This window comes from Zootoca vivipara, chromosome Z2, assembly GCF_965207765.1.
Source record: "Zootoca vivipara chromosome Z2, rZooViv2.hap1.1, whole genome shotgun sequence".
NCBI lineage: Eukaryota > Metazoa > Chordata > Lepidosauria > Squamata > Lacertidae > Zootoca > Zootoca vivipara.
The window spans coordinates 27,093,909-27,633,331 of NC_142585.1; the positions used below are offsets into that span (position 1 = coordinate 27,093,909).

The 539,423-nt window shown below is 43.8% G+C and overlaps 6 protein-coding genes, 2 long non-coding RNA genes, 1 other non-coding gene and 1 pseudogene across 16 annotated transcripts; 5 read left to right on the plus strand and 5 right to left on the minus strand.

The window, feature by feature from the left end:
• Positions 1–20,118: 20,118 nt before the first annotated feature.
• On the minus strand, positions 20,119–21,668 carry LOC148686596 (uncharacterized). Its single transcript, XM_088665419.1, has 2 exons — positions 21,425–21,668; positions 20,119–20,666 (listed from the first exon to the last, which is right to left on the minus strand). Exons 1-2 carry the CDS (start codon positions 21,666–21,668, stop codon positions 20,119–20,121), a joined length of 792 nt encoding a protein of 263 aa, XP_088521545.1.
• A 17,816-nt stretch (positions 21,669–39,484) lies between these two features.
• MTMR8 (myotubularin related protein 8) lies at positions 39,485–75,497 on the plus strand. The gene is made up of 14 exons (XM_035101239.3): positions 39,485–39,664; positions 46,549–46,671; positions 47,771–47,933; positions 54,571–54,728; positions 56,211–56,339; positions 58,115–58,249; positions 59,111–59,243; positions 60,560–60,669; positions 61,392–61,517; positions 66,790–66,839; positions 68,376–68,576; positions 69,578–69,706; positions 70,619–70,745; positions 71,227–75,497. The coding sequence occupies exons 1-14, from the start codon at positions 39,641–39,643 to the stop codon at positions 71,575–71,577; spliced, it is 1,959 nt and encodes a 652-aa protein (XP_034957130.3). The 5' UTR covers positions 39,485–39,640; the 3' UTR covers positions 71,578–75,497.
• Positions 50,746–51,625, minus strand: LOC148686597 (uncharacterized; annotated as a pseudogene).
• A 19,711-nt stretch (positions 75,498–95,208) lies between the features above and the next one.
• ASB12 (ankyrin repeat and SOCS box containing 12) lies at positions 95,209–103,717 on the plus strand. The gene is made up of 3 exons (XM_035101240.3): positions 95,209–95,430; positions 101,697–102,540; positions 103,448–103,717. The coding sequence occupies exons 2-3, from the start codon at positions 101,718–101,720 to the stop codon at positions 103,579–103,581; spliced, it is 957 nt and encodes a 318-aa protein (XP_034957131.1). The 5' UTR covers positions 95,209–95,430; positions 101,697–101,717; the 3' UTR covers positions 103,582–103,717.
• A 15,568-nt stretch (positions 103,718–119,285) lies between these two features.
• AMER1 (APC membrane recruitment protein 1) lies at positions 119,286–140,884 on the plus strand. The gene is made up of 2 exons (XM_035101241.3): positions 119,286–119,446; positions 125,420–140,884. The coding sequence occupies exon 2, from the start codon at positions 125,504–125,506 to the stop codon at positions 128,816–128,818; it is 3,315 nt and encodes a 1,104-aa protein (XP_034957132.3). The 5' UTR covers positions 119,286–119,446; positions 125,420–125,503; the 3' UTR covers positions 128,819–140,884.
• On the plus strand, positions 133,586–472,103 carry ARHGEF9 (Cdc42 guanine nucleotide exchange factor 9). 8 transcript variants are annotated; one of them, XM_035113485.3, is made up of 14 exons: positions 195,381–196,015; positions 226,213–228,488; positions 239,727–239,874; positions 246,167–246,276; positions 394,844–395,023; positions 410,040–410,234; positions 415,627–415,806; positions 426,199–426,431; positions 431,513–431,642; positions 447,716–447,847; positions 456,533–456,776; positions 457,934–458,002; positions 467,187–467,346; positions 471,989–472,103. In XM_035113485.3, the coding sequence occupies exons 2-14, from the start codon at positions 226,284–226,286 to the stop codon at positions 471,999–472,001; spliced, it is 3,999 nt and encodes a 1,332-aa protein (XP_034969376.3). In that variant the 5' UTR covers positions 195,381–196,015; positions 226,213–226,283; the 3' UTR covers positions 472,002–472,103. The 8 variants fall into 8 exon arrangements, with proteins under 8 accessions (XP_088520782.1, XP_088520780.1, XP_088520781.1 ...); XM_088664654.1 differs by lacking the exon at positions 195,381–196,015 and adding an exon at positions 133,603–133,722 and having other exon boundaries at positions 467,187–472,103; XM_088664655.1 differs by lacking the exon at positions 195,381–196,015 and adding an exon at positions 171,458–171,593 and having other exon boundaries at positions 467,187–472,103.
• Positions 175,534–176,820, minus strand: LOC148686598 (uncharacterized). Its single transcript, XR_015948674.1, has 2 exons — positions 176,691–176,820; positions 175,534–176,003 (listed from the first exon to the last, which is right to left on the minus strand). It is a non-coding gene; the product is annotated as an uncharacterized LOC148686598 (long non-coding RNA).
• On the minus strand, positions 183,375–195,416 carry LOC148686599 (uncharacterized). The gene is made up of 3 exons (XR_015948673.1): positions 195,279–195,416; positions 193,116–193,222; positions 183,375–188,285 (listed from the first exon to the last, which is right to left on the minus strand). It is a non-coding gene; the product is annotated as an uncharacterized LOC148686599 (long non-coding RNA).
• Positions 335,334–335,513, plus strand: LOC132591493 (uncharacterized). The gene has a single exon (XM_060270162.2). It carries the CDS (start codon positions 335,334–335,336, stop codon positions 335,511–335,513), a length of 180 nt encoding a protein of 59 aa, XP_060126145.1.
• A 41,243-nt stretch (positions 472,104–513,346) lies between the features above and the next one.
• Positions 513,347–513,419, minus strand: TRNAN-AUU (transfer RNA asparagine (anticodon AUU)). The gene has a single exon. It is a non-coding gene; the product is annotated as a tRNA-Asn (tRNA).
• Between the last annotated feature and the right edge of the window lie 26,004 nt (positions 513,420–539,423).

Consider the following 539,423-nt stretch of genomic DNA (forward strand, 5'->3'; position numbering starts at 1 on the left):
AAGCATTTTATTTTCTTGTACCTGCTGTTGCACCTTCAGATGCTAATCAAGACAATGAGAGCTGTGGAAGGCAGATAAAGCTTTGGGTCAGAGGATGTCCAATTACCAGCTAAGGCTAAGTTAGACCAGAGATTGCAAACTTTCTTTGGCCCTTTTGCAAACTGTTGACACCATGTACACACTGCAAACACACAAACTCAAATTCCCTTCAAGTCAATTACGGTAGTATTTTAGAAGTTTGCTTTCCACTCTGCAGGTGTGACACACACCATATCAAAGCTAGGCTCTAAAGAATTTTTTTTCTATTGGCAAACATAGATAGCTTCTTTAAAGCCTAGTTTTGTGAGGGTTAGGCAGGGAAAGCAGGGAACCCTGAGGACACAAGGAAGGGCCTCTGTAGGTACATGTGGGCACCACATTGATGACCCAAGAATGAGACCAACCAATTTAAGACAGAGACCAATATCAAATCACATGTTTTTATTGAATTGGTACATGTGGTTTGTAAACATAAACTTGGACAAGTGTTTGGGCTATAAAAACAGCTCATTGCAGGAGCAATAGATTAATGAGGCACCCATCAGGGTTTGCCTGCTTTGCTTCTTGAGGGGTCATATATAGAAGTAGTCATACAAATCTCAAGATCAAACAAAAATGCTATATTGTTTTGATATTCTCCCTCCTCACCCAAACTAGTGAGTAAACAACAGAACACATTCCCTTTGCAACTTATCGGAAGAAAGTTGATGATTCATTAGAATCCTTTAGTTAAGCAATCCAGTCTGGCTTGTCCAGTCTGTACTGTTCCTGGTAAGTTTCCCCTTTATTTCCCTCTTAAAATAATAATAACACAACACAGTCTTCTTTAAAAGTCAGAATAAAGTTTTACTCACATTCAGCTCACAGCAGTCATCTGAAGGCAGGCTTTATATTGTGGTTACAGTGAAAAGAAGGCTGAGCTACATCTCAGACTTTCTGCTTGTGAAGGTTGAGCCATGCGCTGACTAAGAGTCAGGAGAGCAAGAGTAAGAGTAAGAAAGTAAGGGAATAAGAGTCCAAGAGAGAGATGGTTGCATATCCAGCCCTTTTATCTGGTCAGCTAGGGCCATGCCCATCTACCTGGTCACACACAGGGGAGAAGGCTCCACAGCAGGTATGACAAAGTCCTCCCTGTCTGGAGCCACATCCCCCTGTGTGTCCAATTTAGGCAACAGATGGCAAATTAACTCCCATGGTAACTGCCCAAATATGCCCCCCGCTTGTCTCTATGTAGGCAACAAATGTGAAAAGTAGGAACAGACATGCAAACAAAATCATTTGTGGAAAAGATCAAGCTGACCCAAAATACATCTCTCCCACCCCTGTCCCAAAGTAAAGGTAACAAGCTGTTGTCTAGCAGTTCAGCAATGATACATCATGTCTTCACTGGTACCATTTGCAGATATTGTTTTAGGGGCATCATCTATGCTTTGAGTGCAACACAGCCATCATTAGCAGGGATGAATAATAGACTCACAGAACTGCAGAGCTGGTAGGGAGCATGAGGGTTTTCTAGTCTACCCCCTTTGTCCAACATGGGGCTTGAACCCATGACCCTAAGATTAAGTGTTTCATGTTCTACCAATTGAGCTATCCAGCTATGAGATGGTGTCTTCCCTGCTACTGGCAGCTGGGGTAGTTCAGCCAAACCAACAAATTTCTGGGTTCTACGTACACCCTGTCATAGCTGCCAAGTTTTCCCTTTTCTCACGAGGAAGCCTATTCAGCATAAGGGAATTTCCCTTAAAAAAAGGGATAACTTGGCAGCTATGCACCCTGTCTTGTACTTACCAGTTTAGTAATCTCTGCTACAGCAGCACAGAACTAACTCTGCCCTGTAGGAAAAGAATAAACAATGCCATCTCATTCAGTCCATTACTGACGCCAGACACTGGTCCAGCACATGCACCTGTAGATGTAAAGGAGAAATTGTGCCAGGAACAAACACTCTAGATCCCCACTCAGCTGGACAGAAAGCTTGGAGAGAGAGAATTTCTATACACCACAACACCCCCTACTCCTCGGACCTCAAATCTGCCCTGATGTTGGGCCTTAAAAGTATGTTCAATACTACCGTGTTTTCCTTGAAGGCTCAAATATTTACATCAAAAACCATTTCCTAACCAGGGGTGTAGGAAGGGGGAGCAGTGGGGGCAGTCCGCCCCGGGTGTCATCTCTGAGGAGGGTGACAAAATCCCCCCATGGCAGATTGCTGCTCTGCTCCCCTGGGCACCCATCACCACACCCTTCGCCCCCCCTGGACGCCCATTGCTCTGCCCATCACCCCCATTGGGCACCCATCGCTACGCCAATCACCCCCTGGGCACGGATCACTGCAATGATTGCCCCCAATGGGCACCAATCACTGCACTGATCACCTCCCTGGGCAGCTTGCCCCGCCCCCCCCCCCGGGTGCACAGCATGTGTGCTGCTCTGGGTGCCCAAGTGGCATGGGCGCCGTTCCTACCATCAGGGACAACCCTAAATGGCTTTTTTTCTGCCTGGAGTTCAACCTCAGTTAGCAATGAGATGAATTCTGGTTTTTGATCTACAGTACTTGTCTGCCAACAGAGAATTGTTATTTGAACTAAAAGAATGTAAAAATTGCAGGACATCAGATCAGAAGTACTTCACCTATATATATTGGAGGAAGGGATGGGTAGAGTAAAAATAATTCTTGGAGTGGAAGTACATAAGAGATTCCATGGGGCAGAGTCCTGTCCCCCCCCCCTTATACCCCAACAATATCCAGATCTGTTCCCCTAGAAGGAATATGTTCAGGACAATGGATCAGGACCCTTGTTTTCCCAACAACATATCCTCCAGTCAGGGCAGGGGTTTTTACTAGGTCAAACTATCTATCTAAGTCTGAGGTTGGTTGTAATTTAATTTTTCACAAGTCTCCATCTTGGCAGCTCTCTAGGGAGGTGGGAAAATGTGCCTGGGGGGGGAGAACTGGGGAGAGCTGTGGGGCCCAATCACATTGGTTCTGGGCAAGGTGAGGTATGGTGTGGGATGTAGGGCAAAAAGGATAAAGGGCAGACATGAGAGACAATTGGCGATTGTGTGCCAACCCTCTTTCCAACCTGAAGAATTGTGTTTGTCCTATCAGCCAGCCCTCTGGTCTATGGCTGCTGCAGTTGAGTACCAGATCAGCCATTAATAAAGTCCCTCGTCCAAGACTTGACTGTGGATGAGAAGGCTGACCTGGTCTGCATTACTGAGACCTGGGTGGATGAACAGGATGGAGTTAGTCTTCCCCAGCTTTGCCCACCTGGATACTTCACACAGCATCAGGGCAGACTTCAGGGTCAGGGATCAGGGAGTGCTGTGGTCTATAGAAATCCTCTTTCTCTCTTCAGGCTTTCTGTCCAGCTGAATGGGGATCTAGAGTGTTTGTTCCTGGCACAATTTCTCCTTTACATCTACAGGTGTGGCCATCTTGTCTCAGTAATGGACTGGATGAGAGACAATAGATTGAAGATCAATCCAGATAAGACAGAGGCACTGTTAGTGGGTGGTTCCCTAGACTGGTTCGATGGGAGACTGCCTGGTCTTGAGGTGGTTACATTCCCTCTTAAGGAGCAGGTATGTAGCTTTGGGGTGCTCCTGGATCCATTGCTGTCGCTTGAGCCCCAGGTGGCACAGAGTGTCTTCTGTCAGCTTCAGCTGATGGCTTGGCTATGGCCCTATCTGGACAGGGATAGCATAACTTCTGTGGCCTCCTCCCTGGTAACCTCTATGTTAGATTACTCTGATATGTTATACATGGGGCTGCCTCTGAATATGGTTTAGAAACTTCAGCTGGTACAAAATTTGACAACCAGGTTGCTCACTGGGGCAAGACAAGTCAAGCATATAATTCTGCTTTTGGGCCCCATTCAAAGTGCTGGTGCTAACCTACAAAGCATTATATGTTTCAGGACCTCAATACGTTAAGGACCACCTTTCCTCATACCAACCTGGACCCAGTGCTTGTCACCTGAGGCCCTTCTCAGTGTCCACTCTCCTTAAGAGGTTTGTAGGCTGACATATTGCAAACATGCCTTTCTGTGGTGGCTCCCAGAGAGGCTAGTTTGGAAACATCATTACATGTCTTTAGACACCAGGCAAAAACATTCCTCTCTATCCAGGCCATTCAGCTAGTAAAAAATATATAGCCTTTTTAATATATATATATATATATATATATATATATATATATATATAATTTTTATTGATGCTACAACAACAAAGAAAAACCACATATACACAATTATACACATAAAAACATAAATTCACAATTACATGCAAAAATAACAACAAACATAAAATTTTCTTACCAAACAATACAGCATAAATTGGTCTTAGCACTCTAGACCCGATCTCCCTTCTATTCCATAATTCAGTTTCCTGTTACTTATTGCCAATATACAGTGATACCTCGACTTACGAAGGTGATCCATTCCGCGGCGCTCTTCGGAAGTCAAAAATTTTGTAAGTCGAAGCATCTATTTTGTGCATGCGCAAAGCGCGATTTTGCGCTTTGCGCATGCGCAGGTCACACACACCACTTCTGTGCATGTGCAGAACATACGCATGGCGAAAATACTTCCGGGTTAGTGGACTTTGGAAGTCAAAACCTTTAGAAGTCAAGGCATTTGTAAGTCGAGGTACCACTGTATAGCCTTTTAAATGTGGAGGGACTGTTGTTTTTATATTTTCTGTGGTTGTTTTATTGTTATGCTATGTAAATTATATTTTTAAAGTTGTACACTGCCCTGGGATCTTCAGATAGTAATAAAAGCAAGTTATGGTTGTGCAGTATGGAGTTTTGCTTTGGTGGGTGCACCAATCTCTTTCATTATGTAGAAGTGCACTTCCAGTTATGATGCTGGTTGACTGTGGGGTCCATGGGATGCACTGATGTCCATGAACAACTCTAAGTAGTAAAAACTGAGTTGTAGCTTCATCCTCTGTGTTTCTAGTATTTCCATGATTAAACTGCACTGTTGCCTCATCCTGTGGATCTCCATAATTTGCACGATTAAACTACTCAGTAGTGGAATTGGGCTATGGAGATGCCATGATGCCATGAGGAACCTCAACATTATATGGCAGTCGCAGCTCATTGTTAGGATATGGTGGTTGAGAATCAGTAGGATGTGGGGCTGGGTTTTGGAGAAGGAAGGGAAGCGCAGTGGAAGAGGGCCAAGATTTTCCAGGTGGTTATGTTCTTAGTTCTCACTGTGGATTGTGTCCTGGTCCACACTGTAGGGGTGAGTGTCAATGCTGGAGGTCCTTAAACAGACTTATTAGGAAAAACTAACCAATAAAAAGAAACTGACATGGGGACAAATAGAAGAAGACACCTTCACCCTGGCTTAGTTCCACTTTATCACCACAGCCCAACAAGACAACAACAAGAATCAACCAACAACATACATATCAATCTAGCTAACTGATTCAAAAATATACACTTACACCCCACTCCCACACAAAAACAATTCTCACTACAGCCAACCAAAGACAACCAACCACACCTTAAGCCACACCCAACCTCTCTCACCACCAAGGAAATACAACAAGCGAATAGTAAGAGAACCCATACAAGTAACACTGACACAAACCCTACCCCCACTAAGTAGAATAATAGAAGCATAACTACCCCACCCCACTCACCATTTCCACCTCTCTTCCTTTTCTTCTTCTTCTTCCTAATTGTTTAAATCAATTCATGAACACTTATACATTGACCACTAATAATGAAACATATGTTGTAGATATTTCCCCAAATTTATTAAGCTATTTTTGTGATTATACAAATGACATGAGAAATTTTGGTATGTATACTTATTTGTATAACATTATTCATTATAGAGCAGGGGTCCTCAAATTAAGGCCCGGGGGCCAGATGCAGCCCAATCGCCTTCTATATCCGTCCTGCGGACGGTCCGGGAATCAGCATGTTTTTACATGAGTAGAATGTGTCCTTTTATTTAAAATGCATCTCTGGGTTATTTGTGAGGCCTGCCTGGTGTTTTTACATGAGTAGAATGTGTCCTTTTATTTAAAATGCATCTCTGGGTTATTTGTGGCGCATAGGAATTCGTTCGTATTTTTTTCCAAAATATAGTCCGGCCCCCCACAAGGTCTGAGGGACAGTGGACCGGCCCCCTGCTGAAAAAGTTTGCTGGCCCCTATTATAGAGTATGTGGATTTTTGCTTGTGGAAACAAGCAGCATCTCAGCTTGTAGAAAAAAAACCCCAGAGACTGTGAAAATCACTAACATGTAAATGTACCTAAGCAAACTCCAGGCTGGAAACAGAAATAGGCTGGTCACTTATTACCTCAAGGCCTTCCCACATTTTTTCTGCCCCTGCAACTGTGGAAGATTTTGCAGACAAAACAACTAGTAAACACAATGTGTTTCTCAAAACACTGTACAGTATCTAACAGGCCTCAGAAGCAGCAGGCATAGCCGCATAGCAGTGGTATCTGCCACTCCTGGATCCTGCAAGGATTCCTCGGCTTGAGGCAACCGCCTCAGACTGCAGAATGGTAATACCAGTGCTGCTGGGCCTGATAGGAATTGAAGTCCAACAATGTCTGGCATACACTAGGCTAGGGGAGGAGACTGGAATAGACATTATAGTCATACCTTGGTTTAAGTACGCTTCGGTTTGAGTACTTTCAGTTTAAGCACTCAGTGGACCTGTCTGGAACGGATGAATCCACTTTCCATTACTTTCAGTGGGAAAGTTCGCTTCAGGTTAAGTACACTTCAGGTTAAGTACAGACTTCCAGAACCAATTACACTCATACTTTGGGTTAAGTACGCTTCAGGTTGAGTACTCCGCAGACCCGTCTGGAACAGATAAATCCACTTTCAATTACTTTCAATGGGAAAGTTCACTTCAGGTTAAGTACGCTTCCGTTTAAGTACTCCACGGACCGTCTGGAACGGATGAATCCACTTTCCATTACTTTCAATGGGAAATTTCGCTTCAGGTTAAGTACACTTCAGGTTAAGTACAGACATCTGGAACCAACTGTGTACTTAAACCGAGGTACTACTGTACTGGGATAGACTGGGTGGGCATTAATAAACTTTTTAGGGCCAAGGACTACATTGAACTACCATCCAACCTACAGCGGAGAGGTCAGCTGCACATCAGAATGGGTGTGGCCACAGTGCAAAAGAGTGCAGGGCAAGAAGTGCAGTCCTTAAGACTGCCTTGCTAAAGACTTGCCAGCTAACTATTCAATAATGTGTTTTCTTTATGTTTGTCATTGTAATGGGGGGCGGGGTTCAAAAGGGAGGCAATTTCGAGCCCACCACACAACCATTGTGCTTATTTGTTCACTTTTTTTATTAGATTTGTATACTGCCCTTCATCTGTAGATCTCAGGGTCACATATAACATAAAATTACAATATAGAAAACACAGAATACATAATAAAAATAAGAACAAAAGCAAACCAATAACACCCCCCCACAACACATTTAAAAGGGCATTAGATGTCAATCAGCCAAAGGCCTGGTTGAAGAGGACTGTTTTCACTTGGCACGTAAAACTGCATAATGAAGGCACCAGCTGAACCTTCCAGGGGAGAACATTCCATGAACGGGGAGCCACTGCTGAAAACGTCCATTCTCCTGTTGCCACCCTCTGGACTTCTCATGGAGGAGGCACAGGAAGAAGGACCTCAGATGATGATTGCAGAGTCTGGGTCGGGTATATGGGGAGAGGCAGTCCTTGAGGTATTGCGGTCCTGAGCCGTTTAAGGCTTTATAGGTCAAAACCAGCTCTTTGAATTGGGCCCAGAAACTAATTGGCAGCCAGTGCAGTTGGGCCAGCATTGGTGCATGCACTGCCCAACAATTAGCAACCAGCAGAAATTTCACCCCAAATTATTTAAGCAGCAATTTGTCCCTAATGGTTTTGTTGAAACTTGTATTGTACAAAAACTGTTCCTTTAAATTTGACTTTTAGTGGATTTTATCCATTTGTATTTTATTTTGTTAAGTTGCTTTGACCCCTGACAGTTAAGTCCAGTCACAGACAACTCTGGGGCTGTGGCTCATCTCGCTTTACTGGCCAAGGGAGCTGACGTTTGTCTGCAGACAGTTTTTCCAGGTCATGTGGCCAGCATGACTAAGCCGCTTCTGGCAAAACCAGAACAGTGCACGGAAACGCTTCCAGCCAGAGCGGTACCTATTTATCTACTTGCACTTTGACATGCTTTCAAACTGCTAGGTTGGCAGGAGCTGGGACCGAGCAACGGGAGCTCACCCCGTCGCAGGGATTCGAACCGCCGACCTTCCGATTGGCAAGCCCTAGGCTCTGTGGTTTAGACCACAGTGCCACCCTTTACATTATATATATATATATATATAATATATATATATATATATAATGTAAACTGGCCATGTCCGTTAGTATCCACATTCACCAAAACCGCTTGACCAATTGCGTTCAAATTTTGACACAATGCCGCATGTGAATATGAGAGCAAGCCCATACCGTTTTCAAAGACAAATGTCACACCTGTGCCTGGTAAAACACAAAGAAAACCCATGTTTCAAAACACACTACTCAGATGAAAATGCATTCTGGGAAAGGAACCAGGTTGCAAACCAGCATCCTCTAGTGGCGGCTACACTGGTACAACTCCTATAGAACCTTCCCCCTCAACAGCACCTCAGCTTCAGTTTACATACTAGGCCAAAGCCTTTACAGACTAGGCCGAATGGAGGTACTGAATCACCTGGGGGGGGCGGTTGGGGGAGGAGGGGACAGGATAGATCAGGACATGCTGGAACCAGTCACAGGGATGAGCCCAGGGGGTGGGAAGAACAGGGAGCGTGATATGTCATGGGTCGGGGCAGGATGGGGAGAATCACCGGGATAAGGCGGGTGGGGGGGGGAGAGGGGGCGGGATATGTCATGGATCAGCACAGGGTGAGGGCAGTCACAGGAATTAGCCACAGCAACGCGTGGCAGGGCCTGCTAGCTTTCTATAAAGCAGGTATGTGAAACTTTGGACCTTTGGTTGCTGCTGAACTACAACTCTCATCAGCCCCAGCAAGCATACATTTGCATCTTGCCTATTCTGCCCCTTTTGGATTGGTACGTATATAGAAGCAATCAGTACAGTTCCAAAGTTTTAAAAGGCCTTGAGGGTATCATGTGGTAAACACCTCCTATAGTAATGTTGCAAACATGTCCCTGGCTTGTCCAATAAAGATTGCACCGCAAAAAGGAGCTGCTACTTAGAATTAAGGTGGCCCAGAGTACCTTCCCAAAGGATTAAAGGTGCCTTTGCACCCAAGAGTTTCATAGGGCACCTCAACAAAAACTCACTACTGTATTGTATTCCCCAGCAGCATCTAAGGAGTTTGCTTGGAGGGCAACCTCTATGGCTCTTGTTTTCTGGTCTCTTTATAGACGGCTCTTGACATGAAGGGATCATGCAAGGCCTTTGGCAACAACTTGACAGCTATTCCTTTGCCTCCTCACCTCAGGGTTGGGCAAAATCATCCCATGCATGCTACCTCCATTTAGACATTGGGCCTTCTAGAGTTGGAGAAGTCCTTTCAAGTGTCATTTTGAAGGAGAGGGTTTCATTTTCAGGACAAAATACCAGACACACATCTTTTATGCATGAATTTATAGGAGTGATTTATTTCATATAGCCCGATAGCAATTCATAATGATCCAGCATGACATGCAAAAATATACTCTTAAAGGCTGGTCTGTTTTCCCCACCCTCCATACATCATTCTGTTAGTAATGACTCCAGTTCCAGGTTGGCCGCAGAAGCATCTTCAGGAACTTTTCTGTATCCCAAAAAGCAGGTCTCAGCCTCGGCATCTGCAGTATTATGGACCTGAGCAACCGAGATGGGTGGGGGGAAACCCACATCTTCTCGAGGGCGCCAATCACTATTGTCGGACAGCTGATCATCATCATATGGTGGCATAACCGTAAAGAAAGATGGAGGGACATCAATCATATTGAGTGGTTCACTACTATGATTTTCCTCCTCGACCTGATCATAGTAGTCACTGATAGCTCTTGCAAGCCTGCAATTTCTCCTTCGACGCCAAACCTCTTTGTAACCCCTGGTACAACAGCGGTAGAGGCCAAATAATAATGCAGCACCACATATCAGTACGAAAAGGAAAACCATGATCCGACCTGAAAACAGAAGAAGGCTCCAGTCATCAGTTGTTAAAGGCAACCCATCTCCCTCTCTTCTTTTAAGCAATTACATAAGCAAAAGAGCAGCCCGGCCAGATCAGACTAAAGGGCTGTCAAGCCCAGGTTCCTATTCTCACATTGGCCAGCCAGATGCCCATGGGAAGACCCAAGTACAACAGCACTCTGCCCTTTGTGATTCCCAGTAGTGGGCATTCAGAGGCATTCTAGCTCCAACAGTAGAGGGGGGAAATAGCCATTATGACTGTTAGCAATGGATGGCCTTGCCCCCATGAATTTGTCTAATCCTCTTTCAAACCACCCAAGCTGATGGTCATCACTTCTTGCTGGCATAAATGCCATAGTTTAAGTATGCAATGTGCAAAGTTGCAAAGTACTTCCTTTAATTAGCCCTGGATTTTCTAGCATTCTAGGATGGACTCAGGTTGTAGCATCATGAGGGATAAAAACCTTACTGCTATCTGCTTTCTCTACACCAGGCATGGCCAACAGGTACATCGTGATCCACTGGGACATCTGCGGTAGATCACAGTACAGTGGTACCTCGGTTTATGAACACAATTGGTTCCGGAAGTCTGTTCATAAACTGAAGCGTTCATAAACTGAAGCGAACTGTCCCATTGAAAGTAATGGAAAGTGGATTAATCCGTTCCAGACGGTCCGTGGAGTAACCGTTCATAAACTGAAGCGAACTTTTCCATTGAAAGTAATGGAAAGTGGATTAATCCGTTCCAGATGGGTCCGCGAAGTACTTAAACTGAAGCGTTCATAAACTGAAACATGGGTGTAATTGGTTCCGGAAGTCTGTTCATAAACTGAAGCATTCATAAACTGAAGGGAACATTCCCATTAAAAGTAATGGAAAGTGAATTAATCCGTTCCAGATGGGTCCGCGGCGTTCATAAACCGAAAATTCATAAACCGAGGTGTTCATAAACCGAGGTTGCACTGTAGATCACTATGGGTTCCCTAAAAAAAGCTCAACAACTTTGCCCTGCACCCCTAAAAAGTGTGGCCTTCCTCCTCCCTAAAACACCTGAACCCCCCAAAAGGGGGTAGATCACTGCCAGTTTTTAACTCTGAGCAGATCGCAGTCTCTTGGGAGTTGGTCACCCCTGCTCTACACCATTCACAATTTTATACATGGAATCATAGAACTGTAAGTTGGAAGGGAGGAGATTCCACCACCTTCCAAGGTACTCCATTAGTTGTTTGTTTCTTTTCTAAACTGAAAAGCCTCAAATAAAGTATTATAACATTTCCTAAAAGGGAGATGTTCTTATCCCTTAACCACAGCCATTGCCTCTTTCTAGCACTACAACACTTAAGAGGTGAGGTGGCCAAAACTGTACATGACATTCCAAGTATAGTCTGACCATCATGGGCACCATCGGGGGGGCAGGGGACCCCCAAATTATAAAGGAGGGAGCTGGGCCCCCTCAAAATTCCATGGTGATGTACGCACACAGTACCATCTGGGGGTGCCAAGGGACCCCCAAATTATAAAGGAGGGAGCTGGGCCCCCTCAAAATTCCATGGTGCCATCTGGGGGTATCAAGGGACCCCCAAATTACAAAGGAGGGAGCTGGGCCCCCTCAAAATTCCATGGTGATGTACGCACACAGTGCCATCTGGGGGTGCCAAGGGACCCCCAAATTACTAAGGAGGGGGCTGGGCCCCTTCAAAATTCTATGGTGACGTACGCACACAGTGCCATCTGGGGGTGCCAAGGGACCCCCAAATTACCAAGGAGGGGGCTGGGCCCCCTCAAAATTCCATGGTGATGTACGCACACAGTGCCATCTGGGGGTGCCAAGGGACCCCCAAATTACCAAGGAGGGTATTTTGATGGGGCCACGGAACTTTGATGAGGTGCAGCCCCCTCGATAATTTGGGGGGTCCCTTGCCCCCCCATGGTGCCTGTGATAGTCAGGGTAGACTTGGCCACCTTACCTCCTAAATGTTATTGTATGAGTGCAGCACATCAGCATGTCACATGGTGTTTGTCCATGACATGAGCATGCCATGTGGCATGTGTGCAGAGCTTGCACATGTCACATGGCATGCACACATGAATTGAGCATGTGGCATGGCATGTGCACATGTTGTCTGCATGTTGTGATGTGTGCACGCGCAACATGTACACATCACATGGCATGTGCACAACGCAAGCATGTTGTGAGGCATGTGTCATGTTGTGAGAAATATGCGACTTGGCATGCCTGCAGAGCATGCGTAAAGTACCCAGCATGTGTATATGACGTGATTGGCTTGAGTGTGCTGTGCCCCCCCCCCAAAAAAATGGCAGGCATGTTTTCAATTCCCTTCCTAGTGATTCCCAACATAGTATTCACCTTTTTCCATGAATGCATTCCACAAGGTCAAAATCTAGCATGTATCATTTTACACTTGCTTACATTAAATCACATTTTATTACCCATTTACCCTGTTTGGAGACATTGTCTCTTAACCAGTTACAGATCCATAGCACAAAGAAAGCTGCCTCATAGTCAGACCATTGGATCCATCTAACTCAGCAGTCACTACACTGACTGGCAGCAGCTCTCCAGGGCTTTAAGCAGTGTTCTCTCCAAGACTTTTCTGGAGATGAGAGGGTTTGAATATGGGACCTTCTGTCTGCAAAGCAGGTGCTCTACTCCTTTACTCAGTGGTCTCCTTTCCCATTGAGCTAGGGCCTATGGGCATGGGCAGGGGGGCAGCTTCCACCCCAAATCAATAAAAACCTGAGGTCCTGCCCCCCCCTAACCAAAGCCTGCTCCCCCCCCACAAAAATTCAGGCTACACCCATGCTAGGGCCTCTTCTCTTTTCACAGCAAGCTTATCCCAAATACAGGTATGCTAGAATCTGCTTATTTGGTCAAGGTACTCTCAAAACCATCATTGAAGTGGTGTTACTTACCCACAGTAGCTTCTTCATTAATGGGCCGGATGGTGTGTGAAACAATGGTAATCACTTCAAAAGGAGCAGCTTGGCGGCACTGCTGCTGGTCTAGATGGGCTTTTGCAGAGGAGCAACAGTAGGGTGTGGCGCAAGTCCCACAGCAGAACTTCATATCCTCAGGACAGTGGAAAGATTTAACTGGCGAAGCTATCCCTTGTGTCCAGACATGGCACATTTCATCACTGATCTTCATAGACTCACCCCCTACAACCAAGAGCAAAAGCAGGAGGTGTAACACAGCCATGGTCATAGCCTACTCTTCTCCAGGCAAGAGAGCCCACTGCAGCAACGCCTCTTTTTCAAATGTGTCCCTGCTGTTCTTTTGCAGCCAAGGTTGCCCCAGAGGCAGACCCAACCAAGCAGCCTTTATTTCTCTAGAGCACTTCCCTTGATGAGGCACAACTCACTGCAGCTGGCCTTGTTCTGATCCCAGTCCTTGACCACACCTCCTTCCTCTACTGGGAAGGAACCAAAATAGTTCTGCCTGTGAATAGTGTATCATCACATATTCCTCTATGGTGTTGGTGAATATTCTAGAATAAACATTTACTTGGAATGAAGTCTCTCTAGATTTTAAGTGGGGCTTGCCCCTTAATAATCACTCCATCTACTTTCTTTGGAAGAAAGGTCCTGAGTTCTCAAAGACTTACACCTTTGCAGTACATCCTGTAATGTCTATCCAAGAGTAAGTCTATGAGTTCCATGGGGCTTACTCTCATGTAATCACCTATAGGATTGCAGCTTTAGTAGTGAGTCTGCATGTGATAAGTCCTTTGTGCAATGGAGATTTCACCTAAGGAAGTGTGCACAGGTATGAATGAAGTGAGAATGAACTTACAATTTTAGGGGGGGATTTATGTCATAGAACAGGGGTCAGCAACCTTTTTCAGCCATGGGCCGGTCCACCGTCTCTCAGACCATGTGGTGGGCCATACTTTTTTTTGGGGGGGATGAACAAATTCCTATGCCCCACAAATAACCCAGAGATGCATTTTAAATAAAAAGCACACATTCTACTCAGCTGATTCCCAGACCGTCCGCAGGCCGGTTTGAGAAGGTGATTGGGCCGGATCCGGCCCCAGGCCTTAGGTTACCTACCCCTGTCATAGAGTGAAGGGCCCTAGCTTAGTGGTAGAACACCTGCATTGCATGAAGAAAGTATCATGCTCAGTCCCTGGCATCTCCAGGTAGGGAAACACTCCTGTCTAAAACCCTGGAGAGCCATTGCCAGTAAGTGTAGACATTACAAAATAAATTAGTTCACAGTTGTTGGTGATGGTTCTAGGTGAAACTCGGAAAATTAGAATATTGGCGAAAAGTGCATTGATTTCAGTAATGCAACTTCTTATTTTTCATTTTTCTTTTCATTTTGACAAATGCTTTCTTTTGGAAATTCCACCGGAATAAAACAAACAGTTACAATCATACAAAAATAAACATTGCTATGACATTTCATTAATGACATTCCATTTATAATTGACCCGCCTAACGACAAATAATGACAATGACAACAAATCAAGGCTGGACATATCTTGCTTTGCATGTCATGCATCTATCTCATAGATTGGTTTCACCTTTTAAGTTGCATTACTGAAATAAATGCACTTTTCGCCAATATTCTAATTTTCCGAGTTTCACCTTCTTGCTAGCCACAGATTCAGCTTATTCCAGGCTGGATGACCTCTGAACCTGGATGTTCCACTAGCAATCAAGAGACCAACTAAGTTTGTCATAGGTATAAGCTTTCGTGTGCATGCACACTTCTTCAGATAACTTCTCCTAAGTATGTTACTTGAATTCAGTTCATTTTTATTTTAAACTTTTGCTAACCTGTAAGCACAGCACAACTCTGTGATTCAAGACCCTTAGCAAACCTCCCTTTTCCAAAATAAAAAAAAATCCTTCAGTAGCACCTTAAAGACCAACTAAGTTTATATTTTGGTATGAGCTTTCGTGTGCATGCACACTTCTTCAGATACACTAGAAACAGAAGTGTCAGACCCTATATATATACAGAGGGTGGTGGGGGTGGGTGGGAATGGGAGATGGGCTGATGGGAGTGGTGAACCTGTAGATGGGTGTTAATGGCTGCTGATGGCTGCAATTAGTCCTGGGCTGAGGTGCTAAAGAAAGCTTGATCATGCATAATGAGATAAGAATCCGATATCTCTATTCATCCCAGGTGCTTCCATGGTTTTAAGCTTGGTAATGATTTCCAATTCAGCAACTTCCCTTTCCAGTCTGTTCCTGAAATTTCTCTGTAATAAAACAGCTGCTTTGAGATCTTGTATAGAATGTCCTGGGAGATTGAAGTGTTCTCCTACTGGTTTCTTTAGCACCTCAGCTTTCTTTAGCACCTCAGCCCAGGACTAATTGCAGCCATCAGCAGCCATTAACACCCATCTACAGGTTCACCACTCCCATCAGCCCATCTCCCATTCCCACCCACCCCCACCACCCTCTGTATATATATATAGGGTCTGACACTTCTGTTTCTAGTGTATCTGAAGAAGTGTGCATGCACACAAAAGCTCATACCAAAATATAAACTTAGTTGGTCTTTAAGGTGCTACTGAAGGATTTTTTTTTATTTTGCTTCGACTCAGACCAACACGGCTACCTACCTGTAACTCCCTTTTCCAGAGCATGAAGAATCTCATCCTGCATACTATACAACACAGAGAGAAATGAAACAGTTTACCCCTCTGTAGCAAGCAGGAAAAGGTTTCCAGATTTGATCACAAGGATCAATAATGAGATGAGACAGTTATAATATGAGTCTCTCTTGGAGGGAGAATTTCAAAATAAGTTATCAGGGAGGTGGGAGAGAAGAGTAATCACTGTTATAATTTTGTTGGTTGAAGGAGGTGAGAAAGTGTGGACACTGAGGAGAAGGATCTTCCTCTATGGGGAGCTGACTTCAGTCACCAGGCCCATTAGCAGGCCAACTCTGCATTACAGAGATGTCTGCAAATGTGACCTGAAGGCTAGCAGCATTAACCCACCATATGGGAATCTCTTGAAGATGATCAAAGTGCCTGGACAGGCAAGTCAGTTCCTGTATCCACGGCAGTGACCATAGGAGGAATGATCACTGGGAAGAGCACAGAGGGAATAAATGCTCTGGGAAATACACAGAGAGAGTACCTGTAGCAGCAAAACCGGATGCCTTCATCTACCCCAGCTGCAATAACACATGTCTCTCCTATATTGGTCTCTACAGCCACAGAAGGCACTGTAAGTCTCCAATAGTTTGACTTTACCTCCAAAGGTGCACTCTTCTATTGCCTCCCAAGACACAGCTGAGTTTCATTAACTATATGTGAAATTTGAGGTCCCCTCCAGACAGTGCCAAAGTTTTGCAATCATTTTGCAGCCTTTGGCAGTGTAGCCACACATTTTGCAGCACCCCACAAATTGGATAAGTGATACTCAGTGAACTGGGGTTCATAGGTATCACCCCCAAAACCCAACATTGTGCAATTCATTCCAAACTGGTACCAAAGTTTTGCAATAATTTTGCAACAATTTGCAGCATGAATCCTGCATTTTGCAACGCCCCTAAAACTGAGAAATAGATATATCAAGCCAGGGGTTCATGCTGCAAAACATTTGCAAAACCTTACCACTGGTTTGGAGTATCATTTGGCATTGGTTTGGAATCAGACGATGTTGGTATTTTAGGTGATACCCCTGACTTGAGTATCAATTACTTAGTTTGAGGAGGGCACTGTATACTACAGGCTTTGTGTTGCAAAACAATTGCAAAACTTTGGCACTGGTTTGGAGAGGATCCTAAATTTTGGGCTCCCCTGTGTTTCCGTTCTCCCTTCCACTTCATCTGCTCTCATCATCATCATCATCATCATCATCTCTCTCTCTCTCTCTCTCACACACACACACACACATTTGTCATCCCTACAACTGTCAGCCTCACTAAACACCCTCCATCTACTCTGGCTCCAACATTCTTCTGCTCACTTTTCTCTTCCACCCTGATGCTCAGGATACCCCTAGATGCATCTTCATCTTGATGTATCAAAGATTGCTGCCTCCATTGTTTGCAGTGTGGGAATAGTAATTGGGGCTTTACTGGAGACTTTTGCAGTCCCCCCTCCTCCATTCCAGCGATCCTGATGCACCTAAAATGATAGAGGCAATGTCTGCAAACTGCAATTCAAGAGCTTGGAACACAAAGACTACACCATGGGCATAGCTGGGAGGGGGTGCAGGGGGGCATCTGACCCCCCCATCAAGTAAATAAATAAAATTACTTAACTGACTGACAAACTGTATCACAGATAACTCAGTTCTGCCTGTGCATTATAATGCCTTCCCCCATGCCACGCCCTTGAAATAGATCCTGGCTCAGCCCCTGGGCTACATTTCCGATTTGGCTAGTGTGCAATGGTTCCTTGCAATGGTCTCAGCAGGACTGCAAATGCAACCCCTTTAGGGGCCACTTCCAAAAGAATGTGGAAGCTCCCCTGCTTCAGGTGGTGAAAGAACAAAGTCATCCCTGCCAGTGAAACCAAGCCAGGTGAGGCTGCTGATGAGGAGGTTAAGGGGTGGTGGTGCCTGGAATCTGGGATGATGGCAGCTGGTGCTCAGGCTTCCCGCATAAGAAGAGTCCTGCTAGATCAGGCTAAAGGCTTGTCTAGTCCATCCGTCTGTTCCCATGGCAGCCACAACAAGATATATGATCCCCAACAGCTGGTACTATTGAGAGGCATACTGCCTCTTCTCCTAAGGGTAAGACTGAGCCATTGATGGCCTTATCTTGCATGAATTTCTCCAATCCTCTTATACAGCTGTCCAATATGGCAGCCATCCCCTTAGCTAGTGGCAGGGAGTTCCATCCTTGGGTGATGCAACAGTGTGTGCAGAAGTCCTTCTTCTTGTCAAGGGCATTGAAGGTGAAAATCTTGGTGAAAACTGGAGATGCCCATGGTTCTAAGCAGAATAGATCCACTGAAGTTAATGTACAGGACTAACTTGTTTCAGTGAATCTACTCTGGATAGGGCTAGGTTTGATGCAACCTCTGGTGTTTGAGAGGTGCCACTTTGGCAGCACAAGTTAGATGAGGCGGCAGGAATAGATTGATAACATTCAGAATGATCCCATGGCCTTTGCAAGGGTGTATGTTGGGTGTAAGTTACTGGTGTGAGTTGGGATTTGCATTGGCACAAGGGCCATTGGATTGTCCTACTAGTTACTGTATAGTAGATAACTACTAACTGCTATGGAAAGATCACCACTAATACAAGGATGAAAGCAAGGACCAAAGCACGCTTTGTGTACAGTTGGGAGTTGTTGGCTTTTTCGGTGTGGAGTATCTGACAGGGAACTTGTGCAGTAGGAAATTTGCTTTAAAAACAAGAACTGTACATTGAAGTTACATTGTGGACATGAGCTTGGTTTTGATTAACTTATGTTTTGTCCATTTTTGCTTTTAGGGGAAAAAGTGGTTATATTCTTTTCCCCAAACAAAAGCTAGTGTGAGTTTCTAGTGTAGGTTTCTTTTTTTTTAACCTTTCAGTGTCCCGTTCCCCCCCCCCCCCGGCCCGGCACCAGTCTCTCAACATTAAACTTCACAGTGGTGGTTACAAGCATCTTGGTGTACACTTAAATGTATGTGCACCAGCATGATGTAGCTTGCATATTTGCTCAAAGTGCCATAGAACGCAATCCTATTCAAAAGCAAGACCTATTTAACACAATGGGTCTTACTCTCAGGTAGGTGGAGATAGGAGTGCAGCCATAGTGTTTTAACCCTTCAAGCCACTCCATGAATCATTGGGGATAGAAATCACAGAGAAGCAAGTTTAGGAGAAACGCCCTAACAATAAGAGCAGTTTGTCAGTGGCACAGACTACACGCACACTCACACACACACACCTTATTGCAGGTACAGGATTTAAGAAGAGTCCACACCATCAGGGATGTCGTAGAACCTGCAAACCTGCATTGTAGAACCTTAATTCAATAATGGGTGCAACTAGATGGCCACAAGCCACTAAGGCCCTTTTCAAATAATGATGCCAAATATTGTCAGATTAGGCTCCTTCACAGAGAATATGCAAGTGGAGCAGCCACTTGCTACTTTACCTTTTCTCAGACCATTCCCATCTCCTCTTCCAGGGCTAAGCTTCCATTGCACACAATAGATATTGAATCCTGGTAGGGGAGGCAAGGGGCCAGCAGTAATCAAGCACACACACTTATCCTGTCCTGTACTTCACAGCACACCAGCCTGCAGTCTTTGCCTTGGAAGCTTTGGCAAATCTCCCAGATATAAGGATGGTTTAGCCTACTCCATGAATTTCCAGCCCACATGCAATTGAGGAATAGCATCACCAAATGGTCATCAAAGTAGGAGAGATACAGGAGACAGCTACAACCTTAGGCTTGTAAACATACCACCTGCAGTAAAATCTCAACCATAAACCATTCCATAGAAGCCATTATACACATTTTTATTTATGAGCCTGTTACAAAACAGAAGCATCCGATACAAATATACTGTATTTGATACAAGAAACAAGTGCTGTTTATACAATCAAACACGGAAGTGATAGTGGTCATTACAGTTCAAAAGTTTAATATTGTAATACACACCTCCCATAGTAACTATGCAGATTTCCATATCTAGACTGGCATTTGCCCACCCTGACCTCTGAATGCCGCATTGACTTGTATGAGACAGTGAGGTTGTGAACATCTCCACACTGTTCCTAATCACAACAAACCTAAATACTATTTGAGAGAACTAACATGGTTGGTGAAGAACACACTCTTAAAGATCATTTTGGGGGTTTATCGATTTTCTGCATCACAAAAGCAACTTGAAGGTGACCTGTCACTGTACCCAGAAAACCATGTTGGAAACGGAGTTGTCCCTCTCCATACATCAATGGTCTTCATCAGAATCAGAATCAGAATCAGAATCAGAATCAGAATCAGAATCAGAATCAGGATAAGGATCTGACTCGGATTCGGAGTTGGATTCAGATTCAGATTCGGATTCCAGGTGTGATGCTGAAACATTCACAAGCACTTGTCTTTGCGAGATAAGCCAGCCGACAGGCCCATTCTCTCCATTTCCAGGACGTTGCAAAAAATAATGTATATAATATAGACGGGGGTTTTGTGAGGATGGATTCCCATTAAACACAGAGGCTCCAACATTAGATGGTGATTGACTTTCTTCATAAGAGGGAGGGGGACCTTCGATATAGGGGGGAGGAGGGCCTTCAATATAGGGGGGAGGAATGTCAATGAGATGGTGTGGTGGTGGAGAGTCCCGCTGAATCTGCTCCAGGGGTTCATCAAATGTGTCCTCATCCCAGAGGTCTCTTCTGCGAAGGTAGTATTTCATCCTGAAATAGCAGAAGGAGTTCCAAGCAAATGTGACAACAGCCAGCAGAGAGAAAAACTGGAGCGTCTCCGGGAAGCAATCTGGAAAACAGAAAATTCATAGAATCATAGAGTTGGAAGGTACCCAAGGGTCATCTAGTCCAACCCCTCCAATGCAGAAACCTCAGCTAAAGCATCCATGACAAATGACCATGACAGAATAAAAGGCTAGTCAACCTTTGTTGCAGAAATCCCATTTACCCCAGCTAGTCATTTTAGCTTATTGTGGATCTTAATTATTTTTGGATTATTTTAAATAGCTGGTTTTACTGATGATTTTATTGTTTTACTTGTTTATGTAAGATGCGTTGACTTTTTTTTTAATAGAAAAACAACAACCAAGCTCTCCTAAGTTTGCAAAGCGCAGGGAATCTCCAGTCAGGCAGGACGAAATATGGGGCAGCAGGGGCTCCGAGTGTATAAGACCGAATTAAAGAAGGTGAGAGGGAGGGGTTCACAATCCACATTAAGACGAGGTATAGACGGGCCCTTGGTGGATTATCTTTAGGAAAAAAGCTAATTTGTTCGACGTGCAGAGATTTACCAAAGAGCAGACCGGGAGGGAAGAGCATTGTCCCAGCGCCACGTGCTCCCCATTCCCTATTCTACTACACCACTAAACCAAGGGGAAGGAGAGCGAGAGAAGAGCAGGATAGAACCTTGATCTGAAGGGAAAATCCAGGAGACTGCAGAGAGTGGGGAATATAGCTATTCAATAGGAAAGAGGACAGACTGATTTCCTACCTCCCACCCACCCCCCAAAAAAGTCGCCCTCAAGTTGGTGGGCGAAGTAGGCTTACCCCGCTGTGCGGGACCATCAATCGGAGTCTTTGTGATCCGTAGACCTGTGGCAGGCTTCTGTTGCTGTTTCTTTAGGCTGGTCTTTTCCAATTCGTAACAGCGAGGCGAGATGTCATTCCCGCCGCGCTCCTTGGAGTCAAAGGCTCCGAACCCGTATCTCCAGGCAGGGCACAATTCGACTTCGGGGCACAATTGGACTTCTATGGCCAAAAAAAGTAGGATCCAAGACACGACCTTCGCCATGGTGCACACGGACTCGAGGGATCCCTTCGGTGCGCGACACCACCTTTCCAAAGTCGCTGCTCCTCTCCAGGAACAAATTGCTTCCACCCTCTCCTTCCAACAGCCTCTTCCGACCAGCTTTACTATCCCTACATCAAACTGTCCTTGACAAGGCCTTAGTTGCTCTGCGTTTTAAAGGCACATGCACGAGCATCCCAGGGTCACATGAAAACCAAAGGAAACAAGGCAAAGATCCCTGGAAACTGTCTGTGAGAATTCCTCCAACTTATTGTGCTCTCATGAGAATGCATTTTGTTTTCTCATTGTGGGGGCAGGGAACGGCGTGGAAGAACTGCTGGGCATAGAGAGCACAAGTTATAGTCTTCTCGCTTTGTTTTATAATGACAGTACTTCTAAAAAGAAATCCTGGGTAGGTGAGAAGTATATGTGTTTCAAGCACAGACACAAATTTAAGTAGGTATAGACGTGTTTTCACCCTTAACATCGTTGTTTACAGACTCCTCCGCTAAGAAAGCTAGGAGCTCCTTGAGCCCAGGGCTTGCTCACCCCTCGCCCACTTGATGGCTCTGGGCCAGACGGGGTGGGATGGGGGGGGGGGCTGCAGGTGCAATTCATATCACTGACATGATAACAGTGCGTTAATTATTCTGTGATGCTATCCCAGCGTTGCTACATTGTTACTATCTGCAGGAGTTCTTGTACCGTAGCGCAATGAAAGTGGGTGAAAATAAAAGACCCAGAACAAAAACAAATAAAAAAGGTAACAGGATTTCAGCAATAATTTTCTGGACATGCGTCGATTGAAAATGAGGCAGGATGTCCACCCCAAAACTTTTGCAGGCGTAAACATTACTGAAAGAGGGGCTGCGCCTACCTGCCCCCCACACTATCGTGAATGCAGAATAAAAATGATGTCTAGAGCGGTCCTCCATATAAGCAAGCAAGCAAGCAAATAACGCTGTATCCGGTTCTCATATTTCACAGCTAAGACAAGGAATAAAGATAAATGTGCGGGGGGGATTAACCCTCTTTTCTTACCGTACCTAGACTCCAAACACTTCCCAGTAATGAATGTGTGCAGCATTTTCTTCTTCTTCATAGAATTGTAAAGTTGGAGTTGGAAGGGACCATAAGGGTTATCTAGTTCAACCCCCTGCAGTGTAGCAATCTTTTGCCCAATGTGGGGCTCGAACCCACGACTCTGAGGTAAAGCATCTCATGGTCTCTGTTTAACTATAACAAGGATAAGATAAAACCAAAACAAAGAAAAAGTGGCACTGAGCACTGAAGCACAAATTTGGCTCTCAATTTCCCGGCTGCCAATGCAAATGGAGAAATACGTGATGTGGCATGATTTTCCATATCGAACAGCAAAAAGCACACGATTTCACTTGATATAACAAAATTCTTTCCTAAGTTACATTCAAACGGACGTTTTGCATGAGGATCTGGATGCAGGAGGCACTGGGTAATACAGTGAACAACGTCCTCCACATAGCCATTTTACAAACGCACAAAAAGGCTGTTCCAAGGTTAATATCAGATAGTGGCTATCCAGAAAGGCAAAGTAACGAAAGTGCAGTAATGTAAACCAAAGGTTTCTGCTGAAAAAGTGCAGAAACTCTTTCCTTTCACTCTGCAGAGCCCAAAGAAGATCTGGGCCATTCCGATAAGAATTTTGAGTGAATTTTGGGTGCTTAAGTTGAAAGTGTTCCCAGTTTCAGACCCCTTTTTTCAATTTAGCTTCTGCTACTTCTTAGAAGTGTTCTGATTTTTTTACTTTTTTACTTTTAGTGCTAAGAAAAACCTCTTTGCTGCAGCACACACGGTAAAACAGGGTTTCCTAAACTTGGGGCTTCAGCTGTTGGTTTTTTTTTTACTACAACTCCCATCATCCCTAGCTAGCAGGACCAGTGGTCAGGGATGATGAGAGTTGTAGTCCAAAAACAGCTGGCAACCCAAGTTTGGAAAACTCTACCTTAAAAGTTGGCATCAAAAATAGTAGGTTGATTTCTGTATTTCTGTTTTTAATATGTGGGTTTTAATGCATTGAGAAAACTCTGTGAAGGATTACTTTGGTCTGAGATTAACTAATCTAAATTATTCTCTAATTCTCCTTAACACATCTCAATCTGACGCAAACTAACCTGTGAATCCAAGAAAGGAAATTGTACAAAATCTTACTTCTAATATGGCTTTTCTTTTTTACTCAGCATCTGGTATTCTGAGCATTTTGAACATGAATAAAACAGGGCAGCATTGAAAAAAAAAACTTTGATTAAATTTCGGCTAGATCCTGATTTTGAAATGTGGCATTAAAATGTTTTAAATCACAGACATTGAAAGTGTATTCCTGCATATGTCAACTCAGAAGTAAATCTCATTAAATAATCTCATTAGTTACATTGAGCATGGTTTTTTGTTTGTGGAAAACTGACATACAAATAAAATGAATGAAGTATGATGGGGCTTACTCCCAGGTAAATGTCTAAAGGACAGAAATCCATGCCATTTATGCTGTGCCTAGGAGAATCACTCTTCTTGTGAGAATCACATCACAATGGATGTGATTCCCTTGGTTTTATATGAGTTAAAACTAGGATACTGTGAGTCCATAAACAATAATAAAATTAGAATCTATTTTAGCAACCAACTGGCCAACCCAACCTTGTACAGTGAGGATCTGCAAATGCATGTGGAGGTCTTGGCATTAACAATTGGTAGTTTGATGTTTTGTTCTGGACTTCAACAACAACAATACAAGACCCTATGTTTGTTTGTGTTGGTGCAAGGAAAAAATAGGTATATAAAGGAGAATTCCCTGGATGCCAAGATCCAATTGTGGGGCAAATACTCCTTCGTGAAAGAACCAAAGCAGTGATTTCAAGTCAACAAAGATTTAAATAAGCAGCAAAGTAAAGCATGGAATTTTAGGCTGTTAGATCTTTAAAATATATCCTTGTGAGTTCCAAAACTTCCCTCTTCCCATAGCAAAAAATAAGGCCACACATTTGGTAAGTTAAAATTGATTTACTTACAAACTCTCCAATATCAGATTCATCTGCTTTTCCATACAGCATTCATGGTGAACAGCCATGAATAAAGCAACAATAGTCATAGAAAGGCTAAAGAGTGGCAGCAATGTTAACAAGCAGGTTGTAAATTTGAAGTAGCCTACAGGGACACATCAAGCTGTTAAGTCCCTTCTATCTGCAATTTTCCTTCCCTTCTGGTATCCCAACAGAAGAAGAAGATCTCTCAGCATGCGTTGGAATGAAGAAGCACAGAGTGTATAGGTATGACCTACATAGGGTTACATCCAAATAAGTTTTACTCAGAGTAGAACCACTGAATTTAATGGACCTAAGTTAGTCATATCTATTAACTTCAATGGCTTTGCTCTGAGTAGGACTAACACTGAAGCCCCCCCCCCATATGTAGAAAGCTGCTTCTGGCATGTTTCTCGAGATCACTGAGATCGGGTAGAATGAGTTTGGAGGGGGAGGGGGACTTCCACAGTATGACCGTACATTATGGATGGGAAACTACTCTATGCCATGTCTGTGTGGAGGAGACTTATAGCTTGTTGATTACCCATTCTATATCCATTTCAATCAGGGTTTAGGTTGGGTTTTGGCACAGAAACCACTTTGATCACCATAAATTATGGCCTCTGTTGGGAGAGAGACAGAGATGTGCCCCTGTTTATTCTCCTTGAACTCTCTGTAGCTTCTGATACTATCAATCATGGTATCCTTCTGGTGTGGCTGTCCGCTTTGCAGTAGTCCAGTCCCACTTGGATTTCAGAAGGTGGTGCTTGGGGAGTGTCATTTGACTCTGTGAAGCCTTCAGTGTGGGGTTTCACAAGGTTTGATTTTATCTTCCATGTTGGTAAACATCCACATGAAACTAATAAGAGGGGTCACCCAGAGTTTGGGAGCACATATGTCTACAGCATGGCAATGGATGTGTTGGACCGCTGTCTTGTCTCGGTAATAGACTGAATGACAGCTAATAAATTGAAGCTCAGTCCAGATAAGACTGAGCCACTGTCAGTGGGTGGTTCCTTAGACCAGATGGATGGGAGGTGGCCTTTTCTTGATGGGGTTACACTCCCTCTGAATGAGCAGGTTCATAGCTTGGGGTACTTCTGCCTCCATTGCTGTCACTTGAGGTTCATGTAGTGGTGGTGCCGAGTGTCTTCCATCAGCTTTGGCTGGTGGCCAAGCTATACCTCCATCTGGACAGGGATAGCTTAATTTCTGTTGTCTATACTCTGGTAACCTCTAGGTTTAGTTACTGCAATGTATTATATGTGGGGCTGCCTTTCAACACGCTTTGGCCGACCACACTGGCTACCAATTAGCAACCCAGGCCCAATTAAAAAATGCTGGTTTTGACCTATAAAGTCTTCTGCAGCTCAGGACCAAATTCCTCAAGGACTGCTTCAACCCATATGAACCCAGACTCTGTGATTGTCATCTAAGGCCCTTCTTCATGTGTTCCCTCCATGAAAGATCTGGAGGGTGGCATCATGAGAACAGACTTTTTAGTGGTGGCTCCCCATTAGTGAAATACTGCCTCCAGGGAGGCTAGCTTGCTGCCATCTCTATGTAACTTTACATTCCTTTTCAACTGAGCCTATGGCCTTTCTGTGTGTGGGTGATATGCTTTAATATATGGTTTTATGCTGATTTTAATATATGTATTTGTTTTTTACTTAAAGTATTGTTGCCATGGGGAAAGTGACTAATAAATTTAATTATTTATTAAATCAACAAGAAAATACTATCTTTGAAGCAATGGGAGAGAAGGACAGGTTCTCACTGCCTAATGCAGGTTTCCTCAACCTAAGCCAGGCATCCCCAAACTGCGGCCCTCCAGATGTTTTGGCCTACAAATCCCATAATCCCTAGCTAACAGGACCAGCGGTTGGGGAAGATGGGAATTGTAGTCCAAAACATCTGGAGGGCCGAAGTTTGGGGATGCCTGACCTAAGCCCTCCAGGTGTTTTTGGCTTACAACTCCCATGATCCCTAGCTAGCAGGACCAGTGCTCAGGGATGATGGGAACTATAGTCTCAAAACATCTGGAGGGCCAAGGTTGAGGAAGCCTGGCCTAATGTAATCAGAGAGACTGGTTTCCTACTTCACACTTATGCAATGTGATGCACATGTGCAAGATAATGTGATCTGATCAGCTCCAAAGACCCCATCCTATGAAGAGCACTTTGTGCTACATGAGCCTGCATAAATATTATGGTAAGGATGTCATACGTCCAGGTAAAAATCGCTGGAATGTCCGGGAAAATCTGGACATGGCAGCCCATGTTGGTAGTGCAGATTTTGGGCTCAACAACTTGAAGGAGAAGGAGCTCAACAACTTTTGGGGGGGGAGGGGGAGTGAAAGCTCAACAACCTTTGTGTCCAGATTTTCAGTTTTTGAAATATGGCAACCCTACATTATTATGCCCATTGATGAAGGCTTCTCTTCACATCCAGGGGCCAGTCCCACCATGCCAGCGGATTGAAGCAACCAGATTGTTACTACTGTCCGGCTTCCCTTGAAATGCGAAATCACATTCCCATGTTGGGTAGCTCAGTTGTTTAGAGCATGATGCTGATAATGCAAAGGTTGCATGTTCAATCCCTGTATGGGACAGCTGCATACTCCTGCACTACAGGAGGTTGGACTAGATTATTCTCAGGGTCCCTTCTAACTCTACAAGTCTATGCGTCTATGATTCTATGTGTTCTAGAACAACCTCCCACAACTTGGGAGGCCTCCAGATGTTTTGAGCAACTGGGAATCTGCTGTATCAGTGATTCCCCATGCAGGGTACTCTGACACATTCCCAGTTTGCCAAAACAATTTATGCTCTCCCTTTTGCTTTGGCTGTGTTTGGGCTCAGTGGTAGAGCATCTGCCTTGAATGCAGAAGGTCCCTGGTTCAGTCCCCAGCATCTCCAGATAGGGCAACGAGAGACCCCCTGTCTGAAACCCAAGACAGACTCTGCCAGTCAGCATAGACAACACTGATCTAGATGACTCAGTAGTTGGACTGGGTATAAGGCAGCTACCCATGCTCTTATAATGGCTGCTGCTTTTCTGTTACTCTAATCATGTCAAGGTTTTCATGACCCTTATCAAAAACAGCAAATATGTGCACAATCAAGTCCAGCTGGGCACCTGGGAAGAGAGAACAGGAGTTCAGAGGGGGGAGTAAGTTGTGTGACCTTGCTGCTCAATTCAATCTTTTTACATGGTTTGTGGTATTTTGAGTATTGTAATTCTGCTGTTACTTTTATTGATAATAAGTTAGTAATGATTTATTGCAATTGTTTAGAGTGAATTTCTGCACAATTACGGTACTATTTGCTGATATTCTGAGAGTTAATTTTATTGTGTACTTTTATAGTCTAATGAATTATTTAATATGGCTTTAAGTTGTTTAAACCATTTTTTTGGACTTATTTGCATTGGATCACATTGTTTTAAAAGTGTATTTGTTTTATATGTTGTTTCTTCAGCTTGTAAAGCACCTTCTGTATAGGAATATAAAAAGGCAATACATAAATCAAAAGTGATGATGATGATCTAGCTGTGAAGAGGGTCGGTCCTCTTGTGGATGAGTAATGATAAAGAAATAGGAAGCTGAAAGGAGGAGGAAGTGTAGGGATGTGGAAAGCTATCAATGACTAGTAGCCCTCATGGCTGTGTTTGACTTTAGGTCTGAGGCACTGTGCCTCTGAATTCCAGTGGTGAGAATGCTGTTGTGCTTGGGGCATGCTTGTGGGGTTTCCATGGCAACCAATTGACCACTGTGAGGACAATATGCTGGCCTAGGTGGGCCTTTGGCCTGGTCCAGCAGAACAAGGGTATATTTGTTGGTCAATAGTGCAGTTGCTCAAAATTTTTATGAGGATAAAAAAGATGCTGCAAAATCATGACTCTTCTATATTGGCCTGCTGAACCCCTGGCTCTCTTGAGGTTGTCTGGATTTTCCTTCCAATCAATCTCTCTTCCCTTTCCCACAAATCTTTTTGTTGTATAGTTCAGTCCGTATTCCTTTCCCCCAAGTTGCTTGAATTGATGTTGGCTTCACTGCACAATCTTCTTGGGTACCCAGGACCTGCTTGTTTTCTAAGTGTGCCAGGAGGGTAATTGCAGTTTCTCATCACTGATCCAAACACTGTAGTTACAATGACAGTGCCAGCCCTACTATTAGGCAAAATGAGGTGACTCTTTGACCGTGGCTGTTGAGGGAAGGTGGGATTGTGGCTGCCCAATCACGCCATTCCCCCATCCTCTTGAGCTGGCAGAGTACAGACTGCAGTGCTGCTGGGTTGAGCTGGCTGGACCTCTCACCTAGTGGCTTTCTTCTAGTATTCCCTAGATAGTATTCCATTGGGAAAGGACCCTGACTGAGCCATCAGGTAGAAAAACAGCTGATCCCAACCACACATTCCAGCAGGCATGATGACAAGCCCGTGTGCCACACAAGTTTGTGCCACTTTCAGGGCTTGAGTCAGGTGCAGGTCAGCAAGGAAAACAAAAACAACAAATCACCTGAGGCCAGTGAAGTTAAATCTTTATTCAAGGAAACCAACCACAGAGCTCAGGCCTAGTGGTCTCAACAACTCTTCCTAGAAGGACCTGCCTCAATGAAGCAGTTGTGAGGACTGAAGGTCCCCACCTTCCCGCCCCTCTCTAGCTCTTCCTCGCCAGGGTTTTCCCCACACAGTCCCAATATGTGACTGCACACAACTAATCTCTGTTCTGCTCTTTTCATTTCTCTGTGCATTCTCAGAGACCAGCGGGGAGAGGGGCTGGTTGCAACAGGAGGGGGTGATTCCTGAACTGCACTCTGCTCAGGCCTCCTCCTGCTTACCAGACCTTGTTACCTCTTCAGCTTCTGACATCTCCTCCTCCCAGTCTGCTCCCTCTCTCCCTCTGACCACATAATCGATCACAAGACGTGTCACAGTCACACCATTTGAAAGACAATGCCAATTCATGGAGAATATGAATATCTATGAATGTCTATTAGCCATGATGGTCTCTGAATACCTAGCACAATACTTTGCTGATAACATATTCCTTATGACATCCTATAAGGCAGTGGCATAGGCCAATGCATCTGTGATGCCAGTTTGTTGTCAGCTTCTCTAGCTCTACCATCAAACTGGCAGTAAGAGATATATCAATGAGTTGAGAGGGTTTTCATTTCTGACTCTAGCAGATTAAGGGCTGTGGCCCAGCTGGAATTTTTTCAATGTGTTCATTTGAACCTCAGTCCCTGCTTTTGCTAGCTCTAAGGCCTCCCTGTGCCTTGTTGTTGTCAACTAGCCTGCTGGTAGAGGGTGAAGCATAGGAAGCTGCCTTATACTGAATCCATCTAGCTGGCAGCAGTTTTCCAGGATTTCAGACCAGGGAGCCCAACCTGGAGATTCTAGGGATTGAACTTGGGACCTTTGTATTCAGAAGTGGATGCATTCCCATTAAGATATGTGTCTTTTCTAAATTAGTAGAAAATTTGCCCATAATTTGCTCTTAGGTGATGGAGCTTCTGCGACCTCCAGTCAGGAGAATAAGGAGACATTACCTGCATGCAGATTGAAAGGTGAGTGGTCTCAACAGGATTTAAGGATTTCCAAGCAAGAAAAAACTCCTGTTGATCAGGAAGACTTGGAACTAAGCCGTCATTTTGCCAAAGGAACAAGCCATGTCCACACTATTCCTGTTTTAGGAAAACTCCTAGACTCAGTCCCCATGAGAGGTGATATAGGGGTGTACCAAAAAGGGCCTCCTCCTGGGTGGCACCACAAATGTGGAATAGCTTCCCCAGGAAAGCCAGCTTGAGAATCTACCTTGGTCACTTTCAGCACTGCATTTGAATTATAATGATGATTAGAATTATAAATGATGATTATAATTCTTCTGCAAACACCTTACTTTTTAGTGTTCTTATTAGCTGTTTTCTCCAGCTTTAGATTTCAGCACATTGTTTACAGTATTGAGCTTTGTGCCTGTGACCTGTGGCTAGGATTTCTTCTTCTGTAGTTCTTCTTCAGATCAAAAGATGGAAAATACAGTGGAATAAATTACCCATTACTGATTATTCACTTTGCTCTAATTGCAAACAAACTAAAGAAAACTGCATGGGATAGGCAGCTCAAGATTCATCTATCAGCTTTCTTAGCTCTGCTGGAAGCAGATTGAGCACCAGGGGATTTTTGTTGCTCATTTCTTTCCATTCACAATATCCAGCTACAGCAAGAACAACACTTGTTTAAGCATTGCCTTACACGATATCTCCTTTGTGGCTTTCAGGCTCTGCTAGCAAGGCCTTAATTAAAGGGAAAAGTTCTAAATTTGTGCAGCTTGGGTCTCAGCAACCTAGGAGGCTAAACGTAATGGCAAAAAATAAATATTTTGCTTTAACTGACTTAAAGCATCATCATTTCAGATTTCAGGGAGTTGGGAAGAGCCCTGCTTCTCACTTTAAATGTCTAGTCTTAGTCTCATTTTAAATGTCTACTCTTAGATACAGTATGTTTAAGATGAAGTTATAAATGAAACATACTTTTACTGTGTTTATTGCAGCAGAGCTTTGTTCTTCAGAATAACCAAAGGAATGTTGTCAGAAAAGGTAACCCCACCTTTGTGGGTGTAAAGGAGATTTGCTTTTTTTTGGCAAATATGCAGATAAATTATGGTTTAAAGCTGCTTGTCTGCTTCACTCTTCCACCTATTTTGCGTTGTAGTTTCTTTAGTTCAAGGTCCTCTAGAAATGGAACAAACACTGTAACTATGGTTTACCAGTTCAGGCATGGCTCTAAATCACAGGGGTATGCATACCCCTAAACATTTTGTGAATCTAAGTTTTATGGGAATGTTAGGGATGTGGATTAGGATATATTATTAGATAGATCCTATCCAAGCTTGTGTTAGCAAGCTTCCAATATTAGCAGAGTGACATTCCCCTTTTGTGCGCAGCAAAGCATGTGCGTTAGATTCGCTAGAATCTCTATAACAATATTACACTTTATAGTTCAATATTACACTTCCTGGCAAAGGTCCCCTTTGTCCCTCTTAAAAGAAATACACAACACAGTGTTTATAAAATAAGATAGAGTTTACTTACAGTTTCATCCTGAGTTACAGCATAATCTCAGAAAGGCAGGCTTGCTTAGAAAAGTTACAAGTATATATACATCTAGAGACTACTTAGTAAAGTAAGACTCCATTTGGTCTCACTCTTGGCTGCAGGCCTAGAGTGAGAACCATGCTAACTGGAGATTCTCTGGAGATGTGTTCCCATCGAAGGAGGAAGTAGCTAAGAGAGAGAGTGATTGCAGGCTAGGGCTTTTGTCTAATCCAACTCATTTGCATGTCTGAGGGAACAGGAACTGACCTGTAGTCAGGTGTCCCTCCAGGTGAGTTCCTGTTAGTGGACACTCTAGGAACTGTTGTGACTTGTCTGCCCCAGTGTTCCATCCCACAAACCCCTTCTCAGGCAATTCACAACATTCATTACATACAAAACAAAACATAAGCAACTTTATTCAACCACCCAAGAGTCCCAGCTTGACACGCAGGTTCTGGAAACTCTGTCTTGGCAGGGGTTTTGTTAGGATGTCTGCTGTCGTCTCCGATGTGCAGCAGTACGACAGTTCGACAAGTCCATCTTGTATCATCTGGCGAACGTAGTGGTACCTGACCCCAATGTGTTTTGAGCGTGCTAGGAACTTCTCATTCTGCGCCAGCTTTAGACAGCTTTGGTTGTCCTCCAGCAGGCTTATAGGTTCCTTTCTCTCCACGCCAAAGTCTGTTAGGAGTTGGTCCAGCCAGGAAATCTCTCTGCACGCTTCTGTAGCCGCAACATATTCCGATTCTGTAGACGATAAAGCTATACATTTCTGTTTATAACTGCCCCATGTGATAGCTCCGCCCCCATACATAAAGACATGCCCGCTTGTGGATTTATAATCAGAATTATCACCCGCCCAGTCAGCATCAGTGTACCCAATGAGCTTAGGGTCACTGACAGCTGGTAACTTTAATTTACAATCCATTGTACCCTTAAGATATCGAACCACCCTCTTCACACCAACCCAATCATGCTCAGTGGGACTACTCACTTTCCTGCTGAGAATCCCTACTGCATTGGCTAAATCAGGTCTGCATGTGGTAACTAAATACAAAAGTTTACCAATTGCTGAACGATACTCTGTGTTGTTTGGCAGCAGCTTCGAATCCTCTTGGTTCTTTAAGAAGTCTGTAGCCATCGGGGTGTCGACGGGTTTTGCATCCTGCAATTGCATACTCTCCAACAGTTCAATTATCTTTTGCTTCTGATTAAGTAGAAATGAACCATCCTGTTCTCTTTCAACTTGAATCCCGAGGTAATACTGAACTGGTCCTAATTCCTTCACTTGCACTTCCTTGTTGAGGTGCTGGACTACATTTTTATAATCCCTGTCATTTGACGTTGCGATTAAAAGGTCGTCAACGAAGGCAAGAATATAAGAAAATTGTCCATTACTCTGCTTAGTGTACAAACACTTGTCAGCTTCACCTTGCTTGTACCCAAGTTTCACCAGCATTCCATGCAATTTCAAGTTCCAGGCTCTGGCTGCTTGTTTTAAACCATACAGTCCCTTTTGAAGCTTGCAAACCAAATGTGCCTCATTTGGCTTTATAAAACCTTTAGGCTGCTTCATGTAAATTTCTTCAGAAATTTCCCCATGCAAAAACGCAGTAGCTATATCGATGTGTTTCACCTCCATCCCTTTAGATGCTGCGATGCTTAAAAGTAATCTTACGCTACTGTATCTCACTGTCGGTGCAAAGACTTGGTCATAGTCGTGGCCATATTGCTGTGAAAAACCTTGTGCCACTAGTCTTGCTTTGTAACGTTGCACCTCCCCTTCTGAACCCCTTTTAACCTTGAACACCCATTTGCTCCCAATTGCTTTCTTACCAGCAGGTAATTCTGTGAGTGTCCAGGTCTTGTTCTTGTGCAGTGCGTCAATCTCCTCCTGCGCGGCTTTCCTCCAGAGACTGGCTTCGGTGGCTGGCATCTGCTCTACCTCTTCCCAAGTGGAAGGTTCTGGTGGAGACGCCGACCCTGCAAAGTAGGACAGTCGTAGTGGCGGAACGCCCTTGTTGGTTCTGGATGAGCATCTGACCTCTGGTTGTGCAACCGCATCAGCATCCTCATCCTCCTCCAACGCTGGCATGTCCACGTACAGCTCCTCCTCTTTGTCTCTGGTGCCGCCAGGGGTCTGGACCTCTGCGTCTTCTGGGGTGTCGCCTGTAGGGGGTGTTGTGACACTAGAAGGTATATTAGTTCCTTGTGCTAAAGGAAAACTTATAAACTCTTCATCTGGTGACTCTCTAGAACAGTCAATAACAGTGTTCTTTGTATCAAACTTTCCTAGTTCATCAAAATGAACCACATGGTATGGGTCTACTCTGCCACTCTTTGGATCTAGAACTCTATATCCCTTTCCTCCAGGAGCATATCCAACCAGGATACCTGCTTTTGCTCTGGAGTCAAGCTTGTGTCTGCGCTCTTTGGGCACGTGGTAATAACAGACACTTCCAAACACACGTATGTGCTGCAGACTTGGGACTCTCCCGTGCCAAAGTTCAAATGGTGTGCGTTCTGCACCCTTTGTAGGCAATCTGTTTTGCAAATAAATCGCCGTATTCGCCGCTTCACCCCATAGCTTCTGTGACAAGTTGGCCTCTTTTAACATGCACCTTGTCATCTCCATAATAGACCTAAACTTTCTCTCAGCAATGGAGTTCTGTTGAGGCGTGTAAGCAACTGTAGTTACATGTGCTATGCCTTCTTGTGCCATGATGGCCTTCATCTGCCGTGAGCAAAACTCTCCACCATTATCCGAAATTAAGGTGGAAGGAGCTCTCTGGAATTTGTTCTTCACCATGTTTAAGTACAGTTTGAACAATTCCGGTGTCTGACTCTTTTCTTCTAGAAAATATCCAACACAATATCTTGAGAAGTCATCTATAAATATCAGAATGTACTTATTGTTTCCTAGGGAAGGTATATTCAGCGGACCACATAGGTCAGTATGAACAGTGTCCATGACTTTTGTGCTTCTCTTCTCTGTACAACGTGGGAAGGAAGGCTTGACTGCCTTTTCAGTTATGCAAGTTGTACAGTTTGGCATTGGTGTACTGCAATTCTTTACCTGTAGACCTTTTACCAGATTTTCCTTCTGCATTTTCAGGATAAGGTTGGTATCCCTGTGTCCAAGCCTTTTGTGCCAGAGTTCCAGATCTGGTTGATCCTTTCTGCTGGGTTGTGCAACCCTTGCAGACTCATTCTCTGAAATATCAATCTCATACACATCATTGATTAGTTTGGCTTGAATAAACACTTCACCATCTTTTATCACATTGCATTGTCCATTTTTAAATATAATTTCAAAACCTTTCTTGTCCAAGCTAGACACACTTATTAGATTACAGTTCAGCTTTGGTGCATACTTAACATTACTCACTGTAGTATCAAAAGACTCATTGTTCACTTTGAAATTCAAGTTTAAAGATCCTGCACCTATTGACTTTATAACATTTCCATCAGCAATTTCAATCTCAGACTGTTTATTATTGTCTATTTCATTGAAATATTCCCTTTTATAGCAGAAATGGCTGCTTGCTGCACTGTCCAGAAGCCACTTATTGCGCTTTCCTTCACAGCTCTGGAAAGCTACATTTCTTTCTTGCAATATCATGGCACGCCCACGCCCCCCCTTCTTTTCGCCTTTTGGTGGAAAGGGGCGGGATTCATTCTTTGTAGATGCTCCATACTTGCGCTCAATATCCTTTAAGATTTGCGCTGCATCATCTCTGCTATTAATTGACGTTAGATGCTTATTGCGAAGTCCACTCAAAATTATGTGTCTGGCCTCGCTGTTCATGCGTTTCCAAGTTGCTATCTTTGCTAAATCCTCTTCTGTTTTGCCAGTAGGCATAGGATTTTCAATGGCATCCAAAACATTCCTTGCATCTAAAAATGCTATCAGGCGTTGTTTCCAAAATACGTAATTGTGGTCATCTAAAGCCATTAATCCTAGGTTAACTCCACTATCAAAATCTGCAAAAGCCATCTTGGAATCTCAAACTTCTAAAAATTTCTCAAAATTCAAAAATTTGCCAAAAATTCCAAAATCAAAATCTCTAAAAATATCTCAAAATGCAAAATAATCTTCACTGCCTCTGAGTTCTCAGTGCTGTAAACTCTGAGGGAGGGGAGGGGTAGCTAATCCCCTAGGCACACTGGAGAACAATAGACCATGTGCTCACCAGGAAGTTCTAACTGAAAAAAATCCTACTCAGTTCAAAATCACAATCCAAAGCAATCCTTCAAAAATACACAAAAATACGCAGTCCTGGGCCGTAATAACCCTTTATGGGAATGTTAGGGATGTGGATTAGGATATATTATTAGATAGATCCTATCCAAGCTTGTGTTAGCAAGCTTCCAATATTAGCAGAGTGACATTCCCCTTTTGTGCGCAGCAAAGCATGTGCGTTAGATTCGCTAGAATCTCTATAACAATATTACACTTTATAGTTCAATATTACACTTCCTGGCAAAGGTCCCCTTTGTCCCTCTTAAAAGAAATACACAACACAGTGTTTATAAAATAAGATAGAGTTTACTTACAGTTTCATCCTGAGTTACAGCATAATCTCAGAAAGGCAGGCTTGCTTAGAAAAGTTACAAGTATATATACATCTAGAGACTACTTAGTAAAGTAAGACTCCATTTGGTCTCACTCTTGGCTGCAGGCCTAGAGTGAGAACCATGCTAACTGGAGATTCTCTGGAGATGTGTTCCCATCGAAGGAGGAAGTAGCTAAGAGAGAGAGTGATTGCAGGCTAGGGCTTTTGTCTAATCCAACTCATTTGCATGTCTGAGGGAACAGGAACTGACCTGTAGTCAGGTGTCCCTCCAGGTGAGTTCCTGTTAGTGGACACTCTAGGAACTGTTGTGACTTGTCTGCCCCAGTGTTCCATCCCACAAGTTTGGCCTCATTGAGGGGCAGTATTTCAATATGAGTAGGAAAATGAGAATACCCCTAAACATTTTTTAAGAAAAAAGCACTGTATATAGGTATGTGCCATATGCATAGAATTAGGGCCCACTGCAGCTGACAGCCCCCAAAGTTATTAGCATACATTGCTAACTAAGAGGATATTACTGAAATGTGACTACAAACAATGAATTGTCAAGGCTGAATTCCAGTTTGTAAGTTGGTTGCATCGTTTCCACTCTTCGTTTCTCACTCTGCCCAATTATAGTCAGCAGAGGCTAGTCCATTAGGGCAGGGGCCACCAACCTGCCGCCATGCCTTATTTGGCACCCCTGAACTTTTATTTTTTTTAAAAAAGTAAGTTCCCAGCCTTTCAAGAAAGTTATGAAACATAATCAAAGGAGAACTAGCTCCCATGTGTCAATGCTTTTAACCAAGGGGTGAAGGCCAAGCTGTGGTTGATAAGTGAGTTGATTGGACAGTAGATAATAGGAATCCCTAGGATTTTAAGAGGACTGGATTTAAAATGTTGGAATCGGAGAAATTGCATCAGGCCCCCATGATAACATGAGTTTGCCTCATGCATGGAACAACATAGAGCAGCCTTGAGTCTCATGAGGAAAATAAATACTGTAACTAAATAATAATAACAATCACACCAAAGGTACCTAGGGGTGGAGAGAGGAAGGCTATCCTTGATATGACAAAAATGTTTATGTTTACACCCTTCTGTTATATCAGCTCCCAAAGCTATTCTTTTAATAGAAAACAAACCTTGGTGCACACATTTAAGAACAGAAAAAACCCTGCTGGATCAGGCCAATGATCTGTCTAGTCCAGGCATCCCCAATCTGCGGCCCTCCAGATGTTTTGGCCTACAACTCCCATGATCCCTAGCTAACAGGACCCAGTGGTCAGGGAAGATGGGAATTGTAGTCCAAAACATCTGGAGGGCTGAAGTTTGGGGATGCCTGGTCTAGTCCAACATCCTGTTCCAAATGGGTTTTATTAGGTAAGTGTGGGAATATGAGCAATTATATTTTATCCCTCTACAGACCTACATGTGTGGGTTAATAGACAAAAGTACTGACTTACTGCTTGTGTTTAAAGCAGGGCTGAGCAGAGTTTAAATACCATCTTAAGCAGTTTAACTGAAAGCATAGGAATTAGTTGTTAGGCTGATCTCCCCCTTTGTTACCTCTTTGCTCATTTATCAAAGAAACAGGCTACAGACTGAAAAGTAAATTTAAATATATATATTTTACTTACAGTCAAGCATTTGAGCTTAGCAAAAAACCAGCATTATAAGTAAATGCAAGTGGAATACTTGTGTTTACATAGGATTGCCATGGGAAAACTGCAGCTGCAAGCAGTGTCCAGGCAGAAATCGGTGAAATGTGCAGGAAAATCCGGATATATGGCAGCCCATGTTGCCAGTGCCATTGAGGCATGTTTCTGATGTTGGAGCGTTTGGAGGCACCTCCTTTATGGCTAGAGAGAGAGAGAGAAAGAACAAACAAACACACAGGAAATACATACATATTTGCTTCTTATCTCCCAGGAGAGGAGGGGACATGACATCACACAGAGCCTTCTCTAACAATCCTGTTTCTATGGTCTGCTTATCAGCAATGCAGCTCTATGGTCTTAACCACATGTTAACTAGCAAGAATACGCATAGTTAGCTTTGACTGCATGTCTTCCACAGTTCTCACAGTGGCCAACCAGATGCCTTTATGGGAAACCTGCAAGCAGAACCCAAGCACAAAGCAGAACTCTCCCTCCCTGCGGCTTCCCACTACTGGTATTCAAAAGGATTGCTGCTGGCAACTGCGGTAATAGAGCACAGGCATCGCTGCTAGCAGCCATGGATAGCCCTCTCATCCATGAATTTGTCCAATCCTCTTTAAAACAATCTAGGTTGAGGGCTGTCTCTGTTCCTGTGGCAGCGAGTTCCGTAGCTTAACCATGCACTGCATGAAGAAGTACTATATTGTCTTCTATCCATCCTGAATCCTCCAACCTTATCCAATGCAGGCACATATGCATATACGGTCATACCTCGGGTTAAGTATGCTTCAGGTTGAGTACTTTCAAGTTAAGTACTCCACAGATCCGTCTGGAATGGATTAATCCACTTTCCATTACTTTCAATGGGAAAGTTCACTTCAGGCGAAGTATGCTTCAGGTTAAGTACGGACTTCCAGAACCAATTAAGTACTTAACCTGAGGTACCACTGTACAGTTTTTGAATTTGAACTCAGTGCAGTCTGTATCTGTGTAAATATACTTAGGCTTGTACCATCATCTGCAATCCTGTGCAATGTGACTTGCTTGCTCCATGCAAACATGTATAGGGCCAGGGCGCTCTGATTGACGGATACCTGTTTACACTTATTTTCAAGGCTGCTCCGCATTTTAGGAAAATTTGGGAATATAAATAGGCAACGGAGTAATGCAGCAAAGGCCACAATTTTCCCCACAGCCAGTTGTGTACTATTATCATTTGTTGTTGAAGATGATGATGATGATTATCATCATAGCACTAACGTGTTTCTCTCCCTGGGTCTCTTTCCCTTTCCCTCTTTCTCTTTCTCCATCCCAAGCGGTGTGTCTCGAACTCAAGCCTCGGCGGAGGTCCTCTCCTCCTCCTGTTGCCTGGGGAACGGCGCCCTCACCCAAGATGGCGCTTGCGGCTTCAGGCCACGGGAGCAGGCCTCCGTCGGGCTCGGAATCTCGCGAGGTTCGGTGAAGAGACGGGGCTGAGGTTCTGAGGAAGAGGCCGGGGTTTTTTGTTTTCCTTTTTTGCGGCGCGGGCGGGGTACGTTCGGTCGAGGGCTCCGCCGCGAGGTAACCGGGGAGAGGTGCCCAGCTTTGGGGTGGGCCTCCCTCAGCCATGGAGCACATCACGACGCCCAAGGTAAGGGGTGCTGTGTGTGTGATAGAGAAATGTGGCAGGTGCTGGCCATTCCTCCCTCCTCATGAGGCTTCTTCAGCCACCACCCCCAATCCCCCCAATTTTCAGCTAGTCCTTCCCTCCCCACACAACGGAGGAAGAGATGGTGAGGAAGGTCTGTTGTGGATATTTCCTTTTTCTCCCTCCAACCCTTTTTTGGTAAACCATATGCAGTGTAAAGTAAGGGGTCCCTGAGCACGTGCAGAGTGCATTTCATGTATGTATGTTCGCCTTCCTAGTGTCTTGTGCCTCATTCTTCTATTTGCTTGGGCAGGGCCGGAGGGTGCGTGCTACAACCATTTAAAAAAATCTCACTATAGGAAAAATAAACATAGATACCAATGAGTAGACAAAATGGAACATTATTAAAATACATAACTTTAAAATATAAATCATTCCATAATGATAATATCCTGTGCTGATGTAGTGGGGTTATTTTATTGTGCATCTTAATTACAGATGCTTACATTAAATGTTCGTGTGACTGGTTTTTGTGCTTTTTAAATCGTTTAGAAGCCTGTTTCAGCATTAAGTGATATAGTAGTACAGTAGTAGTAATAGTAATGATGATGATACCCATTTAAAGCCTGCCAGGAATTCTTGTTTTCCTTTTTTATCCAGCCAGCCCTAGTATTACTGTATGTTAGGCTTGATGCTGCTGCTGAATTGCTAAACTGTGGAGTTAGTCTTGATAACACCACCTGGTCTTCCTGTACACAGGAATTGTTGATCTTAACTTAAGGATGTTTTCCTCCTCCCACAACAAACCTAATCAGACCCTCATTCTCATCCAGCCTTGCTCCAGATTTTCAGAAAACCCCATTACTGCCATGCAGACTCACATTAGTTGGTGAATCCTAGGTCTTAGTCTCAGCAGCTGGTTGGGTTATTGAAGGGGAGCGGTGGTTAAAGCATAGTAATATGCAGTGTAATGTAATCTCAGAGTTTTTGAACATGTATAGAGTGCATTTCCATAATCTTGCAAATGTTACATTATTGCTGGTGAACTGGAATTGACTAGCACATTTGACATCGTGAAATATGTTTTCAACAAGTCTTGGAAGTGGTTCAGCTCATCACATTCTATAAACGTTTGTGTACTTGTTGTTCTCCCTTAAGCCATACTGAAACCCTAAGCATGCTTCTCAAGGTGCTTCTCAACCTTTGCCACTTATCCACATAAGGTGGGCTTCTTGAGATCTTGGCCCTAGAATCTGGTATTGAAAGCAGGGATGATTGGTGCCAGACTGTGCAGGCATCTCACAGGGATTCTGAGCATGTGCAGACTATGTTTCCCACTTTTTGCACTTTAAATGGTAGATTGAAATTCATTAGCAAAATTCAGATTGGTAAAATGTACTAATCTATTCATTTAGCTTGTTTACATGATACTCTGCAAACATTTGAGCTTGTGTAAAAATGTCATAGTCTTGCATATCATAACCTTTTGGACTCACTACACATTTTTTCCTGTAGTTTTTCTATATTAAAATCAGTCATGTAAATAAGCCTATGTAAATATATAAGCATGCTAAGTGGCCAGTAACTTCTGTTTCCATGCTTTCTGTAGAGAATGGCTTCACTGTGGAATAGTGAGTCTTGTGGGTCTATTGACAAATTCACTCCTGAGTACCCCCTCCAGTGCTATGGAGTCTGTTTTACTCCTTAGTATACTGCAGAACTGTGGTTGATAAAATGGAATGGTCAAGGGCTGGAGGACAAGTGGTGTAAATCTTGATTGGGAGTTGACTGAGCTGACTCATAATTTGGCCTTCCACATAGTGGTGAGGGCCGTGAAGAGATCCTACTCCGTTGCCTCCATTGCATCCTCAGGGAGCCATCCAGCAACCCTTTTCCATGTCCAGAGATTGGTTATTCTTGATGAAGCGAGAGTTTGATCTCTGGAGTACACAGTCGCCTGCTGTAACCAGATGGCTAAACAAATTGAGGATAAAGTTGCTTTACTCCACAGCAATTTAAATGCTACTATACTATATTGAGAACTATAATACAGTGGAACCTCGGTTTATGAACACCTCGGTTTATGAATTTTCGGTTTACGAACGCCGCAGACCCATCTGGAACGGATTAATTCATTTTCCATTACTTTCAATGGGAAAGTTCGCTTCAGTTTATGAACGCTTCAGTTTATGAACAGACTTCCGGAACCAATTACACCCATGCTTCAGTTTATGAACGCTTCAGTTTAAGTACTCTGCGGACCCGTCTGGAACGGATTAATCCACTTTCCATTACTTTCAATGGGAAAGTTTGCTTCAGTTTATGAACGCTTCAGTTTAAGTACTCCGTGGACTGTCTGGAACAGATTAATCCACTTTCCATTACTTTCAATGGGAAAGTTCGCTTCAGTTTATGAACGCTTCAGTTTATGAACAGACTTCCAGAACCAATTGTGTTCATAAACCGAGGTACCACTGTATATTAAAAGCAACATCCATAATTGTACTTACTGCTCCAAAACTTTTTCTTTTGAAGTCTTTGGTTGAATATTAATGTGAAGAAAATATTTTGTCTAGTGGGTTTTGCACTTGCTGGAACATTCTATGAATTCAGGAATGAACATTATCTAGCAAGTGCATGAAATCATTTATAGTTTACACATTCTTCACTGAGAAATGATAAGCAAACACCAGCTCCAACTAGCATGGACAATAAGAGATTATGGGAATTGTAGTCTAGAAGCATCTGGATGGCCACAGGTTGGCCACTCCCATTTTAAAATATTTATGACTTTTGAAAGTTGGTGTCTCTTTAACCAAAGCATCATACTCTTACCTAAGATGAAGAAATCTGTGTGCAATATTTTTCTTTAACCTAATAGTGGTTTATCTGAATGGAATAGATAAGAAAACCAAACACCGCATGAAAGGGTTCCAATCAGTCATTCATATATCAGGATCAGAAAATTATTGGCTTAGCCATCTTGCTGCTGCTGCGTCCTTTTAACTTGTAACATCCACACTCCAGCTTCCTGTTTTGCTGGCTGTTGTCTTTCAGAAGGCATTGGGGACATGACAAGCTCTTTCCTTAGCCTGCACCATGCTAACATGGCAGAGAAAAAGCTATAGATTTAGTTCTCCATAGCATTTTTTATTCAACAGTTTCTATCCTGACTTTCTATCCTAACAATAAGCTGTGCAAATGCATATTAAAATAGGAAGCATGCAAGTTCTAATGTTTTTGGCAACGCTAACATTGTTGGAACATTCTGAAGTGTACTTGTTTAATTCGTTTACGTAGATTTATAACCTGACCCATCTCAAAAATGTGAGGCAAGTAACAAAAGCAGGCTTCCAGCCGTTATTTGCTTAACCTTGAGCCCCAAAACAATTTATTAAAAAAACAAAAACCTTGAGCCCCAAAAGCTCAACAGGTAGGCACTTCTCTCTTTAGGCTAGGTTCACTACTTAAGAAATATTCACTTTGCATATGAGAAGACAGGAGGGATTGCTGGTTCTGTTGCTATCACTACTGTGGCATCTCCTTAAAAATATTATATATGCCACAAGTTGGTTGTTTTGAGTATGAATTCAGAGTCAGCTCTGCTGCAGTCCTCTCCATTTCCTCTTTGATTGTTTTCGTATTATCTGTACACCAAGGAGCCCTCTAGCAGCAGGAACTTGTGCTTGGAAGCTATTTTGCCAGTGACCCTTATCCATTCTTTGTTGCACAGGCTAGCAAGGCCATTGGTGGAAGAGCTATCAAAGCTAGTAGGAGTGTTTCCTACAGAACTCTGGCAAAACTGCTGGCTCATGATTCTTTTGGATAGAGTCCTTACAAATACATGGAGGTGCTGAAAAGGAGTTTGGAGCTAACACTATTTGCACTTAGAAAAGCTTCCTTTCTTTTTTGCCTAAAAGTCATTATTTTCCTCATCACGTGTGATCAGGTGAATGGTTGTTGCAAGTCTGACTTAACTGGTTCCCCACCTCTGTAGGGGAATATTGGAATATGAGTATCTATGCTGAATGATAATAATAATGCTGTTTCCATATGCTCTATAATTAAAAACCTGGTGTTCAAACCAAAGCATTAAATCTCATTTAATGTTGAATGCTTGACAGTAAATAAGCTTGGTGATATAGCTCCACATTCGGAATACTGAATCCTCCCCCCTTAATTCGCATTTTCTATAAAGATATTATTGGAATTGAATAGCTCCATAGAAATTTTCTAAGCAAAGAATTTATTTTCTGAACATATTCTCCAGGTAATGTATATGAACTAGGATCCTGTCAGAATATAAATTAATCTGGGAATAATGTTCATTTTGAGAGCATTCACTTTTCCCCAAATTGTGAGGTTTAATGACTCATCTATCAATATCTGAATAAACCTCTCCCTATATTTTATTTATATTGCATGTTGCTAATTGAGTTATATCTTTTGATATAGATATACATAAAGATTTGATAAGATTTGGTACAAATACAAAATTGATACTCCTTAAATGGATGGGCAAGCAAATTTTCACCTATAGGCATCAATTCCAATTTGGACCAGTTAATAGAGTATCCTGATATTTTTGCATCAACACAGGAATAGTAGTATGAGGTTTAGAAATAAACAAAAGAATGAAATACTGGATGCCAACCATTGGTGTTATTTTTCTGAAGTGGGCAACTTTGGAACATACATACATAGTATCTTTGGTTGGGTGGATAGTATTACTATCAAAACACATCAGAACTGGTATCTCTTGAAACAATGACCATATGTCTGAGAGCTGTGGAATGCAATCTCTTAAAAATGGGATTTGACCCCTTTTCCCATGCTAAATTGACTATTGGGAATCCCAGGTTGGAAAATTGGAGAAAAGTTGGTGATGTGGAAAAAATGGATGGAAGTGGGCATGAACTATGTTACTAGATATAGATATAGATATAGGGACCCAGGTGGCGCTGTGGTTAAACCACTGAGCCTAGGGCTTGCAGATCAGAAGGTCGGCGGTTCGAATCCCTGTGACGGGGTGAGCTCCCATTGCTTGGTCCCAGCTCCTGCCAACCTAGCAGTTCAAAAGCACGTCAAAATGCAAGTAGATAAATAGGAACCGCTACAGCGGGAAGGTAAACGGCGTTTCCATGTGCTGCTCTGGTTTGCCAGAAACGGCTTTGTCATGCTGGCCACATGACCTGGAAGCTATACGCCGGCTCCCTCGGCCAATAATGCGAGATGAGCGCGCAACCCCAGAGTCGGTCACGACTGGACCTAATGGTCAGGGGTCCCTTTACCCTTTACCTTTTTTATGTTACTAGATAAACAGCAGCTATTGGGTGCAACCCAATGGCAGTATTTACAGCTACATCATTTGGTTAACTACTTTGTTTGGATCAGCAGCTTTTTCAGTTTCTGGGACACCTGAGATACTAGAAGAACGGGTTAAATCTTTTAAAACTAAAAAACCCACAATTACTTTTTATAGTTATTTGTTATCAATAAATCAATTTAATATGCAGATATTAAGAAATGAATGGAATAAAGAACTGGAGGTACTTACAGGTGAAGCACAGAAAATTAGAATATCATCGAAAAGTGCATTTATTTCAGTAATGCAACTTAAAAGGTGAAACCAATATATGAGATAAATGCATGACATGCAAAGCAAGATATGTCAAGCCTTTATTTGTTGTAATTTTAATTATTTGTCATTAGGTGGGTCAATTATAAATGGAATGTAATTATGGAAATGTAATAGCGATGTTTATTTTTGTATTTTTGTAACTATTTCTTTTATTACTGTGGAATTTCCAAAAGAAAGCATTTGTAAAAATTAAAAGAAAGAAAAAGTTGCATTACTGAAATAAATGCACATTTCGACAATATTCTAATTTTCCAAGTTTCACCTATATGGCCTAGAGTCTAGACAATGGGAGAGCTTTTTAACTTCTATAGCAAGGGTGTTAGTGGACCTTAAATTATGGCTTATAAAACAAAAATAATATTTAGAATTTGTTGGATTCCACTATGTTTGTATAGAAAAGGATTTTGTTGGATATTTAATAAGGATAATGCTTCCTTAAAATGTGTTTTTACAATGTCCAGTGCTTATTAAGTTTTGGGAGAAGTAGTGGATTATATAACAATGACTGTGTGAAAAAGGCTAAAATTTTCAGAGGATAAAATTATTTTGAACTACATACCTACTATTTGTAATTTGACAGCTGGACAACATAAATGGATTCTCCATGCCCTTACTATGGCCAAAAGTCTGATATTGCTGCTCTGGAAAGAGAATTGTATTGGTCCAAGGGTGCCAGCTTGAATAAAATATTGTTGGGTGGGGGAAGGTTTTGCATAATTGATCACAAGATGCTGCTCACAGACAATTTGAATGGCAATGCCTATCAACTTTGGGGGGGGTGACCCCCTCAAATATTTTTTGAGTGGGGCAAAAGGGACCTCGGCCCCTAGGAGTTGGCTCCTATGTACATTTATTAAATGGATTGAAGACCTGACTACACCTGCCACCTATGAGAAGATTACTTATAGACATAGACTTTGCATGAACAAGTATAATGAAATTTGGAACTCCATTATACAAAATACAGTAGGTTAAAAATTGTAACTGTTAACTGTTAACAGTTGTAGTGATATACTGTACATCTTTTCTCTCTCTTTTCCTCCACTTTTCTTTAAAACCACTTTTTATATGTTGTATTTAATTTAAAAATGAAATAAAACATTAAATCTCACGAGTGTGCACCCTATCTGGGCAGCACAGATGACTTTTATGTTCTGCAACTTATCTGGTGTACTGCAGATATTATAGAAACGTTCTAAACTAATGTCCACCCCCTGGCACTCTTCCTTTTATTTTTACCCTACAGGTAGAAAATGTCAAGTTACTAGATCGTTACACCAACAGAAAGCCAGCAAATGGAACATTGTACTTGACGGCAACCCATTTAATCTACGTAGATGCTTCGGCTGAAGTTCGAAAGGAAACATGGGTATGTAATGTCAGAGTGCAGTGTAACTCTCGCTGAGCAGTGGGAGACAGGTTGGGGTGTCTCGTGACCTAATGTCCTAAAGGGCTGTATTGATGTCCATGTGTCTATTTAACAAGCCTACCGTAATTTGTTCAGAGCTTTTAATGCACTATGATGTGTTCAGGATTTGGCTGGTGATCATTTCATGAGCATATGGATAAAAGCAGCCCTAGTGGTCCACCATCATCAGCAGTCTCTTCAATGTGTTTTGGAAGCCAGAGGCAATCTGTGAAGGCAATAGCACTGCTTGTTCAGCAACTGGTATTCAGGAGCATGCTTCCTCTGATACTGTTTCTAATGTGTTGTTGGTGATGTTTTCAACATGATATTAAGCCCATAGCAATTGTTAGAGATCAACATCAATTGACTGAGAACTACTGTAAGTTTGCATCTATAAAATTTAAGCAACATTTGCTCAACTTCACATTACTCAAATGGTATCTCCATACTGCAACAAATACACACACACACACACACACACACACACACACACACACACACACACACACACCTCCTCCAATTAATAGTTTACTTTTCATATTTTTTCTCACACTATGTAAATCTTATTTCATGAAAAGGAAACTCTTAAAGCAGCCTAGCAAATAACTCCTGCAACATTTTTAGTCTGCAATTCCCCCATCTGGCCCACAGTTTTCCTGCCCACACATCCCTATCTTAGTCATTTGTGCCTTCAAAGTAAAAGAGAACCTACTCCTATAAAGCACCCCTGCCTAGAGACACTTGCCCTAGGAAAGTAGCTGTTTATGAGCCTGATTCAAAGTATCTGTACCAGCTCAGATTTAATTCATGCTTATGAAATTAATCATCTTAGTAAACAATAGTGTTCCTGTGGTGTATGATGGCCTAACTGAGAGATTTAACTTTCTAGAAGTCAAATTACATCTTTCATGACAAGCTGTAGTTCTCAGTCATAAATACTGACTATTTGGTTTTTCTAAAATGTAAATAGTCCCCAGCTTCAGTTAGAATTCAGTCAGAATGGCTTTTTAAGCTGCAGTCAGTATTGCCCCTGTAAGCTTTCTTCCTTTCTTTTTTACAGATTCTCCACCACCATATTGCTAGTGTGGAGAAACTGCCTCTGACCGCATCTGGCTGTCCACTGCTTATTCACTGCAAGAATTTCCGTGTTGCTCACTTTATTATTGGTCATGAGCGGGACTGTCATGAAGTCTACACTTCCCTGCTGAAACTTTCTCAACCAGGTACTTGGAAAGTGCAGTTTGCTTCCATATGGAGGAAGGAACTTAGCTTAGTGATACAATACTTGCATTGCATGACAGAGATTCCAGGTTCAATCTCTGGCATCTCCAGGTATGCAAAAAATGACACCTATCTATCTGGATTTCCACTGCCAGCCAAGGCAGACAGTACTGAGTGGATACACCAATGGTCTGACTGCAAGTGCATGTTGATGATGAGCTCTGGTTATTGAACTTTGAGCTCTTGTTAAACCAGACAGAAAGGAAGGAAAGCATCAATAGCTCAAGCTCTTTCTATCTCTGTTAAAAGAGTGGAAATACTTTGCATTTCTCCTCTCAGGTTGTTGGTAATAATTAAAACATTAATTTTGTTTTGGTGCTTGTATAAATTAAAATATTATTTAAAGTTAAAAAAAATCTTTTGGCCCTCTAAAGTAGGAATGTAGAACCTGAGGCCCCCCAGAAGTTTTTGGACTTTAATTCCCATCAGTCCCTGCCGGTCAAGAATGATGGGAATTGTAGCCACGCAACATCTGGAGGGCTGCAGGTTCCTGATTGTATTCTCCTTAAAAGATTTCTGCAGTGATTTGATGTTGGTGGCTGGTAATTAAATTTGTTAGTTGCTTGTCGCACAAAGAAGCATTCCAAGTGACTTACAATGTATTTGAGAGCATAAGCACACATGAAAATAAAACACATGAAATCCATAAGAAACCACAAAGCAACCCTCAAAAGTAGTTATTGTTGAGGGAGTAAAATGCCTGGATTGTGTGGTGATCAGTTCATTTTGATCAGTTACATTTTAGAATCATATTTTGAAGAACAAAACAGAGAACACATTTGCTGACTATGGATTGCTATAACTCTCATTTTACATACCCATGGAAAAGAGGGTGTGTCCTGGAAAAAGAGGACATATGGCAACCTTACTCTAGACACTGAAACTCTGAAAAAATAGAAATTGTTTCAGCGTTTATAGGACCTACCTATATGATAACAAAAAATTATCTGCACTTAATACCTTATTGCATGTAATAATGGGCCATGGATGAGCTGACTTTCTTACCTTCGAAGACAGAGCAATTTGTGTGGGATCTGGAAGAAATCCTACAGACTGTATTGGGGACCCTTCATAGGCCTGGTGAAGCTCCTTGGGTCAGTATTTGACACTGTTGAGATTGGAATACCTTTCACGTGCAGCATTCCTCAACCTAGTGCCCTCCAGGTGACTTAGACTACATTTCCCATCAGTTCCATCTAGAACAGGGCTGATGGGAATTGAAATCATGTGGAGAGTTCCAGATTGGTGTGGGTGGGCTACACTAGAGAGTCCTGCCAGCAGCTTCCATTTTCTCGCTAATTTAAGGCATTGTGGTCTTTATTTCTTTTGTGCTTGAATACCCATAGTTTTGTTGTATTTCAGTACCTCCACAGAATCCCACACTATCTTTCCTCAGCAGAGCACAAATAATTACTCATTATTCGCTAGTGGATGACTGATGGTTGAAGATTACCTGTTTGGCAAACTGGCTATTTTATCAGATGCTGGCAGAGACCAATCTGTATCTGGAGAACCTGCTTCCTTGAGAGTCAACAGGATAAGTTACAATGGGAAGGAAGGAGGCCTGGAAAGGCAGGGAGTGAAAAGGCAGGGAGTGAGTTACTGTTGATCTGTTTGAATTTCAAAGCTGTCACTGAGTTTGACAATAATGCTTCAGAGAGCCACCATATTTTCCCAACAAACCCGAGAGCATCATTTTGCTGTAACAGTTCTAGGCAGATGAGGTTATCAAGTTCAGATGATAAGCAAACATATTTATTTATTTCAGTTTCTTTATGAATTGCTTCCTGTGAAGCATCTCATTGTAATTTAACAGTAATAACGTCTACAGCACAATTTCATATATGAAAACACTTTCAAGTTTAAATCTCCACAAACCTCCACATAAAAGACTCGCTGAAAAAGGAAGGTCTTCAGTAGGGACCAATGGAGACGGCATCTGTCTGATAAATAATGGGAGGGAGTTCCAAAGAGTAGATGCTACCACATTAAAGTCCCACTTCCTACATTGGACCTGTAAACTAATTGGTAGCCAGTGCAGTTGGACAAGGATCGGTGTAATATGCTCAAACTGTCTTGCTCCAGTGAGCAACCTGGACATTGAATTCTACACTAGCTGAAGTTTCCAAACTTGTCTTTAGAGGCAGCCCTACATATAATGCATTGCAGTGATCTAACCTTGAGGTTACCAGAGCATAGACAACAGTAGTTTGGCTATCCCTTCCAGATAGGGGCATAGCTGGGCCACTGATGGGACTCCGGGCCATTGAAGCCACCTGAGCCTCAAGCAACAACAAAGGAGTACCCCCAAGTAACCCCATCAAGAGCAGGTGACCTCCCACCCATCTGGTCTAGGGAACCACCCACTAACAGTGCCTCAGTCTTCTCTGGATTGAGTTTCAATTTGTTGGATCTCATCCAGTCCATTACCGAGGCAAGACACTAGTCTAGCACTTCCACTGCCTCACCTGCAGTTATAAAGGAGAAATAGAGCTGAGTGTCATCAGCATACTGCTGACAGCGTACTCCAAACCTCCAGATAACCCCACCCAGCGGTTTCATGTAGAAGTTTAATAATGTGGGGGATATTATTGAGCCCTGTGGAAACCCACATTGAAGATTCCACGAGGCTGAAAAGCATTCCCCAAGCAACACCCTCTGGGAACGACTATCCAAGTAGGACTGGAACTACCACAAAGCAGTGCCACCCACTCCTAGTTCGGACAGTCACTCCAGAAGGATACCATGGTTGATGGTATTGAGAGGTCGAGAAGAATTAACAGGGACATGTTTCCCTTGTCTCGCTCTCAACAGAGGTCATCATACAGGGCGACCAAAGCAGTTTCTGTGCCAAAACTGGGCCTAAACCCCGATTGAAACGGATTCAGAAAATCAGTTTCTTCCAAAAGTGCTTGGATCTGGTCTGCGACCACTTACTCCAGAACCTTGTGCAGAAAAGGGAAATTAGCAACTGGCCGGTAGTTAGGTTTTCTGAATCCAGGAAAGGTTTCTTAAGGAGTGGTTTTACCACTTCCTTCTTCAAACAGGCAGGGACCACCCCCTCTTGTATAGAGGCATTCATTACCTCTCTGGTCCAGCCAGCTGTTCCCTCCCTGCTGGTTTTTATCAGCCAAGAGGGGCAAGGGTCTAGAGCGCAAGTGGTCATCCTGACTGATCCTAGCAACTTGTCCACATCTTCGAGCCTTACTAACTGAAACTCATCCAACACAACAGGACTAGACTGTGCTCTAGACACCCCATGAGAGTCATCTGCTATAACATCAGAGTCAAGTTCTTGGTGGATGCAAGCAATTTTATCCTCAAAATGCTTTGCAAACAAGTCACAGTGAGCTTCTGTTGGTTCTATCACCTCCTTTGGACCAGACTGTAAAAGGCCCCATACAACTCAGAAAAGCTCTGCCGGATGACATAATGAGGATGCAATGGAGTCAACAAAGTATGCCGCCTTTTCTGCCTTCACTGCCACTAGGTAGGCTCAATAATGAGCCCTTACCAGAGTTTGGTTGCATTTATTTGGATCTTTCCTCCATTTGCATTCAATTTTGTTAAGCAGTGGTGCAGTAAGATGGTGATATGTTTGCACAGTGAACAGCCAAGCTGTTGCATTTTGCATTAACTAGATAGTTTCAGGCACCCACATGAGCAACTTTGCTCCTACACACAAGCAGCAAAACCCAGGTGTTCCAATTAGTGCTAGAAACACCGCAGAAGGACAGCTTGTTTTTTTGATTTCCAAGGGAGAGCAGCCATTGCTGCCTGTTCCATTAGTCTTTGGTGCAACATGAGCATAATCTCTAATTAATTCTGCATATTGCTTCCCAAAAACATAAGAATAACATGTTGGATCAAGCCAATGGTTTTCTAGTCCAGCATTCTGTGTCATAGTGGCCAACCAGATGCCTTTGGGAAGCCCACAAGCTGGGTGTGTTCTCCCTGGTTCCTTTTTTCCTCTTTAACATCCAGCAAAAGTTTGCTTATTCCCTTTTTCCTTATTTTCTTTTTTGGAGACTTGTTTAGTTGGTCCTAATCAGCAAGGTTACATGATTTCACATTCTACACTGAGATTGGAGTTAGGCTGAGAATATGATCCCTGTGGGCTGAAACCTTGGATTTGTTTTGGCTCTTCACTTCTTGAATGCAAGTACAGAACCAAAACAAGCCTCTTCCCAGAGAAAAGAGCAAGGTATCCCCCCTCCCTGACCTTGTACTGTGTAAGAGAGAGCAGAAATACTGATAATGTCAAATGTTTGCCTCACCAGAAGGGTCTGCAAAGCTTTCTTAACCTCTGATGGTTAAAGTACTATAAATGTTTGACTTCATCTCCAAAGAACCAATGTGGCTACCTACAGGTTTTGGTCCTATATGTACAAAGGCATCTTTTGGGGTTATTGCACCTCCATAGAATCATAGAATTGTAGATTTGGAAGGGAACCTGAGCGTCATCTAGTGCAACCCCCTGCAATGCAGGAATCTCAGCTAAAGCATGCATGACAGATGTCCATCCAACCTCTGCTTAAAAACCTTCTATGAAGGAGAGTGCACAGCCTTCAGGGAGTCCATTCCACTGTTGAATAGCTGTTACCATCAGAAAATTATTCCTGTTGTTTAGCTAAAATATATTTCTTATAACTTGAGTCCAGTATTCACATCCTAGCCTCTGGAGCAGGATAAAAGAAGCTTGCTTCATTTTCCATGTGACAGCCCTTTAGACAGTTGACAGTGACTATCATATCTCCTCTCCATCACTACTTCTACGTGCTAAACATACCCAGCTTCCTCAACCGTTCCTTATAAGGTTTGGTTTCCAGGCCCTTGATCATCTTGGTTGCCCTCCTCTGCTCACATTCAGCTTGTCATCCTTCTTAAATAGTGGCACCCTGAACTGGTCACAGTATTTCAGATGTGGTCTGACCAAGGCAGAATAGAGTGGTACTATTTTTTGATACCTTATTACGGCCATTCACCGTAAAAAAACGACTTGACTTGATGACTTGAGTGGTACAGTTACGTCTCTTGATCTGAACAAGAGACTTCTGTTGATGCAGCGTAGAATAGTTAGGTTTTTTTTGCTGTAGTATCACACTGTTGTATCATTTTCAATTTGTAGTCTACTAAGATCCCTAGATTCTGTGTACAATCCAGATGTCCCCCATCTTCTTTTTGTGCAGCTGGTTATTCCTGCTTAAGTGTAGAATTTGGGATTTAGCTTTTTCTATGTTGTCTGTGTTTTTGTATTTTCATCTGTAAGCCACCTCAATTCCCAGACGGGGGGGAAATTGGATGATGATGATGATGATGATGATAATTAATAATAATAATGGTATTCTAAAATATATACTTTAAAATACAATGAAATATCACAATAACTTCACAGAGCACCGAAATTTTTTTTACCAACAATAATCAATAAAAGTATCAGTGGGTTTTGTTTTGTTTTGAGAAGGAGCCTAAAGGCCTGGGTGAATAGAAATACTCTTTCTTGGCACCTAAAATCCATGTACCTCCCATTCGAACTGTCACAGAAGCTTTATGAAAGTTTGTTCTTTCTTTTAACAGTGGAATGGGCAATCATATGTATATGTAGATGAATAGGAGGGAACATTGGTAAATGTCATGTGAATTAGTAATTTAAGGGCTTTTTTCCCCCAAGGCTGAGGGAGGCTGTTAAAACAAAATCTGAAATTGGAACAAAACTGAACACAAAGGAAACCTCTCAATGGGGATAGAGGAGAAATTTGTTCTGTTTTACTGCTATAGCTCAAACATCAGCTGGATAGCTCAGTTGGTTAGAGTGTGGTGCTGATAATACCAAGGTTGCAGGTTTGATCCCCATATGGGACAGCTGCATATTCCTGCATTGCAGGGGATTAGACTAGATGATCCTCAGTATCCCTTCCAACCCAACAGTTCTATGATTCTATTTTTCCTAATTCATACCTTCTAAACCAGGCATCCCCAAACTTCGGCCCTCCAGATGTTTTAGACTACAATTCCCATCATCCCTGACCACTGGTCCTGTTAGCTAGGGATCATGGGAGTTGTAGGCCAAAACATCTGAAGGGCCGCAGTTTGGGGATGCCTGTTCTAAACCAAAACAGAGTTATCCTTTTAAATTCACACTTCTCAGAATTGTGATGCAGTTTTTTGTGATGCAGTTTTCCTACCAAAAATGTGTATATAAAAAAGCATATGTTAGAGGATAGTGTGTGCAAAAATATGTATAATAGTGAATGCACTATCCCCGTCCCCCCCATAAAAAAGCAATATATGAGGGGAATTGCCAAAAAAATGAGTACAGATTTTCTGCTGACTTGAAAAGAAAAGCATATGCCGTTTTAAAATGGCACATTTATTTATCTATTTTTAAAAAGCAGAAATAAAGCATGCTGAGCTTAAAACTGGAAAAACAAGTAATCAAGCAGAGCACATTTGCAGAGTAATTCATCCCTACTCCTGATTCCACTTTTGTGTGTGCATGTGTACCTGTGATTTATGAAGGATTCTGGCTTGCACAATCACTTAACTTTTTCCTCTTTCAAAATTGTTTTTGTGCTCTAGTGAAACCGGAAGAGCTTTATGCATTCTCTTACAATCCCAAAATGCCCAAAGAGAACCGGGAGATGGGCTGGAAGCTGATAGATGTCAAAATAGACTACCAGCGCATGGGGATTCCAAATGACTATTGGGAAATAACTGATTTTAACAAAGACTATGAGGTAATTCTTGTTCAGACGGCAGCTTAATGCAGTGTTTCATTCCAATGGGTGGTTATATTTTTCATTCTAACTTTGTTCATGTATTTTTTATTTTACTTGTGAGTTGCTTCAAAAGATGAATATCATTAAAGGCAGGATATAAATAAGCCGAAGAATACCAACTATCGTCCAGTGGCAAATATGCCTTTTTCTGGGCAAAGTGCTTGAGAAGGTGTTGGCAGTCCAGCTTCAGGCATGCTCAAAGGAAGCCGATTGCTTGGATCCAATCTCTTCCGGTTTCAGACCTGGTCATGGCACTGAAACTGCTTTTGCCATCCTAGTTGATGACATTTATCATGAGAGAGATGTAGAGACTGTGCCCCTGCTTGTACTCCTTGATCTTTCTGCAGTTTTTGATACTGTTGACCATAGTATCCTTTTGAGGCAGCTCAGGGAGGTAAGGGTTGGGGGCACTGTATTTCAGTAGCTCTGCTCCTACCTCCAGGTCCATTTCCAGAAAGTAGGCACCATGGCAGTTGTCCTCTGGTATCCTGCAGGGTTCCATCTTATCCCCCATGCTCTGGTGGCTGCCAAGACCATACAATACCGGTCCTGAAAGATCTACATTGGCTCCCAGTATGTTTCTGAACACAATTCAAAGTGTTGGTGCTGACCTTTAAAGCCCTAAATGGCCTTGGTCCAGTATACATGAAGGAGCATCTCCACCCCCATTGTTCATCTCAGATACTTCTATCCTTTATTTTCCCTTTACTCTTAACTTGGTTAAGTATGTCTTAAGTGATTTGGACATCCCATGGAAAAGGCCCATAATTTTATAAGATAAGGTTGGATATGTTAAGGAAGGATAAAACTGAACTAATTATGCACCATTTGTTTTGGGATATAAGCTTTTGTATTGCTATGTTGCAAATTTTTAAGTGCAGACAATAAGGTGTAATGAGATAGTAATCTATGAGAAACAATACAAGGTCAGGGAGAAAATCTGCTCTTCTCTCTAGCCTTGCATTCTATAAAAGACTGTTGAAACAAACCACACATAACAGGGTCCTGTAACACATCTCCTGAAAACAGTTACTGTTGGGCTTTGGTGAGCTTTCCCTGGGGAATTGTACAACAGTGAAACCACAACTGAAAAGGTCTGACTCATTAATCAAACTGACCTTACATGTCCAGGGAACTTGCAGAAAGGTCCCTCTCTTCTAAATTATAATGAACCATAATGCTGTGCATTCTGTCAGTCAGAGCAATTTAGAATGTGTGTTTGGTGCTTGCTTACTTGTAGCAATAGTATATCTTACTCCTGCTGATTCTGAACAAAAAGTGCTAACCACCTTAACACATTTGCAGCTGACTTAGCTTTAATATCAATGTTGAGTTGTTATAGCCAGCAGCTGCTAATTGCAAACCTGTAATAAATGCCTCAACGAGTTAATAATTTAAGATTCCAGTCCTCTCTCCATTTCATTTCTTTTTGTATCTTAGGTTTGCAGCACATACTCTCCAGATCTAGTGGTGCCTAAAGCAGCTACTAGGGCAATGGTGCTGGGGAGCTCAAAGTTTCGAAGCCGAGGTCGGATACCAGCACTTTCCTACTTCTACAAAGAGAATAATGTTAGTAACACATGTTCTGCTTTTCATGGGGTTTTGGTCTTCCTCCATAGGCAGTCCCGTCATCTTCCTCGGGACTCCACCTGATTGTGCTGTATGTGTCGACTAGGGGTGGGGAACCAATGACTCTCCAGACATTACTGGACAACAGGTTCCATCTTCCTTGATCAGTATCAATAGTTGGAGCTGAAATCCAACAACATGCACAGGGCCACAGGTTCTCCACCGCTAGGATAGATCAAGCCTTAGACAATGCTTATTTGATGCAGAGGGCAATCTTGTCTTCTTGTACTGAAATTGCTACCTTGAACACTATTTTAGCTTTACATTTTAAACACATGTAAATATTGCTCATGTCTTCTCTCTTCCCCCACCATACCATATGACTTCTTGCAACATTTTACAGAAGTGGCTGGGCAAAATAATTTTGGCCATGATTTGTTGCTTTACGACAAAGCATGGCCAAAATTATTTTGCCCAGTTTTGGGGGGCCCATCCTGAATTGACTAGATGTCCCTTTTCAGAATTTCATTTAGAGAAGAGCTGAGGAAAAACAGCTACTTAAAATTATATATTATTACAGTTTTAAACTGGACTCCTAAAATCAGGAGCCTGGAATTCTGATTTTCCAGTTGGGTTTCATCCACAATTTGTGGAGGGGATGTGGAGATGAAATGAGTAAAGTTAGATGGTTCAGCAGCAACTACTGGCTACTGATGACTATTAGCTCTTGGTTGGCTGAGGCATGTGCAGCAGTTTTTTGGTGTCTCTTTTTCCGCACCGCCCCCCCACATTGTCCTAGGGAGACAATGCAGGAATGATGGGGAGAGCCAGCTCCTGGCTATACACACCTCAGCCTGCAAGTGTTGGTGAAGTCTTCAGTGCACACAGATGCCTTGGCTCTGGCCTTGTGGTGACTCAGTGGGGGGGCCTTGCCAAAATCTCTTTATGGGGAACCCCATGGACAACAGTAAGTTTCTCCTCTTGGTCTCACCTGAAACTCTCTCACGCAGTTCCATTTTGCACAGAACTTGGTGGCAACACTTCATTCAGATCAATTCAGAAGAGCTTTTTTCTTCTTGAAAACTACAGATCTGGTTATGTTGGGCAATGTTCAGCTAATTATATTTCAACTCTGCTAATCTCAGCTTTTTGAAACAGGAAATAGCTTGCAACAGAGAACCCTCTTTTATTCATTGTTGGCCTGATTTAAGTGGCATTGGTTCTCACTGTGGAATAAAACATATTTAGCTTTTAACTTTGCTGTCCTTGCAGTGCCCTAGGTTCAAGTATGGACAGAATTATTTTGTTACCGCATTTGGGGGAAACTTCCCTTGGTTGGTGTTGTATGCGTTTTCATGCTAGTATTCTGGTTACTCAGCATTGTCACCAGTTTGGGATAAGAATGATGATCAAAATTAAATGGATAGGAGGGTGATGATCTCATTTCACAAAAGGCACTGTTTCATCCAAAAGGAGGTATTCTCTGAATAAAAGCTGTTTCTCCTAACCCCCCTAAGCATTGGCAGCCCAGATAAACTCCAGACAGCTGTTAAAGGATAAGTCGGTTTCCCTCCCCACAATTGTGTCACTTCTGTGTGCTCTCATAAAAGCTTTTCTCATAATATATATGCATGTTGGTAGACCAAGGCAATTGCTTAATACACTGATGTTGCTATCTGCAAGTGGTGGGTGGAGAAAATGAGGTGCCTTACTGAACAATTATGTGCTGGAGAACTTCTTACCTGCTACACGTGACATACTCTTGTGTCTTTCAGGCTGCAATATGTCGTTGTAGTCAGCCCTTGTCTGGGTTTAGTGCTCGTTGCCTAGAGGATGAACAGCTGCTGCAAGCACTTAGGGAAGCCAACCCAGGAAGTCCGTTCATGTATGTTGTAGACACAAGGCCAAAGGTATCACTTCATGGGATCTGTGGGCACTCGTGTGGTCAACAAACTCTGACTTTGACATTGCCTAAACACAGTGTGGCCATAAAGGGATGCTGCTAGGGAGGAAAATTATGACATTCTTTTCCTAGTCTCATAGCTGGGCCTTACATAGCCCTTGGACTGCTTCATGTGGACCTTGGGCTAACTTCTTGCAGGTGGTAAGAAGGAGGGAAAGGGAAGGGAAGAGGTTGGCAAAGAGAGAGAGAAGAGTGTGACCTGCTCACATTTTGTTCTTCCCAGCCCACCACTGCATGTGCCCCCCACAACAGATTATCTACAAGGGAATGTGGCCTTCAGCAGAAAAAGTGTTGCCAGCTCTTGACACTACTGATGCTTCTTACACATGCACAACAGGATCTTCCAGTCACTTCATATTTGCTACTCAGTTAGTATGCTTTTTAAATCAGCCTTCTGCAACCTGATGCTCTCCAGATGTTTTGGGCAGAAACTCCCATTAACAATGGCCTGCACAATGGGAGTTATGGTCCAAAGCATATGGAAAGCACCAGGTCAGGGATGGCAGATTTATCTTCTCTTAATTGGTTGCTACTTGCAGCAGGTTACAAAAAATACTGCACAATGATGCATCATTTAATACTTAGCATCCCTAGGGGAAAGAGGAGAACGTTATTGTAGGATTGTAGCCTTGCAGTTCTGATAATGTTCTAGTTTCTGTCCTAGAAATTTTTGTGAGACACCACACTGTATATAGGATGAATCCCACTTTTTAAGTTACTTTTTCAAATAATGCTAAAGAGGGCCAGTGGGTGTGTATATATCAGAAAGGGCTGTACATAATCATTTTTTGCTACGTAATTTTTCCAGTTGAATGCCATGGCCAACCGAGCTGCTGGAAAGGGTTATGAGAATGTTGATAACTACGACAACATTCGTTTTAAATTCATTGGTATCGAAAACATCCATGTAATGAGGAGCAGCCTGCAGAAGCTACTGGAAGGTGTGTTTGGGTTTTTTTTTATTTTGGCTGGCCACTTGCGATGACCACCTGTTGAGCTACCTTGCTGTAAGATAGGCAGTTATTGTAGACACAGGAGCTTGTGTACTCTGCAGGTGTGGGACAGGCAAGAGATTAGGAGAGTAAATACAGCTCTCCTGTCTTGCTGAAGTGCCTTGAATTGTTAGCTGATGTTACAGCTTGCTCTAAGAAGTTACCTGAGAGAGATATTACATGGTTGCAATACTTAGAGAGATGAAAGCTGATGGGGGATAAACACCTGCATTTTAATTTTAAAATTAAAATTAAAACATTGAGAAAGGAGGGTTTGAACTATTTGAGCAGCAGAGTTCAGAGTCGTCCTACTGAAATCAGAAGTGACCAACTTCTTTATATGGAGGAGGAGGGTTGAATCATTCCTGGCCAAGCTGTTTGGAGGCAGGATTCTCCCCAGTCATGATATCACCAAGGGAAATCTGATCCTGCAGGGTGAATAAGCTGGCTTTCTGTCACTTCTCACAAGCTGCCAGCTGAATCGGAATTGTACCTGATGGCACTTTGTTGCACACAAGTTTGTGTTTCTACTTTGGAGGGTACCTTGTGAGGTGACTGGATGCCCCAAAGGCTTTTCACCTTTGGTGAAAAGCAAAGCAGTGATGGAGTGCCTTTTTCCATTCCAGCCTGCCCAAGCATTAAGGTTTTCATATCCGTGAGTTCCATCTCTGGAGAGATGCATTATGCATCTGCAAAGGATAGGGCCTTCTTGGTGGTTTTGTCCTGGATTTGGCATACCCTCCCACAGAAGGGAAGAATGGTGTGTGCTCCTTTTGCCACTTTGTTTTGGATTAATATTCCTCAGATTTTATTCCCATCTCATTTTTATTGTTTTAATATTGTATTGATATTTAGAATTTTTATGCACACTGCTCTGGAATCCATGCTTGAATGAAGTTTAGGAATCTGCAAAATAAAAATGTTTTTTAGCGAAGCACATAACCTGATAATACTAATAATAGTAATTATTATTTTATTTATATACCACCCATCTGACTGGGTTGCCCCAGCCACTCGTGAGTGGCTCCCAAGAGAATATTAAAAACACAATTTTTGCTGTTCAGTTAACATGCATTTTAAATCAGCCTTCGCAAGGTGCATGGCTGAAAGACTCCCTAGTTTCTGACTACATGAAGGAGGAATTTATATTGGGTAGCAATTTCTGAGTGGCCTTCACACAAACAGTTTCTCAATGTTTGGAAGAAACCTCCATAACGATAGAGACAGTTGTATGTTTATCATACCTTCCACTTTTGTTCCTTTAGTGTGTGAAACGAAATCTCCTTCAATGAGTGATTTCCTTACTGGCTTAGAGAACTCTGGCTGGTTACGGCACATTAAAGCTGTAATGGATGCTGGTGTCTTTCTTGCTAAGGTAAGGCCTACCTCTGAATTTCCAAAGATATACGTCATCAGAGAAATGGGAGAGCAGGAGTGAAAGCTTTATTGCTTGGGCTGTGCTTGGGCAAGGCAGATCTTGAATGAACACTAGGAAAAGAAGGTCTTCCACGTTAAACCTTTCATGGTTCCATGACTTCTACATGGAATTGACACTTTGATGTGCTCAAGAGGAGGCAGCTCCACTATTCAGCTTGGTTAGGAAGTTGTTCAGTGTTGGGGCACTCTTAAGGGCAGCAGAAAAAAACTAACAGATTGTTAAAGTCCATGATGGCAAGACCCATAGAGGGGAAATCACAGCTCTTGTTTTTTCATATCCAGGCTATTAAAAACAAATGGAGGGCCACCTACTTAAATGGGGGGTGTTGGAGAGGGTCATGTGTTCTGTAGGCCAGGAATGGGAAACGTGGTTCCCTCCAGATGTTGCTGAACTCCCAACTCACATCAGCACCAGCCACCATGGCCCACAGTCAGGGATGATGGCAGTTGTAGTCCAGTAACACCTGAAGGATCACAGATTCCCCATCTGTCCTCTAGGCTCCCACCTGCTTCATAGTTCATTGTTTGGCCTTCTCTCCATATTGGTATTCTGTAATCCAGCATTTTATTTAAAGCAGCAGTCAAAATGTTTTGCTGTGAAATGTTCAGGAGGTTTATATGGTACGTTTTTATTTGTGTGTGCCATCTCACCTGTCATAGGCAGTGAAAGATGAAGGTACCACCGTCCTAGTGCACTGCTCTGATGGCTGGGATCGCACTGCCCAGGTCTGCTCAGTGGCCAGCCTCCTCTTGGACCCCTTTTATCGGACCTTTAAGGGATTTATGGTAAGAGCAGGAGAAGATCTGTCTGCGCTTTTTTGTTTTTAAACCATATGGTCAATTCATGCAAATGGTTAGAATTGGTCTATGTGTAAACAAACCCCAATTAAAGCATCTGAATGCTTCTTTTGAATGCTTGTGATTTGGAGAAGTCATGGTGCAGTTGCACATGACAAATCTAATTAATTTGAACAGTGGTGGGACTGGGGGACTCTGATATATCGTATATGACTTGCCCCTTGACTTCTTTATATATTTTCAAGCAGTGATGTGGGATGGATTTTTTTTCCGGTGCTTTATGTCTCTACAGAATTTTTTCTGTTTCATAAGTTAATTAAGTACAATGAATGAATACTGATTGCAAATACAGTATTAGTCAAGCTTGACAACTTCAAAGGTTTTAGCTTTGTTTACTGAAAGCATATAAAATAAACATGCTAAATTAGAACACTCTCTAGGGCATCAGAAAATGTTCTGATCCAAACTGAAAGTGTTCCAGTGCAAATAATATTTTGCAAATTTACCCTAATTTGCATAAGACATTTTTGCACTGTCATCAGGAACACTGAGTGAAGGTGGGCAGGCAAGTTATGGCATGGGCAGCTGGAGTTCCTGGTACCAGCTAACAGAATGCTTATGGGCCAGGCAGTGATGTGTAGTTGTGCCTACTCCACTTCTTCCACAGCTAAGCAAATGGCAGGCAAAGCCATTCCACTGGGCAGGGCTGCACTTTTACTGTAGTAGTGTGCATCAATGTCACTATTTCATACCGTACTTTGAACTTGCAGGGCATTTTTCTCTGCGCACATATGAACATATCATCAGTCTAATAAGACTTGAAGTAAAGACTAATGTGAGTTGTGGGGGAGGCTCTCCCTTATTTCAGATAGCTCATGCATATTTTTTAAATTAAAGCCATCTATTCTTGCATTAAATTAAGCCTCTAAGTATAGTGAGTTAAACTTCTGCATAAATGTTTGTCTTTATTCAGTCTGAGGGTATGTGTGATAGACCACCATAATGAATTGTTTCTCTCCCTTTCAGTTTTAACCAAGAATGCTAGCTGATACAGAAATTATTTATTACCATTCTTTGAGAACTGAAGTGAAGGGTTGTACTAGGTTGCTTATTAGCACTCTTTGGGTTTACTCCCCAGTTTTTCCAACAAGAGACTTTTTGAATGCTACAGCTTTATAATCCACTGAGGAAAAAGGCTTAAACCCTTCTAGGGGAACTGTGGTGGGGGACTTGTGATTTCAAATTCCTGTAATGTAAACTGCCTTTTAGGATTATAGAGTAAACAAAGTTAGCAACTATGTGCATCAATTTACATCTGCATAATATCTGCTACTGCTACTAGACATAGTAAGGAAAGAATTACTGTGCAAAATGCTGAAGAATTACTGTGCAAAATGCCCTGTATGTTAAATCACAGCCAGCATTATTTTTAAAGCTTCCTGACACTTATTAGGCAGTTAAAGTGCTAATTTTGAAACACACACACACACACACACACTCACACCACAGTGCATGCAGGTTTGCAGTCTAAAAATAAACAGCATAATGGATGACAGAAATGTGACTCGTTCTGGCTTCAGATCTTTCATTACATATTGGCTATCAGTTTCAAATTCATATTTGTGTGGCTTTATTAGAGGCTGGATTTATTTTGAATGAAAAGAATAATATTAAATATTGGAATGTGCTGAATTTCCATATCATGGGCTACACACAGTCAGGATTCTAAGATAACGTGGTCTGTCCTACATTAGAGGTGCATATGCTCATTGTATAAGCACAGCGTTGCCTACAAGCATTTCATATAATTAAAGATACAAGCGTATGTGCGGCACTACCTAATCTGATCCCAAGGTGTACCTCAGAATGCTTCCAGGCACTTAAAAAATACTCACTGGAGGAATTTCATGATTCTAATTCCCCCCCCGGTTTTTATGTCACTCTGAGGTTGACATAAATTGGTATTTGAGGATATGAGTCATGCATCTTTGTGTGTTGTCTGTTTTCTTCCACGGGAGGGCTGCTGGAGCAATTCCATATCATGTAGAAATGCTTACCTTAGAATTGGAAATCTAAATGTGTGGTAGTGTTGCTTTTGAAAGCAAAAAATATTTGTGGGAAGGGAAATGAGGATTTTTCGGTTCTATTGTGTCTCCTCGTGCATTTCTTCCCTGGGCATCTTCCTAGAAGCCCTCCTGCAGAGGAAAATATTGTAAGAGATGTGCTAAATGTTGCTTGACTGTATTAACAGTCCTTTAATAGGCTGCTCCTTCCCTTGTGCAGAATGAGGTAGTAGAATTCCAGGCTGTACCACATCAATCTGAAGGTGGAGAGGTGGAGTTATTCCTTCTCCCCCCTTCCCTATATAAAAAAAAATCCTATAGCACACTAGTACATTAGGAAAAGGGCTGTGTTTAAATCTTTCATGCTGAAGTACTGGTTTATTACATGCTAGAAGCTTTCTGTGGAGTGGGAGTGCATTCAATAATATGACACATACATGATGTGGTGTAGTTCAGAATTCTACTGTCTCATTCCTCATGTATAGCCAGGCACTTAGAGCTATTTTGCATACAATGCTCACCCTATGAAAGCATCTCCATGTTCAGAATTCTTGATGTTCTGATCTTGCCCTGAAACGACCTGCATTTGGCAAGAACTTCATGATTTAATAAAGAACAGAAATAGCTATGATATTCCAAAGATTATCAGGCAGCTACTTTTTGGGTGGTAGAGAGATAAAATTAACGATTAAAGATCTTTGAATTGACCACATCTTTATTGATTGATGCTAGGCTTCTTATTGCTGCTGTTTGCTGCCATTGGTGCACTGGACCCTTTTCCATGTTAATTAACATAGATACACCAATGGTATAAAATCAGTTCAGTTATGCACATTGCAAGAGGAACAACTGGCTACCTTTTTGCCTTCTGTTGCTTTCGTAGTACAGGTAGCTACCATTTCCTGCTTCTCCCCATCCCAACTCCTATGGAAAATTAGCTACCAAGGATGGAGAAGAGGGTCCCAGTGCTAACAATGAGGCCCTCTTCTTCATTCTTCGTAGCTAGTTTTCATTGCAATACCTCCACCAGTGGGTATGATTTCTATCCCACCCACCCCAACCTCAAGCTTTCTCTGTATTTAGGAGGGAGGAGAACCTACAGAAATCTTGAGTGAAAGAACTTCAGATTGATTTGTGTTACTGTAATTTGTTTAAATGGTATTTGAGCAATATTGGGGAGAGCATTGAGGCAGCTTCTGCACTGAGGCTTGAGCTTATTGCTGCTGCTGTTCACTATCTTAATTGTAGGATTTATGTCCCACTGTTCCTTCCAAAGGAGCTCAGGGGTGACAAACATATCCACAATATAAAAGCAACAGCTTTTGTGCCCCCAAAATGCTCAACTGCAGGCTCAGTGACCATTGCACTCTGCCCTAGAAGCCCCACTCCCTTGTCCTCTGTCTAAAGAATAGAATAGAATAGATCTTTATTATCATTGTCTCCTTGCGGGAACAATGAAATTTCTCAATTGCTGTATCAACTCAAATTAAAACACTCCACATAAATTAAAATACTAATAAGCACAATACAATACAGAACAGTAAACAAATGAAAATAAAATGACTTCAAAGTTCAGAATTTGCATTTAAGGTCAAAATTGCTGTAGGAAAGAAACTGTTCTTGAGACGGCTCGTTCTCGTCTTCATTGTTCTATATCTCGGTCCCGATGGCAGGAGCTCAAAGAAACAATGACCAGGATGCGACGAGTCTCTTGATTTGTCTAGTGCCTTTCTATGCCACCTGATGGTATAAATATGTTCTAAGGTAGAGAGAGAACAACCAATGATACTCTCTGCTCAACACTGTCCTATCCCGACAAGTGCAGCTTCTGTACCACACACATAAGCCATACGTGAGCACACTCTCAATGGCACAGTGATAGAAAGCAAGCAGCAACCTTTGGGGAAGGTGATTTTCCTTAAAATTCTCAAAAAAATACAGTCTGTGCTGCGCCTTCTTCGCAATCCCCCTTATATTGACACTCCAGGACAAATCCTCCTGTAACTCAGTGCCCAGGAATCTGAACGTTGTCACCCTCTCCACACAGGTTCCATCAATCAAAAGCGGCTGGACATCGATTTTCTGCTTCCTGAAGTCACCACAAGCTCCTTTGTTTTCTTTGTGTTTATAAGCAAATTATTGGTTATAAACCAGTGTTTCCCAAACGTGTGTCTCTAGCTGTTTTTGGACTACAGTTCCCATCATCCCTGATCATTGGTCCTGCTAACTAGGGATGATGGGAGTTGTAGCCCAAAAACAGCTGGACTCCCAAGCTTGGGAAAGACAGGTCTGGATAATTTGCATCCAGGAGGGTACCCTTGCCTTATTAAGAATGACTTGCAGCATTTGAAATGGACTGCAGAGCACAGTGAGAGCACACTTAAGCCCTGTCCCAGTACTCTCAGGAAAAGGGAGCAGGGTCTTCAGTTACTGAAAAATGTGGACCGAGGATGTCTTTTCCCTCTTCCTGCTTCAGAGTCTCGGGTTAAAATTTGCCCAATTCCTGCTCCAGATAGATCAATCATTGCTTGCGATTTTTTAAAAAAATTATCTGTATAGTGCTAAATTTTATTTTATTTTTTTTAAAAACACCTCTAAGCAGTTTACATAAAATATACAATAATATGATTTACATCTTATGCCCTTTTAAAAATGTGGTTTTTTTGGGGGGGGGATTGGGTTGTTATTTTTATTATGTATTTTGTAGTTTTATATCTTGATTTTATTCTGTGAACTACCCTGAGAGCCCAGGGTATAGGGTGGTATATAAATTCAAATAAATAAAAAAATAAAAATGCAAGCCAGAGTTACTGTAAAACAGAAGCCCAAAATATAAATAAAACCAGCAGTTAAATATACATTATAAAATAAGGTTACATGTTCAAATGCATGTCAGCTTTACATTCTGTAGTAGGCTTGTCTAAACAGAAAAGGTTTTAGCAGGTGCTGTAAGCAGTACAGCAAGGACACCTGCCTAATGTTAATGGGCAGAGAGTTCCAGAGTGTAGGGGTTGCCACACTGAAAGATTAAATGGACGGTGTCTAGGCACAGTTGGTTTTTCTGATGGACCTGACAGCCTGGTCTTACACCTGTTTAGCCTGAAGTAAGTCCTGATGTCCTGCTCTGAATGGTGCCACTTATTTTTCTTTATAAGCCACTTCACTATTTAATTTCTGTCTCTAATTTATCACTAAAGGTCCTGATAGAAAAGGAATGGATTGCAATGGGCCACAAGTTCTCACACAGGTAAAATCCAAATTGTGTGCTAAGATTAGAATGTCTTGTATATGCTCTTCTTGGCCAAGTGCTTTCCACTGATGTTACGATGTGGTCAAGGGGTTGAAGTATGACTAGGCACATCAAAATTTACATCCCTACTCAGCACTGAAGCTCATTGGGTGACTTTGAACCACTAGCTTTCAGCCTAACCTAACTCACAGGATTGTTGTGAGGATACAATGCAGAGAGAGAAACTGTGCATAGCACCTGATGAACTCATTAGAGTGGAACTGGTACAAAGAAAGATAAGGACTTGTGCTAAGAAATTCCACAGATAATACAAACTTCTCTAAGCACTCTCCCATCCAGTTTAGCAACCGGAGTTGCTTGGCTGCTAAGGACCATGGGTTTTTACACTCAGTCCTGCCCTTGAGGTTGTGCAGCTTCTCTAAACCCCCACTAGTTAGGGATTTAGGAGGCTGCTTTTTTCTAAGTCAGATGGTTGGTTCATCTAGCTCAGTATTATCTACATAGGACAGCAAATGGGGGCTTTTTAAAGCTTACCTTGAGACAGCAGAGATTGAAAATGAGACCTTTTGCATGCAAGGTAGATACTCTAAAATTGGGTTGTGGCCCATCCCCAAGCATAACCTTCTCAAGCAGGGGTAGTGTGTACACACACACACACACACACACACACACACGGGAGTCCCCGCTTATGCAAGGGTTTTGTTCCTGGTCATTGCACACATCATCAGAACGTGCACAAGTAAGTTCCAGCCTGTTCTGTCCCTTCCTTGCCCCCTTTTGGTACCAGAAACAGTGTGCAAGTCAGTTGTCACACACATGCTGATCGTGTGCAAGTGGGGAGTTGCCTGTATGCATGTGCATACACACACCACCACATCATAAAATATCATGGTAGTGTACAACAATAAAGATGAGATAAAAAATATAAGAACCTATAAAATGCTTTAAAAATGTTTCTATCCACAAAGTTTTCTCACACAATTTAGAACCCTGGAAGATCATTCTCTTCTTACCCAGTTCCTCCCTGCCAGCTCTGTGCTAAGCCAAAACTTGTTGCATGAACGTCTCCATAGAAAATCCTACTAACATCTTAGTTGTTACAGAATACTCAGTGATATTGCTATAATCATTCAACACACCATAGCAGTACTTTGATATTGTGCCTTTCCTTCAGGGAGCTCAAACTGGCACAGGTTGAACTTCTGTCTAGTCATCAGATAAGCCCAGACCTCCTTACCAATAATCATAAGGTCAGCTGATCTATCAGAATAATCTCTCCAGAGTGTTTATTCCTGCTACTTCCCCACCAGATCATCCCCTTTCTAGATTCTCTCCTTGAGGTCCTAGAAATGTGTTTTTCCCCTACCCCCAGCCAAAATTACAGTAGAAGAGGTTTTGTGAAGGATATCTGAATTCTCCACACCTCTGACCAGATTCTTTGGGGACGGATGAGGATTCACTGAAGGTTAAACAACTATTGTCTTCCTTCAACAATGCTTTTGATGATACCCTCAAACTTTTCTGTCTCTCCAGGTGTGGCCATCTAGAAGGGGACCCCAAGGAAGTGTCTCCTGTCTTCACCCAGTTCATTGAATGTACCTGGCAGCTCATGCAACAGTTTCCTTGTGCGTTCGATTTTAATGAGAGGTGTCTTCTTGAAATTCACGATCACGTCTATTCCTGCCAGTTCGGCAATTTCCTGGGGACCTGTCACAAGGACCGGGAAGATATGAAGTGAGTTGGCATTTCAAGCCAGCAAAATTCTGTATTTTCTCCTTTGTTCCCTGAAGATTAAGATGAAGGAATAATTTCCCTAAACCCACCTGAACTCTGGAGAGTAATACTCTAAAAACATTAGTTCAGCCTCCCGCAAATGTGTATGTGTTTCTTAAATGCATTGCCCTGTTGAGTCAGAAAATATTTTAGAGATGGCATTAAAGGGGGTTAGACAAATCTATAGGAGAGAAGTTGATGGCTATATGGAACCTCGCATGTTCGGAGGCAGTTGCTGGGCAATTGGTAATAGCAGGAAAAGTGCTATTGCCTTTATGTCCTGCTTGTGAGCTTCACTGAGGAATCTGTTTGGCCACTGTGGCAAGCAAGATGCTGGACTAGATGGACCTTTGGTTTGATCCAGCAGGGCATTTGCATCATGTTCTCCCACATAGAAGCAGCCTGAGGTGTATTCTTGGAACTCCATGTGAACCTTCAGGATTTGCAGGAAGCTCGAGTAATAAGAGGACAGCTGACACTACACTCCCATGGTTTGTCTTGCCTCCTATGAACTGCTATTCCAGACCTGTAAAGGGGGACTGTATATGGATGGAGTTACAGATGACAAAGAATTTGGGCCTGCCATTGAATGTGGTACCCCGTAATATCTCTCTGTAATATGCAAAGAAACTAACCTGTGTCCCATTCTTACCACACCACTCATTTTACCTACCTCATTCTACATTATTGACTGCTGTAGATGGGAAAGTGTACAGTGTAATGGTGACATAGTCAGGAAGATTCAAAGGGATGCTTCACGGTAGGGACACAGGAACTTGACACAGGGCTGCCATTTTCAGTGGAAGCAGCATGTTTTATGTCAGTTTTAGTTCTTCCCTATGATTGGTGAATTGCAGCCGTTCTCTCCCTCTATAGCACTCTTCTGCTTCCGTAGATCCTTTTGTTTATATCTCCTATCCTCAAAAACTGGCTGCTGTAATCACTCACTTTTTATTTCCTAGAATCCTTGAGAAGACTCATTCCCTGTGGCCTTTCCTTCTCCAGAAGAAGCAGGAGTTCAGAAACCCACTCTATAAGGGATTTGCAGCTTACAAGGAACTCCGGCCGAACACACTGCCATTTAGTTTTCAGTAAGTTGCTTATTAGCTACTAACCTGAGTTTGACCAAACTGCAGGAAGTAGTGGAAGACAGGAGTGCCTGGTGTGCTCTGGTCCATGGAGTCACGAAGAGTCGGACATGACTAAATGACTAAACAACAAAAGTTGCTTATTGGCAGAAAGTAGTTAGGGAAATACGGAACCTTACTGCTGCCTTGACTCTTGAGTTGTCCCATTGCTGATTCTGCTTTAATTTTGTAACTGCATAATGAAAATGAAGAGACTAAGGCAGCCTCCCCCAGTCCTGGTGCTCTTCAGAGGTTTTGGGCTACAACTCCTATCAATCCCAGGCATCACAGCCAATAGTCAGGAATGATGAGAGTTATAGTCCAACAACATCTGGAAGGACCATGATGGGGAAGGCTGCTGTAAGGAAAAATTAAAATTTTATTGCTTTGCTTGACCTCAAAACAAGGAAAACGCATGTTTGAAATCCTTCACCAGAAGCAATTCCAATAGAAATAACTGATTGTGTTTACTGTTGTACACAGTGTTGTCTATCAAAAGGCATGGACACAATTTCCTTGTGGCCAGAATTGTGGGAAAAGTTGTTGCCTGGGATTGTGCTGCTTCACTGGGTGAAGAAGCCCCTTCCTGGAGAGAAATGTTTGCTAATGTGTAATGCTTTGTTATTGTGAGTTGCTTTGAGTTCAGTGTTATTGGAAGAGCTGCATACAAATATTAAATCAAATGTTGAAAATTCTTTTGAATTCTGAAGTGTACCTCTTCCTATCAGGTTTATTTAACATGAGGAGGATGGGGGTTATTATACCTTATAAAATCTTAAGATTGCTTTCTGTAATAAGGAAACACACTTCTATTGTCGTTGTCATCATCCCCTTTGCAGATCTTAGTTTCTATTTTTCTCTCTCCCTTTCCTTGAGGTTCTGGTGTGGCATGTATAACCGCTTTGACAAAGGAATGCACCCAAAACAGTGTGTATTGGATCATCTTCTTGGCTGCAACAGCCAGAAAGTGGAGCTGGAGGGTGTTGCTACTGACTTGGAAAATGTAAGTAATGCACAGCAATGATATAGCTGTTCAGAAAAAGAAAGTGTAATCTTGCAATGCAGGCCTTCACAATACAACTGAGATTGGGAAAAAGGAGGCACTTTTCACTGGAAGGTAGGCGTGGAATTATCCCAAACTGTGGCTTAGTATATCCATGCCTTTGCAGTCCTAGGCAGCCAGCAAAGTCAAAGTACTTGTGAAGCTTCCTGTGGGCTGTGTTTTGGTTTGGTGGTTTACCAGTTGTGTGAGAGTCTTCCAAGTGCTTTGTAATTCTATCCTTAATAATTCTATCTGCCTATTTTACTGTGACCCAAGATGTTTCCCAATAGGTACATAATATCAGCTAGGCGTTGAAGTGCTTTCCTTCCTCCATTCTGACCTGCTTCACCAGAAGATCTGACATTTGTAAAGCCAATGATGCTCCATATGCTGGTCTCAAAAATGCTTTTATTCTCATAGTTCATTCTTTCTTCTGATATAGAAATTGCCTCTCTTAGAGGGACCGCTGCCAGATGAGGTTTCCATCTTATCCAAAATGGTTACTGCATCAACTGTCTGTTCCAAGTCCCCAATGCTCAACACACCTCAGGACTATGAGGACGAGCCTCCTGCCCTGTTGGCTAATGGCATCCTGGCAAGGGAGGAGGGAGATGAACCGGATCAGCAGCTGAAGAGCCAAGAGGTTCGTGTTAATACCCATGACATTCCAGGTGGTGACAGCAGCAGCAGCAGCAGCAGCAGCAGCAGCACCAGCAGCAGCAGCACCAGCAGCAGCAGCACCAGCACCCATGGGACCATCCCACCTGAGGCTCGAGCAAGAAATCTCCATTGAACTGATCTTTGCATCTGCCCTGAACCATAGAAAATTGGCAATAAAGCATGCAAGACCTGTGACCCGGTGCTGGGAGAGCCACCTCACTCACGTATGGCTAAGTGTTGTGTTATGTATTTTGGAAGCAAGGGAGGAGGCTGCTGTTCAAAGGCTTTCAAGAGCAACCCATGGGGTTGCATGGGGCTGGCTTTTGGGCTGCCACAAATAGTTTCTGGGCATATCTTCCAGAACAGCCACACATATTCCTTTTTTCTGGTGCAAGTTCAAATGGCTTCTGAGGCAGGTCGCCCTTTCCAAGATGAGGAAGTTTTTTAAAGCCACAAGGTTTCAGATACATGGATTTAAAAGCATTGTGAGCTACTAGTGAATGGTAGAAAATGCCAGTCCATGTTAGAGAGGCTTTCCTTGGCTGGCTTCTGACACCTTGCATGGGAATTCTATTCAGTGGCAACATTGGGTTAATATTTGCTAGCCCCTGCACATATTTTTGTAAGCAGTTGTGCCTTTTTTGTTCTTTTTCTTTTTCTAACTAGAGATTACTGTCATGTCCAACCATTAGCAATGTGGTGTTTTATTACTGTGATATGTGGCTGTAATGTGCAAGTATGCGACCTTTTTTATTGATACCTTTTTTAAAACGCAAAACAACATGTTTTGAACCAGTCTTGCTGATAGTTTATATCTTTATCAATGTTAATGAGCTTGAATAATATTGTGGCATTTAGATGAAGTGGCGATAGACTATGGTCAAAGGTCTTAAAGCATCTACAGAAGTCTTGGCTGCTCAGTAACATGCCATTTAGCTTCCACTGATTCCTGGAGGTCTAGTCCAAGCATTGTCTGGGTTACTGTGCATCTTTGCTGGTATAAGAGTGGGTGCACAGACTCTCCACTCCACCCCACATACAGTATTACATGTGCACAGAAACCCAGTTAGATAAGACAACAACATTCTCAATCTTCCTGGTTTTCAGGATAATGAATCACATGAATTCATTAACCTTGTGGAACACCTGGTTCATGCATGTAGGAAGGAGGGCAGCACACCTATTATTCTACCATGGGAAGCCTCTTGTCAGCTTCCTAAATATCTGAGCTGGGCCAAAGTGTGATTACTGTGACATATTTGAGACAAAATAGGACCAAGTTTCCCCATTTCACATCTCCGAATTGCCTTGTGTGATTTGTTATTGATCTCCCAGAGTGAAGGATTTGGAAATCCTTCCAATTCCACCATATATAGCGCTTCCAATTCCACCATTATTGAAATAGACGCACAAGATTTGTGCTGTTTTATGCTTGTTAGTGGCACACTCCTTGTTTGAGTAAGTGAACTGCCACCATGCTATAGATCAGGGCTGGGATACCTTGGCCTTCCAGATGTTTCATCCCAATGCCCATCATCTCTGGCCATTCTATGTGTTTGTTGGAACAGATGAGAGGCAGTTGTATTCTAGCAACAATTGGAGTGTCACGGATTCCCTATCTTTCTTTTAATACATTCCTTATTGGGTAAAATAGTGGTACTTAGGCTTGGAGATTCCTGCTGACTTAACGAGAGGAAGAACAGTTTGCACTTGCAAAATACAAATTTTTCCACAAAGCACTAACATACAGTGTAGCATCCTACATTTGTTTTTTACTCCCCACCCCACTGTTGTGTATTTGCAGGCTTGGCAACAGGAGTAGATCAAAGTGAAGCACTGCTCTTTGGAATCTTCTGCACTTATCCAGGGAAATGGGATTCCAGGCACTAAAACACGGTATCCTATTATGATAGGGGGGGGGGAGTCTCTTCATAGGTTAGTCACAGTTCCTGACTTGCCATTAGCAGTTGATTTCAGGACTGTGTTTTATAGAATACATTTTGAAATATTGTATAGTTATCCAGTCTTTATGACCAGCCTGGCATTTTCTCAGCATGTAATATTGCCAGAATGGCATATGCTTTGCCAGGACACTCAGCTCTGGTATTCTAATAAAGGTGCTTCTTAAGAATCTCTGTCTGGTTAGACAAGAACATTTCGCCTCACTTCCTCTTAGCCTTGCTGATCAGAAATCCATTAACAATATGCTGCTCGAGAAGATGCAAGCCTATGCTATGCATATTTATTTATCTTGCTTGTTTGCTTTTTGGCCTGCTGGTCTTTTTTTAAAACACACACACATACACACACACACACACACACACAAAACCTTCATTTTCAGAATATAGAAAAGGGAAGAAAAGTCAGGACTTGAAACCCTAATTAAGCACCAGGTCCTGATGAAGAGAGCAGAAACAGTATACATACATAACAATAAGCAAGCAAATGTGTGACCAGATATATTGATGCTAATCCATAGGCACTAAAAGTCACACAGGTTGTAGTTTCTTTCCTGTAAAGCAGGTGTGCCAAAACATTCTCAGCCCACAGGCAACATTCCTTCCTGGAGAACCTTCCAAGAGCCACATATTGGTGGTAAATGAAGCCAGAGCCTAAAGTGGGCAGATGTAAGGATGTGGCTCTCAGTAGGCCACATTCCAGGAGCACAAAAGTTGGATGTTACTACAGCTACCCATCCAGGCAAGCAAGAGTCATAATTATCATTCAAGCACAGATTCCAGCTACGCAAAGACACTCAAGCGTGTTAGTGAGTAGCATGGCTTGAAGAGTGGGGGGTGGCCTCATGTTGTGGGGCAGCATAGTGAGAGTCCCAAGCAGAGGGAAAGACCTGGAGGGCCACATCTGGCCTCTTGGGCCTGAGGTTCCCCACCCCTGCTGTATAGATAAATTAAGTCCTTTGTTACACTGTTTTTAAAAGGAAGGCAACTTTTTAAAATATGGATTATGTAGGAGTAAGACATTCCAGTCAAAGGTGAGAAAATGTTAAACTATGCATTCAAATGTACCTCTGTAATAAACACCTATCTTCTAATACTAGTACAGTGGAACCTCGGTTTATGAACACCTCGGTTTATGAATTTTCGGTTTATGAACGCCACGGACCCATCTGGAACGGATTAATTCACTTTCCATTACTTTTAATGGGAAAGTTCGCTTCAGTTTATGAACGCTTCAGTTTATGAACACACTTCCGGAACCAATTACACCCATGTTTCAGTTTATGAACGCTTCAGTTTAAGTACTTCGCGGACCCGTCTGGAACGGATTAATCCACTTTCCATTACTTTCAATGGAAAAGTTCGCTTCAGTTTATGAACGGTTACTCCGCGGACCGTCTGGAACGGATTAATCCACTTTCCATTACTTTCAATGGGAAAGTTCGCTTCAGTTTATGAACGCTTCAGTTTATGAACAGACTTCCGGAACCAATTGTGTTCATAAACCGAGGTACCACTGTATATAGCATTTGCTAAGTGATTCCGTCTAAATTTCAGTATTAACATTGTTCATTGTATTCCAAAATGAGATTGCCTTTTCCTGGGGTAAAAGCACCTGTTATCTGACCAGTGTGATTTGAATGGAAAACAGCATTAGAATCATAGAATTGTAGAGGTGGAAGGGACCATGGGGGTCATCTAGTCCAACCTCCTGCAATGCAGGAATCTTTTGCCCAACGTGGGGCTCGAACACACAACTCTGAGATCTCATGCTCTACCGTCTGAGCTATCTCCTAGTAACTAAATTCAGTCTTCTGCAAGCTTTGAAGCTCTGTTTTATGTCTCTGGAGAAAGTTCTGAAAGCACCTGAATCTTTGCCTGGTTGCCGAGATTTTGGATTCTTGCCATTAAGACTCAGTCATAAATTTCATTGTCTCAGTCTTTTATCACTATTGACGCATCTTCATTCTGTGCTAGCCTGAAGTGATCACATTTTCTTCCGTATCTAGAATCCATTTATTCAAGAAGATCACCTGTTGCTGTCTTTTTCCTTGGGGGACACCTCTTAAAATATATTTTTCCTTCCTTGAATATCTAGTTCCTTCATTTTGTTAAACACAATCCCATCCAATCTAATAAACTTTACCAGCCTTGTAGTTTTGATCTCTAAACCTTTCTAGCCTTTCATCTAGTATTAAAGTTCCTTTCCTCATGTAGATTGATAGAAAACTCTAATTTTAGTTCTTGGTAAAGAAGAGGGTAATCTTTCAAATAGGGATGCTTACAAAATTCTCCCCATCTGAATTTCTTATAAATCAACGTGGAGGGGATCCGCATTACTTCATATTACCTTAAACTTGCTGAAGTGGCTCTAATGTAACATTAGTCCAAAAAAATTCAGTTCCTAGGTGTTTTGTTTAGTATCTTATGAAACTCATCAGTTTTCAGTTTGCTTCCATCCTCCCCATTACAGATACATTCACCAGAGCCTAGTACATAAATTGATTAAGCTGTGGGGATCCTGATATGTAGATCAGGGACGATCAATCTGTGGCTCTTGGACTAATTTCTTGCATGTGTTGAGGAGAGGTAAACAGAGGAAGCTGCCTTATACCAAGTCAGACCCTTGACCCATCTAGCTCAGCATTGCCCACACTGACTGGCAGCAGCTGTCCAGGATTTTAGACAGTCTCTTTTCAGCCCTTCTTGGAGATGCTACTGGAGATTGAACTTGAGACCTTATGCATGCAAAGCATATGCTCTACCACTGAGCTGCAGCCTCTTCTGGAGTGGGATGGAATGACAGGGGGGACCTGTTCACTTTGAGTTCTGGCCCCACTCACCACCATCTGGAAGCAAATACAGTCCTTAAAAGAAAAGGCTTTCCCCATCACTATGGTAGGTTTAGATCCTTTTTTCTGACTGTGATTTAATAAATCTGGTGTGTGCACTAGTCACATGGAAGTAGGAGAAATATGTGAATTAAGAACTGCAGTGCCTGCTATATGTTTTACAGTCCTTGCCCAATCTAGAAAGTCATGCATGACCCAGTAAATCCATGGAATAAAATTGGGGTGTGGGGAGGGAACTAGCCATCCCTAACTTTTAAGATGTTTAAGTTGTGCCATGAAATGTACCATTTGGGGTGGAGGAAGGCAGGGAAGGATAATCCATAACAAACTAGAATGGAAATAATAAGAGTTATTTCATGTTTGTACGCAAGTAAGCTTATATTTTGTCAGACTCAGTTATAGAGTGTTTTGTAAGAACTGAAATGTTCCCTTTATGTTGGAAACAGATTCTGGTAGCATTTACCTCTCATTATATTCAAAGATCAATTCGCTCTCTCCCTTTTCCTTCAGACTTCGTCAGAGGAGATAGCCAAGCATTCCTTGCTGATGTGAAGTAGTTTGTTAATAAACTGATCTTATTGCATATGTTTTCTCTCTATAGATAGATATAATTAAAACAAAATATGATACCTAATTGTTCAAAGTGGTTTAAGCAAAAAGGGGTTGTGGTAAAATGGCAAATGCAGTTCCGTGTAAGCAAGGGTCAGGTTATGTCAGGGGTCTCCAAACTTACTGGGCTTCGGGCCGGTGCCTGCAGTGTCGATCGCATGGCGGGCTGGAGGGCGCGGGAGCGCATGCCCATAAGCGTGTGCCCATGCTATTTCCGGTGCACTTCCAGGTTGCAGGAGCACTGGAAATAGCTTGTGTGCATGCGCACGGGCATCCTCCATCCCAGAAGTGTGCCGGAAATGACACTTGTGCATGTGCACAAGCTATTTCCAGTGCTCTTGCGACCCGGAAGTGGGCAGCCATGCCACGCCGCTAAGAGCAGGCAGAGGGGGTCGCCGTGGGCCAGATAAACAAGCCCTTTGGGCCGGAGTCTGGGGATCCCTGGGTTATGTACACTGGGGCAAAAATTAATTAATTAATTTCACATATATATGCTCATGGGGGATGAACTAGTGGTGAGTGACCAGGAATAAGACCTTGGGGTTATAGTGGATATTTTAATGAAAATGTTACCCAGTGTGTGCCAGCTGTGAAAAAAGTGAATCCCATGGTAAAATAAAACTGCCAATATCATAATGTAAACAATGCAAATCTATGATGCAGCCACCCTTGGAATACTTTCTTCAAAAAAGATTTTTCGTGGAAGAGGTTCAGAAAGGAGCATCTAAAATTATCGAGGGGGTTGAGCAGCTCCCCTATGAGGATAAGTTACAACATTTAGTTTGGAGAAAAAGCAAGTAAGATTTTGTGGCATGGAGAAAGTAGAGAAAAGTTTTTTGTCCCTCAATACTAGAACTCAGGGACATCCAATGCTGTAAGAATCAGGACAGATGAAAGAACGTATTTCTCCACCCAGCAAATAGTTAAAATGTGGAAATTATTCCCACAAGAAGTAGTGATGAACAGTAACTTGGATGGCTTTAAAAAAGGATTAGACAAATTAAGGAGGATAAAGTTATCGCTATCTGTTAGCCAATATGGTTATGTTCTATCTCCACTAGATGCTGGGAAGCTTCTCTTGTGCTTGGATCCTGCTTGTGGGTTTTCCTTAGGCATTGTTGGCACTTGAAAAACAGAATGCTGAACTAGATGTGCTTTGGGGTGATCCAGCAAGCTCTTCTTATATTGAACTTGTCGTGCAGCGAAGTCAAAATGCAGAGTCAAAATTCACAGTAAAAAAGAAAAAACGTTTACTGAGGTAAACAGACTTCTTTACAAACACTGTACAAACAATAATGGAAGAGAACAAAGTAAAAAGAAGTAAAGCGCACACTGAACCCATGTATTTATCCTTCCTGGCTCCTTGTGACTTCCTGTAATTGAAACTATAAGGAAATGGGTCAGTGAGAGTCAGCTAGAAGAATGAATCTGCACTTTTCAGCCTTTTCCAACACTTTACTGCTTCTGCTCTCAAAGACCTTTGTCACATGACAGAACTTTCCATCTCATGCCTTGCTCATGTTGTTGTCCAAGAGATGTGCATATCTGAAAGACTATCTTTTCATGTGGACAGATGTACATATTCTGGAAGTAAGCTATATCTCTTCACATATATGTCTGTACCATCTGTGGACTGGTTCAGTTAAGAGATGCAAGTAATTCTTATGCAGGCAAGCTCTGAGATGAGGCTTCTTTTATTATGAGCAGTACACTTTCTACTTAAAGTTTGTGTGTAAGATCTGTATGCTAAAGCTCTACACACACCTGAATGTACCAGGTCACATGCACTGACGTGTAGTGCATTGCTGGCAAAGGGAGATTATTTCACCAGACTGCATCATGTAGCTCTTCTCTCCAGCATTTGGGTCTTTTTTGACTTATGAACAACATTTTCCATGTCAAGAACAGAAATACTGTTGAAAATGCTGTAGCACATCTTGGACCTCCTATATCAGATATAATTGGCTTCCCACTGTGGCACCAACCAGAGTCTAGTTCTCTTAAAGCTCTTACCTGCTGCTAAAAATAGTGGTTAGGGATGAATGGGAAGTGGGACGTCTGAAAATGTCTGCCTAAGTCTATCCATGAATAGGTTTAATGAGACTCCTTTTCTCAATGGATGTGGAGCGATTTACCTGATCACACCCACTGGTCTTCTCTAAGGGTCTGTCTTTTCTGATCCCCCTTGCATCAATGTTGCCTCTGGTCTTTATTTGACTCCCTTGTGTTTCCTTCTGCTCGGTATGCCACCACAATTAGGAAACAATGCCAAAGGGGGGGACCAGTCCCAGGTGTTTCCATTACACCTGTCATGGACATTATAAGGAAAAGGCACGGCCTCTCCTCGTTCCCGCTCAAAACACAATAGCAGATGCTCTTCCTTGAAAGGGTGGAATAGTTCTTTAGAGAGGCAGAATTAACAGTACAGACCCAGGGACCAGCATAGAATTATAGTAGGATCAGAGCTCTGAGAAAGTGACAGTAATTGGCAGGACTCATTGGGCTAGAAGCAGGCAGTCTGAGTTCAAAGAGTCCAAGATCAGGGCAAGAGGTTCAGAAATGCACAGAAGCCAAAGAGTTCTCATAACCAACTGCCAAGCTTTTAAAGGCGGGGTTTGCTTATTCATGAGATTCCTGTGCCTTGTGTGAATGTTGAACTTGCAGACATGCACTGCATCGGTGAAGGTAGGGTGTCTTCCCACCTGCAGAGCTGCCATGAGGTCCTGAATGACAAGGCTGCACCCTTCATTTCTGGATCCTTCACCACCACCACCCCAAGTAGTTGGCTGATGCCCTCCCCAGACTACACTGATACTGACTCCTCTATGGAAGGGATGGGGCAAGCCAGGATCCCCACCAGGGTTGCCGGATTCTGGGAACCTGCCTCCTCCAGTCTCTGTTCCATCGACACAGCTCCCACTATCCCTTTCTCATCACCTTCCTTGTTCTCCACAACTTTCCAACCCTAAGTCTGACAGAGTCTCAGGACTCACAATATAGCTACTGCTGCCCCAGTCTTTTATGAAAACACAAGATGGGCACTGGTTAATACTGTCGAAGCAAAGTGAGTGCCTGTTGGCTGCTTGCTTGCTTCCTTGCTTATGATCAGTATGTGGAGTTGGGCAACATGATGCCGCATAGACAACTACTGTATAACCTTGTAGAGTGCTACCAGCATCTGGGTGGGGAGCCGTTACTTGTAATGGTGAGTGATTATGCCATGAATAGGTGAAGATAAGGAGATCCTGGTAGAGCAGGCCAGTGACCCACCAAGCCCAGCATCTTCTCACAGTGGTCAGCCAGATGCTTATGGGAATCCCCAAAGCAGCAACCAAATGCAATAGCACCCTACCCACTTGTGATTCCCAGCAGCTGGCATTCAGAGACATACTTCCTCCCAACAAAGGAGGTAAACGTGATCCTCCACATGTTTGTTTTTAGACTCCCAACTCCCATCAGTTCCAGCCAGCATAGCTAGTGGCCAGGCATGATGGGAGGTGGTAGACCAGCAACACCTGGAGGCTCACAAGTCCCCTATCCCTCAGTTCAGCCAAGCTTACCATGCCTTCACTACCACATGGAAGAAAGGGTAGCATGGACAGAGTAAGTCTGGGTTCGTCACTGTCAAACACTGCCGCCCTACACACCTGCAGGTAGTTGTGTGTAAAATAGCTGTGTGATGTGATGACTTCCAGTCCATACAGTGTTACCAGGTTAAAACATAAACTACGACTATGGAAGGGAAAGTAGAATTTGCACAGTTCTTGCTAAGCATTTGCATTAGTGATGCAATGAGACACAGCACACATTGTTTGGGCTCTTGTCTAGTTGTCATTGCATGTTGTATAATTTGATTTGAACATAGCTGTTGGACACGAACAATTGTGGAACAGACTTCTGATTTTACATCCCTCCTGCTTTATTCAGCCTTCATGGTTTCATGGCAAAAGTCATCCCTCTTGCACAATCCCACTTCTCTCTTTTCCTTCCAATAACACCTTGTACCTTGAATACTTCAAGAGCACATTTTACCTGCATAGAGCCTTCAACTCCCACAGAACCCCAGTGCATTGCAGGGGATAATGGGACATATTCTGCATTGGCCTTCCCCAACCTGGTGTTCTCCAGATGTTTTAGACCAGGGGTAGTCAACCTTTTTATACCTACTGCCCACTAATGCATCTTTCTTGATGGTAAAATTTCCTTACTGCCCACCAGTGCCCGATGGAAGGATTCAGCTTGTGCCACAGAACCCCCTACCACCCACCTAGAATCCTGAAACGCCCAGTAGTGGGCAGTAGGGACCAGGTTGGCAACCCCGGTTTTAGACTGTAATTCTCACCAGCACCCCCACCCCACCCCCTATCTTGGCTTGAGCTGATGGGAGTAGAAGTTCAAAGCATTTAGAAGGCAAATGTTTTGGGAAGGCTGTTCTACCATCAAGTAGAGCTCTTGATCAAGCTTATTGATGACCCTTGTGACCCTAGAGCAGGCACCCCCAAACTTCGACCCTCCAGATGTTTTGGACTACAATTCCCATCATCCCTGACCACTGGTCCTGTTAGCTAGGGATCATGGAAGTTGTAGGCAAACACATCTGGAGGGCGCTAGTTTGGGGGTGACTGCCCTAGAACGTGACATAGAACACACCTGCTTCTTCTCTGTGGATCAGCAGGAGGCTGAAATGCTTCTGAATGATCCACAGGACTCCATGTCATCCAACATTTCTCTAATGAAAATAAGGACATCCTAAGGAAAAGTACTTTCCTGGAAAATAGGGACACTTGGAAGGTCTGCAATCATGGGAGTTGTAGTCCAGCAACACCTGCAGGCAATACATGTTCTCACCCTGTTCTAGCTGAGGAACACCCCCCCCCCCAAAAAAATGTATTAGGCCCATTAAGGAATGCCAGAATAGGGTAGGAACATCTGTACTACTGACCACAAACATTAATCTGACTGTGTATGCATATTTGTATGTACATATGTGTGTTTGTGGAGCAATGTAATTATTGGGTTGTGCAGTGTGTCTGTTTTTGTTTTTTTAAGTGAGCATACAGAGATTGCTTCCTAAACTGCCGAAGAGTTTTCTTTTGCAGTAAGTTTAAATTACATCCAATTTTCAAGCTAAAATGTTTTTTCCAGTTTCTGTAAGCGTACTAGTCATATTTTGTCTTAAAATATTGCTGTCTTGAACTATGTGATAAATGCCTCACTGTATGTCAGTTTGAATACATTTCCTTAGTCCAGTTTCACTTGATATACTGCTTAAAAAACAAACAAAATGTTACTGCCCCTTAGAGTGGTGCATTGCATTATTTAAAATGTGGTTACAAGTCTCATGGAGGGTTTAATTTGTACGTATTGCTTTTTTTTATTTCGTATGAAAATGAATAAATTCCTTGAATTTTTTTAAAGATACAGCTTTTGTATATTTTTTGAATATTGGTCAAGAGAGCTATGGAATCACAAAATACCACTTCTTTCTGCCCAGAGAAGTTTCTGTTGAATCAAAGAATCGTGTTCCCAGGAAAACACCTTTGGATCCAACCCTGGGTTTGAAGGGCTGGTGCCATCTCAGAACCATTCCTGGAATTAAAACAAGGCAGCCCATCCCCTGCAGGCTTACAATCCAACACACACACACACCCCACAGCAGGGAATAGGGGTACAAAGGAAAGTGGGGAGATCAAAATCAGACACAATTTTTTAAAAAAAATAAAAAAAATTAATGACCAGCTTGCATAGTTCAGGGGCAGGAGGTGTCTGGTGGGGCTTGACTTTTGGCAAAGCTAATACAATGAGCTCTGCTTTCCAGCTCTCCCACCAAGGGAATCCAACGGAATTGCTGTTCCCATGGGACAACTGAGGGGGAGGAGGTATCTAATGCAGCTGCCTTTCAAGTTATTCAAAATCTTATCACATGGATGGTATTTGTTGCTAGCTGAGTACTTATAACATGGGAAGGCAGTTTCAGCTGCACAATAGCATCTGTTGCTTAGACTCTGCGTGTCCTTTCCAGTAAACAACAAATCCGGTGCATAATTAAAAATTGAAGCCTAGTGGGAAAGGGACAGTACCATGCTAAGATTGCGGTTCCTGTTTCAAGGTCAGCCTTCCTGATGAAGGGCAGCATCCTTTCCTCCCCCCCCCCCCTCTCTCTCTCACACACACACTGCTGAAACCTCACCAGTCCCTGCCTTCCTTCACAGACTGCTTTGGTGGAGCATATTGCTGTTCCCTTCCATCATTTCAACCCAAAATTTGGTGCACAAAAGCACCATCTGTGCCTTTCCCACATTTTAGAAAAGGTATAAAGCTAGGGGAGCTTGGGACCCTTCAGAAGCTCTTGGACTCCAGCTCACATCAGTACATGGCTAATAGTCACGGGTGTTGGAAGATGCAGAAAGCACCTAAGGGGAACTCAAATCTTCAGTCTGCTTTTTTTTGTAGGCTTTATACTATATTGCTTATAGTATATTGCTTTATACTAAAAGTCTCATTGTGATTTGCAATATATACAGGTGAAATTAGAATATCATCAAAAAGTGCATTTATTTCTGTAACGCAACTTAAAAGGTGAAACCAATATATGAGATAGATGCATGCCATGCAAAGCAAGATATGTCAAGCCTTTATTTGTTGTCATTGTAATTATTGGTCGTTAGGTGGGTCAATTATAAATGGAATGTAATTAATGAAATGTAATAGCGATGTTTATTTTTGTAGCTATTTGTTTTATTACTGTGGAATTTCCAAAAGAAAGCATTTGTAAAAATTAAAAGAAAATAAAAAATAATAAGTTGCATTACTTAAATAAATGCACTTTTCAACGATATTCTAATTTTCCGAGTTTCACCTGTACAATGTAATAATGTACATTGTACAATGTAATGAAACATGATGAAAACATGCACAATAGCATTGTGGTAACAATTGTTAAAACATACACACTAAAAGACTGGATTGAGTAACTAACAGCAATGTCATTAAACCTGCCCATGTAAATGGTTTTAACTGGCACCAGAATGATAGTAAATTTGGTGCCAGGTGAACTGCCCTGGGGAAAGCATTCCAAAAACTGGCGGCAAGGTGGGCGGGAGGTGCTGTTATTTCTGAATCTGGAGTTTGCATTGCACTAGGAAACTGGGTATATTTAGAACATAGAATCCCCGCGACGGGGTGAGCTCCCATTGTTCAGTCCCAGCTCTTGCCAACCTAGCAGTTCGAAAGCACATTCAAGTGCAAGTAGATAAATAGGTACTGCTCCAGCGGGAAGGTAAACGGCGTTTCCGTACACTGCCCTGGTTCGCCAGAAGTGGCTCAGTCATGCTGGCCACATGACCTGGAAGCTGTACGCTGGCTCCTTCGGCCAGTAAAGCGAGATGAGTGCCGCAACCCCAGTCGTCCGCAACTGGACCTAATGGTCAGGGGTCCCTTTACCTTTACCTTTTTATGTGCAATGTACCACTTGATATTTTGCTGGTTTTATTAAGACAACTAGATGGGGTAGTGCAAACATGTGGCCACAAAAATGTAGGTAGCATGATACAATATTCAGAACTTAATGGCAAGATGTGGAGATAGAAGACAAGATGTGCCTTCTGTTTACTGCCTTCTGCCAGTCTGCAGCAAGGATATTTAGGTACAGTACTTAAAATACTTCTGTCACTTTTCCTTCTGCAATTCAATGCAGGTAACAGACATTGTAAAATACAATAAAAATGCATGTTCGCCCTAGACAGACCTGCACATCATGCTTATTTCTCTTAGAAATCAAAAAGAGAGAAATAATGCTGGATTTATGAGAATGGGTTTTGTTTTTTGGTAACATTTTGGAACAACCAATCCCAAGATGCCGTACAACCTTGTAGTATTCTTTTCATTACTGTGAGTTGTAAGTTGGCAGGGGGGGTATTTGTTTGTTTGTTTGTTTGTTTGTCTTCTGCCTACTAACTGAAGTTCTTAAGGTGGCTTTTGCAATGTATTTAAAACACAATAAAAAGGCAGTTATGCACTGTCACTACAGCAAGGCAAAGCTGTATACAAATTGTATACAGTGGTACCTCTGGATGCAAACAGGATGCGTTCACAACCAGAGCAGTACGCAACCTGAAGTGCCGAATCTGTGCATGCTTGCCACGTGTGACATCATTTGGCGCATCTGCGCATCATAGCTGCCAAGTTTTCCCTTTTCTCACGAGGAAGCCTATTCAGCAGAAGGGAATTTCCCTTAAAAAAAGGGATAACTTGGCAGCTATGCTGCGCATGCGTGTATCGCCGAACCCGGAAGTAACCCATTCCGGCACTTCTGGGTTCGGCACGTTCGTAACCCGCGATGTACGCAACCCGCAGCGAATGTAACTGGAGGTATGACAGTATAGTGAATTTTGTTTGGTATTCCTATTTTGCAACAGAATTAGTTAAATAAAATGCAATATGAATGTATCCCTATCAGTGAGAGGGTTCAAATGCAACATTTCTGCTGTTCATCCGTCATTGTACTCATTTCCTTCTGAACTCTGCAGAAGTTGGGTGCTCTTTAAATATTTACGTGGGCTTAGCCTTAGACTTATTTTTTTTAAAAAAAGCTTGCCATCAATTTTTTTTGCCCTTTTACACAAATTAGTCTTTTTTTCTATTAGCATAATTAAATTGCTAACATTAATACAGAAATGAAATGCTAAGCCTTTGATTTTCATTTTGGAACTCTTTGGCAGGGTAATGGCTTCCGTTGTGGAGTCATTCTCAGCCTCTTTCTATTAATGAGCATTTATCTACAATTTAGAGATGCCAAGCACCTGTGGATGTCAGGCATAGATTATGAAATGTAGAACTATATATATATATCCTCTGCTTAAAATATACTGGAGTTTGTGTAAAGAAAAGCAGAATTTTAAAAACTTCAGTTGTAAAATTAAGGCCAGGTTTCTCCCCTATCCCCATGGTTTCAAGGAACCTTCAGAGTCATTGACTACACAATGAAATTCATTCCTAACCACCATTTATAAACACAGGAAATACGATTGTGCAAAAAGTATTGCATCCTAAGTATTGCATCCTCATCCACTTTCAGGCACCTGATAAAACATGTAGTAAAAATACTTATTAGACAGAATGATCCCAACACCCGCTGGAATATAACTGTGTTTAGCTCCTTTTCATCCTTCCCTCTTTTTAATGGGGAGTGGGTGGAATTGCACAGGTGTGATGAGCTTCTTTACTCCAGCCCTGCAAAGACCCTCATACCAGCCAATCTTGCTTCAGGCAAAGAAGGGGCTTGGTCATTAGCAAAGGATGCCTTGTATAATCTCAAGTCAAGGAGAGCAATTGCTTGAAGGATCATTTGAAATAAGCAAAAGGCAGTTCTAGAACAAACTGCCGGTAATAACAACCAGCCAGCTTGTGACTCCAACTCCTATCAAGCCCAGCCAGTATGGCCAGTAGTCAAGGGCAATGGGAGCTGTGCAGAAACAGCTGGAGGGCCATAGCTTAGCTACCCTTCAACTAAACACTCCTTAATCCTTCTCCATTATAAATCCAGCAAATTCTCCAGCAATGGATTTCCTTTAAAAATAATAAGTAATCATTGAATCCCTGGCCATCTGTTTTTGCAAGAAACTATTAACCGAGCCTCTCCCCTCTCTTTGAGACTGGTGGATGCCTATGAAAAAATAGATTCCCTGTAGCAGGGATGAGGCAGCTGTGGCCTTCATGATTAAGGAGGGAAGAATTTGATCATTTCATGTTCTAATTTTCCCAGTCCTAAATTGAACTTTCCTTGTTTCTGTATTAGGTTGTGTGCACACTATATATTGAAAGCACACGCTCCCTAAGAATCTTGGGAACTGTAGTCTGCAAAGTGTGCTGGCAATTGTGAGATAACCATGTTACCCTGACATTGACAGTAAGGGGGACATGTGAATTGACACAGATATAAATGTTGTTAGGAGGGGTAAAAAAAAGTGAAAGATCAAAAGTTTGCAAAGGGGTTTGAGTAATCTTGCAGGTGAACATGCTAGGTATTGAAGGAGCAAAGAGAGTGGATTTAATTAGAAGATCTTTCCACGTGTACTGTGACTTATTCAATGGAAATGTCATTTTATGGATTTTCAAATATTGTCAGCATGCAATAGCGTCCACACCATGAGAGCAACTTCAATTGGCTGGCTAAACCAGGTGCAGATTGCTGATGGGTCTCAAATCCTTGGTGAGTTAGGGACTTCCTTGCATGTGAAAACAATCTCCAGCAGATTGAGCAAATGAGACCAATAGTGGGTCCAATGGTTAAGAAGGTGGTTTCTGCATGTGTTGTAGAGGGAAGTGAGGGGCAGATGGCGCTCATCAACCTGGGCAGGTAGCCCATCCAGGAGAAGGAAAGCTCTGATCCTAAACCTCTATTGCTTTCTGGCCATACTCATTCATGAGAAATTATTTGGGAATAAACCCTGAGGAACAATCTGTACTATCTACCTAGTGGGACATCTTCAGGAAAAGAAAAGACAAAGGAGTAAACCCAAATCCGGAGTGGAGTCCCTAAGATGATTGGATAGCACCTTCTATGCCACCTCCTGGCAACTCCTGCAGTCATCTGGTGCCAAACATATTGCTCTGCTTTCCTTTGGACCACATCAGCAAGGCCCAAGGAGAGTTGTTGTCTGGACATCCCAGGACCACAGGTCCAAGCCTATAGGCACCTGCTTCCCTCTCTCAGGCCATGGCCCAATTTGCAGATCACAGATGTAAAATGGGGGTAACAGTCCAATGCACACCTCCAGATCACAAACACAATTGTCAAGGCTGAAGATGTGTCAGATTGCTGGGAGTGCTTACAGGGGTTCCTGACAGTTACAGATAGATACCCTTTGACTGGCATACATTCATTTTTTTCCCTGTATGGAATACCACAAGATTGTTTTCTACATCTAATCAGGTGGACACCCAAAGATAATATGAATTTTAACTGATGAGTGGCACCTGAATTCAGACAGACATTATTTGTCAGGAAAAATATGTGTATGTTGGCACAATACATCCCCGTTTCATGAAGAAACCACACAAAGGAGAAAAGAGGTGGGAAATTGTGGGAGAGCATGTGGATATCTGATTTACATAGATATTTCACACAGGGCTAATAGCAATTCAGGTAATGACACAGGTTATTCATATGCACATTTTAGTAAGTCAAATTGCATAAATGGCAGGGATCCAAAGCTCCCATGACCCTGATCAAGGCAACAGAACAATATGGTTATTTGGGCTACCCAAGAAAATATATGGGGTTTGTGGCACCTGGGTGGGCAGAGTGTTGCCACTTGCTTCAAATGCAACATGCACGTTACGGACCTTATTCCCTTCTGGATATTCATTCTATCCACACCACCCCTTTCAGACTAGACAATAAAGGGATGTGGGGAAATAGATAAAAGGAGGCATTTTTTTAAAAAAACACTGAAGGTATTCTAATACCCCGTGGTGGGGGTGGGGTATTTATGAATCAACTAAGGTTGGATAATGGAATGAATCGCAAATGCTACTCTGGAAGGATTAGCCAGTCTCCAGACAGAAGTTAATTTTCTAGTTAAAATGGTTCTCCATGTGGCTCTTGATTGAAACTAGCTAAGCAGGGGGGTTTATGTGCTTTCTTGAACAACACCTGCTGTTATTATGTTGCTAGGAGTTGTGTAATAGAAACCAGCTCCAGGTGTTGGCATAGGTCTCTCAAGAGCTATATGGTGCCAGGTGTAAGCCTGGGCTTTACCCGACGCTCCTGCTCAAACTATGGGCACAGGCCCTGCATACCCACCCTCTCATCCAGTGTGGTTGTAAGAAAATAGGAAGCACCTGCTCCCTGTTTTAAACTAGCCAAAATTTGTCATTATGTCTGAATTGTGGAGAGCTTGGTTTAGTTTCAGCTGTAGTTTCTTAATAAGTTGGGATCAACAACCATGGCTTGATTGTGACTTCTTTCAACAAACCATAGTTTAATTTAAAGTTTAAGGTAACCAAAGGTACACCCAACCACCCCAAAGTTCAGACATAAGAAGTTCAGGTTAGTTTAAAACAGGAAGTAGATGCTTCCATAAGATCATACTCAGAATTGGAAAAGGCTTAAAAGATTATCCAGCCCAACTCTGTACCCCTGGAGGAAATGCACTGCTAGGCAGCCCTCTGGAAATCTCTAATGAAGGTGAACTGACCACTTCCAAAGACTCTTTGTTCCACTATCAAGCAGCTCATGTCATCGCGAACTCTTTCCTAAATATTTTTTATCTGTGTTCCCTTCCTACTCTTATCCAGCAATTGGCAACAATTCTTTAGCTTGGTAATACAGGATGTTGGTCTTCCTTCCAGAACATCTAGTGCCATTGTGCCCTCTAGAGGCTTAGAGCAGGAAAGGCAGGGGAAACATAACCTTTTTGTTCAAATTAGGTACATTAAAGAGGGAGAGAGAGACAGAGAGAGAAGCTCTGCTGCATATATATTGTGTTGCTCATAAGAAGGGCACTATTATTTCATGCTTTACCATCCTGCTTCAGCCAGGGCTGTGTCTCTCCGAATGTTGCTGAATTAAAGCCCCCACCATCCCTGACCAGAGGCTATACTGTCTGGGGCTGATGAGAGCTGGAATTCAACTGCCCTGGAAAGCCACAGGTTCCCCAGCACTGCCTATGCAATCTAAACTACAAACAGCAGAAAGCAAGCCTCTGAGTCAGGGATGGGAGCCTGCCCTCTGAGTGTTGTTGGACTCTGTTATCCCTAGCCAACAATCAGGATGGTACGAGTTGTACTCCCAAAATATGCCAGGAACATATGTTCACCACTCCTCTGTTAAGCCCATGGTGGTCATAGAATCATAAAACTGTAGTCTGTCCCACTTCTGAATGGCTCTCGCCATCAAAAGGTTTTTCCTAATATTTAGTTTTTGGAATCTCCTGTCTTGCAAATGGACTCCATTGGTTCCGGTCCCACTCTCTGGGGAAGAAAAGAAACAAGCTTGCTATGTAATCCATGTGAGAATCCCTCAGATATTTGAATATGGCTATCGATCCCTGAGGGTCATCTAGTCCAACCCCCTCCAGAGCGGGAATCTCAACAAAAGCACAGATGGTCAGCCAACGTGTGCTTTAAAACTTCCAAGGAAGGAAACTCCACTACGTACCAAGGGAGTCCGTTCCACTGTCAAACAGCTGTTACCATCAGACAGTTCTTCCTGGCGTTTAGTTGGAATCTCTTTTCTTTTTAAGTTATCTTAAATTCATTCATTTGGGTTCTGCACTCTGGTGCAGGAGAAAACGAGCTTGCTCTGTCTTCCATGTGACCAGTCTTTAGATATTTAAAGGTGGCTATTCATATCTCCCTCTCAGTCTCCTTTTATCCAGGCTAAACAAACCCAACTTCCACTGTTCCTCATAAGGCTTGGTTTCCAGACCCTTGATCATCTTGGTTGCCCTCCTCTGCACACCTTCCGGCCTGTCAATATCCTTAAACAGTGGTGCCCAGTGAGTGGGTCATGATTCCTACTTTATTTTCCTCTATTGGAAGAAGTCCTCTGTTTCAGGACTGGGGAGCCTGTGGCCCTCTGTGTATTTTTTGACTACTGTTTGCATCATCCCTGACCATTAACCATGCTGTCTGGGACTGAAGGAAGGTTCTGTCCAACAACAACTGAAGAGCCACATGTTCCCCAGACCTGCTTTACTTTAAGGGGTGATGGATCTGGGAATCTTGGCCCTTCTGCATTCAGACCAGTAGCTCAGTTGGTACAGCATGAGAACTCTTAATCCCAGGGTCATGGGTCCCATGTTGGGCAAAAAGGCTCCTGCATTAGATGGTCCTTGTGGTCTACTCTACAATTCTAAGCTTAAGTTAAAGTGATATTTCCTCAAATGAGCATGTCTGTCCCTTCTTCCTCCCCTATTTCCCCTAGTTTTAGCTGCTTCTATTTGCGCCATTCATTTGTATGAGACAGGGAAAGTGAGTGACAATAAGGACACATTCCCAGAAGGCAACATAGTCACCATCATTCCATTATACAAAAACTAACTTTTGCATAGATCAGTGAAATAGTTAGCCCTGATAAATCTCAGCTCTTCATGCCTTCAGATCTAAAGTCCTCCTCCAGGTATGTGATCCACCCCCCAAATATTTTGTGTGAAGTGAAAACATCACATTATAATGTGATTCGCCTCTCACAGAGGAGGAGCAATAATCTACCTTATTTTTTATCCAACATATTGTGCTGAAAAATAAATAGTGCATTATATGCTTGCGAGATGACAATTGCTTTTAATTTTCAACACTTTGCATAAGTTGTTTTCTTTCCCCCCCCACACTCTTTTGCCCCCTGCCCACCCCCGCCCCAAATACCAGGCCAGGGTTGCCTCCAGAATCAAAAGCCAACCCCAAGGAACACTCTCTTCCATCCTAGGACATCTTTCTCATGTGACTAATTTAGTTTGTTTATTTACCACTTCAAAGTCCTGATAAAAACCCTTCAACCTGTCAGATAAATTCTCCTGGCAGTTTATTAAGGTTTGGAATCCCTGGGAGTGGGGGAGGAGGCTGATAAGGCTGGCTAAACTGCCGCTGCACACTCTTTAATGTGATCAACAATTTCTGCAGTCTTTTAATGTCCAAGAGGCATGCTTAGACTAAAGCCTCCTACATACTACACTCACTGAACTAGGCCCTCCAGATCTTACTGGATGGGAACTCCATCAGCCACACTGCCTGAGTCTGATGGAAGTTAATTCGACCTTTGGAGGGTTACAGGCTCCCCATCCTTGCAAAAGCCCCACCTTCTAATTTAAGGATGGGAAAACTGTAGCCCTCCAGATGCTGTTGGAGGACAACTCCCATAAACCTTGACCACTGGCTGTACTGCCTGGAGCTGATGGGAGTTGGAGTCCAATAACATCTATGGAGTGCATAGGTTCCTGCTCTAATCCTAAGAGTGTGGTGCAAACCACAGTTGTTCAGTTTTGAGAAGCAGGCGCTCCCCACATGCCCCAGGCCTCCCTTTGTATCAGTGTTCCACACATCTGGTTCTGTCACTGAACACAAGTGGAAACGTGGTGTACCTGCTGCTTTCTATCATGCCTACAGAAGGTATTTCAGGAGCAGGTCTTATGCTCCCATTCAGTGCATTGGTGCCTTCAAGCACTGGTGCATGGCTGGCACTGAAATACTAATATTCTACATGGTAAACTGGTGAAAACTGAGGGAAGAGAACTTGATCAAGAGAGGAGCCACTGAGCACAGGGAAGGGAAGGGATGAAAAGGTGAAATCCTTTTGCAGCCCACACCTTGCCACAGGACAGCTTCCAGGATGTCTGTGTGTGGTGATAGTTCATTGACTGGCCCATTGAGCACTCAAGTGCTACGGTAGGCCAGAAACCTCTGTCACCTTTGAGTCTGCACTGTTTCCAGCTATGTGCTTAAAACATTTAAAAAATTGTGTTGGAAGGGATCTTGAAGGTCCTCCAGTCCAACCTCCTAAACAGTTTGGTATCTGCAATGCAAGATGCAACTTACAGCAAGGGTCACAGTAGTAGCACATAGCTGTTGTTTTCTACACCTTGGGGGGGGGGCAACTTTGGCCGTGTGCACATAATACATTTAAAGCACATTATTACTTGCACAGCTACAATTCCCAGCACTCTTAACTAGTTCCTATGAATCTATGTGGAAAGCCTTCTGGAACATCTCCACATAGCCAAGGAGGGAGGGGGCACGAGCGCCCCCTAAATCAATACAAATCAATATAAATCTGAGGTTCTGCCCCCCCTAACAAAAGCCTGCCCCCTAACAAAAATCCTGGCTATGCCCATGCCCCCAGCCCTTGCCAAGTTCAGTGAAAGTGGGGCAGTCTAGCACCTTCGCATTTCCACTCATCCTTCCCACCCCTAGAGCAGAAGAGATGAGCATCTGGGCCTTGGCAGAATGTTCCCTCTCTTGCCAAGTTTTGGCAGCGGCAGAAGTGGCAGGGTGGGCAAGGGGGTGCAGCAGAAAGGCAGAGTGTGATATATTCCCACTTCACCTCAGGTGGCGAAATGGGATGGGCCACTCCAGATTGCAGCTGAAGTGATACACATTTCCTTCTACAGCAGGAAACTACAAACTTCAAGCTTGCAGGATCTAATTTGTGGTGTAAAAGTAACCCTGAGATTCAACAGCTGAAGCCTGATGCAGAAGACATATAGTTAAAATTACATAATTTTGAGCTCAGGATTTTGTTTCCAGGCCCAGACCTGAACTGAGCTCAGTCCTTGCATACAAAACCAGTGTGGCGTAGTTGTTAGGGTGATGGAGTGGACCGAGGAGACCAGGGTTCAAATTCCCACTCAGCCATGAAGCTCTCTGGGTGACCTTGGGCCTGTCACTGCCTCTCAGCCTACCTCGCAGGGTTGTTGTGAGGATAAAATGGGGAGGGGATAGAGCCATTGACCTCCTTGGAGGAAAGGTGAGATATAGAAAGCATAAACAAACAAACAAACAAACAAACAAACAAACAAATTCATTCATGGGGTTTCCCACCCACCCTGTTTCAGCACTATAATTTAGTGATTCATTTTGCTGTTGCCATCTAAACAGCTAGGAGTAAGAAATCCTTGTTGATCTAATTTGCAGTGCACACAGAGATCTACCAGTAGATCTCCACCTAACCTTTTAAGCCCAAAAAGGGCCTAAAGGGAGCCATCCAAAACGCATTAAGTCCAAGTTCTGAATTTGCCCATCTTCCCCACCGGATCCCATCCTCATGTTAATCAAGTAAGCAAACACATCTCTAAACCTGCAGGCACTTTATTGGCATTGTGAGTCTGGAGCAGATGGCTTTAGCAACACGTTCTCTCCCAAGTCTAATAATAAACCAAACACACTGGGAAGACAGATGATGATGTTGTTGTTGTCTCAGAGCCTTTGCTCCCCATCTCATTTTACTTCTGCCCCACGAAATTATTTGACCAATGATGCTCATGGGACGACTGTACAGTATATGTGACACGGGCAATGCAGAACATTCTTCTCCCTCTCCAGACCGGATGTGTAAGATTCATTAATCCTAAAGGCGTCAACCAGGGCTGAGAAAGAGTTTGGTGTAGTGATTAGAGAGTTGGACGAGGGCCTGGGTTCAAAACTCCACTTAGCCATGAAGCTCACTGGGTGGATCTGGTCTAGTCATTGCCTCGTCAGTCTAACCTACCTCATGGGGTGGTTGTGGTGATTAAATGAGTAGGGGGGAGAATCATGTATGCCACCATGAGCTCCTTGGAGAAAAAGGGTGGTGTATAACTGCAATAATTAAATAAATAATGCAAAGATATTGTTAGATTTCCCCCGGACTTGATCCCTGAACACTTGGTAAGTGGTGGCTGAATGTTTGAACCAACTCAGTTGAAAAGTATTTTTGTTGAGAAAAGGCTGAGGTGATAGGATACTTCCGTCTGTAGGTGTATTTGAGATTTGGCCTCCCCCAAAGTTGTTGGGCATTGACATTCAATTGGTGTGTGCATGTGCCACATCTTGTGATTGATTATGCGGGGTGGGGCTTACCTGGACACCCTCCCCCCCCCCCAATATTTGATTCAAGTTGACACTCCTAACTGGAGGCCACCAGGCTCCTCCTCATCCCTGAACTAGGCTGTGGGGCCACTCAGGGCCAGGAAGAGTATGCAGCCACATGTATCATTCTCCTGGGCTGAATCCTGGCACTGCAAATCTTTTCCAGGCCTGAGATCTTGTTGCCGACAGTGCCTTGTTACCACCACAAACCTACCGTACTCATCCCCTTTGCTAAATCCCCATGCAAGGGAACAGTCACCTGGGGAAGGCTTCGCCAGCCTAGTGCCCTCTAGTGGGGGAGGGTTGCAGCTCAGTGGTGGAGCACCTGCTTGGCATGCAGAAGGCCCCAGGTTCAGTCCGCGGTGGTATCTCCAGGCAGGACTGGAAGAGACCCCCGCCTGAAACGCTAGAGAGCTGCTGCCAATCAATGTAGGCAACACGGAGCTGGATGGATCAATCATCTGACTCAATATGTTCCTATGCTTTGGACGGCTGTCCCCTGGGGATGATGGGAGTTGTAGTCCAAAAGACCTGCAGGGCCCCAAAAGGCTGATCTGCGCCATGCGTCCCGTGTGCTATTGGGAGGCCCGACGTCCAGGTCCCAACCCAAGCCCTTCTAAATTGCCTCCTGCAGGCTGCACTTTCCAAGAATGGAAGTTGTCAGATAAGACGCCCAAGCAGGGGGCTATAATTAGCCAGAGAGCCCTTATTTGATCGGCGGCCGGCAGCAGTGCAGCTGTCCATTTAGCCGGCTGGCGCTAGCCTCCGCTTTCCTTCCTAGTCGGTGCCCCGACGACCATCCCCCTGGTCCCTTTCTCTTCTCTCGCTATTCCGGCCCAGGGAGAAACCCGCGATGTGGGGCAGCCCCCTGCCTTAGCTGGTCCCCAGCGACCTCACAGAGGCCCGGCGGCGACGTAGCCGGACTGGCCGGCGGCTCATCAGGCACCGCTCCGTCGAGGCAGGGCAAAGCGACTCGCAACCCGCCCGGCCAGCAACCAGCTCGTGAGTATCTTCAGCCAGGTGGCCTCCCCGTCTCTCCACCCGCCTGGCCATGACTCCGAGTCCTCCACCTGGAGAGGCAGATCGGTTTTTTCCCCGGGGCGGCTGGGAGTTGGTCCCTGTTCACATGTGCGCACCTACAAGCAACTCCCACGCTCTCTTTCTACGCGCTGGATCGCTGCCCACTTGGCCTGGCCTCCTAAGCGGAGGAGGTGGCGGGGATGGATTGCGACACTTGGGGGGCGGGGAAGGGGACAATCCTGGTACGTGGACAAAACCAGAATATTTTTCCCTGATATGAAGTGAAATTTGTTTGTTTTTAGAATGGGGTTTTGCTGTTGTTTTCGGACAGGAAGCCCTGAGAAGTGGTGGTGCAATCCTTTAAAGATTCTAATTCCGAGTTCCACTGCATGTCTCCACCGACAACAGACTTATTACATTCATGTACAGTCATTGTGCAGATTTAGAAATTTTTGCATTTTGTCCACCTTTTTCTTCCAAGGAGGCACACATGGTTCTCCTCCCTCATTTCACCCTCACAACCTCCCTGTGTGGTAGGTTAGGCTGAAAGCTAGCAACTGGTTCAATGTCACTCAGTGAACTTCAGGTCTGAGCAAGGATTTGAACCCTGGATTCCCAGGTCCCAGTCCAACCTCTATTATCATACTGCTGTAGGGATTGTGGAAGGAATAAGTGTACCTCAGGGCCATTCAGCTGATTAAAATCATTGTGGTATGTATTAACACAAATTTCAAAACTGCACATGATGATCCTTGTAGCTGTTTATAAAAATTATTTTGGCTGTTTTGAAGGATATGCCTGTAAATTACCTTGGGGCATATTATGTGGAAAGTGATTTGCAGACTAAATAATAATGGAAATAATAATATTAAGCTTGGGTACACAGGAACATAGGAATCTGCTTTATACTTAGACCTTTAATCTATCTAGCTTAGTTTTGTCTACACTGAATGGCAGCATCTCCAGAATTCCAGACTCGATACATTCCCAACCCCAATTGGAGATGCTGGGGATTAAAAATGGAACCTTCTGCATGCAAAGCAGATGCTCAATGACAGCCTTGTTTAGACCCTGGCCTTAATGCTCTCAACAGGGGCTTCCTTAGACAGACATTTATTACTTTGGTTGTGAAGCACACAATTAACATTCCCCACCCCCCATACACCACTGTTTACACCTGCCTCTTTACATTCTTTATATCAGAGCTTTCCAAACTGTGTGTTGCGACATGTTAGTGTGTAGGCTGCAGTGTGTAGGTGTGTCGTGCGACTGCTCCCTGCGTTCCTCCCAGGGCTGGAAATGAGTTACGTAGTTTGATTCCAGGTTGCTAGCAGGGCCGTCTCAAGCACGTCTGGCGCCATGGTGCGGTATTGCTCCGGAGCCCTCACCCCGTTTCTTGCCGCGACTGGTGGGCGGGCGCAGCGCACAACACAGTTTCCGTGCGGCTCTGCCGCACGGTGCTCCCCTACTGGGCTGGCGCCCCGCGCCACCCAGACTACCCCTAGAACCGGCCCTGGTTGCTAGTAAAACTGAGTTACTGTGTCACAAAATGATGCATGTCTAAAAAGTGTGTCACCAACATGTAAAGTTTAGAAAGCTCTGCCTTATATGTTAAAACTAAAAGGCATTCTGGCGAACCCGGATTATTATTATTATTATTATTATTATTATTATTATTATTATTATTTGCAGTAAGAAAATAATTTTTCTACTCACGTGCAGTTTTACTTTTAGACTCACCTATAGCATGATCATGAGATTGGCAATAAAATAGGGTTGGTGTCTGCTGCCCTGAAGCTAAATGCCTTGATTTAGGAATGAGCTCCGTTTTGTTGCAGAAAAGGATAATGTGGTTAAAGTAAATATAACAAAACAAGCATTTCTAATAATGCACTTGCCTTGCTGGCCACCCCAACTTTAGAAAGAATAATAATAATTAGAAGAAAATAAAGCATGCTGTGGCATGCTGGACCTGTTTGCTGCTGGTTCCATCATCTGCTGCTTCCTGAGTTGTCATTTAGGGTGGGGAAGATGACCTGTGAGGCTCTGGATCCCAGAGCTGAGGTCCTGCACAACTGTACAAAACACCCCTCTTGTATGTACCCCTCTTTACATTAAACTCATTATGGTAGGCCAGTTTGGTGTAGTGGTTAAGAGCGGTAGACTAGTAATCTGGGGAACCGGTGTCTCCGCTCCTCCACATGCAGCTGCTGGGTGACCTTGGGCTAGTCACACTTCTCTGAAGTCTCTCAGCCCCACTCACCTCACAGGGTGTCTGTTGTGGGGGAGGAAGGGAGAGGAGAGTGTTAGCCTCTTTGAGACTCCTTCAGGTAGTGATAAAGCAGGATATCAAATCCAAACTCCTCCTCCTCCTCCTCTCTCTATGCTGTCTCAGCCTGAAGTTTGGAGGGTAGCCATGAGGCCTCTTTGGTGGTGGTCCTCTCAGTTCTGAAATGGTTTCCCTAAAGAAGCTCGCCTGGTGCCCACATTGTTGTCCTGGAATAAAACGAGAGAGTATGAATAAATGGACAATTCTCTGAATGGAGGGGTGTAGAAAATGCAGTCCTCCAAAGATCGGTATGGGGAACAGTGTTTTTTAAGTTGTTAATAAATGATCTGGAGTCAGGGGTGAGCAGTGAAGTGGCCAAGTTAGTGAATGGTACTAAATTGTTCAGAATCCTTAATGCAAAAGGGTTGTAAAGAGCTCCAAAAGGACCTCTCCAAACCGAGTGAATGAGAAGTAGAATGGCAAGTGCAATCCAGTGTAAATAAGTAGTACAAAGTGATACATGTTGGGGCAAAAAACAAATACATCTTAATTTCACATGTACACTCATGGGGTCTGAACTGGAGATGACTGACCAGGAATGAGACCTTGGGGTCATAGTAGGTAGCTCAATGAAGATGCCAACCCAGTGTGTGGCAGCTGTAAAAAAGGCAAATTCCATGTGAGGGGTCATTAGGAAAGGAATTGGAAATAAAACATCAAAATGCCTTTCTCTATAGGCTTGCAACCTCATCATTTGGAATACAGTTCACAGTTCTGATCGCATCGCCTCAGAAAAGATATTGCAGAGCTGGAAAAGGTTCAGAAAAGGGCATCCAAAATGATCATGCAATGCCCCTATGAGGAAAGGTTGCTGGGTTTGGGACATTTTAGTTAAGAGGTGACATGATAGAATAAAATGGTACATGGCCTGGAGAAAACTCCCGTCCCTTCCCCCCGCCCTGTATCTCTAGAACTCGTGGATACTCAAGGAATCTGAATGTTGAAAGGATTGTCCTCATTAAGGACAATTAAAAAAGAAAGTGCTTCTACATGCAATTCATAGTTAAGCAATGGAATGGGCTTCCACAAGAGGTAATGATGGCTATCAACCTGCGTAGCTTAAAATTCATGGATAACAAGGCTGTCCTTGGCTACTTACTGGCCATGATGGAGGCTATGCTCTGAATACTTCCGAAAACCAGCTTCTGGTAACCCCAGGAGGGGAGAAGGCTCTTGTGCTCAGGTCTTGCTTGAGGGTTTTTCATAAGTGTTTGGTTAGCCACTGTGTGAACAGGATGCTGGACTAGATGGGCAATTGGCCTGATCTTACATTCCGATATTGCCCTTTCAACACCAGCCTAATTTCCCAATCCTTTTAAGATATACAGTTATGTAGTTCTTTTCAGTGGTATGGCTGGTGGGTGGTTTTTAGGTTCTGTATTTGGTATTTTATCTCCTGTATTCCCTGAGTTTGAGTATTAGGAGAGGGAGAGAGGAAAACTCCCATTTTCTCCAAATTACATGTTGCAACCTTTCCTCCTAGGGGACTTGCTCCAGTCCCAGGATCTTGGTACATGCCTCCCTGGATAGGCTGTAACTAAGGCTTGTGGGTGGCTGTTTCCAAAACCAGGGTGGACTTGTCCAGGCTGAGGTCGCGAGGTGAGCAGCTGGAGATGGATGCTTTGCAGGAGGCTCTGGCCTCTCATTTAGGAGCAGGAATGGAGGAGCAGGGTGGTTGACTGAGAGGATATATTTGGATGCTCTGGAGATGGAATGCATCTGAAATTCTTTTTTTACCCTTCGAGCTTAAAGCATTTTGTAGCTGGGCAGGTGGAGCTTGGCATTCCTTCAAGTGAAAAATGTTAGGAATTGGCTTCCAAAGGGCCTCCCTGGCTGTCTGGAATATATTTCTGCCCCTTTCTTTGGCTAACATCTGATGCAGCCCACACCACTATCACCCCGATCTCAGATTGCAGAAGCACTTGTGATTTTTATGGATTAAATGTTAATAGAGTCAGGATAAGAGTAAAAATTGGCCACTCACAGAAGATCCTGCTTGCAAGGGGCAGACTTTGGTAATCTTTCGTAATATTGTGCCCTGTGCAAGACCGACATTTGGCGGCCCCAAATGGAAATTCTCAGTTGTGGATCTTCTCAATTTTGCACCCCCTTCAGCTTGGCTCCCTGCCTGGGGGAAATGCACGCAATGCCCTATATCTGGTGCTGCTCCAGCTTATTCTGTTCCTTCATGAGCCATCTGACTTTTTTTTTTTTGTATGAAGTCAAATCCAAAGCAGTGACTCATGCAAAAACACATTGTTAATTAATTATTTTCAGTTAGTTAAAAAAAATTATTTCTACCCTGCATTTTTTAAAGTGGCTTACAAAAATTAAAGCAAAGCTAAAACATTGAAAGCAAAATACATATAGCGTATCATTTTAAAAGTAATTTATAATGGATTTGAAATCATGTAAAAAACAAATTTAGTAAAACACAGTAAAAACATTAAAAACAGCACAGCACTGTTTAAGGTGCTTCTGCAGTAATGTCTCTCTCTAATGCAGAGATGGGGATACTATTTCAATCTGAGGGGCATAGCCAACCTTCTGGGGTGGGGGGCAGTGTGCTAACAGTGGGTGGAGCCAGAGACAAAAGTTGGTGGAGCAAAGGGGTATGACTCTTACTTTATAGAGTAGGCTAGATTCCAACCATGCAAAAGTCAGAAGCTTCAAGTTTCTATGCATGCACACACATGCGGAGAGAGACAGACAGACAGACAGACAGACTACTCTCCATCAGACAAGCAAGAGGAAGTTCAAGCATACTTTCAAACCAGTCAAAAGCACAGGAGGAGAGTACAGACCAGGTCCAGTGAGGGGTGCAGCCTGGTAGAGAGGGGTGTTGCTTGGGAAGAATCCCAGGGACCCAATAGAAAGGCATGGAGGGTCACAATTAGCCCTGTGTTTCCCCACCTCTGCAAAACACACCTACAGTAAGGAAGGCCTTTTATCAGCTACAACTGTTCTTGGACGGGGAAAGTCTGGCCACTGATTTATGCAATGGCATCCTCAAGATTCAGTAATTGCAGTTCACTCTACATGGAGCTATCCTTGGGGCGTGGGCTGGAGGTTTCTGCTAATGCAGAATACTGCAGCTAGACGAAGGGGACAAACTATTGCCAGCACATAACTCAAAAGCTTGCACTGACTGCCTGTACACTACTGGACCAGGTTCAAAGTTCTTGCACAGTATTCATTTTCAAGGCCCTTGACATTTTGTCTCCAGGATACAGTACCTGGTACCTTATATCCCTGCTTGATCACTGAGATCACTGACCCCCATCCCTGCTTATTAGCTGATCCCCAGGACTCTATTACAACTACAACCCATATATATAGATACCTGTTGGTGCCTGGCTGGATTTGAATGAATTTTATATAGGAGATATTCTTGATGTTGTTTAAATTGTTGTTCTACCTTATATATTATTTACACATTTAGACAATTTATATAGTCCCTAAGCAGTGTGCAAAGACTACAGTACAATGTAAATAAAAATGGGTTAAACCCATAAACTTAAAATGCCTCCTGAAATAAAATTAAAAAGTCTTTAGTGAGGCCAAGGGACCTTTCTGACCTCAACAGGAGGGAGGCAGATTTCCACAAAATCGGGCTCACCATGGTGAACATACAGCTCTTGGGGGATACAAGCATGCATCCCATAATTGGTCCCCCCCAATTGTTTTAATATATAAAAAGGTGACATCTGCTTTCAAATATGCAATTGCTCTATGCGTGCTTTAATTGTAAATAGCTTCAGCATGCCTCATGGGAAGCAATTGACAAATGAAATAATAATAATGAACAATAATAACTTTTGCTCACCTCTCCCACCAGTCAGGAGCCTCTATTGCACATGCATCCCATGTATAACCAGGACATTGTGACTGTGTTTTGTTTATTTGTTTTGCCTTTTAGCTCTCTAGCATTGCACAGTTCATGATGAAAATCAACCTCAAGAGACAAGCAAAGATGAGCCTGGTGGACATAACCAAGATTTTCTCCATGCTCCAGCCCAGTGAAGATGAAGAAGGCGATGAAGAAAGACAGGAGCTGAATCTCGCCGTCTCCCAGGACAACTACAGACTTCTGGACGAACTGTTGCGCCAAGAGAGATACAGGCGGTTCATCAACAGCAGGAGCGGCTGGGGGGTGCCAGGGACCCCGCTTCGCCTGGCGGCTTCAAAGGGCCATGTGAGGTGTGTTAAGGTCCTCCTGGCCCATGGAGCCGAAGTGGACAGCCTGGACGTGAAGGCCCAGACACCACTCTTCACAGCTGTCAACAACGGCCACCTCAACTGCGTGATCGCCCTCTTGGAGGCAGGGGCCTGTCCTTCTGGCAGCATCCACAACAATTGCACCCCACTGCTCACGGCAGCAAGGGAAGGGGACATTGACATCCTTCAAGAACTTTTAGAACATGGGGCAGAGGCCAACGTCAAAGCCAGAGTCCCAGAGTGGGCGGCCAACTCTGTTGCCTGCTCGGGCCCTTTGTACCTGTCCGCTGTCTATGGGCACTTGGAGTGTTTCAAGATGCTGCTACTCCATGGTGCAGATCCCAACTATAACTGCACTGATGAGAAGATGATCACCCGCATTAAGCACCCAAAGAGTCTGCTGGAAATCTGCTTGAGGCACGGATGTGGAGCAGAATTCGTCAAACTCCTGATAGATTTTGGAGCCAATGTGTACCTACCGGGCATTATGCTCGATAAGATCTCAGTGAACTCTGAGATGCTGGATTTGTTGGCCAGAGAAAGAGGTAACTTTTTACCATTTTTTATTATTATTATTCTTTGGTAACATCCATTACTGCTTGTGTACGCACCATACATTTTAAAGCGTGCACACTGTTTTTTATTGTCACAACAATACAAACACGTAGGCTAATGATATCATTATTCTATTATATATTTTTGACGTGTTGTGTTTGTATTGTTGTGATTAGTTCTTATTGCAACACAGGTTTGTTTTTGGTTTGCTGTCTTTTATTGTGACATTCATGTCTTGTCTTTGGAAAGGACCTACTTGTTAGTGCAAACACAGCCAACTAAATTCACTAAAGTGCAATTACTTTATACATTAACAAATACTGGTTAAATTGAATAGATATGCTGGTAGTTTTACTAAAGGGTTTCTTAATATGCTCAGTTGCAAATTTAGGACCCATCCACCTGTATTGTGTAAATGCCTGGTCAGATGTGTAGCCCTGTCCACCAACAGTATTTTCCAGCCACTTTTCCTATAAGGAATGTGCATTGGCTTCACCCCTGTCACCATATATATTTTTCAGGGTAGCTCTCCAGAATTTGATCAAATACTTCAAGTACTAGGGAATAGCTCAGTGGTAGAACATCAGCCTTGCAAGCAGAAAGTCCCAGGTTCAATTCCTGGCATCTCCAGGTAGGATTAGGAGGCACTCATGTCTGACAGATCATCTCCCAGTCTGTCATGAGGAGGTGGATGTAGATTTCAGTACATGTTGGAACTGCAAAATTATGAACACCTGAGGTGTTTCTCTAACGTGCCTTCCCAGATTCCTGTTCAGCTCCCTGCTTTTGCTCTTGGCTAATGCCTCAGATATTGAGGAGCTCTGGGGGGCTTGGAAGCTCAGCGGTACGGTAATCATAGTCTCTCCATTCCCTTTTTCCTTCCCACTCCCTTTCCAGCTGTCCCCAAATCCTTGATGTCGCAATGCAGACTAGCAATCAGGAAGTTCCTAAAACTGGCCAACCGTCCCTTTGCTGTGGATCAACTGGATATCCCACTGTCGCTGCTGAACTACCTCAAACACCGGTCGTAACTGAAGATCAAAGTTGGAACTGCCCAGGGTTACCAAGTATTGTAACTGATTAAGGATAAAGCAAAAAAAGAACATTCTAAGAATAGAAAGAAGCGTGATTTGGTGGCATTGCTTAGATTTATTGTGTGTGCGTGTAAGTATTGCCTATGCTGCATTATGCAAGAACACTGTTTATTTTTCTTTAAGCAGAAGTTGATCAAGTGGAATGAAAACTGAAAACCTCACCATATTCTGTAGATATATTCTAGATTAAACAACCTATTTTGTTATTATTTTTAAAAGTACCTGGCCGAGGTGTTCTCGACCAGTCTTCCCCAATCTGGTGCCCTTCAGCAGGGCGTCTTAAGCCCATCCAGCGCCCCCCTCCAGAGCCTCTCCAAGGGCCCGGGAGTGCCAAGCGGACTGCGGCAGCAGCGGTAGGCCACCTCTGAGGACTCCGCGCTGTGCCTCCTTCTCGTTTCCCCAGCGCTCGGTTCCGCTTAGTGGAGCTTCGCCACCAGCGCATGCACCCCGGGACCAGCAAGAGCTGCTTGGGCGCTGTGCGCACGCTGGTGGCGAAGCTCCACTGAGCGGAACCCAGTGCTGAGGAAACGAGTAGGAGGCGCAGCGCGGAGTCCTTGGAGAAGGAGAGAGACGCGGCGCAACCTCTCAGCTAGTGGAGCGCAGTCCTCCTGGCCAGATCGCCGGAACCCTGCGCTCACTTGGCGCCCTCCAGCGCCCGGCGCCGTGGTTCTCTGCGCCACTAGCCTCTATGGCTAGGACGGGCCTGCCCTTCAGGCATTTTGGACTGCAACCAGGGTCTGCCCATGCAGGAGGCGAGGTGAAGCTATTTGCCTCATGCAGCAGCTCTGACCCCCTCCCCGCTTCACTATTGCCCCATTTCAAGCCCCATTCATGCTGCCAACAATGCACTCACTGCACCCTCGCCACAAAGTTGGGGCCAGCAGTGCAGTTACAGGTGAGGGTACAGGTGCAGTGATGGGACTGGCAGCAACATGGGAGCAACGGCGAGGTCAGGCAGAGGGAGGGGACCCAGATCTGTGGGGCGGGGGCAGGGAGATTAGGTGTTTTGTCTGCAGCAGCAAAATGTCTCTGACAGCAATCAGCCCCAGCCAGACCAGCTGTTTGAGATCTTGGTCCCCCTTACAGTGTAGGACAGGCACCCCCAAACTTCGGCCCTCCAGATGTTTTGGACTACAATTCCCATCTTCCCCGGCCACTGGTCCTGTTAGGGATCATGGGAGTTGTAGGCCAAAACATCTGGAGGGCCACAGTTTGGGGATGCCTGGTGTAGGGCATTTCTACCAAGGCTGCTAACAGCTTGATTTTATGCATGCCTGCTCAGAAGTACCTATTGAGTCTAATGAGGCTTACCTTCCCATCCACTACTCACCCCAGATAACTATGTGTAGGATGGGAGCAGGCTAAAACTGCATTTTGTAGATCAGTCCCCACTGGGGAGAAGGTGAGACCGTGAGATCCTCAGCAGAGCTACCACCATTTCTTAAATGCAGCCAGCTCAGGTGGAGGCAGAAAAGTGAAACAATTGTTTTTCTTTCTTTGGTTTGTTCCTGTTACTTCCAGTGGGGCAGCCATGGATTGTGGATATTTTGTGGCATCTCCCAAAGATGAGAGATGGCACATTCGGTATTCATATTGATGTTTTAATTATCTTTCATTCTATGAATTCAATTTGTCATAATATAAAATATGATATATTACAAAATAATAGGAAGGAATAAAAATTTAAAATCATACAGCGTCTAGCACACCACATTATGATTTCTACAATGAGAAGAAAAATCATTAGGTGGTCTGTCAATACTGACAGCAATTTTCAAGTGGTCCGTGGGGGAAATGGTTGGGAACCACTACTCTAATGAATGCTACCTTTTTCTTGATTGGCGGGAATAAGAAATGCAATAATAGGTTTCTAGTGTTACTTGTAAAAAACATTATTAATTCTATTGGGGGGGCAGAGAGAATATTGTTTACATTTTTAAGCACACACACCTCAAATTGCAAACTACAGAAAAAGGGCAAACAGGTTGAAATAATATAATCATTACAAAATACAGAGGATATTTAAGAACTATTAATTAAAAATGCAAAGGACACAACATTTATAGAGCAATTTTGAAAGCAACCTCAGAACATTCAGTACAATGTACCTTTCTTGTTTTGAATTTATTTAATTCATCTACTTTAGCCTTTTATACTCCCACTCTTCAGGATACAAATCCTAAGTTAGCTCACAACAAAATAATATTGGTTTAAAAAACTAGTTCTGCATGTTAACGGCATGGTTTGAATTGTGGAAAAGCAGGCTGTGGGAGGCGCTGATTGGCTAGTACCCTTGTCATCACCAACACACCTCACAAACCCCCAGAACAACTTTGCAACCAGTATTAAAATGCTTGCACATCTTGTTGTTTTTTAAGGTGATGAATTGATGAACAAAGAGGCAAACTCAAAGATGGACCAGTATATAACTAGCTGACTTGTTTGTATGCTCTGTCTTAACGCTAAGCAGTACTGCCCAGTTCACATGATATTGAGATGAATGGTGATGAGATATGTAGTTTTTTTAGTTTTAGAAAACAATAGCATATAAAATCACTACCACTAGATGCCACTATTGATCCAAATGCAAGGCCAAAATGCATAATGCATGATTGGAACTCCTGGTGTTTTTATTTTTTATTTTTAACAGCAGCTCTGCCAGGCTCCAAATGTAGATGGAGTAACTGCAGGGAGAAGGGATGCTCAGGCTTTTACCCTGGACCATTTTCCTGATCTATATTGCCCTAACTTTTTTTTTAAGCGTTTAGCCCTGCAGCAGAGGTGGTTGGGGAAACAGGTACCTGTGTTTCCTCCGTGTCCCCAGGGCTGACAGCAGCTTTGCTGGATGAGGAAGTGACTGGCCCAAGGTCACCCAGTGAACTTCATGTTCAAATTCAAGATTCTAACTACTATACGACACTGACTCCTATCTCTTGGAACCTTTTAATGCCAGGAACTGCAAAATTGGTTTCATATTTGTTGCTGTATTCTGATTGTGTATTGTATTACAGTGGTACCTCTAGTTATGAACTTAATTCGTTCCGGAGGTCCGTTCTATTAGAGGCATGCTTTCACTGATGGGGCCTCTTGCTGTCGCTGCACTGCCGGCACACGATTTCCATTCTCATCCTGAGGCAAAGTTCTCAACTCGAGGTACCGTAACTCTTCCAGGTTAGCGGAGTTTGTAACCTGAAGTGTTTGTAACCTGAGGCGTTTGTAACTCGAGGTACCACTGTATTGGGTTTTAATGTATGTTGTTATTTTAATATTGTATTTATATCATTGTATTTTATGGTTTTTATCTGCACTGTATAAACTGTTTTGTGTGTTTTTTTAAAAAATAAAATAAACAGCAGGCTTGAAATGCAATGTGATGAAATAGACAGACAGGTTCAAAAGAGAAAGAAGTCACAGCTGCTCCTTCCAAATGATGGTGTTTGCTGCCACAAGATATAATAATGGCTGCTCCCAGAACTGGCCCAATACATTTTGCCTCCTCTTCTATGTTCAAAAGGTAATTGGACTAAGAGCTGACTCAAACTTCAATGCTGGCAATAGGACAGCAGCATTCCTGAAGCACACCTGCGGGGGCCACCCTGCACATCCACTTCTGGCAGCTGTGCAAGGGCCATCAACACCTCCCTGATGTTCCCTCTAACCTGGTGGAAGTGAAACCAGGATGTGCAAGGCAGAGAGAGCATCCAGCTCACCAGCTCCTCACCAGAGTTCCAGGGAGCTTGTTGCTTTTCCCTGTCAACTCCACTTACAAATACATGCTGTTTGGGACATAAGGGCTCATCATGTGAGGGGTAAGTAGCCCTTTAAGTATGGCACAAATGCATGTGCACGCCCCGGCAGCCAGTTTTCAGAAATATAAGAAAAGGCAATAGGATGAAAAGGAAGGGGGAGTATGGGCCTCTAAGAAAATAAAGAGAACATTTTTTGTTCAAGTCTCCCTACTCTGTTGTAGCTGTTTACAAGTAGACTTCCAGACTCCTCACATATAAGCTGGCAACATGAACAGCCAGGTGGCAGTTTAGGGGCAAGGGCCTGTTTGTTACAGTCATCTTTTAATCACTTCGGACCAAGGTGGGTTTTGTTTGGAAGACGCATTTTAGGCCACATTTGCACCATGTTGTTAAAACAGTAACAGCTTCCTCCAAAGAATTCTGGGGGTTGTAGTGTGTCAAAGGTGCTGAGCATTGTTAGGTAAAGGGACCCCTGACCATTAGGTCCAACTGCGGATGATTCTGGGGTTGCGGTGCTCATCTCGCTTTACTGGCTGATGGAACTGGCGTACAGCTTCCAGTTCATGTGGCCAGCATGATTAAGCCGCTTCTGGCGAACCAGAGCAGTGCACTGAAACGCCGTTTACCTTCCCGCCAGAGAGAAGCACTTTGACGTGCTTTCGAACTGCTAGGTTGGCAGGAGCAGGGACTGAGCAACAGGAGCTCACCCTGTCACAGGGATTCGAACCACCAACCTTCTGATCGGCAAGCCCTAGGCTCTGTGGTTTAGACCAGTGGTCCTCAACCCCCGGGCCACGGACCGGTCCCGGTCCGTGGATCAATTGGTACCTGGCCGCCCAAGGAACATTTAAATACAATTAAATTAAAATTATTAAATCAAAACAATCTAAATAAAATATAAACAATCAACGTCCCCCCCCCCTCTGTGGGCCGCGGTAAAATTATCAAACGTCGACTGGTCTGCGGCGATAAAAAGGTTGGGGAGCACTGGTTTAGACCATAGCGCCACCCTCGTCCCTTTTGCTGCGCATTGTTAGGGGGCCTCTTTCACCCTCAGAGAACTACAATTCCCAGAATTCCCTGTGAAGAGGAATTGATTGTTAAACCTCTCTGGGAACTGTAGCTCTGGGAAGGGAATAGGGATCTCCTAATATCTCTCACCGCTCTTCACAAACAATACTTCTCAGGTTCTTTTGAGAGAAAACTGTGAATGTTTAAAATGGTATCATAGTGCTTTAATTGCACAGCCTTATTTAGCCATTCACAAGGCACCCACATCTCTCAGTGAGAGGGGATTGACACCTTCTTGAAGCTGGGAGATAAGCTATTGCCCAGAATACTTTGCTCCTCCTTCCTCTCTAGATGGGTTCTGAGAAGGTGATGTGAATCTATTGATGACAGAGGCCTAGCTTAACTGGGCAATCTTGAATTTACAGGCTGTCATAAGGTAACCTTGTGAGGCAGTAGATATGAGTCAAGATGACTCTATGAAGCTTCTATGTTCAGAGGCATTGTACCACAATATTGACTGCAGGGGAGTAGCGTTAGGAGTGGGATGTTGCCTTCAGACTCCTGCTTGTGGGCTCTTTGAATTGCATCTCTCCTTTCACCATGTGAAGCACGATAGCCTGTTTTGGGAAGTTTTGGGAAGTTTTTTATGTTTGATCTTTTATTGTATTTTTAATATCCTGTTGAAAGCTGCCCAGAGTTGCTGGGGAGGCCTGGCCAGATGGGTGGGGTATAAGTAATAAATTGTTTTTGTTATTTTTATTATTACTGTTGTTATTATTAGGCCTGACCCAGAAGGGCTCTTATTTGATTCTGACTAGGATTCAAAACTAGACACTTTCCCAACATGCTAGTTTTGTGGGTACAGGGGGATTAAAATAAAATAGTGGTATTATCTAAAAACAGGCTTACAGACTGATCTGTTGTGTTTGATAATTGGGCCTCAGACTATGTTCAGTTTGGGCACCAAATGCCCCTTTGAGAGCATTCTGGATATTTGGGAACACAGAAGTCTGAAATAGGTCTGCATTATTTATAAATCCAAAATCAAATTACCGGTATACAGTAATGTCAAGGGCTGTGAACTCTATTAACCAGCCATCTCTTAAGCAGTGTGCAGGTCTCTTAAGGGAGATGCTGGAAAGCTCTGTGGCCCTGTGTTAAAATTAAGCTGGGAGAAACAATTAGAAAGGATATTGTGGAGAGCAAGAGTTGGTTGCCTCAGTAATAGAGTGGATGCTAAATTAGCTGGTGGTTGGTTGTGCTGCCTCTCCTCTCTGTGTGTGTGTGTGTGTGTGTGTGCGCGCGCGCGTGCGCGCGCATGCGTACGTGCGTACACACACACACACATTTTATCTCCCATTTTTTCCTCCAAGGAGCTTGTGGTACAGTACAGGGTTCTCCCCCTCCTCTATAAATCTGCTCAACAACCCTGTGAGGTTGTTTAGGCTGAGAGGCAGTGACTGACCCAGGGTCATTCAGTGAGCTTCATGGCCGAGGGGGTTTGAACCTTGGTCTCCCAGGTCCTAGTCCAAAACTTTAACCACTATGCAACACTGTCCCTCTCCGAGGTGGTCTGCAATCAGCCTGCTTCACAAAGGCAATGGAGACAAGCAGCACATGGGAGAAGGTGATAAAGGACCAAATGAATATATTAACTGTGCATCAGAAGGGGAGATGGTTGTATTGAATCCTCCAAATTTATGTGGATATGAGATGGTGGAGATGTCTTCTGGCCCATAAGCATCTGCTTCGCACTTCACAGAGGTTGCCTTAAACCAGGAGTGGGGAACTCTTCAACACAAGATCCACATTTCCTCCTGGCCAGGTTTCCAGGGGTCACATGCCAGTGTGCCACAGGCAAAAGTGAGGAGAGCCACAAATGCGAGCATTTTCCTGTGTACAGTAGTATGCAAGTTTCTTCACACAATTGCATACCCACCCCATCCTACACGCAGGAAGCAAGAAGCAGTATCAGAATTGAAGGATTTATTCCAACCAAGCAACAACATTGGTAAATCAATAAGAAGTGTTGCCTGGGGAGAAGGGGTGTGGCTGTGGGGTGATATCTGGGGAGGGTCTCAAGGGCAAGATAAAGAGGTCTGAGGTGCCACATTTGGCCCCTGAGCCTGAGGTTCCACACACACCCCATCTTAAGAAAAGTCAAATAAGTATAGTGTTACACTCACAAATGTTTCTATCTGTAACTGACTGAAAAACAGGAGGATGTTCTGATCTATGTGGATGTTTCACTCAACATAAACTCTGACTCTTGCTTCGCTTGGAAAAATGACTTTTGCTTCTGTCTTGACTTGTGGGGGAAATTCTATGATTAGGCTCAAGAGACTCTAGCAAAAAACAAACAAACCCTGAAATGCTACAATATTTAACAAGAGTGTCTGTGTGTGTGTGTGTGTGTGTGTGTGTGTGTGTGTGTGTGTGTGTGTAAGGGAGTTTACAACTCAGCTTGCTATGGAAAATTAGAAACAAACACTTATTTTTGAGCTGCAAAGAAACTTCAGCTGCAACCCTAAATGCTCTAACAATGAAATAAACCCCATTGAGCACAGTAGGGCTTACTTCTAAGAAAACATGTTTGGCCTATGCTATGACAATATTTGCTGACCTTTGTGCATTTGAAGGAAAAGTGTGTCCTCCACCTTCCTCAGCCTATGGACTCTTGAGTATTATCATCATCATTATAATTACTATCATTATTATTAAAATGTATATCCTACCCTTCCTCCAAAAGGAGCCCAGAGCAGCAAACACACGACTGATAAAACAATTGCCAATTCTATTGTAAAGTAAGGGGCTCTGAGGGAGCCTTCCCCAACTTAGTGTCCTTCAAAGGTTCTGGGTCCCATCAGCCCCAGCCAACCAGGCCAGAGGCCAGGAATTGTGGGAATTTAACTCCTGACTAAGGGCTCCTCCAGACTAGGGTGTGTGTGTTTTTCTGCCAGTGTATTCTGCAACATGTGACTGATTCAATAGTGTATTTGTGGTGGATTCAAACTGCGCTGTTCACAAATCATTCTGCTTTACTAGTTGTTCTGCAAAGTTTCTACAATGTTACTGCATTATTGCCATTGAGAGAGGCAGTCTTGGTACTGTACAAAAGCAAGAGTTCAAACAAACAAACAAGACAGAACACTGGTGAAATAAATTACAAGATTTCAGCAGGAAGCTTTATGACAGCGTTTCTCAACCGCTGTTCCGCGGCACACTAGAGACGCTGGCTGGTGTGCCGCGATGTGCGGCGACGAGAAGGGCGATTTTGCAGCTGCAAACTCCACCTCCCTGGGCGTCCTATTTCTTTATTTCCATTTTCCCCATGCCTCACGTGACAGGATCATCCCAGAATCCTTTAGCCAAGATGGCAGCCCCCAGCAGCTAATAGTGCCGCATGTGTGTCTCTTTTTTGGAAAATCGAGCGGACTTCAAGTAGCTACTTTTAAAATATTCAATCTCCATCATTCAAAAGGTAGTTTGTTGCTAATTCACGGAGGCATGAAAACCAAATCGTCCTCTCACAAGTCCAAGAACACGCACAGGGTAAGATACGGGACGGCGGGGTCGGGTGGGGTGCATCAGAAACCCGGATCTTTTAAGAACTCGGCAGTGCTGACCCGCCGGAAAGCAATATTTGGCAAATGTTTCTTACAGTCAAAATTATAATATAGGGCGGCACAGAGTTAATTTTTTAAACTTTTTTAATGGTGGTGTGCCTCGTGATTTTTTTCACGGAACAAGTGTGCCGTGGCCCAAAAAAGGTTGAGAAACACTGCTTTATGTCATGCACAGATTAGAAATGAAGCAGCATGCCTATCCCAGAACATTTGCAGGCACAAGCAGTATTGAAAGCAGGGTTGCATACTACACCCTGAGAGCATCATAAGCACAAATCATCATGAATATAGGATGAAAAGGGTGTCTGGAGGGGATGAACATCTGGAGGGCACCAAGCTGTGGAAAGCCGGTGCGACCATTGTTTACCAAAGTGTACCATGAGATTAAAGGAGGTAGTCATTGGCTCCTAGTCATCTTGCCCGAGAATACTGACTGAGACCCCAAAAGCTGTGTCTGCCATTATGCTTTTGACACCACCACCAACTAATCCCACCCTTTCACTGCATTGAGCTAAGCAACCATCCAGAATGTAATGCCTTTTGGGTACCGCTTGACCTGGGATGGATTTGAACTGACAACCCAAGGGGAATGTAATTTGTTAATACTTGAATGGGCACCAAAAAGATAACCATTTTTAAAGCAATCAGAAAGCACCAGCTGGATGCAGTGCTAACAGCTGCCTGTGCTTATTCGTTCCTGTAAGTTTCATGATCAGGGGCTTTTTCTCTTGATCACTTAACTATTCTCCCTCTTGGGTCTGAAAAAGTCATATCTCTAGCAAAGGGTTAAAAAATGAAAGATGGTTTGCATGGAAAACAAGCATGAACAATTTTCCATGGATTTTCAGCTGATGAATAATTGGCTTTGATTTGGGAAGTTTAATAAGCCACCTAGAGGCTGAAGCCATACCAGGCTCAATGAAAACTAGCTAGGAACAAAATAAAAAAAAATCTCTCCAGTAGCACCTTAGAGACCAACTAAGTTTGTCATTGCATGCACACGAAAGCTCATACCAATGACAAACTTAGCTGGTCTCTAAGGTGCTACTGGAAAGATGTTTTTTTTATTTTGTTTCGACTACAGCAGACCAACATGGCTACCTACCTGTAACTAGAACTAGCTATGAATGTATTGCAAAAAGCGGCAATAAAACCAGAATTTGCCCCCTCTCCTACCTCTAGAACCAGCCTTGATAATTTTCTACACCCTGATCTGTTTCTTAGAACTCTAGCTGGCAACTAAGAATGGATGAATCTATCCATTGCGGTTCTCTAAGTTTCTCATTCTTCCAGTCTTAAATTCAGTTCTCCACATTTCTACAGCAATTGACAATTATTCTAAACAAGAATCCTCATGAAAATTCATTAGTGTTTTAGTGCCATTTTCTCCCAGTAAATACATTTTTGTACGTAGTTTTCATTAATTACGCATTTTGCAAGTCATTACGCTAACAATGGTGGTTTTGTTGTTGTTGTTTTTTGGTAGTTTCACTAACGTGCATTTTCCTGTACCCTTTCCCCTAGTACAGTATATGGAATTTTTGTACGGATTGTTTGTGTGGGGAGCTCCATTGCAGAATGCAGAGAAGCACACATTTCAAAGGATCATTGTGCTTTGGAATAGTAAGAGCCTGCTAGATCAGGCCAATGGCCCATCTGCTCTTACAGTGGCTGACCGAATGCCGTGGGAACCCTGGAAGCAGGGCCTGAGCACAAGAGCACTCATCTTGCTTTTGGTTTCCAGCTATTGGTATTCAGAAGCATTATTGTTTCCAACTCAGGAGACAGAGCACAGCCATCGTGGCTAGTACCCATTGAGAGCCTCCTCCTCCATGAAGTTACCCAGTCCTCTTTTAAAGCTATCCAAGTTGTTGGCCATCTCTGCCATCACTGGGAGTGGGTTCCATAATTTAACTCTGTGCTGCCTTGTGAAGAACTTTCTTTCATGCAACATTCAACTTCATTGGATGTCCATGAGTTCTAGTGTTATAAAGGAAGGAGAAAAACCTTTGTCCACTTTTTCCATGTCATGTCTAGTTTTTGTAAACTAGCATGTCACCTGTTACTCACCTTTTTAGTTTAGAGAAAAGTCCCAAATGCTGCAACCTTTCCTCATATGAGAGTTCATATGCCCTTGATCATTTTGTTTCTGAAAGTGCAGATCAGGCCATTTCCCATTAAATACAAGCAGAATCAAATTCCTCCTCCATACTTAACTGGCAACAGAGGAAAGGGTTGGGCTCTCTTTTTCACCTTGTCTTTTCAGATTCAAAAATCTCAGCCTTATAGAAGATCCTGTAATTTGACTGCATTTTGGTTCCAAGAGACTCAAAAAACCTTTGGGAGAACTTTTTGCTTAAATGAATTCTGAGGTTCAGCCATCCCTTGTGATCACTGCATTGAGTTTGATAGTATGACAAGCCTAGAGCCTCAGTAAGGATCTGTGCTGTGTTATAGCAGGCAGGAGAAAGGATGAAGCGCTTTCCCCTTACTTCACCGCAGGGATGCTGAGATCATTTTGGGTGCCATTTGCCAATCCTCTGCACATCAAATTTAAAAAATAATATTTTACCCCCTAAGGAGGAAACTACTAAAGAAGCTAAGCAGAGGAAGAGGTAGGTTACATGAGTGTGCATGGCGAAAGCTTAAAACTGTTGACCAACCAAAATGTGACAGAATAGTGAGACTGGATGGAAAACAAAGTGGGAGAGATTGTGTGAAAGAAAGATACTCGCTTTCATTGAAGCCTGCCACAGCACTCCAGTTTTCTTGGGTCCTGTGCTGTGATGAGGGGAGGGAGATGCAGCCTGGTTGGAGTAGATCCCTTTCTTTTACACCTTTTCTGCCACCAAGTGAAATAGTGATTTACTCCTCATTGCCTTTCACCAATCAGCCTAAAATTCCCTGTGTCTTCCCAAAGAACGCTTCCAGGTATCTTAGTATGTGGCACTAGACATGGGGCAGCATATTAAAGGAGACCATGCAAGTTATATGAAAACAAGAACAAAAGTTTAGTAAAAGATAATGGTGGTTTTAAGGTCATTGTTGGGGAATAGGTTTAACATTGGAATACTGTAGCTGTAAATATGCATAGCTTTCCTTCCATTTGGAGCAAAAGAGCATATAAACAAAGAGTTAAAAGCAAATCTACTTTCCCTCCAGCTAAAACATTCCCTATCAACATATGACAGCCAGGCAGTTCTTAAGATGTTAGAAGGGTACCCTTTAGCATGGGCTTCTTCCTTTGTCTCTTGAGATCACGCCTTGATCTCTTCATCCTTTGTTCTGGTTCTCCAATATACCTTCTGGCTACAAGCCTTCCAGTCCACCAGTTCAAGTACTAAAGTATTTTGCCAACTACGGTATATACAGCCTACGTGCTATTTTTCAATGAATCTACCATCTTCCAATTTGATACCAGGATGGGTCAGGTTTAACAAGTTCATGCCATAATCCCCAAACAAATTTACATGCAAAATTTGCATGTTTATATAACAGCGGAATCTATAACAGTATCATCTATTTCCCAAAGCCGAAATGCCTGTACTCATATATATGCCTGTACTCATATATATAAATGCCTCTGTGTGTGTGTGTGTGTGTGTAGCCTTAGAAGGGGTGTGGTGGTGGTTATGGTGGGTTTTCTAGGTGCAGTCTCGGTGGCGCGGGGCACCAGGGCGCCGGGCCGGCAGGGGGGCGCTGCACCGCAAAGCCGCACAAAAGCCGTGCTTCGCTCTGCAAGGGCAGGGGCGCCGGCGCGATCTCCGGGCCTCAGCGCCAGGGCGCCCAACCTGCTTGAGACGACCCTGACAAGGATTTCCCCCTCTTCTCTTGTTTCCTCAAATCCAAGATCCTGACTTAACTGGGTTCTGGTCAAGCTGCTTGATTATCCCATTCTGCAACCCATTTTGCAGAGTTCTAACCAAAAAATTGTGTATCTTAGTAGTACAGTGAAGCACATTCCTTACATTTGCATGGTATAGAGACAGTGGGTAAGAGAAGTTTTTCTTCCACTCATTATACCGTATTAGAGGCCAGAGTAATCCACTGAAGCTGCAAATGTTCCAAGATTCAGGACAAACAAGAGAAAGTACTTATTCATACAACACAAAATAAAAATAAAATAGAAAAATTTCTTCTAGTAGCACCTTAAAGGTAAAGGTAATGGTCCCTCTGACCATTAGGTCCAGTCACGGATGACTCTGGGGTTGTGGCGCTCATATCGCTCTATAGGCTGAGGGAGCCGGCGTTTGTCTGCAGACAGGTTCCGGGTCATGTGGCCAGCATGACTAAGCCGCTTCTGGCGAACCAGAGCAGCGCACGGAAGCACCGTTTACCTTCCCACCAGAGCAGTACCTATTTATCTACTTGCAACTGACGTGCTTTCAAACTGCTAGGTGGGCAGGAGCTGGGACCTAACAACAGGAGCTCACCCCGTCGTGGGGATTCGAACCGCTGACCTTCTGATTGGCAAGCCCTAGGCGCAGTGGTTTAGACCACAGCGCCACCTACGTCATGGACCTAATGGTCAGGCGCCCCTTTACCTTTACCTTTAAGGTGCTACTGGAAGGATTTTTTCTATTTTATTTTATTTTGTTTCGACGGCAGACCAACATGGCTACCTACCTGTAAATACAACACAAGGTTTCAGGTTTGAACTTTATACCACAATATGAAATGGAAATTGCTATTAATGTCTAGGGCCGGCTATTGCCTGCAATATTGGCAGTATTATGCTTCTCTGTGTTTTGGTGTGTGCCTCCTCCTTAGAATCCAGCAAGAAACTCTGCGTGGGGGGGGGGGGAATGCCACTCCTCTGAGCCTAGTACCGTAGGTAATTGATTCATGCTGCTTCTTTTCATTGGTAGTGATTGAATGATCCACTCAAATGTTATATGGAGATGCTGCAGGATTGCTTGTCCTCAGCAGATGTTGATTGGAAGGAGATAAGACCAGAGCAATGACTCATAAGAAGGAAACATGTAACCCCCTCTGAGGACAGGTCATTAGGCTTCATCCCTACAGCAAAAGCAATTGAATGGCCCTGGTGCATCACAGGCCAAGGCAAGGACAGAGTAATGAACCAGGCAGAGAGGCAGCAAACAAGCTCCTTTGTTGTTGTATGTTTGGGCTCAGATAAGCCTTTCTTAAATGTTCTTTTATACAGTACACTACACATGCTCCCAAACTGCGGGAGGCAGTGGAAGACAGGAGTGCCTGGCGTGCTCTGGTCCATGGGGTCACGAAGAGTCGGAAACGACTAAACAACAACAACAACACATGCTCAGCTACCATCTTTCCTAGTTAGAGGAGGTGGTCCAGAAAACAACCCATGAAACTGTCCTGCTTTTGGCTTAGGCTGAACGGTTTCAGTGCTTTCCAAAGGTCTGTCATGCACAGGTCGTTGGCTTGTGCTATTACTTTTGATTCTCCGCCTGGTTTATAAGCTGCAGCAACAGCCCACAGGCACCATCTGTCCACTCAGCAAGTCATCTGTCTACTCAAAGCCTGTAAAGATCTTTCCCACACTCCTCTTCTCCCACTCTGCACTTTTGATTACTCCAGTGGAAATTGGATGGGCTTTACGAGGGATGAGAGTTGATGCAAATGAAAGCCGACTTGAGGCTGGTTGCCATGGCAAGCCTAAAGATTTACTATCTGGAGGGGGAACTCCTGCTCAAAGAGCCTGTGGCAACTGACCTTTTCCTATGGAATCCTCCAGCTGCAGTTTGCCTGTGAGTTTGCAACAGAAAGCAAGCGGCAGCAAAGTGCCCACAGCAGACCTGTGTTTGGCTAAGAGGGCCAGACCAAACAGAAGGGTGTTTCCTTTACAGTATGACAGCAAAGAAGCCTTTGGCTGGTGAAGACTGCAATAGTCATTTTATGCTGAGTTTATTGCACCATGAACCCAGCTTTGCAACTAGTCAAACCAGCAAGCTGGATGTTCGGCTGGTGCATGGCTTAGTCCAGAGATGGGGAACCTTTTATGGCTAACCAAGCCAGGTCCTTACTTGTCCCCACCTTCCATGGGCCAACTTTGACAGGTGGGTGGGACACCCTCTGTCATTTACTTCATGTCATGATTATGTCAGGTGGTTGACTGATGTTTGTCCCACTGTCCTGACAGCCATCGGATTTATTTATTTATTTTTATTTCATAAGGTTTATACACCACTTGATTGTAAACAACAACCCACCCTCAAAAAAGTTGCCTCAAAGAAGTTTACAAAGCGGATAGAACAATAAAATTATCAGTATAAACAGTGGAAGCAACTCTTTAAAACTTCAAAAGATAAAATCAACAATAAATTACAAAAGCAGATAAAACGTATATCAACATTCCACGTGCCTGGACAGATTCACCTTTAAAAAAATGTTTTCAGCAGGTGCCAAAAACAGTACAGTGAATGTGCCTGCTTGGTGTCCATTGGCAGGGAGTTTGAGAGCATAGGTGCTGCCATGCTAAAATATTGATTTCTTACAAATGTGGAACGCACACTGGGTAACTGTAGCAAAAGGGGCTTTGCCAGCCCTTTGCTTGGCTCTTGAATTAGCCCCAAACTTTGTCCCACAAGCAGGGTAAAATCTGTCTTTTGAGATATTTATTAAAAAAATAAGTGCATTTACAGATATGTGCACCCTTCATTTTACAAATACAGTACTTAGGCTTGGAAGATCAGGGTTCAAATCCCCACTCAGACGGTCACTGGTTGACCTTGGGCTGGTCACTTTTCTCAGCCTAACCTGAGGATGAAAAGTGTGGAGAACCATGTGTGCAACTTTGAGCACACATAAATACATGAATGCTGCCCGCCCCCGGCGCGCATTGCGCTTCTTCAAAATCAAGTCCCACTCTGCTGAACGTCACATGCTTCCAGAGAGGTATAGGATCGCAGTGCAATCTATGCCCCCCCCCGAGTTCGATGGGATTTGCTCCCATGCAACCCAAGCGTGCATAGGACTGGAGTCTAAATGCATAGGATTGGAGCGCAGGTGGGGAGAGTGGAGTAGGAACGCCCACTGATCTCAACTGGGGGCTTGCTTCTCAGTAAAGATGCATACCCTGGCATTGCAGATGTACTCGTGATAACAACTTTTAATCTACGAACTGCAGCACTTTGTATTTCAAAGAATGTTAGAGGAGGGCTGGAAAACCACAGGAGAGAGACAGAAAACCCCGCCCGACTCCGCCCCGAACGCTCCTCATTGGTTCTGGGTGGCCGTCTATCATCTCTCCAGCCGGCCCTGCCTCTCGGTAGTAGTAGCAGCCGGGAGCCTCCGGCCCCCACCTCCCCGTCTCTCCCCCTGCTCCGTGCTGGGGTTGGCGAGGCGAGAGCCATGAATGTATTGCCAACTTTCCTCCAGACGCGCGCTGTACGGCGGGTCCTTGCGCTCCGGGAGCGCACGCAGAGGCGGGTGAGTGGGGACTGCAAGGCGAGCGAGAAGGGAGGGTGCCTGCCTGCCTGGGCTTTCCTCCCTTTTCCTGCAAGCTATACTGGCCTGCTTGGAAGTGCCAGGAGGAGAGGCGCCCGGCCGGCCGCAGCACAATCGCCCGGGGCTTGCCCGCGCAAACGGCCTGCGATATTGGCGCGTTTGCAGTTTACCGACACATTCTCTCCCGTCTGTCTTTCGCGCGCCTGTACGTGTCTGTGTGTTGGGACGGGTTGTGTGCACGCGTCTTTTTCTTTTGTGTCGACTCCTGCAGGAAGTCGGGAGGCCTTTTCTTCTCCCCCCACCCCGCCCTCTCTTTCTGCTGTTGCCATCCCTTTTGAAGGAGAAAGAAAGAAAGGACAGGCGCGGGTGGGATTTGTGGAGCGGAGCGGATCACCTATCACCCCATCGCAGAATGTATGTGAGGCTTCCTCCGGTTCTCTAGCCTCTTCCTTTACCTCCGCCGGCAGTCTCCCTCCCTTTCCCCCCACCCTTGGGTAGGCCGGGCGCTGGGTAGCTTTTGTTGCTGAGTTGCCGGAGCTTGCGGTGGCTGGTGGTGGCTGGCCTCCCCTTCTGAGATCACCCCTTCCCCACCGCAGACGCGCCGCGCTCCTTAAGCATCCTATTATTTTTGAGAGGCCAGGATAGCTTAGAGGCAAAGCTGGTGATAGTTTGCCTGCAGGAAGCCCTAGGATTATTAGACCCTGGTACCTCCCTCTTCTATTTTATTTTTAAAGGGCCAGGTAGCAGTGCTAAGAAGCACACTTCTGCAGCTTTTCAGAACCAGAAAGCATTTCGAGTTGGAAAGCATCAGGATCGGTGAAATCAGAATCTATCAGCTTCCTGTGCTCTTTTTCAGAAAGTAGGGTGGTAGCTTTGTGGGCTTTAAGTGCACAGGCTTTAAGTGCAGAAGAACCAGGGTTGGAGCCTTAGAAAATAAGGGTGATGGGAAACTCTTCTGCTAGAGAGCTGTTGCCCATCAGAGCAGACTATATTGGGCTAGATCAGAGAGTCCCTGTACCATCATCTTCCTTTGGCCCTCCAGATGTTTTTGAAGTACAACTCCCATCAGCACCAGCAAACATGGGGAGTGACAGGGGAAGATGGGAGGTGTAGTTCAGCCACACCTGGAGGGCCAAAGGTTTTGGCGAACCTTTAGCTGGGTGTATGACACTTTCCTATGTGATTATGCTCCATCCACTTTTCAATCTTATTGCCCTCTCTGTGTGGGGGAAAAAGGCATATGAATAGTGTGGCCTCTCCACCATGAAACACTCTGGCTGGGTGGACTCTTGCCTTTAATACCTTAATCCTCAAGAGGTGTTAGGCTGGTGGGTAATAGGGACATGACTTTCTCAGTGGTGGCCCCACAACTTCGGGACTCCCTTCCTCGCAGAGATACACATGACCTCACCACTGCTGGTGTTTAAAAATTCCAAACTCTGAAAGCAGTTGTCTGTGTTTCACTGAATTGTGTTGTGCATGAAAAAATTTTTTAGCTGCTACTATCCTTGGGTGTATATTTTATTTTCATGTGTTTTAAAGTCTTGTAAACAGCCTTGTGAAAGTGGTGTGCCTGGAAAGGTGGGCTTTTAAAAAATAGTAAATAAAGAGACTTTCTTCCCCCCAACACACTTCCCTGATTGTACACTTAAAATGCTATGTGTGGATGTGTCGAACTTCACTTTGGAAATGCACAATTGTTGAAAAACTGCACGTCTTAACATTGGATGCAGCTTCTTACTGAATGTAAATTCCATCACTCAGTCACAAATATATGAAATTTCTGGGGGAAACATTTTTCTCTCTCTAGGCCTACACAAATCCAGGTTTGATAGGACAATGAACTCAGTGGTGGAGCATCTGTTTTGCATGCAGAAAGTCCCAGGTTCAATCCCCGGCATCTCTAGGTAGGGCAGGGAGAGAATCCAGCCTCAAACCCTGGAGAGCCACTGCCAGTCAGTGTTGACAATACTAAGATAGACAGATTGATGGTATGGCTCTATAAAGCAGGTGCCTGTGTTTCAATGGCCGGTCCTTCAAGTCCTGCCGATTTACAGCGGGACTTGGCTTTCTTGCGTTGTGTTTGTGTCGTAGAGACTGACATTATTTATTTATTGTATTTGTTTCCCACCCTTTTCTCCAAGGAGCTAATGTTGATATACGTGGTTTTGCCCCTTCCTTATTTAAACCCCACAACAACCCTGTGAGGTAGGTTAGGGTGACAGGCAGTGACTGGCCCATGCTCACCCACTGAGCTTTATAGATGAGTTAGGGTTTGAACCCTGGTCTCCTAAGTAATATTCCCACTCTCTTAACCAGTACACCACACTGGCTCTCCCCTGTTATCTGTGGCTTGTGTCCATCACAAGAGAAAAGTGACAGTCTTGTGGCACGCCTTAAAAAACCTGACAGATTTATTATTGATCAATCCAGCTTTTCCAAGATGATGTTGGACTACAACTCCCATCAGCCCCAGTCAGCATGACGGGTGGTCATGGATGACGTGAGCTGGAGTCCAGCAGCAGGGTCAGGATCGGCCCTAGGGGCATTATGAAACAATGAGAGTCAGAAAACCTAGCTGATCTTCTTCAAGGCACACAGAGATCTATCTACAGTTAGGTACAGTATATCAATAGCTAGGGTTTGTTTTTTCCTTTAAAGAAGAGGGGGGAAATGAAGCCTGGGTTTCAAGTAAAAGTCAAGAGACACTTCTTTTGAACATCTCTTGCACACATTTTTATATTTGTGCTAGGATAATTTATTTTCAGATTTTATAATTCCCAGCCAGATCCTATGCAACAGGACTGTAGGCAAGGTCAGGCAAATCTAGTGTCAAAAGGAATCATCTGGACAGTTTTGTAAAAGTAGTTAATGACATCTATGTTAATCGCTCTCAGATTTTCTTTGTGATAGTTGCATTAAATGAATACATACAGAAGAACTAATGTTGACCATCATTTGACCCCATTTTTTAAAAAATCCTAATTGGGGTTGGGGGGTTGGAGGCTTGCATCTGCTTGCCTCCCTCCTCGTTTTACAACATTGTATGTCCTGCGAATGCATGAACACAGTTTATAGCAGGACTGAGCAACCTCCAGCCCATCAGACTAATTATGCCTGCCCATTTGGCTCACCAGACTGTTTTGGCCATGCTACACTCACCTGCCAGTCACCTGATGTCTTATATGATGCCAGGGGTGGGCAGGTAAAAGTGGCTGCACTGGGCCAGAAGCACCAGCTGATAGTTGGCACTTAAGAAGAACCAAGCGTGAGTCTCCTAAAGTCCTGACCATCATCTGGGACCTCCCAAGAACTGTGTGCTGAGCTTTGAAGTTCCTAGCAACCAGATGATTTCTGGCACTTCAAAGTGCTGCACAGAGCTGTTTGCAGGAGGCTTGCAGAGAATCCTGCACAGTGCTTTTAAGGTTCTAACAATCATGCCACCTCATTTGACTTCAGGTAATTGACAGGTGCGGCAGCCTCCTACCTTTCAAATTTGGTGGTGTAGTGGGTAGGAGAAAGAAGATTCTTACAAGGTTAGAGTGTTAAAGGTACCCTGATAGACCATCAAGCATAACTCCTTGCTTGGCATAAGTGTGGGGAACCTTTGGCCCTCCAGGTGTTGCTAAACTAGAACTCCCATCAGTCCTGACAAGCACAGCTAATTACCAGGGGTGACGTGAGATGTAGGTGAGAAACATCCGAATGGCCACGGGTTCCCTACTCCTGGGGTAGAGGCTCCCCAGTAGATGGCTGTCCAGCCACTGCAGAATGCAGGAGATCCATTAAGTTCTTGTGAAATTGTTTTCCGTGATGATGAGTTGTGTAAAGCAAAGCACCAACATTTGACCAACATGAGCTCATCAATTTAGAATTTGTTTGTGTGGCTGATAGTGATTGCTGCTACAATTCAAATGAAAGGCTATTCCATTGTAGTTTGAGAGCTATGTGAGAGAGTGAAAGTGATTTGACATGATGTTAAAGGTTGGCTTGTGATGCAAAGACAAAGGTGAGATGGTGTATTGAAGTCGGGTGGCCTTTGGTGAAATAAAGCTGGTATTTTGTGGGGAGGGGTTTGCTTATGCAGCATGACTGCCTTGGCTGGGAAGTTACTGTATTTATTTACCCATATTTGTAATTTATATCCTGCCTGCCCTCCAAGGAGCTCAACACAGAATGCAGTCTGTTCTCCCTCAACTCTTCTCTATCTTCACAACAGCCCTACGGAGTAGGCCAGGCTGGGTGATAGCGACTGGTGCAAGGTCCCTGCAGCTGTAGGCCTTCAGTCTGGGTTGTGTAAACTGTCTAGCGCTGCCAGGGTGTGGGCTGAAGGCACGTGAACCCCCTTCCTGAAATGAAGCACATCTGGGTCTGGCCAGTGCCTGCATAGATGGCCACCTGTGAATCACATGAATGCTACCGTAGCACAGATATTATACCTTGAGAACAACCTTTTTTACACCCTCTTCTGAGTGCTTTAAAGTAGAGACACAGGGAAGATAGTCTGGCATCTATTGACAGATCTCTGGGTGAAAAGCTTTGGAATTTAGTCCCAGAAACTGTCTCAAGATAATCTTTAAACAGAACAGTGCTGATGTAGGAAGTTTTCAAGCCATTGGGGTTATAAATGAAAATTTTGAAGCAACTGTCTCTGATCTGATGTGACTACTATGATGGAAGTGCTGTGTTTGAGCAAAGGCATTTTCACTTGGTCAGAAGCTGTTGAAGCCAGGTGCAAATGCGCCTGATGCCTAGTTAATTTCTTAACACTGCATGAAAGTCACTGCTCAGTATCAGTCTAACTTACTTCTCAATGCTGTTGTGAGGATAAAGTTTGGAAGGGGAGAACGATGTACGTCACCTTCAGGTCTTTGGGGGTAAGGTGGGATACAAACTCAATGTAATTAATTAATTAAAAGACTAAATTGTGTGTTTCTGTGCTCAGTTCAGCTCCCCTTCCCTTTTAAGAGAGTTGGTGGGTGCTCACTATTAATGAGAGATAGAAGTCTGACATTAATAACATTGCAGAGTCCCCTGCAGTTGCTTTGGCCTGTGCTAGTCTTGGAATAAAAATTGCTAACAATGTTGACTATCCGAAAAAGAATGGGAAAAAGCTCTGACTTGATCGATGACCTGATGTTAGAGCTCTATTTCCTTCTTAAATGTGCCACCCTGAGGCCTGTAGCTCTCTCATCAATCCGTTGTGGGGACACAGCAGAGGAGAGAGAGAATATGACCAGTAAATTGGTGGAAAAACCAATTCCAGGATTTCTCAGGCCTCTTGTCTGAAAATTTATTTAATTTATTTCATACAAGTGGAAGCACCGGGAAACCTCAAAGCAGATTATAAAAAGATAAGACAATAAAATGAAGAAAAAACTACAACCCTACTTTAACACACACACAAAAAATACTACAACATATTACAATTACCTCAACTTTCTAAGCATCTGGTTAGAATGTTTTTAGCAGCTGTCAATAGGCAAGGAGTTCCAGAGAGCAGGTGCTGCCACACTAAATGTCCAAGTTCTTACAAATATAGAACAGGTATTATGTGGCACCTGTTGTAGTGCCAATTCCACCCATGGAAGTGGTTGAGTGGACACGTGCAACAAGGCTTACATTGGGTTACATTAAATTTGTATTTTGTACATTTGTACATTACATTTGTATATTTGTCAGTTTCTCCCACCTAAGGCTGCCAGCTATTTTCCTAATGTAGGCTCCTCTGCTTTTTTTTTTGAACAGCTGGGAGAAATGTACAGATGCAGTCCCCCCCCCCCATTTGTTACATCCCTCCCACATTTAGAGGTATGAGAGCCCCAGGCAGGGCAGCAGTTGTGGCCCTGGCTTTGCTTGGTTATGATGTACTTGGATGAAATAATGCTCAGCACCAGTATCCTCTCCTGATGCATTTCCTGTTGTCGCCCCCCCCTTCTTTCCTTCTTATTTCAGATCAGCCAGGATGCTTCATCCAGAGCATGTTGAGGAAGATGCGGCCGCAAGAGACTGCCCTTCCAGCTAAACCTGCATGTCAGAATGGCCGCCACAGAAGCTGCCTGCACTGGGAACAAACCTGGAGCCAAATCTCCACCAGTAGAGGAAGGCCATCACCATCAGCGGATGCAGGAAGAGAATGGGGCAGCCGACCAGCTCTCTGAGCACAGCGATGCCTCCTTTGCCACGGTGGAGCCGAGCCGCCAGCCGCCACCTGCTGGGAAGCTCAGGAAGACTGCCTTCAAGCTCTTTGGTGGGAAGCGAAGCATCTGCACCCTGCCCAGTTTCTTTGGTGGGAAAAACAAAGGTCAGGGAAAGGGAGCTGCGAAAAAGGGCCTGAGCAAGAGCAAGACACACGATGGCATCAGTGACGTGGGGTACGAAGAGGCCAACTCGGGTGGCGGAACGGACTTCCCTCCTGCACAGCTGCCGAGTTCTCAGAGCGCTCTCCTGGGAGCAGATGCCAGCCTCAGGGTTGGTTTTGTCCGACCGTCGGTATCCCTGTCCGGAAGCTCTGAAGGCTTTGAGAAGAAGCCCAGTGGGGAGAAATCCTTGTTCCTTCCACGGTCTAAGAAGGGACTCAGGGGCCTCTTCAACAGCATCCGGCGCCACAGGAAGAGCAAAAGCACTGAGCCCGAGAGGACTGAGTTGCAGGAGTGGACTTCACGGGATGCTGTGGCTGGACAGCCCAGTGCAAGTAAGCAGAAGAGGGGTGCCGAAACCCAGCAAGTCTTGAAGCAGGGAAGCCTAAAAAGCACTGCACTTCCTCCAGAACATGGGGAGCATTTTCGTGATGACGCTTCTTTTTCACCTGGAGTAGCGGCTGGTCTCAATGAGTCAAGAGAGGAGGTCCAACCGGTGGCCAATGAAAGCAGTTCTGTAGGGGATGCAGCCAGAGGAGGGATGGGCAGCGAAGGCTCTCGAGATGCAGAGCTGGATACAGATGACACCCTCTGTGCTAACTCTGTGTGCGGAGAGCTCCCTGATGCTCTCCAGTCTGAGGACCTAGACAGCAGCCCTCCCTGTGTCCCATCTGGGGACCAGCTCAGCTTGATGTTTGGAGATGTCACTTCCCTCAAAAGCTTCGACTCCCTTACCGGCTGTGGAGACATCATTGCTGAACCAGATATCGACAGCATTGCCGAGAGTGCCACCACCACAGAGCGTGGCAGGGATGTGGCCAAGAGGAGCTCCTGCCTAGTTACTTACCAGGGTGGAGGGGAGGAGATGGCCATGCCGGATGACATAGAGGAGTATCTCCAGCAGATGTGGGAAGGTGCCGCCAAAGCAGATGCTGGATACGAAACACGCCTTCCGGAACTCATGGCAAAATGTGAGCATCAGGGAGTGAATGGTGGCAAGCCAGAGGTCCTCCTCTATCCTGAAGGCACAAGGGGTGACGTGGACCTCTTAACACCACACAGTGACCAGCAAGAATCTGCTCCCAACAGCGATGAGGGGTATTATGACTCTACCACTCCAGGTCCTGATGATGAAACTGGCGATGGGCTTGAAGAAATTAAGAAGGACCGCCTCCCGAGGGACAGCTACAGTGGCGATGCGCTGTATGAGTTCTATGAAACTGATGATGCCCTCATGAGCCCCACTCATGCTGATGAATCTTGGTTTGGTAGCAAAGTGTCCCCACCAGAGATCTTTTCCATGAGCCAGTTCTTTGACTTTGCTCTCCCTGACGAGAAGGATTTGGTGCAGATAATGGGCCAGAAGAAGGAAGTGATGGAAACGGAGGAGGAGAGGCTGGCTTCCATTCAGAAGCAGCTGCTCTTTTGGGAGATGCAGAGGGAGCCAACCATGAAAGACCTGGATATCCTCAGCAAAGACCAGCACCACCCCAGAGAAAAGCTACATACGGAATGTAACACGAAAGTGACCAGCTTAACCAACAAGAGTCTGAGTGGCCTTGGCTTCGATCAAATGTCTCCCCCTGCTTTGAACAGTGGCCTGGATGCTGGAATTCTAACCGAGAAGCAAGAGTGGAAAGATTTCAAGGAGATGCTGTGCCCAGAGAAGCACTACCATGGCAGTGGGGGCCCTAAAGTGCACAGTGGGGGCCTTTTTCAGCACGTGGAAAATGGCTCAGTGTTGGATTCAGATAGAGGGCATCCAGGGCTTGAACCGGGTGCTTTAAGTGGCCTGGAGAATTCCGTGACATTCCCTTTCTTCAAAACGCACAGCTGTCCACTCAATGAGCAGCCAAGCAGAACCGAAGCTGACTTTGGGGAGCCTCCCAACATGGAAAATGAACCAGAACAGGCCGTTAACTTCTCCCAGGCATTGGTGGAGTTTACCAGCAGCGGGACTCTCTTCTCCAGCCTCTCTGAAAGCCTTGGGAGCTCTGATTCAGGCTCTGCGTTCACTCAGAATCTCCCCGCCCTCCCAACGATGGTCACGTTCGACATTGTCGACGTGGAGCAAGAGGGTGAAGGGGAGTGCGAGCAGCACCTGGGGATGAACACTGATGAGGACATCGCTGCATCCTTTGAGGCCTTTGACGATAGCTACGTTGCAAAAGAATCCTTCGCCGAATGTGACGAGAGAATGTTTCCTGTGTGCTTCCAGAGCTCTTTCCAAAGCTGCAACTGGGGTGTCACCAGCCTTCCCCGGCGCATGAGGCTTCAGGAGATGAGTCCTCCCATGCCGGAGCCTCTTTCCAGCTGCAGGAGGAGCAGGTCCCTTGACACTGAGAGCTTGGAGTTCGAGCTGGCTAGCTTGCAGCTCTCCAAGGGTGGCTTCAAGCCTTTTGACCTCTGGTCTCGATGGAGTGGCTGCAGGAAGGATCCTGTGTCTCCTGGTCTAGATGCAGACCGTGAAAATGCTCTGGGCTCTCCAGAAGGAAGGGAAGGAAGTGCTGCTGCTGTTTTTCCTTGGGCAGAGCTGCAACAGAATGTATCAGGCAGGGAGAATTTTCCCTCGCAAGGCGTGAAACCGTGGGACTGTGATCTGAGCACTTCAGCCTTCCAGAGCACGTGGGGCGCATCAGAACAGCCAGGTATGGAAGCACCTTGCATGCCCCTGGTGCAGGAATCCACCAAGGAGCCTGATGGGAAACCTCACGCAGATGGGGCCAGCCATCCAGCGCTGATGGCAACCAGACCAATGGCCAGGCCATCCAATTTGCCTCTGCAGACTCCTGCTGTGCCCCAGGAGGTGTGTGCCTCCCACAGGCCTGGTGGGGATAGCGCAGGTAAAAAACTTGCTTGGGTCCTTCCTTTGGGAGAGAAGGGGGCTGATCTGCCCCCGGACCCCAGCTTTACTCATTCCCCCGACAAGCCAGCAATGTGCAAACCTGCAGGTGTGACGCAAGGAATGTCCCAGCTTCACAGCAAGCAGTGCTGAGACCTCCTGATGGCAAGGCTGAGCATCGTGGGAGTGCCGACTCTCTGATCTGCAGAAAGGGAAAGCCCCCATGTTGGAGGTGGCTGCTTGTGCTGCCAGCTGTTGGAACACCGCGATGAATGTAACAGTAGCCAAATAGCTTGCAGGAGAGGGTTAAAGGAGGATTAGGGTGGGTTTGGTTCCCTAGGGCCTGCAGGGAGACTTGGAACGTTACAGATGGTTAACTTTGATTTGAAATTAGGTGGTGGTGGTAACAAATGCTTTCATTAGTGGTGGGTAAGGCAGAGTGTGCCTGATAGGACTTCTGTTATCACTCATCACTGCTTGATTGTGCTTCTTGTTGGGTTGATGCTGAATTGCACTTCCATAGTGTGAACCACTGTTAATCCTGAACACAATACAGGGGAGATGTGCCAACACCCTGGCTTGGAGATATTCAGATATGATGTAAGAGAGCTCTGGAATATCCAGCTTGCCCTTTAGTTAAAAGCAGAAAAAAACAGTTTCTTAAAACTGACTAACTGGGTGCTTTTTAAAACAAACAAACAAACAAACAAGTGGTTGTAACAACTTTAAGAAATGGGATGGTTTGCCGGTGGTAAAAAAAACCCCGATTTGATGAACGTTTTGTGTTTTTGACAGCACAACCCTACTGTGCATTCCTTCTCCAGAAGCACTCCTTGCTCTCAGCTAGGGGGTGCATTGGGTTGCAGCCTTGTAGTGCAGTCCTGTGCAGATCTACTCAGAAGTAAGTGCCACCCTTTTCCAAAGGGGGAGGGCTACTTACTAGTAGGCAGTTGTGTATGCAGAGCCATCTGTATCAGGTGGCATTTTGGAGATAAAATAAGACCTGCAAAGTGTGTTGCCTGCCAGGGTTGGGTGGGTAAGAGTGGCAAAGCATTGGGCATGTGGTTATAATGAGTCAAAGTTTGGCCAGGGGAGAAGAAGAACTAAGAAGACCTTTAAAAATTTGGCGTAGTTTATGGATGGTGTCAGAGTGGAGTGGCACCCGAGCGATTGCAGAACTGCAAACTTCAAGAAGATATGGTGTGTGTGCGCGCGCGTTTTAAGCTAAAAGCAGCAAACTCTGTTTCAAACTGTACCTCTTTTTAAAGATTTGAATCCCATTATTTCCTTACAACTAAATCTCACTCAGTGGGATGTCCAATGAAATGAATTCTCCTGTGTGTCCCCAGAACAGAGCCTCCCCCCCCAAAAAAATAATAATTTACTCTTGAATACTTGGGTTCTAATGCAAATCTGGGCAAGCGTATTCATCATACTGTGGTTTAACTGGTTTGTGTAATGCAAGGCTGGTGTTCTGTTGTTTGTAAATAAACTATATCAAGGATGGGGAACCTGTGGCTCCCCAGGTGTGGGTGGGCTACAGCTCCCGGCACCCCTGACCATTGGACATGCTGGCTAGGGGTAATGGGAGTTGGCTATATGATAGACTTCGGCTTGTAGATGCCATGTTGCAAGGCCAAATGTATCCTTCATTGGAAAATCTGTTTCCTCTCTTCCATGTAGGGCTGGCCCAAGAAGTTGATTGGAAAATCCAAATCTTTCCACACATGCAAACAGATGCTACTGTTTAATCAGCCAGAAAAGTCTGCATCAAGACTCCACTTGAAGGGAGCTTGTGAAAGCATGTTGGAGCTATTGGTGGGGATATACAGGAGGGCTTCTTGGTGGATTGAGCCCCAGGAATCAATTCTGTTTACCTCTTGCTCAGCTGCCCCTTATGGGACTGCAACATCTACTGCTTGAGGTGGACATAAGAGAGCCTCTGTTGGATCAGGCCTATGTAGTTCAGCTTAGTTTTTCTAACTGTGGCCCATCAAATGCTTCCAGGAAGGCGGCAAGCAGGGCTTGAAGGAAACATTCCCCCCCCTTTGATCAACTTGTCTTGTGAGAAACCTGCCATGGCCTTCCACCCAGAAGTGATCTTTCTGAAAGGTAAGGCTGGCAGTAGAGGAGGGTCCTCAGAAATGCATGAACCTAGCACTGATCTGTCTAGCCGAATCTGGTCAACTCTTGACTAGCAGAAGCTGTCCAGGGATTCAGATGTGTGTGTGGGTGGGTGTCTTCAAAGCCCACTACGCAAGGGGACTTTTTTGGTTGCAGGGGGAGGAGATGCAAGAACCAAAGACTGGGGTGTCCTACATTGGGAATGGGGAATCTGGCTCTCTGGATGGTGCTGGATTCCCATCAGCCCCAACCAGCATGGGAGCTGTGATTTGTCTTCTGGTCCAGAAACACCTGGAGAGCCACAGGTTCCCCTCCCCTGCTGCACATGCAGAGCAAATGTTCTGCTGCTAAGGTGGGCCTTGCCCTCTTGTTAATTCGCTCTGGAAGACTCATATCTGGCACGGTAGCTTTTAGGGAAAATCATTTTGAAAGAGGTGGTGCACAACTTGCTGCTTTGCTCAAGGAGTGCCCATACCTGCTAGTATTTGGTAGCTAATAAATCAGAGAAGAAGACCAGCAAGAGGAAAATCCTACATTAAAGCCAAGTCCCTTGAAGCTGCTGTCAGTACAAGGGAAACTTCAGAGGAAGGGCCCCACCTCACTGCATTCAAAAGATCCCAGGTTCATTCCTCAGTGGCACCTGCAGGTGGGGCTGGAAGGGGATCCTGCCTGAAACCTTGGAGATTTGCTGCCAGTCAGTGTAGACAGCACTGAGCTAGATTGGCAAAATGTTCTGATTTGGTATGAAGCAGTTTCTTACATTCTATCTTCCCTTCACTCTTGGTTTCTTTTTTTTAGCAGTATGTATGTAGTAAGACTATTTTTTTTTATAAACAAAAAAAAAACACCTCTGACCAGTCTCTTATGAAAGATTGATCTTATTTCCTGCTGTAGCTCAGAGCCAGCCAAAGAGGGTGAGGAACCTGAGGTGGAAAATCCAAATGGTTTATGCGTACCTGAAACTAGATAAGATAGCATCAAGAAGTTTTCTTGCACTGGGCTCTTGCTGTTCCTTTGTGGGGCACTTCCTGTTCATTCCAGCAGGGCTCAGCTGAGAGAGAGTGTTGATGTACTTAACCCAAAGGCCAGATCTATCTCTGTCTCTAGTACTTCATGGCACAACAAATCTCCTATCTGATGTGGCTGTTCATCATTTGCCCACCTCCAAAGGAGGATTAGCCATGTGAGATGGGTTGCCAGGTTTTTACCTTTCTGTTATCTCATGTGGATAAACATCCCCTGAAGTTCAGAGGGGGCTAAGCATGTGGCAAAAGGGTGTGTGTGGAGTTCTGAGCTAGCCAAGATTTCCTCCCTCAATTGAGAACTACATGCCGACCTTTTCCACATACATCACCCACTATGAAGGATGCTTCCTCACATGAGAGAACCTAGGCAACTGATAGCCCACCCTGTCCCAAATGCTAGTGCAGAGGTGCTCTGACATGGCAGAGAGTCCATGCTCTCTTGGTGGGAGTGCATGCATGCCAGCAAGTTGAGCTGCATGCTAGCAAATCAGCTCTGTCCTGCTTTCTTTGCCTGGAGTGGCACCTGGCTGAAACTTCTTGTCTTGTGATTCTATGTAATGTGTAGTCTAGCTTGCAGCCTGCTCATCACTCCTGCCTTCACTAAGCACCTGAATTAACATCAAACCCAAATTCTCCTTTGCTTTCAGTAGAAAGCGCAGTCAGCTGAATGTTCACAGAACTGGTGTCAGACCTTTGTTCTCAGTACAAATGGGGCAGATTGAGGGTGGGGCTTGCACCCACACCCCTGCTCCTCTGGAGCTTTAGCTTTCAAGTGTTCAGGGGACTTTGGAAACAAGCTGGAGGGCCGTTGTGGATGAGGTCTTTCTCCTCAAGCTCTTGATTTGACAAAGAATCCCTCCTGCGGGATGGAATGTAAACATTTGCTTAAAAGATAAGCAACTGTGCAAGATGGGGACACTGGGAACCAAATGTCCAGATTCTCAAATCCTCCCATGTTAGAATGCATAGATGCTTTAGGCTTGGTTTCTGCCTGATTAATGACCCCATTGACCCAAACACAACCAATTGGCCATGCAAGGTAACTCACCGGGGGCCTAATAAGCCTCCATGTTTTGGTATCTCTGTGGGACTTCCAGTGAAGGAGCCTCGTCAAGCAGCTGCCAAGCTGGCGGGCCTGTCTCATTTTGCCTCTGTTCTGAATTGCTACCGCTCACAAACTAGAACTATTAATGATCACACTGTATCACACACAGGTTTTCACTGTGGCCTGCCTTGGCTAAGTCTTCAACGTGTTTTGGTTTGGGTTGGTGGCATGGCAGATCCCCACGCCCCCCCATTTTCCTTTTGAACACATCACCAAAGACATCTTGTGAAGTTTGTTGTCAAATGGTGTAACTCTTGTTGATAATGTATTTGTGTAAAAAAAACAAAACACCAACAACTCTGTGCTAATAAGAATGTTCTTCTACAAATGTGTGTGTAAGCATTTTGGTTTTTACATATTTAATGGGGAAAATTTAAAAAAGAAAAGAAAATCATTTTTATACAAGTGTGTACAACAGTTTGACTCTGCCCTGGTAATTTGACCTGTTTGTAAAGGATTTTTCAATCTTCGTACTATATAACCTTTCCTCTGTCTCTCTTTAAAATTATTTCCTTATCTGATTTGGTCTGTGGCTAAAACAATGATATGGCACACAGAAATGACAGCAGGACAATGGGGTTGCAGAAGCATGAACGTCTGGCTGCTTGTTCCTCTTTCTTCCTGTGGTCCTGTTTTTTGGATTCTTGGCCAGTGGTAGAAGTACCTGCTTTGCATTCAGAAGGTCTTGGGTTCCGTTCCCATATCTTCACTTAGGGCTGGGAAAGATGCTTGCCTGAAACTGCAGAGCCAAGGCTTGTCAGTGTAGAGAATGCTAAGCTAGATGGACCATCATCTGACTCAGGGTAAGGCATCTTCTTGACTTGAAAGACATAGAACAGGATGGCAAACCTGTGGCCCTCCAGATATACAGTGATGCCACGCAAGACGAAATTAATTTGTTCCGCGAGTCGTTTTGTATTGCGAAAATTTCGTCTTGCGGTTTTCCAATTTAAACAAATCCAAGAAAGAAAGAAAGAAAAAAAGCGTCTTGCGAAGCACGGCCATAGAAAAATTCGTCTTGTGAGTCAACAAAAAGATCACAAAATGCTTTCGTCTTGCAAGTTTTTCGTTGCGCGAGGCATTCATCTTGCGTGGTACCACTGTATTGGACTACTGTCTCCATCATCCCTAACCATTCACCAAGCTGGCTGGGGCTGATAGGAGTCCACCAACATCTCTGGAGAGCCATAGGCTCCTCACCCCTGACCTAGAAGGTAAGGAAGGTTGACCAGTAGTGAAGCTAATTGTATTTTAGAACTGTTTATGCAGAATGTGGTAGGATCTTGGATATGGGTCATTTTTTGATTGTTTCCCCACACTAAATGGGGGTGGGGGGAGACCCTCACTGCACATCAAAAATTAGTACTGAGTGGAAATGTTTAGCATGGCCTTTTTTCATGGCTAGTTCACCATGAAGATAGTTTTTAAGTTGGGGAACATTCAGAAATTGGACCCCCCCCCAGACAGTCTAAAGCGATCCAACTTAGAATTATGCCAGCTCATCTTGCCCCCTTCAGTAATGTGCCAGATGGCTCTTAGGAAAAAAATTAAAGGCCATGTTGATTTGTGTCTGACTTTAACCCAGGTCATTGCCCACTGTAGCCCCTTCACTAATACTGTTGTCTTTCTAAGACTAAGAATAGCTTTGCCAATGAAGACATTCAGTAGTCCAGTGAGTAGATGAAAGTCTGTACAATCAAAGCTTGCATATTTGGCTGCAATCCAAAGAGGTGAAATGCATTCAAAAGAGAGCAATGTGTGCAAATACATAGCTTTGACTTTTAATGTGCCAGAACTGTTAATAGAACTGTTTAATAGAACTGTTTCCCCAATTGTTGAAGAGGCAAGCCACTATCCATGGTAAAAAGCTCTTTTTCTCTACAGTCATTGGAACTGTTGCTTGATGAGCAAAGACTGATTGTTTGCAGAGTTCTGCACTGTGCTTGCCTACAATATCTGATGATGCTCATTTGAGGCTGTTTCTTTTTCTCCCCATGTAGCATAATGTTTTTATAACAAGAGGTCCAGAATCTTCATGTGTGATTCTAGTAGGACTTGTTGGATGGTGTGGGACTGCTTTGGAGAGGCTTCTTTTCAGGTTTTGCAATCTTGTGCAGATCCATTGGGTTCAAGCCAAGGAATACTGGGGATTCAAGCTAGGATGCCTGTTGCAATGGAGCAACAGTTGGTTGGTTAGTGTTAAGTGGTTGGGCATGGAGATAGCATTGGTACTATTACTAGAGGAATAGGCAACATGAATTCACATGCTCTAAACCACTGATATACAACATGGTGGCCTGCTCCAAAGTGGGTTGCAACAGGCGCACTACCCAGTGGCATCGCCCTGGGTTCCACGTATGGGAGGGTGACAAGAAGGCACCCTGCAGGGTCCTCGCCCTGCCACCCCAGCCCGGGAGCGGCGGCGTGAGCAGCCATCACGCCACCACAGCCGCATGTGGAGGATCCTCCATTCGCAGCTGCAGTCGCAAGCAGAGGATCCCGCCACCATCCATATGGCATTCAAGCGGCGCTGGCGGCAAACCGCTACATACAACACATGCGTGGTATCGCACACATGCGCTGTGCATAACAATGCTGCACATGCGCTGTACATAGTGGTTTGCCACCGGTGCTGCTGGAGTGCCATACAGACGGCGGTGGGATCTCTCCCTGGTTCGCCGTAAGCAGCTCCTGCTTTGCCACTTTACAGTGAGCCAGGGAGGGGCTGACAGGAGCCATGTCTCCCCCTCCCTTCCTCCCTGGCTTGCTGTAAGTGGCTCCTGCTTTGCCGCTTTACAGCAAACCAGGGAGGGGTGGATGGGAGCTTCCACGAGGATGAGCTGTGCAGCTTTGCCAGCGCCCTGGCAAAGCCGCAGAGCTCCTCCCTCCCCTGACAGCTCAGGGTACTTGGGAGTCACAGGGGTGGGGGCGCAGAGGCATAGGAGGGGGGTGGACATTTGGCGCCCACCCGCGACTCCCAAGCCTACCCTGAGCTGTCGATTTGGGGGGGGGGGTTGACAAAAAAATTCGCACCGGGTACCACCTGGGCTTGCTACACCTCTGGCACTACCACCATGCAAACATATGGTGCAAAATTGAGAAACTGGTCCCGAAATGCATATTCAGGTTAAAAGTGGGTCTAAAAAGGTTGAAGATACCTGCTCCAACTCATGCTGACTTCTAGCCTAGTGTGATCTAGGGGTGGTTAGGGGTGGGTTTGCTTTACAGTCCATTAGCATGTGTTTAAAACTACGGGACTTCAGGATGTCTTGCCAGATAAGGCATAACTAAGCTGTGCTAAGTGATCCTGTGGATGCACTCTTGCTTAAGAATTTAAGAAGTCATTTGCTGGGATCATATTGAGCTCCAGCTAAGTCCGGCACATTTGCAAAAGTCCCAACAATCAGCAGGCGGCAGATGGTCCAGTTCTTACCTCCCTCCAGATTAAGAATAAGTGAACAGTTTTTACAGTGGAGGGAAGGAAGATGTGGAATCTCCCCACAACCTGTACCGAGACCAGTTCCTTTTTTTAACTTTGTCAGAAGCGATCTGGAGTTAGGGGTGAGCAGTGAGTTTGCAGATCATACCTTGTTATTTTAGTGTTTTGAATGTCCAGATGGGTAGGAAAGAGCCCTGAAAGGATTGCTTTGCAAATGGGGCGAAAGAGCAACAAAACAGCAAGTTAAGATTCAGTGTGGGTGTAAAGTGATGTACGGTATGCTGGAGCAAATAAATCCTAACGTTCTACACATGCTGAGGGGATTAAGAACAGGTAATCAGGAAAGATATTTAGGGTGCATGATGAATATATAGATCAATGAAAACATCAAGCCAGTATGAAGCAGGTGGAGGAAATGGCGAACTCCTTGCTAGGGATTATTAGGAAAAGGATTGAAAATTAAAAGCTACAGTAGTATAATGCCCTTATACAAATTTATGGTGTGGCCATGCACACAATGCAGTGTATGGTTCTGGTCAGTGAATCTCATAAAGAAGAAAGGGCAACCAAAAGCCTTTAGGTTATCCTTCCTTATAGGATAAAGTTTAAATGTGGCTTTTTTTAAAGGAAGAAAGAAGTGACTAAATACTATAATAATAATAATAATAATAATAATAATAATAATAATAATAATAATAATAGAAGAAGAAGAAGAAGAAGAAGAAGAAGAAGAAGAAGAAGAAGAAGAAGAAGAAGAAGAAGAAGAAGAAGAACCTGCCTGAGAGTAGTAAGCCCTACTGAATTCAATAGGGGTTACTTCTAATGGAACATGATTAGGATTGTACTTAAGGCAGAATGATGGGCTGCTTAAATTGTACAGGTGTTTCTCCCTCCTTTGTAACACCAGAAGGGATAATCAAAAAACAAAAACAAAAAAGCAACCATTGATTAGTGGTAGATTCATAAGACGAGAGTTTCTTCATTGCATGCATAATGCAACTTACTGAATTGGCTGCCTTAGGAATGGATTCATTTATTCTATGTATGTCTCTTTCCTCCATAGAGCTTACTGTGGCATACATGTTTCTCCCTCCCCCCTAATGCTACATATATAATGCAGGTCAGATTACCAGGTGCTGTGCCTATACTGCACATCCGGGATTTATCTATTTTTCTATAGGTTTCATTGTTGTTGTATACATTCATGGAAATTTTTTATGGGCTGTTCTTTTTACTGTCTATTTTTAAAGAAAGGTGCAATTTTCAGTTTTGAAGGGGGGGAAGCATTGGTTACTGCTTATACATGTGCAAAACAGTGGCGGGGGCGCAGCATGCTGTTCATTATATCAGAGGTCATTGCTGGACTATAAACTGACAGCCGTCTTGGAATATTTCAAGGCCCCCTACCCTTTTCATTCACACATACCCCTTGCTTTTCTGGGCTCCAATATGCATTTAATAACTTTCTGTAACCCTTGTCGAATACTGCTTGTGGTGTTCTCTCTCTCTCTGTGTGTCTATTTCTGCTTTTGATCTGTGAAGGGTGTCCCATTTTCTTCTTGCAGGTCATCTTGGTTGCTACTTAAAGTTAATAAACTTGCTTTTGGTGAAAACTTGATCCACAGTTAGGATGGTTCTCCCCCAGAGATTTACAGTAACAGAAGAAAGGGAAATGGTAAAAACCATGAAATGTTTTCTCTGTTGAGTAAGATTGCCAAGTTCCTTTCCCATTTTTTTCCCTGGCTGCTCCTTTTTAGTAAACTATGCCTCCTTGAGATAGCTACAGCCTTTCATTCCATGGCCTTGGCAAGAATGTGGATTGACATCATGCTTTGTTACAGGGGAAATTTGGATGAAACTTAAAACATCTGAGTCTTCTTCCCTCCTTCAAAGATAAAAGGACTGATTCTAATAAGTAAAAATCAAATGCATTCCAATAGTTCTACTTTTCTTTGGAAGGAGATAACTGCAAAGTCCTTTATCAGTTGAAGAACACTGTTCACATCTCAGTGTCACTTCCGGCCACTATCTGTCTTTATTGCACCATCTTCAGGCTTGTGGGATATACTTTTGTTTTTCACTGAGGACCACCAGCTGAAGCCAGGTGCCACTGAATCCAGGAATTTTGTTTTGAAGTGCAAAACCAAGTGGAGCTCACAGTCCTTCCACACAGGAATGCCCTCCTGGCTACCCCCAAGCTTTCTAACATTTCTGCAGTACCATGTAAGGCAGGGAGTAGAGTTGTTCTGTTGCTGCTATTCTTAACCAGTTGGGAGTCAGAAATCCTTGAGATCTCCCAGCAGATGCAGATCTACCTTCTGCCTACCCCAGCCATGAAAGTATGCAATGCAGGACAAAAAGTGATGCAGCGTTCGAAGGATGACAGTGTACTGTATTTTCTGCCAGTGGGTTTTGATAAACCTGTCCTGCAGCTTTTCAGGCATAACGGGGGGGGGGGGGGATAGACTGACACTGATTGTTTTACAGCCGAGGTGGTTTTCTCTCCAGGGCCAATATGGTTTGTGTAATGCTTCTGCAACCAGTAACGCATCTCTGCTTTTTTGAAAGTGAGGAATATAGTTCTCTATATATTCCCCCCTTAAAAAAAAGAAAAGCCCAACCCTATCTGTTGCACAAATGGAAGGAGGAGATTGAGGACTGCCAGACTTGCTGATGAAACTACCTCTAGTTGCAAAGCTGGGTTGCACAATGAAGAACCCTGCTGAAACATCAGTATTCACCTTCCACAATGCTTGGATACTCCTGCACTGACTGAAGGTGGGTGCAGTAACATGGGGTTCCCACCACTTGGCCTTGCCTGTCCCTAACCTTATGTACCTATTACATAATACTTCCAGGGTCATGCCTGGAGACTGATGCATCACTGTTTTGCAGAGCATTTGCTAAGTGTGTGTCTTGTCATTGCTTGTTTTCCTACAGCACCCTCAGTGTGGGGCGCTACTTCTCTCTCCCAGTGTTTTTGAGGTGTCAGTTTTCCTGCTTCAGGTCACCTAAAGTGAGAGAAGGCGCACTGAGAATGGCAGGAATTGAAAATAATTTCCACCCCAAAAAGGGAGTTGGTATCTGCTTTGCAAAGCCGTGAAGATAATCTCCCTATTTTGGAGGGGGAGGGAATAATTTGATAGTTCAATTGGTGCTCATCTTCCAAAATAAGTTATAAGAGCTGGTCTGCCATACTGGTTTGCTAAAAATGGCTCAAAGCTCGCCCCTGCTGCCACCTCTGTAGGTGACTACCTTCAGTTATTCACTCTTGGCTGGCTCCTAATCTGTGATGGGTGGATAAGAACACTGATCTACTTTACAGAGTTGCACACACTCATTGTGAAGAACAGAGAGTGGTTTTCATCCTTGCTGCAACACTGGGCTAGGAGGAGAAACCTCCCAGCCCTGAGCTGTCATGGGGATGAAAAACACTGACTTGACTTTGTTAGATCTGCTCTTTTCCCTGTTTCCTAAAGTGCTAAGACCTAACAATATTGCTGTGCCAGAAGAGGATGAGCCCCCTTTGCTGGGCAAATGGAGGTCTAAAGGGAGAGGCTAGGCCCCTGGTTTTTGCAAAGGGCTGGTGAGCCACTGAAAGTAGCTTCATGGGCTGGGTACAGGCCGTGTGGGCTTTGCACCCATGTTATGGGAATTACTGACATAATGTCTGTAAGATGCTTTAAATCACTGAAGCACTAGAATTGTATACTAAGTGTTCCTCCTAAGCCTTGGTAGGCTTAAACATTCCATTGTAGTACTGTATTTTGGGGGTTGGTTTTGGTAAATGGCTAATGTTTTGGTACAGGGTTTACATGTAAAGGCTTTAGAGGGAAGTGATTTTATGTACCCTAATCCAGAGAAGATGATGCACATGTGGATCTCCAAATTAGGGAATGTGGCCATAAGGCAAATCCAGATGTCCACTCTGCTGCTTTCAGTAGGATGCCCACATAGCTGGATTTGGGGGGGGGGTGGACTGCATAGAGCACTGGTAGAATCCTGTGCCCCTCCAGGTGTTGTTGGACTCCCAACCCACATCAGCCCAGCCAGTATGGCCAATGGTCAGGGATGGTGAGAACTGAAGTCTAATAATACATGGAGATTCAAGATTCCCAACCCCTCATGCAGATGTAAACCCTTTACCAGAGTCTTCCACTGTCCTGAGTTAATTGGTGACCTAGGATGCATAGGCCCAGTTTTACTTCTTGCCCTAGAACTTTGAAACCATTCCTACTGAAGGCAGTAGGATTTCTCATAAGTACCGTAAGTGGTTTCAGGTTTTCAGCCTCTCATTTAAACACTGCCAGATATTCATTTACGCGGTTTTATTTAAACAAACTCTCACTCCATCATTCTCCATTGCTGTGTCAGCTGGTTTATGTTTTTGCTGAAGTTTCATTAATATTGGTTTATTTTATTTTCATTTTATCTTCAAGTTTTTAATGTGTTTTTCTGTGTTTTGCAATGTATGCCCTCCTTGCTGAAGTCTAATAAATCTGAGGGTTTTTAAAGAGACCATCCTATTTCATTAGTGTCCTTTGGTTTATTTCTTTTGGGGGGTGCTCCTTCCTTGCTGATGCCATGGTCATAATTTTAACCAAAGAGGAAGAAATATGGGAACAAAACAGTTTGCAATACATCTTCCTATCAGCATTCACTAACCTGGTGCCCTCCAGATGTTTTGGGACTGCTCCAATAGGCAGAGTCTCAGTGCTAGTGCATGCCATGAGGCATAAAAATATTGGCAATGCAATAAAAGCATACACTGAACAATTGCACATATAAGATCAGCTCAGACATTTTTGCATATATAAAAGCAAACATATATGTAAATAACACACAATACAAATAAGATAGTACTTGGGATAAAAAAATTCACTTAGAAGAATGTCTTCAACAGATGTTGAAATGACAAGATGCCTGTCTATACATCAGACAGGCACCTTGTCGTTTCAACATCTGTTGAAGGGAGGGCGTTTCAAAGGGTAGTTGCCACCATAGAGCCTGATTCCTGTGTGGAACACTCCTCTTGAGAAGAAGGTACTCTTCCTAGAATCATAGAGTTGGAGGGGACCACAAGAGTCATCTAGTCCAACACCCTGCAGTGCTGGAATCTTTTTGCCCAATTTGGGGCTTGAACCCACGACTCTGAGATTACCAATCTCATGCTCTACTGACTGAGCTAGCCCTCTCCTGTAGAACACAGCAACCAGTTGGGTTATGTAGAGAATAGGACCACCTTTCAGATATTCTTTTCGCAAGCTGTACAAGGCTTTGCACACCTGAACTAGCACCTTGAACTTAACCCAGTAGCTGATTGTCAGCCAGTGCAGTAGTAGTGTAGGATGGTGGTTTTCCATTTTAGTGAGCAGTTGAACTGTCATATCTTACGTAGTTTCATTTTCTGACTCAGTCCCTTATAGACCACATTGTGGTTATCCCACCTGGCAGCTACCAGAGCATGGACAACAGTGGTCATCTCAGTCCAGAAATGGTTGTAGCTATTTTACTAAACAAAGCTGGTAAAAAGCACTCCTAGCCACTGAAGTCACCTGGACCTCTAGGGATGCAGACGATGAACCTTCTTGTTTAGGGGGAGTATGATCAGCACCTCTGCCTACCCAGGATTCAGTGTGTGTTCATTGGTCTTCCAGCGCTCTATAGATTTCAGACACCAGTTCAGGGCTACAATTGCAGTGCTACAGTGAAACGGTTTGGAATGCATGAAGGCAGTCACTGCCCTGGCTTATAAAATGTGTATAGGCTCTTAGTCTTGAACAAGTCACCAGGTTTTTACACTTGGACCTCACTGAACCATGGAAGGCCAGCAACAACCCTATGCATTGCTTGAGCAGTTTCCCTCCCCACTTGAAATGAATGGTGTCACTGGGATGTCACAGGTGCACACAGCAAATGTGATGCTCCCAACCAGGCCAGAAATTTCATTTCTAAAAAAAATCTGGGTATACAGTTGCACGTGTGCATGTACCTTTGTACAGTAACGTCGTGAGCAGCATTTTCCATTTGAGTAGCATCAGACCTAGAAGTGTGTGTGTGTGCTTTGCAGGAAGGGAGGAGCTGACCACTATTGATTTGAACATGAAACCTAGAACTAAGCCAAGTGTGTGTTTGGCCGTATGCAAAAAAAAAAAAAAAAAACAGACTGGAGAAGGTGGCTATGACAACCACACTAAGCTCCCATTACAACAGTATACAGAATACACTCCTGTATTATAAGAACATAAGAAGAGTCTGCAGGATAAGGCCATTGGTCCATAAAGTCCACCATGCTGTTCTTGCAGTGGCCGAACAGTCGTCTATAGAAAACTCAAGAAGGACCGAAGCACAGAAGCACTCTCCCCTCCTGTGGTTTCCCGCAACTGGTATGTGGAAGCATTGCAGGCAGAGCATAGCCATCAATAGCTCTCCATGAATTTTATCTAATTCTCTTTTAAAGCCATGTAGGTTGGTGGCCATCACTGCCTCCTGTGGGAGTGGGTGCCATAGTTTAACAGTGATGCGTAAACAGCTTCCTTCCCTCAGTGCTGAATCTTCCAATGCTCAACCTCATTGCATGCCCACAGGTTCTAATGTTGCAAGAGAGGAAGGAAAACTTTTCTCTGTCCACTTTCTCCATGCCATGCATAATTTTATAAACCTATATCATGTCACCTCTTATTGCCTAAAGTCCTGAATCTGCAGCCTTTCTTTATAGGTGAGTCACTCCACCCCCTTGATCATATTGAGTTCCCTTTTCTGAACCTTGTGATTGCACTGCTGAGTTTAAGCAACTCTCTCTATACAGGGTTTCGGATATGACCCTCTGTTTTTGGCCGCAAGTGGTTTTATTGAGACAGTTGATGCTGCCGAGAGGACACCAGATGTGGCTGGCTCCAGGTAAAAAACACAGATTAGCAGATGCTATTGGCTTCCCAGCTGTTTCGCTTTTATTCTTACTGAACATCATCTGGGAGTGGGTGTTGTAATCAACTAAAAGAAAAAAGCTTAATTCCATTCCAACCCCTAAAAAAGAAAAAGAAAAACCCCGCCTAAGCTCAGCTTGGCTATTCCTGCTATTTCTGATGTTCAGGCATGGCTGCTGGTACTTACAGAGTCAAAGCTGCATTAGCCACACACAGAATAAATACCAGGCTTGGAGGAGTTTTGCAGAAGTACAAAAAATATTGGGAGGAAAAAAACGTCTGGAGGGGGAACGCCCAAAGTAGCCCAATGAGTAGGGGAAGCTGGTCAATTAGGGCAAATGGAACATCAATTCATCCATTTCCTAACAATTATACACTGCTTGTAAAAACAAAAAAACCTGAAAGCTGTTTACAAAAAAGATAAAACAATAAAACTATCAGTAAGAATAATTAACAACAACGATTTAAGACTTTCAAAATGTTAAATAAAAACAAACAAACCCAAAAAACAGATTAAAGCTCACATCAACTTTCTAATCATCTATGTAGCCTTATCTAAACAAAAATGCTTTCATCAGGCACCAAAAGGTGTACAGTGAAGCTGCCTGCGTGATATCAATAGGCAGGGAGTTCCAAAGTGTAGATGCTGCCACATTAAAAGATCGAGTTCTTACAAATGTAGAAAGAGTATTATGTGGCAACTGTAACAGTGCCAGTTCCACCGATCAACACAGCAGAGTGGGCATATTATGAAGGTAAGGCAATCTCTTAGGTAAAATGCTCCTAGTGTAGAATGCACAAAAAATACATTTCCTAACACCTCAAATTTGGCCATGTAGCAAACTGGCAAGGAGTGCAGATCTCTGAGCACTCATATAGCATGTTGCAGTAATTCAATCTTGAAGCAACCATGTCATGAAGTTGGCATTGACCCACCAACTTTAGCTTGGCCTCAGCCGGCTCCCACCGGCCTGCCTTTTGCCTTACAACCAGTCAGGGTGGAGCTTCAGAACGGTGGGGGTGGAGACACTTCTTTGGTATACTGGGCTGAGGCCGTTTAGGGCTTTAAAGGTCAGCACAGGTGGCTCTGTGGTCTAAACCACAGAGCCTAGGGCTTGCTGATCGGAAGGTCGGCAGTTTGAATCCCTGTGATGGGGTGAGCTCCCGTTATTCGGTCCCAGCTCCTGCCAACCTAGCAGTTCGAAAGCATGTCAAAGTGCAAGTAGATAAATAGGTACTGCCCCGGTGGGAAGGTAAACAACGTTTCTGTGTGCTGCTCTGGTTTCGCCAGAAGCGGCTTAGTCATGCTGGCCACATGACCCGGAAAAACTGTCTGCAGACAAATGCCAGCTCCCTTGGCCTATAGAGCAAGATGAGTGCTGCAACCCCAGAGTCATTCGCGACTGGACTTAACAGTCAGGCGTCCTTTACCTTTTTACCAACACACTGAATTGTGCTCAGAAATGTACTGGGAGCCAATGTAGGTCTTTCAGGATCGGTGTTATATGGTCTCGGAGTAAACACATCAGTGCAGGATTATCTTTTTTTATATAACAATTCTAAAAAGCCTTGCTGTTTATGTACTTTTACAGTGATTCAGAGTCTTAATTGGGACGCAGTCTTAAACACCCAGTTATTGAAGAAAAGCAAGTCACTCTGTACTTTGGAGGAACTTATGTCTGAATAAATATGCTGAGTTTCCTTCAGAGTATGGATCTGACATTTAAGAATGTTTGCACTGCATAGTACAAAATCAACCTAATGACTGATTGTCCATCTGCAGATTTTTTTTTAATATTCTGAGCCAGTGAAGAACTACTCAGAGGAATTTGTAATACATCTGAGCATTACAAGATCAGCAAAAACATATATGGAACCAAGGTGATTCTGAACTTTAGTGGCATGGGTTACTATATACAAATAGCTGCCCAAAATGACTTTCAGCTTTATATGTTATGCAGATCTTCAAGAAACCACAGAGAAATGAGGATCAGGGTGTTTTTTCTGTCAGGTACCCAATTTTTGAGCGTAAAGAAGAAAAGTGTGATGTCAGTATGATAAACAGTCCTTAAAATCACTATGGCTAAGCAAGTGTAACCCATTTTGACCCGACATCCTCTCAATTGGATCTGTGTAAAGCTATTACAAAAGGCAGCACCTGTCACCAGGTCTTGAGGGAAAAGCTGAGATCCTCTCCTGTGGGGACCTGGGGGTGGGGTGGCAGTGGAAGAGGTTGCTTGTGTGCCTTTAGGGAGCCATGACAGTGATATGCTATCCATCTGGCTGCATGATCTAATTAGGCCTAATTCAATTTAAGGAAGTGACAGGAGGGCAGGGGCAAAACCAGGAAAAAGGCAGGAGGGAGGTATAAACAGACAACGAGTGATTGGCGGGCAATTATGGCTTGGACAGAATGAAGGCTGAGATTAGAAGGGTAAGTGGCTGTAAAAATTAAGTGCAAAATTGAATTGGGTAGAGGCCCAACAGGGACAGCTTCTCTGCCCCCCCCTTAAATTATAAGCGGGAGGTGGGATATTATAAAGTGAAATGTCTCACACATACATTAAATGGTAGAAACCATTTCTTCTCACAGGTGAAACAGAGAGCAAACTTTCTATGAGGCCTTGATTAAAAATGGTAGATAACCATGCACCACATCAATTTTCTTCAGAGCCTGGGTTTTGGTCTGCTTGGTTTCTTTGTTTATTCATGGGGAGTGTCTAGCACTTCCCAGAAATTTGTAGAACCCTAAAAATATTGTGTTTTTTAAATGGATACTGTAACTTGTAGGAGTTTGGACCTGTAACACCAAAAATCAAGTGAAGTTATGTCAAGGTCACATTTAGGTCTCCCATCTTGATTCAAAATGGCTGCTGACATCCAACCGCCACCCCCCACCTTGGGAACTACCATGCTGTGTTTGGCAATGATATGTAATAATAATAATAATAATAATAATAATAATAATAATAATAATAATAATTTATTTATACACCGCCCATCTGGCTGGGTTTCCTCAGCCACTCTGGGCGGCTTCCAACAAAATATTAAAATACAATGGTCTGTTAAACATTAAAAGCTTCCCTAAACAGGGCTGCCTTCAGATGTCTTCTAAAAGTCTGGTAGTTGTTTTTCTCTTTGACATCTGGTGGGATGGCATTCCACAGGGCGGGTGCCACTACTGAGAAGGCCCTCTGCCTAGTTCCCTGTAACTTGGCTTCTCGTAGCGAGGGAACCGCCAGAAGACCCTTGGTGCTGGACCTCAGTGTCCAGGCAAAACGATGGGGATGGAGACGTTCCTTCAGGTATACTGGACCGAGGCCATTTAGGGCTTTAAAGGTCAGCACCTTCACTTTGACTTGTGCTCGGAAACGTACTGGGTGCCGTACTGACGTATCGAGGGGTGTCTGAATCTACAGAGGACAAATGGACAAACTACCTTTGAAAATATATAGTAGATTTCCAATTCTGAATTGTTTCCCCTGCCTGTCTTTTTACATGCATCCAACACATGGGTAGGCCCTGGTTGTCTACTTGTTCATGCAGTGAATAGTTGAACTATAGATCTCACTCCCACAGGAAGCAGTGATGGCCATCATCTTGGATGGCTTTAAAAAGAGGATTAGACAAATTCACGAAGGATAAGGCTATCAATGGCTGCTAGCCATGATGGCTATGCTCTGCCTTCATTGTTAGAGGCAGTAATGCATGTGAATACCAGTTCTGTATTCGGAAGCATTCAGAACCACAGAAGAGGGGAGTAGTCTTGCACTCAGGTCCTGCTTATGAATTTCCTGTATTTGGTTGGCCACACTGAGAACAGGAAGCTGGACTAGATGGGCCATTGGCCTGAACCAGCAGGACTCTTCTTATATTAGGTTCCTCCTCCTTAGTCCCAGTGTTGCCCTTGTGGAATCCAACAGGAAGGAGGATGGGGACAAAACTAGAATTAGTTAAACATTAAAAGCAATTTTTAAAACAAGTACAGACCTGGGTACAACATTCAGGTAGGTAGCTGTGTTAGTCCGACGCAGTCAAAATAAATAAAAAAATTGTCCAGTAGCACCTTAAAGGTAAAGGGACCCCTGACCATTAGGTCCAGTCGTGACTGACTCTGGGGTTGCGCGCTCATCTCACATTATTGGCCGAGGAAACCAGCATACAGCTTCCAGGTCATGTGGCCAGCATGACAAAGCCGCTTCTGGCAAACCAGAGCAGCACATGGAAACGCCGTTTACCTTCCCGCTGTAGCGGTTCCTATTTATCTACTTGCATTTTGATGTGTTTTCGAACTGCTAGGTTGGCAGGAGCTGGGACCAAGCAACGGGAGCTCACCCCGTCATAGGGATTCGAACCGCTGACCTTCTGATCAGCAAGCCCTAGGCTCAGTGGTTTAACCACAGCACCACCTGGGTCCCTCCAGTAGCACCTTAGAGACCAACTAAGTTTGTTCTGGGTATGAGCTTTCGTGTGCATGCACACTTCAGATACACTGAAACAGAAGTCACCAGATCCTTATATATAGTGGGAAGGTGGGGTGGGGATCTCCTGCTTGCTTTCTTCTGGCACCGTTGACTCAGTCTCCTTTTCTTCTGTCCTGCCAGGCACAATAAACACCAGGCACCACCACCCTCCACACACGCCTACCTCTCTCCTCTTCCATCCAGGCAAGGAAGAGGTGTTGTTCCAAGCAGCCAAAGGACTCAAGGAGGTTGCAGAGCAAAGCTGAGGAAGGGAGTGGGCTGGGAAGAGTGGTCTGGAGGCCTGGGCAAGAGGTCCCCACAATGAAATGGTAGATATACACACATCTTTTACTATACATACATACATACATACATACATACATACATACATACATACATTGAGAGCTTTGGCTACTGACAGTGCAATCCTATGCATGTCTTCTCAGAAGTAAGTCCTATTGACTTCAGTAAGTCTTACTCCCAAGGATGCATAGGATTGCCAACTGAACTTATTATTTGGGCAGTCATTTATACCATTTATTTTGCAGTAGTATGTACGGTATTGACTTATGAGTCTGTGGCCACTGTGGTGGTACCAGCCACACTGCCCTAAATCCACCTCTGCTTGCAGCTGCCCACCTCCCCCAATAAGGGGGTATTTGTAACTAATCAATAGCCAATCCAGCGCAAGCGATCCAAGGCTGGTTTCTTTAGGAAAGGCTAACCCGCTGCATATTTCAAGGCAGTAGGCACCAGTGCCTCACACAAATCAAGCATTAACCACTCTCTGGACCCAACCAACCCCCGCACTTTACTGGACAGGTATAAGAGAGAGCAATCCAGGCTGCTTTGAGCCACCTGGTTTCATAACTTTAATATAATTGTCTGTCTCACAATGAAATTGTGATCATTGCCCAAGAGCAAATCAACTTACAAAAATAACCTTTCACTCTCTGCCAGAGATTGATGTGCTGGGAAATTATAGCAGCCACGTAGATGCTGCTGTTATCTAATTAACTTGTGATGGATGCTCATTGTGGGAGTGATTTAGACTTGCTTCATGAAGGGACAAGTTCTGAGGTTCACAGCAGATGAAAAGCAAGAATTCTGGAGGACCATTTCAGTGGTGCAGAGAAGAAAAGGGTATGGTGGCTCATTGATAACATCAGGTTGCAGTGACCCAGGCTTTAGTTCACGGGTGTCAAACACAAGGCCCGGGGGCCAAATCCGGCCCGCCAGACCTCGTCATGTGGCCCGCCAAGCGCCCCAGCCAGCGGGACCCAGCAGCGGGACCTTGCTGCTGATGCGCCGCGCCGACAAAGCGCCGACAAACAGCTGGAGCCTGGGGGGGTAGAAAGGTGGCTGGAGCAGCGCTGTGTGGAGCACCCCAAGCCACAGCAGGAGAAGGAGGAGGCAGCTTGCCAGGTCAGCGCCCAGCAGCGCCGCACGGAGAGTCCCGAGCCTCTGCGACGCAGCAGTGCTCTGTAGCACTTTGAATCCTCCTCCTCCTGCCACGGCTCGGCGGCTGGAAACGGCTGCTGCTGCTGCTGCTGAAGCACAGACAAAGCACCCAGCAGCGCCGCGTGGAGGAGGAGGACCCGGCAAGCCGCCGCCTTCTCCTCCTCTTGCCTCACCTCCTCCTCCTCCTGCCGCGGCTCAGCCTCACGAACGTGCAACTCTGAGGCTTTACACACATCTCCTAAAACGGACACCCGCTGCCTCACGCTGCACGGGAAATGCTTTTTGCCCCTGGGTCCCTTCGCACTCTTTTCTGGCGCTGAATCAAGGCGGCGACCCCCCCTTCCCTTTCTTTCTTCCTCTCTCTCGTTCTTATTTTTTCTTTCCCTCTCCTTCCTTCCTTCTTTATCTCTGTCTTCTCTCCCTCTTTCTTTTTCTTTCCTTCTTTATTCCCTTCCTTCTTTCCTACTCTTCTTTCTCTCCCCTCTTTCCTTCCTCTCTCCCTCCTGCTCCCTCTTTTCTTTCTTCCTTCCTTCCTTCCTTCCTTCCTTCCTTCCTTCCTTCCTTCCTTCCTTCCGTCCTTCCGTCCTTCCCATCTTTCTTCCTCTCCCTCATTCTTATTCTTTCTTTCCCTCTCCTTCCTTCCTTCTTTATCTCTGTCTTCTCTCCCTCTTTCTTTTTCTTTCCTTCTTTATTCCCTTCCTTATTTCCTACTCTTCTTTCTCTCCCCTCTTTCCTTCCTTCCTCTCTCCCTCCCACTCCCTCTTTTCTTCCTTCCTCCCTCCCTTCCCTCCCCTCCCTCTCCCTCTCCCTCTCCTCAGAAACATAGGATGCTGCTTTATACTTCTGGCCTTTAAACCCTGGAACCAGGAGAGCAGCTCCAGTGAGTCAACCTCAGCCAGTCCCTTTGGTGAAGGGTGGTGGCTCACTGGCAGAACATCTGTCCTGCATGCAGAAGGACCCCAGCATCTCCAGGTACCAGTAGCTCTGCAAAGCTCCTGCATGAAACCCTAGCGAGCCTCCACCACCCAGTGCAGTTACCAAAAATCATTTTTCAATAAATTGTACAATAATTGTACATTTGAATATCTACTTGCCATTATTCTGACTATGTTAGTTATTACTTACATTATTACAAAAAACAGTAATAATTGAATGCAGTGACAATAATTTATGATAATAAAGAGTGGACACATAGTCCTACAGATACAACCGGCCCTTTGAGGGTGACCAAACTGCTGATGCGGCCCCCGATGAATTTGAGTTTGACACCCCTGCTTTAGTTGTTTTCACAATACTTCTTAATTCACCAGAGCTTTAGGGTGGGGTGTGAGAGCTGAAAACTACAACAAAAGCCTTTATAAAAAAAAAGTCAGCTGATGCAGGAACCTTTTCTCCTGTTTGGGTGGCAAGTTATATTTCTTCAGAGGCAATCTGCCAGGTGTTATGAAATGTTTCACAAAGAGGTGATCAAACAAAGGATGCATAGACAAGAAAACTTTAATGCAAACTGTGCAGTGGGGAGTTTCTTGTAGCACAGAACAGAAATGAAAAGCACAATACTGGAGAGCAGACTTGGGCAGTTCCTGGTATGGCCAGGCAAGAGGGTCTACGCGTAGTGCAGGTTTCATGCAAATGATGGGCAGGGTTAAAGCCAACAATAGGCAGGAAAACTGCCCCCCCTCTCTCTGCCACCCCCTTCCTTTTCTCTTGCTCTTTCTTTTTTCATATTTATTGATCTATTAATAACAAAAAAGAAACAGAGCAAGACATAAATATTTTAATGCTGTTTTTAAATCATGTACGAGTTTGGTTTTCTGCTTTAAAATGCTGTAGGTTGCCATGGCAAAAAAAAAGTGACTAATAAATTTAATTAACAATAATTGAATTAGATAGGTAAGAAACAATTTCTACGAAAAAACAACAATATTATGACTGCTAAATTTCCTTGTATGGTATAGGTAGGGAATTTTGCACCTTTGAGTTTGAAGCATAATAAAAAAGTCCCCATGTAGAAGTGTTATGCATGTGAAACAGACTAACTAGTTAACTTTTATCAGAAAGAAGTGGACCAAAATAAACTGAGAAGAAGCAAGGCAGGTGGCAATCATAGAATCATGGAATTGTAGAGTTCGAAGGGACCCCTTTTCATGCTTTGCTAAAGACTAAACACACTGTTTTATTTTGAAAACCCCAAAGGATGCTGAAGCAAAATGTCACAGAATAGCAAGCAAACATCTGAGTCCACCAGAACATTTCATCACACTGGATGTTAAGCAAAGTGTAAGAGGAGGTGAGAGGGGGGAAAGGCTGGCATGGTGTTGTAGCCATAATTCCAAGCACTGGTGAAACATTCACTTTTGTTGCATAGTCTTTGAAGGGGAGTAGCCAGTGGTGGTTGGTGCCCATTGGGACAGGATGGGTGGAGGGCAGGGTTACCAATGGTAGGTGGAGCAACAGGCAGAGCCATCCTCCTGGATTGGCTGTAAGAAAGAAGGCAGACAGGTGGGAGCTGGCTAAGGGCCATCTGAGGTTGGTGTTCCTTGCCATTTCTCTAAGGAGCACTTTTAGTGAATTCAGTAGAATTTCTGAGTACGTAAGCATACATTTGGATTGCATTGCAAAGTAATTTGAGGAAAGTCTGCATATACGTGATGGGCATAATTAATGCACTGAAGTTTTTTAACCTGTCTGTGGTGATACCTGCAGCACTAGCCATAATGGTGATAACTCTTCCAGGAGATGCCCTTCATAAACCTTTGTATCAAACCACAGAGGTGCAAAATTGAAATTGCCATAGCAACACTATCTGCCAGCATCTGATACTCCTTTCTCTTGAAAGCTGTTTGTTCCTTGCTGCCTCTAGAGGATGACAGTAAAAAAACAACCCAAACCCCTCAATGGCTTTCATGAGGAATTAAAATGCACAGCATTCTCTGGGTTTATTTTTAATCTCTTTATTTTTAGTGCACATCTAGGGCAACAGTCTCTTTTGTGCTTCAGATTTAAATAATAATAATGGAGTCATGCACACACACACACACACACACACACACACACACACACACACATATTTGCAGGGTGGCCATAGGATGTGCAAACTATTCTGGATAATATTTTTGGTATGAGAATGGAAATGTTTGGGGGCAAGCTTAAATTCTTCGGTGGTAATGAAGATCCTATCTAGACATGGTCAGAGGCACCCCTGAGGCTATTGGAGAACATCCACCAAAGGATAAGAATGTGAATGCAAATGTGACCTAAAGTTGGGTGGGTCTTTGCACAATATGCACAATATGCATAATTCATTCATCTCCTAAACCTTGGAGAATGTATTCCCAGTTACCCAAGACTTACATTCCAACTTTGTTGACTTTTTTGACAGGGAATGTGTTGGTTATGGCTAATACCAAAATTCGGTTTTTCGCTCTCTCCCTCCCTCCCAGGCCTATTACATCTAGCAGTCAATGCCCAATGCAAGATGTGTTGGTTGCTAGGCATTCAAATAGCCCTGCAAGTGGGACAAGTAGAATGATAATTGACATCTTTAGGAGGGTAAGGGGCAATTGCTCCCCTTTCCCATAATCCACAGCTTCCCAGATGTCATTTAGAGGCTGTGGTGGGAGAAAAGGTGGCATTCAGCTGAGTTTTACTCAGAGTACCGTGTTTCTCATATTATAAGACATGTCTTATATTAATTTTTTCCTCAAAAAAACACGACATGGCTTATTTTCAAGGGATGTCTTATTTTTTAATAAAGTGCACGCGGGCGCTGTTTGCCGGGCTTGTCAAGCCCAGCAAGGAGCGCCCGCCGATCTTCGGTGACAGGCGGGGGTGGGGGGAGAGCAGAGAACGATCTCCGCTTTTCCCCCCACCCCGCCCGTCACACAGCACAGGTCCGAAGATCGGAGGGCGCTGTTTGCCAGGCTTGTCAAGCCCAGCAAGGAGCTCCCGCCGATCTTTGGTGACAGGCGGGGGTGGGGGGAGAGCGGAGAACGATCTCCGCTTTTCCCCCCACCCCGCCCGTCACACAGCACAGGTCCGAAGATCGGCGGGCGCTGTTTGCCGGGCTTGTCAAGCCCAGCAAACAGCACCCACCGATCTTCGGTGACAGGCAGGGGTGGGGGGAGAGCGGAGAACGATCTCCGCTTTCCCCCCCACCCCGCCCGTCACACAGCACAGGGCCGAAGATCGGCGGGCGCTGTTTGCCGGGCTTGTCAAGCCCAGCAAAACAGCGCCCGCCGATCTTCGGTGACAGGCAGGGGTGGGGGGAGAGCGGAGAACGATCTCCGCTTTCCCCCCCACCCCGCCCGTCACACAGCACAGGGCCGAAGATCGGCGGGCGCTGTTTGCCAGGCTTGTCAAGCCCAGCAAAACAGCGCCCGCCGATCTTCGGTGACAGGCAGGGGTGGGGGGAGAGCGGAGAACGATCTCCGCTTCCCCCCACCCCTGCCTGTCACACAGCACAGGGCCGGGCTTGTCAACGATCTCCGCTCCACAGGGCCGGGCTTGTCAACGATCTCCGCTCCCCCCCACCCCCGCCCGTCACACAGCACAGGGCCGAAGATCGGCGGGCGCTGTTTGCCGGGCTTGTCAAGCCCAGCAAGGAGCGCCCGCCGATCTTTGGTGACAGGCGGGGGTGGGGGGAGAGCAGAGAACGATCTCCGCTTCCCCCCACCCCCGCCCGTCACACAGCACAGGGCCGAAGATCGGCGGGCGCTGTTTGCCGGGCTTGTCAAGCCCAGCAAACAGCGCCCGCCGATCTTCGGTGACAGGCGGGGGTGGGGGGAGAGCGGAGAACGATCTCCGCTTCCCCCCCACCCCCGCCTGTCCCACAGCACAGGTCCGAAGATCGGCGGGCGCTGTTTGCCGGGCTTGTCAAGCCCAGCAAGGAGCGCCCGCCGATCTTCGGTGACAGGCGGGGGTGGGGGGAGAGCGGAGAACGATCTCCGCTTCCCCCCCACCCCCGCCTGTCACACAGCACAGGTCCGAAGATCGGTGGGCGCTGTTTGCCGGGCTTGTCAAGCCCAGCAAACAGCGCCCGCCGATCTTCGGTCACAGGCGGGGGTGGGGGGAGAGCGGAGAACGATCTCCGCTTCCCCCCCACCCCCGCCTGTCCCACAGCACAGGTCCGAAGATCGGCGGGCGCTGTTTGCCGGGCTTGTCAAGCCCAGCAAGGAGCGCCCGCCGATCTTCGGTGACAGGCGGGGGTGGGGGGAGAGCGGAGAACGATCTCCGCTTCCCCCCCACCCCCGCCTGTCACACAGCACAGGTCCGAAGATCGGTGGGCGCTGTTTGCCGGGCTTGTCAAGCCCAGCAAGGAGCGCCCGCCGATCTTCGGTGACAGGCGGGGGTGGGGGGAGAGCGGAGAACGATCTCCGCTTCCCCCCCGCCTGTCACACAGCACAGGTCCGAAGATCGGCGGGCGCTGTTTGCCGGGCTTGTCAAGCCCAGCAAGGAGCGCCCGCCGATCTTCGGTGACAGGCGGGGGTGGGGGGAGAGCGGAGAACGATCTCCGCTTCCCCCCCCGCCTGTCACACAGCACACGTCCGAAGATCGGCGGGCACTGTTTGCCGGGCTTGTCAAGCCCAGCAAGGAGCGCCCGCCGATCTTCGGCTCTGTCCCCCGATGCGCTACGGCTCGGGGAAGCAGGCAGGGAGCTCCTGCTGGGTCCCGTGGCTTCGCCTCTCGCTTGGTCGGGGCTTTGCGATAGTGCTTATTTTCGGGGTATGTCTTATTTTTAACCAACCCTTTGAAATCCTGTCATGGCTTATTTTTTGGGGATGCCTTAAAATATGAGAAACACGGTAGACCCATTGAAATAAATGGACATGACTAAGTTAGGTCCATTAATTTCAATAGGCATACTCTGAGTTGAATCCTACCGTGAATTTCTAGTCCTTTTAGAACCCAAGAAAAGAGGCAAAATATACATGAACTGTACTGTACTATTCTGCTCATTTTTTAAAAACATGAGAAATCTATTATTATATTGAGTGCAGCTGCGACAGGGTAGTAGTGTACCTTACTCCCCAAACTAGTTTGCAACAGAGGCAATGATGTTTCCAACTCTGATCTTATTTCATACAAGAAAGTGTAGACCTTGTAAGCATTAATAAACATTACCCTAGCAATGCCAGCACATTTATATTTTACTAATATTGTAGGGAGTGGGGTAGGGGCTGAAAGAATGGGGATTACACCAGCCCAGCAAAACAATCCAGTCTTGGTATGACCCACTTTACTGCAGACAGGGGGAAATTACAGTAGTGTATTATGACCCTGCAGCACACTCCGGTATTGTTATTCAGTCTCCTGGCATATTGTTAGGGCTTTGTTTTAGGGAAATCTGAGTGGTGACTTTAAAGTTGGTTGTAGCTGCAGAGCCAGTAATTAAGGGCTGAAAGCGGGTGAGCAAGTTGGGGAAATGCACTGAAAAATTATGGCATGAACGAGTGATTAACAGGAAGACACGCCCACACACACCTTGCAAGCAAATCAGGATGACTGCTCATTGTCGTATAACTACTCTGCAAACAATCCAAGAAAATGCTCTGGATAAAGACAGGATATGGCCTGACATTCTGTGTACGCAAATCAGGATGAATGCTTAATAAGCAGGTTGTCTGAAGGAGCCTTAAAACTCAGGAGTCATCCAATGAAGCAGAACAGTGGGAGATTCAGGATAGACAAAAGGAAGTATTCCCCCCCCCCCAACAGCACATGGTTAATTTGTGGTATCTACTGTGAAATCAGACATATGCTTTGTATTCAAAAGATCCCAAGTTAAATCTCTGACAACGCCAATACTTTATTTTTAAAAACTGAAATTAGTCCGTCTTATGAACCCCAAAAGGAAATAGGTTAAGGGGGAGCTTTCATTTCCCAAAATTGCAACTTCTGCTTGGTATTACGGCGACCTCTAGTGGCAACATTACATTCCTGTCCCTGTCTCTGCTTCTTAGCTATTGTTAAATAACGACCAAATAAAATCGAAACACAAAAACATATTGACCTATAATCGGGGAGGGGGGCGGGACACTTCAGAATAAACAATTGAACAATAAATTTATTCGGATCAACCAAAATATCACAAAAGAGTGCACAATGTTTAGTTCTCAGGTACTCTGCAACAGGCTATATGTTATACAAAACATATTTATTGATTTATTAAGGTATCTTTATACCACTCTTCACTGCAGCAGTCATAGAATCAGAGTATTGTAGATTTGTAGAGGGGACTCCAAGGGTCATCTAGTTCAACCCCCTGCAATGCAGGAGTCTCAACTGATTTGTTGATAGTGTTTTATAGACTGCAATCTGCTGTACTTGCATCTTGCGATGCTCAGGCACTGTGACAGCTTTCTCATCTATCAGTGGTATCTGGGCAGCTTGCTCCACAAGATCTCTGTCATACACATGTACGCAAACCATTGCACACAGAAGGGAGTCCCACCTCATGAACCAGCAGCAGTGCCAAGGATCATGCTCTTGGCTTTTCCATTGTGGGGTGTGAACCTCCTTGCTCTGCCAGGCTTCTGTTCTCTGGTGGTGTCTTCCGGATACTTGTTGTTGCTGTTTTTACACATATATGCAACATGAGCATAGGATGGAGGGGCTCACAGCATTAACAGTGCAAAAGTTCTTGCTTCCCCATTAAGTTTCTATGGAAGCCCCAGGGTCACTGTCTTTTGTCCAGCACAGAGCAATCATGCCTCTGTGTCTCTACCTCCCAGCGTCAGCCAAAACACTTTCCCACACACATACAGTTCTAGGCCTTTCGGTCCCCAAAAGGCATTCAGTTTGAGGCAGCAAATGCCCGCCTCCACCCTTTTGTCTCTATGGCAACAAAGCTCACTTTTAAAGATGTGGATGAAAGGTACTTAACTGAGTGGTGAAGGCACCTTGACAAAGAAACTGATCTAACAGGTTCCTGCTTATAGATTCTACAGTCACTGATACAGGATTGCACGTTTGGAAGGGACAATAGGTATCATCAAGACACATCTGCCCAGACTCACAAAAGGCAGTTAAGCCCTTAGCTTAGCTGTGCATGCTTAGGGTTGTCATACGTCCGGAATTTCCCAGACATAGCCAGAATACTGCAGTCAGATAGAGTCTCTGGGCAGAAATTGCCAAAAAATGTCCAGGAAAATCTGGACACATAGCAACCCTTGTTGGCAGTGTTGTTTTTAGCGATTTCCCTTTAAAATAGCTCAAAAACTTCATTTTTTGAGGTTTTGCCAAAAAAGTGCAACAATGGGTAGGGCTGGGCAAGCCGGAGCTGCTTGTTGCTGCTGCCAGTGCTGGGCCCAGTGGCTGCCTGGGCCTGACTCTGCAAGATGCATGGTGCAATTCACCCCAGCGCCTAGTGGATCAGGGCCTTTGGATGTTGCCAAGGGGCAGAGCCCATTAGCAGCATTGATCTGGCTCTGCAAGGCGCAGGGAGGAATCCTCTCTAGGTCTAGCCAAGCAGGGTCGTCTGGTGCTGCTGACTTGCATCTAGTAAATAACTAAGTGTCTACTCAGAAGAAAGCCACACTGAGTTGAGTGGCCCTTACTCCCAGGTAAGGGTGTGTGGGGCTATAGTGTTAGCAGCCAGGGCTCCTCAGGATGACAAAATCTTTTTGCACCTGTTACAGGTAGGTAGGCGTGTTGGTCTGAGTCGAAGCAAAATAAAAAAATTCCTACAGATACTGTATCTGAAGAAGTGTGCATGCACACGAAAGCTCATACCAAAATAAAAACTTAGTTGGTCTTTAAGGTGCTATTGAAGGGATTTTTTTTTTTTGCACCTGGTCAGTGAGGACCACTTGCTTTTTAAAATTATCCCATCTATACAAAACTCACTGTGCACCTTTTGGCATGTATCTGTAGGTTTACCCCTCTACGTCAAACAGTTGAGGTCAAATAAGTGTTTACTTTTTATAATACATGGAAGATGAATCTCCCTTGGTTGGTTCTGGACTTAGAGGTTTTTAAGCAGAGTTTGGATGGCCATCTGTCATGGATGCTGAGTTTCCTACATTGCAGGGGGTTGCATTAGAAAGATGACCCTTAGAGTCCCTTCCAGCTCTATGATTCTCTGTTTTTCTGCTTCAACAGTATTTCAACATGTTCCTATCATTTTATGTAATTGAATTTTGTATAAATTGTATAAATTATAAATGAAACATGTTCCATTTACAAACAAAACATTTAAACAGCTACCTTTCTACCAGTAGGAGGGGGGCTAGGGGTGTAGCCAAGATTTTTGTGGCGGGGCAGGCTTTTGTTGTGGGGGGGGGTCAGAACCTCAGATTTGTACTGATTTTTACTTTTTTGGAGGGCAGCTGTCCCCCTGGTTCCCCCCTTGGCTATGCCAGAGGAGGGCACAGGAAGGAAACAAAGTTGGAAAGGAGCCATGGTTGGAAGAAGGTTGGGAAACACTGGTGTATTATACCTCTTTCTCTGCAGATCATACCAGTATTTAGTGGGTTTTTCTCTAAGAAAAGCTTATTTATTTGGCACACAGAGAATTGGCAAAAAGTGCCTCAGGAGATTAGATCATTCTAACAGCACTTTGTCCCTGTTCTATGACACCTCTGAGCAGCAACACCAGCTGCTCCCTCTGGCCCCTCCTGGTACCAGAATATTTCAAACCCAGAGTTCTCATCCAGGCAATATATTGTGCCTTCATTGTGCCAGAGTTCAGCTGTGATCAAGAAAGCAGAACCCAATGACGACACTGTGAACTTTCTCCTGTCCATTGTTTGAGTGGATGAGTCAGAAATCAACGAGAGCCCACCCCCACCCCACCCCCACCCGCTAGATGAGCACACAGCCAATTAGTTTGCATCCTGTAACAGAGATATTTTTAGGGGAGGGGGAATCATAGGGAAAGGTCAACTGTTCAGCCTCTTTGTGAAATTGTTGGGACTGGTCCAAATGCCTCAGCTACATTCTTCAACTCTGTCTTCTGTTTGTGCTTTGGCACATACTGTAGGAAGTTACTGGATCAGACCATTGACCATCGAGCTCAGTATGAGCAGTGGTTCTCAGATGAAGGACATTCCCAGCCCTGCTTAGAGATGCCCTTATGGATGAAATCTGGGACCTTCTGTATGCAGAGCATATGTTTCACCGATGAGCTTCAGCTCCTCCCTGATCAAACCTCACCTTATATTTCCTGCAGTCCATTGCCAGCCTCCACCTCAGTGCTCCACTTCTCCTCTAACACTGGCACACTTGGGACCCCAGGCTTTTTAGGAGTGGATTTCAAAGCAGCATTTTCTTTGTGAAATACGACCACCAGCTGTTCTTGAGAGGAGAGCTTCCTGCTCTGAAAGAACAGCCATGTTTTGTAGAGATTCCGCCATTCTTCGCCACACCAGAGATGAAAACAGGAACTCTTGGGTGCTTGTAACAACAGACAACCTCTGCCCTTACCCCACCACTGCTTCAGTTCTACTCCCACAACAGAGTACCTGTTACCTGCATTTACCAGGGACTCTTCTAGTGTGACCACAAACACTGTATGACATGACTGTAGGGTGCAGTCAACAGGGTGCCCTGCCCTTCAGATGATGTTGGACTCCAACTCCCATCAGCCCTGGCGAGCATGGCTAGTGGTCAGGGATGTAGTCCTGCAACATGTCACATTGCACCGTAACGAGGAAGATTGCCCAGGTAACAGGTGCACCCACTCAGTCTGCCACCTGAGCACCAATGGTCAACTGGAAACTTCACAGCCTCTTTCCCCCCTTCTTTATATAAATTATATATGTGTGTGTACAAAATATGTCTCCTATGTTACTTCTGCTAGATGGCCTTGCCACTAGGGGTATAATCTAGGGGTTGGCCATGATGGCCCCCAGCCAAGGGACCAACAGGCCCAGGGGGACACAAAAAAATTGTGCCTCTCCAGTCCGGCTTGGAGTGGCTATGAGCTCCCTAGACTGCATCTCCACTGCTCTGGGCAGCTGCCAAGGCACACAGGCTCCTCTGGGTGCCTTGATGGAGAAATCTGACTGCTGGAATTGGCATTGTTAGAAGTGTGAGGAGAGCACCCAGCAGGGCTTAGAGAGAAAAGAAAGATGGGAGAGCTGGCAGTGATCAAGGGATGGGGGATGCCAATGCAGCTCTTTGCCAAGGGTGCAAGGGTGCCTAGGTATGCCTCTGCTTGCTACCGCCCTGCACTTGAGTTATCTCCTATAAAGATTACTAAAATGCCTTCTGTGTAGGATTGCCCTTGAAAATTGCCCAGAAACTGAAGTCTAGTGCAGAATGCAGCCACAATAAAACCGACTGATAATGCAATGATACTTCATTTAACAACTATCTTGTGAGATCAGCTCTGATGTCCTGTGTGTTATCAAGCCACATAAAACCCTTGCATCTTCGTAGCTAGGTATTTGACATAGTTCCTCTCCTCATGATAACCACCCCATGCTGTTAGAGGGCAGGGATCCTGCTTGCTGTCGTACTAACAAGCTTTGTTCACTGTGCAGGATGTCAGAGGGGTTGGTGGAAGTTGTCATTCAAAACATCTAGATGGCACCAGGTTAGTAGAGGTGGCTATGTGGCTGATAAACAATATAAACTAAAATTAAAAATCTAACAAATTATCTGAGTGCTGTCGAAAGTGCATTTATGCGCTCATGTAAAAATATCCCCATGGGCACTGAAACACGAAGAAGTGTCTGACCCTTGCCATTCTACCCAGGGCGCTACTTGATTAGCCTGCTTATTGAGCATTCGTTCTGGTCTGTTTGTTGGGAGATTAGAGGACACTGGATATTTAATGATGATTCATTCTGGTTTGCAGAAAGGTTAGATGATGCTGTCAAAACAAGTGTTATCCCACATTTTGCAGTGTTTCCCCATCTTTTTCCTTATCACAAAAGCCTGATCTTTTGAAGGAAGCAGGGTTATTATTCATAGCTGCCAAGTTTTCCCTTTTCTCGCGAGGAAGCCTATTCAGCATAAAGGAATATCCCTTAAAAAGGGGAGAACTTGGCAGCTATGTTATTATTGCCAAGACCACCCCATCAACTATAATTGTGCATCTTGAAGTTGTAGCTATATGACAGGATCCTACCTCAAGAGAATGACCTTCTGGAAGTGTCCATACTGCAGCTGGTGCAGTTTACTTTAAATGGTTATGTGCGATGAAGATGTTAGGTTACTAGACAATTAGGTGTTTCTATTATAATAATTGTCTCGGACTTAGTTATGCTATTTTGCATTTGTGTTTGAACAGCGAAAACTCATTGCCAACATTAGCAGGTGAGCCTAATTCTCAGGACCTTGCATCAAACTTCACCTGCTGATTCCTGCAAATGAAGCTGCTGTTAAAGGCATAGGAACAGCCCAGGGAGCATTTTCTGGTCAATTGACAACCATTACACATAACTTCTATCGTAATCTAATTTAGGTTGGAGATTAATTAGGCTGTTGCCTACACGAATTCTGCCCGCACACAAACAAGAACCAATGAACACACCTGAAATTAACCATCTTCTATACCTGACCCCCGGAGGATAGAAATAATGTAGCCACATATCTGATAAGGTGACTAACTGCTGCAAGAGGACTCTACCACCTCCAGAGGCTGGCAAAGCAAGTACGGAAACAGAAACACAGGATGCTTTTTTCTTTCTTTTACAAGAAAAACAATGTCTTGACATATGCCTCTTGCAGATGAGCACAGGTAGATGTTACAGAGTGCTGCAAAGCACCATAGTAAGTCACCACTGAATTCCGTGGGGCCACTCCAGGGAGATGGTTATTTTGTGGGTGTCTTCTGACAATAATAATGCATTAGTGGTGGATTTATACTAGGCTATCAGCACCTCATTCCGCTTTATTAATTTTTCTATGATGCTTCCCTACTGTTACCACATTAGTGCTACCTAGAGGGCACTCTTGCACTGCAGCACAACAAAAACAGGACCCCTCAACACACACACACACACACACACACACACACACACACACACACACACAACATTTGTGATATAAAAAGTTACAGGATGCCAGCGGAAAGCTACGGGATATGTCTAGCCTGAAACTTTTGCAGCTGCAAACAGTATTGAAAAGCAGAATCGTGTATAACCTCCTTGTGTCCATCATGAATGCACAATTAAAATGACATCTGCAGAGACCCTTTACTCCTTAGGAAGAATTCTATAGACTACCCTGTTAGCTTCTATGTGTAGAATTTAGACACATACAGTATACTGAGTTAGTATACTGAGGGCATGTTTGTATTAAAATGTGAACTGAACTGAAATTCTCCCCCGCCCCATCTCTATTTTTCACAGGCAATTGAGAATTTGCATCCTTCTGCAGTGGCCCCATGAAATGAAACACTGAACTTTAAAAGGTGGCTTCTCAGCGAAGGTCCTTCAGGCCCTAGACAAGAGATGGGAGGAGCCTCAGAGCTAGGGCCCAAATGCAGCCCACAATGCCTTTCTTTCTGGCCCTTGGCACTCTCCCTAGTCCACACACCCACCCCTGTTCCCTGCCTACACTGCTCACCAGCCCTGCTGCACATTACAAGTGCCCTGAATGTGTCGTTGACCTCCAATAATGCCTCTTGGTTGTGTGCATGGAGAACAAGATGGATCTGTGAATGTGTGTAGAACTTAGCCTACTGTAAAAAAAGAAAAGAAAAGAAAAAGAAAAAGTAAAAATTGCATTTGTTGTACTGCCCACTTTTATTTGTGGGTCCACCCACCACCCACCACTGGCATGCCATGGTGGGCATGGAAGGTTGCCCCAAAAGGAATGCAGTCCTTGGATTGAAAAGGGTTCCCTTCTTCTGCCCTAGACTGATTTTGCCCATCCATGCTGATTACTAAATCCTTGGCAGGAAGGAGTTTAAAGGCCCAACTGTTCTGATTAGGATTTGCTTAGAAACAAGTTTTTTTATGAGCTATGGTGCAGCCCTTTGTCCTTCATCCTTTGGTTCTTATCTTACTTCTGGCTTGCTCCTTGACATGCCACTTTGTAAACCACTTTGAGGGTGTTTTTTGTTTGTTTTTGTTTGTTTGTTTTACAATCAAGCAGTGTATAAATTTTATGAAATAAAGGAATCCTGAGCTGTCCTTTGGATTCAAGCAATAGTGATCAGATCCATGCATCAAAATGTATCATAGAATGGGGTGATTAAAGTATGCAAAAGCTGCATTTTGAATTGGGCTATAAATGCAAGGGGGTAGGAAGCATTCAAATATGGGGGGGACAGGCAGGGGAGCCTGAATATGCTTGTCTGGGGCGCCATTTAGTCTGAGGCTCGTCTTTGCCTAGTGACATCAAAGGTGACAGGCCAGCTCACTGGAAGAGAATGGAGCAAAGGGGAGCTGGGTTCTATTTATTTCTGAGAGAAATCTCACATCAAATACCAGAGAAAGTGGCTGCTGGAGGAGGCAGCCCTGTCTATTTCTCTTGACTGAAGTGCTTCCTTTGATAATACTTTAGGGAACGGGAGACGCCAAGTCCACACAGAACGGAAAGGGAACAGAGGTTGTTGTCTCCTAGGCACCAGCTTTTTATATATTTCCTCCTGCTTGGACTTATCCTTGCTCTTCTACACCTCCCACCCCATATAAAATAAATTAGAAACAGGAGATGGACCCTTCCCCCTCCAGGTCATGATTTCAAAGCCTGTCGTGTAAATCAAATCCTGATATTAAACTGCAAAGGTGAACTGGATGGACCTTGACTGTGTGCTGGGGGCATTTGTTTCTGTGTGTAGTGTCAAAATGCTCCCTGGAGGAGCAGGGTTGCTATTGAAATAACCTACCCAGTCAAAGATTAGGGATGGAGGAGAAATCCAGTTGTTTGCATTTAAAGGTGAACTTACCTTATTCACATTTTCTGAAACACAGCAAATCTACAATAATTGAACTTCTCCAACTATTGGACCCCAGCATAGCATTACTGAGGGATGCAATGCCAGGGGCTGGGCCTAGAGGTATTCTGTGGGTAACATAAAATGGCAGCTGCATTGCCTTGCACTTTTCCTCTTAAAGCCAGGCTGAGAGATACAGTTGCCAGTCTCACCACCAGTCCCCACTGTGGCTGATCTGACCACTGAAATGCCTGGCAACCCCATTGCCTCGTTTGACAGGAAAGGGATGCAAGGCTTTCCCTGGAACTTCCCGCTGGGAAAACCTTGCCTAGGACACACTCTCTTTCTGGCCTTCATGGCCATTATTTTGGGTATGTACTTACTGAAATCACTGACATAACGCTTTGCAAGTGTACCATCTCCCAAAGTGGTCACAAAGTTTTCAGACAACTCAGGATCAATAAAAATCTATGGAATATAGCAGAACGTTTCCTGCTGTGGCCTTACCCCCAATGCATCAGGTTGCCCACTATTGGAACAGACCGCTGGACTACATGTGCCTTTAGCCTGATCTAGCAAGACTTTTCTTATGGAGGAAGCCTGATCAACAGCTGCCATTATCCTAAACTCCTTGTTCTTACCCTAACCTTCTTCTAGGGCTTGCTCAAGACATTTTGGCACCTGAGGCGAACCACACAATGGCACCCCCACCCTGCTACCACCAGCACAATGTCATGGAGGTGATGGTGTGGAATAAATTTTGCTTTATCTGGATAAAGTACAAAACCAGACTTCTAAGCACAACTCCAATACATACCACTCTGTAGTCCCCACACATTGAAGCACACGAGCATCAAGTTGCAGTGTTTTGGGCCTCTGAAGCTTTCAAGGTTACATACTTTTAGCATTCCAATTTCGATACCAAGGATAATTGTGTGAGCTCTGTGTTGTTCCCACCTTGTCTGCCCAATGCACATGATAACACACTCAGATATCAGGTTCAAACCCCAGCTTCCCCATAAAGCTCAAATGGTCACCTTGAGCCAATTACATCCTCACAGCCTAACCTACCTTACAGGATTGTTGTGAGCAAAAAATGGGGGAGAGGTTATCGGTCAGCAGCATCTGCTGAGATCAACTGGTGGAAGAAGTGTGTGTGTGTGTGAAGATAATAGAATTATTATTCTATTATTATTCTATTATTGAATCCTGACAAGACAGAAATACTGTTTGTGGGGAACAGGAGGCAGGCAGGTGTGGAGGACTCCCTGGTCCTGAACGGGGTAACTGTGCCCCTGAAGGACCAGGTGCGCAGCCTGGGAGTCATTTTGGACTCACAACTGTCCATGGAGTCACAGGTCAATTCTGTGTCCAGGGCAGCTGTCTATCAGCTCCATCTGGTACGCAGGCTGAGACCCTACCTACCTGCAGACTGTCTCACCATAGTGGTACATGCTCTAGTTATCTCCCGCTTGGACTACTGCAATGCGCTCTACGTGGGGCTACCTTTGAAGGTGACCCGGAAACTACAACTAATCCAGAATGCGGCAGCTAGACTGGTGACTGGGAGCGGCCGCCGAGACCACATAACACCGGTCTTGTAAGATCTACATTGGCTCCCAGTACATTTCCGAGCACAATTCAAAGTGTTGGTGCTGACCATTAACACCCTAAATGGCCTCGGTCCAGTATACCTGAAGGAGCGTCTCCACCCCCATTGTTCTGCCCGGACACTGAGGTCCAGTGCCGAGGGCCTTCTGGGGGTTCCCTCGCTGCGAGAAGCCAAGTTGCAGGGAACCAGGCAGAGGGCCTTCTCGGTAGTGGCGCCCGCCCTGTGGAATGCCCTCCCACCAGATGTCAAAGAGAAAAACAGCTACCAGATTTTTAGAAGGCATCTGAAGGAAGCCCTGTTTAGGAGTGGCTGGGGAAACCCAGCCAGATGGGCGGGGTATAAATAATAAATTATTATTATTATTATCATTTATTATTATTATCATCAACTGTAGAGCTGGAAGGGACCTCAAGGAACCTCCAGCAGTGAGATGGTCTGGTCATTTCCTGAAGTCTTGCAGACCTCATGGGCACACTACTGAAATCCAGCCCCCATTACACATGGAGTTTGTTGTGTATTGAGTCAAAGGATTTTATATCTGTATTATTATTGTCTGTATTTGCATTAGGATAAAGTAACTGCCTTTTGGTTCCAGAGGGTACAGCTACTATTGGTTCATTTAAGCTGCTGTATTTGGATCCTCTGTCTTATTGGTTTCCTCCAAAAGGCAGCACTGTGATTGCTTGATATTGTTCCCTCCAAAATGTATCCCTTCCTAGCTAGTCCCCTGTCCCTATAAATGTAGCTTTCCTCTCCTCAGTCTTCAGTCTTGTTCACTTTAATAAAGAGCTGTTACTAGAGAACTGTCTCCAGCATGTTTTGTCAAGAGAGCTGAAATCACAAACCCCACGTCACAACAACTGGCGACGAAGGTGGGATCCGGAATGCTGAGGAGCGGTTAAACACAACCCTGCCTCAGAGTCCGGATTGCAGCTGAGAACAAGACTCACTGGCCAGCTGAGAAGACGACCCTGCCCGCTAGGACAATGGAGAGTCCAAGGGTATTGGAGCCCTTCCAGCCATCAGAGCCCCACACCTGGGAAGACTACGTCGAACGCTTCGAGTTCTTTGCAGTGGCTCAAGGGATCACCGATGCCAGCAAAAGAAGGGCCACATTCCTGAGCTACTGTGGGCCCGAGACCTTCAAGCTGGCCAAGGCATTACTTGCTCCAGCGAAGCTGAGTGAGACATCTCTCAAAGATATTCTTGCCTGCCTAACAAGCCACTTGGCGCCTACTGAGACCAAGATGGCCCGGCGGATGGAGTTCCATAAGAGGCAGCAGCATGCTGGGGAGTCTGTATCCACATTTCTGGCTGAACTCCGGAAGCTCGCTCAGCACTGCGGCTTCCAAAATCTGGAAGAGACTCTCCTGGATCGGTTTATTGGTGGTCTGAGCAGCAAGAAAGCCAGAAGACGCATCGTGGCTAAAGAAGAGGTTACCCTTGCTTCAGCCTTGAAAGAGGCCACCGCCACGGAGAATTATGAAAGAGAGGAGCTTGATGCCAGTCGCAAGGCCACTAAGCCACAGATAGAAGTTGCGCATGCCATGGACGAGCTAGAGGCTACTCCGAGCCAGAGCCCAGTCCGTGGGGTCGAGTCGGTGCGTCAGGCCTGCACAGTGCACAGAGATCGCCGAGGCAGTTGCCCAGGTTGTGGCGGAAACCATGAAAGGAAGAGTTGTCGTTTCAGGGATGCTATCTGCCGGACGTGCGGAAAGACGGGTCACATCGCCAGGGTCTGTAGATCGGCGGCGTCGGGAGCGACAGGAGCACCTAGACTGGAGCATCGCAGACCGCCCACAGCAACTCGTTTTCTAAAGGACTGCCACTACGTAACGGAGATCAACGGGAGGGCCGTGCAGTTTCCAGCGCAAGGCAAGGCACACGTCAAGGTGAAGATTGAGGGTCAGCAGTGCGACATGGAGGTGGACTCCGGATCCGCATTCACCATCGTGTCGGACCAGACCGCGAAGACATTCTTCCCCAGGGGTAAGTTGCCCCCTCTGGAGCCCTTTCCGGCAACCTTGCAGTCGTACTCAGCAGGCCGCATCCATGTTATGGGAATGTGTGCCGTGAGAGTACAGTTCCGGGACAAACAGGCTGTACTCAAACTGGTGATTGCGAAGGGCAGTCGCCCCAGTCTCCTGGGCACTGACTGGTTCCCTGCCCTGGGACTGAGTATCTCAGGGCTTAATTCAATCCAAACCTGCCCTGAGATGAGTGAGGTATTATGCAAGGAATTTGCTGGTCTCTTTAATGGAAAACTGGGTTGTTATAAAGGGCCCCCAGTTGACTTCGAGTTGGACCCCGGGGTGGCTCCAATCCGACTCAAACCAAGGCGAGTGCCATTTGCACTGCAACCCAAGATCGAGGCAGAGCTGGATAAATTGGTCAAGCAGGGAGTTCTCTCACCCGTGGACTCTGCTAAGTGGGAGACTCCAATCGTCACACCCCTTAAAGCAAATGGGGAAGTCAGGATATGTGCAGATTACAAATGTACTATCAATAAGGCACTCAGGGGAAACTCATACCCCATTCCAGTCGTATCACATCTGTTGGCTAAACTGGCTGGGGGCAAGGTGTTCGCCAAAATTGACCTGGCACAAGCTTACCAACAGCTGCCAGTAACCCCACAATCAGCGGAAGCACAGACTATTGTCACACATAAAGGGGCGTTCAGAGTTAACAGATTACAGTTCGGAGTTTGTGTGGCCCCAGGGATTTTTCAAGGGCTCATGGAACGCCTGTTAAGAGGTCTGCCGGGGGTCTTGCCATTTTTTGATGATGTTTTGATTGCTGGAAAAGACCCACGGGAACTGGTTGCGCGTGTCCGTGCAGTGTTGCTCAAGTTCAAGGAGGTGGGGTTGCAACTGAAAAAAGAAAAATGCAGTTTTGGGGTGCCAACTGTGGATTTCTTGGGGTTTAAAATTGATGCATCAGGCATCCACCCCACAGATGCTAAGATTAAGGCCATCATCGAGGCACCACGACCACAGAACAAGACGGAGTTGCAGTCATTCCTGGGACTTATTAACTTTTATCATTCGTTCTTACCCCAGAAAGCTTCGGTAGCTGAACCATTACATAGACTATTGCAGAAAAAGAATGTGTGGCGATGGGGGCGGGAGCAGCAGAAGGCTTTTGACTCCTTGCGAGGAATGCTGAGTAGCAGGAGCGTCCTTGCTCATTATGATGAGTCAAAGCCGCTGGTCCTGGCATGTGATGCCTCTCAATACGGTCTGGGGGCTGTGCTGAGTCATAGGGAACCGGATGGGTCAGAAAAGCCCATCTCTTTCTATTCCCGTACGTTGTCGCCCACAGAGCGCAACTATGCTCAAATTGATAAAGAGGCACTGGCTATTGTGTCCGGAATCAAAAGGTTCTATGATTATTTGTACGGTTGCCATTTCTCCATTGAAACGGACCACAAACCACTGTTAGGGTTGTTCAACCCAAACAAACAAACGCCACAAATTCTCTCCCCCAGAATGTTGCGTTGGTCAATATTCCTGAATGGGTTCCAGTACACCTTGACCCATGTGCCAGGGAAACAGTTGTGCCATGCTGATGCGCTGAGTCGATTGCCCCTTCCTGGCGGGAGCAATGAGGATCCTGCTCCGGCGGAGCACATTATGATGCTAGAAACACTTCCGGGGGCTCCTGTAACAGCTACGGATATAGCTGAGAAAACTAGGAAAGATGCTGTTCTCTCCCGTGTGCTCACTTGGGTGGGGAGGGGGTGGCCAGGTGGTCCGCATGAAGAAAAATTCAGGCCTTATGCGACAAGGCAGCACGAATTGTCCATGCATAAGGGTTGTCTCCTATGGGGAGATAGGGTGATAATCCCAGCACCACTGAGAAACAGGGTTCTTGAGACGCTTCACATGGGACACCCGGGAATGGTCAGGATGAAGTCGCTAGCCCGATGTTATGTGTGGTGGCCTGGAATGGACCAGAACATAGAACAATGGGTACGAACATGCAAGGCATGCCAAGAGGTGCGGCCAGAAGTGGCCAGAGCACCAGTCCACTGGTGGGAGCAGTCCAGGACTCCCTGGAGCCGGCTGCACATAGATTTTGCTGGGCCATTCCAAGGGAAGGTCTTTTTGGTTATCGTTGATGCATATTCCAAATGGTTAGAAGTGGCGATGGTCCCTAGCATGGCATCAGCTGCCGTAATCAAGGTGTTGAGGCAGCTGTTTGCTATCCACGGGTTACCTGAGACCATTGTATCAGATAATGGGGCAGCTTTTGTATCCCAAGAATTCAGGGCATTCTTGGCTGATAACTTTATAAGAGGGGTCACATCCGCGCCCTTTCACCCATCCTCCAATGGGCAGGCTGAGCGCATGGTAAGAACAGCCAAAGAATCCATTGCGCGCTTAATGGAGGGTAACTGGTCGGCTCACATTGCGCGAATGTTATTTTTGCAGCATGCGACGCCGTGTACTGCGACGGGCAAGTCGCCAGCCGAGCTGCTCTTAGGTAGAAGACTGGTAACGGTGCTGGATTATGTCCACCCAGATAAAATGCCAAACCGTAATTCAAGAGCAACCCCCCAGGCTGAGACTGACACAACAAGGTATCTCGCCCCTGAAGATCTGGTCTGGGTGAGGAACTATTCACGAGGTCCGCGGTGGGTGGCCGGTGTGATCACCCGGGCTAGTGGACCTGTGTCCTATTATGTGACCTTGGAAAATGGGCAAGTTTGGAAGAGACATATAGATCAGCTGAGGCGCCGGGCGCTCAGCAGGGAGGAGTCAGATAATTCATCCCTGGCTAATGACGCACAGCTGCAAGACCAGAGTGAAAATGGTCCAGAGGTACAGTCACCAGGGGCTTCAGCAAATGAACCAGGGTCTGCTAGTCCTCATGATGACGAGGTACAGGTCGGGGACCCTGAGATGTCTGGGACTCCATCTGTTCCTGATGAAACCCCTATAGCAGCCCCTCCACCACAGGTAACACCCAATCCAGAACCTGCAACACCTGTTGTCAGGAGATCAGGTAGAAGTAGTAGGACCCCACAGTACCTGAGGGATTACGTCTGCTGTGCTCACTAGGGGGGGAGGGGTGTTGTGTATTGAGTCAAAGGATTTTATATCTGTATTATTATTGTCTGTATTTGCATTAGGATAAAGTAACTGCCTTTTGGTTCCAGAGGGTACAGCTACTATTGGTTCATTTAAGCTGCTGTATTTGGATCCTCTGTCTTATTGGTTTCCTCCAAAAGGCAGCACTGTGATTGCTTGATATTGTTCCCTCCAAAATGTATCCCTTCCTAGCTAGTCCCCTGTCCCTATAAATGTAGCTTTCCTCTCCTCAGTCTTCAGTCTTGTTCACTTTAATAAAGAGCTGTTACTAGAGAACTGTCTCCAGCATGTTTTGTCAAGAGAGCTGAAATCACAAACCCCACGTCACAACAGAGTTCGCATGGTAGACTAAGTGTTTCCAGTTTATTTGTATAGAAACACAAAGATGGCTTGTTTAAGCCACACAACCATCTGGACTTGGAGTGATCAGCTCAGATGTCCTTCCTGGTCAGTTACACAGTGCAGAAAAGGGAGATAAACAAACAAACAAACAAACAGACTTGATTTCCTTCCTTCCAAGGTGAGGGGGCATGACTTCGTTAAGTCTGGGAAAACAGCTTACTCTATGGCCTTAACCCCTTCATGCATTTACTAGAGCTAAGCATGCTGGTTATATGTGGCTGATTTGTCCCACAGGTCTGTTGTACTTGTTGCATGCAAAGCAGATGCTCTTCCAGTCAGCTGCAACCTTTCCCACAGACGTTGGAGGTATGAGTTTTCTGCTGTACATAGAAGGAGGCTGGGATGGTTTCCCTTTAGAAATGTTGTTTAATGAAGTCAGAACAGCAAGTGCCTCAAAGTTTTGAAGAAACACCAAGACTCTGGAGGATCAGTGATAATGGTCCAGGTAGGTGAGTTGCCATAAGGAAAACCCTGGGGCCTAACTTGAGTACTGAAGAGTGTTTGGTATCTGGTGGGCGGGGCTTGTGTGTTTTGCTCCGGAATCAGCCCCTCCCTTCAGTCTGTGTTCCGTTAAGAATGTCAGTTAAGAGGGACCAACTGCCTCTTCTTGCTTCTTGCCTCAGACTTGCCTTAAGTGGTTGTATTTAGTTTCTATCATTCAGGGCTGGATTTAGGTTTGAAGAGGCCCTAAGCTACTGAAGGTAATGGGGCTCTTTATATGTCCAGCTGTTCTTTGTCGCTGTTCTTTGTGTTGAATATACTGTATGCTATATGGTAATTTATGGACCTAATAGGTATCTGAAGCCATTTGCACATAACAAATAGGAGCCTACACAAAACACTGTTGCTGTATGTAGGTTTTATTTTATTTGTTTTTTATCTTATATTTTGGAAATGTACATCCAGTTTTTTTTCCCTTTAATTTTTTTTGGGGGCCCCCAAGAGAGAGGGGCCCTAAGCTATAGCTTGTTTAGCTTATATGTAAATCTGGCACTGAGATCCTCATTATGTTATTTTGTTACAGTTTTCTTTATTATTAAAGCTTGGTTTAGATTTGCGTGAGCCACTTATTTTTCTCAAAGGAAGAGAAACTCTGCTGCTGAATGGTGGAATATCCTAAACTTGGGTGAGTGAGGGGATATTCCTGGTTTGCCAATGTTGTAAGCCAAAAATGGCTTATCTTCTGAGTTAGCCCAATAATTTTGGTAATCACCCCCACCCAGCTCCTGTTGCCAAGGTAACAGTGCCATCCTTGTGACATCTCTTGCTGCTGGCTTAAAAGTGCTGGAGGGGATGTAACACTCTAGGTACCTATGTCCACATGTCCGCATTGGGAAGGTTGTAAAAATATTTTTGGTCTGGGGGGTTAATGTAAATAATGTGTGGAATGATAATAGATATGACACCTGAACTAGCATTGTTGGGCATAAGAGCTACCCACCCTCAGGGATCACTGATTTGCTCTCCTTTGTGTTAATGGCAGCGAGCATGGAAGTTGCCAGTGGCGGAAACATAAGGAAGGTTTAAATATTGTATCCAAATAATATGGTCAGTAGCATTGGCTGAGAAACTAATAAGTAGACTCAAAGCTGCCAGAGGAAATTCTAGTCCCTTTTCATTTTATAATACTTGGCAACCATCAATGGTTTTTGTAAAGAAACCAGAACATGACAGAAATAAATCCTCCTTCAGTGCACGCAAGAATATGGCCAGACCTTTTGAAATAATTGTTGAAATGTTTATTATAAGATATTGTACACACTGAAACACTGATCAGTATGAGTGTCGCAATTTGTTGTTTTATGTATTCCATGTAATTTGCAGTTTTGTTGCATTATGATGGGCACCATCCTGAAATCCTTTCATGACTGGCAGTATAAAAAATGTTTCAAATAAATAATGCAAGACTGTTATCCTTCTGGACTTTTGGAATGTCCGTCTTTTGTTATGTCTTTGACAGATGTTCTGGTTTCTATAGGACTTGTCAATATGCTAAACCTATAGATAGTCCTTGTTCCCTGCCCTTGAATGTATGTTTTACTTACATTGTTCTCTCAGTGAATTACGCTGTACCTGATTTCTTACGGTTTGAGAGTGATAAGATGCTATTTCCTTGGTCTTCTAAGCTTGTGCTCTTTTTATGAGTGATTTGGCCAAATTGTTGGTGATGCCTGCCAATGTGAGCCAGTGTGAAAGAAGCTTTGGAATGCCCCTGAGGATTTGGCAATACAATGGTGTTATCCACCACAGCTGGGAAACCACTGCATATATTTGCCAGCCTGGTGTTGGGATCTGCTCTAGGAAGCTGTCCTCTGATGTTCTATTTTATTTTATTTTATTTTATTTTTAATGTTCTCTGTGTTGTTCAAGACTGAGAAGCTTAGGTGGTGTCTGAAGAAAATCACACCCAGGATTTGGGGTTGCTGTTTGCAAGAACACCCTCAATAGACCCCTTTCATCCAAAGAAGCCAAGAATAGTCTCATGTTTCCTCTTAGATGGGATGTTCCTGGGACTGGGGCATAGACCCATGGCTCAAACTCGCATAGGCTAATTTATATGTATTAGATGCCTTTAGCAAATTAAGATGGCAGGTGGATGGGGCCTTTGCAGTGTACCCAGCTGCCCTCATCATCATCATAAGTAATAAGGTAGTAAGTAATAATGATATTCTTGCATGCCACCCCACTCTCAGTGATGTGAGATTCCAGGGGTTTCAGGCACTTCCCCAGGGTTCATGTTTCCTTTTAGAAAGAGGCACAGCAGAGACTGTGGGACCAAATATGGTATATATTTACACATATATACAACCTGAGTCAACGATAGAGGGGTACACAGCATTAACACCCCTAAAGAGTCAATTTTCTGCATAACTGCAGCTTTGGATTCAAACAGAGATCAGACATTGATCTCAAACATTGCTCATACCCTCTCTCCAGTTTGCTGCTTTACTTCTAGGTCACATCAATGTAAAACTCCAAACTCATAACAATTTTATAATAGGACTAATACAAAATTTAAAGGGAGGGATGCTCAGTGCAAAAGACTAAGGTCATAGAACTCTGAGCCACCCCCTAATGATGTCCATGCTCTTAGATGGGGATGGGAGACCTCATACCAAGGGACCAAATGTGGCCCACCAGACCTTTCTGTCCAGCCCTTGGGACTCCCCCCAGACCACCACCCCTTCTCAGCCATACCCGCTCTCCACAGGTCATGCCCCACACCAGCCTTACTTCACATTCTCCTTGCTCAGAAGTGTCCTTGAATGCTGGTAATGCCTTTTGCTTGTGCAGTTGGAAAATAGAGAATGGTGTGTGAAGACACTGGCATACTGTGCAGAAGTAAATTTTATATTCATTGCTCTGACCACTTTCACTCCAAAGGCCACCTACCACTGGCATGCAGATTTTAGAAGCCTGTCCAGAAAGGGAATGCAACCTTTGGTTGGAAGGAAAGGTTCCCCACTTCTGTCTTGGATGCTCCATACAGAAAGAAAAAGGAAGCACTACTGGAGCAGTTATGTGTGTGGGTGCATTGGGGGTGGGTCCTTTTCAGGTCTTTGATCCTTAGGGGCAAATGCCTGACCACACCACCCTCTGAAGTGTGGTAGGACTGGTGTATGTCTCTAGCAGTCTCTCACAAGCCTTTAAGAGTGTGCATAGAGCCTTCACATCTCCAGATCTAACTCCAGCATGGCACCTTTTCTCCTGGGGCAGATGAGAGGTGAAGTATGGATGTGAGGCTGATCTGGATCAGGATCATGTTGGGGGCAAATAGTGATATTTCTTTTCTCCATGCCTTGGCCCTAGTCAGGCTCCCTCACTCTTGCTGTTAGGCAAGAAAAAACAAGTGCAGAAATGCTAATTACTGGCTTAACACAAACTGTTGTTTGGCCCAAAATCTGCATCTCTTAAACTTATGGTAATGGAGGCCCACTTTTCCCACTCTGAACTAAAACCAGGTGCATTGCTTGGGGCTATTCATGCCTGGATCTGAAAAGCAGGCCTGTAACCCAGTGTTGTTTGTTGTTGTTGTTTTAAAAAACAAAATGATAAATCTATTAGATTCATTGTGCAGTTCTATACATGCCTACTCAAAAGTTAGACTCTCTGAGTTTATTCAGGTTTATTCCCAGGTAAATGACCTGTCAGGCCAGGGGAAGGTACATAAACTGGTGGAGGAGGCACAGTCCCGTTGCAGCAACTGCTCCATATAGAGCACAGTCCTGGGAATAGCTGTCTAGAAGCTAGACTGGTGTGTGGTGTGTGTGTGGGGGGGGGGTGTATTCAGAGCTATGGGAACAACTCTAAGTGTTAGCTTTGACAATAAAGAGTTAACTATTTGCTGTGTGCATTCCTTTGGCTAGGAATGACACAACCTTGACACAACAATTGACAGAAGCTGATTGGAAGGAGGCATGGACATGACTAGCTGGATGTGCATGTGTTTTGTACACTGAAATAAATATATTTAGGATTTGGGGGTGCCCCCTAGCCCCCCTACCCCACAGACACCCATGACAAAAAAGACCTTAAAGACCCTAGAGTCACTGTAACATAGACAGCATACTACATTCAAAACATTATTTTTACAAGTCACAACTTTGAGGTGCTCTTAAATGCACTTGCATAGCCTATAGCATAGCATGCAGTTAGGCTACTCACTCATCATAGGAGCAGGTGCAGCCTTCCATATCTTGTCACATGCTTCTCAGGAAGATTTACAACTGGGGTTCATCCTAGCATCCTCCTAAAAGCTATGGGTGCTTTTATCTGTTGTTCAGGTTGATCACAGGTGCCAGGGTTAGCCAGGATCCATCCTAGAGGAACAGAGGCTGGGTGTTCCTGTGATATCCTGCAAGCAATTATGAACATCTTCCATGAACTTTTTGATTTCTTAGAGAAGACCCCTTTAATAAAAAGTGGGACAGTCATGCCCAGAAACAATATTGTGCCCCAAAAGCCACATTTCCCCTTAATCCAGAGGTGGGGAGCAGGAAAGCCTTGGAATTGAGGAAGGGAATCAATTACACAACTCTTTGCTAGTGAATCACATGCCTTTTAAGTAGCTACTTAACTCAGTAATAAAATTTAAATAAGCATGTATGTATATTGCCTCACAATAGGTGCATTATTAGAGGAAGAATAAGATAATTTGCAATTTAATGAACAAAACTTACCATTGTTGTTACAAGGCAAGGTCCTTGTTAAAGCTCTTCCCAGTTTTCCTTTAAAGAACAGATGGGAACTTGTGGCCCTCCAGATTTTATTGGACTCCAACTCCCATAATTCCCAGTCAACATGGTCAGTGGTCTAGCATCACGTGGAGGGTCACAGGTTTTCCAACCCTATTTTACATTTGTACACCAGAATCAAGTAACTTTAGATAATTAGGAATTGTTCCTTACTTGCAGTCCAACCAATTAAAATTTGGTCCTGCCGATTAAAACTACCACCACACACTAATGACTAGATTGTCATCCATTCATCTACCATTCAAAGGAATTAAAGCTCTAATTTGAACACAGCCATGCAGAATTACCATAGAAATTGTCCAGTTATGTTGTCAGAAGCTACAGAGAAGAGACTCATAGAAATGTAGAGTTGGAAGGGTCCCTGAGGGTCATCTAGTCCAATCCCTTGCAATGCAGGAATCTGTTGTTTTATTTCTGTTGCATTGCCAGATTGAGGTCCCCTCCCCTGATGTTGTCACACCCTCATTAGCTCCTGCCCAGAAGCCATTAACCTAATTTAAAGCAACTGCTTGTGCTAGTACAGACATGCTACTTGTCTTCAACTGCCTTTGCAACATCCAAGCAGATTCCTGAAAGCTGGAACAATCCCAATGCTGGAGAAGTGGCTCTCTAGAACATGAAATTGTTTCACAATGCTGAGAGTTTCTCAGTGATGAAAAGTTGCAGGAGGGGATGAAAGAAACCCATATGCTATCAAATGATACCTGTATATATTTATATATAAAAATGCCTTCCACCAGGTGCTGCTGGAAGGAATTTTTTTTATTTTGTTTCGACTACGTCAGACCAACATGGCTACCTACCTGTAACTATATATATATAGTGATAGAACTAGGGTAAACATGTGCCCTGCTTTGCACAGGAAAGAGACTCCTCCATTTGAAGGCTGAGAGTAGATTTGCATGTAAACTGTTACTTCTTTACTACACTTACCTGCTGAGGAGTAATAATACATTCTTATTACAATAGGAACCAAAGGGTCTGTTGGGGGAGGGGATTTAGTTTTGTTTCAATTAGCTTTTTATTTGTTAAATACTGTATAATTAATGCCCAAATGAGTCTCTGGAGTGGGGGGGCATTCAGACATGGGGAATATGCCATAGTCAAGAGGTGCTAGTGCTTCTTTCCCATTTCTTAGCATCCCTTTCACACTGACTGGCTGTCATCTTTTGGGGTAGTCAATGGTCAGGGATGATGGAAGTTGGTATCCAAAACTTCTTGAGGGCACCAAGTTGAGCAAGACCATGTTAATAAAGAGAGCCAGCAGGGAGAGCCAAACAAGGGTCTGCAGATTTTGGACAACAACTCTCAAAATTCCAAGCCAGCATGGCCCATGGTGAGAAATGCTGGTATGTATGTACAGTCCAACAATACCTAGAAACCCAAGGCTGGGAAGGTTGAGTTATAGTGGTTATAGTGTACACCACCCTGGTCTCTTTAGAGGAAGGACTGGATATAAATGTAATAAATAAAAAATTTTAATAGTTAATGCCACATAATACGTCCTGTCCATGCAGGTGTGGGAAGAAAATATTTAATATCTTAACATTTCAACTATACATGGGAATTTGAAGATTGATGGGTTTCCCCTTATTTGGGCGGGGATGCAATTCAGAAGTGATTATCTTGCATTGATTTCTTTCTGCACATTCAAATAAGCCCTTGATCTATCTGATGCATATCTGCATAAACATTAACGATGAGCCTGCAGTACCACTGCCCAGTTTTACTTTCATAGGAAGCTGCCTTATACTGAGTCAGTACTGTTGGCACTAGCTGGCAGTAACTCTCCAGGGTTACAGCTGGGAATCTCTCCCACCTGTACCTGGGAATACCAGGGATTGAACCTGGTGCCTTCTGCATGCAAAGAAAATGTTCTACCACCTACTACCTCCTGGGCAGCAGGAGCAGTTCAGTTTTCTTTTTTTCTTCTGTGGCTGATAAATGGAGCATATTCTTGGTTTCTAGTGTGGGATGAAGGAACTGCACACAGCAGCCTCATACGGTACTTGTTGTTGCCAAATCTCCACATTTCTCTGGTGCCACCCACTCTGCCTCCCTTGGCTCAACAAGGGTGTGGGTGTGTGTGTGTGTATTTGCATAGCACCATCCCCACAACAGCCTGCGATATTGTGCACTAGGCCTTTACTATATAGTCTATAAAATTAGTTCATGTGGTTTGTTTGTTTGTTTGTTTCTTACAGAGTTCAAGCACGTGTCCCTGACAAAAAAGATATGTACTGTAGAATTGTGGTCAGAAAATCCCAGCTTTACTAAAACAAACACATCAAGTTGCTTCTTTTTTCTCTGAATTCATTTTTTAAAAAAATGCCTAGTACTGTCCCCTCCTCTTCCACCTGCCCTTGACTGGTTAGCTGGCAGCCAGACAATATTTCCTCTTGGATTTAACTAGGAGGCAAAGTTTAAAAAAAATTAAAATGAGGGAAATAGGGTTGGAAGAACAGTCTCTGTGAGTGCATTGTGTCATGACTATTTTTATTCTGCTCCCTTATGATAACTTTTCACGGAAGGAAAGGGAACTTAAAGAGCAGAAGGGCGTGCCAGAGAGGAACTTTGCAGGAATGTGTGTGTGTGTGTGTGTGTGTGCGTGCGCACACTGCTTCTAACTCACAATTCCTTCACACTCCCTAAGGGAAGAAGGAGCCAATGTTTTCCTTGCCAGGAACAGCTCTTGCTGTGGCTTCCTGCTTGAAGGTTCAAAAACAGATGACGTCTAATCTGACAAAAGCCCAGTTCTCTCGCTGTAGTGGAAAGCCTGTGTGGAAAGCTGAACCACTTCAGACTGCGGGTGAGGGCTCATGGAGTTTAATGATGCCCCACGAAGAATACAGATATTCCCTGCATTGCACATAATGCTCTAGTTCAGCCTTCTCTCTGCCCTACCTGCACAGGTGTTTTGGGGTGGTGGTGGTATAGACAAGGATGCAGTCATGTGAGTCCTGCCCCCAACCCTGCAGTCTCAAGTGATGCAGCCCAGGACAGAGTGATGACCCCAGTGAGAACTAGATCAGAGTGACTCAATCCACTGATAACAAAGAGAGTCACTCCTGTTGTCCTGACTCATTTTGCCCACAGCTTACACCAGCCTTCCCTAGCCTTGTGTCCTCCACATGAGCAGACTACAGTTGAGTTGACTGGGGCTGATGCGGGTTGTATCCTAAATTGTTCTGGACGGCACTGGCTTGGGTTGCACCCTCAACTAATTCTATTTGCTTTGTTTAAAAAAAGAAAGAAAATAAATGCCAGAATCTTGCTTTTTAAAACTAACAGGGGCTTCAATGCCAGCTGCCCTCCTAGGACACAAACGTATAGCTAGGCACCCATAAAATAGCTAACAAAACACACAGGCTTGAGCCAATTGGAGGCAATAGGTCATGTGATACACCATTAGTTCTTCAGCAGGTTAAAAGTGTGAACAGGAAGGAGAGGTGAAGGGGCTGTCTCCTGATGGAGTGGCACTTCAGTTTCTACTTCAACCTGGCTGCTGGTTTTTCTTTCTTTCTTATAACAGATTATGGGGGCAATCCTCATCTGATGGGGTGGGGTGGGGTGTAGATTCTGCTTAACAGGCCTCTGCAGAGCTTGTCTGACCATAGCTGCCAAGTTTTCCCTTTTCAGGTGAGGAAGCCTATTCAGCATAAGGGAAAATCCCTGTAAAAAAGGGATAACTTGGCAGCTATGTGTCTGACTCCCATAGCGGGAGTCTTTTCCATGAAACGTGCCCGCCACACTGCTGCAGCTTAATCTAATCTGATGCTACATGCTAGTAAGCAGTAATGCAGTTCCAGATTCTTCTATTGAAGCCTTGCAGTGCATACAGACAGGCATGGGCATTTCACCCCTGGCCTTTTGACCCATTAAATCCCTGGTTGGCTGGGAGGCCACTTAAGTTAGGTCTAATAGACCAAAATTTTAAAGCAATGTGAACTAAAATAGCTTCTGGGAACCTTTTGGAATTAGTTTCACAGTAGATCTGACCCTGGCCTTGTGTGAAAGGATTTCCCATCACCGTGAGAGTCTTCTAACCTGGGAATGCCAGGCATTCAACCTGGAACCTTCTGTGTATAAGCTCTATCACTCTAGGTAAAGGTAAAGGTAAAGGGACCCCTGACCATTAGGTCCAGTCGTGACTCACTCTGGGGTTGCGCGCTCATCTCGCATTATTGGCCGAGGGAGCCAGCGTATAGCTTCCAGGTCATGTGGCCAGCATGACAAAGCCGCTTCTGGCAAACCAGAGCAGCACATGGAAACGCCGTTTACCTTCCCACTGTAGCGATTCCTATTTATCTACTTGCATTTTGACGTGCTTTCGAACTGCTAGGTTGGCAGGAGCTGGGACCAAGCAACGGGAGCTCACCCCGTCACAGGGATTCGAACCGCCGACCTTCTGATCAGCAAGCCCTAGGCTCAGTGGTTTAACCCACAGCGCCACTTGGGTCCCACTAGGCTATAATATGACAAACAATTTTGCTGAAGATGGGAGCAGGGCAATATGACTAGGTCTGGAGTGATTTAACCTTATTCTCTGTCTAAACAACTTAGAATTCAGGGGTTCTCAATTTGTGGCCATACATAATGTAAAACTGCAGCAAGGATTCTTGATATTGGGGTTCCCATGATACCTTATTCCCTCAACCAAATATAAATTAAAGCTGAGGCATGATGGAAACAAAGTGTATTTTTATTAAACAACAGTCCATGAGGCATAAATCTTGACAGTTTCACTATTAAAGTCACAGAACTTATCTTCTGTCAGAAATCCTGTTTCAGGTTTGAACAATAATTTTACTTCTATGAACTTTACTTGTTATTCTCCACAACAGAACTGTTTTTGTTAAAAATATGTCTTCCTAGAATGGCTGCCCATTTTAACTCTGCCTGTAAAACCCCACTAACTCATTTCCATGTCCTTTTCTGTATCCTAAGGCTGTAGGCAATTAAACAGGTTTATCCTGCTTGACAAACCTCTAAGCACACCCAGCTACTACTTCTTCTTTGTCATAGCCGAGTGAGATTGTCTTCCATGAACACGTTGGTGTTTTTTTTTTTAAGGATGGCAAACTGCCACATGCAGCACCTTACTTGGATGTGTCTGGAGTCTTGGAAGCTTGACTACCCTACGTTCTCCTACAAATGGACCTTGAGCTTGTTTGGAGGTTCTAGCAGGGGAGCGCAGCTATCGTATACCCTTGACCGAAGAACGGTACACTCCTTCTATCTGGGAAGGTCGTCCTCTTCCACCGAGCGCGCAGCTTCGGGAGGGACACACATGGAGCGGTGAGGGAGGGAGGGGACACCCGCCTAGCCAGCCAGATCAGCCAAATCAATCAGTGGGGTGACAGATGTTGCAGCCAGATCACCCTCACATCCATGAACACGGTTTTAACAGTGAGTCCGTAAGTGACTGTGGAGACCAATTCTGGATCTACATGTCCTTCCACAGTGGGGGCATAGGTTTCCGAATGGGAGTTGATCATGGTGAGGGTTTGCCAAATGTGCCTTCCTCTTAGCACATTTCTCCCTTTCATCCTGAGTTTGAGTGTCTTCAGATTCCATGACACCTTTGGTAAAGGCTGTTTTCCGATTAGAGCGCTCGCAGGCCAGTGTTTCTCAGTTGACGGTGTTTATACTACATTTTTAAAGATTTACCTTGAGAGATTGGATGAAGATATTTTAATTTTTTTAAAAGTATATTTATTGAAGATTTTCAAACACACTCACTCATACCAAAATTACAAAACAGAAAAACATACACACCAAAAAGAAACAAAACAAAAAAAATACAAAATACAAAAACAAAAATACAAAGACCAAAATACAAAAATACTAAAAACATCAATTTCTAACTTAAATCTTAGTCATCACTTTTTGGACTCCCCCGACCTCCCCCCCTTTGGGTTCCTGTTACAATATTATTTAGACAGTATTCATTGTATTTTTACTTATCTTAAACATTCTTTTCTCAATCCTTTCTTCTTATTTTCCACTCTTATTCCCAATATTAATACAATCACTTTTAATCTAATATTTCAAACCAAATAATTCTAATCCCCTTTATTCATACTCTAAAGCTTTCCCCCTCTGCCTATAATTTTTATTAACAACGAATCCTCGTTCTAACATTAATTCTTGTATCACATATTATTTTAAACCGTAATAACATAATTCCCCCCCTTCTCCCAGATCCAGATTTTCCAGAAACTTAAGCGAGATCCATATATCAAACCAGTATAGGGCCAAACCATTTCATCCATCTCATACAACATTTATAAGTTTTTACCCCACTCCCACTCTTTCCCACAGCTTCCACCAACCACTTTCCCTCCTCTTCTGCTGTCTCCCACCTATGTCTTTGCATCTAACTTCCCAGAGCATGCCCTGTCCTCCCCCTCTCACTGGGAAGACCAGAGTCCACTCTGGTTCATCTTTGAGGAGTTCTTGAATCCAGTCCTTTTTCTGTTCCACACCTCCCACTTGTGGAACATTCTGCCATCCTTCTTCTTCCTCTTCCTGTTGCGCCAGTTCTCCGTCTGTCGTAAAGATGTCCAGTATTTGTACTATCTTTTTTTCCTCCATGTCCAATTTAATAATTTCCATGTCCATACCTCTTTCTGTGCAGCTTTCTCCATTATCCTCTCTTGATTGTTTCTCCTGGTTCAGTGTCAGAGCGCATTCCCGCAGCAATGTGGTATACAAGTTCAAACCCTTTCTGATGTCATGTAGCTCTGCAAATATCTTGTGCCAAGGCTGGTCTTTTGCAGCTGCTGTGTCCGAAGCCATCTTATCTGCTCTAGTCCCGTGGGAAACCAACCAGTTGCACTACAGGAAATGGCGGAGGGTTCATTCCATAACTTTGTAATCCATTTTGTTGCCCAAACTGGTTGCTTTGTCTTTTAATTCTCTTGCGATCACCTCACTTTTTTTTTTAATTGTTCACTTTGTATCCCAGTCCAAATGTCCTTTCTTTTAATTTCTTTTTAATTACATTCCTCTTCTTCTTTTTCACACTTCCTTCACTTCCTTCACTCAGGGTTCGCTAGATCTGGTTCCCTGGGGGTACTTCTTTTAAGCAAATTGTTAATAAATTATTTAATTCGTTCCCATTCGCGGCAGGGGATCGGTTACTGTATCACAGTCTCTCAACTGGAAGAGGTCGGCTTCCTTTTTATACCTCTTCCGTGTCCAATTCCATGAATTAAAAAAAATTTTTTTGAATCCTTTACTCACGGTTCGATTTCTTTTCGTTGGAAGAATCTGCTGCTCTCCACCGCCGGCAACGAAGCTTTGCTGCCGCGAGGGTGACAGTGACGCTCAAAATGGCCCCTTCGACTACCACCCCACTCTGCCGGGACTCTTGTCGAGTTTGCCGGCCAGTAGAGGAGTCGGAATTCGGGCCCCGCTGAGCACATTCGTCCTCATAAAGCTCAATATGAGGCTCTTACGGGCAGCCGCGACGCTTTTCGCGGCTTTCCCCCCCTCGCGGCGCCGATTACCTCGGAGTTCGAGGCGAACGCAGCCAGACGGCGCTCGCAGCAAACCGGAAGCCCCTGGATGAAGATATTTTAAGGCAAAGTGTCAAAGTGGCCCGCGTAGCCGCCGCCGACATTAGCCGCTGACAGTAGTTCTGGAGCCTGCGATTGGCCGAGGGTCAAAACCGGGGGCGGGGCTGCAGGCGGAGGCCGGGGCGCTGGAGCCGCGCTGACGGCCTTGGCCAGGGAATTTCAATTTTGAATGAGGCTGAGGGAGGCGGTGGCACAGCGGCCAGACGGGGAAGTGAGATGCAGGAGGAGGAGGAGGAAGCCCGCCGAGGAGGTAGGAAAGCCGTACAAGCGCCGCCGGCAAAGTTGGTGCTGGGACGGAGCAGCGCTGGATTTTTTTTTTGGCGGGCTTTGCTGTTGTCTCTGAGAGCGAGTGAGGCGGCACTGGGGAGCCGCCGCCCGCCGCTTCCCTTCCTCTCCTCGGCTGCATCCGGGAGGTGGGCGAGCGAGCGGGCGAAAGGGACGCGGAGTGAGCCTGAGGGGGAAGTAGGCGAAGCGCAACAGCCGCTCTCTTGATGGAGCCGAGTTTCTCTTCCCTCTTCCCCCGTTTTCTCCTCATAGACACTCGGGAGGGTGCCTGGCTTTTGCTCTGCCCCCCACCCCGTGCCGCCCTTTGGCTTCTCAGTTCCGGGAGGGAGGCGGCGACGACGGCACGGGTTCCTGCTCTTCCCGCTCTGCCGCCGCCTCCTCTCAGCCCCTCGTGATGTAGGGCTCCAGATGGAGTCGCCTCGCGGTTTGAGGTGGGAGGGGAAATTTTTTTTGGGGGGGGGGAGGTTTTCAAGCCTCCTCTGCCTGCAGTCCCGGTAGGGAGAGGCTGCGGCGAAGACGACAACAGCGCGGGTGGGGGGAAGAGCAGCTCTGTGGCGAAGATGCACATCCGCTGGGGCTGACGCCGCCTTCCTCCTCGGGAAATCCGCTGCCCTCCCTCAGTGAGAGGGGAAGGGACTCTGGCGCTGAGGAGGGAGGATGCAAAAGCAAAGCAGGGAGTTGGCGCTGCACCGCATGTTCCTGCCCCTCTCCAAAGCATGGGGTGGGTTGCAGCGTGTGGCATCCTGCCTAGCGGGGTTTGGGTGTGCGCAGGGCGGGAGAGGGAAGCCCTCTTTCCATCTGCAGGTTTTTAATCCCAGCATTGGCTTTCTCCTTCCTGCCGAAGGTTTAGTTGAGCCCCTCCCCCGGAAGCCGTCGATCCCCACCTTTTGTTCAAATTTCCCTTGTTTACATCCCCTCCCACACACGCGCCACGACGCAGGAATGTGATCCACGTGGGGGCGGGAATGAGCTTACATTATTACAAAAAACAGTTATAATTGAATGCAGTGACAATAATTTATGATAATAAAGAGTGGACACATAGTCCTACAGACACAACCGGCCCTTTGAGGGTGGCCAAACTGCTGATGCGGCCCCCAATGAATTTGAGTTTGACACCCCTGTTTTAAGGGATGAGGCCTTTGTAGAAAAATTAAAATTATCATTAAAAGAATTTTTTGAAATAAATATTAGGGAAGAGACAAAATTAACAACAATCTGGGATACCAGTAAAGCATTCCTGAGAGGGCTTTATATACAACAAAAAGGAAGGAAACAAAGAGAAAGAAAAGAAAAAATAGAGGAGATTAAAAAGAAAATCAAAGAAAAAGAAAAAGAGCTAGGGAGAAATCCAAAAAAGGGAAAATTGGCAAATCAAATTAAAATATTACAAAAAGAATTGGAAAATGTTGTAGACCAGGAATTGGAGAGAAAGTTAAGATGGAATAGACAAAGATATTTTGAATTTGGAAATAAGGCCGGGAAATTCCTAGCTTGGCAATTGAGGAAAAAGCAAAATGAAAAAATCATAACAAAAGTTAGAGAGGGAGAAAAATGCTGGACAAAAATTGAGGATATACAAAGATGTTTAATGGATTTTTATAAAAATTTATATAAGGGAGAAATAGGAAAGGAAAAGAGAGAGTCTTTCTTTTATTGACCACCAGCATTACACTTTCCATTTCTAAGTTCAGAATAGAGTAGTTGCTTTGGAAGATGATAATCAGGCATCAGAACAACATGACCAGTCCAGTGAAGTTGATATTGAAGAACCATCTCTTTGACACTGGTGAACTTTGCTTCTTCCAGTACACTGGCATTAGTTTGCCTATCTTCTTAAGTGATATGTAATTTTTTTCGGAGACACCGTTGATGGAATCTTACAAGGAGTTGGAGATGGCATTTATAAGTGGTCCATGTTTCACAAGCATACAGTAAGGTTGGTAGTACAGTAGGTTTGTAAAAAAGCATTTTGGTTTCCCTGTGAATGAGCCGGTCCTCAAACACTCTGCACTTCATTTGGGAGAAAGCTGCATGCACAGACCTCAGGCGATGCTGGATTTTGGCATCAATGTCAGGCCTTGTGGAAAGATAACTGGCCGTGTCAACACTTTCCAACGTTACACAATTGAGTTGAATTTGTGGCGCTGCAGAGGGGTTGCTTTTCTGCTTGTTGGTGCATGCAGCACTTTGGTTTTTTGGATGTTGAATGATAGGCCAAGCTTTATGTAAGCTTCTGCGAAGATATTTAGGATGGTTTGGAGGTCATCTTCTGAGTGTGCACATGCTACGTTGTCATCAGCATACTGAAGCTCTATGACAGAAGTTATGGTAACCTTACTCTTTGCTTTCAGCCTACTCAGATTAAAGAGCTTTCCATCTGTTTGATATATGGTTTCTACTCCAGTGGGGAGTTTCCTTTCAACAAAGTGTAGAATCATGGCAATGAAAATAATGAACAGAGTTTGGGCGATAACACAACCCTGTTTTAACACCTGATTCCACTGTGAATGGTTCACTTTGAGAGCCAATGTTATCAGCAATTGTTGCTGTCATATTATCATGGAAGAGCCAAATGATGTTCACAAATTTAACTGGGCAGCCTTTTCAGAAGGACAGTCCATGGGGCATTATGATTTACAGTGTCAAAGGCCTTAGACAGGTCAATAAACGCCATATAAAAGGGTTGGTTTTTCTCTTTGCATTTTTCTTGAAGCTGTCGAGCTGTGAAAATCATGTCCACTGTCCCCCTAACAGGGGTGCCCAAACTTTTTTCAATGAAGGCCAGATTTGATGAAGTGAACATGCATGAGGGTCAACCAAAGTTGTTGGGCTTATTTTACAATTTTACCCCAAAGTTGTTGAGATCCCCCCCGATATATACTGCCATGGGGGCCGGATTAAATCAACTGGCAGGCCAGATTAGGCCCCCCCAAAAGACTTTGGACATGCCTGCCCTAGAAGGTCTAAGACCATTTTGGGATTCAGGAAGGGTAGCTTTGGGAATTGTTAGGAGACGGTTTGTTTGTTTATTTGCAAATATTTATTGATTTTCTAACATTCCGAATCACAAAAAATTCACAAAAACAACAAAAAATACAGTATAAAAAACAGGAATAAAAACATAAAAAAGAAAAACATATCAAATCTAACATTTTAATTAACATCGTAGACTTCCTTGATTCCCCATGCCCTGGGTCCATTTTTAACTCCAAATTAAGCAATTTTCATTTATTATCTTAAATCATTCTTAACACATTTTTTCATTATCTCACAACTATTTCTATTCTTCAATGTATTGACTATCTTTCACCCGTAATTTATCTTAATCCAAATCTAAATTTATTTCCACATCCATCTATCCTCTATTTCTCCCCTTAGCCTCAAATTTATACCCAAAATTTTCCATACATTCAAATATTATTTCTTTTATCATAATAACATTTAAACACTTAAATCTAATTCAGCCCCCCCCCTGGACTCAGGGTCCCCCAGATGAATCAGCCAGTTCCAATAGGTTGTTCCAGTTTCTGGCCATCTTGATCAGTCAGAAAATAATATCCATTATTACTCCTCACCTCACTCCTGCTCTTTCACCACCTATCCACCACTCTCCCTTCTTCTTCCCCTGCTGCCTCCCCAATTTCCTAGCTGTTGCACAATACCATCCAACTACATAGCCACTTTCCAGCCATGTCTCAATTTTGATACCACTTAAGTTCTGGCCCCAGCATGGATCCTGTCCTCCCTCTCTCACTGGGAGGGCATTGTTCCATGCTGGTTCTTCCTTGAAGGCTTTTTGAATCAAGCATGAGTCCTGTTCCCCCCCTTCTCACTGAAGGAACAATGTTCCATGCAGCTTCTTCATCATCTTTGAATTCAATTACATTGTCCATGGCTGATGATTGTTCATCTTGCTTCTCTTCATACTTTGCTGAGATTAGTCCTTTCTCACTTTCCGCACAGTTCTGTCTTATTTTTTTAATCTGTATAACATTCTGATGCAGTTCATCCCTAAAATCCAAAAGCAATTCCAAAAGTCAATAAAGTCAGATGATGTGTCTACTGACATCCTGGTCGTCTCCAATTTCAAGGGAACAGCACAGATTACAGCAGGAAATGGCGCAGTTCATATTTCCAAACTTCAGAAACAGAAATTATGCCCGATCTGGTTACAAACTCTTATTTTTAATTCTTCATATCTTAAAACTCATATATCCATTCATGAAAAGAGCAGCTGTCAAACTTCTTATTCACAACCTTGTATTTTATGCTCCTTCAATGTTGACAGCTTTCAGTCTCAAAGAGGTAAACAAATTCCATCCTATTGTGATGTCATAATGACGGTTCGCTGATCCCTCCAGGGACCCGACTCCAGCTTCCAGGGGGACTTTCCCCAGACCAAATTAAAGAACCTTTACAGGGATTTTGTGAAATTCAACCTTTCTCCCCTTTACCCTGCCTTAGGGGGAAAGTTTTAAGTCCGATTTTTGGTGATTAAAAACTTCCTGTCAGCTTCCCGGCTTCGGGCAAGTTAACTGCGTCTCAATTTGCTCAATGGGGGAGATTGACTTTTAATTTCCTCCCGTGTCCAAATCTTTTCAATTATTTTTTAAAAAATCCTTTTCCTTTACTCACAGTGTCCAATGTTTTCAAATCCTTTAAATCTGGAAAAATCCACCGCTCCACAGGCTGCCGGCTCAGAGCTTCACGTTGCGAGGGCAGCAGATTGACTCAAGGCACCACGTCTCTACTCCGCTCACTCTCAGCTCCCTTATAGTAGTGCTTACCGGGGGGCGGAGGAGACAGAGAAAGGTGCAGCTGATTCCCTACGTCTCCAGAATGCTCAATCTGGAGCTCTTTCAGGGGTCTGCAGCATTCTCACGGCTCCCCCTTCCCTCACAGCACTAGAGAATCTCAGAGCTCGAGATTCTCCCACCAGTCAGCAATGGCGGCAGACCGGAAGTCTCAGGAGACTGTTTATTAAGATACCTGTGTCAGGGACTGGGCAGAGGAGGAATAGTGGAGACCGCCTCCCCAGCCTGACCCCTCCAGGGAGGACATAGACAATATAGATTTACAACAGGGCTTTGAGGGAGGTCGCAGCTCAGAGGCAGATGAGGGGAAAAGTTGGGAAATTATGGGAAAGCCAGAGCAGCTGGCTGACACATTGTTATTAGAAAGCATTCCAGACCCTCCATCTCCCGGAACCCGGCGAGCCTCAAAAGTAGGAGAGCAAAGAGCTCAAATGACAGAGGGCACGTAGCAGCACCCGTAGAAGAGATGATGAGAATGAGGAAGTGGGAGAGACAAGGGGTGGAGGTTCACTTGGGACAGTGCCATTATCCAAGAGGCTGGATAGCCGCTATAACGAATGAAATAAAAAAAAGACTGTAAGGAACTTTCCTTTGTCTTTATACTTTCCTGGGCAACCAACCGGGAGCTGCTGACAGCATCCTGATACCTTACAAGAATTTTGCCAGCCGCAGCTAATAAAGAGATGCCTCAATAGTTTCCGCAATCCATTCTATCACCTTTTTAAAAGAGATTGATAATTTTGGCATCCTTAAAGTCTGCTGGGATCTCCTCTCTCCCCCAATTTTTTTTCTGATGAGCTTGTGAAGTTGTTGTTTGAGTTCAATTCCACCCACTTTGAAGACTTTAGCAGGTATCGCATCAGGTCAGCTGGCTTTATTATTCTTCATTTGGTTAATAGCTGTACACAACTCTCCCAGATTTGGAGATACTGCAAGGTCATCTCTAATTTGTTTATGTGGAATTTGTGAGAAGACTTCAGCAGCTACAGGGGAGTTGCCATTAAGGAGATGTTGGTAATGTTCTTTCCAGTACATTGCAATAGCTTCGTTATCTTTTAGAAGTGTGGTACCGTCTGTTGAGCGTAGGGGGCATATGCCATTATTTATTGGCCCATAGATTGCCTTTGTGGCTTTAAATAAACGCTTTGCACCATGAGTGTCCAGCTAAGTGCTGGATCTCTTGAACTTTTTTATCCACCAGGTGGTGGTGGTGGTTGTGGTGGTTGTGGTGGTTGTTTTTTAGTTCTCTGGTTCTTCTTTGAACCTTAGCCTTAGCATTGGTATAGGTTTTTTTCTTAGTAGCGCATTTTCTTTCTCTTGGCCAGATCTGAAAGGTCTTCCCTTTCCTGTCAATAATGCATTCAATCTCACTGTCATTCTCATCAAACCAGTCCTGGCGTTTCTTGGTTTGGTATCCAATAGTTTGTGCATTGTTGTTGTTGTTTAGTCATTTAGTCGTGTCCGACTCTTCGTGACCCCATGGACCATAGCACGCCAGGCACTCCTGTCTTCCACTGCCTCCCACAGTTTGGTCAAACTCATGTTCGTAGCTTCGAGAACACTGTCCAACCATCTCGTCCTCTGTCGTCCTCTTCTAGTGCCCTCCATCTTTCCCAACATCAAGGTCTTTTCCAAGGATTCTTCTCTTCTCATGAGGTGGCCAAAGTATTGGAGCCTCAGCTTCAGGATCTGTCCTTCCAGTGAGCAGTTTGTTCATAGGCTGCAATAATGGGTGCTTTTAGCTTGGTCCAGTGTTCCTTGATGTTATCAGGGAACTCTGAAAGCAGATGGTCCTTAAGCAATCCCACTTAATAGGATATTAAAGGGCTTGAGTGTTCATTTTGTGCCTTGGTTTTCTTCCTTGAAGCCAGTGTTTAGGTATAATCTTGATAGCCATTGTGAAGTGTATTAATCAGTGATCTGTCCAGTAGTTGTCAGCACTCATCATAGTTCTGGTAAGGAGCACATCATGGCAGTCTTCAGCTCGGACAATTACATAGTCTAAGAGGTGCCAGTGGTTGGACTAAGGGTGCCTCCATGATGTTTAAAATTTATTTATTTTGTTGAAAGAATGTGTTGGTAACAAAAGGTTATGCGCTGCACGTATAGTCAAAAGTAAGATTCCATTCTGGTTGCTGTTGCCAATTCCTTCTTTCCCAATAGTCCCAGGCCACAGATGGAAATCTCGCCCAACTCTTGCATTAAAATCACTCAGGAGGATAATTTTATCCTCCTTAGGCACCTCTGATAGGATGGTATCCAGCTGAGAGTAATTTTTTTTCTTTAAAGTCTTCATCAGCATCTTGTCAAAAGTCCCTACTGGCATTAATGAGCAATTTTCATTAAAAAAAATACCAGTGGGAAGTGAGCTATACAAATTCTCAGGAACCAAAGTCAGGCAGGCCCTGATAGAGGCTTTAAAAAGGATGTTTGGATTACTCTGATGCATTACCATGTTCTGCTTTTGACGAAGTGAGGAGGCAACTTGTCAAGAGGAAATGCAATGAAATCAGCAGCCTGCAGGAGCTGTGAAATGATATTCATTGATGGGTTTGAAATAGGTGTGGGGGTGAAACCAGTTTAGGGATAAATGAATCTGTCCGTTTTCGTTTGTTTGTTCCTCATTTTTTCAGTCTTAAATTCAGGTCTCTACATTCCTGCATCAGCTTATAATTTATTTATTTTGAAAGTCCTAATGAAAATTCAACAGCATTTTAGTGCACATTTATCATAATATTCACATTTTTGCATACAATTTCCCTGATACAGACATTTTTGCAAGCATTTTCCCATAATGCAATGCATTTCAATATTAGTTTACTTAATATATGAAGTAATATGCACACATTACCTTAACAGACACATTTTTGTAGACAATATTTGGGTGGAGAAGTGTGAATTTTGATTCACATTTTGTTTCAGAAAGCGCAAAATAGGTAGCTTCGTACTGATATTCTAACCAAACCTAACATCTCCCCCATCTCTAATTGAGATACAGCAAAATTCTTTGTTGTAGAATGATGAAGGCTCAAATCACACATGCTGGTGAGGGTGGCTTAAACCCAGGTTTCCTCCAATTCAGTGATTTAAATAATAATAATAATAATAATAATAATAATAATAATAATAATAATAAGAGTTGTATTAACTAATATATTCTATAAATACAAGGATTTGTGCTTGTGCAACAGAACTCCCCCCTCTCTGTGCACCCTCCCTAAATCTGCTTGGTGGGGGTAAAGAAGATGTAATGTCTCCTCACTCTCCCCTCCTTAGTTTTAAAACCCTAATTAAACATTAGCCCCACCTCCAAACTAATTGGGACTGAATCTGATGAGGAGCAGGTAGTCCTGGTGTTACCTAGGGCAGGGCAGCTGGGAGGGGAGAAGCTGTGCACAGCCATAGTAAATATATCAGGAATGAGGCAAACCTAATAACATTGTTATATATACTTGCTAAAACACAGCTAGTATCAAACTGGAAGAGAAGGCACCATTAAATCAATGGTGGTAAATCTGTAACCATTCAGTTGTTGCTGAGCTACAGTTCCCATCACCCTTACTTTCCATGCTGGCTGGGTCTGATGGGAGTTAGAATCCAATGATATCTGGAGGGCCACTGGTTCCCCACTGCTGCATCAAATAAAGATTTGACATGTCTTGGAAGTGGTACCAGTAGTTGTGGGCAAGATTTTGACTCTGATTGAAGAGACAATCAATCCCTCATATACCAATGATTTCCTTGAATGATGGTCAGCACTGTATCAACTATATAGACCCACCCAAAAATCACACAGCTCAATATTTAATTCATCATGACATGAAAATATACATTTCTTCCACATATGTATCTTCCACATATGTTGTGCTCTCCAAGGGAGTGGTGTTATGGTACAGAGAGACAGCGGATCTTGCCCAAACTTCTCCCACCCACCCACAAAATCTGGAACTGACACTAAACAATAGAAAGAGACACTCAATGATGGATGGTGTAGTTAATGTAATGTTCAGGAAACTGCCTTACTTACTTAGTCAGATCACTGGTCCATTTTGCTTGGTGTTGTCTAAGCCAGAAGTTCCCAAGCTTCTTCGGAGCATTGTGTTCTTGGTTCCATAAACTCATCTTCAGTGTCCCCTATTTGATAAATTGTTCTAAATAGCAGTTTGCACAACTCACTAAGGAAGATACTAAGACAATAACATTCAAAATAGTAACAATTAATTGCAGTTTTATTCAAAATCCAGTTAAAAATATTTAGTTTAATTCAACAAAATTGATGAACTTGATCCAGTGATACCAGCTTTTCAAAGGTAGTCATTTGCACCTTCAGTCACCCCTGCCACCCCTTGCCTCTTAGTGCCTCCTTAGGTAATCCCACTGCCCCCAGGAAGTGGTACCACCCACTTTGGGAACCCCGGGATTTCAGACAAGGAACTTTCCTCGCTCTATTTGCAGATGCTGAGGACTGAAACTGAAACTTTCTGCATGCAAAACAGGTCCTCTGCCACTGAGTCATGGCTCTTCCCCATGAGTCTTTGTACAGGTGATGCATCATATGGGAACACCCTCCTCATATCATTTTCCACAGACTGTAAAAAAAAAAAGGGAGTTGTATTTCTAACCCGTTATTAATACAGGGTTGGATCTTGGTGGAGTTAGTTGAACTTAGTTCCTGCTGAAATCAGTGGTATGTAAGTAGGTAAAGTCATGATTAACTTGTCCTCATTGATTTTGATGGGACCTTTGTTTGTCTGGATTCAACCCCCAGTATTTATGGCTAGGTGTAATATGATGTATAATAGCATAGGCAAATCTTGGGGGACCAAGTTGGCGGGTGAGCTGAGTGGATTTATGGAGAATCTGGCATGTGCTTAAACCAGCCAAATTGCAGTGCTTTTCTGTCAAAAGCTACAAAACATGCAGGCAGATGGTCCCAGGTTCATTCCCTAGCATCTCCAGGTAGGGCTGGGAATGAAACCCCTGAAGAACTGCTTTCAGTCTGTGTTGACAGTTCTGAGTCAGACAGGCCAATGCATCTGATTCAGTACAAGTCCGCCTCCTATGTTTCTATACATTAGGGGAAGATAACCTTTGGTGGTCTTTCTTTTGCTGGACTCCAACTCCCATCAGTACCCAGCCCACATGTCCAATGATCAGGGATGATGGGTGTTGTAGTGCAACAACTTTCCCCCTAACCCTTTTAAGCATTAAGAGGGGTGGAAGGAAGATAATATACCAACAATAGTAGAATGGCAATTGAAAATGGACTATGCAGAAATGGCAAAACTTACAGAAAAGCTCAGAGACAATGACATTGAGAAATTTAAAAAAGAATGCTTAGCTGCCAAGTTTTCCCTTTTCTCGTGAGGAAGCCTATTCAGCATAAGGGAAAATCCCTTAAAAAAGGGATAACTTGGCAGCTATGAAGAATGGGAGGCAGGCATTTATTGTATATGTACAAAAATAATATAAAGAAGTAGAAACATTGGCATGCTTTGACTAAACACTTGCAAGCAATTAAAATAAGATAAAGTTTATGGAAGGAAATTTGAACTGAAACAATAAAAACTAATGGTATGTAATATATTCAATGAACCAGGAAAGGAAATGGAGGGAAGTCAGGAGGTTAAAGAGAACCTTTGAAAAGATGTTTTAATTTTTTAATATTTTTTTAGTTCTTATATTCCATGTTGGATATTTTGTATTTCTCAGTCTTCTTTTTTTGATGGAAAATAATTGTTGAATTTGAAATTGTAAAACCAATAAAAATTATTTAAAAAAAGTTTCAGAGGGCTTGCTTTGAAGTTAATGCATGCCAGGGATTGGACAGGAATGGTTTCTGAGCAGACATGGTAGATGTTTATAGGATTGCCCTCAAGGTGTCTGATGCCAGAAAGCCCCCCCCCCCTGCTTACTTCACTCTACATAGAAGAGCCAGACCTCTTCCTCTCCCCCCCCCCTGCTTATTTCCAGAAAGCTGAATAAGGTGGAAGGAAATTGTGCGGACCAGGGCCTGGGAGACTGGGGTTCAAATCTCCACTCAACCATGAAGCTTATTGGGTAACACTGGGCCAGGCATTTTCCCTCAGGCAAAACAGCCTAACAGGTTATGAAGATAACATGGAGAGCAGGAGAGCTATGTGCGCCACCTTGAGCTCCTACGGTAGAAGTCATAAGTGTAGGGATATACCTTAAAAGAAGCCTGCCAAGCGATCCCAGTGGCAGGAAGAAGGGGTGGGAAGTTTCTCAACAGCCAGCGAGTAGCAGTTCTGAGGCCAGACTGCCTTGCTTTCCGACGCGAGCCCCGGGACAACCGGCTGCCTCTGAGGAACCAGCCTTACAGATTAAGGCTTCCCGCGTTCTCAAATTCACACGCATGTGCCCCCCCCCCAACTCGTGTGAATCTTTACGGATAGCGGCGGCAGCTGCAATTGCTCCACGCTTCTTGCTCGACGTGTCTCCGCAAGCCCAGAGCAGCCTCTTTCTCTCTCCGGTTTCTGATTCTCCCGCAACTTTGCGCGTCAGCTTGGCCTGGGAAAAAACGGCAAGGAAAAGGAGGCGGAGAAAAATAATAGTACTTTTTTTTTAAAAAAAGTTAAAGCACGTTTTGCAAAGCAGTGAAAAGTAGATTCAGCTAGGAGGAGGAGGAAGGGTGTACAGCTGTCTGTGTTGGTTTTCGGGTTGCGGAAACTGCCCTTGGTATTCGGATTCCTTTTTGCAGCGGCGGGGAGAGAACGGCCGCGCTTTGGGAACGGAGGAAATTCCCTCCGCTACGAGGCGGCGGCGGCGAAACCAGACGGCAGCTGCGGGGAAGCCGCTAGAGCCTGCTCCTCTGGAATGAGGAACCAGCTGGCGCCTTTCTTTGACACCAGCCTCGGCAGGCCGCGCCAGGACCGCGTGCGGAGGAGCCGCGCAAAACTTGACAAGGTAAAACCGCACGGGGAACTTCAAGTCGTTGCGAGCTCCAGACTTCGTAGACGTATGGTGCGAGGGGCAACGCGCATTGTTCCCCATCATGCGAAATGCTGCGAGGCAGACAAGCTCTTTTTGGCCTCTGCAGAGTCGGAGCCGGGGGCCGTTAACGTCTGCCCTGAAGTCCTGCCCTGGTGGCACCACTGGAGCCGTGGAGGGAGCGGGAGGGCTTCGCTTTCTCTTGGTCGTCTGAAGGGGTGGGTTGCCTGTAGACTTTGAAAAGAACAGTTAATTTTCTCTCTTTCTCTCCCCCCATCCACCGCTCCCCTAAGCTTCAATAGATCAAATGCTGTCTATATACCGGTATCTATATAACCCTACGGGCTTATTTCATAAGGGCTGGAGAAAGAGTTCTCTGGCTAAAGATCCCTGAAGTGACAGTCCCACAGAACTCAAGCAGGCTTATGCCCCGGGTCCACTGAGTGCGGTGGAACCGTCGGTGCGGTGGAACTGACTCCTGAGCATCATAGCTGCCAAGTTTTCCCTTTTCTCGCGAGGAAGCCTATTCAGCATAAGGGAAAATCCCTTAAAAAAAGGGATAACTTGGCAGCTATGCTGAGCATGTATAGGACCTGGAGGTTGTGTAGGCTGCAGAGGTCAGATCCTTTAAATTTCATTAGGCTTTCAGTAATCTCATTTTTTTCAGGCACAGCATGACCCACCTTAACAACAACAACAACAACAACAACAATAATATGCATTTAAGGACCTATTTCTTCTTTATAGTGATGGTACTGCTGTTGTTGTGACCACCTTAGATCAGGTCCTGGTAGAGAACCAATACCTCCTCCCCACCCCGGCCCACCTATCTTCTAATCTATGCTATAGCCAGCCCTATTGGATCCAAGTAAACATGTATAGGGTCAAGTTGCAAACCTGAGCTCACACATACGGTACACCCTGGGGTAGCACAAGCATTTAACTCAGTGGGATTGACTTCTGAGCCAACCTTCAAATGATTAGGAGGTAGATCTAATGAGATCAATTAATCCCTACCCTTGAGTGTATGTGTGCCATAATTTTTGAGTAAGTCCTATTGACCATAAGTGGGATGTGCTTCTGAGTAAACTTGCTATGAAGACTGAACTCCTATAAACACACTTGCTGGTGAGTCCTGTTTACTTTTTAGCAAACGTGCTTAAAGTTATGATGTTATCTAGCTGGGAAGATCTCCAACCCGCCCCCCACCCCCATTTAAGGGCAGAGGGACAGAAGGGCAGCTGCCGCAGATGGAATGTGTGTGTGCAGTTTTGGCTCTCTCTTTTTAAAAAGCACCTGGAAGCAACTTATTTGAATATCTGCTAGCTCCTCCCTCCCACCATCTGAAAACTTATCAGATGCAGACCTTAGATGGCTTGATTTAACATCAACATCCTTTTCTCTTTCTCTCACCCCATCCCAGCTTTTTAAACATCCACTCCTGATGAAGGGTTCTATGGAAGTCAAAGGTTTGGTGACATTTTTCTTGGCCTAATAAAAGTATTGACATAATAAGGGCTTGAGAATTTTTCTAACAGGCCAACACACCTAGCACTGATCTTTAAAAGAGAGTGTCTGTTTTGCAGCATAATCAATGCATTGCCTTGTGGTACATCCAAAGTGGACAAGTTCATTATGAGTTCATTTTTTCAGTTTGTGTTAAATTTTATTAATTAGCCCCCAACTTTGAGAATCAACTGACAGCTAGTACATGCACCACTACTCCCAATACTTCTTCCTGTGATGCATTATTGACTTGTGAAATTTTCTGTTGCAATTGGTGGCAATGACTACAGACTGGGGATGCCTTTCAGATGTTGTTTGGACTCCCATAATGTCTAAATGGAGCCTTTGTGTTGAGAGGCAGTCTACCTCTCAATAACAGTTGTTGCTGGGCTAATGGTAGCAGAGGACTGTCTGTTTCCTTCATGCCTTTAAGCTTGTGGGCTTCCCTGCAGCATCTGGCTTGCCACTGTGAGAAACAGAATGCAGGTCTAGGAACACAATTGGTCTGACGAAGTCAACGGGTACCGGTAGTTCATTTACTTTTCCGCCTTTTGTTTCTCCCTCACTTACATCTATGTGCACGTAAATCCCTCTACACAGGGATGCCATATGAAATGTATCCAGAAACTTTATTTTGAATAAATGTGCAATTAATTATTACCTTTTTGAATGTTATTGTGCACATCCTTAGTGGGATGTGCAAATCGCTATTATAAATAATGTTTTTTGTAGGGTGGGGTGGGGTCACTGAGGATTAATTTATGGAATCAAGGGGCAATGGTTTTGGGAACAATCCTATGCATGTTTACTCAGTACTGAGTCCCACTTTGTTCAATGGGACTTCCTCTCAGGTAAGCGTGGATAAGATTTGAGCTTAAATAATGAAGAGGCAGAAACCTGAGTCACACGCCAATGGAATGTCAGTTTTGAAAATGGCCAGACTCTTTGGGTGACTAAAAGCTATGTTTGCAATACCCATGTCAGTAATTATCAGTTAAAAACAGGCCTCTTCCTCTCTCTATGCTGCACTGATGACAATCATACATTTTCAGATTATAAGGGAGAGGCTCTACCTTTTTCATGTCAGATTTTCTGTGTGAAAATGGTCCAGATCTAAATGCTGAAGATTCTTGATCTCATTGAGTATATATTACAGTCCTACAAGTATTCTAAACCCTTATAGATCAGATGATGACACACAGAAAATATATATTTAATGTATTTTGATTTACAGGTGTGTGACTAATGGTCTTTGAGGTTTTGTGGTTACCTGACTGTACTCCAAGCATTACAAACCAGGCATTTGCACTTTTATACAGTGGGAATATGCTGCTTTGGAGCACTTTAAATATATAGAGATTTATATACATGTGGCTCAAGAAACCAACAAATGAAAGCAATCCTGCCTCTTACTTTCACCTAATAATATGGTGTACCTTTCACAGTCATGTAATAATACATCGATAAAAGGTTGTTCTGGTGAGCAAAGGCTGTAAATTAGGTTGTCTCAGTCCATCTTATAATATACCACAAGCTGGAGAATCTGCCTGTCTGCCAGGGCTGTCTTTTTTAAAAAAATATTGTTTTTTTATTCACTTTTCTTTTTCTATCATTACATACATCTCATATCAATAACATCACCTCTTCCCTTCCCTCCTGGGCTTCCCTCAGCTTCTACTTCTGGTTTGTTTCCCCCTTATTACATACTGCTGTTTCTTAAAAGTCCACTATATAGTTTCTTTTATTTTAAATGTTCTTTGTTAATAAAAATGTGAGTGTTTATTTAAATCCTGCTATCAAGTCAATAGTCTTCCTTTGTTTCTGCAAATATATTATAAATGGTTCCCACTCTTTTTTTAAAGTCACTATTGTCCTTTTCTCGAAGTCTGTCCGTCAATTTTGCCAGTTCTGCATAATTCGTCCATTTCTCTTGCCATTGTTCTTTAGTTGGAATTTCTCCAGTCTTCCATTTTTGTGCTATCAGAATTCTCACCGCCGTAGTAGCATACATAAATAATGTCCTTTTCTCTTTTGGCAGATCTTGACCTAAAATACCTAATAGTAAGGCTTCTGATTGTTTAACAAATGTTATTTTCAACATTTTATTCAACTGATTAAATATCATTTCCCAATACATTTTTACAACCCCACCACATATGATAAAAAGTACCTTCAGCCTCACACCTCCAACACTCCTTCTTTTCATTTTTATACATTTTTGCTAGTTTTACTGGTGATATATACCATCTTTACATCATCTTCATGTAATTCTCTCTCAACAATATACAATTCATAAATTTCAAATTTACTTTCCACAATTTTATCCAGTCTTCAAATTGTATATTGTGGCCTATATCTTGTGCCCATTTTATCATTACTGACTTTACTTCTTCATCTTTCGTTTCCCACTCCAAAAGGATATTGTATGCCTTTTTAAAATAATTTCGAGTTTTCTTCTATCACTTCCTTTTGGAATTTGGAAACCGAGTATGATAAACCTTTCTTATTGTCCTCTTTAAAAATATCCTTTACCTGTCTATGGTGCAACCAACTTTGAAGATGCTCTTTTATTTCTTCATATTCTTTCAGTTTTAGTTTTCCCTCATGTTCTATCAATAAATCTCTATATGTTGGCCATTCCCTCTCTTTTTCCAATGTTTTAAGTGACAATGCCTCAATAGGTGATAACCACCAAGGTGTCTTAGGTTCTAGTAGGTCTTTGTATTTTCCCCACACTTTAAACAATGATCTTATTATATGATTGTGGCCTTTCCATACCATAGATAAGCATGCCACCCAAACCTGTTGTCATGTCCTTCCAGTTCTGTTATTTCCTCTCTATCTTACTTGATCCAAACCCGGATCCATATTAGGGATACAGCTTCATAGTACAGTTTTAAATCTGGAAGTGAGAATCCGCCTCTTTCTTTCACATCTGTAAGTATCTTATTTTTTATCCTTGGCTTTTCCCCATTCCAGATAAATCTTGAGATCTCTCTTTGTCATTCTTTGAAGCATGCATCTGCTTTCTGCTGCTGAACCATGTTGCTGGTGCGCAGTTCTGTTCCAGAGCTGTGAGGGATGTGAAAGTTATATAAGTGCAGCCTTCCCCAGCCTGGTGCCTCCAGACATTTTGGACTACAGACATTTTGGACTACAACTCCCATCAGCCCCAGTGGTGCCTGGGAGGTGTCCTGGTGTCTGGAGGGCACCACGTTGGGAAAGGCTGTTGCACAGTGTGTTCCCTGATGAAGCCTTTTCCCCAAGGACTGGTGAGACGAATATGATGCTGTATTCCCCTTCTTTAGCATCTTTGGGCATCTTCTACACCATCCTGATTCTGGGGAACTGCATTTGCCTCATATTTTACATTTGCCTCTCGTTTTTCAGAGCATCTTGAAATATTACTATAGAGACATTCAGATTCCTTGAGATCCTATGTCCATTGTAATTGTCTCTGTAATTCTTTTAGACTTTCTGGGCATCTGTGCCACAGGTGGCAATGCTCCCAGTGAATGCAGCCACCAGGTTGCTTGTGTGTAGTGACACTCGGTTGTTGCTCTGCTGTGCTTAGGTGATATAGCTGCTCATTTGCAATTGCTCTGGCTTGACCCCTTCTGAATTGTGTATCTTTTGCCCTGGGTCTTGATTATGAGCCCTCTGGAAGCCAAGCGCTTAACTGACAGGAGCCCTCCTTCCAAGGTGAGAACGCATAGTATGCCCTGCACTGGTATGGTTAGCATCCCTCCATTTAGCTTATTGTAGTTCATGATCACCTTCTGCAGTGATGATGCTTCCATCTGCTAGATTGGTTTTTTTTCTTTACTGTTCAGCTCTAACTCTGTAAAGAAGCTTCTGTTAATAACCATGTGGGATAAGTTTCCTTGTGTGGCTTTGAAGCACACACTCCATTGCTGTTGTGACTTTCTCACCTTATCCCTCTGCCTTGGCTCTTGTGCAGAGTGCTAGTACTATTTTTGTTAATACTATTGTTAGCACAATTCACCCATCTCTTTTTTCTTTTTAAAGTTTAATCCATTCCCCCCTCTCTCTTTCTTTCCTCTTTCCTTGCTAGATTTACAAATGAAAAAAATAATTTAAAAAGTTAAACTGCAAACCCAAAATTGTTTTTATTTAATTATGTTCTGATAGGCACTTTGGCGGAAGACACAGTTATAACTGGCTACTAGCTGTGATAGCTATGTAATGCCTCTACTGTCAGAGGCATTGTTGAGAGTAGAGGTGGTGCTGTGGTTAAACCACTGAGCCTAGGGCTTCCTGATCAGAAGGTCGGCAGTTCGAATCCCTGTGACGGGGTGAGCTCCCGTTGCTTGGTCCCAGCTCCTGCCAACCTAGCAGTTTGAAAGCACGCCAAAATGCAAGTAGATAAATAGGAACCGCTACAGCGGGAAGGTAAACGGTGTTTCCATGTGCTGCTCTGGTTTGCCAGAAGCTGCTTTGTCATGCTGGCCACATAACCTGGAAGCTATACGCCGGCTCCCTCAGCCAATAATGCGAGATGAGCGCGCAACCCCAGAGTCGGTCACGACTGGACCTAATGGTCAGGGGTACCTTTACCTTTAGCTGTGATAGCTATGTAATGCCTCTACTGTCAGAGGCATCATGCTTCACAATACCAGTTGCTGGGAACCACAGGAGCGAAGAGTGCTCTGGTGCTCAAACAATCCTTGCAGATTTCCCACATGCATCTAGTTTGCTAATGTGCAAACAGGATTCTGGACTAGATGGACCATTGGGCTGAACCAACAGGCTCTTCTTATGTTTTCAGGCTTTTGCTGTTTTGCTTTCCATATGAAGCAGTCCCTTGTGGGTTCATCCACACTTCTGTTTGCCCTATGATTTCTAGACACTGGTCTGAGAGGCTTTTTCTTTTGTCCTGCTGCTTTTCCTGGGAAAACTGTTTACTACTGAATCGGAACAAATGTCAGTAGAGTTTTCTATAGAGTGACATGTGGTCTGATTCAGCAGTAATCAGCAGGGTTTTCCCAGGAAAAGCAGCAGGACGAAAGAAAAACCTCTCAGACCTGTGCCTAGAAATCAAGGGGCAAATGGAATAAACTAGGACAAAGGGAAGTGTGGTTGAGCCCTAAGTGTCCTTTAAGTATTCCTTAAGTGTTGTTTCCTCCTTCTGCATCTTGCGGTCAGTGCTTCTTAGCAAAGTTTCCCTATCTGATGCTGACTTCCCTGTATAATCTCCTTCATGTCCTGGAATCCATCCATTTGTTGACCCATCACAAACTCAGGGTGAGTTGCTTTTCAGGCCTTGTTTCTAAGGCATTCAAGGGGGTACCCTACACATGGTTGTCCTTTATGTTCCCCCACCCCATGCCAAATAGTTTTCCCACCGCTTCCAACTTTGTGCTTTTGTGGTCTTGCATCTCAATTCCATCCCAAGTTTTCTGCTGTATTGGAAAGACCTTTTTTAAAAAGAAGAAGAGGAAAGAAAGGTGTTTTCATGATTTATTTGCCAGCCCCCTTTTAATGCTTCTTCCTAATGGTCTTTTGATGCTGATCTACTCTGCTGTGGTTGTAATGAGAATGACGTGAGTTCTGAAGTCTGTTCTGTTTTTCGTGGTGAATGTGGTTTTATTCTGCTGTGGTTTTATTTATGACTTTTTCTCTCTGTATTTTTTATTTATTTATGTTGTTTTTTAATTGTATTTATTGAATTGCTTGCGATAAGGCAGGGTAAACACCTATTAAATAAAAGCAAGCAAGTAAGAAGTCTCTAAGGTGAAGAAACAGTAACAACAAAAACCAATTCAGCAATCCTTCATCTTTATCTCGTACCTTTTTGTCTGGCTAACAGCCAAATAATCAAAGGAAGAATTTCTCATACTGTTGCCCATGGACTGCTTGTGATTCAATTGTTACACAATTAGGAGTATCTGTTCCTGATGCCACAAATGATTGCTGAATATCAATTTCAGGTGATCAAGGCTGCTTTGACTGGTACTGGATTATTAGAAAGGCCTCTCATCTGGGGCCTGTGACTGTTGTAATATTTTAATTTTTATTCTAATATAACCCAGAAGTGCATTTATATACCTCTGAGCATCAAAAGCATCTTCAAGTGGTTTGCAACAACTACAACAAAAGTGTGTACACAAAACAAACAAACAAACAAACAAACAAAAAACCACAATACCAAATAAATCCATAAAATTTCCCAAAAGCAAGAACAGCTGCCCATTTCGAAAACATTTTGCGTCAGAGATCCTTTATCTCTTCACTCTCCCTTTGCAAAGGCAAATCCTGACTCATATTATGCATCATTCACCCCACTAACAGATACATATCACACCCAGATTCTCCCTTACATGTCCTCCCAACCACTTTCCTCACTACCTAAACAGAAATCTTGCAGAACCACTACTCATCTAGCATCACTCATTCCATTCTGCTCCCACACCTCTTGCTAACGTCCCTCCCCCATCACTCTAATATCTCCCTGTGAATCACGAAACCACTCTCACCAATGACATCCACTACATTGGAAAGGCAAGACTGAGCTAATGAAAATATCAGTTTTGCTTGCACTCTGACTGTTAGAGCACCAGCAAAGAATATATTTTTATAACAATTTATTCATTTTCCAAAAGATAACATAAAAAATAAACCTAACAACAACATATGAAGAAAAGGAAAAAAGAAAAAGATAAATGCAAAAAACAAAATAAAAAACCCTCATCATAATAAAAAAATTTAAACCATAATTTTTGCTTGACTTTCTCCCCCTTCCCCTCTTGGTTTCATTGCTTAATGCTTGTTCACGGACATCCTTATAACCTTATAATCTTAATAATCCATTTTCAGACCTTGTTCATCTTAATACAAGTCAGTTTTTAAAAGTTACACTAACGTAAAAATCTATACACAAAGCTTAAAAGATGAGCATTAAACCTTTACCCTGAACACCAGCAAAGAAAACAGTTTGATGAGACCTCCATCAATTTTCAAGTGGTCGATGGGAGGGGGAAAAAACCAATTGTACTAAACCAAGGAGGAAACTGTTTCCCCCCTTCTTTCTTTCCCTTCCTTCTTGCATTTACTAGTCATTTGTTCATGGAAAAAAATGTGATCAAAGCAACTTATAAAAATGCAATTAAAACCAAATTTAAGAAATCAAAAGAGGGGGGAAATAGAAACACATCCATGCCTTTAAAATACCAGGTGTAATATTTTTTAATTTAGTGTGCAGCAGCTTATGGCATAGTAGAACTGGGCCCTTAATCATCTGTGTAGGGATAGAATTAAGTTATGACCCTTAGTTTGAGAATAGACAGTGTTACACATGGGGAATCAAAGGCCACAGGTTCTTCATTTTAGGCTTAATAGAAGGATGAGGCATGGTGCAGGGCCAATACCAAGCATTTGTATAATAGCCCTTGCCATACATCATTGTATATGAAACAGGAAGGTGTGGATTGCACATAGGAAACCTACACACATTGCATTCAGCTGTATGCACATAGGACCTAGAATACACAGCAATTCCATCCCTCCACCTGTTCACTTTTATTCTGCAGTACCAGCAGTAGAAATACCTAGTTGAATAAGAAAGATAGGTATTTGTCATGAAAGGTGTTACCTAGCTTATCTCTGAATGGACTTAATTTGTGGGTTTTAAGGAAGTGGGGTTACAGAAGTAGCATAGCAAGATTCTCTTACAAGCTCCTTCTTAGTTTGGGGGCACATAAAAGCTAGGGACGCGGGTGGCACTGTGGTCTAAACCACTGAGCCTTGGGCTTGCCGATCAGAAGGTCAGTGGTGAGCTCCCGTTGTTCGGTCCCAGCTCCTGCCCACCTAGCAGTTTGAAAGCATGTCAAAGTGCAAGTAGATAAATAGGTACCGCTACAGCAGGAAGGTAAACAGCGTTTCTGTGTGCTGCTCTGGTTCACCAGAAGCGGCTTAGTCATGCTGGTCACATGACCCGGAAGCTGTCTGCGGACAAACGCCGGCTCCCTCGGCCTATAGAGTGAGATGAGCGCCACAACTCCAGAGTCGGTGACGACTGGACATAACGGTCAGGGGTACCTTTAGGCTTCCAGCATGAAGTAAAGTAAACTTCATTTATTTTATTGCATTTAGGTGCCTTCCTTCTCCCTCCACTGTCAGCAGAGGCAGTGTGCCTACAAATGTCAGTTGCTGAGGTTCACAGGCAGCAAGCAAGAGTGCATCTTGCCACTGTGAGAGCAGGATGCTGGACTAGAAGGGTTTCTTCTTATGCCCTAATGACACCTCTTTTTGTGTTTCACATGGTACAAATGAAATTATTTTCTGTTTAATAAGTTTTCTGTCATTTTAAACTCAAAAGGCACTGGAGGAGTAATGCTTTATAAAGAATCTAAATACCCCTCTGAGGAGAAATATATCAGCCTTTTTCCTCCCAGGGGTTTGTCTATTGCTGTTTTGAACACCGGTGCTCATTTTATTTTTAAAAGGGCTGGCTTGCAATGTAAATATTAGCACTAGACAGGGCTATGCTGATTCATGGCTGCTTAAAAAACCTGAATGCTCTGTACAGTGGATCTGAACTTGCCCAGACAGTGTGTTTTTGGAATGTTGGTTACTCCCATACCAGTACCTTGAATGACTAGCTTTGGGGGAAGGAGAGGAGGGGGGGGGGAAATCCCAGTTTATCTCAGTAAAACTCTTATAACTTTTACAGCAGAAAAAACCTGGCAGCACTTCTTGTTGGATGCAGTCAGCACAGTGGGTTTTTTTTTTTGAGTTGGTTTTACTGAAGGATGGTGATGAAAGTGGAGCCAGTCTGACCCAGTACCCAGTACAGGCAGCTCTCTAGGGTGGTGAAATTATGGTGGATAATTAGAAAAGAAAGCTTCTAGACAGGGCACAATTCCTATTCTCTGCTCAACTCCTGAGAACCTTGGGACAACATGGTCTTTTCAACCTAAGGGCCACCTTCCCTTCTGGAAGAGGGATGAGAGGGTGCAGTCTGGACAACCCTTTTCAGGGAGAAATTTAATTGCTCCTCCCAAATGCATACAGCACAATGGGATTCTCAGGACTAGGAGCTGATGGTGGCCCACTAAGCCCTTCTGCCGGGCCCTTGCCATGTTCTCTAGGCCGCAGCTCTCACCAGTACAGCTCCTTGGGTGCTTTTGCCTGGCCTTTTCCTTGAACTACAAAAATGCCTCTTGCTTACCTAGATGGACGTTGGAGAGAGGTGTGGGTGTCTTTGGATTTTGCCTGGCTGGAGTACTGCCCACAGTACAAAGATAAGAGTCACTTGTCCGTTGCGCCTCCCATTTTCACTGTGGCCCCTCCCACCACTGGCATGCAGCCACACCCCCTGAAGGTTGCCCAAGAGGGAATGCTGCCCATAGGCTGAGCAAGGTTCCTCACCTCTGGCAAAGGATAAGATTGGGCGGATATTGGCAGGGACAAAGGACCGGCGTAAAATTTAGGCTTGACTACAACTAATAGAGTATCTGCTAGGGGAAAACATTAATGGCCCTAAGTTCATGTTCATGAATTTCAGTGGGCCTTTTCTGAGTAGAACTAACATAGAGACAACCCTTAGTAGTGATACTCCTGCATTTTAACATTGTCACAGTCATTCCCTTGGTCACTTTTGCAAAAACCCTACATAGGGTGGGGGTGGTAACTATTACATATTCTCATTTCGCAGTTGCGGGAACTGAGACTGACTGACTGTGGATTGCCTGAGAGGCAGAGGCAAGTTTTGAGATGAGGGTGTCTGGTTCACAGCTCACACTCCTAGCAGCTCTGCTAGCTGTCAGTGGCACAGGTGGGCAATTTATAGGCCCCCCCACGGCTGCATGCATCCCCTGACCTTATTGCATGCAACTCCTGATACCACCTACAGTTGTCTCATTCTTCCATCCAAAAAAATAATTCCTTCATTCCTGCTCCTTATTTTTTCCTGGCTGTTAAAAAATGTAAAAGACACTTCTGGAACTATAATGGAATATAGTGCAAGCTTAGTGCTCATGTTGGTATTACAGGCCACAACCATTTTAGGCGCATCCAACATGTGCACAACCGCGCTGACAGGGCCGGCCCTAAGGCAAGGCTGGGTGGCGCAATGCGCCAGGGCGCCGGGCCGCCAAGGGCCGCCGCGCTGTGCCCACCAGACAGCTGCGCTGGGAAACCGGGGGGGGGCGGATGCCAGAGGGGGCAGAAAGGGGCAGGGGTGGAATGGGGTGTTTGCAGCTTTTATCAATGGATGTTCCTGCAGTTCCATGGAACATAACCCCCACACAAATGGATCACTGCCTTTATTTTCTTCCAGGGAAAAAAACCTGTTTACAAATAATATGGAAATACAGTATGGGCTAAACTTGCACTATATTCCACTATAGTGGCTTCTACATTGTCTGAAAGTTCAAACATAATGTGGAAATTAACAGGGAAACATGAAAACAGAATAAACTGCCTAACAGGCTCTTTAATTTCAATCAGTCTACTATTTTCAGTAAATCTGCCTTTCCACACTTTCTGGGCCAAACCAGGCAATGGTGGCACACCTGTGTTTTAGGCCCCAATCTGCCCCATTCCCACAGAAAGCAGGGAGATGCGCAGGTGCAGTTTTGTGCTAAACTCTCCCCCTGAAACATAAGAAGCTGTCATAAACAGTGTAGATAGTTGTAGATTAAATACATTAATCTGCAGAATCTACAGAAATTTAACCATTTCTGTAACAACGTTTACCTTCAAGTATGCCTCTTTGCAGAACTCAGTGGCCTGACTTCTGCGCAGACATGTGTAGGATCATGCTGTTAGTCACTTTGACACTTGGAGCGAGCCTCTGGTTTTTGTGCACAGCTTTAATACGTCAGTAAACAGGTTTTCAAAGCTGAATTGTGTAGGCTTCAGCCCCACTGCCTCTCTCTTTTCCTCTTGCACCATCCCTGCTGTGTTTTAGAAAGTCCCACTACAACAGTGCCCTTCAAAAGAAAATCCTGTTAGCTTTCGCATTCATTGTTTGTGTGAAAGCCCTGGATGGCTAAACTGTGCTCTCTCATTCAATGGGACCCTATTCTCTCCCTCAGAGCTGACAATGTGGCATACTTTGGTCCCAGCATGCAAGCACAAGGTTGAAATCGGCAGGCTGCCTATATAAGCCAGAGGGGAAGGGAATATCGCAATGGGATGGAGAGTATATGAACCTCGGGAATAAAAGCAGAAAGAAGAGGAATGTCATTGGTCAGAAATGGTTGTGAATGAAATGTTTGAATTACAGATGATGCCCAGTCAGATAGGCGGCATATAAATAAACAAGTAGTAGTAGTAGTTGTTGTTTGTTTGTTTAAATGTAGTAGGAGAAGAGGGGGGGATAATGGGCTTAAAACTGGCAGTGTGTGTGTGTGTGTGTGTGTGTGTTAGAGTATGGAAATGGGGCTTTTGGTTTAATTTGTTCCCTTTAGCAAAAGGGAAAAAAGAAAGTATTAAGAGGAGTTTGTAATCTAAAGAAAGTAAATGACACACAAAGAAAAAGGAACAGGAGGGAGGAGGGAAAAGGAAGCTTAAGCACATTTTCTCAAAGTTACAGTTCTTATAACTCAGCTAAGACCAGCAACCCCTTTCCATTGTGAGTGGTGGTTCTGGGTGTCTCACCATAATGAGTGCCTCCCCGAAACACACTTTCCTCCTAGATCAGATGCAGAACCAGCTGATCCACTGGGCAGTGATAGAAAGGCAACCTGCTCATCCCCTCCCACTCTTCCTCCTCCCTACTGATTCCTTCTCTTTTAGTAACTACTGGTTCATAAAGTACATCACATCCTTTCAGGCATTATTTTCTTCTTGCTGGGAGACAACCCTGCCTGGAGACTCGCTGTCAGGCAGTATGGACAATACTGGGCAAAATGGACAAATGGACTGACTTGGTGTAAGGCAGCTTCCTATGTTCCTTCTTACGTACACATGCAGTCGCCAAGTTGGCAAACCCTGCTGTGCGACACTGATTATTAAATCCAGATGTTCACTTTAAAAGCAGGAAGGAACGAGGTGCTGGTGGTACTTTTATCTCAGGCTTCATGATGCTTGATGCTGTTAATGGCTGGTTTGTTCTCTGCCTCCTTTGGCAAACCAATGAATGAGTCAAGAAACCCTGCTCATGGGAATGGACGGAAGAGAAGAGAAATTGTTATCTCCCTTTTTCTTAATAGGGTGTTATTGCTGTCCGCTGAAGTCACTTTTCAGTCAAAGACTTGCTTCTTTCTTTCCTATGCGTTGCCTTTCAGCTAGATCTTCTGTTTTCTGTGAATGCGGCTGGGAAAACAATTTGGAGCGCTCTAATACCTTTTTTTTTTGCGTGCCTTAAGTTGTGTTTTACTTGAAATTCCATTGTCCATATCAGAACTTGCGCAATATTATCTTGAAGCTGAAGCTTTGGAGCATACAGAACCGCTCCTTGCTGTTCTTCCCACATACCTTCCCCAGAGTGAACGTAGGAGCCAATTATCAGTGGCTGACTCACCACCTTTCACTCTGACTCCTATAAGCACAAAGGGTGAAAAGATTTCTTGGTGGCTAACTCATCTTTCATGCTGACTGGAAGGCTCTAGGATGCTGGAGACAAGCACCCCTCTGGGATCGTGCTGTGGAAGTAGTAATGGGTCCTTGATCTCCTGCAACCCAGGCCACTACAGCTTAATAGTTGTAATGGTTTACCAAATCACTTTGCTTCCCTCTCCAACACAATAACTTTCTAATGCTGTGACTCCCAAACTAACTCTTTAACTCTCCTGAAAGAAATGCTCTTAGCAAAAACCTTTGGCAAAAGGACATGTTACAATGAAGGACATGTCACTGTTTCTTAGCAACTTTGCTCAGCAATGACATTATTCCTCTTAATGTTAGTTTTTGTAGCTTTTAATAAGGTTAAGCAGTTTTATTTATATCTATTAACTTAAAAAATAATTCTAGACCATCCACCATTCACCTAGCAGCTCTCAGTGCAGTGTTCCAATCACAGAAATACAATATATGAAAAATATAATATCCTTAAAAGAGAAAAAAGATTGAAAGGCAAAAATATTACAAAATGGTTGCAGCAGAACAGAAGCTACACAAACCCAGTGCCATAAATATTACACTACATTTCTAGCCAGCAGAACTGTTGGGATTTAATATGTGTGTTACTGCATCAGAATTTTCAACTTCCAGTTCCTGAAACACTGGTACCAATGCCCGTTAGGAGGAGTGCAGAGAGAAGAAATGCCATGATTCATCTGCAGCACCATGACTGGATGTGTTCATGTGCCCCAGCTGCAACAAAAAATGTGTCTCATGTATTGATCTCTACAGCCACAACAGGCACTGTAACTCTCCATTGATTTGACATTACCCCCAAAGAGGTACTACTCCATTGTCTCCCAAGACAGACAGATGTCAACAGAGCCAAATATCTTACATTGCCCAAAGGTTGCAGAGTGGAATTGTCTGTTTTTGGCACCTGCACATATACAGCAGATTCAAAAACAATGAAAGTGTGCTTGTCATTTCAAAATTCCAGGTTGAACCCTTTGGCACTGAGACTACATATACTGGTAGATAAGTTAGGAAGGCCATTCCACGGAACATTCTTGGGGTGGTAGAATCTTGCAACAGTTTGTTAGAGACTGAAAAAGGAAATTCTTAGGCTATTTCTCAGACTATTCTGAGAAGTTTTGGCCCAGGCTCATTGACATGGACATTGTTTGATTGTATCACATAAGGGGAGCCCTGTTTATTCACGACCAACTGTTCCAAGGAATGGACAAACCAGCCTCTTTAATTATGCAGGCATTCAGTCATAAACTAATCCTGTTTTCTGCAGGCTTCCCCCACCCCCCTTTAGGTGGGGGAAGACATGAAAAATATTGGATCTAAACTGTACCCATTACAGGTACTGTTATGTACTGAGCTGAATCCTAGAACAATAGGATTCAGAATCAGCAGTCTGATTGGTCAGCAGGAGCTACCCAATCCAACTCCAGGTGGAAGTGAATCCGCAACCTGATTGGCCTGCAGGAGTAGCCAATCAGGCGGCTGGTAGAAGTGAATCTGCAACCTGATTGGCCTGTAGGAGCAGCCAATCAGGCTGCAGGCAGAAGTCAATCCACAACCTGATTGGCCCACAGTTGTAGCCCTGAAGTAGCCAATCACGCAAGGCCCATTGTGTAAATAATGTATATAAGCAGATGGTTTTGGGAAAAGAGCCATTCTTCTCTTCTTCTCCTTGATGACTATGAGCTGAATAAAGAGCATGAAATTCACTCTCGACTCCGAGTATATTTCAGGTACTTTCCCCTAAGATACTTCTCTTGCATCCAATTCTGCTCTAAAGTGTCCCCCTTGTGCACTCAGCAGCCGCTCCTGTAAAATGCAGGTGTTTGTGTTTTTTTTACAGTCTCCGAACTGTGAATTATGCGAGATTGCTTTAAAATTCAGACCAAACAAAATTCTCCTCCCTTCTTACCTGTTCCAGTGCCTAATTTCTGATGGTGACCAGCCAGATGCCCCAAGATGTCAAGAAGCAGGTCATGTAAGGCACTGAGTCAGGGGCGTAGGAAGGGAGGGGCAATGGGGGTGCTCCGCCCCGGGCAGCACGATCCCGGGGGCGCCATGGCGGCTGGCCTGCCACCCGCGCTAGGCACCCTGCCGGGCACCCCGCCTCCAGAGCATGCACCACGCCCCTACGGGGGGCGCCCCCAGAACGTGTGCCGCCCCCGCCCCAGTGCCGGAGCATGAAGCTCCACCAGTGCACTAAGTGCCCCGTTTCTCATTCCCTGTACTCAGAGGTACAGTGGTACCTCGACTTACGAATGACTCGACTTGTTTCGAGTTACGAACAGAGTTTCGTCCGCCATTTTGGATGTGGTTTAGATAGGATTTTTCCGACTTACGAATTTTTTTTATTTTTCCCGCATTGGCTTCGACTTATGATTTTTTCAACTTACGAATGTCCATTCGGAACAGATTAAATTTGTAAGTCGAGGTACCACTGTACATGGAAGAGCCATGTAGCTATCCTAGCTTGCAGCTGTTGGTAGACCTGTCCTCCTATGAATCTATGTAAGCTCCTTTTAACAAAAAATAGGTGACTGATTGCTGTTAGTCTGCCTGTCTGTGTGTGATGATGTTTCCCAAGAGATGAAAGCAGTGGTTCTGAAATGCCCTCTGGGCCTTATTAGTAAACCTTGCCCCATCCAGTAAGCAGATGCTAGAATCCCAGCTGTAACAACATGGGGAGCACCAACAGAATTTTGGTGGGTTCATACAAGAACTCTGGCTCCCAGTCTCCTTGTGTGAACAGCCTTCACCAGCAGCAAAAAGTCACTTTACTTTTGGAATTCAAAGTGGAGCTTTGGTGCCTGTTGAGATACAACTGCACTCCCTATGGGTTACTTCAGATATTCAAATTTTCTACTTGCTTTGGGGGGGCATATTTGTTGCCGAATTTAAAATATGTCCATTACGAAAAGAAGCAGCAGCTGAATGTATAAATGGATAAACACAGAGAATGCTAAAGGGCAAGCAGGCATAGACAAACTGAGCCCTCCAGATGTTTTGGGACTACAACTCCCATGATCCCTGGCCAACAAGACCAGTGGTCAGGGATGATGGGAATTGTAGTCCCAAAACATCTGGAGGGCTCAGTTTGCCTATGCCTGGCATAGAGTTTAGGGATGCGCTAATAATCTGTCAATTTTGGTTTCTCTTAGTTCCTCGCTTTCTTAGTCTTAAATTCAATTTCTCCACATCCACAGAAATGTAGATTGAAAACAAATCCATTTTAAATAGAACATCGAATTACAATTTCAGCTGAGAGAGGGTGTAATTTTGAGAACATCCATAGGAATGCAAATTCTGCTGAAGCCAATGGGGATGACTAAGTGGTGTTAAAGAGAGTTGGGGTGTTAATGTCAAATCTAAATAGGTTTGTGTTTTGGATAGGTTTTAATATTTAAGATGGAGCTTGCCACCTTCAAAATCTATCTCCCACCCTCTGTGGTCCCAGTGTGTCTGTGTGTAATAGGGTTGTATGGAATGATGTGGAATGCAAAAGAAAGGGCTGCATAAAGGATGTCCTTAGGAGGTCTATGCAAAGCTGTGGACTGTGCGTGAGAGAGAGAGAGCTGGGCCCAGATGTTCCCGAGTGCCCTGCTCAGTAATGAATTAGCCACACGTGTTTTCCCGATTGTACGGTTTTTGTCATTCTTTTCTGCCAGAGGAGCTTTACTGGCCCAGTCTTCAACCTTAAGCCTCCCCCCCCCTCAACAATCTGGCGGTAGGGAATATATGTCTGCTGTCCTTTCGGGATTCATGCCCGTCCCACCCCCGCCCCACAACCCTGCTGTCTTAATGATTTTCCATGCTGACAAGTGAGCTGAAAGAAATGCCATTCCGTACAAAACATTGGCCGTATTCTGTTGTTTGAGATCGGCGCCTGCGAAAAGAGTACAGCACCCTCCTCTTTATGTTCATATCAGAAGTGAAATGTTGTTTTCAAGGAGGTGGGAATGTCAAATAATCTTAACTACAAAATTTGGTTTGAGCGGTAAACTTTAGAGGAAGCGGTGTTGTTTCTCGTTTTCCTGAGCAGCCCTAAAAGTTCTGTGGTATTTGGCCTCTGACTTCATTTGGCAGAGATGTAAGTGGTACATGCAGAACTCCCACCAGAAGGGTGCTTTGCTGCATTTGCCGCAGATGTTTGTCATAGGGACCAAAACAAGGATGGGGAACCTCAGGTGTGGGTGGCCAAGTGTGGCTCTGCAGGTCTGGCTCATGGGACTTTTCTTCGGTCACATCCCTCAGTGGCTCATCTCTGTGCCCTCCCTCAGCACTTTTGCCTGACTGGAATGTATCCTTGAACTACCGGTATCACCATGGTCAAACAGTACATAAAAACAATATGTGAACTGAAAAGTCTCCTTCCTTCAAATGTTTAACTTCTATGGATTTTGGCATGCAGTTCTCCAGCCAAGTAATCTGTACAAAAATGCATATACTCGTGTGCTGAAAAAGGCATATGCACATAAAAATAATAATAATACACAAATGCTTAGTAATGGGGGAAATGGCTTGCAAAAATTTGTGCATTTGGCAAAATTACTTACGGTGTAAAATGTTGATTAATTTTCATAAGGCATTTTTCATCCAAAAATGAAAACTGATGTGGAAATGTGGAGAACAGAAATTAGGATTGCAAAAAAGAGAAACAGAAAATCTGAAATTGAGATACATCCATGCCTATATGTAACATGCATTTATTTACTTTTCAAAAAATATGTGGCACCCCTTCTCAAAGTGGCCATCACCTGCCACTTCTGCTGCTTTCATAGGCTTGCTTTCCCCAACCTGGTGCCCTCTACAACTCTCATCAGCATCTTTTGACTATCCTGGCTTAGGGCTGATGGAGGCTGGAGTCTAATACATCTGGAGGGTATCAAGTGGGTGAAAGCTGATCTAATCAATCTGGGGGGTCAATATATCTTGTGAATTCCTGAAAGCCCTTCCATGGTTGGGGCTGTAGGTTCTCAACTCACCCTGAATCTCATGATCCTTTTGTTAGATTTTTAAAATATGTATATTTGAAAACAATGGGTGGAAGCCACCTGGGCACAATTTAAAGTAAAGGTTTCAAAAAAGAACATTCTCTCTCTCTCTCTCTCTCTCTCTCTCTCTCTCTCTCTCTCTCTCACACACACACACACACACACACACACACACACACACACACACTGATTGGTTTGTGTAGGAACAAATTATGTACCGTATTCTAAATTAAGAAGGGGAAAATGGAGCCTTAACAGGAAAATGAGGTTGCTGTTCCTTCCCGGGAAGTTTCAAATGTAAAGGGAAAATACATCTGGAAAAAGTATACATAGTATCGAGTAACTCATCAAAACCATCACTCAGACCATCACTCAGGTGAACTGCTTATTTAGTATTCATCTTGATTTGTTTGCTAGGAGATTAGATGGGAAGGGCTATTTAGCAGGTAAGCCTTTTGATATACGTATTTGTGGGAAGGTTAGGTAGCATTGCCTCAAACCAAATGTATTGAAATTTCCAGTGCATTTTCCCCGTTACTTTCCAGATTGCAAAAAGCCTTGACATTTTGGGGAGGCAGGTTTTTTGCTCCCTATCAACTGCAGGGCCCAGCCTGAATTTGCCAGTCTGCTATATTCATCAGGGGACAGTGCATCGAGACAGGAGTTTCGCTGGTGGGGTGAAATAATGTAAGCGCTGGCTTTATTTGCATATAACTACAGTTCACAGGAGTTTGGACAAATCTCACTCTAGATATGAGGCAGGAGCCAAGAAATAGAAGGGCTATGGGCTAATGATAAGAGCATAACGTAAGATGAGCTGCTGGATCAAGCTGATGGCCCATCTAGTCTAGCATCCTTCTCACAGTGGACAATCAGATGCCTCTTTTGGGAAGCCCACAAGCAGTAGTGCAACAACATTCTCCCCACTTGCAATTTCTTTCAGCTGATGTACAAAGGCATACTGCCTCTGGCCATAGAGTGTACAGAATGTAGATAGAGCCCAGCCTTTGTGTCTAGTAGTCATTGATAGCCTTATGCTCCATGAATTTCTCAGTCTTTTTTAAAAGCCATTCAAGTTGTTGGGCCGGTGGCCATCATTGCCCTTGTGGGAACGAGTTCCATAGTTTAACTTTGTGTTGATCGGGGGACCGTATGTGGATTGGGAGCACATTATGAATTAGGTCCTTATGTTTTCTTCAGGGTATCTCCTGTTGCGTGTCGAGGTCCCCAAGCCACCCTCAAATAAAACACAATTTACACAGAACTTTTGTTTAAGGTTTTTGGCAAAAAAAATTGGTCACAACTTTATTGATTACAGAATGTGAGTGGTTGCTTAGGAGAATTGGTTCACGACTATCTGTTCGCACCTAGAGGTAGGAACAGAACTGACACCCGCAAGCCTGCGAAAGTCAATAAGGGAAAACATTTTTGGGGAGAGAATAGAGCTGGGTGCCAGGCCCTCACCTCTCCCCAAATGCTCCCCAGGGCTCTTGTGTGGCCCTAGCCGTTTGACAGGGGTTCGGACAAGAGCATGGTGAGCCCCTGGATTCCTTCAACGGAATACACTTGCAGCAGCAGCATTGTAGGGGCGGGCACAGCCAACCATACCCCCTCCACCAACCAAATTTAACCAATGCCTAACTGCAACCTTACAAATTGTGACAATTTTGCTACTCAGTAGGCAAAAAACCAAATGGTACTGGCCAATCAGCCAAATGGAAAAATTCCTACCAGGCCCCTGCCCCAAAGCAGACGACCCCATGACAGGCATAGCAAGGTCAAAGTGAACAGCCTTAAATATAGGGAAGGTGGGCGGGTGATCCGATGCATGCAACTAAAAGAGGCAGCTCAACGCTGCATGCAGGGAATAAATAGCCCCTTGGCCGTCAATCATAAATTGCAATTTCATATTCTCCCCAATGACCAAGAGGTGCCCAATAAGATTTGTGGCCATCCAAACTAACGTGCCCAGCAACAGAGGGATGTCTTGTTTGCCCCCACCGCAACACATGCTCTCCATGAAGGAGAACACGCTCTGCCAAAAAAATCCCTCCCCAAATCTCTTGCTTTTTCAACAAGCCTTTTCAGGGGAGAGTCTTACTCTAGTCTGCTATCTGTACTGGATTTGTAATTGATTTTATTGTTATAGTTTTTATTGAGGTTTTTATTGTTAATCACTTTTGGATATCTTATGGGAAGCAATTCATAAATGAATTTATTTATATAGAATAAATGTGGCAAGGTTATGTGCACTTGGGGGTTTCTTTGGGTTTATTTATTTATTTATTAAATAAGTGTCTTTCTATTAATGTGTACTTTGGCCTGAATATTTATCAGGAAAGCAGTAGCAATGTATGATAATCTGGAAGTAGAATCTTCTTGGTTTTCCAGAACAGAAAACTAGACTCTCATCTCATCCCATTGTGTTGACTGTGTCAGATGGGTCTGTGTTGAGTTGAGTCACCCTGGATTCCAGAAGCAGTCAGAAAGGCCTTTTGTCCTTCATTTCCATGTTGGGTTTGGTTTAGTGTTATTTTTTCTATTCTTTTGTGTCTTCACTTCCCCCAGTAGTAATTCCACAGCAAGGAGGAAGTACAAAGCAAATAAACTCCAAAAACACACACACAAAAGGAGTAAGGGAAAAATAACCCTTTCAAATGGCTGCACAGGAACAATGGGGTCGGATATGTGCCTTCTGGGGAAAGGTTTCGACTGAAAGAGAGGAGCACGCAATCAGCACAGTCTTGGAAATGATAGTCTGTGAGCTATTTTGCGAGTAAGGAAATGGGTGATCTCCTGGGTCACTCCCAATGAAAAAAGAGTGTTTTGTCTCATGTTTTGGTTGAGGCAGTGAGTTGGGCATCAGGGCAACACTTTGTATAAACAAAGTTTGGTTTGTCTGCATTCATTCGTAGAGTTTATTACAGTTCTGGCACAGCATGGACTGATGTCATTTTATAGGCACTTACTGGGGAGTAAATCACATCAACTTGCTTCTGAATAAATGCACATGCCCAACTGTTTTGTTCTCTAATTAGGCATAGGTGGCACAATCCATATTGTGGAAAGATGGGTCACTTCTTAGGATGGTGGAGTGGGTCCTACTGCAAGCATTAATCCTGTATAGTGTTGGGGCAAGGCTCTGGATGAATGCTACAGGAAACCAGAGCTCTGGTGTTGCTTCAGCTGTCTCTATAGGAGCACTTTTTTTGCATTTGCATTTGCAAGCTCCACTTTCACTGAAAGGTAAGGTAAAGGTAAAGGGACCCTGACAGTTAAGTCCAGTTGTGAACAACTCTGAGGTTGTGGTACTCATCTCACTTTACAGGCCGAGGGAGCCAGCGTTTGTCTGCTCTGCAGACAGTTTTTCTGGGTCATGTGGCCAGCATGACTAAGCTGCTTCTGGTGCAACAGAACACCAACACCAGAGCAGCGCACAGAAACACCATTTACCTTCCCACAGGAGCGGTACCTATTAATCTACTTGCACTTTTGGGGGGGGGCATGCTTTCGAACTGCTAGGTTGGCAGGAGCTGGGAATGAGCAACGGGAACTCACCCTGTCGTGGGTATTCAAACTGCCGGCCTTTTGATCCGCAAGCCCAAGGCTCAATAGTTTAGACCACAGTGCCACCCGCATCCCAGGAGCATCTGGTTTTTTTGCATTTGCAACCTCCACTTTCACTGAAAGGTACTCTTCTATTAAAGAGGCCCAGCCCACTCCAGCAGTCTTTTATGACTAATAGAGCAAGAGAGATTATGGCTAGATTGGGGCTTTTGTGACTGAGTCCTCTGAATCAAAGGATGGCAATGCAACTTCCTTGGGCTGGAGGGGGCATTGACACCACAGGATCTTTTTGCAGGGCTGGCCCTGCATGAATTTCTGACTGAGACCTCAGTTTCATTCCCTGAAAAAGGGGAGTCTGATCTGCAAGGCCATGCCCAGGAATGGGTAGCAGTTCTACCTTGTTCATATCTGATTTTTATAACATGAGGGAGAGGAAGTTTCCTGGTCAGACATGTCTTCAGTAAGCTGTTTGGAAACACTTCAGTGCAAAACTTCACATTGCAATAAACATTTTTTTTTAAAAAAAAATGCTTTATTTGACCATTTCTGTTTTGGAAGAAAAGCAGCCAGTGTCCAACTGTTCCAGAACATGAGGATCAGTGCCTCATGCCACTTTGCTTCCAGAACTAAATCCTGCTGCTACTTTGTTGTAAGCCAATCCCCCCCAGGATGCTTAACAGCACCCACAGCAAATAGCAATTTGAAGGGGGGGGTGATTTTCAGCAAGAAAATGTCAGGAGGATCTGATCCAAATCAGGAGTTTGTTTCAGAATGAGGCCTGGAGGCAGTTTTTCATCAAAATGCAAGTGGCTAAGTAACCCTGCAGCTTGCAGGATTGCTTTCCCCCACATTTGTCCACTTGACTGCCTTGATCTGCAGAACTGACACTGTTAGATGTGCCACATAATACTCATTCCACACTTGTAATAAATTGGTCTTTTAGTGTGAACCTGGCCAATAGGGTGGGCTGAACCTGTTGTAGAGCTGACGTTGTTTGAGGATACACACATCAGCTCTATGGTGCTTCTATAGGGATGGATGGATTTATTAGCTTTGGTTTCCAATCTTAAACTCAGTTATCCACATTTCTGCAGCTATTTGCATTTCTTTTTAAACCTCTTGAGAATAAATCCTCATTTTAGTGCCCTCCCTGATATACACATTTTGTGTGCAATTCTGTCTAACGTATACATCTTTGCAGAGCATTTTTTTCATCTACGGTGAATTTCTATATGCTATTTTCATTAATGTATGCATTTGTGTGTACATCACTTGGCTGGAGAAGTGCATTGCAAAATTTGGAAAAGTGAATTTTGAAGGATGTCTGAGGCTCAGTTTGCATAATGTTTTGAAAAGTGCAGATTAAGTAGGTTTACCCTTAAAAGTGAATTTCATCAAATTTCTGCATCGCAATGCCTGCACAAACCATTTTAGACATTTTGGATTTTTAAAAAGCACTCTAGCTTTAGCAAAGCCAAAACCAGCCACAATACGTGATAACCAACATTACTGCAATAGACAGTGTAAATTTTGTTACGATGCTGAGGGCACTTACTGAATAATGCCTGTGATGAACTGTGCACACATTCCCTCTTCCATCCCTGTGCCCAAAGCAATTTGAAACTTGAACAAATAATGGTGGTTTTTTATTTTTTAAAAAAAAGCAAGAAAGGGCAAGTGCATATTTGCATTGTTTAATCTACACTGATGCATTGTGTCTAGCTTAGCTAGATTAGTTTCAACACTTGTTTGATTTGTATTGGACAGGGTGAAGCCGCCGCATTGAGCATTAGAACAATGAAAAAATGTGCAATGCTCTCTCTCCTCCATGAAGGCTCTCTACTTGTTCTTTAACTCTGCACGTGCATGATAGCCGTAAGACATGCTGCTCTCTTTGCTTCATAAAAAAATGTATACAACTGAAGCCCAGTCGAAACATAAGATGTGTCTGTGGTTGGAAATAAACAATAGCTTTCAAGAGAATTGATGATGGTTTGACAGAGATGCGCTTTTCAATGCAGCGTCTATTTACGTATTTCTTGTCTCCCACTTCAGGCTACTCACTCCACCCACTCACCTACCCCCCAATTAAATTTAATTAGTCTTGGCTTCCCACAAAAACCTCTAAATTGTGCCTCCTAATCAGAAACTCTACATTTACTATACAAGTTGCTTTAATGCAAATTTCAATAACCCATGTAATTTCCCAGATATTTCACTTTAGGGGGAGTTTTCATCCCATTTCATCTTAAATTGTGTGCAAGCCCTAATTGCTCTATGGTGATAACCTCCAGGGGTGGGGGAGTGGTGCTAGTCTGTTGCAGGAACCCCCCCCCCCCAGTACTGTTACATCATAAAAACAAAGAGATTTATTAGCCTTTCATATATTTATCAGATGAAGTGGAGTCTAGCTAGTCCAACAAAGCTTTTGCCTTCATACTTTTTAGTCTGTAAGCTACTACAAACCCTTTGATATTCTTGCTCCTCTATTGGCTTTCGTCATAGCAGATTTTCAGGAATTTGAAACTTTTTTTCTTAGACCTGCCTCCCCTCCCCACACTCCAAATTTTGTACTCTGAGGCTGTGCACAGGGACGCAACATGGTGCTTTCCACTCCTATCAACAGCAGCCAGCATGGCGAATGACCAGGGATGAAAGGAATTGTAGTGCACAGCATCTGGAAAGTACCATATGGGTTGCCCCTGTTGGTAGTTGGTGTTTATTTAACAATTTTAAGCAGATCCAGTCCTGTTGGAATCAAGGGAATTAAGTAGGTATCCACATATCAAACTCACCACTCACCTCCTATACATAACATAGGAATAACTCTCTCATTGGCTAGAGATGTTTTAGCAAAGAATGCCATAGGTGTGTTGCTATCTTGTATGCTTTGATCATTGTCTTATTACGTGGAGCAGGGTTGGGGAACCTGGGCCCCCCCTCCAGGGGTGATAGGAAGTATAGAGTCCACACTGAGTTTCCATGACCTGGGCAATGATACTCTGTTATATCACATTGTCCAAGGCAGGCATCCCCAAACTGCGGCCCTCCAGATGTTTTGGCCTACAACTCCCATGATCCCTAGCTAAGAGGACCAGTGGTCAGGGATGATGGGAATTGTAGTCCAAAACATCTGGAGGGCCGAAGTATGGGGATGCCTGGTCCAAGGTGATCTGGTGCTTTGTTTGAATTGAAATAACTTTGATATCAAGGATCACCACCAGATGAATTTTTGCAGCCCAGGGTAGGGTTTGAACGGTTGACCTTCCTTGAGTGAAAAAGCTTTTGCATCCTGCTGTTTGATCTCCTCCTTCACTTTGTCTCCTTCTTGCTAATAAAAGAGCTTAATGCTTTGCATACAACATGTTTTTCAGCTGATGTATTAAAAAAACCCTATGGCTTTAATTCCACGACTTTTCCTGCAGCAGACCTTCATTTCCTTTAGGGACTTGGTACTGGGATATCTTTTCGTTTGGCTTTTTAGAATACTAGGGTTTTCCTCAGCAGACGTAACAATCACTGTTTGATTCCTACCCTCCCCTGCAAAGAAACCGATATAAGAGAGCTATGATGAGCCTGTTGCATGAAGAAGAATCCCATGACATTTTAAAGATTAACCAATTGTATTATGGCATCAGCTGATGTTGTGAGATCCCAAACTCTGAGTTGATCAATGACCTGAGTTGTTACATAGGCTGCTGTATCTGATGTATGCAAGGAATTGGGGAAGGGTGGGAACTTAGTAGAGCATCTGCTTTGCACACAGAAATGCCCAGGTTCAATCTCTGCAGCTCCAGGTAGAACTGGGAATGTCCCCGTCTAAAACACTGGACAACCATGGCATGAGTCAATTAAGGCTCCTTCTGGTGATCCTATGACCTCCCCAGATCCTATGATCCTATGACCTCTGGTGATCCTATGACCTCCCCATTGGCCCTAGCGTACCCCTCATGCCTGTTCTGGGTTAACCAGAAGCACAGGTGGACCAAGACAGTTTGGTGCAGCTATAAAGGTGAGGTGAGTGACTGATAGGGGTGGATGAATCTGTCCACTTTGGTTCCTCTCAAATTCTCATTTCCCCATTCCCCACATTTCTACAGCAATTTGTGATTTTTTTAAAATTTAAAAATATCATTCGCATACCACTGTGAATTTAGCCAATTATACACATTTTTGTAAGCAGTTTTATCCCATGCATGTGTTTTTGCAAGCTGCTCCCCCTAATACAATGCATTTCTTTCCTTTCTTCCTGCCTATCACCCTTGCCTTCCGCTATGCAAAGTGAGGTGATTGTCCAGGGCTTTCATAAGAGATCTATTTTGGCATTCTTCTCCCTGTGCAATCTGCACAATGGAGAGAGGACTGTGGGCTGTGTTTGCAGGTGCCTCCCCTGCCCTTCAAGCCCAGGATTCTCAGAATTTAGCCTGCCACTATCTCCACACGGCCACGCACAGAAAACACACAGCTCTCACTGGTTACTTGCCCCAGTTGCATTGAAGAAGCTGTACCATGAAAGAGATATTCCTGTCGCTATATGACAAACATCTGTTTCCTCCTATTTTTTGAATGCAGCATATACTGCCGGAAATGCTGGGGGGCTTTCTTTCCTTTTTCTGGGTAGGAGGGATGTTGTATGCCCTGGATCTAAAGAATGTTTGGAGCAGAGAGGTTTCTCTTGAGGGTTGTATGATTGTTACTCAGTTTCTCTCTCCCCCCCTTCTCTTTTTATCTTCCTGGAGAGGAACGGATATGAGTACTGTACGTTGAAGCCAGGTGGAACTTCCTTGGCTTGCTTTGGCGTCTTTGGGAAAGTGCAACTCTCTGTGCTTAATGTTATGTGCTCTCCATGTCCAAGAAAGCAATGGCCCAAATGCTCAATTCTCTTGTCTTTTTCTGTTCTGTAGCAGTATCAATGAAGGGGACCATTTGCCTCAGGATCCAATGTGGCTTATTTTATAATCTATAACTAGTTCTCAAAGACAATTGATATCAAAAAATGCTATCACTGCCCTTGTTGAGCAAACTGTACGTTTCCAAGCACAATTCAAAGTGTTGGTGCTGACCTTTAAAGCCCAAACGGCCTCGGCCCAGTATACCTGAAGGAGCGTCTCCACCCCATCATTCTGCCCAGGCATTGAGGTCCAGCGCTGAGGGCCTGCTGGCGGCTCCCTCATTGGGAGAAGTGAGGTTACAGGGACCCAGGCAGAGGGCCTTCTCAGTAGTGGCCCTTGCCCTGTGGAACACCCTCCTGTCAGAATTCAAGGAAATAAGCAACTATCCAACTTTTAGAAGACATCTGAAGGCAGCCCTGTTTAGGGACGTTTTATTCTGTTTTTAATGTTCTGTTGATAGCCACCCAGAGTGGTTGGGGGAACCCAGCCAGATGCGTGAGGTAGAAATAATAAATTATTATTATTATTATTATTATTATTATCATCATCACTAAGTTGTTGTTGGTACAAAGAGACACCTCATAGAGAGAGATGCCTGGTATTTATTTCTTATTTTTTAAAGCTCAAAGGGTCTCTCTGTTGTGTACAGTAATCTTAGGTATTGGCACAAATGTCACTGTCTATCTCTTTCTCCTCCTCCTCCTAAAAATCATTCTAAACTATTCTTACAAACTAGTGATTGGCTGGAAGTTCAGGATTCTTGTGAGTCAACTCCTGAATTGATAAGCGAAAGGGAAATCACCTAGCACTGTCCCTTTGTTTACGGAAGACTTGAGTATGCAGAGAGCCTCAAGGTGGTGGTGGGTGGAGACTTGGCACCACGAAGGCTACCGTAGCTTGCTGTTGGCTTGAAGGCACTTGGCACTCCCACACTTCTGTGGGTACCACCCAGCTAGGATCTGGCCTTGTTGCAACTTGTTCTCTTTAGATGGAAAGAACAAGCCTGATAAACTTTCTCATTGTTATGAAACATAAACATCCTGTTTGAATGGATGCTTCCTTTTCAGTTCATCCCTCCTTTTCTCTCCATTTGAGCTCTATGAAAAGCCCAGCCATTCATAAATTGGCAAGGATCAACAATGGTGGAAAATCAAAGCATTGGCCTTTTGTGCACTTTCGTCTCCCTGTAGGATATGTACACACACATACACATTGCAAGAGGCCTCAGGAGAAGGAGTGCCTAGCCATTGGCAAAGCTTTGCAAGGAGTGCATTTATCTTCATAAAGGGACCATTTTTCATGTTCATATTTTCTGTCTTCATCAAACCAAGGCATACATGGTGTACAAATTTTGTGTCTGCCTTAAAAACTACTGAGCACAATTTTAGATCTTAAGTCTGCAGGCTTAAGTCTCTTAATTTTTTGCTAAGTGATTAGATGCAGATGCTGCACATAAGATGCTGCGTAGACATGAGGTTGCGTCAAAATGGAGCTCCCAGAAATCTGGCTCTAGCACCTTTTCTTGAATCCAGCTAAGTCATATGCAGGGTGGACTCATTGAAATTAATGCACCTAAATTAGTCACATCCATTAATGTCAATGGGTCTTCTCTGAATGTGTCTAGTCAACCTCCTCTCTCCTACAATACCAGGCCTCTATCTCCAGTGCACACATGTGCTTCCAGTGCACCACCAAGACTGCACTATACATCTGTTTGAGCATTTTGTCAACTGACTGACATCTGTGGGGTGTGAACTGAACCGTGTGACCATAGGTTCTAATTTTATTTCTTTTTCTTATATATAACCTGTGGGACTAGGTTTGCTCTTGCCCCATAAATGTGCTGGTTCCTCTTTGTTCCCTGTCCCCAGTATCCTCTACCACCCACCCACCCACCCACCCCTGGTGCTGACACTGGGGGACAAACTAGATGTGACATTTGTTATGTGGCTGGCCTTGAGTGATTTATTTTTCTTTAACAAATGGCTGGAATGAGGGGGAAGCTAAAACTTATTCCCATTGTTTCTACTGCAGTCCCAATTGAAATTGCTCACCATATACCAGCTAATTGGAAGAAAGCCCCCATTGGTGCTGTTGGAAACTTTCTCCTCATTGCAAATAGGTGCCAGGCAGGGGTGGGGATAAGAGTTCATGTTCCCCTCCCCAATGTCACAGTCCTGATCCATATAGGAGGGCTTTATACCGTCTACTCATTAAAAAAACCCCAGCCATGCAAGGCCAAACCACAGGACCAAGCCACCTGGAATGCACTTCCAGTTTCACAATGGAGATAATGTGTGTTTTATAGCATAAGATGTAGCAGTTGAGGTCAATATTGTTCCTTATTCATTCCTTGAAAGCATGTATATTCAGCAGTACTGGAAACAAACAGAAATGTTTGTTTTAGATAGAATATCCCTGTGATTTATTAAGAAATGTATTCAAAGGCATTACTTACTCAGCTTATAGAAAGTGTTTACGTTTTTGTGTCTCTGTGTTTTGGGAATTTCTGTGAGTGGTCTGCAAATTAGCCCTTGTAATGATCCAGCTGTTAGATGCCATTATCAAAAATTCAACTTTCCTTTCTCTAGCTCTCTCTCTCTCTTTTTAAAAGGCACAGAAACTAATCGAATTGTTTTCTGTTTACCCCCTTAAGCTCTGCAGAACGTAAGCATCTGGTGGTGATGGAGCTGTGACATTTGGACGTTGGATTTGTTACCTGGAAGTATGGAATTCGGTGACAGCTGCCAACATGGTTGCTCTAGGCCAGTTCCAAATGGATATGGAAACAAGATTTTTCAAACTAATCAAAAGGAAAGATCCAGTGATTTTAAGCGTTCTAATTCTTGTGATTTCAATGATGATGAAAAGGAGGATGGAGCCAAGCATAAGAAGAAGACCAAGGGCAGTCGGATTTGGAATTTTGTCAACCTCAAGAAAGCATCCTCCATGAATTCCAGGAGACCCCAGTCCATGATCCTCTTTGGAGATAATACCGAGATCTTGGAGCAAAATCGTAAGATGTCCTTAATGGAAAGGGTGAGGTCTTTCAAGAAGCTAAGATCATCTGGTATGGCCAAGAGTATGTCCAAAACCAAGGCTGTTATTATCTCTGTGGAAGCTCAGGAAGATCTTGAGCAAAAAGCACTTCACCGAATTAAGAAGCTAAGTAACAATCAGCGTCCATACCGCCATTCCTATGCAGGCCATATTGAGGATTTGGATTCTTCTTTTGAAGATGTCGAGGTGAATAGTTGCGTGCTAGATATCGCTGCCAGTGAAATTAAATGGCACAAGAATTTTGGCACTGAAATAAACAGCGACAGTACTGATAATGACTGTCACAACATGCCATTGGCTCAGAGGTGCATGGCTCCAGAATGTGAGAATTCTCAGGAATCTGGTGTTGCACAAGGGGGCCCTCAAAGGAGATGTTCTGTGGCTGCTTCTGAGACTAAAAAAGGAAGAAGTTCTGGGGTCTGGAGTTACATCAAAGGGATTTCATTGACCAGCAAGGATAGTGAAAAGCTGCCCAACATAAGCAGGGAACCCAATTTTCAGGACATGGGAAATGCAACAGATGATCCCACTTCTTATTTTGACTTTGATGTGGGATGTGAGGAGAGTGTTGGCCAGTCTCAAAGGGTTAAGGGGGGCCACTTTGGTGGGGTTTTTCGATTCTTCAACAGCTTTGCTAGGAAATGGCGGGGCTCTTCGAAAGAACAAAGGCCAAACTCCAGTTCCAGACGCCGAAGGCAGGAATCAACTCCTCACCGGCAGCCTCTGGTCATCATAAATGATAAAGCCAGCAGTTTCTCTTCCCCAGGATTGTCTCTGGATTCCGGAATCTGGGATAACCGTAGTTCAAAAAGTTCCGCTGGTAAAGGGCCACCCCAGGAAAGCACAGATGCCGATAATTCCCATGAAGTCTTCAGTGAGAATAGCAGTTTCAATGAAGTTTCACCCCCTGCCATAAGTTTGACAGCTTTTTGTCAAACAGGCTTTCTCAGTGACTGTTCATTTCTTGATGTGCCCCAGGTCCAAGAGCCACTTCTTGATAAAGTAGACAACTGGGGCTTAAGTGCTGCTCCAGTAGGCACCTGGGTATTAGAGTCTTGGGTAGAAGGCAATACTGAACACTCTGCTGATACCCCAGTGGACCCCAATAGCTTCGATATTAGTGATTTAAAGACTCAGGATTTGACTAAGATGGATGTTAGGGATATCAAAAATGCTTCTCTAAATTATGAAGGGTTTTGCAACACTGAGCTGGATTTGGAGGTTTTTTGTAAAACTGATGAGGGTACACCAGGCCTAAGCATTGTATCAGAGGATGTTAATGTTGTACCATGTAGTGTTGTTGATGCTCCAGATGATGATCTGGCTTGTCCTGTAGTAGATGCTAGAGCTCTCCATAGGGCTGCAGCAGATGCAGAGCACCTGGTGAGAATTTCACGAATTAGCGCAGACCTGGAGCTGATGACACCAGCAGATATCACAGATGCTGGGACTATATTAGCACATAGCCAGATCCTGGAGAGTTTTCCAAAGGATGGACAGCCCTTGGCTACTGTACAAGCAGACAGCCAAGATTTAGCAAGGACTCGAGTAGATGCCCATAATTCAGAAATTTATCCTGTGGATACTGAGAACATTAGTACTACTCTGTCTGCTTCTCAAGGTTTGTGCAGCATCTTGGAGGATGTTCACAACCCTTGTGCATCTGCTTCTTTATGCTGCCAAAGCTACAGCCAGCAAGTGCCAGATCGGGAGAATTTTCCCATCAAAATGAACGGAGACACCTTCCAATTACATCCAGATCCGGTGTGGAAAGCTCGCAAAGCGCAACGCCCCAAATGCAGGGGAGTTCATCATCCAGTTCAGATGAGTGTGTGTACAATTGTCCCCTTCGCTGAATTCAACAGTGCAAAGGTAGTATCTTGCTCCAATTAGGCAGTATGTCAAATCTCATTTGGGTTTATTGCTTCTTCCCCTCTTCCTTCTATTCTTAAAGCAAAACTATGTGTGCACAATGTGCTAATTGCAGATCTTTTGAATTCTGTGATCAGAAAAGCTGCATTCTGCAACCCATATTTTTTTTGTACATCCTTTTTTGTTATAATATTCCTTTCCTGCTTGTCAGGAGATTTCTATGGATTGCAGACACCAACCACTTTGTCAAACTGCCCTTTTTGCATAGTGATTGATTACAAGGGACACTTGGATCCAACAATGTAATACACTAGAACAATCTTTCTCCAACCTGATACCCTCCAGATGTTTTGGACTACAACTCCCATCAGTCTAGCTAGCATGTTAGTGTTGGCTGGGACTGATTAGAGTTGTAGCCCAAGACATCTGGAGAGCGCCAGGTTGGTGAAGACAGTACTGAAAGAACTGTGACTTTTAAAAAGCAAAAAGCAAACACTAAACACAGTTGCAAATATGCTATTGGTAACCAGTGGCAAGTGTGCTCCAGGAATTTTGCATCTCAATGTATATTTGGTATTTCTTTTTACTGCATTATCTTTCTATCTATTCTCAATCTGATCTATATATCCAATCTATAATATGGTATTAGGCCTGTGACAGCAAAAAATTAAGACCTTGCCAGAGCTTATTTTTCTGTAGTTCTTTCTGTGGATTTTTTTCCTCGATAGAGGACATATCTTTTCTGCCTGTCTGTTCCTGATAATGTGCTAGGCCTCTATTCTGTGCAAACACCCTTTCGTTTGTTCAAATTGAAATGTACAGAACACTTCAAGTAGAGAGAACTGACGTTTACTTGGCAATTTGGGGTCATCTCTGGAGGATACGTGCCAGTAGGGTCTAAAGTGAGTGGGGTGCATCCCCCCTTTTAAATCCACCCCCTTTCCCTCTGCTTTCCTTGCCACCTAAATGAAATTAGACACAGTACAGGACAGATGCACAAGCATAAATGCCAGGTTGCACTGTGCTGACCTCCTTGCTACCTCACCCTTCACCCTTCTGGTAAGGAACCCACCTGCAGGGAAGCTAGCTCATTGACCTGGCTTGCCATTTTTGTCAGGGTGATGTGAAAGCACTCAAAGGTTTCCCGACCAAGTTTGTCACATGTAATTGGCAGTTACTCTCTGTTACGGGTTAATCCGTAAATTAGCCGGGAGTTGGGGTGGCTGAATCTCTGTAATCTTACCGTTGAACTCTATCACTGCATTTCCATGATTTCCACAGGGCAGGCCTGTGAATGTGAGCAAAATATGTGCATTTTCACTCTCCTGTGGTTGGCTTGCCGCAGTTTACAGGGGGAAAAGTGCTCCTAGTCCAGTGAATGCGCTGACACAATACAACAGGAACCTCCTCCCCCGAAAAAGCCCAACAAGCACAGGGATTAAGCTGATAAGAGCAACCTGTTGACTCCTGGGCCTTCCGGCCTCAAGCGTTCAGGAGCCTCTTGCTATTTTTGGCCAGAGGAACATCAAGAGCAAAAGGGATACAAAAATACCCCTCCCTGGCCTTTAACAATCCGTTTTTGGAGGCTCAAAGTGATGTCTAGAGAATTAGAAAAACGGATGTAGTTCAGTGGCGTTCTAGTTAGGGAAGAGGGCAGAATAGCTGTCAACCAGCTTCCATGTTTGGGAGAAAGGGTGGCATCAGGCACCAGTCTTAAAAATGCTGCAGAGAAAAAGCCTCTTGGAATGTTTATACTAATAGGCCTTTTGGCTGCTGTTCTTCCCACAAGGATGGCTGGGGAAACTTTTTCAGGAAACCGATTTGAAGCACAGGACAGTACATAGTGATGGGCAAACCTTGTTAATTTTTCTCTCTTTCTCAGTTGCTTGTTTATATAAAACCTTAAATTCATCCTGCTACATTTCCACATTGATTTGCAATTTAAAAAATAAAGTATTTGAGGGAATTTCTGTGTACTTTCATGTACCATTTTACCTAATATATGCATTTTTGCAAGCAATTTCCCCTAACAGAAAGCATTTTTGGAAAGCAAATTTACATAAATTTGAGCATTTTTTGTGTGTGCATTTTCCCCTAATACATTGGTGGGGGTGGGTTGTACAATATTTTTGCTTGCAATACTATATTGCAAAGTTCAAAGAAGTCTGAATTTCAAAGGATAGCTGCATTTCAGATGACACTTTGCAGAGCAGTCAACTTGGTTTCCTCCAGCTGTTGTGGATTAAAACTCCCATAATCTCTGACCAGTGGCCCTGCTAGCTGGGGCTGGTGGGAACTGGAGTCTAAAAATATTTGGATGGTTCCATGTTGGCTACCCCTGGTTTTTTTTTGTTTAGGAAGTGCAAATTAAGTAGCTTCATGTTTAAATGTCAAATGAATGGGTTTCTCACCCATTTTTACCTGTATTTACATTAGCCTGGAATTGTGACTTACTAGGTGCTCAACACTGTAGCTTATTAAAGTGGCCTTCCTTTTGTTGCTGGGTGTGGAGTAGGAAACTGCATGTTCAATGAAACTGTATGTTCAATGACTTGGATTGGAAAGGTGCAATTGTTAGTGGAAGAATGATGGAGGAGGAGAAGGGGCTACTAAATTCTTAATTTATGTGCTAATTGTTTCCTAAAAATCCACCTCTGCTGCTTTTTACCTGGTGAAAGAAAATATATATAGCTCAGGACCCCAGTATGTTAAGGACTTCATCTTCTCACATGAACTTACTTGGATCTTGCACTTGCCATCTGAGGCCCATTCTCGTGCACAGTTCCCTCGAAAGGGTTGGTGTACATTGTGGCAAAAGAAGAGTCTTTTCAGTGGTGGCTCCCCAATTGTGGAACGCTGTCCTCAGGGAGGTGAGGCTGGAACCATTATTTTCAATTTTTAGGTGCTAAGTGAGGATGTTTCACTTTACCCAGACATTTGATTTTTAATTGTAACCATATGATATAATGGTGCCTAGCTTGAAGTTGTGTTCAACTGTTTTATATGGTGAGGTAGTACTTCTCCTTTTTGTAATAATATTGCAGGATGAGCTCCTTCAGTAAATAATATTTAAGCTTTTGTATTTGCATTACTTTTTATTTTTTTATAATTGTAAGTCACTTATGTAATAGCAGAAATAATAATAATAATAATAATAATACCCCAATACCCCACCCATCTGTCTGGGTTTCCTCAGCCACTCTGGGTGGCTTACAACGCATTAAAATGGTAAAAAAATTGTAGTTAGTAACATGCTGTTAACCTTTTAAAAAGTTATATTGACGCTTCGCTTTTTCCACATTTAAATTAGGGCTTGTTACCCAATTATTGAAACCATTGGCTCTTTGTAGGCTAACTCAGTAATGAACACCCAGCTACTGCATAATGCTAGCAGAGTTTGAGAAAATCTCAACTAGTTGCTGCTTATTGGGTTTTGCTTTGCACTTTTGCTTTTGCATTTTTACTGTGTAGCCCTGTTCATGACGCTGGTGGCACTGTGGTCTAAACCACTGAGCCTTTTGGGCTTGCCGATCGAAAGGTCGGCGGTTCGAATCCCCGCGACAGGGTGAGCTCCTGTTGCTTGGTCCCAGCTCCTACCAACCTAGCAGTTTGAAAGCACGCCCTAAAGTGCAAGTAGATAAATAGCAGTGGCAGGAAGCTAAATGGCATTTCTGTGCTCTGGTATGGGTGTTCTGTTGCACCAGAAGTGGCTCAGTCATGCTGGCCACATGACCCGGAAAAACCGTTTGTGGACAAACGCTGGCTCCCTTGGCCTGTAAAGTGAGATGAGCACCGCAACCCCAGAGTCATCTGCGACTGGACTTAACTGTCAGGGGTCCTTTACCTTTTAGCCTTGTTCATATGTAGTAATCCCAGTCTGATAAACCATGGTTTATCAGATTAAAAATGAATCCTCCCTTCTTTTGTGCACATTGATGCAATATTTTTTGTGTTTGTTAAACCATAGCTTCCTATTAGTATCTGAATTAGGAAACTCTGGTTTCAGCTCTGACTACAAGTAAGGATTTCAAGTTGCTGTTTCATGATTGTAGACAGAATTTAAACCACACTTTCCCCATTTAGATATAATGGAAAACTGCTTTGACAAATTGTAGTTATGAAGACTTGCATAAAAAAGAGGAAACACACCCCCTAAAAAAGACAAGAGATGACCCAGATTTGTGTAGATTTGAGGACCCAATGTGGTGTAGTGGTTAGAGTGCTGGACTACAACCTGGGAGACAAGCATTCTAGCCCCCACTCAGCTGTGAAGCTCACTGTCTCTTAGCCTAGCCTACCTCACAGGGATGCTGTGAGGATGAAATGGGGAGAGGAAAATCTGTGTCCACCCCACTGAGCTCTGTAGAAGAAAAAAAAAGGTGGAATAGAAATGTAATAAATAAGCAAACAAACAAATAATAAAAATTGCACAGTAATTTTATAATTACTGTAGTTGCACATTTAAAAATAATTACCAATAATTACCAGCAGACAGCATGATGGGTTGCTTCCATGCACCAGACTTCTAGTTGGTCACACTTCTGTTGCTTCTAATCCAGAGGTAGATGGGGAGGGGTAAGGCAGTGAGGAGGTTGCTATGGAGCAAACACACCAGACTGGCTCTGCCGGTGCTTCTGCACTGCCTTGACTTTAGGGATGGGTGAGAAATCTGGTTCAGTTCACATTGAAAGGTAAACCTACCTAATTTGCTCTTTCTGAAAAAAATACACAAACTGAAGCATAGCTATCATTTGAAATTCACATTTTCTCCAAATCTGGCAGTTCTCCAGCCAAGTAATCAGTGCAAAAATACGCATGCTTAGGGTAAAGTGTGCTTTAAAAGGTGTACATTTAGTGGAAACAACATACCAGATGTGCATTATGTTAAGGCAAATATAAATATTAGGGGAAATATGCTTTGCAAAAATGTGTATATTAGGCAGCATTGCATACAAAAATGTGTACTTAGCAAAACAACATAAAACATTTGGTTACATAAAACATGCTCAATACCCACACGAGACGTAACCAGCTGTACTCTTGTATAAATAAAGTGTATTATTCACTGTATCATATTGTAGATTTCAACAGAAATAAATCATAAAATACAGCAGAAAAAGCAGAAGAGTCAGTGGATCTGTTCACACTCTACTCAGTTCATGGATCAGGTCCAAACATATTCTAGTGTCCATTCCACCTGCATCTGTTCATCAGGTCCACGCAATCCACAAGAAGAGTTGTTATTGTTCCACAGAATCCTTTCACAAAGTCTAAGAGAAGAATTTCTGGAATATTAACTTTGTTCCGCCGTCCTGGGCTTCATCAGTAGTACAAGTGCTGGGTAATGTAAAATCATACAATGTTGTGACCACATTTACACACAAAAAAAAATATAAATACCATAAACAACTGTCCATACCATATGTGATGTACCAAGATAGTGGATCTATGGCATAGTAGTAGCCGTGATAAACAGCAACTGTTACAATGTGGGGTTATATGAACAAGCACAATATTTATTTTAGTTACAGGTGTTGCCAATCTACAGATACAAAATTACTTTCTTAATCCATGCTCAGGTGTTATACATGTACATTAATAATAGACTTTGTGAAAGGATTCTGTGGAACAATAACAACCCTTCTTGTGGATTGCGTGGACCTGATGAACAGACGCAGGTGGAATGGACACTAGAATATGTTTGGACCTGATCCATGAACTGAATAGAGTGTGAACTGATCCACTGACTCTTCTGCTTTTTCCGTTGTATTTTATGATTTATTTCTGTTGAAATCTGTATTATGATACAGTGAATAAGAGTATAGCTGGTTATATCTTGTGTGGGTATTGCTACAAAAATGTGTGCATCATGAGAATTTCACACTAAAATGCTGCTTAAATTTCACAAGGATTTTTTTTTTTAAAAAAATTGCAAACTGATATGGCAAACTGAACTTAATATTGAAGAAAATGAGAAACCGGGAGAAAGGGAAATTGATAGATTATCCCACTCTTTCTTTTCAGTTCCCAGCAATGACCCTGGTCTAGTCTGCATTCCTACAGCTGCTCCTCTGATGTGAGAGGGAGGGTGCCAGTACAAAGAAGGAATGTGGCACAGAATGACCTGGTGCTGACTATCTCCTCCCAAACCTGTGCTCATTTGGCAAGGCAATTGCAGTGCAGTGTCACAGCTCTAAGAGCCAAATAACATCTTACTTTATTGGTGTGAGTGCAATCAATGGGCTTCACTTTGAAGTTTAATCTGCAGCTTTCAGGGAGGGGGAAACATCAGGATCAGGCTTGTGGTATGTGGGAGAGTTTTGAAAAAGACCTTGCCCTCCTCCTCCAGTCCAGATGAAAATTATCTGCCCATAAGATTCATTTTAGCCTTAAGGAGGAATCTCCCATTCATGCTTTCTGGTGTGGATGTGGGTAATACCCACTGGGTATGTCATCAAGACCACAGGCAAGTGGGGGAAAGGGTTAATCACCCATGCGGCACAGTCCTGATCTCTTCCATACATGCACAGCTGCAATTAAAACTTTAAAAATAAAGCAGGCTAATTACACACAGAAAATTAAAATGAAACCTAGTTTGGAACTAAATTGTGCAGCTTGGTGTCTTGTCCAACACATGCAGACAGACAACTTTTATTACGGGTGGTGCTGTGGGTTAAACCACTGAGCCTAGGACTTGCCAATCAGAAGTCGGCGGTTGAAACCCCGCGATGGGATGAGCTCCCATTGCTCGGTCCCTGCTCCTGCCAACCTAGCAGTTCGAAAGCACATCAAAGTGTAAGTAGATAAATAGGTACCACTACAGCGGGAAGGTAAGCGGTGTTTCCATGCGCTGCTCTGGTTTGCCAGAAGCGGCTCTGTCATGCTGACCACATGACCTGGAAGCTGTACTCTGGCTCCATCTGCCAATAATGCGAGATGAGCACTGCAACCCCAGAGTCGGTCATGACTGGACCTAATGGTCAGGGGTCCCTTTACCTTTACTTTGAGGAAGATATACTTATTCAGGCAAGGAGTTGAAGAGGTTCAGCAGCAGATGCAGTGCTCAGGAGTCACAATGCAGGAGTTCAAGACCAGGGCAAAATGTTCAGAGCTGTATGGAAGTGATGAAGTTATCCTAACAAGTTTTCTTTCACCTCTTGGCAGCATTTAAAGGCAGGATTTGGGGTGCTCACTCATGAGACTCTCTCACCTTATGGGAATGTTGAGGCTGTTGAATGCACTCCTTCAGAGTGGGTCTGGGTCCCATCTGCAAAGGTAGCATCTAGTTCTAGGTGGCAAGGCTGAGCCCTCCTGTTCAGGTTCCCCCCTCGGCTTATCAAACCCCTCCTCTGCTTCCCCTAAGGGGAAGAGTCCTCTACACCCTCTTCCAAAGTGAGTGAAGCTGGAGTGGAAAGAGGAGCTCTCCCTTCTCCAGCCCAGGTTCCCACCATTCAGCCCCCTCATCTGTTTCTCCCTCCACCTATGTCAGAGCTTGCAAGTTCAAGCCCAACAACACTATGGGGCTCAGGACACTCAGTAGTGTTTTGACACTGACCCTCTCTATCCTGCTCCATTGAGCCTCAAGCCATCCTTAAATATTCAACATTTTAAAGATTCTGCTATTGCTTTGTAAGGAAGATGGTTGGCTTTCCTTCCTGGAGTTTTCTAAAGAGAAGTCAGATGGCCATCTGTCAGGAATTCTTCAGCTGTGATTGTAGCGGGTTGGACTAGATGATCCTTGGGACACCTTCCAACTCTAGATTCCATGATCGTATGGCAACATTAAGCTTTCCAGTGGCAGGTTTGCCCAGGGCTGAGGAAATGGATTCCAAACAGATTGATGCAAAGAATGTTGGGGAAAGGCTTTCCACATAAAATCAGGTACATGTAGAGAATTATTTTTACTCTCACTGAGCCTTCAATCTAATGCATCTATATCTCTCATAGTTAAATAAAGTTAAAAATACAGACAGCTTTTTTACATTGTAATCTTTTACTGCCCTCTACAGGCTGCTGGTCAAATGAGGGTTTTTGTTTTTAGGGATCTTGGAAGTACAGTAAAAATTTCCCAATCAGTTGGGTGAGATATAATTTTTTTATATTTAAATAATATACTATATAGAGTCTGGTTCAGATCTGATCTGTGCCGGAGAAGAATTTCAGGGCATGTAAAGCTCACTGCTCATTTGAGGTACTGGGGCAGAGCTTTCCAAATTGTATGCTGCAACACATTAGTGTGTCAGCTACAGTGTGTAGGTGTGTTGCACTAATGCTCCCCCAAACTCCTCCCGGGCAGGAAAGGGGTTAGTTTAACCTCCAGTTTTCTAGCAAAACTGAATTACTGTGTCGTGAATTGATGCATGTCTAAAAAGGGTGTCACCATCATGAAAAGTTTGGAAAGCTCTATTCTAGGGTCAAGTGTGCAGAAAAATGGAAATATTATACAGAACTACAGCATATTATACAGAACTACAGCATAGGAACACGGGTGGCGCTGTGGGTTAAACCACAGAGCCCTAGGCCTTGCCAATCAGAAGGTCGGCGGCTCGAATCCCCATGACGGGGTGAGCTCCTGTTGTTCGGTCCCTGCTCCTGCCAACCTAGCAGTTCAAAAGCATATTAAAGTGCAAGTAGATGAATAGGTACCGCTACAACAGGAAGGTAAACGGCGTTTCCGTGCACAGCTCTGGTTCGCCAGAAGCAGCTTAGTCATGCCGGCCACATGACTTGCAAGCTGTATGCCGGCTCCCTCGGCCAGTAAAGCGAGATGAGCCCCGCAACCCCAGAGTCGTTCACGACTGGACCTAATGGTCAGGGGTCCCTTTACCTTTTACAGCATATTAGGCAAAATTGCTCTGCAGATATGTTTGTGTTCAGCAAAATTGTAAATGTATGTATTAGGAGACAGGCACACTAATCCTGGTGTATTTTCACAAGGACTTTAAAAATAAAAGAATCACAGACTGATGTGGGACTTTGAAGAATTAGACTAAAAAGTGGAAAAATGAGAAACTGAGGGATCCTGAAATCAATGTATTTGCTGATATCTAATTTCATGTTTAAGGTTCAGCTCCACCCTGAAGAAATACTTTTCATTTTATTCTTACAGACACCACTGAGCATTCAATCTTATACATCGTTTCTTGCTCACAGAGCCTGTTTGATAATAAGGATTGCTGTGTAATCTGATTGCAATCACTGTGATAAGAAATTAAAGGATCATGCTAAACATTCAGCATTGACAGATTCCAGCTGGTTTTGCTTCTTAGCAAGGCATTTTCTCCAAGTTTGAAATCCCAGGAACAGTAGCATGTTTGGTGCAATGACCTTGAATGTGGATCCTGTCGTGGCTGTTGCTTTGGCTTCCAATCACATCTCCTCTGCCCAACTCCCAGTGCATACAAATAAGGCGCTTTCCCATTTGCTTCTGTTCACTGAAATTTCCACAAAGTTCCTGACTCCCACATTATTTACCGCTCATGAACAGTGGCATTGATTGACAGCAGAGCTGGCTCAAATACAGGCTTTAGGATTGATTAGTTAGCATTGCATCAGTCTACTCTGCTGTATTTGTGTCTTCTTTAATGTAATAGTATATTGGCAGCAACAGTTGGCCATAACAGAATTCTCAGTCATTAAACCTCACGTCAGCCCACTGTATTGGAAAACTGACAAGAACTGGTGAATAAAAATAGGTAGAGAAGCTATTCTAAGGGTTTGAATTATTTGTGGTTAATAAACCACTTCTGAATTCCAACAAAGGCTGGCTTTCCTTTTGTTCTGTTTGATTTTGGAGATTTGGTCTTTATAAAACAATTATTATAGGTTTCAAAGCTTGTTACAGAGAATTGCATAATGGCACCTGGAATCTGTAGCCCACCAACATGGTGGCAGTCTCCTGTGGTTTTTCAGACATTGGGTGACCCTTCTCCCCTGCTGTTAATGTAGTCCAAGGCAAGAGGAGGGATGGCAGATTACTGAGTTCATGGTGGGCTGGTGACCTGTTCTTGGTTGGGTGGGTCACATGATGTTCAGATGTAGAGATACCGTGTTGGACTTGGCTTAAAGTCCCACTCAGCTGCATCTCTCATTGAGTAACCTTCAGGCTACCCTAGACTACCTTCAGAATTGTTCTGTGGGTAAAAGAGGGGGCAACTCCCCTTGTATACTGAATTGAGCTTCTCGCAGGGCATGTGGTTTACAAGTGTAAAACGTATTCGCTTTCCCCAGATTGACCAAAGGGAGGGATCATTCATTCAGTGGAGTCTCTTGTTTCTCAATCAATAGAAATTTTGTTTTAAATAACTTGTTCCTCACCAGAGTAGATAATGCACTTATGCCATCAATCATCTTTTGCAGCAATTGCCCCTATGAGGCCCACTGCTATCTGTCGTAGGGATGATGGGCAAGGTTGAGAAAGAAGAGTTGGTTGAAAAGGGAGGAAGACCGTGCAGAATCCTGAATGCTGGTTCAGTGCTGCTTTTATAATGGAAATGAAGTTTTGCTTTCTGCTTTCTTACTTTGAGAGGTTTGGAAGATGGCTACTGGATCTAAGAGGTTTTTAAAAGGCTTCAAGTGTTTCTAAGGAACTTGGGGAGGAGGGAGCCAGGAAGGCAAAAGCTTATGCCTGCTGCAATGAGGAGTGGAGCCTTAAAGGGGCATAAAGTTTAGAGGCGACAGCGTCTGACTATGCCTCGTAGGTCTGGATGCAGCCTGATAGACACAGAGAGGTGGTGATGAAATAAATAAATAAATAGAAGCACTAAGCAGAAATCAGGCTGCCCATGCTTATTGAGCATTTTTTATTTCTTTGCAGGGAGATTAGATGATGTTGGCTATTTTGTAAGTGCTTATTCTGAGTTCTTTTGTGAAGAGGTTATATGATGTTGTGCCAAAGAAACTGTTATCTCACATTTCCCAATGCATTTTCCTGTCACTTTCCTTATTGTAGAAAGTTTGATCATAGGAGGAAGTAGGTTTGTTGGAAGAATAAAGAACTGAAACAGACCAAAATCTGTCTGTGCACTGTTGCACTCAGGTCCTGCTTGTGGGCTTCCCAAAAGAGCCATCTAGTTGTCCACTATGACAATAGGATGCTGGACCAGATGGGCCTTTGGCCTGATCCAGCAGGGCTCCCCTTATGTTCTTATACCTGCATCTTGATGCTTTCTTAATACTCCTGCAATTTTGGGGGAAATAATTTGACTCCCGTTTGTTTTGCTTTCCTCCCCTTCCCAGCCGCTGTCCCACCCAACTCATCCATCACCAGAATCTCCACCTTTCAAACTCCTCTTGGACAGATGCCAGTCTGTGCCACTCTCCCAAAGTACCCCAATGGGGCTGGATCAGCTTGGCCGGCAGCGGAAGTTGCTGTTGAGCGCTGGTGGTAAGTAATGTTTTGTGTGGACTGGTTTGAAGCAAAGTTATTTGCTCTGAAAGGCGAGATTGCAACTGGTGTGTGTGTGCATGAGGGATGGTGGTGAGGGAACACGATAGAGTTCTGTGAAATTGTGCACAGTGGAGAGAAAGTGCATTAGGGCACATTTTCCCTTCTTCTTTGGGTCATCTAAATAAATTGATAGACAGTTATTCACTGCCAACAGACACAGAGTGGCTGCTAGCTTTAGAGGGGGATTTGACAAATTCACAGTGAAGTTACAGGCCATTATAGTGATATATACCATCTCTGGTTTCAGAGGCAGCAAAGCATTGAATACCAGCTGCTGGGAGCAACAGCAGCTGAGGGCTATCATCTTTACATTGCATTTCTAGGCTTCTCAGGGGCAACTGAGTTTATCACCATGAGGAAGGGAATGTTGAATGGGATGGGCTTTCTTTCTTATCCAGGCTTCACCAACACAGTGCCCTCCAGATGTTTTGAACTCCCTTCAGCCCCAGCTGTGTGAGCCATAGTCTGAAACATTGGAAGGCAAGTTGGTGAAGACTGGTCAACTCCTCTTAAGCTCCTTTGATCATCTTTGGAGCTAAGTTTTGGTTGAGGTACAAAGGCTAAATCTCTTCCAGTCATGCCCCTGAGGTTGAAGTTCTGACACTTGATTTCCATGAAAGTAATGTTTCAAAGTGGAACATAATGCTTGAAAACATGGGTCTTACTCTCCCTCTCCCTCCCCTTCCCCCCCCTCAGAACAGCTGTATAAGGTAGGCTAGTTGTAAAGTATGTGAATGGACTTCATAGCTGAAAGGGGATTTGAACTTAGGTCTTCCTTGGTCCAAGTGTAATGCCCCATCCCATTGATTCCCAAACTCAGAAATGGATTCATTAAAGACTGTTGTGAGCCCCAAACTCCCACCCATAGAGGAAGTCCCACTGTTGCTCTGCATGAATCACTACTCTTGTTTTCCTCTTAAATTGATTTCTGCTGGAAGCAAGTAATTCTGTGTTTATTTATTGGTTGTGATTGGGTCATTCATTAACTCCTGATGCAGAGATGCAGCAAAATTAACCACTCTAAGGGCTTATCTACAGTTTCTCTTGTTCTGCTGTTTTCCCACTGGGAAAACCCACTCTTTAGTGTTCATTTGGAGCAAACGGCAATTTGGGTTTTCCCTGGATTGTCATTTGTTCTGATCTAACACTAAAGAGCAGATTTTCCCCTGAAAAGGAATAGGGCAATGAGAAATCTACTCAGACCTATGGCTAGAAAGTGTGGGTCAAATGGAAAACAACTCAAACTCATGTTTTCTAGACACGGCGCAAGTGAAAGTGTGGACGAGCCCTTAGACTCTAGAGAATGTTGTTTGCTGCATCTCTGTATGAGTCACTGCTCTGGGCCTGCCTCCTTTGATCAGCTTCCACTGAAGTCTGTGCATCAGACATGCTTGGATTATTATCATTCCTGCTGCAGATACAGCATAATTACCACACTTCATCTCTTCATGATTATCTGCTTTGGCTCCATTCCTTTCTAATTAGCTAACTCCAAGTTAGGCTAAATTCCTCCATATCTCTGCAATGGGTGTGTTTGCATCATACAGTCCCTCCCAATACAGAGTAGTAGAATTCCCCACTTTCTAGAGGAAAGCTGCAGATTGTGTCTCTGTTTGAGTTGCTTCCCTCCTCCCAGTCAGGCGTGCTATCAGAAACATCGAGGAGCTGCTTCTCTGAAGGTGGGTGGTTCTGGACCAGGCATCCCCAAACTGCGGCCCTCCAGATGTTTTGGCCTACAACTCCCATGATCCCTAGCTAACAGGACCAGTGGTTGGGGAAGATGGGAATTGTAGTCCAAAACATCTGGAGGGCTGAAATTTGGGGATGCCTGTTCTAGACCCTTTTGCATATTAAAAAGTGATGACTGTAAGGATGTTGAATGATGGGTGCCTCCCCTTGGAATTTAGGGGGGGGGGATTGCATTGTGCAATGGTTTGTAAATGCTGTGCTATCCACTGCCCATCTTTATTTTATTTGTTTCTTCAACATATGCTGCCTTCAGATGTTGTGGGTCTCCAATTCCCACCAGCCCTAGCCACCACTGGGAGTTTTAGTCCAGTGAGTTCAACAGGGCCACAGGTTCCCCACCCCAGGTTTACAGCCTGCATCTCAATTATGCCTTGTTGTGCCATTGTACTGTATTGATTTTAAGTTTCAGGGTAGGACTATGGAGACTTGCATTGTAATTCCTGCTCAGCATGACTGGGTGAGCCAGTTTTACTTTCTCTCCCTCTCTCTTTTTCAGCCTAACCTACATTGCTGAGTTGTTGTGAGGATAGTGTGTGTGTGTGTGTGTGTGTGTGTAATGAACCATGAACAGTGCCTCGAGGTGATACAAATAATCCTTAATGAATTAATCTCATTGAATGACTTCATTTCAGTGCATTAGTGAATTTTACTAATTTGTCAGCTGAGTTCCTGAACAAAGATTTGAACTATGTTTTAACAATTCTAACCCACTGCTCTTCCCCTCCCTCCCACCCATCACTGGATCCTCAATAGATCTATTGCAGCCTTCCCCAAGTTTGGGACTACAACTCCCATCAGCCCTAGTGCTCAGGGCATAGCTGCCAAGTTTTCACTTTTCTCGCGAGGAAGCCTATTCAGCATAAGGGAAAATCCCTTTAAAAAAGGGATAACTTGGCAGCTATGGCTCAGGGGCCATGGGAGTTGTAGTCCAAAGCATCTGAATGGCACCAGGTTAGGAGAGGCTGCATTACAGTGCTCCATACTCCCAGATAAATATGGGGTGCACTTATATTTTCTGGTGTAGTGGAGGAAATTTAGCAAAATACAGACTGAACTTTATTGAAGAATTCATCCCAAATCCAGCTGCTTTTGGTAGGTGCTCTTCTCCCTTAAAGCGATGACAAGCCCAAGGGAGGGAGGGAGTGAACACACAAACCCCCACATATGCAGTTTGTGATGTGCTGAAGCCACGTGCAGCCTGCTGACTCAGGAGCCTGCCTAAGCAGCAGCTGTGGACTTGCACGTGGTCTCTGCGCTTCTCTGCAGCCTCTGTTTCCCATTGTGTGTCACTTCCAAATGAGAACAGTGCAAAAAAGGAGAATATGGCTTTGCACCCTATCAAAAGGCAGACATGCCTCTCTGAAAATCTCAAAGGCTGCTCTTCTTACAGCACTAGCTAGGGGGAGCTTAATTCTTGGTTTATTCAAATTATACCTTTTAATTTTAGAAACTTTGATTCCTCAGTAGGAATACTTCCAGAATTCTCATCTGTGTTCTCCCCCAGATTTTGGAGTTTTGAACAATCTATTCTTGTTTCTGGAGTGGAACACTGTTGCATAAGAGCACAGGGAGTGGGGAAGCTTGTAGCTCTCCAGGTGTTGCTGGATTTACACCTGTCATCATCTTGGCTGGCTCTGCTGGCTGTGACTGATGGGAGTTGGAGTCCAGCAACATCAGGAGGGCTCCACATTCTCCATCTCTGCATTAGAGAACCCTCCAGAGTTTACCCCTAATATTGTTGAAAGCACCCTCCATGCACCACTTGTGCTAGCATTCTTTGTTCCTACATAGGTATTTTCCCTCCCACCCCTTGCAAGTACACACACAGTTTAAAAAATACTGCTTTAAAAAAAGCCATCTTGAATAGCATGCCTATATACCTGGTGTATCCAAGGTTCTTTGATGAGGTGCACCAATATACAGGAGTGCAAGCGCACACTGGTCATACAGTGAACTGACGGAACAGAAAGCAGCAAGAGACTATGCATGTCCCATTTCTGTAATTTATTTTAGAGAGTTCCTGCAGGTCAGGGGTGGCTAGTCCGTTGCACTCCAGATGTTGTTGGACTTGGAACTCCCAGTAACCCCAGGCCAGCATGGCCAATAGTAAGGAGATTGGATAATTTTTGTGGAAACTGGAGCATAAATTGCCAGTGTTCACCTTTTTATCCCATGTCCAGAATGGAAACTAATCCAGTGAATATGATAGGCATTTTTGTTTGCACACTCAGTAGTTGTGTTTGTTATGAGTAAGAGTGATCTGACTTCCAGTCAAAATGGCAACGGAGATGGTTGGGTGAAAAGAAAGCTCTTCGTTGTTCTTTTTAAGCATTGCTGGATTCTTACAATGTAAAATTGACTTTCTGCATTAAGTAGATGAATTAATTCCAGGGATTCTTAATATTGATGACATAATAGGCATAGAGAACCTCTTTTATGACTGTCATCATGCACTCTGTGGTGACATTTCAGAAATGGCAGATGGCGAAAGGACTATTTGGTAAAAAGTCATAAATTATGGAATCAGGGAATGATCAGATTCTTTGGAAACCCCATTTGTATACCCCTATTCCATGAGGATTAGGAGACCTGAGCAAAATAATAATGAAATTGTTGATCTATTTGGTTTGGAGGAACCCTGAATTTGTGATTATCACAAAAATGTAAACCGCCATTGCAGAAAGCAGCACCTATCCTATGTAGAAAATGATTCTAGAGACTATTTCTATGGAGCATATGAGATTTCTAAACTATTTCTTAGCTTTACCTAATCAGTCACAAGATAAAATAATTGACAGAATATCGTCCTTGAGATACACTCTTATTCATCTACGAGGCCTTGATAAAGCCATAATTATTCAAGAAGAATATATAGAAATAATGAGCAACCAGGAGAGATCTGAGCAGGAGAACAGAGGAGGTTACCCTTCTTTAAAATAAGGACAAAATACCAGGGGAGAATTATCCCTCAATAAAGAATGGTAACTTAATGTGCCTTCTAGAGGCCCTACAACTAGAGCAAAATCGCAACAAATAATATATTGCAGCTCAGAAAAATGGGGACAATATGAATCTTTAAGGCACCACAACACAATAGTACAAAAATAACTCTTGAAGACCCAGAAAGGAAATAGGTTTCTTTTTGTGGACAAAAGAGGGAACTTTGTATAAATGGAATGACAGGTTACTTATCAAAACAAAAGTCTGAGGGGGAGGGGAATAAGGGCTATGTGATTTTTATGTCATGGAATGTGTGGGGACTAGGTAATCCCATAAAGAGATATGGAGTTTATGAAAACCTTTGGAAGTTCTGCCCAAACATAATCTGCCTGCAGGAAACACACTAGGTCAGGGGTTCCCAAACTAAGGCCCGGGGGCCGGATGCGGCCCAATCGCCTTCTAAATCCGGCCCGCGGACGGTCTGGGAATCAGCATGTTTTTGCATGAGTAGAATGTGTCCTTTTATTTAAAATGCATCTCTGGGTTATTTGTGGGGGATAGGAATTTGTTCATTTTTTTTTTAAAAAAATATAGTCCGGCCCCCCACAAGGTCTGAGGGACAGTGGACTGGCCCCCTGCTGAAAAAGTTTGCTGACCCCTGCACTAGGTGGACATGCTTGTTGACTCACAGATTCTTTGGGGAGCATTTCTCAGCTCCTGGGATGCCCAATGTGATGCCTCCTTCCTAATAAGGGTCACTCAGATCAAGAGAGATCCTGAGAGACATTGTATAAGGGGAAATTGGGATCAAAATCCTTAATTATTGCTTCTATCTATGGTCCAAACTCCCATCAGTGGGAGTTTTTAGTACACACTTTTTCTCTTTTCAAGAAATTTAAGGAGGATGACTTCTTGATTGGTGGCTATCTCAGGAAGGGTCAGGGAGCCCCAATTTCTCTGTCCAGGGAATGCACAATTGCAAACATTTTAGTCTGTCATGGCTTGGTGGACCCAGTTGTCACTTTCTGTTTCTCTTGTTATGGGTCCCTCTCCAGAATAGATTATGTCTTAATAGATTCTTCCCTCCGTGAGGGGTCCTCAACCTAGTTTCAAGCAGAAAGTTATCAGCGGTTTTAATAGTTCTGTAGAGTTCTGAGCTTTTCTTTCCCTCTGCATAATTACTTATTAAATATTTACTAAATTTTCATCCTGCCTCTCCTTGTATGTTATTTTCTCTCCATCACCATTTTATCCTCACAATCACCCCTCAAGGTAGGTTAGACTGAAAGTGATAACTGACCCAAGGCCATGCAGTGAGCTCTGGAGCTGAGGGGGATTCGAACCTAGGTCTGCTCAAACTTTCTGTGATATTCTTTCTTGCCCAATGTGTAGACGTTGGCATGCCCAAATTCCCACTAGGGGATTCAAAAGATTTAGAACTCGAGAACTGGGGAGAAACAAGTTTGCAAAGAAAAAGAAATCTGCTTTTCCAAATATGTTTTTATTTTATCCCACTTTTTGTTGAAACTTGTCCTGGCAGCTGAGAGTGATCTGGGGTCAAAAACCTTGGAGGTACATCGTGCTGGGAAGAATGGCAGGCGTAGATGGAGACCTCTCAAGCCTGGAGGGGAGCAGTTGCTACTCAATAAAGTAAGTCACCATCTGAAAATGTGTGTCTAACTGCGTCGACAGCAACATTTATCTGCTGCATAGCTAGCTGTGAAAAGAAGATGGCTCTGTATAACTTGTGTAAATATAATTTGCTTCGGCAGCAGCACATTCTTGTTGTTTTAAAGCGTTATTATTCTTAGCAATTAGTCACTGAATTATTTTGTGACTCAGTAAAAACTAGCACATTAACCTCCCCATTTCTGTTGGATATTACTGTTGGAGTATTCTTCCTTCAGCAGTCTTAGTTTTTGCAGATGGAAAAACGAAGTAATTTTCAAAATGTTTGTGGCTTTGATCTGCTTTTTCCTTATCCTTTATAGCAGGCACGTCCAACAGGTAGATCGTGATCTACCGGTAGATCACTGGACATCTGTGGTAGATCACTGGTGCCCCCCAAGAAGCTCAACAAGTTTGGCTCCCCCCAAAAAAGCTCAACATTTTTGCCCTAGACCCCTAAAAAACATGGCTTTCCCCTCCCTCCCTATAAAAAGTTCAACAATTTCAACCTGAACCCCCCAATAATGGGCCTTCCTCCTTCCTAAAAAAAAAGCAAAAAAGCTCATCAACTTTGACCCGAACCCCCCAAAAGGGGGTAGATTACTGCCAGTCTTTAACTCTGTGAGTAGATCACAGTCTCTTGGAAGTTGGCCACCCCTGCTTTATAGCAATAGAATGGAAATGATCTCACAGCATGCTATGCAACTGGTTTCTTTACAAAGTGCTTTTCTCATATACAGTTAATTTGCAGGGTTGTTCCGCACCTTGGTTGAATTTCGAACTTCTGTGCACTGCACATGTTGTAGTCTAGGGCTTGCAAACCAGGTTGTGGAAATGTGTATTTTGATAAGAATTGCCTGGTCTCTCCTGACAGTGTAAAGCCAACCATCAGACAAAGTGAGATGGTAGATTCTGGGTGATGGTACAGGTGTCCACCAACTTATGTGTGATCAACTTGTGCGTGACCGCGTATACGTGCATCACCGGGAAATAACTAAATAATTCTATTCAAACCTGGAAATGGTGGGAGAGAACTGGAGAGTACTTGTGACTCCCAAAGAGACCCTTCTCTGAGCCTGAGGAGGATGTCAGTGAGAGTGGTGAAAGCCCTGAAGATACCAGTGGGACTTTGTTTATGTTGCTCAGACTCCCCGTCTAACCGCTTATGCGTGCAGTAGTGCAGTCACCGCCACCAATTTTCCATGTGTCCTCCAGACTCCAGCTAGCCTCCAAGCCTCCATCCTAGTTGCAGATATTTTTGATACCATATTTTTGGTCTGGATTGGAGAGAGTGGCAGAGAAGGTGCTTAAATGGTATTTAGAGGGTGCTTCCCATGTAACTCGATTTTCGCTTATGCAAACAGGGACCCAGAACGTAACCTGCTGTACTTTTTAGTACGTTCTGTATGTGGAATGCAGGGTAGGAGGCATAAAAAATAGACTAGAGCCTGTGATCTTGTGACCTCAGATCTTGTGACTTTGGGGTCGCATGCAAATTCAGAGCCTCGGGAGTTCAGCCATGGTGCATCATTGAACAGGGAATGCACTTTGGGCTATTGTAAGTGCTGCCAGTTAGGATAGGAGGTAAATTGTGGACGCAGCAAATCTTTTTTAAAAAGAGAAAGCGATCACATGCCTCTCCTCTCCATTTCAGAATTACCACCCTCTTTCCAATGTGTTTACAAAAGGTTTTATTTTCACGTGTATTTGTGTTTACCCCTCAGTGTTTTGACCTTGAAATCCCTATTCAGAGAGAAAGAGATATGAGCCTAACTGGAGGAACATGCTGGAGAAAGGAAGTAATGTAAACTTAAGAATGGGGGAGAAGGGTCCCTGTGTCAGGAGCAATATTTGCATACTTCCATGAAACATCTGGTGTCCCTTAGGGCAGTGATGAGATATTGACACATTCACCCATCCCAAGTATATTGCAGAGGAACCTTATAGGCGCTGTTCTAAACTTCAAAAGTGTGTGCAGAGGCTATACATGTTCATTCTGTACTCATTTGCTGTATGGGAAAGATTACTAGGCTTGACTGTGCGTGAAGATTTTTTATTTTTTTATTTTTACACGGTTTGGGAGAAAATGCTTTTCAAGGGATTGCAGCTGTTGATGAGACAATTTGCTGTACTTTGGACATTTCTTGCAACATTTGGGAAAGTGTGTTCTCCCTAAAAGAGGGCACGTGTTGCGGTGAGACCTGGAGACTGACCTCCTTGTTGTGGGTGAGTCTATTAGATAGCCACAATACCCGATTGGTAGGTCCCTCATTGTTGGGTTTTATCTGGCCAATGGGGCGCTGTCTAAACAGACCGAGGGACCTATATATACCCACCCATGCACATGACCCAGAGCTTCCTCCTTCGGTTCATGCATCGGAACAGCCGCCCACCTTTCCCTACTTTTAGGGCTTTTTTGTGCTTGACCTTGCTATGCCGTTGTGTCGTCTGTCGTTGGGACAGGGGCACGGCATGAATTTTCCACACTTGGCTGATTGGCTGTTGCCATTTGGGTTTCGCCTGCCACGTAGCAAATCTTCACAACTTGTAAGGTTGTAGATAGGCACTGGTTCAGGTGATAGGGATGGGAGAACGGTCCCGCCATCCCTATGTGAAGGGTATTCTGTTAAAGCAGGGGTGTCAAACTCAAATTCATCGGGGGCCGCATCAGCAGTTTGGTCACCCTCAAAGGGCCGGTTGTATCTGTAGGACTATGTGTCCACTCTTTATTATCATAAATTATTGTCACTGCATTCAATTATTACTGTTTTTTGTAATAATGTAAGTAATAACTAACATAGTCAGAATAATGGCAAGTAGATATTCAAATGTACAATTATTGTACAATTTATTGAAAAATGATTTTTGGTAACTGCACTGGGTGGTGGAGGCTCGCTAGGGTTTCATGCAGGAGCTTTGCAGAGCTACTGGTACCTGGAGATGCTGGGGTCCTTCTGCATGCAGGACAGATGTTCTGCCAGTGAGCCACCACCCTTCACCAAAGGGACTGGCTGAGGTTGACTCACTGGAGCTGCTCTCCTGGTTCCAGGGTTTAAAGGCCAGAAGTATAAAGCAGCATCCTATGTTTCTGAGGAGAGGGAGAGGGAGAGGGAGGGGAGGGAAGGGAGGGAGGAAGGAAGAAAAGAGGGAGTGGGAGGGAGAGAGGAAGGAAGGAAAGAGGGGAGAGAAAGAAGAGTAGGAAATAAGGAAGGGAATAAAGAAGGAAAGAAAAAGAAAGAGGGAGAGAAGACAGAGATAAAGAAGGAAGGAAGGAGAGGGAAAGAAAGAATAAGAATGAGGGAGAGGAAGAAAGATGGGAAGGACGGAAGGACGGAAGGAAGGAAGAAAGGAAGGAAGGAAGGAAGGAAGAAAGAAAAGAGGGAGCAGGAGGGAGAGAGGAAGGAAAGAGGGGAGAGAAAGAAGAGTAGGAAAGAAGGAAGGGAATAAAGAAGGAAAGAAAAAGAAAGAGGGAGAGAAGACAGAGATAAAGAAGGAAGGAAGGAGAGGGAAAGAAAAAATAAGAACGAGAGAGAGGAAGAAAGAAAGGGAAGGGGGGGTCGCCGCCTTGATTCAGCGCCAGAAAAGAGTGCGAAGGGACCCAGGGGCAAAAAGCATTTCCCGTGCAGCGTGAGGCAGCGGGTGTCCGTTTTAGGAGATGTGTGTAAAGCCTCAGAGTTGCACGTTCGTGAGGCTGAGCCGCGGCAGGAGGAGGAGGAGGTGAGGCAAGAGGAGGAGAAGGCGGCGGCTTGCCGGGTCCTCCTCCTCCACGCGGCGCTGCTGGGTGCTTTGTCTGTGCTTCAGCAGCAGCAGCAGCAGCCGTTTCCAGCCGCCGAGCCGTGGCAGGAGGAGGAGGATTCAAAGTGCTACAGAGCACTGCTGCGTCGCAGAGGCTCGGGACTCTCCGTGCGGCGCTGCTGGGCGCTGACCTGGCAAGCTGCCTCCTCCTTCTCCTGCTGTGGCTTGGGGTGCTCCACACAGCGCTGCTCCAGCCACCTTTCTACCCCCCCAGGCTCCAGCTGTTTGTCGGCGCTTTGTCGGCGCGGCGCATCAGCAGCAAGGTCCCGCTGCTGGGTCCCGCTGGCTGGGGCGCTTGGCGGGTCACATGACGAGGTCTGGCGGGCCGGATTTGGCCCCCGGGCCTTGTGTTTGACACCCGTGTGTTAAAGGAATGCAGGGACTCAACTTAGTTTGGTCAACCCCCGAGAGGGATTGTGCCCGTCCCTAAGTCCAGGGGAGCATCTGGGGAGTGGACATAGTCTGTTCCTGGGTTTTCTACCTACCTCAGGTGTTCACCCTTGGCTGACCTATGATAGAGCTCTGGGTCAGAGCTTCATGCAAGGGTGCAGGGAGCTAGTCAGGGCCGGCTCTAGGGGTAGGCTGGGTGGTGCGGGGTGCCAGGGGGGCGCTGCACGGCGAAGCCGTGCGGAAACCACGCTGCGCCCGCCCACCAGCCACGGGAAGAAACGGGGCAGGGCGGGGGCGCTGGAGCGATCTGCGATCCGCGCACCATGGCGCCCCGGGCGCCCAACCCGCTTAAGACGGCCCTGGAGCTAGTCGAACCAGAGCCTATGCAACCACTCACATTCTGTAATCAATAAAGTTGTGGCCTAAATTCTGCCAAAAACCAAAACTAAAATTTGAGTCAAATGTGTGTTTATTTAGGGGAGAGGTCTCTGGGTCTGAACACACAAAGAAATACTTGCAGGAAAAGGTTTTTGATTTTGGGAGCCTCTTTATCTCCCTGCCAAGTCTGCTACCTTTAATTGCTCCTTGTTTCTTCATTTATTGTGCCAGCTGAAAAGAGAAGAATCCCATTAAAAGAGAAGAATCCCATTAATTGGGGGAACAGAGTTGGAAGGAGATGGTGAATTTTGTCATTAAATTGATTAAAATGGCTGCCTGCATTTTGCAATAGGACCCTCACAAACAGACAGAATATATCCCTGTAAAAATGGGGGTTGGGAAGGGGGTCCAGTGGGTAGGTGGGGTTGACAAGTGGAGTGAGCATGGGCAGCAACTCCTAATTGCCTGAGGTATTGGCAAAGGCCTAAACAAAGAAAACGACACTGTTGTTCATCCAGAGCAGATGTGACAGTGTACAACTCATCTTGTTGTACAGTATACAAGCCCTATCCAAGGATGCTGTCAAGTGCATCATATTGTTCTATAACATTACCATTTCCAGTAGCTGGCTCTATCTGATGCATAGTTCTGGTCAGCCAACTTTAATCAATCATATTCTCTATTCATTCAAGAGAAGAAAACGCACCAACCATAAATTACCATATCCACTGTTTCATTGCCCTTGTGTGATAATGAAACCAGTTCCTAGAGTTGATGTGCATTCTCATGGCTAACATGTTAATTTACCATCTCCATCATCTTGTCAGCATTGTGAGCCATAGGAGAAAAAATTTAATGCAGAGATTTCATGTGCTTTTAAAATGAATCTTGGGAAATCTCCTATGATAATATTCCATGCACTTGAACGAATCTGAAAGCGTTTTTAAAAGCTTAAAAATAAGAGCCCTGTTCAGGTGTTTGAAGCAAATGTGTGGGGACTTGAAAAGAGGAAGTGTGCTGTGCACCAGGGCTGGTTCTACCATTAGGCAGAGGGAGGCAACTGCCTCATCTTTATAACAACTCTGCAAGGTAGGCTAGGTTGAGAGACAGTGACTGGCCCAAGGTCATCCAGGGAGCTTTATGGCTGAGAGGGGATTTGAACCCTGTTCCAACTTGCTTAACCATTACATCACACTAAGTCTCTGGTGGATAGCACAGATTTCAGCCATTGATCCATCTAGCTTAATATTGTAGCTCAGTGGCAGAGCATCTGCCTCACATGCAGGAGGCCCCAGGGTCAATCCCCAGCATCTCCAGGTAGGGCCAGACACCTGTCTAAAACCATAGCGAGCAGCTGCCAGTCTGTGTAGACAATACTGAGCTAGGTGGACCAATCAATCAGGTAACTTCCTATGTGACTGGCAGAAGCTGTCCAGGACTTCAGACAGGGTTCTTTACCAGACCTACCTGGAGATGCTGGGGATTGAACCTGGGACCTTCTGCATTCAAAGCTGATGCTCCAGGCCCTTCCATAAAGCTGCAGCCCAAAGGAAAGGAGGCTGCCAAGGGAAACCCAGCTGACACCATGGAAAAGAAGCTGGGCTTGGCACTCCACCCTACAGCCCATTCATATGGCCGCATTTCCATATAAACACCCCTACCATGTGGCGGCCATTTTAGTCATAATGTTGGGACTCATCAAGCTACTGATTCTTCTAACCTCACTTTTTAGGCTGTGCAGCGGGTCCCTCTGGTACAGCTCTAGCTGCTGTTAATACTGTCTGTCCCAGCATGATTACAACTTTGGTTGGTACTTGCTAGCTTTCACACTGCCACCCCTGACAACTGTGTGCCTCTGCCCTATGAAGTTCAAATGACAGTGTCCTGTCTGAAATGCATACTCAAATACCTCTTGAGCCTTGTTCTCCATCCGACTGCTGAGGCACGTTGTGCAGAGCCTGAATTACAGCACTTCTTAGAGCATCTCTTAAAATCTTCCATTGGGTTTATAAATCAGGTCTGCCAAGTTAAAAGAGGCAAGTGGGGTTTGTAAGCCTGGGCGTGGTGTTGGGAGCACTTATGGTTCCATCCATCTCCAGTAGCCCTAAATAATATCTGTAAATCAGGACCAGCTAATTGTGGAGCTCCTTGTAAGGTTTGTAATGCTGCAGTAAGATTTGCAGCCCTTCGCCTTGGTAAAGGATATCTATTGAATCTTCATGGAAGGTAGCAAAATGTAGCTGCTCAAGCACACAAATATTGGTCTATTTAAAAATCAATAGCACCTACCTGCAAGTAAATGCCATCATGACAGAGTTGCCAGAAGCTCAAGGCTGGATAAGCCCTGTATAATGAAGGGATTTCTTTTCTGCAAACATAAACCCAGCTCAGAGAAAGATGGAAACATCCAACTAGGGGTAGACAAATCAGACTGTTTCTGTTCCCTGTCAATTCTGGTCCCTGACAACTCCCTTCAAGTGGAAAACTCCCTGCAAATAGAAGACTAGATGACACATAAAAATGGGCTGGAGCTTTTCTGTTTCTCTGCTGTTTTCTTTTTATACGGGAGGGGCATTGCAATATGACTTCACCCATAGGCAATCTGAAGTAGGCAATCTCTGTTTCCTCAGGACTCTGCCGTCCCACATGGTCACATGTGCAGACCCAAAGTTTGGCACTTAGCTAATGACCAGGAGTTGCAGCCAGAGGTGGGCGAGATTGCCCCTGCTCATCTTGGACTGACCAGAATAAAACTGACTCAGTAAAAAGCAGAAAAGGGCCACCAAAATGACCAAGCGAATGGAGCCCCCCCCCCCCCCGCACAATGAGGAAAGGTTGCTGCATTGGGGACTTTTTAGTTTAGAGAAGACGCAAGTGAGATGTAATATGACACAAGTTTATGAAATTATGCATGGTGTGCAAAAAGTGGATAGAGGAAAGTTTCCCCTTGTTTCTCATAACCCTAGAACTCATGGATATTCAAGGAATTTGAATGTTGAAAGATTAATGACAGAAAAAATGAAAGTTATTCTTCACGCAGGGCGTGGTTAAACTATGGAACTCTCTGTGACAAGGAGGCAGTGATGGCCACCAACCTGGATGGCTTTAAAATGAATTCGTGGAAGACAAGGCTATCAGCGGCTATTAGCTACAATGGTTATGTTTGGGAAGCAGCTATGCTTCTGAATGCCAGTTGCTGTAAACCACAGGAGAGGAAGAGTGCATTTGTCCTCTGGTTTTGCTCGCAAGTTTCTCATGGGCCATTGCAAGAGCAGAATGCTGGATTATATGGGCTGTTGACCTGATCCATCAGGCTCTTCTCATGTTCTCACGTTTCCTAATCTGAGGTTTGAAAAATATTCCCCTCATCTCCCCCCAATACCCTCCAACCCTTAAGGCTTTATCAGGTCAGAGAATAGGACTAGAGGCAGTGTGTGAGGGGGGAGAGCAAATGAATGAAGCTTCTCTCCCCTGGTCTCTAGAGATGGGGAAGAAATTCAATTCAGTTTGCATTATGGGTTTACCTAATTTTCACTTTCCGAAAAAATGTGTGCAGCAAAACACAGCCATACTTTGAAATCTGCACTCCTCCAAATGTTGCAATGCAATTCTCTAGCCGCGTAATGTGTACAAAAGATGGATATAACAGGACAAAATGTTCCTTAAAGTGCTTATAATAGTGAAAACAACATGCAGAAAAATTACCGTACTTTTCTATGTATAAGGCTAAGGTTGTTGTTTTTTACTTAAAAAAATGTTTTAAAGGGGGGTAGTCTTATATATGGGGGCAATCCCCCCATTTTCTTAATTTTGAATCCCCCAAAATAGGGGGCGTCTTATACATGGGGACGTCTTATACATGGGGGCGTCTTATACATGAAAAAATACGGTATGTTAGAGAAACTTACTTTGCAAAAATGTGTATATTTTTGTGTAACCACATGGGTTACAGAAGCAAATGGCATTAAATGTTCTTTCCTATGCAAAGCAAAAGCAAGAACCCTTTTGGGCTGCTTATCACTCCCCCCCCTTTTTTTTAAATGGAAATTCTGCATCTGCAGTATGTTGGTTTCGTAAACATCCCTCTGTGCTAATAGCAAGTGCAAACCTGCTGTGGGGAGAAAGCATTTAATATTCACAAGGGATGCACTTCTCTCTGTAACAACTACTGCTTATTTCTAGAGGCAGAAGGAGGAGTAGAAGTCAGCAGTCATAGTGTCTGTGGACAGGGTCCCTTCTGTTTGATGCCCCCTCCAAATTCCTTTCACTTTGCTTTTTTAAATGCATATGTAAGGAAGTGGTGTAAATGCTACATTTCCAGAGAGCAAAAGATGAGAGTGGGCCACTGGCGGTACTGTCTCTTAGTTTGCATGGTGCATGGCGATAAAGAGGTTGGGGTGTTCTTTCCTGCTTTGGAACTGCTGTATTTTCAGCTCCTTGCAGGGTGCTGAATGAGCGATTTGTTTTAGAGGGGATGCTTTTCCGTTTGCTGTTTTTTGAAACATGGCTGACACTGTAATTCTTTCCTGGGGTGGTGGTGGTGGGGAAGATTGTCAACTGCTGCATGGGGAGACGTGAGCTGTATTTAATCATGACAGTTAGCAACAGTCTTCCTTATCTAAGGTGAGGAGATAACAGACAGGAGAACAGAAAATGGTGTGAATTTATCTGGGTTAATTAGTTTTATGCCATTGCACCAGTCAACTCTGAGGCTTTATTTGCATGCGTGTAGAAGAGCCAGAAATCTTCCCCTGCTCTTCCCCTTATGTCTCCTTCTTCAGTCTCAAACTCTGCACATTTCATGAGCATCAATATATATATTCCCTATGCATTAGCCGACCACTACCCAAGGGTTGTAGCTCAGTGGCAGAGCACCTGCTTTGCATACAGTAGGCCCCAGGTTCAATCCTCAGCATCCTCGGATAGGACTGGGAGAGACTCCTCTCTGAAATTCTGGAGAGCCACTGCAAGTCAGTGCAGGCGGTACTAAACTAGATGAACCAAAGGTCTGATTCAGTAAAAGGCCACCTGTGTTACTATTCTGGGGTGTTGTTTGAGCTAGAGCGGGGCCAAAACCCTCTCTCCAGTTTCACCAAAATTCTACAAAACAAAATGTATCCCTGCAAAACAAAACAAAACAAAACAGTATGCAATTTTGTGCTTCTTTTTGCACAGGATTTCCCCAACATTTTGGGGTCTCTTCCTCCCCCCCCCCAACTTGAGGTGACTGAAGGTGTCTTTGTTTCCAATTTTAAAAGAAAGGTCTCTACCTAGCTTAGGTAGCAGCACTTGGCTCTCTCTGCAGCTACTTTCTAGCCATGCTTCCTGGAATGCTTTGGGAATGGAAGCAAAGGTGCCCTCATGATGTACCTCCCAGAAACCCCAGCCAGCAAAATGTGCTCTGGAACATCTGGACGGCACCAGGTTGGCGAAGGTGCTCAAAAGGTTAAGGAATGGTGAGCAGCAGTCCCTGCTTGAACAATATGGGGAAATTTCTTCTCCACCCCCTTCTTGAGGGGCTCCAGCACATCAATGAATCTGTTCCCATATTCAGTGGTATCTCTAGTTCAGGGCCAGGGAACCCTTTTCAGCCCAGGGCCTGCTTTCTCTCATGATCAACTTTGCAGAGGTCGCATGCCACTTGAGGGAGGGAGCAGAGGCAAAAGTGGGCAGAGCAATGGATGTGATTCCTGACCTTCGTGTGGTAGGCTATATGCCACCCACAGAAAAACCAGATGTTTCTACACATAACTCTTCATTTTCTTCCACCCAGTCAAAACACAAGGCATTTGTGACAATTCAAGGAGGGGGCAGGAGCAGGAGCAGGGCTAGTGAAGGGTGTGGCCTGTGGAAGCCAGGTAGAAACTATGGAGGGCTACATTTGGCCTCTGAGACTCAGGTTCCTCACACCTTCCATGACTTGGGAATGAATGACTTGGTTCAAGCCCTTGTAGAGGGAGCATTGTGCAGCATTGGCCATCAGCCTCCCACAGCTGAGTGCTCCGAGCTTTTTGGTATGGAAAAATGGAATTAAGACCATGACAAACCTCAAAAGGGAGGACAAGGGGCAAAAAACCTCATCCCCCTAGGGTGGAGATAGATTCCTGGGATGTTCACGTCACATATGTAAGCCTATGACTTGATGTGAAGGTGATGTTGACCCCTTGTCAGAAGCTCACAACTGTACACAGCTGGATCAGAGGAGGGCCCCTTCTGTCTGGGCCCCTTCCTGCCTTCTGCTGATGTTCCTCTCAGTCACTGTCAGCATTTCACCCTCACCCTCAGATCTAGGCGGGCGGGTGCATGCAGGTATAACCTTCCCCTTCCGGCTGTGGGCTTTCACCAAGCTCCCCTGGGAAGTACCTGCTGCTCAAAGTAAAGAGGTCATGGTTTTGATTTGTATAAAGCAGCTCTTTACATGGAAGGGGAATGACTTTTATTCCAGTAACAGAAAGTGTAGCTTAGGGACTCCCAGCTTTAGGCTCATGGGCACATTTGGAGTGTGTGTGTGCATATCAAATATTATTAGGAAATAATTGATTTTAGTAGAATAGGAGAAAACATCTATTTTTCAAGTTGATAACATAAAAACCAATTTGGCAAAATTCAAAATCTACTCTATCTTAAAAGTTAGGGTGGTACTTAACTTGGCTTTTTGGGCCTGCCACCTTGCTGCAGTCTTTATTTAGGAGAGAGATTTGTGTGCAAACCTTCTGATATTTTCCTTTTTCCTGATCTTGACATGTGTCCAGTCAAAGACCCATCCAGTCCAGCATCATGTTATTGCAGTAGCCAAGCAAATATATACAGACACAGAGTGTTTCATAGGAGGAGTTGGGAGATTTTTAAAATATTTTTTTTTAAAGCAAAGCAAAGAGGGAGCTGTTTCAAGCTGTCATGCCACATTAGTGTCTATCATCAGCTCAAACAGCTCAGGGCGGATGAGTTCAAGAAAGATCCACAGAGGGGTGGGGAAAAACAACTGGCGTGTTTGCATGACCATAGTGTTGTGGGTTTTTTTAAAGAGGCAAGTGATTGGAGGAGCTGCCGACTGCATCACTTTGACTGGATAGAGTCAGGAAGTGGAGTGACAGGACAAGTGGGGACAGGGTGGAGGTTTCAAAAGCCCCGTTTATTTACCCTGCACTGCAGGGTCAAGATCCGGATTTGCCATTTTTGGAGGGCTATCTGTGTGTGAGGGCCACAGTTGACCCTGGGGACTTCTTGGTGCCTCTGCCTTTCCACCTGCCCTCTCTGAGCATGCAAGAGTGACCAGAGGAAAGAAGTATAGCAGCATATTGTATGGAAGAACTATAGGTCATTGGTAGAACCTTGTGTGCATAAGGTCCCTGGTTCAATCCCTGGCATTTCCAGGTGGGGCTGGGAACTGTGCAGTATGGCTGAAAATAAATAAAGCAACACAAACCTACTTCTGTTTATTTTTCTTGCTTCCCATTTAAAAGTGATGTGTGTATGACTCAACTATATATAGGCGACTCTCAATCTTTGCTGGAGTTCAGAAAGCTAAAACACACTCTCCCTGCACCTTCAGACATTCTTCCAAGACCACACACACACACACTCCAAGGCTACTAAACACTCTACCCGTACCTCCAAACACTCTCCCAAGGTGAGCGCAATTAAGAGTGTGATCCCCCCCAGATGCCCAACCCCTCTTTATTTATGTTTATTTTTATCAGCCAAGCACACAAAGCTGAATTTGCACAAGTTAAATGCACGTAAGCTGCAAGTCGACTGTGTGTGTGTTTCTCATTTTTTCTTCATGAACACACATTGTGTGTTGGATTAGGAAACCTGGGTTCACATCCCTAATCAGCCTTGAGCTGGCTGTGTGATACAGTATTAGGATGGAAGCCTATCTCAGCCTAACCAGGAAGGCTGGTCCATAAGGGCAAATGGGGCACTGCCCCACTCACCTTGCTCTATTCTCAGCCAGTCCCCCCACCTGCCTGCCTTCTAACTCACCAGCTGAAGGGATGGCCCTGTTTGTCAGCTTCCTTCTCCTCTTTGCAATGTTGCCTTTGTAGAACTTCATTTTTCAAATCCATGTGCTTTCCAAGGCTCAGGTAAATTCTCCTGCATCTGACTGTTACTCACAGCCCCTTGGAAAAGCAAAGTAAATGCATGCATGCTTTGTTTGTGTGTCAGTGTCTCTGGGTGGGGGCTGATCTGGGAGAGTAGGGAGAAGGAATTCTTCAGCACTTGCTCGAGAATTCAAATGTGCATATATACGCACACTTCTCAACCACAGGATCTTCCTTGCACTGCAAGTGGACTGGACTGGATCCCTTTCCCACTCGACTGCCCCCTGAGGCCCATTCGGGGGCGCCTGGCCGCTCTCCCTTCCCACTTTCCCTGAAGCCACACAGCTGGCCTCCTCAGTTGGGGCGGGCAGGGAAAAGGGCGCCGAGGAAGCCAGTGGGAGGAGACGCACTGCTGGCGGCTGCTGCGCGAGCTTCTTCCACCACCTCCTGACGCAATCACAGGGCGCCGCTGCGTTCCTGGCCGAGCCGGTCCTCTAGTGCCAACATTCCATCTGCTTATTGCTCCAAAGCGAGAGTGAGGCTCTGTGTGTGTGTGTGCAGGCTGGGGTGACGATGCCCCACGTGGAAAGTGCTGTGCTCCTTCTTTTCCCTGCCTCGGGTTCTTTTGCTCCATTTTCCCCAAGTCCCATGTTATTTCCCCCCTCTTGACTGACTGACACAGAAACACACACACACACACACACACACACACACACACACACACACCAATGGCCTTATAAAGTAACATGCGCTTCCGTCGCCCTCTCCCCACCTTCCCCCGAAGGCCAACACTTCCTGCGCAGGCCACTCGCTGCACACCCTCTCTGACCCTCCTGGCATGCAACATGCTTGTTTCTCCAGGGCGGGGAGGACCAGCCACCTCACGGCCACCGCTGGCAAGACTCACATGCGTGGCGTGGCACATAATCTTCAGTGAGTGCTGGCCGAGCCCACCACATCTCCCTCTTCCCCTTCCTCCTCCTGCCACTGCTGCTGCACTTGCGAGGGACCCAGCTAGGCCCAATGGCCACGGAGCAGGAGGCGGTTGCCATGCCACCGCCTGTGCCCCGGTAGTGGCGGTGGTGGGGCAGCAGGCACCGGTGACATGGAGGAGGCCCCTCAGAACCCGCTCCCATCACCGCCGCTGCCCGCTACAATGGCTCGGCGGGCAGGGGGTTCCCGCGGCCGAGGGAGAGGAGGCGGCAGTGGCGGCGGCAGAGCCATAGGGCATAGTGGCTCGTTGCACCCCACCAATGCTGGGGCACCCCTGAGAGGCCGGTGCCCTGGTGCAACGAGCCACTAGCCCCTATGGGAAGGATGCCTCTGGCCCCTGCCTTGTCAATAGGAGGAGCAGAATAAAATCTTCGTATATTACCATTGAAAGCTGTGCAGAATGAGAAAGCTTTTTTTAACTGCTTACCTGAAACTAAGCAGATACGGCGGACAGCCTAAATTTTCTTTTTTCTTTTTTCTTTTTATTAATTTTTGCATATTAACAAAACAAAAACACATACACAATTAAGTACATAATTTCCATCTTCTTCTAACCCACCCTCCACGAGGCACCTCCTGCCACAAGGTATTCCCATGAACAGTGCGCAGTCGAAGATGGTGCATTTTATAATTGGGCTTATCTCCACAACTCCATCCTCCCCCCGGGAACCCCCCCTGCCACCGAGGGGTCCCAGGGTAGTGAGAAGAGAATAGGTGAGTGTCCACCCAACCGTTTAAACTTTGCCAAAAATCCTCAAAAAGAAAAAGAAAAAAGAAAAACACAAGAAAAAGCGACAATTTTTTTTAAAAAAAAAGATGAAAAAATAATAATTGAATAAATCTTTTTTCCAAAACATTGTATTATGGGCTTCCCCTACCTCCCCCTTTTCTGATTTTCATTTTCAACACCATTTGAGCAGTTTTCTTGTCATATTCCCCATTCTATTTTCAAAATTCTCCAATCTTATATCAATACCATCCTTATTTTCTATTAATTTTTCTTCTAGCATCATTTCTCATTCTCTCCCCCCCATCCCCCCAGCACTCCCCCTGCCACAGAGAGTTTCTAGGGGGAAGAAGGGGGGAGAGAATGGTTCTTTTTCCAATTGAGTCTTCCCGCCCTTCCCGCCCCAGGAGCCCCCCCTGCCACCAAGAGCTCCCTGCGTGCAGAGGGCCAACAGGAGGAATGGAACCCCCAATCGTCCCCTGGATTATTCCTCAATCTCTTATGTAATACTTCTAAATAACTCCTAAATCTTGTTTCTATCTCATCATCATATTTTTTCTTCCCATGCCCCAATTTCCCCTTAACACCTTTTTACATTTCCAATTCTAAATTTTCTCCTTATCCCCATTTCTCCCCCCCCTCGGCCTTCCCCTTTCAGTCCAGCAAGTACCAAAGTCCATAATCCAGTTTTCAGTCCTTATTTTGTCCATCCTGTTAAACAAAATACTTTCCTCCTTCATCCCACCCCCTTCCTGACAAATTTTTCAGTCCAAGCTTCTCTGATCTCCTCCCCCCAGAAGTCCCTTGTTCTTTGCAGAGTGCTTTTCTTGTGGATTTTCTGTCTCATCAAAAATTCTTGCTTCTCCCCCTCGAAAGGAGGGGGTTTCCAACTCTCGGCTATTTCTTTGCTCTTTGGCGGATCCTGTGTCCCATCCCCATTTTCTTCGGTTCTCTTGTAGTTCGAATCATCAGTCTTTTTATCCTCTTGCACCATTTCTTGAGAAGTCTCGCCTTTCTGTACATCTTGGTTTATTCCTTCAAATTGTTGTTGAGTCTTATGCATGCTAATTTTTATTTCCCACAAGAGTCTGAAGACTTTCTCCTGGAAGCCAGGTGTGTAATCTCTTGTTGACATTTTTCTAGCTTTCAAGGTCAGAGCAAAACTTGGGAAACAGGAAGTGGTTACAAGTTATAATTATTCCATATAGTCCAAACTGGATGCATTATATTCCATATATTTTATCTTCAACTTTTTAATTATTTCCAAAAGGCTGCGTTCAGCCCTCAAATATCCTAACAAAAGTCTTTAAAAATCAGTTCCTTCCTTTCCCTCACCTCATTATTTTCACTCGCTGTTCTGTTCGGGGTGCCGATTTCCAGGGTATGGAGAGGGTCTATTCTTCAATTACATATACGTGCAGGGTTCTTACAGTCTAAAACCTTTCTCCCCCTTTACCCTGCCTCCGGGGGAGAGTCTTAAATCCGCTTTTGGGTATATTCAAGCGGTGAAATTCTATGCCCCGGCACCGGGAGTCTTCCTTAAACTGCTTCCTCTTTAAATCAGTAGGGGGGAGATCGGCTTCCGTTTTTTAAATCTCACCCCCGTTCCGAATTTTAAGTTTTTAAATCTTTTTTCTTTCTTTCTTTACTCACGGTCTCTCGATTTGCCAAATCCTTCTTTGGAAAAATCCAGCGCTCTCCGCCTCCGGCACGGAGCTTCTCCCTGCAAGGGTAGCGATGGCGCTCCAAAATGGCCCCCACGACTTCGACCCTTCTCGCTCCGGAGCTCTTATTAGAGTCTACCGGAGAGTTGGGGAGTCGGGATTGGGGCGCTGCTGGGCTAATTCTGCCCCCAAAACGCTCGATTTGGGGTTCTATGGGGTGCAGCGGCGCTCCCGCTGCTTCCCCCCCTTGCAGAGTCGGGTCGCCTCGGAGCTCGAGACAAACCCCGCCGGACGGCGCTGGCGCTGAACCGGAAGCCCAGCCTAAATTTTCTTATTGTGTGTGTTTGTGTCTTCATTCCTTAGTCAGAGTGCATTAAAACACCAGGGATCTGTGACCCGCAAGGGTGTCAGGCTGGCATGTGAATGCAGAGTGGCGTAGGGTCTAGTTTGATTCAGTGGATTTTTCAAAGCATGTCCAGCATCTTGAGAGCACCACCCTCCAGACCCAGGCTTAGTATAGGAGTAGCCAACATGTTGTGGGCTCTGACTCCCATCATCCTGGACTATTGGACATGCTGACTAGGGCTGGTGGAAGTTGCAGTCCACATCTGGAGGGCATCAAGCTGGCTTTCCTGGTTTAGCATCAGAGAAAAAGGATTTTCTTATTTTATGTTTTGGCCTGCTGCTGATGTACTTGATCCTTCTGACATTAATGTGTGAGGAAGTGGGTTGCTGAAGGGACTGCTGGCATGAAGATGGAAAAACGGTAGTGAACTGAATATCAAGCAGGATGCGGCAGGTAAAGCCCAAACTGCAGCTGCGGTGCTGTAGTTGTTCTGCAATTAGGTAGAATATTGCCAAAGGTGAATGCTAAAAGGGGGTGGGCTTGAGGAAAAGGGTTTGCAGTGCAGTTTCATAAGTCGCTTGATCTCACAAGCTCTGAGAGTCCTTGATAATGACTGGATTAGACCCAAAGGTCTATCCCAGTGGTTCCCAAACCTTTTCAAGCCACTTGCCCTTTGTTTTCATGAACTCATCCCACCTTACCCTGTGAAAAACATTATTCAGAACAGCAGTTTGCAAAACCCACTAAGGGAGGTAATAAACATGTTGAATTTTTCAACTTTCCAAAATGAGGGGTGCTAAAAAGTTGTATCATGACTTGGGAATTCAGAAGATATTTTGGTTATATTACTATAATTTAATTTTTCTAGGTAAGTACAATGTGTGTAAAATTGCATAGAAATAATTAAAAACGATTACCAAGTACTTGCAGTTATATTAGTATATTAGTATAGGTGGCGCTGTGGTTAAACCACTGAGCCTAGGGCTTGCTGATCAGAAGGTCGGCGGTTCGAATCCCTGTGACGGGGTGAGCTCCCATTGCTTGGTCCCAGCTCCTGCCAACCTAGCAGTTTGAAAGCACGTCAAAATGCAAGTAGATAAATAGGAACAGCGGGAAGGTAAACAGCGTTTCCATGTGCTGCTCTGGTTTGCCAGAAGCGGCTTTGTCATGCTGGCCACATGACCTGGAAGCTATATGCCGGCTCCCTCGGCCAATAATGCGAGATGAGCGCGCAACCCCAGAGTCGGTCACGACTGGACCTAATGATCAGGGGTCCCTTTACCTATATTAGTATATTAGTATATTGTATATTATATTTGCATCTACTGTATTGTTACTATTATTATTTCCTGACATTTTCAGAAGGTAAAATTAAAATTCTTTGGTTTATCAAGAGCAGTTTATGTGCTTTTTCATCAAGCACAGATTTACCAAGCACAAAAAAATTAAAAGCAGGTTTGAATTCTTCATACTCCAAAACATATGAAGAAATTTGCAAAAATTAAGTTTCAGCCCCTTAAATGACACACCATAATGCCACAGTGATATTCAAAACAGTAACAATGAATTTCACATTTATTCAATAGCTGATAAAATGGGTTGTAGCACCTGTGTGATGCCCACAACTATTTACAAATGTGAATCCACAAGCCCAGAAAGGTTGGTGACCCCTGCTATATGACCTCACATGTTCCTTGAAAAACTGAACAGATTTTACAACTATCTGAGAATCTATTTAAGTCTGAGGAATTGCAGATGAGGTATAAATTATCCTGATTTGGGTAGATCTGGGTGGTGCCTATAGCAATCAGGAGAACCCAAGCTATAGCAACCGTGATCCGTTCCTAGGCAATGCACTGTTTTGATGGTTATCAACAGTCCCTAAATTACACAGGATATTATTAAAGCGCCTGTGCTGTCTTTGGAGAGCTGTTACAATATGCTGTCTCCATTAGAGGCACTCAGCAATAGATCACCGTGGATTTGCCAATTAATTACATAATACGCTGCTTGCTGCATGATTCTCTAGCCTCTGTTTTAGTGTGTGAAAGAACAGGAGCCCATCTATGTCACCAAAATGTTGAACAGCGCACTTTTGAAGTAGATTTTCGATACCTTCCTTTCGCTCATCTGTACAGAGCAGAGAAACCTTTCTCAGCCAGACATGTGGCTACCCTGCTGGGTAGGGCCAGAATTAAGTAAGTAGAGCAATTAATATACCGTACATTTTATATGTGGGCAGTTGGCTGGCTAGTTTCTGCACACCCTTGCACACACCCCTCTTTATTCTCCATTCAAGCAAGCAATAGGAATTATCAGAATTAAAGATTGCATACCCTCCAACATTTGTCCACTGAAAATAGGGACGTCCTATTCAAGTTGTTGTTTGTTTGTTTGTTTGTTTGTTTGTTTGTTTGTTGTTGTTGTTGTTGTTGTTGTACTATTGATACCCCACCCATCTGACTGGGTTGCCCAAGTCACTCTGGACAGCTCCCAACATATCTAAAAGCATAATAAAGCATTTTAAAAGCTTCCCTATACAGGATTGCCTTCAGACAGCTCAGGGGGTTGGATAATTCCATACCCTCCAACATTTCTCCAATGAAAATAAGTTCATCCTAAGAAAAAGCAGGACATTCTGGGATCAAATCAGAAACCAGGACGACTTCTGTAAATCCAGGACTGTTCCTGGAAAATAGGGACACTTGGAGGGTCTGAGATTGAATTCCAGCCATGCAAAACCACTCAAGGAGGGTGTGAAGTGGGGCCCCTGAGGGGTGTGTCCTGGAGGACTATTTTTGACCCCCTAGGCCTCTGGATCCCTGCCCAGAGGTAGCGTTCAGAGACCCTGTTGGCAACTATCTCCCCCCACAGTGGCATTATTCCCCTATTTAAAACATACAAACATATGAAGCCTTCTGCTGGATCAGGGCAACATGTCATCTAGTCCATGGGTAGTCAACCTTTTTAAACCTACTGCCCACTAATGCATCTTTCTTGATGGTAAAATTTCCTTACCGCCCACCAGTGCGATGGAAGGAGGATTCAGCTTGTGCCGTAGAACGCCCCACTGCCCACCTAGAGTCCTGAAACGCCCACTAGTGGGCAGTAGGGACCAGGTTGACAACCCCTGATCTAGTCTATCATCCTGTTCTCACAGTGGCCACTCAGATGCTCCAATGGGAACCTTGCAAGAAGGACAGGAACACTCTCCCTTGGCTTCCATCAACTGGCATTCAGAGGCATACTGTCTCTGACAGTGGAGATAAACCGTAGCTATCGTGGCTTGCAGCCTTTGATAGCCTTACCCTCCATGATTTTCTCCAATCCTCTTCTAAATCCATCCAAGTTGGTGGCCATCGCTGCCTCCAGTGGGAGTGAGTTCCATAGTTTAACTATGCACTGCATGAAGAAGTACTTTATTTATCTGTCCTGAACTTTCCAACTTTCAGCTTCACTAGGAGTCCACATGTTCTAGTTATTAGAGAGGGAGAAAAAACTTTTCTCCATCCATTTTCAAACATCCTTACACAATTATATAAACTTCTATTATGTCAACTCTTACTTTCCTTTTCTCTAAATTGAAATGTCTCAAGTGCTAAAACTTTTTCTCACTGAGGTGTTGCTCCATCTCCTTGGTCATTTTGGATGCCCTGCATGTTCTGCTACAGGCCATGACCATTTTGCATGCATTCTATTGGTGTGCGACTGCCAACACATGCACCGTTTTCAGCTCTGGGAGGGGGTGGAATGGGGGCAAGGGTGGGCTTATGTGCAATCCAGCGATATGCACAATGACCTGGAATACAAGCCCTGCACAAACGGGGAGTTGCCTGTATTGAGTGCTTCTTGTTTTCATAGTTTTTGTTTCATAGTTTATTATTCACTGCTTTGGGAATTTCCAAATAGAAAGCTGGTTTGTAGATCTGTATCAATGTATAGACCAGATGGTCTTTCATTTCAGGCCCATGTATGCAGGTTATGATCAAGCATGATAGCAAGTCTGGCAAACTGGATTTGAGGGTGGGATGGAGTTAATACGGAACCCAGTTCACATAGTTCTGCAGGCAGTTCTGGCTTGAAAAGGAACAGCATCAGCCTCTTGTCACCTGGCCGGTCTGACAACCCTACATCCTGCCCACTCTTCTCTCATCAGGCAGCATGGCAAATGGCCAATGGCCAGGGATGGTGGAAGTTGAAGTCCTGCAACATCTGGTGCCCTCCAGATGCTGTTGCACTCAAGCTCTGATCAGCCCCAGCAACCATGGCCACTGATCTGGAATAATGGTATCTGGGATAATCTGGAGTGCAGGGCCATTTTAAGCATATCGGGCACAGTGGTGCAAAGCTCCCCCCCCCCGTTTCCCAGAGTTTTTTTCGGGAGGACAGTGCTGCCAGCGGGGCTGGAGGAGGCGGGCAGTGGCTGGAGGGTGGCTCCTCCGGTGGGGAAGAGGCGGAAGCTGGACGTGCACCTCCTGGCTCAGCTGCCTGCTTCGTGCCGCGGTGGCCATGGCAGATGGAGGCTCCGGGTGCGGCGCTGCTTCGGCATGGCAGAGGCAGTCAAGGGTGACGAGCTGATGCCGGGAGGCGCTGCTTCCAGCCTCCACCTCTTCCCTGGTGCCCTCCAGAACTTGGGGCCCTGCACCACTAGCCTCTATGGGTAAGATGCCCCTGCTGGAGTTTAGGAACATAACAACATTTACCCCCCTTTTTTTTAAAAAAAACACCCCCACCCCAAGAGCCTCTGTCAGAAGCAAACGTAAACACAAAATCAGCACATTTCAAATAGGCCATGCAATCGATGGGAACATATTGATCAAAGGGGATAATGCAAAGACTATTATTCAGTGAGCACCACCTTTGCTTCCACGAGCCTGCACATGGCTTCGATCAATAATTCAAGCAAATGGTCCGTGGAGGCTTTAAGGAAAGGGAGAAAAATAAGCTAGAAAGTATTTCCCAACAAGAGTCTTTAAGCATGACAGGCTTCTTACTCAAATTATGATCAGGCTTCAACATTAAATAATTAGAGGATTTTTTTAAAGACTGGGTGAAACAGGGTGAAACAGCCAAAATGCAAGCATCTTATTTATTTATTTATTGTTAAATGTTGTTAGTTGGATTTTTGCTGCAGCAAACTAAAGCGACTTACAATATTCTAAGCAAAAAACAAACACAAATATACATTAAAACCAGCAAAAATATCCCAAACCTACATTAAAACACCCCCCTTCCCATACATAAATGTCCATAGATAGTCAAAAGCCAAAAGTAATATTTTTGCCAGGCACCTGCAGATGCGTAATAATGATGCCAGGTATGTCTTCCCAGGGAGAGCATTCTACAAGCAAGGAGCCACCACTGAAAAGGCCTTTTCTCAGGTTGCCAACGGAGCCTCATTAGAGCAGGGCCTGTGTCAAATCAGGACTCACAGCTCCCCTTCCTCTCTCCTTTGCACCCCCCTTTCACCTTTCTAAAGCAGATGGGGAACCTTACCTTACAGAAGAGAGAAGGAATAGCAGGTGGTAGAGATTCTGCAGAGTCTACTCTTGTTTACATACAAATTATGCATAGAGCATCTTTTCATTCTGGGGATCATGGACTTATTGAGTCATGACAAGCCTCAGCAAAGAATCATGCCCTCCACATCACATGCAGCCAATGAAAGATTTTGTGAGGTCAAGTGAGGAAGAGCTTTGCATATCCTCAAGTCTTCTAATTATTTAAATATTTTGATTCAATAGTTTGAGCACTAATTTTTGGTGGTCATTTATTTTATTGCTTATTGCATACTATTTTTGACAAAGTTGCTAGCCAGTAGGTGCTGGAGGATAGGATAAACAAATATATGAAAGAAAACAGTTTGGCTGGAACATTTTAAATTTGAGATTTAAAATGAGACAAAATACTAAAACAGCTTCCCCAACCTGGTGTCCTTCAGATGTTTTGGACCACACCTCCCATCAGCTCTTACTTTTTGGTCATACTGGCTGGAACTGATGAAAGTTGCAGTTCAGAATATCTGGAGAGCACATGCGCGCGCGCGCGCGCGCGCACACACACACACACACACACACACACACACACACACACACAGTTGCTTTAGCAAAGCCATTCTTTAACACATGGCCTTAAAGCAGTGGTTTTCAACCAGTGTGCTATGGTACCCTGGGGTGCCTTGAATGATGGTCAGGGATGCAACAATGGCCTCTGCCTCCCCCCTCTTTCCTTCCCCCCTCCTCTATTGCCCTCTTTCGTCTCTGCTTCCCAAAGGCTTGCACAGCTGTTTATTGCAGCAGCCATGGCTATAAGCTCCCTGGGTGAATGGTGCCTCTGGGAGGCACCTCTCTTTGGGGGGTGGGGCAGCTCAGAGACCAGGGACGGCAGCAGCAGCTGCCCAGGGGACCCCCAAGCAGAGGGGAGAGGAGGCTGAGGGAATACTCCACAAGGGAGGGTGTTTGAAAAAGGATGAGAGGCTGCCAGCTCTGCAGGCAAGAGGTGACATTACTGGACTCCTGAGTCCCACAGGGGTGTTGCAGAAAGAATGTAGTTGGTCAAGGAAGCCATGAACTCAAAAAGTTGAAAACCTCTGTCTTAAAGGAACCATTAAAAGGCATGGCGAGCGGAAAAAGGGAAATCGACCACCGATTTCCATTCAACATCCAAGGTCAATCAGGCTTTGTCCACCATCAAAGCCTTCTCTTATTTCAAGCATTTCATTTCTCTTGCCCCCATCTCTGCTTGTGCCCTTGATCCTCAATTAAACCTGCAGGCAATTTCTCCAATTATCATCATCCTGATAACAGACAAGGAAAGCAGAACAAGCTATGCAAACATATCACCCGGGCATGCGTTCAAAACAGATCTCAAAGGTGATATAGAGAATGGATAGGACTCATGATAAGCCCATAATTATTTTAATTTAAAACCTCTATGTAAGGGGGGGGGAGACTCTGTGATAGACTGATATTTGCTGACATTGCATTGTTTATTTCACAGCCACCCAGAGAAGATCCTTGTGATTCTATTTAATTGACAGGCTAATCATCCAATGCTAATCTCCCTTTCTTTTGTATAGTTATGCATGCTGATTTTCAGCCCGAGTCAGCTATTAGGACTGGTAAACTTTGCAGTGTTTCCCCTGGAACCCTCCAAAGCACCACAGGGGATGGAACTCTCCTTCTCTTCTTTCACCTCCTTCCTCTTCCTCTGTCAGCAATTTAAGTGCTCTATTTGCACTATCCAACTATATCTGCACACATGGTGGCTGAGATTGTACTTCAGAAACCCCAGTCGGATTACTATCTATCTATTGCATTCATATCCCATCTTTCCTCCAAGGAGCTCAAAGTGGCACACATAGTCCTCCTACTTCCCATTTTTCCCTCACAACAACAGCCCTGTGAGGTACGTTAGGCTGAAAGTGAATGACCGGCCCAAGATCACTCAATGAGTGGTATGGCTGATTTGATTCCTTGTCACCCAGGTCCTAGTCCAACACTCAAACCACTACACTACACCACCCTATTGCTAGAAGCACAAATGAGCTGTAACAGGGCACCTAAGCTAGACAAATGGAGGCAGGGGATGCTCCTTTCCACAAAACATTTAATTGTCCTGCAGAAAGACAGGAGATCCATCTTCAGATCTCCTGCCATTAGGTCTATTTCACAGGGCTTAGACAGCCAGTGTCTAAAGGAGATTTGAATTCAGATTGCCACTCAAACATGAAGGCCACCGGTTGACTTTGGGTCAGTCACTATCTCTCATCCTAGCTGACCTCACTGGATAAAATGGGTCATTGGTCTGATCATTACATTCTGATGCCCTCCAGATGTTTCTGTCAGAAGTGGAATTCCTCTGAATACCAGTTTCTGGGAGTCACAGGTGGGAAAAGTGCTGTTGCACCTGGATCCTTCTCTCATGCTTCTCATGACCCTTGTTTGGCCACTGTGAAAAAAGGATGGGCCCTTGTCCTGATCCAGCATAGTTTTTCTTCTTACTTTCAGAGGTTGGGCATTTGCCAAGGAAGGGCAATCGGTTAGCGAGTACCTTATCAAAATTTGTATCTTATTCACTGCAGCAGTTATAATTATGGTTTTCCACTGCTTGTATGGTTTTAACAAGTTCGATATATTCTTTACAGTTGTGTTGAGAGAGAGAGAAAAAAACATGCGCTTTTCCAGGTGGTGTCTGAGCATTTTCTCTTTTTTTGCCCTACCACTTTCCCCAGGAAAATCCAATCTTTGCCACTGAATCAGAGCAAGCAGCAATTTGAGTTTTCCGTGGATTGCTGTTTGCTCGAATTCAGTGGTAAAGAGTGGGTTTTCACAGGGAAAGCTTTTATTGGCATCCATCTTTCTAGGGGGACAATGGAGGTATGTGCCTAAAAACAAATAGGTACCTGGAAAGCCCAGACCTGTGCTTAGAATTGCAGAGCAAAGGTGAGTGTAGATGAGCCCACAGGTCCAAATCCCAGATTGGCCATGAAGTTCACTGGGTAACTTTAGCTTTACCACCAATCTTTTCCTTGCATGCTGTTTGGTTTTCCTTTGGCACACTTGAGGCTCAGGTATGTGTTTCCATTGAATTTCTTCAGGTTTTCCCAGATGTGCTTCCCTTGCCCCTCCCCCAGGTTCTTTGCATTGGATTTCTCTCCAGCAAAGCTACTTCTGGGACAATCTGGCAGAACATCTATTGTTGTGGTGATGGTGATGGTGATGGTGTGTGTGTGTGTGTGTGTGAGAGAGAGAGAGAGAGAGAGAGAGAAACACACAACTAAATCTATGTTAAGAAACTTGTTCAATTTTTAAACACTTACATAAAACCATCAAAGACTGACAACTTGAAGATGCACATTTCTGCAAGAAAAGAAAAGGATGGTGAACAAGAAGGGGGGGGGAAATGGGATGAAATGGAAATGTTGCTGTCAGTTCCTTGAGGCTGAAACCTAAATGGAGCTTCAGATCATGGGAGAGCTGGTAGGGGTGGGCAAACAAAGCAAAATCCTCCACAGCTTTCTGTTTTGCTTTGTTTTCATCCATTTTACTTTTTTGGACAAAGGTTTTTACAGCGTGAAAGCAAGCAACTCCCCAAGGCCTATTAGAACATTCCTTCTTCCTCTCTAGTCTGCAGCCAGATTCACATAAGGGCTCCAGACCAGTTTGAGAGGAACACTTGTTGGGTCACATCCATGCAACACATTTGGAGCACTCTTTTACCAATTCACCTGCAATGGCTTCTTCCCCAAAAGAGTGCTGACCTCACAGACCTCCAATTCCCAGCACCCTTTACAAACATTCATTCCCAGGATTCTCCATGGCAGTTAGCAATGTATAAGAGTGCTTTAAATGTATGGTGAGGAGGTGACTTTAGTTCTCAACCTGTGTCTGGGTGACCATTGTGACATAGGACCCTGGCCCCACCATTTCTCTTAGCCAGACCAACTAACTAGCTCTCATCAGAGGCATACCTAGGGGTTTGCAAAACCAGCCCTCACTGGGGGCACAGACCCAGGGGCGCACGAAAATCACCCATCAAACTATGGAGTGTGTGACATATGCAGTGCTGTTTACCTAGATAAAGGTGCTAGAACTCACCATGAATGCCTCCCTTGTCCTCTAAGAATGTCAATGGCACCCACCTGAGAGGTGCTAGAACTGAGTTCCTGTGAATTCCAGCTGGAAAAAAAATCCCTGCATATATGTGAGGGGGGGCAATGTCCCGCCGCTGTCACAGCAAGATCAAACCTGAGAAAAGCTTCCCCATAGCTGTCAAGTTCACCCTTTTTTAAAGGGAAATTTCCTCATACTGAATAGACAAAATTAGTAAAAGTCAAAATATACTGAATAGGCTTCCTCATGAGAAAAGGGAAAACTTGACAGCTATGAGCTTCCCATCTTTGCACCATGGCACAAAGGCATGCATTTTTTTTCACCCTTCCTCCTTGCCGTCCAGATGCTTTGAGTACTTGGGTCACATAATATGCTATCATTTCTAATGCAACTATTGCAGTAAAATGATTTGGGTGGAGGGACTGATACAGCTCCTTGACAAGGATGCAAGGGTCCCTACATACGCCTCTTGCTCTCATTGCTCCAGTGACAGAGGAGAGAGCCTTTGAAAACTGAGCTGCCCTCAGTTTTGTTCCCTATGCCACTGGCATGAGTTTTCTAAACCACCAGGAAGCTGATTCTGCTACACTGCCTACTCAACCTAGTCCAACACTCTAACCACAACATCACTACTGGCTTTGCATTGCAATGCCTCTCTTCCGGAGTGGAGTTTTCATTAGTTACTAGGAAGTATAGGCATATACTTCAATGGTCATATCTTGTTTGTTTTGCATGCTATGACTTTTACACACTTTTAAGAACAAGCAATGTGTTTGTTTTTAAATAAACTATGGGGCGGCAGGAACAGTAATAAAAGGAAGATTTGAGCTCCAGGGATTGAAACTTCAGGGTTCAGTTTCAGGAAAGACTATCACTACCTACAGTAGTCTCAAGATGGCCTGCGTGGAACTATTTCAATTTAAATCTTGGGCAAAAGAATAATTTGCAAATGATTCTTTAAAAAAAAAACCACAGAAAAATCCTGTTGGAACTGTCTGTACATATACTATTTCAAACTGTGGCATTATACGAGCTGTCTCCATGGATACATATCCACGTATAGCAAAGGACCTCATTAGATGCTGGTGGAGAATGGCATCCTTTTGATTTGTTCGTGTAGAGACCTCAAAATGTATCTATATAAATCTTCCTCATCTCTGATTGATGGATACTTGTGGGTTCACAAGAGGAATTGTACTACAGAGAGAACAAGGAAGCTCTCTGTTCAGTGACGCAATTCACACGGAACTGCGTCAGTGTGCGTGTGTGTGCTATAATTATGAAAGCTGGGAAACCCTTGCCTTGAGAGAAAAGGCTTTCCTTCACACACACCTCTGGCCACTTTTTCCTCCAATGCTTGCTTTTTTAATACAGCTATAGGAAAAGGAAGTTGTAACTGATGCTTCCTTGGCTACTGGTTTTGCTTCAAGTTCATTCATCCAGGACATCCACATTACGTGAGACGTGCAGACATTCCTCCAGGGCAGGAATGGGGTTGGACCTCATCTCCCATAAGCACCAGCCAGCAGGGCAAATGGTTGGGGATGATGGGAGTTGTAGTCTAACAACATTCAGAAGGCATTAGGTCATTGCTTTAAGTTTAGAGTGTGGGTTCAGCACCCACCCACCCAAATTCTCATACATAGTGTTAGAAGTCAATTAAAACCAAGTGTTATAAGCTAAATAAACGTGGGTTGCACTGTGGTCTAAACCATAGAGCCTAGGGCTTACAGATCAGAAGGTCGGCAGTTCGAATCCCCGCAACGGGGTGAGCTTCCATTGTTTGGTCCCAGCTCTTGCCAACCTAGCAGTTCGAAAGCACGCCGAAAGCTCTGGCTGGAAGGTAAACAGCGTTTCCATGCACTGCTCTGGTTTTGCCAGAAGCGGCTTAGTCATGCTGGCCACATGACCCTGAAGCTGTCTGCGGACAAACGCCGGCTCCCTCAACCTATAGAATGAGATGAGCGCCACAACCCCAGAGTCCACGACTGGACCTAATGGTCAGGGGTACCTTTATCTTTACCTTTAGGCTTCCAGCATGAAGTGATAGCTTGGGGGATAAGCCACTAAGAAAGAGAGGATCAAAGGAGTTTGCTGTGAGAGGGCAAATGGGTGGGCCTTTCCCTCAACTCAGTTAGAAGATAAAGCCAGAACTTAGAGAGATTAGACTCAGAGTTGCTGTGATGTGAACTAGAGAAAAAGAGGCAAAGCATGATGCTGGATCTCTTGGAGCAAGGCCCTCTTGGAGTGCTAATCCTGTGAACCCATCCATAGCAGGCTCAGGTTGTATATATGTGTAAATCAGCCATATATCATAAAGATACCACAATCTCTGTGAGGCCTCATTCCCAAAAAGAAGCACAAACCTTGCGTTCCTGGAACCCCTGGAATCTCGAACCACTTGGAGACTGAGATAGCATGTAACGAATTCGTAGCTATTGTAATAAATGGTTTGGTCCTCAGACTGTTTCCAAAACCAAGGTCTGTGAACCCATAACCATAAATTCCAACTGTGATTTCCAAACTTCCAACCTCTCACTGGATGTCAGGTAACCTCTGCACACCTGCCAGGAACAGGTGCAACTCTGTCAAATGCCATCTACTTGGGCCTGCCCCCATTCCGTCCAACGAACCCTTTGCTGGTGGTCTCACCAGGTGGCAATGGCATGTTGCTAACAACCATAATTTTAAGCACCCCATGACCCCCCCCCCCAGTGTAGAACTTGTCCAGGGAATTGTGGGGCATTGAAACAGAGGCTTGCATGGTTGTCGACAGAAATGTTAGGAAGAATACAGGAAGTTAAAATACAACCCAGAACATTATCAGACCACAATTCCATAATTATGTGCTTAAGAGCTGAGTGGAAGACAGGAATGAGAAGGTGGAAACTAAACGATGCATTGCTTTACGATGAAAGAATTGTAGAAGGGGCAAAGGAAACATTAAGAGAATTTTTTGAGTTAAACAACAACGACAACATAAATATTAAGACTATATGGGACACCAGTAAAGCGGTGATCAGGGGATATTTCATTAAACAGAATGCCATGTTGAAAAATAAAAAAGAGAAGGAAAAAAAGAGAATAATAGAAGAATTAGAGAAAAAAGAAAAAGAATTGAACAAGAACCCCAACAGCGGGAAAATAAAGAAAGAACTAGGTTTATTAAAGGCGGAATATAACACCAAAATAGAGCAAGAGATGGAATGGAGATTAAAACTTTGGAGGCAGAATAGCTTTGAGTTTGCAAACAAACCAAGTAAATATCTGGCCTGGCAACTTAAAAAGAGAAGAAACGAAAAAATGGTAAATAGACTAAGAGAAGGAGGGAAAACAATAGACAATCCACAGACAATAATGAAAAAGTTTGTAAAATACTATGGAGAGTTGTATAAAAAAGGCGAGGAAAATAAGGAGGAAATAAATAAATATCTAGAGAAACACCAGTTGAAGATTAACATTAAAGAGAAAGCTAAGGAAATAGAAAAACCAATCACCGTACAAGAAATAAAAGAGGTAATGAAGAAAAGCAAACCAGGAAAAGCGCCAGGTCCAGATGGACTCCCCACAGAATATTATAAGAAAATGGAGAACATACTCCTGAACCCTCTAAAAGAGATAATGAATCAAATCCTAGAAAAGGGTATAATACCAGAGACATGGAAGGAAGCATATATCACGCTCCTGCCCAAAGGAGATACAGACACGGAATTAATGGTAAATTATAGGCCTATATCCCTATTAAACAGTGACTATAAGATTTTTGCAGGGATAATTGCCCAAAGGATAAAGAACATATTTAAAGAAGTAATCCACCCAGACCAGGCAGGGTTTCTTCCAGGAAGACAGATATTCAATAACACCAGGAATATAATAGATATATTAGAATATTTGGAATTTAAGATAGACAAAAAAGCTGCCCTACTGATGTTAGATGCCGAAAAGGCATTTGACAATGTCTCATGGGATTTCTTGAAGAAGCAAATTAGTATGCTTGGGCTGCAGGAAAAGATTCAGAAGGCTATAGGAGCAATTTACCAACAACAGAAGGCGAGATTAATAATAAATGGAGGTGTGACGGAGTCTTTTTGGATTGAGAAAGGCACAAGGCAAGGATGTCCACTTTCCCCCTTGCTGTATATCCTAGTATTAGAAGTGCTATTAAATAAAATTAGAAATGAAAACGAGATAAAGGGAATAAAGGTTGGGAAAAGAGAATATAAAATACGTGCCTTTGCGGACGATATTGTAGTAACAGCGCAAGACCCAAGAGAAACCATCCCAAGAGTGTTAAAAACTATAAATGAATATGGGAAAGTGGCAGGATTGAAGATAAATTATAAAAAAACAACATTGTTAACTAAAAATTTGGATAAAAAAGAAAGGGAAGAGTTAAAACAGCTGACAGGTCTGGAATTAAAAAAGAAGGTAAAATATCTAGGCATCTGGATAACAGCAAAAAGTTTAAAACTTTACGAGGATAACTATAAAAAAGTTTGGAGTGAGATCAAAAGGGAAATGGAACAGTGGAGTAAATTACACCTCTCCCTCTGGGGCCGAGTCTCAATAGCGAAAATGAACATACTCCCAAAATTGATGTACCTGTTTCAGGCGATACCGATCTTGGGAGGAATAAAATGTTTTGCTGAGTGGAAAAAAGACCTTACTAAATTTGTATGGAATAACAAAAGACCGAGAATTAAGTACCAGCTACTAACAGACAGGAAGGAAAGGGGGGGATTTTCCCTCCCCAACCTGGAGTTGTACCACGCAGCAGCCGGATTGGTCTGGTTAAAGGACTGGATAACCCTGGAAAGACCTGAGATTCTAGACCTAGAGGGAGTAGGAAACAGATTTGGCTGGCACTCCTACCTGTTGCACGAGAAAGTTAAATCCCATAAGGGGTTTTTAAACCATCTAATAAAGAAATCCCTGTATTTGATATGGGCAAAATACAAAGGCATACTAGAGCCCAAGATACCCCTGTGGAAATCACCGATAAATGTAATTACAGTAAAAAAAATAAATATGGAGGAAAAAGTTGCCACATATCATGAGTTATTGGAAAACATTCAAAATGACCCAAAATTAAAAAGCTATGAAGAAATTAAAAACCACCTTTCGGACTGGCTGCAACACTTTCAAATTAACCAGGGGCTAATAGAGGACAAAAAATTGGGAATGGCAAAGGAGAAATCCAAATTTGAAAGAGAATTATTACATAATGACAAAAAACTAATTTCACGCATGTATGACCTACTACTGGAGTGGGAGTTAAAAGAGGAGCAGACCAAACCATCTATGATAAAATGGGCCCAGGATCTTGGACACAACATCTTTATAGATCAGTGGGAGAGGCTGTGGAGAAATGATATAAAATTCACCGCGTGTTACAATCTGCGGGAAAATATCTTTAAGATGATGTACAGGTGGTATCGGACCCCTGAAATGATAGCCAAAATGTACAAAAACATGTCACCAAACTGCTGGAGGTGCGAGAAAGAAGTAGGAACCCAAATGCACATGTGGTGGAAATGTGCAGAGATAAGTAAATATTGGAATAACATCTACGAGGAATTAAAGAAAATGTTAAAATGTAAGATCTTAAAAAAACCAGAAATGTTCCTATTAAATATAATACCTGAAGAAATAAAAAACGCAAACAGAATATTACTCATGTATGGCATAGTAGCTGCGAGAGTTTTAATCGCAAGAAGCTGGAAAAGCAAGAATATACCCAGCGTAACAGACTGGCAAATCTTAATGAAGGAATATTCACAGTTAGCCAGGGTCACTGGGCAAATTAGAGGTCAAACAAAGCAAAAAATAAGAAAGGAATGGAAGATTTTTGACGATTATATATTAACGAGCAAGTGATAAGATTATGAAGGCAGATCGGTTCTGAACCTGTTGGGAATTAAAAGGAGAAAAATTAGAGGTGAACTTTCTGTGTATAATAAGATGGATTAATACAAATTGCATAGGATATGATTGGAAGACCGTTGTTGTATTTTGTGTTTTATTTTATATGTACTGATTTTTCTTTTTTCCCTTTTGTATTTTGTATTTTTCTTTTTTTTTCTTTGTCTTTTTTTTGTGATTTGTATTTTGCAATTCTCTTTTTTCTTCTCCCTTTCTTCCCCCTTTCCTTCTCCTTTGTTTCCTCCCCCCCCTTTTTTTGTAATTCTCATTTAGAAGAGATAATTTGTGTATAGAGCAGGACATGTTGTGGTCTTGTCCCAACATCCACCCCCTTCTCTCTCTATTCTTTTCTTTCCTACTACTTGTAAAGGTGGATTCATGATTTCTCTGTATGGTTTTAAAGATTGAAATAAATAAAAATCTTTAAAAAAAAAGAAAAAGAAAGAAAGAAACAGAGGCTTGCAGTGCCATGAGGAGCCCAGGTCATATATCAGTGGCTTTGGGCACCGAGGGGTACCTAAGAATCCAAGGTCAGGTGATGCTGGCCCTGGCGTTTGCTGAGGAATTCCTGTGCAACACAGAGAAATCTTGGGCATGCTGAAGGGCACCTGCTCAATGTAAGTGGCATGATCACCAGCCTCACAGAATCTTCTGGGCCATGCATGCATCATGTGGAAAGAGTGGGCCACCTGGAGTGTGCCTGTTGCACACTCTTGTGGGCTGTCAAGGGCCCTTTTCTGAATACCAGTGGCGCGCAGCAGGAATCACAAACTCCCCTTTGTCTCTGGGCCTGCTAGGATCAAGACTGCACACTTAGTAGCTTGCCACCTTATATTTTGAATGGTTGTGGGAGAGTGGAAAACTCAAGCTCCTGCTGGGTGGGAAAGCAATGAATCAGACTTTTCAGGAGTCTTGAAAGCTGTTAACTCCTCTCTCCTGACAGCATGTGTGGGAGGCATCGACGTCTGAGGGCTGCGATGTCTGAATATTCACTGTGAAAGATTGCAGGCCTGGAAGGAGATCTTTTCTTTTCTTTTCCTTGTCAGCTGACACTTCTGTTTTAGAGTGGAGGTGGAACACCACCTTGCCTTGCTTCCAAACTTCCATTTGCCAAGGTGACCTGACTTTGGAAGGGTGGGTGAGGGTATGTTGAGTGTAGGAGGAAAGATTATGGGGAAGGTTGCTGATCACTACCTGCCCCCACTGATCTCTCCCTTGCAAACACCTCTCTCTGCACCCAGGCTACCTTCGCTTCCAGAGCCCAGCTAGGAAGAAAAATGGATTTGAAATGAATTCATGTTTGGGGTGGGTGGACAGCACTTTTCAGGGGACAATTGACATGCAAAGAAAAATTGGAAACCCTCTCTCACTTATCAGTACTCCTCTGCTTCATATCTGTTTTAGTGAGAAATCTGGGAGAAATTGCATCTGCCTTAGAAAGCTGAGTGGGAAAGCACATGTTTTTCATGCACTAGGACCCAAGTTCAGTTTTGGCATCTTTGGCTGAAGGGATCTTGGCTAGTAAGTTCCTGAAGGGCCTTTCCCTGAGAAGTTGGAGAGCTGCTGCTAATCAGTGCAGCCTTTAATGGGCTAGGTTTGCATTCTTTGTTCTGCCTACTTATACCTCTGGTTTCACCCAGCATTTGCATGTGGTCGCCAGAAAATTGTCCAGAAGGGAATACATGGTGCATGGACTGATCAAGATTCCCTGGTATAAACCCTTAGATGGAATATTTTCAGTATATATGTACCTTTAAAAAACAAAACAAATATCCAGTGTAACTGCTCTCTCCTCCCGTCCCTGGACGTCCCGTCCAATTTACTGTTGCGCTTGTTAGAGTGCAGTCCAGATCCTTTTCACACATAAGGAAACAAAACAAAACAATTTCTTACTAATTGGAGCTGCCTTATTTCTTTCTGCCTTTTTTGGGTTGTCCAGCCTGAGATGTTGCTCTTGCGTACTTGAACTGAGAACAGGCGCTGGGGAGAGTCATCTGCTGCCAGTGGCATAGCAAGGGGGGCGATGGGGGCAGGTTGCCCCGGGTGCCACCCTGGAGGGGGGGTGACACTTGGCGCCCCCCACTGGTGAACTTTTTAATTTTCTGTTGCATGAGATTTTTCAACTGTTCTTATATGTTCTTTCAATGCTAATTTCATATCTGAAGTCAGTTTTGTTCTGTAAGCTCTAGGTTTTTTTTGCAATTCATGTTTTTTCATTTTTCACCAGAGCGAGAGCCACATTGGGGGGGGGGGGGTTGACAAAAAAATTCCGCACCGGGTACCACCTCGGCTTGCTACACCTTTGTCTGCTGCTTGGAGCTGCTGCTCTTTCAGTATGCTGTCAGCCTGTTGGTTATCACTCCCAGCTCAGGTTCTGCCCTTGTGCTGGACCATCCACTTAAAAGGGAAGCCCCAGCAATATGCTATGCTCGCTTCTTTTAGTGCCAATGTATATGGGGGGGGCCCTCCACTGCCGCCGCAGTGTGGCTGGGTTGATATCCTGGAATATTTCAGCAGTGGCTTCGTCGTATTTTAGGTTTCTAATATTCCATAGAGCTCTGAAAACTGAGTCTATAGTGTTCAGAGCAAATTACCACATCTCTTATAGCTTCCCTGATTCTGATTCTGCCTCCTGGAACACAATGGGCTCTTTCTGTGTCATTGGGGGACAGTGGTATGTTTAAATTTAGAGAGAGTAATGAATTGCACCATGTACCCCCATCCCCCATTCCTGGTTCTCTGGTAGGCCTTGTATATTAATTCCCCCCCCCCAACCCAGTCCAATTGTTCCTCCAGCTTCATTGCTAAATTTTCAGTCATTTGTAAGAGCTGGATTTCAGACTGGTTGATTAGAGCAAGATTGTGCATACAATTTGCTGTTTTAGGAATATCTGACAGTTGGTTAGATGGCATATCAAATTTCTGCTCGAAGGGAGCTAAGGCTGCTCCTTAGTATTCATCTGAGTCTCTGTCCTCCTCCATTATGGCAGATATTTTCCTGCCTTTGGGTGCCTTCATCTTGCTTTTGGTCATGTCAGTATCTGGTAAAGGTAAAGGTAAAGGGACCCCTGACCATTAGGTCCAGTCGTGACCAACTCTGGGGTTGCGCGCTCATCTCGCATTATTGGCCGAGGGAGCCAGCGTATAGCTTCCAGGTCATGTGGCCAGCATGACAAAGCCGCTTCTGGCAAACCAGAGCAGCACATGGAAACGCCGTTTACATTCCCGCTGTAGCGGTTCCTATTTATCTACTTGCATTTTGACATGCTTTCGAACTGCTAGGTTGGCAGGAGCTGGGACCAAGCAACAGGAGCTCACCCCGTCACAGGGATTCGAACCGCCGACCTTCTGATCAGCAAGCCCTAGGCTCAGTGGTTTAACCACAGCGCCACCTGGGTCCCGTCAGTATCTGAGGCCTTCCCTAATAATAATAATAATAATAATAATAATAATAATAATAATAATAATTTATTATTTATACCGCACCCATCTGGCTGGGTTTCCTCATCCATTCTGGGCGGCTTACAACTGAAAAATGAAATAAAATAATTAAACATTAAAAGCCTCCCTAAACAGGGCTGCCTTCAGATGTCTTCTAAAAATCTGGTAGCTGTTTTTCTCTTTGACATCTGATGGGAGGGCGTTCCACAGGGCAGGCGCCACCACCAAGAAGGCCCTCTGCCTGGTTCCCTGCAACTTGGCTTCTCGCAACGAGGGAACCGCCAGAAGGCCCTCGGTGCTGGACCTCAGTGTCCGGGCAGAATGATGGAGGTGGAGACGCTCCTTCAGGTATACTGGACCGAGGCCATTTAGGGCTTTACAGGTCAGCACCAACACTTTGAACTGTGCTCGGAAACGTACTGGGAGCCAATGTAGCTCTTTCAAGACTGGTGTTATGTGGTCTTGGCAGCCGCTCCCAGTCACCAGTCTAGCTGCCACATTCTGGATTAGTTGTAGTTTCCGGGTCACCTTCAAAGGTAGCCCCATGTAGAGCGCATTGCAGCAGTCCAAGCGGGAGATAACCAGAGCATGCACCACTCTGGCGAGACAGTCTGCAGGCAGGTAGGGTCTCAGCCTGCGTACCAGATGGAGCTGATAGACAGCTGCCCTGGACACAGAATTGACCTGCGTCTCCATGGACAGCTGTGAGTCCAGAATGACTCCCAGGCTGCGCACCTGGTCCTTCAGGGGCACAGTTACCCCATTCAGGACCAGGGAGTCCTCCACACCTGCCCGCCTCCTGTCCCTAAGTCTCAGAAAGGCTCCATCTATTTCTTCCTGAAAATCTAACCTCACAGATTTACTTTTTGGTCCCCTTATTCCTTGCTGGGGTGTATAAAACTTTTTGTTTAGATGTCAATAGAATGCACGCTTAGGGTTGCCGTATTTTGAAGAGCAAAAAAGAGGACATGGTTGCTGACTTCTAGGTCAGTATTGTCTACACTGACTGGCAGCAACTCTCCAGAGTTTCAGACAGGAACTCTTCCAGCCCTACCTGGAGATGCCAGAGATTGAATCTGGGGCCTTCTGCATTCAGAACAGATGCTCTGTGACTGAGCTATGGCCCTAAAACAAACAGAAGATCATATGAGCAAAGAGAGGTTTAAAGAGATGGACAGACGCTGGATGAGGCTCTCACTAACAGGCAGGTGAGCACTTGTGTGCCAAGAGACAGGGCTTGGCGGATGCTGACGGGCAGGTGAATGTTCGCACGCCGACGGGCAGGTGAATGTTCGCACGCCACCAAGCAAAAAACACCATTTTGCCACCTTTTAAAATTCTGGCTGAACATAAATGTTAAGCCTGAAAAAGAGGACGTGTCCGGCAAAATCCAGACGTATGGCAACCCTATCCCCTCTGGTTATATTATGTCCCAGGGCAATTGGAGACATAGAATAATGCCACTATTTAGCTTTCCAGCTAGCCATGCCTCCTTGAATTTTTCACAAATGTAATAAATTCTGTCACACAAGATGAATTACAGTGGAACCTCGGGTTGCGGACATAATCCGTGACAGAGGCATGTCCACAACCCACAGAATTCGTAACCTGCAGCGCTGCGTCTATGTGATGCAATTTGGTGCTTCTGTGCATACGCGAGCGTCGAAACCTGGAAATAACCCTTTCAGGTACTTCCGGGTTTCCCGCGCTCCGTAACCTGAAAATGCGTAACCTGAAGCGTCTGCAACCCGAGGTACCACTGTACAAACATGATCTCAGTGAATACTTCATTCATATATGTATTACACTAAGCACATTAATAAATAAGTCTCAAGCTACATTTATCCATATCTGCTCTTCTACCTCATAGCAAGCCACACCACAGTATTATTGACTGCTAGCTGCCTTCTCTTTTTAAAGGCAACTTTTTTTTTTTTTAAAAAAGATAGTTTTTAAAAAATATTTTTGAAAAGAAAGTTTAATTTTATTTTTTGGGTTTTTAACCTGCTAATTTGCTGCCTTGCCTTGCATTCATTTTAACACCTGCTATTAATTACTGCTTTTAGAGTTGCTTTATTTTTGATGTAATTTTGTTCTTCACTTTCATTAGCTGCTTTGAGTGATTAAAAAAAACAGCAAAAGAACACCAGTAGGAAAACCAATGAATAAACCAACTCCTTTTTATTTCAATTAGGTATGCATAAGATAGTAGCCTGATGGGTTGCTCTCCCAAGTCAGGTATGCGAAACCTTTGCCTATCTAGATGTTGCTGGACTATAACTCCCATCATCCCTGACCATTAGCCATGGTTGCTGGGGCTGATGGGAGTTGTAGTTCAGCCACTTCTGGAGGGGCACACATTTCCCACCCCTGTTCCACACTTTGTGTGTGTGTGTGTGTCTGTGTGTCTGTGTGTCTGTGTGTCTATGTCTTTGTGTCCCAAATGCCCAAGGCCAGCCTTCTCACTCTGCACAGTTGGTGTTAACAGATGCTTCCCTAGAAATGTCACTGCACACCAATCGAGTTACTTTATTCAGGTTTTTCTGTTAAATGAGAACAAAGGCCGACGATTAAGGGATAATAATTGCCTGACATGAAGAAGAAGAAAAGCCAACACCGTCTTCTTGAAGCACTTCCTCATCCCATGCCGGCTTTCATCTCCTTAGATCCATTTATAGTCTTGTAGGTATTCCTGGAATGTCCAATATTAGCTTTCTCGTGTGTCTTTTTGCAAGCTGGGAAAGGAAGGCAGTGGAAACAGAGATCCACTTGAACAAGCTTGTTCCAGGCTAGTGCTCAGCTCAGTAGGGGCTGTGTCTGAATCTGAGAAAAGAGCAAAAGATGGTCTTGTTTGTTCTAGCAGTGCTTGCAATAGTGGGATGTGAAGGGGAGGGGTTTAAAGAGGCTGAGAACAGATTTCCAGTAAACTTGCACTAGCAATGCAAATGGGACCTGCAACAAAATGTTGCAGGCCTGACCGTGGGTGCCTGGGGCCGCTCATGCAGCAGGTAGCGTGTGTCTGATGTCACACCCGCATGTCAGTGGGCGTGCTGATATTGGGCGCACACCTCAGTGTGCAGGTAGATATTGGGCATGCATGCCCCTGTGGTGCGCACGGCCCTGTCGCAAAACTTGTGGGTGTCTGGCCCCTTCCTGGGGATTGTTGTGGGGGCTGGAGCACCCAGAGCCCCTGGTGCCTATGCAGCCATAGAGAGCTTCTATTCAGAGTTCTAGCCAGCCAGCTACCCCTTTTTCCAGGATACTCCATTCCATATGACTTTCCCAGTTTGCCTCCCTATCTCATCTTCCCAATAAATCATTTGCTCATGCATCAAATAGTGTGAAAATGTGCAAGCACTGCTTGCTAATGTTGGGGAAATAAATTTCATTTCCATTTCTATACCACTTTTCAAAACTGTTGTACTCAAGCCCGTTTACAATCCATAGAAATGACAAAATAACACAAGAAAAATTGCTTTGCCAACCTATAACAATTCAAAATACAACTAAGAAGACCACATTTCAAGAATCCATTTCATATACAGAATTACAAGGTAATAGCAACAGAATGTCAGGAAACAGCTAAGCAAATTCACATGCACCCGCTGCAGCAAATTAATCATTACAAACAACTCTGACGTCTGCAAAGGTGCAATAGACAGTGTACCAGAAAGTATGCAAAAAGAACAAGTGATCTACAAAGTCACATATTTACTTTCTTGTTCTGTAGTAGTTCTCTGTCATGCCACCCAAGGAGCCACAGCACAAGAGCCCTTTGAATCATGCCAAAGGCTTACAACATTGGTGCAAACATCTGTCAGATAAATGAATACTGGGGACATCTGAAGACAGCCCTGTTTAGGGAAGCTTTTAATGTTTAATAGATTATTGTATTTTAATACTTCTGTTGGAAGCTGCCCAGAGTGGCTGGGGAAACCCAGCCAGATGGGTGGGGTATAAATAATAATAAATAATAATAATAATAATAATAATAATAATAATTATTATTATTATTATTATTATTACTGGAGGTAGGTAAGGGAGAGAAATTAGATTCACATCACTTTTAAAGTTATAGGTAGGTAGCTGTGTTGGTCTGCCATAGTCGACGTATCTAAAGAAATGTGCATGCACACAAAAGCTCATACCAATGACAAACTTGGTTGGTCTCTAAGGTGCTACTGGGGTAAAAAAATTATTTTGTTTCAATCATCTTTAAAAGCAGACCTGACTAATTCACACTCTCCAAAACAAGTACACAAACTGAAACACAGCCATCCTTGAAATTTCTACTTCTCCGAATTATGTGGTACAGTTCTTCAGCCAAGTCATGTGTAACGTACAGTAATGGATATGCTAGAGAGAAGTGTGTTTATGTTAGGGGACATTGCTTGGCAAAAATGTGCATGCTAAGGAAACTTGCATACAAGCAGGAAACTATCAGGAGAAATTTGCGCTAAAACACTGACGAGTTTCCATGAGGGCTTTTCTAATACAAATTAAATAATTGCACTCTGTTGTGGAAAGATGGAAAACTGATTTTAAGAGTGGAAAAAATGAGAAGTTCAAATTGGCAGATTTGCCAGTCCCTAACTGCAGGGTGTAGTGGAGGCCACTGGACTGAATGGGTAACTGTCCCACCAACCTCATTCCCCCCCCCCTTACAGCCAAGCTAAGGGTGACACTGCCTGTCGGCTTCTTCTGCCTTAGTTGGTATCAGTATTGCAGGGAAGAATATGGGGACAAAAGTTGAATTAGTTCGCTCTGCCTGTCATTGGCTCTGGCTCCACTTGCAGTTTGCCACCATGCCTTCTGCCCCACCAGTCCCATTGGCTCCAGCCACTATTGGCAAGGTGAGAGGATCAAGGTAGACAAACCTAGCCTCCAATCCTCCAGGTGCTTCTACTTGTGACATGCCAGCCCTTCTGGGTCATATACAGATTCTGCTTGTATTAAATCCATAAATCCTGTGTTTCTGCAGTATGAGAAATGAGTCAGGCCAGATTCAGTGCAAGAAGATAATGCTCCTAAAGTAGGGTTGCCAAATATTTTTTAACCAATCAGTGCTCTCATGCCTCTAACAGCAGCATGACCTGCAGATATTAGCAATTGCTCATGCTTATCTCCATGTTGCAAAACAAAACAAAACCTGCTGGTTGATTTATCTGGTTGTACTTCTGTTAAAAGCACATAAGCATGATGTGTTGTTTCCACCAATCATTTGGCAGCTTTATTTCCAAAGTGCTGACTGACAGTGTCCATCTTAGCTAGGAGGGGGGAGAATCTATTAATCAGTTTGAGTACCTTATCAAGCCAAGCAGTTTAATTCCAAATTATGAGGCTGAAGAAAATTCAGTCGTCCTTTAAAACTGTCTGAATAATTAAAAAAAATGCTTTCATGTTTAAAAGTATGATTAAATATTAAACACAGCTTATTTTCTTCCCATTGTGAAGCTAACTCTCCAGTGCCTACAGATACTTTTCTGCATATTTTATTTATTTATAGGTTCAGTTTATAATTATTGCTGAAATGTAGCCTACTGGCCAAAGTCCAGCAAATCAGGAATTATTCTTAAATAGATATTTTGGGCTTGATCCAACCGTGGGTATGAAGGGCTGCTGGGGCTCTTCATTTGAGGTCCAGCTGCTGTTTTGAGGGGTTGTCACAAGCTCAGATTTGGCACTTGGACAGGCAGTGGCTCCCAACGTACAGCACATGAAGGTGGCAACATTGGCTTTGGTGCTTTAGTGCAACAAGGAGCACAGAAGACAACATTAAAGGTTTTTAATGTTTGCCTGGTTCTCACATAACACTAAGCTGTGGTTTGTTTGTTTGTTTGAATGCCTGCATCCAGCCCAGCAGGCTCACCATGGTTTTTTTCATGGAATCATAGAATTGTAGAGTTGGAAGGGACCCCATGGGTCATCAAGTCCACCTCCCTGCAATGCAAACATCTCAACTAAATCATCCAGTATATATGGCCATCCAACCTCTACTTAAAATCCTCCAATGAAGGAGAGTCCACCACCTTCAAAGGGAGTCCACTCCACTGTCGAACTGCTCTTACCACCAGAATGTTCTTCCTTATGTTTCATTGGAATCTGCTTTCTTGTGACTTGAAGCCATTTGTTTGGGTTCTACCATCCAGAGCATGGGGAAAATGAACTTGCACCATCCTCCGTGTAACAGGCTTTTAATTAATTAAATTTCTATACCACCTTCATCCAAGGATCACAGGGCAGTTTACAATATAAGAACACAAAAATATGTAACATCTTAACTAACAAAACAATAACCCATCTACAGTTTAAAAGGGCACAGATTCTTTAAATAGCTAAAGGGCTTAGGGAAGAGGAATGTTTTTGCGTGGTGCCTAAAGCTATGTAATGAAGGCACCAGGCAGGCCTCCTTTTGGAGGGCATCGCTTAAGCGGGGAGCCACCATGGAAAAGGTAGCTCTGAACCTCTCACATAAGAGGCATGTGAAGTTCTCATCATCCTTTACCATTGATCATGTTGCCTGAAGCTGATGGGAGTTGAACAACATCTGGAGGGTTGCATCTTCTTCAGTCCTGCTCTAAACCACTTGAGTGAAGCAGCAGCCTGTTCTGAAAAAGGATGACTTGTGGTTACATAAGAATGCAATGAAAAAGGATTTAGACTTAAAAATCACCATCTGAGCTTGATCCAGGTAGCAATATTTTAAGTGCTTGGGTGACCAAAGACCTGGAACTTTCGATCATTGCTAGCAATGCTGTAAATGTTAAATCTGTTGTTCTAAGATGGTTTCCCCTGAGAATGTCTCCTTCATTTCTTTCTCTATAGTATCCCTATTGAGACTTTCAGTTTTGCACCATCAATTTGTAATAGTGCTGTCATGTTGCTTTCTTAACACTGTTCAGGGATTGTTTTGCTTAGTGGGCAGTTTTGCAAAGCCATGGGGAAAGTTTTTTTGCTCGACTGTTTCTTTCCAGTGTTCTAATTTTAGATCCAGTGCAGGGCGAGACTCCCTCATTAATGTTTAATGCTTCTGAATTTTCATTGGAACCTGAGAAAATGTTTGCATCCTGGGTGTTCCCTCGGCACTCTGCAGATGCTGGTTGAAGCTGGCAGAGTATGAATTGTGTGGTGCCAAGAGATCAGGCTTCTTACAGATAACATCTGGATTTACAGGGAATGAAAATATGTAAACAGCCCCCTTGATCTCATGCCTCCCCCCCCCCCCCGAGCTGCAAACTAATGCCACCCTGGTATCCCTTTTGATGGTGGTTGAGTATTTTTGTAAAACAAAACAAAACACCACTACTCTAGCTGTAACTGAACTCTTCCTTTTGGAGCATCTCATAGCATTAACACTCCAGCAGACCTTGCTTCCCCATAGATTTCAAAGGAAGCCCCAAACCACAGCTTTGGGCTCAGCACAGAACAAGACAAGCCTCTGTTTCTCCAGCTTCCAGTATCAGTTAAAACTTTCTGTCTCAAACAGCCCCCACAACCCTCCCCACAGCCTATTGTCCTCCATCCTAGGATTATGTGGCATCCAGGCAGGTGAGCTGGGGGAAAAACCCACCCATTTATCTCCATGGCAGCTTTTTAGACATGTAAATGGAAGTGCTGAACTGACCAAACAAGGCCATTACCTTTAAAAGGGGACTGGCTTGGTAGCTTTTCCTCTTAAATATTCCAACCCCACATACATGGGATCACAAGTTTGGAAGGTTATCACCCAGACTGACTCCTCCTGACCTATGACTCTATATTTATAACCAGGGCCGGCTCTAGGGGTAGTCTGGGTGGTGCGAGGCGCTGGGGCGCCGGCCCGGTAGGGGGGTGCCACACGGCAAAGCTGCGCAGAAACCGTGCTGCGACCTGTGCCAGCCCACCAGTCGCGGCAAAAAACGGAGTGGGGCGGGGGCGCTGGAGCGATCTCCGCACCACGGCGCCCGGGCGCCCAACGTGCTTGATACGGCCCTGTTTATAACCTATGTTTCAATCCAGAGGTTGCTAAAAAGCAGTATGGAAACATTTAATTGCAATACAACATAGCAATATCACATGGAAACCATGAAGCCAACAGATACCATAACACAAAAGTCCATCAGCAGAAGAAACCAATTCATCTTCGTAGGCCTAAAGGAACAAATGGGGTGCCATTACAGCAAAGGTTCATGGTTCATGCTGGCTGTTGATAGAACTGCAAGCAGGGGCTCTCCCACAGATCTTAAGGTACAGGTCAGCTGGTAATGGGAGATTTGGAAGGTGGGTGGAAGGAAAAAATAGCCAAGCTCATGCTATCGTTCAGATGATAGGTCTCATCAAGAAGGTACATCCCAAGTTCAGTTCACAAATGCCCACATCAGTAGTCATGGAAATCTATCAGCATTTTATTGAATGTATCTCCTAATATGCACATTTTAATGCAATTTTACCTGATTAACACATTTTTGCAAGCAATTTCTCCTAATGTATTTATTTTTGAGTCCATTTATACTTATCTATCTATCTATCTATCTATCTATCATCTATCATCTACGGTAATTCCAAACCATTTAGAATTACTGTGGGAATGGCAGAACAAAAACATTTCAGATCAGTAAGAAAGACAAACTCAGGAATAAATTGTTTTGATCTTTGCCCATCCTTTAGAGGGCACAGATCGCCTTTGGAAAAGAGCAAAGCATCCCTGTTGACACTGATTGACATTGTTTTGGTGAGCAAATTACGGTATATGCAAACACTGAAATGGCTCACGAGGGGGATTAGAATGTTCTCCAGACTCTTCTGCAATTCGTAGGACAGGTTGGTGTTGAGAGTCAAAGGGGCTTAACAGGTATCATGATCACAGAGTCCAGTAGTGGTCATGGCACAGAGTCAGGGGCTGCAGAGTCACCAACTAAGGAACTAGGCCAGGTTTAAGGCTCCAAGCCTCCCATTTGAGATTGGGAGGCAGCTGAGCCTCAGGCTGACAGCCAAGAGCCCACAAAAAGCCTCCCATAGCAGCAGAGCCTGTATAGGCAAAGCTAACACCTTTGTGTTAGCTGAACCTGAGGATCCATATCAGGCATCCCCAAACTGCAGCCCTCCAGATGTTTTGGCCTACAACTCCCATGATCCCTAGCTAACAGGACCAGTGGTCGGGGAAGATGGGAATTGTAGTCCAAAACATCTGGAGGGCCGAAGTTTGGGGATGCCTGATCCATATGCTTCTGACCATATATCCCAGGTCCAACGGCGCAAGGAGTGCGAGAGACCTTGGGATGTAGGAGGAGCCCCCTTCTTCAGGCCAGAGGCTTGGCCCTTTTAGGCCCTTTGGAACTCCCTACCTATTGATACCAGGTAGGTACTTCACTCTACTAGAAGTTTAGAAAACTTATGCAAGTTTTTAGTCTCTTGTTACCTTATTTTAACTTTTTGACAACAGCAACTTATTGTTGTTAATTTTTCTTATTGATAATTTTTCTGTTGATAATTGTTTCATTTATTTTTTGTAAAGTCCCTTGAGGGTGAGCTTTAAAAAAAACACCAAGTGGTGTATAAATGTTATAAACAAACAAACAGGAAATTTAGTTCGACACAAGGGAATGGCACATGGGAGGTGTTGTGTGGGGGCAGAGGCTTAAAGAGCCTATGTTGGCTTTCACCTTTGCTGTCCACTTAGACCTCTTTATGTTTCTCCAACTCCTGTGCTGCTGCCTTACCTTGTGGCTCCTTGTCCAAACCAGAAGAGGACTCCAGATTGTGAATTGTGTCTATTTAAATCCTGCTTAGAGCAGACCCACTGAAATAAGTGTGCTTAAGTTGTCCATTAATTTCACTGGGTCTACAGTGAGCAGGACTAGCATTGGATAACGCCTTTAATCTCCAGAAACTTAGAGTTTGTTTTTAGTGACTTTGTTTTATAAAAACAAAAGCTTTCAAAATTGTAGGGAGAAAAGGGTTTCACAGGGAAGTTGTCTAATGGACTGGAAGATCTGGTCAATAATCTGGACTGCAGAAGCTCGCCAGGAATGCTTTTCTAGCTAGCTTCAAGTAACAGTTGGTTATTTAGGGTTCAGCAGTTTCCCTAAAATAGAGAAAAGCACTAATGGAACTACCGGTAGTCGCACAACATTAACAGGTTGTGTGTAACTATAGGGAAAGTACAGGAATATGGAACTGAGTGCTGAATTCAGTTATGTTCCCTGAGAATCTCAGCTTTGTCTCTAAATTAAAGATCAAGTTCCTAGTCCATGTGGCTGCAGCAATATAATTGAAAGCAAGTGGACAATACCCATGGAAGTTCCAAAAGGAAGAACGGTAACTTGAAGCAAGGCCTCAGTGCCTTGTCCCTTTCTGTGGCTACAAAGAGCAGAACAAATTGTGCAAATGGTGTGGAATAATTTATGCAAAAAAGAGAAGAGGTACATTTGCAGAACTCACCTGTTCACCAGATCTTGCACTCATCCCAATGTTAGAACATAGTTTTTGCACTTCTTTAAATACATGTTTTTAGAGAGAAAATGGACATTTTAATATAAATTAAAATATGTACTAAATAGGTATTTAAATGGGTGTTTTGAGTTTAAAAATTAAAAACAACAACCACAGAGTAATGTATGGATCAAAACCACAGGATTATGGATCAAAACATGCATGGTGACAGATTTACCCCTCCTTAAGTGGATGGTGGGGGCTATGAAAGAAGCATGGAGTGTTTCAGAGAGATGAAGAGAATAGTGAGGGGCAAGGAGTAAGAGTCAGACAAGGGAAACTATGCAAGTGAATAGGCAGAGAAGAGATATCCAGGTAGCCAAAAGCTGCCATATTGGTATGAAATAACCAGCCAAATCTTTGGCTTGCAGTTTTCAAGTTATATTAAGGCGCTCTAGATATATTGACATTTGTTGAAGTCTCTTTACGGAGTGTTTCTTTAATAGTTTGTTATGTGCAAACTTATTCTTCATCTTGAATTGAGTGATAACTGAATTGAGTGATAACTGTAAAGTGGATTCTATGTTTGGCTAAAACCAGCTGGTGGCATTAGTAAAACAGTGTGTTCCTTTGAACTCTGTCAGTGCTTCTTGCTTGCCTGGATGGAGGATGGAGATGTGGACAGTTTTCGCATGGCTGGGATGTAGCCTTCTGTACAAAGACAAGAGTCACACATATTGCCCCACCCAGGGCAGTCTCGAGCAGGTCAGGCGCCCTGGCGCTGAAGGGTGGAGATTGCTCCGGCGCCCCCATCCTTGCAGGGTGCAGCATGGCTTCCGCGCGGCTTTGCCGCACAGCGCCCTGCCTACCGGCCTGGTGCCCTGCACCATCGGGGCTCTACCTAGAGCCGGCCCTGGCCCCAGCCACTTCTCCCTGGCTTCTCCCACCCTGGTAGGTTGATCAAGAGAAGCCAGCCCCCAGGCTGAAAAGGGGAGGGAAGAATGAATAGAAATAGTGAGAGAGATGGTGGGAAAGAGTGTATATGGCCTGGAGCTATATTGCTGTAATCTTGGTGAGCCCACCTAAAATGAGATGGCTTCTGTTCCTGAATGACACTTTTCACTCTCTGCACTTTTCCATTGCATTTCCATTGCCTGATCATTCATGGTGAGACTTCTTGACAATGAATATGCCAGGCTAGCAGAGTTTTACCTTCAGTGTGTTGGCTCTTTCAGGTCCTCTTGTCATAGAGGGATTAAGGCTCTTCCCACTGCATAACAATGTCTGGCCAATTGTCAGATGAATGACTAGACAAAGGCTAGTCAGCAGCTGCTCTGAACCAAGGGATTTTGGGCTAGAGCTCTCTCCTGCTGGGTCACAGCACCTACCCCTTGATGAGGGCTACCGGTAAGGAAGGTGGGACACAGGAGCTCCCCATCTTTTTTTGAGGAGCAGTGCTGGTAGCTCAGGGATGTTTATGCTCAACTTGGCACCACTAGGGATGAGTGGATCAGTCTATTTTTCTCATCCTTATCTCTTGCTTATTTGCCTAACCATAAGTCCATTCCATTCCAGTTACCCTTGAATACATCATTTTTAAAACCCACATTTAAGTACATATTTTAATATATTTTCTCTCAAAATAGCATTTCTGAGCATAGCGTTTTCTTCATTATACGGATTGCAAAACATATTCTTCATCTTGATCTGACTGAAATTGATTTGTTACTTTTACCCCAGTTTGCTGCCCATGGGTCACATCCACACTACATATTTAAAGCACATAGAAGTTGGTGGGAGCCATAATTTATCCCCCTGTATCCTTTGGTTGCTTTTTCAGCCAGTAGAAGTTTCTGAGCACTTTTCAAAGGCAGCCTCACGTAGAGTACAGTATGTTACAGCAATCCAAATGGGATGTAACTAAGGCATGTACCACTGTTGCCAAATCAGACATCTCAATGAATGTGGGTGCAGCTGATACACTAGCTTGAACTCTGCAGATGCACATCTGGCACGTACCTGCACCTATACCAGTAAAAATAAAGTGCAATTTTGATGCTAGGTGCAGGCAGTCTTCCTTTGGCAGGGGAACAGGCCCTCATCCTCTTGCCACCCCAAAGTGTAAAGCCTCTTTGGTGTCACCAACTAAGCTTGATGACCTAGTCAGGTGGTGTTGGGGACTGCTCAGTCAGGGCTTCAATTCTGCAAGGAGGCTAGACCAGGGGTAGGCAACCTAAGGCCCGTGGGCCGGATGCGGCCCAGTCGCCTTCTCAATCCAGCCTGTGGATGGTCCGTGATTCAGCGTGTTTTTACATGAGTAGAATGTGTCCTTTTATTTAAAATGCATCTCTGGGTTATTTGTGGGGCCTGCCTAGTGTTTTTACATGAGTAGAATGTGTGTTTTTATTTAAAATGCATCTCAGGGTTATTTGTGGGGCATAGGAATTCATTCATCCCCCCCCCAAAATATAGTCCGGCCCACCAAATGGCCTGAGGGACGGTGGACCGGCCCACGGCTAAAAAAGGTTGCTGACCCCTGGGCTAGACAGATCAGGAGTCCCACTAGGAAGCAGCCAACAATAGACAGCTGCCTCCTGATGTTCTTGGGTTCTCTCTCTCTCTCACTAGTGTGCATCCATTTATACCTATTGTGCCTATGTATTTGTGTGTGTGTGTGATGAAGAAGAACTGTTTTCATTATTTTATTATAATTATGTGTTGGGTACTTTCAGGGTGTTCAAAAAAAGAATAAATGTTTATTATTCAGATTTTCATGACTTAAATGCCCCTTTCTAATAAGAATCATTTGCATAAATTACATAGCTTTGTTTGAAGGCCAAGGCAACCCGAAGTGGACCATTTCAAAAAATTCACACAAATAATCTCATCTGGGCACCCCCACTTCCACTCTGATTCATTATTTTAGAACCATGTGTGCAATTTGGCCATAGAAAATATTGCTGAGCCTATGCTAATAAATTACAAAATGGCTTTTTCCAGTTAGAAGTTAATCTAGAATGATTGGCAGTGTCTTTTGTTAGCGCTAGTAGAAATGCAAATAACTCTGTGGATGGGGCTGCTGAACAGTGGAAATGCAGAAATCCATAAATGAGCAGGAGCATACTGTATAGGCAATTCTCTGAATCATGCTCTTCACTTTAGTCATTGTTAATCCCCAATCCCCTTGAAATGAGATGGAGTCACCAACCAGAGCCTAACTGATTTATTATGACATGATGCGTTAACTGGCCTAAAAAGATGGCAGATCCTTCTCTCCCCTTTTAATCTGAGGCCACATTCACACCATGCCTTTAAAGCACTAGGCTACCACGCAGCCAAAGCAATCTGGGAACTGTTGCTTGTTAAAGGTGCTGAAAGTTGTTAGGAGACCCCTGCTGCCCTCACAGAGCTACCATTCCCAGAGTTCCCTGTGAAGGAAGATTGATTGTTAAACCACTCCAGGAGCTGTCACTCTAGGAGGGCAATAGGAGGCCCTCATACCCCATTCATATTGTACGATGGGGAAACTCAAGCTGGGGACCAAACACAGCGCTTGAGGCCTCACTATTTTTCATGGTTCCCTTTGATTCAGAGTAGGGGATGGAGGCACCTGAAGACAAGGACTTGGAGTGGGAGGAGGGGTAATGTGGCTATACAGCAGAGTCCACTTGATGGAGAACCCCCTAGATCTTATGAGGCAGGAGACCCACAGACATTCGCTTCCCAGCCTACGAGGGATGATGGGAGCTCAGGGGGTGGGGGGGGCGGGCCAGCCTGTTGGGACACAACAAGAGAGTTCAGAGGAGGAGGTGTGCTCAGTGATGTCTCCTAGGGAAAGGCGGCACATCTACCCACTTTACCTCTTGCCACACACCTGTGTCCCCCAGAAAGTTGCTCCAAGAATCTTTTATCCATTTGTCAAACCTATACCCAAGTGGGGTCCTGAACTCACATCACCCACTTCCAAGCACCACACTGGTCCCTGTGGTATGTTGTTGTTTATTCGTTTAGTCGTATCCGACTCTTCGTGACCCCATGGACCATAGCATGCCAGGCACTCCTGTCTTGCACTGCCTCCCGCAGTTTGGTCAGACTCATGTTCGTAGCTTCGAGAACACTGTCCAACCATCTCGTCCTCTGTCGTCCCCTTCTCCTTGTGCCCTCAATCTTTCCCAACATCAGGGTCTTTTCCAGGTCTCTTCTCATGATGTGGCCAAAGTATTGGAGCCTCAGCTTCACGATCTGTCCTTCCAGTGAGCACTCAGGGCTGATTTCCTTCAGAATTGATAGGTTTGGTATAACCAACCTCATACAACCAACATGCTTGTCTAATTAATACATGAAGGGGTGAATGCTATAAAGTAAGTTGTGCTTTGTCCACTTTCCCTCACCTTGGGAGAAACTAGGCGAGCAAGCCTTTGTTCTCCCCCAGTCTAACTGAAAAGCTCTGTGCTCCAGCTCAACCTCATGGCTCTCACAAGCCACTCTTGAGTTCCTATACTGATAATGTAGGAACTTTCACCACTTCGTAACTAAGCTAAATTTTACTGCCTGTGCAACTTTTTCTGAATGCTGTATGGAGAAGCACATGAATCTGATCTTTGGAGAGTTTATAAGTAAACCATTTCTAACTTAGCAGTGTGTGGTCTTTTCCTATACTTGGGAAGAGGGAAACTTTGGAAAGAAACCTTTTGGAACTCACCTGAAATGGCATCTTTCCATTCTTTACTTTGCTGCATATTTTGTGTCTATATATCTTACCAACAGTCAGGGGCGTAGTGAGGTGCCGTGACACCCGAGGCGGCAAATTGCCATGCACCCGGGTGGGTGCGTCGTTGTTACGTAACACGCATGTGTCACTAAGTAACGACGCATGTGTCGTTACGTAGCGGAGTATCACCGTCCCCCCGCGCCTCCAAAGCCGCGCGCCTCGCTCCATCTACAAATAAATAAATAAACACAATAAAAGCCGCAGGCGTGCCGGCCCGCTCGGCTGTTCGCGCCTGCAGCTTTCTTTTGTATATTTTCCCCCTCCAAGGCTACAGTGCAGAGGCGAGAGGCAGGGCCGCGTCCCCGAGTGACACCCCCTCCAGGGCGGTGCCCGGGGCGTACCGCCCCCGTCCCCGCTTGCTCCACCCCTGCCAACAGTTCTCCACTCAGCCCATGCAGGCACAGAGCTACCTATATAACCAGAGCCAGACACTGCCCGAATAGGATGGAAATGACAAAGCACTGAAAAGAGTGCAGTTTTTAATGAGCCCAAATTGAATATTGATGAATTTTGAAGAAAGGATTCCGGCTTTGCTAGGGGTGGGAACTCTAAGTGCGATGGATACTGTTTTTGAGGAAAGCATCTTTCCCGCCTAGGAATAGGAGAATATGATACCCAGCTGTGTCCCCCCCCACTCTTTTAATCTGTGCAATGGGCACACTTTATTTAAATCACATTGAGGGCGAGACAAAAGGTTAAACAGCAATACTGGTATGTGGATGGACAAGAGACTATACAAAAGCCCTGCTAGTTTCTGAAAAGTTAGCAAATTAGCAGCCATTTCAAAACAGAAGCATTGTTAGGCTAGACAATGCTTCTGGTTTTTTTAAAAAAATACCATGAGGCCATGATGTTGACACTGAATATTATCCTGGTCTTGCTAGTTCAGAAGGCTGCTCCATCATAAAGCCTGGATGGGTTTAAAAGACAGATTCATGGTGATAGGCATGGTGGCTTTGCTCAACCCTCACCATCAGAGGCAGTATGCTGCCTCAGAATCCCAGTTGCTAGGAATCCCAAGTAGGGAGAGTCCATACTGGTCCTGTTTCCCATGGGCATCTCTTTGAGAACAGGATGCTGAATGAACAGATTTCTTATTATTGTCACAGGCACAGGTTGCTGGACCAGAGGAGCCTTTGACCTGATCCTGCAGGGCTCTTTTTTTCTTCTTACGCATTATGTTGTTAAATAATAACCCACTGGGGACTAGGCAAGTTAAAAATAGGGTGAGTAAGAGGCATGGTATCTACACTGTTGGGCTTGGATGGGGTGGGGCATCAATCCAAGCTCAGCACTGAAGCTTACTGGACCGAAGACTCTCACTTGGGCCAGACTCTTACAGAGTCACTGTGAGGACAAAGATAAATTACCCACATGTGCATCAACCTGAGCCCTCCAGAGGAAGGCAAAGCAAAATATAATTGTGCAATGAATAAAAATAAAACCATTTCATGTGTTTTGAGGGCTAACTGGAAAATTAAGGCAAGCAAAACTATGTCCCTTATTGGTTTAATTTAAAGTTACATTGACCAATAAATTGTGGTAATTCACATGTGGTGAATTACATCCTCTGCCTGGCATTACATGCCCTTCAGAAGTCTAGATGAATTAGATTGCAATTATATTTCTGTGGACAGTATATTGCTCCAGGTCACCATGACCACATTTGCATCTTTAGATCTGTGCCAGTGCCAGTTGCTGGCAGAAATTGAGTCAGTTTTTCCTCCACTTACACCCACTGTTATTGTCTCATTTCACAGATGAATGTGGGGTCATTCTTATGTACTTTAAGCACACACACATTCTCACGCACAAGGTCATTTGGTTAGCCCACCTTCTGCTATTAAAAATTGCTGAGAAAAAGTATCTGCTTCCTCTGTAGAATGGTCAGATCTTTAATCAGTTCCCGCTTCTCTTTCTTGAACTGTGGCTTGAGTGGCAGCAGTTAGCAGGTGAAGCTCTTCAGGTCAAGGAGATACTTATTTAGTAGCTTCTACTTGCTTCAGGTAAAACTGTGGTTAAAAGACATAGAAAGTATGCATACTCTGTAAACCACCCCATTTTGCATTTTCAAATCTCCATGGATCCCAGTGTGAAAATCACTGTCACAGTGGATATTTACGTTCTTGCCTTTTCAATTGTAGGATAAGTTGGTAGGTGGAAGACCTAGTTACCTTCTCTTCCACATGCTCATAAACTGGCTGTTCCCAAAATTCTCTGGTGTATTTATTTAAGGAGAAATGAAACTTTTTGAGAATTTTGTTCCAATCCAGGATGCCATCAACCCTTCATTGGGTCTCCAGGTAGCATTTTACAGCAGCCTTTACAAACCTGGTATCCTCCAGATGTTTTTGACCACAGCTTCCATTGGCCCCAGACAGCACCGCATTCAGAACCACTCAAAACATATTGAGGGCACCAGTTTGGTGAAGACTGTTCCTCACTCACTTTATGTAACTTCAAAATGAAATCAGTTCATTAATTTGCAGCAGAGGAGAGTCAAATTCTTTCACTTAGCTTTCTGCAGCAATATTATTGTTACTTATTACTAGGGATGGATTGATTTGTCAATTACGGTTCCCTCAATTTCTTATTTTTACATTGTTAAATTAAGTTAGCCACATTTTTGCAACAATTTGCATTAAAAAATACGCATGAAAATTAATCAACATTTCATTGTGAATTTCTGCTAATTATATATAATTGTTACTTAAGAAAAAAAATCGCTAGGAAATTTCTGAAATATAGTGTATTTTGTATGTTGTTTTCATTGGTGCAGGATATGTGGGGGAGGGGAGAATTCCTTGATGCCAAGATCCAAGGAAGAACTCTTTGCTGAGAGAACCGCAGTAGAAATATGCAGCAAAGTAAAGCATGGAAATATAGGCTGTTAGACATTTAAAACATGGCCTTGTGAGAATTTCTCCCTTCCCCCAGCACTGGAAAAGACCACACGCTTAGCAAGTTAAAAATTGGTTTACTTACAAACTGTTCAGAAGTCTGGTTCATGTGCTTTTCCATACAGTATTTAGAAAAAGTTGCCTAGGCAGTAAAACATGGTTTAGTTACAGTGGTCAAAGTTTCAAAATTATTTGTATAGGCACTTGAAAGTGGCTTGTGAAAGCCATGCAGCCTGAGCTTGGAGCTTGCAGCAACCAGAACACATTTCTCAGAGGGGTTCAACAATGAATCCCTCTTCACAGGGAACTCTGTGAGTTGTAGCTCTGTGAGGGTAACAGGGATTATTTGGGGGAAGCCATGACTGTTTCAAGTGGTATCATAGTGCTTTAAAGGTATGGTGTGGATATGGTCCTGCTACTTAATACAGGTAGGTGACAGCATAATGAGGGATTTTTATGTCAGTAGAAAGAACCAGCTTGTTACATCCTCATATGCTTCAAAGAAACCCCCATATATTTTGCTTGCCTTTGATGGCAGACCCCAAAACCATCATTGCCATGGCTCTGAACATGATAGTCCTCTGTCTGAAGAGCTGCCCATTTTGAAAACAAAGAACTGTAAGAAAGGAGAGCAAGCAGGGGCCTTGAAGTTGCCCGCCCACAGTTAGTAACACCTGGACAGCAAACTGAGCAGGTGTGCAGGTTACTTGGCCAAATTTGTTCCAGTATGGTGGTGCACATAATATGCATATTTTATGAACATCTATGTTATTATTTGTTATGATGCATATAAGTGGCCATCCTGTTTCAAAGGATTCTGAGTTCTGGGGGCCCTCCAGACAGGTGTTCTATTGTGTGTGTCTTCTGCAACGTGTTCTTGGCACAATAATAGTACATTAGTGGTGGATTTATTCTGGTTTATTCATTCTGCAATGCTTCCCCAATGCTACCACATTATTGTTGTCTGAAGAGGGCATAGTGAAACAAAAGCAGCACTACACACCCACCCTGAACATTTGTGAAATTAAAAGTTACAGGATTACAGCAGGAGATTACAGGTTCTGGACTGATTGGAAGTGAAACTGTATTTCCTCCCCCAATCATTTGTAGCAGCAAATATTATTGAAAGTGTGATCAGGTATAACCAGTGGGGGTTTTTTCCCTTAAAAAATGTTTAGGGGTACTCTAATTTTGACTCAAGAAAACCACCATTTTATAGTTCAAATCAGGAAAAATAAATACAGTAAATGGACAAAAGTACAAAGATTCACAAAATGTTTAGGGGTATGCATACCCCTGCGTACCCACATAAAAAAAGCTCTGGGTATAACTGTGCCTTTACCACCATGAGGGGAACTGATAACTGTTAAAGATGCCACATAATACTAGCTCTCTGTTTTGCAAGTAATGAATTTTTAGTGTGGCAGAACCCACATTTTGGAACTCCCTGGCAATTGATACCAAGCACATATGCATCTTCACTCTCCTTCATGGATCACTGCCTTGTCATGGCGGAGGGGCTGGAATAACTCAGAGAAGCTATGAGCTATGCCGTGCAGGGCCACCCAAGATGGACAGGTCATAGTGGAGAGTTTTGACTAAATGTGATCCACCTGGAGAAGGAACTGGCAAGCCACTCCAGTATCCATGGCAAGAAAACTCCATGGACAAAGACAACAGGCATATAAAAGCTATGACACTGGAAGATGAGCCCCTCAGGTCAGAAGGCATCCAACATGGTACTGAGGAAGAGCGGAGGACAAGTACAAGTAGATTCAGAGCTGATGAAGTGGCTGGGCCAAAGCCGAAAGGTCGCTCAGTTGCGGATATGCCGGGAAGCGAAAGGAAAGTCCAATGTTTTAAAGAAAAATATTGCATAGGAACCTGGAATGTAAGAACCATGAACCTTGGTAAGCTGGATGTCAAAAATGAGCTGGCAAGAATAAATATTGACATCCTGGGCATCAGTGAACTAAAATGGATGGGAATTGGTGAATTCAGTTCGGATGACCATCATATCTACCACTGTGGGCAAGAATCCCTTAAAAGAAATGGAGTGGCCCTCATAGTCAACAAAAGAGTGGTGAAAGCTGTACTGTGATGATCTCAAAAATGATAGAATGATCTCAATACGAATCCAAGGCAGACCTTTTAACATCACAGTAATCCAGGTTTATGCACCAACTACTGGTGCTGAAGAAACTGAAATTGACCAAGTCTATGAAGAATTACAACACCTAGAAATGACACCAAAAAAAGGTGTTCTTCTCATTATAGGGGATTGGAATGTTAAAGTAGGGAGTCAAGAGATAAAAGGAACAATTGGCAAGTTTGGCCTTGGAGTTCAAAATGAAGCAGGGCAAAGGCTAATAGAGTTCTGTCAAGAGAACAAGCTGGTCATCACAAACACTCTTTTCCAACAATACAAGAGACTACTCTACACATGGACATCATCTGATGGGCAAGCAATGAAATCAGATTGATTATATTCTCTGCAGCCAAAGATGGAGAAGCTCTATACAGTCAGCAAAGGCAAGACCTGGAGCTGACTGTGGCTCAAATCATCAGCTTCGTATAGCAAAATTCCATCTTAAACTGAAGAAAGTAGGAAAAACCACCGGGCCAGTAATACACAATCTAAATCAAATCCCTTATGAAGTGGAAGTGAGGAACAGGTTTAAGGATTTAGATTTGGTGAACAGAGTGCCTGAAGAACTATGGATGGAGGCTCGTAAAATTATATAGGATGCAGCAACGAAAACCATTCCAATGAAAAGGAAATGCAAGAAAGCAAAATGGCTGTCCAATGAGGCCTTACAAATAGTGGGGGGGAGAAGGCGAGCAAAATGTGAGGGAAATAGTGAAAGATACAGGAAATTGAATGCAGATTCCCAAAAAATAGCAAGGAGAGACAAGAGGGCCTTCTTAAACGAGCAATGCAAAGAAATAGAGGAAAACAACAGAATGGGAAAAACCAGAGACCTGTTCAAGAAAATTGGAGATATGAAAGGAACATTTCATACAAAGATTACCATAATAAAGGGCAAAAGTGGTAAGGACCTAATAGAAGCAGAATACATCAAGAAGAGGTGGCAAGAATACACAGAGGAATTACACCAGAAAGATATGGAGGTCTCGTACAGCCCAGGTAGTGTGGTTAATAATAATAATAATAATAATAATAATAATAATAATAATAATAATAATAATATATTATTTATACCCCACCCATCTGGCCAGGTTCCCCCCACATCTGGCCAGGATCCCCCCACTCTGGGCGGCTTCCAACAAAATATTAAAATATTAAAATATTAAGATACAGAAATCCATCAAACATTAAAAGCTTCCCTAAACCTTGAGCCAGACATCCTGGAGAGTGAAGTCTAATGGGCCTTAGAAAGCACTGTTAATAACAAGGCCAGTGGAAGTGATGATATTCCAGTATTTAAAATTTTAAAAGATGATGCTGTTTAGGTGCTACACTCAATATGCCAGCAAGTTTGGAAAACTCAGCAGTGGCCAGAGGATTGGAGAAGACCAGTCTACATCCAAATCCCAAAGAAGGGCAGTGCAAAAGAATGCTCCAACTACCGCACAATTGTGCTCATTTCATACGCTAGTAAGGTTATGCTTAAAATTCTACAAGGCAGGCTTAAGCAGTATGTGGACTGAGAACTCCCAGACGTGCAAGCTGGATTTCGAAAGGGCAGAGGAACCAGAGACCTAATTGCAAACATGCGCTGAATTATGGAGAAAGCTAGAGAATTCCAGAAAAACATCTACTTCTGCTTCATTGACTACGCAAAAGCATTTGACTGTGTCGACCACAGCAAACTATGGCAAATTGTTAAATAACTGGGAGATCCTGATCACCTCATCTGTCTACTGAGAAATCTCTATGTGGGACAAGAAGCTACAGTTAGAACTGGATATGGAACAACTGATTGGTTCAAAATTGGGAAAGGAGTACGACAAGGCTGTATATTGTCTCCCTGCTTATTTAACTTATATGCAGAATTCATCATGCAAAAGGCTGAACTGGATGAATCCCAAGCCAGAATCAAGATTGCCAGAAGAAATATCAACAACCTCAGATATGCTGATGACACAACCTTGGTGGCATAAAGTGAGGAGGAATTAAAGAACCTTTTAATGAGGGTGAAAGAGGAGAGCGCAAAATATGGTCTGAAGCTCAACATCAAAAAAACTAAGATCATGGCCACTGGTCCCACCACCTCCTGGCAAATAGAAGGGAAAGAAATGGAGGTAGTGAGAGATCTTACTTTCTTGGGTTCCATGATCACTGCAGATGGTGACAGCAGTCATGAAATTAAAAGATACATGCTTCTTGGGAGAAAAGCAATGACAAACCTAGACAGCATCTTAAAAAGCAGAGACATCACCTTGCCGACAAAGGTCCGTATAGTTAAAGCTATAGTTTTCCCAGTAGTGATGTATGGAAGTGTGAGCTGGACCATAAAGAAGGCTGATCGCTGAAGAATTTATGCTTTTGAATTATGGTGCTGGAGGAGACTCTTGAGAGTCCCATGGACTGCAAGAAGATCAACCTATCCATTCTGAAGGAAATCAGCCCTGAGTGCTCACTGGAAGGACAGATCCTGAAGCTGAGGCTCCAATACTTTGGCCACCTCATGAGAAGAGAAGACTCCCTGGAAAAGACCCTGATGTTGGAAAAGATGGAGGGCACAAGGAGAAGGGGATGACAGAGGACGAGATGGTTGGACAGTGTTCTCGAAGCTACGAACATGAGTCTGACCAAACTGCGGGAGGCAGTGCAAGACAGGAGTGCCTGGCGTGCTCTGGTCCATGGGGTCACGAAGAGTCAGACACAACTAAACAACAACTACTACTACAACAACAACATGCATCTTCACTGTACAGTACTGTTTTGGGCACATCCTAAAAGCACGTTCGTTTAGACAATCCTATCTGGACACGCAAAACATTGACTTGTGTTTTAATCTGATTTTTGGATTATTGTTTATTTTAATTATTTGTTAATGTTTGGAGTTGTTTTTGAAAAACTTTTTTAAAATTCAATTGTTTTATTCTTTTTGCTAACTGCTTCAAGGTTTTTTCTTACAATCAAGCAGTATGTATTTTTTAATAATGATGATGATGATGGTGACGGTGATGATGATGATGATGTGAGTTTGGAGGTGGGAGAATAGGCTGTATGCCTGAGCCCCTTCTAATTCCTGGATCCAGAAGGATTAAAATCAAACAAATTGAAATGATTGAAAGAGCCAGACAAAATTCTTGGCAATGGTCCTCTATGTATGGACCATTAAGGTTACAAAGGATGTTTCTCTGTACCAGAAAGCATATGGGGGGGGCCCTCCCTCAACTCACTGGTAGTTAGAAAGATAAAGGCCAGAGTTGAGAGTTATGTGAACTAGAAGCTAGAAGCTGGCAGGCTGCAGGCTGGGCAGCTGGTAGGCAGAACCATGCCTGATTTATGCTGGATTCCAAGGCTGAGAGAAGCAAGACCCTCTTGGAGTGTTAATGCTGTGAGCCTCTCAGGTTGTATATATGTGTAAATAAGCCATATATCATAAAGACACCACAGTCTCCACTGTGTCTCATTCCAAGGAAACACAAACCTTGGGTAAATGCCTGGAACCCCTGGAGTCTTGCATTGCCCAGAGACTTGGGTGGCCGTGCAACAATATAAATAGATAAAATCAGAGATATGTAACAAAAATGAGGATTTCTGGAGGGGCTCTCACTTGTAAAGGAAGAGGTGCTAGCCTCCCTGAATCTGGAGGCAAAAAAGGTTGTTTTTTTCTTGAGAACTGACTGAAGGTGGTGTGTTAGTTGCTGGCATCATTTCCCCAGAATAGAAACTGGTCCTGCCAGCAAATGCAGCTTTGCCCAATTTTGCATCTTCTTGTCAAAAACACTTTCCCAGAACGGCATGTTGCTGCTGTGAACTGGGGCATGTTCTTCTTTATGCTGTGAATCTAATTTGACCGCTGGTTATTAACTCTCACTTGCAAAATAAGAGGGCCTTGGCAACCAATTGTGTTCCCTGGCAACAGGACCCCAAAGTTTAATTAAAGTAGGCTTGGGAGTTGAAAATCCTAGTGTTGGAGTGTGTGTGTGTGTGTGTGTGTTTGTTTTGGGGGAGGGGGAAGGAGGAGAGTGAAGAATATTAGCAAATAAAATGGGCCTTAGGAGATCTGGTGAGGCATAGGGTAAAGTATAATGCCTGAATAAATGTAGAATGGACAATGCTTGGGCTGCAGTCACAGTGCGACTCAATGTTGTGGTCCGCCAAAGCTTATTTACTCAGATGTTAAGCCACACTGAAGTTAATGGGACGTACTCCCAAGGAAGCATGCACAGAACTGTGCAAAGCTTGGGAACACGAAGAGCCGAACTTAGTATTGCTTTTAGTGACTTCTCTGAAAGAAAAAAAGGGAAAGGAAGATTAACACTTCCTCCCCACCCCAAATTAAAGCTGAATGTAAAAATATATTGAGTTAAATATTTGGCACTACTACAAAGTGATGTTTTCTTTTGTCTTATACTTTAGCTAAACTGACAAAGGTCTCATCTCCATGCACTTCACAGGGCACAGACTTTTTATATGCAGATTGTTGTTGTTAGGAGTTTGGGTGGTCAGACTGGATGATACCCTGGGACCCCTTCTAAATCTGCAATCCTGCATCTGTGAGAGCAGAATGTATAATAGGATAGGATAATGATGATAGTAATAATAGTAATAGTAGTAGTAGTAGTAGTAATAATAATAATAATAATTGTTGTTGTTGTTGTTGTTGTTGTTGTTGTTGTTGTTGTTGTTGTTATATACCCTGCCCATCTGGCTGGGATGCCTGCCAAACCAGACAAACCAGTTCTTTGTAATGCCTTTGGCTGGCAGGTTAAGTACCATCATTTAGCATTTCCAAATAAAGCCATAGAGACCTTTCCCAGGTGGAGAATGATAAGCCAAGGGGAGCTGGGTATGTGAGAGTTGTATGAGAGAGTGTTTGGGCCGAGGCTGGAAGCTGGAAGCAGAAGCATATTTTCCCCTGAGCAAGAGCCAAATTGACTTTGGGGCTCCACTGGAAACCTAATGGGGAATCAAGATCTGTTCAGCATCCCATGAACCCTCATTATGTTCTGGGTCAAAAATCCAGACTCCTGGACAGAAGGCTGTTTCTCCCATAGCCACTCCTCATAGTGTCATTGAGAGTCAGCCTGCCCTGCAGCATCTCCCAGCTTCTGCCAATGTGCCCCTGATTTACACATCAGGATGGATGTCTTTCTGTTTCCCTGAAGGACCTGCTTAGACCCTGTTAGCATTCAAGTAGCCCATACCATCTGCCACCGCATTCCAGCACATTACAAAGGATTCTGGGTCATGTTTGAAGGTGCCAACTCAGTTAATCTATTATGGTGGCAGGGCATGATTTTTGCATGAGCTGAGGATATATTATAAGACACACCCAGCATTGCTCTCTGGCTTTACGGTACATAAGATGGGTAGGTTAATAATGATGGGCAACCTGTCTCTCAATAATGTTTGTCCGCCACAACCAATCTTCTCATTCAGGGTAGCCAACAAAGCACAGCTTGAAATCTATTGGTACAGGCTTGTGTGATCCTCAAAGTGTTTCTACTCCTTTCAAAGTCAGTTTGCATTGGCAAAGGGATTTGATGGTCAATTTGCAACTCTGGTTCCATCCTTTACACCTCTATCCAAGTTTCCACACTCCTGTCATTCTTGTTCCTTTTCTGAAATGGGGCTTTAAAAAATAATAAATCTGGTAAACAATAAATGAGCATCAATATTTAAATTAGAAATAATTATAATAAACGCCAGCAGGTATAGTCTGTGGATACGAAAGTAATCCATGCTCAGGAACCAGCAGTGAGACAGGACTCCTGGGTCTTTTTCTTGTTTACTGTGGTTTTCTCTGTCCCATTTGTGTAGAAAATAAAGGCAACAGTGACATGGTTAGTACATGATGCTAAGTCTGGCTTAATGTTAACAAGCAAACATGCATGTTCAGGGAACAGAAATTGTGACTTCTGTGCTTCCCTCCCATTCACACTGCTTCTGCAATACCCAGAGGTAAGTCATGGTTTGACTGAGCATAATGTCTGAACCTTGGCACATGGATTGTTTTGTTCCCGACATGCCATGAGCTGTATGAAAGGTTTACTCTTGGTTACTGCTCATGGTTTGTCTGGGGGAGGCCTAGGGTCAGACATAATACTAAGGCAACTAAGCCAAACCATGACTTTGCCCCGGGTCCCACAGGAACAGCAGGATCCAGGGAGGAGCACAGCCCCCATCAGGGCTGGCCGAAGATATTTTGGCACCTGAGGCAGACTCCAAAATGGTGTCCCCTTCCCCACAAGCGACGGAGGGGCTAGGGACCATCTACAACAGGAACAAGTGGGGAAGAAAGATCAACAACAGGATCTGCTGTTCCAGCGGATCCTGCTGCCTGAGGTGGTCACCTCACCTTGCCTCATGTGTGGGCCGATCCTGGCCCCCCATGAACTTGTTTCCATTTGCTCATTTGTGCTAAGCTTTAGTTTGTTAGCATTATGGGCCATTGACTGTTGCTGTTGTTCTTTTTCATTTTTAAAACATTGTGCAAGGTCAGAGGAGACATTCAAAGAATGCATTTCAATTCTAGTATGTTGTTATTATTCCTATCACTATCAATATCTATTTATCATGCATTATGAGCCTAAAAGATCTATCCAATTATCGCCCGGTTTCGAATCTTCCGTACCTGGGTAAGATAATTGAGAGAGTGGTTGCCGAACAGCTTGGTAGGTTTCTGGATGAAACATCAGCTCTAGATCCATTTCAGTCCGGCTTTCGCCCTGGTCATGGGACCGAGACAGCTCTGGTAGCCTTAACAGATGATCTCCGTAGACAGCTGGACCGAGGTGGGTCGGGACTGCTGATTCTTTTAGACCTGTCAGCAGCCTTCGATATGGTCGATCATGACCTTTTAGACCACCGCCTTGCCGACGTGGGGATTCAGGGCACAGTCCAACAATGGCTGCGTTCCTTCATCTCAGGTCGGGGACAGAGAGTGGCGCTAGGGAGGGAGTTGTCGCCGCGGCACCCCTTGGTGTGTGGAGTCCCGCAAGGCGCAATCCTTTCCCCAATGCTTTTTAATATCTTTATGCGCCCCCTTGCCCAGATTGTCCGGAGTTTTGGGCTGGGTTGTCATCAATATGCTGATGACACCCAGATCTATCTGTTGATGGACGGCTGCCCTGCCTCGGCCCCGGACACACTCACCAGGTGCTTGGAAGCTGTGGCTGGATGGCTACGTGGGAGCCGACTGAAGTTAAATCCTTCGAAGACAGAGGTCCTCTGGCTAGTTCGGGGCGACATGGGGTTGGGGGGCCAACTCCCATCTTTTGCAGGGGCTCAATTGGTACCAGCGCCTTCTGTCAAGAGTTTGGGTGTAACCTTTGACGCCTCCCTTTCCATGGAGGCGCAGGTTGCATCCACAGCAAAGGTGGCATTTTTCCATCTCCGCCGCATTAAGCAGTTGGTCCCTTACCTCTCTCGCCCCGATCTGGCCACAGTGATCCATGCGACGATCACCTCCAGGCTTGACTATTGTAACTCGCTCTACGCAGGGTTGCCCTTAAAGCTGACCCAGAAACTCCAGCGGGTGCAGAATGCCGCGACGAGGCTCCTTACAGGGTCCCGGCCGTGGGATCACATTCATCCAGTGCTTTACCAGCTGCACTGGCTCCCGGTGGAGTACAGGATCAGGTTTAAGGTGCTGGTTTTGACCTTTAAAGCCCTATGCGACTTGGGACCCTCGTACCTACGGGACCGCCTCTCCTGGTATGCCCCGCGGAGGACCTTAAGGTCCACAAACAATAATATTCTGGAGATCCCGAGTCATAAGATGGCTAGATTGGCCTCTACTAGAGCCAGGGCCTTTTCAGTACTGGCCCCAACCTGGTGGAACGCTCTTTCCCAGGAGACCAGGGCCCTGCGGGATTTGTCATCTTTCCGCAGGGCCTGCAAGACAGAGCTGTTCCGCCTGGCCTTTGGGTTAGACTCAGCCTGACCCCTGTGTTTTTCTCCCTCATGGCTTGGATTTATGGCCTACTTGAAATGAGGCTGCACTTTAAATTTTAATACTGTATTTTAATCTGTATTTTAATTAATTGTTTTTATGTTTTATTGTGGTTCTGTTGGTGTCAGCCGCCCTGAGCCCGGTTTTTGACTGGGGAGGGCGGGGTATAAATAAAAATTTATATTATATATATTATATTATAAAATTTATCAAGTGCTGTAAACAATTTTAAAACAGTTCCTGTTACAAACTAAAAGACACTACATGAAAGGTATAACCTGCTCATGCACTAAGATCTTAGGAGGCGGCCCTGCTTGTGATCCTACCCCAGGTGAAGTTCACTCTTCTTCCTGTAATGATCATGTACATGTGTAGTTGCATGATCATTCCCAGAAGTCCTGGAAGTCTGTGAATGAGGGGAAACCCTTGGCCACCTTATTTGCTTAAAAAGATAAATGTACCTCCACAGCAGCGTCTGCTGCAAAAAGATCAATGCAGGGAAGGAAATGGCTCAGCAGAGAGGTAGACCTATTCTTTGCAGATATGTAAAAAGTGTACTTGCATTTTGTTGTGTGCATGAAATTAATGGGATGCAATTGCATTTTGAAGTTGGAGATTTTAAATCACCTGTACATTGATGATATTTTCATTCTTCTGGGATTACCAAGTTTTACTTTTTGCACAATGAGGACAGATAAAGGATGCCAGAGAGTTTTCTTAGCCAATTTATTACAAAGTTATTGAATAAAATGGAAAGTGACTCTTGAACAGAATGTCTGAGAATTTAATATATGCCTCTGTCTCCATGGGAAACAGCTCTGTGTGTGAGCATGCCAAGAGTGTGTCAAGAGATTTTGTGCAGGACTGGCCACTTTTGGAGCTGGTCCTTCCCACTACAACTTTCCATCAGGGTAATGTGATCTTCAGCTTAGAAATGTTCCCTACATTTGCATTAGTAATCTCCAATTCTATGATATCAGTACATCTTAGTATGAACATTTATCTAAAATGCACAGTTTTACAAATATTTTTACAAACCTATCAGGTGTTTGCTTCTTTTCATTTTTTTATATCTGGAGAATTTTTATTGCAATAAACTGCCCATTTGTGTGAGTTAGCCGATTGACAAGTCTCTTTGTACAATATTTTTTGTTTTTACTTAATGCCATACTTTTTATTGGAAGGGAAGCAGGTGGGGGGTTTAAACCACTACTTTACAAAAATGTGTTTTTGAATCCCGCAGCAGTATAATTTCATTCAAAGCTATAAACTGTAAATATAATATCTAGCCATTTAGACCTGCTGGCAATCAGCGTTAGATCAGGCTTCCTCAACCCAACTCTGATCATTGCTGATTCTTGTCCATGATGGCAGGAGCTGCTGGGATTTGTAGTCCAACAACTTCTGAAGGGCTGGGGAAGCTTGGCATACATACATACATACTTACATACATACATAATTTTAATTTTATACTGCCTTTCCACAGTTTAAACCATGTTCAACATAATTACATGTAGTCATAAACAATAAGTAAAATGTCAAAAATATACAACCAAATTGAACAATTTCCTCATAAATCATAAGATAAAAAATAAACATACAAAAATCAATATCAATAACAGCAACAACACACATCTTCAACAAAACCCCTTAAGCAATACCCCAGCTCAAAAGTCCATCTATCTGCCTCAGCTTTTGTAGTTGGAGTCAGTCTGGGCCCTGCCTTCCCAGGCCAGTGGGAAAAGGCTTGCAAGGCAAGAGGGTAGGTCTTCCAAGATGGTCTCTCCCATAGACAATGAAAGCTGGATGGACCAATAGTCTTGATTTAGTATAAGGTTTATTCCTATGTCCCTACTTCATGTGGTAGACTTCATTCATTCAGCTAGATTTAAGCAACGGGTGGATGGTGTGGGTGGCAGTATGGTGTTGTTGTAGAATACAAAGAACATCAGAAAAGCCCTGCTGGATCAGGCCAATGGCCTATCTTGTCCAGCATCCTGTTCTCACAGTGACCTATGAGGGAACCTGCAAACAGTAGAGGCGGATTTAGGGGAGTGCAACCGGTTCAGTCACACTGGGCATAGAGCCTCAGTGTCACTGCAGGGGGCAATGCAACAATGAGGTACAATGGAAGGCAAGAGGCGGGAGGGCATGCCAAATTTTGGTATTGCACAGGGCACTGCTGAAATTTCAGACTCCAAGGTCTGCCACTGCAAGCAGGACCTGCAGACAAGAGCAGGACTTTCCCCTTCTGTGGTTTCCAGCAGCTAATATTCAGAAACACTAGTGTCTCTGACCATGCAGGCAGAGCATAGCTGTAATTGCTTGTAGCCATTGAGAACCTTATCCTCCATGAATCTGTCTAATCCTCTTTAAAAATCATTCAAGTTGGTGGCTATCACTGCCTCTTGTGGGAGCGAGTTCCATAGTTCAACTACGTACTGCATGGAGAAGTCCTTCCTTTTATCTGTCCTGAATCTTCCAACATTCATTGGACATCCATAAGTTCTAGAGTTATGAGAGAGATTTATTATCTTGCTCTTGCTCATCTCTCTTTCTGTCCATATAGTGATTTTGCATAAATGTTATGGGAAGGAGGGAATTCCAGCCTTAAAATCCAGGCTCATAAAAAAAATAGGGGGGGGGATTATAGAAAGGGACAGGTTGGAGGGTATTAGTGGATGGTGAGGCACTTCCTCCATTGTAGGTGGAGAAGCCCCGGTAAATGGGAAGGGTGGGAGGCGGAAATAAGGGTGTGGGGGTGCCACAAGGCATTAAGAGCCAGTTCTTGCCATTCCACAAATGTCAGCAGAAAGCTCAACAGTGAACTGTGTGCACACAAGCAGATCTGCTGACTCTGCACATCAGGGAGATCCCCTAGCAGAAAGGCTGTGGTGTGCGGGATGGATGGGCAGAGAGCCCTGGAGCAGCAAAGCCAAGGGGAGGGGGCATAGACAAAGAGAGAGCATTACAAATCCCACTTGGGTCTCTGCTGTCCCCCAAACCCTCGCCCTTCTTTTTTGCGCGCACGGTGAGGGGAGACGGGAGGTAAACACTGTTCCCTCTTCCTCCCTCCCTCCTTCCCTTGAGCATACCCAGTTTCCCAAGCACAGGTAGTGGTTGGGGGAAAGAACCCAAAGAAAGAGTTGGAAAAGGAGGGGAGGAGAGAGAGAGAGAGAGGGGAGAGAGAGGGGGGAATCCTGCTCCTTCCTCAAATGAAGCCATAACTTCCCAGGTAGCAAAGAGGCGGCTGATCTCTGCTCCTTCCTGAGTTGCTGGGCTGGAAAGGACTGGGCAAGAGGCGAGGAGGAGGGGTCTTTCTTTCTTCCTTTCTTCCTTTCTTCCTTTCCAGACATCGTCAGGCAGGCTTCTCCCCTCCTCCCCCTTTAATAACCAAGAGGACGACATCCAAAGAGAAGATGCAGTGGCTCAGGAATGGACCTGCCATGGTGAGTTAAGGTAGCTCTCTGCCTCCCACCCCCACCGCCCCCACCCTGCTCTTTCTGCCTGCAGTAGTTGGGTGTCCTCGTTTTCACCCCCCCCTTGCTTAGGAGTCTCTCTTGGTTTGGGGATAGCTTTGATAGGTCCGTGGCCATTTTATGGATCCTCTCCTCCAAGACAACGAAGCGGAGGTGGAGGAGGAAGGGGGGCACCAACGGAATTTGGTTTTTTGCAAGGAGGTGGAGGGGAGGAAGGTTGGGTTTCAGGAAGGATGCTTGTGTGTAGAGAGGGGATCCCCTTTCCCAGGTGCAGAGAGTTGCCCTGAGGACATTTTTGTGAGCAGCGACGACGGGGGGCATTATTGTTAAAAGAATTGTGCGCAAGTGAAAGCTTCATGATCTGTAGCAGGTTAATGAAGATGTTCTGTTTGAATAGGAGCGTTCCTTAAGGTTTGTCTTCCAGCTTTGTGCTGGCAGAGGGATGTATTGAGGGGTTATAGAACGACAAGGCAGCTTAAAAATAGAATTTGCCAGCGGCTTCTTCTTTGTTTCAATTCCGGTGTAATTTGGTGGCGAATGACTTGGGCAAAGGGAGGAGGGGATCTTTCACTCACCCAGCTGTGAGGTCTTTCAGATTCTTAGAATGCACAGCTCCACAACGGGTGGATTTGCAAAGCAATCCTGTGCCCCCTTCTTTGAAAGGAGCAATCCTGAGCCTTATAATTAAGCATTTGCTGAGGGGTGTACGTACCACATAATGCAATGCATCCTTATTTGGAAGTAAGCCCCTTATGCTTTACTCCTGGGTTAAGTGACTGCATAGGATTTCGGCATTTTGGTGCCATCCTATGCACATCTACTCAGAAGTAAATCCCATCCAGTTCACCCCCAGATAAGTATTACAGGGTCCCACAAGCTCTTGTCCTTTCTTTTTATCCCCAGAAAATGACCTGAGACTGAGGTGGGCATCATTTAGTGTTCAAATGAACTGTGCTTTGCCTCCCTTGAAATCAGAATGCATATATGAACCCAGGGAAGCATTCACTTCAACAACAATATCCCTCCTGCATCTGTGTGCATGTTTGCAGCCTTCCAGTCTTCAAAAGTGGACCGACACAAGTGAGGTGCAAAGACTGGGCTGGATCCTTTGGTCTGCCATGTGCCTCAGTCAGCTCCTGTGGATTGTAGTCCACACCACACCTCTCTATTCCCACAACCTTGAAATATTGATATTGTTCTGTTGGGGCAACAGTGAGGTGGGAAGGTTTCCATTACCTGGTTCAGAAAAGCCTCACCTGGACCCTGAAGTTTTATGGCAATAGATATCCTTCTTTGGAGCATGCAAAACTACATCAGATCATTCAATCTAGCACACGATTTCCCAATCTTGGTTCTCCAGCTGTTTTGGGACTACAGTTCGCACTATTCCTGACCATTGCTCCTATTAGCCAGGGATGATGGGAGTTGCAGTCCAAAAACAGCCGGAGACCCAAGTTTGGGAAACCCTAATCTAGCACAATTGCTGTCTATTCTGACCAACCTGTGCAGGTGGTACTGTGGGTTAAACCACAGAGCCTAGGGCTTGCTGATCAGAAGGTCAGTGGTTCGAATCCCTGCGACGGGGTGAGCTCCCATTGCTCGGTCCCAGCTCCTGCCAACCTAGCAGTTCGAAAGCACCTCAAAGTGCAAGTAGATAAATAGGTACTGCTCCAAGCGGGAAGGTAAACGGCATTTCCGTGCACTGCTCTGGTTCGCCAGAAGTGGCTTTGTCATCTGGCCACATGACCTGGAAGCTGTATGCCGGCTCCCTCAGCCAATAATGTGAGATGAGTGCTGCAACCCCAGAGCCGGTCACGACTCAGCCTAATGGTCAGGGATCCCTTTACCTTTACCTGACCAACCTGCAGTGGTTCTCCAGGGTCTTGGGCAGGGTCTTCCCCATTACCTACTACCTGATTTGAAGGTTAGAATCATAGGATTATATAATTGTACAATTGAAAGGGGCTGTAAAGGTAATATAGTCTAACCCGCTGCCACACAGGAATGTTTCGCCCAATGTGGGGCTCGAACCCATGACCCTGAGACCTCAATGCTCTACTGACTGAGCCACAAACTAGATGCTGGGGTCTTAAACTGTGACCTTCTGCCTGTGAGCATGTTTATTTTATTGCATTCATACCCCACCCTTTTCTCCAAGGAGCTCAAGGTGGCACACGTTCTCCACCTCCTTATTTGACCCCACAACAACCCTGTGAGGTAGGTTAGGATGAGAGGCAGAGAGTGGCCCCCAAGGTCACCCAGTGAGCTTCATAGCTGAGTAGGGATCTGAAGCCTCGTCTCTCCCAGGTCTTAGTCCAGCACTCTAACCACAACACAAACACTAGGCTATGCTTCGCTTCAGCTGTGCCCCCTTCCTTTGAGGCCTCTCATCTCCTTGAATAGCTTGATGCAAGATGCAAATAGCGCTAGATAAATCTGCAATCTGAATAATGATCCTTCAGATGCATCTGGTGGTGGTGAGTGAGGGTTGCTTAACTTCCACAGTGTTCATCTCCTGCGCCCACTCTTATCCTCCCACACAATCTACCTCCTGCTTGCCCTGCCCCCCTCCCCAACGCACAGAATGTAATATTCAAGCAAAGTCCCTTGCTTGTTCCCACGCTGTGCTAGAGCTACTCAAGCTGTGCCATGCTGATTTGCCTAGTAACATTTTCAGAAGAAAAATAGTTATGGGGGAATAAAGCTATTCTGTCTTCCCTGTGGTGTGGGGAGAAGTGAGGGCAATTGTAATTGGAAATAATGAGAGACATTCCCTACTGTTTGATGTTTTCAAAAGAGGCCTTGAAGGTATAACTGATAATTCTCTTTTCCTATATCTAAAAATAGGCTGACAGCTTAAACACCCTGATTTGTGTAAGTGTATATGTGATTCTCAAACATGTTCTGTTTGGCCACTGCATCCTACTAATCTCTAGAAAATGGAGAAAATTTTCCTTCCTTCCTTCCTTCTTTCCTTCCGTCTAGTGGTTTTGCCTTAGTGGAAGCAGTTCCCCTTGCACAAAACAGGGAACCCAATTTTTGCCTACCCCCTTGCTTGCAGCACCCAGCACCCTTGAAATCCTGCTCTTGAAACACTTTTTGGAATAGCATGGGACACTGAGCTCCAGCTCCGAGGGCCTTCTGGTGGTTCCCTCACTGCGAGAAGCAAAGCTACAGGGAACCAGGCAGAGGACCTTCTCGGTAGTGGCACCCGCCCTGTGGAATGCCCTCCCATCAGATGTCAAAGAGATAGACAACTACTGGTACCTACATTTAGAAGACATCTGAAGGCAGCCTGTTCAGGGAAGTTTTTTATGGCTGACATTTTAATGTATTTTTAATCTTTGTTGGAAGCCGCCCAGAGTGGCTGGGGAAACCCAGCCAGATGGGCGGGGTACAATTATTATTATTATTATTATTATTATTATTATTATTATTATTAGAAAGGGTGCAGTTGGTGAGCGGTTTTGGTACCAGAGTGGAATCACAAACACTAGGCTATGCTTTCCACTTGTACAAGGCCACTGTTGGATGCAACTCCTTTCTTATATGTGCCCATTGCAAAGGCAGCAAGTAAATCAGTTTTGTAAATTGGTTAAGTTGGGGATGGAGAATCTGTGATATGTTGTTGGACTCCAACTCTCATTGGCCTCAGCCAGTATGCCCAATGGTAAGGGAGAGGGCTGGCCCAAAACATTTTGGTATCTGAGGCAAACCACAGAATGGCACCTCCTGTCCCACCAGTGAAGAAGAAGGGTGAGTGAAGATTTACACTGGAAACAAGGCGGGGAGTGGAGATCTAAATTAGGAACAAGGAGGGAATAAAGATCTATGTTGGGAACAAGGGGGGAGTCAAATAAACCTTACCCAATGGTTGAAGTGGGAATTAAAGGCCATTGCAAGGGGGAGGGGCACTCTGAATCACCCTGGGAAGGTGCAGACCCCAGGAGACCCCAGAGGGCAGCCCCTACCATTTCCTCCCTGGGGTGAGAGGAGACCAGTAGGCCTATTCACCAAGAGGCCACAGTAGAGGCAGCTTTGGGAGGGCTACTGAGCATGAGAGTCAATTCCTAGGGGCTGAGGGGGCTTTGGCCTCCCCAATAAAATATTTGAAGGGGCTGCCCCCACCCCAAAGTTGATGGGCATTGCTATTCAAATGGTGTGCATGTGCCGTATCATATGATTGATTATGCAGGGCAGGGTTCACCTGGCCCAATCAATATTTTATTCAAGTTGGCACCCCTGTTGCTGAGGCAGCAGCAGATCTGGCCTCCAAGGAGTGTGTTGCTGTCACCACAACAGCGGCACCAGGAGTGGGCGGTGCATTTCTTGGAAGCCTGGATCTGTTGCCCTGATGGATCCTGATGCCTGAGGTAGCTTCTCCACCTAATAATATATTTGTACCCCGCCCATCTGGGCCAACCTTAGCCAGGGATAATGGCAGTTCAGGTCCAGCAGTGTCTGGAGGGTGTCAGGCTCCCCATCTTTGAGCTAAGCAGATGAGGCAGCAATCCTACATACTGTTACCTGGGATTCAGCTCTATTAAACTGAGTGGGGTTTTTAAATATATATAAGCATGTTTAGCATCACCCATTTCAGTTTTTAAAAAAGACATGATCTACTATATTAAATTAAAATTGCCCCATTCCTGCTTAATCTCCAACCTAGAAACGAAGATTCTCCTCTTTGCTCTCTACTCCATTGATGCGCCCATCATAGAGAATGTTATTATTAAAAACCAAGAGTAGAATGCATCTATAAAATCTTATAAGCCAAAGCATTGCACAGCAAGGCCAACTTCACTTACGGGAGCAATGCAGGCTGTGCCTGTTCAATGCATTATGCCTTTATTGTGGCATCAAGTCAGTACATTACTGTTTTGTTGCAGAGAAGGTGCTGCTTCAATGTAAACACTGTGATGTACCGTGTTTCCCCCTTTTTAATACGTAGTCAGAAAGTAAGCCATAGCAGGCTTTTTAAGCATTTGTGCAATATTAAACACCCCCTGAAAATAAGCCATACCTCCGCGCAGCAGAGCCGCTCGCCTCAAGGTAGCGGGACCCAGCAGCAGCGCCATCCTTGTCCTCCCGCTGCTGCTGCTGCTGCCGGGCCAGGCAGAGGCGAGGCCGCTGCTCGCCCCTGGGGGCTGCATGGCCCACGGCTGAGCGGCGGCGGGAGGTCCGCGGGCGCTTCCGCACCGCTGGAGTGACGGACGGCGGCGGGAGTGCTGCTGGCCCCTTCCGCAACGCCGGAGTGTCGTGGGCTGCATGGCCCAAGGCAGAGTGGTGACGGGAGGCCCGCAGGCCCTTCTGCACCACCGGGGCGACACACGGCGGGAGCGCTACTGGCCCCTTCTGCGCCGCCAGAACGCCCGTCGAGGAGTCCTGCTGCCCCGGCGCCCAGAACCGGCGGCGGCAGAGCGGAGCGCTCCGCAGCACTGATAGTTCCGCAGCGCCAATCGCTCGGAGCGCTCCGCAGTGCCAATCAGGCGGGGCGCCGAGCCAGCAACCCGGCCTCTTCCTGCCTGCCGCCCGGCGCCCAAAACCGGCAAGGAGGAGGGGAAAGGGGCGCCTGGGAAGGAGTCGGGAGCGCCCTTGCTGCATGAGCCGTGGGCACGCGGCTCCTTCCAAGCGCAGTGAGCGGCTCGAGTGAGAGGCTTGAAAGGGACGCGGCAATGAGGGCGATGGCTGCGCGGCCGTGGGGGCTCTCAGTGCTGCCTTGCCCGGGCCCCACATTCCCCAGAGGCCTTCCGCCTCGCCAAACTCGGCTGGCCAAGCTCGGAAGGCACGCGGGTGGCCTGTCTAAGGGCAGGCGGGATCCCTCAGCCCTGCTCATCCTCATGCGTTTATTTCGCGAAACACCCCCCCCCCAATAAAGTAGCAGGAACCTTGGAGCGGTTGGCAGGGGGGAAATGGAAGAAAGAATAAAAAAACCGAGACAAAGGCATCACCGGGCGGAGCGCCTAGCCAGCGGCCTGGCCTCTTCATGGCCCGGCCGAGGAGGCCTGCCACCCCACCGCCCGGAACCATAGATACCATAAAAACATAATAACAATAAGACATCCCCTGAAAATAAGACACCGTGTGTTTTTTTGAGGAAAAAAGTTATAAGACGGTGTCTTAAAAAAGGGGAAACACGGGTAGCTGATGTTCAAATTGGAGTAGCACCTGGGAGGCCAGACTTCAACTCTCCACTTAGCTATCAAACTCCCTGCATGACCACAGGCTAGTCACTATCTCTCAGCTAATCAGCCATACAGTGTTATGAGAATAAAAGTTCCTTGAGCTCTTTGGAGGAAGGATTGGATATCATCATCATTATCATTATCAACAACAACTTCTGCACACATAGTGTTGTTAGAAATTCCATGTGTTACACACAATGGCAGTATGCCCTGGGTGGAAGATATTGAAGGGTTGAATTTCTTGTTACATTTTCACCACAGTCTTGCATGCCAATGTGGTAGACTACACTTTTGAATGCATCAGGGCAGACATCGTCTCAGAAGAGGAGGAAGAATTACCTGTCTCGGGGTGCCTCCAAGTTTGTATGAAAAATTATTTAATGGAGGGAGCATTTTGAATAAAAATATTTTTAATTACTTAATAACCATGCTCAGTCAGCCAGTTGCAGTTTGTGACTTTTCAACTGGCAGAGTAGAAGGCAGGGAAGCTGACAGGAAGTGGAGCCAGAGCCAATGGAAGGTGCAGGCAACCAATTCTAGTTTGTTCTCCATCCTAGCCCCTGCTGAGTTCTGCAAGGGCAATAAGTCTGAGACTAAGAAGAGAAAGTTAACAAAAGAACATTAGAAGAGCCCTGTTGGATCAAGTCCAACATCCTGTTCTCACAGTGGCCAACCAGATGCCTGTGGGAAAATTACAAGCAGGTCCTGAGCAAAAGAGCATAGCTGTAATGGCTAGTAACCATTGAGAGCCTTGATGGTGATCAAGTGATGTGACTGAGGTGCAAAACCAGTGTGGTGTAATAGTTACTTCCATAGGCAGATCCACCACACCCTTGGTATAAGTGAGAAGGCAGGAAGGTGGGGCTGTCTGAGACTAGACTGGGATTGGTGGGGCAGTGCCTCATTCACCCTAATGGATCAGCCTCCACTGCAAACCAACTAAATATCATGGTTGGCTTTAATTCAGCTCAGCAGCAGAGTGCTCAGAGAAAATCTTAAGTATCTCCAGCTGAGAGGATCTCATGTAGGAGGTGATGGGAATGAATCTCCTCTGCATGAGTCCCTGAAAAAATAGTCCTACAGATATTGTTGCTTCTCCAGCTCTGGTCAATCCCAGCTAGCATGGGTCAGGAATGATGAGCTCCAACAACATCTGGGGGGTACCTGTGAAGGAGAAAATGCCGAGGTAGATGAATCCATTGTGTGGATCAGTTCAAGATAGCTTCTTCGGTACAATAAAGAATGAATAAATTCAGTGGTTTATTGGTGGCTTTGGAACTTGAATTATGGAAGGAATTAACACAGTCATTTATCCCAATACCTGCTTCAAGTCAAAGATCATTAGCTTGTTTATAGCACAACAGAAGAGAAGGTGCATTACCAAAAAGTGGTAGCAGAGGAAGGAAATCTAGATGACTTAAATAAGTTGTGCTGAAGCCATTAGGGAAATATAGACACAGATAAGGTTAGCAGCCAACCTGATCTTGGTAATCATTCATTCCCAACCTATATCTTCCATGTCTATAAATTGATTTCAGATGGTGGCATACCATTGTTAATTTCTAAGCTATATTCCTTAAACAAGGGAGACTTCTAAAAATAATCCTCATCCAAATTTCTACCTAGATGCTGGAATTCTGAATTACCTGGTCTCTTTACCCCTCAAAGTGAAATGGATATCTGATACATTAGGAATTTTCCATTGTTTTTATCCATTCACACTAGCTTTTCCCAATCTGATGCTCTCCAAAGGTTGTGGATTACAACTCCCATCAGTTGGCTGTGCTGGCAAGGGTTGATGGGATTTGTAGTCCTAAGCATCTGGAGGGCATCAGATTGGGAAAGACTGATGGAGAGAGACAGTGAGAGGTATAAATAGATAAATATGGGTAATCTATGATTAACAAAACAGAGGGGGTTTTTTTAAAAAAATTATGTGGCAAAATGTTTTGGCTTCTGCTTTCATCAACTGTTCTGATGAAAATGATGTTGTTTTCAAAGTGGTACTTACAGAGCTTTGAAGATTGACTGCTCAGAAGGGCATCATTCACTGAAGCCAAGTGATGCTGCTACTATGCTCCAGGCTGAAGCCATGCAATGTTATTGTGTCCAGTGTGTACACCTTTGCTAACACCGTTGGATCTGTTGGCATCTCTATAGGAATTATTTATAAGTCTGACAGGTTGTGGTTTTCAGAACCGAAATGTTTATGAACCAGTTGCTTCACTTTGGGGGTCAAAATTGCAGATTTGTGGTTTCTAAAATGTGTGTATAGCTTGGTTGTAGTTTTACCTCCTTATTAGATATGACAGCCCATTTTTTTGCAGGATCTATACATACTGGTGCTTTTGAAGGTAGCTTCACACAGCTGGAACTACAAGGATGAGATTCAGGATTGTAGATTTGGAGGCTAGCAAAATGCTATATGAGGTCATTCGGAGTTTGCTAACAAGTGGTAGCTTTCCCTGAAAATGAAAAAAACAGTGCTTAGAACAATTTATGTTACATCAGCTCCATTTATCCAATTATCAAGTGTTCATTAAATAGCACCACTGATACACATTATTTTCCTTGATATCCTCCTTGCCACTGAGAACAACAAAATAGCAACTGATTTCTGAAACAAACCCACTAACACCCATGCTGATCTATCCTTGAATTCCTGCCATCTAAAACATATAAACATTGCCTATAGCTTGGCTCTCAAAATGAAACACATTTGCAACAGGAAAGATAAGTGTCACAGAAGGATCTTCCAGTATACAGTGGTACCTCGGGTTACAGACGCTTCAGATTACAGACTCCACTAACCCAGAAATAGTACCTCGGGTTAAGAACTTTGCTTCAGGTTGAGAACAGAAATTGTGGTGCGGCGGCAGTGGGAGGCCCCATTAGCTAAAGTGGTCTTCAGGTTAAGAAGTTTCAGGTTAAGAACGGACCTCCAGAACGAATTAAGTTCTTAACCAGAGCTACCACTGTATTTCATTACAACATCCTCAGGGTATCCATCCTGTCTAGAGAAAACCTATTCCGCCAAATGAGGTGACAACTAAGAAAGAACAGTATATATCCCTTTTGTAGTAGATTTTTACCCAGCAGTTCCTATCACCTGACAACCCAAGAAAGCCATACATTGTAGCTTTATTCACACACATGGATGTTGGTGATATATAAAGCTGAAGCGGGGGGTGGACGGTGTGCGGTGGACACTGGCTAGCTTTGTGTGCTCCGTTTCAAAAGTTAATTTTAGAAATGCTCCTAGTTCAATTGGGATTCAGGAGGTGGGAAACACAGGTACCGTGTTTCTCATATTATAAGACATGTCTTATATTTATTTTTTCCTCAAAAAAAACACACTATGGCTTATTTTCAGGGGGTGTCTTATTTTTTTCCTCCTCCTCCTGCCGCGGCCAGCATTGCTAATGCGCCTATCACTATGTCTTATTTTTGGGGTATGGCTTATATTCCTTGAATGCTTAAAAATCCTGCTATGGCTTATTTTATGAGTATGTCTTAAAATATGAGAAACAGGGTAGAGCAAAGCCACAAAACAATATGGGATCAGAATGTTAGAAATCCTTTCATCCCTTTTTTCAGGCTTGCTCAGCTTCTCTTCACTGTACTCAGTTGTTTAATGGTTGAGTACACTGATTTCCATCCATCTCCCCTTTTTTTAAAAAAAGAATTTTAATCTATGTCTATTCATACCAGCTTCCCATGAGGGTATTTTTGCATGCGTCATTGGTACTGGGTTGCTAAAATCTTTTGAGTATCTTCTTCAACCTAATAAAATAATTCAGTTGCCAGTAAGAAGATGAAAGATAAGCATCTGATCAGCAATGCAACAAAGTAATTGTCTAGTATTGATTTCTGGAACACCCGCCCAGAACAGCTACATGATGCTGCTTCTCTCTCCTCCCCCCACTCCACTCCACCCCACCCCTCTTCCACCTCCTCCTCCTCCTTTCCAGCCATAACCTTTCTGTTATGTGAACACAAAAACATAAGAACACAAGAAGAGGCTGCTGGATCACACCATCCTTTTCTCACAGTGGCCACCCAGATTTATTTGTTTGTTTCATAAAATTTATATAGTATTACCACTTGATTGTAGGGGACCCAGGTGGCGCTGTGGGTTAAACCACAGACCCTAGGGCTTGCTGATCAGAAGGTCGGCGGTTTGAATCCCTGTGACGGGGTGAGCTCCCGTTGTTCGGTCCCAGCTCCTGCCAACCTAGCAGTTCGAAAGCACGTCAAAATGCAAGTAGATAAATAGGAACCGCTACAGCAAGAAGGTAAACGGCGTTTCCATGTGCTGCTCTGGTTTGCCAGAAGCGACTTTGTCATGCTGGCCACATGACCTGGAAGCTATACGCCGGCTCCCTCGGCCAATAATGCGAGATGAGCGCGCAACCCCAGAGTCAGTCACGACTGGACCTAATGGTCAGGGGTCCCTTTACCTTTACTTTTTACTACTTGATTGTAGAAAAAACCTCAAAGCAGTTTACAAAAAAACCAAAAGACCACAACCACCCCTAATAAAATTACCACTAAATTTTTTACAGCCATGATTTAAAACATGCACAAAGTTAAAACCACAAGATAACAACTAAAATGATTTTAAACTCATACAAACTTTCTAAACACCTGAGTAGGCTTGTCTACATAACAATGTTTTCAGTGGGCACCCAAAAGAATACGGTGATGGACACAAGGGCAACAACACTCTTCCCTTTTTTTTCCTATTTAGAAGCATCGCTGCCTCTGACCGTGGAGGCAGACCATCACCACTGGCTTCATACCTTAGACTTCATCTGCAACTGATGACCCTCAGGGTCCCTTCCAACCCTACAATTCTATGATTTTATGATTCCTATGTTCCTCTGTTTCTTTCATAAGATGAGCAGCCTTTTCATTTTACCCTAAGAACTGCCACCTGATGGAGGCATCACCGCCAGCCTACCCATTACCGTTTCATATATTTAAATCGGACACACTTACCACATTCCTATTCTTACATCAAGGCTCACTGCCCAAGTTCCTCCCCCTCCTACCAACTGTTAGCAAACCTCTACTCCACCTGCTTGCGTTTTGATAGATAGCAGTGGAGCTGTATGGAGACGGGAGATTCTACAGCTGAGTCTCCAAGTGGGTGGGGGAACTCAGCACCCTTCACATTCTGAGCAAGGCATTCCCAGAATGACTCAGGCCCCAGATACCTGAAAGACCACCTACTTCCCTGCAGACCCTCCTGGGTGCTAAGATCTGCTGAGGGCCCTCTTTGTAGTTCCACTGCCCTCAGAAGCTTAGGCTGGTGATGGTCCAGAAGACAGCATTATCTGTGGCAGCCCCAAAATTGTGGAACTCCCTCAGAGAGGTGCATCTGGCATCTTCATTATGCAGCTCCCAGTGAATGCTGGAGACACACCTCTTTTCCTGGCTTTTGATGCATATTTTAGGGCAAATGTAACAACTTAAGGGCAAACTTAACAACAAGAACAACAAAAGAACAGGCAGCAATTTTTCCAGGTTCCAGAAAACAGGCATTTGGTGACAATAAGTCCCTGGACTATGAGTGTGGTTTGCAGAAGGCCAGATCTGCCCAGTTGATACCAGTCTTAGCTGGATACCAGTGTGGGAGGAGTCCCAATGCATTAGTAGTTGGTAAGCCTGAGCACATTTTGGAAGCTTAGTAGAAGCTTCTTTGTGTTGCTGTTTGGCAGCTGGGAGCACTGTCTGCATCCAAGTGTGTTCCTTTAGCTCAGGGGTAGAGAACTGCATCCAGCTGATGGGCCAGATCCTTAACTCCTCTCTCCCTCTCCCACTGACTAACTTTTTAAAAGATGTGTAAATTAGTTTTACTGAGATGTTATTAACAGAACAAACTGCATTATAGTAATGCATACGTCTGGCAGAGTACTTTGAAAAACCAAAGTATAAATCAGTGGGAGAAATACAGGAGAAGTCAAGGAGAAGCCAAAGTGGCCTAAAAATACAAACAGAAACTACCTGCCAGAATTCAGTCTGCTAATGTAAGGCATCAATAATGTAACTTGCCTTGATGAGGTTGTAGTAAATGCCCACATTGTTAACATAGGCTATAAAGGGCCACCATATTGTATCAAACTTACCTTTATTAGCTGTCCCTCATACTACACTATTTTGGTAAGCTGGTTTTTCAGACAAAACCATATACCATATTTTATCCAAACAACTCCCACAGGCCAACTTTCGGCTTTGATTGGAGAAAGCCCCTGTGATGTCCATTTGCACATGTGGTTTGGCTTCAACCCACGTCTGCAAATGGCCAAAGTGAGGTTTGCTGACAGCACCAATCAGCTGAGCCCCTTCAGTTGTATCCCCTGGCAAAGGACTGTAGCTTGGAGGTAGAGTGTTTGCATGCAGACTCTCCCTGATTCAGTCCTCAATGGCATCCCATACCTGAAACCCTGAAGAGCCACTGCCAGTCAATGTGGACTGTGCTAAGCTAGGTGGAGCAATGTGGTCTGATTTGGTATATATGAATTTGCAGTGTTCCAGTAGGTTACTCCTTAGTGCAGCCAATCCAAGAGGTACTTACTGTCAGTGCTAATCTGCTATTTGGGACTGACAGGGCACCCCACTTGCTGAGGAACCATCAAGAGCTCCCTTTAGGCTCGCAATTACTCATTTTTAGCCACAAACATATGACATCAGGTGTGCCACAGATTTCTTGTAGCTTGGGGAAAATGTTATTATGGGGCAAATAGCAGCCCATGCATGGCCTAAGCCCTCAGGTATATATAGATTTGGAATTAAGGATCAGAGGGTTGTCTCCAACTAAGTCAACCTATTAAAATAATGGACCTCAGTAAATCGTGTCCATTATTTTCAATAGGACTTGCCACTGGCACAACCCTGGTGCCAAAGATTTTTACTCCCCTGGTACATAAATTAAATTCATGGGGACCCCAAAATTCTATTCCTGATTCCCCCCACCTTACTTGATTATGGCAGGTTCTTTTCTTTTTCAAATTTAGGAAATAAAATGTTGGCTGTTGCTAAACAAATATGAATCAGAGACTTTACTGGAAATCTCCTAGAGATCTGCAAGTATGGTAACTCAATCTACCTTCTGTCCACTGCTGATATAGTATATATTAGATTAAAAAATAGCATATATTAGGAAGCTGTATTGTTCCAGATAAGACCATTCACCTTTCTGGCAACTGCTCTCCAGGATCTTTCCCATCTCTTGCTATCTGAACTATTTTTGTGGAAGATGCCAGAAATGGATTATGGAATCTTCTGCATGCAGAGCTTATAGCTTATCACTGAACTCTGGGCCCTTATCTCTAGACAGACTGAAACCTATTCTAAACATTTAGAGACAGGAATGGAATAGTGCAAGAAATCACTTGAATATTATTGATTATTGAATCAACGTGAACCATTTTGTGCTGGAATATACTTGAAATTGCATAGATTTGCGATGGGGGCCCTGAAGTGAAGTAATTATTAAGTAACAAGTTTACCATTTAAAGGAGATTCAGACCATTAATTTTCAACAGGGAATGTTTAACATTAACATGTAACAGCCACAGAGGAGCTTTACGTGTCTTTAATGCCCCTTCTTACCCTCTTAAGTTGGTAAGGAAGCCTATTTTGCCATTAAGCAGCATACAGATTAATTAAATAATATAAATAAAATTCAAAAATTCAAGAATATCATACCAAATGATGCGCCTATGATAGTTGAAGCAATAAGGAGGGAACAATAACCATTGTATTAACATGGAGGCAGCAAGATCTAACAAACCATGTGAACCTTGTACTGGAACATCGGAAATTCATATATACCAAATCAGACCACATTGCTCCATCTAGCTTAGCACAGTCCACATTGACTGGCAGTGGCTCTTCAGGGTTTCAGGTAGGAGAACCATGTCATGGGTTCAAATTTCAACACAGCCTTGAAGTTCTGAGGCAGTTCTTTGTTTGATAAGACAGCCATCAACTTGTAGCACAGACACAGATGCAGAACGTGAATCTTTAAGACCTGGTTTATACATCCAGTAGAATGAAGAACTTAGGTAGAATCCTAAGGTGGTTAAGAGTGGCTGTTCCACTTCTGGGTGCAGGCAGGAGGCGATGCTTTTGAATGCTCCTTGGTGCAAAAACATCCCTGTAAGTGGAAGGTTGTCACACAAAGAAGAAATGTCTAAGCCCATGTTGTTCTTGGTGTGCTATTCATTTTTAATGCAAGGGAGAATTCAAGAATGGAAGTGGTATCACCCCATTCCTTCATCATAAGACTACTACCTCCTTCTGCTGCATGTTTAAACCAGGCTATAATCTCCCCCTCCCCATCGTTTAGATGGAAGATATGGCCATACTGTTTGGTTTCTTCAGTTTGTTGCCCTAGGACAAATTGGCCCTTCATATGTTGCTAATCTACAACTCCCACCAACCATAGCTAAGCAAGGCCAATGGCCAGGACTAATGGGAGTTATAGCTCAATATCTGAAGGACCAAAGGTACCCCACACCTGCCCTAGGACAACGTTACTGGGGGACCAGATTCTGCCTCTCAGCCTAAGCTACCTCACAGGAAGGGTTGCTGTAGGGATTAAATAGGGGAAGGACTTTGAGCTCCTTGGAGAAAATGATGGGACATAAATACAACAAATAAACAAACCTAGTGCCCTCCAGGTCAGGTGCATTGGACTACAATTCCTAGTATGATGGGAAGGCTGCCCAAGGGATGCAAGTTATTATTTTTTCACACCTCCAAAAAGTGTTTGGCATTCCGTTGCGTATTCCCATTGACCTCTGAAAGTAACTGGAGGAGTGGGTTTAATTCAGCTGACCAAAATGAGAAACAAATAGACGATGTGCTAAGGGATGTTTGTCTGAAAAGTTTGTTGAAACAATTTTTTTTAAAAAAATTCTTTCCAGTAGCACCTTAGAGACCAACTAAGTTTGTCATTGGTATGAGCTTTCGTGTCCATGCACACTTCATGGACACGAAAGCTCATACCAATAACACATTTAGTTGGTCTCTAAGATGCTGCTGGAAAGAATTTTTTTATTTTGTTTCAATTATGGCAGACTAACACAGCTACCTACCTGTGAAAAGTTTGTATGAGACATACAGGAACTTTTTGATTCACAAGTTTTTGATGAAGGCCGCAGCATTATTTTCCTATCCTTGATCGTGAAGAGTCAACTGAAGTAGGTGCCTCTTGAACAAGGATGTTCTTGACCCCTTGTTGTAACAAGAGGGTGGATTTGTGCAGTGAACAGCTTCGTTAAACCATTTCCTCCTACAAGGCCAGCTGATTGAAATTTTCCCTCTTTCTTGCTACTCCTTCTGCGAGGTTTTTAGTTCTGCTTTTTGTGTAAAAATCTAACTAGTAACTATCTAGTTTCCAGTGTGCCATTTTTCTTTTGGCTCTTGATTACCATCTTGAGGCTGAAAATCATCACCATCACCATCATCATTTAGATATGAGGAGAGGAGGGTTGCAGCAGCTAGATCATTCCTTGAGTTATAATTGTTGAGATAAAATATAAATTAAAAACGTAATTAATATACATTTCATGGAGTGCTAATTTTTAGATGCATACATTTTAAATAAAATGCTAATTGGGGTGCAGAACAGGATAAGGTAGAGACATTCAACTACAAATCTTTAGGAGGACTACCAGTTCAAACATTTCATTGCCCACTTGTGGAAGGAGAGGTAGCCTCAAGTCAGGGTGGTCAACCAGGTGAAACTGCTGCTGTTGCCCAAACTGACTTGGAACCTTTTCTAGTTCTTGCAGGTGATGAGGAGCAAATGGGCAGTTTGGATGGGTGCAGCCCAAGAACACATCACAGCCCAAGAATGCCCAGGACTTGCAGACCTGGGCTCACAGTATGGGGTAATAGGGCATAGATCTGAGGGTGTCCAGTTGCCTCCAAATAACAGAGCAGGAGATGCAATTTTTGAATGATTAATTGCTGTTGTCATTGTTATTTATTTTCTATCCTGTAATTCATTGCTGAGTGATCCCAATGCAGACTACATATTGAAAACAAACACACAAACACCACCATTCAATAAACTTATCAATGTAAGACCTTCCTTGGGGAAAAGTCCATAACTCAGTGGCACAGCATCTATTCTCCATGCAGTTTCCAAGCTCCCAGGGCTGGGAAAGACCCTGTCTGAAATCCCCAAGAAGCCACTGTCAGCCAGTAAGCGATACTGAGCTAGGTGGACCAATGGTCTGACTCTTTATAAGACAGTTTCCTATGATTCAAATGGCCACTAGCAGCTAATAGTACTAGAAAACATATCCAAGTTTGACTTTCTTTAAATAGCAGGTGTAAGGATGCCCAGTTTTATTTGGAGCCACATTGCAAAGGGAGTTTTAAGCCACAGTCCTTAACAAAAATCCCCACCCCTTAAACAGGTGGTATTAACTCTGGAAGAACAGCCCCTCTTGGTGCCTCTTCAAGATAATGGTAACTGTGGGAGCAACTTTCGTTGTAAACATGGATTTTTAGCTTAAAGACAAACCAGTAGACTGAATTTCCACATACCCTTTTGCCTCTTTCTTTCTTTCTTTCTTTCTTTCTTTCTTTCTTTCTTTCTTTCTTTCTTTCTTTCTTTTTCCAAGGGGGAAGGGCAGTTCTAGTGTTTGGTTTTAGGCTGCACCACTGTATTGCACAATGTCAGTTAGGATACCTCTCAGTGTTTCCCACCATAGCCTTTACCAATGCACACTGCTGATCTGTGCTCCATGGAGGAAGTGTGGGAACAATTATTATTAAATAAATATGGCACACCATTCATCACAAAAGTTAATAATGGACTATCCATGTTCAGAGGTAGTATACTTTACAGGACACGGGGTTGAGGCAAAAACCAGCCAAGGCTACTGGCTATAAGCCCTGCTTGAAGTCTTCCCAGAAGCATTTGACCATCCTTGGGCCATTGAATTCCAGGCATATTATTGTTGAATCATTTCAGAAGTTTCATAATTCATAAATGGAAATAAATAAATAAATGCCTTTTCAAAAGCTAGTGAGTGAGAAGTTGGGGGGGGAGGGGAGGCTGGAGTCATTTGATTAAGCAGGAGTTTCAATATCCTCTTTCGGAGTTGCTTCATCTCTTTTTTTCAAGAGCTTCCTGAAGGTACTTCTTCCTTCGACAGCCTTCTTGGATCTTTCTAATCCTCCCCTCCCCCTCCCCTCCCCTCCCCACCACACACACCTTCACCCCTTTTCATTCCATTTTCTCCCTCTATTCTGGATCAGGATGAATGAAATGGCATCAATTCTGCCCACACACTGCCTCCATTTTCTAGCAAGGCTTTTAATGTCATTGTGCTGTGAATACAAAATATGTTCCACAAGGCTTAAGCTGATTAGCAGTTATTGTGAATCAAGGACCTCTTCAGTCACCTCTATACTTTTGCATTTCACTCTGATGATGGGCATGGAGGGCACTGAAAGAGGCAGTTTGGGGCAGCATCAGAGACTCACCAGGAGAAAGGTTTAGTACAGGGGCTGTTGGGGGAGAACAGAAGGACCTGGATCATGGCAGTGAAAATCTCAGACCCTCCAAGTGTCCCTATTTTCCAGGGACAGTCCCAGGTTTCCAGAAGCCATCCCAGTTTCTGATTTGATCCCAAAATGTCCCACTTTTCCTTAGGATATCCCTATTTTCATTGGAGAAATGTTAGAAGAGATGCAGTCATGGCTTATAGGAAGCCAAAATATTAGGGGTTCCTGGAGTGTGAAAGACAGAGAATAGAAATGGGCTGCAAGACACATGCTTCCTAAACTGCAGTCAAATTTTCTCAAGTACCATGCACAAATGTTGTCCATTAACAGCTATTCCTTGTGAATGGTTTGAAGGCACATGAGACCATTACCCTTGCTGAAAAGAAGCCAGTCTGGGTCACTGACCTTCTGGGTTGTGCGATGGAAGAGAAGTGGGATGCAAATGTTAGAAAATGAATCAAACAAAAATTATAGTGGGGCAATACATTTATTATGCCCTGCTAATTAAAATTTCTCAAATTTATTTTACTTCTTTCTTTCACTTAAAAATCAAGCAATAAATGTTGTTTCTGGCATTATTTGATGGGAGAAAGATAAAAAGAGCTTTTAAAAATATAGATTCCTGATTCCTAAAACTGCAATAGTCCAGCCATTTAGCAGCAGAATACTAAGCATAACCACTTGTTGGTAAGTCCCACTGACTTAAATAGGCCTTACTCCCAGGACTGCAGCCATGCACACCACGGTTGTGGAGTCAACCCTTCCTTCTTAAGCATGGCATGAGAGAATCAAGGGCTGATGCCACTTCTAATGCTAAATAGTCTTACCTATGCTATGATGATGTCAGCAGTCACACCTGTCTGGAAGCAAACAGATTCAATGTCCATTGCTTATTGCCTACATAACACCATGGTGCTGTGAATCCATGGGTTGAGCATGAGCCCAGTATATCAGTGACTAGCATGTTTACATTAGTTCAGCAAACACTTTAGGACTGGGCCTTTCAAAAGTGGTCAACTGGCATCTGGGCTGCACCATTTGAAACTGAAATAATGAAGCTCTTCTATGCCAGAAGCTCCTTCTACAGTGATGGCTGGTGCCCATTGGGACTTGTAGAGTGGAAGGTAGGGAGATCAACTGTAGGTGGAGCCAGAGCCAATGACAGATGGAGCCAAATCATTCAGGTTTTGCCCCAATTCTTACCCCTGCTGAGTTCTACAACGGACAAAACTGAGGCCAAGGAGAAAGGAGCTGCCATCCAGTTCTATTCCAACCTTGTAAGAAGGCAGGCAAGTGGCAGGTGGCTGGCTGGGGTTGGTGCAGCAGTGGCATTTGGTTTGCAAGTAAAACTATATGCATTAGGTGGATCACCAGGTACTACTGAATTAGAAACCCCTCACCCTACCCACCGCCCATTACTGTTCTCACTGCCCTCCATGAGTTGGAAGGAGACTGTCTTAAGTAGGGAGGTCTTGCATTTTTTTGATTGATCGCTTTAAAAGGTTTATAGGTTGCCTTTTTAGAACAACCATCTCACAAAGCAGTTTACAATCACTAAAATGCATCAATAGCAATAATTAAAATGTAGCAATAAAACTGCTCAACTTGATTACAAGCGGGCAAATAAACATAATGAAATACACTAAAACTGGTGTTGGACACATGGCCCAATTGTTCTAAATCAACTGCCAGCCTCACATTTAATCCCCAAGGGCCAGTCTTTAGAACTCATTCAAAAGAGGTCTGTGAGGGGCCATTGCAGAAAAGGCACTGCTCCTTGTACTTACCAGCCAAATGATTTTTACTGTTGAGCCTCCAACATAGATTTTAAGGGATGGGTAGGTTTGTATGGGTGCAGATGTCCCCTAAGTTAATTTGGTCCTAAATCAGGGCTTTAAACAGCAGCAAACGACATGGTGAGACTGTGCCGCTCACTTGAAATCAGTCCAGTTGAGTTCCTGCAGTATATTGGGATAGAGAGAGGGAGGGACACTGTGGCAACAAGGTTGGTGTGGTGCAAACGTGCCAACAGTGCCAATCCAGCATTCCTGCTGGTGCATTTGCACTCTGCTGTGCTTGTTATCACAATCACTTTGGACTGAGGCAAGATTTTGGAGGCTCCCCAGGCAATTTAGAACGGTGGTAGAATTGGGGTTCCATTTGTGACAGCATAGTTTTCATATTTTTCCTTTTGGCTGTTTCGATTTTCCAAAAGTGCCTCTTTCCCCCACCCCCACCCCCACCTCTTCTTCAACACTCTTTCATTCCAAAAATGCATCCTTTCAGTTAGTTATTTCAACACATCTTTCTTCACAAAGTGGGTTCTGAAGCGGTTAACAACATATCAATACAATGTCATGAAACATTTGCCTTTAAAAGCATCAAAAGCAAAACAAATTACCATTATTTTTAATTGTTCAAATTAATTGCCAAATAGGTGAACCTAATGATGACCACAAATGTTTTAATGCAGGCAGAAATTGATAGAAACATTCAACAATTGAGATTGCTGTGAAGTTGTGATTGAGCCATAATAGCAATCCACCAGGCAGAATTACCTACCGTACCCCTGACTAAGGCTGGAAGAAAGGAGGGGAACCCTCAGCAATGTCTCATGCAAAGATGCAGTGGATGGTCTCAGTCGGCAAATGCTTCCCAGGAGCCTCTGAATAGTGAATGCCTGTATTTCTTGTGGCACCTTTGTGGTTGTGTTAAGACCAGAGTTTAGGATAAATGCACTTTACATGGGGCAACAGAAGTGGCTTGGAAACTTGCAAACTGGTGCAAAGTGCAGCTGCCATGAAGCTGGGTTGGGTGCTGGGAGGAAGCGGAAGGCCTGGACATGTGACACCACTTTTTCACCATAATTGAATGGAGTATGCTGGGAAAGGGCCTGGCTAGCTAAGCTGAAAGTTGAAAGTGGATCATGCAAAACTGAATGATGATGATGATGATGATGGAAGTCTTTTAAAAAGAATAAGCTGTTTCATAGAGGGACATCCTGTCAGTGACTACTACTAGCCAGGATAGCTAAGTGGTACTTCTATACTCAGAGGCTGTCTGTCTCTGAGCACAAGCTGCTGGGATGCGGGAATAGTAATAGGAGTACACTGTTGCATGTGAGGTTTCCGGAATCCGGAGGCACCTGGCTGCCTTACTCACCTCCCGCCCCGCTGGAATTGAGATGTTGGACCAGATGGACCTACCCCGCCAGATATAGCATCCAATACCTTTTTCTTCTTTTGCTCCTAAGTACACTGCCGCCTCCTTCCCTTGCGGAACAAAGGGAGGTCAGGAGGAAAGGAAGGAGCGGAAGGAAGGAGGAAATGTGGGGCGGGGAGAGGAAGGAAGGAAGGAAGGAAGGAAGGAAGGAAGGAAGGAAGGAAGGAAGGAAGGAAGGAAGGGAAGTCAAGTCTGAAGGAAGAAAGAAGGGGGAAAGGGGGGAAAGGATAAATAGGGAGGAGGAAGAAGAAAGGGAAGAAGAAGGAACTTCTGAAGGAACAAGGAAGGAGAAGGAAATTGGATTTTGCTTTTCCATGCTTGGAGCTTTTGCTCCTCTCCAGTTTTTCCTCTCCCTCCTCCTTTTACCCTTTCCTTCTCTTCCTTGCCACTGAGTGACAGCGCCGCCTCTCCTCCGCCCGCCCGCCTGGCTCCTGGCAATTGATTCGTATGCGAAGGGGGTCCGCCTCGCGACGAGAGATGCGGCAGCAGCAGCAGGAGTGGCGGCAGCGGCGGCGGCTTGAAGAGCCCTCCAGCGCGGCCAGGCTTCTGCTGCTCGGCGCTGCCTTGGCGAACTGAGCGGGCAAAGGCAGCTCCCCCACTCTACCCAAGAGCCGAAGCCACACACACACGCAAGCTCCTGGAGGAGAAGGACCTTTGCGGGAGTCGGCGGCGGCGACGGCGGCAGCAGCAGCAGCAACAACAACATCCGGCAATCGCAAGCGAAGAAAGAAAAAAAGAAAGCATTGAGGAGACTCCCCTCCCCCTTCTGTGGTTCCTTCCCTTCCTGCTCCCTTCCTTGTGCATCTTCTCCAGCGCTCATCTAGTTGGCGATACTGCTGCTGTTTTGCATCGCAGGTTCCAGCAGGGGCTGAGAGAAAGAGAGAGAGAGGAATATACAAAGCAACAGGCGCGTGCACGCTCTCCCCCTCCCCTCCACACAAACACACACACAAGCAGGCAGACCCAACAGAGCCTCTACTACCACCACCACCACATCATCCTCCAAAGCAGCCACCCTAAAAAACCCCGCAAGCGGAGAGAGCCAGCGGAGAAAAGAGGGAGCCAGAGAGCCAGAGAAGCGGTGCCTTTCCCTTGCCCCCTCCTCTCCTATAGCATGGTGGATGTATGGACAGTCTCACAGAGCAGAGGTTGACAGCTCCAAGCCTCCAAGCTCCACATCTGGAGCACTACAGTGTTCTGCACTGCACCATGACCTTGGATGTTCAGACGGTGGTGGTGTTCGCTGTTATCGTGGTGCTCCTGCTGGTCAATGTCGTCCTCATGTTCTTCTTGGGCACCCGTTGAATGGACTCTGGAGTGTGTTTTTTTTCCTTCCTTTTTTGATCTCTCTCTCTCTTCCCCTTTCTCCCCCCACCTTTTTTCCTTTTATTTTTTTGCTCCTGAGTTGGTGATGGTGGCAGCGAAGGAGGAGGCGGCAGCATACCACTAGCAAAACTCAAAACAAAACAAAACAAAAATCCCAAGTTTCCAAATTAACAAACAAAATCCATCCAGAGAGAAAGGGAGAGATTATACACACATAACAGAGAGAGAGAGAGAGAGAGAGGAATTTCTTTACTGAGGGGGGAGAACAGCTTTGAGATTCAACATGGCCTCGCTGTGATCTGTATGACGTTGGTATATTATCTCTCCCTAAATCTTTTGTCATGTCTTGTCTATTAAGTATGCCTGTAAGTGTATCTGCTTAATGCCCAGTTAATTCTATATTGATGGATATAGATATACACACACACTAAGCCAATGTCTGTGTGCCTACCTATCTAGGTAGACACAGAGTGCTGCTATAGCTCCATATCTCTGTCTATACTGAATTAATTCCTGCCTATATTTCTTGTTGTTTGCAAACGATCAGTGGGAGATAAATATTTCAAAGTGAAATGTGGATTTGCATCATATTAATGAGCAATGGATTCACTGCTAGTTTTTACACAGTGTGTGCATGTACATTTATTATTACTTCTTAAAGCAGAAAAAAGACACTGGAATGCTTTGGCTTAATACCAAAATAAGGCTTGCTTTGTGCCAAGTAAATGGGAATCAAATGCCTTTGCAAAGGAGATTGCAGGGCTGGAGAGAGTGCCCATTCAGCTTTGCATTTTCCTGATATATATTTAAGAGGTTTGAGAGGAAAGGAATGTCATTGAAAGCTTTAGTCAGCTATTGGGAAATAAGAGTGTGTGGGGGAGAGGTTTATTTTATTTGGTTGCCTTGGCAGTACGATTTGAATCCTCAGACCTTCTGGCCCCCGTTTCAACCCTTTCAGATCTGCTTTTACACTGCTTATTCACAGCTGCTCCATTCAGCCCACTAGAAGCACAACCAGCTGGGCTTCGGCTATTAGTGTGCTTCCCATCTTTGCAGACTGGCGAAGCAAATAGAAGAGGTGTTTTGTTTCCTTTTAAAGCATGCTCCCCCCCTTTTCTTTTTCAAGCCATGTTTTCACAGTGACTTGGTCTATCAAGGTGGATGGGGGAGTGGGGGTTGGGAGGGGAGAGGGAAAAAAAAGCTTTATCCACCACTTAGATAACAAGATTCAAATATGGGTAGCTTAGGGTGACTTAATTCACATTGATTTCCTTGAGAATGAAGTGCTAAATTATGTTTTATGACACTCTGGCAAAGAGGTGTCCATTGGTCTTCCTAAAAAGAAAATGAAATTGTTCCATGAGACATAGCTTTGCATGGCAGAGGGGGTTATGAGGGATGCAGGTATGATGAAACAAAGTCAAAGTGGTACAAAATGTACCTTTGTGTCATATGTCTCCTGAAGCTGTGATATATATAGAAAGGATATGGTTGATTGCAGTCTTCCCTGCTCTTTATTTATTTATTTGCAGGAAGAAACGGCACGCAATTTTATCTTGCTCTATTTGCTTACATCATGCCCATCCATTGTCGTGTGTGTGTGTGTGTGTGTGTCTGTGTGTGAAATGAATTAAAACACCAGTAGAAGTGCCGGTGTTTGAAAATAACTAAAACATGACCAAGTTGATAAAATCACAGAAAAAAGAAAGAATAAAATTGGGTGGGAACACTGAGTGATTCTGGTTACCTCTGGTTGATTTGGCAAATTTAGGAATAAAAAATTCACTGACATTCACAACCAGTGTTAATATAGAAATATATTGTGATATCACTTTTTATTCATAACCTATTGCTTGGATTTCCTGCTTTCCTGATTTCTTCCCATCTCTTTTACTTGTAGCTTTAAGAGAAGGAACAGGTGTTATTGCATTCAAGTTCGGGTGGGTGGTCTTTAAAAATAAAATAAATATTCAGTGAGGCACTTTGGCTTGGAATATTTTACTCCCTGAGTATTTAGACACACAAGTTGGTGTCCCCTTAACACAGGATCATTTAGCAGGGTTCTCTTTCCTCATCCAATGCCTCTTTCCAGGAAAGAGGAGATTGTTATGATGAAGTTAAAATAATGTCTTTCATTCATTCATCTGGCATGAAGACTAAATGGTGGAACCAGGAAGGGCGGGGGGAAGAGTTCTAAGAGGAAGAAATAAGATACATGGATTTTATTAGCATCTCAGAATGCTGCTTATTTCTCTGATGTTCGGCTTATCCAAAACAAATAGCTACAGGCAGCACTTGGCAACTGTCAAATTCCACCACCTGGGTGAATCAGATTTCTCCATGTCCAGATGTTGGCAGTTTGCTCTATGCATGTGTGTGCATATGGATGTGTGAACACTTAGTATGCAAAGGATCCGTTTTCTTTTGGCATGGCTCTCATGACTCATTTTGATTACATCACTGGTGCTTTTTTTATTCATTATTTTGGAGGTGCATTTAATCAAGCTCGAAGTACCTTTAGATGCTTTAATTTGGGGGTGCCTGTTAGTTTTGGATGCTTTAATTTGGGGGTGCCTGTTAGTTTATAGCAACAGGCATATTATTTTGCTGATGCTGATACTCCTTGCCAGAGCAACAGCTGCCTGAATTCTAAATTTTGTCTGGAATTCTGCAATTCAGAATTAGATCTCTACCCCACCCCACCCCACCCATAAAGAACAGTGGATGCCAGATTCAGACATTATGTTGTGTCACCTGGAGTTTAAGGGTGGGGGTGGAGATTGAAAACTTGAAGTGGGTTAAAATTGTGGGTGGATTTAAGAGGTTTAAAGCCTTAATTCAATATTGTTTACTGTAAAAGACTTAATGAGTCTAATGGAACTGATTCACAGGTAAAGCTGCCTAGGATTGCAGTTGTGAAGAATTATTAGTAAATGCTTGCTGCATACGTTTTAAACGTACATTTTGAAAACAGCCCCATTTTTAATACTCTGCCTACTGGTAGTGTGTTTGCCTGGAGTTGGCAGAGAACTCTGAGAGAAGCTGAACTTTGTGATTAGCTGTGCAGATATAGTACTAAAAACAAAACAAGAACCAGCAACCCATGGTACTTACTTGTACCCCAGTTTGCAGGGTGTTGGTTGGGTCCCTTCCAGCTGTAGTGTTATATGATTATATACATATTTAATATATAACTTAAAAGAAAGACCCACTGAGATACTGAGACTTACACACACATTAGTGTGTGCAGGACAAAACTGCAACTACAGTTTTGCGTTTTAGGTTTGGTAACTTGGTTTGCTTGATGGGCAAAATAAGCCTTAAAGAGGGAGTGGGTATTTTCTCAGCTTTGAATAGGGGTGGAGAACCTGGTGCCCTCCAAATGTTGTTGGACTCCAGCTTCCACAATTCCTGATTATTGGGCATGTTGGCTAGGGCTGATGGGAACTGAAGTCCCAACAACTGGAGAGCCACAAGTTCCCAATGTTGAGCTGTCATTATTTTTATGAGAACAGAGATAAGTTTTGTAGGCAATGGTGTGTGGTTTTGCTTTGTAGTCCTAGAAATGGGTGCTCCATACACCTGCTGCACAATATGTCACCCACCTGCTATGCAAATTTGAGCTATCTTGCTTTATGGCATCAGAAGCCCTCAAATTTTGCAAAGTTGCTCCCTCTCCATCTGGTGTTCAAATCACAAGACGGGGCAGAGGGGGATCTCGCCTCTCTGATCTTTTGTGATGATAGGTTCCCTTAGCTACAGATACAGTCAACGATACAGATACTGGATGACTGGGTACAGTCAACAATAGTCAAGGAGTGATGCTTGTGTATTTCATCAATCCCCTCCACCTTATGTCCCCCCCCTAATTTGAGCACTGTTCCCTTCCTGGATGTATAGGAACTCTCCAACTATGACATTTTCCCTCCCCATAGACAAATCTGAGAGAGAAATCCTAGCAACTGTGACCACATGTACTTTATAGATAAAAGTCTCAGATGCATTATTTTCTACAATATCCAAGAATAAAGCTATTGACTGTATCATAGCAACCCCTGCACCACTGTACTTTTTAAAAATAAAAATAAAAAGCACACTTCCTCCTGATCTGTAATCCACCACCTTAAAGCCCCAGGATCCTTTCAAGATAAGAGGAGCATTCACACATCCCTCCTCCCTCCCTCCCGATCCTCTGGATGGAGGGGGGAGGCAGTCTCTCATGCCACCGCTGCTGATGCCAGACCCATTGGGCTTTTCTGGTGACTAGTACATTGAATCCTTCCAGGCTGATAGGATAAATTATTTTTATTTATTCTTCTCTTCAAATTCTTTATTTCATTTCCAGCCCCTCCCTCCCTCCTTCCGTCCCTCCCTCCTTCTCCATCCCCTCTCTCCCTTCATTCTGAATTTCACATGTCAAGTAAGAGGGAGGGGAAATAGGCGAGCGCTGGATATTTCTGAGTCTGTTTTGACCTTTTTTGCATGAGCATTTGAGGCTGAATAGCTATTTATTTCTTCTCTTCCCTGCCCCCCTCCCCACTTCAGTGGAGGGCAAGGGTAGCTAGGGAGCTTTCCCCTTCTTTTCCAGTTCAGACAGAGGCAGGAAAGCTTAACTGGATCCCAGTCTTTCTGACTGGAGGGGGCAGTTGGGGACCCGGCAGAGAGGTGCTTTCTTCTAACGTTTGTTAACAGCTGCATGCCTAACCTAATTCCTCCTCTTCCTCCGTCCCTGTCTCTTTTCATAATGTGGTTATATTTCTCTTTGGATCAGGTATTCTGTACACAGCCCAACTGCTGTGTATAATGACCGAAGGAAAATTGCCAAAAATCAATGTAAGTTTTCTTTTTTTTTAAACACCCCCCAATTTATTTCAAATTATTAGAACCCATAGTTTATGGTTCATTGTCTCGTCTTGTGCTGTCCTGTCCATTAAACAAAATGTAATGAATGCTAGTTGAGTGAAAATGCCTTTCCTTCATTTCTCTGGGTGAATGCTGCCTGCCCGTCTGCCTGTCTGCATGTATGGGTGTATTTGTGCATCTTTCTGCTTGCACTTTGCTTGTGTGTGCAATGGATTGTGAACAATGCCTCTACATGGAGCAAAAAAAACCACAGAGGAAAGGCTTTGATTCGATATGTTGCATTTACAGTGTGTCTCTTTTTGTGAGCTGAATTGGGTATCACATTAATGTGCATCTCCATTAACTGGATATGAATGTAGCCGATGTATTAAAAGCATACTTAAAAATACTGCCAGTTGCTGGAACGTAGCTGGTAATTCTGCTGAATGACTGATCTAATGGCCTGTTGTATTCAGTAGATTATGGGTTTTATGGTGGTTATTTTTAGCTGTTAAAACTGGAAGGTTATGCTACCTCTTCAATGCCTCATTTTGTTAGATGACCCAAAGCAATGCTTCCATGAGGTGAGGAGGTTGCCCTCACATTCTTATGGTGGTGATGGGGGGCTGGCTTTGAGAGATGCCTGATGAAATACCCTTCAGTTAAATGACACATGACATTTAAAAACCAATGCAGATGGCTAAAATATGCTGGTGGCCAGGATCAGTTGAAGTAGATAATGCTGTTTTTTTAGCATTCCTTTCTAAGGAAATGGTGTGCCGTAGTGTGAACTGCAGTGATTTATATGCTCCAGCCTAAAAATAGATGCTCTTAGAAGGAAGACTACTGAGGAAACCAGAAGAGGGCTTGCTCGTCTCATCCGATGCACTGTAGATGGATTTCATGTGACACCTGACTTTCCTTTTAGAGAGGGGGGTCAGGAGGGAATAGCATTTTATCTTCCATTTTAGAGAACCCGCAGACAACTGGGATTTCTCTTAGCCCTCCTCCTTTTCCATGTTGAGTCCATTGCTTTTAAATCCTCCCATGCTAGCTGTACTGCAACATATATCTCCCCCAACCCATTTCTAAAAATAATACTGCCTTCTGCTTTATTGAGCACCATTATCTCTAGCATTCACAGGACAAGCAAATAGGCCAACAGAGAATCCCTCGTTTCATTGATGACTTGCATTACGTTGGTGATCAGGAAGCTTTATCATTAGTGCAGTGCAACTGCACATGTTGGCTCAGGAGTAGGACCAGCTATGCTCAATGTGACTTACTCCTAGGTAGGCATATACAGAATTGCAGCCCAAGAGGCAAGAAGGCTCGATCTATATTAAATACAAGTACGGAGATTTAGGTCGCATTCATGGCTAAGGCACTTGACAAAAATCTGGATTAGTGTTTGTCATTTGTAAGGCTGGGTTTTTGGCTAAGCTGAGCCCCAAGGAGATCTAGCTTCTATATATAAGTTTTTTTAAGGCAGCTAACAGTAGATCTGGCACTTGTGATTTGTATGTGTTTTACTTCTTGGATGACACTTAACTTTTTAAACTTCCAAAATTATTTGAAAACTAGAATCAAAGAGCAGTTTCATCTTTATTTGCAAAATTGCAAGTAGATTTCAAAAGTTTTCTGACTTGCTTTGGACTGAATGGCTCTCTTTCAAGGGTTGCCTTAAAAAAAAAGAATGGTTCAACTGTGCTGTGAGATGGAAAGCAAAAAAGAAGAGTTGTGTATTAATTTAAAGTTTGCATTAATGGAGTTGTTAAAATGAAGCTAAGAGCTTTTTCTGTAACTACCTGCACTTTGCTTGGTTTTGTGCAATGGGGTGCCATGAATATACTTCTAGATAAATATGGGGTCATATTCACCCGCTCTCACTTTCATGTAATATCTCTATCCTGTAGTATGCAGTTGGGCCTGGGCCTAGTACATCATGGTAAATGCAATAATTATCACCACTTTACTACATTCAAGCTAGCCAGCTTCCAGTTGTTCAGAAGGATGTAATGTCTGTTTCCACTGCACCGTATGGATATAGCACTGTATCTGATTCAGAACTCAGAGTAGACCCTTGGAAATCAATGGCCTTAAATTGGTCATGACTGACAAGTCCATTTATTTCAAAGGGTCTACTCTGAATACAGGGTAGTTGGATAAAGGCCATGACCATTAATAGCATACTGCTGTTATGTCACCATACAGTGTGGAGATTTACAATGTGGCATAATGAAAAAGTTAGTCTCTGCCTTAAGGAGATTCCAATCTGTATTATGCCAGAAATAGAATGCGTGAAAGGGGGAAGGGAAGAAATCCTGTCAAACTGCAGTTATGTGTAACTTAGGCTTCAGCTGGGTTTGCATCACAGTTGTTTTCATAAGATGGGTTGCTACTAATGCAGCTCAACTGTCCTTCTTTTTCCGCTGCAAATCTGTGCACCATTATTTGGGAATGAATCCTGTTTGAAATCAATGGGATTTACTTCTGAGAAAGCATGAACAGGATTTTTCTGTATGTGTCTGAGCATGTTTTTGGTTTGAAAGTCTCATGGAAACCAGGCTGATAATTAGGTATCCGGGCTCATCAATTTCTAGTCTTATCTAGGATACCTCAAATTTAGCCTTTCCTCCTGCTTTTTTAAAGTGGTGTTTCCGGGATATTTAAAAAAAAAAAATCCAGGAAATTTAGCTGCATGAAATATGTGCAGGGAGCACCTTCCACCACTGAGCAGATATTTTTGGAACATTATTAGTGTGTTTGAATTCAGGGTGTGTTTTTTGTGAAATGTTGTTGACTTAGATATTCATCAACATAAAAGGTGGAGCGTCTCAAGAAAAACCATTAAGCTTTACTGATTCCTGTCTGTAATAGTTTAGGTTCAGTACTCAACCAAATATATGAGAATGTGTCCTCCAGCTGGGCTCTTTTTTCCTTACTTAAAAGGGGTCAGCCACAGCCCTGTTTTCACTTTAGCTGTAAGGCTACCAAAGCTCTCAGATTAAGCTGCATTTGATCCTGGTCAGTATTTGGGCAGACAAGGACCGAAGAGACCGTTCTACACAGTGTTGAAAATTTGGGAGGTAGCCTTCCTCTGTCTGAGCTGGTATGAAGAGAATATTCGGGATTAAGGTGAGCAGGATTTCTTAATTTTCATAGCAATGCTTATAACTAAGATTCTCCTTGTTTCAGCTTTCCTCAGGATCACAATAAACCTGCTAGAGATTCCTCTGGCATCTGACTTAGGCCAGCAAATGTATTTTCCCACATTTCCTAACAGCGCTGACTTACTGGGGGAAATGCTATTACTTTGCAAAAATAATAAATAAAAACAAATCACCATAAATTCCGCATGTAATGGAAAGTGTGGGCACTGTCATTCTGTGCTCATAATTTAGTGAACGAGTTTGCTGTTTAATCTTGAAGAAACTGTGCTGCTCTCCCCAGAGGTGGATGCTTCTCTGTAGTAGTGAATGAAAGAATTCTACTTTATATACCTTGAGTGTGAAAGGCAGTACCTCATTGGAATATAAGTGTTGTTCTGCTTTTCTCTAGTGTTGTTTAGTCCTCTTTTGGTGCTGTTTTTAAATGAAGTTTTTAAAGAATCCAATGCTTTTTACAATGCTCTTACCCTTCACCTTTATTGTATTGAGGTATTTGTTGTAAATGCTTCTGCGTTTCCGTTTGAGGGCCAAAAGATAGTTTATAACTTATTTATAAATATAAATACGTAAATAAAAGACCAGGCTGTATTTGCTGTCATATTTCAGGAACAGACCAAGAGCAGGCTCCCAATGCTGATCTATTTAAAATGAAATATTATTCATAGTGCATTATTATGCTATTTGTCGCTGACCTGGAAGGCATTTCTTACTGAGCTATGCTTCTGGTAATCTTTCGGATGCCCACTGTTGAACAACAGCAAATCTAGAAAACTCTATTTTCCTGGGTTTTCTGTTGTGATAACTCTGATATATTTGCATGGGCATCTTTTTGGTTCCCTGTGGAAGGCAGGTGCCTGCTGTTCAATGACTCCTTTCCTTTGGCTCCAAGTCCTTGAATGCACAATGTCCTTTGTTTTGTGGGCCACCTAACAGGCAGCTGTGAAAATGATTCTGATGCTGTCATCAAGACTTCAGGAGAGAATTTGCCTGCTGGAAAGAAATGAGATTAAAACACACACAAAACTTCTTTATGAGCAACAATAATAGGGTTATTACAATTGCAAGGACTATGGAATGAGCTATGTTAGGCCCAGTATGGGGATCGGAGAGGAATTAGTTTTGGTTTGCGTTTTAATACAAACTGACCTAGTTTGCATTTTGCAAACCAAGAAATGAAAAACAACAACACAGCTGTCCTTTGAAATGTGTGCATATAAGAATTTTATGATGCAATTTGTGAATTAAAACAACGTATACAAAATTGCATATATTAGGGAGATGTGTGAGAAGGTGTATATATTAGTGGAAGTGGCATTAAAAATGCATTAGAGGAAAAGGCTTGCAAAAATGTGTACATAGGCAGAATTGTGTACAAAAATGTTTATATTAGGAGTGTGCATGGAAATGCATATGCATTTTTGTTTATGATTCCCTCTTCTCCAATCATAAACAGAAGCAGAAAAGGGGTAAACTGAATTTAAGACTGGAAAAATGAGTATCTGAAATTGATAGATTCTTCCATCCCTAGCCCAGACTCCCTGCTAACTTCCTGCAAACTATGTTTTGTAAATTGGGAGCCAGCCTTGAGATCTTGCACTCTGCACTTCTTCTTCTTCTTCTTCTTCTTCTTCTTCTTCTTCTTCTTCTTCTTCTTCTTCTTCTTCTTCTTCTTCTTCTTCTTCTTCTTCTTCTTCTTCTTCTTCTTCTTCTTCTTCTTCTTCTTCTTCTTCTTCTTCTTCTTCTTCTTCTTCTTCTTCTTCTTCTTCTTTCTCTCTCTCTCTCTCTCTCTCTCTCTCTCTCTCTCTCTCTCTCTCTCTCTCTCTCTCTCTCTCTCTCTCTCTCTCTCTCTCTCTCTCTCTCTCTCTCTCATAAAATCCCCTTCCCTTTGCTTCTTAGTTTTAATCTCTGGTGTAACACTGCTCACTCAAGGTATCCATAGTTAATATTAACCATGGTTTCTTCTTAATCAGGTTTGGCAAACACATGCTTATACTGTGTATGACTTCAGTCCGTGGTTTCTGAGTAAACCATGCTTTACTTAACCACAGTATGGTTTGACTCAGTGCTAATGTATTGCAAACCACAGTCGACTATGGAAGGGGAAGGAAAATTCACGGTATGGATAGCGAGAGAAGGATACATTCTGGTTAGTGAGTCTGGAGGGAGCCACATACATCCCCCTAGTTTTATTTGCACATGTTAATTTGTTTTCAGTGGGTGTAAAGTAAAGTGGGACATTGGCTTTAGGACTGAACAAGAATGCTAGATACAAAGTGGAGCTGGCTCAGGGCTCTGTTGTTTCCACTAATGTGACATACAAATTCAAGAAATAAATCGCTTGTCACCCCAGATTTTTAAATTTCTTTTTAAGGTATGCTGCTAAGCAGCTACACTTGTATTCTGAGCTACGCACACAGAAATGGTTTTGACATATCAAGTGCCCCTGCTATGTGAACAAGATTGAAGATTTGCTCCTAAGAGGATTATTTCAATAATTCTTATAGACTAGATTTTTCCATTTTAATTTTTCTGGGCTTTGTCTCATTCAGTCCCACCAATCAGTATTTATTTGCCAAGCGATATTTAGATGCCTGTGTTTTCCACAATTGTTACTGTTTTAATATGGGGATGGTAATGATGATGATGATGATGATGAATTATTTGATGCCTGCAATTATGCAGCTCGGACAGTCTGTGTTTCATGCCGCACAAGCCAAGCATTTCAAGGCAGCACTCAGGGCTAAGCCCCAGAGTGTAGCCACGAATTTGCTGGGGCCACAGTGTTGCTCCCATCACAGCTGTTGCTCTGTGCTTCCTCTTCACATATCAGAAGTTTGGGGCAGCCTGAAGGATTCTTGGTTGCATACCCTTCCTCTTTCTAGGGAGCCCCTTTACCAAAGTCCATACACAGCCTTTGCAAAAGAGAGAGATAAATAACCATTGAGCCATTAATAGCTACAATATTGGCCCTTCCCTTTGCAGTTAGCAGTGATAATTTATGAGTACAGTAAATGCAAGTTTTTATTCTGTCTTCATTGCATTGTCTGGTCATCAAAATGCATGAGGGAAATGGAAATTCATGCTGAATCTAGTGCCCTGATATCAGTGTAGTTTGATTCACATTGCAAGGATTGTGGCCAGTGCTCTTTTTCCTGGGGGGACACAGGGGTACCCCTAAACATTTTGTTAATCCACGTTTGGCCTCATTGAGGGACAGTACAGGTATTTCAATATGAGTAGGTAAATGAGAGTACCCCTAAACATTTTTTTAAAAAGAAATGGGTTGCGGCTATCAGATGATCTGATAGATTGGTTAAGAGTGAGGGCTGTGAGCCAGGAATTCCTTGGTTCAGGTCCTCTCCTGAGCCATGAAATTGACAAGAGGCCTGAGGCAGGCTGATGCTTTTCCCTCCCCACTTTTGCAACAAGGGGATAGTATCACCTACCTTAATGTGTTGTTGTTAGTGTTTCTGTCAGTGTTAGACAAGTTCTTTCTGGGCACTTCAGAACAGCTCTAAATCAGGATTGGGGAGTACTTTTTAAGCTGAGGGCTGCATTAACCATTAACAAGTTATTGAGTGGAGCCAGATACAAACATGGATAGCACCAGATAAACATCTGTACACATGTACACGCATGCACGCACACACGCACACACACACTCCATTCAAACTGAAGCATATATTGAACTCTTACTAACTCCACCAAAATTGTACCTTCAATTTTCTCCATAGATTATTTAAAAAACCAATGTTTGTAAAAAAAAGGAAACAATCTCTCCAACATTCTATATGTGTTCTGAATGTGCAGAAGGCAAAATTAACTCACAAATTCCAGAAGAAGTATGCAAAATAAGGTGCACAGCACCAACCTTCAAATGCAATTGCACCCTAAAAATTCCATTCATGCAGTTGCAAAATTCATGGAGAAAGTTTACATTTTTGCAAGGAACATAATTCTACCTGTCTCTGCTAAGACATTTTCCCCCCGCTTCGATTTTCTAGCAGATGAAGGAGCAGCAGTTGCTCTTTTTGCACAACATTAAAGTCCTTGCTGAACAGCTGCTGAGTGGGAGGGGAGCAAGAGTGGCTGTGCAGTGGGAGTTCCCTATCCCTGGTTTAAATATAAATATTAGGTGTGACCATTTTTACCAGCATATTGACTTACTCACATAGCACCATCAGTGTGCTTAGCACTTTACCGAGTACAAGAGGATAGGTCTCTGCCCTGATGAACTTGCAAGGAAAGGGACTGAATGCACATGGCCGTTATATGTGCTTAGGGTTAGTTGCAGTAGGACTTGGAACAAGGAAGTTATACCAAAGTTGGGTTTGGGGGAATGTTCTGAAGGAACACAATCAGGCAGGTGATCTGAAAGACAGTTCCAACAGAATCAGCTAGTCGTGCAAGGCAGAGCCACTCCCAACAATTGGGCCAATTCTGCTTACCAAGAGAGGTGGGGGGAGGTGGTGAGGAAGTTGGTGTGGTGCAGATCATAGAACTACAGTGGTACCTCGGTTTAAGTACACAATTGGTTCCGGAAGTCTGTACTTAACCTGAAGCGAACTTTCCCATTGAAAGTAATGGAAAGTGGATTAATCTGTTCCAGACGGGTCCACGGAGTACTCAACCTGAAGCGTACTTAACCCGAAGTATGAGTGTACAGTAATTGGTTCCGGAAGTCCGTACTTAACCTGAAGCGAACTTTCCCATTGAAAGTAATGGACAGTGGATTAATCTCTTCCAGACGGGTCCGCGGAGTACTTAAACTGAAAATACTCAAACCGAGGTGTACTTAAACTGAGGTATAACTGTATAGATCTGGAAGGGACCCTAAGGGTCATCTGGTACAACCCCCTGCAATGCAGGGATCACAAATAAAGAATCTGGCACTCTTACCAATGCATTTAAATTGCACCAGCTACTGTTGCATCCCAGTAAACAACAGCAACCCACATGCCAAGTAGTTTAACGTAGCAACTCTGCCCTACCCAGGGAGTTGTTTCTTAATTCCAAATGAATAGGGGCAGCAAGGAAGAAAAACCAAAGTCTTGGGAAGAAGCAAACTTTGAAATCAGAAAAAATATTTGAGGAAAATTTGCATTTGAATTAGAAAGATGTTGCCCCCAATCCAACAAGGAGAGATTTTCAAGCAGCAGATTTTGCCACATGGTGCTGGGGGGGGGGGTGTTAGATCTGCTTCTGCCTTGCGGTGCTCCTTGAAGTTCCACTGAACTGGCTGTATTTCTGGGTGCACATTCTAGTCCAAATGCAGGTCACTGATCGTTGCATGTATGACTAATAGAGGCTTTGATCCATGACTTTTGGAAACTTCTTGGCCTGTTTTTAGTGATAGGGTTGTTGTTGTTAATGGCACCCATGATTTAATATCCTCCAAGTGCTTTGAAAATGCTGGGACCGTCCCTGAAAACCCTCTAGTCACCATGGCTTCTCACAGTGCCACTGGTCCCGAATTCCCAAGGAACTTTCCCTTCCGTAAAGCATTTCAGTTGATTACCAGAAGTTCAGATCTGTTTGTCCCTCAAACACATTTCTTAGATCTATGTCTCCTTCTTCCCCCACCCACTCAATAAGCCTCACTTCCGGTTGGAGGAGAGTGATGTTTAAACAGCATATAACTTTGCATTGGGGCTTGCAAGCCTCAATTATCTTGAGTCCTTTCCCTTTCCATGTGCATAAAAAAAATATTTATGCTCCAGCTGCAAACCTTTTCAAATAAGCATAAGTTTTTATTTTTAAAAAGAGATTGGTTACTTGTCCTTCTGCTTCTTTTTTGTGAGATGGGCGGTATGCACATTGTTTTTTTCTATGGGCAGGTCCCCCTCCCCCTGTGTGCGATGTAAGCTAAAATGTATAAATAAAAACAGGGAAGGGAATTTGGTGCCCCTTTTAACTTTTTGTAACTCTATGCCCATGTTTCCCAAACTCGGGCCTCCAGCTATTGCTGGATTACAACTTGCATCATCCCTAGCTAGCAGCACCAGTGATCAGGGATGATGGGAATTGTAGTCTAAAAACAGCTGTAGACCCAAGTTTGGGAAACCCTGCTCAATGTTGTGAGTTCCCACTGCCATGACACCAGAAGTAAGGTGGGGGAAGCCTGGAGAGGCAGCTGAATTTAATAAGGAGGAGAATGGATAACAGAGTTCTTTCTCATCTCCATCTCTTCCCCCCACAAACTTTTTCTCTCCTAACCCCAACTCTTCTTAACTTTTTTTTTTTTAAGATTTAAAATCTTAGAGCAGTCAACAAAAATATTTTGCTTGTTACTTTCAAGAACCGAACAGTGGCAGGAACAGGGAGAGTGAAAAAACAAAAAGGTTTCTTGGCAGCTGATTGGACATGACATAAAGGCAACAGAGAGAGGGGGGGGGCCCTGACTGGGCATTTGAAGCACTGGGGTGGGTTGCAGGGTGGGGTGTGCGCATGTGCAAAGGGTTTCCTGCCAGGTTCAAGGTGCTCTTTGTGCGAGGTGCCCCGTTTGGTCAAGTTAGGGAGCGGCAGCAGCAGCAAGGGGAGGAAGCAAAACACAGCTGCATAGTGATGTAGAATAGGATGTCCCTATTGTCATCTGAAGAATGTTGGAGGGTATGTGATTTCCATTGGGAAATAGTGATGGGGCATTTTAAAAAGCCTTTGTGGATCAGACTGAAAATCTGTTCCAGCCCAATGTTCTGTTTCCACATGTGCCCAGATGAAACCATGAAATGTGGCCAGATGAAACCATGAATTAAAGACAGCCTTACCTCTTTTATACCCACTAGGTCACTGTGTTCTGTAGGAGAGCTACTCCTGCAAATTCCAAAGATTATCAGAAGCCTTTACAGTAACCTGGAGCAGGGCTATTAGTGTTGGTGCTGTATTCTGTGGCATAGCATTCCTGTTGAGATATGACAAGTGCCCCTAACTGCAGTTTCCAGAAACAGTTGGAGACATTTCTGTTCCAAAAACGTTTTCCTGGTGAATGAATAGGTCTCTACCATGGGTGTCTTTTGTGTATTGTTCTTAAAATTAACAAACATTATCTTTAAAAAAAGAAGAAAAGAACTTCTAATTTTTTTTAAAGAAAAGTTGCTCATACCCCTACTCCTGACCTTTTCAGGTTTGGCATGAATGATTGAAGCAGAATTGTTTGCTTGAATGGCTTGAAAGCCTCTTTGGAACCAGGAACTTTGCTTTGATTCACCCAGGAGGGTAGAACTGGTAGGCCCCCTCTAACACAAGAATATTTTGCCATTTTTGCATATAGATGGTTTCTTGGTAGTTGTTATGGGGTTTTTATTTCATGTTTTTTTGCCATTTGCTCTGGGATTTATTTTCAAATGAAAAGCGGAAGACAAATTATAAATAAGGAAATAAAGCTTTTAAGAAAATGTTTTGGGAAAGGGCAGAGCCTGTGTTGTGTGTTTGGGAGACCCTTGATTTCTCCATTCAGAATGTGATCTCAGATAGCAGAAGCAAAAAATGTTCCCCAAGCAGACAGTACTGGGCTAGGTGGTTTGACTCGGCATAAAGTAACTTCCTATGAATCAGTGGTTACGATTCAAGGGCTGGACACATGCTTTGCATGCAGAATGTCACACTGCCAGTGGCATAGTGCTGGGGAGGGGGCACAGGCGTGGTTGCTTTGGGTGCAAAGCGGCTTCTCCATGCGAACCAGGAAGCCACCTCTCCAGACAAATCCAGTTCTTATCTCTGTGACTGTGATCTCCTGGGTGACTCAGACGCAGTGAGGTAGTTAGTTGAATGTACATGCATGCTCCATTTCCCACCCTCTGTGTAGCCCCTGGCACTGGCAAACCACGCTATGTCACTGCACACAGTTAAAGTTGTGTCCTCTCCAGCCAAGAGGATCTTGGGTAGCAGATAGGACTTGGATGAGCCAGAGGAGATGGTTCAGGAGTAGATCAAGGCTGGGGAATTCATGGCCCTCCAGGCATTGTTGGGTTCACAACTCCCATGAACCCCAACCAGCATGGGCAGTAGTCAGAGAGGAGTTTTAAAAGACCACCAACATCTGGTCCCCTATCTCTGGGGTAGGGCAAGCAGCAAGCAGTGGTGGGGCAGGTAGAGTAGCAGCATTTAATACCCATAGTGTAATTTGCTAGTTCTTCAAACTATTTTTTATGCTTCCCCTTAACCAAAATGATCTGATGTTGTTGTTTAGTCGTTTAGTCGTGTCCGACTCTTCATGACCCCATGGACCATAGCACACCAGGCACTCCTGTCTTGCACTGCCTCCCGCAGTTTGGTCAAACTCATGTTCGTAGCTTCGAGAACACTGTCCAACCATCTCGTCCTCTGTCGTCGCCTTCTCCTAGTGCCCTCCATCTTTCCCAACATCAGGGTCTTTTCCAGGGAGTCTTCTCTTCTCATGAGGTGGCCAAAGAATTGGAGCCTCAGCTTCACGATCTGTCCTTCCAGTGAGCACTCAGGGCTGATTTCCTTAAGAATGGATAGGTTTGATCTTCTTGCAGTCCATGGGACTCTCAAGAGTCTCCTCCAGCACCATAATTCAAAAGCATCAATTCTTCGGCGATCAGCCTTCTTTATGGTCCAGCTCTCACTTCCATACATCACTACTGGGAAAACCATAGCTTTAACTTTACAGACCGTTGTAGGCAAGGTAATGTCTCTGCTTTTTAAGATGTTGTCTAGGTTTGTGATTGCTTTTCTCCCAAGAAGCAGGCATCTTTTAATTTCGTGACTGCTGTCACCATCTGCAGTGATCAAGGAGCCCAGGAAAGTAAAATCTCTCACTGCCTCCATTTCTTCCCCTTCTATTTGCCAGGAGGTGATGGGACCAGTGGCCATGATCTTGGTTTTTTTGATGTTGAGCTTCAGACCATATTTTGCGCTCTCCTCTTTCACCCTCATTAAAAGGTTCTTTAATTCCTCCTCACTTTCTGCCATCAAGGTTGTGTCATCTGCATACCTAAGGTTGTTGATATTTCTTCCAGCAATATTTATTCTGGCTTGGGATTCATCTAGTCCAGCCTTTCGCACGATGAATTCTGCATATTAGTTAAATAAGCAGGGAGACAATATACAACCTTGTCGTACTCCTTTCCCAATTTTGAACCAATCAGTTGTTCCATATCCAGTTCTAACTGTAGCTTCTTGTCCCACATAGAGATTTCTCAGGAGACAGATGAGGTGATCAGGCACTCCCATTTCTTTAAGAACTTGCCATAGTTTGCTGTGGTCGACACAGTCAAAGGCTTTTGCATAGTCAATGAAGCAGAAGTAGACGTTTTTCTGGAACTCTCTAGCTTTCTCCATAATCCAGCGCATATTTGGTCTCTGGTTCCTCTGCCCCTGTGCATGGAGTTTTCTTGGCAGGGATACTGGAGTGGCTTGCCAGTTCCTTCTCCAGGTGGATCACGTTTAGTCAAAACTCTCCACTATGACCTGTCCATCTTGGGTGGCCCTGTATGGCATAGCTCATAGCTTCTCTGAGTTATTCAAGTCCCTTTGCCACGACAAGGCATTGATCCATGAAGGGGAACTCATGGGGAAATGATCTGATAATTAATGTCAAAATGCAATATATACATTTACTATGTGAAAAACACCACCACTAGTCAGTAGTGATCAAAGGCACATTTGCTCTCCTGGCTTTCCAACACAGAGGGTCACTGGCACTTAACAAGAGGGAGAGGTGACAGCCAAGGCGCAGCAGAGCTTGGCCCAGTGTGGTGCATGGCAACTGCTACTGGAATTGGTTCATTCCAAGCATTGTACAGACCAACTTAAGTGTATCCCAGATACTGATAGTAAAACAGATTTCATTTGTAGGGCGAGGGGGGATATGTCTTGTGCTTTTTACAAAGTAATTGCTTTAGGTTGCTGCAGTCATAAATACAGTAAAGTTGACATATGTTGATGCCCTTCATATAGTGTCTCTTGTTGTGTGAGATATGCTTATCCCACCATTGGGGGGGGGGGAAATGCCAAGCTCCATAGGGCAAAATTCAGAAAGAAATGCTTCTGAGGAAACCTCATTGAAATGAATAGGTGCTGTGCTGCACAAGAGTTCTTGGATTGTTCTTGCATAGTTCCCATTCAGTTCAACAGGCCTTTTGCTAGAGAACTTTTCCTCCAGGTGGTGCCCCTTAGGCTCCTGCATACAGTTTGTTTGCTTTTTCAGATGATAACTATTCCAAAAATCTGCATATATGTCAATTATGAGAAGAATGCATTCATCCTTCAGTTGTTTACTGGTGTCTTTTGATTGGCAGCAGAGTCTCAAGAGCCCTTGTGAAATCTCACTTTTGGTCACAACTCCATTACAGTGATCATAGACAAATAATCATACTTGTAAAATATAAACACAGTAGTTTACTCAAATATGGGGAACACAATACTTTATACTGTATATATTTTCTGTTTCTCTTAAAAAATAAATGGTCATGTGAAACTGATAGATAAATGCCTTACGGATCAATCAGCAGCCGTAGTCCAAAAAATGCAATTACAAAGCTTATTTTATGTGCTAGAATACACATTTGTAATCCTGGTGAATGTTTTTTTTTAATCTTGATAGGTTATATTGTGAGAAAAAGATAAATAAATCTGAATAACATGTTACTATTTTGTTGAAACTGCTTATTTTAGGATGTTTTGTATTATTAGAGTTTTTATACTTCCTTTGTTTTTAGACATAATTGGCCTAGTACAAACCTGATTTTCTAAAAGTTGCTTTGGTGCATTGTGTGTGTGTGTGTGTGTGTGTGTGTGTGTGTGTGTGTGAGAGAGAGAGAGAGAGAGAGAGAGAGAGAGAGAGAGAGAGAGAGAAGAGCGGGGATATTAACACCCCCCTCAAGTTATTATTTTACCCTGAACATGTTTGTAGGTGATCATTGAGTGTAGGCCTCCTAAAAATAACAAAGAGCATATGTTGTGTCACACTTATTTCTATATTCTAGGGCAGGCGTCTTCAACTTTCTTTCAGACCCAAGACCCACTTTTAACTGAAACATGCATTTTGTGACCCATTTGTTTATCTTAATTTCTTAAACAGTGAAACGGAGGAAAAGTGAAACTGACAAATTCCTCTCTTCCTATTCTGGAAAGGGTATGGTCTCCTCAGTTATCCAAATGATAATATCCTGTGCTTGAGGAAAGGCTGAGCTGCTTCCTTCCAATCATATTTCAATCTGCTGCAATATCTAGGGCCTCCATCATCATTTCCTATCCTGCTGAGAATTCAGCGCAATTTATGAGCTCCTGTTGGGACAATGTTGACCAAGAGGCAATAAAAAGGAAAAAGGTTTAGAATGATTTATGGGTTGGGAACAGCGGCTTTCCCCTTGGTTGAGGCAAAGGCTCTTTTTTCTTGGCCCTTTGCCCCTGATTCTTTTGAAGGCTGTCTCCCCAGCTCCATCAGCCTTTGTGAAGCACAGGTATATCATTTCCATAGTTTTGAGCAGAGGGTTGCATTTTCTTAATGGGGAGAGACAACTGGTAGTTAGATTATCCCCACCCCTCTTCCCATTTGAAAAAAAAAGGAAGAAGACAGAGAAGATGCTGCAACCTTGCTGGGAGGAAAATAGTTTTTTGGTCTTGATTTCTCTCTATCTAGACTGTATTTGAACTAGCCTGCCATTGTGCTGGTTTCATTGACTGTTTCCCAATGGAAACAGGTAGGAGAAAAAGTGGAATTTGAAAAGGGTGCTTCGTGGTTGCATGGGGTGGGAAAAGGAAGGTCCAGGAAGTGAATTAGTGGGGAGTGATGGTGGGAGCTGGCAAGCAGGATAGCTGATCCCCCCCCTTTAGTACACCTAAATGCATGCTGTATATCTAGAAATAGATGTTTGTTTATTAGCTGTTGCATTTATACCCCACATTTCCTCCAAGGAGCTCAAGGTGGCGTATATAATTCTGCCCCATAACATTTCATGCTTGCACCAATTCTGTGAGGTAGTTTTGGGTGAGAGACAATGACTGGCCCAGGGAGCTTCATTGCTATTATGTTTTACCATAATAACCACTGCACCACGCTGTCAAGTGCAAGAGTAATGACCACCAACGTGAGAGATAATTTAAGCCAAGGAATGGGTTTCTCAAGGGTTAATCAGAGCCTGTTGGTTCTGAACCATTCCAGCACATTGGAACTTTGAGATTCTCTAGCCCTCCTTGAACCAGAGGTTGCAGGAAGTAACTATGTTATGCCTAAAAGTGAAGACCCATGGCTAACAACCAATAGTAGACCCACCCCTCCTCAGTGAATTTGTCTGATCCCCCTCGAAAGCTACCTGTGCCAGTGATCATTAGCTCACCTTGCGTTAGCAGATTCCAAAACCTCTTTGACTGGTTGGACAAAAGAAAAACCCGTGTCTGCCATAGAAAATGAAGCCTCTTTTTGGTCCCTTCTGACTCTCTTAAATATAATTACCTGTCTCCAACCTAATGCAGGGTGCCTGAGATAGGGTTTAATATCACATTTTAATAGGACAGTTTCATTATCGTCACGATCCTTAACCTGGAGGATTTTCTTTGTCTTCCTAAGCATGAAGAGAAATCTCTTAACTTTTCTCGGTGCAACCCAACTACCCCATGCTGTAGAGAAGGGGAGGGCAGACTTTTGGCTTGAAAGATATGTTAATATTTTTTTTACTAGAACCCAGATATTCACCAGCATTAAAGAGCCCAGGAATTTGTTTTGAGTATCAGAACTGGACTTGAATAGATGAAACCCACTCCATGTTTGCCCCAAGCAATATAATTTAGGAGTTCTTTCATTGCTATCATCTCAAATAAACAGGGGACAGAAATACTTGCTAATCTATTTCAGGTAACTCAGATATCCACTGGTAGATCCCAGTCTACATTTTGCTTATCCCCGTTTAGGGGTGAGCTTTCAATTTTGATTTCTCTCAATTTCTTATTTTTCCAATATTAAACCACACTTTAAAAAAAAATATTTGCCACACTTTCATAGCAATTTGAAACTTTAAAAAACTCCTTGTGAAAATTCATCACAATTTCTCCCAATAAACACATTTTTAATATGCAGTTCTGACTAGAAATCCAAATTTGGGCAAGCAATTTTTCCTAATAAAATTTTAATGCTATTTTCACTCATGTATGCACTTCCCCCTAATATATGCATTTTTATACAAATTGGGTGGTTGGAGAACTGCATTGCAAAATGTGTTTTTCAGGGGATAGCTGTGTTTTGACTTTCATATCGTTCAGAAAGTGTGAAGCGGGGAGTTTCTCATGAAAATGCAAAAAAGCATTGAATCCCCCCACCCACGCCCTGAATTCCAACGCTTGCAATGGACCATGTGTTTGTGGCACGTGTGTGACTTTCTGACTGCATTGTCCATAGCACACAGTCTGCTAAATGAAGGAAGAGCATCTTATGTAATGCCTTGAAAGGAAGAACCCAACGCTGCTGAGACCAGCCTTCCTCTGCAGGCAGCCTCTGTTAGCATCAGCGAACCATTGGGGTGTGCAGTTCTGCCAACTGGCCTTGTTTTCTTCTCTGCTTCCGTCAGACATCACCTTTGTTGCATTCTGTCTTACCCCAAGCAAAAAAATTGGGGGGTGGGGGTGGGGGAGTGCGGGGAAGCAAGAGCGTGAAAACTTAATGAGGGTGGCTTTTTCTGTCCTTCCCATGTTACGTGCAAGAACATGCTTCGTGTGGGTGGGTGGAGCTCAGGGGAGGGGAGTGAGAACTTCCTCCCCACTCTCTTAAAAAACATTCACACTGTTTCTTCTAGAAATAAATGCAATGCCCTTTCTTCAGCCTTCCCACGCACTATCACCCACTCATCCGCCTACGGACAAAATAAATTGTAATCAACAGCTACTTTTAGGGCTGATCTGTAGCGCCTCTGTGCTCTTTCAGTGCACCGATTTTAAACTCCTTTGTCTCTCCCACCAGCTCCTGCTGGGTACACGCCTGTGATTGCTGTATATATTAATGGTAAATGGAACTCCATCTGAGTTTTGTTATTAATTAGCACTGAAGCTTTACAAGCCAGGTCAACAGGGTTTCACGCTGCTGTCGTTTACATACTATGTCCGATCATTTGCCGCAGATAGGCAGTTCCCTTCTTGTTTGGGTAAGCTCTGTGGTTTGGGGGGCTCACTCCACTGACAGCGCCTGCTGAGCAATCTGTTAGTCTCTGCATAGCACCAATGCTTGGTGGATTGTGCCCTTGGGTGAGATGTGTATATAGCAAGGGACAGTGCCTGCCAAGGAAGAAACTATGAATGGTCTAGATCTGGATGGAGTTGAGGAGGGCCGCCAATTCCTAAACGCTTGCAGACAACTGTGTTTGGCTGCTGTAGTAGTATCTTAGTGGTTTCCTAAAGCTAAAGGCAACAGATCAGGAAGAAATCAGACATCACGTTGCAAATGAGCATTTAAGCAAGGCTGTTGAAAGACAATAAAAATGCCATTCTAAGCAATTCTTCAGAATTGGTTCCTGAGGCTCGAGCTGAAACTACCTGCCTTTGCTTTCCTCTTCTGAAATCTGCCTTCTGTGTTCTGTGACTTTTTGCACCTATGGCAAATAGATTTGTATCTCTCCCCCAGCCCCCCAGCCCGCCGCCATCATTTTTAGTGGCACCTCTCTCCTTGGTAGATCCCACTGGCCTCAGCCTCATTGGCTGTCGCTGCATTCAAGTCTGGTCAGCTACGATGGCCCACATGGTTTTTGCAAGTGACATTACGGCATCATATCTAACTCAGTGGCATCACAGAGACCCAGATGCGAAATCATGCAGGTAGCCACAGCTTGGGGAAAAAGTTCGGAAAAGGGCATCCAAAATGATCAGCAGGCTGGAGCAATGTTCCTTTAAGGAAAAGTTGCATTGTTGGGGGCTTTTTAATGATACCCTCACAAAGAGGCTCTCCAATAAAAGGTAGTACTTCATGCAGCACATAGTTAAATTGTGGGATTTGCTTCCCCGGGAGGCTGGGATGACTGTGAGTGGTCTGCTAGTACAGTACATGACAGAAGAGCAAGGAGTAGAATAGCTTGCCTTCTCCCTGCACCTTATTATTTTGGCAGTGACTTGTGCAGCCCTCAATCCACTTTACTCTAAAGTATGGTAAGTCAATAGAAGACAGTGTGAGAACACTGAAGGTAAATACTGTAAAGAAGTGCCTTAGAATTTTTCATCTCTTCATCCATTTAGTTCCATGTCTTGGTCACCTCCTCTGACTTCTCTGATGTTTTGGCTGGAACAAATCTATCCAGGATGGCTTAATATGTGCATTTCCTCTGTACAAATAACAGATTATAGAAAATAGTACCATGGAAACACATGGGGCATTAAACATCACTAATCTTTATTTATTTTTGTTTAAAGTACAGCTCAGCCTTTATTTCTGTGCATATTTATTATTTTAAAATTTCATGATTATATTTAAAAGAAAACATGTGGAACATCATCTGGGGAATCTCTAAAAATTATATCTAGCATTCAGCTAGTCTGTAGATAAACGAGTGCAGTAAATGTTGCAGAAGTTTGAGCTTGCTTTAATCACCATGAAAAGCATTGTTGAATTGGGCTTCAGGTACTTTAAGGTGAAGCTCTTTTAGCATTGGCAGGCAGTGGAAACATACGGCTACGATACAACACAACACACACAACTGTCTGGCCCTAAGGCCCATAGAATTACGTGGTATTTACTTAGGAGTAAACCTCCTCAGGCTGCTCTGTGTCACTCCAGTCCTATGCATACTTACTTGGGAAGAAGTCCCCATTGAACTCATCATAGGATCATAGTTCAGTGGTAAAACATCTTTCTCAGGTCCAATCCCTGATGTCTCCAGGTAGGGCCTGAAACCCTGGAGGGGTGCTGCCAGCCAGTGTGGATAATGACTAAAGCTGCCTATATTTTTACAGTCATAACTCACTGTCAGGGCATCTGTCTTGCATGCAGAAAGGGTTCAACCCTGGCATTACCAGGCAGGGCTGGGAAAGACTCCTCCCAGAAGGCCAGCAGAGCAGCTGCCAGAATGAGTAGGTAGTACTGAGCTACCTGACAAGACAGCTTCCTATTATCATAATGGCAATCACATCTGAATGAACATGTGTAAATTGCACATTAATTAATTAAATTTACAAGGCACTCTAGGCAGCAGGGAGAATATTCATTTTATCCTCACAACTGTGTAGGGTAGGTTGGCTAAGTGATAATAGCTTTCCCAACATCATCCTGTCGCCTTGATGGCTAAGCAGTTCAGAGAGACTTGAACCCAGGTGGGCCACAGCTTGGTTTTGCAGCCTTTTTCAGGAAAATTTCCAGTCGGATGAGCAGGGCTTTTTGACCTTTATTTTCCATGATGCCATGCAGAGCCATTGTTATATAATGGCTAGAGCATGCGTAGGCAAACTAAGGCCGGGGGCCAAATCCGGCCCAATTGCCTTCTAAATCCGTGTGTTTTTACATGAATCAGCGTGTTTATACATGAGTAGAATGTGTCCTTTTATTTAAAATGCATCTCTGGGTTATTTGTGGGGCATAGGAATTGGTTCTTTTTTTTCTTTCCCCAAAATATAGTCCGGCCCCTGACAAGGTCTGAGGGATAATGGACTGGTCCCCTGCTGAAAAAGTTTGCTAACCCCTGGGCTAGAGTGTTGGACTAGGACCTGGAAGACCAGGGTTCAAATCCCCACGCAGTCTGGAAGCTCACTGGATGACCTTGGTCCAGTTGCTATTCCCCAGCCTCGCCTACCTCACAGGGTTGTTGTGAGGAGAATCATGCATGCTGCCTTGAGATCCTTTGGAGAAAAGGCAGGACACAAAGTGTAGTAAATAAGTAAATTCAAGAGGCGATTTCCTCAGTACTGAGTTCACATTCAGAGTGGCTGGAGCTGTTCCATTCCTACAGCTACATCCTACAGCTCCTATGACTGTGAAAAAGACAAGGAGACAGGAAGAAACTCGGAATGGGCACCTCAGACTAATTCCAGTTTGTGTCACTTTCTCATGTGTTCACCCATGTCCATTTGTTCCATCTCAGTTCTGCACCACAGTTCTGTGGTTTTAAAAATGTGCATGAAAATCCAAGGTTATGCTCTGTTCTGGCTTTATTTTGAACCGCCCTGAGATCTTCAGATGAATGGCGTTATCCACATTTAAAAAACAAACAAACAAACAAATTATGCAATGCCCTGAGCTATAAATCTTTGAAAATGTAAGTTTTATAGACATAGTCCTATCCAGACTATTTGCAAGCTTGGGCACTGGAATCTGGATAAATTTGATGGTAGGCAAAGACTGCAAATGGGAGATGTGATTCAAAAGTTGCACTACAACCTGTCTGGCTCTAAAACAACCTGCAGAGGCTCAGTGGGGAAGGCAGGGAATGGAAGAGCCGCTGGATCAAGTGAGTAAGGGGCCTTTCTGAGCCCCTGGAGCCCCCAGCCATTTCCCAACAGGGACTGTGGTCCCTTGAGCTATTCCTGCACCAGACCAGACATGCAAAATGGCTACTATAACAGCATGTTAGTACTGTGTAATTTTTGACCTTTATTAGTGGTGGTTGGGGGTTTTTTTGGGGGGGGGAGGTGACACTTTACTAGATATTCTAGCAGGTTTGTACATCCAAATAATATCCATTTTTAACTTTTCCCAATTGTTAAGAATCCATGAGCTTACTAAGAATAGGACGTTGATAAACATAAATAATTGCATTTGGTAATAAATTCTTTGTAATACAGTAGTTGCTGTTCTCCCTAACCCAGACACCCAGTTTATTTTTAGCTCAGTGGTAGAGCATCTGTACTGCATGCAGAATATCCCAGGTTCATTTCTTGGCATCTCTAGGTAGGGGTGGGAGAGACTCTGTCCTAAACTCTGAAACCCTGGAGAACTGCTGCTAAGTCAACATGAACAATATAGATAGACTGATGTTGTCATGCTGCAATAGGCTGTTTCCTATGTTCTTTTGTTAATTTTTTAAAGTGGTTTTATTGTACAAGTGTTTCCAATTCAGGATTAGATTAGTTTGATTAGATTAGTTTCCTGTGGAATGTTACTCCTTAAGGTTAACAGGCTCCTTAATTCTCTTGGCATATTACATATCATTCATTCTGATTTACTGTGGTTGATTTTATAACAAGATACATTACAAGGTTATTATAATATATTTATGAGTTGTGGAAAATATTATTCAGGGCTTGTTGGAGTTAAGGCAATGTTGCCTGTGTACTGTAAATGATTTCTGCCCATGCCTAGTCTGTAGCCCAGGTGTGTTCTTATAACAGGTGGGAACTGTGTTAAAAACTGAGATATGAAAGCTAGGAGCTAAATGGCACCTTAAACATAGGTTATGGACACAACAATGGAACGTCTAGGTGTGCTTTTTTATAAAAAGAATACAAAGCTGAAAATGAATGAACTGCAGCCAAAATATTATGTTCATTTTTCACATGGTCTAGTCCTTCCCCTGCCCACCCCCCAATATTTTTAAGAAGGTCTCTTCTCCAGTCTTCATAGAGTAGCTGGAAGTGGGGAGGCAGGAAAAGGCCCTCCTTTCCTTCTACTCTGCAATTTTAATCTGAAATCTGCGCCAAGAGCTCAGAAATTTCAATGCCCTAATGAAATCCCCTGTTGCATAATGCACCTAGAACAATGGGAGCTTCGAATGCTGAGTGGGAAACTTGTGGCCTCATGAAGTTATTGTACTACAGCTCCCATCTTCCATGACCATTGGCTTGGAATTGAGGCCAACAACATGAGGGCCACATGTTCCCCACCCCCATCATATACATCTAGCCAAGTCATAGTGTAGACCTATTGAAATCAATGGACTCGCTACTTGAGTCTGGATTTCAGTAAGCTATTTGTTGTCTGGGCAACCCAGGACCTCCATGCACACTGCCCAGGCTTCCTTCCAGGGAGGTCACTTTGATGCTGCCTCCCACACAGTGATTTGAGTTCCCACCTCAAAATGCGCTCCGTTGTCTTTTATGAAAGATGGGTGCCAACAACAACAACTCTGCATATGCCTAATGTTGGCTATCACCAACTTGATCTGTGAACAGCAAGGAAGGAAGTGGACATCCCTGTCAAACACCTCTTTGATCCTGGGGTTCATGATTGTGGGGAGGCTTGCAAGTACATTCAGGCAAACACACAACCCTCTTCAGATCTTTCTGCTCAGCGCACCAAAGGTGAAAAGGGACAGGGCCTGCACACATAGCCCTGAGGGCTTCATTCACAGTTAGAATTTTATAACACTCGAACAAGAAGCCATCTCCTCTGTGTACTTCTGGTTTTGAGCCAGTGTCACTCACTGGCTCCAGTTCCACCTAGTGTTGGTCTCCCAGCTGAGACCCACTAGTCCCAATTGGCAGTCACCACTGTATCTAGTGGGGAATGGAACCTATAAGAGCAACGTATGGAAAGGAATCTTGAGGGGCTTCATGTGGAATTGAATCTACAGGGGGATTGCATCTAGAGGGGCTATATTTGCCTTCTTTCCAAGTGCTTGCTGAGAGGAACTTGCAAAAGAGTGTGTGCATTTGTGCATGTTTCTACTTCGCTCAGCATATGATATGAGCATCATGTGACTGATGCAGTGGCTCCCAGAACAGATGTTATGTTGCTTAAATGCGCAAGCATCATTGTAAGTCCTCTCTCAGCAGCCCTTTTTTAGTTCCTGAAACAGGAATATTAGCCATGGGCAAACTATAAATAGGGAGATGTAGCAAAGGATATGAGCTGCCCACAGTGTAATCCCTGACTTAATAAAATATAAAGGCGGATGGATGTAGAACAGCTTGACTTGAAAATGAAAAAGTGGGAGGGGGGGCAGGGGCAGGCAGAACTACAAACCATGGGTATAATAATGCCTAGACCAGTCTTTTTCAACCTGGTGCCCTCCAGATGTTTTGGACTACAGCACCACTGGGGAGTTGCAGTCCAAAACATATTTAGGGCATCTAGTTAGAGTATCCATTTTGGGGGTACTTTGGATTCTACCCTCCTCAGAAAAAATACCCCACATAATTTTATTTAACAAATTTATCTTGAAGACAAAAAACACAAATTTCTGCACATTTTAGAATTATAGCACTAATAAGATTTAGATTGGTAATGAATGGTCAATTACTTAATTATGATATTCTTTTTGTTAAGCCTCTCAGGACAAAACAACCCAAACAGTGTAGTCTTATACATGTCTACTCAAGAGTAAGGCCTGTTGAGTTCACTGGGCTTTACTCCTGGGTAAATGTGTGCATTGGCCTTCCCCAGCCTGGTGCTCTCCAAATGTTTCCCACTAGCATAGTCATTGGTCATGGATGATGAGAGTTGTAGTCTAAAACATTTGGAGAGCACCAGGCTGCAGAAAACTAGTTTAGAAGCATGAAAGGTTCTAAGAACATTGCACAGAGAGGCTCTACAATGAAAGCACTAATGAAATGAAGGTACTATTAATGACATAGTGCCATTCTTTTGTGCCTCATGCCTGTATGTGGCAGGAAACCATGACAAACACAGGTGATGACGATCCATATCACAGACTAACACTGCTTGAACTGTCATTTCCTCTCCTGGGGGGGGGGGACCCTTGACAAGGGTTGCTTTGTCAAAGCAGCCTCACCCAATCAAAATTCCCTGGATCCTTTGGGGGAAGCCTAAATGACAGGTCAAGGCAGGGCAACAAAAACACGAACAATGGCTTGCATCACCCCAATAGTGCACCTTTCTACTTTTTCCCCATGTATGTGAATGTGTTGGTTTAAAAATTAAAATAAATAAATCAGCAGCTCTTTAATATATTGTTGCACAATTTCTTCTCTATACAAAATACTGCCCTCACAGTGCAGGGAGCAGTAGTCATCTTCAGGCACAGTGAACCCCTGAGAGTTGTCTCGGTAGAGCATGAGCATCTTAATCTCAGGGTCGTGGGATCAAGCCCCACATTGGGCAAAAGATTCCTGCATTGCAGGGGGTTGGACTGGATGACCCTCATGGTCCCTTCCAACTCCACAGTCTATGATTCTATGAAAGCTGTCGCACACTGAGTCAAACCATTTATCCATCTACCCTAGTATTGTGACAACCAGCTCTCTAAACCAGGGGTCCCCAGACTACGGCCCCCGGGCCGGATGCGGCCCAATTAGCCTCCCAATCCGGCCCGCGACGACCCCTGCCGCCCGCTGCCGCCGCCCACTCTTACAGCGCGCGGCGCGGCGGCGATCTTCAAAATTGGCAAAAAATCGCCGAAAATCCTTTGTGCGCATGCGTATGGGCCTCTCCCGACCCAGAAGAGGTCATTTCCGGGGGAGGCCCATACGCATGCGCACAAGCGATTTTCGGCGATTTTTTGCCGACCGTGTGCATCAAAGCCCGGTAAGTCTGGGGACCCCTGCTCTAAACTCTTAGGCAAAAGAGTCTTTCTTATCTCCTTCTGATGTGATTCTTTTATGTACCGTGTTTCTCATATTATAAGACACGTCTTATATTTATTTTTTCCTCAAAAAAACACACTATGGCTTATTTTCAGGGGATGTCTTATTTTTTTCCTCCTCCTGCCGCGGCCGGCATTGCTGCTGCTCCTATCACTATGTCTTATTTTCGGGGTATGGCTTATATTCCTTGAATGCTTAAAAATCCTGCTATGGCTTATTTTATGGGGATGCCTTAAAATATGAGAAACAGGGTAGAAGTGACAAAGATTTGAACCTGAGAGTATCTACACACACAGCAGATGCTCTTCAAATGAGCTGTGGTCATTCCATATCTGATACCCCATGGTTTAGGTGGGGTTAAGGAATAAAAAGAGAACATAAAAAACGGAGGAAGATTGTGTAGTGGACTGTAAGGAAGTCTAACAAAATTCTGATCTTCCCCCAAATGACCACTTCAGTGGGTTTTTATTTATTTATTTATTTATTTAATGATAAAAATCCTTTATATTAAAAATGTGTTTGTGTGTAGCTTTGCTATTGGGCAATTCAGGAGTGGTACAATAAAAGGAATACAGTATGAGAATACTTTGACTTCTTCTGTGTGGCTGGTGACTTTACCTCAGTTACCTGTTTCCTCTTTGTTAAGGAAGGGCATTCCAGCTGTCCTTTATAGCTTTTGAAAATGGGGCAGTGCAACTCCAGTGAACCCTGCTGGTCATCAGAAAGGCAGAACAAATGGCAGGAGAGTTCCCTGGAAGCTTGGCAGCCACTAGTGTCAGGATCATAAGCAAAGGGAGAAATCTATGAGTGTTAATATATGGACTCTGTCCTAGATGTGTAAAGGAGCTGGGATCCTTAACTCTGAATGTGCTGGAAAAGATTTTGATGTTGACTGGTTAGTTGGCAATACAACTAATCTATCATGATGAACACTTTGCGACTTACATACTTTTGCATTTTCAGCCAGAAGCCTCTAAGATTCTTGGCAGATCTCAATGCAATGTGCCATTTCCTTTCCTTTTCAGATTGGGAAAACTTTGGCTTGGTCTCAACTGCTGACTCTCAATCTCAGTTGGGCAACCTGTAGCCCATTTTAAGTAGATAGATCCCTGCTGCTGCATTACACAGAGTCTATTATTTTTCCTAAAAAATGGCATATAGATACCTGTGGGAAGCCATATACCACAACTGTAACCACTCTTCATTTGATTTTTGTTTGTTTATTTGTGTTTTGCCAGGATCTGTTATTAAGATGACAAACTGCCTTCAAATATGGAGATTCCTTTTGGCCGTCAAGGTTAATAGCTATTGATAGGCTCAATTGCCATAAGTCTTCTGTTCCTTAAAAAAAAACACAATCTGACCCTTCCTGCAGTGAATTCTCTGAAGACTGTACAGTAGTTGCTCTTGAGTCAGGAAATAATTACTGTACAGCAGACATAGGGAACTGTGTCCAGCCAGTGGGCTGGATCCTTAATGCCCTCCCCCACATGAGGACCAACTGAAGTCAATTTGCAGATGCAATTTGGATTTAAGCAATACTTGCAAATGGACAAAGTGGAGCTTGCAAACCCAGTGAACCCCTTTAGCTGCATGGAGTTCCTAATGGGGAACTCATTAGTGCAGCCAATCTCAGTGGGGTTTGTTGTCAGCTGATTGGTGTTGTCAGCTAGCCCTGCTTGTAAAGGTAAAGGGAAAAGGGACCCCTGACCATTAGGTCCAGTCGTGACCGATTCTGGGGTTGCGCGCAATTTTGAGCTTACATCAAGCTCTTGATTGTTCCTTTGCAGCCATGACCTTACCTGCCAAACACTTGGCATCATTAAAACACACACACACACATTTTAATTCTTAAACCTAAATGATCAAAGCTGAAATTAACACATTTGACACAAACTCCTACTGAACGTTTGAGCGCAAGTTGTTTTCTGTTCTGCTGAGTTTCCTTTGGGCAGAACAGGATGGGTGTAGCAAAACTGAGGAGAGCAGGTCCCACCTTTAAAGTCTAGGTTTAATTTTTAGTCTATTAAAACAAACAAACAAACAAACAAACAGAAAAAACACACAGAAAAGCATGACCCCAAATCTGTTCTGACAGTTTGTCACAATGGCTCAGACAGCAAATTCAGTCATGAGGAAAACTAAACTATTTTGATAAAGGATCCAGTCAACTCACTTAAGTAGTTTCTGAATATCTGCTGTACTGACTTTGATCTAGAATCATGGCTGGCAACTATTAAGTCTTACAGGCTCTAATCTGATTTCAGCAAAGGAGTGACTTGCCACTGACGAGTAAGAAACTACTTTATATCAAGTCAGGCTGTTGGTCAATGTAGCTCAGTATTGTCTACACCAGGCACCCCCAAACTCGGCCCTCCAGATGTTTTGGGACTACAATTCCCATCGTCCCTGACCACTGGTCCTGATAGCTAGGGATGGTGGGAGTTGTAGTCCCAAAACATCTGGAGGGCTGAGTTTGGGGATGCCTGGTCTACACTGACTGTCACTGGCACTCCAGCATTTCAGACAGAGGAGATCCCCAAGCAAAGGGACATAGCACCCATGCTCTCCACCTTCCTGAGAAAACCCCTTAATCCCAATTTGATTTGATTCTTTGGCAGATTTGCAAAAAGAAAAAACACACAAATAAATAAATTTTAGAAAGGGGCAAGATTAGACATGGATGCACAAAGCATAAAAAAACCAAAAAAACCCCATCAAGATGACTTGTGCTCGATTCTCCCTTTCTTCCTGCCCTAGGCAGCCCTACCCTTAGAGCTCGCACGTAATGCAGGGCTGGGCCTTGGCGGTAGCAGCCTTTCCCCCTCCTCACCTGCTCTCCAGCAGCTGCTGCAAGCTGCCCAAGGGAGGAGGCTGGCAGCAGCAGCAGCCATGGAGAGGCAACTGGATGACCCCTCACAGCCGCTGCCGCTGCCACCAGTGATGTCACTTGGGACAAGTGCCGACTTCTCCTCCTCCGCAAGCTTGGCATTGGTGGGGGAAATAGGGACATTCTGGGATCAAATCAGAAGCTTGGGTGGCTGTTGTAATTTCAGGACTGTCTGTGGAAAATTGGGACACTTGGAGGGTATAGGAGAGCTCTCTCCTCACAAGGCTTAAGAGACTCCCTCCAGTTTACCTTTAAAGCCCTATGCACGTTTGGATAGCAGACCCAGCTACCTGACAAAGCACTACCTTCCCCAGAAGCTTTCACACACACAAAGGTCATATTCCGAGGCCTTCCTCCAGATGTCCCCATTTTATTTATTTCTTGAGACTATGTACTGTATATAATTTTTTAAGCTTATGAATCACGCCTCTAGGAAGACTTGCTTGTGTATATGGTTTTGGTTTCAGGTGGATAGTTATTTTATTTTTATTTTTTAAATATATTTATTAAAGATTTTAGAAAAAATAGAGAAAAAAGAAAAAAAAGAAAAATACAAAACAAAAAGCAAAAACCGGATCTTATTGGTATCATTTGATAATAACTTCGATTTCCCCGTCCCTCCCTTCCTGAGTCTATTTTATACCCAACTTACCCAGCTTTCACAATACTACCCATATCAATCTAATATTGCTATTCTAGATCTTTGCATAATAATTCAACATATATGATTCTTCCTCTTCGCCTAATAATAATATAACTTAATCAATTTTAAAGCCATCTTATTCTTACCTATCTCTAATAATTCCCCATAGCCTTTAATTCCCCCCTAAAATATTCCATTTTCCCAATTCTAACATCATCATATCTAAAATATTACAATTCCTCCTAGATCTCCCCTCCCTCCCCTGGGTAACAATTCCCTGGATTCCCCAACCAGCTCCTTAATACAATCCAATTTCAGACCTTTTAATCCATCCATTAATTAAAATTCCATACACTTTTCACCCCACACCGTCTCTTGACCACTCCAACCCACACTATTCGCCCATCCTCCCATTCTGTTGTTTCAGTTCTTCAACCCATCTCCCACACCCGTCTTCATTTTCCTTGCCCCCCAATATGTCTTGTCTTCTGCCTGGATTGTGCCTCCCTTCTCTCACTAGGGAGGCAGAAATCCAGGCCCAATCTTCTTCTTCTGCCACAGCTTGATTATCTCCAACTGGGACCTGGTCTCCCTCTCCCACTGGGAAAACAGAGCCCCAAATTCCTGCTTGGTCTGGAGTCCCTTGGGTCAAATAGATGTCCTGCACAGCCTCTCTCACAGGTTGCACTAGGTTCAAAATCTGCTGCTACTCCTGTTCTTCCTGTGATGTTTTATAGTTATTATCCTCCATAGCTTCTGCTTGTGGCTCCAAGTTTTCCAGGGTGCCTGTTGTTGATCTTCTACCAAAGTCTGTGTCTGTCTTTTAAAATCACACATTTCTTCTACCATTTCTTGAACTTGTTCCAAAATGTACTGTATACAGTCCTTGTCCAGTTGTAGACTCAGTGCTTTGGCTGGCTGCATTCTTTGTCTTCTCATATTTCAGTAAGAGGCATGGGTTGTTATGCCAGAGGTGGTGCTGTATTCTTTTGCTAAAATTTCCTTCAAATATTATGTCTGAACTGGTTCCTTTATTTTATTTCCTAAATCTATTTACCTTTTAAGTTCCAAAGCCTCTCAAAACTCTCATTCTTGTTGAATCCAATGGTTTGGCAATATAATTCAGGAGTTCAAAATAATTGATACTTTCCTTGCCTTTGTGATGTCACAATGGCGGCTAGTCACGGCTTCCTGTCCCCGGGTTACAGAAGGGCTCGTTTGCGTTCAAATTTATGAATTTTGCAGATCTCAAAGTAAAAGTTCTCCTCCCCTTGGCTCTGCCACCTAAGGGAAGGGGTTCAGCTTCAATTTTTTAGGAGATTTCAAAGCCTCCTTCAGACGTAGCGGCTGCAGGCAAGCTAACTGTGACACAGCTGTCTTGGTGGGGGAGGGGAACGACCTCCGTTTCCTTTTTAAATTCGCCTCCTGTGGCCAAATTCTTCATTCAATCAATTATAATTTTTTCTCACAGTCCAATTCTATTTTGGAAGGTATCCGTCGCTCTGTTGTCTTCGGCTCGGAACTGCTCACCGCTGAGGTAGCAAAGGACCCAAGGCTCCGTTCCACTCAGCCTGCTCTCGGGGCTCCAAAAAGGGGCTTACTGGGCAGCGAGCGGGACTTCAGGGAGCACAGCTGGGTGTCCATGTCCCCAGAATGCTCTATCTGGGGGTTTTCCGGGGGGCACAGCACTTGTGCGGCTCCCCCCCTCCTTGGAAGCGCTAGGGGCCTCAGAGACCGTGGTTTCCCCGCCGAACGACAATGGCAGCAGACCGGAAGTGTTCAAGTGGATAGTTATTTCTTCAAACCTTCAATGTTTTGTTATTCTTTATTTCTGTTGTTTTTCTGTTTTTTCTGCATTTATTTACTCATTCATATAATAGCCTCCCTGGAAATAGTAATATTGATCAGATATTAGTATCTGGAAATATTAGTGCAGATGGATATGAATATATCCATATATAATAGATGATATAGATTAGATATACATATAGATCAGCGTTTCTCAACCGCTGTTCCGCGGCACACTAGCGTAACGCGAGGCGTTGGCTGGTGTGCCGCGAAGGTGCGGCAACGAGAAGGGCGATTTCCAATAGGCAGCACTGACCCGCCGCTTTATTTTCTCATCTGGAGTGTGTATTCTTTTCTCTTGTCACTGGGTGTCGCTGTTCTCGTCCTTTTTATATATCTGAATGTCTTTGTTTAAACCTCCCCTTTTGCTTTCTTTTTTTTTAAAATAATTTTTATTAATTTTATACAAACAAAACAAACAAAATACAATATAACACTGTCCCTTCGTTTTCCCTCCACCCACCGGACCACTTCTGCCACCAGTAGTACCCGTGTGTGTTAAGAATCAAAGGGGTCCATTATAAGTTGGGTTTGGCCTCCCCCCTCCCTCCTCCCCCACATCCCCCCCCCTGCCACTGAAAGGACAGAGATGGAGGAGCTCTGAGGCTTGGTTTCCCCCAGCTTTTTCATAAACATACTTAAACATATACAAACAACAAAACAACAATAGGGAAAGTTATAAATTCCCAATTCTTATTATCTTAACTTTATCATTGTGACTTCCTCGATACTCTTCCTCCTGGTTTTCCTGATAGTCTCTAGTTGCTTATGGCGGGTTTTCTATTCCAATTCAAAATCTTATTCTTATTATAATAACTTAATCCTCCTCCTTTTCCATGCTGTCCTCCCACAGGCCCCCTCCTGCCACAAGGGGAACCCTCAGGGCACAGCACTTCCAAGGTTCCATTATCGTGTCTGGGTTTCCTTCTACCCCCTCCTCACCTCTCTGAGCACCCCCTGCCACTGGGTGCCTCAGAGTAAGGAGAGGAGGATAAGCAGCTCTCTGCCCAGACACCTATCTGAACTCACAAAAATTAATATTAACCTAAAAATTCTTTCCTCAGCCATTCTTCTAACTCCCTCCAGAAAACACAGCTTTTATTTTTCCTTTTAACCCTCCATCCCCTCTCCCTAAATCTTTTCCCCCAATTGGATCAGCATTTCCGTTAACAAGCCAAGATTTCGAAAACCGTCTTTCAAAAGCCAAAACAAAACCTTTTAACTAAAATTTTTACCCCACACCCATTCTTTCCCAATTCCATCTCCAGGCCTTTGCCCCCCCCTGCCCCTGTCTTTCTCATCCCTCAATAACACCACCCCACATTTTAGCCCCTCCAGGATCTTCAGTTCCATGGATCTTCATGTCCATTTGCTTCTCATTTTCTTGCTCTACTTGTTTCTCTTCCTTTTGAAGTCCATGCTTTGCTTCATCCCAGACATATTTTTTATAGTCCAAGTCCCTTCAAAATTCTCATCAGGTTGTTTCTCCTCACACACAGTCTCAAACTCGACAGACTCCAAATCCAAATTATCCTCTAAATCCTGAACTTGGACTTCAGCCTCAACTGGTAATAAATTGGGATGTTGCCGTTCCTTGTAAATGTCCTCCCATGTTTGTAAGTAGTTCAGCACAGCCTCCTGGAAGGCTCGAGAGTACTTTGTTTTCATATTTCTCTTAACCGCAGACAAACAGGAGATAGGGAGCAAAGGGTGCTGGAAAATTCCTTCCTGTTAGACGATCGACTCCATTTTGGCTGTTCTTTTCCTTTGTCTTTAACTCAATCACAAATCCATTCTTAATTCCAATTTAAATAATTCCACCTCCTTTTCAGTCAATTTTTCTGTTCACAACAATGCAATAAATCCGCCCGGTCTTTTGACAGTTTGACAGCTTTTGACAGCTGTCAAAACGCTCTTCCCCTTAATGATGCTGTACCTCAAGGGGTGCCGGACTCGGGAGCTGAGAAGGTTCAAAAAAGTCTTTCTTTCTCTCGGGTCCACCGTCCCAAGAACTTTTTTATCTTCGGCTTAGGTTTATTTAAAGCGCCTCCCGGTTTGCCATTAGGAAGAGACCGACTTCCGTTTCTTTAAAGTCTCTCCTATTTTTCCAATTGATGATTTTAAAGTCCAAATACAAATTCCACTTACTTTATGGAAACCTTTAATTTTGTTCGGAAGAATCCGCCGCTTGCCGGGTCAGGACTCGGAGCTTCGCTTCTCGGAGGTAAGATATAGCCCAAAATGGCTCCCACGGTTCCACCCCGCCGGCTCTCGATCGCTCTACTGAGCTCTCGGGCAGCGGGGGATCCGCAAAACGGAGCAGCCGCTGGGTGCATGTTTTTACGGGGAGTCCGCTCGCTCTGCGGACTTCCCCCCCCTCCGCGAGGCCAGGGACTTCGGCGCGCGAAGTCCCTGCGTCCTTCTCTCCGCCGCGACGGACCGGAAGTCTAAACCTCCCCTTTTGCTTTCTGCCCTCCTCCACCAGAGTTAGGTCTAGGCTTGATACTTTGTCTCCCAGTCCTGGGACTCTCTTAATATTGTCCGCTACTGTTAGTATTGTCCGCTACAGTTTCCCTTTAGCGTGGGTTGGGGTGGTGGGGGAGGGTGGAGGAGTTAGTTACAGCAGATAAAAAAAACACAAAGCGTTCTCTTTTCTTTCTCCCCGTACCTTGGGTTTTCCTGTGCTGCGCGTTCTCTTACCGCAAGTTCAATTTCCGATTTTTTAATCTTCTTTCCCCCGTTTGTGTCCTCTTTGTTCTTTGCTTGGCTAGTCTTTTCGCTTAAGTCCTCCTCATGCTAGCCAAACAATTAAGGAAGATTCGGGGTTTCCCGTGTCGGAAGCTTTGCCGCTGCTCTCCGTTTCAGCTTGCCAGGCTTCTTGTTGGGAGATGTTCTTGTTCCTGCGCCTGGAGTCCTCCACTCTTTCGTCAAAGCGACGTAGAATACTGAGGTCCCCGTCCGACGCCGCTGGAACTTTCCCCTCAGGGTCACCCCCTGAGGCTTTTCTGGGGTCGCTCAGCCCCTGCGTTGCCCCTCAATGTCACCAACAATCGCTCTTACACGGAGCCTCTGCAGAGCGTGCCTGTCCCGGTCGCGGCGGAAACTGGGAGTCCGCCAATTGGCAAGTGTTTCTTACAGTCATAATTAGTCAATATAGGGCGGCACAGAGTTGGTGTGCCTTGTGATTTTCTTCATGGAACAAGTGTGCCGTGGCCCAAAAAAGGTTGAGAAACATTGATATAGATGGAGAGAGAGATAGCTATTCATATCCATCTGTACTAATACCGGTATGCACATGTCATATAGAAACAAGGTTCTGTGCACAAGCTTTGAAAGAGATTTGCTGAGTCCTTCCTGTGTTACAACTGGAGGAAAAAATAATAGTCATTAAAAAAAACTAATTTCTTTTATTTAATTCTTGCAAGGGGAGAAAAGGGAAGCACAGTAATAAAATGCCTTTTCTATGTCTGCAGGCAGAGAGGAAGGAGAATCTTGGGTTTGTTGGGCTGTTCAATGCATGCTGGGACTGAGGCTCACATTTCCTCTCTCTGTACATCCTGCCTTCAGAAGAAGCCCCTGTGGCGCTGCCTTTAATTTCCTTTTCATATAAATACTTAATACTCCTGTGTTCATGCTGCTGGGTGATCAGCTGTGAGGGTGAGATGCAAAAATGCACTTCTATTTTTATATCACATGCTAATGAGGCTTTGGCTCAGAATTGCCTGCTGCATGATTGGGTGCCAGCGAAGCAGAGAGGAGGCAGGCAGAGTAAATGGGCAAGGAGGAATACTAGGAAGATGGAGCACAGAAAGCTGTCTTTTTTCTAAGTCAGGCCATCAGTTCATTTAGATCAGCATTGCCTTCACTTGCTGGCAACAGCTCTCCGGGGTTTCAGGGAGAGGGCAGGTATTGAACCAGGAGCTTCCCTACTGAGACAGTCAGATGGCATTCAAGTACTTACTACCGTTGTTAAGAAACATTTGCATATACATAGCTTGACAATAGTCTGAGTACGGGTTCTTGAAAAGGCCTGATCTGCACCTCCTGGGCTCCGAGAGAGCTACTGTCTTGGGAACCCTCAAATCGCAAGGCTACCTTCAGACTGCCCTCACTGTCAGATGCTGATGATGTCCTTCTGCCTCAGTCATTGCAGCCAAGCTGAGCTAGTGTACAAATATACAGTTGCAGGTACTTCTAATCACAATGGGTGTTTGCTTCCCTATTCCACACTTGCCCCCCCCCCAACTGGGACAGAATGTGAGGCAGGTTGTTATTTGTCTATTTATTACCTGCCCTTCACCTTAAGGTCCCAGGGCGGCTTATAACATTAAAATGCAACATTGCTAATCCGTTGTAATATTCTCCCTCCCTGCTGCCCCCCCAAAAGCCTTCAATTTACTAGCAAAATGTCTGTGTATGTGAGTCTGGGTTAAGGGTTTGCTGGCTGGAGAGCAGTGCAGTCCTCTCTGTGTGCTTCACACATGAAGGGGCCTGGCACTTTTGGGGATCATCCCTAGAAGCCTGCAGGGCAGGTACCATGTGCATTCTCTTAAATCTTTATGAAGAGTAAATAAAAATGGCAGGTAGTAGTGCTGGTTCATTAGATAGAAGAGGAAAATAGAGAAAGTTGGTCCTAATGAAGGCATCACCCAACCATCTTTCAAATGGTGTGGGGAAAGCCATTATCACATCACCACCACAGGAATTAGGACAGTTGTGTATCTGCTACCAGCGTGATAGTAGCAGTTTAAACAAGCTGCATGTATGAACTGACAGCAGGCATGCCAACTCCTAGGGGTGGAGGTGTCTTCGGCTCCCTTCAGTATTGGCTGGCAGGGGACCAGGCCCCCTCAGTATTGAGGGGACGGAGGAGGCTGAACATGGAGCTAAGCATGGCACAGTTCAGTGGCTGGCTTCTGCTGAGTGCCCCATGCTCAGCCTCCTCCCAATACTCTGACATATTGCAATGTGTTGCATTGCGCACTCAATGTCCCACAAACGTGACATGTCCCCCTTGATCTTAGGTGCAAGATTGCGTCTCTGCCTGACAGGTATTTGCTTGTCTACCTTGCCCTCTTCTGGTGAAAGGCTGGTTTTAGTGATAAGTGGCACCAATAATTGGTGAATATGAACTATGTGCTGTGTTGCTTCTTCTATGAGACTCTTGAGGTTCCTACCACCATCTGGTATTTTTCAAAGCTGCTGAAATTCTCATATCTTTGGCAGATAATAACTATAACCTCCCACTCATCTATTATTGGCTTCTCCCAACTCCTGTTCTTCCTCCCTCCATCATCCATCTCCAGCATGCTACAGACCTGGTATTATTATTATTATTATTATTATTATTATTATTATTATTATTAGTATTATTCCTGGTAGTCTGCAACTATCTTCCTTCCAACATGCTTGTTGCTAATATCTGCCTTTCTTGCAGCAGGGAGATTTTCTTTTTTTAACTCTGTTAAATATCAGCACAAAAGCAGGTAACCTGACAGCTATCTTACTCCCCCTTCTCTGTCTGCCTCCCCTCCTCTCTCTTACACACACACACACACACACACACACACACACCTGTTACCTGCCAAGATCAATCTACCTGTAGCTTAGATTATTGGCAGTTCCTTCAGATATGACAAATAAAAATGCTCCTTCCCCCTCCATGTACAGTGGTACCTTGGTTTATGAACACAATTGGTTCCGGAAGTCTGTTCATAAACTGAAGCGAACTTTCCCATTGAAAGTAATGGAAAGTGAATTAATACATTCCAGATGGGTCCATGGCATTTGTAAACCGAAAATTCGTAAACCGAGGTGTTCATAAACCGAGGTTCCACTGTATTGAAAAAAATGTTGGAAAGCAAGGTGAGGGCAAAATCCCTCCCCCACCTCATAGCACTGCCACATTCCTCTGGTGTCAGTTCCTTCAAACAACAACATCCTCCTCAGGAGGAGTTCTAAATGCTTACTTCCATGTGGGGAAGAATCCTGGCCAAATCCAGAGTTCATCTTTACAGGGAAAAGCTCTATGCACATACAACAGTACATAAGTAAAACTTCTTACGTAGTTGGAATGTGTGGACTTGGCAGGGGGCAGGGGAGTCAACTTGGCCCCCAGGTTATGGGTGGCCAGTGCGCTGGTGTCATGACATCACGTGCAGTGTGAGGTCATGACATCACGGATGTGCCCCTGGCCTTGGAACCTGACTTCTGGTGGCATCGCACACATCAGCGGGTTCCATCTGACTGTGGGGATAGACTGTGTCTCAGTGGAAGAGCATCTGCTTTGCAAGACGGATCTTATATTTATACAGTACAACAATGATAATTAGGGATGCTTTGCAACAATCAGTGCAGCTTTCCATGTGTTGCCTTTCAGACAGATCTTCTATTTTCTGTGCACATGGCTGGCAAATGGTTTGGAGTACAGTGGAACTTCGGTTTATGAACACCTCGGTTTATGAATTTTCGGTTTAAGAACGCCGTGGACCCATCTGGAACGGATTAATTCACTTTCCATTACTTTCAATGGGAAGGTTCGCTTCAGTTTATGAACGCTTCAGTTTATGAACAGACTTCCGGAACCAATTACACCCATGCTTCGGGTTAAGTACGCTTCAGGTTGAGTACTCCGTGGACCCGTCTGGAACGGATTAATCCACTTTCCATTACTTTCAATGGGAAAGTTCGCTTCAGTTTATGAACGCTTCAGTTTAAGTACTCCGCAGACCGTCTGGAACAGATTAATCCACTTTCCATTACTTTCAATGGGACAGTTCGCTTCAGTTTATGAACGCTTCAGTTTATGAACAGACTTCCGGAACCAATTGTGTTCATAAACCGAGGTACCGCTGTACTCCAATATACTCTTTTGGGGCGAATTCAGTTGTGTTTTCCTTGGAGTCCCATTGTATGTAACAGAACTTGCACCCCATTCTCTTGAAACTGTGGCACTTTGTGTTTTCAGTGCTCCCAAATGCTTAGCTTTGGAGCATACGGAGCAACTCAGAGGCCTTCCCTTGTACCTTCTCCAGAGTGTCTCTCAGAGCCAACATGCAGTAGCTGACTCACATTATTTCACTCTGATTGGCTCCAATCAGCACAAAGGGTGAGAATACTTCTTTTCAGTGGCTAAAAAGCTCTCATTTCATTGTGATTAGATGGCTTTAGAATGCTGGAGACAGTGACCCTGTTGGGACCCTGCTGCAGAAATAGTAAATGTATGTTATACAGTGGTTCCGCTCCTTCCTCTTGGGCTGTGTTCAGAAAGTGGTGGTGGGGGATGAGTGTTCAGACCCCTGGGCTCTCACTTGTGGGGTGCCTCAGGGTTCTGTCCTCTCCCCCATGCTTTTTAACATCTACATGCAGCCGCTGGGAGAGATCAGGGGGTTTGGGCTGGGTGTTCATCAGTATGCGGATGATACCCAGCTCTACCTCTCTTTTAAATCAGAACCAGTGAAGGCAGTGAAGTCCTGTGTGAGTGCCTGGAGGCGGTTGGGAGGATGGATGGCGGCTAAGAGATTGAGGTTGAATCCCGGCAAGACAGAAGTACTGTTTGTGGGGGACAGGAGGCGGGCAGGTGTGGAGGACTCCCTGGTCCTGAATGGGGTAACTGTGCCTCTGAAGGACCAGGTGTGCAGCCTGGGAGTCATTTTGGACTCACAGCTATCCATGGGGGTGCAGGTCAATTCTGTGTCCAGGGCAGCTGTCTTTCAGCTCCATCTGATTACGCAGGCTGAGACCCTACCCTGCCCCACCAGACTGTCTCACCAGAGTGGTGCATGCTCTAGTTATCTCTTGCTTGGACTACTGCAATGCACTCTACGTGGGGCTACCTTTGAAGGTGACTCGGAAACTGTAACTAACCCAGAATGCAGCAGCTAGACTGGTGACTGGGAGCGGCCGCCGAGACCACATAATAGTGGTCTTGAAAGATATACATTGGCTCCCAGTACGTTTCCGAGCACAGTTCAAAGTGTTGGTGCTGACCTTTAAAGCCCTAAATGGCCTCGGTGCAGTATACCTGAAGGAGCGTCTCCACCTCCAGCGTTCTGCCCAGACACTGAGGTCCAGCACAGAGGGCCTTCTGACGGTTCCCTCATTGCGAGAAGCCAAGTTGCAGGGAACTAGACAGAGGGCCTTCTCGGTAGTGGCGCCCGCCCTGTGGAACGCCCTCCCATCAGTTGTCAAAGAGAAAAACAACTACCAGACTTTTAGAAGACATCTGAAGGCAGCCCTGTTTAGGGAGGCTTTAAATGTTTAATAGATCACTGTGTTTTATTTTTCTGTTGGAAGCCACCCAGAGTGGCTTGGGAAACCCAGCCAGATGGGCGGGGTAAAAATAATAATAAAAATTTATTGTTGTTGTTGTTATTATTATTATTATTTTGATCCCTTGTGGCCCTGATTTTAGAAAGAAAAAAAGGGGTGACAGAAAGAGAGATGGGGGATAAGTGAGTGTGAAGAGAGAGGGGGGAGGTGTCAGAAAGACAGAGAAAAACAGGTTGTGGCGGAGGGGGGGAGTGTTGCACCTACTTTTAGTTCTGGTCCCACCCACCACTGCCTTAAGCTCCACCCATGTTACCAAAAGATCTTGGAGGTTGAAGGCCAGCAGAGAACCTGTCCACTGCTTTGCTCCCAGAAAAATGTCAGAATTAGTTACCAATTTTGTACAGCTTTTGTCCCGTTAAAACCAACGAGGAAGGTTATCACCCAATCAAATGCATCAGGAGTAAATTGCTTCTTGATTATTCTGAGATTCGAAAAGAATTGCTTGCTGGCACCACATTGACAGTCTGGGGTTTCTTCTGGCATCCATTACGCTGTTCCTTGTTCCAAGACTCTGGAACAGTTGTATTTGTAAGGTCTTTGTTTCCCAGAGCTAAATAGCTTTGGCTGCATTGGGAGGTTGGATAATTAATATTGTGTCTAAGGGAAGCTTTTAATGTTTGATGGATTTCTGTATTTTAATGTTTGATGGATTTCTGTATTTTAGAATTTCTGTTTTGTTGGAAGCCGCCCAGAGTGGCTGGGGGAACCCGGCCAGATGGGCGGGGTATAAATAATAAATTATTATTATTATTATTATTAAGGATTCATTTTCAAGACTGCTGTGTACAGGCAAAAGGCCTTCAGTAAGGCCCCTTTTACTGAAGAAGATATATTTCCAACAAATGATGGGGCTTTGTTGGTTTATGCCAGGCATCCCCAAACTGCGGCCCTCCAGATGTTTTGGCCTACAACTCCCATGATCCCTAGCTAACAGGACCAGTGATTAGGGATGATGGGAATTGTAGTCCAGAACATCTGGAGGGCCGAAGTTTGGGGATGCCTGGTTTATGCAAAACTAACATAGTACAGAAATGAGAATGGTGAAGGCAGTAATACAACTGACTTTGCTTAATTCTAACTTTGGTGCGGGGGTGGGGGGAAGAGCCTTTACTGATGTGGGCTTCTTTCCCAGGACTTTTGTGTGAGGTCTTTAACCCAGCAAAATCAAAACATTCTAACTTCTCAGCTACTGTGCTCTTTTTCAGTATTCTATGACTGGAACTTTAAAATCAATAGTTTACAAGTGGGGGCACCTCTTGACATGGAATTATTTTTTCATCAGGCTTTAAAATATCTAACATAATGAGATAATAACTTTAAAATAAATGGATAATAATTTACTGGGAGGTTTGAAAAATCAGTTCTCATCACCAATACCACTGGGTTTTCCATTCCCCTTTTCGTTCTACTATAAACTTGTAAATTTTCAACCCTGAAATTTGCGAAAAGGTCAGCAAGTGTCTTGCTTTGCTCTGCTCCATTCCCAAAGGTTCTGAACATGAAAAATAGCAATCCCTAGTTCAGCTTTTCTTCAGACTTGCTATTTTGATGGGCTCTTTCCACAGACCTTTCAATTATTTATAGCAGTAAAGGGAAATAATGTGAAATGTAGGGCCAGCGCTGGTGCATTTCTCACGCTTTTAACATTAGCCACAGCATTTCCCCTTGAGTTGAGGGCAGTAATTGCAGGAATACATTCTTCTGTAGTTACGGCAAATGATTCCAACTTATCTTAAAACTTAACCATCAAGTAGTCACAGTAGATGAGAAATTGTTTTCAAAATAATGTCAGTTCAATAAACTAGCCGTCTTTAAGGGCTTTTTTGATGGGGCATCGGTGTTTGTACATGAAGTTGTACTTTTCCTCCACTTTGTCCAACCTCTGAATATTTATAGCTGTCTTTCAAACCTTGTGTCCTCCAGATGTTGTTGGACTCCAACTCCCATCAGCCCCAGACAGTATGGCCAATAGTTTGGTATGACGTTTGAAGGGCCGCAGGTTAGGGAAGGTCAGGCTGATTTACAGCATTATAGATGTTGGGGGTGGGATTCCCTCAGGCCTGAAAAGAGTGGCTTGAATCAAGTTTATTTTAGAAAAGGTCTGCAACTCAGTGGTAGAACACATGCTTTGCCTGTAGAACTCTTAGGTTAAGACTGGGAAAGACCCAGTCTTAAGACTTGGAGAGCCTCTGTCAGTCAGCGTGCAGAGCAGGGGTGGGGGGGACCTGTGAGCCTCTAGATGTTTGCTAGACTACAGCTCCTATTACCTCTGACCACTGGCCATGCTGGCTAGGGCCGACAAGAATCACCAAATGATATCTGGTGGCCCACAGGTTCCCCACACCTGGTGTAGACAACACTGAGTTAGATGACACAGTGGTGTGACTTGGTTCAAGGGAGGTAAAGCTAGGAAAGACCCAGACTGAAACCCTGGGACCAACTGGCCTTGGTGTCTGGGGCTGATGGGAGTTGCTTTAGCCTCTCTATGGTTAAATTGAAGAGAGTTACTTAGGACTGGAAATTTTGAGATATCACCTGAAAGGGAAGTAGAGGAAGTCACTTGTCAAAAAAATAACAAGATAAATCCAACCAGCATTATCTTTATTATTACTACTACTTTGTAATCATAATTTCAAAGCATTGATATAGAAATCTTTTCAATAATCTCCAATCTAACTAATTTCAAACAACTTTATATACGGGCATAAAATATGCAACTCTTTAGTGGTATTATTAATAGCTACTACAGAAAAGCCCACTTAATCATTAAATCTTTTCTTTTGCCTGACTGTAAATCTTAATTTTTATGTGAGTTCACTCTTTCCATTACATTAAACAAAATATAATGAGCAGGAGGTTAAGCTTAAATAGATGTCGTTTTGTTGTTGTTGTCTAGTCGTTTAGTCATGTCTGACTCTTCGTGACCCCATGGACCAGAGCACACCAGGCACTCCTGTCTTGCACTGCCTCCCGCAGTTGTCAGACTCATGTTCATAGCTTCAAGAATACTGTCCAACCATCTCATCCTCTGTCATCCCCTGCTCCTTGTGCCCTCCATCTTTCCCAACATCAGGGTCTTTTCCAGGGAGTCTTCTCTTCTCATGAGGTGGCCAAAGTATTGGAGCCTCAGCTTCACGATCTGTCCTTCCAGGGAGCACTCAGGGCTGATTTCCTTCAGAATGGATAGGTTTGATCTTCTTGCAGTCCATGGGACTCTCAAGAGTCTCCTCCAGCACCATAATGCAAAAGCATCAATTCTTCGGCAATCAGCCTTCTTTATGGTCCAGCTCTCACTTCCATACATCACTACTGGGAAAACCATAGGTTTCACTATATGGACCTTTGTCGGCAAGGTGATGTCTCTGCTTTTTAAGATGCTGTCTAGGTTTGTCATTTCTTTTCTCCCAAGAAGCAGGCGTCTTTTAATTTCGTAACTGCTGTCACTATCTGCAGTGATCAAGGAGCCCAAGAAAGTAAAATCTCTCACTGCCTCAATTCCGTCCCCTTCTCTTTGCCAGGAGGTGATGGGACCAGTGGCCATGATCTTAGTTTTTTTTATATTGAGCTTCAGACCATATTTTGCGCTCTCCTCTTTCACCCTCATTAAAAGGTTCTTTAATTCCTCCTCACTTTATGCCATCAAGGTTGTGTCATCAGCATATCTGAGGTTGTTGATATTTCTTCCAGCAATCTTAATTCTGGCTTGGGATTCATCCAGTCCAGCCTTTTGCATAATGATTTCTGCATATAAGTTAAATAAGCAGGGAGAGAATATACAGCCTTGTCGTACTCCTTTCCCAATTTTGAACCAATCAGTTATTCCATATCCAATTCTAACTGTAGCTTCTTGTCCTACATAGAGATTTCTCAGGAAACAGATGAGGTGATCAGGCACTCCCATTTCTTTAAGAACTTGCCATAGTTGCAATGTTCTCCTCCTCTTCTTCCTTTTTGATGGGTTTTGTTACATCTCCCCACCCTTCTGAATTTTAGGTGCAAGTTAGGCAAAATGAAGGCTTATGTTGAGTTAACTTTGCTGGTAGAATTTATGTGTAAAAACACTGTTTATGTCAACTTGACATTTAATAGATTGAAAAAGAAAACAGTGTCTGGAGGGCCACAGGCTTCCTACGCCTAGTATGGGCAACACTGAGCCCGATGGTCCAACGGTGTGATTGTATAAGGCAACTGCTTGTGCTTCCTACACTGTGCCAGGGCACTGCTAATTCATCGTGGAACAGTGTTCATAGGAACATAGAGTGAAAAGGGACAAAAATGCAGTTGAATCCCATCCATGCTCCATGGCAGAGCCCGTTAGTGTTAGTACAGTAGAATAGTAGTAACCTGGACAACTTGTGTGGAGAAAGTCCACAGGAAGACGGCACCTTGCCTGCCTTTTTCACACCATCATATATAGAGAGAAATAATCCAATGTAATTTTTAAAGTGGTGTTTGTTTGTTTGTTTGTTTTTATTGATTCTCTGAGAATGTGAAGCTCCTATACTGGGATAGTGGGGTAAGGCACCCAAGTCAATGACAGGAGATATGGACTTGGGTACTTCACCCCTACTTTCCCAGTTTGGGAGCTTCATATTCTCAGAGAATCAATAAAAACAAACAAACAGCACTTTAAATATTGCAGTGGATGATTTCTAGTAAGCAGTTATACCAGGAAGCCTTTTGTAATCCAGTTTTTGTAATCAGTTTTTGAAAGAGTTGGGGAGGACAATGCAAGCAAGGATAAAAAAGACAGAGAAAACAAAGTAAATATCTGATATATGTCTTGATGTTACTCTCCCACTGCCACCACTTCCATATGTGCAGAGAGAAATGTTCCTTGTGGAACTCTCAGTTTGTTTATGCTGTAGTAGCAGTAGGAATAACTGTGGCATTTGTTATCTTTATACCGTACCGCATAGAGAGTAATTCCTGTGTGGTTTTTGCTGTGCCTGCCAGTTTCTTGAACTGGATTTTGTTCCTGCTTTAAGTAATGTTCTGAATTTTGTTCATATGTTTTAAGTCACGTTCTTTGTATATTTCTGTGGAAAACAACAACAATTAAAAGGGGAAAAAACAGGAGAGCATTGTTACAAACTATTTAAGAAGGCAGCGCTAATCTGCAATAATTTTAAATGGGGGTGAGGAAAGTTCACACCAGCCAAAAAAAAAAAGGAACTGATTCTGCACACATTCCCAGAATAGCATCCAGAGAAGCGGGATGAGGGAAAGGTATTTGGGAAATGTGTGGATTATGAAAATGGCAAATGCAACAAAATGAAGAATCAGGCAGTCACATGTGTGCTCCAGCTATCCGAAACTGCTCTATCTGTGCATCCGTTCTGTCTTCTAAATAAAGGAAGGGCCACTGCTCACTGGTAGAGCAGCTGCTTTGCATGCAGAAGGCCTCAGTTTCAATCTCCATTCAGAAGGATCATGCAGGTCTACTGGTCGTGGAGATCCACTGGAGACAGAGTAGGCCAGCACCCTCCAAGTGTTTTGGTCCCTAACAGGTGTAACAACTAGTTAGAGATTAATAGAATGGCAGCACCAGGTTGGGGAAAGCCGAAGCAGACAAAGTGAACAAATAGTCTAACTTGATGCAAGGTAGATTCCTGCATAAATGATGGGTGGGAGTGTATTGCAGCAGGAAAACTAACTTAGGTAAAGGGATGAAACAGCCTGTCCTGCCCCCAGACTACCAGAGTCGATGAGTCTTTAATTAATACATGCAAATAGCGGGTTGGGGAGGCCAAGCAATATTTATTTATTTATTTAATTCATTTCTTCCAAGGCCTTTTACAGTTTTAAAGGGCTGAAACTAATTATACATGTAAAGTTTAAAGTTGACTGGGGGCGAGCAGGGAAAGACAGTCCTTCCCTTGACCTTCTTCTTTCTCCCCAGCAGGCAAAGAAAATAAGGCTAAGAGCCTTCCTATTATGATTTATTCCTGTATTTTAAAACATTTATAAATGGCTCATTAAAAAATAATAATTAAGTGGTGCACAAAGTAAAACAATCAATGATATCATTAAAGGAAAAATCCAACATGAAGCCAATGAAACAATAACATAAAATCATATAATAACAGGAATTTGGGGAATTTTTTGAAAAAATAAAAGCAGGGTCTCATCTGATGGGTCAGAGGGAAGCTGGGGCAAAAAGATAGGTCTTTACACAGGAAATCTGAAGCAGGTAGTGGTTGTTGCTTCATGTACATGTAGAAAGAAGGGGATTCCATAATACAGGGGCAATAGTGGGAATTCCCTGCCCCATGATACTCTGTAGGGTTTGCCACAAGCAGAATTCCCCCAGATAATCTCAGTGATATTACAGGTCTATATAGGGGCAGGCAGTTCTTCAGATAAGCTGTAATTACCAATATTGGCCAGTGGAACAATAGGATTAGGCAGCAAATGAGAGGGACCAGCTTCTTCTGTGTTCTAGTGTGTTGGGAGATTTAAGTTAATTGTAATGAGTCCAGACACATGACCACACTTGAGTTTGACTTGAGCACAAATTGAAGGCACCTGGCTAAGCAATTCTTGATCTGCTCAGTGCCTGGATGGGAAGCACCAATTGGCTGCCTAGGGACTCCTAGGCCTTTGGCACCTTGAGCTGTGTCATAAGAAGGTTACATATTGATGTAATAGATGCTGTGTAGTTCTTGTTGCAATCTGATAAGTACCCCCTCCCAAAAAATGTAATAGACACTTGTGGAATTCCATTTGAGAGTCCTGTAATAGAACAAGGCAAAAAGAGCTTGTAAATAAGTAATAGAAACTTCAGTTTTGTTTTGTCTTTTGCGGCTGGAGACTTTCTACACAGTTCAAAAGCAGTAAGTACAAAGTAAGAAGAGAGGGAAAGAATTGTAGCAGAGAGATGGGCTTCAGCAAAGTGACTTGGAAGGAGACCAGAGACTTATTCAGAACAAAGATTTCTTCACAGCCAGCCACTTCCAGCAAAGGATTCAAATGAAAGGTCTTTATTACTGAGGGAATGATTACAAGTTACAAGGAGGGGCAGTTGTAACCATAGAGCTCAGCTGGCATGACATTCCCTTCCTAGTATGCATTGTAAAATAAGGATACATTGATTAGATTTCTATGTGCATAAAATTGTGTCTCATTTTTGTGGGCCCTTCCATCTCCAGTGAGCCAGCCTCGGTGAGACTTACGCTTGCCCAGTCTACTTCATATTTAGTCAGGGAGCGTTTAAACAGGGGTATGCAACCTAAGGCCCGTGGGCCGGAAGCGGCCCAATCGCCTTCCCAATCCAGCCCGCGGACGGTCCAGGAATCAGCGTGTTTTTACACGAGCAGAATGTCTCCTATTATTTAAAACCAACTGGCCCTGCCACGCGTTGCCATGGCTAATCCCTGTGACTGCCACCACCCTGTGTCAATTCATAACCAGGGCTGTCTTAGGCACCTTTGGCGCCCTGGTGCCAAAATTTGAATGCAATCAGTCAAGCGGTTTTGGTGAAACGTGGATACTAACAGACATGGCCAGTTTACATTTTTATATATATAGATGCATCTCTGGGTTATTTGTGGGGCCTGCCTGGTGTTTTTACATGAGCAGAATGTGTGCTTTTATTTAAAATGCATCTCTGGGTTATTTGTGGGGCATAGGAATTTGTTCATTATTTTTTTCAAAATATAGTCTGGCCCACCACATGGTCTGAGGGACGGTGGACTGACCCACGGCTGCAAAAGGTTGCTGACCCCTGGTCTAAACCCCTGAGCCTAGGGCTTGCCGATCAGAAGATTGGCGGTTCGAATCCCCGCAACGGGACGAGCTCCCATTGTTCGGTCCCAGCTCTTGCCAACCTAGCAGTTCGAAAGCACGTCAAAGTGCAAGTAGATAAATAGGTACTGCTCCGGCGGGAAGGTAAACCATGCGCTGCTCTGGTTCGCCAGAAGCAGCTTAGTCATGCTGGCCACATGACCTGGAAGCTGTCTGCGGACAAACACCGGCTCCCTCGGCCTATAGAGCGAGATGAGCACCACAACCCCAGAGTTGTCCGCGACTGGACCTAACAGAATCACTCAACAAGCAGATTGAACTTTTCCTGAAATCAGTGAATATGTCAGTAAGATTTTTATAGGAATATAATACCATGGTCTCGAGAATAACTGTTAGGGAGGAAATAGCACACCACCAGTGAAGACCTTCTTGAGCCAAGGGTCTTTCTCTTGCTCGACTCCCTCCCCCCCCCAAAAAAAACACCCCACAAATATTTGGGTGTTGACTGACTTGGTGGGGCAAGTTGGGAATTCTTCTCTGACTCAGATTGTAATGCCTCTTCATGGTGAGCAATACTGAGACCGCCAAAGCCCATTTCTAGGTTTCAGCCCAGTGAATTTTGCCAACATCTCTAGCCTTTAATCACCCTTCCAGTTCACATGACAGTGGAAGGAAGGTGTAGCTGAGGTTATTTAACTCATATCACTGCCTTGGAAAGGTGTGTGTGTGACCTTTTGTGCACTCTTTGCAGCATAAAAGATTTCTCCACAAGGCAGCAGCACCTTTTAGGTGACCTTCTCTGTGCAGTGCTTGCCTAAGGAAAGTTGGTGGAAATTACCTTGGGACAAGCTCCCCTCTTGCTTGTATGTCAGAACACCCCTATACTTTGGAAGTGCCAGTTTGATTGTTTGTGGGGAGCTGTTAATTCAGTCTCATGAAATCACAATATTTTGGGTTGCTTTTGATACTTCCAGTTCAGCTTACTGGTGTGTGGTGATCATGGTGCAGTGGCCTTATTAGAGACATTTGTATGAGCAGTCCCTAACCAGAGCTGAGTATTATACTGTGATTCTGCAGTAGTTCCAAAAAGTGTAGAACATTTAATGAGACCCAGAATTCAGCTTCCTGAGAATCTTAACTGTTTCTTTCTTAAAGACCCAGATTTCTAGTCTCCCAGGTTGAGTAGATAGCCTTAAAGGTTTGTGACCAATGGTGGCCAAAATATCAGGCAATGCGAGGTAGAATAAGATTTCCATGTGTGTTGGGGTCAGGGCCAGTACCTTTTCTCTCCTCATGAATAGCAAAATTAGGTTTACGTGAGGGGAACATGTGCCCCCAAAGTGGATACATTAGTGAAAATAATGTACAAACAGGTTTTATGTTTAGCAAAACTGTTTGCAAAAAAGGGTAGGCAAAATTGCTTACAACATGGGCATTTTAGAAGAAATGTGAGTGGGAAATGTGTGCAAATTTTCAAGTTCATTTTTAAAAAAATCTCAAACTGATGTGAAGATTGGATGAACTGAATGTGGGGAAAACTTGAAACTCAAGGAAACTGAAATGAATGCAACCCATCCTTCCCTAGTCACAGTCACACCACTGATCCATCTAGCCAAGAACTTGGCTACTCTTTGCTTGGCAACCATTCTCTCTGTTGTATGATATATTTTTAAATGGAGATTCTGGGCATAGAACTTGGGACCTTCTGAATGCAAATAGGTGCTTGACTGTTGTGCTTTGACCTCTCCCCAACACATATGCAACTGCCTACTACTGTATCAAAACATTGGCTCAGATTAGCCAAGGTGTGACTGCCAGTGACTCTCTAGGTTGTGATATCTTAGATCCCTTGAACCTTAGCTGCTGGGAGCTGAACCTGTGACCTTGTGCCTGAGGGCAGAGACTGTTTTATTACTGACATATGCAAGCCACCCTGGGAGTCTTTCTTTCTTTTACTGGATAGTAGGAAAAATGGCTTAAAAAAATAAACTCCCAAGGGATTGTGCCCTGTGTTAATTGTCTGAAGGTGGGGAGTGGGCCAGAGTTCTTTTTTTAGATTTTCCACTTCAGGCACCTGAAAGGCTTGCACTCAGATTCTTCAAGGTTATTAGAAACCCAGGCTCTTTTGAAGACAAATCTTTCCTTTCTGAAGTCAGGTATCTGATGAAGTGTGCATGCACACGAAAGCTCATACCAAAATAAAAACTTAGTTGGTCTTTAAGCTGCTACTGAAGGAATTTTTTCTTTCTTTCTGAAGTCTGCTGAGGATGGACCCACTGCCTAAGAAGGTCACAGGTTGAAGCCAGCCTTTTAACAGTTCTATCCTTCTCAGACCCAGGCTTCTAATGAGCCAAAATCACAATCCGTTAAAGAGGAACAGCCAAGCAGCTTATTCTACAGTCTGGAGAGATGGGATCAACTGATAAGGGGCAGAATCATTAGGACATCAGATTTCATTTTATTTTTTATCACAGACTCTGACTGTGTTTTTTCCAAATCAGAGGCAGCAGATTATAAAGATTCAGTTTTCTCAATCCACTAGATATCTTCCTTTTTTATGGCAAACCACCAATTGATTCTCACAGTTGCAACAAACAAAAGAGCAGGAATGGAAGCAAGGTGTTATAGTAATAGTCCACTGAAGATGTTCCGGTGAAATTCCAAATTGTAAAATTAACAAAGGGCACAGGGGAGCTATTTTGAGAATGAGATCCTTCCAGCAGCACCTTAGGGACCAACTAAGTTTGTCATAGGTATGAGCTTTCGTGTGCATGCACACTTCTTCAGATACACTGAAACAGAAGTCACCAGACCCTTATGTATAGTCAGAGGGTGGGGAGGGGGTATTACTCAGAAGGGTGGTGGGAATGGGTGATTGGCTGATAGGAGTGGTAAACCTGTTGATGACTGTTAACGACTGCAATTGGTCTTGCATGGAAAAGCAAGGGCTGAGGTGCTAAAGAAAGCTTTATCGTGTATAATGAGATAAGAATCCAGTGTCCTTATTCAGACCAGGTCTCTCCATGGTTTTAAGCTTGGTAATGAGTTGCAATTCAGCAACTTCTCTTTCCAGTTTGTTTCTGATTTTTTTCTGTAATAAAACAGCTACTTTGAGATCTTGTATAGAATGTCCTGGGAGATTGAAGTGTTCTCCTACTGGTTTTTCTGTCTTGTGATTCCTGATGCCAGATTTATGTCCATTTATCCTTTGGCGTAGGGTTTGGCCTATTTGTCCAATATAGAGAGCTGAAGGGCACCGTTGGCATTTGATGGCATACACAATGTTAGAAGATGGGCAATTAAATAGTCCTGAGATGGTATGTTTGATGTTGTTGGGGCCAGTGATGGTGTTGTCCGGGTGTATGTGGCAGCAAAGTTGGCATCTGGGTTTATTGCAGGCTCTGGTACCAGTGTCCATGTTAAATCTGGTGGTGGTATTGTTGTGGGCGAGGAGTTGTTTAAGATTGGGTGGCTGTCTGTAGGCAATGAAAGGTCTTCCTTCCAGAGCTTGAGAAAGAGAACTGTCATTGTCTAGGAGAGGTTGTAGATCTCTGATGATGCGCTGTACTGTTTTAGCTTGGGAGCTGTATGAGATGACTAGTGGTGTTCTGTTATTTTCTTTTTTGGGTCTGTCTTGCAGCAAGTTCTCTCTGGGTATCAGTCTGGCTCTGTTGATCTGTTGTTTAACTTCATCGGGTGGATATTTTAGTTCTAAAAAGATTTGCTGTAGATCTCTTAGGTGAGAGTCTCTCTGTAGAGTTGGAACAGATGCGGTTTTAACGTAGGGCCTGGCTGTATACGATGGATTGTTTGGTATGTTTGGGATGGTAGCTAGAAGCATGTAGATATGTTTGTCGGTCAGTTGGTTTTCGGTATAATCACATGATACACATGAAAGGAGTACATAAGGGGCATTGAAACTGCCCATCCATAGTTATCACTTGGGCAGCAGACAGACCAGGCAAACCAATTATCTGACTATGGTCCTTCCCACCATGATGAAATGTGTAATATAGTAAATTCCCCACTGTGCTGAGAAACAATATAGTAATTATTGTGGGAAATTTCAGTCAAACTTTACTATGCATTTAGTTAGTGGAAGGGGTTAAGACCAGGAAGCTCTGTTTCTAGACTTAGGTGGCCATGCTCCCTCAGTAAGGGAGGAATTGAAGCTGCTTCTCTTCCTTTCACTTTCTCCACATCATATAACTGACCAAGGAAGATGTGTCTGAGCAAACTGCCAAGCTTAGAGCACACATTTGAAACTATCTGTATTTTCTACCCAAGAAGTATTATGCCTGTGTTTTCCTTGCTGCTGCTTGGAGAAATGCATGAATATGACCTTTAGATCTTTTGCAAGTCAGTCATTTTAAACTTACTGAACAGTGTGTGGTCTGTTAATTGCAAGAGGGGTAGAAGATAGGGAGTTTAAACTCTGCTACTAGGGGCTCTCTCCTGCTGGAGAGGGAGTTTGTCCCATGTTTTGAATCCAGGTACCCAGCTGATTCTTTTGTTATTTACCCCACACATGTGGGTCAGAAGCGGTGCTTTAAAAAAATGTTTAGGGGTATGTGCACCTTTGCGTCCTCCCAGGAAAAAAAAAGCACTGGTCACAGGGATTCATATTTCCCTCCCACAGTTGCAAGAAAGCCTCTTATGTTCCACTCGCATGCAGACTGAATATGCGGAAGAAAAGAAGAAGGGGATTGAAAAGTAAACTTTTGCCAAACATATTAAGTTAGGTTCCTTCCTTTCCTCCTCAGCTCTTGCTTGCTTCTGATTGAGGTCATGATTCAGTCTTCTTCATTGCTGGCATAGCTTGAAAAGCAGATCCAATTTCTGGATGTTGCCCTTAAGCCTTTTAAAGTGTAACAGAAGATGATAGTTATTCTGGAAACCTTTTAAGGCATTCTGCGGCATTTAACAGGGTCAGAATGTTGCAGTCAGGAATGACAGCTGTGGTACAGGATGGAAAACTTCTAGAGCTGAACTGAGTTTTCTGTGATAGATTTTCCCTGAAAATGTCATATGCCAAGTTTGAAGATGAATATTCTCTAAATATGTGATTGCAGAATGTGTTTTTGACACACTGTGTTATTTGCCATTGTGTCCTAGATGTTATTTATTTAGCTGTGTTTTATGAAGTCTACAATTGTTGTGCCAGAATATCTAACAAACTTGATAATTGAGGCACAGCAGCATCTAGTGTTTGAGAGCACAAAATTTTTGCAGTGTATCCTTACCCTCTGCAGAGTGGGATGGGGGAATGAACTTGTTTAGAGTGCCAGCCAGCTAGCAATGCCATCCTCCAGGATACCCTATTCCATCCACCACTCTATGGACACTTAGCCCTCATTGGACTGTTTGGGCTTAATTTGCTTACATTAATGTTCTTTCTTCCATTGCAGAGTCCAAGGCAGGGTACATGTGGTATTCAGGCAGTCTCCCATATAAATGCTGACCAGAGCAAGTTCTGCTTGAACTCAGCAATGTGGTGGTCTCGTGCATCTTCAGACCATACCCTGGGAGTGGGAGGGGCCAGCAGAGCAGCACAGGTGGGGCTGCATTGCTCTCCCAGCTTCCCAACACCACATGGTGGTTCTACTTCCCAGGAGGGGTGGGGGAGGGGGAAGGTAGGCACCCCACACATCTCACTAGCCACTACTGCCTGGGACCCCTTTTTGTCTCATTAGATATTTTTTTAAAGGAATTATACTTCTGATATTTTGGGGGTTCCTTCAAGCATACTGTGATACCCCCTTCTTGTTTCCATGTTGCCCTATTTTGGGTACATAGGCATTGTCACTCAATACATGAGTTTGCTATTAGAGGTAGTGATTTGACCCAACATGGGTTTCTTGAAAGCAAGTCATACCAGGTGAATCTCATTTATTTTCTTTGTTTTTCTTTTTCTTTTTTGGTTACAAGTTTCAAATTTTGGGAGGGAAATGCATTTTTAATGGAGTTACAAGTTTAGAATTTTGCATTTAAACTGCGAACTAGTAAAAACTAGAAAATGTCAAATGTTGAATATTTGCAAACATTTCCCTCCCAGCTTCAGTTGACATTTAGTGTGTGTTGGTATTTAGTGTGGTAGATGACATGCAGTGATAACATTTAGTAGATGACCTGCAAGAGTATTAGAATCTTGACAGTGTTTGATAGCCCCAAAAGCAGCATTGCCAAGACTTGGATTCAAACATTGATGCCTATCAATTGCTACCAAGGATAAGGCTTTGTGTTTTGAGCAGCTGTATGTCACTGACATGTTTTGCAAATAGGGGCTCTGAACAGAGCTGTTGTGTCTGACCTTCCTCTCTTCCTGTTATGGTGCATGGCCAGAGAATTATCACATAACTGTGAATGGACACTTTCTTCTCTTGTAATTAGAGCATTATTTTGTGGGCTCTCTGATTCAGATATGCTGTGTGTGCATGTGTGTACTGCTTTTGAATGCATGCTACCCCATGCTTAAGTCATGTGCCTTGTGAAAGACTTATATTCTGTTCACATAGAGTTCGGCGTGCCTCAAACAAGCACCACCACACCTCAGATTCTGAGACAGTATGAGACTGGGCCATATTGGCAGCTGCATATTTGAAGGGATTCTCATTAATAGCTTCTTCAGAGTTTAGGGACTATGCCAATCCAGGCTTTGAATCAGTGGTATACCTAGAGTTGGACAGCTGGAGCTGGAGCTTAGACCAAAATCTGGAATGTGGCCTTCTTTGGAGAACCCTTGGATGTTATTACTCTGTTCTGCTGGGCTTTGGGGTCTGCAGGGCAAATTGTAGTGATTACTGGAGTCTTTTCCAGTCCTAAGCCCTCAGCAGCACCCAGTGGACTCTAGCAGCTAAATTATGAAAAACATTCTCTCAACCAGAGACCAGAGCTCTCCGAAAACCTGAGAAGGTTGGCAGGGCTTTCCCTCTCCAGTAGCTTCACCCTCCCCTCCCAAGACAGGTTTTATGGGAAATAAGGCTATCAAAGTGTACTTGCCATGGTGGTCATGTCTTATGTCTAGGGCCAGACGCTGTTGCTGAAGGCTAGTTGCAGGAAACCCTAAGCAAGAAGAGTTCTGCTTTTGTGCTCAGGTCCTGTTTGTAGGCTTCCCAAAGGCATCTAGTTGGTCGCTGTGAGAAGATAGGGCTGGACTAGATAGGCCTTTGCCTGATCCAACTACAGGGCTTTTCTTGTGTTCCAAAATGGCCCATAGGAATTCTGCAGCTACATGGGTTTGGGGCAGATGAAGCTGAGGTTCCGAGGATGATAGGAGAGGCGCATACTTAGGCTAGGATGGTGTAGAAGGGAGTGTTGAGGGTTCCCTCCTGGGTGGGGCAACTTCTGAGTCATCTGAATCTGTGTTCTCCTCAGGTCAACCCTGGGACTCTGAGGCAGGGGATATGATACTTATCAAGGTTGTCTCAATGAGAAGATGAGTAATGCTGGACAAACTTTCCTAACCCACCATTGCCCATCTCTTCCTGCATGTCTGGGAGGACTGTTTTCTGGAGTGCACACTAAAATCTAGTTCTTTCTCACTGAGACAGAAAACCTGCATCTCAGTTATATTGCCTCAGGTGGAAAATGCTTACTGTAGCAAAGTGTTTTCTCCTGAAACAACTCCAACAGACAATTTGCATAGGAAATCTGCGCAGGCAATACAAAGCTTGGTTATAACCTTGATTCTTCATTTATTTTTTGCATTTATACTCCACCTTTTTCTCCAAGGAGCTCAAGGTGGTGTACATAGTTCTGTTCTTCCTCATATAAACCCCACAACAACCTTGTGAGGTAGGTTAGACTGAGAAGCAGTGACTGGCTCAAGATCACCCAGTGAAATTCATGGCCAAGTGGGAATTTGAATCCTAGTCTCCCAGATCTTGGTCCGACACTATAACCACTACACCACACTGACTACTTCTGAAGAGATTTTATTTGTGCATGGAGCTGTGTGTGTCCTCATCTGCAGCCTCTGGAGTGCTGCAGCTCAGACACAGAGTGATCTTGGTGAGATTTAGTCCCCCAAGGTGCCAGGAAGGGCCAACAAACTGGCATGGTGTGTTGTGTCAACTGGATGTGTGCCCTAATACATGATGTGCAGGGGTTTTTGTAGTGTGTGAGTCATATGTGAAAGAGTTCCATAAAAATATAAAGTTCTTAAATATAAATTGTGTGTTTCAAATGTTATACTGTTTACTGTTTGTTCTCTCTCTCTCTCTCTCTCTCTCTCTCTCTCTCTGTGTGTGTGTGTGTGTGTGTGGTTGTTTTTTTAAAAGGAAGATGTATTGGACAAACCAACCTGCTGTTATGATATGGTTAGGAAATGCCTGCTGATGTTTCGTGTGTTAAGGGGGTGGAGGAAAGGGTACAAGTCTTTTCCCAGGGAAGACGTATTTGCTGATTGTCTCTTATCTTGTTTTTCAAGCTGATCAGTGGCGGTTCTATTGTAAGCGCTGAGGCAGTATGGGATCACGTCACCATGGCCAACCGGGAGTTGGCGTTTAAAGCAGGAGACGTTATCAAGGTCCTGGATGCCTCCAACAAGGACTGGTGGTGGGGACAGATCGATGATGAAGAAGGATGGTTTCCTGCCAGCTTTGTAAGGGTGAGTCAGACCCTCTTTTTTTCCTCCCTCTCTCTTTCTCTCCCTTCTTCCTATATTCCTGAACATTTGTATCTTGCTCATGGATATTGTGATGACCATTGCTTTAGGAAATCACACAGCAGGGGAAGACTTTTGCCACCATTGCCTTTCCTGCAGACTTTCAAGAAGCATCCGGTTGGCTACTCAGGGGGTGGGTGGCAAGGAGGTCTTCACTTTGCACCAAAATGAGTACCCCATGGGCACCAGGCAGGCATTTCTGGGGAGGGCAAGCCACAATCAGGGTGCCACCACTGAAAAGATCCACTCTCTGATAGCTACTCTTGCACCTGATTTGGCATGGGCACTACAGAGAAGGGCCTTGGTAGATGGCATTAGGGTCAGTTTATATGGGAGCAAGTTTATATGGCTTCAAGTTACAAGCGAGGAAATTCTGACTAAATGTCAGTAAGAGCTGTTTGACAGTGGAACATTCTTTCTCAGGAGGTAGTGGATTCTTCTTCGCTGAGTTTCCTGCAGTGGGTTGGACTAGATTACCCTTGGGATTCCTTCAAACTCCGTTCTATGGTCCCCCTCACAGAGCTACAATTCCCAGAGTTCCCTGTGAAGAGGGATTGATTGTTAAATCACTCTGACAATTGCATTCTCTTGGCAACTGGATGCTGTTTCAAATGGATGGTGTTAATGTGGGAACCAGACTCAAAACAAAACCTAAGGCTAAATGTGAAGACTAAGCATCCTCTTTACAGCAGAACAGTTTGTCCTGGACAAATGTCCTTCAAAGTACAACAGCAAGGAGAGTAAATCAAGCATCTCACCTTGTTTCAGAAATATTTCTCCCCCACCCTGCAGAGACTGTTGTTCAGTTGCTTTAGGCCTGCATCTAAAAAACCTAGCAGTTTCTTCCCAGATTTGTCATGGTGAAGACTTTCCAAGAACTACCGTAGCAATCTATCAACAGCATGGGACCTCAGTGGGGAAGTGCCTGCTTATTTATCAGCATCCAAATAGGCATTTCCACTAGTGCAAGGACTTTTAAAATAATTTTATTATTGAATTAAATCAAATCAAATTTCTTATCCACCCTTCACCAGCAGGTCCCAGGGCAGGTAGCAACAATTTAATATTCAGAATTTTAAAAAGGTAAAACAGATTGTGCATAATATCAGTTCCTCTTGTCTAAATGGAAAGACAGTGGGCATTTCAAAATAGCAACTTTTTATTTATTCTAGCTTATTTTATAGCTAGAATAGGGACGCAGGTGGCACTGTGGGTTAAACCACAGAGCCTAGGGCTTGCTGATCAGAAGGTCAGCGGTTCGAATCCCTGCGATGGGATGAGCTCCCGTTGTTTGGTCCCAGCTCCGGCCAACCTAGCAGTTCAAAAGCACATCAAAGTGCAAGTAGATAAATAGGGACCGTTACAGCGGGAAGTTAAACGGCATTTCCGTGTGCTGCTCTGGTTCGCCGGAAGCGGCTTTGTCATGCTGGCCACATGACCTGGAAGCTGTACGCCGGCTCCCTCGGCCAATAATGCGAGATAAGCGCGCAACCCCAGAGTCGGTCACGACTGGACCTAATGGTCAGGGGTCCCTTTACCTTTTATTTTAAAGCATCCCATATATGTTTATACATACTTACCAAAAAGCTCAAGTCAGCTGGAACTCTGTACATGTCCTGTAAATGATGTGTCTGTTTTGTGTTTGCTCTAAGCCAAATCCTCTCTCACAGCTGCTGCAGCCTGATTAGTCCTTGGAAGCTTTGCCATTTTGAAAGCAACCATGTACTCTTTTGGCCCTAAAGCACTTTCCACTTGTAATTGGATTAAGTCTAAATATGCATTTCCTGGAAGATACCACCCAGCGCTGTCTTAAGCGGGTCGGGCGCCCGGGCGCCGTGGTGTGCGGATCGCTCCGGCGCCCCCGCCCTGCCCCGTTTCTTCCTGCGGCTGGTGGGCGGGCGCAGCGCGGTTTCCGCGTGGCTTTGCCGTGCAGCGCCCCCCTGCCGACCCGGCGCCCTGCGCCACCCAGCCTACCCCTAGAGCCAGCCCTGATACCACCACCTTTCCTCATGAGAGACACCTCAGTAACCTGGCTGTGAGTTCTGGTTGGCTAGAAGCCCCTTGTGACCTCCTGGCCATTCTGAGTTTAGAGTATTTATATGTCTGGTCAGCTAATTGGCTTCTAATCCTCCTTTGCATCAAGAGCTGTCATTAAAGTAGTCATCTCAATCTGCTAGCACCCATCAGGAAACAACTGGGCACCAAGCACTTCCCCAAACTTGCCTGAGATCAAGTGTCGCCTTCAATGCCAGATGGAAACTTGGCCCATCTGGAGAAGTGCCTGACTACAGGCAAGGACTACAGGCAAGAGCAAACTTTTCAGGAATAAGGCCCTCCTCTTAAGGAGACCTCTGGGAATGAGGAAGTTAACAAGAGTCAGCTGATGTAAGCATGTGGTTCAGCTCCCACTGAAAACCCCCAGTGTTGGGTTGGAAGAGCTGCCTGGACAACATCAATATACCAACCTATGACAAACCTGGCCATTGGCTCCTCTCACTTTTGCCTCTTGCCTGACTCTTTGTTGTGGACTCTGCTTGCTTGGACTCTGATCTTGGAGTAGCCCTGAATATTGCTTTGGTTGCTGCCCCGTTGTTGCTGCTGCTGGCAGGCCCCCTGCTTACTCAGGATCCCATTGAGAACAGGTTGGGATGTGAGTCCTGGAAGACTTGCTCCCTGCCTTGCTGGCCTTTTCCTACCTGGCCTAGAAAAGTGGGATATGGACAGACCCCAGCTACAAAAATTGCTGAACACATTCTTGGGTTGTGGTATTGTTTAGGGTTTTTTGTTTGGTTTTGTTGTTGTTAATGATATTAATTTGGGTATGTTTAGCCTGGATAAGAGGAGACTGAGAGGGGATATGATAGCCACCTTCAAATATCTAATAAACTGTCCCATGTAAGATGGAGCAAGTTTGTGTTCTCCTGCTCCAGAAGGTAGAATCCAAATAAATGGCTTCAAGTTACAAGAAAGGAGTTTCTGACTAAACATCAGCAATAACTTTCTGATGGTAAGACCTGTTGATAATGGAATGGACTCCCTTGGAAGTTGGTGGACTCTTCTTCACTGGATATTTTTAAGCAGAGGTTGAGTTAAGTTTGCACATTTTGCAGTCTCACATAAAGCCTGTTTCAGTAATCTAGCCTGGAGACTAGCTGTGCATGGACGCAGTGCTCAGGCTATTGTGGTCCAGAAATGAATGTAAATTATGTACCAGCCAAAGCTGGTGGAAGTCACTCTTAGCTACTAATGTCCTATGAGCCTCTAACAACAGATGGATCCAGGAGCACCCCCAGATTGCAAGTTTCCTCTTTCAGACCAATTATCCAGACTTGGGGAACACCCACCAACAGTGTCGCTGTCTTGCCAAAATACAGAGTCAGTTTCTTGGCACTCATTCAGCCCACCACCGAGTCCAGGCACCAGTCCAAGGCTCCATAACCTCTCCTGATTCAGATGTTACAGTGAAGGAGAGCTAGGTATTATCAGCATACTGATGCACCACATTCCAAATCTTGCAATGGTGACTTCAACAGCTTCACATATGTTAATCAATATTAAAGAACAATATTAAAGAACCCTGTGGTGCCCAAAGCACAATTGCCAGGGAGCTGCTGACAGATAAAGTAAGAATAATAGAGTTGCACTCACCATGTCCTTCTCCATCCATCAGGGTGGCCAAGATGAATGCAGTCCCATAACCAGGCCTGAACGTAGATTGAAATTGGTCCGTTGGATGAAATTGGTTTCATCCAAGAGACCATGCAATTGTTGCACTACAACCCTCTCAATCACCTTCCCGAAAAAGAGAGTATTTGGAACTGGGCAGTAGTTCTCACATTGTGTCACAAGCCAGTGGGTCCGCGGTGGGCTTTTTCAGGAGTGGTTTGATAACTGCAACTTTCAGGACAGCCAGGACCACTCCCTTCCACATGGATGTTTTGCCCACATCTTGTATCCAAGCATTCATAATCCCATGGCAAGCTTTAAGAAGCCAAGAGGGGCAAGGGTTGAAGAGAGATGTTGCTGGCCACTGGCTGCATTGTCCCAAGAACCTTGTCCACATTGTCAGGCTACATCAACTAAATAAGTTGAAGCAGATGTTGCACTGGATGCCTCACTGGGGATTGTAATCAGTGGCAGAGGAAGGGGGGTGCGGTCTGCCCCAGGTGTCATCACTGAGGGGATGTGTGACAAAGTGACTTTTTTTATATTAAAAAAATTGGGTTCATGGAACTTTTTAGGAGTGACATGGTGGCTTAGGTGCCTGCAAGTTCTGCGCTGCCTAAAACGGCATGGGACTTGCATCTGGCTACTGTCTCTCCCTCAGCCTCCCTACAGCTGAGGGGGAGGCAGCAGAGAGGCTCCGGGCATTGGAGAGGCTCGCCTCGCCCCCACAGGTTGATTGCCCCACCCCTATGGGTGCAGATCGCCCTTCCCCAGGCTGCAGGACACGCCTCCGCATCAGGCATCCGAGTGGTTAGCTACGCCGCTGAATGTAGTGAGTGTGGATGTGGCATTGATTTTTCTACAAAAGCGAGTGACTTTACCCTCAAAGTGCCTTGCATACAATTTACACTGGGCCTAAAACTCACTTCCTTGAAGTAAATGTTAACAGACCCTGGGCAATATGAAAAAGTTCCACAGGGTGGCTACTTTAAGATTGAATGAAGTGAGCCCTCTTCCCTGCTCTGACTGCTGCACAGTTATGTTTCGTTCATACTCTGTCAGCTTCTTTCATCATTTGCACTCTAGCCATTGTCTGGCCTGTTTTATCGCCCCTAGTTCACTGGTGAGCCAAAGTACACAACAGGCCCCACAATGCAAGAGAGGGCGCTCGGGGCAGTCATGTCAATAGCCCAACACATCTAACTGTTCCACAGCATGACAAGGGCTTCAAGAGGGTCATATCCTCTGTCTAATCTACTAGAAACTCCCCCAGTGCATTCAGGAATCCAATGAATTCTGTGAGTCTTCGGGAATGAACCATCATAATCCACCATTCTTGCTTCTTTTGTATGTTATTTTCAATGATATATATGTTTCCAGGTAAACATCCTGTTAATATGCACGTGGCTTTTTGGTTGGACAACTGAGGCAGTATTGTTTTTGTTTGTTATTCTCTAATTTATTTATTTGTTTTTATATTGTAAACCATTCTGCGATCATTGGACAAAAGGCAGTATATAAATCTAATAAATAATAATAAGAATAATAAGATTAATTAATAAGTAAAAACCATATTACAAAATTCAGAGAATTGTTAATTTTGAAGGATATCTGTGTTTAGAAAGTGCTAGTTAGAGAGTATTCACATTAAAATTAAAGCTGGACCTAATTACCCCCTGTCCCTATCACAAAGGTTATTATTATTTTTATTACATTTCTATCCCACCTTTTCTCCAAGGAGCTGAAGGTGGCATATATGGTTCTTCCTCATCTACATTTTATCCCCACAACAACCCTTTGAGGTGGGTTAGGCAGAGAGATAGTGACTGACCCCCATGGTTATGTAAGGATTTGAACCCTGCTCTTCAAGGTTCTACCCCAGCACTCTAACCACTCTACCACTTCTCAATGTAAATCAATTTATGTAAACCATTAAAGGTTTTTATGAATAAGCTATATATAAATCCTGCTAAATATTTTATTTTTTAAAAAAATCATTGCAAATCTCTTAAATGTAATTCTCCTTTTCATCAAGATGGCCTTCCTGTTATGCATGACTATTGCTTGGTAGGAGGAATCTTAAGACCAGAGTGTTGGGCTCTGCAGTCTTGTCATTGTTCTTTGAAGGGACTCCTGTGGTTTTTACAGTCTCAGTTCTCCCACCCACAACAATATGAAAAGCACGATTGTCAAAAATGTTTCTCACTCCTACTCTGCTCACACAAAAACACAGAGCAGCTCAGTGAGAGGCAACACGAGTGAGGTTAGCTGCAGAAAATGTTCTGTCTAACCAGCTAAATGGAGAGTTGTGTCAAATGCTCAAAGGAGACTTGTAGGTGGGAATCTTCCTGCTCCACTGTCTTTGCCTCCAAGTAAATGCAGGTGTTATTTTTTAAAATAGCTGTAGGCTTGAATATCTAGACATGTTATTTATTATTTATTATTTTTACCTTTTTAGGGAAAAGAGTGCTTGGGACATCTGAGTGTAGGGGTGGGCATGTGGTGGCTCAGCATCCTTGCGCTAGTTGCCAGGGAGCCTCTTTATGTCACTTCCTTTTCTCCTGTGTAGGTGAGATACACAAGGGAGATGGAGGTAAAGGACGCCTTGAAACCTTAATTTGCTGTGGGAACAAAGCCCTCATTTTTCACATCTCCCTTTTAGACATAGACAAAGGGCTCTTTAAACCCCTTATTCCTCTGGAGTGGACAGCAGCAAAACTTGGCTAATTTCTCTCCCTCAGCTGCTGACCTTGCATGTAGCAGATACAAGGAATTGAGAGTACATATGGGGGATGAATGTGCTTTCATGGGGCTTTCGTGTCATATCTATCTATCTATCTATCTATCTATCTATCTATCTATCTATCTATCATCTATCTATCTATATCATTGGATTATTAAGTTCTTGCAACATATTGCACCATCAAACAAACATAACCTTTAATATCTCACCCTGAACCAGAAAATGAAGTTTGAACAATCCATCCAAAATGACAATCAAATAGAAAACTAAGTTCTTAGCTAGACCACCATGTGTAGAAAAGACAGTGTATAGTTTATGCTAACCAAAATGTTTTATAATATGAAAGGAGTTCTCTGTTTTCATGTTTAGTCATGTACGTGTACCAGTCTTAATGCTTCAGACCTTGTGCCGGTTGTATTTTTATTAGTTTCTTACAAGTGCTATTTCCCATATTTTATTTTACCAGTTTGTCAAATAAGCACCCTCCAAATTATTCCAATACTGTATCTTGTTACTACCGGTACAAGCCTGGCTGCTCTCTTTAGAAAGAAAATGTGAGGCCCAAACTGGGGAGGGAGCAGCTGTGCAGGTTGTGCCCTGCTCCACAATGGATCCTCCCAGATCAAGCAGGAAGACTGGAAGAAGGTTTCTAAGTGTGCTTGATTGGATAACAGAGTTCCCAGTTGCAGGGAGCCTTCTACATGTGTACATGCTTAGATGCTCCCTTCAGACCTTCCTGCTCATTGTGGGTATTGGGAAGAGGAGCTGTGTGCATGCCATCCTCCTCCAATTTCAGCCCGTACACATTCTTTCTGAATGCCTGAAGAGGCCTCAAGCTGCACTCATTTCTTGTCCTACTCCTCATCTCTCAGCTGATGCAAAGGAACCTCAATTGCATGCTGGCAATTTTCCCCAAGAGGGGGTGGTCACCTTGTCTGGCTGAGGGTGTGTCTTTCACCTCCTGCTCTTTTCCTACTGAGTCAGCTGCCAGAAAGACACTGCTGCCTCAATGACTACACTGTTCTCACCTATTTGGTTCACATGTATAACACCCTGTTTCATCCTAACTTGGCTCAGGGTTTTCAGGAGAGGCTGGAGCAGAGGCACTTACCTGGAAGGGCAGGTTTATCTCAAGAAGATCATAGTCAAGTCCAATGGGGCAGGAGGATCACAACCGTTCAGTCTTATTCAGCACCCTGGACAGATCACTATGGCAGGTGCTGGCTGGCAGTCATCCAGGAAGAATGGTTCTCTTTGCAGCATATTGACGCCTTTTGAAGGCTGGCTGATCTGGACCTGCTATTATCCTTGCTCCTCTCAGGGGAACTCTCTCTGTTTCTTAAATGCGCACTGCCTAGTTCTACAAGTGTTGTCTCCTGTGGCATGGGGCAGTGAAGGTTACATCAGTAGGTGCACTCTGAGCCTTCAGAATGCAGTCAATGCATATCTTCTGACCTGCAAGATCTTGGAGTAGGGAACAATGACTCCCCAGACAATGCATCTCCCCCCCCTCTAAGTTTTCCTCTGAGCCAGAGGTAGGCTGAAGTAACAGAGTCTGACACTTCTCAGATCCAAGTCTCCCCCGACATGGATCCCACTCATGTGATCTCTGGCTTTTTGCAATGAAGATACCTCTTCCATTCAGTCTCTCACAGTAAACAACCTAGGTCATAATGGGAGAGATTAGAGTAGGGTCTCCACAGGAAGTACACTCATATCCCATGGAGGGGTCTGGGCTTCAGCAAAACACTGAAAAGAGTGTTGGAACAGTGTCTCATCCAAGTGAAGATTACATCTAATAAGGTAACAAAATAAGAGAATGTCACCCCCAATTTGTCTCTTCAAGTGCACTGTTGTCTAAAGCAAACCATCTAGCAGGGTTGAGTAGGCAGGCAAGTGAAGCGTAGAAGATTTGCTTGGCAGTGTTGTGACTGGACCAACAGGCCCAATTAAAACTGTACAGGGTGTAACCCTTTGAAGCTCAAAAACCTGTCTACCTCTTACACTGGATGAAAACTCTGCAGCAATCCTTCAAATCCCTAAGCTCCTAACAAATATCTGAAATTTAATTACATTTGCAAGTCTTAATAAGGTTGGAGAGAAATGATTTGGGTGGGGGTTTCAGAGACTGGAACTGGCGTGGGGGAGGGACCATACCTCAGCGGTAGAGCATCTGTTTTGCATGCAGAAGCCCCAGGTTCAATTCCCGGTATCTTCAAATATGGATAGAAGGCACCCGGTCTGAAGCCTGGGAGATCTGCTGCCAGTTTGTATAGACAATACAGTACTGAACTATATAGACCAATGGTCTGACTGGGTATAAGGCAGCTTCTAGTGTTCCTTGCCTAAATGCTTTTGCTTCTGGTTAAGGAGATTTTGCATTGTTTCTATACCTGTTTGGCCAGAGTTGACAGTGGGACTCCCTGGAAGTGATACCCCTTATTGAATGCTTCAGGGAAATAGTCACTGCATGTGATGATTAGCTGTGCTATGTCATTATGTGATCAAGACTAAGGCTTATCTCCCCACCCCCCGCCTCGCCTCTGGCACAGCAGTGAGGAAGATAATCAGAAGCTTCCACTTTTAAATATCAAAAATTTAAGTGGGGGGAATTGGGATTGCTTTAGAGAGGGTCACAAAAAACCTCTTTTGCCATCAGGCAATAATAATAATGTGTGTGTGTGTGTGTGTGTGTGTGTGTGTAAATGACAAATTTGTGGGATGTCTTGGGAGGCAGCAAACTGTCTGGCCAGCCTTGCTTACTTTAGATGCTGAAGTGAGAAACTGGCTGTGATTGGCCTTGTCCTACAGCACCCTTCACTAGCTACTGTAGTTTTGGACTACAACCCCTTTCAGCCCCAGTCAGCATGAAGAGTACCAGATTGACAAAGGCCAGCCTTCCTCAGGTGCTTCTCCCCCTCCCCATGTCACATGCTGTTCAACATGTACATGAAACCACTGGGGAAAGTTTTCTGGTGGTTTGGATTGAAGTGTTGCCTACTCTGCTTTTCCAACTAAGTGTCCCAGGGAGACTGTTAAACTTCTGATTCAATACCTTGAGGCAGTTTGGGGCTGGGTGAGGGGGAACATTCTGGCACTTAATCCAGATAAGATGACAATGCTATGAATGGGGGAAACCAGTCTCTTCAGATGGAGGGTTGCAATCCATCTTGGATGAGGCAGCACTGCCCTCGAAGGGCTATGGGTATGTTCACATTACTGCCTTAGAGAACAATGAAAGTGTTATTTTTCCGGTAAGTGTTAGAGCTCTTCCTCCTCTAGCTATTCACATCAGCACAGCTTCAATTAGTTTCTTATTGTATACACACCTGTCCATTTGTTTGTTCAGTCTGTGTTTGGACACCTCTTGAGTTATTATCGCCAAACTTTGCCAGAGGGTTTTTCAGTAGGGGCAGCAATTTTCATAGACTTTTGAAAACCAGTCACCATTTGGATTCAAGATGGCAAACCGAAATATGACTTTGGAGGGACTTTGCCCATTTCTTGGCATGGGTTCAGCCACCTCTTGAGATATTGTTGCCATGAGAGATCCCGGTATGGGGGCGACAATCTTAATCAATGTTTGGATGCTAGGCACCATCTTGAATCAAAATGGCAGACCAAAACGTGACTTTGGCATGAAGTGGCTTTGCAAGCCATGGGCTTGTGCTTCATCATGGTTAGGTGAGATGTCTGAATTTACAAGCCATAGAGGAACAGAGGAAGCTGCTTTGTACTGAGTCAGACCCTTATACTGCCTTATACTGAGTCAGACCCAGATCCATCTAGTTCAGTATTTTCTACATTGACTGGCAGTTGCTCTTCAGATTTTCTAGCAAGAGACTCTCCCAGCCCCATTTGGAGAAGCCGGAGACTGGACCTGGGACCTCCTTTAAGACAGTCAGTGTGCTAAGCTCTAACCATGTACCACAGAGGCTAGAATGTAGTTATGAAGCTGAGTGTCAAATGATTGGAGAGTGGGAGTAGAAATCATTATTTGCCTGTCAACATGTTGGAATTTCATGCCATGGTTTTGGGTTCTAAGCGACAGTTCGCACCAATAGTAGTTTGACATGATGTTTTAAGTGCACCAGCCTCCTTTATTTTCACTCTCCGCACACTGGCACCGAAAACATGTCTCTAGGCTATAACTCACAGCAAGATTTGAGAACAAGCCCAAAGGTACAGCTTTCCACTGCATGGAACAGTGTGATTCTTCCCTTTTCTAAGAACAACCCTCTAGTTTTTACTCCACTCATTCAGAGCCTGCCAAGTAAAAGCTTTGCTTTGCCTTTACAACAGTGGTTCTGTTTGACCCTAGCATCACTACTAGTAGGTTCAGTATCGTGGAGGAAGTGTTGTTGTTTTTTGTTGTTTTTTGCAGCCTGACTCCCCTGTTCTACCTTAGGTGCATCAGGGCATGAAAAACAAGAGCTGACAGCTGTATTCTCTACATTTCATTTTTGCTCCCTCATGTAAGACATTAAAATGGCCTCTCAATTTTACTATCACTGGAAAGGTACAAAGTGTTAGGAGTCAGAAGGTGGGCCTCTTATATAACTCTAGGTAGGTGTGGTTGGAGAGAAGGGTGTAATCAAAGGTCTTTTTCTGGGAGATTTCTCATGTGCACACACTCTTTTGTAACTCAGATTAAAGAAATAACAACAAACATCACCACGTTTCTGCAAGTTACATTTTCATATCCTGATTTTCAGAAGAAGTTGAATATTCTAACACATTTTCAAGTTCAAAACAATTATAAAACACATTTGACAGTTGAATAACAAGTCTGGGGGCACCAATGTGCCACCACCACTGTTCGCACCTGGAAAGGATCCTTGCTCCACCTTAAGGTGGGAATTAGATCACTTGGGGTTCTAGTATTATGAGAGGGAGAAAAACGTCTCTGTGTTCAGTTTCTCCACGTGATGCATAATTTTAAGCATTTTCATCACATCTTCCCTTATTTACCATTTTTTCCTCTTCCTTAAACTAACATTGTCACCATGTCTCTTAGAGGAGTTGCTCCAGTCCCCTGATAATTTTGTTTGCAAACCAGCATGTCCCGCATTCAACAGGGTGCTTGCATTGGATAGAACTCACTGATATTTGCAGCGGACTATGGTTTACATCTGTAGAATGTGTGGAATGGCCCTGAATTGGGTGTACGAAAGAACTCGGTGATCAAACAAAAAAGGATCTCAACAAAGACATTTGTAATTTGTTCTCTCTCTCATATTTTTTGTTTGTTTTTCCGTACACAGTAGTTGTTTTCCTTGCTTAGCCCAGTTTCTAGAATTGGTTTTCTATTCTTAAAAGGCCCATTATGTATTTTTTCACTTCATTTTGAAAATAACCTATTTTATGCTCACTGTGTCTTTAAATCCTAAGATAGGGAAATCGGTAGGCTGTCTCCGAGATCTCCCATTTCTTGACCTTTAAAGCTCTCTGTAGGAAGAGAAAACACTGGCACAGTAATAAAAAGAATGTTGTTTAGCGAACTACAATCATCAGACGGAAGAGTGGTGAACATATATTGTAGGGGAAAAGAATTGATGGAGCTTTTTGCAAATTAAAAGGACACAGCCATTTCAAAGGTACATGTTGTAAATGCAACAGCAGCTTTGTACTTGCTAAATTATATTTTGGTGCAGAGTATAACTTGCATGCTTTTCTTAATATGCATGCTTTTTGCTGCTGGAACTGTGATTGCTAATGAACAGAGTTCTTCTGTTTGCTGCAATCATTTTCAGTTATGAATGGGAAGGAAGCATTGTAATTTAAAGAATGCCATGCCATGTACTTAGGACTTATTTTGACCTCTCACTGTTTCTACTTTAAAAATGTTGGATGTTTTCAGACCAGTCTGAGATGATTGTGCCTTCTAGTCATATTTTTAAGGGATCTTGGTGGGAAAAAGTGGGAAGGAGCAGATCAACAAAACTAAAGGAGTAAAGCTCTTAATTTTATACACTGAAGCTGCAAGCTCATAAACACTTGTATTGGAGAAAGTCCTGTTGAATTAATGTTACTTACTAAAGGCCAGACATCCGCAGGATTGCACTATTAGGCTCCAATCCAGAGAAACTTGCAGTGCAATCCTATACATCTTTAATCAGAAGATAATCCTACTGCTCCTACTGCTTGTTTTTAAAATTGCCGCCTTAGTTGCACTTATGTCCCATCTGAAATAAAAAAGACCAATTTATTTTTAATGGTTATGGTCCAATCTGATGTGACTGTGCCTTTTAGGTGGTCTTAGGGAAAGAGAGAGAAGGAGCAATGCCGTGGAGACATATGTTAATACTAAAAAAAAAATCAAAGATCAACCTTCTAATTTCATAAAACTAACTGTTTGGTTTCAGAGAACCAGGTAGAGGGCCTTCTCGGTAGTGGCACCCGCCCTGTGGAATGCCCTCCCATCAGATGTCAAAGAGAAAAACTACTACCAGACTTTTAGAAGACATCTGAAGGCAGCCCTTTTTAGGGAAGCTTTTAATATTAAATAGATTATTTTAACATTCAGTTGGAAGCCGCCCAGAGTGGCTGGGGCAACCCAGCCAGATGGGTGGGGTAAAAATATATTATTATTATTATTAACTCTGTTAAATGAAGTGTGTTACGACTGAGAAAACATATTTAAAAATCCAGTTATGTTCCGGTCCAGAGAAAATGAGTTACACTTTTCTCCTATTTGAAATCACTTGAGACTTACAGCTTAAGCTACACATTACATGATGTTTTGTGATTCTTACCTTAGCAGGCTGTATTTGAACAGTTGAAAATGGGCAGAGAAATGCTGCATAACTGTATTACAGTATTGTTTTCTTTTATCTGTCCTGAATTATCCAACATTCAGCTTCATTGAATATACATGAGTTCTGGTGTTATGAGAGTGTTATCATTGCAAGGTGGCTAGGGTGTTGTTGTTGTTGTTTACTTCCAGTAAACATTTTCCAGTAGTCTGCATCCTCCCTAGCTGGCTGTGCTTCCTGATCTGAAAAATCCTCCCGAGAGGAGTTACCTCATGAAGTCTTTTAGGCTTTAACTGAAGCTGGCCACTAGGGAAAGTTACAGAGTTCAAGGCATTGATGAGATGATTTGTAGAACAGCAGCAGCAGCAGCAGCAACAACAACAACAACAAAAGGACACTCACAAACACCCCTTTGGCAACCTCAGAAACCCTAAACTTCACCCATGAAGAGTCCACTGAATTTTTCCTCTCTTCTAATCATTTGGAGATGCAATTTCTTTTCTTATTAATTGATGAACAGTGGGTTTTTTTTGGTTTTTTAAAAAATGAAGGGCTATTTAATGGCACAGCACTAGCTTGTTTAGCTTGGAGAAGAGAGGATGGCTAAGTAGTACCCTGTGAAGATATATAGGATTCCTTTGAGGAGGCCAAGAGCTGACCGTGGACCCAGACTCTTCCTCAAAAGATATAGATGAGAGCTCTGTGCAAATGGCCTCTCAAAACTCTTACCCTATTTGTGTGCAAACTGCAGAAATCATGTCACCAAATTTCTTAAGGGGGGGAGAAATTCTCCCTACAGTTTCCAGCTGTGACTATATTTTAAAAAATCGTTGTGACCTGGCCTGGGACCTGTTGGTGGTACATGGGTAGTAAATATGATGATGATCATGATCGTGATAGGGGTCCCTATTAGCAGTGGCAATAGCACAAGCTCTGTTGTTGTTTTCTTTTAAAGTTTTCTTGTTGCCATTGCAGGTGGCAACAGCAACAACTTCGGCGGCCATCCTAGTCCCCATTTTGCAATCCCACAATGCATTGCATCCTCCACCTAGCATTGTTCCAGGGCATTGCCCCCCTGTGGAGACCATTTGGAGAAGGTTCTGCAAAGTGGCCTTCTTTCCTTCTTTTTTCTAGGGGTGGGCAGGGAAATAAAATAATAAATTGTCAATTTATAAATATCAGATGATAACCTTTGCAAAGCACAATCAATTATTCATTTCTAAAGCTTCAACAAAGCATATAATATGGATATGTGCAAGGATATTTTTTAATTGTCAAGTTGGAGACATATTGCAAATAAATACATAGTAAATTCACACATTGCTTTTCCTTATGCTTTAAACGTTATGAACCAATAATTTGCTCCTGGCGACAACTGTTTTCTTTTACCATCCCAGCTGCAACAAAACATGTTTCTTCCACATCAGTCTCTACTGCCACAGCAGGCTCTGTAATCTTCAAACAGTTTGACTTCACCCCCCCCCCCAAAGGTGCACTCCTCCATTGTCTCCCGAGACAAATGGATGTCAACCAACTCATTAAATTTATTTCATCTTAGTGAAAAGCTATCATGCCTTTGTTTTTGCTCTCTAAAGGTGTCAATTTAGTCATAGCTTCAAATTCCCATAATATCATGACCTGTTCTTAAAAATCTTTTAAAAAAATTGTTGGAGGTGGGGAGTAAAGATTTCTGAGAAGTTTCATCAGACATTAGGCAGAATTGAAAGAACAGTGAAGGAAGAACGGCTTATCTCAACAGCTAAACTTCATAGTGTTGCATTGCCTTTCCCTACAGCTATGGGTCAACCAGGAAGATGGTGTTGAGGAAGGGACGAGTGAAGTACAGAATGGGCACCTGGACCCAAATGCTGCTGACTGCCTTTGTCTCGGGAGGACCCTCCAGAACCGAGACCAGATGAGAGCCAATGTCATTAATGAAATCATGAGCACGGAGCGCCACTATATCAAACACCTGAAGGACATTTGTGAGGTATGTATGTATGTATTCTTACTTATCCCTGTTTGGCACAAGGTAGTGGCTGTGCTGGTGGAATCGTATTGGGGAAGGCCAACAAATGATTTTCACAATCATTTCATTGCCATTGGAGAAGCCCATAGCAAGTTGGCTGTGCCTGATTCGGTTCCAGTTAAACTTTTCTTCCACCACCTTTCCCTGCCCCACCCTCTGAAAAAACACAAAACCACACACAACCCAAACTGTACCTTGGGTTAGAGGTAGCAACAGAGGTGGTGAATGCTCACAGCCCCCATGGAGCATCATTTCCCACTGGTGTCGGGGACTCAGATTCTCAGAATCCAGCAATCCGTTCTGCATTGGGGGGGGGGGACTTGTATGAGCAGTGTTCTGCTCATGAAACAGGAGTTCCCCCCTCTCCTCTCCCCTCCCCCCCAAAATCTGTCTCTCCCATCCCTAGGAGGAGAATTTGAGAGGATTTCAGACGGAAATTCCAGTGTGCAAGAAGAAGTCTGCTTTGTGAGCTGAACGGCAGCATTGAATACGAATTGTAGTGGCAAACTCCACAGCATTGGCTCCTTTTGCTTAAACAACACTGCGTGCTTCTGAGGGAAAGCAATCAATTCTTGCCTGTTTTTTGCCAAGCTGTATAGTATTTCCTCACACTCATTCTTCCTTCTTTGTACATAGCTTCAATGTTCTCTGCTTTAACAAAAAAAGGGGGGGGATCTGAAATCAAAGTACTCAGCTTTGAGCTGTGTGCCTCACAGTTTAAAATTTAACAACCTTGCTTACAGCCTCTGCAGAATCTATGCTGTTGTCCAGCTTCTGTTGCCTTTAACTCTTAAGGGGGCTCCCTTCCTTTACCTCAGAGAGGCTCCGTTTCAGCTAAGAGGCAAATCTCACTCCATAGGAAGGGGAGCCTCCAAATGAGGGTTTTAGCATAGTATTAGAGCATCTGTTTTGCATGTAAATGGTCCCAGGTTCAATCCCTGGTATCTCCAGGGCTGGGAAAGACTGCCCCAACTTCAACTCTTGGGAGCTGCTGCCAGTCAGTGTGGACAATATTGAGGTAGATGGACAAATGGTCTGACTTAGAATCATACAATTGTAGAGTTGGAAGGGACCCCAACAGTCAAAGGAACCTTCCTATATTCCTATTCAAATCATCCCTTTATTCTGAACCACGTAAGCTGGATTCTCACTCTTTTTTATGAGAAGGGCAAGAACACATGACTTGCATGCAGAAGGTCCCAGGTTCAATCCCCAGCCTTTGGGAGAGAACCCCACCTGAAACCCTGGATAGCTGCTGCTGTCAGTCAGTGTAGACAATACTGAACCAGATGGACCAATGGTATGACTCAGTATAAGGCAGCTTGTTATGTCCCTATCCCACTCTTCAACTGAAGAGGCTCCCAATGTGGCTTACAAACATGTAAAAGAGCAGTAAAAACCATCAATGAAATAGCAGAACAGCATAGAAACAAAGTCACTAACATGCAGGTTAAATAAACCATGTGTCTAAAAAAGATCACTAACACCTAAGCAAATAAAAAGACATTTTCTCCACACTTGTGTCCCCTAATTTGCATGCAGAAAGACCCAGGTTCAATCAGTGTAAGACAGTTTCCTGAGTAGCAGTCTTATTGCATCCTGGGGAGCTTTGTAGTTTTAGTATAGAAGCAGGTACATTTAATTTTGTTTACACCCCCTTTTAATCAGAGGAATCTTTCGGCACCGCAGAAGAAATAGCATCTTCAGTGTGTGTTCTCCTGTCCTCCCAACCCCCAATCTTCTCCTATTTTCCTGCTAGCAAAAGCTAGCAGCTTTTGAATCTGAACGTGCCTGATACTCTTAAACTGGATCTCCTGGGTCGAATTTGTAGCAGGCCGATGGCTCTGTTGGAATTGCTCCCATTTACGCTAGCCTGCAATTAAAACCACTGTGTCAAGGCAAAACTATATTGCTAGGCCTTGTACTCTGCTCTTTATTATCCCAAATGGAATCGAATGAGAAAACCTGCCAGAAGGTGAGAGTTGCCACAAATCTTCCAGACGTCTTTTTAAACCAGAGACGACTGCAGCAAACATTCCCATTTGCAACATGATGCCCTACATGCCACTTTCGGTGTGTGTGTGAGTGTGTGTGTGTGTGTGTGTGTGTGTGTGTGTGTGGACTTCACTTTGCCCAGATTAAGTGCTTGAAATCAGAGTGACATCATGACTACCAGAGAGAGAGAGCGCTTAATCACTCTATAGCAGGGGTAGGCAACCTAAGGCCCGTGGGCCAGATGCGGCCCAATCGCCTTCTCAATCTGGCCCATGGATAGTCCCGGAATCAGTGTGTTTTTACATGAGTAGAATGTGTCCTTTTATTTAAAATGCATCTCTGGGTTATTTGTGGGGCCTGCCTGATGTTTTTACATGAGTAGAATGTGTGTTTTATTTCAAATGCATCTCTGGGTTATTTGTGGGGCATAGGAATTTGTTCATCCCCCTCTTTCAAAATATAGTCCAGCCCACCACATGGTCTGAGAGACAGTGGACCAGCCCACGGCTGAAAAAGGTTGCTGACCCCTGCTCTATAGGCTCCATCTAAATTGGTCGGCTCTGTTCTGTGCTTAAGTGGAATCCAAGGGGGCTGGCACGAGCTTGCCTTTCACTGTTACAAAGGAGGCAATGGGTTTCTTGCCTTTTGGCAAGAGTGGGGGACCTCATACCCCTTAGGACTCTTCCCAGGCCACATCATGAGGCATGACCAAAGGGATATTTTAAGAGTGTTCCACAACATAGGATCGGTGTGACGGATTGACCTGGTGGGCAAAAGAACTCCAGGGTGCAGAGAGTTAAACCCCAACCTCCTGGATAAATGACGCATTCCATTCCTGAGGGGCAGGACTGCCAGGAGTTTAAAAGGATGGGAGGCAGTTAATTCGGTGGAGAGGGTTGTGGGAGCGAGGGAGTGTGGGTAGGCGTAGGAGATCTTAAAGTGTTCTGAGGAGTTTAATTGAATTATATTATCTAGCCGTTGTTAATTGAAACTAAGAATATGATCTAAGAGCCTGTACACATGAAACCATTACGCATTCAAAAGTCATCTAGTCTGAATAAAGCTTTCTTAAATGTTAGTGGATGTGCTTAGTTATTCCAGCTGGGTATCTAAACTCACAGAAGTGGTGGCTCAATAGAGGACAAAACTTACCTCGGGAATAGAGGCAACGGTTTGTGTCCTAGAGTTACACTGAGGAGGCTTAGGAGGATAACCTGGGGTGCTACAAAGTTGCCAGAGTGGAAAGGGCAAACTTCTGCAGTGGGGAATCAAACTGAGACCCTTTACTGTAGGCAGGAGGTTATTCCGTCTTTCAGCCTAGAGTTTCTCATGATATCAGGCCACGTAAGCTGGAAGACTCTCTTTACAGAGAAACCCACAAGTAAAAGGGGTTTATCTTAAGGCGGCAGGAGAAGAGGGAGGGTGGTTTCCCCCATGGATTCCTGTGTTGCATTTTTAGTAATAGAGAGGGAGGACATTTCGTCACATAATTGGTGGCAGCGGATCCCCGAAAGTTTAGTGACAACGCCGGGACTGGGTTTGTCGCATATTAATTGGTGGCAAAGTCCTTGGGTCCGTTGCAATCGGCAACATTAAATGCCTGATTTATAGTGGAGGCCAGTCAGGCCTCTGTAACATGTGGTACAAGTAACAGTGCTTCAGCAGAAGATGCCACTATCATGGCTATCTGCTGATATCATCAGCAAGAGGACAACCAGTAGTATGTTAGTGCTCACTTGAGCACAGGTTGAACCTATATTGATGTGGACACTCCAACATGCACACTACCACTACCACCATCAACAACAGAGCCCCACTATGAGAACTATAGCTCAGTGGTAGAGCAACAGCTTTGCATTCAGAAGGTCCAATGTTTAATCTCTGGCATCTCCTGGTAGGGCGCTCTGAAAGACCCCTACCTGAAACCGTGTAGAGCCACTGCCAGTCAGTGTAGACAATATTGAGCTAGATGGACCAGTTGTCTGTCTGGGTAAAAGGCAGCTTTACCTTGCTTGGTGGGTGGCTTGCTGGCTGGTTCACAACCCATCCAAGTTAATAATGAGGGAAACAGCAGGCACTGTAACAGTAGTTCACTTCCAGAGACAGTTGTCTCCTTGCTGCTCATTACTGGGCCAGTGCTGGGAGAGGGAGAATATCAGAGGGAAGCAGGACCTCCCTGGCTGGCAATAGCACTTTTTGCTAGAGCCCTGTAAATATAGGCATAGTCACTGGAAAAGCATGATAAATGAACTTGTGTGCATTTTCTAAAAATATTTTTGGGTTATCTGAGAGACCTCAAATTCAGTACAGTTCCAGGCCACCCACTAGATAAATTCCATCCACTCCTTGTTCCTTGAAAAAGAGGGAAGATAGATGAATGCATCTATCTCCCAACCCACAACTCTGAAAACTTAGCACTTAACCTCCTGCAAATACTCCCCAACTTTGTGCAATACCACAGGGACTACATGAAAACGTACTTTAAAAGGAGATGGTCTGGAGGTTATTTATAGCCCATCACCAAGCACAGACTTCTCCAGCCTTTGATCATCTGTCCTTTGAATCTGAGGATATGAGCAGTGACTGTATGACATTCATCTTGCATAACAGGCATAAATTTACTGGGAAATCCATGCAGTAGCTCTTTCAGGTGATAACCTGCTGCACATTAGTCATGCTCAGCCTTCGGGAACTTCACCAAACCATTATGGCATATCCTATGGAGCATTTCAGTGAGGAACATGTTCCCTCTGCAGCTTGCTGGTCAAGCTTTTCTGTAAATGTGCCAAAATTTTAGCCCAAAATGTGAGAAGTGCCACTACTGAGGGCCTCACAACAGAACACATAGAATCATAGAAATGTAGAGTTGGAAGGGACCTCAAGGGTCATCTGTTCCAACTCCCTGCAATGCAGGAATCACAACTTAAGCATCTATGACAGATGGCCATCCAGCCTCTGCTTAAAAGGAAGGAAAGTCCAGTACCTTCCGAGGGAGTCTGTTACACTGTCAAACAGCTCTTACTGATGTTTAGTCAGAATCTCCTTTCTTGTCATTTGAATTCGTTCAGCAAAACAGCAAAAAACAAGCTTGCTCCATTCTTCCATGTGACAACTCTTCAGAGATTTGAAGATACTGTAGTTATCATGTCATCTCTCAGTCTTCTCTTCTCCAATCTAACTATGCATAGTCAACTCCCTCAACCATTCCTCATAAGGCTTGGTTTCCAGATCCTTGAAAAGCAAGAGAATGCATAAATAATAGTTTCATTGCTTCAGGAAAAAGTGTAATTGAACACTGGACATTTGTTTGTAATATTTGTAGCATCTTTATCCACTGGTGTCCTCTTTTCTCTCATAGGGTTACCTGAAGCAATGTCGGAAGAGAAGAGACATGTTCAGTGATGAACAGTTGAAGATAATATTTGGCAACATCGAAGACATCTACCGGTTTCAGATGGGCTTTGTCAGGGACTTGGAGAAGCAGTACAACAATGAGGACCCCCATCTCAGTGAAATTGGGCCATGTTTTCTGGAGCATGTAAGTGCTTTTGAGGGGAAATAGCTTGAGAGGGAGAAGTAACTCTCATCTTATTTATTTATTTAACAAAGTACACTTGTTTAAGGCCCTTGTGGGACTCTGCATAAGACCACACACCCCTAAGAGTGTTCTTTGCCACCTCTTATGTCAGAGGACAGGAGTCTCTGTTCTTGAACATAAAGCCTCAACTCACCATAGGGGTTGCGTTGAGGACTTACCCATTCCTTCCTCCTGCAGACGGACAACATTCTTGGAGTTTTCCTTTTCCAGTATCGTTGCTGCCAAGTTTCCTCTCTCATAGACTCTTCTAATGTTGTTAATGGCAACTTCTATTTATTAAAGAATATATTTAACAACAAACATTAACATATTATATTACAGTTCCCACAATATACTCTTAATTACTCATAGTATTGATAGATAATACCTCTTCACATATGAACTGACCTGGACCCTGCAAACATAATATGAGGCTTTTTCTCTATCTGCCCCCTCCAGGTAGGTTTGGGGGTGGGGTGGGGTAGCAACAGAACAATGGCTACCCCCCCCCAAACCTACCTGGAGGGGGCAGATAGAGAAAAAGCCTCCTATTATGTTTTAGGCACCAGGCAGAAACATTTTGGCTTTTAATTATCTGTGGCCTCCTTCAGAGAGTAGGTTCTTTTAGTTCTTCCTTTTGAAAATATGAATGAGTTTTAGATTTTTCCATGTTATTTTATGATGGTTTTAATGTATGTGCTATTTATTGTTGTAAGTAACTTGTTAAAAAGAAAAGAAAAAAAAGCCACTAAGAAATTTAATCATAATAATCCACGGGAAAGACCATTCTCTGTGGACATACCCAGATTATTCAAGTCCCTGTCTAGGGAGGCTTGCTTGACCCATCTCTGCTGGCCTTGTACCATCTGCTTTAAAATGTTTCTTTCCAGCAAATGCTTGTTTTGCTCAAATGATGAATTGCTTTGAGCTGACCCTTTCTTCTAAGGTTGTGTTTATTGACCATGGCTGTTACTGACTCTCTTCTTTTACAATACAGTCATACCTTGGTTTGAGAACGCTCTGGTTTGATTACTTTCAGTTTAAGTACTCCGTGGACCCGGAAGTGTTTACTTCCGGGTTCTGCGACGTGCACATGCGTAGAAGTGATCTGCGTGGTTTGCACATGCGCAGAAGCGGCTCTCGAATTAAGTACTTTTGGGGGAGTGAATGGCTCCCCGGAACCAATTGAGTACTTAAACTGAGGTACCACTGTAGAAAGTGTCGCGAATTCCTTCACAGCGCTTTAGCAGAGATGTTAAGAGTTCCAGTTTCTTTAGTGCAGTATATTTATTGTGAGCTATATACAAATATCTACAGGCAGTTCATACACATGCAGTTGATACACTCTCTAAACCTCTCACTGACCACACCCTTCTACAACACCACCACCACACTGCTGGAAAGGTTTCCCTTTTAAACCACTGACAGCCAATCAACTGACAGCACATTACTGCTGAGTCATTCTGACCCAGCACTTCTACAGAAAGTATTGCATCAGCCAGTTTCACTTTACTAGTACACTCAGGCCTGCAGACTTACTATTTCACACAGCATTCTGTGGATCCCAACAGAAAGGTGAGGTGCAGCTATTTTTAAATAAATGTTTTACAGATAATTAACACAGAAGGTGAACTAGCAATGACTGAAAAAATCACATTAATAAAATGATTCATAAGTCATATGTTTCCCACCACAACAAACACACCTATGCCCACCCTTTGGGGCTTTGAAACCAATGATGGAATTCAGATAAATAGCAACATGTGTGCTTTGAAGCAAGGGCGTACCCACCACGGGGCAAGTTAGGGCAGCTGCCCTACTCTAGAAGCAGGGCTGGTGGGCAGAGGCGGAGCACAGCCCGGCGGAGCGCGAGTTCGCCATTCCCGCCGCGCCGCGCCGCACCCTCCCTCCAGCTCTCCGGCGCGCCCTCAGGCAAGGCCAAGCACGGCGGGGAACCAGGGAGCGTGGCGCAGTGGGCGGGAACGCCGAACTCGCGCTCTGCTGGGCTGGGCTCCGCCTCCGCCCACCAGCCCTGCTTCTAGGGAGGGGCACAGCCCGGCGGAGCGCGAGTTCGCCGTTCCCGCCCGCCGCGCTGCGCCCTCCCTCCAGCTCCCCGTCGCGCCCTCTGGCAAGGCCAAGCGCGGCGGGGAACCAGAGAGCGCGGCGCGGCGGGCGGGAACGCTGAACTCGCGCTGGGCTGGGCTCCGCCTCCGCCCACCAGCCCTGCTTCTAGGGAGGGGCACAGCCCGGCGGAGCGCGAGTTCGCCGTTCCCGCCCACTTTGTGGCCCCTCCCCTTCCATGCCTTGGCCCCTCCCCTTGCCCCCCCTAGTTTTGATCCTGGGTACGCCCATGCTTTGAAGGATTGTGTGGGATGTCAGCAATAAGAAGATGCTGCAAATAGTTTGCTTAATTTGATGCTCGTAAAACTCTACTGGAAACAGCAGCAGCCAGAGCTTGCTATATGGGAGCCATACGTAGCACAGCTAGTCACGATAGGAGCAGGAGGTGTGTGGAGTTGAGCTTTTTGCACTGCTACCTGATATCTGACTCTGCAAACTGCAGGCAAAAGCTATATATGGGTGTGTTGTGAGGTAGCGGCACTGCCAGGTGCCTTCTGTGGCCCTCCCAACCACTCATCACCACCTTCCTTTACATAAAACTTAGTGTTGCCATATTTCAGAATGTAAAAACCAGGACACCTGGAAAGTTATTGACCAAGACCCCAAAGTTGTTGAGCTTTTTTAAAAAACTTGATTTTTATTAGCAGACCAAATAAAACACTAGGTGGCTGAGGGTTGCTCTCTTTATCTTCTGCCCTTCTACCCCTTGCTTATCTGAAATTGGTTTTTAAAGGAAAGCTACTGATTTCTCAACTCTCAGGAAGAGCCGGGGGGGGGATGTCCTTTCTCAGAGTGAGGCATTCTAAGAAACGTGACCTAGGAGAGAGCAACGTAGATGAGGGTGTAAGGTGAGGGGATCGTTATCTGGTGCCTGTTGCTGATCAATTTAGTCTTTGACTTGCCTTTGGAGGGGGGTTTTTTGGCACGAGGTTGCCTTGTTAACATTTTTATGTGAATCCCTGTCCATGCTTTAGCATTGCTGTTCTTTGAATTTTTACGCCTTTCCCTTTAACTAAGAGCAGGTAAAAATATCGGAGAGAGAGAACAGGTGCCTCTTGACTCTCAAAGACATGCATGCACTAAATACCTCCCCATAAACAGTAAGGCACCATGTAGTGAGCCTCCTCCTGTTCCACAAACTGCAGCTGGCGAAGTTCATTTTGAACTGTTATGCCTGATAACATAATTTAGGATAATTAGACTCCCCCTCCCTCATCCCACATGCACATCCTTACTCCAAACAGCCTCTTTTCTTTTAAATCATGTGATCAGACTCAAGCTGTGTCTAAGTTGATCCATTCTTGGTTTTCTAAATATAAATCGTCAGTACACAACTAGCCTTCACACTTCCTGCTTTATTCTGATTTTAAGTGCTTCTGAATGCAGCTCAGAAAGGTTTTCGAGTTGCAGCAATCCTATATAAGTGCAGCTTGTTCCATAGTGATATTCTATTAGACGTTCTTCATTTGTTTACATCAGTTATTATTGTAAATTGTTTTCTGCTCAACTAAATCCTACTAAGAGTAGACCCACTGAAATGACTAGATCTAAGTTAGCCCTGTCTTTTAATTTCAGAGGGGTTTACTCTATGCATGACTAAGACTAGATACAACCTGTTATTACATTTATATACTGCTTGGTGCCAAAATAGATTTCTAAGTAGCTTACAATGTATGAAAGCCAGTTACGCAAACAATCAAAGTCCACCATTCAAATCCATAATGAAGCAATCCTGTTAAAAACAACGCAGCAATTAAACAGGAGACTACATCACAGAACAACTTCTGTGGTTTATGCTAATCATGGTAGCTGGCTAAGACCATTATCTTACAATTGCCTAAAGAAATGGGCTGGTTTGACAAGCTTGCTGTCATACCTTCTCCTTTTTGTCCCATAATCTTGCATTTCTGCCCACTGGAACCTCTGACTACCCTCAGGATGCTGGAAACCCCCTTTCCCTTCGGCTCCTTCCTAATGCATCACTGAATCACTGATGTCCACTATGGCTGGGAAATGCCTGCTCACCCTGGGTTTGGATTTAATCACCTGCTGATGATTCACCTTCCATCCCCGACTCGGCTCATCTCAACAAACTAAGAATGGGTAAAAAGCATAGCTGCCAAGTTATCCCCTTTTTTAAGGGATTTTCCCTTATGCTGAATAGGCTTCCTCGTGAGAAAAGGGAAAACTTGGCAGCTATGAAAAAGAGTTATCTCGCACACTCACTTCTATCCTTGACGTATTACCCAGATTTTACTAATTACTCACCAAATGGAATAATTGCATAGAAATTGGGAGCCTGCTTAAGGTGAAGAAATACACACACCCTTCACAATTACTGTTTCCCCTACATGGAAAAATGAGTTTGAAGGAGGCAGTGATAAGACTGCTTCTTCAGAAGCCACCCTTGGATTCTGGGGACTTCATTGATTACCAGCCAGTTGCCAACCTCCCCTTTCTGGGCAAAGTTCTTGAGTTGCTGGTCGCGGACCAGATCCAGGGGCTCATGGAGGAGACTGATTTTCTAGATCCATTTCAATCGGGGTTTCAGCCAATAATCTGAAGCTCAAGCCAGATAAGATAGAGACACTGTTAGAGGGGGATTCTGTAGACCGGATGGATGGGAGACTGCCTGCTCTTGAAGGGGCTACACTCCCTCTTAAGGAGCAGGTCCTTAACTTGGGGGTGCTCCTGGATCCATTACTGTTGCTTGAGGCCCAGGTGGCCTCGGTGGCACAGAGTGCCTTCTGTCAGCTTCTGCTGCTGGCCCAGCTATGCCCCTATCTGGACAGGCATAGCCTAAATCCTGTGGCCTACGCTCCGGAAACCTCTAGGCTGGATTATTGCAATGGCATTATGCATAGGACTGCCTCTGAAAACGGTTTGGAAACTTCAGCTGGTGCAAAAACCAAAAACCGAAATTGCTCACCAGAATAAGATGATTTTGGCCTATAAAGCCAATCCTGGCCCAACTGCACTGGCTGCCAATTAGTTTCTAGGGCCAATTCAAAGTGCTGGTGTTAACCTCTAAAGCATTCCACAGCTCAGGATCTCAATATCTTAAGGACCGCCTTTCTGCATATGAACTGACCCAAACACTGCGGTTGTCATCTGAGGCCCTTTTCTATGCCCCCATTCCCTGAGAGGTACAGAAGGTACACAAGAATAGCCTTTTTGGTGGTGGCTCCCTGCCTGTGGAATGCTGTCCCCAGATTGCCTGGCGTCATCATTACATGTCTTTAGGTGCTAGGCAAAAACATTCTTCTTTACCCAGGTCTTTGGCCATTAAATAATCTATGGCATGTTAAAGCTCTGGGGGTGTGGGAGGCTGTTACTATGATTATTTTATTATTATGCTGTCCATTATTCTGCTTTTTATTATGTTTTTATTATTGTGCTCTGAAAAATGTGTTCTTAATGTTGTACACCACACTGAGATGTACGGTACCACACAGGGCAGTATATAAATCTGGGCAGTACCACACAGGGCAGTATATAAATTGCAATAATAATAATAATAATAATAATAATAATAATAATAATAATAATAATAATAATAATAAATAAATATACAGTGTGTATGTCTGCCAGTCTCTACATGATGAGTTGATAACCACTGGTGAGGGGCTGCTATTCCATCATATTTCCCCCCCTACCTGCTAGCCCCGTCTGTTTCTTTTTGCTACTGCCAAAATTTGGGGGAGGGGGCTTTGTGAGTGGGAAGAAAAAAATTCCTTATGGGGGGGAGGTAAATACTATGCTGGCTGGTTGGAAAGGTTTAAATCTCTTCACCCAGCCTAGTATGGAGATACAAATCTTCCCCTTCCCATGCATCAGGCTAATCATTTGATGAGCAGAGAAGGAACAATTTGCATCCCCATTAGGTGAATCTCTACAACAAATTAAATGGATGTAAATCTGACATTAGAAATAACAGAGTTCAAAAACCAGTAGAGGAACTTTTCAGTATTGCAGAACCTTCTGTAACTGAAAGACCACCTTTCCCCATATGAATCGATCCAGACCCTGCAATCATAAACTGAGGCCCTTCTACGTGTGCCCCTCCCCCAAGAGGTCTGGAGGACAGCAACACTAGAACAGGCCTTTTTCTGCAATGACTCCTCATTTGGGGAATGCTCTCCCCAGGGAGGCTCATCCCGTGCCTTCATTACATATTTTGTTGTCGTTTAGTCGTGTTTGACTCTTCGTGACCCCATGGACCAGAGCATGCCAGGCACTCCTCTCTTCCACTGCCTCCTGCAGTTTGGTCAGACTCATGTTCGTAGCTTCGAGAACACTGTCCAACCATCTTGTCCTCTGTCGCCCCCTTCTCCTTGTGCCCTCAATCTTTCCTAACATCAGGGTCTTTTCCAGGGAGTCTTCTCTTCTCATGAGGTGGCCAAAGTATTGGAGCCTCAGCTTCACGATCTGTCCTTCCAGTGAGCACTCAGGGCTGATTTCCTTCAGAATGGATAGGTTTGATCTTCTTGCAGTCCATGGGACTCTCTAGAGTCTCCTCCAGCACCATAATTCAAAAGCATCAATTCTTCGGCGATCAGCCTTCTTTATGGTCCAGCTCTCACTTCCTTACATCACTACTGGGAAAACTATAGCTTTAACTATACGGACCTTTGTCGGCAAGGTGATGTCTCTGCTTTTTAAGATGCTGTCTAGGTTCGTCATTGCTTTTCTCCCAAGAAGCAGGCGTCTTTTAATTTCATGACTGCTGTCACCATCTGCAATGATCATGGAACCCAAGAAAGTAAAATCTCTAATTAAACAATCTATGGCCTTTAAAAATGTGGGGAGGGGTATTGTTTTGGTTTGTTAGTATGTTATGAATTTTTATGTTTTTATATTGTAAACTGCCCTGCGATTCTCAGATGAAGGGTGGCATATAAATTTAATTAATAACAACAACTTGCAATGACCATTTTTGGACAAAGGGAAGTGTAATTTGAAATGGCTGAGTTATAATTAATCAAGTAACTAAATTATTTCATATGTGGCTTGAGTTGGGACAAAGGTTTTCTTTTCATTTTTAAAATCACACTACATGTGTTAGTTAGCTTATCAAGGCCAGTAAGTGTGTGTTATATCACTAAATTTTGTGAATGACCACTGTTAATAATACAGGTATTACTTTCTGGACTTTCTCCACTTAATTCCCCCCTGGCCCCACTGTTCATAAGTCTCCCTTTCTTTCAGCCACGTGCATATAATATATATCTGTAATTCAGGATAATGCTCCAAGCATTTAATGAATTGAATTGTAGCCCACTAAAGCAGATGCCGCAGTACATTTGTCTAAAGTTCTACAATACTCTTGGTTGTTTTCCTGTTCCCATATTTCATCCTCACAGCAACGCTGTGAGATAGGTGATCATGAGAGATAATGAATGTCCCAAAGTGACTCAGGGAACCTCACAGCTGAGAAGAGATTAAAATCTCTCTTTTTTCTTCCTTTTTTGGTTTGATGATCTTACTTCAATACTCACTGTACCACACTGACTTTTCCCAGTTAGTACATAAACATATACAATGAGTAGGATGTTTTAACTGACAGCGTTCACTATCAGAGATCCCACCAAGCCCTTCCTCCCTTGTTACATAAGCTCCACTGTTATGGGAGCTGACGAAATGGCCAGTGTTGTAAATACGTCAGGAAATGTCAAGAAAATCATGCAGCCTTGCTTTTTGAGCTTTTCCTTGAGGGGGAAATAAAGCACTATCTTGGCACTTATGTAAGCGGATGCAGCTATCTAGGATGCTGGATCCTTTTATGCATAAATATATTACTTTCAGTTATGGCTTGGCTGGGCTATATTTCACACGGCAACACTTCAGATACTATTAGAGAACCACACTGTAAATGCTAATGAAATTACAACAGGGCACAATTAAAACCATTCACAGCAGCTTCTCTCTGAGTGCCATAGATTTCCCATTCCTGTAGTTTCATTGTTGTTGTTGTTGTTGCTGTTGTTGTTTAAAAGGGGATGAGGTTGTAATAGCAGCACTTTTCTTTGCCTTTCAAGCTCAGGCTATTATTGGCAGGCTTCTGAACAGGGGTGAGCAGAAGGTAGATTAGGATATACTAGTAGGTCTCTGATTGCCAGTTTTCTAACAAAAGCAACAGCCCAAAACATTTCTCTCTCTCAGCTGTCCTCGTATTAGGTGGCTGAAAAAGATAATCGAGGGAAAACCAGGAGTGAGTTTTTGTATGAAAGGGTTTGTGAACTTTGTTCTGATACTGATCAGATGTTTGTACTCAGAGCATGTGCTCAGAGGCACCCTGTTCCTTAATTTTTACAGTGTGCTCATCCACCTGAACTACCATTTGCACTTGGCTCCAGTTGATAGACATCAGAATTCTAGTAAAAAAGCATACACACAAAACAAAATAGATCCCAGAGGTCCGTACTTTAAAACATGCAGAGGAAATAAGCAGAACTGGAAACTGTCAAAATCCATCTGTGGATGTGATGGCTTTGCTCCAAGCAGAGCTCTTGCCACAAAGGTCAGAAAGTTTAACTTCAGCTGTCGGTTTCCAATAGAAGAGGGTAAGGAAACCTTGTTGGCAGAACCACGTAAAAAAGGAAGCTGAGGGGAGGGGGATGGAGGAGAAATTTGGTTTGGTTTTGCATTTTACTGCATACCTAATTCACACACAAACAGCAACATGGCTATCCTTCCAAAATTCATTGAATATTGTAATGCAATTCTCTAGCCAAAAAGTGTGTACAAAAATGCTAAGACTAAGTTTGCATAAAGATGCATTTATTAGGACACAATATCATACAAAACTGCATCAGGGAAAATTACTTGCAAAAATTTGAGAACTGCTGATGAATTTTCAAGAGAGCTTTTGAAAGGGAAATAAGAAACTGGTGCAGAAATATGGAGAACTCACATTTAGGCTGTAAAAACAAAGAACTAGAAGAAGCCAAAATTGACAGCTCTGCTCATTTTCTACAGAGGTGGGAGAAATCTCTGAAGTATAGTATACATTCTCCTAGGTCAAGAAGGTTTTATAAAAATTACCCCTAGCATTGAATATTGGAGACCAAAGTTCAAAACCCCACTCAGCTACAAAGCCCACTTAATGGCCTTGGGCTTGTCACTGTCTCTTAGGCTAACCTACCTTACGTGGATTTTGTGAGGATAAAACAGGCAGGAGAAGAACCATGCACACCACCTTGAACTTGTTGAAGGAAAATACTGTAGAATACAAATACAAATAAGCCATAATTTAGAGCTCGTGTAGTAAAGATGATAGAATTTCAGGAATGGCATACTCAGGAATTTCAGCACTTGTGCCCAGATGAGGATATCATGTAAGTTGCTCTGAATGTTCCATCAGCTCCTACCAGGGTGGGCGATGGTAAGAGATTATGAGAGTTGTAGTTTAGTAACATCTGGAGGACCATGGGTTTCCCATTCCTCTCCTTTTCATGAAATCAGATTCAGAAGAGCCCCAAAGCAGACCAGAGGAGCAGTGCTAGGGTTGAAAGTGTTAAAACACCTTTTCCCCAGGGCATTTTTCACACATCCCTGCCTACCCCTCTCTGTATTGTTTTGGCTTCATGCTGTGCCACTTTTATCCTGCATCTTGCATTAAATGACTAATATGTAAAATACCTCTTATAATGTATAGATCAGGGGTCAGCAAACTTTTTCAGCAGGGGGCCGGTCCACTGTCCCTCAGACTTTGTGGGGGCCGGATTATATTTTGAAGGGAAAAAAATGAATGAATACCTATGCCCCACAAATAACCCAGAGATGCATTTTAAATAAAAGGACACATTCTACTCATTTAAAAACACACTGATTCCTGGATCGTCCGCGACCCGGATTTAGAAGGCAATTGGGCCGAATCTGGCCCTGCGGCCTTAATTTGCCTACCCATGGTATAGATACAATTGTTATAAATCACATTTGTGTTTTTATGAAATTGCAAATATGAATATCTATATGGATAATATGTCCAATAAATTAGTAATAGCTCCCTGCAAATATAAATGTATTTTTTTGAAAAAAAATTATGCAATGTTTTTGTGGATTGATGCAACAGCAGGACAGAATGGACTTGCGAATGAATGCATGCAAAACTGAGATAGACTGAAAATAAACTGATTGGTCCATCTCTAGGTGAGTAGTTGATGGTTTATGATTTTTCTCACACACTTCTTTCTCTCCCCCCCTCCCCTTTCCTGCTCCCGCCCCTTGCAGCAAGATGGCTTCTGGATCTACTCAGAGTACTGCAACAATCACTTGGATGCGTGCATGGAGCTATCCAAACTAATGAAAGATGGCAGATACCAGCACTTCTTTGAAGCATGCCGCCTCTTGCAGCAGATGATAGACATTGCCATTGATGGTTTCCTTCTGACACCTGTGCAGAAGATCTGCAAATACCCACTGCAGCTGGCAGAGCTGTTGAAGTACACTGCACAGGACCACAGGTACACTGGTGTTTGGGTTTGGATTCTTTAAAATAGGGGTCTGGCAGAAGGAGGGCAACAGGAGTTGCTCTCAGCCCCTGCCTGTCCACCACCCATAGAACTTCAGAGATTTGACAAGTTCCTTAGGCTGAGCATCTTTTGGAAGTCCTCCCAAAGGAGTTTAAATGATTTTAGAAATCGTTAATTTGATTTGCCCTAAGCTTTTGAGGAAGATAGTACAGCTGCTATAACGCCCATCAGCCCCAGGATGGCCACTGATCAGGGAAGATGAGAGTTGTTGTTTTGTTGTTGTTGTTGTTGTTGTCATTACTAGTACTACTATTACTATTATTCCTGCAAACCTTGGGATCCTCCCAAGCTTCCTTATACTGCATTATCGTGCATGGATGCTGCTATTTTGACTTGAATAAGCAACTGCACTCATAGTCTGCATATGAGAAACAGAAGGGGGGGTGGGGGACAGACGGCGATCCAGCCCACTTGGCCAAACAGGTTTCCTGTCCAGGTTGTTTAAATAAGCTCAGGGACATCTCTGTGTCTCCCGTAATGAAGGGTTTGTAGAGCAAGGACCATACAAGACCCAGACGGTCCTTTCTGGCACTGAGTGGTGTCCATCTAAGCAAGCAAGACTTTTAATGCCATTTATTTCAATTAGCTACCTTTAGCTAATTGAAATAAATGGCAACAATGCTTTGTTCTTCAAGCCATGTACATTTACTGTACAAGATGCCCTCTAAGGCATTGAGTTGGACGTCAGATTTCTGGTTATTGAAATCCCAATTAGCATAGGATGGGCTGGTAGAGAGCTTCATCCATGTTCCCTGCTTAAGCATTCCGAACAACTCAATGCCTGTCCACCTAAAGCCAAGGAGCAATTTCATGGCATTAATGTATAAGGCCTGGCCAAATGCCTTCCCTTCCTCTCCTCTGATGGTTTGCATCTGTGTGTTTTTGCTGGTTCAGCTGAAGCTGCAGGCTCTCTTTCTAATGTTCATTTTATTAATGAATGAAGGGGATGTGGGGAGGGGACCTCCAGTCATGATGACACCTCTAATAAAATGAGTGAATTAGGCTGGAATTAGACATTAAGCATACGTCGCTGCCATTGAGATCAGCAGCCCAGGATCGCCTCCCCTTTGGCTCTCTCTCCTGCTGACAGCTAAAAATACCAAAAATGATGTCATCATGCTCCAAGTTTCCTTCCCCAACCCTCCACCAATGTCAGCCAGTGAGGCATAACAAGAGCAGCAGCACACAAGGCAGGGGTGGGGAATCTGAACCCAAGAGCCACATTCCCTTTTGGGAAGATTTCCAGGGGCCACATGCCAGTGGTTTTCAGGGCTAGAGGCAGCAGTGGGTGGAGCAATGGATTGAATTACGGTATACATTTGTTCTCAGGACTATTTTCTATGCACCACCCTCTATCCCCCATCTAGGAAAGCAAGAAGCACCATCAGGTTCAAGGACACATTCCAGCTAGCTAGGAGAATGTAAGAGAGGCTGGGGAGGGATGCAGCTTGGGTACAGTGGTACCTTGGAAGTCAAACAGAATCCATTTCAGAAGTCCGTTCAACTTCCAAAACATTCGGAAGCCGCAGAAGCCGCACTGGACATTCGGGTTCCAAAGAACGTTCATAAACTGGAACACTCACTTCTGTGTTTGTGACGTTCAGGAGCCAAAATGTTCAAGTACCAAAGCGTTCGGGATCCAAGGTACAACTGTACTGAAGGCCGGATAGAGAGGCCTGGAGGGATATATTTGGCCCTTGACTCTGAGGTTCCCTGCTGCATACTATAGGTATGCACAATTTGGTCCAAACTAATTTGGCTGATCAGCTGATCTGTAAGCATGTGACACAGAGGCATTTGCCTACATAAATGGTAAAGGTAAAGGGACCGCTGACCATTAGGTCCAGTCGTTTACCTTCCCGCTGTAGCAGTCCCTATTTATCTACTTGCACTTTGACGTGCTTTCGAACTGCTAGGTTGGCAGGAATTTGCCCACATAGTGTCACACAAAGACTAAGGGCTTCGGTCTTGACACTAGCTGGGGGGGGGGGTAATGGGAGCTGATGTTCCACAACACTCAGAGAGTGTTAGCCACCCCTGCTGTATAGCTACGAAGCCTACCACACTCTCAAGCTGGATTCATGCCATTTAAAGCACATGACTTCCCCCAAAGAATCATGGGAAGTAGAGTTTGCAGCTCGCAGAGCTACAACAACAGTGGACAGTTCCCAGGATTCTTTGGGGGAATCCTGTGTGCTTTAAATGTATGGTGTGCATGTGGCCTCAGCTTGGACTGTCTATCACTGAGTGAAGCCACTAGGATGCTTTTCTGCCCAGCGAGATGTCACCTGCAATTTCCTCCTGTTGGTTTTTGCCTTCTGCCTGCCAATCTCTTTTCTGCTTAGTTGTAAATTCACATCCGTCAAACCTTTGGCCCTGGCTTCTGCTGTTGGCCTCAGTCTCCAGTTTTGCTTGTCTCCTCTGCAACCTGCAGCTTCTCCAGCCACAGGAATCTGAGCCTGCCTGTGCTCAGAACTAAGTGTCTGTCCAGTTGCCATCTTACACATCTCCTCACCTCCACTTAGCAAACACATTCTTCCACATGCAAGAGCAGCATGGGTGGCTGCAACAAAACCATAAATAAATAGCAGGAATTGGTGTACTTTTTATCTGACATAATGACGAGTGGGAACACACCAGGTGCTTGTAGGAGGCCACAGTAAACTCTGTGCTAAAATGAGCAACTCATTTTAAAGCTGAATACATGGGAACATTCTGCACAGGGCAGGTGTCAAGATGCATTGAGGATGCTGCTAGTGAGGATAGAAGAGAAAATGGGTTTCGTTTGCATTTAAAGACGAACTCCCTAATATTCACCCGTTCCAAAACAAATGAAAACAGATACACAGTTGCCTTTCGAAAGCTGCCATTTCCTGAATTTTGCAGTGCTATTCTCCAGTCAAGAAATGTGTGCAAGTAAATGTGTGCAAGCATGCATGTATCACAGGGGCACAGGTGGCGCTGTGGGTTAAACCTAGGGCTTGCCGATCAGAAGGTTGGCAGTTCGAATCCCCGCGACAGGGTGAGCTCCCGTTGCTCAGTCCCAGCTTCTGCCAACCTAGCAGTTCAAGTCGATAAATACAGTGGGAAGGGAAACAGCGTTTCTGTGTGCTGCTCTGGTTCGCCAGAAGAGGCTTAGTCATGCTGGCCACATGACCTGGAAGTTGTACGCCGGCTCCCTTGGCCAATAACGCGAGATGAGTGCCGCAACCCCAGAGTCGGTCACGACTGGACCTAATGGTCAGGGGTCCCTTTACCTTTACCTTTATGCATGTATCACACATATCAGGGGGATATGCCTATATTTTGTTTACAAATCTATGCTTATGACACTATGCATTCACACTAAAATCCTGATGAATTTTCATGATGACTTTAATAATAATAATAATAATAATAATAATAATAATAATAATAATAAAGTCTTCTGGATACGTGGGGAACTGAACTTGGAAAAATAAGAGACTCAAATTGACAGATTAATTCTGCCAGTACCCTCATTTTAGATTCTGATGGAAATGCTGCCATGTGGTGTCAAGTGATGAAGGGCTCAGAGATAAAGGTGCTTGAAGAATTCAGGCTGACTTTGATACAAACCAACCTGATCTATACTTCTTGCATCAATGTGCAGATCGGGTTTTGCATATCTCTGAAAATTCTCCCCCTTCCTCCTTGGGATCTGGCCATCTGCTTCATGACATCCCCATGGAACTCATGGCACACATAAAATATGTATTTTTGTAAAAAACACACACACACACACACACACACACACACACACACACACACAAAATAATGTGAAGCTTTGTGCGGTGTAAAAGCCAATTTGCAAATTGAAGCAGAACTGGGACAGGGTGGATTTATGAATGAAGACATCCAAAATGAACTGGGAATAAACTTATATGCTCATCCCTCCAGTCCTGCAGTCCTCTTGCTCAACAAGGAAACTGACTCTGCAGAGCACCTTCACCAACCTGGTGCTCTCCAGATGTTTTGCACTACACCTCCTGTTGTCTCCAGCCAGCACAGCTGTGCAGCCTCAGCCAGGAAGCAAATATGCTCAGCAGGCTTCTTCATTTTTCTCATTAGTCAGCAGTCAATAGTAAGTCCCGAGTTAATCATAAATTTATGATGACACTGAGATGGCAGCTGGCCCTGTCTGGTTCTCCAATTGTGATGAACATTAAGGTTTCTTGGAATGGAAAGTAAAGCATAAGGCAGAAATCAATAGCATTGATTCCAACATCACTTTTTCAAAAGACTGCTCATTGTCCTTGCTGGCCCTGGCAGGGGGCTGTTTTCTTTTTGTGTCATGACACACATGTGCACACACACACATATCCAGAAAGCAGAAAAATCCCCTTCTGATTTGCATAGAGAGCTCACAGGCCATCAACAGTGAGAGCCAACACTGCCTGGGCAAAAAGGGCAGAGAAGGATGCCATATGGCACTCCTTGAATCACTCTGTGGCCACAAAAAAACCTCTTACAGCACAGTTGAACTGACTGGCCTCCATTCTTCTGTCTTCAGGGGTAGCAAGGCCACTTACGCACTGTGTATTTTCTGCTGGCTCCAGCCATGGAGCTCTGGATTTGATATTCTAATGAGTAATGAGACCACAGCTGGGTAGACAATTCTGCTTGGAGCCAGGGAGTAACTGCCTGTGTGGAATGAGCAAGTGAAGGCAGGCTAAAGTGGATGGGGGAAGAGTCCATAGTTCTTTGTAGTAGCACATATTTTGCATACAGGAGGTCCCAGTTTCAATGCAGTTGAAAGAACTGGGTAGGAGATGATGGAGATGACCCCTGCCTAAGACCCCAGAGGGTCACTGCCTGGCAGAGTAGACTATGGGGTCCCTTCCAACTCTATGATTCTATGATGAACCAATGCTCTGGCCTGGTCTAGTGAGTATCTTACTAAAGATACTCCAGTGAGTTTCTTACTAAAATTTCCATTTGCATTTCTCAGGCTGGTTTCTCTCTCCCTCCCCCCCCACCCTTCTTCTGCATAGTGATTACAGGTATGTAGCTGCAGCTCTTGCCGTTATGCGGAATGTGACTCAGCAGATAAACGAGAGGAAAAGGAGACTGGAAAACATTGACAAGATTGCTCAGTGGCAGGCCTCTGTTCTGGACTGGGAGGTATGTTGCACACTAAACAGTAATTTTCTTCCATTGCTCAGTGTGATGCTCCAGATCAGATCCAGTGTCTTAAGTTCTGGGCAGTTATTGCACTTTTGCCTGGGAGGTTGCATTTGTAGGAGGTTGTCTGTGACAAATGCAGCCTGTGACGTTCTTACCAAAAGACTCTTAGATCTGGCCTTACCTTGAGAGGTCCAAGGTACCTCTGTAGTATACAGTAAAACACTATTTTGCCTTTTGATTTCCAGCTGCAACTCTTGATGGAGTTTAGATAGCTTGTCCACATGCTCCTGCAGCCTCAAAGTTAGACTACTGCAATGCATGGGGGCTGCCTTGGGATACTCCAGTTTGAAACTCCAGTTTGTTATATCTGTTAGTATGTTCCAATTCCTTGGGCTCCGGGCTGGCCTTACCATTAGGCAGAGTGAGACAGCCCTTTCAGGTGACACATGTTGAGGGGCATGAAGCAGGCCACCCAATCTGCTCTGTGTCCCTTAAACTAGCTTGCTGTCTTTGGGTGCAATGGAGGATGCGGTCCCATTGCCTGTGCTAAAGAAAGAGTCAAGTCCCCATAGAGCTGACTTCTCCATGCAAAATCTTATCCTTTGCCCCCGGCAGCCAAATGTCTTGGACTGACCCTGTTTTGACTGCTAATTTTACTTCTGTGTTGGAATGGCTAGGAAACTGACATACTGATTGATTGATTGATTGATTGATTGATTGGTTTATTAACTTACTGCACTCACATAATGTTCTGCCAATGTACTGAGCAAATTAAAGCTTGTGGCCCCAGGTACCTACCCTCGTATCAACATGCCCACATGCTACAATTCTCTGCTGAGGTCCTTTTCCAGATACCCTTGCCATCAGATATAAGGTGGATGTTGGAAGCAGGATCAGGCTTTTTCACCTAATGTGCCCAACTATGGAGCCCCCTCTTGAAAGAAATGCACATCTAGTATCTTCTCTGTTATCTTTAATACTTTGCTATTCTCCCAGACTTTCTACACAGTTGTTTACCAAGTCATTAAAAAAATGTTACAATGCTTTTTCCATTTACACTAGCTTTTGTCCTACTGTATTTACCATTTTTAATTTGTATTGTAAACTGCCCAGGGATATATATTACAAAGGGTGGTATAAACATCTTAAAATAAGTACATAAATGAATTTAAAATAGCATGCAATTTAATAGAGACAATGTAGAAGGAAAGAAAATAAGCAAACCAGGTCTCAGTTTTTGCATATTGTTATACAGTTGTTATAATGACCAGGTAGAAAAGATTATTATAATGTCCGTGCTATCACCATGGTTACTGTGGCACAGTAGATCTGGCAGTCCATTTTAACTCTTTAATCTCTCCCAACACAAAAAGCATCAGGGGATTTCTCAGCAGACACATTTAAGCTGCCATGAGCTGTGAAGTAAAGAAATTATGTGGGTTGTCACAGCCAATTATATTTAATAACCGTGTGGGCAAATGAAAGGAATGATCAGATTCCTTAAAATTTTCTGCTGGGAATAAGGGAGTTGCTGGAAGGCAGGTTCTGTCCCAGGATAAAATGAGACACACCCAACCTCTCAAATGCTATTTGCCACAGTTTGGAGATAGACCATCAGAATGATTTCACCGGTCATGAGGAGTTTGGTTAGCAAAAGGATTTATATATTTATTTTATATGCCAGCTGATGCCAAGATAGGCTTGTAAGCAGGCTGCAAGTATAGAAAACGGACCACACAAGCATGTGACTATAAAGGGATCTGATTAAATAAGAGCTAGTGTGTGGCTGAATCCCCCCCCCTCTCTCTCTCTCTCTCTCTCTCTCTCACACACACACACACACACACACAGAGAGAGAGAGACAGAGACAGAGACAGAGACAGAGACAGAGACAGGGTGGCCACTTAATGCATCACACACACACTCCCAAAAGGAGAAGAGAACACACTTTTCATGAAATCGCATAGGTTGCTTTCCATATATAGATGCAGCTATCGTTATCATTTAAATAGAAATACAAGCCATCTCACCAGAGTGGAAGAGGTTGTGTACAAGTGGCTCCTGTGCCTGCTCAGTTCTCTCCAGGTACCTGTGGCAGCTCCTTCAAGGCCTCCTTAGGGCTCTTTGTGGAAACCAGGCTCACAGATTTCATGTAGGAAAAGTGGGGGAGTAGATGTAGGGCCAATAGCTTTCCTTTGTTTTAGCAGTGCAGTCCCAACAAAAGCCTTTTTGGGAGTCACTTTGATGAGTGGAAGTATAACTTGGAAAGAAAACTTGCAAGTGCTAAACCAGTTTGCAACAGATTGATTGTGGGTTATTGCAGGGGTAGCAAACATGGTGCCCTCCAAGTATTGCTGAACTACAGTTCCCATCATCCCCAGCTGAGTTGTAGTCCAGCAAATCTGGAGGGCACCACATTGGCTATCCATGGAATTGTTGCTTGTGTTCAAACGCAGTTGCTTAGGGGGCAATATAGGCTCAGATGTGACTTACCTGGATTTTGATGCCTGCCTGTGATCTCATGTGACTAATTTGTAAGGATCCTCATGATGTAAAAAATATATAGCAAAGCTCAGTGTAGGAAAATTTCAGCCTCAAAATGCTTAATATTCATGTATGGTTGGAAGGATAATATGACCTCTGTCTTGGATCGATTGCTATTTTTATTCCACCACCATTACTACTTTGAGGCATTCACTTTTAGCAAACCATGGCTATCTGCCAATTTTCTCTCCTTGGGATTTTCTTTTTTACATTAATTTCCCAAATCATTCAGGAGACTGCCCAAACAGGAGTCACTTTAAAAAAGAAATCTGGAACCTGGTTGAAGATGAAAGCAGTCCAAGCATACCAACCATTTAGAGGAGAGTACTGTAGTGCTTTTGTGGCTATGAAACTTCTTGTAGTAATTGGCTGAGCAGGTGCTTGTTTGCAAGGAATGTTCAGTTGCCTGAGGAACTGATCAATTTGCCACAAGGGTGGCCAAGCTGAAGGGTAATGCCTTGAAAATGAATTGAGGGCTGTTGTGCAGTTAGGGATGTGGGAGAATTCTGACAAAAAATGAAAGGATTGGAAATGGCCAAAGTTGACTTATTTGTCTCATGTTCAGAACAGAGATCAATGCAATGAAAACGATTGGTATTGACTGTTGTTCTTGCATTCATTCTGCTAATTTTCCATAATTGATTACATCCCATCACATTTTGCATTGTCGAAACAAAATTTAAAAATTCCTTCCAGCAGCACCTTAGAGACCAACTAAGTTTGTCATTGGTATGAGCTTTCGTGTGCATGCACACTTCTTCAGATACGAAAATGAAAAATTTAAAGAAACCCAACACGGCTACCTACCAGAAATTTGCATTGTGTTTCCTTTGCAATGAAATTAATTTGTAGGGATAATAATGCAATGGCATTAACAGCAACTGTTTGCCTACCCTTGCAGGTCTGTATTGCACCTGTCAATTCCTTTGCTTCCTGAACAGGCAAGCCATCCATTCATTTGAACATAGGAAATTAAGGGGAATTGAGTGCAGAGGCAAAAGAAGGGTATGTCCAGAGTGATTAAAAAACTGAGAACAAGGAACATGAAGGGACTTAGCAACTTGATCCATACCTTAATTTAATGAACTGCCTCACAGCTCCCTTGAAGCATAGAGAGAGTTTAGAAGTGAGCAAATAGGAGTATTTTGAACCTCTATAAACACCTGGAGCACAGGTTCACTGCATTGGTTTGTATGCAATTTGCATGAGTTAATATATATGCATATGTGTCCAGGGCAGCTTCATCTGGTACGCAGGCTGACACCCTACCATGTTTCTCCAAAAATAAGACACCTTCTTATATTTATTTTTCCTCAAAAAAAAAAAAACACTATGGCTTATTTTCAGGGGATGTCTTATTTTTTCCTCCTTCTCCTGCTGTGGCCGGCATTGCTGCTGCGCCTATTACTATGTCTTATTTTGGGGGTATGGCTTATATTCCTTGAATGCTTAAAAATCCTGCTACTGCTTATTTTATGGCTAAGTCTTATGTAAGGTTGTGGCACCTGTCGCTCCTCCCAACCCTCTCTCCTGACTTCAGACAGATTGGTGGGAATAGCAAAACCCAGTCACGTATCTGTGATATTTTAGACAAAACAAAACTTCAGTAGAAGCTGCCACTACCCATTCTCATGCTTGCACCTGGAAAGAGAGACCGAAAGGGAAATCTCTCTGTCTTTTACTAGGCTGCAAGGCTCTTTGTTTCTTCTTATGAAGCAGACAGAAATTATCCGGTTTGGTTTTCCTCGACTCAAACCCAGGCCCACTCTCTTGTGCAGCCCATGGAAGGTTTAACTTCCAAAAGATATGTTGCAAGATCCTGGTCCACTATTTACTGTGGCACCAGCAAGACTCAAACAATCAGTAAGCGACCAAATGGCTTAAAGGGACTAGATTGGTTCCTTCACCCTAACAAAGCACATAAACAGTATTCCTTTTCCAGGATTTATTTAAAATATAAAACAAGACAGCTTAAAATAGCGGTGCACATTTCTTAAGAAAGTTACAAACATAGAAAATAATAACAAAAGCATACAATTGCTCTAGCTAAAATACATACAGTGGTACCTCTACTTACGAATTTAATGCGTTCTGAACGCACATTCGTAAGTCGAAAAAAATTGTAAGTCGAATCCCATAGGAATGCATTGGGAGAAAAATTCGTAAGTCGAAGCAACCCTATCTAAAAATTCGTAAGTAGAAAAAATCCTATCTAAACCGCATCCAAGATGGTGGACAGAGCTCCATTCGTAATTAGAAACATTCGTAAGTAGAGGTACCACTGTACATCAGTAGATAGAATCATGTTGCAAGGTCTTAGACAGGCGAAGCCCCCCGGCCCCCCTTCCTTCTTACAGCCTCATGTTGACATAGGCTCTGGCAGGGTTGGCAAGTCGGCAAAGTGCAAAGTTCTGTTCCTGGAGGTTCCATATTTATCCCAAAATACCCCACAAGGGGTTCCGGAATGAAACCAATGAAAATATTACAACAATTAGCTCTCACCAATGATGTTAGGTGTGAGGCATAACTCTCAGCTGTCCAGAGTTAGGTACCTTAATTGGATATTGGAATGTCTAAGGACGACTCCCCTATTCTTCCCAGCCTAGTTGAGGGAAAGCATACTCTCAGGTGAAAGAGAGTTTCTTGATGTATTGTCCATCCTCCCATCACATGCCACAAGCCCAGCCATTCGGATGCAAATCAGGGAAATGGATAACTCTTGGGCCTCTTTTACAACCAGAGGCAATTAACACATTCTCCTCAGACAGCTATATGGGAGGGCGTAAAGGCACAGGTTGGTGTTTAAGAGCCCAGTCTGCATTGCTCTCTCCTGACATGCATTGCTACAGAACTAAGGAACCAAAATTCCTATTCTATAATTCCCATACCGTTTATCATGACATCTTATTTTCGGAGAAACAGGGTACCTGCCTGTGGACTGTCTTGCCAGAGTGGTGCATGCTCTAGTTATCTCCTGCTTGGACTATTGCAATGTGTTCTACGTGGGACTACCTTTGTAGGTGACCCAGAAACTGCAACTAATCCAGAATGCAGCAGCTAGACTGGTGACAGGGAGTGGCCGCCAAGACCATATAACACCGGTCCTGAAAGACCTACATTGGCTCCCAGTATGTTTCCAAGCAGGATTCAAAGTGTTGGTGCTGACCTTTAAAGCCCTAAATGGTCTTCGCCCAGTATACCTGAAGGAGCGTCTCCACCCCATGAGATCCAGCACCAAGGACCTTCTGGCAGTTCCCTCCCTGCAGGAAGTGAGGTTACAGGAACCAGGCAGAGGGTCTTTTCGGTAGTGGTGCCCTCCCTGTGGAATACCCTCCCATCAGATGTCAAGGAAATAAACAGCTATCTGACTTTTAGAAGACATCTTAGGGCAGCCCTGTTTAAGGAAGTTTTTAATGTTTGATGTTTTATTGTGCTTTTAATATTCTGTTGGGAGCCGCCCAGAGTTGCTGGGGAAACCCAGCCAGATGTGCAGGGTAACTACTACTACTACTACTACTACTACTACCACTACTACTACTTATGCTTTAAAGGAGAAGGGGGAAGAGATCCAGGTCTGGGACACACACAACTTTAGCAATGCCCCTGGTGGTCTTTGCAATGGTCAGCCATGCAAAGCTGAGTAGGAGCTACTTGGTTGTGACCCACTGTGTCTACTTTTTTCCTGCCACCACTATCATCAGAGGGGCTGGAGTGGGCAGACATTTTTTTTATGGGATTGGGGTAACCAGGCTCCTGTACTGCTCTAAAACAACCATGCACATCTGAGGAAGGATTTGGAAACATGAAGTAGAAGCAAGCTAGTTGGCCTATTTGTGTCAGCATTAGTATTCATAGTTCTGCTTGGCCCTCAAGGTTGTTCTGTTAATCCTGTAGTCTGAAGGTTAAATTTGGGGGGCAGCCTTTGCAAAACACAAAAGCCCATGGGTTAGCTAGATAGTGGTGTTCTCCCCTGCCCCGCCATCAGACATTTAATTCCAGCCCAGCTCAGGCTTTGTTCTCTGAGTTTATCTTCCTTTAGCCTTATCAAGATTGAGAGTAAGCTACTAATGGCTATGAAGTCAACCAAGGGGAAAGTGAACTGGGAGGGGGGGGGGATAGCTAAAACGCAGTAGTCATCAGCTGTGCAGAACAATCTTAAGCATGTTTACTTTTTTGGGAGGGGAGGACCACTTGGAACCAGGAGATCTGCTCAGGATGGTCCGTTTGTTGAACTTAATGCTCTAACCAGGCAATGGAAGGGAAGTAGGTATCTCAGGTGACTTGCTCCACCTTATGTGCAGTACCTGCCTTGTGTGAATTGTTAACATGGGGAAGCAGCTCTAAAAAGCCACGAGAGAGAAGTTTTGCAGGTGAAAGGATGCACTGGGTGTCATTTACAGCATTTTGAGTGTCATCTGCAGCACCGTCAGTTGGAGGTATGGTAGTATTGCTTCTGAATACCAGTTGCTAGAAGCCGCAGGAGGGGAGAAGGCTCTTGTGCTTGGTCCTGCTTTCAGGTTTCCTGCAGGCATCCGCCACTGTGAGGACAGAATAATGGACTAGATGGGCCATTAGCCTGGTCCAACAGGTGGTTCTTATGCTCTTGGTTTATTATGCTCCAATTGCCTCATAGAAAAGATTTTGTTAGTTGAAATGCAAATATGAAATTCCCCACTACTTTCAATGCACACAAATGCACAAATTCAGGGATATACACAGTTGTCCCCTGTCATCCCACTAGGTTTTCCTTAGTTGTCACAGTTTAGTGATGACATCATGCAATTCCTAAAGCTACAGTCTGGTCTGGACTAGGCTTCTGCAATATTGGGTCTTCAAGTGTTGTTGGACACCCCCCACCATTCAAGTTTCTCTTAGCCCTTTCACTGCCTTCTCTCATGCTTTGCACCCAGTGCTATTTTTCTGGGGGTATGCAGGGGTACGAATACCCCTAAACATTTGTTAATCTAAGTTTGGCCTCATTGAGGGGCAGTATTTCAATATGAGTAGGAAAATGATAGTACCCCTAAACATTTTTTAGGAGAAAAAAGCACTGTTTGCACCCATCATTCCAGCCAATCTTTAGGCTACCCTCTGTCCAGGAACTTCCTGCCACTCCTGGCCTTTCTTTGTGTGAGGTTTTAATCTCAGCCAAACAGACTATTGCTCCTTCCCTCCCAGAATCTGAACTGCAAACTGTTTCATTCCCTGAGCATATGAACATTCCGTGCCTTAGGAACCAGCTCAGCCAATCAGTGCCCAAGGTTTCACTACCACAAGCGCAATACGATACATATGTTCTCTCATTATATTCAACTATTTACAGTAGCAACTTCAGATTGCGAAAGCGGCAAGCTCAGAAGTGTTTCGCTGTGCACACATGTGGAAGCACTCTACTGTGCCACGCACATGCACAGAAGCGGTCCCTCAGGTTGCGGAAACCTCGGGATCCGATCGGAGCTCTGGAATGGATCCCATCCGCAACTGGAGGTACCACTGTATGGGCTTTCTGTATTCAATAAATGACTATGTGTTTCAAGACTTGTTATTGAAACTTCTGCTGTCAGTGATTACAGTTTTCCTGTTGCTCACCATGTTAGCCTCTAGTTGTTGTTGTTGTTTAGTCGTTTAGTCGTGTCCGACTCTTCGTGACCCCATGGACCATAGCACGCCAGGCACTCCTGTCTTGCACTGCCTCCCGCAGTTTGGTCAAACTCATGTTCGTAGCTTCGAGAACACTGTCCAACCATCTTGTCCTCTGACGTCCCCTTCTCCTAGTGCCCTCCATCTTTCCCAACATCAGGGTCTTTTCCAAGGATTCTTCTCTTCTCATGAGGTGGCCAAAGTATTGGAGCCTCAGCTTCACGATCTGTCCTTCCAGGGAGCACTCAGGGCTGATTTCCTTAAGAATGGATAGGTTTGATCTTCTTGCAGTCCATGGGACTCTCAAGAGTCTCCTCCAGCACCATAATTCAAAAGCATCAATTCTTCGGCGATCAGCCTTCTTTATGGTCCAGCTCTCACTTCCATACATCACTACTGGGAAAACCATAGCTTTAACTATACGGACCTTTGTCGGCAAGGTGATGTCTCTGCTTTTTAAGATGCTGTCTAGGTTTGTCATTGCTTTTCTCCCAAGAAGCAGGCGTCTTTTAATTTCGTGACTGCTGTCACCATCTGCAGTAATCAAGGAGCCCAAGAAAGTAAAATCTCTCACTGCCTCCATTTCTTCCCCTTCTATTTGCCAGGAGGTGATGGGACCAGTGGCCATGATCTTGGTTTTTTTGATGTTGAGCTTCAGACCATATTTTGCGCTCTCCTCTTTCACCCTCATTAAAAGGTTCTTTAATTCCTCCTCGCTTTCTGCCATCAAGGTTGTGTCATCTGCATATCTGAGGTTGTTGATATTTCTTCCGGCAATCTTAATTCCGGCTTGGGATTCATCTAGTCCAGCCTTTCGCATGATGAATTCTGCATATAAGTTAAATAAGCAGGGAGACAATATACAACCTTGTCGTACTCCTTTCCCAATTTTGAACCACTCAGTTGTTCCATATCCAGTTCTAACTGTAGCTTCTTGTCCCACATAGAGATTTCTCAGGAGACAGATGAGGTGATCAGGCACTCCCATTTCTTTAAGAACTTGCCATAGTTTGCTGTGGTCGACACAGTCAAAGGCTTTTGCATAGTCAATGAAGCAGAAGTAGACGTTTTTCTGGAACTCTCTAGCTTTCTCCATAATCCAGCGCATGTTTGCTATTTGGTCTCTGGTTCCTCTGCCCTTTCGAAATCCAGCTTGCACTTCTGGGAGTTCTCGGTCCACATACTGCCTAAGCCTGCCTTGTAGAATTTTAAGCATAACCTTGCTAGCGTGTGAAATGAGCGCAATAGTGCGGTAGTTGGAGCATTCTTTGGCACTGCCCTTCTTTGGAATTGGGATGTAGACTGATCTTCTCCAATCCTCTGGCCATTGCTGAGTTTTCCAAACTTGCTGGCATATTGGGTGTAGCACCTTAACAGCATCATCTTTTAAAATTTTAAATAGTTCAGCTGGAATATCATCACTTCCACTGGCCTTGTTATTAGCAGTGCTTTCTAAGGCCCATTTGACTTCACTCTCCAAGATGTCTGGCTCAAGGTCAGCAACCACACTACCTGGGGTGTACGAAACCTCCATGTCTTTCTGGTATAATTCCTCTGTGTATTCTTGCCACCTCTTCTTGATGTCTTCTGCTTCTGTTAGGTCCTTACCACTTTTGTCCTTGATTATGGTAATCTTTGTACGAAATGTTCCTTTCATATCTCCAATTTTCTTGAACAGATCTCTGGTTTTCCCCATTCTATTGTTTTCCTCTATTTCTTTGCATTGCTCATTTAAGAAGACCCTCTTGTCTCTCCTTGCTGTTTTTTGGAAATCTGCATTCAGTTTCCTGTATCTTTCCCTATCTCCCTTGCATTTTGCTTGCCTCCTCTCCTCCGCTATTTGTAAGGCCTCGTTGGACAGCCATTTTGCTTTCTTGCATTTCCTTTTCCTTGGGATGGTTTTCGTTGCTGCCTCCTGTATAATGTTACGAGCCTCCATCCATAGTTCTTCAGGCACTCTGTCCACCAAATCTAAATCCTTAAACCTGTTCCTCACTTCCACTGTGTATTCATAAGGGATTTGATTCAGATTGTATCTTACTGGCCCAGTGGTTTTTCCTACTTTCTTCAGTTTAAGCTGGAATTTTGCTATAAGAAGCTGATGATCTGAGTTACAGTCAGCTCCAGGTCTTGTTTTTGCTGATTGTATAGAGCTTCTCCATCTTTGGCTGCAGAGAATATAATCAATCTGATTTCGATGCTGCCCATTTGGTGATATCCATGTGTAGAGTCGTCTCTTGTGTTGTTGGAAGAGAGTGTTTGTGATGACCAGCTTGTTCTCTTGACAGAACTCTATTAGCCTTTGCCCTGCTTCATTTTGAACTCCAAGGCCAAACTTGCCAGTTGTTCCTTTTATCTCTTGATTCCCTACTTTAGCATTCCAATCCCCTGTAATGAGAAGAACATCCTTCTTTGGTGTCATTTCTAGAAGGTGTTGTAGGTCTTCATAGAATTGGTCAATTTCACTTTCTTCAGCTCCAGTAGTTGGTGCATAAACTTGGATTACTGTGATGTTAAAAGGTCTGCCTTGGATTCGTATCGAGATCATTCTGTCATTTTTGAGATTGCATCCCATTACAGCTTTTGCCACTCTTTTGTTGACTATGAGGGCCACTCCATTTCTACTACAGGATTCTTGCCCACAGTAGTAGATATGATAGTCACCCGAACGGAATTCGCCCATTCCCTTCCATTTTAGTTCACTGATGCCCAGGATGTCGATATTTATTCTTGTCATCTCATTTTTGACCACATCCAGCTTACCTCCACTCATGGTTCTTACATTCCAGGTTCCTATGCAATATTTTTCTTTACAGCATCGGACTTTCCTTTCGCTTCCAGGCATATCCGCAACTGAGCGTCCTTTCGGCTTTGGCCCAGCCGCTTCATCAGCTCTGAATCTACTTGTACTTGTCCTCCGCTCTTCCTCAGTAGCATGTTGGACGCCTTCCGACCTGAGGGGCTCATCTTCCAGCGTCATAACTTTTATATGCCTGTTGTCTTTGTCCATGGAGTTTTCTTGGCAGGGATACTGGAGTGGCTTGCCAGTTCCTTCTCCAGGTGGATCACGTTTAGTCAAAACTCTCCACTATGACCTGTCCATCTTGGGTGGCCCTGCATGGCATAGCTCATAGCTTCTCTGAGTTATTCAAGCCCCTTCGCCACGACAAGGCATTGATCCATGAAGGGGTTAGCCTCTAGAGTTAACTTTAAATACAGCTGTTCTGTCTGAGAAACGGGGTTCTGAAGCTCAGATGGTTCCACCATCTAATCTGTCAATTTTTCTATCCCCCTGCCCGGCCAGATTTATCCTTACCTAATGTGCTACTCTCATTCTCTGAGGTGTGATTTTTTGCGCTTTCCAGTAATATTAAATTCACTGAAAGATGAATAACTGTAGAAATATGTAATTGGCACTGTCCTTTTAAATTTCTTCTAGCTCAGAAACCTTCCAGTTATTTATGGAACCTCTAATGGAAGCCTCTGTGCCCTTAATTATGTAATGTGTGAGAGCTGGCTGCGGACTAATGCCGCATTATTAAATCCAAAGACTGTCGTGAATAAAAAATATGATGCATGCAGCAAACTTCCTGTTTTCAAAGCTAGAGCAGTCTGACAAGAGATAACCTTTTGAGGGAGGGGAAAACTCATATGGAGGGCTGCAAGAAAAGGAAGGTTATTTTATCCCCCACTCCCGTCTCCGGCAACAGAGGGTCTGAAAAATGAGGCTGATGAAAAAGATGGTATTTCTCCTGCTTTCTTTCATTCCTTCTGATCTTTCTATCACCCCAAACTTTGATCAATCAATCATTAAAGCACTGAAGGCTCAGTCATGGAAAGGGCATGTTTTGCTGAATAATGCAACTGGTGCAGTGCCAAAAAAACAACAACCCCAAAACCCTCCTTCTGCATTTTCCTTCAACCATTCTCCACCAGTTAATGATAAAATAACTTTGTTTGATCAAAGGGGAGTGAACTTTTGATGAAATTTTCATGGGTGGGGTACCAGGATTTTGTCACTCTTACCTTACTTTTGAGGTGGACAAGGGGTGTCTGAATCATTTCACCAGTGGTCTGCACTCCCCAACTTATCACTCTTCAATGAAAGCCATGGGTGCTTTCAGACTGTTGCTCTTTTCACTTGGGGTTCAACTGCATACTGGCAAATTCAGCTTCCATGATTAAAGTTGATTAACAAACCTACTTCCTCCCAAAATTGGACCTTTTGTAATAAGGAAAGTGACTGGGAAATGCACTGGAAAGTGTGGGATAACATTTGCTTGATGCAATGGCATTGCACTTTCCAGCAGACAAATCAAAATGAGTTCTAAAAGAATAGCTGATGTCTGCAAACTTTGTGCAAACAAACCAGGGTAAATGCTCAATGAACAGGTCATCTGGAAGTGACCCACAAAGTCCCTCCTTTCAGGGGGAGGTTGTTGAGATGAGGAAATGGGGGTGGCTGCAGTCAGTTGGATAAATGTTTATTGAAAAGAACTCTCTCACACCATGCTCAGCCACCTCACATGGTCAGCTAAGCTCAAACTTTTACTTCCATTGGAAGTATTAAATGTCCTGAAAATAGTGTTGGAAACTGGTGGACCTCAACCCTATGCAGTGTTTGAACCCTAGTCTCCTCATTCTCCTCAAGGGGTCACTAGGGAACCCAAAAACCCTTATGCCCACCATGGGAGAGACCAGAAAGTCAATCCTCTTCAAGCAGGTCTCATGCTCCATGCTCTCTGGGGGTTGAGGCTATCGCAAAAGTGATACCTGGAGGTCCTGAGTGTCAGTATCCTTGTTGCTAATGAAAGCTGTGAATCAGGGCCCAGGATGCCACAGTGCATTGATGTTCTCTCTTTTTCTGCATAACCAGGCATAGAATGTGGGGGATAAGAGGGTATAAAGAGGCCTCACATAATGGCCCAAAGTGGAGCAGAGGAAAGAGAAGCAACACACTGGCAGAAGTATGATTTGCTGTCAGTCATGCATGACCAACCTGCTAATGAAAAGGGCTGCAGAAACCATCCTTTTACCAGACGTGGACAATTGCCAACCAAATATGGAGATTTTTTTTGTATTGGATCATTGGTTTACCATTTCATTGCAAGCCCTCATCAGAGATCATGGAATATTTTGGTCAAGTGCCACCCATTGTTCTTCCATGCTTCTATAAGCATACAGGTATATGGACTGAGTTCTAAAGAACATCCCCAGTGGTGTCAATATGATTTTACAAATTCATGTCACTAATAACCTTTGCCTAACTGCCCCCAAATGTCATCATCAAACTTTCTAAAAGATATATAATATGTGGAGAGAATCCAGTACCTTCTGAGCAAAGCATCAGTCTCCCTAGGGAGGCAAAGGAGAAAACCGGTATGTTTATACATAGCACACATCTGGGTCAAGGAGACAGAGTCTTGCATATGCTTCAGAAGTTATAGTGACTATGGATGACCTGCCTTACAGCTATCCTTAGATGAACTCTGGTCACCTATTGTGTTTTTAAGGCATTATGTGAGAGCCTGAAAGATGCTGAATGGTCACTGTGTGAGAGGCATTTTGGGTTTCATGTTGACTATGCTCATTACAAACACTTTCAATGTTCATATGTAAATTTTGTTTTAAATTGTGTCTTTGTAATATATTTTACATGTGTGGGGATTGTGTCAGGGGAAACCTCGTCTGAATATTCAGGGCAGTCTACTAAATACTTTTATTTATTTATTTATTTTAAAAAGAAGGCATCTTGGAGCCCCTCCCTATATGCTAGGCTCCACATCCCCAAAGCACCTTTCCTCCAACCTAATCATTGCAGGGCACATCACCGTGTCTTGGAGGAAAAAATGCTGACTGTACTTTTGCATATGGAATACGTACTGACCTCTGAGGCTGCCAGCTTTTTCATCTAAGCCGGTCTGTGCATGTTTGCAAACAGAGATTTGAAATGCATCTATTTATACCCTTGATACAGTGCATTTAAGTGGGGCTCCCAAAGTGTCATAAAAACCTGATCTTTTTCAATCTCGATCTCATTTCTCCATCCCTTGCAGGGACTCAACACTTTGGATTCAGTTAATTATCTTGGAGCACTTGCAGAGGCATTCAAGTCCTCAGGCCTTAGCTACTGCTAAAACTGGCTCCAAGAGCAAATGTTCTATTTTTGTTAGGCAGGGGGTTCTTCTCCTTTTTCCTGGCCAAAACATAAGATGGTCAATAAGTGTTTTCTTGAATAATTTCACTTTTTAAAAAGGAAACAGAAGCCTTTAAAAAAATGGATTAATTTGTAACATAAAGTTAATATAAAGTTGTGAAGAGAAGATTCTTGCCTCCACTATGTACACTACCGATGATGTTGTACTCCAGCTTCCACCAACCTGGCCTGATGGGAGGTAGAGTTCAAAAGGATCTGTTTCCCCCTCCTTGATCTACAAGGATAGGAGTGGGGCCTTTTTCAGATCAAGGGCCACATTGCCTTGTGGGCAGTCTTCTGGGGGGCACAGGCTCGTAGTGGCAGAGCCAAAGGTAAAAGAGGGCAAAGCAACAGACACAACCCTTAGTTTTGTACAGTAGGCTACATTCCCACCATGCAGATCACAGAGCTTTCTACAGATGCACACATCTTTCCACCTTCGGTCTAGGCAAGCAAGATATTCTGGATCCTTTTATTGGTTCCAGTCTAAAAAAGAAGAAGCAGCCAGTGCCTGAAAATCCAAGTTCCTTCCTGACATTTGATGGCTTTATAGCAGGTATCAGTAGGCTTGCAGCAGAGTAATCTGCTAAATTTCCATGATTCAGTAGCATAGTGCAAAAAACCACACACACACAAAAACAACTCTTGCAATTAAAGAGTTCTGAACCCAGGAATTTGTCCTTACACAGTCCATATGATTCGGAGGTGGGGGCTAAGTTTGTTGCAGCTGTTATTGAGAGTAGAAGAATTCTTGCTCATCTACTGAAAATCACCCAGAAATCAATCTTCTATCCACCTGTGATTTACATATTCTTCCTCCCTACATCTAGAATAGTTAATTTGTTACCTGAAATTGTCTCCTGCAAATTTTGATGTCTGATATTTTCAGGAGGCTGAACTGTTTGCTAAATTTATTATCTTACAGCAGTATTTCATTTTGACAGTTAATTTCTGAGAGTATTTGATAGCTGGCATGCAATGGTAGATGTGTCTGATACTATTTGATGTTAGCATGCAATGGTGTTTCGTTTTCACTGCATGTCTGTTCTGTAGATGGAGTTGGCATATAATGGTACTTACTATTTGACAGCTATTTATGAGATTTCATTTTTAAGGCTTGCCAAAGCATGAAGTGGGGATATGTCTTAAAGCTCTCAAATGTCAAAATTTGAAGTAAAAAATTCACATTCAATTTGGAAAAAAGGAATACCTTATCACTTTCAAGTATGTACAGTGGTACCTCGACAACCGAACAATTTGACTTCTGAACGATTCGACTTCCGAAGTCGACAACCCCGGAAGTCTTTTCGCCGCACAGCCGGCGCATGTGCAGAAACAGGCGCTTTGACAACCGAAGACTTCAACTTACGAAGACGGCCGCGGAACGGATTGTCTTCGTAAGTCAAGGTACCACTGTACTATTATCCATTGGTACATGTGAATCCCTGTGGGAAGTTTGAAACAGCCAAATTTCTGCATACAGCATACTAAATTTCTGTCCATGTTGCTTGTATTCCCTGAAAATATAAAGGATTTTTTCCCATTCTGCAAGCAAGATTTTCTTCTCTGTTTTATGTTCCATATTCCATTGCATTTCATGGGTATCCTAGGAGGACCCTGTTGTCAAATGATGCTCCATTAGTTAGAGAGGTAGGATAATTTATTCTCCCATCTGTCTTATACCCTCTAGGGGGAGGACATCTTGGATCGCAGCTCTGAGCTGATCTATACAGGAGAGATGTCCTGGATTTATCAGCCGTATGGACGAAGCCAGCAGCGTGTCTTCTTCCTCTTCGATCATCAGATGGTTCTCTGCAAAAAGGTAGTGAAATTTGGGGTGTATGAAGAATTTAATCTTTGTGAATTCCTGTGAGGACTTATCTGATCTGTGCCACACAGACTACTGTGCCCATTGGAACAGAGATATTAACCCACTTTTGCACTTTTGAATTTTGTGATATAGTTCTCAGCTAAAAAAACACTTTCCAAAATTTGTTTTAAAATGTGTATTTTTAGGATAAAATACATTTAGAAATGTGTACCTTGAGCAAAATGTGTTTGGAAATCAGTATTTTGTGGGAAATACATTGAAAAAATGGCATTAAATAGAATTTTTAATGGAAAAATGTGCAGTTTAATGCGGAAAATCCTTTTCAGTTTGAAAATGGTTCAGATATGTTGTTAGCCCAAATTCTGGGTAGAGGCCCTCAACCAGAAAGAATAAAATATGGTCTGATTTGGTCTAACACTAGGTGTTTTGGGTGGAGGGATTCAGGGTGTACAGCAGAGCTTTCTAGACTTTTCAAGTTGGTGACACACTTTTTGGACATGCATCATTTTGTGACACAGTTTTAAATTATTTTGTGACACAGTAATTCCATTTTACTAGCAAACCAGAGGTTAAACTAACCCTCCAGGAGGAGCTTTGGGAGCGTTCGTGATACACTGCAGCCGACACACTAATGTGTCGCAACACAAGTTTGGAAAGCTCTGGAAATTCCATGTTTAGCTCTAGTGCTCTGTGAACAACTGAATAAAGTATTCTCTGGGAAGGGAGGAAGCTAGGGTCAAATAACCAAGTTGTTGTGTAGGGTTGTATAGCCTTTCCTGTTAGTTTCTTCCTATATCTGTGTTCTTTTGTAAAGGTCCTAATGCCTTCTTTTGTAAATGCATTGGAAATCTATTGATGAAAAGAGTAGAAGGCTGCATTTTCAACTTCTGTGTTCCAGCATAATTTGATTAAATCGGGGGTGGGGGGGCACAGAAAGCAGAAGTGTAATGTCACTGTCAGCAGATCACATCAGGATACAATGAATGCATCCTCCCTGCCACCAGGGAATTGGCACAATGAGGGAAAGCCGTGACTTCTTATGACGGATTGACTTTGAATCTCAGGGCTTCATGGCTCTGTCTTTCATGTTGATGCTTATTAATTTTAATAAGGTCTCTTTTGTCAAGGTGTCGGAAGTTCAATATCGAAGCCCTGTGGGTTGAGATGGGTAATTCTCTTTGCAAGACAAAAGGGGGTCCTTCCACATTATTCAATTAACTTTGATGTGATAGAATTGGGTTTCACTCTTCCTCTAATTCAGCTCCTGAGCGCAAGATAGCATACATTCAGATGACTCACTCACCCTATTGTGTTTGCTGTCGCTGTGGGATAAACACAGCGCCTGAGTAATATTATCATGCTATTGTATTACTGCTTTGCATAGTTTTATAACCATGACATTTCTGAGCATGGTGAAAAGTACTGGTATTAATCTTCAAAGCTCTAAATGCCTTTTAGTTGGGATACCTGAAGGATGGCCTCCTCCTCCATATACCTGCTCAGACCTTGAGATCTTTCTCGGAGGCTGTTCTACAGGTTTTCCCACCTAGTTTTTAGGGAAAGAACCTTCTTAGTGGTGGTGCCACAGTGTTGGAATACCCTCCTCAACAATAATTGGTGCCTTTGTCTTCTAGGAGGACTTCTTTATTCTCCTAGGCTTTTTAATAATTCAAGTTAAGAGTATTTTTGTTACTGAACTCTTGTTTTCCCTCTTTGGTGGAATTTAGTCTTTGTTATTTTAAAAATTAATCCTATACTGTTTTCTTAAGTGTTTTACTGGTTTTGCACTGACAGGCTGTCACAGTTTTTGTTTTTGTTTTGTTTTGTTTTTTGTAATGGCTGTTTTTAGTTTTAATTGCATTTGCATAGCATTTTGTTGATTTGTGAGTCATTCAAAGGATGTGGTTAATTGGACCATGTAAAAATAACCAAATTTCCTTCTCCAGAATTCCTCCTTGAATTTTAGAACTCTGAATTTGCCTCTGCCAACTAAGACTTGAGGAAGAAGTTCAAACACACAGCTGTTTGTATTCCACAGTTCTGCATTTGCAGCTCCCTCAAAGGCTCAGCTTGATTTTAAAAGCAAAATTTCTGCTCTCAATTAGAACTATTTATGCAGTTTGCTGAATTCAGAGGGAGGGGGGAATTTCAGAGTTTGGGTTACCTTAATGCAGAGTTTCTATTGCAGGTGTTAATACAATCAACTCAGCAGTTATCACTAATCTGCTACTGTAAAAAATTGAAGGTGTTCTTATTTAACGTAGATTTAAGCTCCAATTATCACTTACTTAATTTTTGCATCTCATTCACATTTTATCTATTCATTATAAATAAATATCCCACATTTCTTCCAAGGAGCTCAAAATGGAATTTCTCTTTGGAAATTAATAAAGAGGATTTGTATTATTTTTACTGCAAAATATCATTAACTCTTAAATAACTACATCAATCATAATCATAGCCACATGTATTTCCAAAGAATTTATGGGTTACGTGTCTTTGATCTCAAAGTTGATCTACAATTCAGTTAGCTTTTTGCTCCCAGCGCGTGAAATGTGCATATGTCAGATTTATCCAGTTATTACAGTACAGTATGTGTCTGAACTCACATGCATGTCCAGCAGTCATGTGCATCCATACACACACTAAATAAAATATTGGGATCATTTGCTAGAGTTACAATGTGTGTCCGTTTATGAATGTGTGCTTGACATCCAATACTTTTTGTTTTGGGCTGGTGATCCTAACAATCTCTTTAACTGCCAGATGGACAACCAGTAATTTTTAAAGGCGAACAAATAGCTTTACATTAAGATCCTTGAGAGACAAATTACCGTAACAAAGAAAGCTTGGTTTATTAAATGAAATGAAAATGACAGACTACATAAATGCGGTTTCAGACAGTAAAAATACAGTTTAAGCAGGCAGCAAATTCTACCTTGATCTAAAGAGTGAAAGAATCCCTACGTCTTCTCAAAAGCCTACAGAAGTGAGCATGACAATTTTATCAGCAGGACTCACACTAATAATAAGTTAAGCAAAGGAGGGGGGAGTATACCTGTCCTTAAGTAAAGCAGACATGTGCTGATTCCTTGAGAACAGTGAGTTATTTTTGTTGGAGCAAGGAGAGCCAAACTAACTACTGAAATCTGGAGGTTTTAGGTTGGAAGAATATCATCCTAGTGCATCCTTTGTTTTCTCTCTGCCTTCAAATTCTCTCACCATTATCTTGATAGCTCCTATTCAGGTGGTGAATAGAGTGTATCCGCAGCTAAATTTACACATTCTGACCTTTATGCAAGATGTGAGAAACTCTGGACATTTCCTGAATGACTTCAGGGCATGTTTTGTAATCAGACTTATACCAAGGTCACCAGAATTCACCATGGAGGATCTCCTGTCATATTAGAGTCTAACCCACAGAGCCTAGGGCTTGCCGATCAGAAGGTCGTCAGTTTGAAACCTCGCGACGGGGGTGAGCTCCCGTTGTTCGGTCCCAGCTTCAGTTCGAAAGCACGTCAAGTAGATAAACAGGTACCGCTCCGGCAGGAAGGTAAATGGCGTTTCTGTGCGCTGCTCTGGTTCGCCAGAAGTGGCTTATTCATGCTGGCCACATGACCCGGAAGCTGTCTGCAGACAAACGCCGGCTCCCTAAGCCTATAGAGCGAGATGAGCATTGCAACCCCACGACTGGACCTAATGGTCAGGGGTACCTTTACCTTTACCTTTACCTTTACAGTTTTCTTACTTATGCCATGATCTACAGTAATCTGAACTTCTTGATGCATACCTACTCACACAGTTACATAACTGTAAGCCCAAGACACTCATTTGTACTTGTAGAAGAACTCTGTGATTTATTGTGACATGATGCTGTGCTATATATCAAGAACGCTAGTAATAATCTAAATACTCTTTATACTGACTCAGCCTCAGACTAATTCCTTTAGGGTGTGAACCGCTTCCTGTATCCTAGGTTTCCTTCTCTTTAGAAGGAAATTCAGTGGCAACTGTGCTTCGATTTAATATTACAGAGCAACCAGGTTGCCATGCAAACTGGGATGACAGCAGACATGAAGCAATCCAACTTGTTTGCCTCTCCTTAAAGTTTCAAGGACCAGAAAGAAATATACAGTACATTAAACAACAGAGAGGGCATTATCATCTCTTGGAGACCAGTAACACACTTCCAGAAAGTCTCTTAGGTTCTGCTTTAGCTGCAGCATCAAACACCACCAAAATGTTGTGAAGGGGTAGCAGCAGAATGTGACATAATATGGAGAGAAACATTTTGGAAGGCCAGGAGGAAGGCCAGCAGAATCTCCATAGTGCAGTGGTTTTCAACTAGTATGCCATGGCACTCTGGTAGTGGCGCTCACCCTGTGGAACGCCCTCCCATCAGATGTCAAGGAAATAAACAACTATCTGACTTTCAGAAGACAACTGAAGACAGCCCTGTTTAGGGAAGTTTTTAATGTTTGATGTTTTATTGTATTTTAAATATTTTGTTGGAAGCCGCCCAGTGTGGCTGGGGATTATTATTATTATTATTATTATTATTATTATTATTGAATGATAGTCAGGGATGCCGCAGGCAACACTGGCCTCTTTCCTTCCCTCCAGGGCCGTCTCTAGGCCCGGGTCCAGTGGCGCGGGATGCCAGGGCGCCAGGCCACAGGGGGCGCCACTGCGCCCGCAGAGAGGTGTGGCGGAGGTGGCCCCAGGTATAAGACAACCCCTAATTTTTGACATTATTTTAAAGGAAAAAACAGAAAAATGCACAGAAAATACGGTAGTTGGTCAAGAGAGCTGCGGACTCAAAAAGGTTGGAAACCTCTGCCACAGTGAAACAGATCAGCACCCTGGAGAGCTCCTTCAGACAGTATAAATGTTCTAATCTAGGCAAGAAAGAAAAAGAGGAAGATGTAAAATTGGTCTGTCAAAAGCCAATTGCAGAAGTGTAAACTTACTAACTAACAAAGACTTGATTCAAGAAGCTGTGAATGAATGCAGAATTGGTGAATTATTTGGACTTACCTTATTCTGCAAGACCAGATACTGTACCTTTAATGCAATTTCATTTCAAGCCTTCTGCATTTACTTACTTAGCTTTTTAAAATAATGTTTCATTGATTTGTTAACCAAAAAAGTGCAAACATAACCAAACAAAAACAAAAAAAGACTAAAAAATGTAAACCACAAGGCAATCTGTACCTACACACACTTTTCTGATATTTGCATTTGGGTGTCTAATTAGTATCTCAAACTAAGTATATTCATACTTGGATTGCTCACCTTTCCCCTCAAGTGCTTCTGTCCTTCATTTGTTTCCCTACCAAACAATCACCTTACTAGGAATGCAGGAGAAATGTATTCATGCACATTTGCACCCAATGGATTATTTCTGAACCAATGCATGAATTTGAAAAACAGCTTTCCTCTGAAATCTGCACTCCTCCAAATTTTGTGATGCAGTTTCAATATGAAAAATGCAACCCCCCCCAAAAAAAGTGTAATTAATGGAAAGTGCACACAAGTATGTATTTTAGTGGAATTACTGTACACAATTGAACTGAGAAATGTGTGTATTAAAAGAAGTGAGGATGGAAGTGCATCCACAGAGAAATCATAAACTGATGTAGAAATGAGGATAAACTGAACTTAAGACTGGATTTCCACCACCCCCATCTAGCATGGTCATTGCTTAGGGATGTTGCAAGTTATATCCCAAAACATCAGGAGGGCGCTAGGCTGGGGAAGTTGATTACTACAGTCCCATTACCCTTTTCTCTTACGCTCAGGCTGGTACTCAGTCAGTTCTCCTTGCATCACCAGCTTCAATTGCCTAGTCCTTGCTGTTGTTTTTCCCTTTTAAAAACCATGCAGCTGGGAACCAAAGTTTCACCCCAGGAATTCTACTGTTTAAGCAACCATTTTCCTGTGCTCACCTAACCCTACAAACAAGATATTTCTGTAGGTGAGCTGACCAGGTTGTACTGGTCATCTGCTGAGTCACCTAATACTCATGTAGGTCAGTTGACTCAGCTGATTCCCCTACTGATCCTATGAGAAAGCTATTCAGACAGCAAGAGCATGGGATTTGTTTGTTTTTTAATCACCACCTCTGTGGCAGCAGTCCTAAATGAGTGTCTGTGTCTAAATTAATAATCATTTCCCGATTACCCTTGGCCAAAAACCTCTCCTGGACTTTTCACCATTAAATCTTGTTGATGTTTGGTCTGCTGCTTGTTCCTGCTGCTAAGATTAGTATTTCAGTGTGACATTTATCTTTTCAAAAGCCTTGAAACAAAATTTCCAAGAAATTTCAACTCCTTGCTACTTGAATGGTTATGAGATCAACACTGCACAGCCTGATTTATGTTTATGGCTTCTCTTGTAAAAGACAGCATTGGTTCAGTTCTGTTGAAATTAGTTATTTAAATTTTAAAGGGTTATTGTATGATTCTCTTTATAAAGTTGTGCCTTTTTACATAATCGGTTTCTGTGGGTTTGTGTTCTTTCCTGATGAGTTAGCTTTTCTAGAACCAGGTCATATAAATGATTGATACAGCAGGGCCTGCTTTTCATTTTGGCTGCACTGAGGTTCATCAGAAGTTGAGATCTTAGAAACAGTTATGTCTTGAATCTTGGAGTATTTATATTATATCTTGCTACGTGGATAGGAGTAGGAGATGTTCTGTGATAAGATGGGTGTTTACTAACATCTGCAAGTTTTGCGGTACCTTTCCGTTGAATTTCCTGTAAGATCTTTCCAAATATTTGCAGTGTGGCACATTCACTGAGCTAGAATAAGCTACCAGCCAGGCTGGCTGATCGCTCAAGCAATGCAAGCAAGACAGAAGCAGGAAGGGATATTAGCATAGCTGCCAAGTATCCCGTATCCGCCGGGAAAACCCCTTTTTTCTCACCGTTTCCCGGCGGTCTCCCGTTTGGCAGAAAATCCTGGCATTGTCCCTTAAATTCGATTCTTCCCGGCGGCCATTTTTCTGGTGCCGCTTTGCCCTTCTATGGGCACCAGAAAATGGCGGCGCCGAAAGTCGCTTCCGCGCATGACCAGAAGTTGCGTGACGCGACTTCTGGTGGCGCTTCGCCCTTCTATGGGCATCAGAAAATGGCGGCGCCGGCGCCGGAAGTCGCTTTTACGTGTTTCCGGTCATGCGCGGAAGCGACTTCCGGCGCTGGCGCCGCCATTTTCTGGTGCCCATAGAAGGGCGAAGCGCCACCAGAAGTTGCGTCACGCAACTTCCGGTCGTGCGCGCACTGCCGATCCCGGATCTTTACGATCCGGACTTGGCAGCTATGGATATTAGGCTATGCCAGAAATATCTAGCTGCTCAGTAAGCAGAGAGAAATTTGTTTAAGAATCCTAAACTGTTAGAAATAAATAGCAAACAGTTCTGGGAAATGTTTCGCTGCCAGTCTCCATCTCCCACTGCTCCCCCAGCAAACTGGTTACAAGAGTAAGATCAGCAATAGGAAGACCTTGCTTACAATAGCCAGAACCTTGTAAGTATCAACCCTATGGACAGTCTAGGCTCATGGAGTATCACTAGGGTGCTATTCCTGCTGGGCTTTTTGAAATGTGTAGTTTCTTCTTTCTCCCAGAACAGAACATTTAAGGCATAGGAAATTATATGTCCTGTGCATCCTGGCTGGAAATGATGCTCTAGAGCAGAGACAGGGAACCTGTGGCTCTCCCATCAGCAGTAGAGAACCAGTAGTCTTGTAGTACATCAACATTTGGAGGGCCACAGTTTCCCCAACTCTGCTCCAAAGCATGTTTTAGACCACCTGGCTTTGTTGTTGACAGTGTTCTCTGCCATTCACCCTCATTTCAAAAAAGAACGTTGCTTGGGAAAAGTAAAATGACAGAGTCTAGAAGCAAACTCAGTTTGAACAAGGCCTGAACTTCAGGGAAAGACTGGTTTTGGCTCCTGTTGTATTTCTCTCAATTCTGAATGTCCTCCATTGTCAAATGGTTGTACCTTTAGAGAGAATGGAACATTGGAAGAATGAGTAGAAAAGAAAGGTGTTGATACGTAGGATGGGGGAAAGCCAAAGTAAGGCTCATTCTAATCTATGATTGGGGTCCTCTCTCCTGCACTGTCTAGCATAAACAGAGGACTTAGGAGAATGGCATCTCCTCTCCATTGTGTGGGGTATGGAGAAGGTAAGAAACAGTGAAAGTTTCTTCTGCTTCTTACAAGGGACTCCTGCTTATTCCCTGCTTGAAGTTTACAGTGAATATGTGTCCTATGGTAGGGATTTCTGTGGGTGCTGAATGTGTTGCTCACCAAAAGTCATGGGGGGGGGGAAGGAAGGTATCCCTGGCAAACTTGCAAGTGGAGTTGTGAATTCCTGGCTGAAGTTCATAGATGAATAGAAAACTACTATCCAATCCTTGTCTGCATACTTCCAGCATTGACACAATGTTGCAGTCACACACAGACATCCCATTTCCCAGTGCTCTAGGATTACAATTAAGGATAAGGTTTAAGAACGTTCAGCAGCTAAAGCTCTGACCACCTTAATTAGCAGCCTTTCATATTCTGCTCTTTGATTACATTGTTAAATCTCCCAAATACATTAAGTTGGTATTTAAGTCCACCTAGATTTTAAAATGGTTTCTTTTTCTTTTTTCAACTTTCCACATAGGACCTGATAAGGAGAGACATCCTGTACTACAAAGGACGCATTGACATGGATCGGTATGAGTTTTTGAATATCGAAGATGGAAGGGATGACGACTTTAATGTCAGCATGAAGAATGCCTTCAAGCTTCGCAACAAGGAGACGGATGAAATGCACTTATTTTTTGCCAAGAAGCTGGAGGAAAAACTGCGGTGGTTGAGAGCTTTCCGGGAGGAGAGAAAGATGGTGCAAGAAGATGAAAAGATAGGTGAGCCCCATGGGTCAAGTCAGCTGGTGGGCTGGGTTATTCATACCCCAGGCTAGTTGCTGGCCAGTAGGACCGTCTCAAGATATTTTGCTACCTGAGCTTAAAGGGTATGTTGTAAACAAAATCTGCTCTTTTTCCCTTCTGGGGTATCCAAGAGTCTGCACAGAGTCCTTAAGTGGGTTCCGTATCAGTAGTAGAAAATAACAGAGGCCAACCAAAGAATATTGAGAAGCAAAGCAGCCAGTAAGCCTGATCTTTATTAAACTGTTGCAACAGGGTCCTCACTCACCACATGCAGGAGGGAGGAGGAACCCAGAACATTGGTGTGCAAGCTCTTATATAGACTTTTGAAATTGCCCACCCTGTAGCCCAAGACCACCCCCCAATCCATCATACATACATCACTGAAGGAGGCTGTCAACAGCAGAGGAGGTGGTCTACAGGAGAAATTCTGTCTGCCAGGACCTGATAATGGTCACTGATTGCATTACTTGGGCAGTCTGGCCATTCTTTTGTGAGAATGTCGTGTGCATGTGTGAGTGGAAACCACAGGAGGGGAGAGTGCTATTGCACTTGGGTCCTACTTGAGGCATGCGCTTGGCCACTTTGATAACAGGACACTAGACTAGATGGGGCCTGATCCAGCAGGTTCTTCTCGTGTTATTGTGTTCTTTAAAAGTTAAGGGGGAGGGGAGATGTACCTGGGCAGAGAGAGAGAGAGGGAGACGTAGTTGTATATGTGCGAAGTGTCTGTGCGTGTAAGAGAGACAAAGATAGCAACAGGGAGATGCCTGTGTGTCATCACAAATTCCATAGTGCAGAGGGGCACAGGAAGTTGGGAAGGGTAGAAGAGGCATTTGATGGTTTATCAAGGTATGAGTATGGGCTCCTCATTTCCTCCTTCAAAAGAATAGTAGCACTGGGAACACCCGTGTGGGGCATTAAGTCAGACAATCTAATTTTGTACACTAACTGATTGGCAAAAACTTAAACTATATGAGGTGGAGTTGACCTTCCATTTAGAGTATGTGTACACAACAATCAAACTAACATGATTTCACCTATAAAATTTGGGAATTGTATATTTTTACCATGGTGAAGAAAATGCTTGTTCTGACCTTTATGTCACATTCACTTTCCTCCAACACCCTCTTTAGGTTTTGAAATTTCTGAAAATCAGAAACGGCAGGCAGCAATGACAGTAAGGAAAGTCAGTAAACAGAAAGGTAAATTACCTGTGCATGCTCTCTTTGGTGGGGGGGCATGGAGGGGGGAGGAATCCATCTTGGTTAATGTAAACCCACCAAATTATCATTCTCTGAGCCAATATATGAACCAAAATGCTGATATTCTTTGAAATTTGCACTTCTCTGGATTTTGCAATACAGTTTCCCAACCAAAAGCACACACAAAAATCATATATTTGAGGAACGTGTGTGCATAAATGTGTATGTTGTGCAAATATATGGACAACTGCATTATAATAGGAGAAGTAGCCTGCAAAAATGTGTATATTTACAAAAATGTGCATGAAAATAAGTTTTTTTGTGAGAACTTTGGGGAAAAACCCTGCAAACTAGAGAAATGCGGTGAACTGAGGAACGGAAAACTGAGAAACTGAAAACAGCAGATTCTTCCATCCTTTAGGTGGGGCAGTCATCCTCATTATTTTTATGCCATCTTCCCATAATTAAACCATACTCTAGGTGGCCTGCAACCTGAAAAAAATGTACATATTTACAGAAAATATAGAAAAAGTTAAGTAGTCATACACAATAAATGAAAGCATCTCAATTAAGTATACAATAAAAATATTTAATCCCCATATAATTCATAATAAGGTATAACAATAAAGATACAAAAACAAATATCAACAACAGCAAAAATAATCCCAATCAACACCCTAAACAATATTCCACTCTGATAGTCTCCTGGCATCCTGAGCAGCAGTCCTACAGAACTCGTAGACCAGGAGAGCTAAGATGAACAGCTTCACCAATCTCAATCCGTCTTTCACTTTGGCCTTCTCACCATTTACTTGTGTGTGTGTGTGTGTGTGTGTGTGTGTGTGTGTGTACGTACATATGCGCACGCACGCACGCACACACACACACACACACACACACACACAGAGCCTGATGTATTCACAGTTCTAAACATAAAGGCATTCCAGTCAACCGGCACATTTCCCCCCTCCCACTATATCCCAAACTGGACATAATTTCTGGATTGCAGACTCATGTCTAGTTTTAGCTTAATCAGGGGCTGCCATGGAAAATACCCATTCACTCATTGCCTAGGAGGCATCTGTTTGTGGGGTTGGGTACACAGAAAAGAGCCTCAAATTTTAACAGCAGGGTCTGGATAGGTTAATAAGGGGGAAAGTGGTTCTTGAGGTACTGAGGTCCCAAACCATGCAAAGCTTCTCGGGTTAAAAGCAGCACAATGGAATAGGGCTCAGAAGCAATGCGCCACATTTTACAGACATCCTCCTTTTAATGGCAGAATAGTCCAGTTCATACTACATCCTGGCTCTACATTTTCCTCTTCAGCTCAAGAACAGCTTTCTGTGTGATTGTGAGGCTTCTAGCGTTTCCCAAGTCCTGCCATCCATAGTGTGGATTGTTTCAGGGAGTCCCATTATGCTCTTATTCCCTCTCTTGAGATGGTACTACCATCCATGTATTAGTAGAGAGTCATAGGACCAATGCTACTTAGGACCTCTGTGATATGGAGGGCTATGGAGTAATGCATGGATAGATAGATAATATGCATTGGCCACCACCCACTGCTGTTTGCATTCAAAGTACAAACATATACAAATACAAGTAAGCAGGTAAAATTTCCAACTTAAAATGAAAAATTGAAACTCAGAGAGCAGCCGCTAGAATTTTTGTGTCCTTTGCTGTCACCAACTTATATTGGACCACATGGAGAAAAGTCATGTAATCAACCAACCAACCACCTTGAATGAGATTATAAAAAATGGGGGTGATTAACCCTTTACATCAGGGGTCCCCAGACTACGGCCCGTGGGTCGGATACAGCCTGAAGGCCTCTTTTATCCAGCCCGCGATGACTGCCGCTGCCCGTCTTAGCGGCGCGGTGCAGCTGCCCACTTCCAGGTCGGAGGAGCGCGCGCCCATATGCACGCGCACACGCTATTTCCGGTGCACTTCCAGGTCGGTGGAGGCCTGTGCGTATGTGCACAAGCTATTTCCGGCACTCCTCCGACCCGGAGGTGTGACGGAAATAGCGTGGGTGCACGCTCCCCTGCCCTCCGGCCCGCTGCACGATTGGCGCGGGCACCAGCTGGAAGCCGGGTATGTTTGGGGACTCCTGCTTTACATAAACCTCTCTAAAAACAGCAATAGCAATACACAAGCCAATATTTTAGCTTTACAATCTCCACCATGGACAAACCTGATGGTCTTGGGCAGTAGATCACAGCTGCACATGTTCAGTATACAAAGAACTTTTGAACAAAGTACAGTCATACCTCAGCTCCCGAACACATTGGGAGTTGAACGTTTTGGCTCTTGAACGATTGAAAACTGAAGTGAGTGTTCTGGTTTTCGAACGTTCTTTTGGAAGCCAAACATCTGATGGGGGTTCTGTAGCTTCCAACTGGCTGCAGGAGCTTCCTGCAGCCAATCAAAAGCCGTGCTTTGGAAGTTGAACATTTCGGAAGTCGAATAGACTTCCAGAATGGATTCTGTTTGACTTCCGAGGTACAACTTCACACTGAAATGAAATAAGCTTGTAGAAGTAGATTTCTTCTTCTCAGTTATATCAGGGAAAGTTCCTAGTGGGTTGTGAACATAGCCTTGATTATGCTTAATGAAACTCGTCACCCCAAGACTCTGTATGAACATTTCCAATTAAATTTCCAGTTAAATTGCTTTAGACCTTCATCTGAACAAAAACAGCATACTTAATTGTCTTTAGTTTTTTTAAAAAAAATAGCAATTGCTTTCTCATTTTCTCTGTCTCTCTATGGATCCTCTGAAAAATTGAGGTATAATGTTAGTCCAGGCTGCCTTCAACATAAAATTAATTAGTTTCTGTTTCTCTAGTTGATCAGGCTGTGCCTTCCTTGTGCAGCGTGAATGTCTTCTGCAATACTGGGAATTCCTTTTATAATTAGACATCTTTGGTCTTCCTGCTTTGGAGAAACAAATGGAGTGGAACCCATTTGTGATCTCTCTGTGTGTGTGTGTCTTTTAAACCAAAGACATTAACCTGGAAATAACAATTAGAAGGATTTCTGTACAAACAAACAACAGTTATGTAGCATGCATGTGCCTAGTCTGTGAAAGCTTGTGCCGCCATGAAAGTTATTAGTCTTTAAGCTGCCACACAAACATTTTAACTGTGTCTATAAGCTGCTTTGAAGGCTGTTTGCAGAAAGGCAGTGTATACATTTCTCAAATAAAGCTCATAACAAAACAAACTCCCTAAGTGTTGTAAGCTGGCACTCAAAGTAAGGAGGTATACTTTGCCTCTGATGTACTAGCTCATCACCTGCAAGGAGGTTTAAGATAATGGTGGAGGTAGGGGGAGTTAAAATAACACACACCTGCAGTCTGTTACTATCCAGAAATCTACCATCTCATTCTGCATAATTTGTAGATTGTGGCTCCTGGAGACAAGTTAAAATTTCTGCAGCACTTGATTATAACATCCCATCCAGCAAGGCTTTTTTTCTTGTGGGTTCTTCCAGTAATTGTCTCTTACATGGAGAAGGGACCTCTGACCCTCTAGATGTTGTTGGACTATGATTCCCAATAATCACCCCTGATTCAATATGCTGTCCGGTATGCTGTCTGGGGCTGATGGGACAGCATCTAGAGAGCCACAGGTTCCCTGTTTCTGGTCTATTGCATCCTTTAAAAATTTTTATAACAATATATTTCTCCGTTGCAGTTCTTTCCTTTGTTCCCTGTGTTTGGGGAATAGAGCCTCTTTGCCCCTCTGTGATAGAATTCCTAAGGCAGTGGGGAAGGAGCGAAAAGAAGTGTTTAAGGGAATGAAACATAAACACATGAGCCAATCTAACAGAGGTGAACTTGACAATAAACTGCCACTTACTTCATGAATGGGCATGCCACATATCCCGAGAGTATTCAATGGGAGACGAGGAGTAGACTCATTAAATGGAAGTGTGTAGGTAACCACTTGCTGCAAAATGACAGGGAGGAGCCATGAATAGAACAATAGCAAGGAGAAAAACCTTCAGAATGCATTTGATCCAAATGTGCACAACAAAAGCCCAGCGACTGCTCTTGTATTTGATGGGGAAATCAAGATGGGATTTGCAGTGCATTCAAGATGGGCATATTTGGAGAGTCCACAGCTTTACATATGTTGCAAATTTCTCATTAAGAACCCCTTTTGTGAACCCCAACTCAGCTATGAGTTGCTTTTCTTTTTTCTTCTTTCAGCCTGAGTCACTAATTCAAGAGCCAGAGCAGTGTAGTAGGCCTAAAGTGCTAGATTTAGACCTGGGAAACCAGGGTTCCATTCCCCACTCAGCCATGAAGCTCACTGGGTGTCCTTAGGCCAGTCACTCACTTTCAACTTTCACAGAGTTGTGAGGGTAAAGGAGGAGAGGAGGGAGGACTCCTGTATACCAGCTTTAGCTTCTTCAAGGAAAAGTGGGATATAAAGAAAATAAAAACAGCACTTCCTATAAGCCCACTTTGATAATAATAGAATTGAATCATAGAATCATCTAGTGCTGCCCTGTGCAATGCAGATGTCATCTGGTTATTTCCTTAGCCAGAACTTTCTGCAAAACGGGATCTGACAGGCTAAACTTGTTGAACCAGTATAGACCTCTTTAGCATACTATTAATTTTACTTTACAACAACAACAAACTCACATGATTTTGGAAGAGAGGATCCTAGAGAGAGATCATTCAGACCATCCCTCACCAGTCCATAGCTGTCAAGTTCTCCCCCCTTTTTAAGGGAAATTCCCTTATGCTGAATAGGCTTCCTCAAGAGAAAAGGGAAAACTTGACAGCTATGCACCAGTCTCCTTACAAAATGCTCATGTCAGGCTTGCTTCTGGGCACATGCTAGTTTCTGCAGAAGCATGGGGGAGGAAGAACAACAGAACAGAGAACCAACCTCCATGGCCCTTTGCTAACCACACTGTTTGTCCTTGAGTGCATGGTTTTGTTTCCTCTGCAAGGGAGGGTAAAATCTGGATTGGGATCGCAGTGGGAAGCCAGAGGACTAAACGACCCCTACCTGCTACACCAGGTTTCTGATACACTTGGAGGCGAAATGCTGGCTGTTTCTGAAACAAAAATTCATGCACTCCAGGGTGAATGAAGTGATTAATGTTGTGTAGTTTGGCCCAGAAAGCTGTGGGAAGCTGGCCATGCATATCGCTCTGTCAAAATTCAGCAATAAAGAGCAGCCAAAAAAGCCAGCATAATGCTCTTCAGGCATTCTCTTTGCCATGCAGTTGCCTTCACACAAAGCAGAGTGGGGTGCACTGCCAAGCTCCATCTCCACTGGTGTGGCCTCCCCCAATGATTTTGCAAGGAGGCTATAGGAGGCTTCCTGCTTCATAATGTTGTCCTTCCTCTCACAGCGGGCTGAAAAGCAGAAAGCAACATGCCAGAAAGGTTAGGATTTGGTAGCACACAAATGCATGCACACACCATGTGATAACAATTGCAGAAGCAAAAAGAGAAGGGCTTGCCTAGGATTCCCAATTCATCAGTTCCACTGCAGAAGTGATTTCTGAATCCCTGGACTCAGAACTCCGTAATCCAGGGAAAAAATTAGGTGCCTCTAAAGAATTCAGGGCTTTGTGATGGATTAAGACCCCTCCAGAAATGATATCATGACAATGAGTTTGGATTTCCTGGGATTTGCAGTTTCAGATTGAGGAAAACCCAGCCATATTAAACTACTTAAGGCAACTCTAAACTAATTCTATACTTTCCATAAGTAAGATTGGAGGCATTTCTTACCAAAAGAGAATATTACATTCAGTGATCAGGAACAAGATTCCAGGTTTAGAGTCAGACACAACAGGAGACCTGTGATTGTGACTTCTGTTGATTTGGTTCATTTTAAAGCATCCACTGAAGGAGGTTCCATCAATGCTGGAAGTGGGAGGGGGATGTTCCTCTGTGCTCCCCCCCCATTTCAACCCTCTCCTCCCATACATAATTGGTGCGGGTGGAGAGACCTTTCTACAAACATGATACAATTTCATATTTTTGCATTAGATTACAGTCAGGGTCAAATCATAATGTGTTTAGTAGGAGGTAAATGCTGACATGTGGTACAATCCTAAACAGAAGTAAATATAAGTGTGTTCAATGGTGTTTAGGACTGCTGCCTTAACTGAGCTTTATCTGACCACATTGTCAGACTGGTAAAGTATTATTACTGTTTTCCCCACATGTGGGATGATTATTGCTTTTTTTCTGCCAGGGAAGAAATTGAGTTTTATGCAAGGGCCAGACTGTACAGGTGCTGGGTATTTGCATCCTTGTTATCAACTCCTTTGTCATCTACCATGACTCTGCTGCTAGTCCAAAGGAATTTACAATATTTGCAGGCAGGTCATTGTCTATCTTGTGGCTGCTAGTCATGATACAGTGGTACCTCGACTTCCGAAGGTTTCAACTTACAAAGTCGGCAAACCCGGAAGTATTTTCGCCGTGTGCGCGTTCTGCACATGCGGAAAATCGCGCTTCACGCATGCCCAAAATGAACGCTTCGACATCCGAAGGTTTTGACTTACGAAGAGCGCCGCAGAACAGATCGCCTTCGTAAGTCGAAGTATCACTGTAGTTCTAAGCACCCGACACTCAATTTAGGATGATGGGCTTGGATGTATGCAAACCACCCTGTTCCAGTGGTTTGCAATGCCTTACACTATACTAATTTAAAATGTCTTGCATTGCTTCAGGAAAATGCTTGGGCTTTGATGGAAAAAGCATCCCAGGAGCGTAGTTGTGGTTCTGACTAAGCACATAGTTAGACTTACAAAAGCACTTCTGGCTGTGTAGGCATGTAAGGTGGAGACAGCTTCCTAAATATGTGAGCTTAAGGCTGCTTTGGGTTATTTGTAAGTCAGCATTAGCACCTTGAACTGAGCATGGAGGGGCAACAGGGATCCAGTGCAGATAGGCTCCTAGAGCAGGGGTAGCCAACCTGCTACACTCCAGATGATGTGGTTTCCACCTCCCTTTCACCCCAGACAGCATGGTCAATGGCTAGGGAGTTGCATAGTGCATTGATGTATGGCTACCCATGCTGTTGATGCATGTGGGCAACACACAAAAAAGTACTTCAATAAAGCCTAGGCACTTTTATGAATCTATTTCTTCTCTCCAGAGTTTCAAGTAAGAATCTTTCCCAGATTACTCCAAAATGTATCAAAAATGAAGCCTAATACCCTCTGGCATATGTTTATAAACTCTAAATAATATTCTCACCAGCTTCCCACCTGAATGTATTCATCCATATCACCTGGCAGTTCCTTGCCTAGCTGCTCCCATGCTAGGACTGCCCCCTTCTGGCTTTTTTCTAATCTGCTCTGATCCAGTGTAGTACAGCACAGGCTTCAAAAGGTTTGCTGTTCAATTTTTGAGACATTTTGGAGTTTGAGTATGCTCATTATACAGAGCTTGGAGAATCAATTAGATGTTGCTCTTTGTTAGTTTTATTGGAGTAATTAAAATTAAAAGGGAAACCTGTAATGTTAAAGTATTCAGAGAGCATAGGACAATATTCTTACCCCATGTTATATTAAGTCTAGAAATAATAATAATAATAATAATAATAATAATAATACAACTAAACAGTGCAATTTCTTTGCAAACCCCAGTGAAGCAGTTGCAAAATTAGCTGATGCAGACTATTGCAACGACATATTTATGCTGTGCTCGGTCAGATTGAATTTCCCCATGCCAAATATTCCACCGGCATCAGTTGCCAGTCATAAACAGGATTAAGGTAACTGTCATTTGCTGATTGCTTCACACCTATCAGTTAGATGTGTTGAGGATTCCTCTTTTAGCTAACATGACTAATAGCTAATGACCAAGTATTCAGCGAGAAAGGATATCCTACTTTTTTGAACAGAGCTGATTCAGAAAATGATTCATTCTTCCTACCCCTTAAAATATGGCTCAGTTTGGCATTTATCAGAGAGCTATGTCTTACCCGCAAATGCATTTATTAGTAAGTGAATAAGTTAATTCATTTATTATGCATCTTTTCAATGTTGATTTGCCTGGGTATTTTTCTTCGTCTTTGTTTATTAATTAGCTGAGCTACTTCTCCGCCTCTTTTCTGTATGCTCTCAACCACCATTAATATTGGGAGTGGGGTAGCTCAGTGTTTGAGCACGTGCTTTCCATGGAAACTATTCAGGTTCGGTCCCTGGCATCTCCAGGTAGAGGGTGGGGGGAACCCTGTCTGAAACCCTGGAGAGAGGCACTGGGCTAGCCAACATGGTGCTCTCCAGATGCTGCTCTTCTTCAATTCCCATGAGCCCCATCCAGCATGGCTAATGGTCAAGGGTGTTAGGAGTTTTAGTCCAGCAACATGGAAGGCACTACGTTGGCTAATCCTGGTAGCCAAGCCCACCCTCACATCAATGTGCAGCTTCTTATATTCCTAGCTCAACAGGAACCATTAAGAAGTAAGAGGCAAGTTTGCTTTTTTCCTGTGTGGCCTTGCCTTGGATTCTGCCTCTTGAGGGGTATTCATACATAATATTCAGCTAGAGTACAATCTGTGTACCTGCGTGCACAAACAGTTGAGCTCTACATTCATATAGTCATTCACATGTAACATTCCACAAGTGAACCTGCATATCCAAGAGTTGAGCTGCACAAATAACAAGTGCACAGTCTTTCACACAAACACTTGTAGATGTGTAGAATCACAGAGGGGGAAGGAAACCTGATGGTAATCTAGTCCAACCCCCTGCAATGCAGGAATCTCAACTAAAACATCCATAACAGATGACCATCCAACCATCACTTAAAAACCTCCAATGAAGGAGAGTCCATCACTGGACATCACCCCTCCAAGGGTGTCCATTCCACTGTCAAACAGCTCTTACCCTCAGAAAGTTCTTCCTGATGTTTAGTTGGAATCTCCTTTTTTGTAACTTGAATCCATTGGTTCCGGCCCTACCCTTCGGAGCAGGAGAAAACAAGCTTGCTCCATGACAGCCATTTAGATATTTGAAGAGACAGCTTGAAACTTTGTAATGTGTGAATAAGCCTTTGTGCTAGAATGTGATGTAATATTGGGAACTGGGGTGAATGGATGTTTGTATCTTTAGCCAGTACATTCTGATGGGCTTTTCTTTCTTCCTACTCCATCCCACCCCATATTCTTTTTCCTCCACCATTCATACAGGTGTTGGCTACTCTCGATCAGTTCCTCCAGCCTACCCACCACCCCAGGATCCACTAAATCAGGGACAATACATGGTGACCGATGGCATAGCCCAACCCCAGGTCTACGAATTCAACGAACCCAAACGCAGCCAGTCACCATTCTGGCAAAACTTCAGCAGGTTAACGCCATTCAAAAAATAATATATAGAGTGAGATGGAGAATTTTAAAATAAATTTTAAAAAATGCTTAAAAATATTTAAAAAATATATATTTATAGATGGACCTTTTTTTGGAGAAGCACTGTTGCAACTTAAAAAAACCATATAGATATATATAGATATAGATATATATATATAGATATATGTATATATACAGACATGCATATATACATATACATACATATATATGTATATATATTTGAAGGACCAAAAACCTTTTTGTTGTTGTTGTTTTGGGGAGGCAGTCTCTGCTACTATATTCTAAGTAGCACCAAGTACTTCTGATCATGTAACCTGCTTTATTTTGGCACCATTGGAACCATTGTTGTTACTGTTGTTCTTTTCTTATATATATAATTTGTTTTGTTGTCTCAGAATCGTCTCCCGGGATGATTTCTTGTTCATTGTGCATTCCCTCCATTGACATGTTCCATCCAGCGCCACACTGGTGTATATTTCCTTTGGGGTTTTATTTATAGATAACCTTCTCTTAGAAGGGGGTTGGGCGCATGGTGAGAAAAGAAAAGAAGTGTCTGTTCCTACATCTCATTCCCACAGCCCACCATGGATGCAACCTGTTCCTGTCTGAGCACCATTGAGAAAGGAATGAGAGGCCTCATTTGCTTCAATGGGATGTGCTCAGATTGTGTGCCGGGGCGATTGTACCACACACATTGAATGCTGACTTAAAACAAGACAACAACTGCATTTTATCTCCCCACATTCTTCTGTTCTGAGTCCATGCTCCATTGTGCACTGTATAATATGCTGCTCAGTACTTCTGTTGCTTTTTAATGTTGGGTAGAGGGATTCTGGACATGAGACCCTTCTGCTCCGCAAACTCCACTAGTTTCCCAGGTAAATGGAGGTTGGAAAGCAGAAGCACCTGTTGGACTGTGTCCCAGGTGTGCAGGATGGTAAGAGGGCATCCAACTCTTTATTATGCAAATAATTATGTCAGTTTAGCTGATGTTGTTGCATTTTTTAAATTGCACTCCCCCCTCCCCTTCTTCTTACTCTGTGGTTAGAGCATAGCTTCATCTTTTTTTAACTCCCCTAGTAATATCCTTAGGGTTGTTCCCATTTTGTTTATATATTTTATTGCAAACAAGTTTTCCCTTTTATTCTACCATTTTCTGTTTTATTTTTTTTATCTGAAAGATTTGCCAGTTACAGTGCCCCATGCTCTATTTATACAACCTACAGACTCAAACCAATGTGCAGAAAAGAGTTTGTGGGTCCATATCCCATATCCAAGATTAGAACCAAATGGCTCTTAGGACCTCCCCACCCTCCCACTCCCAGAACTGGCCACTTTCCCCATCAAGGAGACCTACTGATTCTGCCATATGTAGTGTGGCTTTTATGCACCATTGGTTACTGTTTAGAGATGCATTTTCCCCAGTGAAGACAAACTATTATATGGACCTTTGTGTCTGACCTGTTTCATTTGTCCCTAGTTATAGCCTTAGGTCTCTAACTACCATGCACAGCATTAGCCAGTAATAATGAGCTATTAGCTGTAGGATCATTGCCTTAGTAATCAGAAGCATTTCCCCCATTGTTAAGGTATCAAATCCATGGAAGGAGCTTAGTGCTGCATATATGAACAGACCTGCAATGCTTATTTGAACCGAGGAATGTGCTGAGCCTGACAAAGCTAATAGCTTGGTGATGATTCTCATACAGGTTATAGCAGTTGTTCAGCAAACAGGCATCACTGTCAGTATCCAACCTCTCTCTGCCTTTCTGTCTTCCCACTCTTTTTCCCCTCTCTCTCTCTCTCTCTCTCTCTCTTCTCCCCTTTCTCTATTAAAAAATGCATTTTTTCAAAGCCATCTTGTAAATTTCACTTTGGAGTTCCTAGATAGGTGCTGGTCTCATCTCACTAGAAGAACAACCTTCAGTGGCGACCAGAGCTATATGACAGAGGTACCACCACATCCAAACCCTGGGTGATTCATGTCAACCAGGGTGCAAAAGGGTTTGGGTCTGTGGTGGGGGGCAGTGGTTTTGCCAAGCTTTTCAGCCTGGCAGATCTCAGCATTTTAACTTCCCCACCCCCACTGAAAGCAGTTAGTCACACCAACTCCAGGCTGTTGTAGCTGAGGGCTCCCAATAAGAGAAGCTTTGGATCCAGCTGATCCACAGCCTGCTCTGCCCCACCCCAGTTTCAGGGCCCTATGCTTGCTACCAGCAGGAGGAACACTGCTTGTTTTAGGTTCCCACCCACTGAGCAGGTGCAGTGGATGCCTCCACCATGGTAGGGCCACCTGCCTCCCTAGTGAAGTTGGTAGGGAGGCAACTCCATAATGTGATTGTTCTCAAAGACTTCAGGCCTAAACACACTTACTAAGGAATAAGCCCCAGTGAAGTGGAACAAAGCTGAAATTTGTCAGCAGGCATTCCCCTCCCCCCAGGGGGGGGCGGGGAATGCCTGAGATTCCTCTTGTTTTCCTCAGTGCTTCATGAAAGAAAGAAAAAGGATGCTACTTTGTGAAATTTCCTCCAGATGTTCTCCATTTTATTCTTTTATTTAGCTACTTATTTTGTGTTGCAGTAGCCAATTTGTACTTACAGTGCCCCAAATAACATGAGGCCTGGGGCATTGTGGAGGATACAGGATGGAGGCTGAGCTGCCGACACAGTTGGTTCTTGCTGCCATTTGCAACAAAAGAAACCCCTTAGGGGGAAAATAGAAAGAAGCTGAGCTGCCGCCACCACTGATAATGATGAAATTGTCTCTCGCAAATAGGGTCGAGATTTCAGTGGACAGCTCTGCATTGAACAAACATATATAGGATTGAAGTGTGCACCCCAAATTTAGTTGCAAAGACATGGAAGTAGCTCACTTAAGATACTGAGGCTAAACAATAACAGAGTGTTGCATTATCTAAAGCAGCCTTCCTCCATCACCTGGTCCTGCCAGGTGTTTTGAACTACCCATCACCCCTGACCATTGGCTGTGCAAGCTGAAGCTGATGGGAATTGGGAGTCCAGCAACATCTGGAAGGCACCAGGTTGTGGAAGGCTGCACTGAAAGAAGCATTCCTGTGCCTAGGAATAACCAGCAAGCTAAAATGCTTGGCCTGACATCTTCCACTGTGTTGTGAGTTTCTCCCCTTCGCTGATTGCCATTTGCATGGGAATGGAAGCCCACATAGTGGTGACACCACTAGCTGTCACCAGGGCAGGTGGGAGGAAGAAAAGGAGAAGCTAGGTGGTAGGTGCTCTGGATGCCAAGCCTATTACCTTCATAATGCTTAGCTTGCAAATAAAGGATGAGCTTGGCTAAAAAGGCTGAATTTGGAGTAGGTGTACTTTTTTTCCCTTTTTTCTTTTAAAGACTCCTTTGAAAACAGAGAGTAAAATGGCCCAACCTCCTTTGCTTTCTTGCCTGTTCGCTGTTGGGGTTTTTTGGTCACAGTTTTCTCTTTCTTTCCTAGGCAAATCTGGCCAGCCTTTAAATAGAGAAGATTCATTAGCTTTGCTAATAAAGCTGGTGCTAGTGGGAGTTGTAGCTCAAAACATCTGGAGTTTCATATTTCACCCAGTGAACAAACAAACAGATAACAATTTTTTTAGAATAACAGCCCTTGAGTGCATAATTAGGTTGAAAGAAGCCTCTTTCGGGTGTATCCATAGGATGTTTTGTTAACACTAACATATGTCACTGTATCCTGATCTCAACTCTTGCTGGTCCACGTCCCACAAACCCACAACAGACGACAACATCCAGTTCAATGTGCACAACACTGTTTGTGCCATGATGTTTGATATGGGCTTCTTCAGCTGCACCCCATAGTTTTTAATTTTCTATTGGGCTGCTAAACCAGGAGTAGAGGATGCTCCTGGTCTCAGTAGTGATCCTGGTCTGAAGGGCTACAGCAAGCACCAAGAAAAGAAATGAACTGGCAAGATAAGTGGTTGAACTTATCTCATGCCTTAAACACAAAGGCAGCCTATGCATTTTCTTCCAACTTCATCCTATCCAGTTAAATTTAACCATCTAATTGCAGGCAAACTGTTGCAGAGCAGCAGTGCAGTGTATGTGCGAAACAGTCCCATCTGCATTCATTTCCAGGGAGAGGCGGCTCTTCATGCACGGAACTGCTTATGCAGCAACTCCTTGGGTGCTGACTTTGGATCAGTCTTCCCAACTGACCTTAGTGTGTCCAGGTTTTCAGTGCAGAGTGACCAATAAAGGGATGAGTCAGTGACAACATTTTGTATCAACAAAGAGCATATTTTTATTGTGGGGTGGGGGGGGTGGGGTACTCTTTTTTTAACTTTGCATGTTAGTGGGTAACAGAGAAGGTTTTAATATAGACTCTCATTTGTTTAATACCTTGGTTTTCCTAGCTAGGCAGATGCTTAGTAATTGAACCAGGGTTATGAAACTGGAGGTAGAAATTTCTTGCAGTTTGTAAATGGAGAGAGAGAGAGAGAGAGAGAGAGAGAGAGAGAGAGAGAGAAAGAGATTAGGGGCAAGTTGTCAACATGATGAAAGTTTTACTTATTCCTTTGCCTTTTTAATTGCATAAGAGGTGGGAGTAACAAGCACATTAGTTAAGCCTGTTCATTTACTGTTTTGTGCCCCAGAGAGCGAAAATGAAACATCCATTATTTTTATGAGAAGATGCTTCCTAACTATTCAGCGCTAGGAAAAAAAAAAAGAAACCAACATCGTCACACCATTATTTGCATCATAAATCAAGATTCGCTTGGTCTGACAAGAGCCACTTGTTGGACTCCCAGCATCTTTCTTAAAGTGGAAAAAATAATACCCAAAGGGGAAGAGCTTTGCCGACTCAGTGCCAAAGCAGAGCAGATGCTGGCATTTGTTCCCAACAGAGGGAATGCGTTTGTCCCGGCTAGTGGCATTCAAGAACTCTCCTCCTTTCCATGTGTTGCCAAGGTGCTACGAGGAACGAAGCATTGCTGCCTTGAAGAACCAGCCGTGGGTGCCAGTGTTACTACCTACTACATGTTCTTGACGGGGAGGGCTGGTGTCAGGTTGGGCTGTCTTGTTATTCTCGAATGCTTACATCTGCTCAGATTTGGGGAGGGAGAATGTCGGAGGAGTATCAGAGATTGAGCATGTTACATAGACTTCAACTTTCCATTGCCAGAAGAAGAGGCAGCTGTGGTATCACAAGGTATACATCAAGGACGGTTGTAATACGCTTACTGTACACAGGATCTCTCTGGCATAAATAGATATATATGGGGAGGGGGGCATTTCCCCACGCCTCTTTCCTTAGACCACTGATCACATTACCCCTTTGACTTTGCAAATACAAAGGATTTATCTTTAAGATTATTGGCTCCCTAACCTTCTTTTAAAATTTAAGGGAAGGGAGGCAAGGCAAAGGTGCATCTAACAGTTGTAAATAGACAATAAATAGAGGGAGAAAACAACAACATATATTTGAAATTTGTTTCAGTTTTGGATGGACGCTAGCCATCCTTTGCAATGTTATTGATAGTACACCGTGGTGCTTTTGGGTTTCTGGTTCCGTTCTCTTTATGCTCAGTCATCTTTTTTAATTGCAGCTACATTTCAGGGAACATGTATATTTAGTAGCTATTGTAAGTTCTGCATGGCATCACCAAGCTTATTTTTCCTTGAGAAGATTAAGAATGAGCCTGTCGGAGCTTAATGGCATGATGGCTGGAGAGGCTCTTGCCAGAGAATGCAAATGAGGTTGGAAGAAGATTGAAAATCCAAGTTTGGGGCTGAATGCTGAGGTTTTTGTGTGTGTGTTGTGGGGGAGGTTTTAATGGTCTGAAGGAGCAGATAAACAGGGGTTTTGGGTAACCCAGCTAATTCTCACTTGCCAGTTCTATTATTTTGTTTCTATTGGATTGTTTGACTTTGTCAAACAAATGTCAGAATTGTGTGTATTAAAAAAAAAGCAAGCAAACAGTGTTTTAAAAAAAGTGTTGTAAAAGACACTGAGCCTTATGAAAAATATTTATGGAGTTAAATAAAAAGAAGTAAAAAAAGACATCTCTGGGCATTTATTTTCTATTAAAAAAAGAAACATGGTTTCTCTCTACACATAGAAGAAGAAGAAGAAGAAGAAGAAGAAGAAGAAGAAGAAGAAGAAGAAGAAGAAGAAGAAGAAGAAGAAGAAGAAGAAGAAGAAGAGGAGGAGGAAGGGGGGGGAGGAAGAAAGCAGTGCTCTGTGCCAAGGTACATTTCCTGCAGTTTGCAGCAGGTATTAATCCAAAACAACACCCAGGTCTTCACTTCTTGACTGGACATTCACTGAAGTGATAACTTAATAGCTGGAAGTTGTACCAGGTTTTGGACAAGGCATCCATTCAGGACTATGCCAAAGCCACAGGCCAGGTTCCTTGTTTTCCTAAGGGTCAAAATTCTCCTCCCACTCCAAGGTTAGGTGTCAGCAGATGTATTTGCACTGCCTTGATGCTCTCTGGTGCTCTTTTTTGCCTGGGCAGCTGTTTCTCTCCAGCTCCTCCTCCTTTGACCTCACTGTCCCTGCTGGCAACAATCTGGTGACCCAAATGTTTGCTTGCTTGCTTGCTTGCTTTTTTTTGATAGCATCATTACAAAACATGTGGCCTGAGGTGTAAAAAGCACAAGTAAATAAATAAATGCAATGACAAAGCAGGCAACATTAGTTAATTATTAAAAAGCTCTGACTAGCCTAAAGCATTCTGTAACTTGGTGTGAGTAAAAGCCTAATTCTGTCTCCTTCCAACTGGATGTTGGTGGTAGATAATTCCACTGCTCTGCAGTACTGGTGTGACCAGATACCAGTTTACACATTCAATTTCCACCAGTCACAGAAACCGCTGCAAAAAAAAAAAAAGCAAGGGGGAAAAAACACAGACCTTCAATTAGGTTTGATTTCACCAGACTTGGAGGTTGTATGCTTCTGAATGTCAGACATTTTGGTCCCTAGATTGGTAAAGTGTAGCAGAGCACTCCTCCGTCTCTCTATCATCGTTCCCCCCCCCACACACACACACACTGAGGGCTCATCCACACTTACCTCCCCCCACCCCCTGCTTTCTAGGCACAAGTCCTCACTTTAAAACTCCATGACTGAGTGTTGGTTTTTTTTAAATTTTCCCCAATGCTTTTTCCAGAAAAGCCCACTCTTCAACACTGAATCATAACAAATGCAATTTGGGTCTTCTGCAGATTGACATTTGCTCTGATTCAGTGGTAAAAAAAGCAAGAAAAAAAAGCAGGTTTTCATGAGGAAAGGGCTGGAGGAAAAGAAAACCCACTCACATATGGAGCTTTAAAGCGCAGGCATGTGCCTAGAAATGTATTACAAAAGGAAGTCTGGATGAGCCCTGAAACCTGCTTAGTTTCAGCAGAGTTAATGCATTGTGTTCCTTTAAGTCCATGCTACTAGGCACTCTTGCTTCATAGGACATGCTTTCCACCTATGTTCCCGATGCCACCCAGAGACCATCACATGGAGGCACCATTGACCCATCATCCAGTCTGTAAGGGTGCCAAATTTAATGTGGAGTAGAGTGACTGACTATCAAAGCACATATATTCCTTTCTGAGTAGTTAATCTACAAAGTTATGGATCACTTCTCCTACAAATTATTGTCTGCTGTCTTTCTGGATCAAGCAAAGATTCATCACTCCGCTTTGTGCTTTCACACAATAGCTAGCCTGGTGCCTTGGGAATTTCACACTCAAGATACAATGCTCTCTCTCCAGTGTCTGGTAACCTAGGAAAACCTGCTTCTAAACATGGAGGTTCTGTGTCTTGACAGCTCATGTAGGGATTATACTGTTATTAGGTACATTTATATTTTATTATAATGTACTTTTAATTCACCATATTACCTCATTTGTTCTTACAAAAGCCATGTGAATCACTCCCTCCACTAATGTGGAACCAAACAGAGAATAAAGCTTGCCAATGGTTAAGAACTGAGGCCATGTGCAGTGAGATTGGAACCCAGTTGTGATGGATTATGAGCAGCTGTCAGGAGGCAGCAAATCACATACACCACCACGCCACTGTGGTGCCACCCCAGAATAAGGTCAGTGTTGCCAGCATTCACCTGTTCCATTCTGTAAAACACCCCACCCCCGATGCTCAACTACAGCTCCCATCATTCCCAACTGGTGGTCATATTGGCTGAGGCTGATGGGTGTTGGGAGTCCACAATATCTGTAGGGCCACAGGTTGACCACCCCTGTATGATATATGAGCAGCAATGCCCTTGCCTCCTTACAAAGGATTGTGTCCATGTCTTAGTTTACCTGATCTCATCTCAATGAATCTGCAAAACTATACAGAAGAGGTAGGGGTTGGTTTAACTGTGGCTATGATGGACAATTCAGATATGGGCCTTTTAATCTTTTTATTTTGGAGAAGGTAAACAAACTAGCAAGGAGAGGGTTTCTCCTGGTCCATTCCTTGCTTTATAGGTTTTCCTCCACTCTGCACTTCCCTAATGATTGCTGGTGCCCATTGAGACTGGCAGGGCAGATGACAAGGCAGCAAATACCAGGCAGAGCCAACTCATTTTGGGTTTGTCCCAATCCTTTTCCCTGATGGAATCTACAGTGACAACACCAAGACTAAGGACATGTAAAGTTACAAGTAGCACTTCTCCTGGACTGGTTGTTAAGACAGAAGGCAGATGGGGAGGGTGGATGATGACAGAATGAGGTTGATGGGGCACTCCCTATTCACCCTAATATGCTGGGGTTGTAGCCAATATTAGTCCTACTCAGAGCAGATCCATTGAAATTAGTGGACCTGGCTTAGGTCCATTAATTGCAATAGGCCTACTCTGAGTAAGAGTAGCATTGCATAGAACCACTGTATTATACTTCTCCTGAATTCCCTCTTTAACTTGGAGAATTTCTAAAATGAATTCCAGATCTGGCGCATATATAGTTTACTTGCAGTTTCAGTATTCCCCAGTTTGTTTTGCACCTTGCCCTTCATTACCAGCACATACATTTGCATGAGTGAAACATTGCAAAAGAAGTACCATAGTCCTGGTAACCTTTAATAAAACACTGCTGAAACAAAACAAAAACTCACAGTGTTGATGCCAAATTATTTTTGTGCAGTGTTATACATGCACACGAATGAGCATGCTCATTGGTAAGATGTCGCACAAAGAGAAATGATGTGATTGTATATATGATGTCATTAAAATAACTATTTTGGCAATGCTTTATCAATGCTTGCATGTGGGAGAGTGTAGACATGAAGGATCCGAAGACTATTGCAAACTGCACATGAAACATGTTCTGGATAATCTGAAATAATAATGAAAAACATATCAATTGAAAATTCATAATTCATCAGTTCTGCTTCAGAAACAGAAAAGTTTAATATGGAACTGCAAACTATGATGATACATTCACATGATAATTTATGCATTTGACTTTCATTTGCTATTCTCAGGGCATCACTGTGCTACATACCCACACCAATAAAACTGCAAAGGTCCCCCCCCCCAAAAAAAGCATCCTCAGAAGTGTAGTGCAATGGTACCAAAACAGATTTTAGAGACCTCTAGGCTACCTCACTGACCTACTGTTCTCAGAGTTGGGAACAAAGGAAACTGCCTTATGCCACTAGAATGGAAAAGTCAGCATTTGAAACAGAGACCTTTTGTATGCAACACAATGCTCTGCCACTGGAGAAAAGAGAGATTATTGCACCAATGTAAGTTGGTGCTAACGGACACGGATGGTGCTGTGGGTTAAACCACAGAGCCTAGGGCTTGCCAATCAGAAGGTCGGCGGTTCGAATCACTGTGATGGGGTGAGCTCCCATTGTTCAGTCCCTGCTTCTGCCATCCTAGCAGTTTGAAAGCATGTCAAAGTGCAAGTAGATACATTGCGGGAAGGTAAACAGCATTTCCGTGCGCTGCTCTGGTTTTGCCAGAAGCAGTTTTGTCATGCTGGTCACATGACCTGGAAGCTGTACGCCAGCTCCCTCAGCCAGTAAAGCGAGATGAGTGCTGCAACCCCAGAGTCATCCACAACTGGACCTAATTGTCAGGGGTCCCTTTACCTTTACCTTTAAGTTGGTGCTATAAAAATGCCTGCCTGTTGTGAGTTGCAAAGGCACATTCAAAGAACAGAAACTGAATTCTGGGTTGCTTCCTGTTTTATTCCGTTGAGAAAACTCAGATTGGTATTTGTTCCCTTGCACAATCATAATATGCTCTTGAGCAGAGGACACCTATTCTCTAAACCACAGGTGTAACAAAGCAGCTTATTTTGCCAGTTCTAGCTTTGATAAGTCAAAGCACTGAAGCTCATCTTTCAGTACTTTCTATTAAAGCACTTAAGAATATCTAGTAATCAGTTATTGTATTTAATGACACTCATTAGGGTTAAGAATGTTTTAGGACTTAAACCCCACCCCACCACCCGGCTAAACATGTCATGTTTAGCAAATTAATTTGTACAGTAATTAAGCAGTATGGTGAGGACCTGTCAGAGTTTCTTACCAGGGTTGGTCCCAAACTACTCACAGTTTTCCACAAAAATTTTGTACGCCAAAAAAATCTACTTTTGATAACATTTTACTATTTTTCATGAAAACACCCTGGCATTCATTTAAATAAATGGAATTAAATGGACAGTGAGGTTATTGATTGGTTTGTTCTTGTTTTTATTATGAATTTTGTGTTTTTATCTTGTATTTTTATGTTGTGAACTGCCCTGAGATCTTCAGATGAAGGGTGGTATACAAATTTTAATAATAATAATAGTCCTCATTGACAATTGCCCACTGACTGGCTACAAAGCCCTGTGATGTCATCCAATATGTGATCCCTGATTGGGTGGGATCCTACTATGTGACTAATCCAGGAAAACGAAACAGTAACCAGGCACCTAGAATAAAATATGGCAATTGACAGAATTGGAAGCAGCGACCTAAAAAAAACCAAAACACCTTGCTAAAATCACAAGTAGCTATCTATAACATAATACAAAAAGCTTCTTTAGACAATGGCAATAGGAACAATAAAAGAATCTATCTATGGTTTGCTAAACAACCACAACAACCAGAAAAGGCTTGCAATAAGAATTTGCACATGTCACTGGGGATCATTGCTGTTCTTTTCCCTTGCTGGAACCTAGCTAAAGAAGCTAACTTACCATTTCTGCAACCAACCAGATTTGTAGCTGTGAACATTTGTGAAGCTAATCAATGGCTTTCCAGCTGGCTGCCAATTCTATTCTTGCCACAATCCAAATGCTACTGTAAAATACTTCTAATTCAGTTACATGTCTCAAGTGTTCAGTCAAATGTTTCTAGTGTCTGAGTAACAAGCTTACTGGACTCACTGAAAGCCTTTAACCAACCATACACTTTATTAATCTGTGCAGTTTTCTTCAAAAGCTCTTGATTTTACATTATTGCTACCAGGAAAAGAAAATCAGAATTTGCTCAACTTATAATTGAAGAATATGTAATGCTAAATAAGTTTCTTTTCATGGACACACACGGGTAGATTGAGGGCAGCATGACCAGTTCAGCTGCACTGGGGGCTGAACAATGATATAGAATGGAAGGGAAGAGGCAGGGGGTTCTGTATTTTGGCATCGCACAGGGTGCCACTGAAATTTGAAACCCCAGTGTCTGCCACTGACAAACACCTAGCCTTTTAGTGTTTTATGGCTGACCACTCCACACATCTGTTACATTTTAATTTAATTTACATACAGTAACAGTTGTAATAAGAGAGTTGATTATGTGTTCATACATTTGCAGAAGCATGCTAATCAATCCTAAATGCTGTCCTTGCAATAGCCAACCATGCCAAAATATTCTTTATTACCCGCACTTGGCCATTGTGGTTCATGGTTAACTAAAGCATAAACATTTGTCTAATCACACCAAAACAACTGAATCGTACAATGGTGAAGACTGTACAGTATGAAAGTACCAAGCCCTCTGCAATTTCTCTTTTCTTCTGTTTTGGATGACCACCCCCAAAGAGGTATGGAGGTTTGGATGACCACCCTTTAAAACAGGTATGTGAGCATCTGTGGCTTTCCAGATGTTATCGGACTGCAGCCCCCATAATCCTTGACAATTGGTCATGTTGGCTGTGGTTGATAGGAGTTGGAAGTCTAACAACATCTGGATGTTTTGGCTGGCAAAGAATTCTGCTGGGGTGTTAGGAGGGTCAAGCAGACAAGGTAGCTTGTGTTCACTGCCCTATCTATCACCATTCTCCAGATATTTTTTTAAAGCAGGGAATTGTTATGAATGTGATTTTGATCACCTGCTATCTGAAAGGCCACAGGTTCCCCATATCTGCTGTTAAACATCTGGATGATAGCACTGGGTCAGGTGGCACACACATGGTCCCTCTGACTGCTTGCCCCCTGATGGCACCCCAGCTTGGCTCTTTGCCAGGAAGAACTCCATGCACAAGACATCCTTCCCATGGTCCAGCAGGAAGTTTTATGGATTCAAAGTGTGGTGGGATCTTTTCCTTTCTGAGGCTGTGGGGCCTGGAAGGTAATGAGCGGGGGGGGGGGAGATAAGAGGACCTTGAGATACAGTTGGCTAGAAGACTATCAGGATGACAAAGGAGATTTGATTCCTCCACTTGGGGGTTTCCGCTACCCACCTACCACTATAACCCTCCAGCCACAGATGGGCAATCAGAGACCAACTTTCACCACAGGGGAAACGTGGAGGAGAACCATGCATGCTGCCTTGAGTTCTTCGGAGGAAAGATGGGATATAAAGCTCTATTAAGATGATGGTGAATAATAATTATAATAAAACACCCAACACATCATCGTAATCATGCATCTTGTGTTTGGCAAGGCTGTGATAACACAGAACTGAAACACGGTTTCCATATGTATATTTTTTCCTTGTTAAAAATAGTTTCAAATACACAAAGGATAGACTGCTTCTCCCTTTGGTCCACATAGCAGAATGATTCTGTCATAGCAACCAGTTTCTAAGGAAGAAGAATACCTTGCCTCCCCAAAAAGCTGACTTCTTTTCTTTCTCTCTTATGTAACATAGTTCACTAGGAACATCCTCCATATAATAAGGACAAATGATGTGAGCTGTACATATTCAGTGAGCCAGTTCATTCAGTGTATCATACAAGTTGTGGTGCAAGCTGACCTGAGCATTTGATGGCTCATCTTGCCTGTTGTCTGCCATTGTTTAGTCCTTCAGCTTGTATTGCAATGTAATGTGAAACAGCTTTGATCTTGATGGTGATGAGCCATTTGTGTTCTGTTTGGAAGGGTCTACAGATCATCAGTGGATGCATACAGGCACTGAATGCAGAAGGTCCCAGCAGCTCCAATCAAAAGGCGCTCATGTCTCATTATGATTATCAATATTTTTTAAAATATAAAATATTATATACCAGCTTTCATTTCAAGGTGGTTCACAAAAAATAGAAGCCAACAGAAAAATAAGAATGGAAATCAAAATACATAGTAAGACATCTACATTTAGACACCTAATTAAAATGTGCAATACTCAAGCCTCTTAAAACAGCCTCAAATAATTTTCCTCTCAAAAGATCCAGAATAAATACCAAACACCTGCACCTCCCCACACTTGAAGGAAGCTGGGGAGTCCCAAAACTGGAGGTATATTTCATTGGTAGCCAAGTAAGTCATACATTCCCTTTTATTTTAGATGATACTTCAAAACAATTTAAATTGGAAGCAAAACAAATTGAAGGAATTTCAGCCCCAGCATACCCCTTCTTAAAGCAAAAATTTAGAACTGGCCTAAAAGTTCAAAACCTATATAGATACATACATAAGTTTATTCATATGCTGCCTTTCCACAGTCCAAACCATGCTCATGTCGGCTTATAGTATGAAAAATATGCATATCAATAACATAACAAAAGTAGTTATAAGCAATAACTAAAACATTAAAAAATACAGAAAAATCATGCTTAATTGCATGGAAAGAGTAGGCAGGAATCCTGACTCCAACACTGTCCCCACTGAGACACTTCATCTGCCACCCACTACTGTATTTCAAAATATCTATACTGGTAATGTGGCTTTTATCAAAAATACACCACTATCAGACCAAGAAATGTGGACTAAACTAGGAAATTTACAAAACCTTTGACTGCTACTCCACCCAATCCACACTTTTTTGGCTAACCCAATTACCAGTAAAGCAGCCACAAGACCACTAGTCCCTTTTGAAAGACATGTAATATCCACAGTTAGACAAGGCCCAGATATAACCTCCACAATCTACAAAATTCTACTCAGTGCATTGGTGGATTCACTTGACCCTATTTTGGCAAGCAATAGCGAATTAACCCTAAAACACATATATAGGTGGTACCTGACCCCTAGGAAGCTGGCAATGATCCATCCTCATGCCTCACTATGTTGCTGGAGGGGCTGCCCCACACTCGGTACATATCTCCATGTGGGGTGGGAATGTACAAAAATCCAGCCTTCCTGGAATTTGATATTCCAAGAAATTAATAAAATAGCAAAACAACAATTGGAAATCAACATAGAATTAGCTTTATTAAATATATTTCAACACAACAATCTTAAATTACATAATAAATAATAAGACATTTATTACAAGCGGTGAGACACAGTATAACTAGACAGTGGAAATACCTTTCTGGCACAATGATAGACAATTGGTACAAAACAGTTGGGCCACTTGGAGACCCCAGGTATCCTGCCTGGGGAGGATGAAGCCAGTCCTGAACTACCAGGAGCCGCACTGGGATCCAGGGGGCTGCGCACTACCATGCAAAAATCGCCCCCCATTTGATGTAGGGAGTGGTCATTCCTTGAGAGATAAACAAATAAACTACAGTTGACACGTGGATAGCTCAAGAAAGATGTTTCTACCCCAGTGTGGTTTAATACACCACATATGTCAGTATTCCAAAAAATGAACAATCTATCCCCCCCACATCCTCAGCATTTGTCTCAATGAGGTTGGATCTAAATTTAAATTTAAACATAAATTATTATCTTCATTTTTAATCTGCTTCTCACATTCATCAATAGACCAACACTTTATATTGTTTCATTGGTAACTTAAGAGAGAAAATGACTATTACTCATAGTGATTCAAAGCACAACCAATGAATCATTCAGGAGCCTGCAGAAAGCCAATACTGATGGGGGCCTATCATATTTCAGCAGGAAGGGAGAGAAAATGGAAAGCCACCAGCTAAGCCCTTGGGAAGCTACTGCCAGTCTGGACAAAAGTGAGCTGGATGGGCCAATTGTCTGAATCAGCATGTGACAGGCACAAGAAGGACACAAGAAGCACAGCAAATAAAATTACTCACAGACATCCCCAGTGCTTAACATTTTTGCAGCAATGAAGCTATTCAAAAAAAATCATATATTTAGTCAGTAATGAAGAGAAATGCCCCAATAAACAAAGTGTTCTTCAGTTAGTAAGAGAGGGGCAAGGAAAGCATAGTCAGGTGGTGTGCACTTTAAACCAGTCAATAAATGTTCAGATTTCTGCTTTCCCATTGGTAAATGATGCACAATTATGTCAGGCCCATGCTTTTGATAGGTAATAAACATGCACGATGATGCCACTTGCATTTTGCAATGGATAATAACCATGCATAATATCTGAGGCTACCGTTGGTGTTGGTCTGGAGGCTGAAAATGGTGCAGAATGTACCTGCTAGGTTGTTTGCGGAGGCAAATATACCCTGCCTGTAGGATTTGCACTGGCTGCCAATCTGCTACTAGGCCAGCTCAGGTTGTTGGTACTTAAAATATAAGACCATAAACAGTTCAGGGGCACATTATGTGAGAGACCACCTTATACCTGAGTGCTGCATGAAACAAAATAAAAAAAATTCCTTCCAGCAGAACCTTAGAGACCAACTAAGTTTGTCATTGGTATGAGCTTTCGTGTGCTTCGACTACGTCAGACCAACACGGCTACCTACCTGCTGCATGAAAGCTTCTCCTGCAAGTTCCTAAGATTTCAGAAGCTGGTTCCACAGTAGCTGAGACATCATTGGTTGGTGCCCATTGAGACTGGTAGGGCAGAAGGCATGGAAGCCCAGCAGAGCCAACTAATTCCAGTTTTGTACTCATCCTCATCCTCCCTGTTGGTGTTCCTAAAAGGACAAACCCAAGACTAAGGAGAATAAAGCTGACAGGCTGTGCCACCCCTGGACTGGTTTTAAATAAGAAGGCAGAGAGGTGGAAGCTGGCTGAGAACAGACTGACATTGGTGGGGTACTATTTTGCCTAATGGACCAGCCTCCACTGAACTCAGAGCAGAATTTTCAGAATGGCTGGGCTGCCCCTGTTCTGTGGAACAAAACTCCTGTTGAGATCCTGCAGGCTCCCACTATCTACACTGTCCTGGAACAATTGAACACATTTTTCTTCCAGCAGGCTTTCCCACTAGGATAAATGGGTCTTCACTGATAATGTCAATTTTGCATTGTTTTAGTTTTGCTTTAAATGTATTGGATCACCATCTCAAATTAGAACGATCTCTTCCCCCTCAGAGCAGGAGATCCAATGCTCCCTATAGCCCCTGGATGTTATCCCAGTAAAGATAGGACTGCAGATTTAGTAGATAAGTTAAACAGTGGAATGGTTTCTGTGAGATTTGAAATTACACAGGGAACAGGGAAATGACAAGGTCCTTGGTGGGTTTGGCTCCTACCACAAATGAATGAATGTCCCTTAATTAAACAGTGTAATTATAGTAGGTGTCACCAGATGGCACTGGAACATACAAGTTTATTTTATTTGTCCACAAGTGCAAAAGTTCTCTCTTGCATAAGACAACATAAAAACTTTTTTTTTTAAAAAAAGAAAATGTTGTAGGAGTGAGAGGTAAGTTTTAAACTGAAATGTAATGTGGTGTACAGAGGCACCTAAGATCACACTCAAGTGTGGACAGGTGTGCCCATATATGTATAATCACCTAAGATAAATTCTCAAGATGATGCACTTCTGTGGTTTCACCCAAGAGACTCTACCCAGCTGGAACCACTCAAATTCATTAATAGTTCCTTTTGTTGCAAAATTCTCTTCAGGAAAGGCAGTAGAATAGTAGAACTGAAAGAGCAAAACAAATGTTAACTTGAAGAGATTTCCACAACTGTGGGGCCACCACCACTAAGGCTCTGTCTTGTGTGCTTGCCAACCTGATTTCACTAATGGGCACACAAATATCTTAAGATTATGAGCAGAGTCCAAAAGCCACATAAGAGCCCTGTATATGCATGAGATCTGCAAAATCCCCCCCTTTCTTAATTATTTCTTTGACAGTTATAATTTATAACTGAGAGAGATGTCTCCATCTAGCAGTGGAGATTTACATTTGGTGCATGAGCTGCATTCTGGTTTCCAGAAGAAGGGAATGGAAGGGAAGTCAACTGTTAAAGGGTTGAAGGCAGAACAATAAGCCTGTCTTATGGCTTGAGACAAGAAAGAATTAAACAAACAAGAATTGTGCTGAGAAACTTTTTTATTTGTTGTTTTCTCAATGAAAGTGCTGCTTAAAAATCAAAAGTAACTCTGCCATTTGATACTCTGTGAGAAAGGGATTTGTTCATTCTACATGGACTATGCCTATTGGTTCTCATGTTACATTAAGAGTTAAGGCTGTGAAGGTCTTAAGGTAGAGATGTAAGATGTAATGAGACTCAGTTGTTCATAATACATTCAGTATGGCAAAAGTATTCAGTATGGCAAGTACCAGTATATATTTGGACATTACACTGACTGTATTCTTCAACAAATGTTTACTGAGCAAATGAAATTGATTAGATCAAAGATTGATTAAATGGGAAATGAAAGTAAGCCTCGGATGAGTGAAATTAAAAGCAGAATCAAAGATGATGCAGGACTTTGGAGAAGAATATGAATAAAGGACTGGCAGAGGCTGAAATGGTAGAGTTGGAGGGAACAAATGGTGAAATGGAAAAGTCCTTCACAGAAGTGTTTGGAGGAATGAAACAGCCAATTTTCATTTTGGAGAAGTGGAATGAATTCATGGATGGAAAGATGGAGAAACATCTGAATCTGGCATTGATAGAACTGAGAGAGAAAAGGCTCTGTGTACAATTTGAAGTGAACTCAGATGAAAGAGCTATCAAATTTCTGGCACTCCTCTTGGAAAAAGAATGGAAGAAATGCAAATGAAATGGGTAGTTTTAGATAAGGATGGAAAACCATGGCAAACACAACAGGAAATGGGAACTGAGGATACAGAACTGGGTGCAAATTAATGGATACATAAGAAAAGAACTGTGGAATAATATCTCAATATATGAACACAATGGAGAGACTCTAATATGGACAAAGACAGAAATATCTATTATTGTTTATTATGGAGTCATGGTTGTTGAAATTATTGGAGGCAAGGTTGATATGGTTGGTTAGAGAAAAACGATTGTTGACCTTTAAAAATAGTAATTATAGAACCCCTTTTGGAACTTTTTGTGTGAAAAGAAAAAAAATGAATGAATTTGAAACCTTTGGAACTGAAAATTGGACAAAATATTGCTTGACAGAAAGTAGAATAGTTAGATGTTATCCTTGAGTGAATATTTTAATAATTTATTTAATGTAACTGACAAATGAAAAATGTGAAGACCTTTTCCCTTTTTCTTCTTTCTTTTCTTCTTCCATTCCCTCCTTCCCTTCCCTTTCTTCTGTTCCTTTTTTCTTCTTTGGTGTCCTCTGCTCTTGGCCACTATTGGAGTTCAAGGATTACACATACAGTGGTACCTTGGTTTTCTAACATAATCCATTCCGGAAGACCATTCGACTTCCAAAACATTCAAAAACAAAAGTAATTACTTATGGAAGCATTTATTTATGGAAAACTCAATACGGAAGCTGTGTGGCACGTTTGACTTTCAAAAAGCATTTGAAAACCAAAGCAGTTACTTCCAGGTTTTCAGCGTTTGAAAACTGAAACATTCGACTTCTGAGACGTTCAAAAACTGAGGTAACACTGTATATGAAGGTGGTAGATCATTGGTGGAAGGACCCTGTGTGAGAGACAGGGAAGTGAAGATCTTCCAGTGTGAGAGTTTTGGAGAAGAAAGGGAAGCTCAGAGATGAGAGCTAGGAGAGTCCACCACTTTCTATGGGTGACAATAGTCAAGAGCTACCTTTGAGAGAGTTTTCTCTTTATCTCTGTTTTTTTTAAATTAGTTTATTTTCTTTTATTGTATTATGAAAAAGCTTTAATAAAACCTTATGGGGTAAAAAAAGAAAGATTATGGGCAGAGTTATTCAAGTGCCAGTTTTTCTTCAGGTGATCTGATCCTAAATGATTAGGGCTTTAAAGGTGGCTCCTCATCCAGCCCCATACCAAGCAATTATTTTTCCTGGCCAAACAAGACCCAATTAATTTTGGCAGTAGTTGCAAAAAGAAAATTAAAGTAGGCTAGGCACAGAGCTGGGGTACATGGAGCTCAACACTGATGGAAATTAAACCATTCTCATCTGAGCTGCATAGATCAGAAGATGGAGGCTCTGTGTGTGTGTGTGTGTGTGCGCGCACACACACGCATACATCTACGAATGGGAGAGAAATTCAATTCAGTTCCTATTTTAAAGGCAAAACAACCTAAATTTGCACTTTCCAAAATAATAAGCCAACTGAAACACAGTTCTCCTTCTAAATTCACACTTCTCTGAATTTTGCAGTGCATTTCTCCAGTCAAGGTATTAAAAAATGCATATACAACAAGTGAGTAGTGTATAAAATGCACATATTAGCAAAGGCAGGTTAGAAAGATGCATTATATTTTGCTTTGTAAAAGTGTGTATATTAGGAGAAATCCACACTTAAAAAAAGAAAATTAATGAAATGCAGTGAAAATGTGGGGAAATGAACTTATGAGTGGAAAAATGAGAAACTGAGAGAAGCCAGAATTGACAGATTCACCCATCCTCAGTGCACACACAAAATGGGGAGGGTTGGTAGTGGTGAGCCAACACTAGCATGCAGCCCTCAGGGAGCTGGCCAAGTGTGAATGCACACCTCAGGTCAAAAAAGATTGGCCAAACTAACCTTGGAGTACAGCTTCTCCACAATTGTGTATCACCCAAAAAGGACCACGTATCTGCTTTTTGAAACTTTTAGAATTTTGTTCCAGTTTTAGTTATGTCTCTTTTCTTTCATTTACATTACTATTAAATATAATGAAAAATCTTAGTACATTATTGATTAATAATGCACTGAGTTTATCTGACTATTGCCTGTGAAGCTCTGATAACACCTTACAAAATGATAATGCTCAGTTAAAACACCCCCCCCCCCAAATGCTTGGCATTATTTAGGACTATGTTCCATGGCACAATAATGAAATGCTTTTCTCTTCAGCCTTTCTCACCTGGTATGTAGAAGGAGACCTTTCCAGTTTTCCAGCTGACTTCCTTATACAGTGTTCTGTCACAATCTGTTTACAAACAATACCGTCAGACAAATTCAAATCTTTGGCTTGTAGCTTCAAGATTCTTCAAATCCTAATATCTTTGAGTGATCTTATTCTTCTAGAAACCTCTCTGATGACTTTCTCCTCTGCCACCAGAGACAATTCTATCCCTTGTTAGAAATCCTGCTAATTCACTCAAGCAGCAATTGTTACTGACCCTTCTTAATTGTGTGACATAATGATAAACAGTTTGATCTGCTTTTTGCATGCATGTACAGAATAATTCTTTCCAAATTTTCATCGCCACCACCCTCATGATCATCACCATTTTAGGTATGCAGTATTCTTCAACTCTGCCCCAAATTTAACTTAGTTTCATATTCTCCACCTTTTGCAAATCTAGAGTTATTACAAAAGTCCAAGGCATTCTCTCCCACAACATGTAGAAACATCTACAGTTTTGTTTTTTCACTTCTCTTTTCTGCTCCAGTTGTTGCCAGGTAAACTTCTAACCATTGTTTGTCACTCCCCACAATATCCTCTGACAATTGAAGGCTTGCAGGTGGTTGTAGCAAATCCATGTTTTTATGGATCTCTTTCACTTCAACAGTACTTACAGAAGCCTTCTGCTCTTAATGGTTCCCTTGTCTGCAGTTAACAGGTCGTATATCCCAGAAATGGTGTCTGCCAGGTTATTCCAAGGTCCTCTTCACTTGAGTATTCTGACAGTGTGAAATCCATAAATACAGTCCCCAACCTGAATCTGCAGAGTGACTCAGCAAAGTGCATGCCAGCCTGAACCCCTTCTCTGTTCCAATCTATTGTGGCCTGAGGGTGTGCCCACAAATGATAATTTTCTTAATATTTATTAGCCAGTGTCCCATATGTGGGAATGCCTCTCAATGCTTAATTATATCACGATAGTAAGGAAGCAGGACTTTGTTTTCTGTCCATGTGCATGTATTTTTCTGCAAATGAACCTCACTCAGGCTCAAATCCTATATATTGATATCTGGAATAACATCTTATTGAACAGGACTTACTAACAAGTCGGCAATCACAGGATTGCAGAGCTGGAGATTTAATGCCATGTGGATACAGGCAGCCCAGAGGGAGAGGAAGCCTCAAGTATGGGAAATGGGGGAGGAAAGCAAAAATGGATGGAGCTATTTGAGTAGGAATATATGTAAGAGAAGGCTCTCTTAAAGCAATCTGTTCCTCCAATAAGAGATATCTGCCCTCTCCCAACAGCCCCACCAGGTGAGGAAGAAGAGAGAGAGACAGTGGAGAGAAAGTGGGTGGCCCTGCCCATTTCGGGATCCAGCCCCACCAATCACAGGTTTCAACCCCATGCACTCCAAGCATGTACCCCCAGACAGGTCCCCCTCCCCAAAGGAATTTGGCCTTCGACAGAAAAGAAAAGGTTATAAAGCCCCAGAACACATGTAACCTGAAGAATACTAATGGGAGGGGGAAAGCATCACCAACCCCAAGTGGAAAAGGGGTACTATAGAAACATGGAATCACAGAGTTAGAAATTACTTTGAGGGTCTTCTAGTCCAGTGCAGGAATCTCAACTAAAGCATCCATTACAGATGGCCATCCAAGCTCTGCTTAAAAACCTCCAGTGAAGGAGAGTCCATCACCTCCAAGGTGATCCATCACCTCCATTCCACTGTCAAAGAACTCTTACTGTCAGAAAGTTCTTCCTGATGTTTAGCATGAATCTCCTTTCTTGTAACTTGAATCCAGTGGTTTGGGTCCTAGCCTCTGGAGCAGGAGAAAACAAGCTTGCTCCATCTTCCATGTGGCAGCTCTTCAGATATGTGAAGATGGCTATCATATCTCCTCTCAGTCTCCTCTTTTCCAGGCTAAACATACCCAATTCCCTCATCCATTTCTCAAAAGACTTGTTTTCCAGACCCTTGATCATCTTGGTCACCCTCCTCTGCACACGTTCCAGCTTGTCAACATCTTTCTTAAATTATGGTGCCCAGAATTGGACACAGTATTCCAGGTGTGGACTGACCATGACAAAATAAAGTAGTACTATGACTTGAGCTGGATACTATACAGTGGAACCTCAGTTTATGAACACCTCGGTTTATGAATTTTCAGTTTACAAACGTCGCAGACCCATCTGGAACGGATTAATTCACTTTCCATTACTTTCAATGGAAAAGTTCACTTCAGTTTCTGAATGCTTCAGTTTATGAACAGACTTCTGGAACCAATTACACCCATGCTTCGGGTTAAGTACGCTTCAGATTGAGTACTCCGCAGACCCGTCTGGAACGGATTAATCCACTTTCCATTACTTTCAATGGGAAAGTTCGCTTCAGTTTATGAACGCTTTAGTTTAAGTACTCCGCGACCATGTGGAACAGATTAATCCACTTTCCATTACTTTCAATGGGAAAGTTCGCTTCAGTTTATGAATGCTTCAGTTTATGAACAGACTTCCGGAACCAATTGTGTTCATAAACCGAGGTACCACTGTACTTCTGTTGATGCAGCCCAGAATATAATTAGCTCTTTTTTGCTGCTTCTTCACACTGTTGACTCGTGTTAAGCTTGTGGTCTACTAAGACACCAAGATCCTTTTCACATGTACTATTGACAATCCAGGTGTCCACCATCAATAATTTTTTTTTTTAAAAAAAAGACAATCCAGGTGTCCCCCATCTTATATTTGTGCAGCTGGTTATTCCTTGGTTATACCAATAAATCTGGATTGCCTGTTATAAACAGAGCATTATTTGTAGGATTCCTCTACTGTAGAGTGGAACATGTGGTTGATTCACCACACACCTTTTGCAAAACAATTAACCACCAAACAGTTCTGCTTTAACACAACAAAGGATGCTAGCCTTTGTTGGCCTTTTTGGGCAGTGTTTTGATGCAGGTAATTCCCCTACCAGTGGTGTAAATATATCCTCATTCCAATGCACCATGAAGGGAAGGAGGTAATGGGGAGAGCTTTTAGTGCTTCATTTTCTTGTGTCAGTTGTCTCACCCACCTTCCTCCCAGTTAATTTTTAAAACAGATGCAGACGGACAGGGAAGACTCATTGTACTTTTAATTGGAAGCTCAATTAAGCAATAGTAGGATGGGTGTTGCCCTGATTTACAAAGCAATAATCCAGACCTGGAATGAATAAACAAGAATGAGGGTTAAATACAGTTATTGGCTTTAGCCAGAAGGCTGAATTACGGTAATCCTGGATGAGTCAAAGATAGTGTTTCCCAAACATCCCCAAAGGTACACTTCTTTTGGCAAGGAGATGATAGAATTGGAGGTGCATCTCATGCCTCAAAAGTTTTAGTTTAGAGTGGGTAAGCATCGGAACCATCTGCCCTCCAAGAAACCTCACCTCTTCACACACATGCCTCATGTTTCTCCATGCTTCTTAATTAGAATGTGGCAGGCCAAGATCAGGGAGTCATGTAGTGATGCAACATTCTCTATAGACAGGTAATTCCAATGTGCCTCTTCATCAGGAGTGATTAAGTAGGCCCTTGCAGAGATAGGGCAAAATTAGCTGACACCCAGTGAAATATGATTAGAGTCATATTGACTCAACAGTTAGCTTCTTCTGGAAGTGAGGAATCCTGCTGTGTCCCTGCATTGAGAGGGAGAGAACAATCTAATCTCATTCTACCCAGAAATTTGGCAACATTACTTGCCCTTAGCAGACTCTGTTTGGAAGGAGGCAAAGCCAGAATGATCTAATGGGTAGTCTTCGGGGGGGGGGGGGTAGATGGCACGAGCCATTAGCAAAACCATTGATTTTTCATAAACCACTAACCAATTCTTTCACAGAACCATCAGGACAGCAGTTTCCTGGTTTAATAAAATCAGCATGGATCTGTAGACATCCCCCTCCATGCTTCCATCTCATACTTTCCTGCTTTCCAGCAAGTAGGAAATGTTTTTACGGTGACTAAGGGAGAAGGGGGTTGGGGAACTTTGCAAGGCTGTCAGTGATATTTTGAGTTAAGGGCCAAGAACTCCAAGAACTCAGTAAGGTTTCACAAGTAGCTGGTGGTTGGCAGGATCTTGAGTGGAAAACCCCCATTCCTTCAAGATGAAAAGTATATGACATTGTGCCCTGATTATATTAAATTGAAAGAGGAGAAGGAAAATACCAGTCTTTGCTCCAAAGCAGGAATGGGTTGATGATTTAGGCCAGGCATCCCCAAACTTTGGCCCCCCCAGATGTTTTGGACTACAATTCCCATCTTCCCCAACCACTGGTCCTGTTAGCTAGGGATCATGGGAGTTGTAGGCCAAAACATCTGGAGGGCCGCAGTTTGGGGATGCCTGATTTAGGCACTTGAGGAAAGAAGTCCAAACTGCCACATGGTTGCACCACTTAACATAGGTCCTGGGTCTAGGGGGCCCTGTGTGTCAGGGCACCCACACATTTTGTGTGGGTGGGTGCTTAGCACCCACAACATGGGGCTCCAACACAACTTCCAGTTTCTACCAGAAGTCACATCAGAGTCCCAATGCAAACTCCCAGAGGATGTGAGAGACCCTGCCAGGCCTACCAATACAACTTCTGGTAGTGTCCTGCACTTCCGATAGAAACCGGAAGTCACAACATCATGATGTCATGTTATGTCACAGGTGCCATTGGGCATCCATAACCTGGGGCCCAAGTCAGCAGCACCCCTGCCATATAAAAAGAAATCTCTAAGCAGCTCACACAAACAAACTAAAAACCTAATAAGCTGTAGTTGTTTTTAGAACATTTTAACTGTTTTAAGAACACAGGTGTATCTGTCAAAAAGCCACAGTTTCATAAGACAACTGGTACAGCAGTGTGAAAGGAGCATTAGAAAATGGAACAGAAGTGCTAATGTTTGAATCAGGAAAAGTAGCACAATATTCCCTATCTCTGAATGCACCACCAGAGTCACATGTTCCCTGTCCCCAATTTAGATGTTCTTGGTACAACAACAACAACAACAACAACGAAAAAAAAAGAGAAGCTTGAACAAAGTCTTGGGTATCCCTTGTGGAGAAAGCATCAATGCCTCTGATATCAGCTATCTCCAGGATGCTGAACAGATAAGCTGATACCAGCTGCAACAGCAGAAGGGCTCCTTGCAGTCAAGCAGACATATTCATAATTAGGAGAAATGCATCATTTGTCACGTAACAGCTTGAAACTGCAAATGGGGCTGCTGCCATTTCACTTTGCCTACTAAGAGAGTGGAACGGCTTCAGTGCCTCAAATTGGCATCTCTTGAAGGAGCATCACACTTTTAAAGGATGCATGAAAATACCATAAGGAACTACCCCATCCCAAAATACACACAGTGGCCACACCCTGGGTGCTGATGCACATGCCATATTTGAGCCCACCCTGAGCTTGCTTATGTCTGTCTGTCTGTCTGTCTGTCTGTCTGTCTGTCTGTCTGTCTGTCTGTCTGTCATCTATAACCCTTCTTTTCTCCCTGAGGAGTACTCAAGGTGGCTTACAGATAAAAATAGGAAAAAACCAAATCATTAAAAAACAATTAAACATTGATAGAATTAAAACTATATAGTTGTTGGCATTGATTCAACAAAGGTGATTAACTTGATCAGTGATACCACTTTAAAATTATAATGCTATAAATTGATATACACTATTATCTCCTAATGCTGTAAAAATGCATGCTTTCTTCTTTTACTTGTTATAAGTTACACTGGATATTTTGTTGTGTAAATCATGTTGGAGATCCATTAAAATATTATATAAATATATGTATAGATTGTATTCAAATAATATATTGCCTACTTCTTATGTCATTCGAAAGCAAGTTTGTCGAGGTGTGTGTATGCAAATGCACATGGTGGTGGTGGTGGTGGGGTGTCCTGAACTGAGTCTTTGACCATGGTAAAATAAAGCCTAGTGCTTTGAATCAGGCTTGGCAAGGCCAGCCCTAAGGCAAGGCTGGGTGGCGCCGGGCCACGCTGTGCCCACAGCAGCCATGTGGCGGAGGCCGGACGCGGCACCTCCCCGCATTAGCTTGCTGCCCTCACCCGCCTCCGCCATACCGAGCGGTGCCCGGAGCCTCCGTCCCATCGGAGTGCTGCCTGCCTGGAGGGGCCCACAGGGCATGGCAGCGGGAGCTGCCAATGCGCCAAGGCCCACCATGACATGCAGGTGCTTCACCAAACCCTTGCAGCGCGTGAGGGCTGCCAGGAGGCGGCCGGCCGCTGAGGGCGAGCCCCGGAGCCTCCACCTCTTCCCCGCTATAAAAAGGTGAAATGGGGTGTGTGTATGTGTGTGCGTGCCAGAGGGATCTTTGAATGTGGGGGGGGCACCAGAGGGATTTTTGAACCAGGGCGCCAGGGCGCCAGATATCCTTGAGACAGCCCTGAGGGTTGGGCAAAATTTGGCCCTCCAGATGTTACTGAACTACAGCTCTCATCATTCTTGCCCATGGGCCATGCTTGCTGGGGCTGATGGGAGTTGTAGTCCAGTAACCTCTGGAGGGCCAAAGTGTGCAAAGCTCTTACAGTGATGATTCACTGTTAGGTATTTCTCAGTTTATGAAAAGCATCACAGGACAGGCCTCTGCTCTTTCTTCATGGATGCAGCAACACAAGCTCAGAGACTGACAGCTTTAAGGCCTAACAGACTGGAATAGTTAAGGTGAGCTGCACAGATTGGTGGAACTGCCTGGCTGGTTAGGAGCAGTCCAAACCCCAAGAATGCTTAAGTGCCCAGGAAGACACTCCTAGCTGCACTCCTGGAAGCCCATGGCATGGCTCAGCTATACACAGAGCGGATTCTATTCCAGATGACTCCCGGCGATCTCTACAGTGCATAGACTCCTATTACTAAGGATTACGTTATACTGTACCTTTGTTGCAGACATAAGATTGCACAAACAATGGTCTGCTGCACTACACTAGTTTTTGTATAACCCAACATGTTTTGTTAAGCAAGGGATTACAGGAAGGAGGCCTTGGAATTATGGCCATAAAAACCACAACACCCAGGCTGTTATATTCTGTTTCTCCTTTCTGTCCTCCTAGTTCATTGGAGCAGTGGAGGCGGCAGGTTGCCCATCTTCCACATCCATCAGAAAGGATCAGAGTCCTTTGCCAAAACCTCACCCATGTCACGAAACAGATTTCAAGGAAGTTGGCAGCACATTCAGGACAGGTAACAAACACCCCTTGCAGGCAGAGATTCAAATTCTATTTTCCTGGGCTGACCCTATTGAATAGGCTTGGATTGCTCAACACTCATGTCACAATGCAGGAGAATGATGGGGTAGCCAATGTGGTACCCTGGAAGATGTGGCAAAGGCTCAACCTCTGAGCTACAGCCCTTCTCAAGATCAACTCACCTGAGATCATCTATCATCTGGCCTCTTTTCCTGCTTACCAGACTTTTAAAAGGATACTTTCGCCTCTTCCTTCATACATAATTCTGATATGACACCTGTCAGTGTATGAGTGGGGGAGAGATTTGATTCATTTCACATTTAAAGATGAACTTTGCTAATTCACTTTCTGAAGCAACAGGAGAACTGAAAAACAGCAATCTTTCAACATTCACAATTCCCTGAATCTTGCAATGTAGTTCTCCAGCCATGTAATGTGTGCAGATGTGCATGCAGCAGGTTAAAGTGTACATAAAAATTACTCCACGTGCAACATATTAGGGTGCATAATATATTAGTGAAAATAATATAAAGGTATTATATTATGGGAAATATAAATTTTAGGGGAAATCTGTGCATTCAGCAAAAATGTGTCGATTAGGAGAAATTCCTACTAAAATGCTGGTGAATTCTCAGGAAGACTTTGAGAGAGCTGTGGAAGTGTGGAAAACTGAAGACTGGAAAAATGAGAAACTGGGAGAAACAAAAATTTTCAGATTATTTTACATTACTTGTCAGTTTACCAGATAACCTATTTTAAAGTAGGAGGATCACATTCTTCCTAACTCCATTATAATATTTTCAATAAATTATAACATGATGAAGAGTTTTGTAACAGTCCTCTTCATAAGGGCATATTCTTTCTTCCAACGGAGTATGGCTAAATTGACTCTCCATTAGTACTTGTAGCAGAAGACTGCTCCATGCCATCATAAAAGCTATTTGAAGAGTTAGAAAGGGCACTTATAGACTGTTGCTATTTTGGGGTTGGATTCAATCATATCCCATCAAATTCAGATTGCACAATTATACTTGGTTAGGAGGTCTTGCACAACAAACCCACTTTCCCAAAATATCAGACATTTTTCGACAAGGAAAGTGATGGCAAAATACCATCTTTTCTCCCCAAAAACAAATCAGAATGGGTGCTCATTAAATAGCCAACATTGTCTTACCTACCAGCAAACAAATCATGGATGATTGCTCAATAAGCAGGTCATCTGTAAGCACCCAAAGTTTAAGAACTTGTTAATCTTATAATTTTCCAGTTGTCCAAATCCAAATGTATTGGTGGAACACTATCAAGTACTGAGATCCCATTAATGTACCATTAGATCATGCTAATAAAGCAGCACCCAGTGTCTCTGCAAATAGCATAATCACTCAATAAACATCATTGCAGCCTTCTGTCATAGTTTTTGCTGTTTGTTTTTGTTTCCAGGGCTGAAAGTCACCTAATGTTGCTAATTTGCAACAAAGCCATTCAGCTGACATAAAAAGAAAATAAATGTATATGTATATACCAACCCTTCTTGCCCACCAAAATGAAAATATCTGCTCTCCCCTTCCTTAACATGGCATGCATTTGTAAACAAGCCCATGCCGGGGGTGGGGGAGCCAAGGACACTTGCCATGGGCCTTGGAGAGCTAAGCTAGCTGAGGCGCCCCCACCAGGGGCCTGCCATACTTATGCTGTCATGCCAAGAACAAGACTCCCACTGTGCAGACAAGCTCTGCACAAGTCTTAACCTTAACCTCCTCCAAAGGCATGCAGCTCTCCCTGCTGGATTTTTAACTTGAAATGAGAAGGCTATTACCTCGTCCTCTAATTAAGACCCCCAAGAGCACTTCACACCCAGCAGATATTAGCTTAGTGTGCATGTAACTATAAACTTAACCATGGTTTAGTATGGATGTGTGACTGTATGGGTTCCTGTAGACGAGATTGCAGCCTGTCTGCTTCCCTTCTAGTACTGCTGCTGTTAGGCTAAGCCAGCGTTTCTCAACCGCTGTTCCGTGGCACACTAGTGTGCCGCAAGACGCTGGCTGGTGTGCCGCGACGTGCGGCGACGAGAAGGGCGATTTGCATTGTCACGTGCCTGGCGGCCGCCAATAAGCAACTCTGACCCGCCGGAAAACAATATTTCTCCTCCTCTTTCCCAAAGCTCAGTGCAAACGACTGGAGGGTGGTTTTAGACAAACTTAAAGAAGCTGGCTGGATGAGCTCAACCTGAAACTTGCTGAGCAAAGGATTGTGCTGGCAGAGAAATCAGCGGCTTGTGAAGCCTTATTACAGGAGATTGCAACCAACACAGCAATTGGCAGGTGTTTCTTACAGTCATAATTATATAGTCAATACAGGGCGGCACAGAGTTAAATTTTTAAACTTTTTTAATGGTGGTGTGCCTCGTGATTTTTTTCATGGAACAAGTGTGCCGTGGCCCAAAAAAGGTTGAGAAACACTGGGCTAAGCCACAGTTTAACTTTGCATGTTATCCAAACCTGGGCTCACAGTTTGTCTCTCCAAAGAAACCACAAGCTGCGAACCAGTAACAAACCATGAGCCTGAATTCAGATGATTAGCTAACACTAGTGCAATAGTAGTAGCAAGACTAGAGCAGAACTAAAGTGACCAAACCAGGTTAAGTCATAGTTTGGTTTAACATTATGCATGAACAAAGTATAGGGCTGCCAAATGTCCGGCCATTACCAGGATTTCAAAGATGGAATTTCTAGGGGGAATTTCTAAAAGATGGAGCTTTGCCCTGGCCTTAAAAAAGCTCTACATTTTGGGGGCGGTTCCTAAAAAAAAGTCCAAGAATCAACCACTTCAGAGTCTCTACTAATCTCCTACTCTGTAGCTCCATGATTTATGTCATTCATTTATTATATAGCTAGAGGTTTCTTCTTACAAGGAAACATCAGAGTCAAAGGCAAAAATAGCTGTGGGTATTTCCCCTTTTCCTTTTCTGTTCAATTTGCAATGACATTGCTTCAAGGATTGTTTCATAGACAGATTTTCTGATGCGTCTTTGGGCAAAAGTTTTAGGCTGATATGAACGGGAGCCTTCCTTCCACTGAGAGCGGCATTTGTGCTACTCCAACCCACCCCTGGTGGGGGATAAAAGTAGTCCTGTGGTCCCGATTGAACTCTGCCACTTTCCCTGCACTGAAGGCCCTTCCAGAAGTTCTTTTCAGTGCTTGTTCATGATGACTTGTGCTCATGATGGTATTGGGGAGTTTATATGTGGTTCCTCTTTCAATACTGTTTGCACCTGCAACAGTTTTAGGGTGGGCATACTGCTTTGATTCCAATCCAGTGCATGTCCTATTGCTTTGAGCTCAAATCATGTACCCTTTCATACCACAAATGTTCTGGGATTGGTTTCTCTCCCCCCCTTGTGTTGTACTATAGTGTAAGAGTGTCCCTCCAGATGGTAATAGTGCAGAAAGCGTTGCAGAAAAATTAATGGAGTGGAACAATTTATGGGTGGTCCTATAAATGCACCAATGCACTGGGTGATCCTGGACTCATGGATGTGAATGGTTTCTGGACTAGAGAGGGGTTGAGGTTTTGTTTATCTGCTAATTAGTGAGCGGGAGTATTGCCTATTTCTAATGTTTTTTTGTTACTGTTTATGGGGCTAGTGTGTTGTTTTTGTTTTCCCCATCAGCTATATTTTATATGAAATAAAATATATGAAAATAAAATATATGAAGTATTATATGACACACACCCCGTTTTCCTTTATGGCATTACATATGTGCATATATTCTTCTTCAAAGTGAGTTGTTTGGACACCTTTGGGTGACAAGGGACTTATAAGTTCAATAAATAATAGCAATAATAAAATACTATTGTGTCAACAATATGTCAAAGAATATACCCACAAAAGGCACAAGTCTGGAGTGGGGATGGGGAAACTGCTCAGAGGTGTGAATAATGTTTCATCTATCTTACAAAAGAATTAAGGAGGGAAGAATTATTGAATTTTTGAGTGAGTGCTGTGGGTGACACCCCTTCTGGTCAGTTCTACCCCCAGACTCTGCCTGTCCTCAGGATCACCCCGTCTTCTAGGAGACTAGTAGTGTGCACACACACTTCACTTTCCCAAAGGATCTGGTAAAAGCTGGATGCAGTAGAATTAAGCTGATCCTTAACAATCCTTTCCTCCTTCAGCTCTACGTATTTTTTCAAGGGGTGGTGGTGGGCCCTGGCAGCTATTGACGGGGAAAAATTAGGAACCAAACGGTAGGCACAAAAAGCGCGCGAAAACAGGGTGGGGAGGGATCCGCACTCCAAACACAAGCTTCGGAGGGGGTAAAGGAAGAAATACCCCACACACCCCCAGCCGAGCCCGGGCTGTAAAGGTAAAAAAGGGGGGGACTTTGGCTTGGGGTTTGGGAATGGGGGGGGAATTAGGGATATGGGGGGGGGAATTAGGGATACCTGGCTTGCGTGACTGAGACCTGGGTGCGTGAGGGCGAAGTAGTTGCCCTGCATGAAATAACACCCCCGGGCTTCTCCGTCCTCCACCAGTCGCGGACTGTGGGTCGGGGGGGAGGGGTAGCGCTGTTAATCCGGGAGGATTGCTCTTTCAGGGCTCTGCCATCACCATCAATCACCGGCATTGAATGTGTTGGCCTAGTGTGGGGCACCAAGGGGGGCTTGGCTGTCTGGCTGGTGTACCGACCACCTAGCGCACCAGCAGCCACCCTGTCGGACCTGCTGGAGGTGGTGGCAGGCTGGGCCTTGGAGTTCCCTAACCTACTGGTTTTGGGGGACTTCAACGTCCATGCAGATGCCACCCCCTCCTCACGGGTTCCGGATCTGGTGTCTTCCATGGCGACACTAGGGCTCTCCCAGTTTGTTTTGGGTCCCACACATCAAGCAGGCCACACGCTGGATTTGATCTTTGGTGCGGGTATAGACGTGATCATGTCCCCAACTGTGGAAGTGCCATGGTCTGATCACTACGCTCTGAAAGCCAGGATTGACTTCCCGCCCCTCCCCTGCTTGGGTGGCGAGCCTATTTGGGCTCGCCCGCATAGGCTGATGGATCCTGATGGATTCCGTCAGGCCTTGCGGGACCCTGCTCCCCCTGGCGGCTCATTAGAAGAGCTGGTCGAGAACTGGAACAACCGGCTCTTGGCGGCCATCGATGAGATCGCACCTAAGCGCCCTCTGCGACCCCGCCGAAACCGGGCCCCTTGGTTTACCGAGGAGCTTCGGAAAATGAAGCGGGACCTTAGACGGCTAGAGCGAGTATGGCGGCGTGCTCACGACGGAGCCTCAAGAACATCTTACAGGAAACTTATGAAAGCCTATGAGATGGCGGTGAAAGCTGCAAAAAAGTCCTACTTTTCAGCTTCCATTGCATCCGCTAGCTCTCGCCCAGCACAACTTTTTAGAATAATCAGGTCTTTAACAACCCTAGAGGAACAGCCAAATTTAAATACGAATTTGACCCATAGCTGTGAGGCATTTGCGAGCTTTTTTGCGGAGAAAGTCTTGACACTCCGCCGTGACCTCCCTGCCAATTTGGATACAATAACGGAACTGGAGGCCCCTCGACTGTCTTCGAGTTCAGTATTGGACAAATTCGATCAGATACTCCCTGCCGATGTAGACAGATTCCTCCGGGCTGGAAGGCCCACCACTTGCTCCCTGGACCCGTGCCCGTCTTGGCTGATTAGAGCGTGTCCAGATGAGGTACGGGCCCCCCTGGGTGAGATCATCAACTTGTCCCTGGGCACAGGGACTTTCCCAGAGGAGTTGAAGGAGGCAGTGGTGCGTCCACTCTTAAAGAAAACATCTCTAGATCCTTTAGATCTATCCAATTATCGCCCGGTTTCAAATCTTCCGTACCTGGGTAAGATAATTGAGAGAGTGGTTGCCGAACAGCTTGGTAGGTTTCTGGATGAAACATCAGCTCTAGATCCATTTCAGTCCGGCTTTCGCCCTGGTCATGGGACCGAGACAGCTCTGGTAGCCTTAACAGATGATCTCCGTAGACAGCTGGACCGAGGTGGGTCGGGACTGCTGATTCTTTTAGACCTGTCAGCAGCCTTCGATATGGTCGATCATGACCTTTTAGACCACCGCCTTGCCGACGTGGGGATTCAGGGCACAGTCCAACAATGGCTGCGTTCCTTCATCTCAGGTCGGGGACAGAGAGTGGCGCTAGGGAGGGAGTTGTCGCCGCGGCACCCCTTGGTGTGTGGAGTCCCGCAAGGCGCAATCCTTTCCCCAATGCTTTTTAATATCTTTATGCGCCCCCTTGCCCAGATTGTCCGGAGTTTTGGGCTGGGTTGTCATCAATATGCTGATGACACCCAGATCTATCTGTTGATGGACGGCTGCCCTGCCTCGGCCCCGGACACACTCACCAGGTGCTTGGAAGCTGTGGCTGGATGGCTACGTGGGAGCCGACTGAAGTTAAATCCTTCGAAGACAGAGGTCCTCTGGCTAGGTCGGGGCGACATGGGGTTGGGGGGCCAACTCCCATCTTTTGCAGGGGCTCAATTGGTACCAGCGCCTTCTGTCAAGAGTTTGGGTGTAACCTTTGACGCCTCCCTTTCCATGGAGGCGCAGGTTGCATCCACAGCAAAGGTGGCATTTTTCCATCTCCGCCGCATCAAGCAGCTGGTCCCTTACCTCTCTCGCCCCGATCTGGCCACAGTGATCCATGCGACGATCACCTCCAGGCTTGACTATTGTAACTCGCTCTACGCAGGGTTGCCCTTAAAGCTGACCCAGAAACTCCAGCGGGTGCAGAATGCCGCGGCGAGGCTCCTTACAGGGTCCCGGCCGTGGGATCACATTCATCCAGTGCTTTACCAGCTGCACTGGCTCCCGGTGGAGTACAGGATCAGGTTTAAGGTGCTGGTTTTGACCTTTAAAGCCCTATGCGACTTGGGACCCTCGTACCTACGGGACCGCCTCTCCTGGTATGCCCCGCGGAGGACCTTAAGGTCCACAAACAATAATATTCTGGAGATCCCGAGTCATAAGATGGCTAGATTGGCCTCTACTAGAGCCAGGGCCTTTTCAGTACTGGCCCCAACCTGGTGGAACGCTCTTTCCCAGGAGACCAGGGCCCTGCGGGATTTGTCATCTTTCCGCAGGGCCTGCAAGACAGAGCTGTTCCGCCTGGCCTTTGGGTTAGACTCAGCCTGACCCCTGTGTTTTTCTCCCTCATGGCTTGGATTTATGGCCTACTTGAAATGAGGCTGCACTTTAAATTTTAATACTGTATTTTAATCTGTATTTTAACTAATTTTTTTTTTATGTTTTATTGTGGTTCTGTTGGTGTCAGCCACTTATGGCCTACTTGAAATGAGGCTGCACTTTAAATTTTAATACTGTATTTTAATCTGTATTTTAATTAATTGTTTTTATGTTTTATTGTGGTTCTGTTGGTGTCAGCCGCCCTGAGCCCGGTTTTTGACTGGGGAGGGCGGGGTATAAATAAAAATTTATTATTATTATTATTATTATAAATTAAGGATCAAAGGGAGGGGGGAGGAACAATCAATTAGACAAGGAATAAAAGCCCCCCATGCGCCGCTGCCACCGAAAAAGGCCGAATGTTCTAGTGCCCGTTTATTAAACGGGCTGAATGGCACTAGTATGTATGTATATATATATATATATATATATATATATATATATATATATATATATATATATATATATATATGATTTCTTAGTTTACAAAAATACATGCATTGTCTCTTTGTATAAAGTTGTGTTTTCTATTCACTTGTTGTATTTCTTGGGTGGTGAGAGAGGTTGGCCTTGGGTGTGGTTGGTCATATTGTATTGCTATGCCTGCTTTTCTGGCTGTCAACCTACAATAGCTAAAAAGCTTTTTTTATTAAAAAAAACCCAGCAACAATAACACCACAAGTTTCTAGGCCATACTCAAGCATTGCACCTGATATGAAAGAAATCTTAGCTATAGTCCATGAAATGGTACTTGCACTTTGACAATTGTATTACGTCGTTTAAAGGAGGGAATCAGACATTTAATAGCAACACTTTCAAGAGCAACAGGAATGTGCATTGCTCTCTCTTGAAAATAATCACAAACCTCAAATCTCTGAATGGTTAAACATAATTATGTGGGAACTAACATTTTTTGCAAGGTATCAAGGTAGAATACAGGCAAAAATATTTTACAGAAAAACTCTGTGTGTTTTTTAATAAATCTTTGGGATGATAATGTTCATGATACTTTTTGTCCAGTGGTAATCTGGGAATTAAAATGGATACTTGGTCTTGTCAGGGACCCCTGACCATTAGGTCCAGTCATGACCAACTCTGGGGTTGCGCACTCATCTCGCTTTACTGGCCAAGGGAGCTGGCGTACAGCTTCCAGGTCATGTGACCACCATGGCTAAGCCGCTTCTGGCAAACCAGAGCAGCACACGGAAACACCGTTTACCTTCCCACTGTAGCGGTACCTATTTATCTTCTTCAGGCATCCCCAAACTTCGGCCCTCCAGATGTTTTGGACTACAATTCCCATCATCCCTGACCACTGGTCCTTTTAGCTAGGGATCATGGGAGTTGTAGGCCAAAACATCTGGAGGGCTGCAGTCTGGGGATGCCTGATCTACTTGCACTTTGATGCGCTTTTGAACTGCTAGGTTGGCAGGAGCTGGGACTGAGCAACGGGAGCTTACCCCATCACGGGGATTTGAACTGCCAACCTTCTGCTTGGCAAGCCCTAGGCTCAGTGGTTTAACCTGTGTATCATTATATTTGTTCTTAATTTTAATTATCTTTTGTAATGTTTATACCCGTGTCTTAAAATAAATTAAACACCCTTTTTTATAACTTTTGTTAACCGAAAGACTGTGTAAGAAACAGAAATAAGCAACTAATCAAAAGAAACTAAAAAGCAGCAGGTGGCCTGGAGGGGCAGCACCACTTACCTGATCTCCATCCAGCAGAGTCCCTGCAGTGCACCGTGATGGAGAGTGGGAGGGGTTAAGCCGCCAACATTTCAGCAGAACAAATCCAGTACTCCTGCTGGCGTGTTTGTACCAAGCCGAACTTGATGCCATGGTGGCAACAACAACAACAATTTATTATTTATACCCCAGCCACTGGTTTCCCCAGCCACTCTGGGCGGCTTCCAAACAAATATTAAAAACAATACGGCATCAAACATTGAAATCTTCCCTAAAGAGGGCTGCCTTCACTTGTCTTTTAAAAGTAAAATAGTTGCTTATTGCCTTGACATCTGATGGGAGAGTGTTCCACAGGGCAGGCACCACTACCAATAAGGCCCTCTGTCTGGTTCCCTGTAACTTGGCTTCTTGCAGCGAGGGAACCACCATAAGGCCCTCGGGGCTGGATCTCAGTGTCTGGACTGGATGATGGGGGTGGAGACGCTCCTTCAGGTATACAGAACTGAGGCCATTTAGGGCTTTAAAGGGCAGCACCAACACTAACTCCCTTTTTTAACACACTCCCTGTTTAACATCCTAAACTCTGAGGGTGGGGGAAGTATTGAAACAGGTTGCTTCCAAAAGTAAAATACTTGTGATTAAATTTCACAGAGGGCACTATTTAAGAGATCTTATAAAGTTATCCATCCTAGTTTATTGTTAAAGACATATTCCATTCAATCTAAGAAGAGACAATGTTAGGGGATGGAACCCTGGAACCCCCTATCTGCACTTTCTTTCTTTCTTTTTTTAACAAGTGCTAACAATATATTTCACAGGCATAGGACAATCAATAATAAGAAGCATCAAGTCTTAGCATCAAATAAATACAACTTGCAGTTTTCTGTAATAAAGGGCTAATGCACTAAAGCAACTTTCTCAGATGAGGCACTGGAAATACTCTCCTCTGTATATAATGGGATGTCAGATTCTATTGTACTTTTGAGAATGCACATTTTCCAGTTAAAATATCACTCCTAAATTGGTACAAAATTTATGTGCCATTTAGCTTTGATGGGGGGTGTCTCAATTTAGTGGTTTACTTGGTTCTGATCTGAAAACAGAGTTGATTAATACATAATGAGACAATCTAACAGGCACATATGTTCTAATCAGCAATTCCAGACGAGTCCTGAAAAGCTGAGAAGAAAAACAATTGCAACCTCCCTGGTTAACTTGATTATACTAGACTTATAAACACAACCCAGAAGCATGAGGCATTTTCTTAAAAGCTTAGCAGGTAGTGCTGTAGGGAGGCAATCTCTAGTCTCTGCCTACAGGGCAGACCCATGGTGACCCTGCCCCCTCCAAAAAAAAAAAAAACAACCTTCCATCAGGACCAAAGGTAAGTAGTTAACACAGTTTCCACCTGAGGTCTTTCAAGTAACACCAAACAAACAGAGATTCCTAACCACAAGTCAACATTGTACTTCAGGATGCCATTTTCAGATTGATGTGGTAATCAGATTTTGAGGGAACTAGACTGATCATGTCTATTAGCAGCACGTATTGCACGAAACAACCAGCTGGGGAGATTATTTTCTTCAAACAGAGTCCTCCAATCATACCTTTCAGATGTAGTCATAGTGGATTCAGGATATATTCTGCAGTCACTTTCTTTTTTGGCACCGTAAAGGCTAACAAATTTATTATGGCATAAACTCAGGAACAGAGCTGTCAGTATAAAGTTTTTTGAGGGTTTTTTTTGCATTTACTTTTAAAAAAAATATTTTTATTAAAGATTCCTTGGTTTACAAAAGTATGTGCAATGTCTCTTTTTTCAAGTTACGTTTTCTACAGATCAGTTTCATTTGCTGTTAGACATTAGTGTTACATTAGGAAGAAAAGGGGGAGGGGGGAGGGGGGAATGGTGAGTGGGGTGGGGTTGGGTGGCAATGCTTCTATTCTACTTAGTGTATGTGTGGGGTTTTGTGTCACCCTATCTGCACTTTCCAGAAAAAAGTCATTTTTGTTTCAGTGGGCTTTGGTAGTTGCATGAATGGGTCTCTGACATGAATGTCTATATTGTTTATTAAATATATTTCTGTTTCCTGTGTTGCTTTGACTGTTTTAGTTGTTTTATTGTGTCTTGTATATCACGTTGGGAGACATGTGTGTGACATGATATTATTCTGACCGCATTGCAAAGCTCATCTTAATTTGTTCAGAGGCATCTATACACTATTTATGTTATGTCTTCTAGATTCTAAGTTGTTTAATGAAGTGTAAAGCCAACTACAGAATAAAAACACACATAGTTAAAATACACAATGAAAGAATTCCTTCCAACCGTAAAAATCCACAACTGAAATGTGCAATAAAATGAGCCCATTGAAACAGCACAACAATTAAAACAGAAGGTTTGGGTTTTGATAACTTTTTTTCCTGCTTCTCCAATTATAGGTCTTGTTGTGACCTGTGGTTTTGTAAGTGGTTTTATTTTGTACAGATTTTGTTCTGGTTTATGGTCAAGCAAGCAAAGCTTACTTATGAAGGGCACCTTTGGAACTTATGTGCCCTTATTAGGGCAAAGCCAAGCTTTCTCCCACTGGGAACAATAGATGGGGAAATAATTTTGTTGTGGCATATAAATCTTGCTAAGGCAATACACAGCATTTATTACATTTTTAATACGCTTGTGCACTGGTATTAATACGCTTGTGCACTGGCTGAGGCTTGAATCATGAACCAAATAAGGCCATTTCAGCTGGGTTTGGGGTTCTGGCTGATTGGGTTCTCTCCCCAGGTTGAGATGGCCCACCTGGATTGATATGGGGCTGCCAAAAGACCAGGAGGGTGGTGTGGTAGTAGGAGATGCAGGAAGCCACTACAGAGTCTGCTTTGCCAATTTATCGAGTCCTCCCTCAAAGAGGGCATGTGTTGCGGTGAGACCTGGAGACTGACCACCTGTGTTGTGGGTGGGTAAGATTGGTCAGCCACAACACCCAATTGGTAGGTCCCTCGATGTTGGGGTTCAATCTGGCCAATGGGACACAGTCCAAACGGATTGAGAAACCTATATATTCGCATGCACACGACCCAGAGCTTCCTCTTTCAGTGCATGCATTCGGAACAGCAACAGTGTGTCCTCTGTGCAACCGAGAGAGAGCGCGATTTACCTTTGATGATCGTCTTGGTGATCTCCCCCCCCCTTTTCTCCTTGATTTCCCCAGTCGTTATTATACCCCTTCGTTAATTCCTTGCCTTGCCTTGTGTTTCCCTTCCCGCCAGAACACTCCCGTTTGGGATCTTGCCGCCACCTGTGTAATTGCCGGAGGGCTTTGTGCAGCAGCTTTTTTTACTATCCCGGCTGCGGCTGCAGCTTTGGGGCTTGGAAATTGTATCAGCTGATCACTTTTAGACTCGTGGAGAGTCCCGTCTCCCAGCAGCTTGCTTTGCTACTGTTCTGCTTAGCAGTTGGCAGGGAATTTCCTTGGGCTGGGAACCCCCCCCCCCATTTCAATGCGGCTGCCATTTTTTGTACCTTCCTGGAGTAGGGGAGGTCTTCACCCAGCTAATTTTGGCGGGAGCGCCATCTTGTTTTGGTGGGAGTGCCATTTTAATTGCGGGGTGCAATTTTAATTCTGTTTGTATTCGTTGCACTTCCCCTTTGTTTATTAAGAGGATTATAGGATGTCTATTAAAAGGAATCCCAGCCCTGCTCTCCCTTCCAAAAGCTGGGCGAGAACGATTTGCCAGAAGCTCCCAGCTTGAGCCTGCGGACCCGCTTGCAGGAGGACTTGGAAGAGTTGAAGGCTTTTTCCTGGACTCAAAATTTTTTGTTCACAGCTGTTGCAGCGACGTGCATGGTGAGGAAGCCGATGCCCAGCTGCCACCAAGAGAGCCAGGAGGCGTGTCCAGAGCGCAGTGGCCAAGAAGGTTCGGGCTTTGGGCGGGACAGTGATCTGTCACCCGGGCATTACCTTCCATGATGCGTCCCTTTACAGGCTTGATGGGGTTCATCTGTCTGTGATTGAGAATGATTTGTGGCTGACCGCCGTGTCAGCGGGGTTAAGGGATTGGTTACAGGTGTGAGTGGTTGGTGGTGAGCACGGGTGCTCATGTGGCAGGCAGGCTCTGGTTCAGGTGATAGGGATGGGGGAACACTCTCGCCATCCCTATGTGAATGGTATTCCATTAAAGGAATCCAGGGACTCTATGGTTTGGTCATCCCTGTGAGGGGGTTGTGCCCAGGCCTGAGTCCAGGGGGACATCTGGGTGGTGGACATAGTCTGTTCCCGGCTTTCCATCTATCCAAGTGTTCACCCTAGGCTGACCTATGCTGGTGCTCTGGGTCAGAGCTACCTGCAATGGTGCAGGGAGCTAGTCGAACCAGAGCCTATGCAACCACTCACCTTATGTAATCAATAAAGTTGTGTTGTGGCCTAAATTCTGCCAAAAACCAAACCAAAATTGGAGTCTTGTCTGAATTTATTTAGGAGGGAGGTCTCTGGGTCTGAACATGCAAACCCCTTTGTGGGGAATGCACTGGTAAAACAGCACCCAACAGGTTTAACTCTCTATCCATCAGCTGGTGGGTGGATGCTTCAATTCCGCTCTGAAGGGCTTTGCTTCATGAGCATGCACCCACAGCAAATGCACTGGGGAAACAACACCCAACCCAAATCAATTCAGGGACAGGATTCATGTTGGGTCAGCCCTGCATCAGCACACTTTGGATCCAATCTCAAGTACTGTACCAGATTGGACCCCAGATTGCAGTAACAGACTTTGGGCTCTCAAATGTCAGTGGCATTCTGTGCAATGCTAAAATTTGGTATGCCCCTCGCCTGCAGCATGGCACCCAGTGCCGCCGCACTGGTCATGCCATCCTAAAACCTCCTTTGCAAATTGGATCAGTGTATGTGGGCATGCATGTAGTTCCTAGCTGGTCATCCATCCAGGCACTGACCAAATGCAGACCTGCTTAGCTTCAGCAAGGTGTTTTCTCTTGGATAACCATTGCCACCACTGTCTTTATATTTGGAATAAATGGACATTGATTCAATAGATCTTCCTTGCAGAAATGAGATTTCTTTATTACACAGCTGCTCATCCCTTCTGGTGGGCATGCTGGGGGCCTTTCTGTAAAAGGAGGAGGAGGAAGAAGAACTCCTTGCAGCAGAGGTTGTCATGAGCACAACAAAGATTGTAGTGGACTTTGAATCGGAAATTGTAATAGAAACAAAACTGAATCAGACCAAGTGTTTATACCACAAAGTCAGAAAGTCTCTCTCTCTCTTTATTTAAGGGGAAGGGAAGCACAAGCTTCTTACATCTCTGGCAGATCATACTTCCTGTGCGTCTTTTTATTTATTTAGCTCTGCAACAGGATGCCGCATTTTCCAGGATATGCTGTCTGTCTCCCTTGGCACTTACCAGCAGTTACAATGACTGGGTGCATTGGGAAGCTAAAGGCAAGTCCAGGATGTCTTGAAACCTGGACACTCATCTAACCTCTGCACGGCAGGTTTATAAACTGTCCTCTCTTTAAACTGTGCACATATTTATAACTTTGCACTGGAACAACTGCCTCCACCCTATTCCCATCATGGAAACCTGGATTTATCAGTAAGTCTGCTGCATTTCCCAGAAAACCGTCATAGCACTGAGATACTTTCATTTGTTGCTGGAATTACTGGTAACTCCTAAGGACAAATGCTAACATTGCAATGACTCCCTCAATTCTGAAGTTCTGAATTACCTGGTCATATTTTCAAAGTGGAACAGAGGCATTTAGGAAATTTGTTTTCAGTCAAACTGTTTCTTTCCCACATTACCAATATGTAGAACAAGTGAGATTCAGAGGAGAAAACAATAACCATTGAACAAATGTTTTACTCTGAGCCGTATTATAAGGAAATATACTAAGAACATTACGAATAATATTTATGTAGCCTTTATTGATCTTCCCGCTGCATTAGACTCTGTTAATCCAAATAGACTATGGGAGAAATTTTAAATTGTCAACATCAACCGCAGGCTTCTGCTATTGATCCAATAACTATACCGCAACACACAAATGAGGCTCAGAGTAAGTACTGAGGCTATTAAAACATAGTGAGGAGTGAAGCAATGTTTCATTCTGGCTCCCACTTTTTAAAAAATGTTTATGTTAATGATTTGGTACTATATTTAGCCAATGCAAACTCCCCTTCTCCAGTAATTAGGGACAGAAAGATCTCAATCTTGATGTAGGCAGATGATTTAGTGCTCCTCTCTTTCTATATTGGGCCTCAAAAATCTTTTTGGAGGTGTTCAGCACCAACTGCAAACAGGAAAGCCTATCTATAAATTACTCAAAAACCAAGATTATGATTTTTGGTGAACGTCGTCCTAGATATAAATGGTGCTTAGATCAGTAAGCTATAGAACAAACCCACCTATTTAGAACACACTGCAGAAGCATAATCCTGAAATGGTCACACACATATAGCAACATAGAAAGCTGCCTTCTACTAAAATAGACCATTGGGTCTTCTCAGTAGTCATGCCCACCCTGTAGACTGCCTTCCCGTCAGATATTAAAGAGATAAATAATTATGTGAGCTTCCATAGACATCTGAAGGCAGCCCTGTATCGGAACGTGTTGTTGTTGTTGTTGTTGTTGTTGTTGTTGTTGTTGTTGTTGTTGTTGTTGTTGTGTTTTATATACTCCTGGAAGCCTCCCAGAGTGGCTGGGAAAACCCAGTCAGATGGGGTAGGGTACCTCCTCCTCCTCCCTCCTCCTCCTAAACTATCCCTGTCCCCAGGAGGGATGGGAAGGCAACTGTTTAATATATTGTTGTTGTTTTTTGTTTTGTTTTTTACAGTGGAACAATTGTCATAAAGCAAGAATTCTTGAACTTTCAGGTGGATCAGAACACAACTCCCCATCAGCCAACACATTCTCCAGTTTTTGTGATGCAGGAAATGTGCACACAAAAATAAAAAATGCAAATGAAATGCATATTTTATAGGCAAAAGCACTAAAAAGGACAGAAAGGTGTGTGTTTTACATTAAATTTCTGCACCAACTATAAAATTGTGCATTTTTTTATTATGACATAGAGCTGACTGACTTGAGGACCAGTGGCACTGCAACAGGACAGAACTAGGGACTGAGCCCATCCCTATTCCCCAGTTAGTTTTTTCAGTATTGTTAAACCTCATTTCAACAAATTCCCATCCTTTCCAGGAAATCTGTGTCACTTAGACATAACCTGAAATAACACATCCCTTAATGCATACACTCTGACACTAGGAAGACACAACACTGGATGAGGTTGACAGGCTGCTTTGTGTGAATAGAGCTAACCAGATTGTCCAATGTGAAGCCAAAGATAAGCTCAGCATCTCAAAAAACACATCCAGCAATATTTTGGATTTGCACAGGGCAGCAGGACTACACAACAGCTTGCCCTTTAGCAGAAATGGTTCCCACTGCCTCAGAGTGGAAGCAGCCATAGCTCCGTGGAAGAGCATCTCCTCTGCAAGCTATCAGTTCAGTCCCTGGCATCCCCAGGCAGGGATGTGAGAGACTCTTGGCTGAAACCATGGAGGGTTGTGGTCAGCCAGTGTAGGCAGCATTGAGCTGGATGCATCAGTGGTCTGACTCAGAAAAAGGTAGCTTCCTGTATTCTTAGAGTCATGCATTAAAGGAGAAAAAAGAAAGTCATATCAAAAGTAGGTTAGTGATCGAGGACTGAACTGATATATTCACACAATAGAGCACGCTTGAATATGTGGCCTTGTTTGCATATTGAACAGGTATTGTGTCTGATTCAAGGCTGTGGTCATGGGGGTGAGAGTAGGCGGCAGTGTTGGAGTGTTGACTTTCCTAGCCTTCCCTCAAAGTTCATCTTTCAACTGCAAAGTAAATCTTTAGCTCTTTCACATAAAGAGATAGAAGGGGAATGTGTGTAGGCCATGCTTAGTCATTTTCCTAAGAAGTAAAATTGCTTCTGCCTTTCAGTATTCTGCCTAAGATGTACAAAAGCCACTGGTGCAATGGGCTACATTTTACTTATTTTTTGCCAGTAACAAAATGTTGCACTGAATGCTGCCCTGTGGAGTCCTTCAGTTGAGAGATCCAACCAGTCACCCAAATTCAGTGGTGGGTCTACTATGAAACTAATGAATCTTCAGCTTCAGGGCCCCTAATCATGGAGGTGACCCAGAAGCAACTCTAGACCACATTGCTTAAAAATGTTAGGTCTAGTACGCCCAACTTGAGTCACGCAACACAATTTGCTTAATTTTTTGTTTTAGATATTTCAACAATCCCAAAGTTTAAGATGAGGTTGTAAAAGTAGAGTGTGGCAGTAAGTTGGCTGTTCTGCTGAAGAGCACTTGAATCTGCATACTGTCTCCAGAAAATGACATTGCAAGGAAACTCTCCTATGATGAAACCGTACATGAACATGTTGCTAGAAAAACCAGGAAAACAGTATTTTGTAAAATGTGCTTCATGTAAAATGAGATAATCCAGTACAACAATTTTAAATCAAAATCCATGGTGATCTGAATAGTGGTTACCCACAGGTTGCAATGAGCTTCAGGGCTCCCCCAAAATGTAGGTCTGCCACTGCCCAAATGCCATCTTTTAGGATACTCTGTCACCCATACCAGTTTTCCACATCTCTCTCCCCACCCATCCCAATAGGACCTTTACCTTTTGGGTTCCCATGCTGAGGCAGCTGAGACCTCCCTCTTGTGCTGGTGTTACATTGGCTACCTAAGGATTCTCAAGCAGAGAATGAGTTCTCTATCCGCACAGAACACATTTTATGCACATTTAACATACACGATTTCAACCATATGTGGTTGAAGGAAGGCTAGTTGAAATTCCACAAGTTAAATCCAAGCAAGTTGAGGAGTGTAAATGTTATTTTGTGCTGGGTCTGCTTCGATTTACCTGCTGGCAGGAAGAGTTTTTAAGCTCCTCACTTTGCTAAGGGGAAGGGGCAAGGGCTGCTTGGTGCGCTTGCTCTGAGGTGCTTTTGAGAGATCTCATGCCATCCGAGTACCTGTCATATCTCACATGAGCATCTCTAGGCTTCCACAGCTGATGTGTTGAGGTGGCCTTTCCTTCCAAGCAAGGCAGAGAGCTTAAAAACTCTTTGCCTGCTGGGTCTGCTTGAGCTACCTTGCATGAAAAGAGCTTTTAAGCGCTTTGTCTTGCTTGCTGGGCAAGACCCACTTGGTGGACATGTTCTGGGAACATGTGGAGTTCTCTCTCCCTCTTCCCCATTCGCCTGCTAACAGTGGAGCAGTTTCAGGGGTTTGGGTATAGTGATTTTAAGGTATATTCAAAACCCTTGAGACTGAAGCTATGCTTAAGATGATATCATAGAATCATGGAATTTGTAAAGTCGAAAGGGAATATGAGGCTCATCCAGTCCAACCCCCTGCAATGCAGGAACATTTTGCCCAACATGGGGCTTGAACCCATGACCCTGAGATTAATATTCTCATGCTCTACCAACTGAGCTATACCAGCTGTTGTATATAAGAGACAACTTTCTTTTAAAACACACATTAAGCTACCTGTATATGTGATCTGGCTGTTTTGCAGTGACTCCTTGCAGCCTTAGCCCTTTCCACAAACAGTCACAAAATCTCTGTCTAAATGCCTGGTTTGTGTTGATATGAACCTCTGCTTTCAAGTGCATGACCTGCAAGCCTATGCATCTAGCTCTTTGATGCCCAGAACCCAAAACTATATGTCTCCCCACCAAAAAAAAAAAAATGGGGTGAAAGTTTGGATTTCTAAATTTGGGTATTGATGGCAAAATTTGATCTTGAATATTGCTGTTTGGATTGTGGCATCAAACCTGGATGCCAGCATTCAGCACTGTGTTTCTTTAGTTAACAGCACAACCCTATTCACAATCTACTCAGAAATAAATGCTATTCAGTTCAATGGGGCTTACTCCCAGGTAAGTGGATAGAGGATTGCAGCCTAGGTAAATTAAATGAGTTTCAAAGCCTTTAAATTCCACTGCAACCCAGCAGTCAGATGCTATCAAATGATGGCTGTTACCTCCATTGCTGCTGTCAAATACTTTCGAAGGTTGATAGATGTATGTCTGGCTACTGCCAAATCCTGGCACCCTCTTGCCAGAGGCTATTGAATGCTACTGTGGTGGGAGGGGGAAATCAGCTGTAAAATGCCTTTGCTGAATACTGAGCACCAGGCAAGACAAACAGCCCAATGAGTATCCACACAGCCAGAGAACTTGGTGAAGTTGAATTTCAAGCAGAATTGCATATGGAAGAGCCAAGGAACCTGTGACTCTCCATATGTTGTTGGACTACTGTTCCTGTTATCCCTGATTGTTGGCAGTGCTGGCTGAGGCAGATGGCAGCTCAACAATATCTGAAGGGCCATCGGTTCACCATGCCTTGTGTAGGGGCAAAGACATTCACTCTCTACAGATAAATGTACATACATATATGAATTTATACTAAGATGGAGAAAGTGGATGCACCATTAACTCACTAAATTATATGCAACCCACCAGGTTCATATGGGGGGGGGGGAGTGTCCATCAGGAGCTCTACAAACTTTCAGTGTGTGCTTTCTGCCTGTACAGTGGTACCTCGGTTTAAGTACACAATTGGTTCCGGAAGCCTGTATTTAACCTGAAACGTACTTAACCTGAAGCGAACTTTCTCATTGTGTATCTGAAGAAGTGTGCATGCACACGAAAGCTCATAAGTGGGGCACAAGAGCAAAACAAAGCATGGAAATGGTGGCAGCAATTTTACTTGCTTTGCAGTTGTCCTGGCTACTGTACCTCTTGTTGATGGTGAGGGTGAGAAAGCATCTGCCATGCATCTGCTAGGGTACTTACACATGCCTTGTTGGCTTTAGTTGCACCTGATGACTCACTAGTTGTCACTAAAATGATTCATTCTAATTGTTTTCTCTCTATTGACCCTTATTACAATGGAACTTCCTCAATGTATATCCAAATATGCTGGTCCTTCTAAAGCTAAATCAGCCAACATAGTACCCTCCATGGCCAATGGTTGATACGATGCGAGTTATTATTATTATTTATTGAATTTATATACAGCCCTATACCCAGAGGTCTCAGGGTGGTTCACAGAACAATGTTGGTCATTATGTTGGCTACCCTTGCCTTGAATAATAGTCTTTCATATTCAACTGCAGTGCAGTTGTATTATATCTCCTCCCACACATGACAAACAGGGCTTTCTTCTCATTCCCTCCATTCCCACCCACCACAGAAGACCTGGAATGACACACGGCATGGGAGGAGAGCGGTCAAAAGGGGCATCATAATATATATTAGTAGTAATTACATGGCTGAAGTATACCATCATTCAGCTAATAATATTTTAGTGGGGGTTCTAATAGTAACTTGTCTTGAATGCACATTTGGTTCCAAATATGGTTAATCTAAACTTGCCAATGCAATAATAGCTTTGGATATAGTAGGCAGGATTATGACTGTAATTCATACACACCTGGAATTAAGTCTCATTGAACTCAACAGGACTCCTAAGCAAACATGACTAGGTTTGCCTTTGAAGTTAGAGAAGGTAGGCAGGTAGATAAAAGATATCCAGAGAAGTGAAGCATATTTGTAACATACTGAAATTCTCTCTCTCTCTCTCTGTTTTAATATAAACAAAAAATAGAAAAAGCATGATCTTTGTCTATCTTTTATGGGTACTGCACTCATAAAATCATTATAATAGGAAAGCATGAAAGAAAACAATATCTGCAACACAGTACTAGGGTAGAGGTAGCAGTTGAATTAAAGTATAATAAAAACATCAAACACCAGCAGCATCTAAAGTTATTTCTTAACTTCCCAGGTGTGGGAGCATTGTTTAAGAATTTACCCAATAACATTATTTATCTGTTGAATCAATGCACTGGAATTCTAAAATACAGGATGTTTTCCAGCCATATCTCTTATTAGGCATTGCACAATATTTAATATCTAAAATATTTAATATTGGTAGTATAAAATATATGTATTAATCTCTCTTTCCTCTGAGAAAGCTCAAGGTGATGTACAACCAAGGATCAGCAATGGAATTACACCAGTGGATTAAAACAAATAAAGCACTAAAATATTCATAAAATAAAAGTCACATCAGAGCTTGGGGCAAACGTGTGTGTGTGTGTGTGTGTGTGTGTGTGTGTGTGTGTGTATCACATACATGTTAGATTGATTATTTCTTATTGATTACTAGTGCAATAAAAATGTTATTTAAAAATGTGTGTTACTTTGTGACATGATGGAAATCTAACCTCAATTAATACTAATTGAAATCCAGGTAATATGTCAGTGGCAGAAATCACAATCTATATATACAGTGGAACCTTGGTTGTCGAACATAATCTGTTCCAGAAGACTGTTTGACTTTCGAAATGTTTGACAACCAAGGCATAATTGCCGATCAGCAAAATCGATTGAAAAAATGGAGAAATGCGCCTCAGAAGCCGTTCAACTTCCGATGCACGTTTGAAAATGGGAGCATCCACTTCTGGGTTGTCGGCGTTCAAAAGCTGAAATGTTCAACTTCCAAAGCATTCAACAACCGAGGTTCCACTGTACTGTATTTCAAAATGCTAGTTTTTCTACCTTCCCTCTATGTGTTGATTAAAACAGCTGTAGATATGAGCTTAAGTACCCTGAGACCGAAAGTTCTGTATGGGTGAGCTTTCTAATCATATGGGGAATTGACAGGAAAATGAATCACAACTTTCCATCAATTCTGCCCCTACATCAAGGAACATTGTTCTTTGGCCCAGCTGTTTCATAGGATCCTAGTAAAGCCTAACAAGCCCTTCCAAAATTGAGGACTACTTGCACAAGACAACAATTAAGCATCTGCTGGGTCCACCACATGGAGGGTTACCCTAGGCATGATGGGTCACCTGTTCTGCACACCTGATACATGTGTCATTTTCTAGCGCTAAGCCAAGAGATTTCCTGGGGGAAATTCTGGGGGGGGGGGAATTATTGGATTTGAGGATCCAAAATGGCACCCTGAACCCCCAACTCATTTACTGGAAAGAGGTGTCCATAGCTGTTTGCAGCCCTTTTACACTATTCCTTCACATTCATTTCTCCCTCACTGTGTTTTCTAGTAGTGTATTGCCCGTGCTTGCAGCAAAGCACCATATGGGTGGGGACAGGATGTGTCCTTTTGCATTGCTTCTGAAGTCCCAGACCCTTGGAGCTGTGTGTTCTTTCAGGCAGGGAGAAGGAAGTGAGCTCGCTGAAGCTGCTGCTCCTTTAGCTGATAGACAGGTCTCCTTTCCTCTCTGCCATGGAGTTATTCCTGTGGCATAGTCTGCTCACTAGCTGTGCAGTAGAGGATTCGGTTCTGCCAGGGTATGCTGTTACCTGAAGGAGTGTCTCCACCTCCATCATTCTGCCCGGACACTGAGGTCCAGTGCTGAGGGCCTTCTGGCGGTTCCCTCGCTACGAGAAGCCAAGTTACAGGGAACCAGGCAGAGGGCCTTCTCAGTAGTGGCACCCACCCTGTGGAATGCCCTCCCACCAGAGGTCAAAGAGAATAACAATTACCAGACCTTTAGAAGGCATCTTAAGGCAGCCCTGTTTAGGGAAGCTTTTAATATTTGATGGATTTCTGTATTTTAATATTTTGTTGGAAGCCGCCCAGAGTGGCTGGGGGAACCCAGCCAGATGGGCGGGGTATAATAAATTATTATTATTATTATTATTATTATTATTATTATTATTATTATTACTGCAGTATGTTGATGAGGGGAGCATTTTGGGGCCACTGGCCTCTCCTTCTTCCCAACCACTGACAGCCTCAGATTGCTTTGGATAGCGCAACCCAGCCTAGGGTTATCTGGGGCTGTCTCCAAAGGACTCACCTGAAGCTTGGCTCCAGCTGTATTTTGTGTGAAGCCTTAATTATGACTAGTTTGGATCAATTTATGTAATTTATCACAGTGCTATATGAATAGGGAAAGGTAGAAATGTAGTTGCTGAAGATACTTCCAGATTTGCAAATCCATGCTCACTTATCTCTGCTGGAGGTTCTGTGATTACAAGGTGTGCAAAAAGCTTTATGCTCATGCAACCAATACTTCTTGCTGATTTCCAGTAAGACTAAACCCTCCCACCCCATGGTTTATTGATCCTCTCAGAGTGGCCATGGCTAATTACTAAGAGACCACCATTCTAGGCCACCAAGAAGCAGATGCAGGGAGCACTACTTTGCCAGAATCAGAGTCAGCAAGGGTGCAACACAATTTAGGGGGCTGCTGCTGCTTTAGCCCTAAGAGAACAAGAGGTATAAAGCAATGATGTGAAAGGTACAAATATCATTCAAAGCATCACTTTGAGTCCTGTTCTGATCTAGTGAAGGAGCTCACAGAGCAAGGCAAGTCAGAAACTGCAGAACCAAAAAATAGCTAAAATAATAAAAATCACATGCTCAGGCTTCCCCACAACTGTCATTGCTGAACATGTGGACTGACAAAATGAAAGCTTTTTGCTCCAAAGGAATTTTGACATGGATGTTACCTGCACCTTGCATTTTAATAGCCCAGTAATGGAAAACCTTGAAAAGTCTACCTTTGTCTTTGTAGCATAAGAACTCGTGGGCTTTGGCTGCTGCAGAAAAAAACTGAGGAACAGTGTGGAGGGTCACATGGATGGTATTTCCTTATTATTTACCCACACACATTTTGAACACAAAATCCAGCCCAACAATCGTCCTGATGGAATTAACCTGAGGGATGTTGGAATCTCAGAAGAATGACAGAATGTGACAGAGAGGACCTGCTCAGCTGTACAAAGCCAGGAGGGCCATGACTCTATAACAGTTTTGTTTACACTTCCCCAAGTGGGAATTCTTCTTTATACAAAACTACAAAAGGACCTGTTTTCTTCTGAGGGAAATCACTGGGGTTTAAGGATTGGGGAGAAATTCCATTCAGTTCAAATTTATAGGTGAATTTACCTGGTTGGTTCACACTTTCCAAACCAATATGCAAATCAAAATTCAGTCATCCTTTGAAATTCACACTTCTCTGAAATTTGCAATGCAGTTTTCTAGTCAAGCAATGAGTACAAACAAGGAACTACAAGGGGGAAGTATCCATTAGAAATACACAAGGGAAATGTGTCCCTGTTAATTCTCCCCGACATCTCAGCAGCTTTTGACACCATTGGCCATGGAGTGACTGTCCAAGTTATGGGTGGGTGGCACCATGTTGCAGTGGTTCCAGTCCTACTTGGTTTGTGGTTTCTAGAAGGTGGTACTTGGGGAATGCTTTTCCACCCCATGGAATCTTCAGTGTGGGGTTCCTCAGTGTTCAGTTTTATCCCCTGTGCTGTTTAACATCTACATGAAACTACTGAGTGGGCTTATCCAGGGGTTTGGAGTACGTTGTCTGCAGTATGCTGATAACACTCAGCTCTATTTCTCCTTTACACCTGCAGGTGTGGCAGTCAATGTCCTTGACCATTGTCTTACCTCAGTAATGGACTGGATGAGAGCCAACAAACTGAAGCTCAATCCAGATAAGACTGAGGCACTGTTAGTGGATGATTCCCTAGACCAGATGGGTGGGAGATCGCCTGCTCAAGATGGAACCACACTTCCTCTGAAGGAATGCATATATATATAGGGCTGCCTCTGAATATTGTTTGGGAACTTCAGCTGGTGCAGAATTCAGCAGCTAGGTTGTTCACAGGGGCAAGATGGTTTGAGCATGTAACATCAATCCTGGCCTGACTGCACAGGCTGCCAATTAGTTTCCAGACACAATTCAAAGTGCTGGTTTTGAACTATAAAGCCTTAAACAGCTCCAGACCACAATCCCTCAAGGACAACTCCTCTCCATATGAACCTGCTCGAACCTTGAGATCATCCTCTGAGGCCCTTCTTTATGTGCCTCTTCCACAAGATGTCCGGAGGGTGGCAACATGAGAACAGGCCTTTTCTGCAGTGGCTCCCCATTTGTGGAATGCTCTCCCCAGGGTGGTTTGGGTGTGTCTTCATTATACACTTTGAGGCACCAGGCAAGAACATTTCTCTTCAATCTGACCTTTGGCTGATTAACATCTGATACCCTCTTAAATGTATTGAGGGATGGATGATTCTTGGTTTGTTTTTGGTCTTATTTTTATTATGTATTTTGTGTTTTTTAAATTGTATTAATTCTGTTGTGAACCACTCTGAGATCTATGAATGAAGGGGAATACAGTACACAAATTTTTAACAACAACAACAACAATAATGGTATAATGGCACTACATAAGGAAAAGTTGCTTTGCAAAAAATGTGTGTACAGGTCAAAATTATATACAAAGCTGTGTATATTTAGAAGAAAGTTATTTTAAAATGTTGCTGAATTTTCATGAGAACTTTTTAAAAAATCATAAACTGATGTGGAAATGTAGAGAACTGAACTGAGGAGTTGAAAAACAAGAAACTGACAGAAACTGAAATTGAGATGCTTCCCCATCCGTACTTGGAACTTAGGGTATTTTTATACTATCTGTTTATTTGTAAAATATATCTGTCTTGAGCATGGAGGAGCAGATAGCAAAAGCACTAGAGTAGCATCTCCCAGTCCCAAAACGGTGTAAAAACACTTTACTCAGGAGCCTAGATTATAGTTAGTAGGTCTTGGTCTGGTCAGTGCATGGGTAACCATGGCATCATAAGCTTCCCAAAGGAAAGTCAGGCCACAAATGCAAAATAATTAGTTGCCCCTGAATCGGAGCATCACATTCCTTCTTCACACACAAATGTATTTCTCCTTTAAATGTTACAGGCTCTGAAATAAAGTAGAAACTCTGCAAATGCTCTTTTTGCAACCTTTGAAGATTAACCTCATTACCAAATTTCCATGCATTGATTGATTGATTGAATTTATATACTGCCCTATACCTGGAGGTCTCAGGGCAATTCACGGAATAAAAGCAAAATATAAAACCACAAAGTACATAATCAAAATAAAAAGAACAACCCAATACACACACACCCCTCAAAAAACCCACGTTTTAAAAGGGCATAGGATGTCAATCAAATCAACCAAAGGCATGGTTAAAAAGGATCGTTTTTGCCTGGCGTCTAAAGGTGTCTAATGAAGGCGCCAGGCGAACTTCCCTGGGGAGAACATTCCACAGATGGGGAGGCACTGCAGAGAAGGCCTGTGGCCACCCTCCAGACCTCTTGAGGAGGAGGCACATGAAGGAGGGCCTCAGAAGGTGATCTCGGGGTCCAGATAGATTCATATGGAAAGAGGCAGTCCTTGAGGCATTGCGCTCCTGAGTTCAGTGGTAGAGCATCCACTTCGTTTGCAGAAGGTCCGAGGTTCAATGCCTTGCATCTCCAGGTTGCCTGAAACCCCAGAGAGCCACTGCCAACCAGTGTAGACCAGCCTTCATCAACTGACAGATATTATGGAATACAATAGCCCCATCGAACATAGTCTTTGGGGAAGACTGATGTTGACAATACTAAGCTTGCCAATGGTCTGATTTGGCAGGCAGCAGTTTCCTATGTTACTTTGCTATTTATAACCTTGTCGAGAGACTTCCAGTATCTTTTTGCTGAGACAGGTCCACATATCGGGGTGAGGGCTGGGACATCCTTCCATATTCCTGTTGACAAATACTAAGGTCCTGACCTATAAACAATGAGAACTTCTTACGTGCATGATAGGCTTGTAAATTAGATAAATACTGGTGGTTCAATAACATCCTGACTCTGGATGTGGAAGAACACAATTATGTGTATGCAAGGCTGTCAAAACTATACAGATTATGTAACGGTTCGAAAGGGAGAACAACCTGCTTGATTCTTTTTCTTTATTTAAATGACTATTTCTCATTAATTACTAGAGAAATAGATTGATCCCAGCGAGCAAGTAGAATACAACAAAGGCTTGCAATCCTAAACACAGTCACTATGGATTAAATCTGTGTATGCAGTGTGATTTAATTTTGAGTAAACATGCAAAGGATAGAGTTGCACTGCACTTTATTTGTGATTAGCTTCTATTGGTCAGTGAGTTAGCCATTACTGCCTTTTCCCCATTGAATTCAATGGGAAACTAAGCACAATAAGATTGCCCCTATATGTAGCCCAAAGCAATATACAAACATATGATATGCATTTAATGGATTTTGGAAATCAACATAGGAAGAGGGTCACAGTTCCATATATAGATTAATTATTTATTTATTCCCTTGCTTGGTAGCCTTCCCTAAGTTAAATAGCTGGTCATGTGAGGAGGTGGTCGTGTCGGGTTGAGCAGTGGACCAGAAGCAGCCCAGGCATCCCCAATTGCAAACTTCTGAATAAGAAATAGTGGGGAAAGGAGGCTTGTTGGAGACAAGGCATACTAACTGGAGAATGTGGACATTGCCCAGAAAATATGCAGAATTTAGTAAATTTATGCACATCCTCCAAAGCTTAATGGGGATATGTATATCGACCAGGAAATGTGCACAATTCCCTCTTCATGGAATGATTATTTGCACATTATCCAAGAGGCTTGGTGAATGTGCACAATGGCTCATTTTTACACACACTAACCACTCAACTTACATTCCCCTTTACAGAGAGAAAGATGGAAGAAGAGAGAGAATATGAGTGATTAACGTACATAGCATCTGGCAGTTATGTGCATTTCATAGGTCTCAAGGAGAACATGCAGATAATCTGTCCATGAAGGGACAGGTGTGCACATTTCCCAGGCCATATATACAATACAGTATATTGACTGTCCGTCTGTCTATCTGCCGATCCATCCATCCATCCATCCATCCATAATGAAAAATGTAAATAACATACCTAAAATATAAAAATGTTGTGCTGTAATTATTGCTTGTCTCTTCAATATGTGTAGACACAATGCAACATTTATCTTGGCTCTTAAGTTTTATTGAAAAATTTGTCGTCGTCGCTGCCCCCCCCATTTTAATTAAGGCTTACACTGTCTGTTTAATACCAACTTTTTCTTTCTTTCTGTTTTTAATAATCTCTCTATAGTCTTGGCTGTTATTTCTTCCCTGTAGTTTCAGCAACACTGATGCCCTGTTTCTTCTGTTGACTTTTAGAAACTTGTAAACATGATGATAAATTCAGGGCTTGTCCTGCAGAGACCTGAAACATTTGCATGTGAAATCTAACAGAAAGATGGAACATTTCTGGGTGTACTATGTGTCTGTGTACTGTATTCTGTTTTAGTCTCTTGGATGCTTAATGAAAATGAAATGTAATTTAAGATTATCACTAACAAGCAGGAATGTGCAAATATATAATTTCAATTTTTTTTCACTTTCTTATTTCCAGTCTTAAATTCAGTTCTCTACATGTCCATATTTGCAAAAATAAAAATAAGTGTTCATGAAAATTTCTCAGCATTTTATTGCAAGGTTCACCTTATGTACACATATTTGTTTGCAATTTTGATTAATATACACTTGTTTGCAAAGAATTTACCCTGATATAATGGAGTTTGTATGCACTTTGGCCTAGTTCTAACCTTGCAATCCTGTGTGTGACTACTCAGAAGTATGTTCCACTTTATTTTATTGGTCTTACTCCTGCAGAAATAGAGAAAACTGCCTTTAAGCAAGTCAGACCCTTGGTCCATCTAGCTCAGTAGTGACTACACTGACTGGCAGCAGCTCTCTGGGATCTCAGGTGACATTCCCATTCTCCTACTTAGAGTTGCCAGGGATCGAACCTTCTGTATGGAAAGGAGATACTCTATCACAGACCGACAGCTTTTCCACCAAAGTGTGCACAGGGCTTTCTGCACATTTTAATTACCAAGCAATAATAATAGCTAAAGTGCTTTTCGATCTTGTTTGGGGACAGCGTCTGACAAGGGTGGCTCACTTGGTGGATTTTTGTTTGACTGTATTTCAGCGTCATATACTTTTTTATTTTTACATTTTTAAAGTGTTTTTTTTCTTTTACAGATAATACAAGATATATATCAACAACAAAGAACTTCCCCTCACTGCCACCCCCTCGGTATGTTTTTACCGTACCCTTATATCCCAGAAGCTCAGGCCATAATAACCCTGTGAAGTAGGTTAGACTGAAAGGTTGAAGGACAGCCAGTGAGTTTCATGGCTGAGTGAGGTTTTGAACCTAGATCTTCCCCTTCTTAATCCAACACACTAACCCCTACATCACACTTTCAGAGTGTCTCTCTCTCTCTGAAGCAAAGTGTGGGAAAACTTTGGGCATCTCTTATCAGTCATCACCACTTACTTGGCTTTTTTCTAAACTAAAAAGTAAAGGTAAAGGTAAAGGTACCCCTGACCGTTAAGTCCAGTCATGAACGACTCTGGGGTGGCGGCACTCATCTCGCTTTACTGGCCGAGGGAGCCAACGTTTGTCCGCAGACAGTTTTTCTGGGTCATGTGGCCAGCATGACTAAGCCGCTTCTGGCGAAACCAGAGCAGCGCACGGAAACGCTGTTTACCTTCCCGCTGGAGCGGTACCTATTTATCTACTTGCACTGGCATGCTTTCGAACTGCTAGGTTGGCAGGAGAAACTAAAAAGTAGTAAATGCTTAAACCTTTTCTCACAGGGGAGTTGCCCCATCCTTCAGATTACAGTGATAGCTCTGTATGATCAGAAATGACAGTGAGGAACATGGGCAGGCATGACCCTGGCAGCTCGTCAGGAGTGGGGAGCTGAATGCAAACTAGAAGTAAAGTCAGGCACTCAAGTGGTAGAGCATTCTTGTAAAGTCCCACATGCACATTTAGTTTGGTATTTGATATGTTCCTGCCCCCCCCCTTTGCAACTCGCCAAATCTGCTTGTTTTCCCAGTTATGTTGTGCCAGTGCCTTTTGATATCACAGCTATTAATAATGCCTTTACTTCCTGGCATATAATTATTTTAAGGATTAATTTCCTGTGCCCCCGGTTTTAACAAAAAAAGGATGATGAAGAAGAAAGCATCCACAATTATACAATATGACCATTATGTAATATTAAATAAATGGGAAAACTACAAAAGAAGCAGCTACATAAAGACTTAAAATTAATGCCAGAGAGGCATTAAGGAAGGTGAACAAGCTGAACCCAGAGAATACAGAGGAGGTGTTGTGTCATTTAATTTTTCTCCCCTTCAGAACTGTCAGAGATGTGACTGGTTCCCAGAAGCTTGGGTGGGGTTTTTGTGATTTCCCCAGGGACCACTTTTATGGGAATTCCAGCCTTACTCATGGCGACAGGAAGCCTAAGAAGGGTAGCTCAATCTCAGAAGCAGTGCTTTGACGACTGGAGTCGAATGAGGAAGTCAAGAAGTGGGGCATTCCAACACAAATGAAGAAGCAATATGACTTTGGGCTCAGTGCTGAGAGGTTTGATTGGTGTCAGCCCTTTAGTCGACATGTTTAACCCTTTCATTTACATTTTTGCATCCTTGTGACCTTGCAAATTAGCATAATTTTTTTCCCCTTCACATCATGTATAAGGACTTTTGTTTGCTGAGCCAACTGAGATGAGTTCACTCCTGTGCAGGCACAAGCTGTATAAATAAATAACACTCAACAACAATAACAGAAAGCTCACATTGGAATCAATATGGTGAAATTCAGCTTTAAAAACAATTTTGGCTCACCTCCAGGAAATTTCCCTTAGAATTATATTTTGGTGGCATTGGACACCCCCCCACACACACCTTGCAAAGATAAATTATTTAAGCTCACCATTATGTTGGAAAGGCTGTGGAGAACGAGGTTCCTATATTCTTGTTCAGTGGGAGTGTAGCATGGTTGTTGTTGTTTAGTCGTTTAGTCGTGTCCGACTCTTCGTGACCCCATGGACCATAGGACGCCAGGCACTCCTGTCTTCCACTGCCTCCCGCAGTTTGGTCAAACTCATGTTCGTAGCTTCGAGAACACTGTCCAACCATCTCGTCCTCTGTCGTCCCCTTCTCCTAGTGCCCTCAATCTTTCCCAACATCAGGGTCTTTTCCAAGGATTCTTCTCTTCTCATGAGGTGGCCAAAGTATTGGAGCCTCAGCTTCACGATCTGTCCTTCCAGGGAGCACTCAGGGCTGATTTCCTTAAGAATTGATAGGTTTGATCTTCTTGCAGTCCATGGGACTCTCAAGAGTCTCCTCCAGCACCATCTTAATCTGACCTAAAAAATCACTAGATAATCTATCCCTCCTACTTTGGCACTTGCCTTGTTATCATTAGGTTTGACCCTAAATTCTACCCTTAAATCTAAGTAATTAATTGCCATCCTGTTCACAGCAGCTAGACTAGTTATTACCCAATGATGGAAGGAAACTTCTAATATAGCAATAGAGACTTGGGTTAATAACATCAGGAGTGTTGCTATCAGACCGTCTCACATACCATCAACGACTAATCAAAGGCATCTCCAAAAAAAAGATACATGATCTGGTCTCCCCTTTTCTCTTTTATTGAAGAAGAACAGGGTATTTTAATGCCACCATCATCACAGAGGTGTCTGTAGAGAGGATATATTGATTGAAAATGTATTGTATTGTAACTTTTGAATAAATATTTAAGAAAAAGAAAGAAAAAAAGGGAGGTGGAAGCCCACAATACTTACAAGTGACAACCAAAATAAAACAGCAGTTCAGGCTTCTAAGTGACTGCAGTGCAATACAATCCATTATTTATTTGTGTGCTGATGTGTACTCAATCAATTTGCAGCTTTGGTTTGAGAATACTAAGTACAGTGGTACCTCAGGTTACAGACGCTTCAAGTTACAGACGCTTCAGATTACAGACTCCGCTAACCCAGAAATAGTACCTCGGGTTAAGAGCTTTGCTTCAGGATGAGAACAGAAATTGCGTGGCGGCGGCGCGGCGGCACCGGGAGGCCCCATTAGCTAAAGTGGTACCTCAGGTTAAGAACAGTTTCAGGTTAAGAATGGACCTCCAGAACGAATTAGGTTCTTAACCCGAGGTACCACTGTAGTAAATCGTGTCCTCCCTCAAAGAGGGCACATGTTGCGGTGAGACCTGGCAACCAAACCCTTGTGTTGTGGGTGGGTATGATTGACAGCCACAACACCCAATTGGTAGGTCCCTTGATGCAGGGTGTAATCAGGCCAATGGGATGCAACCTAAACAGATCGAGGGACCTATAAATACCTATGCACGTGACCCAGAGCTTCCTCTTTTGGCAAGTGCATCGGAACACCCGCCCACCTTTCCCTACTTTTGGGGCTTTTTTGCGCTTGACCTTGCTATGCCGTCGTGTGTCGTCTGTCGTTGGGACAGGGGCACGGCAGGAATTTTCCCCACTTGGCTGATTGGCTGGTGCCATTTGGGTTTCGCCTGCTGCATAGCAAATTGTCACAACTTGTAAGGTTGCGGATAGGCTCTGGTTCAGGTGATAGGGATGGGAGAACGCTCTCGCCATCCCTATGTGAAGGGTATTCCGCTAAAGGAATCCAGGGACTCAATGGTTTGGACAACCTTGTGAGGGTGTGTGTGGATACACACACACACACACACACACACACACACACACACACAATCTGCCCAGAGTGGGCAGGGCACATAACCACAACACCCCACTAGCTTATCGTGGTATCTGCCTATTTAGGGCTGGATAAAACTAGCACTTTGAACTGAGCCCATAAAGAAACCGGCAACTATAATAGTGGGTTTTATTTTTATTTATACTTTTAATATACTTTTTACATATAGAGAATGTGAAAAACAGAAAACTATACCAAGGCTATGAAAATGAAGAGGAGGGGAGAGGTTTACAGAACAATGTAATCCTATTTAAGGAGAAAGATTTACAGGGGAAAATACTGTCCGTAACTTTTTCATTCCAGTACTGAATAATGAAGGCCCATCTCTCAATAAATCTGTCTTGCTGGTTATTGTTTGAAGCTTTCCTTTTGTATGTTGCCATTAATGCTATCTCCCATATTTCTCTCAGCCAGTCTGTTATGACTGGAGAGGTTTTATTTTTCAGTGGACTTTTCCATACAAAGTTCAGCAATGGTCCACAAGCTTGCTACCAGTAGGAGGTCAACATTGCTAACTACTGGTACTGAATATAACAAGGAGAGAAGTATTGTTCTAGAGTTCCCAGATAGGTACTGTGGCCCAATTACTGCTACTTTTTCTGAAGCTCCAGAAGATTTTTATTTATTGCATTTATCTCTTACCTTTTTCTCCAAGGAGATTGGGGTGGCATACATGGTTCTCCCTGCAACAACCCTGTGAGGTAGTTTCAGGTAGGTAGCCGTGTTGGTCTGACGTTGTCAAAACAAAAATAAAAAAAATCCTTCCAGTAGCACCTTAGAGACCAACTAAGTTTGTCATAGGAATGAGCTTTTGTGTGCATGCACACTTCTTCAGATACACTGAAACAGAAGTCACCAGACCCTTATGAATAGTCAGAGGGTGGGGGTGGGGGTATTACTCAGAAGGGTGGTGGGAATGGGTGATTGGCTGATAGGAGTAGTAAACCTGTTGATGACTGTGAGGTAGGTTAGGCTGAGAGGAGGCGACTGACCCAAGTCACCCAGTGAGCCTCATGGCTGAGTGGGAATCTCCCAGGCCCTAGTCTAACACTCTAACCACTACACCACAGTGGCTTATTGCGTAATCATCAGGTTGAGCATTGCTTTCCTTTTGGGTGAAGATAGATACACTGTGACATGCCAGAGGGTATCCTCAACACTGGCACCCTGACTTTGGAATAACATTTCCCCAAGGCTTGGTGGGCACTAATATGTTTGAAGGAGGCAGTGGTAAAACCACTCCTTAAGAAACCTTCCCTGTATTCAGAAAACCCAACTAACTACTCGCCAGTTACTAATCTCCTTTTCCTGAGTTTCCTGAGCAAGGTTCTAGAGTAAGTGGTTGCATACCAGGCACCTTTTGGAAGAAACTGATTTTTTGGACCTATTTCAATTAGGATTTAGGCCTGGTTTTGGCACAGAAACTGCTTTGGTCACCCTGTATGATGACCTCTGTCGAGAGCGAGACAACATGTCCCTGTTGATTCTTCTAGACCCCTCAGCAGTTTTTGATACCACTGACCATGATATCCTTCTGGAGCGACTCTCCAAACTAGGATTGGGTGGCACCACTTTGCAGTGATTCCAATCCTACTTGAATGGTCGTTCCCAGAGGGTGTTGCTTGGGGAATGTTTTTCAGCCCCGTGGAATCTTCAATGTGGGTTTCCACGAGGCTCAATCATATCCCCCATGTTGTTTAACATCTACATGAAACCACTGAGTGGGCTTATCCGGAGGTTTTGAGTACATTGTCAGCAGTATGCTGATGGCACTCAGCTGTATTTCTCCTTTACATCTGCAGGTGAGGCAATGGAAGTGCTGGACCAGTGCCTTGCCTTGGTAATGAATTGGATGAGATCCAGCAAACTGAAACTCAATCCAGATAAGAATGAGGTACTGTTAGTGGGTGGGAGGTCACCTGCTCTAGATGTGGTTACACTTCCTCTGAAGGAACAGGCTCGTAGCTTAGGGGTCCTCCTGGATCCTTTGCTGTTGCTCGAAGCTCAGGTGGCCTCAGTGGCCCGGAGTGCCTTCCATCAGCTTCAACTGGTGGCCCAGCTATGTCCCTATCTGGGCAAGGATAGCTTAACTACTGTTGCCGCTGCTCAGGTAACCTCAAGGTTAGATCACTGCAATGCATTATGCGACGGGCTGCCTCTGAAGACGGTTTGGAAACTTCAGCTAGCGCAGAATTCAGCAGCCAGGTTGCTCACCGGAGCAAGATGGTTTGAATATATTACACCGATCCTGGTCCAACTACACTGGCTACCAAATAAGTTTCCGGGCCCAATTCAAAGTGCAGGTTTTGACCTATAAAGCCTTAAACGGCTCAGGACCACAAGACCTCAAGGACCACCTATTTCCATGTGAACCTTCAGTCCCTGAGATGATCTTCTGAGGCCCTCCTTCATATGCCTCCTCCTTGAGAGGTCTGGAGGGTGGCAAAACAAGAATGAGCCTACTCTGCAGTGGCTCCCCATCTGTGGAATGATCTCCCCAGGAAAATTCGCCTGGCACCTTCATTATACACCTTTAGGTGCAAGGCAAAAACGATCCTTTTTAACCAGGCCTTTGGTTGATTTGATTGACATCCTATGCCCTTTTAAAATGTGGGTTTTTTGAGGGGGAGTATTGGGTTGTTCTTTTTATTTTGATTATGTACTTTGTGGTTTTATATTTTGCTTTTATTCTATGAATCGCCCTGAGACCTCCGGGTATAGGGCAGTATATAAATCAATCAATCAATCAATCAATGCATGGAAATTTTGTAATGAGGTTAATCTTGAAAGGTTTGCGAAAAGAGCATTTGCAGAGTTTCTACTTTATTTCAGAGCCTGTAACATTAGGGTATAGGGCAGTATATACATTCAATAAATAATAATAATGTTATTATTACTAGTTTTCCAGAGTTTCTAGTCTGCCCCTAGTGGCACTGCACTGGGACAGAGGGGCGATGTACTGCATCATAATTTCCTTGTTTTGATTTACTGTGATGTGTTTTGTTGGATTTTGTTTTACTTAAAACAATGATATTCCCCACCCTAAGATCACCTGCAATGGTAGGGTAGGACAGGAACTGCATAAATAAAAAACAAAAGCCACACACTTATCAACACAACCTTCAGGATATTTTTCCTCCCTGAATCTGTTATGACACATGAGGCTTAGAGCCAGAAGTCGTGGATTAGATATTGGATCTGTACCAGGGAATCAGCTATGTTAGTACATTTTGTAATTTTACAAGCTATATAACCTCGTTGCTCAGTGATCTTTTTACATGGTATTTTATGTATGGTGCCTTTGCTGTTATTTTTATTGATTATAGTCTAGTAATTATTTATTGTAAATGTTGAGAGTGAATTTCCATTTAATTGTTATTTGGTGGCATTCTGAGAGTTAATTTCTTGGATTGTTGAATATCAATTTATTTGGCATAGGTTTATTTTAAAGATATATTTTCTATTATGACTAATTTGCATTGGGTCTGATAGTTACAGAATTTGTGATCTTTGTTGTACCTATTGTTGTTTCTGTGGCTTGTAAACTGGCCTGTGTATAGCAATATAGAAAGGCAATATGCAAAATAAAAATGAAATGAAATGAAGAAGCACTTTGGTTAGGTGCTGAGGGCATTCTGCAACATTTGGTTCAGGTCCCACTTGCATCTACACACCCCTTTTAAGACTCTAAGAAGCCAATGACATTTCCCCACCCCACACCTGGGTGGGAGGGATATGCAGAAAATCCTTTGAAAATAAATGATACTGCCAGACACAGCCTTTGATGTATAACAAGGGACTATAAGACTTTGGTCAGGAAGCTGAAGGGCTTTGGGGCACAGGTGTTTTTCCATTACTCCTTCCTGTTGAAGGTTGTGGTCCAGGAAGGGAGAGGAGAACATTGGAAGTAAACCACTGGCTGCACAGATGGTGTCATCAGGAACGGTTTGACTTCTTGGACCATGGTCTCCACTTCCTTGAGGAAGGAGTTTTGGCAAGAGATGGGTTGCACCTCATGGTGACTGGGAGAATGTGTTTGCCAAGAGTCTTGCAAACCTGATCAGGAGAACTTTAAATTAAATCCTGAGAGAGCAGGAGACAATATTACAGATCACAAAGGAACAACTGGTACTAGGGATAATAGCTTCACTGATGCACAGGAAACTGTGCTACAGAAACCTGCTAAAGTGCAAGAAACTATAAGAAACTATAAGAAAGAAGCAGCTGGAGGGAATGATTCTAGGTTTAAGTTTTCTCAATACTGATGCACAGAGTATGGGAAACAAGCAAGACAAATTCTAGCTCTTAATAAAGGATGGCAAATATTACCTAATAGGCATTAGTGAAACCTGCTGGGATAAGACCTATGACCAGCATATAGAAACTGAGGGGTATAACATGTTTGAAAGAATAGACAAAACAGGAGAGGAGTAGCAGCATTATAAGTAAAGGAGGTGTACACTTGTGAAGAGATCCAGGACCTGGAAAATGGCAGGTAGATTGAGAGTACATAGGTAGAAATTGTAGGAGAGGAAAAACAACTGTGAACTTACTGTGGGTGGCTGCTATAGACCTCCAGAGGCTAGGAATCAAGTTACAAGAAAAAAGCTTGTGACTAAACACCAGGAAGAACTTTCTGACAGTAAGAGCTGTTCGACAGTGGAAAAGATTCCCTCAGAAGGTGTTGGACTCTCCTTGGTTGGAGGTTTTTAAGCAGAGGTTGGGTGGTCATCTGTCAGGGATGCTTTAGTTCAGATTCCTGCATTGCAGGCGGTTGGACTAGATGACCACCAGAGTTTGTTCCAGCTCTACAATTCTGTGATTCCATGAATCAATGAAAAACTATGTATATTGAATATCAGAAGCAACTATGTTATGATTTAAACAACATTACTTCTTAAATAAGAAATAAAAAGATTTAAAATAGGTGGGGTGAATTGAAAAACAAAAAAAATAGTATATTAAATATTAGATTGGGTTCACTACAACAATCTTTCTGCATATATGAATCCTCTTCATATTTCATCACATAATGACAAACTATATTCAGATTATTGTAAAAGTTATCTTCTTTTTCTAGTTTTCCTGACATTAAATTAATATATGAGTTTCTCAAAAGTAATTTATCTCAAAAGATCCCATTCTGTAGAGAGAGCAGATAATGGTGCCAGTCTTGACTGCAGCATTGTTTATCATAATTTATTTTTTTAATATAGGGCAATTAGGATAATGCTCTTTCTTCTTAACAGTTTGAAATGGAGAGAGTTATGTATATATGGGCAGAAAGCTATATTTGGAAATGCTCCAACCCATTCTTTATTAAAAATTATATTCAAAAGTCTTTGTGCAGTAGTGTCAGATTTATCACATCCTTCTGCAGAAACTAGAAAGTGAGTCCTCCTGGCAAAGGCAGAAGATGGGGAGGGAGAGGCCAATCACTATATTTTGTAGATGAGGTGTGTGAGTACCTAATTCCACTTTTAAAACATTAAAGCTGCAGTCCTATTGCCACTGACCCAGGAGTAATTCTCATTTAACTCAGCGGAAATCACTTCTGAATAGACAATGTAAATCTAACTGGCAGCACACCAGCCACTTGTATTCCTAAAATGTGCTTGATTTTGTTAAATCAAAAAAGCAAAACACATACCAAAAATGCTAGCAGTGCACAAGAAATAAAGAAAGAAGCAAACTAGTCTGGCAAAGCCTGGGTGAGAAAAAAAAGGTTTTCAGTATGTGATGAAATCCCAAAATGGCAGGATACTTGCGTTATTTCCAGCTCAGGTTAATGGGATTCCAGGCAGGGAGTGGGCAATAATGTGACCATTCCCATAGAACCATAAAAATATAGAGGTGGAAGGGACCATAAGTGTCATCTTGTCCAACCCCCAGCAATTCAGGGCTCAAATATTCTTATACAGTGGTACCTTGGTTTACAACCATAATCCGTTCCGGAGGTCCGGTTGTAAACCAAAACAGGTTGTAACCCAAGGCGCACTTTCGCCAATGGGGCCTCCCCCCCAAAATGGGTTGTAATCCAAAAAGGGACATGAACTTCCGGGTTTGATGTGGCTGTAATCCAAAACAGTTGTAATCCAAAGTGGTTGCAAACCAAAGTACCACTGTATATCTGAACTATCAAATGACTGAATTATCTTTGTTGCCACACTCTTATGGCCCTTCCTGCCTCAAAACATCAGTGAACTTTGCCCCATTAAGAGACTCCCTACATTCCAGCATCCATATTCAGACCTGAGATGTTTGATCTATCGGTATCATGAACATATTTGAGCAGTTTTGAGTTGGTGCATACATGTATACAAGAAACCAGATTGTGCAGTTTCTCTCCCAGGTGATTTATCGGATTCCCTTTGCAGGGATACTGCCTGCCTGCTTGTCTCTGAGCTTCATGTAATGGGAACAAAGCAGCTTCTTCCCTCTCTGAACTATCACCTTCTCCAAGACTAGTTGGAACAGTCTGGATTTTTGTAAACAACCTCTGGCGGTTCTTTCCCCCACATCTTCCCAAAAGCTTGGAAGAGGCTTCAGAGGCTTCAGTAGGCAAAACAAGCTGGAAAAGCTAATACATGCTTATAAATAGAAGGACCACAAGCACATAAGCTTTGTCTCAGTTTCTGTTTTTCTTCTGCAAGTTTCAACACCAATATAATCTGAGCATCATGACCTGGCTGGCATCTCGTTCCTCAGTTTAGCTCACTTTCAAAAGCCAGGTGTTTTTGGAGATTCATGCAAATGACCAATAAAACTGCCCTTGCTGAGTTTTCTTCTTACTCAATTTCTTTCCCCCTTTGCATATCTGCTGTGATGAGCCCATGACCTATAACAGCTTTCTTTCCACCATGGGACCCCAGATGTTCATTTATTTACAAGGTGGCTTACAAATTGTTTGTGATACAGCCGCTTTGAATCCAATGAGTTCCATCATTTATTTCCTTTAAGTCACAGATTCATTTGCAACTATCTCTGCTGCTCAGAGATTTACTTGCTATATTCCAAGATTCCAAATTCCTGCAAACTAATAAGAATTGAGGAGGAGCCATAGGAAACTTAATAACTGGAAGCAAGGAAGAGTTGCATTTAGTTTCCATCCCAGTCTCCAGCCTCATGGCTTGAATGCATGTCAAAACTGCATTCTGTTGAAAGAGTCCTGTGGCTATTCTGCATTGCCTCTGCCTTCCTCTGTCCTTTCCCACTTCTACAGTGGCTGCACTTTGGCATCCTTTACTTATTTTGCTGGAATACAACTCTCACCATCCCTGTTGGTGGAGCTGTCTGGGGACGATGGGAGTTGTCATCCAACATCTGGAGTGCTGAGGTTGAATAAATCTGTCCTATAAGAAGACTGGATTGGACCCAGCACACCTGTCCTATTCAGTGGTACCAGCTATTCATAGAAGGGTGGACATAATACTCATTCATCACTTAATGATTGCACAGTACAGCAGTTGCACACTTAGGTTGCATGGGTGATTCCTGGATTTTATCTGGGAAGTGGGTCACCTGATGTGGTGGGAAGGACATGCCTGCCAGGTGGATGAGCAGGTAAAGCGTAGTCTTGTTCACTGCTGCACATAGGAGAGTGATTGGACAAAATAATCAACCAGCTAGGCTGAGAAATGCAAACTAGGAAGTCCTCAGTTGAACCCCTCCCCAGCCTTTGAGTGTGCCAAACAGGTCATGTACTATTTATTCGTAAAGGTGAATGAATTGCCTCTCCATCTGGACACTAATACCGGTAGTAGCAACAGTAATAACAATGGTTATTATCACATAGTAGTCAGCACTTTACCTCTATTGCTGCTTGTCATCTGAGTCAAGTAAGATGGGTTGAGATGAGGACCAGTGAATTGCAATTGAATTCCAACAGGATGGAGGTACGATGTGTGAGTGTCTCTTGTGTCCAGGTGTTGGGCAGACAGGCTGTTCTACCGTGTTTCCCCTTTTTTAATACGTACTCATAAAGTAAGCCATGGCAGGATTTTTAAGTATCTGCGAAATAAAAGACATACCCCGAAAATAAGACATACCTTGCTGCTTTCCTTTAGAGCCTCAGAGAGGCTTGAGACCAGGTGGGAGGGGGTGCATGAATTGAGCGCGTCGCCAGGCGAGCCGCGCTAGGAGGACTTTTTACCCCGCTCTTCCCAGGACTTTTTCCCACTCCGGCCGAGCCCCTGAACAGGGAAACCCCTTGGCGTCGGGAGGCCTGCTGGCCCCTTCTGTGCCGCCGGAGCGTCATGGGCTGCATGGCCCAAGGCTGAGCGGTGGCGGGAGGCCCGTGGGCCCTTCCACGCTGCCGGGGCGACGGACGGCGGCGGGAGCGCTGCTGGCCCCTTCCGAGCCGCTGGAGCGTCGTGGGCTGCATGGCCCGAGGCAGAGCGGCGGCGGCAGGCCTGCAGGCCCTTCCGTGCCACCGGAGCGACAGACGGTGGCGGTGGCGAGAGCGCTGCTGGCCCCTTCTGCGCCACCAGAACATCGTGGGCTGCATGGCCCAAGGCTCGCGGGCCCTTCTGCGCCGCCCGGGCGATGAACGGCAGCGGGAGCGTTGCTGGCCCCTTCCGCACCGCGGGCGAGTTGGCGGCTGATTGACAGGCGGCCTCGCCAATGCCTGGAGGGAGAAGGGCGGCGAGGAGCAAGCGAGGGAGCCCCCACCCCGCCCACTAATGGAAATGGCCTGGGGTGGGGAGGCAGGAGCGCCTCAGGGAGCACTGCCGTGGTGCTGCTGCCGCCGCTTTGCCCAAGAAACCCGTGGGGGTGCTCGTCGGGCGGGCCACGACGAACTCCCCCCGTTCCCTCTGGAGTCAGGGTGCCACCGCCACCGTCTCCTCCTGGGGCAATTCTGCGGGACTTCAGCGTAAAAGCACGTTTCCTCAGAGATGTCGTGCCTGGGGGGGGTGGGGTGGCTGGCTGGCTGGCTGATCGACCTCCTGAGTTTAAAGGTGCAGAGGATTCCTGAAGGGGGTCCCCGCGCATACAGCGGGAAAGGAAGTTTGGCTCCTTGAGCTGCCGCCCCTTATGAATGCGTGTTTCGGTGTTGTGGACAAGGGTCTCGTTTCCCCCTCATGGGACCGGGATTACGCAGGCATCTTTCCGACGACCTACTTGCCATTCACCCCGGAGCCTTTCACGTCTCTCTCATCTCCCCCTCCCCCCCGCTCTCCTGCCTCCATTTCGCGCCCGTCGGCTCCCATGTTAGCGATGGGATGGATGGCAGCACCCCGAGCCAGTAAGGTACCGTACCGTAATAAAAACCTAATAAAAAATTAAGACATCCCCTGAAAATAAGACACCTTGTGCTTTTTTGAGGGAAAAAAGTTATAAGACGGTGTCTTAAAAAAGGGGAAACACGGTAGATGGGGTTGCACTCCCCTTGAAAGAACAGGTGTGTAGCCTGGGAGCACTCCTTGATCCAGCCTTGTTACTAGAAGCCCAGGTAGCTCTGGTGGCATGGAATGCTTTTTCCTAACTTAAGCTGGTATGCCAGCTGTTGCTGTTCCTATTCAGAGATAGCCTGGCCATGGTGACACATGTTCTGGCAGCCTCTTTTTACTACTGCATTGTGCTTTAGAATGGGCTGCTCTTGAAAGCAGTCCAAAATGAAACAGTCGGGGTATCCACAGAGACAGTTTCAAAGAATCATATAACTCTAATCCTCATAAAGTGCCACTCATTGCCAGGTGACTTTTGGTCTGAATTCCTCCTGTTGACTTACAAAGTTGCAAGTGGCTGGGGGACCAGGTATCTGAAGAAGCCAAAGATCCAAAGTCCTCCCCTTTCCACAGTATCCTCGCAACAACCCTTTAAAGCCCTAAATGGCCTCGGTCCAGTATACCTGAAGGAGCGTCGCCACCTCCATCATTCTGCCCAGACACTGAGGTCCAGCACCGAGGGCCTTCTGGCGGTTCCCTCGTTGCGAGAAGCCAAGTTGTAGGGAACTAAGCAGAGGGCCTTCTCGGTGGTGGCGCCTGCCCTGTGGAACGCCCTCCCAACAGATGTCAAAAAGGAAAACAACTACCAGACTTTTAGAAGACATCTGAAGGCAGCCCTGTTCAGGGAGGCTTTTAATGTTTAATAGATTACTGTGTTCTATTTTTCTGTTGGAAGCCGCCCAGAGTGGCTGGGGAGACCCAGCCAGATAGATGGGGTATAAATAATAAATTATTATTATTATTATTATTATTATTATTATTATTATTATTATTATTACCCTGTGAGGTAGGTTAGGCCAAGGTCACCTCCAGGCTGTCAACATTTTGTGGGAGGGATTCAACTGCATGCCCGAAATTTAGGTTTGTACAGTTAAAGTGGAACTATAAAGTACTCTATTGCTCTGGCACAATAAATCTGCTTAAAAAAACCCAAAAACTTTGTGGTGATGGGGAAATGCACTACAAAGGGTGGAATAAATTACCACATAAATGGAAAGGCATACAACCACTGCATAAGCAAATCAGGACGAATTCAGGATGAATCGTTCTTATTATTATATTATTGCTACAATTAATTTAATATATTTATAACAAGACTAAAACCCTAACAAGTGGGCACATGCGGTAAAGACCCATTTATCCCGCTGGGAAAGACTGTTGGAACAACAATATCTTCAGCTGTTTCCAGAAAGACCAGATAGTGAGTGCTTGCCTGTATTTCGACAGGAACAAAAGCTCTGTGAAGTGAGCTCCTGAGAACTTTGGAACTTGCAGGAGAAACTCTCCTGCAGGCTGCAGGGATCTCTGGGTGTATAAGGAATAAGGAGGTCTCTCAGGAAACCTGGTCCTGGGCTGTATTGAGACTTGCATGTTGACACCAACACCTTTAACTTAGCCAGGTAGCCAACTGGCAGCCAGTGCAAATCCTGCAAGCAAAGTGTTGTATGCTGAATGTGAAGGAGCTGTGGGGAAAATAGAAACACTAGATAGGAATCTAGTGCCTCTTAAATCCGCACTTCCCAAAACAATATGTGAACAGAAACACAGTCATCCATTTGAAATTCACACTTCTCTGATTTTTGCAGCATGGCTCCCCGGCCAAGAAATGTCAGCAAAAATTATTATATATTATTATCTATTATATTTGTACAGGTCTCAGGAAAGTTACAACATAAAATCACAATATAAGAACACAAAATGCATAATAAAAACAAAAACAACCCAATAACACCCCCCTCCAAAAATGCATTTACAGGGGTAAGGTGTTTGCAAATATTATATATTAGTGAAAATGACACGCAAAATGTGCATAATATCAGGAAAATAGAGCCAGTGTGGTGTAGTAGTTAGAGTGTCAAACAATACCTTGGAGACCAGGGTTCAAATCCCTACTCAGCCATGAAGCTCACTGGGTGATCCTGGGGTAAGTCACCACCTCTCAACCTCACCTACCTCACAGGGTTGTTGTGGAGATTAAGTTAGGAGAGGGAGAACCATAACTCCTCAGAGAAAAAGATAGGATATAAATGCAGTAAGCAATAATAAAATAAATGCAAATGTATGTCATTGATTATGAGATACGGTACATCCAATAAATTATGGAAAGAGTGCTTTATATTTATTTTAACCTAGGAGTAAAACTGACAAGGAAGAAAGGTACAGCTTTTGGATAAGCTTTTGTTTAGCAACATTGTTGTTAAGAGATCATGGTTCTTTTGTTGTTTTCTCTTATGAGTAACGATCTTATACATTTTGTGGTGTAATGATGAATGCTGCTATTATAAGAATAATGAATGAAAACAGAATAAAGTACCAGGAAGGAGGCAGTCAGGAGAAACCAGGCTGAATGTTTCCTGTCCTATAACCTTCCTGCAAACAATTTGGAACATATATCCTCAGTAAAGACTGCACACCATCTGACCTCCATGTCAGCTTTGTGTAGGCAAATCGGGATGAATTCTCATTAAACACATCAATTGGAGAAGCGCTGGGAAAAGGTCACTTGTGAGCTTTATG

Bases quoted from the DNA above. Each gene is read 5' to 3' on its own strand.
- LOC148686596 (XM_088665419.1), bottom strand. From the start codon at position 21,668: ATGGCGAAGGTCGTGTCTTGGATCCTACTTTTTTTGGCCATAGAAGTC. The intron at 20,667-21,424 runs GTAAGCCTACTT...TCTGTTTTCCAG, and splicing joins TGATGGTCCCGCACAGCGGG to ATTGCTTCCCGGAGACGCTC.
- MTMR8 (XM_035101239.3), top strand. From the start codon at position 39,641: ATGGAGCACATCACGACGCCCAAG. The intron at 46,672-47,770 runs GTATGTAATGTC...TCTTTTTTACAG, and splicing joins AAGTTCGAAAGGAAACATGG to ATTCTCCACCACCATATTGC. The intron at 54,729-56,210 runs GTAATTCTTGTT...TTTGTATCTTAG, and splicing joins ATTTTAACAAAGACTATGAG to GTTTGCAGCACATACTCTCC.
- ASB12 (XM_035101240.3), top strand. From the start codon at position 101,718: ATGATGAAAATCAACCTCAAGAGACAAGCAAAGATGAGCCTGGTGGAC. The intron at 102,541-103,447 runs GTAACTTTTTAC...CTCCCTTTCCAG, and splicing joins TTTGTTGGCCAGAGAAAGAG to CTGTCCCCAAATCCTTGATG.
- AMER1 (XM_035101241.3), top strand. From the start codon at position 125,504: ATGGCCGCCACAGAAGCTGCCTGCACTGGGAACAAACCTGGAGCCAAA.
- ARHGEF9 (XM_088664654.1), top strand. From the start codon at position 226,284: ATGGAATTCGGTGACAGCTGCCAACATGGTTGCTCTAGGCCAGTTCCA. The intron at 246,277-394,843 runs GTAAGTCACCAT...TTGTTTTTCAAG, and splicing joins AGCAGTTGCTACTCAATAAA to CTGATCAGTGGCGGTTCTAT. The intron at 431,643-447,715 runs GTATGTTGCACA...TATACCCTCTAG, and splicing joins CCTCTGTTCTGGACTGGGAG to GGGGAGGACATCTTGGATCG.
- LOC132591493 (XM_060270162.2), top strand. From the start codon at position 335,334: ATGGACAGTCTCACAGAGCAGAGGTTGACAGCTCCAAGCCTCCAAGCT.